Source organism: Cotesia typhae, unplaced genomic scaffold, assembly GCF_013202065.1.
Source record: "Cotesia typhae breed Kobodo isofemale line unplaced genomic scaffold, CoteBio_Ctyphae scaffold_13, whole genome shotgun sequence".
NCBI classification, from domain to species: domain Eukaryota; kingdom Metazoa; phylum Arthropoda; class Insecta; order Hymenoptera; family Braconidae; genus Cotesia; species Cotesia typhae.
Genome location: NW_027423774.1, coordinates 14,557,583 through 15,087,500, shown reverse-complemented (window position 1 = coordinate 15,087,500; position 529,918 = coordinate 14,557,583). Strand labels below are relative to the sequence as shown.

Sequence of the window (529,918 nt, the reverse complement as noted above, 5' to 3'; positions counted from 1 at the left end):
ACAAATTTTCAATGTTCATCATGCACAATTGATATTATTCAAAAGAAAAAGATATAAAAGTCCATAAATTTTGTAATAATTTGAAAAAAATTTGAGTAAAGTGTTATTTATATTTGCTGACAAATAATCTGGGGGGCCGAATTACGTGTAGACCTTTTGCATGGTATAAACTGTTTTTAAATTTTGAGAATGAAAATTGACCCTTGTTAAGAAAAATAATTAAAAATGATTGAATCCATTGAAAGTGTAAATCTATATAATATCCTATTTAAATCAATTGTTTAAAATTATTTTTAATTGCAAAATTTTTAACTACATTTCAAATTTGATTTTAATGCTTTAATTAATATACTGTGTATGTTATAAATCATAAATATTAAGAATAACTCGTATTGTGTCTTGTGGATTAGATATTCTATAATATAGTTTTCACCGTGTGTATATAGAACATAAATAACATAACTTTTACTTAATTTTGAATTTATCTCACATCAATGGTGCCTTTCTAATTATGTTTCTATGCATATGTTAATAATACTCGTAAGCAATACTTTGTCGTGTAACCATGGACTAATCTTTTCCAAAAACGCACTTGAAAATGTTATTGATTAAGGAGAATGAATAAAGGTAATTGATTTGTTTTACAAGTATTGTATTTATACTCTATACTTTTTGAGCAATTTTTATGAAAATAAATTATGTATAAATAAAACGTAAATGAATCATTTTTATAGTTAAGTTTGCTTATAAATAAAAAAAAGCAATATAGAAAACTCCAGAAACACATTCTTTTCAGATTACATATAATTTATTTCGGAGAAAACGATAAAATAATTAGGATCAAGATTAAAAGAAAAAAAAGTGCAACAGTTAAAAAAATTTTTAAGAATATTGAATGATCTCTGAAAGTTATACTTACTCGCGAGTTGAATTTATAGAAAGCTTTTTTAAGAGTAGGTCAGAGTAAATGTAATTTCAGAAATTTTGTTTTTCTTATGTCTCAAATAAATTTTAGAATATTCTAATTAATATTAAATAAAATGAAGTTTCAAAAAAAAGAATATACAAGTAACTTTTTTGGAAGCGTTATAAAATTTTATTTAGAAATTTCTACAAAATGTAATCAGATAAACAAAATATTAAAAAAAAATGAAAATTAAGTTAACTGACATCTAAACTTTTTAAAAATTTTTTTTATTAACAAGATTATTACAAAAAAGTTAAAAGAAAAAATCTCACATGTAAAAAATTTGAAAAACTATACGTGCAATTTTTTAAAAATATTTTTTTATTGCTAATTTAATTAATAAAAAAAAAAATATATAAATATTTCGCTATCGGCTAATTTATGAAAATAAATGTAACAGATATTTAATAATTTTTAGAATTTTTTTTTAACAAATAAATTATGGCAAAAAAAATTGACATTTAGAAATTTAAAAAAATTAAAAATCCAATTTTTTAAAAATCATTTTTTGGAACTAATTTTTTTTCTTAAATAAAATTTAAAAATTTTCTAATGACTGCTAACTTTAATGTCATGGCTAATTTTAGTTTCATTAAAAAAAAGCATTTTCTAAGGCCTATCCTTAATGCGAGATACATTAAAATATTTTAATAGGAAACTCCAAAAAAGTCGGCTTTTTTGCCCCACCTTAATCCTCAGGCTCATTCGATTATTCTTCACTAAGATTATTCCTTCGTGGTGTTTTGAAATTTTTCTGGTCACCCGTTGACACGATATAAAATTGAGGAAAAAATGGTTCGTTTTTGTTGTTGATGATAGTGTTTAAAACAATCAAAGCAAGCAAAATTTAAGCTATCAGTTATATCATAATATTATAAGAATTATGGAATGTTAAAAATATTACTGTATTGAAAATTAGAAATGTTTTCATGTCCTTTAAAAAAAATTACTATCAACAATATTTGATGAATACACTCAAAACATATTATATCGCATACTATGATCTTTTATTATGATACAGTAAACTATATAATCTTTTCGAACAAAACAATTGATATAACATTTTAATCTTATCAGTGAATCTCACATTCGAAAAAAAACAAAAATTAATTTTTTTTACTAAGTCTAATTTTAGGTATAATTAAAATTAATATATATTTTTAACTACATATTTTGTCTATCATTTTACTACTATTATCTCAATTATCTCAATTTTTCTTAATCTTGCAAAATAATTGTTTCATGAGTTTCAACTCGAATCTTAAAATCTAAAAAATTCAAACTTCCCGCCAATAATTTAAATTTATTACCCTTTGATTCATACTTAGATTTCTAACACCAGGTGTCATACTTTGAATCATCAGCCTCATGAGTTTTTCATTACATTCCTCCGTGCCAATTACACGGCATCCCTATGAGAGAAGCTGTTGTGTATTGGCCCCAAAGTCGTCCTACTTACGTGCCCTCTGCTGGAGTTTTGCTGTAGTTCATCTCCTCTCTTGCTCTTCTCCTCCCGTGATCACGTACAGTGTGGCCAGATCGTGCTCTTTTCTTACCCCCACTTTGTAGGACACTCTCATCTGACTACATTGAAAGCGGTACAAAGTGGGGGTAAAAAAATCGCACGATCTGGCCACACTGATCACGTACAAGCGCGGGCTTGCCCGCGTCTCCCGTCATAGCGTTGAGTATTTTCGGCCACGAAGGTCGTCCATATTTGTTATTAAGAATAAACCAAATAGGTTGAACCGAACTTTAATCATAACTCGGCATAAATTAAATAAAAAGAAGATTAAAGTAGGTAGCAATTGCTACGGAATATTATTAACGTGACAGATACCTAGAGAAGCAGTATGTCGGATAATACAGAGGAACAGCTAGAGAACGGCGGCAGTAATGGCGGTCATACGCTGAAACGACATCGAGAGGAAGACAATAGTGTCAGTAGTGACTCAGAGCATTCAAGAGCATTTTCTCTTCCTCCTCTTCTTCCTCGCAAGCGTCGTCGTTTCTCGGACACAACCAGAGAGATAAGGGCGCTACATGAGAAGGTAGAGTTACTTTCCGATCTTTTGTTGCAGAAACAAAACCCATCTGAGCCTCCAGTCGTGAGCATGCCTGCGACAGTGCCACAGACAGGCGTCCTGAACTTAGGACAATGCAGGACCGAGGTCGATGCGAAGAAACTGGTGCAACAGGCGGACCCCGAGAGCCTGAAAACTCTGTGCGATCTTCAGAGATTTGGTCTTCCAGATTGAAAGGAAATCAGGTATTCTAATACTTTAAAAGAATTCTTAGCGTCTCCAGGATTTTCAGAATTAAAGGTGAACGAGGAGCTCTGTTACTTGGATAAGGCTAAAGATCCAGTGCTCTCAACGGAGCGGGTCCTGGCAGGCCTGTCGAATGCGGTTTTAACACAGAACAGCATTTTACAAAACACACTGCAGGGTATTGTAGAATGGGCTCGCTCGATTGAGGGAGGAGTGAGTCCAGAATTATTATTAAGCATGTTTTCCTTGAATTTCGGGCCAGAATCCGAGATGTTTAAGAATTCCCAGAAGATGTTGCAGATCATTTGCGGCAAAAGAGCTTCATGCATCGAGGCAAGACGTGAGAGGATATTAACAGAGGCACCTAATAGGCAGGTGCAGGGAGCCTTACGCAGAATTCCGCCTAGCTCGGAACACCTCTTTGGCAAGGAGAACCTGTCAACATTAATTACTTCTTTAGGTGGTGCCCAGACATGGCTAAAGGAGCCTTCGCACAGCAGTAGCAGGCACGGTAATGCAAGTTCAAGCAGAACTTCCAAGCGCGATAATTTTCGCACCGACTACCAGCCAAGACCTTCCCAGGTCTCTGGAAATAAGCCGGACCAACAGAAGACTTCGTTCAAGCCCAGATTTCCAAAGAAGGACTCAGCAAAACCTAGACATTCCGGGTCATTTCGAAAAAAATTCGAGAAATGACTATATGGCAGCGCCCCAGTTCACAGGAGGTCAGCTGACCAGATTCGTCGCAGTATGGAGAAGTCTAGGAGCTCCACAGGTAATTCTAGATTTAATCTAAGATTTCCACATCCCATTTATAGGGAAACCGCCTCTATCGACCAATTGGCGAGAGCCACAATACAAGACAGAGTGCTCAACACAAATGGCGGAGCAGATCGAGACCCTGGCGAGTCAGGGCGTCTTAGAAAAAGTTTCGGAACCAGGACCAAGCTTTGTCTCAAAGATGTTTCTGGTAAAGAAGAGCGACGGCGGCTGGCGGCCGATCTTCGATTTGAGAAGCCTGAACAGGTATGTAGAGACAAGAGAGTTTCATCTAATTTCGCACGCAAAAGTACCAGATTTTATACAGCCCGGAGACTGGCTAATCCGAGTCGACATGTCTCAGGCGTGTTTCCACATCCGAGTGGCGAGTTCTCACAGGTGCTTCTTACGCCTGCTCTTCAGAGGAGAACTTTGGCAGATGACGAGCTTGCCCTTTGGCCTCTCAGCTGCGCCTCAAGCCTTCTCAACCGTAACGAACTGGGTAGCAGAAACCCTTCGTTCACGAGGCCTGAGAGTTCTGGTCTACCTAGACGACTTTCTAGTAGCATGCCAGAACAAGAACGAGTTGGTTGCCCAGGTATCCATGATGATAGAGCTGCTGGAAGCCCTGGGTTGGCAGATAAACCGGAGCAAGAGCATCTTAAAGCCTTGCCAGGACTTAAAGTTTCTCGGTATAAGATGGAATGTCGAGAGGAAAGAGATGAGTCTGTCAGAAAAGAAGATCGCAAAGATTATAAAGGTGATGACGGACATAGAAAGAGCTCAAAGTTGTACCTTAAAGGAGGCCCGGTGCCTCCTGGGACACTTAAACTTTGCGAGCTTCGTTGTTCCGAGAGGACAGCTCCATTGCCGCTACCTTCAACGATTCTTGACGAGATTCAATCAAAGCCGACCTCGCGAGAGACGGCAGATAAGCTCCCAGATCCAGGACGAACTCGCTTGGTGGGCGAAGGCTGCGAGCCTAACATCTCCGCTCCACAAGAGCGAGGTGACACATTTTCTGGTTACAGATGCATCCGACTTGGACTGGGGAGCCCAGTTGAACGCAGTACTGATGTCGGGACATTGGTCAAAGTCCCAGAGAAAGTGGCACTCCAACAAGAAGGAGATGCTAGCGGTATACCAGGCGCTGGCACAGCAGGGTCAATGCCTGAGAGGAGCCCATATCCTCCTGCAGTCGGACAATCGCACGGTGGTTTCCTATATCCGAAAGGAGGGGGGAACCAGGTCAGTGGAGCTATACAGCCTCACGTACCAGCTTCTCACCCTGGTCGACGAGCTCCAGATAATGCTGTCAGCATATTACCTTCCAGGAAGATACAACGGCACCGCGGACCGACTCTCGAGAAAAAGGGCATTACCCGAGTGACATCTCTTACCAGAGGCTACCGAGGAGATCTTCAGACAATGGGGAACACCAGAAATAGATCTATTCGCCTCGGCCGAGTCCGCAGTGGTCAAAACTTATGTGTCGCTAGACTGCAGAGATCGATCGACAGAATTTACAGATGCCTTTAGTCAGGTATGGGATTTCAACCTCGCTTGGCTGTTTCCTCCACCCAGCTTAATTCCACGGGTACTAGCGCACCTGAACAAGTGCCAGGGCCACTTCCTACTAGTAGCTCCCAGGTGGGAGAGGACTTTCTGGCTATCGAACCTAGCCAGCAGGAGCGTAGAAGCGCCTATAACGATCAAGAATCTAGAGAGGGTACTGATAGACCTGACAACGGGCAACCCACCTCCACAGGTGGAGCAGCTTACTCTGCAGGTGTGGAAAATTGGGTGTGGAGATCAGCTACCAAGGATTGGAAGCCCCAGGAAAGAGACTTGATTAGATCGAGCTGGAGAACTTCAACACTGTCGACATACAGAGCACCACTCAACAGATGGATCACCTGGTGCCAGAAGAACAACTTAGACCCGGGTTCTCCGAGAGGGCCGGACCTAGCGAGATTTCTTGCAGGTCTCCATTTAGAGGAGGGTCTAGCTTACAGTACGATCCTAGTACACAAATCGGCAATTGCGACATTTTGCTCAGGAGGGCAGAGCACGGACCTCTCATCAGATTTCCTGATTCGACAGGTTTTGAAAGCCATCTCCATTGCTAGACCTAGGGAGGTAAAGGAGTCAGTATGGGACACCGGAGTCCTGTTCAAGTGGTTAACCGTCGAAATTCCAGAGTTAACATTGTTTGAGGTAGCACGAAGAACAGCGACCATATTATTATTGGCTTCAGGTCGCCGCATCCATGATTTGACTCTATTAAGAATCTCGAAGGAGCACTTGACTAACCTGGGAGAAGAAATCACCCTGTGGCCCGCCTTCGGGTCGAAGACGGACAGGGCGAGCTTCAGGCAATCTGGTTGGAGGCTATCCAAGAATAGTAACATAAGGATTTGTCCAGTAACGTGGACCAGAGCCTGGATAAAGCTATCAGAAAGAAGACGTGAGGGTAGTAACCTGGACGAACTTTTCATAACATTAGTGGGGCCAGTCAAGGCGGCCTCGCAGACTGTAATATCGGGCTGGATTCGCTCGGTGTTAGAGGACGCAGGCATCGATGCGTCACCAGGTAGCATCCGAGCTGCAGTTGCATCCAGAGGGTGGATCGATGATATGCCGGTGCAGGAGATATTAGACAGAGGCAACTGGAAGTGTTCGGAGACATTCGCAAGACACTACTGCAGGCAGGTTACCAGGAAGGAAGAAACACCAGCGATCTCACTGGCGAGCAATTTCAGACCTACCTAGGCGAGTAGAGAGAGAGAGAGAGAGTGCAAGGCGGAACTGATCTCGGGTACTGAAACTTAACTTTATTTATTTTTGTTATCAATTCATAACTTAGATTTAGGAAACATTAACCTAAAAGGATATATACTAATAAAACATTATAACCTTATTATAGAGTAAGACTCTAATAAAATAGCACACAACGAATTCCCTGGCTCTTCCTTAAAGCCTAGACCATTAGCTAGAAATAAGTAACTATAATTAAGTTAATTTCAGCATCACATAGCATTGAGGTGATCACCAGCAGAAAACAAACAGGTCTCTCATAGGGATGCCGTGTAATCGGCACGGAGGAATGTAATATAAGTGTTTTGAACTACAACAAAACACGTATTATATTCCGTAGCCGATACACGGCATCCCGGTGAAATGCTTACTGGATGAGAGCTGCTATGACGAGAGACGCGGGCAAGCCCGCGCTTTCGGTGATCACGGGAGGAGAAGAGCAAGAGGGGAGATGAACTATAGCAAAACTCCAGCAGAGGGCACGTAAGTAGGACGACTTTGGGGCTAATACACAACAGCTTCTCTCATAGGGATGCCGTGTAATCGGCACGAAGGAATGTAATACGTGTTTTGTTGTAGTTCAAATCACTGTTATGTCCTGCGAGGTTACTAGATTCGCTGATGATGACACCTCGTGGACAAGTGGGTTGTTTATTGTCACGCAGGATTTTATTTTATAATTTAATTTGAAATATACTAAAGAATTACTGATTGAGATTGTATGGTAAGGTATGATTTTTAAATGATAAGAGTTCAATTGAACTTTATGTTGATGTTTATTTAGAAATCGGAGAGATGGAGTGAATAGTTACAGCTCTCGGGGAGAAGTGAAGTCACAAAGTCTCAACTCTGACTCCTCAGCTTCACTTTCCCCCACTGTGGTTACACGTATACACTTATACTATTGCTAGAACTACCCTTATACATAGTGCGTAATATACTATCTTACATGTACTTATATATACTTACTTTTATATAACACTTATTATTTGCGGCTGCGGCCGGCTTACATATTCATGTACCTGTATTTACCTGGCTTTAAATTCAGCACAGCGACCTAGGGAAACCACAGAAAACCTGGTCGAGGTACAGACAGTAATGATAACATAATATCAGATCGTTGTTAACAATGATTATCCTTATCTATTATTTATAATTTAATTAACATATATTCATTAGAATCAATTAACGTGTTATAATTTTAAAAGGCTTTTAAAGTATTATCTGCTCAATAAATTATATCAGATGCGGATTTTACTTAAATATTTGCTAATCATTTCTAAATTCAATTTAATACCATTTACTATTCAATTATTCTAATATGTAATTAAATTTGTCTAAAACCATTGTGACATTAAATCCATACATATATACACATGTTGTAGCGTCTAAATACTCATTATTTATGTTATTTAGTTACTTAAAATAAAGTGGATAAATAAATTATTATTTATTTATTTGTTGTTAAATTCAGTTGAAGTGCCTTGTTTTTTAGAGAGCAAGAGACCGTTGACTTTCCACACGTGTCTTTTATGGCTTTTCTTTTAAGGACTTGAAGTTGTCAATGTGGCAAGGACATGTTCTGTATTTACTCGAAGATTTTATGGTTTTTCAGAACCTAATACTATATTCCTTTGTATTATTTTCTTGAGATTAAAGTTTCTCTTTCGAAGACACGTGTGCACTCAACGACCAAACTCAGCAATTAAATCAAATATTAAATCAAATAGAAATTCTAAATCTATATAAAATATAAATATAAATTTAAATTATAAATGTAACTAATTAACATATTCAAATTCTGTTTTATCTGACAAGTAGTGTCACCTGCCAGATGCAACCTAAAGCATTATAGTTATTGCGACATAACAACACTTATATTAGTGTTTATTTTTAAAAATGGCGACGTTTAAAAACATCATGAGAATTTCACCGACTGTTCAAAATATCAAAAAATTAATTAATACATTCTCATTTTTTGCCAGTCCGTATACAAAAAATACATTATTAAACATTTCACACAGGTAAAAATTTATTATTCATTAACACGTATAATTGACATTTTCTAATTAGCTACAAGTTGGATAAGGTTAATAATTTTTATAAAATATACTGTGAATTTACTATTAATGTATGTTATTTTTATATAGATCATGTGTGAAAAGTGTTACTGCTGCATTTCACACTACTGCAAAACGAAATGATTTAATGGAATTTTTTGATGATGAAAAAAATTGGGGTCAAGATCGTGTTAGAGTAGGTCGTTCATGGAATAAGGATGAATTAAGGCTCAAGAGTAATGAAGATCTTCATAAGTTATGGTAAAGTTTGTTTAATTTACTTCTCTTATAAGATTCAATACAAACACTAAATTTTTACATTATCATTTTAACTCTTAGTTTTTCTAATTTCTTCTCTCTAGGGAAAATAAAAAATGTTGAGACACGGATTTATTGACTCAAGAATTTTTTGAAATTAATCACTTAATTTATTAATTTTTTGACAACAGAAAATCAATATCTGTTGTAGTTATATGTAATAGATGAAGAAATCAGATTTATTTAAATTAAATTAAATATATTTTTATTCATTTAATCAATTCTTCAAACAGAAAAATATGCCATCGATTATTGTCAAGAAAATATAAGCTCTTGTGTCAAAAAATTTTTCGTAATAGAAATATTTTTTTCTTCGTATACGGATTGAAAATCAGAAGAGTACTGTATATTTTCTTAGCCACTTAATAACAGATTTTCAAAATAAAATACCTTAATATGAATTAAAATGTAAACTTTGATTACGGAGCATCGAATTTTTAGACTATCTGCATTAAAATAATAATACTTTAAGCTTATATTTTTCTACTCCGTAAATTATTAATTTCAAAAAGTCTGACTTTATCACCTGTATCTGTACATAAATTGTTTTGGTTATACGATGTCTTCAAAGCAAATTAATCGGCTCGAATGATTATAGGATATTTAAAATGATTAGTCAAGAACAATTGTTGGCTCCCTTTGATTTATCGTTTACTTATTTTTATCGACAACCATTTACTTATGAAATCACCATTTCTTTTTCTTAGTTTAAAATTAATTCAAAATATTCGTAATAAACTAGTCATAAATCTGTAATTATATTTAAAAAAAAAGTTAATTTTTTCCAATTGTACCATGATATTTTCTTTCAATTAAACGATACTCATAAATATTAAGTAGTCAGAAAGTTTATTTTTTGTCTCAAAGCTCTTTTTTCGATTAATTTTTATGAGATTATTAATATTCTAAAAATTGCAACAGGTATATCCTTTTGAAAGAAAAAAACATGCTTCTAACTATGGAACATGCATGTAACCAAGCATATGAATATTTTCCTAATCCAGAACGGAGAGATAAAGTCGAAGAAAGTATGTCTAATCTAGAAGAAGTTGTTCGGGAAAGAAATATAGCGTATCATGAACTCGAAACTGGTGATCATGGTGAACGACCATCACGTTACGTGGACAATCAACTAGGTAAGAGAAATATTTATGAGTTAGATAATCAAATTTTTTTTTTTCGCAATTTAAATTTACTCATTTTTTGCAGGTTTAAGATATCGTTATAAATTTCTTGAACATATTATACCTGCTTTCATGAACAAATCATGGAGAGAAAAACATATATTTTCATATGGTGGCTATGCAGTAGCTAAATTCAGACGTTTATATCGTGAGAAATTGTTTTTGGAAAAACGGAAAGAAGTCACGTAATTATTTAAAATTATTATACTTTTAGAATATTAACTGTTAGTTATAATCTTTCTATGACACTATTTATCTCGATCCTACGAAGAGCCTATAAAAAAAATTTCTTCAAATAATTTTATCCGAAAATAAATAAATAAATTCCATTTTAACGTATAACTTGACTATAAAATTGACTTTAAATATGTTCTTCGTAGTTATGAGATATCTAGGTGATTGTTTCGAAACTCAAAAAAAGTTTTCAAAATGTTGAAAAAAATGAATTCTTCTAATTTTCCTTGTATTCGCTACGTTATTTAATTAATCAAATATTTTTTCAGTCGTCAAACTAATCAAGCACAGGTTATTCTCAAACGGTTCCCGAATGTGGATATGGAAGCATTACAAAACGCATATCCTAAAGCTAATATCAAAAAGGCTATGTATAGCAAACGTTCAAGAAGCCACAGTATACCCTAACGATTTTGTATAAAATAAATAAGTAAAAACAATTAAAGCAAGTGTTAAAGATAAAATTAAACTTTATTTCATCGCCTGACTAGCTTGTACAATTCATTTGGTTATTTTAATTTGATGAATTAAAAACATAACCACATAGTAGACAGGAATTATTTCGAAAATACATGAGCTCGAAATATTTAAAAAATTATAAACAAAAGAATATTTTCCTTGATTATCTTGTTTGAAAAATTATAGTACACATGTGTAAACTTTATTGCACTTTAAGCGCCGACCAAATGACCTAATTTACATACATTTAATATAATTATTCATACGAGAAGGTGAGTAATTTTTGTAACAAATGTTCAAAGAAATATTCCGTATAATTTCAACAGAGAGTAGCTAATATTAAGCAGTTAACTTTTGTCTATAACATTTTTATACAGTATTATCCATTGTAAGTGTTTAATTAACGTTTAAAAATTAAACCAAGAGATTTACTGCCGACATCGTACGAAATACTCTTTGAGCATGTGTTCCAAAACGTTAAGATATTAAAGCAAATTTTAGTATGTGTATATGAATATAAGTTACCAAATTTTGAAATTTTTTAAGTTTTATCATCAAATGAGGCCACCATGTATGTAAATTATTTTTTTCTTTATTATTAATACTCCTAATTCTATCACATTCGTATAAGAGCTGCATTATACAATTGTTTATATGTCTAATCTATACTTCATTGATAGATCAATTACAATTTTAGTAGTACAATGTTTCCTTTTTTAAGTAATATAATAGTCTAATTAAAAAGTTTTTGTAAAAAAAAATGTAAATCAACGAAATATTAAATATAACAAATATCAATCATAATAAATAAAAAATAATTTATCATGTAAAGAAATAAACATTTCAAAATTTTTAAGTATTATTACATTTAATTACTTTAATTTCATTCAAACTTATTCCTTATTTACGCTTATAATCACAAAAATAAATTCTTTCAATATATAACTTAGACAAAAATAAAAAAACTTTACAACGATTATGACTTAATAGTCTAAATTGATCAGTATTATAGCTGTCAATTTATACTTACGAAAACATTAACAAAATAAAAATCGGATTCTAAACTAAAACTTTTACTAGTTACTCAAAGTTTTATAATATTAAAAATAAAGAAAGTAATGTTTACCAATGTTCTCGAGTATATGTTTGATCACAAATAACTGATTTTCTTAATAAATATTAGAAGAGAAGGGGTACTTTGATATATGTTTAACTATAAACAAGCATTTCTTTTTGCGCAAAATCGAAATTGAAGATAAAGTTATGAACTGATATCTATCCTAAGCTTTTATCTTGCATGCATTAAAAAAACTTATAACGTATCTATTTTAAAATTAAAGTAATCATCCATTTATAACTCATTCTTCGATCTTTACATTTTTTCACTCTTGAGAAGAGAAAAGTAATAATATTTTCATGAATTTATAACAACATAAAATTAATATCTATCTAAGGTACATTGGTAAGGCAAATTGAAATCAAATACCGAGCATGGAAAACCTATTGACGGCCATAAATGATAGCATAAATTAATTTTATATCACTTGTATTAAAAATTGAAGTCAGTCAACTTGGTAAAGTATTTTTAGGTTTACAATAAACAAGAAAAATTCTAATTAGACTGAAACGATTTCAACTTTAATCAGTGAGTAAGAATTACACTATTTATTCTTTCTTGGGGAAAAATCGATCATTTCCTTCGGGTAAATAGTCGAATCGATTTTAAATTGTCTTGTTTTAACTAAATAATTTAACAATCATTAAAACTTCAAACTTTCGCAAGCAACGTAAAAAAACATATTTAATTTTCATTAGTGTTTATACAATTTGATATTATTTTTTTTTTTAGTATTAAGTTATTATTGTTTTATTATGAAAGGTAAAAGTCTAAATTAATGAGTTGAGTATTAAAAATTATTCGCCACTTGACTACATTTGAAGTAATATTAATAAATAAATTCGAAAAAAAAAATTTCAACGTGCCCCCTTCTCTCTCATAGATTATATATAAATAAACTTATAAAATACCGAATGAATATATACCTTAGATCATTCTTACATCAATTGTATTATAATAATATTAGACAGCCATACGATTAATTATGAACTCGTTCACGATTTTACGTTATTTAATAATTTCCCTATTATAAATTAATGTACGATATATTTATAATATATTTAATAAAGCTAATACAATTAATAATATATTTATATACCTATATATTTATATTGCACTATTTTTCCAATATTAATTGATTATTGTGCAAAGATATTATCTTTACTTGCACTTTAAATTAACAAATATGATTTTTCAAAGCTTTAATTAAATAAATAGAATTACACTGTATATATATATATATATATATATATATATATATATATATATATATATATATATATATATATATATATATATATATATGGTTTTCAAGAGCAACTCTCCTTCAAATACTTTAACACTTTTTTAAACCTCTACTTAATTTGAGTTTTATAAAGTTTAGCAATCTGATATTCAAGTTATATTTATAAAATTAATATATTGCACATTAATGAATAAGAAATCTCCATTAAATGCCTTTTTTAAAAAGAGTACTCGATAGAAACATACTATTGCAAAGTTCAGGCATTGTTCTTTTAACACAATCATTAACTAATTACAATTTAACTTGGGTGATCATTAGTAATCACAATTAAATTGAATAATAATCATCGTCAAATAAAATAGTATTTTCATTTCATTTTTACTTTTGTTTGTGTCTCAAGCATATCTTAAATAATTATTTTGAAAAATGTTGCGATAATGTTGTTTACGGAATAAAGATCTTCTTGGCTTGTTTGTTTAACAACAAACAAACAAGACTTTATTTTGTAGCATTATTGCATTTAGAGTAATATAAGTGATTATGTGACTCAGCTATTTTATTTAGGTGATACGGGTAATAAATGTTGCCAAACACACTCAAGATCCTTACTAACATCTGAACAACGCCGGTGTAATTTGTTTTCTGGCGGTAGAGTTACCATCGGGAACTCGCCCTAAGTAAAGAATAATAAATATCAATCATTATATAAATTCAAATTATTGGCTTTTATTGATAAATATATTGATTTACCATTTTCGTATTTGCCCATAAAGTTTCTAAGACTTCTTGAAAAGCACACAGTTCAGCATAGTTAGTAAAGTAAATTACCCAGTCTCCACTACTTTCATGAACTTCTCTACAAGCGAATTCCTGAATAAAAGTATATGTTGAAAAGTAAATTAAAAAATTTTTTTTTCAATTTTGTAACATTTATAGAAACTTTACTGCATTCTTAGAATAAAAAGAAGTTTTTTGTAAGTATGTATATTGTAGAAATAGAAATCGATAAAAATCAAAGTCATGAATAAAAATAAAAATACAATTTTTAAATCAAAATAAAAAAAAAAAATTATACAATCAATATTTACCAAAATACACCATGATTGCTGTGCCAAGGGTACACGAAAAGCTGTCAAGTCTTCTACAGTTGCACAAGAAAGTGTCTGACCTCTTTGAGTACCTGGAAAAACTTCTTTTATAGTTACTAGATGCTTTGTAGTTGCAACCAAACTACATGGTAAAGGATTCTTTTGCTCTGAACAATCAAATAATCCAGATGCACTTTGTACAAAACTTTGTAACCATTCAGAAGCAACATATTCATCTGGTGCAGCAAATTGAAATGACTTATTTGGTTTGAGAAGTATTTCAAATGTATGAGGTCGATGAGAATTAGGAATTCGTCTGCAGCCTTGACAAAGTCCACCTTTTAACGGAATAGCGCGTTTTGGAAGTCGCTGATTAGAATCTGTAAACACATAGACAACTCCACCTTTTAAAACAAAATAACCTGCTTCCCAAGGATGTGTTGGAGCGTTAGGATGTAATGATTGATAAGAATGCGGTCGAAACATCAGATCTCCTTCTTTTGTTGGACCACAAGGAGTACTAGGAGGTGATATGTGATCATCTTCCATATAAATTAAACTGTAATGTTTAATTTTTTCCTCTTGATTTACAGCTGTCTCAGACATGATTGAGTGCTTCAGATTTCGCATATCTTTATAACTGAGCTCTTTGACTGCTGGTAACCGTGGTTTTGACGGTGATCGTCTCATAGCTATCTCCAGGTGAGTTATAATCTCATGAGTTATCTTAGAACAACCTGTAGAAAATAGATACTGCATCTCACAGTCCGCGTTAGATATTAAAATTGTTTGTGCATTTGGTCCAATCATAATCACATCTAACTCATTATATGGTATGACAAATTGATTGCTATAGATATTGTCAGATTTTAAACCAGTTAAATAGAGTGTTTTATCAGTTAATAATGTAAGCATTGGTCGACTATCACCGTTGGTCATATATGAACTTCGAACTTTATACACTTTGTATAATTCCTCCGTTTTATCTCTGTAAATATCACGTTTGAAGATTTCTCTAAGTTTTAGACTTATTTTTTCACCGCTGAATTCTTGTTTTTCCGCAACAATATTTTCTTGCACTTCTTTTTCTAGATCTTCATTAAAATCTTTAAAAGCGTTTAAATCAACTTTAATACCCTTAATATACAAAGTACTATTTTTTAATGTTTTTTTGTTCTTTTGAACTTCAAATTTACGTTGAGTAATTGATCTTAAAAATCTTCCAAGTAATGATGTACTTGAGGAAGCTTGTCGAATTGATGATGAAGATAAAAGTTTTCCATTATCACTAGGTAAAATTGAAGTCATATTCGATTTCTTCACCGGCGAAGCTAAGTGCCTAGAAGTTTTCTTATCCTCAAAATCAGCAGAGGTTAACATGCTATCTACATCTGACCAATCGCTCGAATTATTATATTTTTTTGTGTTCATCAGCTGGGGCATTTCTGATTTTACTACTGGATCCTCAACGATACATCCATATTCTTTTTCAACAAAATAAGCTTCTTGTGCTTCATTATCAGCTAGTTCGATTTCCATTGTTGACTTCAAATTTTTACCAGGGTCCTCTTGTCCTTCTGGAACTCCACGTTCTAGTATTGATGGGCCACATGTGCATCTACAGTTTTTGCATATTTTACATTCACTATTACGATTGAAAGTACCATTATAAGACGATGAATAATAATCTGAGTACGCATTTCTGGTATTGATACTTTTTTGAACGTAAGGTGCATCTCCATTAGCACACCAACTATATCTTCCTTTCTGCGCATCTTTTTTTTGCACAGAATCAACAGGTGTAAAACTCATAGAAAAATCTGAAAAATTTTCATCATCGTCCAATTTCATTGTTTTAAAAATATCTTCATGAAAACTCACACGCTTCTTAGTTTCGCTACGTTTCTTTTTACGCTGTCTCCGATGGACAACACTCTCTATGCCAGAAGATGATAAAATACTTGTATCTGTCATATTAATCGTATTTAAGATACTATAAGGAGTTTCAGCACAACAGTCACAATCAGAAATTGTCATACTAAGTTCCAGTAAATTAGTATCATTGTTTATAACATATGAGTTACGTGAATCTATATTTTTCTTGAAACTATAACTACCATCTCCATAGTAACTATTACGTTTAATATAATCTTTTCCTGAATTATCATAAGCATTATTTGCTTTATCCAATCGTAATGCATTTAAACTTTTGCTGTATAGATGGTAATCTGTAAGAGTTTCTAAACTAGAACAGTTTATCTTATTGTCATCAAGCTTACTGGTCACAATATTTTGATTAACAATGTCGCTGTTGGTCACAATTGCATGTTTAAATTTAGAATGTACTGGTAGTTTTCCATCTTCACTTGAGTCACTTGATGAAAATGAACGATCTAAGTTTTTGTTATCCTGGATACAATTAAACGTTATGGGTTTATACTTATTTCTGTACTTAGGAACATCGTCTATTGATGAGTCCTCCTTAAACAAAATAGCAAATAGTATGTAAGTTTAAAGTTTTTATGTTGTTCATCCTTAAAGGATTTATTTGTTAATATATTGTTTACTTTTTAGTACACAATGTGACGTTAAAAAGCTATTTGTACATCAGTACGTAAATGTTTTATAAGTAGTGTACAGTGACTGTAGCTATACAAAAATTAAGCATCATTGTATCAATAAATAATTAAACAAATAATAAATAAATAAAAATTTAAACTGATGTAAAAAATGATTAGTTGTGTTGAAAAAAAGACTTTAAAAAATATAAAATTGAATATTTTACTTCTTTATAACTGCTCGCATCTGTTTCATTGGACATATCTATATCACTATCCAAAGCAACACCACTGTCACCAGGAGAAGCAAGACTTGAAGTGACACTTGACGACCTTAAATGTAATGATAGAGCTGTTCCTGATGGTGACCCACTCATAGGCCGCTGTGGCATGTAATTGCAAATATCTAAATACGTTACATCCTGAAAAAAAAATATTTAAAAAATATTAGATAAGTACCAAATATTTCCACTACCATAATAAAAAATTATAATCATAATGGAAAACGATAACCCATTGTTTTAAAAATTATGAAAGTCCCAACTTTCACATAAATGTATATATAAACGATTTTTACTAACTACACTGATAAATGTAACCACGGGGGAAGGGTGATATTGGCATTCATATTCAAAGATAGATAGAGGTGAAAAAAAAAATATAGTTCAAAGGTCAATCTTTTATTTTACTGGATTAAATGAATAGTATTCAGTTGATAAACAAATTTGAACAATAAAAAAAAACTTTTCAAAATAAATGAATATTTTTGTGATACAATTAATATTAATAATTAATGTGTATTATTTCTGGCATCAAACATCCGAAAAGTAGGTTAATTAATAAAAATAAAATTTTGTATGAAAAATAGAGAATATGATAAAAAAAAAAATTGAAATATTAATTCGATTAACTTGATAAATAACAATAATACTGAAGTTAGCAATCAGCTGTTAATTTAAAAAATTTTTTTAATAAATCAATTACAATAAAAAAAATGCTTCTAAAAATTTTCACTTGTAATTTTTATTAATTTTTACATATGAAACTTTTTAATTTAATGTTTTTTATAATAATTTAATTGCTATAAATATCTAAAAAAAATTTTTATATCTGTCAACGTCAGTGTCATTAAATAACATGATATTTTGATAAGATTGGTCTAAGTTATTAAAACAAAGATGAACTTACCAGTTCCAAAGTAAATGATACATTCTCTAAACCAGCTAAAAGGTTTATTAACTGATGAGTTTTATCAGTATCACGAACAAGAGCATGAGGAAAATACTGTTTCTTTAATATGTTTATATCTCGGAGAAAACATGCTAAATAACTCTCAAAAATACTTTCACTGAGAGTGTGATAAAGCCAAGCACGACCTAAAACAGAACATTGAAATATAATAATGTATTCAATAATTATTATTCAAAATAATAACGAAGCTGATAATTGTCATAATAATAATAATAATAATAATAATAATAATAATAATAATAATAATAATAATAATAATAATAATAATAATAATAATAATACCTTTGCCAATAGATGTTAAAACACTTTGTAAAGCGTGAATTACAACAATTGTATCATGATGACTAAGTTCACGAACCATACCCCAATAACCATGTTTTTCAACTCGTAAACCATGACGTAGAGCACGGTCTAACCAGTAAACTAGCCAAGAATCACCATCTAATACAACTGTACCATGCAAACTTTGGGCATAAACCTGAACAAGAAATTTTATTGTTGATAAAATAAGCAATTTTAATTATTAATAGAAATGTTTTTATAAAAATACAGTGACTCACATTTCAACACACAGAATTTTTTTTTATTTTATAGAAATATGTATTCTATTTATTGAGATTGTATGCTTAATTAATGACAATGAAATGTAAGACAGTTATTAACTGTTAAAATAGATAATGCAAATTTAGAAAAAATTGCATAACTTATAATAGATTTTAGGCTAAGTGGAAAGTAGTATTGGCAAAATTCTAAATCAATACAACAACAATGATAATGACATCTTAAATCATCTGATAAAGTTAACGGATGAAAAACAATACAGTGGAGTCTCTACAACTTCTATTACGAGAAGTCTGAAATTTAATTGTTAAAATTCAAGTTATAAAATACACGGCATCGGACGAGCCCCTCCATTACTTTTTTGTAGGAAATGGTGGGAATTTAAAGTTAGAGTACGAAAAAGCTTAAGACTTCACTGTTTAAAAAAATTGTTTTGAAAAAAGTAACAAAAAGCTAGATGTATGAATAATATAATTTTCTTTCACTTTCATGAAGTTTTTTAAAATCGACTATATGTGTAAGAGTGTATATATGTATATGTTACGGCCTTGACGACATTCAGACGAATAACACACGTTACTATATACATATATACTCACCAGTTTGACAGCTTTTGTCAGTTCTTGAAGTATTCTGCCTTTTGACAGCACTTTGTCTGTACACAAATCCATGTTTTCTCGGGCTGGCATTATGTGGCTTGTATTTACATGGCTGGTGAATTTAAACAAATTAGTTTCACTCCCGAAATTAACAATTTTTGCCAAGAAATAGTGACGATAAGTACGTCCTTTCTTGACACCACCGCACTGAACAGTCGAGCCGGCCCATTGATTTTATGAGCGCGCATGACACGCGGTAAATTTATCAAACTTGCAATTATTTGAACAATAAAATTCATTTTAAATTTGATATCTTTGATATAGGGTAAAAGTACCATTTTTGGCCACCGTTCCACCGTTTTTGTCCAGTTGACATTTAAATTAATTTATAATAAAAAATTATAATATTATAACCATGTTTTGGTTGAGTTTTAAAAAATTAATATTAAAACAAATTAACTTTGTAATGGTTTATTAATATAAATTCATTTCTATCGTTTATTTGAACAATAAATGGCCATAAACGGTACAGTGGCCACAAACGGTACTTCTACCCTGTACAACATTGTAAAATATATTATTTTTTTTTCTTCTTCTTCAATAGATAGATACGGAGAACAGGGTTAATCTTACCAGCCACCCCTAAAATTTACCCATATTTTTAAGTTTAAAGCTCTCAAAAATATACCCTCAAGTAGATCTTCGAGTTTTCTGAGTGAAAATTATTTTTTAATACAAATCATAAATTTTATTTATAAAAATCGAATTTTTGATAAAACTTTAATTTCAGAGAAGAAAGAAGCATCTTTTCACATTAAGGAAAATAAAATGGCCTGAGAGTTGCGCTAACCTTCTTGCAAAATAATATTAAAAATTTACAATTTTATTATGTAGAAGACACGTTAAAAAATAATGAGGGTGAATTCAGCCGACATCCGACAATTGAAAACTTTAAAAATAGATATCTTCATAAGAATATCAATTAGTAAAATTTTTCAAAGTGATAACGGCGTGTATTTGAATTGCCTGTAAGAGCATTTTTTTAAAAATTCATTAAATCCGTTATTTAAGTTGCAATTTAAAAATTAAATTTTTGCTTGGAAATATTGGAAATACATGTTTTTCATAATCGATGAAAATCAACTATTTTTAAGTTTTTTCCTTCATTTTCAGCAGCATTTTTTCATATTACTCTTGAAATGGCCAGAATCAATGTGTATACTGTAAAAAATTTTCAATGAATTTTACTATGTGTGCATAGTAACACCGGACTATAAGAAAACTGGTACAAAATTTACAAGTTCCCATAGCAAACGTATGCGCAGACTACACAATAGTAAAATTCATTGGAAATTTTTTGCAGTGTAGCTTTCAAGCGTTCCAAGTTCGAAAAACGGGAAGTTACTGGGATGACCTGCTGGTCAACCACTTTTCAGATTTTTTTTTCTGTTTTTGGTGAATTTTTATTTTTAAGGGTAGCCGAACGGTTATTTCGGGGACAATCATGGGTTTGTTGATTGTTTTAATTCCATGGAAAAGCTGTCGGCATTATGTCACGTTACAAATGCCGTAAGGAAGTATGAAAAAATTCAATTTTTTTTTCTTCGACTTTTTAGTCGTGAAAGCTACATATCGATTCTAGCCATTTCGGATGTAAAATAAAAAAAAATTCTGCTGAAAATGAAGGAAATAACTTAAAAATAGTTGAATTTCATCGATTTTGAAAAACGTGTATTTCCAATATTTCCAAACAAAAGTTTAATTCTTATATTGCAGCTTAAATAACGGATTTTATTAATTTTTTTAAAAATGCTCCCATATACAAGCAATTCAAATACATGCCATTATCACTTTGTAAAATTGTGCTAATTGATATTTTCATGAAGATATCGATTGTTAAAGTTTTCAATTGTCGGATGTTGGCTGAATTCACACTCGTAAAAAATAGTATCTTACATCTCGTTAGAAGAAAATAGGATTCATTGCATACCATGATACTTAAAATTTAATTCGCTTCTTTTTTAAAAGTTATAGACATACATATCTCTTTCTTAATATCCTTTAAATTCCCTTATTTTATTTTTCACTGCGTTATATGATTATGTATATATCTTATATTACTCCCGTTTTCCTCTCAATGTCTATTACTCATAAAAAAATTTTTTGATACGGCTTGATAGGTGCATAAATAATTTTTTTTTTATGTGACCTGATATGTTTTGATCTAGATAATATTTATGTCCGGTCATGTATACACTGATAAAAAAATTGACTTGACTCAAGAGCCAAACTCTTGAACCAAGAATATCATTTTGAAGAAAATGATTTTTTTAAGTCAAAAGAATAAATTCTTGAAACAAGAAATTTTTTTTAGACCAAGAATAATTTCTTCTTGAGATATTTTCTTGATCTAAGAATTTATTTTGGAAGACAAATGATTATTTTGCTTTAAGAATTTCTTGTCTTGATTTAGATTTTCTTGGCTTAAGAGCTATATTATCTTCAATCGATACATTTAGTTTTTCAACCAAAATAACATTATCGTTTAAAAAACTTAAAATAATTCATCAAAGTATATTTCAAAAACTAAATAGACTTTAATTTTTATACCGAAAAAAAATTATTTCTTGTAAATAAGTAAATTAATAACTCAAAAAAAAGCCATTCTTAACACAAGTCGGTAACATCTTGAATCAATGTTATCGCCTATCTTGAATCAAGAGACAAAAATTCTTGAAAGAAATATATCTATATCTAGTTTCAAGAGTTCAAATTTTGAAGAAAAAAAGTTTCTTGAATCAAGATTGTTTTTCTATCAGTGTAGAAAAATTCTTAAACTAAGAAAGTTTACTTGGTTTAAGTAAATTTTACTTGATTCAAGACAATCAGCTTCTTCATAATTATTTTATTGGCTCAAGAATTTTACTCTTGATTCAAGTTAATTTTTTTTCAGTGTATGAACTATCGAGGCCTTTACACATTCACGTAATTTGATGGATTTAAAGAGATACAGTGAAAAATCACTTTTCTTACAATATTCTACAATTTTTTTTAGTACACGTACTTTTAAGTGTCTATACGAATAAATTTTTTTTAATAGTCCTTGCAGCGCTAATTTTCGAAATATTAGCAATTAAAAATCGCACATCTAACATGTATTCCCTATCCTGATCATAGTTAGAGTGAACATTTTATTGAATAACAACCATACTTTTTTTAAAACTTTTTAAAAAACTGAGAATATTCAATTGAAGTTATAAATGTTGTGAATTTTTTTTATCAAAAATAACATAAGCAAGCGATATTAATTTTTTTTTATAAAAAATGCTTGAAGTTGGGTACTTTCGATATTTTACGTGAGTGGAAGTAAGTGAGCGATAGTCTGTATAGATCCTGATAGCCAGCGCTTTCTCAGTAAGTGTTGACTTCCAGCAGTTACGGTTAAGTTATACATCAAGTTGGCGGTAATTCTTCACTCAACAACAGTTGTAAGCAAATTGACAGAAATCTACGGCCGCAACTTGAATACAAGTTAACAATCAAACTTGTAGTTAAATTTCCTTTCAACTTTACTACAATTTGAAGGAAATACTTGTACAGCAAGTTTTGACGTCTATTTGCAGAGTAAGTTATAGGTAACTAATAGGTAATCGCTCGCTTTGCCAACTCTTTCCGTCAAGTTTGCTTCAAATTGCGGACGTAGATTGACAGTAAGTTATAGGTAAGGTGGCTATCAGGGCGAGAACCGAAAAAATTTATCACTATACGAATAATGAAGAGATCAACAGTAACTCATGTACTTAGTATAGGTTTAAATATAATTCGAAATTTGGTAAATATTTACGAGTGGGGTCAACCATTTTCATTTTCATTTTTTTGAAGACAGTTTTTATTTGATTTTATTGATATATATATATATATATATATATATATATATATATATATATATATATATATATATATATATATATATATATATATATATATATTTAAATACATAAAAAATAAACAATTAAAAAAAGAAAAAAGTTGATTATCACAATTTTAACAAATTTCCAAAAAAATTTATAAATTTTTTAGAAAATTTTGATATTGAACTTTTTTTTTTAAATGTTCGTTCCTTTTATATATTTTTCAAAAAAAAAAATATATCAATAAAAGATAAAATAGAAATTTTATGCAAAAACATCTTTATTTTTTCTTTTATGACATTTTTTATCATCAATGCGCCGTAAAAACCAGCAGAATAAAAAAAAATTTTGAAAATGTTAATTTTTCACCTAGTTATGGCTCAAAATGGGGTTGACCCCACTTGTAAATAATTACCCGAAATATCCTTGTGGGATACAAAATTTATTCTTACAAAATTAATTTTTATGAATCAAAAAGATTCGTATAATTTCTGTTTTAAATAGCGTTCTCCGCAAAAGCATTCAAACATTGTTTTTTTCATACTTTAACAAAAAAAAATGATTATTCAGTTTCTGAAATGTCGTTGATAATTATATAATTAATTAGTCAATAGTCAGTATTGACGACTTAGTTTTCCATTTCAATTCTTGAAAAATTAAATCTTATTGTATAGATTTCTTACCAACTATTGATCTAAAAGAACGTCATGATTGTTAAATAATTATAATTAGTCATAAAACTATGTGCATAAACAAACCCACAACCTTGCCAGAAGATAGGAATTGTGAGAATATTTGATTTTTCTGACTAATTGGAGTAAAAATGAAATTTAACAAATTTTGAATGTTTAAAAAAAAAACTATTTTCCCTAAAAATGTTTTTTGTAAATAATTAGATTTCACAGAATAAATTTTACTGTGGGTTTTTCGTATCATCAAAACCTTATCCACTTTCTTAAAGCAAATAAGGGAAGTCAGTAGAACAATGCTCAATCTCATCACATCATTAAATCATAAATTACTTAACGGTAGATATTTTTAATCCCGTTCGTAAAGTCAGTAAAATAAAAGCATTTTACTGTTATATATTTATCTACGACATAAAAATTGGTTTCATAAAAACATCGTAGCTTAGAACTTTCTTGACCGATAATAAACACAGAAAACAAAAATAAATCAAATGCTATGTGTAAATATGTAGTATCAATTCCTTCTCATCTAAAACGTTTGTTTTTGAGTCGAAATAAAAATAACAAACCTCGGAATGATTTTCAATTTGATATTGCTTAATTTTAATTTATTAATAAATATAAAAATTATAATTTAGTAAGACTTTATTAATGATATGAAAATATGAAATATGGGTTACAGACGATAACATATGTTGATTGTAAGTCATATGAGCAATTAATAAACATCGAACGATGAGTAGTCATTTGCCAATGAAACATAATATCCACGTGATATGATAGCGGACAATGCACACCGATATGAAATTGTTTTTTTTTTTTTTACAGAATACTTATATGTAAGAAACTTGGTAAATGTATATAACAAAAACGGTGCGGTGATTCATTTTCTATAGATAGACTTCCAGGAAGTATTTTTTATGGGTTGTGTATATATATGTAGTTGGGATTTTGTTAAAATAGATAAGGATTAAGATTTATTTGAATTTACTATTTAGCCCGTCGAGGCAGACATCTCACATAACATTTACTCTGTACTCTTTATTCTTTATTCTCTGGTTCAGATCACCCTATACTTCACTTAAGCTATAGTATACACTTATAACAATATAGTCGAATGCAGCAACTACGAAGTAGTGAGAATATCAATACTTAGACACCATTACAAGTCATATAAATAAAGCGTCAGTGTCGTGATGCTCTCAGTAGTGGTCTGATTGTGTGGGTGATTCATTTGGGATTTTAAATACTTCCATTTTTATTATTGAGGTAAATTGCACTGATCATTTTTTAACGATTATTTTTTTAACAAACTTTTCAAAATAAATAATTAGTATTTTTTTTAAACAAATTTATTTCATAAAACTTTTTAGTTAGATCTTTAATTTTCGAATTAATCAATAAAGCGTCTTGTTTTTTTCATTATTGATTTATAAATAAACTTTAATCGGTTTTATAATTAATTTCTTATCACTTGGTGTATTGTTATTTATTAACATTGATTAAGTATAATAAAAAATTTTTAAAAACTTAAAAAAAAAAAAACAATTTTTTAAGATATTTAATGAATCTAAAGTTAAATGCGTCATTCGTACAACAACAAAGAAACTTAGAACATAATGATGTTTCATAATTTCTATTGGTAGTAACTGTAAATTATGATGATGTTACATCATTCAAATCAAATCACTAATTTTTTCTTTTCTTTTAATTTCAGATTTAGTTTGTTTATAATTAATTTTCTGCAAAATACTTAGCCATGAAAATTTTATTACTCATATCCATGGTACTGATTGGTACCATTCAAGCCATCTCAGTTTATGATCTTGTAAAGGAAGAGTGGAATACTTTCAAGGTATAGTGTTATAGTTTTTTTAAAGATTATTATTAATTTTTTTTTAATTATTATATTCATCGTTATAATTTTTATAGAAATTTTTTAAAATTTATTTTTCCATTTATTTTAGATCCAACATAAGAAACAATATGAAAATGATGTCGAAGAAGGTTTCAGGATGAAAATTTACATGGACAATAAACATAAGATTGCTCAACACAATGCCAAATATGAAAAGGGATTAGTCTCATACAAACTTGCTATTAACAAATTTGGAGATATGGTATTTATTAAAGATATTAAAGATATTTGATAGAATTATTGAATATTTAAAATTAACGTAAAAATAATTAAATTAAATTTTTACTTTTTCATAAATCAGCTTCATCATGATTTTATTAGAATGATGAATGGATTCAACAAAACAATTGATAGAAATTTAAGATCTACTTTACAAAGAAGTGGAGGTCTTACCCGTGGAGCTACATTCATTCCACCAGAACATGTTGAACTTCCAAAATCCGTTGATTGGAGACAGAAAGGAGCCGTTACACCAGTAAAAGATCAAGGCCATTGTGGTTCTTGCTGGGCTTTCTCTACAGTAAGACATAATTTTATTCTTATTACAATAAAAAATTATCATTATTTCTAATATTATTTATTATGTTTTTGACAGACAGGTGCTTTGGAAGGACAACATTTCAGAAAGACTGGTGTTCTTACTTCATTGAGTGAACAAAATTTGGTTGATTGTTCTGGAAAATATGGTAACAATGGTTGCAACGGTGGTTTAATGGATCAAGCTTTCCAATACATCAAAGATAACAAAGGAATTGATACTGAAAAAACGTATCCTTATGAAGCAGAAGACGACAAGTGTCGTTATAATCCTCGAAACACTGGTGCTGAAGATGTTGGATACGTTGATATCCCTCAAGGTGATGAAGAAAGTTTGAAAAAAGCAGTTGCTACTATTGGTCCTGTTTCTGTAGCTATTGATGCTTCTCGTCGATCTTTCCAATTTTATTCTGAAGGTAATAATGATGGTTAATGTAATTTCAATTGTATTATATCGTCATTCACTAATAATGTATATCTTTTTCAGGTGTTTACGATGAAGAAGAATGTTCTAGTGAAGAATTAGATCACGGAGTTCTAGTTGTCGGTTACGGTACTGATGAAAACGGAACAGATTACTGGTTAGTCAAGAACAGTTGGGCAGAAGTATGGGGTGAAAAAGGATACATTAAGATGTCTCGTAATAAGAACAACCAATGTGGAATTGCATCGTCAGCAAGCTACCCCCTTGTTTAATGTAAATTCATTTTTTTTTTCTTTAAATGAATTCTATTATGATTTCTTGATTTGACATAAAAATAATTAGAAATAATTTTATATTTGTACTCAATAATTAAATTTTAAAACAATGTTCGTAAACATCCATGACAAGTAAAATAAAAATTGTATTTTTATTTTAGATGAAAAATTGTTAAACATTATTCTTACGTGAATTCAAAGGAAATAATGTTCATCTTTTTTATGCAAGTGATAAATTATTGGTATAGTCTTTAAAATCGATTGTATAATTTAAAAAGCATTTATTAAGTTCTTTTGATATATTTTTTCATGATAATTGTAATAAGGTTTGTTTTTTTGTTACTAATTAAAGGTTTTAGTAATGATTTTATTCGTAAAAAAATATTTTTTTAAGCAAAATATTATATAAATAATGAAAGATAGATGTCTTTTCTTAATTTGGTTGAATATTTAAAACTAAAACAATAAAATTACTGAAAAGTAAAATGATAGAATAAATTTTTATATCAAAGGCGTTATATTTTATAGTTGATAAAAAATAAAAAGCTTGTTCTCAAACTTTAAAAATAAACATTTTTATAGCTGAAGAAATAATTTTTTCTGTTACCGCGTAGATAAAAAAAAGTTCATCTATCTACAAATAGATAATAATTCGTGTAAATAAATATTTAGTCCACGCTCTGCAATAATTAATAATTATTGAAAAAGCATATAATATTAAATATAAAATTGAATTGATGAGGGAAAACGTGAAAAAACTCAATATTTTTTAAAAAATATAAATTTAACTTATTCATTTCTGAAATAATTGTATAAATTCCAATTTTCGGTGGTATATGTCTCACCCATAGGATCTCATTGATACCTTTTTTTTTTTTTTTTTACAAAGGTATTTTAAGGATAAGCTTTTAGTAATGTATTTTCAGAAATTTTATTTTATTTTATTTTATTTTTTTTTTTAATTTAAAAATTGGGTAATATCACACAATAGTGAGTCATGTTCTTTTTTGAAAACGTTATTTTATTTGATTAAAAAATTTATTTGAAACGTAATTAGAGAAATTGAATTTCTGAAAATAAATTCACTGTGGTTTATTCTTAAAATTTTTATAAATTTCCAAATATTTTTATAAAAATTTTATTCTAATATGTATATTATAAAATTTTCCAATTATTTTAATGTCCTTCACTGAAAGTTTAAAATTTTTATTTATTCGTTGATATCTTAAATTTAGATATAGTATGGTATAATCTAGAAAAGATAATTACATCGGATGTCCTCGGGTTTCTTCGGTTATCTACGAGATTACACGAAATTATACGAACTTCCCACCTGTTCCATGCTTGCGTTAATCTTAAATTGCAACTAGTAGATTAATATTTGTTGAAACATATAATAGTGATTATTAATATTATTATTGTTTTTTATAGAGTGATACAGTGATATCTGTTAATATTTAAAAATTCTCGAAATTTTTTTAATTAACATTTACAATAATTGTGATTTTTTATAAATATTATTTTATTATAATATGTCGTAATATTGATAATAACAATGGATGTTTTAAATAAAATATTAAAATCTGAAATTTCCATTGATGAAATTTTGGAGTGGCTATCTGCAAATAACAATGAGGTAATTTAAATTTGTTTTTAGTGTTTATTTTTATTTCGCAACAAATTTCGAGGTTATAATCTATCCCCGTGTGTTTATTTATTCATTATTTTTTGTTTACAGATTAATTTTTCCAACAACGCGCAAATTACTTCAACACCTACCGAATTTATCTTATATTTTCTCGATTATTTAAGAAAACAATGTCAAGGGTAAATTAAAATTATTGATGTTTATTTATAACTCGATTGTTGATTATTTTTCTCTTTTAAATAATTAATTTAAAAAAAATATTTTCTAGGACACTAGATGTTGATATTCATAATACTGTAGAAAATCAAGTTAAAAAAAATATCCCAAGCACACCATCAAAACAAAACGAGAGTGTTAACAGAACCAGAAGTAATATAAGCTTAGAACATAGCAAACAATTGAAATTATCATCAGTGAGTATAGATAATCAAAATAGTTCACTGGGATGTTTCTCTCCTGACACCAAAATTGCAAATATAAGTAACAATATTCAACTGACGAGTACACCAGTGAAAACTATTCATCATATAACACAATCTGCTGATTCTACTAACTTGAACATCACTGATAAATCGGAACCTAGGCATACTGTTGATTGTATGTCTAGTTTTAATGAATTATCCCAATCTTTTAGTCCAATCATTAAACATAGCCGTCCACAATGGAGCAATGACGATCATTCTTTTGGTAACCCTGAATTTTCCGTCAATCGCCAAACCACATTTGACTCATCTCCACACGTAAGACAGCCCACAATAAATGACTCTGTTCATTCTAACACATCTATAGATACAAGTGTTAACCCTTGCAGTCCTGTTTCACCTTTGTATACCGGTTATGTACCATTAGCATCTAAAAAAAAAAGTTATGTCGCTGTAAGACAAAGAGCTACTCGAACTGATAAAAGTAAAAGTTCTCAATCTAAGCAAAATACTGATCAGAAAAAAAATGATCATAGTCGTAGTATTTGTCTCGGAGATTTTATTGCTCCAGAAAAAAGTAATTCTAAAAGAAATAATAAAAAAAACAGTTCGAAAGATCAGGTTTTGAAATCACAATCTACCCATGAACCAGAGCCTTTGCAAAATCAATCATTAACAGAAAATACTGGAAATAAATCTAAATCAAGGCGCCGTATTAAGCCAACAAAATTGAATCTTTCGTCTGATACAGGTAACAAATCATTCAAATCAATATTTGTTTTAGAATACGTTTATTATACCAATAATCTTATTTTAGCAAATCAAGAGGAAGTTTTTGGTGCAGTGAGTAGACCACGAATAGTTAACCCACAATTTCTAGAAACACAACCGAATGATAAATCAAATGAAATAGTATCTTTTGAAACTGAAAGAGAATTATTAAAGTTGGAAAGACAAAAACAACCAAAAGTTGATGCTTTTACAGAAGGAAATAGTCAGGAAGTGAAATGTGTAATTAAATCTCTTAAACCATCTTCATTTGTCGTTCCTCAATTAGAATTTGTTGATAATATTGAAGTGCTAAACATCTTAGCAAAACTTTATGCATCTCTTCTATGTAAAAATTTGATTTTAAATCCTATGTCAGAATTATATTTTATTATTTCTTTACTTACATTTCAATATAAATCATTAGTGGATGAAAATGAAAGTCAAATAACTCATCTAAACTCAGGAAGCAATAATTCTGATTCACTAGATAGATTAAAAAAAAATTTAGGAGTTTCTGATATCGTTGAAGATACAAATGAAACAAGTTGCAACAAGGAGTATCAAAAAAATGTCGATGATTCAGAATTGTCAACTTCTGAATTGGTCGACAAAAAGAAAATTGAACTTACTCAAGATGAACCAAATTACCTTGACACAGCTCATAATTGTATTTATTTTGCAACAACAACTCTTTTTATGGAAAAAGTTTATTATCGGTATCAGATCGAGCAGCTTTAAAGTTGCTCTATGATAATACATTGGTAGTAGCATTTCAACCAGCACTTCGAGAATATTTGAAAGAGTTATACTCAATTAAATGTTTACGTTCTAAACAATGTAAACCATATAATGACGCGAGGTAAGTGCGATAAATTAAACAATAACAATACTATTTATACATGTAGTAATTAAAAAAACTTATTTAAATTTTATTTCAGCACATTGCAGACAAATGTTTGTTTCCAAATGGACACCGATAATCGAGAAAATTTTCCTTCATCTTTAGCATTCTCTACGTTTAGAAAACAACGTGATTTATTCTATGAAATTTTAAAGACATGGGAAGATAATCATTTATTACCAAATTGGTCTTTTCATACAGCATTAGAAAGGAAAATAAATACATTGTTATCAATGCATCATGATGTTATTAACTATTATCATATAGCGCGATTGCTGAAATCTCAATTGTTAATATCATCTATGCAAATTAAACAAAAGGCAATACTTTAAATTCTTTTATCGTTATATTTTTTAAAAATTTAATTTAATAACTTCGTGTAACCATACTTATTATACATAATTATTCAGCAGGAACAACTGGATGATGACCAAACTTCAAATGTTTTAAAACACTTGAAAGGTTTAGACCCAGAAAAACTGAAACAATTAAAGGAACGGTTAGTTACTCCAACCTCATCAAAGGGACCAGTTCCGGAACCTGAATTTCTTGGCGTTCAAGAATTTTATAGAGATTTTATTTCAGCATCGTTTAATCCAAAATTTAATGTTATTTTGCAAAATTGTTTTGTTCAAGAAATTATAGAGTTAAATGAAACACAATTTGCATGTAGCGATATCGATACGAAAGGTGAGTACAAATAGTATTTTTTTTTTTTTTTTTTTTTTTTTTTTTCAAACATCTAAAAGTGACTAATTATTCAATATAATTTTAGAAAATTCAGTGGATGAAAGCACCAAGCAAAATTATATTATTTGTTTGTCAAGTCTCAGAGTAATGGCAAAATTCTTAGGTTTTATTATATCATTGCCATTTCGGTCAGAAGTTAAAACATTAGAAGCAATAAATACACAGATTGCTTTGCGAAGTCGCGTAAGTTTTCATCTATTCTTTTTTATTATTAAAAAATTTTATTATTTTCTAAAAATTATTTTGTTTGATTAAAATTTTATTTTAGACCCTCCCACCATTGGATTTACAAGAATGTCTATCAAATTCTATGAAAAATGGTAAACTTTCGCTAACTATTCCGTGGCTGGTTCAATATCTTGCTATGATGGATTCAGTAGCATTTCATTTACCATATTATTTGAAACTATGTAAAATACTTTATTGTCTATATCGTACAGCATACAATTCGTTAAATCAAGAAACATCATTGTTGATAACATTCTGCATTGGTTGGCTCTTTGATCTTCCAAATTTTCCGAAAGAACTTTATTATAACTGGTATTCAAATTACAATAGTGTAGAAATGGAGACGAAACCATTTTTAACTATTAGTAAATCAATTGAAACATCGAAATTTACGGATAAAACGTCAAAAAATGTTACTGGATATAATATAATTTTGGATGGAATGAAAATAATTGACGATAGAGCTTTATTTATTAGTTGTGAATTTTTAACGGAATTCAAAGTTTTATTAACAGCTGGAAATTCAAGTATACATAGCGGTAATAATGCCAATCGGCACATTACACCGGTCTCTAGCCAATTATCTAAACCAACACATGCTGCAAGAACAATAACTTTAGAGTTACAACTAGAAAATGCCTTTTTCATAGCCAACCACGCTCAATAAAAAAAACGGTTGATTTTGTTTCTGAAAGAGTCGCTTCAACTTGTGTTAAATATATTTGCAAATTTATAATAACGCCAATCAAAGAAAAAAGTTACAAAACATGGAAAATACAAATCAGTAAGAAGCCAAGTGAACAAATCGTTGCCACAGATGAATTGTTTCAGCATATAACAGTTGTTACACACGAAATTAGTAATGAATGTAAAAAAAAAATTCCTACTATGTGTGAAACAAGGATAAAAAATTCTATAGAATCTTTATTAGCTGAAGATATTTTAGAATCTGTAAAAAATATGTGCATCAAAATTGCTATAAAAATGGCAATGGAACGAATAAATCAGTGGATTGAATCTTATATCAATGGTGTAACTACGTCCAAAGATATGTATGAAGAATTTGTAAATAAAAATCATTCGATTCAGACGAAGACTCAAAGAAAGTGCAAAAGAGTAAATATGACCCAAGATTTCCTTCTTCAACTGCAGTAATTAATGATGTACGTAATTCAATGTGGGAATTAATGGAACAAAATGGAAGGTGGTCTATATTAACTGAAGAAAAAATTTTATTTATCATTGACAATGTACAATCAATAATATTGGGAAACAATGAATTAGTGATGTCAACTAAAAAAGTTTTATCTGTATTAAGTATTGATTATGCTATACATATAATAGTTTTTAAAGAACAATTAATGACAACTAACATAGAAAATAATTTTATAAAGTTGTGGAAGTTGTATAAAAATATTAATGAGTTGTTATCAGGACTATTAAGTCCTAGAAATATAAAACTTCTAATGCAAGCTTATGATGCCACAATTTGGAGAAGATATGGAAGATTTATACAAAAATTATTAGCAGAAAATTTATTAACAATTGAAAATTTTAGTGATCAATGTGTTGCCTTTTTTAGACTTGAATGGCCTGCATATGTTTTGAAATATATTCCAAATTGTTTATTGGAAGCGATTAGTCATTATAATAGTTCAAACGAACACACTGAAAAAGTTAAATATTTGATTAGTTGGATTGCTGTGACTTGCCCTGAATTAAGCTACAATTATGGATAATAGAATAAGTATTTTAATTTTATTTTTTCATAACTAATTAAGTAAACTTAAAAAAAATATTTGTACAAATAATTGTAAATTAATAAATTGACAAAAAATATATTTAATAATGCAAATGATTAATTTATTTTTCTCAAAAAAAAAAGCCTTATAGACTTAAAGTAAAATATTCGTTACTCTAAATAGAATAGATCTACTAGCGTTTATATATGTTTGAAATGAATAGATGTACGGGAGGTGTGGTAAAGAAAAACAGAAGTTGAAGCTCATTGAAAAAATTAAGTTTTTTTGTTGAAACTGACTTTTTAGTAGATTTCATAGAAATCTGACTATTGCATTGGTTCTCATGACGAAACTTTTGAAAAATTTTGCTGTATTCCGACTTAACTCGACGAACTGAGTCAGAAAATACATATGGTTCAAAAGTTGATAAATGTATGTACATATATTTCTATACGATATAACGCGGATTGTCACGATGATAGCATCAACAATTCTTAAGCGATCCTAATGAAACTCAACATACTGATTCTATAGACTATTACGAGGGTCAAATTCAAATATGAGCTTAGCTGCTCGATTAGTTTAGAAATTACAACGTTTTTTAATTTTGAAAATTAGAAAATTTTATACTCTCACTATTTCTCCTTCAAATAACTTTTGAACGCGTCAAGATATTCGATTTCTGTAAAATGCATCTGAAAGCTGGGAAATTCAGCCACAATTTACATGTTTTTCTAAATCAAAAAATCGCGTGCCTAAAGGTAAAAGGGCTTATAGCTAAGGGTTAATAGGGATTTGTGCTGAAAGGACGTATAAAAAAATTTTTGTTTGCCATTCGGTTTGAAATTGTTTGAAACGTAAAAATCTGTGAAAAAAAAATTTGGTATCCTAAAGCTGAAAGGACGTATATCTTAAGACATACGCCCTTTCAGCTTTAAGAAAAGTACTACTTAAAGGTAAAAGGGCGTATAAAAAAAATTGTAATTTTGATTCCAAATGTTGAATAATAGTTTCACAAGACAAGTTATACTTAAATAACAGCCCCATGTACAAAGTTTGATATAAAAAAATAGAAAATAAATCAATCAAAAACAAATTACGTAAAAATTAGGTAATTAATTCAAAGTAAAAACTACGTAAATAATTAAGTTACGCGTACTTTATTGTTTTTTGAATATATTTTCTTTTTTAACTTTAAAAAATTGTATAATTGAGAATTTACGCCGCTACTACCACAGAACGTATTTTCTTTTACATTTTTAAACTACGAAGATGTTCTTTTGTAAACTGGCCGAAAAAAAAATTATACGCTCTTTCATCTTTAGGTCACCAAAATTTCGAATTCTTAAAAGTAAAAAGGCGTATAATTAAAGACATACGCTCTTTTACTTTTGTAATTTTTTTTTTTTTTTTTTTTTCAATTTTAAGCGTAGAATGTGTCTACTACTCGATTGGCAATAAAAAAAAATAAACGCCCTTTTAACTTTAGGCATGTGAAATATCAACCTTAGAATCAATTTTAAGAAATTTTACTTTTGCATTCGTATTGTCCACAGAAATTAAATAAACTGAAATCTTCTTCCATTTCGGATACCGAATGGCTTTTTTTACTTCCAGCTATGAAAATCAATGATTTTTTTTTTGTTAATAACATGGTAAAAACCCCTAGCGTATGAAAAAAAAATGTTTACTTTATGAAAAATTTTACTCAAAAAGAAGACAAAAATTAATAATTGTAAACTTAAATTTGACAAAACATTCGCAAAAAAATGTTTGTGCCACTTGAGAACTCTATTTTAACAAAAAAAAAAAAAACAAACATTGTCTGAAAAACTGATCCTAAATATCATTAGTTAATCAATTGAAATAATTAATCAATAACCAATGACATCATTCGGACCAAAAACAAATTATGTTTTCAATTTTATTCAAAATTTTTTTGTCTCACACTGAGACTAAGTATTTCAATATTCCCGGGCTAAAGATTTACTTTATGTAAAATAAAAATGGTCAACAACGCTAGATGAAGTTATAACATTGCACAGTGTGCGAGTGATTCATTTAATTCATTTTACACATTACACAATTCACCGGTCAATTAGCCAAACACTTTACGAAACTGAGACAATAATTTTTATGATTTTTCTTAATAAAGATAAATAATTATAAAGAAAGTCAAAAAAATTCACTTGTGAAAATGTTCAAATAATTTAAATTAGAATTTTATCTTATTTTTTTTTGTCCAATTTATTAAAAGAAACTGTTAAATGGTGAGATGTCTGGTGATTTCAGAATCATAATAACTTATCCATATTAGTAAATTATCAGATAAATGTCTGCTCAAACCAGACTTACCTTGTTATGCCTCCATCTAGTTGCGAATTGTTTTATTGACTCGAGCGTTACCTACCGTCGTTTTTTCGCCCGGGAGTATTAAAATACTCGGTTCCAGTGCGGGAAAAGGAAATTTGAATTTAAATTAATTATACTGAACGACTTGTTATTTGGTTATTAAATCGTGTAAAATATACTTGTTTCATTTATTGACTAAACATTTAAATATAAGATTATGATTTGAATTACAGAGGGTAGATTATACAGTTCTGGGCTCTCAAGGAGAAGTGAGTTACAAAAATGTTGGCTCGAAACCTCCGACCTCACGTCTCCCCTCCATACGTCACACATATATACTCAACTATTACAATTCGTACTTCGCTTGACGCTTACACTAATACATACAACTAAACTTATCTCGAAATACACTTATACTTATTGCTTTTTACATGTATATCTACAATATAAAAAACTGAAAAAATATATATATATATATATATATATATATATATATATATATATATATATATATATATATATATATTAGGGTAGGGGTTGTCTTATTACACCAAGTTTCTTATACCTTAAGTTTCTATCTTATTAATTAACTTAGATTACGATCATCATATCTACTTTAAATATCGTTAATATCAACACTAATTATTATTATTATTATTATTATTATTTTGCTATTAAATGCTCAGGGGGGTTATCCCCGGAGTCCGATTCTCCGAGGGCCCAGCCTGAGCTCCATCCGTTACTGCTGGACCACTCCGCACAACAAGGCGGTTAGTGATCACAGCAGGCCAAAGTAATTTCCCTTAAGAGACGGAGAGAACCAAGTATAACAGCCTTCTGCATCCTAACTGCCAAGAACTCAGCTTTTGATGAACAAGCTGGAACTTTGGCAAGTGAGGATACAAAAGACTGTTTCATCCCCCTAGGACGCCAACAATCAGGACGACAAGTCTTGACACGGTAACCTGGGTAAAGTTTGCCAATTTCAAACGGAGATCCTGATATATTTGTCTTTTGTGCTCTTCTTTGGCTGAGATGTTGTATTCAGCCGGGGCCGAGAACTCAATGACATAAATGTCACGAGTGGCCTTGTCGAAGAGCACAATATCAGGTTTGTTGTGATCTATCCGCCGGGTTGTTGCAAATGGCATGTTCCAATAAATTTTGCAACTGTCATTCTCAACAACCTGGGGAATATCTCCTGGCAAATAAGGCAGCACTGGTGTCACGTCAATACCGTAGCAATGACGAAGATAGTAGTACAGTACTCTCAGGGCAGCATTGTGACGCTGGATATATGCACCTCTCGCCCGCACTGGACATGCCGACAAAAGGTGCATAAACGTCTCCGGATGTTGTCTACACCTCCTACAGGACGTGTCCGGAAGCTGCACCTGGAGCACCTTGCTACGGTACTCAAGAGTGTTAATGACACCATCTTGGCAGGCAAATATGAACCCTTCAGTCTCGGACATCAGGCCAGCTGACTTTAAGAAGGAAAACGTCAGCTGGGTGGACAAGCCATGATCACGCACGTGTTTAAAGAACACGCTGTGCATGGACTTGTCCATCAGTTCGCCAAGGAGTAGTTTTTCCTCGGCGTTCCTGATGACGCTCTTAAATTCCTCCTTTCGGAGTTCCATAAGAGCGTTTATTTCTCCAAGACCAAGGGTTCTTGCCGCATATATTGCTGCCTTATACAAGAATGACCCCTTATGCGCATTTTCATGTTTATGTACAATTTGCATAAGAAAGTCATCCTCGTCTGCAGTGAAATTGACAACTTCGTATGTTAGACCCAGGATCAAACGGTCGTGAAGCCGCTCCAAACTCTGCAAACCTCTCCCACCGATGGACCGGGAGAGGTATAATCTGGCGACTGATGAATTGGGGTGCATGCTCCGATTCATATTGATGATCTTACGGGTTTTGATGTCGAGATCTCGTAAATCCTTTCGGGCCCATTTCAGGACACCGAAAGTGTATAGTAAGACTGGGACAGCGAGCATATTAGTAGCTGAGACTTTGTTTTTGCCAGAAAGTTTGGAGGACCAAATTTTCCGGAGTCTCCTAACATACTCGCTCTAGAGAGTTGCTCGGACTTCAGAGACCGCATACATGCGGTGCTCTTCCATTCCTAGATATCTATACAACTCCCCGGCGTCTAATTGTCTTAAGACGCTCCCATCCACTAACTCGACATCATCACCAGTATCAGAGCACTTACTCCTCGCCAGATGTACGACCGCACACTTGTCCAACCCAAAAGACATTCCGACATCTCGTGTGTACTCTGCTACGATGTTGAGGGCCGCTTGTAGATGATCTTTATCAGCACTATACAGCTTCAGATCATCCACGTAAAGCAGATGGGTAATCGAATAGTTTCGATACCCGGAGGCCCCACAGAGTACCCACGAGTTTTACGGAGAGCAACAGATATAGGCAGCAGTGAAACGCAAAACAGCAGAGGGCTCAAGGAATCACCTTGGAAGACCCCCCGTTTATACTCTACAACTCCGGTTACGTGCAATGCATTTCCACTTCCAATGTGAAAACGCGTTCGCCAGAGCTGCATTGTACGCCGAATGCACTCCACTATTTCCGGATTGACTCCCAGGCATTTGAGTAGATATAAAATCAACTCATGTGGAGTTGAGTCAAATGCCTTGCGATAGTCAATCCAAGCCATTGACAGGTTGCGTTGATAGTAGATCAATTATTATTATTATTATTATTATTATTGTTAAATTAATTTTGAATACTATCATTTACTTATCAACAGTGATATTATTATAATAACATAATTATTCATTAATTAATTTCTATTGTTGCGGCTGTGGTCCGACTTGTGCATGGTGTATCGCATTTGCCCTGCTCCTCACCCATTTCTCTCAGGCTCTTGGAACAGTGACACGGGGAAACCACAGAGAAAACCCATGTCGATACATATATATATAAAAATGAATCGATTATAAAAATATATTACTTATTATAGAAATACAATTTCCAATTTACGATGAATATTTAAAAGTTATTTTAATATTTCCTTAATTATTCATGTAACAACCGTGCCATTGTTATTTGAATTTTATAATTTTAAGTTTTCTTATTTTGTATTTATATTTTATTGCTTTTGGGAAATGTTGTTGTAGGATATCTAAATGGTTAAGGGAACCCCTTGAAAGGTTCAACATGTGTTTTCTTTTTATGTGTTTCCAAAAAGGTATAATTGTTAGGCGACACGTGTGGGTCATATTCGAGTGTATATTTTTTCGTTTTGAAGAGGTTTACAAGGATTTATTTATTTATTGTTTACTCCAAAAGAGTGTTACCCAAAATTTATGAGCCATAAAGATTTCTTTTTGGCCGTTGATTTAACCGGATGTTGTATTTGTTATTAACAATTATAGTTTTACATATTATCGGACAATTTAAATTCGCGCCTCCTGATTGCAGCGTCATCTTACGGATTCCGCTGATGACATTACAACCTGGAGTAACATCTGACACCTATTAATTTTATGACACTGAAGTTTACAAATATTAAACATTTTTTAGAATTTTGTAGCAATTTAATTATCATACAAAAAAATATCGTAAAAAAGTTTCACATGTGAAAATTAATAAAAATTGTAAATGAAAAGTTTTGGAAGCATTTTTTTATTGCAATTAATTTGTTAAAAAATTTTTTTAAATCAACAGCTGACGGCTAACTTCAGTGTTATTTAATTTTACTTAAGTATAGTTACTCAATACACATATATTTAGATTTGTTGTGACGTGTGTAACTGAAAAATTACCATATTCCTATATAGTTATTTATAAAAAAATTTTAAAGTAAGTTTATTGATATTCATAATTAATATAAACATAATTAATAATTATTATAAAGCCTGTATGAACTATAATTTAATAAATTTTTTTATAGAATGTTAAACTCATCAGATCCGCGACGTCCTGAAAAAGAATTACGGTATAAACCATCGGTTGTCAGCAGCCAGGCTCAACCAGGTGATGATTTAACACCGGATTATATGAATATTTTAGGAATGATATTTAGTATGTGTGGACTTATGATGAGGTTAAAATGGTGTGCATGGGTAGCACTTTATTGTTCTTGCATAAGTTTTGCTAATTCTCGAGTCAGTGATGATACTAAACAAATTTTAAGCAGTTTTATGTTATCTATATCAGCTGTTGTGATGTCGTATTTACAAAATCCACAACCAATGACTCCTCCCTGGGCTTCTGTCATCCAATAATTTCATTAATTTTTATAGAATATAATTTTTTGGTGGAAAGGATTTAAGTAACACATGATGTAATAAAAAAATTTTCTTTTCATATTTTTATTCAATAAATTGTTCTTCGTAAATTACTTAATGTAATTTATTATCAATATCTTATAATTATCATATTCAACAAAATTATTAGTGTTTTATAAATTTGATATTTGTCTTTGCAATTTCTAAACAGTATACTAAAATTATAATTTTACAATTTCATAATTTATAATGTAACGTTCTTGCATTTTTATACAATATTTCAACTAATAAGGGACAATAATGTAAAATATAAAAAGTGTACACTAGAATAATGTCAATTTTTTTTTTCTTTTGTTTTTTTAAATGTCTGCAACTCTTATACCATTGTAATTTATGGTATGTAATCTAAACATTTGAAGGCAATTCGTTGGATTAAAAATTTTAACTTTCAATTAAATTACAACTGTATCAATAAAGAAAGTATTTTTTTGAACGAATTGAACCATTTCTCGTTCGATGTACAATAGGCCTAAATACATATTATATGAATAAATACAACAGTTAAACATTTATCATTTATCAATTATTGGCACATCTTAAAAAATATATCTACACAGTTAATTAATTAAATAAAGAAAATAACGGTATACTTCGATTCCGAAGAATCTTCTAATTTAATAAATAATCAATTCGAGGTGAATAAAGCCACAGGGACAGTATTATAAATATTAGCGTTGTATAGACGACGAAGCCGTCAGAATCATTTACAAATGATAAAAGTTTTGGTTATTTTTTTTCTTTTTTTTTTTTTAAGAATGAGCTGAGCTTATATTGAAAAAATTCAAGTGAAAATTATGGTCCCACGGCCTTATAAATTTAATGAATTGATAAAAAATTCAAACACTACTTTCACCTCGACCAACCAACGTGATTGGGTATACATATTTTTTTCTTTTGGCATTAGAAAATGGTGATGTATGTTGGCTCGGAGTTGGTGATAAACCGCGGAGCAGTGGAAGTGATGTATCAACAGAAGTTCCACCGATTGTATCAAATGGTTTTTTCCATTCAGCGTTTATATTAATAACAGGTGTCATAAGTCTTCTACATTCTGGAGAGCTTTTTACATTAATGCTGTCACGGCGTGCAAGAAACCCCTACAAATTAAAATCAATAATTAATAATTGTTACTTATGAAATATAACTAGAAATATAATAATAATTATCATCTGTGACATCACAAATAGAAATATAATAATTATCATCTATGACAACTAGAAATTACATAAAAATATATTCTGGGTCAATTCTGTATATTTTTTCGCCGAGAAGAGAAAAAAATGCCATTCGGCCTCACCCGAAATAGAACGTAGATTTCATGTGATATGAGATTTTCTTTGTTTCTTTTATTTAATTTGTTAAATAACAATTATTTAAGTAAAGAATTATTCTTTTAAAAAAATTTGAATAACAGAGAAAAAAAAATTTGGAAAACGATTGACCCTAAAGGATGTTCCTGCAATTTCCTGCTAATTTCAGTCACTAGGCGTTTGCAATTTTGCTGATTTTTTGCGATGCTTTTGAGCTCTTCAAGCTCAAAAATTTAATTTTCGTGTCATTTTGAGCTCTCCGAGCTCAAAAATAAAACTGTTTGGTACTTTTGAACTCTTCGAGCTCAAAAGTCTCTTCGAAGTTTACTATAACAGTAATTTTTTCATTTTCAATCTGTTATAACTTTTGAATAAGTCAACCGATTATTACGCAGTTGACAACAGTCGATGCATTTTTTGGAATTCTATGATGAATTTCAAACCGTGAATTGATCAGATAAAAAATTTCGGAGTTTGTTTGAAAAAAACGCTTTTTTCGATTTTTTTCGTTAGCGATATTTCACAAACCAATCAACCGATTTTAACTAATCGATACATAAATAAATTTTTTAACCAATGGTATTTTTAGAACCGACTCGACTAATTATGACATATGATAGTAAAGTCAGATGAAAAATTCACCGTGAGCACTAATGCAATAGTTAGATTTCTAAAGAAATCCACGTAAAATGCAAAGGCCAAAAGATTTTTTCTCTCAAATATTTAAACGAAGAAACAAAGAATTTGCTACTCAAATTTGAAGTTAAGGACTATTATATATCTAAATCGAATATTTGTTCGATTTCTTACAAATTTCTATAGAAGATATCTAATACTTAGATTGTAAATAATTTTATTAATATTCACCTTCGTTTCGTACAAATCTAAATTCGATTCGTTTGTATCGATCTCTTCTTGATTAGTACTACGAATAATACATGTTGAATGAATTGATGAAGGAGTAGAATTGTCAGAAAGATCATCTCTGCAACAAGCAGCAGTACATACAGTCTGTTCTCTGTAAACGAAAATGAAGATCATAGTGATAATAGTTGTTGAAAAAACGTTGTGAAAAATGAAAATGAAAATCATAGTGATAATAATTTTGAAAAAAAACCCGGCCATTGGATTCATCTAGCACATAGTTATAAATATATGATTAACATATTGAAAATGGATTAAGATCCTTGATGATAATATAGTTAATTCGTTGTCAGAAGATTCAGAAAATCAAGAAATTAAAAATTAAATATATTTACTGATATATTTTTGTAATTTTTATTAATCAATGGTAATTTGTTGACTATTGTTTTAAATCGCCTGAGAAAGTGCTAATTTAGCGCGAAACGTTGCGTAAAATATCGCGTTACTAATGCCAAAAGGGCGCATCACAACATTTACGCCTTTTTGACTCTGCAGAGCCAGAAAGGCGTATAAAAAAATGTTTTTCACTCCAACTAACCTAAAAATGTTTATAACATTTAGACCTGTGAGAAAAGTGAATAAAAAAATTTTTTTTTGTATCCGCCCTTTTGGCTCTAAGACAAAAAAAATTCTAAAGCCAAAAGGGCGTATCATTTTTTTTAATTACAATTAATTATTAGCCTTAAAAAAAAAGAGAAGTTATAACACTGATAAAAATAATGACTCTTCTACTCATTTTATTTGAAGAAGATATGTATTTGATTAAAGAAGAAATTAAAATATCAATTTAGCTAGGCATTACTCGGATGCTGTCTCTATTATCATTAACTTTTGCTGCTTGAAAGTAAAAATTAATAAATATACATTGCTTGTAAATCTAAAAATTGAAAAAAGTATTGTAATCTGATATGATTTTGTAATCTCAAAAAAACTACAAAAAAAAATTGTTCCAAATGTGATTTTTTTGAAATAACTTTTAAACGGCTTTACCGATCAATTCCAAAAACTAATCAGGTCTTAACATCAAAAAACCACGTTGATCGCTGTCAGCCGGGTCAAAATCGGTTAATTCGTTCGTGAGTTATCGTTGTCAAAAGAAAACCAAAAAAAGTGTTTTTTCGGAATTACTTCGAAATTCCTAGTTCGATCAATTCAAACTCAAAAATTCTTTATGAGGCTTAAAAAACTGTGTCGAATGCCGCCAACCGTGACAAATCCTTGTGACAAAATATCCCCGTAAAAAATATCCCCGACACGATTACCCGCGTTTGTGTTGGTCTATTACTGAGTAAACACACATTTAAACCATGTTTAAATGAAATTTTTCGAAAAATTTTTTTGTAATTTTTAATTTTAAATAATAAAAATATTTATAATTTCCCTGATAAATACCCGGAGATATTTTTTTTTGGGATATTTTATCGGGGATATTTTGTCACGAGGATATTTTGACACGGGGATATTTTGTCCGGGGATGAAAACGCATGGAACCGTAAAAATCGGTTCATTTATTCAAAAGTTACTGCGGTTTGGAAATTCAAAATATAGTGTTTTATTAAACTTCTATCAGATTTTTGAATTTGGAGAGCTCAAAATGACACGAAAATTATACTTTTGAGCTTGAAGAGCTCAAAAACGTAATAAGAGAAATTTTGAGCGCTTAAGTATGGAATTAGCGGGAAGTTGCAGGGATGACCTTTAGGGTCAACTGTTTTTCTACCTTTTTTAATTCAAATCCATATTCTTTTTAAATAAAATGAGTTGAAAAGTCATTATTTTTACCGGCGTTATAATTTTTTTATAAGGTTAATAATTAATTATGATTAAAAAAAAGTGAAACGCCCTTTTGGCTTCAGAGTTTTTTTGTCTGAGAGTCAAAAGGGCGTATACAATAGTATTTCCATAAATTCTGAATTCTCTGATTACGAATAAACTATATATGATCAATTTAAATATTGAGAGTCTAACAAGAGAATTGAATAATGAAAAAAATGAAAACCTTTTTAAGATAATGGAATCTCGTCGCTGTGGAACTGGAGGTGGTTGGATTCCTTGGCGTTGACTTTTCGTTGTTTCATAACTAGCTTCACTATTTCCACTGCTGCTATTGCTACCAGTAATTTCATCACACAGTCCATAATTTTTGGAAGCGAGCATTGCATAGTGAAGATTACTTTTAAGATCATCTCCAGCAGTGGAAAGGTTTCTTGGTATTTTTGGTGTACGTCTTATAGGTCTAGTTGAAGGCAATGGTGATGGCGAATTGCTAGCCTCTGACATTGTTTCTGGCGTGGCTAGAGGAGCTATTCTCTGAGTATATTCCCAATTAAGTGGATGGTTGAAGCTATAAAGAAATAATTAAAATTATTATTACTTACAGTTGTTTAATTACTTATAATTTATTGAACAGCTACAAAAATAGTGTGCAAAATATAAATAATTAAAAAATTCAGAGAATGTCTAGTAAATTACACGAGATATAAAAAATTATCAACACAGAAGCCAATACTTGTTTGCTACTAACTTATAAATTTAAAAGATGATATAACACATATAAACTTTTAAAAGCTACAATGATAAAACCGGATTAAAATTTTCATTTTGAAGTAGACGAAAATGAACAAAAATGATGTATTAGATGGTGTCACTATTTGATAACCATACGACTAAATAACTCCAGAATAAATATCCTCATAACAAAAAAATTGAATCAGAACATGGTTGAAAAAACTTTCGTTAAAGTTTTTTTTTCCCACTATTAAAATTTAATAATTGTGCGGAAGTGGAGCATCACCTCTGTAGCCATAAAAAATTTAAAAATTAAATTATTTTTTATTTTTATTTTGTTCTGCGTTACGTTCGATTTATACATATAATTTGAGAAAATTATGAAATTAAATTTTTCATTTTGTCATTATTTATAAGTGGGGTCAACCCCATTTTGGGCCATAACTACAAGAAAAATCGACATTTTCAAATTTTTTTTTTAATTCTGCTTGTTTTTACGGCGCATTTAAGATAAAAAATTTCATAAAAGAAAAAAATAAAGATTTCGATAGCATTTTTGCATTCAAAGATCGGAAAAAATTTTGGCTCTCATGTTTTTGGATAAAATTTCTATTTTATCTTTTTTTGATGTTTTTGATAAATTTTTTTTTGAAAAGAACATAAAAAAACGAACAATTTAATAAAAAATAACTTCTCGATTTTTAGAAATTTTCAATTTTCTTAGCGGGAAGTTAAAAAGCTGAATATCACAATTTTATTTTAACAATCGAATAAATGCATACTTGTCTCGTTTTTTATTAAAATTTTTTAACCATCAACTTTTCTAATAACTCATTATTTGTATACAGACAGATATATTCGATTTTTACGAATTTTCTATCATTTATAAATTCCGAGTTTCGATCACCGATTTAAAGTTGATGTAATGAATTTTCAATATTTCAATTTCTTTTTGGAGAAAAGTCAAGTATTTCCCTGATTAAGAACTATAATTTGAAATGATTTAAAATGATTTAAAAGCATCGGGTTTTAACACTATATAGATATACAATTAACAAGGAGGTAATCATTTCAAATCATCTTTCTGAATCAGGGTTATATACCGTCAAAACTTTTTTTATTAATCTATTTTACATTCGATTTACAACATGAAAAGAAGTGTAGAAATATTGAAAACTTAATGCACTCACTTCGAATCGTTGATCGAAATTCGAAATTAACAAATTTTTTTTAATTTATAAAGAATCTTTGAATAATTAAGGTAAAAGAGTAATTTATTTACACTGGCATAGTTGTATGATACCTGCAATTTTATTCTAATTAAAAAAATAAAATGTTCTCAAAAAACCAATTTTCTTAAAATTTATGATTCGAAAATTATATTTATTAATTTATTAGAGTTGATTTAGGATGCAATAAAATAAAATGTATTATAGAAAGTGGTGTGTACTTATAGGAAAGTAAGAGTGTATCAAAGAAAAAGGTTAAAAAATAATTATTACAAAAGTAAAATGGTAACAGTTTTGTAGAACACTAAATATGGTGATCCAAATAAAATTATATTCTAATCTATTCTTATTAGAGTTGATTTGTTTTTTTTTAATTAAAATAAAATTGCAAGTGTCAATAACTGGGTCTTTTACCTTATATCACAACTCTACAAAATAATTTCAATAAAAAACGGGAAACGCATGAATATTTTTTTTTTTATATTCAAACTGCAACAAAAAATATAAATATTTTATAAACGCCATTATGTTATTAACAATTCACAAATCTTCCGTGTGATAAATAAAAAAAAAAACATCGAGTACTCAATTTTCTAAATTTTTCTTGTTGAAAATAATTCGAGTTTATACATATATTTATTTTCCTGATTATGAAATCTAATTTGAAATGGTTTAAAATGATTTGAAATAATTTAAAAGCATCTGATTTGAATACTATGTAGATATACAATTAACATAAAGGTAATAATTTTAAATGATCTTTCTGAATCAGGGTTGGTTATTTTAATCACGTTGGTATTTTGTCGTGCAAGTATTTCGTCCGGGATTATTTTGTTAGGGCTTCTTAGTAGATAACCAGGGATTTAAAACCTTCAGGGAAGGATTCCATTGTTTTAAAAATATTTTCTTACAATTTATGGTCATCGTGCCTGGGTGTAGTTATCAACTCGCTTGCCAGGCTGACGTATTCCCAAGGCACTCCCCTGGAATCAACGCTTAATTCGCGTTCAGTGTGAGGCAATTCCATTGGACTCTGAAGTGATGTAAAACTAGTTTCAAGGCACAACCTGTGTGGCGGAGTGCCAATTGTTAACGAGCGTGATTTGCATGGACTTTTTGGAAGCAGGGCTCGCATTTCCTGCTCTATTTCCCGTTCTTCAATTTTATTTGGATTACGATTTTCTGAAGCCTCTGCTAATGACGTGTGACCTGATGTCAAACGTTGTGGCTTTGCTGGTCCCAGAGTTGTTACAACCTGATCGTCATGCGTCGTTTCAATATTATTACAAACAATTTATCAAAAGAATAGATTTTATGTTCATAATAATAATTACTTCGAGTTTTGATTCCTACACCTAGTCACTCGACTAAAAATTATTGTTTTTACTCAATTTGTATACCTTTATGGTTCAAAATCATTATATTTTTACTGGTTCATGCTTTTTAATGGATAATTATGCTGAACTATTTAGTACAATTTTATTTATAGGGATCTTTAATATAATGGGTAAGTGCAGTGATCCGTTATTATAATTAACATGCAAGTACATAATTAATTTACATGCTATGTTTTCATTTTTTTGACAAAACTTAACTAGATGAAAAAATAAGGAGGAAAATGAAAGTAATAAAAAATATTATATGACCAAAGTGTTAATGGATTTTTTATAAAAAAAAATTCATTTATGAAGAAATGAATACCGGAAAAATATAAGTGAGGAGACAAAATTTTCTTTCGAATTTGTTTTTTTTTGCAAGAACAATAGTTTCTGAGCTGAAAACAGGAGTTGATTTGCAAGAAATTGTAATTTTTGAACTATGAGGTTTTTGTTGGTTCAAATACACTACTGGAAAAAATTAAGGGATCAAAAAAAAATTCCAAATTTTTCGGTAGTTTTCAACAGGCCGTAACTTTGAGAGAAATGGTCGTACAGGAAATAAAAAAAAAGGAAATTGTAGCTCCAAGTGTCTAGTTTTTGGATTAGAACTTCAAAATTTTGTAGCCTCCGCGGTTTCTGAGTAATCGTAGAAAAACCAGCAACAAAAAAATTCTCAAAATTTTTTTAGTTTTTTTTTTGGTCTACGGGCGTGGAAAAATTTTTTTAGCTTAACCACCATAAGGATCGGATACTTTGTTCATTTAGCTTTAATTTCTTTTTTTTAACACCCTGATACGTCCACTCCTCGCTGAGATATCGGTCTTCAAATGGAAAAGGATCTTTTTGTCTTTGATTATCGATATCTCAGCAACCAATGATCGCACAGAAAGTTAAAGGTGGGTTTCAAGAACTTGAATGAATTCCCTTAACGACTGTCCATTGTTTTTCGAAAAAAATTTTTCTTTCCGTCACATGAATTTGAAAATGCAACAAAAAAGGGCTTTTAGTGGTTTTTTGGAAAATCACACACCATAACTGATCCACCGCCGTAGGCAACGACTGGACGGACAAAGTTCTGGCGAAAACGTTCTCCACGACGGCGTCAAACGAGAGGACGTCGATCGTTGCCATACAGATTAAAACGAGACTCATCAGTGAATAAAACATTTGTCCATTCCCTCAAGTTCCAATTTCGATGATCGTAAGCATACGCTAAACGAGCTGACGATGTCTTGCTGTCAACAGGGGTACACGATTAGGATGTCGTGCGTGTAACCCAGTTTCACGAAGACGGTTGATGATTGTTCGAGAGCAAATGTTTCGCACTTGATGCCGTCGTCGCTGTTGCTGTTGTTGTTGCTGTTGTCTGCGATTGGGGAAGTTTCGAGCGACAATATTCGCATTGACGAAAGGTTGTCGTCGAACTTCTCTAACAATTGTTCGATCATCGCGGGCATTAGTGACTCGATGGCGACCTTGTCCGGGGCGACGATGATATTGATTCGTCTCTTGGTATCTGGTATAAGCTCGAGATACGACTTACACCCATCCGGATAGCAACTGCATGTTGAGTGTAACCTTCGTCGATAAGAGTCACTAACCGAGCGACTTCCACCTCCGATAAATGTCGTCTAACCATGATTAAGAATCAAAAGTCAGAAATTTTCAATTTTGACCAAAAAATTAAAAAAAATTTTTTTTAGCGCATAGGGATTAGTTTTGAAAAAACTGTTGAATGAAGCGATTTGCTAAGGATTCACAAAAAGAAAAGAAAAAAACTCCGAAAAGCGTATGAAAAAATCGAAATTCGATTGGGGGTATTAACTTTTTTATTAATTTAATTAAAAGGAGATCAGTAGAATCAAGGAATGCAGCGGTGGAAAGGTGATAAAAATCATTGGGCGATGGTTTTTGAGTTTCCTTAACTTGTTAAAAAAATTTTTCCAAAAAAATTTTTTTGAATTTTTTTCGAAAAAATTTTTTTTTGAAAATTTTTTTTTGAATTTTTTTTTTTTTTTGAAAATTTAAACACTTTTGGAACGAAAATGTGGAAAAAGCTCGAAAAAACCATTTTTTTCTCATTTTTAAAAATTATGAGCTTTTCAAAGCAAAAACGTGATCCTTTAATTTTTCAAAAATTCGATCAAGTGAAACAAAAAAACGGCTGGCTGGATTAATTTGATTCTTTGTAGGGTTTTTGTGGACATATTGAACTGTAAAAGGCACACTTAACATTAGTGGTTTCCTCAATATTTTCGATCCAGCGCTTGATTTTCCAAAAAACCACTAAACGCCCTTTTTTGTTGCATTTTCAAATTCATGTGACGGAAAGAAAAAATTTTTTTCGAAAAAACAATGGACAGTCGTTAAGGGAATTCATTCAAGTTCTTGAAACCCACCTTTAACTTTTTATGCGATCATTGGTTGCTGAGATATCGATAATCAAAGACAAAAAGATCCTTTTCCATTTGAAGACCGATATCTCAGCGAGGAGTGGACGTATCAGGGTGTTTAAAAAAGAAATTAAAGCTAAATGAACAAAGTATCCGATCCTTATGGTGGTGAAGCTAAAAAAATTTTTCCACGCCCGTAGACCAAAAAAAAACTAAAAAAATTTTGAGAATTTTTTTGTTGCTGGTTTTTCTACGATTACTCAGAAACCGCGGAGGCTACACAATTTTGAAGTTCTAATCCAAAAACTAGACACTTGGAGCTACAATTTCCTTTTTTTTTATTTCCTGTACGACCATTTCTCTCAAAGTTACGGCCTGTTGAAAACTACCGAAAAATTTGGAATTTTTTTTTGATCCCTTAATTTTTTCCAGTAGTGTAAATTTTACGAGTTTGAAGATGATCAAACTTATAAATAAATATGTTGATTTTTGTTCGAGATGTTTTCTCTCTTTAATCAAGTCAATTTTTTTAACAGTATGATTCATGTTATGCAATGAGAAAAAAGTCGTTCAAGTTAATGTGTTAAGTTATCTTATGTTGGGATAAACTAATTCGCGTTACTAATATCAAAAGGGCGTATAAAAAAATTTTTTTTCACTCCAACTAAGCTAAAAATGTTTATAACATTTAGACCTGTGAGAAAAGGGAATAAAAAAATTTTTTTTGTATCCGCCCTTTTGGCTCTAAAACAAAAAAATTCTAAAGCCAAAAAGGCGTATCATTTTTTTCTTCATACCTCGGTCGAAAGTACGTACTTTCCTCTCTAATGACAGGAAAGAAAGTTTAACATTTACTCCCTGTGAGAAGTACACGCGCGCCCTCTGTAACGGCGGGAGGAAAGAATTTCTCATGCGTAATTACACTTGTAACTAGGGACTGTTTATTCCGTCACTATAGCAAATTCTTAACCGCTGTAATTTCTATTGCTACCTCTAACCTTAAAAATATTTATCAATGTTGTTTTGTCATCTGTTAAATAAGAAAAATTTCTGAAAATAATGTTCCTACCAGTAAATTATCATCAGAATACTCATCTAAAAATTTTAATTTGAATAATCAACTTATGAATTATCAAAACTGTATACTCATTGGAGATATAATTTTTAACTGCTCCAATATCAAGTTTGAAAACTGTGTATTTTATGGAAGGATTATTAATAATTGCGATCATTCAAGAGAAAATTGAAACGATTAAAAAAAAATGCAATAAGAGTTTTTCGCTTATAATATGTTTTGTTTGATAAATTTTATAATAACTAATATAGTTTGTTAAACTAATGAAAATAAATACATCTTTGAAAAAATGAAATTAATTTATTTTTAAAAATATGACCAGACTTGACTCTTCGAATGTATTTGATGCCTGCCCCCACGACCAGCAGCACTCGCTTCGCTCGTGCCGCAAATGTCGGGGCAGGCATCAAGACATACTTATCTGCACTTGAAGTTAAAAAAAGTAAAATTGATAACGTACTTTCGACCGGCTATGAAGAAAAATCGTATACACTACACAGGTCAAAAGTTGAAATCTCGGTCCTGCGCGTCATGGTGCGCAGGGCCGAAAATTCAAATTTCGGCCCTAGTAGTGTAATATACTATTTTTAATCATAATTAATTATTAGCCTTAAAAAAAAAATTATAACGCCGGTAAAAATAATGACTTTTTTACTCATTTTATTTGAAGAGAATATGTATTTGATTAAAGAAGAAACCAAAATATCAATTTAACTAGGCACTAATCCGATGCCGTCTCCATTATCTTTAACTTTTGCTTCTTGAAAGTAAAAATTAATAAATATATATTGCTCGTAAATCTAAACATTGAAAAAATATTTTAATCTGATATGATTTTGTAATTTGTACAATTAAACATAATTCATTACACTTTATCAGTGGATACATGATTATTGGGTCAATAGAAATGAAAATTTAGTAATTGAATCAAATACATTCTTCTTCAAATAGAATGTTACAGTTATTTTCTTTTTTTTTTAAATTCAAATCCATATTCTTTTTAAATAAAATGAGTTGAAAATTCATTATTTTTACCGGTGATATAACTTTTTTTTTTAAGGCTAATAATTAATTATGATTAAAAAAATGTGATACGCCCTTTTGGCTTTAGAATTTTTTTGTCTTAGAGCCAAAAGGGCGGATACAAAAAAATTTTTTTTTATATGCCCTTTTGGCTCTGCAGAGCCAAAAGAGCGTAAATATTGAGATGCACCTTTTTGGCATTAGTAACGCGAATTATTTTAAGTATTGTATTCTACAAAAAAAATTTTTGTCTTATGAGTTTAATAATAATCATCTGAACATGGTTAATAAAACAAAAAATGCTATTCAAAGATTAGATAGTTATAAGCCGATAAAATTATATCATCAATTATTACAAACTTGCTATATATTATCAGTTAATATAATATATTGTTGCTTAATTAATATTAATGAACAGGGTTGTTAATTGAAAATATCACTATTCGTTTCATTCTAAATAGAGAAATGTATTTTATATTAAAAAAAGAAGAGAATTTCTTAAAATTACTTTCAGAATAGAATTTACAGATGTATCCTAATATAAGAAAGGTTGATTTTACAGGCCATTCCCAAACTCTCCGCTATTTTCAAGTTTGAAACGCTTAAAAATATATTTGTTGCTTATTATTAAAGTTCTTCGAGCTCAAAAGTATGAGTATTTATACGTTCTAAGTTCAAAGAGATAAGTATTTTCAGGTCAACTTTTTATAATGTTCATTTTAATTTTGAATTCGATTTGACTAGAGGTATGCGAAGAATTATTCATATTTTCGAATTATTGAATTCAAAACACTATTTCCATAGCCCTAATGCTGAAATTAAGTAAAGTTTTGAAACTATTATATTTTAATAAATTTAATTGGAAAAATGATCTATATAGTAATTTTACCAAAAATATTGTCAAAAAAGCGACAGTGGCCACAAACGGTTTTTTACCTTGTTATAAATAAAAATTTTTGAAAATTTGTCGACAACGGTATCTTTTGAATAATAAATGGTTAATAAATCAATCATGAAATAAAATAAAATTTTTTCGAACTTTGTGTAATCAATCAAGACGTGAACGCTTTTAAAAATAAAAACAGCTTATGAAAAGTGTGTGCGCAAGTGGCTGTATTCTATATTGATGAAACTAATAAGTTAAAACTTATAGCTAATAATTTATAACTTTACTGTGAAAGACCTCGAACGTTGTGAAAATACCTGGTTTCGTGACAAGAAGAGAGTGTGGTGGCATAGGCGGCAACGTCATACAGGGTCGAACTTTGATGTTGAAGCGTCATGGAAGGTTGATTGTCGGATGTCCCAACTCCCAATATTTGAACTGATGTTGCAGTCACAGCACTTTTAGGCCTGCACGCAGACACCTAATTTACACCACACACCCTTAGCCACTATTATCAAATTTATTTTCATCTGTATTTTAATTTATTACTCTAGCGGTTTTGGTGACTAAGTATTCACGGAGTTTCGATCGTCTTGCTACAGCAGAAAGGTAACATTTTTATGCAGTTATGACAAAGGTTGTTTTTTAGAGTTTTGATATTTATTTCCAAGTTTAAATACAAATATTTTTTAAATCGAAAATTGCTTATAAAAAATCGTTTCAAAAGTTGTTGATTTTTTTTTTCTTTAATGGGAAAAAAATCGTTTTTAATTAAAGTGTCTACCGTTGAAAAATTAAGAATCTCCAAATAAATAGATGATAAAATTCAGAAAAAAATAAATTTTCTAGCTTTCTGAAAAAAAAAGAAGAGGGAAGAAACCGAGACAAAAAAATAAGAAATTTTTATTTCATTTCTAAGGATTTTCTAGAACTCCATTCATTTCAACAACTTTGTTGACATTGACTCGTTTCAAGAGATCTTATATTAAAAAGATTATATCAGTCCCTGTTGACATATCCGTGAAGCACGTCAATCGGCATCCAAGATAGTGTCAACATAATGAGGCTGAAGTTAGCAAACACGACAATTTTTTGATTTTTCTTGAAAAATGAACTAGACATGGAAAATTATTTATAAAAATGTCATTTATAATTTTTCAAAGCTTCTAAAGATGAAATTTTTAAATAAAATTTTCTTGCTATAATTTGGTTGTCAAAAAAATTCTAAAAATTATTAGATGTCTCTCAACTTCAGTGTCATGCTAATATATTATATCATATCTTTTCAATTACTTAAATTTCATCAAATATAAATAATATATAATTTATAACCCGATATATCTAATAACATATAATCATAACTGAATAAGTCGAATGAACATAGTGTATTGCCGTACTTGAGTTGAACCAGCTGAATTGATATTTCAATATTACTTTTATCATCTTGAAAATTTGTCATTTATTTGAAAATTAAGTAAATACTATTTATCGAAACTCCGTTAATTTATCAAATTTTTGCGGTGATAATAAAACCGCTAGTGTAATTTATATGGTTGTACATTTAATTTTCTCATTGGAATGTAATATTTCTATTTTCTCAACAATAATTTTGATTTTCAAAAATGTCTTTGGGAGATTTTGGTATTTTTTCACTATTCAAAAATTTAAACTATTCTGCCTTCCCCCCCCCCCTAAAAGTCATATATTTTTCTCAGTATCGGCAAAACATAAAAAAAAAAAAAAATGAAATTTTTAGCTCTCTAATCATACTCAAAGGTATGTTACCTTTAGATAAATTAAATTTAAAAACTGTTTATTAATCTATGTTTAAAAAAGGTGGAAAATATTTATGTTTAATCAAATGTTATAGTAGAAATAACTTTATAGAACTATGAACACCAATTCAAATAAATGAGGAAGCGGAAAATTTTTCGAAAGTTCTTAGTATTTTTCCGAAGGCCTACTAACTTGAAAATTTTAGTATGAAGCATCATGCACAAGTGATGTAGGAAAGCAAGTTATGACTGTATAAATCATTAATCGAAAGCCAAAAATTTTTACTTTTTATCAACTATCTAAAACAAAAAAATGCGTAGGTGTATTTATGTAGTAGCTTCGCCTCAAGTATATTATTAGACTTGTCAGTCAGACTGAGTAAATATACATATAATAATTTACCTCAGATCGTTTCTTTTTAATAGTAACAACATTATTTTGTTTACCTAGGAATATAAACCAGTGATACACCTTAATCTAACAAAATCGGCTCCTACAGATAACACGGTAAGAATTATAACCGTTTTTTTTTTTTTTTTTTTTTTTTTTTTCAGTTTCTATAAATTATTTCATTAATTTTCAATAAATCCGTTGTTGATATCTTTTTTTTTTCAAACATTTAAAAATTATGTTTGTCAAAAAATTTATGGAAAAATAAATTTTTATTTTTTTTTCAGCAACTTCAAAGATCCATAGATCTTGTCAATAGCTAACAAATTTTATTTACACTTATTTCCTTTGTGATCATAGCAATTTAAAATTTTTAAAATATTTGAAACCCCACTTCTATATATTTATCAAAAAAAGACTTTTTTTTTTCAATACGAACAATAATCAATTTTTCGTTTTTTATATGTTTTGTACTTTCACATAGCGTGCAGTTAACAATTACTACTTTTTTTTTTGGAAGAAGAAAAGGAGTCTACTTTTTATTTAAAATTGAATAAGCATTAAAAATAGTACAATTTTTAGATTTTTAAATTTAACGCACTCAAGAAACACCTGTTGATATGTTAAGCCTGACATTAGGGGTTGCGGTCAAGCAATCAGATCGACAACATTCCAAATTATCAAAACTCTAGAAAATTTAATATTCCGCTACGTCCAAAGTTTATAAAATTTATTAATTTAAATAGAATATCAGCCGAAAAATAATTTTGTAAATTATAAAACACCGAGCTCTCGAATGTAGGTGAACATAACTCTTATATTCCTCGAGAGTTAAAATTAATGTAATTTCGAAAAAGCTTCGTTTCGACTTCCCACGTATATTAATCTGAATACTCATCCATCCGAATAATGATTCGGCTGAAAATTACTCACTCAAATAACTATATATTTACATTTTTCGGCTAAATGAGTGTTCGTCTGCTCATTCACTTTGGCGTAAAAATTTTAGGTGTTATGTTTTTTTAATTTATTGAGACTGTGACTTTGAAAGATTCTGTTAATATAGCTTTAGTTTTTTCTTTATTCAAGATTATGTTTTTCGGAATTTAAAAATTTGTAAAATTAATTATTTTAAATTATATTTTATATTTACTTTCTGAGTTCTAGTAATTTATTAATTCGGAATGTTGTCAGTCTGACTAGTTGACTGCAACCCGACATTAGCACTTAATTTGATTTGTACATCGAAAAGAATCATGCTTATTTCCTCACGGATCAGAAAAATTCTTCATAATATCACGCGCGCATATGGAGGTGTCGAAAGATGTAGTCTAAATGTCACTTATTCTATTTGACTGTATGAATGTAAAGGATCATTTTTGACATTTGACATTAAAAATAACTTTGAACATAGGATTTCAATTTATGAAAATTTTGTATTTATTGCTTATGCATTTAATAATACATGCATCGAGAAGAAAATGGTTATTATTCCTATTTTACAAAATCGATGATATAAAGTAAGTATGATTTATGAATTAAAAGAGAAATGATTCTGATGCTGACATAGTGAAAAGGCTTTTGTTAATACAGGACGTTGTATGCTAACTAACATACTATTATTCGCCGTCATTCACAACTTGATTTTGCTTAACGTATATAAACTTCCCGCTACACGACATTTAAAGGGATCGGTTAACACTTAGATGTTATTAGATTTTCGAATCAATTTATTGAGCAATTTCTAAGATATTTAAAAAATAGAAGAAATTTTTGTGTAGGTTTTTCGATATAAATAAGATTTTTCGCTTCCGCGCTGCACTTTTGTAATAATAATCGAAATGTTTTCAAACAATATATCGTGTTACAGATGCCATAAGGGCGTACCAAAAAATTTCAAATTTGAAAAAAATTTCGTCATTTCTACGTGTGTTAAGTAAATATACGTTGTTTCCCGAAAAAAAATTTGGTACACCCTTATGGCTCCCGGTAGGTACCCTGGGTGCCATAAGGGCGTACCAAAACTTTTTTTTTGCATTTCTCCCGTGTAAAAAAAAATTGTCATAATACAGTCATAAAATTATCTTCATATTCATAAAAGTTTCCTAAAATTGTCATAAAAGAGTCATCAAATTGTCCTATAGTTGTCATAAAAGTCTCATAAAATTGTCCTAAAGTTGTCATAAAAGTATCGTGAAATTCATAAAAATGTCCTACAATTCTCATAAAAGTATTATAAAATTCATAAAGGCGTCCTAAAATTCTCATTAAAATTTCCTAAAATTGTCATAAACGTACTTTTTACAACATTTTTTTTTTTTGAGTAAGTGCGACAATATTTTTCGAAAATCCAAATTTTATTTCGGCTTGGTGTCATAAAGTTGTCATAAAAGTGTCCTAAATTGTGTCACGTTTAGGATCATAAGCTTATGACTCTTTAATGACAATTTTTTTTCACACTGACTGCCCGTTTTAAGCATAACTATGTCAATTCCCGGAAAAAATTTTTTTATATGCCCTTATGCCTTTTCAAAGGTATTTTTTTCGGGATACGCCCTTATGGCATCAGTAACGCGACATAACAAATGATAAAATTCATAGTCGATAATTAAAAAAAAAGTTTATACTTTAATTAATTTCAATACTATATAGTATTTATGAACTTTTAATTGATAACACTGCGTTATCGCTAAATGAAGATAATTATTTATTTAATCTAAATATGTTATGAAAAATACTGTAAAGTTATTGTTTGGGAACCGAAATATTCTATTCTCAAGCAAAAATAATAAGAAAAATACGTTTTTTTTTTTTTTTTTTTTCATGTTGTTGATTCAAGCTTACTGAAATCTCTCATTTTACGAATATGTATCAGAGAAATTTATTATTTTACAAGCTCGTAAATGTGTGGTCAAACAAAAAATATTTTGCAATGGGTCGCCAAAGAGTTCTGTCAAAAATTATTTTCCAAGCAAATTACGATATAAAATAAAGATAAAATTATAAAAATGCGCAATATCAAAGGCACTACACATAAAAACAAAGATAGCAAAAATAATTTACAAGTTTTTCGATAATTTTTTGCAGGGTATTTAACGAAATTTTTTAATCAACGAATTTCTTGTGGCTAATTTTTTTTTTTTTTTGATAAAAAAAATCGACCTATTTTTTAGCAAGGATGATTTTAACCAAAAGATTGAAAGCTTTTAATGATCTTAATACATCTTTTTTTCACTTAAAATATATTCTTAATAAATACATTCTGTCAAGAATCACCGTAAAATTTGAAAATTTTTTCACTCTCTTAATTTTTTAAGGAGTGTATAATATTGTAAAAGAATAGATAACATATCGGCAATGATTTGTAAATAAAGTTCATCCTTAGAGTATTAAAAAATTCACCCACCACCGCTACAAATCAACAAATAAAATGAAGGATAATACCTACTTACCAGCCTGATGATAATATACAACCGTTATAAAAATAAAACATTCTCCAACAAAAAATAGTGATAATAATTTTCGAAAAGATTTATAAAATAATATATTTTTGGCTTAATGTAACTTTTTGGTCTGTGCGAAATAAAATCTGATGTTCTCTGTGACACAATACAACGTTTTTTTACGACTGATTTAAAAAGTTTATTTAGTTAAAATATCTGTATGAACGGTCATTAAATAAAAGAAAGATGAAATATGTAATGAAATTGTTTTAAAACTTAATTGAGTGAGAATAGGAATTTTGGATTAGGGGATTTCAAATTCAATAAAAACTAAATACGTAATTACAACTCGAACTTCTGCTTTGTCTTAATTCTATTTCTCTGTCAACTTTTACATAATTATACAAAATTATAAACATTCCACAACTCTAATTACTACAAATAAAAAACAATGCACTATTAAAATAATTATAATAATTTTATAAAACTTAAAAATATACATTCTTAATTGAGCGGATTGATTATCAAAATTAAATAGCTAAATAAAAACATCAATAAGAATATATTCGACATTGTAATAATTCATACTATAATTGTATAAATAATTTGAGAATGAAATTGATTCGAAAGGTTTAAATATACGATATGCCATGCGGTGCTGATGATAAGAATACATGCGGCATCATCAAAAAATAATCAGCTAGACTTATAAATATACACATATATTTCCACTATAACTAATAAAATACCAAATTTCAAAATATTATTTTTGAGCTTAATATAAGAGACTTTAACTTTCTTTTCATTCAAATATTGCTACATATTTATTCAAAAATAATGAAGTTAAAAACAATATATTGGATTTCTAATTGTCACCCCAAAATAAAAAAATTTTCCGAAGATAAACTATTTGTTTTACATCATTATTTAATCAGAAAAAAAAAATAAATAAATAAAAATACTAATAACGTAGATAAAAATAGTATAATTTAAATATTTAGTAATTCAAAAGAGTTAGCTGTTCCTTGTAATGATATAAGAATTAGTTATTTGGCAGAAGAAAAATGACTGAAGAAAGTTACTCACTAATTTCATTCAAAAAATATCTTTTTAATACTCGAATTGAGAGTATTCATTGAATTAAGGATGACTTAATATCAAGAGAAAATGAGCTAGTTTGTGATTCAAGAATAATAATTAATTAATTGAAAATAGTATTATTTGCTTGAACTATAAATTTTCATAAATAGAAATCTAGGAATTCATTATCAAGGTGTACATATCCACATTATACATATAAACGACTTAGAATTGCGACATAAATAATTTTTAAATTCGAAAAGTTATTTCAGTCAAGGAACATTTTTTTTTCAAACTACTTTTTTATAATAAATAGTATTTTCTATTCGTTAAGATGTTAATTGCTTATATTTTCCATAAACTTCAACATCTACAACGACTGCATCGTTATCAAATGCAGTTGAATTTACTGCATCGTTTGAACAATCTATGTATCGAATGTTTTGATTTGTTAATCTTTGTTGAAAACTATTATCTGAATCGATAGGTATGTCCTCAAGAGTTTCATAGTCACTATTGATTGAAAGAAAACCACGACTTTCTTGTGTTCTTTTACTTTTTAGACTTTTTTCGGAATTCCCTATTAATTGAGGACTTACCTTATTGAGCGCTTCGAGCATGTTGTCTGGCATGTGATCCTGTATCATTACAGGACTAATGAGAACTTCATCGAAATCACCTGGTTCTGCCCACAAAGCTTGATACACAGGTTCTCCTTTTCGTAATAATTGTCTGTAATTGAAAAAAAATTCGCATGTTTTTTTTTTTAAACTAGTTACTGCTAAAAAAAAATTTTAAGTTAAAAAAATGTTTTTTTTTTTTTTTTTTTTTTTTTCGTTATTTTGATTTAACAGAAATATATCATTTTCTGTCAATATTCGATTATACACATTGATAACAATCGTTATTCAATAGTTTTGCAAAATTTTAATAAGTGTATACTATAAATTTTAAGTTTCCTGAAACTCAAGTACAACGAATTATTTGTTTTGATTGTACTCAATGTAGATAAGAATTTTTCAATTTTCATTAATGCAATTTTATGTTTTTTGTGTAACTTTTTAGAAAAGTGAAGATAAAAATAAATAATTCCAAAATGGATGAAGGTTAACAAACTTTGAAAAAAATCTATTACTAAAGAATCGTTTTGATAAAATTTTTTAATCACTTGGACGGTTTCGAAATTTTGAAACATCGCTAAACCATGCAGAAATTTATTTTAGACTATTAGAGAAACTTAAAATAAATTTTTTTTTTTTTAATTTTTAGGGTAAAAAAAGAATAGCTTGAAAATTCTTGTTGTTAAAATTTTAAATACATAAAAACCCTATTATATCACTAAACTTGAAAATTATTTTATTTTAAAAATCAATTGAAATGTAAAAATGTCTGTTAGTTCCAATAGCGCATACATTTTATAATGAAACACATCGATTAATTAAATATTGAGAAATCTAAAAAAATTGAAAGTAAACATATACACGTACCTCCACCGAGAATCATATTTTTCTCTGTAAACAAACATAAATATTCATTATTTAGTCAATTCAGATTTTTATTTCAAGGATTTTAGCAATCACATATTGTAATTAATATAGTTCACAATAAATTAAATTACTTACTCTCCCTTGTTTGGATGATGTCGAACTACATGAATGATTTTACCAGGTGGATAAAGTGGAGTGTGAAGCGTAAGAGCAATACTGGAATCACTTGGAACAATAGTCTGTGCTCTGGCTTGGTCTTTGTCTCTCTGATATTCTGCAATGCTTCCACCAGCTTCTAAGTTTGCTGCGGACGTTGGTACCGATCCACACCCACAACACATCACGGAGCACGCAATAGTCTTCCACTAAATAAAAGAATAAGTCAGCGATAAAACAAACAACCCATAAATATTAATTATTTTTATTTATTACCTTTGGATCTACACTTCTTTTGATAGCATTTATTAAATCTGCACGTAGACTCTCCATTTGCCGTAGACCTATTCTTGGGACTACGTCTTTTCCAACAACAACTGAGGTAATAAACTCTTGGGTATATTGCTGTGCTGGCATACTTAAAAGACCTCCCGGTGGAGCATAAGAAAAACATATCAAGTCTGGGTATTCCTGTCGGAGAAGTATTGCAAGAATTGCTGCAGTCCCAGCACCCAATGAATGACCAACCAATGTCAATCCAAATTGATCGGTACCTCTCTCCGGATTCTAGAATTGATTTGTTGTTTTAAATTACAAAATTTAGGCTTTGAAATGATGATACACTTATTAAACATATTAACGAAAACTAAAAAAAAAAACGATGAAGAAAAAAAAATTTATTTACTTTGTTTAAAGCTTTTGTAATAATGCCTTCTTCAGTTATTTTTCTTCGTATATATTCAGCAGCTTGAACCATGCCTTTATGTCCAAGCCAGTCTTCTCGTGGTGGTGTTAGTGGTAAAACTTCAGCTTCTGCATTTAAATCTGTCAAAACATCCTTCATACTGAGTGTTCCACGAATACTAATAACAAGCTGTAATAATATTTATTAATACAATGAAACTTTTTATTTATTTTTTTTTTTTTGCTGGAAAACAAACCTTTCGTTGTGTGTAATCTAATGCAACAAAAAACGGAGTTTCTCCAATATCTACATGAAAAGTTGCATAAATAACGTCAACTTCGCCTACATCAACCATTCGTCGAAGTGCTGCATAATTGCACTGACAACAATTATCATCAATGACAATGGCATCATCATCATTTTTTACACATGGAAAGCATTCACACCTTATTCTATAGAAAAATTAACAAATAATTTTGAATTTTTTGTTATCTTATTCGGAAATAATTTATAAATAAAAAATACACCTACCTAGTACACAATTGGCAAAGACCTGTGGTATGATTTATTAAAAATAATGGCCAACCGTAGGCTGCTAAGGCAAAATGCATGTAATGAATTGTATCTTGAAAATGTAACATATCTCCATCCTCAGTTAGTGATAAAAATTTTGTTCTTGGTGTTATCGGAACACCAGAAAGAAATTCATATGTGTCATTTTTACGCTGTTTTATAATTAATTCTCTTTCAACTTTTTGGAATTTTCGGAGCAATACGAGTCCAGCTACTACATCCGACGGAACAACATCTAGATCACGGAAAAAATCACTCAGGAGTCTTGCAATATCTGTGAAAGAATTCTGAAACATAAATTTTCATGTTATTCATATAAAATTCATAAAACTATCAATGGATAATTATCACACATTCATAATCGAATAATAATTTAGATTAATCATTACCTGATTTCTGTCAGAGTTACGCATACAGCAAAAGAGCAATCTACATCTGTTATCCCAACTATCTTGGTAAGCACGGATAACTTTTCTATGATTAAAAAATTTATAAAAATATAAATATATTATTAATGTAATTAAGAAATATTCAATATTTATTATTTAGATGGTACCTTTGTCGCCAGTTTCTATTACGACTACCACTGCGTTTATAATGCATTCTACCAGTTCGAGATTCAGCTTCTCTCATGCTACGTTGATATTTCTTCATCTTTACCCACGACCTTCCAGCTGTATCATAAGTACACCAAACAGTAATGGTTACCAATGCTAAAGTACACCAGTTACATATAACAAGACCTATGGAATAACATTAACAAAACTTTAATATTTTACTCGTAAAATTTATAAATTTGTTAACTTTCCGCCATAAAAATTGTAAGTAATTCAAAAGTTTGGAAACAATTAGGAAATTATTACACTGGTAGAGAAAAAATCTTGAACCACGAAGATTATTTTGAAGAAATTTACTTAAACCAAATTTGTTATTGCTGTAATTCGCTTGTGGGAGCAATTGCCTGCTGATATTGTAGATTCTGCGAACTTGGAGATTTTAAAAAATAAAATGTATGACCACTTATTTAATCTGGACATCTAACAACACTCATTTATTTAAAGTTTATTATTACTTACGGAATTTTGTTAAGCTTGTTGAGCAAATTGGTTAAATCGAAATGATGTTTTTTATGATATTCATTTTTAAATCTCGAATAGATTATAATTAAATAGTTACTGTAGCAAATATTATTAATAATGATATTAATCAATATTGTTAATTATCACTCTAATTGTGCACTTTTCATTATTTTTATATGTATATATGATGTACCCTTAATTATGTCTGTATTCTTTATAAGTTTGCCATTCGGCTATTAAGCGATGCTATAATAAAGCAAATCTATTTATCTATCTAATCCGAAATAAATTTTAGTTCAAGAATTTTTCAACTTAATTCAAGACAAAAAATTCTTCAAAATTATTTTCTTGGTTCAAGATTTTTTCTCTTGAATTGAGTTAATTTTTCTATCAGAGTAGGTCAGAATTCCAAGAATTGAATTTTTATCGGCTTTTGATATATTAATGAGAGAATACGTTTAAAAAAAAATCAAAATTCCGAATTTTAATAGAGTTTTTATGAAAGCATTAAAATCAGTAGAGTATATACAGGCATGAAAATAAGAATAAGTAGGGTATAAACAGGCATGAAAATAAGAATCACTTGCAATTATGGAAAATATAAAATCAATAAATTAACTTCGGCTTACCCAACGTAACATCTTTTGCTTCACTAACCGCAGAACAATTTTTATAGTAATAAACTAGCCATGTACTACCAGCACAAAGCCATCCTGTTTCGATAAACAATAGACCTGGAAGTAAAGTTTCAAACATTTTATTTTAAATAAAAATAAAAAGTCACTCAAAGAATCTTATTAGCCTAAAATGTAAATTCAATTTGATCATTTGGAAAATTTACTAAGATTTTAGAGATCTTCTGAGCTCAAATGCGATGATTTGTTTGAATATAATTCAGCCTATTTGAATCTAAACTAACTCATATTTTTCTTCAAGCTTCAAATCTGTGTAGACCCGATCAGATCAATTAGACTTATGTAGATCTAACAAAATTTTTTTTCGGGAAAAAGTTTCATATAAATAAATGTGTTTTCAAACATTGATAAAAGATTTTATTGACTTTTAAGAAAGACATTAATTAAGCAATTGGAATAGCATTGGTGGTCATGGGTCATTTTTACATGTCCACATAGGTAATTAATTCCCTTATTCTGGTCTAATACTGTTTTTTAGTCCTTATTATTACTATATCTTTATACTATCATTAGATAGTATATTAATAGTCTATACTAAGTAGAATACCAGATAATAATAATAATAAAAATATTATTATTACTATATTCTTAAATACTATATAGTAATTACTATAGAAATGTAATAAGTACCATATAGATAATGTAAGGATATTAAATATATAAATAGGTAGGTATAATTAATATACCTGGGTAGTCAGCTCAATTAAAAATTAATAAGAAGCATTGATACAAATCACAAATTACAAAAGTGTATTATAGTAAAAAATCTAAACAAAAAACCTAGATAATGTAAAAATGTTTTAAAATTGGTTGACATGATTGAGTTTTGTGCCTAATTAATCTCAATTTAATGAGATTAAATTAATGTTCATTCTTGTAATTCGTTTTTAAAATTAATGAAATCTAAATCACTCTTTTAATAACAATATTTTAATAGTACGATTAATTACAATGAATTTTATAAAAAACTAACTAGAAAAATGGTGTCCCGAAACTTTCATATTGACGTTGATGAAGTCAATATTATTGTATTTATAAAATTTTTTTTGAATATTTAAAATTTTTCTGTAATCTACGCTTTCGTAGTCATTTTTTTTTAACCATAATCTCAAAGCGTATATTTTAACTTTTTTCTACTCTCCATAATGACAGATCTTTTTTATTTTTTCTGTTCCTCCTTTTTCAAACACTGGAATTTTCGACTTTATTATTTTTAACAATATATTCATTATTCGCTCATTATCGACCAGCATCATCACATTATCTATATGAGTCAATTTCCACATTCTTTAATTTCCTATTCTTGTTACTTATGCTAGTTTTATCTTCATTTCCTTTTTCATATCCGCGATAAACGGTGCAAACAATATCTGATTCAAATCCTTGTTTTACTCATCTTTTTGCTAAAAATCGATCTGACCGTTTATTATTCACTTTCCCTATAAATTAACATCCGTCGTAAATTATCGCTACTTTTTTATCAGCTTTTTCTCACCTTTCTTTCTTGCATTACATTTTTTTTATTCATTCTACATCAAGCACTATTTTAGGGTTTATATGTATCAAATTCAATTAATGTTAATCCTTTGGCGAATATTTTTTCAATTATGTATTGAAATATACATGTATATTATTCACAGTGATCGGCAAAAAGTTTTTTTGTTAAATGACATTGTTATTAATTGCCCATTTTTTTTTTTTACTTTATTAACAATTTTATTTTTAACTACAAATTTTTACCATTTTTTATTAACCACTGAATTTTTAAGAGAAATATTGTCCTTAATTATTAATTTTTCAAAAGAAATTAATTAATTACTAACGTTTCATTAATTTCAATTTAAACAAAATTTTAATCCTTTTCTAAAAAATTATTTGGCAAGACTCGAAGACATTTTTGTAATACTTCTATTCGGTTGCAGTTTATATTATGACGGAACTTTTGAAATAATGAAGGCCTACATGGCACACATAATGTGTCAAGTAATAAAAATAGAAAATTTCAATGATTTATTAACAATTAGGTATCATTTGTTACATTTGATTATTCAGAAATGTTTTATTTGTATAAGTAATCTAGTTCTTTCATAAAGATGAGTCAACTAATACTTACAAAGTTTACTATAAATGAAATGCTTGATTGGAGCGCGAACTGCAGTGTCAAGAATACTTCCACGGCTGGATAAAATACATATAGCTAATTCGACGCCTAAACTTATAATAAATATGATGAGGTAACCAAGGATATAATTCCATAATAGTAGAGTGCAAGTAATTCTTCGATCCCAAGGAATTATTCCCAATAGAACCCCAAGAACTGTAATCCTGCAACAAAAATTAAAGTACGGTTTTTAGACGATTTTAATTATAATTTTAAAAAATTGCTCGATTTTCGTCAATTGAAAGTAAAACACAAGAATTGTATTTTATTTTGGTTTAGATAATCGTGAAATCTTAAAAAAAAAAGTTTCAAAAAATTTTATTTTCAAATAATTTTGAAACATGCGGACCTCTTAGTAAAAAGACATTGAATGTCGTGAACAGAAGTTATAACTTATGCAATTTTTTTAAGCGGGGTGTGAATACTTTAATTAATATATTACGCACTGAGGGAGGAAAGTAGGACATTCCAATCCAGGTGTAGAATTGTTTCCCGAGCCGAAGACGAGGGTGACAAACATGTGGATTGGTATATATTACTTTTCTCGCTGGTACGTGTACTATTTTTTTCTATCATACTGATGCCGAAACTTCGATTTTCGAGCTCAAAAGTCTAATAGAAGTTTCATAGAACACTATTTTTTAAATTTTCAAACCGCAATAACTTTTGAACGATTCAATCGATTTTTACGCGATTGGCAGCATTCAACGCAGTTCTTTTAGCCCCATAAAGAATCTTTAAGTTTGAATTGATTGAACTAAAAATTTCGAAGAAATTCCGAAAAAATACTTATTCTCGGTTTTTTTCCGTTCACAATATCTCTCGAACCAATTAACCGTTTTAGACCGGCTTGGCGGCAATCAACGTGGTTTTTTGAGCTCTTATAGTTACATTATTACATCAAAAGCGATCCAATAACAAATGTCGAAGTTATGTCAAAAGAAACACTTGTTTCCAAATATTTCGTCGACGATATCTCTCGAACCAATCAACCGATTTTCACATTCTTGGCGGCGATTGACGTGGTTATTTGAGCTTTAATAATTATTCTACATAGATTAAAAACAATCCGAGAAGAAATGTCGAAGTTTTGTAAAAAAGAAAAACTTTTTTCGGTTTTCCTTCGTTCACAATATCTTTCGAACGAATCAACCGATTTTGACTGCATTAGCAGCAATCGACGTAGTTTTCCATGGTTAAAAGCTGATTAATTTTTAAAGTTGATCGATGGAGCCGTTTAAAAGTTATTTCAAGAAAACCACCTCCAAATAAAATTTTTTCGTGGTTTTTTTTTTTAATTTCTCAAAATTTTTTTAAATCTACCGGTTTAAATCGGTCCAAATTGTAGTCAACATCTAAGTTTGTTTTAGCCCTGCACGGAAAAAAGAAAACTTAAAAAATTACAGTATAAAATGTAAAATCGGTCCCGTCGTAATCAAAACTAGAAAAATTACAGTTTGAAATAATATTTTTCTAAATTCAATTTTTTAATTTAATATTCAGAGCTTTCAATGTAAATATTACATTCTAAAATGTAATTCTTATAAAATCTGTAATAATTACATTTGAAACTGTAATTTTTCCAGTTTTCATCACGAAGCGCCACGTTGCATTATATACTGTAATTTTTCGAGTTTTCTTTTTTCCGTGTGTCGAATGACACTAACCGCGATTAAATCAGTCAAACTGTTCAAAAGTTATCAGCAGATCACATACTTACACACATATAAACACACACACACACACACACACACACACACACACACACACACACACACACACACACACACACACACACACACACACACACACACACACACACACACACACACACACACACACACACACACACACAGACACACAGAGAGAGAGAGAGAGAGAGAGAGAGAGAGAGAGAGAGAGAGAGAGAGAGAGAGAGAGAGAGAGAGAGAGAGAGAGAGAGAGAGAGAGAGAGAGAGAGAGAGAGAGAGAGAGAGAGAGAGAGAGAGAGAGAGAGAGAGAGAGAGAGAGAGAGAGAGAGAGAGAGAGAGAGAGAGAGAGAGAGAGAGAGAGAGAGAGAGAGAGAGAGAGAGAGAGAGAGAGAGAGAGAGAGAGAGAGAGAGAGAGAGAGAGAGAGAGAGAGAGAGAGAGAGAGAGAGAGAGAGAGAGAGAGAGAGAGAGAGAGAGAGAGAGAGAGAGAGAGAGAGAGAGAGAGAGAGAGAGAGAGAGAGAGAGAGAGAGAGAGAGAGAGAGAGAGAGAGAGAGAGAGAGAGAGAGAGAGAGAGAGAGAGAGAGAGAGAGAGAGAGAGAGAGAGAGAGAGAGAGAGAGAGAGAGAGAGAGAGAGAGAGAGAGAGAGAGAGAGAGAGAGAGAGAGAGAGAGAGAGAGAGAGAGAGAGAGAGAGAGAGAGAGAGAGAGAGAGAGAGAGAGAGAGAGAGAGAGAGAGAGAGAGAGAGAGAGAGAGAGAGAGAGAGAGAGAGAGAGAGAGAGAGAGAGAGAGAGAGAGAGAGAGAGAGAGAGAGAGAGAGAGAGAGAGAGAGAGAGAGAGAGAGAGAGAGAGAGAGAGAGAGAGAGAGAGAGAGAGAGAGAGAGAGAGAGAGAGAGAGAGAGAGAGAGAGAGAGAGAGAGAGAGAGAGAGAGAGAGAGAGAGAGAGAGAGAGAGAGAGAGAGAGAGAGAGAGAGAGAGAGAGAGAGAGAGAGAGAGAGAGAGAGAGAGAGAGAGAGAGAGAGAGAGAGAGAGAGAGAGAGAGAGAGAGAGAGAGAGAGAGAGAGAGAGAGAGAGAGAGAGAGAGAGAGAGAGAGAGAGAGAGAGAGAGAGAGAGAGAGAGAGAGAGAGAGAGAGAGAGAGAGAGAGAGAGAGAGAGAGAGAGAGAGAGAGAGAGAGAGAGAGAGAGAGAGAGAGAGAGAGAGAGAGAGAGAGAGAGAGAGAGAGAGAGAGAGAGAGAGAGAGAGAGAGAGAGAGAGAGAGAGAGAGAGAGAGAGAGAGAGAGAGAGAGAGAGAGAGAGAGAGAGAGAGAGAGAGAGAGAGAGAGAGAGAGAGAGAGAGAGAGAGAGAGAGAGAGAGAGAGAGAGAGAGAGAGAGAGAGAGAGAGAGAATATCGCGGGGGTAGTCAGAGAAGCTTCCTGTGACCTTAAAACGTCTGATGAAAACTCGATTTTTGCAAAACGGGTTAAAAACTATAACTTCCCGATTTTTGGAAATCTTCGATATTCTTAGCGGGAAGTTAAGAGCGCCATTCGGCCGCACCCGAAATAGAAGGTGGATTTCACAGAATGAAATTCTTGATAAAAGAATGCAAGATAATTGCCCAAGGAATTTATATACTAAATTTCATTAAGATCTGTTAAAAATTCTCGATAGAGTAACATTCATAAGTCGATTGTACTACACATTACCTAAAAATGGTTCAATTAGTCTTAACTTTGATAAAATAACTCAAAATGTTCAAAATGTCAATGGTGTATACGTCAAATAAAAGGTAATTTTATGAGCTTTTACATGAATTTATTACAAATTAGCCATCTCTTTTCAATCGAATGTTATACACCAATGAAGTCGACGAAAACGTGATTTTCACTATTTTGATAATTTTGAAGAGTTACCATTTCTGAACTTATTGACGGATTTTGCTCATCTTCGAACTCATTAAAGGTTATTATCCAAAAAATATGTGTACCAAGTTTCATCTAAATCCGTTGAGAATTGTAAGTGCTATTGTGTACACAAGCCGCGTTATATTACATATATACATATAAACTTTAAAACCAATACTACTTTTGAGCCATACTCGAATATTTAGATGATTATAGCAAAATTCCGACTTAATTTTGACATAAGGACCAGTGCAATAGATAGATTTCAATGAAATCTACCGAAAAAATAGTATACGCACCACGGAAAGATAGTAGAACATCTCAACCCGCGTTTGGCTATACTGCGCGGGTTGAAATGTCCTATTTTCCTCCCTTGGTGCGTAATATTCTATGTTTTACTCTCTTACTCTGGTATAGTTCTCTCATAATATGACATTAAATTTGGCTGTCACTTCACAATTGTTTTAATTTTTTTTAACAAATAAATTATAGCAAAAAAAAAATTATTAAAAAAATGGACTTGTAGAAATTTTAATAAATTAAAAATGCAATTTTTTAAAAATAATTTTTTAGAACAAATTTCTTCGTTTAAGAAAATTAAAAAATTGTTAAGTGACAGCTAACTTTGTCATTCTCTTAATTCGTTTTATGAGTCGTGCACTCATCACTTTTATTTTAGTATTTATTACCGATAGAATATTTAAAAAAAATTGCATTCATATATATAAAAACTATATATAGTTTTTAAAATTTTTCTCAAGTGGAATTTTTTTGTAAAATTAAAAATTTTTTTTTTATAAAAATTTGTTTGTTAAAAAACTCTAAAAATTTTCAAACCTCTACTAATTTCAGTATCATAAATTATAATATGTTTTTTTTATGTCACATCTACATAAACAAGTATGTTTTCTTTGAAATATGAGGCTCAAGTATTTATTTGATCTATCTTACTGAATAAGACGAGAATAACTACATAAAAAAAAACCAGGGACAACTTCGTAACTTTCAATATGCCATCGTCTGTCAAATGTCTCGAAACTTTTAACATTCTTTTAAATAAATAGCTTGCAAATATGATAATAGCTAAAATCAAATTATTATCTCCTCAACTAGCGCGTGGATAGTTTTTTTATATACTGTATTTCATAATTCTGTCTAAAGTATATATATATATATATATATATATATATATATATATATATATATATATATATATATATATATATATATATATATATATATATATATATATATATATATATATATATTCAACCAAATAATATACATCAACCAGTACTAACCTAAATATGTTTACTTATTGACTCTACTGTTAGTTTAAATTTACTCTAAAAGAAGTGAATATACAAAATGTTTTTGCTTAACTGCATTAGTTGGTAAATTATTTATTTAATCTTAAAAAATCTATATATCTAATTTAAGTTTATGAATTTAAATAACAGCAACAATATGAAAAATTCTAATTTTGATCTATGACTTATGTTAATTATCGAAAATAGCAACCTGTATTTTTTAGTGTAGTGATTGAGAAAATGTTTCAAGTGATAAGGATAATTTTTTTTTAAATTTATTGTTAATCAATAAATTTCGGACGGCTTGAATAAAATTTTTTCCAACTTACCATATGATGTGAACAATACTTAAAAATGCACCTGGGACTACGAGATCATCACTCCCAACACTCCATCGTCGTCGAAATACTACTATACCCGGCATTGTTACTTTTTAAATTAATTCTTTTATTATTTATCAAATGAATAATTGACTCTTTTTCCTTAATATTATCATAAATGTCTTTGTAGTGATATTAAAATTTTTTTTTTCTATTTTATTCATGACTTGATTATTCTGAATATTGAATTAAATTTTTCAGCTTTTGGGTGTTTGGCGAATCACTTCAATGAACAAACACTTTATAGCTTTTTTTTTTTTATCTATCTATTGAATTTTTCATTCAGCTATTGTCATTATATAGGTTATTTTAGTCCTGTATTCCTATATTTATTTTTTTGTTTGCTTATTTGAAAAAGATAATTTTAAGTTAACTTTATTTCTTCCAGTGTTAATCGAGACTTTGATAGTAAACAAACAAGTTATATCATCATTGTTATCATTATCATCATCTTTTCAATATTTTAATTATTGAAAATCGTTTATTCTTTATAACTAATGGTAAAATATTTATAAATTACGAAATATTATTCATTTTTAGCGTGGAAGACTCAAAAAGATATCAGTACAGGACATGAATATTGTAATCAAAAGTTTTTGAATTTTTTTATATTTGTAACAAAAAATATTATTTTTTTGAACTTTGCAGTATCCACCAATCAACCTCAATCATAAATACATAATTTTACATATTTTCTTCGAGATTTATACTCAAAAAGAACACTTGAATAAATTTTCACAACAATAATAAATCACTACTTTTTCAACACTTCTTTACTTTAATATTAACACTTGAAATGGAGAAATATTTAAGTAAAAATAGTTCACCATGAAACTGTTTAAATAACTTAGGTAGTATTAAATTTTTTTTTGAAAATTTTAATAATACTTAATTGTTACGGAGATAAAAAGGTTAATTTTTAATAATTAATATTAAATTATAATTATCAGAGAGTAAAAAAATATATTTTAACCACGTGATTCTTAAAATTTTATATTAACAATTAATTAAAAGAGAAATGAAATAACTTATCACAAGAGTTTTTTCAAGCGCACTGAAGTTTTCGTTTATGAATTGCATAAAGAATTACGGAAAAAATGTCTACGGCGTCGGCGTTTTGTGGTTTTAGCGCACGCGTTTCACTTTGCATTTACAGAGCATGTGTACTTATACTCAGATAAAAATAATTATTCAAATGGTATCTAGAGCATGATCATCTGAATTTATAATTTTGTGTAGGAAGAAAATCACAATAATATAAACAAAACTCAATGCCGGTAATTCTCCATAAATACGAAATAAAGTACAAACATTTAGTTTGAAAAATTAAAATGAAAACTCACGTTTATATATAAAATCAATAAATAGATTAGTTGGTTATAAGTGATAAAATATTTTATCATACAGTTTTATTTCTTCATTAGTATTTATCGTATTCGACTTATAAAACTTGCCCTGGGGCACCTGTGAAATTAATTAATATTCAATATTTAAAAATAAATTAATTTTGATAAAAATTGATCCAAATTGAATTATTCCACAATTATTATAGTATCCTGTCACAGGGCAAGTTTTGTAAGCCGACTAGAATAATTATAGGTTCTTTACTCTGATAATTGTATTAAAATATAATTGAATAAAAAATAAAATTGACGTTTTAACATTGAAAATAATTAAAACAGATGTATTTATAATGATTTGAAATTGACTAATTTCTTGCTATATTATAATTACTACGATACCAATTAACAGTTTCTTTGATTGCATTTTCAAATGGAGTAAACTGCATAGCTGGTAAATAATTCCTTAGTTTTGAATTACTTGCAGTCTTTTTGTATTGACCGTCTGCTGCCGTAGTATCATATGCGATTTTTCCTTTGAAATCGAAAGCTTTCGCAAGTGTTTCAGCTACTTTTGAGATTGAAACTTCATCTTTTTCATCGACTGAAACGATAACAATTAATAACATGATCAATAATTATAAAAATAAAAATTAATATTGAATTAACTTACCGGATAGAATTATTGGTTCGACGGAATTATATTCCCGAAGAACCCATAAAATAAGTTTTGCTAAATCTAAGCTGTAAATAAATTGTCTCAAAGGTTTCCCTGATCCTAATACTGTGAATATTTTATCTTCAGTATTGCCTGTAATTTGAGTTAGTAAATATTTCAATTATTTTATAAGAATATCTGATTAATTTTGGTGAATAACAAAATTACCATCCTTAATGAGGTCATATAATTTTCTCATTAATCCAGGAATAACATGACTTGAATTTAGATTAAAATTATCATGAGGTCCGAACACATTACATGGAATAATACTTGTGTAGAGTCTGTTATGCTGTTCAAAGTATGCGTGATTTGCAACATCCAACAGTCGTTTCGCATAACTATATCCATAATTTGATGGATGAGGTGGACCATTATGAATCTACATGGAAACATAAAACCAATAATAAAATAGTTTTTTAAATAATAGAAATACGTGAAACTAAACAATTACCATTACCAATTATAATAATTATTAGAAATAAATCAGAAATAATTTATTTCAATCCGCTTACCATAGTTTCGTCTATTGGGTATGTTGTTTTATCAGGAAATATACAGGTAGAAAGAGAGGAAACAACTTTGATAATATTATTTTCATGAGCAGTTTGTAAAACGTTATCATTTATGTGAAGATTATTACGCTATAAAATAATTATTCAATTATTAGTAAATCAGCGTTTCAATAGTTATTCCAGTAAGAGATTTACTACTCTCATTTATTCACCAAACATTCCTATTATTCCCAATTTGAGAATTTAAGATCTTTCAAGTTCATTCTCTCGTTAAGACAAATTTCTCATGATATTTTTATTTGAATGATGAAACTCACTAAAAAATCTAAATTATGTGCCATGTTATGGAATAAACCACCAACCATAGCAGCCAAATGTATTACATGAGTAGGTTTGTATTTTTCAAACAACTGTTCTGTGCTTTTTTTATCGCTGAAAATAATAAAATTTAATAAATATATTTTCATTAAAATCTGAAGGTAAATAAAAATATTACCATAAATCTGCTTCTTTTGATCCCACAAATATCCACTCTTCGTTATCTTTTTTGTCTTCCTTAACTACATTTTCAATAGCTTTACCAATAAGTCCTGTACCTCCAGTCACAAGTATAATTTTTTTTTCCATATTTTATTTTGTATTTATATGTAAAATTAATAATAAACTATTTATTATATATATCCTATATTTAATACAGGGTATCAATGCAACCGAAAGAGGTTATAGTTGTCTAAGGGAGACTCGTGAATTAAAATTATTTAGGGGTATGAAGATTTAGCTCATTAAACCTGACGACCTCAAATTAATTATTATTAATTTGTTATAAATAAATAATTTGTTCGTCTTTTGTTCTTCAATGTTCGTTAAAAATTAGTATTTGTTCGATTGTTGTTTATTTATAAAAAAATTAAACAAATTTTTGTTGTAAGCTAACGTCTTGTATTTCCGAATTTAATTTTTTTTTTTAATCGATAGATTATTTTTTTTTATGACTTGTTCGATCAATTTAATTTTTTTGTTCGATCGTTTTTATATTTTTAATTAATTTTTTAATATAATTAGCCTCATGGCTGTGATAGCTGAATTAGATCTTTAATGCACATGCGCGAATATTGCGCGGTATATTCAATTGCGTGGTATATTCAAACCTCGGAAGGAAATTTATAATAATAATAATAATAATAATAATAATAATAATAATATTGATATTGATATTGATATTGATATTAATAACGGCTACTTGGACATCCTTAAACAAAATTTTATACGAGTTTTAGTCCTCAGTTTTCCGGACCTTAGTTGATCGTGTGAAAAGTTGTTCATCAGTTAATATGGTGGTAAGTTCCGTCTTCGAAACCCGCGAATTTTTTTATTTTTTTTTCCGTTAATTATTTCTTGTTATCTCACACCTTCCTCTTCTTCTTTCTTATTTATTCACATCTTTTCTGCTTTATCGGCCATAGATGCTAAGTAGAACAGTATATTATATATAATATATATATTATGGCCGATAAAGCAGAAAAGATGTGAATTAATTTAAAAATAAAATTTTCAATCATTATCATAAGTCAATTAAGTGAATATTAATGCGAATAAGCGCCCTGATAGCCACGCCTTCAGTAAAATAACTTGCACTGGCGGGATTTTATGAAAGTTTTGTCAAAGTTCAGTCAAAGATGTTCACTGCAGAATGGTGTATTGAAATTGTATTGAAGTTGGTTAGGAAATTCAATTGAATTTGCACCGACATCTGTACAAAAGTTTTAGACAGAATTTTGTGTACAGAAAGTTAGCTAAAAGTTGTAGTGATGTTTTAGTAAAAAATAAAGTCAAGTTTGACAAAAATATTTTTTAAAAAATTTATTAGCAAAAATTGTATATATTTTTACCATCAATTTTTATGGAAAATATTTTCAAATATTAAAAGAAATTTCTCAATAAAGTTTTAAATTCAGAAAGCTCAGTCTAACATGCATTAAAATTTGAGACAAATATTTTACTATTATATTACTTTCTAAAAAGATCACACATGAACTCAAGCGAAAATATAAAATTTTATTACTCCTTGATAAAGAACTTATTATGTTAATTTATAAATCATAAATAAGTAGTTAAATGAAATTCGAATAAAATTATATTGTTTGTTAGTTGTTCAATACAAAGATAGTATTTTTTATGAAAATAAAAAAATCATGCATGTTAAATTAAAAATTTAATAATACATCTGTACAGATAAACATTATAAATTATTTAATTTGTGATGAATTAATTCAATAGATATTATGAATATGATAAATTTTAATTGTTTGATTTTGATGTAGGATTGGAAAATTTAAAACAAAGAAACTGTTAATCATAATTTTTTTGTTAACGTCAAAATTGTTTATTTAATTTCAGCCCGTGCGGCCGAAAAATGTGGTCAAATATATGTCCTTATTTACAATCTTAATTCTAATACTTTCATGTTAATTGGATATTACTTATTACAATACTTATGAACACAAATATATTATCATTTTTATGATCATGGATAAAAATATAAATTCTTTTTTTATTTTTCTATAAACCATTAATTTTTTAAAAAATTTTTTATTTATATCTATATTTTCTTCAATTGAACAATTTTTTGGAGTTGCACAATAATTATTTTATTAATAATCTAAAAAATATACATAATAATAATAGTCATTGTGAATACATTTTTTAAAATAATAGAAATAAATTATACAGCTATTTGATCTCAGCGAACAGTGTCGGCACTGTGATGGCCCTCATATTTGTGGTCGTTATACTCTGGAATATCAAAAAAAAAAAAAGGTTAATAGTTAAGTGACTCAGTTATATATTAGCAATGAAACATTTATACTGTTAGTATTACCTTGAGGTGTTTTGAAATTTACGGATGCGATTATTTATATAATTCATGATGATCAGGGGGGAGCAATAAATATTATGAACATATAAGACAAGAACCCAGTATCGGCTCATATACCAATACTTACTTACTCCGTGCATTTGTATATCTATATTTGTGATTATAGATACACAAATACATGGAGTGAGCAGGTACTGGTGCATGAGCCGATACTAGGGCTTTCAATTTAAATAACCGTGGTTAAAAATAGATAAATTTTAGACGTGGAGAATATTTCGTTATTAACTGAAATTTTAGTCCTGTACAATAGTGAAAAAGATATATATTGTATTTATGTTTAGGTATTAGTGTGCTACAATATAGTCAAATAATATTAGAATAATTTGAGTGTTAAAATTATTAATAATTATTCAATTATCGATATTGGAAGATAAAACTATAGAAACGTATGCATTATTAATTTGTTCATCATTTACTGTATAATCTAAAACGGTTTATTGACCCAAAATGGCATTCGATAGCATTTACTTCGTATTTCATTATATGTTATAATCAAAGCTTTAGTGTCGTTAAGTGATGAACATAAAAATACACCAAATGTCATTGACGGCTCGTTTGAAACGGTATAAAAATGACTCTAATTTTTCAAAGAAATGAACAGCAAAAAAATATGTATTGTTATAAAGGATTATATTTTTATAAGACCGATTCGGCCATCTTCTGTAACTACGGTGTTATCATTGTCTTGAATTGAGAAAAAAAAGATGGTGTTTGTAAACTTTCATATTGCATGCACGAATTTTCAAATAATCTAGGAATAGGACCATACTTATGAACGCTGAATGGTTTGAAATTTTTTGTATTGTCTTTAATAGTGATGGGGAATTGCAATTCTTCATGAATTCTTTTAAATATTTGTTGAAGCGGCTGATCTGGCTTTCTTACAAAATTGCGGCAATGGGAAATTCTATTTTCATATGTAAAAGCTGATACTGAATCTAATGAACCGTACAATTTATAATCAGAAACTAAATGAAGCAGGCCATGCGCATTATAAGTAAGAAATTGTAAACCATGGATATTTTCAGCGTCTATTACGTAATTCTTTAATGACTCTTCGGAAAAGTCAACATTTTCAGTTGAAGACTTACTACTTAGTAAAACCCGCATTGATGAGTGAAGCAAAAGAAAATGATTGTATTGATCATCTGTAATTAATCCACGAGCAACAACAATGAATGTATATAAAAGTAGTTGGCGATATTCTGTAGCTTTGAAATGACACAATTTATCTAACGCGCGGGGATTTCGGGCAAATTCGCGTGGACAATACAATTGTAGATTCATCAATCTGTTAGACATTAATTTTATTTGGAAAGCTGGTAATTTTACTGGTTTGCATTTCCCGAACACCAAAGATTCAATACTTTTTTTCATTACACCTAAACATACTAAATGCATATAATCAAATGATACTTGTTGAACAAGATCAATGGGAAGATCATGCAGAGCAGATTTTCCTTTATTGTGATCAACGTCTGAAAGTAACCTATATTCTTGATCCGTTCTTGATTTGTAATTAATACCGGGAAAACGTTTAGATCCCATATATGCAGAGCCTTTTACATAACACTTGGAGCAAGGATATTCTGAATTATGACCATAATGATTTAAAACATAAGCACGGGCAGGAGCATCAGCAATGAAACATCGAAGTTTTACTTTAATTTTTTTATTATTGTATTCAATGCCCCCTTTACTAATTATTGAATTTATTTCAGTTACAAAATCGGAAAAAAAATCTGAAAAAGAAGTTGGTTTGGAATCCCCCTTGTAAATACCCGCAAGTTCTGGCTTGTTGCATTCTAAGTTTACGACGCGAAATTGAATGGGCCACAATTGTATTTCATTATTCAACTCAGCCCCATCAGTACTAAAATCTATAATTAATTCATAGGGAATAGATTCCGAGGGTACACGAGTTAATAATGACTGCAACATGACTTCCAATCCCAAGTGTATGTATTCTCCAGGGGCAATTTTTTTAACTTTAATTTTATTACGCGGACTTTTTAATAGTGATCGACTGTCTTTAGGCAAGAACTGCAATCCGATGAAGCCGCAAAACATTTAATAATGCATTACTTTGAACCTGACTTATTTTATGATCGACTATACATTTAGCAATGCTTATTTTTAAAGTTTCTGATATACACGGAATTATATTGGAGGTATTAGTATCTATAGACTTTTAATTATTTTTAAATTACTATTAGTTTGTGGGATCTTAGAATTTTCATTTTTACTGTGCGAGTTATCTGTTTCTAAATTAATAGTATTATCTGAAGAGTTCAGACTAATTGAAGGATTGATGTAGTTAAAATTTGTTGAATTTTCGTCAGACGCTACAAATTATTTCATTAGAGATAGGAATACTAAACTGATCATCCTCAACAATTTTTCGATTATATTATCATTATTAATAGAAATGTTATGGAATTGTGCAGAATTTGAAGTTAACTGTAAATCATTATTACACGACATGCCATCAGTCGAATCATTTTTTGTGTTGTTCAATAAAAGTGGAGGAGAATTAACATTGGCAATAGATTTTAAACTTTTTTGATTACGATTAAATCTAGAGTCAATTTCATTGCGATATAATTTCCTTATTTTTTGCTTACGATCCTCTGACAACAGGTCCCATGGTTTTCGAGAACCTGGCCGAAAATCAGGCTTCAATTTCCATGGATCCATCTTGGGATTATTTTTTACCTGAAATAATGTGAAAAAATTATAATTACATTTTTGTTTTTCCAAATATATAAGTATATTATTATTTAATGTTACTCCTTTTTATTTTTCTTATTTTCGCTTTCTTTATAATCTAAAAATTTATCTAAGTTTATCTAAAAAATTTCCTTTATTCATACACTAACTTTAGAAAATATAGGTTAGTTTGTACTGAACTTGGAGTATGAAAAATAATTTAACAACTTGATTTTGTTTTTACATCAAAACCAAATTATTATTATTATTATTAAGAAATTAAATAATGTAATGTTGCATACTTTATACTTAAAAAAATTAAAACTTACTTGGAATATTTGATAATTTGAAGACACGTTGATTTTTTTTTTATTACAACAATACAAGTGTGGTAAAAGACAGAAAAATGTAATTTAGCCAAACAAGTAGCAAAGTTATCAAATTTAATCCAATAAGATAAGCACAATATAAAATAAAAAAATTAATAATAATATTATTTATTGGTGAATATTTAACGAATACTTCGGACACTGGTTATGATAATGGTGTCAGCTGATTTACAGAATAATTTCACTAAGAAAAAGCCACGTTGACTTCATGCACGCACTTGCGAGCTCACCTGTCGTCGCTGCGCGCGCATATTATTCCGGATGTGTGAGTGAGTATACTTGTCAATGACATACACGTTCAGCACTCGTAGTTGTGTGTAAATCTCACATACAGTATAATATATGTAAATGAAGCCGAATTATTCCGTCATATTATCCTCGTGGCCACGTCGTATTATACTTTCGTTGTTATTTCGTTTATGTTAATTTATTTCAGTAAGCTTCAATTACCGTAATTTTTTATTTATTGTTACATAAAAAATTGTAACTGAAAAATTTACTTTGTCCAAAAGTTTGGAAGAAAAGGCATAAACTGTGTTGTTCATATAAAAATTTGAGAGCTTTGTTGGTGTATCGCCATGTCCAGTCAGGTTAGTTTTTTCAATGTTATAAGTAATTAAGATAAAATTTTTATTAAAAAAAGTTCGTATATCTTATACTAAAATTTCTCTACTTTTAGCTCAATCTTGACTTCTTATGTCGAATACATACGCAATTTTCTTTTCAATCTAAAAAATATGCACTTAAACTCAAAAATTAAATATTTAGTTACAGACAATGTGTTATTGAGACAAAAATCATATGAAATAATTTTTTATTTGCCTTAGAAACGCTTTTTATTCAAATAATTTTTTTATATTAATATGAAATAATTTGAACCCGGTATAATTTTTTTAATTGTTAAAAAATAAAGTGAAAAATATACCATTATCTGTAACTATAACTATAGTTCGTTAACGATGAAAACTCATGACGAGGCCTAACTATTTTTCGGCGGATTATTATCTTCCAACTTAGCGTTATATGTGTATAGCTATTTATACTGTAATTAATTATAGTCTCAATAATATAATTTAAATTTTACAGTAACCGGAAAATGACGCTCATCGATTCCAGTATCGCCTTGTTAACAGAAATATTTTGTTATTGGGCAACCACTTGGTGACGCTTTCTGGCACTGTTACCGTTCTGATAACAAGCAGTGGAATTTATCACGATCCGATATCACCGATTGACTTATAAAATACACGCTTTTCTGTATTTTTTTAAATCTTGCAATTAAATTGCAAGTGTATGCATCGATTGCATTAACTGATTTAAATCAATAGATTGAAATAGTATTTCAGTCGGTTTTAATAATAAGTAATTTCGTAATATAACTATAGATAATAGAACAAAATATTTGATTTAAATATTTACTCAATAATTTTTAGCATAAAATTATTTTTAATTCTTATATAATTAATGCCATATTTTTTACACAGAAAAGCACTTTAATACGCCCAGTTACACCTGAGAGCTTAGCAGCACAGCATTATCGGCATTAGGAATTCAGGAGTTTACTCCTCAGACGCCAAGACGGATTATAAACGCCACTAAACCTGTCGTGATCCAATCTAAAGAGGGACCAGAAATCCTAAATTTATTAAAAACTGTATGTAACACTATACAGCTGTTGAACAGCAAAATGACGTAAGTCAAATTGTTCCTAAAGAATTTTTACAGCTAACAGAAATAATTGTTCTATTTATAAAAGTTACATAACAACATTTAATATGCACGTATTTGATACTTCAATTTATAATTACTTAGGCCTTTTGTAAATTTTTCAGCTGTCATATTAATTACTGAATGAATATTTTTTTCATTTAATGTTTTAGGGATCAGATGACGGAACTTAACAAATTCGGGGAACGTTTAACGTGGGTACCACGAATTTTTCTTTCACAAAATTATATGCTTCTTATTATTATAATAACAAATACAATAATACTTATTTTTACAGAAATTTAGAAACATCATTCAAATTAATTGGAAGTTCTGCGTCACGTGACATTGAAAAGCCGGAATGTTTGCCGTTTAAGACACACGAAGACATAATCAAATATGATTCAGCTTCCGATAAAGAAAGAAAAAAGATGGTGAGTATTATTCGAGATTTTTTATTTACGACTGACACACACGTGTTCTCTCTCTCTCTCTCTCTCTCTCTGTCATTCTCTTTAATCACACTCAGCATTTTGTTTCCAGATGAGTTATTTGCAATTTTACGACATGAAAAATAATGTGAAAGATAACATCCGCGAAATATTCAGTAGGAACCGTTTATTCACTGACAGCTTACTGACAAATATAATTTGGGTTGGCAAAAGGGACAGTCGTCAGAAAAAATTGCTATCATGAGGAGACGAATTAGTCATGACTTATCTCGTAAATATAGATTATTATTTTTTTCATTATGTATAATTTCACTACAACAGTATTCGCTTCTTGTTTTTTCAGGGGTCCTTAAGCGTATGTACCCGGAAATGACGCATGGTGAATTCAGGCAAGCAGTTTCCAAGGCTTTAAATGCCGCTAATGCTCGTTTCCGAGAAAAGCGGAATGTTAAAAAAGCAACTCATAGTAATTCTGGACCACGCAATACTGCAAATGAAGAGGATCTGTTTGAATCAGAGTGGACGTCGATGGAAGAAGATCATAATAATGATAATAAGGAAAATGGTTATCCTGCTGATGATCCTCGATAACTGTACTTTTTTAGTAATTAATTAATTTTAATACATCTTTATAACTCATAAACATATATACACATAAATATTTATTTATATATTTTCTTATATGTACATAAATAAATACCTACTATTTTCGATAAAAATTATGTTTTGTAAGTATTTTTCAAACCTTTTCCCGCGTAAAACAATTAGCAGCGCCATCTTTTTACTGAAATTTGATTCGAAAGAATGCTGATAAGCTAGTGTTCTTCTTGAACCACCTTCTGTATCTCATATGATAATTTTTAGGTAATTTACCGATCGGACGGTTCAAATGGAAAAATTTTCATACTTTGCCATATCAACAGATATTGTATCAAAGTTCAGTGCAGGTTCACTGAAACTCCTGCACTAAAACATTTTGATTAAACCTGTCGTTAGATTCGAGAACTAGATTTTACTGAACTTGGAGTCCAATCTAACGCAAACTTTTATTCACCATGGCTATCAGGGAGAATATGCTTTTCCGAAATGAAAAGATACAGAGTAAAACAATGGATATCTCAATACACTCATACAGTCTGAAAAGTAAATTCTAATTAAGTTTCACAAATTCCCTCTTAAAATAAATTAATTCATTTTGGTTTGGAATAAAATGATTCTCTATCTAATAATAATAGATTGAAAAAAAAAATATAGTTATGCGTCTACAGTCACCCTAACTAAAAAATAGGAAATAATTTTTTATAATTCAAATTCAGAATCGAGTGATGAATAAAAGAAATTAATTTAATGTATAAAAGCATTGGGTGATTAATGTTAACATCCCATTTATTTGTGTGGCAAGTGTGCGCAATTCTATTTATTTTGGGATGAAGCACCCCACGCTTGTTTACATTAAATTAATTTTTTTATTGATCACTCTATTCTGAATTTGAACGATTAAAAATTATTTCTCATTTTTAGTTTGGACTATTCATAAAAGCGTGTTTTTTAGTTTTTTAAAACTATTATTTATTTATTTCCATAATAAATTCGCTTGAATGAACGACTGAAAACTAGGAAACAATTAATAAAAGACTAGCGGACTGTAATATCAGCATAAATAATAAAATAATTGACATGATTGACCCAAACTTTGGCTAAACAAAAGCATCGATTAATCAAGAAATTTTATTTTTCAAAGCTCTATATTATTCAAACGAAACAAAAAAATTAATTGATATTTTTTCTATAGAGTGAAATGATAATGAGTCGATTAGATGACTAAATTTTTTATCATATCAATAATAAAATATTGAATACTGATAACATTGAACTTGATTTGATTTTGGCTGTGCATTGATTTCCAGTTACAGATATGTTCTTATAAGAAGAATATGTTCCTATATGCTTGTCTCGAGATCTCGAGATGCTTATTTCGATCGAATAGCTATCGCTTACTGCAGTAGATAAGTAACTGAAGTATCTTGTCAGTCGGTCAGTTAGCGACGATTGCACTAGTTGTTAACAATCCCTGATAGCCTCAATGCCGCTAACTTATAAATATGCAGCCGAAATTAGACGTCAAGTTAACGGTAAATTACAGCGAAATTTGCTTGAATTGAAAATTAAAGGATATGCGAAAGTTGAATTCAAGTTACCGATAACTTCTATATAAAAATTTAAAACTTGCAAAACCCGCAGCTGATTACCTATAGTAAATCATACGTAAATTGGGGAAGATGTCTAATACCTACTAACCATAATTGGTTAGATTACCGATAACTTAGATCCTCATTACCTAGTTATCCGTAGCACAGAATCCGATTACCTATAATAATTACGTAGAATTTTGATGAGGTAGAGTACCCAGTAATGTATTGTCCGATGTAAACAAATATTCATGGTGAGGAAATAGAATAAAAGTTGGATCTTTTAGATATTTTATGCATGAATTTATTTAATTATGAAAATATTTTACTCATTGATGGATTCAATAAAGTTCATCATTTGTGCAAAAGAACGAATGTGGCAATTGAGATTTTTCAATTTATTGTTACTGTGGTTGTCTCAATTGTGATCATTTCTAACCTAGTTTTCGGGATATTGTCGAACATTGTAATTTAAGTAAATCTTTGTTAATATTAGCAATTAATTAATTAATTACTAAAATAGGCAGTACGAGTCAGCTACGTAGTAAGCGTAATTTGTGGAAAAAAAAATTTTTTTGTATAAAAAATAGAACTATATTTGTTTTTATAAGTATTAAATTCAATTTTTTTTTCTACTTTATATATTAATATTGATTGATTAAATATATTTTACTAAAGTATAAAATTTTTAATTGATAAAAACAGCTAGGAAAATTTGAAGAATACATCTGCGTAATTTCGTGCGCCATTAATCACTGAAGGTCTATTTCAATCCCGACGTCAACATCTTAATCGGAAAGAATTGAAGCGATAAAAGTGCTATTATCTCAGCGATAGCCGTTATATTTGGTGCACGAGCTAATGTCAGTGATCGAGCTGGTTCTGTGCAGGGTAAGTCATCAAATAATCAATAAATTCGTGATAATGCATATTGATATTTTGATCCGATAAATTTTTATAGCTAGACATGCTGTCTAAAAAAATTTTATTACGATATTCAAGTACGGCAAAATCTGACCAAAAATTTTTCGGGTTACGATTATTTTATAATTCTAGATTTTTCATTTCTATAAAAGGTACTAGGTCGTTTTATAACCTTTTCTAAAAATAATCCTATTGACTGGCCCAGTCAAAATGCATTTTTTTCTTAAATTTTTAAATTAATTATATTAATATTAAAAGTTTAATTTAATCAGACTATCAGCTATTGTCGGGATCATATTTAAATATTTGAAGATTTTAAATTGAATGTTCATTAAGTCGCAAATTATATTTAAGCTGTGGGATGTTGAAGTGGAATACCGACTGTTCCCAGAGCCTCCAGAATATACCGAGATATCACGGTTGGCAGATTATTTTGGGGTCGTTGGTTACGATCACGGTAAATAAAGTAAATGTAACATAACACCTTGTTATTTTATTATATATAATTAACAATAATAATAATTTTTATTATATCATATTTAAGGAGCTGAAGCAAGCAACGGGATTATTGTCCGAAAATTTCCTGAAAAAAAGCTGGCCCGATACACCATTTATTGAATGGTATCGAGTGGGTAAGTACTGTCAAAAAAGTAGAGGTACTAAATTTAAAATCAATATATTAATAAATTAATTAATTAATTTATTTATTTCGTAGTTTTGCCAACCCCAAGGATGAACATTGTCAAGAGAAAGACAAGAGCCTCGTTTTTTCGTCTCAATCCTCACGGATATAGGTGCTAATTACTGTGCGTGTATGTGTTTCAATGAAACTGTTTTAATGGTTTTGATTAATCCGGTTAATGAAGAGGAAGAACCTGTTGATGGGGTTAATCGTACAGTAGTTAGAGCTATTACAGCAATTACACATCATTGTATTATGTATACACCAGAATTTCTGGTATTAGTTTCAAAATTAGATTACATCGAAACCTTTTGGGTATTGATCAATTTTCCTTAATTTTCTTTCATTTTATGATAGGTTGAATAAATTTATTATTAAAGTAGATTCAGAATATTTATAAATTTTTTTTTAGAACTTTGGGTATTATTTACACAGTGTACGCTGAAAATCATTAAGTTCTGCTGGAAACATTGGTTGGAAATATACTGGGATGTATTCAAGTACTGCCAGCAGACGGTCCTTACGTTCTGTAAGTATAGGTGCTGGTAATCGACACGCATTACAACCTCCGATAAGCCTATCTTATCCAATTATTCATACTAGTATTAATTTATTATTCCAATAAAATTCCGACAAAATTTTATTTCATTCTGCCAGCTATTCTAAATTTACTGAAAATTGTCGAGCGCTTACTACATTAATGTATCCATTTCGATATACACATGTATATATTTCATTATTACCTGCTGCTTCTTGTTGAAATTCTCAGTACGCCAATACCGTTTATTATGGGTGTACATAGTTCTTTTAAGCATGAAATAACTGAACTGGTAAGTATTATTATAAGTTATAACGACATGAATAATTCATAAAAATATGTATGTAAACATCAGATGGACGTCATATAGTAGTTGACTTAGATGGTGGTTCAATCACGGTACATGATGGATTATTTCTAGCTCTTCTTCTTGAACCACTGTTATCACAGGCACAAGACGCTTTATCACTTGTTCTGCAGCCACTGCTCACTTCCGCGAATTACCTGAAATAGTCAAATAGTTGATAAACTCTTATAGTATCATTATGCTTGTAAACACCCGCAATGTCATCATCAGATGAAGAGATCGATGATTATTCAACACACGAGAGACCGAAATGTAAGTTTATTAAAATTAATATTAATATACCTTGAAAGATATAATTCTATTATTATAAATAAATAGAAATAAATTAATTTCTTTTTCAGAGAGTCAAGATGACGAAAAAATGTTAGTCTGGATTCGTATAATACAAAAAACTATCTTCATAGATAAATAAAATTCAATTATATGAACATAAATTATACTTTTAGTATTTTAATATCATTTTTTTTTGTCTAGCAAACTACATGAAGCTTATTGAAGAATAGATCAACTATCCGGTTAACGAGTATTTGAACCTTATATCAGAGTTGGTTTTTACGGAAAAAAATTGAGTGATCTCGATGGTAAGGAGTTTGCTTATCAAGTATCGATTTTACGAAGCTTCCTAAAATATTCCCAAGACGTGAAAATTCTTACGTCGAATAATTTAGTATTGATAATGTATACGAGTCGTTGTTTAAAAGCAAATTGTACTGAGCCCTGTTGAAGTAGCTATTGAAAATATTAAAAAAAAAAAAAAAAACAGTTGAGGTATTGATTCAATGACACTATTATTGAATTTTATTACTTTAATAATATTAATTTTTTTTTCTAGCTGGCTAATACTATCAATCAAGATCCACCGATATGCATAATTTTATATATATATGTATGAAAGATATAAAACAAAAAATTAATTAATGGATATTATTCCTCATATTTCGATGTATTATTCTCAAGTTAAGTTATCATATTGGTTGCGGTTTGTTGAGAAAAAGTATAGTTTGTACAGCATTAAGAAACATCGGAATATTGTGTTGTTTTTTTTTTTTAAATTGCGTTCAATAAAGTGTTTAAGAATCGTTGATAATTGGATTTCCAATAAATCGACATCATTGCCTATTTGAAAATATAAAAAATCATCAGGTGATTCAGCATATTGGCTTACTAACTTGTCACGTCTTTTTTTTTTGTTCGGTCAGTTTTCGCCGGCCGAATAATTAATCGCACGCTTGTCGATACTCGCAAGATGATGCTTCAAGTATCTTTCTTTAATGATCTTTCAATCAAGCTATTTTAATTTTATGAGTTTGTTTAATTTCAGCTATTTGTACAATTATTTAATAAAGAAAATATAATTAATTGGAAATTCCTTGTTTAATGAATAATTTATAAAAATGTTATTATTTATCTTGTACATGAACTGAAAAAAACACCGATTGGTGAATCAGTATTTTCTAACTAAACTGTGGTTTGCAGTTCCTAAATTTCTTTTAAAATTGTTGCCATTTTTTTAATTGCTAACTTACTTTAATTGCTGCTTGATTCATTTTAAATTATTATGTTTAAGCATTACAGTTGAAACCTCCTTTAAGTACTCGATGCTCTTAATTCACTCTTTATCTTCTTAACGCCTTCTCGTAATCTTTGATACTCTTTTTATTGCTATTAAATCAACAGATTCCAAATCAGCTTCCAACTTTGAAACTTAATCATTGAAAAATCTTTTCTCTTTGTTTAATCATGATATACTTATAACCTGTAACTGCTTTTTATTAAAGAAATTATAAAAATGAGGTAACTGTAGTATTATTGTTTAAATAATTTATTACTACTTAATACGTTTTGATAAACTTCTTGATAACCGGAAATGTAATGTTTACTATTTATAAAATTTAATGCCAAACGAGTGTACCTAAATCTGCGGATCGATAAAAAAATAAATCTTTAATTATTTATAGTCGTCATTCAACTTAATTATTTTTGTTTTTGATGATAAAAAGTATCACATAATAAATTAAAAAAAAAAAAAAAAAAAACAATGAATACTAATCTCATCTACGTTGCCACATATACGCATTTATATGGAGAAAATAACAAAATTTTAGTTATTAGTTAACTCTTAATTGTTGCTAATACCATTTTACACAATACAGAGTGCCGATTTTAGTATCAACTATAATACTATACATTGTAGCTTCACTTCACATGACAAGTTGCGAAGAATACATGTAATATTTTAATAAAATTTGAGAAAATCTAGAAATTGATTTACAATTGCTATTGATAAAATAATAATTGATTTTCATTATAATGTAATTTTTAATATTTTTACAATTAAACTCCAATTTTTAAATTTATTATAATAGCTCAAATTTTTTTTTTTCATAACATTATTATTTATTTCAAGAACTATAGATGTACAACCATAATACACTCTTTTTATAATAAAAATATCTGATAATTTTTCTATTTTCTCAACTTAACTCATAACATATAATATCATTATTTTTATCTTATTATAAATAAAACAAACTGCTTTATTATTTAGTTATGAATAAAATTATTTAATTTTTATTTACCAACTTGAATAGATTAGTGAGTTTTAATTCGTTTTTTTATTTATTGTTTTTTTAATCAAAATAATTTTTTTGTCTTAATATAAAGCGGAATAATGAAACCTTACAATATAATTTTATATTATTACAATAAATTTTAGTTCCATCCATAAATTTACGCTGAAATGAATCTAAAAACATTTATCTTTATTAGTAATTTTAACCGTTGTCGTGTAGGAGCAAACGATTCACATATGGTGTAAAAATTATTGTTACAATACACTGTCGCAAATACTTGCATACATTTTGAAAAGCTTGAGTATTAAGTAAAATAAGCATAGTCGCAGTGTATAAGTTTCGTATAAAAAAATAAAATCAGAAGTAGAATTTATTTATCGTTATTAGTTAATGAATCATTTCTTCTCTGATCCAATCACTTAAATACGTGATATAACTTCAAGGTTTATAATTATTTGTTATAAATTTTTAGATGCAATTGTAACTTATAAAATTTAACGACAGTTTATATGTCATACGCTTATTTAATTATTTTAAAGCACTAATAATAACAATAATAAATACTGTTTTTAATAATATTAATAATAAATATGATTTTTTTGTAATTTTTGGCAAATTTTAGGTATACAAAATAGAATTATAATGTTAACTTTTAACGTAAAGGACGCCATGAGGCAATACTTTAGTATGACTAGCCTCAATTACAGGCTTTTCAAAAAGATCGTTGTAACAAATCCATGCTCCAGATATTCTTCTACAGTAAGCGACATAATGATTATAAGAATACCCTGCTACTCCGCATAATCTGAAATTTAACAGACAACTATTATAAACATAAAATTAATAAATTATTAAAAATAAATTCAAATAATCTACAAACCGATAGCGAAGATTGTGAGAATTACCATCTTCATTGACCACTGATAGACTTAAATAAATCGGCAGTTCATGTAATTTGCAGTCTCGACCATTTAACTCTCCACTCTTGATTGTATCTAATTCTATATAAATATAATTATTTGGCCTTTGTCGCCGTATACTCTTACTGCTTTGACAATATTTGCAACTTATGTTGTAAATGACACTATGAAAATCGAGTGCTTTTTGTAATGAACTGTATCCTTGATTGGAAACGATTTCATAATTTATTGGAAAGAATGGTAGATTTCTATTTTTATTGTTTTTACAGCCTAGAGTTGGACAAATATTTTCTTCGAAAAGACTTGGTTCGTCATTAAACAATTTACCCCACAGTGCATTGATATTATCATCACAAAAATTGTTCTTGATATGGGTACAGAAAGGTAATTTTCTTTTCAAGTTTTCCCTGAGACTTTTCCGTATTTTTATATAATGGATATATAATTTCAAATCGTTTTGTGTAAATGATTCCATTTGAACCCGATTTTTGAACTCAAGTAAAAATTTCAAATGAAATTTTTAGAATTTTGACAAAATTCTACAAAATGAGCATCTTGAAGAGTACATTCAAATAATAAATGTATAATTGTGTCAAAAGGACAAGTATTTTGAGGTAACCATTTGTAACCGTTATAATTAACAGCTGGGCACTTGAAACCGTTACTTAATAGATATATATTTTTTTCTTTTAATTTTTTCACTAGAACTTTTTTTTCCGGTACCGTGAAAATGTTATGTAGTTTTATTTCTGGACAGTCATTAAAATATTTACCACAATTGGTTTTTTTCGACTGATTTCATCGATAGCATCAGATAAAATTCTTTTTGGTTTCACTTTATCTAATGGTGTACTAGTTTTGATACTATAATTATGATCTTCTAGGCTTTCCGTACTTATATTTGTTTTTATAGTATTACTCAAAGAATTGTCATCAATAAAATCAAACTTGTAATCAGCGATATTATTGGTACTGTCATTACTAGATAACTCAATTACGCTAATGTTATTATCTTCGACATAATTTGGAGTTCTTTTGTCAACATTAGGCTCCAAAATAAGTCCATCAATGTCACTTGTTTCATAATTCATCCAATTAAATTTGTTTAATTGACCACTTTTTCCTTTACCCATCCAATTTTCGTACGGATCTTTTTAATTTTTTTCTTCGGTTATTGCACTTAAATCATAGTTTAAAATATCAGCATTTTTTTATTTTCATTATTATCATCAATAATACTACTGATATCAGAATTTATATTCATATTGAATTGAGCATCATCACTGTCAACAATATCGTTGTTTATTTTTCCAATGGATCGTGGCTTTCTTCTTCATTTTGGCAAAGATTATTATAGTTTTTTTCAGTTGTTATTTCACTTAAGTTACAATTTAAAAGATCAGGATCATTTTTCGTAGAATTATTCACATTTTCAGAGATAAATTTAGTTATTTTCAGTCTTAATAAATTTACCCTCCGATGAGATAATCAAGATGATGCTTTAAAAACGTATAAACATCTGTTGGTAACGACACTTGGTGTTTTAAAGCCATCTTTAAATCTTTAAAGCTCTCTTCTATATAGCTAGAAGTTGCACGTAAATCAGAATGAGGAATGCAGACATTACTCCATAAAAGGAAACTCCATAACTGCATCAATAAGAGGCTTTACTAACGCAGGTAAATAAAAACAATGTAATTTTTGACCTTTGAAACTTTCATTGATTGATGCCTTCAAAATTTCACTAGTCCATATTGAAATAGATGGCAAGTCATCTTTAACAATATCAAAAGAGTATTTTTAATCTTTTCTTCATAATCAAAATTAAAGTTTTCAATTTGTTGACTGATATTTAGGAAAAATTTTCTATATTTCTACATGAAATTAAATTTTCTAACTCAATTTTTGCATCTAGAGGAATAATTAATTCACCATTTACCTCAATATTGCTATCTTCAAACTCAGTATTGCAAACAATTAAAGTTAGAATTAGGATGCGCTCAAATGATTTAAAATCAGTACAGTCAATCAACAAACATAAACAATAAGTATAAAACCTTTTTATCGAAGGATGAGTTACATTTGGAAACATTTCCAGCCAGTTATCGAATGAACAAAATGCGCTGCATCTAACCTTATATAGGTTTTTATTTTTGTTTCATATTTACAACTTTTAATGCTTTTAAAACATACATTTATGTAATGCTTCAAAGACATGTCGTTCAATGCACTCGATAAAGCATTTAATTGGGCACGAGCACCATCAGAAACCACTTCATGTGGAGGCTTTGCACCTAACTGAATCCATGTTCTGAACCATAATGTCAGATAAATAGTATCATGTCTACCTGATATCATTTGAAAAATAGATTGAGATGTGTTATTAAAATTAATAACAATTTGATACAGAAACAAATACGATTTTGTGTTATCGGCATTTAAAAATTTTCGAACAACTCCTCCAGTTGCATCTACACAAACTGATGAACATTTTTGATGAAGTCTGTGATACTCTTTGTAGCAGTGCATTTGAGACTGCGTTGCATAAATAATAAGAAACGGGGATCTGCTTACTGTTATAATTGAATTTTGATAAACAGGAACTTTATTTAGCCGGTCAATTGCTTCAAAAATATTCTTTCTATCGATCGATTTAATACCTTGTTCGTTGTCAATAAATTGTCTTTTAGCTTGGTGAAGTACATTTGGATTATATAGAAAAGGACATGCAGTATCACCAGGTTTCAACAATTTCGCTGCTGCCTGTCTAGTATATCCATGGACTCCTAGATCCTTAACTTTTTTACTGACAATTTTTCTATATTCACTTTGTAGTGGCCTTTGAAAATGTTCGTGTTCCGTTGCATGTCGAGTATCACGACATTTAATTATTATACAAAGAGAGCCTACTTCAGGAACTTTTTGAAGAAATCCTAGCAAACGGTTTCCACATTTTACACTTTTACAGTGAGCTTTAAATGTAAAATAATTATCACCATTCATAGATATTCTACCTTTATCAAATATAAGAGTACAAGGTAAACGGTATTGTTCCCAAAACGCGTAAGCAATAATGTGAGTCCAAACTCTTTTTTTTAAAGTAAAATGTTTTTTTATATTGTCGGTTTCCTGGACAGCGGTTCTCCACAACTCTCGGCTAATTATAATTTCAAAATCATCAATGTCTTTGGTATGATGGAAATACCCAGTGTCATCACAATAGTCTGGATCTTTAGTAACGTCATCATCATCATCATCATCATCATCATCATCGTCATCTTCATTACAACGAGAACTATAAAACTCAACACTATTTACGTTATCATCATTATTTGTCGATGCGGTACTTGCTACGGTACTAAAATAACCAGATTCCTGGAGAGCAATTGTCAAAATGTTTCTTCTGTTACCATTTACATTTGTACGTACACAATTTGCATTCCACTTATTATCCAGCTCCTTGGAAATTTTTGCCCAAACTTCTGAAGACCACTTCGGTTTCTCAGGTGGTATAAAATATTTAATATATTTTTTCAACGCCTCTACTGCAGATTCCACGCTCACTTGTGATTTAGGTCCCATTTTCAGTAAGTATTTCTGTATAAAAAATCAAATTGATTTATAATAAGAACACATTGTTGAAATTTGAATTTTTAAAAATAAACTAAGCTTTTTATAGATTTATATATTTATAGTTTTAACCATTACCATCATCTAATATTTTTAGTAGTCATTTATTTAAACAAAAATCGAAGAGTGATTCTAAAATATTTTTAAATTTATTATTTTATTATTATTAATAAATTAAATGTATTTACATTAAAAATTTTAATACTAGAACGATAAATTATAAAGAAATATATGTGAGAAATATTGAACTGTAAGCGACTGTCATTTGTTCAGAGAAATTAAAATTTTTATATAGATATATTATTAATAAATTAAATGTATTTGTATTAAAAATTTTAATAATAGAACGATAAATTATAAAGAAATATATGTGAGAAATATTGAACTGTAAGCGACTGTCATTTGTTCAGAGAAATTAAAATTTTTATATAGATATAAATATATATACTTTGAATACGACTGTGATGATTGATTATCGACTGATGATTTAATAAATTTTCTTTGGTAAGGATAAAACAATATACCAGCAATAAATTAAACATAATAAATCAATTAACGTATGAACACGTATTTTTTCTTACTTCTTTACATAGAATTAAATTATTTTTTTAATTATGAGAAAAAATTATGGAAAATATAAATTATCTATCCAATATATCGTTAAATATGTAATGTCAAGCAATTATTAAGTTTAAACAAACATACAGCTAATTTTTTATTACATTAAATTTTATATTTTCCAAAAATTAAAAGTTATGAAATTTTTATGGATATAATCTCTAATAAATTTTAATTTAAATACAATATTTTTAGGTTCTGTAATGATAAGATTCTATTTATGCAGTTTAATTTTAATAAATGTTAACTTCTATTAGAATAAAATAATGAATTTTTTATCTCTCATCAAAGAAAATTTAGTATAATTTTTTTAAATAAATTTTAATACTCCCATCTACCATTACAACAAGACTTAGTTGTTTTTTTTATCCTTCTAAGATTACAAATTACTTGAACTTCACTTGAGATGCTTTAAGGTATGGAAAATACGTAGCAACTGTCTATATTGTTTATCTTTTACATTGTTCCTTTAGTTTATTATAAGCTTTTCAACTTGTAGTAAAGGGTATTGCATAAATAAATCGGTCTATTGAAATAAAAAAATTACTTTGACTTAAAAAAAAAAATAATGTTAAAGTAATAAAATAAAATAAATAACATATTTGTTTCTATGAAAACTGTTAGCCTGCGTCTTAACTCATATGCTTCAATATACGGTCCTACGTACGTAATTTGAACTTATGCTTTCTCAAGATTCAGTTTGTTAACGTCAACTAGACTAGAATTTTTTATTATAATGACATTATCAATACTAAATTGTCCGATATAAGAATTTTTAAGTTTATTTCAGAAAGTTTCGTTTGAATATTTACTTGATAAACAAATTCTTTACCATAGAGATCACTCAATTTTCTTCTGTAAAACCAACTCTGATATAAGGTTCAAATACTCGTTAACTGGATAGTTGATCTATTCTTCAATAAGCTTCATGTAGTTTGCTAAACAAAAAAGAATAATATTAAAATACTAAAAGTATAATTTATGTTCTTATAATTGAATTATATTTACCCATGAATATTACATAGTTTTTCATAATTACATGCAGTTTCTTATGTTGGAAGCAGTATATGATAAACATGAAGAATATCTTTATACATTTCAGCAGCGAAAAAAAAACGAGCAGCATGCTCAAGTAGCTCAGGATGTCTGCTTGCTGAGAAATTTAGTTCAAGACATAATTCTTCTTCTCTTTGTCCTGAAACATCATCTCCAACTGCAATCTTTTTGAGTACATTAGTAGAAAAAGAACTTAAAGTTACTGTTCCGATAGGATGGCCACTACTACCCGGATCAAATAAGTGAAGATATTCAGCAACAATTGCAGTACTATGAATTAACCATATTGCTGCTTTTGTATGATTTTTACATTCCATGTGTTTCTGTGCAATATTAGCCAACCAAGTTAAACATAAATCCAATGAGCTTTGGTAGTTTTTAGCAATATGATACATTATATTTAGTAACATTTCTAAATTTTCTTGAAAATCTGTCATTGTAACAGTGTGTCTGAGAGTATCATGTGTAATTTGAATAATAAATGTTTAATCTGAGCAGGAAAACTAGTATTGACTAATTCACTCTTTCAGCGTAAACTAAAATAATTTCAAACACTAGACGTAGAGCACCTTCCTTTGGCTTATGTCTATGACAAACAATAGTTGATAATGATATTTCCATTAGCATTTAAGATATGAGCTGGCAGCTGCACGAGATAATTTTAGTCAAGATTATCTTAATTCTGTTTCCATTCCTTTTACTTCGATTCTTGAAGATACTTGTTACGTTTTTCAATAATCACAGATAGATAAAAATCTGAAAAAAAAATTTTTTTAATTATCTTATGTAGAATCAATAATTTGAGTTTTTACTAGATATTTTAAATAATAGTACCTATCAATATATTTATCTTGAAGATGTACACTTGAAACAGGTTATATGATCTTGAAGATGAACACTTGAAACAAGTTATATGATGACACTAACCCTTCACGATGAGCATCGATCCATCTAGCTCTAGGTAAAAGTACATCTGGTGCTATGTAAGAGTAATTTGATGGTGCTGGGGCAAGCATAGCAGGTAATGTAAGTTCACCGAATTGAAAATATCCATCTTCTCGTAACAAAGATAATCACTTAATGGAATTAAATTTGTTTAATATCATAAAAAGTGTATTTCACTTTTATTAATGATTAAAGATGTACTTACCGAATAAGCGATTGGAGTTTCTTTTATTTGAAGGGTGCTCAAATCATCAGCTGAAAATGTACTCCAATTTCGTTGGTTCTGTCCGATATAGGATATGCAGTTACAATTGTGCGAGTTTACGCATGCGCCGCAACATTAAATAATTAATCTAAAAAATTAATTAAAAATATAAAAACGATCGAACAAAAAATTAAATTGATCGAACAAGTCATAAAAAAAAATAATCTATCGATTAAAAAAAAAAAAAATTAAATTCGGAAATACAAGACGTTAGCTTACAACAAAAATTTGTTTAATTTTTTATAAATAAACAACAATCGAACAAATACTAATTTTTAACGAACATTGAAGAACAAAAGACGAACAAATTATTTATTTATAACAAATTAATAATAATTAATTTGAGGTCGTCAGGTTTAATGAGCTTGAAGATTTATCGGTGTATTGAAAAATAAGTTTATCAAAAACTTTTAAGTAAATAAAAGCTAGGTTATATTATCATGAAAATATTATGTTATCATAATCAGGTGTTTTAGGTGACACCACTAGTTCATAAGCGGTTTTTTTAAATTTGTAAAAAGTTACATATTGAAATAACATTGGTTAATCAAATATAGAGAAAAATCATTGTTTAAATACCCGTGTTTCTAATCCTAACTAAAACAAGCAAATAGTTGATGATTTTTTGATTTCATTTAAAAACAAATAACCAGTAGAAAATAATATTCAATGATATTAAAGTTAGCTGTCATCTGATTAATTGTTAATTATATTTAACAATTAAATTAAGTATAAAAATTGCATTTTTTTGTTTTTAAAATTTATAGATGTCAACTTTTTTTTCTTATTTTTTTTTTGCCACAATTTATTTGTTAACAAAAGTTCTAAAAATTATCTTATATCTGCTAAATTAATTTTCTTTAATATTCAACAAAAATTCGGGTTTGGAAATAAGGGAAAAATAGTCTACCCTATCTTTAGCAATAAAATATTGAAAAATATGCATATTCGATTATTATGATTTTAAATTATTAGATTTTATGACACTCAAGTTAGCAGACGTCTAAACATTTTTGATTTTTTTTATTAATTAAATTACAACTAAAAAGATATTTCTAAAAAATTACACTTATAGTTTTTCAAGTTTTCGATAGGTGAAAATTTTTTTTTAATTATTTAATTGAAATTTTTTCAATAAAAAATTTTTAAAAATTTTGAAATGTAGGCTAACTTCATTTTCTTTAGATTTTACGATCTATTTATGATACTAATCATTGAAACATTTATACAATAATATAAGTAGATGTGCACTGAGAAAACATTTAAATTAAACCATATTATTCTTTTTGAAATCATTTAATATTGATATTTTGAAAAAATAAACGTTTCGAAAAAAATTTTACGTGAATCTGATGTCACCCTTATTTTGTAGGACCCAACGATTACTCCCGAACAAATTAATATTTCGAGACCAGGCTTTTTTTATTTGGTTTAAGAATTCGATGAACTGGTGCCGTATTTCATATCAGTAGCCTAGTTTACGTATTGTTTTTTTCCTTTTTTTTTTTTTTTTTTTTTTAATTGAATTTTTATTCAAATTCATTACGATACAAAACCGAAAAATTTCAAAACAAGCTTTTTTATAATCTAATAAAGCTTAGAGTAGCTTCTAAAGATAATACATCGACATATAATTTTAAACATAAAAGATTTGATGCCGATTTCGATCCAATCAATTAATGATGTGGCATTAAAAAAATAATTCAAAATTTCAAGGTTTATTGAACTTTAAAATCACTTATTATATTAAGGTTAAAAAACTTGTCTCTTGATAGAACGAACGAGATGAGCCAATTGGAATCTGAAGTATAAAGAACTGGAGGCCACTTATGCTTTTAAAATTCTTTAATTATCAATATCTCCCATGGCCGGTAAGTGATCATTATAGCTAAGATAAACATGAATTAATTTATTGTGTTTTTTTCATTTATATTTATCAAATCTTTATATATTACAAGGTAATATAAATATAAAAATACATCTATTCTTATATTATTAGTAATTTTTTACAGAAAATGATGAGTACAATGAACTAACATTCAGAACTGAATCTTTATCTATTTTTTGGCGATAAAAAAATAAAAAAATTTAAACTTCCTGATACTTTTAAGCTCACAAAGCTAGTTATTGAGCTTTTAGTTATTCAATAGTTTTTGTACTTTTTTTAACTTTCTAGGCCTGGAAAATAGAATTTTTAAAGATTATAATATCATATTATACTTTTATTTTGTTGATTCGTTCGTTTTTCACGATTAAAATTATACACGGTTCAAAAATTGTGAAAGAATTTAATTATTTTTTGTTGTTGTATAATCGTCAATTGCTACTATAGTTTCTTAGAAAAAAGTTTTCATTGAAACTTAAAGCTAATTTTTATATTGAACTAATTATTAAATAGTAATTTTTTCGATCTACACTTTTAAGTAAGAATAGGCTGTCGGACTTTATTTTTAAAAATTTTATTTTTCTTATCAATTAGTCGTTATTATTTCTTTTTTCGGAATTTTTTCTTATTTAAGACCTAATTAGACAAATAAAATTTCTGAAAATACGTTAACCACACAGAAAAAAAATTTATTTGAGTCAAGTAAATAATTTTGAAGAATTTTATCTTCTTGATTTGAGTAAAAAAATTATAAAACTAAGAAATGTTTCTTGGTTTAAGTAAATTTTACTTAATTCAAGAATTTTTCGCCTTGATTCAAGACAATGAGACTCTTCAAAAATATTTTCTTGGTTCAAGAATTTTTCTCTTAAATCAAGTTAATTTTTTTTTCAGTGCACGGTCTAGCTTTAAACTTTTATCCATTTTTTTTCTAAATAATTAAATATTCGGTTGAATTAATAATTAATTAACAATTCAACTTTTCATAGTGAAATTTTATTTATTTAGTAAATAATAATTTATGAAAATAAATGTTTAAATAAATCTATTTTTTATGATTACACAACACCCCGTACAGATGAAATGTAGTAAAATATTTTCGTCAATGCTCTTCAATACAATAGTTTGAATTATGGAGGATGGAATGAAATAGTTTTATTGAACACCTAAAAGTTCAACGATGCTGTTTAGCCAATGAGCCGAAAGGACATTCCATGAAGTCTTCATTAACATGAAGAGGAGTTCATCTTATGAATTTTACGCGACTGTTCCAAGCAGCGTCGAAGAGACAGATCTCTGTGTCTGGAGAAGCAGTAATGGACCTTTCTTACTGGTCAGAGAATGTGGCCCTTAACACCATAATGTCGGAAGGCTTGGACTAACTTATGTAATCACTATCTCGTTTTCTGCTACGGAATCTATTTTTAGGGAAAGAAAAATTATTTTGTCACATTTTTTAATTATTAAATTCATTGTAATTAAAACCCTTACTCAGACGGGAATTTTTAGTAATTATACAGGTTTTTCGAAGACTACTTCACATGATCTTATGATGACTTTCTGCATAAAATAAATGGATTATCAATTTTTAGGGAAGAAAAATCTTTCTTTCATTGGCCATTCAGGATTAAGAATTTGCACTAAAAATCTTATCAAATGAGTTAAGAACAAACTTTTTATTTAATTAATTAAAATTAGTCATTGACAAATAAAATACATCTCTTTAGAAATAAGTATTCATAAAGAAAATATTAAACACATTTTTCTAGTTTAAATTATTTTCTATAAAACGCTACTAACAAATAATATTCTATTAAAATGATTTACGTAACAAAAATTTATAGTACACATTAGGATGTGTCAAAAAAAACCGACAAACTTTACTTTTTCAAATAATCATTAAATTTCGACAGAGGATACGAAATTTCACTGAAGATGAAAAAAACAAACCGAAAATTTAGGATGTCCAAATTTAATTCTGAATAACTTTTGAAAATGTAAATTTATCAATAAATCATGAAAATTTTTCTTGTAGAGCGTACAAAAAAAATTTCGAAATTCCTAATTTCAAATTTAAAAAAAGTTTAAAATCAATATAAAAATATGTGTCACGATAGCCGGTAAGTTGTTTGTGTGAAAGGATATAAAATTCCAAAGTTTAAAAATATTTCTTCTAGTGTTCTTCAGATAGAAGAGGGATAATTTTTAATCGTGGACTCTAATGTCAATATTAAGAGCTCTTATTTTGACAGAGTCTTTATTTTGGTTTCCTTTGACAAAATTTGTTGATCATTTAAAAAAATAAAATTTGTTGGTTTTTTTTTATACATCCTTCCATATATTTAATGTGGAATTTTGTGCGGTTATTAAAAAAATAATTTTTGAGTATCTGATAAACATTGCATAACAATACATATTATTACAATAAATTGCTATAAAAGTTCACTTTTATTATTAATAAACTCAAAAATTGATTTTTAAAAAACGATCATCGAATAAAAGATTTTTTGACACAGTAGACTGGAATGTATGTTAATAAAATTTCTTCCTTTGTAGTTGTATGATAAAAAAATAAACTACTCATGATTATTATTTGACAATGTTATCGATGTGTACTTAACTTTTAAAAATATTCCTAAAGCTAATTATTCAAACAATATCTATAACTATCTGAAATATTCAGAAAAGTTCAGAAGTAGTCTAAAATAACTACAAAAGTTTTCGAAACACCCCAAAGCATTTTTTTTTTTTTTTTTTTTTTTCATATTAAGGTTTCTTAAAAAGTATAAAGTTATCTGTAACATTTCAGATAATATGAAACTCTAGAACACAGTAAAAAATTGTTTCGAAATTCATTGTTAACTTTTAAAAATAAGTCTCTTGATTATCTGGAAAAATTTATAAAATGATTTTTTTGTCTATTTTATAAAATGAACAAGAAAGTATTTTAAACAACCATTTGTAGTAGGTATATTGTTTGGCTTTGTTAATTTATTTAAATAAAATTACAAAAACATAATTTTTTTGAATTTTTCAACTAAAAAAATAAAATTAATATATTTATTTCTTTTCTTCTCATCTTATTATGCTTGATCTATTCCATACAATTCTATTTTGTTTTTAACATATATTATATATGCACAGATTTTTAATATGTGCAAATTATTAATACAGATCCTGCAAATCCATGATTATTTTAGTTTTTATTATTCACATGCCTATAGTATTTCACATAGTTTTCAGTTGATATTTTTACAAAACATTTATCAATAATTAATTCTAACATTTAAATAAAGTTTATTGAAATAATACTATATAAGTATTTAGTAGCTATGAGTTTATTTTTATCAAATTAATTTTTAATAATTTAATTAAAATTTGAAAAATCAGTTTTTAATTTTATAGATGGGGTTACTATTTTCGTAAACAATGGTTTTGTTGTTTCTGGTTGCTGTAAGTGTCTCTGTGCTTGTTGATGGCTCAAATGCACTGCATTTTCTAACTTAGTTTTTAACTCAGTGGATTGTGACATCAAAGTTTTGAATTCCTTAAAGAAAAGTTTAATCAATATTGATGAACTCTTATTATTGGTTATCTAATTTATTATTAAAATTATTATCTTACTTGAGGATACTTTGGACCAATCTTATTTAGCCATTGAAAACTCTGTTGATGTAAACTTATTTGCCATCGATTTCCTTTTAGTAATTTATCTTCTTCTAACAGATAATTTATCAATATTGGAACAAGAAGAGTTAGCATTTGAATACCTACAAAAAATTAGTACAATTAATACGTCTAAATTACAAATCAGAATAATACATAGTATCATATAACTTATTTGCATCTAATAGAATAATTTTTTTAAATCTTTGAAATAACACATGACTTGTTCGGTTATAAAAAATTAATGCCATATTAAAATACCTTGCATTAGATCTCCTGATTCGTATGCAATTTTTAAAAATTAATACAAATAAAATTTATTTAATGAAATACACTCTAAATTGTTTTTATAATATAAACAAAAACTTACGTGTTTTAGATTCAGCAAGGGTAATGAGAGCTTCTACAGTACTAATACATTCTATAGTAAAAGACAATTCGAGATCATTTTCAACTTGTTTACTCTGATCGCTGTATAAATATTCAACTAATCTGGGTGCAAGAGTATGGATATAAGGAGTACTGATGCTTTTTTCTGGATGCATAAATATTGTTTTTAATGTCTGAACACATTTCAGCCTCACCTAAAAACAAGATAAATTTATTAAATAAATTATAAAAAAAAAAAAAAAAATTTATGAATTAGAATATTACAAAAAAAATTTTTATTACTAACTAGAGTGTCAGTAGACTGAATAGCTTGTCTAAAATGATTGATGCAAGGAAACTGTATATTCGGTGCACTAACAACTTCTGGTACTACATGAAGAACAAAAACAGCTATACCAAGCATCATTGTAACTTCATCCATTTTTGTCTCATCATTTCCTGATTTAGCTAAATCGATTATTTTAGCAAGAGCACTTTGAAGTAATTCCGTCCACTGCTTTTGACTTCCTGTATACCTTGAATATTTATTTGTGATGAAACTCTTCAAACAATGTAACGAAGCATGAACAGATGCCTCCGATGCTGTTCTGGTATTTTGATTATCAACTCGAACTCCAGTTTCTCGTATAATACCAGTAGCTAAATAAAGAAGAGTTGGAAGAATTGATAGAGCACCTTGAGGCGAACAAAGAGATGGAAGAGTTTCCATAATACTGAGAGTTAAAGTAATGAGTTTTCCATTTTCTTCAGAAGCAACGTTACTTTTTTGTAATAGAATAGCAGTTGTTCCTTCAGGATTAGGATTTAAAGCAGGTAATTGTCGAACTAAAACACAAAGACAAATTTCTAAAACTGCAAAAATGAATGATTTGCCTGGCTTTAATTCTCCTGTTTCTCCTCCTTCGCCCAATAATTCTAATTCTTCATGATTTATCGCTTCTGAATTAGTTGGCGCCAATTTTTTTAATTCGATTAATTTTTTTTCTTCTAAATTTTCTTCAACAGCCTTAACAATTTGTTTCAGTACTTCCATTGTCATCATTTGAATTATACAGTTGTCTTGCGTCAATAAAAGTCTATGAAGAACATTACAAAGTTCAATAGGAAGTGAAATATCGGCGGTTAAAATTTTTCTAACCCACATGGAGTCTAATAAAGTAAATAGGGCGCTGAGACAGATTTTTATATTTTGTGGAGACTCAGAAGAACGTGAACTACATAGTGCTTCCATACAAATACCGAAAAGAAGATGAAAATGTTCGATGCTAGTATTTGATTTGGAATTATTAATATTATTATTTGTTGGGTTATTATTGTCATTGTTGTTGTTATTATGATTATTATTGTTGCTGTTGCCATTATTATTGTTGTTATTATTTTTATTGTTATGATGATGGTAATGATGATGTTGATTATTATTATTATTATTATTATTATTATTATTATTATTATTGTTGTTGTTGTTGTTGTAATTATTGTTAGGCGTTGGAATATTATCGACCGACATTTGATTCAAATCAAATCCTTTTGTATTTAACCACAAAGCAGCAGCATGAAGAATAGGTGACCATGATTTAATATAATAAGGCCTTGCAGATTCCATCGTATCTGTTGTGTAAAATGCACCTCCTTCGTGAGGTAATTGACTTGCAAATTCTGGTGGTAATAAGAGTAAAGCATAGTCACGTAATGCTGCAAGCCAATATTGACTTAAACTCAATAATTCAGGTTGTACTAAACTCAAGAGACTCTCATTTTGGAATTCAAATTGACCAAAATCATCATTGTCTGTATTTTCTGTTTTACTAATATTTCTTAACGATGAATTACGTATATTTGGAGTAGATCCGTTGTTTATCATCGCTACAACATATACTTCAGCCCATGCTTTAAGAATAGCCAACCTTTCTAAAGTTAAAAGACTTTCATTATATAGTTGCGGACGTGTATGACCATCACGTAATTTTTCTAATGATGAAACAAGCAATTGGTGAACACGTCGAAGATCATTAAGATCCCGAGCTACTCCACTGCCTATCCAAGCACTGCAAGCTTCACAAGCGGCAGCAGTAACATGAGATGGTGTATCAGGAGAAAATGCTGGTCTTAACGCAGCTCCTACTTGCGCCTGAAATTGCTCTAGAAGTAAATGTCCCGGGAACTCAGGTTCAGGTACTTTAGCAAATTTTTCAATAATTTCTTGAAGAGTTTTCAATCCCTCCAAACGTAATGGATCACAATCACTGGTTGCAGCAATAAAAGCCATTCGTACAAGATCAGATAGATGTAAAACTAGATAATCACCTCGACCTTTTACTTGCTGCAATTCTTTAGCGACTGATAAGTCGAAATGCGCTTGTTTATTATTATTATTTATACATGTGGTTATAATACGACGGACACATTGAGCAGCAAAAACACGCGTTGGCCACCTTGGAGACACACTAGGACGCAATTTAGATTCATCGGCATGAAACTCCGCTTGGTCATCATCACCTTCTGCATCAGCACTGTCATTACCTACAAGGCTATCTTCATTAGATATTATTACTATTTCGTCACATGTACTTGCTTCTGATGCTACTGTAAGTACGTCTTTGCAAAGAGCTATCCAAAGAGAGAGATTATTAGCCGCTAACATTTGTAGCATACTTGTTAAAATATCGTGTATATCTTTAATGAGTCCACTATCAGTTTCAATGTCTAGTAAACTAAAAAGAACTCCCGGAAGACCTGTCTCTGTTATTGTTAAACCTTCAACAATATTTGTATCTCTACTTTCGTTTGCTAAACTCATTGCATGTTCACATACTTCTTTAGCTTCTCGCTGAGCAAGTTGTCTCAAACACGATATTGCTGCTTTACGAAGGAGTAAATGATTGCTTGATAATGTACGGCATAAAGTTGGCACAAGAGAAGATAAATTTACATGACGTGGGGCAAATAAGTGCAACTGTTGAAGACATCCAGTTGCCTCTGCTTGAACTAAAGGATCTTGATGATCTTGCATTATTGCACAAGCACAAAGAAAAGATTGTCGAGCTGTACAAATAGATGATGTATTGCCTTGAAGTTCAGGCCCGATAGTTGTTATTAAAGCAGACAAAACTTTTCCAATGCATTGATGAACATCGATATGTGAATGTGACACATTTAATAATAACATCAATATTAAAGACAAAGTAGGCTCTACATAACCGCGAAACATTGGGCCTCCAGAGTCTGCAATAAGTGCTAAAGCGTGTAAAGCCCATACCTGGACTACTGGAGATGTATTATCTTGAGCAAGAGCAAGAAGAATACTAACACTAGTATTTAGATGTTGACTTGATCCCATTCCTCCTACGTATCTATGTAAGCAACCTAATGCTAAGGAGTGGCCAGTTCTAGTAACAACATCTCGCGCAGATTTTAAACGATCGAAACTCATTTGAGCTAATTTTGCTGTGTATTTTGGGTCTGAAATTACTTGAGCCATACGTCCAACGGCTTCCCCAGCCGCCCATCGTAAAATTGAATTATTGCTGACGAGTGTGCCGACAATTAAATTTGTTGCTGATTTCTTGACATCTTCTTGTCCAAACCCAGTTTTTGTTTCATTAAGCCCTTTCAAACCACTTAACACTGCTGTAAATACATTCATTTGTATAGCTTCTTGGCGGCTGGATTTAGCATGTTTGATACATTCTCCAAAATGATCTAACATTTGTAAACGATGCTTATTAGCAACTCGAGGAAATATTTGGCCAAATAATGATACTGATAAATCAATCACTGCAACGCCGAGTGGAAGTGGCCCAGGAATTGTTTCATTCTGAATAATTAAATTCAATTATTTTATTTATTTTTTATTTTTCTTATTAAAAATTAATCAAATTTAAAACTTACAGGTGATACAGGCCGATATAAAGAACATATATTGTGTTCGAGAGCTCCAGAACCGGCAGCGCTGTTAGGCTGTAACTAATTTAAAAAAAAAGTTTGTTTAAATCAATATAATGAAATTTTTATTTATAATACTTTATGTGTATAAGCTGTAAATAAATAAAAATGAATAAATGCTATTTGCTATTTGGTTCTCCTTAAAGTATTTTACTTACGTGTTCTATATCTGCTCTTCGATTAGGTTCCATCTATATATCAATGCAACAATGTCATAATATATTGTTTTATTCGATATAATAATAATAATAATAATAATAATAATAATAATAATAATAATAATAATAATAATAATAATAATAAAATAATCACGTATAATAAAAAAAAGTGAAAAAAAGTACCTGATCTTCAATGGTACGATGTTCTGTTTCTTGAAGCCAAGTTCCTAAAATTACAGAATCGCTGGCATGACACACGACCCGTAGTAGTGATGTTGTAGTGTTTCCTAAATTTTCTGCTAGTGTAAATTCGGAGACCAACATTCTAAGCAAATGAGTGTATGAACCCTCAAAGGTTTGAGGTGGTAAGAGTAATAATGTTTCATATAATCGAAGACGAACCATTGCTGATGGTACTTTTAGTTGACTATAATTTTTTATAACTGGTGAAATGTTAATAAGCATTGCAAGTGCAGATTCTATTGGTATAAGTAGTCTACGAATAATATCATCATTTACTAGTTCAGGACAGTGTAATAAAAAACTGTACATAGCTGAAAGTGCACCTGCACGACCTTCCAAAGTAACATGCCAAGTAAACTCATCTCCTCGAGCTTTCTCACTTTCTAATTCCTTAGTAGATCTCGGAAAAACATTTCGCCATAATAAAAGCATTCTTGGTAGTAAGCCTTTAACAACAGCAGTGCCTAAGGTCATAATAGCTCCAATCAATAACCAACCAGCTTGAGTTCTATTAAGAGATAATCGGCTATTTTGAGCGGCACATCTTAATAATTCTTCAGCAGTATTGAATATAATTTTTCCTTTAGTATGAGGTACTCCTAATGGAGATAATCTAACACTACCTAATACAGCAGCAAGAGCACAACTGTATTCAGCAATAGCCTCCGGTGAACTTCTCATATTTTCAATACCGTCAATACATTTATCAATCAACGGTGTAATTTGACTTGGTACAGCAACACAAATACAACGAAGACACCATGAGGCTGCTAATCGTGCTGCTAGACATGGATGGACTAACACTGCCATGATTGTATCAATAAGACATAGAGATTGATCTGTGATTAAATTCGATGCCGTTGTTCCGAGACTGAGGATTAAATTACCTATTTCTTGTAATGCACAAACCAATAAATGTTGACTGTAGAGTGTTTCTTGATTAAAGTCTTTTGCGTTTTCCGGATTAAAATCAATAGACTTCATTTCCTTTAAAATAATGTGAGCTATTTCTTTACACGCTGCTGCTTGAGCTCCTTCTCCTAAAAGTTTTCCGACAGTACCTTGAAGAATGAAATTGATACACTTTCTACAATAAACAGCATCTATATGAGAATTTGCAGCTTTTGAATTTGCTACAAGATCAAGGACATGTGCAACAAATACTCCAATATTTCGTTCCAACCATGTTCCGCCTAATATTTGTACGAAAATAACGTAAGCATGTGTCACGCCAACACGAATTTCTTTATTAACACTTGAATTGCCTTTTATAATTTCTCCAGTTCCTTTCAGAAATCCAACTCCACCCCGCGGAAATCCGCCCATTAATAAATTTAAAACTTCCTCAAGTGACATCGATTTACTATTTTTAGTTTGAGAAGTCATTAGATTTTTTGGTTTTGGAGCTGGAAGCTGTGTCATTGCACATAAAGTACCTAATAATTTAGCCACAGAACATCGTACTTCATAATTAGAACCTTCAAATGCTCGAAAGCATAATGTTGCCATAGCCTCAATTTCATTAGTATAAAGAAACGGAGCGTGATTTAGCATTTCCAAAAGACATTTTGCGGCAGCACATCTAACAGCCATTGACCTGTCTATTAGATAACTTCGAGCGACTTTAGATATTTCTTTATGCACATTTATTATTGCTGAACCCATACCAGCACATACTTTTTCTAATGTATGCATTATTTCAATCCGTACTTGAGATTCAGCTGATCGTAGTGATTTTATAAGAATTTGAACTGTTTCTTCATACGATCTACCCATCATACGTCCTAATTTTTCGTACATAGCTCCAACACAACATATAGCAGCTCTAATTAAATAAACCAATGTAAAAAAAAAAAAGTTATTATTTCATTTTTAATTAAAATAAAAATAATACTAACAATGAGTAAAGCTTACAATTTTGTAGGAAGAAAACTTGGAGAATCATCTTTATTTTTTAAGATATCATTACATTTGTTTACGGTATCAAATAGCAAAAATGTATCTCCAACACTGAACAGTGTTGCAAGACATCGAGCTATTAGTCTCCGTGTGGGTGGACCTGGTGCATTTTGCATATGTCTGCTTAATTGTTCGACCAATTTTTGTTGACAACCTTTGATGTCATTCTAAATAAATAAAAAAATGTATTTTTGTTCTAAAATTAAAAAAAAAAAATACATACATATGAATTTGATTATTAGAATATTTATATTTACTTTTTGTGCGGCGACTAAAACTTTATCTAAAAATCGTAACCATTCAAATACAAAGACTGGTCGTTTGGCTTCAGGAATTTGATTTAATGCATCCTCATTTAATGTTAAACTATGACTCAACTCCATCATTGTCGGTACTCCTCAAACTCGAATAACAATAATTACTTACCTATGAAGAAAAAAAAAAAAAAAAAAAAAAAACCAAATGGTTTAAAAGTATAGAACTTGGACTTGTAAAAATTTTAATTAATTCTAATTATGTAGATCAAGAAAAAAAAATTAATTATAATTTTTAGGTACAGATTTCTACATTCACAAGAATGCTCTAAAATGAAAATTAATTTAGCCGATATTTAATCATTTTTAGAACTTTTGTTAACAAATAAATTATAGCAAAAAAAATAAGAATAAAAAATTGACGTGTAGAAATTTAAAAACATTAAGAATGCAATTTTTTAGAAATTATTTATTATAATTAATTTAATTGTAAAATAAAATTAAAAATTGGTCAAGTGACAGCTAACTTTAATGTCATTGCTATAAAATATTTAATATAAAACAGTGTAATGAGAGAATTCTCAGTTAAACTAATAACATACTTATTTATATGATCTTTAAATGATAATAATGATGATAATAATAATAATAATAATAATAATAATAATAATAATAATAATAATAATAATAATTTTATTATAATTGAATAGAATGGCACTCTACATACGTCTTGTCAAAATAATATGGTTCACAATAATGTTTACTTACTTAAATAAATGTTAAAATCTATTTTGTTTTGATGGTTCAATATTAAACCACTATAAATATATCTTTCCGGATGACATTGATTTACTAACTTGGACATATAAACACTACCAATTCGTAAATTTTACGGAATGGATACAGAACTTTAAGGATTGTTTTTTTTTTTTTTTCCACTTATAATACGGAAATTGAAGATTCAGAATAAAAAATAGAAAATTATTAGACCTCTGAAGTTGCTTTTATGTGTTATATAAAATTTTATGTTATTCACGTCTTCCATCAGCAAACACATAACCCTGTTAATATGTATGTGTCGTGCCTAAAGTGCTGCCACTTTTGTTATACAGGTGTGGAATAGACCTTAATTAATAAACATTTATAAAAATCCATATTTAAATAATTTAATTTAAATTAAATTTCTGCATGCTCAAATTTGATTATTAGTTTTTCAAGCTAAGTAATAAATTCTTAAATAAAAAATAACATTTTATATCAGACGTAATTAAATATAAATTAAATTTTTAAAAGATTACCATCATTTAACACTTTAATAGCAATGATGCAAAAATTTTTATTTTTGAAAATATTCATAAATAGTTATAAATTTATTTATTTTTTGTAAATTTCAGATAATCCTCTTCAAAAAAGTTGATGGCTGGATGTCGTATCGTTTTACTTCACTTTTGTGAATATTTTATTCGGTTGTTGATCGGTCGACTAAGATAGTGGCGGGATTTTTGAATGAATGAAGGCGAGCGAAGTGAGCGTGATGATTAGTTCGATAAAAGATGAACAATTTTATGTATATTGAATATACTTTACATTAACTCACATTTCCAGATTTTATGTTATAGACTTTTTAGAGTATTTATAAGGGGTATTTCAACAAATATATTATCTCTGACATTTTGATAGAAGCCTGTAACAGTTTTACCTGCTCAGATTGGCCCCTAATCAATTTTATAAATGAATAAACAAAACTAACAACCAATATAATTATTAGGGCGCCACCAGGATTTTTAATCACGGTTCCTGGAACCGGTCCAGAGCTGAGAAAACTTAATCTTAGGGTAGAGAGAGTGGAGGAAGGTGCTGTTGAATAATAAACAATTAATTAACAAGATCGATCGATATTTATTAACAATAAAAAATTAACAAACTTAACAATTTAAGCGCTCACTCACACACTATAATTAACTTATTATCTAACGAAGCAGAGAATAACTACGAAATAAACGATATTTACAAACGAACCTTCCAACGACGATACGATGACTAGACGGGCTTTTTCGAACAAACGGTCTCCCACACCTGGCGTAAAACTATTGGGCTTTTTCTAACAAACGGTCTCCCACACCTGTCCTAAAACTAATGGGCTTTTTCTAACAAACGGTCTCCCACACCTGTCCTAAAACTAAGCTTAAAATTATAAGTCCACCGGACTACCAAAACGAACTCACTTTACACACTTTATAACTTAAAATTAAGTCCACCGGACTACCAAACTTAACACTATTAACACTCTCTATCACGCATAACCCGTACAATTCTTCACACACATAACCCACACTTCGCTTAATTGAATTTTACAATTTTAAATTGAAGCAATTGATTTTAATTTAATTACAATATTATTAATTTAAATTATTCAATCATTAGTAATTAATAAAACGATAATTTTCAATTAACAATCAATTTCTAACTAACTATGACAATTCTCAAATTCCAATTGTTAATTTTAATTCTATTAAAATATTAGATAGATTAAAATTCCTCAGTAACTCATAGTCATAGTCTTAACAATATAACAATAACTATTTAAAACAAAAGGTCTTAATACCCTAAATTAACTTTTGATAATTAAATCAATCACAATATAACTTTTACAATCACGTTCAAAATTATTAACATAAGTTAATTAGCTAATTCTGACTAAATTTTTACTGTGACAATTTTGACTCAATGACTGATTTCTTGGACTTGATGTCCACGCCGATAATTATCAAGTTCAGTAATTTTAATTTGACTACTTCACGGACTTAATCCCCAAAAATTACTAAATTTCCACGTGATATAAAATAATTAGTTTTACAATAAAATATTTTCAATAAATAATTCCTAATATAATATTCTTAATAATTTTCCAATCTATATTATTTTCAATAATTAACTCTTATAATAATAATCCCAACCATCGGCCGATATCTGGCAGCCAACGATTGGCCAGTTATAGGGATATGTCAACGGGCCATACTTGGTTAAACGCTGGTCGCCGTCTATTGCGGACATTAATGTTTTGCAATTAATATCCATTTATCACCCAAAGTCTGGCTGTTCTTGGCCAATTTGTTATTTTATAATAACACAAATTTGGGTTTTCGGAGATGCATTACGCGAAGTATAATATTTAAAAAATGAAAAAAGATATTGTAATGTTTATTTAAGATTATTATTGATACAAATAGAAGTTATATATAAACTTATATAAATAAATAAAAAAAATATATAAACTTTTATACAAGATTATCGTAAATCTAAACAAAAATAATGAGTAAATAAAACAAGACAATAAAAATTTTAAATGTGATTTTGAAGTTTGACTTGAGAAAAGGATGGCATAATTTTTTAAACAAACATATAACTATTGGAAGGATCAACTATCCCTTATTAGAAAAAGAGATTTAAAAAGATTAAAATTGTTTGAAAAAATTGAAAAAGATTTGATTTTTACTACTACATAGATATACACTTTACATTGAGGTAATCTTTTTGAATCTCCTTTTCTAATAAGGGATTAGCCTAAATAGGTTTGGTGCAAATTAAATTTAGAATAAAAAAAAATAATCGTCTTCAGACATTTAAAAACTTTATACAAAAATCGACAAAATTGAGTACTAATAAATTTCATAATCTGTATATGGGGTATTCCATGCGAAATCGACCACTTTTGACCCCGACCCTTTTCGATTTGGCCGAAAGTTTTCCATCCTTTTCTACCCTATAAAAAACGGTTCTCAGAATTTTTTTGAATTTTTTTACCTAACTCCAAAAAAGTTATGAATTTTTCAAAAAAATGGCTTTTTTATTTTCAAATAGCCATAACTTTTTCAAAACTAAACATTTAGGTACCTTTTTTTTTTTTTTAAATTTTTGTTTTTAGATGTACTTTCCGATAAAAATATTAAAAAATTTTTGTAAGTCAATACATATGGAATTTTTCAGTTTTTGACAAAAATCAATGATTTTTCGAAGTTCGACATTTTTTTTTAATTTTTTTTTCTAAAATAAACTTTAATCAATTCCACAGTTATCCCTGTAGAACCCAGATTGGGCCGATTTCTCTTTCTATTTTTTTATTCAATTGAAAAAATATTGTTAAATTTTCAAAAATGGAAAAAAAATTTTTTTTCATAAATTTTATTTATATAATGAGATAAATACAATTCAACGATTTCACGGCATTATATTCACAATTTAGAGGCTTCATCGATGACTGTAATTAGTAAGATCAATAATTGATGCAGCTAAAATTAATTACTTTTCTCTCTGTCGTTTAAATATTTTACAAATTCTGTGTTCATTCGAATTCGAAAAGTTTTTAACTAGTAAACAACCATTTTTGTCCGGAATTATACAATGTAGTTGTTGAGTTCCTGTAATCGGTTTCGTTTTCAAAAATCGATCATTTAAATCATTTACTGCTGTGTCATAATCTTCTTCTGGGGAAAATTTCACTATAATATTCGGCAAGTTATCCGGTGCAGAAGCCCATTCAAAAAGTTCTTCTGGTGTCGTTATTTGTTTGTCTACCGCGAGTTGGAGACTTGCTCTCGCTGCAAGTCGTTTGAGAATACCACCGATTCCATCACACGGACCTTTCCCATGGGCAGTCGCAAAAAAATGCCATTCAGCAGGAATATCAAAATCATCTTCGTGGTAATATAAATTTCCAAAGTTTTTAAAGTTTTTAAATTGTTGAGGAGCTCCATCAGAAAAATAATAAATCTTGTTACAACGTTCAGGAAGACTTTTCACGTAATCATTAGTTATTATTTCGATGAAAACATGAACAGCAACGGCATCATGTTTGTTAGAATCTGAGATAATTACTAAACTTTTGTGTTCAAGTTTGTTATTTACTGTATAATAAATAACGACTGGAAAAACTGTTGCCTGATTATTATTCCAGTGAAAACCAGCTGCCGCATTTTGTACTACGAAGGCATAATTTTCTGCAAAATCACAAATAATAACGTATTCGTTTGGTTTCAATGTTTCTTTCAATGTCTTCAAGAATTGGGCTTGCTCCTTAGCAATGAACGAATGAGGTAGAAGAATTTCTAACTCACTACAAAATTTTTCCACAAATTCTTCTGTAGGTTTAATAATAGTTTCTAAACTACTTCTCGGTTTTGATATCCAATATTTATATGTAATATTCTCGATTTCCCAGTCCTCAAAACATTTTAGTAAAATTTTACTCAACTCATCGACCCCAGGACAGTTTTTACATCCACCTAAATAACACTGAAAAGATGGATTTTCACATATAATCATGCTCAAGTAATCGCTGTAGTGTTTAATGGGCTTTTCTGTGTTCCTTGTCAAAGAATAAATATTTGCACCTAAAATAACAGTAATTTAGTAAACTTAAAATTCACGCATTTATAATTATTAATTAATTTGATAATTACCAAGCATCATTAACTTCACGTTTTGATGAATCGTACACACGCAGATGGTGTGTGTTTCACTTGCCCCTGCTAACACACAATGTTTTGGTCGCAAAGAAGCGAATTTTGAAAATCCAATTCTCTCAGTAGGATTTATTTCACAGAAACATTGGTATAATTCTTTTAAGTTAGACAGGATAAGTCTTTTTTGGACGTGTATCCGATTACCATCATCACTTCGAATTGATACAAAGTCTTTCATACCGGGCATTTGAGCACTATACTCATCATCGTTGTAAAAATTTTCAACTTTTAATTTTACCTGATCAGTAATTGTCCTCCCTATACAAAAATGTTGAGTAATTTAGTTTTCAAGTGTATTTAAAACATCGATTTTACGCTACCCATACCTAATTTCGATTCAGGTGTAGAAAGTAAACCCGTTTCTTCAACCAAATTTTTGCTACTCTTGACAAATGTCTTGATGTATTCATAGTTTCACAAATACGTCTCTCACTCCATTTTACAGGTAATAATGTTAAAATTTGTATTTTCAAAGACTTATCAGTTTCTTTATCGTTGAATTTATCATACAACATTTTAATTAGAGAGCGAAAATTTTCACCATCGTCATCAATCGATTCTTCATCTGAAGAAGAAAGCAAAACTTTTTTCAAGCTGTCGGATACCCGATTTATTTTATTGTTCAAAAATTGATTATCATTCAATTTCTTCGATGGAATCGGTGATTGATTTAACAATTCGAATGCATGGTTTATTGCAGCGCTAACTTGGGATCCTGAGCTTGATTGTGATGCTTTGGGTTCGCTATCAAATGACATGGAACCTTAAAAAATAATAGTGAAACATATAGCTACTAGAAATGTATTCAAGTAATGTATAAATAATTAAAAAAACTTACGGAATGATAAGGATAATGGGAGATCCATGGCAGTTGTATTACTATCATTATCAGCCTGATCATTGTTGTCATTATTGTCACTATAGTTGTCTTCACGGTCACTTACATCAGCACTAGGATCATTACGAGCATTTGTTTGTTGCTTCACTAACTCTGAAGCTTTTTTCGACATGAACTGCATAATAAATAATTATCATCTAATCCTAACGTTACTTTCATAATATCAGTCGCCGGACGTAAACCAATTTTTAAAATGAGATTCCAACTCAAAAGGATTACAACACCGATCAAATACCTTTTTTGACGCCATAAAGACAAATTAAAAAGCGCTTATAAACTAGAGAAATTATTTATTTATACAACAAATGTAATGACAATCTTTTATAAAACACTAGATTGCACAAAAGATTTATAGGTTATGTTTTAGATCTCAAAATGAAAAAGCCGCACTTTTAATCAAAACATACTAGCTTATAGCATCTAGTTTACTGGCTATAGGTAAGTCGATAATTGTTATCCCAGTTTATCGATCTAATTGATATATTAAAATTTGAATCTTACTAAATACAGTCATCGATGAAGCCTCTAAATTGTGAATATAATGCCGTGAAATCGTTGAATTGTATTTATCTCATTATATAAATAAAATTTATGAAAAAAATTTTTTTTTCCATTTTTGAAAATTTAACAATATTTTTCAATTGAATAAAAAAATAGAAAGAGAAATCGGCCTAATCTGGGTTCTACAGGGATAACTGTGGAATTGATTAAAGTTTATTTTAGAAAAAAAAATTAAAAAAAAAAATGTCGAACTTCGAAAAATCATTGATTTTTGTCAAAAAACTGAAAAATTCCATATGTATTGACTTACAAAAATTTTTTAATATTTTTTATCGGAAAGTACATCTAAAAACAAAAATTTTAAAAAAAAAAAGGTACCTAAATGTTTAGTTTTGAAAAAGTTATGGTTATTTGAAAATAAAAAAGCCATTTTTTTGAAAAATTCATAACTTTTTTGGAGTTAGGTAAAAAAATTCAAAAAAATTCTGAGAACCGTTTTTTATAGGGTAGAAAAGGATGGAAAACTTTCGGCCAAATCGAAAAGGGTCGGGGTCAAAAGTGGTCGATTTGGCATGGAATACCCCATATGCAGTAATAAAATATATTTCAATAATTCAAATAGCTAAGTAGAATTTTTCAGTTAGATTCCAGCATGCAGCGCAGCCGGTAATGATCGAGACTTTCACGCAGACGAACCAGGTTCGATTTCCACTTCCACTTAACCTTCAAAATTTTTTCAGAATATCCGACTAGGATCGATGCTCCTGTGCTACATCTTCTACTACTTGACTTCATAACGCCAATACGACTATAGGAATCAAAAATTCTACGGCATATCGGCTAAATTTTTAGTTTTTTTTTTTTTTTTTATTTTAACATACTCAGCCGATGATCAGCCATTAACGGCCCGATAACTTTTTTCATAATCGGCCGATAATCAACTGCCGTTAATGGGCCGTTGTTATCATTTGGACATTCAGCCGTCCGTGGGCCATTAAAAGTCGCCAATGATCGGCCGTCAACCAGTATCCTTCGCCCGTCGATGGGCCATCCGAGGGCCGGTTTTCGAACTTTGTATGGGTAACCCAAACTCACCCCTTCTTATTCTCCCTTTAGGCCCGAAGATCGAGACGCGCCAGTGCTATGTCGAATAATTATCGATATCCGGTGACTTATCGATTAAGGGTAATTTTACCCTGTTACAAGCCTTCAATTTGTAGTACAAAGTTAGGAAAATTCCCCAACGAAAACTTAGTTTCCTTGATATAATCAATTAAGTTTAAATCTACACGGATACATATATGTAATTCTAAAAAAAATTTTCCATAAAGTAGTTTCAAACTAAAAAAAACTGTACTTTAATTAAGATGACGGAATTCGAGCTCCATCAAAGAATAATTTAGTTCTGAAAAACGGTGCTTTGAGTTTGAAAAGCTCAAATATTAACCAAAAAATACATTTTAAGGCGCTTTAAATTCAAACTTAGCAGGAAGTTCTAGGGTTGGCCTGTGCGGTCAATCGATTTCCAAAATTTTTTCATTTGTTCGAATGAGTTCAAATAATGTACTTATGAAGAAAAAATTCTAAAAAGTTGCTCGGAAAATTTAAAAATTCTGGAAAAACAGGTTTTTTCTTTACAGGATTTTTCTATGAACTACCCGAGAAAAAATATTCAGACATGACCATGGCTGTTCATGTATGACCAGATCTGAAATTAGACATGATCATGCCTGCTCATGTTTGAGGCGTTATATACTTTAGGCCTGACCGTGACTGATCAGGCGTGAATAGACATGATCATACCTGAAAATTTCAATACGTTTAGGCATGCGTCTTATCATACGTTCATGCTTGGCCAGGTCTAGAACGTTAATTACTCATTGTTTTTGTTGCTCCTCCATCTAAATATTATTCTATATAGAGAAGAAAAATTCTCTTCAAGTTTAATCGCGCAATTTTGATTATACACAGTAAAAAATTTTGCGTCAATGCGTCAAAATTTTTTACTGTGTATAAATATAAACTATATGTAATTTCACATAGCTCCATTCATAATCATACACAATTTCACATAGCTCCATTCATAATCAAATAATCATATATAATTATTCATAGCTCTAATATATATTTATGTACAAACCCATGTACAATCATATGTGTATGAAAATATGTAGGTATTTTTTCTCGTGCACTCAGGAGATAAATCAATGAAAGAAGTTCTGAGTCATCAGTTGATAGAATAAATCATCATATTATAGAATTGAAAAAGTAGAGATCATATAAAAATTACCACTACGAATAAAAAAATTGACAAAAGGTTAGGGGAGCCTGGGGTATGACGGCTCCCTTAAGCCGATTTTCCCTATTTGTGGCTTTTAACCATCAAATTCATTTATTTGCCATCTACTTCGAACAAATCAGTCGAAATTTTGCAAAAAAGCGAAAAAAAATTTTTTTTTCTGGGGTAGAACGGCCCCTTCCCCAAAAAATCATATGAAAAAATTTTTTTTTACTAAAGCTATTACCATTAAAATCTAGAGATTCTTTTCCCAGAAAACATCGTCGAGGGAAATCCACGATTCTTACAAGTATTGAGTATCGCCAAGAACTCACAGAAAAAAAATCAACATGAAGAAAAAAAAATCAAATCAAAACAAAAAAAAAACATTTTAAATGTAAAAATGATGATTGCCATTGTCTGTGTTGCAATGGACTTTCTTCACAGTCCTCAGAGTTGTGGATTCAATGTAAAAATTGTAATAAATGGTCTTATGATTCTTGCGCAGGAATTGGCGAAGATTATACTGACGAATATGTTTGTGATCTTTGCGAATAATCGTACATTCATTAAAGTATCTCGATATGATTTCCTAATCATCGAACATTTATATTTCATGGTTTATTCAGAGTGTAATTTTTGTTATCGTCTTAAAAAATTGTTGTACATTTTATTGTTAAGCTCTTAATTAGTTTTAAATAGATAATAATTAAAAATATGATTCATTTCTTTTATTGCACTCCGTAAACCTACGTATATGGAGAGAAAACAATAGAACTTGTCCCTATTATGTAGATTGGTAACCATTACCATGTTACATATAGTAACGAAAATTTTTGTGAGAACTCTGGGTAAATTTGCTAACAAAAATCTTAGAAATTGTGGTAAAAATATAAGCAATCACTCATTCGATACGGAATTCAATTCTGAAAATAATGATGTTGTTTTTTCATTTTTTTGATAGAAATTTCAATTTGTTAATAACAAAAAACATAACCAAAATAAAAAATCTCAGTTTTTTTTAAATAACTCAATAACTATTGGTGATATCAAAAATCGGAAAATAGATTCTTAAAAAGGAGGAAATTTCTGAAAAAAAGTCTCGACACTCGGAACTCTAGCTTGAAAAACAATCATTTTTATTTAATTTTGAAAATAGGGTACTGCGCGACTTTTGTCACTCGGCCGCACCGATGCTAAAATAAGACAGCAGTTTATATTTTTATCACAATTTCTAAGATTTTTATTAACAAATTTACACCGAGTTCTCACAAAAATTTTCGCTATACTGTGTAGCATGCCCCTTGCGACTTTCAAATCATTCTGAAATCAGTCTGAAAAAATTCTGGAAACATTATGGAATTATGATGGTTCCAGAGTGTTTCCAGAGTGGTTTTGTGCCTATTTTCCAGCATGAAACCAGAGTGAACCTAGACCAAAGCCAAAGTGGAATCAAAGTGAACTCAGAATGAAATTAAAGTGGAACCAGAGTGGAATCAAAGTGAATCCAGAATGAAACCGAAGTGGAACCTGAGTGATACCAGAATGGAACCAGATTAGAATCAAAGTGAATTTTACATAAAATCAAGATGGCTTCAAAGTGGAATCAACATGGAATTAAAATGAAATCAGAGTAAAATAAAAATCAGATCAGAATTCATTCAGATTTAAACCAGCGTGAAGTCAACATGAAATTTGCAGGAGCCACAATGGAGTTAATAAAAATTAGATTAAACTGTCAGTAAATTTAGAATAAGTTCGGATAAAATCGAAATGAATTAAAATAAAACTACAGCAAAACTAAAGTCAGATCCGATAAAACTTCATAGGGATCTGAATGTGTAAATAATTTAATATAAACAATAAATTGCCTTCATTGCAAAAAATTAATCAATTATTAATATACTTCATAAAGTTTTTTCCATCTTTATTATATAAACGTACATAATAAGATGTTACATAGTGGAAAACGTATGCTTTAATAATTTTAATGATATATATTAATCAACATAATATTTGGTTTATAAAATTCTTTATTAAACTCTTAATTTTCTTTTCGTTTTAGCTGTCGACGATGATTAACAAGTACAGTATTTACGGCATCTTTTGGGCATTTCATGTACATTTTTTGCAGCTCCTCAGTGGTCCACAATTTTTTAGTTATAGCAGCAGCTCGGAGATTCATTTTTTTTTTTTTTTTAAGTAATAGTTGCTAACTCATCGCTCGTAAATTTCGTTGTTCCAATAGTAATGAACTATTGAAGGTAGATAAAAAAATGGTATTAATTATTTTGTATTTTATAACAAATGATATGTGTAGAGTATATTAAAGAATCATGAAAATGATTTGTCGTTTATTTAGAATTTTAAATGAGTTGTAATTTCGTACTCGAAGAGAAAAAATTATTTTATTAATTGAAAAAATATTCTCGTGTTCGGAAATTAATTTCTTGAAAATTTCCATTACTAATTTTTTTTTTAAGTTCATTTTAACCTTTAGTAAATTTTTTATTCCAAAGTTTTTTATTTAAGGGAAAACAATTTTAGAAGTTTATACCGAAAATCCCGTTTTTTGATATTATATTGTGTGAAGTCCCAACAATATTTTGTTATTAAAAACTACTATTTTATGGTTTTACTATTATTTGAACATTATTACTTTACCTCTTCATCATTTTCGACCGTTATCGTTTCAATAAACTCCGGAATTTTATCTCTTTGCTGCGGTTGTTCCTGTGGAACTGTCACAGATTTAATTTTCCTCTGTTTTTTATTTCGGTTTTGCAATAGAGTCAATTGCTTTAATATTTTAATTTGTTCTAAATTTCCCATCCGGTCTCTTTTCATACGTCCCACTGGAGTGGAGTTTTGAAATATTTTGTCACAGGAGTAGTATCGGGACACTCATGAGTAGTCTCAGGAGCGTTTTCCTTTTCGCTTTCATCGACATCATGCACTGTATCCTTTTCAAAAATAAAAAAAAATTGAAATCAGTATGCCACATATATTTGTAATCATTAAAAAAAAGTCTATATTGCGTGCTTAATGGTTACCATTCTACATAAGAATAAGTTCTATTCTTTTTTCTCCGTGTACAAAAAAAAATACAGAGATGTTATTTAGCAATGAATTGGTAACATTAGTTTTCATTAATTGAAATCACTGGTTGAGTTTTCAGATTGAACTTTTTAAATACTCAATATCTTGAACCAGATCTTATTTTTATATTTTTATCAAGTCAAAATTATAAATATGAATTTCGTAAAGTCAGACATCCTTGGAGGAATTCAAATAAAACTTTGAGATTGGGTTTCTGTCTGGTGCAAAGAATACCATGATCAATAATTCATAATGTAATTATTACTGTTTTGATTTGAAAAAACTTTGTTTTCAATTTTTTATAAGCTATATAATTCTAAGTTTTCATTAAATTTTTTAGTCTAGTTAAATTCATTTTGATTCATTGACCTGAAAAGGCCTAAAATAATGAATTCTTTAAATTTGTAATTTTTTTTTTTTTCGAGTGGTCCATTATGCCCCATATATCATATTTTCGCCCAAAATATCATAAAAACATTATAGAAGTCATAACTTGAGGGAAATTGAAGAAAAAAATTTTTACCTTATTTTTAAGGGGGGCCGTCGTGCCCCAGGTTCCCCTAAATATCTCTGGAACCAATCAACCGATTTTGACGATCTTAGTGGCGATCGATGTAATTTTTTAAGTTCTAACAGTTATTTCATTGAATCAGAAACGATCCAAGAAAAAATGTCGAAGTTACGTAAGAAAAACACTATTTCCCAAATATTTCCTTCACAATATCTCACGAACGAATCAACCGATTTTGATCGCGTTGACTGCGATCGACGCAGTTTTCTAAGCTTAAGTGCTGAATAGTTTTCAGAATTAATGGATTCAGCAGATTAAAAGCTATTTCAAAAAAACCATTTGTGAAAAATTTGATTTTCAAGATTACTCAAAATCTATCGGCCCGAATTACCTCAAATAGTATAAAATATCTAGAGGCAAAAAAACTCTTTTGATTGCTGCCAATTCCGTTCCAATCGGTCATGCCGTTCAAAAGTTATGAAAGGCTTACACACACACACACACACACATACACACACACACACACACACACACACACACACACACACACACACACACACACTTCGTTTAGCGCAGCGGGGCTAAAATTGACGCTTTACGCCCGGAGGAGAAAAGATTAATTTTTTGCTTTTATCATTAAATGATTACTATCTGTTACAAATTCTATTATTTGGGTAGATGTTTTCGAATATCTATTCGTTGTAGTCGGTCTCACATTGTTATTTGCAAAAATATAATAAAAAATAAATTTTACGACTCTTTCAATATTTAAACAAGAAATCTACCTATCCATGTCGGGTGCGGCCGAATGGCGCTTTTTTGTTTTTTGTTCTGCGTATAGATTCTAGTTTCAGGTATTGTATGAAAGGCCCAATTTGGTTTTTTGATTTCACATTGATTTATTCACATAATTTCAGATTGATTTATCTGAAAGCTATTGCTGTTCAAATTTCTTCAAAGAAGTGTTTTACTGAATACAAGCTTGAAGAGCTCAGACGTATAACAGTTCTATTGCGGAGCTTGGAAAACTCAAAATAGCTGTAAAACAACGTTTTTGAGCTCAAAAGCGTCGTAATAGGTGAAATTTGAAGCACTTTTTGTTGAAAGTCAGCAGAAAGTTGCAGGGATGGTCTGTAGGGTCAACCGTTTTAATAATGTTTTTACTTAGATTTGAGCTCGAAAATATATGGAAATTTAGACGATAAGTGATGACTAAATTTGTGATTATCAACGCTTTTGAAGATTTGTTTATTCAACCTGAATACTTAAAAAATCGATCTTCTGTTTACTTTTTTAAAAATACTAGCCTTATGACATGATCATAATTTCTTCTTTAATTGAATAATATTGATCCTTTTTTTTATCTATACACAATTCAGTTATTCGCTAAAAGAAATCCACGAATTCAATTCAGGTTTCATAAGAGGATGTATAATATAATCAAGGTTAAAAAGACAGCGATAGATTTAACATTCTTTCGCCTGCGGGTTTGTAAGGTGTCTATCACAGAAACGTCATGAAAGTCATAGGTCAACGATTTAAGATTTTGTAATGAACTTTTTGCGTATTCTGACAAACCCTTACATACATCAGTAAATAATTGGCGATTCATCTCTTCTTCTCCGGATTGCGCACAAGTTTTTTTCATTTTGACATAGCTCTATAATTTTAAAATATCATGTGATAATTGAAGTAAAAAATAATTATACATGGCCGTGAAAAAATATACATAATTTAGGACATGATAATAAAATGTATGTTTACTTAATAAATCTTTGAATCTTGATCTCCTACATGAAACTCTTCTATAAAGTCTAGAACTTTTCTGAAATGATAATAACAACAACAACAATAATAATATTATTCATAGTTCAGTAATTTGTTTACAGGTAATTTTTTCTTCAAAGATACTTACTGCTACACAAAATAAATAAATATTGACTAATTAGTATTTGTCACGATTATTTACTTAACTATCAATGTGTAATATTAATTTATTAAGTAATTATAATAATAAAAAATCTTTTTAATTAAGAAAAACAATAAACAATTTATATTAAAGTGAGAATTTACTGTAAGACAGTTAATCAGTACTTTCATTTAAATTAATAAACAACCTTTTATCAATTATAATTGATTTATAAAAATTGAATTAAACAATTGTGTAGGATATTAATTTAAAAGTTGAACTTTTTTATTTCACTTAATTATAAATCAATATACTTGTTTATCTTTAAAAGTATATAATTACAAGTTGTTTAATCATTTTGAATTCCATAAAACAACGGTAAGTAAAAAAATAACTTAACATTTACGCAATAAATATGTATGGTCTCTAAGAAGTAGTATACAGACATGCATAATTTTTGCTTTATTTGTTGGATATTAATTATCACATGAATTTACGATATGACGAGACAAAACAGTAATGCTTATAGAATCAGAAAAGTTATTAAACATTAAATCTATCTCTTTTCGATCTTCATGTTGTCATCATGAACTTTATTATCTTTTTTTTTTTTTTTTTTTTAATTATAATAATTAATGCCAATAAAGTATAAAAGATTAAAATCAAAATTTTCTACCCATTAAAGCTTTAAAAAAAAAAAAAAAAAAAATAATAGTATATGTCTTTTAACATAATTCCATTATATGGAATTTAATGTTAAAAGTGAGAGACGTTAATAGTAATTAATAGAAAGAACTTAACAGTGATAACAGTGATTGAGTCATAAATTAAATTTATTAAGTTCAAGTGTTTGAAACTCAATATTATTTCAGCAAATTAGTTGAATTCTAAACACAACTTCTACTGGGCTCAAATCAAGGACGTGTATAAGTTTATCCATTTTAAGCTGTCTCGATTTTGTTTTAATTGAAGTTGAGTTATTAAACAAAGTCAGGATATTAAAGTATTTGAATAAAGTGAATTATTTGTTTAATTATTCAAATTAAAAAGACTCGAGGAAACAATATGTTTATTCTTACTTGAAACGAAGTGAAAATAAACATTTTTTACGGTAAATAAATACATTTTTTTCCGTGTTTTTCTTCAAGTTATTAACAAGTAGTCAATTATCAAGTTCATTGTATTTTGTACCGTTTTTGAAGTACAGTTGAGGAAAAAAAGTTTCTTCGAAAAGATATTTGAAGATTTGTATTTTTCTTTGTGCTTTGATTTTGTCGCGTGATTTAATTTTTTAACGAAAATTTTTCGGATTGATTTTTATGGTCCAACGTTCCCTTACTTGATGCAATCATTACATCGATTCATAAAATTATATAAATTCATTTTATGAAAGTATCCATATTACGTTTTTACAAATGAATTTATATGATTTTATATGTCGATGTAAGTCAGTTATCATTCCGTATATTTTTAACACTATATAAAAACTTGTTTTTCGAGTACATTCATTTATAAAAAAATATATTTATAATTTATATATATACTAATACATGAGCAAGCACATACCTATTTATTAAATCAAATGTAATACAGCATTTTTGTTCCTAACTAATAAATTTTTTAAAAAATTTGAAATTTATAAGCAAAAATCATTTTATATTTATAAACAATTAAATAATGTAATTAAATTATTTTTAAATTTTAATAAATTTCTGTTGTTCTTATTATTATTAATTATTAAAAAATCGATAAAAAATATTATATGAAAAGACCGGAATCGGTTAAAATCGGCAGAGATCGTATCAGAGGTTTCTGGAGAGCAAAAGAAAGAGAAAGAGACAAAGAGAGTGAGATGGAGACCCGGTACCAACCATCTCCTTGGCCAATACGAGCAATGCAAAGATGTTATTAACGGCTGTCGATTAACAGTTGAGCTATAACACTAATATTGGTGATAGGTAGTAGGAAAAGGGTCGTGGGGTTACCAGCCATCCGATACTATAAAATCAAGTTGAATCAATTTATCGGCTTTTAAATTCATGACAGTTACGTTATACGGCGTTTGAACTAACGTTACCTGTTACCGGTTTTTACAATTAATAGGCTTACTTAATTTGGATTACGATATTTTATTCCCTCTTTACTTTTTCGCTGAAATTTCATTGGTTACATAAAAAAACGTTTACTTGTTTTACCACGAGACGTTAATTTTATCATCATTATCGCTTTACTCTTAGCAATTTATCGTTCCAGGACGATTCATCTTGTACATAAAAGGTTTAATTTTGGTGCAAGTGCATTTTTATGATAAATTTTATTCTACCAAACCATTACCGGCATGATCTTGGAGTAATTCACCTACCTATCAAGGTAAATCATTCTTATTATTCTCATTAACAATTTGTTTTTTAATCTTTGATTGTTATATTTTTAAATGATATATTTTAAAATTGTGACTGAAAGTGATAAAATAATTAGAATTCAATTCATACATGTATATTACATTTTAAGTTCTTCAATTAAAACAAATTTTTAATTGTCAAATGTTTCTATTTAATTGTAAACTTTATTAGATGTACTTATTACTGAACATTAATTTTTTCATTCATTTTGTTCTGCACCAAGATAATGAATTTTTTATTAAAAGTAGTTCTTAACGTCAAACAATTTTTTGATTTGTTTTAAATTTTCATTAAAACATGTATTATATTCAAGAATTGTGTGTTGGTCTTATATAGAATTACTTTCTCAAACAAAATATTTATGTGGATAAATTAAATTCCTTGATTGTTTATATAATCAGATTCTTTAAAGTTTAAATATTAAACACGGCTTGTAGACATTTTACTTCCTTAATTGAAACAAAAAATTCATAACAAATGATACATTTGAGGTAATATTGCCAGAAAAAAATCATTTAAGTTAATGATTTAGTCTTCAGCTGTTGATTTGTTTCATTAAAATATATAATTGTTAGTAACGTACAATTGATTGAAAAAAAAAAATAAATAAATAAATAAATAAAACAAACTCATTATTGGATAGTGTTTATTTCTTTTCTTTCATTTGTAAAATCAATTAATTAAGTGTAGAACTCATTTAACCATAAGAATATTAATACACATTAATTTTTTTTGTAGAAATTTCGAAGAAGTTCCACGATAGAATTCACAAATATCTATTACGATAATGAAGACCTCACAGCAACTTCAGGAATTTAAAAGTGAGTTTTTCAAAGTTCGTTGAACAAAAAATTGATTGAATATTAGTCACATTGCGATTAAGTGTTTCACGTGCAAAATGAAAAGATTTTAAAAATAATTTTTTATGTTTAGAAAAAAATGAAGTAAAAAGACGAAGGTAATAAATAATTACTACTGACAAACGTCGATATGTTTGATGTTAATTTCAATTCGTCGCTCGTACAGTAAAATCTCAGATATGCGACACTTTTTTTTGCTTTAAAATCTTATGCTAAATAGGTTTTTATCAAATAAAAAAATTTGAATGAAATGTCATGATGCGAGAATTAATGATTCACATCGTGTAAAGTATGGTAATAACAACTGAGAAAAATAGACATTAATTAAGATATTATCATTTCATTATTAATCGCTGTTATTTATAAAATCGATAGTAATTTTTATGTAATAAATAATTTAAATGTTAATTGATATCACCAATAATGATAATTATATCATAGACAGTAAATTATTAATGAATTCATGATGATATTCGACGTTTTTAACATAAATTACGCATTTAATAAGTCAAATAAAAAATATATATAAATTGATCATACAATAAATGGAAACGGAAATTTTTGTGAAAAATTTATGTAAAGCAATAAGTTCAGTATTTTAATCAGCTCATTCCTGGGCTGTGAGTGGGAATCCAGTTTTTTACATCTTAACGTAATGTTCTGGATGTGTTCTATTTTTTTTTAATTTCTTTTTTAAATTTATACTTAGTAAAATATGTATTGCAGTTTTTTTTTTATTATACTTTTACTTAAAGCTTTGACAATTACATTTTTCTGAAACAAGTGGATATTTTTTTACTCAATGCTTCACAAAAATTAAATTAATAAAAATAATATTGTAAATTTTTTGATTTAAAAAATCATTAAAATTAAAAAAAAATATATGTGATTGGTTTACTTAAGTTTAATTATATTGATTTTTCGATTTCTGATAATCAAAAATATATTAAGTCGCGGTTGTAGACAATGATCCTGAGCCGGCGAGAATATCGATATCGATTCGCTGTTATTGTAAACATGTTGCTATTCTTTATGAATAAGAAATGTTTTTTCCCATACTTAATATAGTATTTATTCAGTTATGATGGATCTTTAACAAGTTTTTATTTATCACCAATTATTCTTATAGTGATTGGGAATGTTGTGTCACAATAAATGTAAGCCAAGGTAAACAGAAAACTGGGACGCACGAACGATATTTGCGATTGAAAATCGTTAAATATGCTCCGTTTTTTTTTTCAACCTTTTTTTCGATCTGATAGTTAACCTTGGAGAATAAAAAATAATTTGATTAATTAGAAAAAAAATTCCGAAGTATCGATTGATGATAGATGCCATTTGAATATTGTGTCTAACAACAAAAGTTATTTAATCAAGTTTCTTCACACTTACATCGATTTAATTTCAATAACTCTTGATAAATTATGATAAACTATTATCGCATCGATAAATCATAATTTTTTTTTTAATTGAAACTATTTTATCATGTCAGGTTATTTAATTATAAACAAGTGCACGATCTTTTTAAATAACGATCAAATATTAATGCAGTGAGAGTTAATGAGTTATAATTATGTTTTATGTCATTACAGTTGAAGATTAAATAAATTGCCCCGGGTGAATGGTCTTAATTCAAGGCAATATTATTGATCTTGGCATTTAATTTTAGCATTTTATCATTAACTCTCAGTTTTAAGAGTTTGGTGACAACATTATATATTACCCTTTAATGATAAATGTATTTATTATTGTAATTTTTTTCTTTTTCCAGAATGTCTTATTATATTTATGATAGGCATCATCTGTACTATTTTATCATGTACAATCTACGCTTTAGATCCAATAAATATTGTTTTTAAATGGGTAAGTCCATATCTTTTATTAACAAAAATAAATATTTCTTAAATGGTTCAAAAATTAGCTAGCTTAAAAATGTTTGAAAAGTAATTATAATAAATATTTTAATAAGAATATGTATTGAGCCAGATTATGCAAGGCAACAGATAGAAACTTTGCGTTATTTTTTGTGAGAAATGGTTGGGACTCAAGTCGAAAAGCTAAACGTCAAAGAGTTTTCTTAGTATTCGAATGTAAAACAAAATAATTAATTTTTTGCGGATATTTATACACTGATAAAAAAAATTGACTTGACTCAAGAGCCAAACTCTTGAACCAAGAATACCATTTTGAAGAAAATGATTTTCTTGAATCAAAAGAATAAATTCTTGAGGTAAGAAATTATCCTTGGTCTAAGAAAATTTTCTTGTTTCAAGAATTTATTTTCTTGACTCAAGAAAATCATTTTCTTCAAAATGATATTCTTGGTTCAAGAGTTTGGCTCTTGAGTCAAGTCAATTTTTTTTATCAGTGTAGTGATCTTTATGGTTATTTTTTTGACAATCAAATTTCAAAAAAAAAAAAAAAAACATTTTGGTTGATGATAAAATTTGCTAATTCCAATAATAATGTAATTTGTACAGTTCAGATTTGAAATGCTTTACTACTAAATCAATATTTTAAAAACATAACGTTTGAGTGTAGGATACTTTATCCAATAACTTGAAAAATTTCTATTTTTATAGCAAAAGTTAAAAATACTTTTGATCGTTTTTTAGGTATTCAAAATACTGAATTTTTAAATGAATAACTAATGGTAATTTTCAGAAATTAACAATGACCCCAACGTCAACAGTTTTTCTGATGTGGAAAAAACCACCCGTTGACGTATTCCTCAAAGTATACGTATTTAATATTACGAATGCTGAAGCATTTTTGAATAATGAAGAAAAGATGCGAGTTCAAGAAGTTGGACCTTATGTGTATCAGTATGTATTGTTATATTATATGAATAATAATAATCAATAATCTTTAGAGTTCAGAATTGATTATCTAATTAGAATATACTGTCAATAAATTTTTGCTTTTCAATTTCGTTCGAAAGGTCGATTGTTAACGTTTACATTAAATGACATATTCATAGATTAAAATTTTCTAATTTTACTACTATATATTTGCAGAGAAGTTTTAGAAAATACCAAAATCGTGTGGCATGATAATGGCACCATCACTTATATACCCAAACGAACGGTCATTTATCGTCCAGATATGTCAATAAACGATCCTAAGAAAGATATTGTTACTGTGACAAACATTCCATTTTTGGTAAGATTAAAATACCTTTCAATTGATGTACATAATCAAGTAGAGAATAAATAGTTATGTGAGCTTCAGCTACGTATAAATTCACGAAAAAAGTCAAATATCTCTGATTTAATTGATTTTGTATACACTTAACACAAAAATCATAGAATGTAAAAAACCTCCCAATTTTTAAATGATTTTTAATAAGCTGAGACTTTCCAAGTTTTTAATTTTCAAATTTTGGATTCAAAATTTTAACAAGTCAAACATTAACAGTTTTTGAGTGATCATAAAAATTCAATGTGGATTTTTTCCAGATAATTTATTTTTTTTTATATTATTAGTTTTCAATATTTTTATTATTTTGAACAAGAAAACTCCTGTTTAGTTGTAGAAATGTATTACTCAAGAAATAATAATGATGATAAATTGTAATAAATTAGATTCTGACATCAATTACCCCGGGAGTTTGGTAGATTTACAAATGTTCCTAAATAAATAAAATTTATATCTTAATGTAAAGTATGTGTCTCTAGAGGGTTGGAATTAAGTCATTTTAATCATTTTTAGCCGAATTAAATTGTTTTGAACCTTTTGTACGTAAATTCCTGTGGTGAAATAGTGTTAACTATTTTGAATCAATAAAATTTCAATAAAATTATTTTTCAAATTAAAATTCTGTCATGGTTGGAAAAAATTTTCATTATTTTCAAACAAAATTTGGAAAAAATTCATACATCCTTTTCTGACCAATTTTTAATCAACAAATAAATTTCAATTTCAGCAAATTGTTATTCACGGATCTTTTCCATTAACGCGACCTCTTTCCCGTTATCAGGAAAAATTTTTTTTTTGCACAAATAAGTTCTCGATTGTTATTATTAAAACAATTTTGATCAAAAGTTATAATTTTCTTATAAAATGACGGTTTCCGAAATCCTCAAAAAGTAATTAATACTGTGATGAACTAATTAATGACGGGTTATAACCATTATTAAAAATATTTGTAAAAAAATATAGATATATCTGTTTTTAAATTCATTTGTAAAGTCAAGTCAAAATGACTATTTGGAATTAGTTTGTCTGTTGCGAAAAATATTTTTTCCTCAATCATTACAATTCATTCTCATCAGAGATAATGCATGTATGATTTTATGTATTTAAAGATGTATTTTTCTAATGACTGTATTTTTATTTCATAGGGGATTTCCTCAGCTCTTGCTGACGCCGGATTTTTCGTAAACTATCCATTAGTACAATTAACTAATTTATTGGATACTAAACCAATTGTAAATATGACTGTGTATGAATATTTTTGGGGCTATGAAGATCCATTAGTCCGTTTAGCTAGTGGCATTGTTCCAAATTTTATAAACTTCCAGAAATTTGGACTTCTTGACAGGGTTAGTATCTAAAATAAATATTTAAAAATTTCAAATATCATTGACAATACTAAGAATAAAATATGATTATCACACTACACGAAGAATCAAAGGTATACACAATGTATACATTTGCAATAATTATACACGATTTATTTCTCTCTATTATATTTGTGTTAATAAAGTTCACTGAAGTTTAAATTAATAAGTAAAGAAAATCTCAATTATGCGGCTAAGCCCGTTTATATTTATATTGCGTCAATGAATACATGCGTCACATGAGTTTTGTTGCAATAATTCTTGTTACCTTTCACTACCTGTATTACTATGGTTTTACCATGATCCTTCACTTTTATTAATTCGAAAATAAAAAATGCAATGTTTATTTCAACAACTTAAGGCTAAAAATATTTGTTCATATATAATATGTCTAGGAAATAAGCATATTACTTACCTGTCTGTTTGAATGAACTTTGAACACATGAATATTATTTTAACAGATGTATGACGAAGGCGATAATTTGGTGAACCTGAATATTCAAAAAAATAAAAATATGTCTGATGAAAATGGCCGGTATTTGAGTATTCAAAACTATAATGGTAGTCCTGGCTTAGCACACTGGGGATATCAGGAAGAGGAAGGCAATGAAACTATTCCAGGGTAAGATTTCTAATACATCCACTAAACGCCTAAACCCTTATATAGCAAAAATTCATGCAATAGTATTGCATAATAAATTTTTTTACAGTAATACTATTTGTAACCGGATTAGAGGAGCTACAGAAGGTACACTTTTTCCATTGAATCTCGATAAGAGTGCAGTATTTCGAGTGTTTAGAAAGGCGTTCTGTCGAGCGCTCCCAATAGTTTTTAAGAATGAAGTGACAACATCTTCAGGGTTGACCGGATGGGAATATACTTTATCGGACAATTTTCTTGATCCACCTGACATGAATCCTGAAAATGAATGTTACTGTCGTAAGATGAAAAAATGTTTGAGAAAAGGTCTCTCTGATCTTACGCCTTGCTATTACAGTACGTTGATTATTTCTTGTTATTAATTTTTTAAATAAAAAAATACTTGTAATTATAGCATTTATTAATTCTGAAATTTACTTAATTTTATTTTTATTTTTTTTAAGACATACCAGCAGCAGTGTCATTGCCACATTTCCTGAACGCTGATCCAAGTCTTCTACAAGACATCGAAGGTCTTCAACCAGACCGTGAGAAACATCAAACAAGAGTTGTACTCCAACCGGTTAGGATAATTTTATTTAAATGCAAAATTATAATTTTGCATAAATTTTGATCGTAGTAGAGTAGTTAATTTTAAAGCGTTATTTAATATTGAATATTTTACTCGTACATAAAATGAGTATCCGCTGAGATTAGCTAAATTACCAGCTTAGAAGGCTGTCAATATTAATTAAGATATATTCTTATAGGTCTGATTATAGATTAACTTGAGAGAACCGATTAAAAAATCGAGACAAATCGGTTAATTAAAAAATTTATCGAACTTAACTCTTATACCATAATCCAGCTGCATCTTTGATCTTTAGATTCCTTCGCGACCTTTGAAATGTCTTCCAGTAATTGCGCTGACCATACTAATCGTTAATTCACATTTGGAAAAACTTTTATTTGATGATTAATTTAATTATAGGAGTCCAAATTTCAACAACTTTTATTTTTGACGCTGACTATATGAATTGTAAAATATGATTGACCGCGTAAATCTATCGATGAAACTTTCCGTTATTTTTGAGTTTTAAAAAAACTATCGGTGTACTATATTGAGATTTTTGAACTTGAGGAGTTATTCTGCTTTGGCACTTACAAAATTTTGAATTTTTTTTTTTGCATTTTTCGAAAGTAAATATATTCAAAAATATTATTATAAAATTTTAGAAAGATCGGAGCATTCCAACTGTGCTTTTTCGTACGTTCAATGCTACTACCTGATCGCGCTTGTTCATCCCAGTCGGTGCGTGTACCAGAACGTTTCTGAACCGCTTGTTGAAATAATCTCAGAAAATTCTGAACCGATCATTATGAAATTTTAACTGCATATTTAGTACACTTATCGCTATATCCCGTAAAAGAACTATTGCGAAATTTATATTTTTTAAAAAATTTTGTGCCAAAAATCACGCCAAAAAAAGGTACTTTTTTTTTGCCCGACATTTTGTTATTTTTGCATAAAAATTAATACTTATGCCACGAGATATAATCATTGTCATAATTCATATAACCATAAAACCATTCATAAATCTAAAACCATATGACTTTTGTGTTTCACATAAACCGTTGTTTAGATTTTTTTAACAGCGCGGACCTGTCCAAGTCTTGAGGATTCCTGCTTAACTATCGTTTTTGTAATTAAAAAGAGTTTAAATTGCAAAAAAAAATTTTTTTATTGCAGTTTATGAGCGTTTTTATCAAACTAAACAAGTTGTATACCATTAAACATAAAGTATTCTCAAAAAAAAAAAATTAATAGAAATAGTATTTTTTCACTTGTCCAAAGTAGAATAATCCTTTAAAGAAATCAATTACAAATTCGAGTATGATTTCAAGTTTTCGTTAATTTTTAAATTTTTAAATGTAAAACAATTTAATTTTGTAAAATAGTAATCATCTGTATGGATTAGGTGATCTTAATTAGATTTACAGCATACACTGAACTCAGAATATATGAAAAGTTGGATTTTTTAAACTTTACGATCAATAATTTACCTAAGAAGCACTTAAAATGTTTATTATTATTATTATTTTTTTAATTTTTTATTAGTAATTGTTTTCATGTTTTATTTTGATAATAAGATAATGATTTAATTTTCAATTTCAGTCCATTGGTATACCAATCGATGTCAATTCAAGAATACAAACTAATCTTGTAATGAAAAAAATGACTTATAATAAAAGGCTTGAACCGTTTAGTAATCTCGCCATACCATTATTTTGGAATGATTTAGTATGTATCAAAAAGAAAAAAAATTAGCTCTCATTTTTTGAATTTTTAAAGTCATAATTTATTTTTCTTTTTATTTACTTTCAGGAAATTCCATCAATTAGTCCTGATCTTCTAATGACAATGAAGTTATTACTACAAATTGGACCTATTGTGCAAACAGCAATAATCTGTCTACTTGCAATAGCTGGAGGAACAACGTTTTTATTATCATTAATAGGTATGTTATGGATATTGAATCAACAAACTGAGCAACATAGTGATGAAAGAAGAGATAGTGTTGACTTAAAGATACCACTTGGATACGGTCAATATACAGCCATACGCATTTTACCAGCAATCAAAAAAATCACTTCAAAAACAGATCTTTTTGGTTAAAATACTTTATTGTAAAATATATTTATTTATAAACACTAGTTATAATTTCAATGTCTGTATAGATTTTTCTTCTACTTTAATGCACTTAATCCTCACATATAACGTAATCCGAGAAAAAAAATTGTCATGTCTGATTATCAAAGTGACGCAAAAAACAACTTTTTTTTCAAGCTTTCTATAAAAATGTGTTAATCAATCATTATTCTCAACTAAAAATTTTTAGCCGTCACGCAAAATTTTTAGAAGACGAAAAAAATCTGATTTTTTTCGTTTTTAATTTAAGGTAAGCTTTTTAAATTGAATATTATAAAAAGAAGAAAAGGTCAATAAAATTAAAATAGTCGGTTTTTTGCGTCACTATTAGTAATGAATGCATTTAATAGTTTAATAGAATTTTGGAAATATGTCTAGTCGGATAAAAAGAGCACTTGTTTATTTCAAATTGTTTGTTTACACAAATTGCCTACATAACAGCTTGTAGAAAAAAGTTTCACTCTCATGAAATATTAAAAAAATCGTCAACGTATAATATTATGATTAGTACAAAATGCATATACTGATAAACGCGAAACTCTCAATAATTAGTTGCCTGCTTCTTAATTTGATTACGAATTTTATTACGAAATCTTCTTAAAATTTTTTGAAACACAAAGTATTTAATGATAGTTCATCATTGAAGAATTATATGTTAAAAAGACATATATTTTGAATAAGTTTTACATAGAAACATACGCATAATCTTTGATGGGCATTTATGAAATAAAATAATTGATTTTTACAGGTCAATATATATTTATTGTAAGACAATATCTATAATTTATAACTTATAAGTCTATTTTTTATGGATTTTTTTTATTTCTATTTGATTTGAAGATTAAAAAAGAAAAGTTCAAAATAATGCAACTTGTAAAAGTTAAATAGCATCAGAAATGATCAATACTTAAATGGGTAAGCTTATTGATCATGAATTTTTATCGTTGATAATATTGCATTCATAAAATTTATTAAATGCAATTGTTAATTAGATGAATGTTCGAGAGATATTGTAATTCAAATTGTTCAAAAAAATGTTTTACCAATAGTTCTATTAGGTTTTTAGTAGATTTTATAGAAATCTAACTCTATTGCAATGGTCTTCATGACGAAACTTTTGAAAAATTTTGCTTTATTCCGATTTAACTCGACGAGCTGAGTCCGAAAATACATATGGTTCAAAAGTTTATATATATATATACATGATATAACGCGGCTTGTCATGACGATAGTGTCGTCGATTTACAATGTATCTTTACCAAACTCAACATACTTATTCTACAGATAGATACCGAGGTCAAGTTTAAAGATGAGCTTAATCAGTCAAGTAATTTAGAAATGCCATGATTTCAAAATTTTCAAAATCATAAAAATGTATATTTCTTCATTTTCGTACTTGAATAACTTTTGAATGGGATAGTATATCGAATTTCTGTAAATTGCATCTGAAATCTCTTTAAATAAGCTTTAATTCGAGTAACATATCATATGTGTAGTCCTAAAATTATGTCCTATTCCGTTATGCCAATTATGAAATTTTTAGTAGATTCTAAAAAAATCTAACTATTGTAATGGTCCTCATGACGAAACTTTTGAAATATTAACATAAATATAATAATAATACTTATTATCCTAAGGTGGGAATAACAAGATTAATTAAGCTCATCATCGAACATGACCTTCATATTTATCTGTAGAATAAGTATGTTAAGTTTAAAAAATGATCCGTATTCATTATGGCTATCGTCGTTTCCGATCAAAGTAATTTTTGGATTTTTACATTTATTATAAAATCTACTTCCATTTTGGCTGGCGAATGATACTTTTTGAGTTTAAAAGTGTCTAAAAGATGTATTTTTGAGTTCTAAGAGCTCATAACTTGGAAATAGGAAATTTTTTAAGTGATTTTAGTTTAAAAATAGCGAGAAGTTCCAGGGATGACCTGCAGGGTCAACATACTTTCAGATTTTTTCTTTTAGATCAAGATAATGTTTTTATCAGTGCCGTTATGCATAACTAAGTATATTTTTGAATAAAATAGAAATAGTTTCATGAAAAGGAACAAATTATTGGAATGAAATGACAGTGCAGATATTCTTGGTTCAAATAAAAAATACTCGCTCACGAACTCAAAAATCATCATAGATGAAATAAATATTCATGTAATTAATTTTATAGGATGTCGGCCTAATCAGTACCAAGCACAAAGATCTAGAACAACTCATATATTATAAATTCGTAATTTTAGCCAATCTTTTAATTTAATTTTGCTAGATCTCCCAAATGGTTTGATATATGTGGATTTAAAAAAATTTTTCATATTTTCAACAATTTACTAAAAAGTTTTTTGGAAGAGCGATATTTTGCAAACTACTTTTCAACCTATCAGATATTATGCGCAAATATGTATTAGTGAGACACGGTAAGTAGAAAAAACGCTCGCAACGCAAAGTTATATTTTAAAAAAGCAAAATACTACTGTTTTGAATTTTTTAACATATTTTATGTGGGAGTACTTTTCCACTCTCAAAAAGTTTCTGTTAACCACCATACTCTTTGGGCTATAAAATCCTTTCCCCGGCATTCAAGGAGCTGATGACGTCACGGGACTTCAAGAACAACGCTGTGTTAGGAAAGTTAGCACCCTCGAGAATCAAGGGGCACGAAGCAGATTTTCCTCAGTCCCTCTGAGATACGCACATCAATGATTTATGACACTTGTCCTATTTTTCTCTATTTAACGTATCGCATTATTGTAATCGCGGAGTACCATCTTGACATTTATATTTATAAACGACTTTAATTATTGTATCACTTTACGGATAACTATATTCTACGGGATTGATTAGTTATTGTGAAACTTAATTAACTTCATTCGGATATTGTAAAGAGTATATTTATAACTTGAATAAATTGTTAAACGAAAGAAATAGACTACTACATTTATTACTTGATGAATAATAATATAGGGGAGTTATTAATTCAGTTGCTAAGAATAAACAACAATTGGATTCCAACAAAAAATCAATGTATTAATAAAACTGATGGTTTAGAATATATGCAAAATGAAAATAACAACAATATATACCTTCAGCATCATAATATTTATATGATTTTTTAAAATTATGCACATATTTACATTGACATTGATTCAATATAATAAACATTCAATCTGTTTAAAAATATATAAACTGCGTAAACTTTGTTATAATTACAAAAATATTTTGTTATCATTTCGTAAATAAAAATTCAGTGATATAGAATGATTTGCATCTTTTTATACTAACACTTATCTTTAGTAAACATGCAATTATATACTTTAAGTATCATGTTATTTATGTATATATAAATACTATAGCATCATATAATAATTACGTTTCACTCCGGCGATAATAACATTAATAAAATATAAGTCATATTTAGGTCCCTTACCAGTTGCAATAAGTCTATTAAACTATCAGTTGCTTACTACATTTACGGCTTGTATAACCAAGATATTTTTTAATACAGTTTTTTCGTTATAGCTATTATTTTATAATAATTCTAATAACAAGTAGTTGTAAAAATGGTTCAAGTCTGGCATATGGACGACACTGATAGCGATCAACGTTTAGATCATCATAGACAACCTCCAAAGTATCTTTCTTTGTCTGAATTATTCAAACGCACTGGAGTGGAACATTTCAAGGTTGATTTAACTTAATATTTACTTCATTGATATTCTTATTTTTTATTTGTTTATTTTTTTTTACTTAATGTCTATCCAATTTATTTACACTCAATAATGATTAGATCAATCCACAAAATTACGGATCAGATAAAATATTAGAAGAGTTAAGGTCAAAGCGCGGATATTCTTATGAAGATGAGATTGTGTGTTCAGAAGAATGCTTGCAGGATTATGATAATAAAGTATTGTATTAATATTTTTATATTATTGACATTTTAGCTTTGACTAATTCGTATGTTATTTTAACAGTTGAAAACTTTTTTTACGGAACATCTACATACTGACGAAGAGATTCGATTAGTATTAGAAGGATCAGGATACTTTGATGTTCGAGATAAGAATGATGAATGGATACGGATCAAAGTTCAACCAGGAGATTTGATAATTATTCCGAGCGGAATATATCATCGATTTACGTTGGACATGAATGTAAAATACTACAAAATTTCATTTTAGCTTATTTTTATAAAATATTTTAATGCCCTTTATTTATTATTATTATTTTTTTTTTTTTATTAGAACTACATAAAAGCGAAACGTTATTTTGTTGGTGAACCAGTATGGCTACCTTATAACAGGCCAGCTGATGAAATGGAATGCCGTCAAACATATTTAGAGCGTTTAAAAAATAATTTTAATGCTGTTATATAAGACATCGATCTAAAACAAAATAATTCCAAAAATTCAATTATTGTGTTAGATTTTTTGCTTACATTCTTTGTAGAATATATTTTAAAAATATTTCAACACACAACACGAAAATCATATTCAAAAATATAATCAGCTGATTCTATAGTGTCATTGAGTAGAATTTTCAGTATGATCAATTCTTTCTAGCTTTTATCTCATTCACCTTTCACTAAAATTACTTTTGAATCATCCATTCAATTCAGAGTATATATTTTATTTTAAATCTCTGATCAAATAAATTTGTCACCATCAAATGGCCAGAACACATTATTATTTAATAGAAGTGAGAAAGATCAACAAAATCAATTAAAATATAAACTCTTTTTAAAACATTATCTAGCAATCCACTACATTAAAATTAGTTTTGAGCTACATAATTAGTTGATTAGGATTAATAATTGAAAATAAAAAAATTTTGGTAAAAAAAATTTGTATGAGTAATTAAAAAAATATATTTAATATTCAGACATGTTTTACAAATATATATTTCATAACAGTAACAGTTTTTTTAAGGGTCGTCAAGCTGGCAGTAGCAAAACCCATTTTTTACGGATATTACTATTGATTTCTCGGAATCTAAACAAGCAACAAAATTCTAAATGGCAACTAATTAGCAAAAAATTTAGCATCATAAATAAATTTTGTTGCTTTAATTATGAGCATAAAAATTTATGTTTAAAAATTTTAGGAATTATATTCAAGCCTATTGATACATTTAGAAAATTTTACAGCAGACGGCAAAAACTGTTCATTTTTGACATTGATTAAATAGGATTCGATGGATGAAAATATTTATTAAACTATTTGATCTTTGAATTTTTGATATGACTTGCATAATATTGTTGTGATTCTATTTTTCAAAAAGAGTCAATATGTTAAATTTTGTGGAATACGACGTATTAGAATGGAGGTATCGATATTTAAAAATTTTTTCACTTTATAACATAAATATACATTTGTAATTAGTAATATAACAATAATATCTTCTAAGAATATAAAATATTTTGTTTAATATCACAGAAAAATAACTTTTTATCCTGTAAAGAATATATTTATTGCATTTTGATAATTAACGCTATTCAATGATCCTAGGTAGTAAACTTAAATTATTTCAAATTTTTCCACCATATTTGTTAAAAAAAAAAATTTTTAAGTGATTGAAAATTCAAATTCACATGCCTCTATGCATAATTATATTATAATTAAATATAAAAAAGGACAACATATGTTAATGAACATACTCTAGGAAAATTAAACTGTAAATGTATTTTAGACGTTGAGTTACTCTAAAGAAAATTTTTATTGTTGCCACAAATAAGCAAAATTAATATTTTCGATTATATGAATTGTTTCATTTCAAAATATGTAATTTCATAACAACAGAAATAATTTAATTGACAATATAAAATCTAAAATTCAATTTTTTTTTAAGTTTCATACCCGACAAAAAGCGGCGGATGTTTTTTACGATTGAGATAATTTTTTTCAATGTCTTTTATTTGATTAATAAAATGTAAATTATCATAAAATTAGCCGTTAATAAATTAACTAAAAATTGATTATTTATTAAAAGTTATATGCTATTTAATTTGTTAAAAACAAGCTCCATTTCAGGTCTATCTTTAGCTAATCTATTAGAACACCACTTGCCAAGTAAAATTAAATTACCAAAAACTTTTTCACTTTCATTACCAGCTTTTTTATCTTTCAAGAAAAAAATATCTTTATCACTCCAGCTATCAATAAAATCTTTAAGAAATTTGTGCTTAATTCTCGCATCATCGTAGGCAGGTAAGCCTGTTGCTAATTCGAAGCAAACAATACCATAACTGTAAGTATCGACTTTTGTTGACAAAATTTTCCCTCTCAAAAATTCTTCAGGTAAATATGGTTTTGTTCCATGTACTTTACTGACCTATGATATGGAATAAATAAATTTATTTATGGTACCTATAATGTAGATATTCTAATATAATTCAAATGTAAAATTACCTTCATGAAATCTTTGATTGGTCCTTCTCGTGCCAAGCCAAAATCACCAATTCGTGGTTCAAAACTGTTATCCAATAAAATATTAGCACTTTTTATGTCACCATGAATAAGCGGTCGTTCGCCGATTGTATGTAAATACTGTAATCCTCGGGCAATACCTTTTATTATTTCATGCCTTTGTAGCCAAGTCAAAGGAGGTGATCTTCGTCGTAACGATATCCAATCTTCAAGTGAACCATTTTTCATAAATTGATAAACAAGACACGGTGCTTGGCCACCTATACTAAATGCGTAGATCGGTAAGATATTGTCATGGGGTCGAGAATTTAGAATTGCTATTTCTCTGAGTGATTGTTGGAGTTGAATTATATAGCTATCGTCAGATTCGGGACCTCTGCGTTCTATTTTTTTTACAGCCACATCTGTATTCTTCCATGTTCCTAAATCAAATCTTTGATAATTTTAATCAAGATTAAATATATATCAATAAAATATTTATACCTCGATAAACTGTTCCAAAACCACCTTTTCCTAGAATTTTATGTTGATTCCAATTATCAGTTGCACGAATAAGTTCTTCATATGGTATTTGAGGCAATGATATTTCTGTTATGAGTGACAATCTATTTAACTTTTGGGAAGTCCCAGTGCGATCTAAAATTGGTGAAATTCGAGAAGCTACTGACGATGAACCAGCCAAAAGATTGTTCGAATCACTTGGAGCTGTTTCTAATAAATTTAACTGTCCGATTTGGTTAATTATTTTATTATTATACTCTTTCAGAACAATTTTTGGAGGAGTTGGAGAATGATACATTCTTTCATCAAAATTTTGTGTATCAATTTTTAATTCATTTACAGGTTGATTACTTTTTTCATTTTTTATCGCAAATTGTAAGTTTCCTTCTCCTTTCTCTAATAAACAGTGGTATTTATTTTCAATAAACGGCTTTAATACACCCATAGCACGATAATGCTGCATCTTTTGAAGCAAAATGAACAACTCTAAATTGGTATGATTATGAATACTCCATAGACTTAATAATTCATCAGCAGGATTTTTTTCTCTTCGAAGATTTTGAATTGCGAGCAGATCATATTGCATCCATCTACCTATTTCATATCAATTAAAAAAATAATGAATTTTTTTTTATTTTTACACTCAAAAAAATATATTTCACACAAACTTACCAGCAAGTTCTTCCCATTTGTCATTTTGATTCAATATATTGCACAATTCTACACGTGCGTTATAAGGTAAATTATAAATATATTTACATTTTTCCCAGATTGGAGTTGTTGACATATTGTTTAATCGTTACAATTCAAAAATATGTAGAATTTTATAGGTAATAAAAAATATCATTTATATGATCATTTTATTTGTCATAATTTGTTCTAACTATTTTTCTTATTTGTATATACATACATAATTTAAAAACTTGTAAACAATCAATCACTAAGCTTGGTGAGTGATCTTTTGTCAAAATTGATTTTCTAAAATCCGTATCACTTCACTTTTTAGGTTTAAAATAGTAAGCTCATTTAGGTGTTGGTTATTATTATGAATATAAATGTTATAATAATGAATCAGGAATAATAATTGAGTGTCGGAATGAATGGAAATGAATCTCAGTCTCTTAACAAATACTTTAAAAACATAAACAAATTGTCATCAGCATACGTAGAAAATATGACACTGAAGTTGGCAGACATTAAAATTTATTTTAAAATTTTACAATAATGCAATTATTAAAAAAAACATTAATTAAAAAGTTTCACATGTGAAAATTAATAAAAATTACAAGTGAAAATTTCTAGAAGCATTTTTTTATTGTAATTGATTTGTTATGAAAATTTTTAAAATTGACAGCTGATGGTTAACTTCAGCATTATAAGAAAATACATATTTTTAATTCATAAAATTAAAATTTTTTCAATTTTTTGGTTTAAAACAATACTATATTATTTTAAATAATAGAACAATTTTGTTTTTTTCGTATTCTGCGAAAAATAAATAATGTTAAATCATATAAACTTATATTTTTTATTATTCGATTAGAAAAACAATAGTGTTCCAAACTCAATAATGATGATCCTCTAAATCCCTATAATAAAAATACATGATAGTGTGAAGTTAATCGTTAGTCGAAACTCGCAAAAAACGAGACATGATTCTTCATTGGTTAACCTTTATGACTTGTGTGTAGCGCGCTATTCAAATTTTTAATGATCCTGAAAGTAGCAGTCTTGCCGTCAGAAAAAATGTTATTATTATTATTAAAATCGTTGTATTATTAGTATTAAAATGTTTATAGGAGTAACTTTGAATCTTATATCTGTAAATATACCAAACAGGTAATTATCCAATTTTTCTAACTATAACAATTACTTCTGTCCTTAAACTACCTACATACAATAAGATGAAATTTCTTTTTTCGCTAGTGGAAATTTTCAAAATCAAAATTTTGGGAAGCTCCCACAAAGCTGCCCATCATTATAAATTTATTAATATCTTATAATTGCATTGCTTTTTTAATTCCAAAAAAAAGGCTATCATTTTTTTTTTTAGTTTTTACTTCAGAAAATTTTTGATCACATAACTACTCTAAAATTCACTTTCAAAAACAAATGTCTTTATTTTTGAAAAATCTAAAAATTGTTTTTTTTTTCTAGATTTTCAAATTTCTCATTAGTTGATTAGTCTCTTAAAAAAAATCAGTGGAAAAACCGACTATTTTTTTTTTTTTTTTTTTTTCAGTCTCAAGTAAAAAAACGTTAGTTTTTGATGTTTTAAGAACCCTCTCCAAAGACAGCTCAAAAAAAAATTTTTAAGAGGTCGCTCCAAACTTTTTTAAATTTCAAAAATCGTCAGAAATCGAATTTTTTTTCTCATTGCGGTATAGTTTTATAGACCAAAAAAAAATAAGTTTCTGAAAGTTTCAGTTCAAAATTTAAATTTTGAATAGTCGCTCATAACTTTTTTTTTTTTAAATTAATTATTACTTTTTTTTTTTGGTCTAATTATACCGTAACAAGAAAAAAAATTTTTTTTTAAATTCGATTTTTGACGATTTTTGAAATTTAAAAAAATTTGGAGCGACCTCTTAAAATTTTTTTTTGAGCTGTCTTTTGGAGAAAGCTTTTAAAACATCAAAAACTAACATTATTTCACTCGAGACTAAAAAAAAAGTAGTTGGTTTTTTTGCGTCACCCTAATATATATATATATATATATATATAGATAAATAATTAAATTAAAAATATATATTTAAGATAAAACAAATGAAAAATATTACAAACAAAAGAAAAAGCCATTAAAACAAAAGTTGTGGTTAAAAAGTTAGCGACAAAAAATTAAATATTATTTAAATTAAAAATATTTCTTTTTAAAAACGTGCAAGGGAAAATAATATTCAAATTAAATTTGTAATTTGTTATATTTTTGTTAATTTGATTTTTAAATTGACTTTTACACTTCTAGGAACTCGTCAGCAAGAGAGACAACTGGTATTCGGGAGATTGGTATTATATATTCCATTAGTCAACTTTGATTATATCAATTTATACGACAGGGAGAGTTGGGAATAAGTTTAAATAATTTAATTTATAGCTTTTGCACATATAAATGAATGGTACATTTTTACAGAATTTTCACGGAGAGGCCTAATCTCATTGAGACGAAATTTTCGTCAGAGTGTTTCGTTTGCGATTTATACTACGAATTTAAGGTTTTTCATAATTAAAAAATTATAAATAAATAATTTTTTATATTTTAATAAATATAATAATAATAATAATAATAATAATGTACCATTTTTTATTTAATTAATTTCAGTATCACAAAGAAGTTTCCAAGAGGGGTGAATCCCAAGTGAATTTCGCATGGTATGCTGAATTTTACAGTTATTACTACGTCCTTCAAATAAGATCAAGAAACTACTTTAGAAGATTCAAAAAATATCCATTTTTGATTTAATCACTTTTTTTTTTAAATTGCTTCTTTCAATTTTTTATTTTTACTTATTCGTTTGATACCTTCACTGACTAGAGAGTTTGAGAGGAAGTCCGTAGCCATTCTTGGAGTCGAGATTATTCCTTTGATCTTCTATAAAACCCGAGGGCCCATCAAATTCAACGTGTGGAACACAGCTTGTCAAATTAAATTGTCTAATTAAAGTTAATGAATATAATGTTTAATGAGCATTTAATATGCCTGTTTTTAGTTAAGCACTGCTGTTTATCGATAAATAACAACTGATTAATAATTACTTGAAAAGATTTTTAAATAATTGTATTAAAAAAAAAATTGAAATTAAAAAAAATTTTTTTTTCTAGAATAATCCTTTTATTTTAACACCTGAAATAGTTACAAAAAAATATTTTTTTTTAACATTGCTCCTGTAAGGTAAAAGATCCAGTTATAGTAAGTAAATTTTTCAAACTTTTTTTCTTTAATGTATTAATAAATAAATATATAAATAAATAAGTTCACACTAATTATAATAAACAAACTTTCTTTGTTATTGTAAAATTTGGTCCAAAAAATTGTTTTTAAAAAATTGGATTTTTCATTTTTTTTCTCAAATTTTTTCTGCCATAATTTATTTGTTAAAAATATCAATACTACCAAGCCCGCCTATCACCAGTACTGCGGAGGTATCAGTTCATGAAAGCCTTTTTGCAGAGCCAAGAATTGCTATTCGATTCCTCTCATAAACCGATAATTAATATACAGTCTCACGAACGCCCGTTTGTTTTCTTCAGTCACAATGATGTCTTTACCGCCGAGCTTGAGCTCGTGGTTCCTCAGCACGCCAAAGCTACTGTATTCAACAGAAGAACTAGGGTCTAGCACTCCATCGATGCTGTAATATGGACAGTGGTGTTCTCGCCCCATCTCACTTTGCCCCTCCCGTGCGCTGTGTAAGTATGCCCTGGGATGAGGGAAGTGTTTAAAGGGTTACATGTGTTTCGTGGGTTCAAAAAATCGATTTTTTTTAGCTCATTAATTTCTACAACATCTCAAGAATATTGTCCTAAATTTTCAAGATGATTCGAATAATAGTTTTGGAAATACAGCCTTTGGAAGGTATGCGCTCCAAGTCAGGTATAGAAGGGTCAGCACGATAACTGCCCAAAATGTCCAGACTCTTGGTGCGCTTGGCAACGAGCATCAGCTACAAATATTCTTTCATCATTTAAATATGAGTATACTCCATTACCAGATGAAGTTTTTATTGCTATGAAACCAACATAAAATTAGGCCGAAACTCTCACGAATATGCCAGAATTTCGGATGAAAACCCCATGTACGCGGCCGAAAAAAAATCTGCGAGCGAGACTCGCGAAGCCAGAATCCGTCATCGACAGGAGCAAAAGGATGCCCTGGACATTGCAACTGCTGCAGGATCTTTACTTTATGGCCCAGGAATCGACGATTCACTGTAAGTTACAAAAACCATTTTTTTTTCCACTTTTATTGATACTCAAAACTTTAAACGCGTTTTTCTCGGAACCGTGTTTTTAAAGTCGGTTGTCAAATGTTCTCGAAAACTACTCAACCGATTTTGATGAAATTTTACACAGGTGTTCGAGATACAATTTAATCGTACTTAGACGAAGGATTTTTGTTTTTTTCAATTACAACTATTTAAAAAAAAACAAAATGTCAAGCAAATTTGACCGAAATTTTAATTTTTTTGGAAAAATGTCTGCCAAAATTCCAATTTTTACTTTTTTTTCATTCCTTCGTTCAAGTACGAGTTTATAGTCTTAACTAAAACACTTATTTTTGTTTTTTCATTTTAGATGATTTTGTCAGGAGTTATGCTGACAACGCGGACGCACCTTTTTTCCGAGGGGTCGCCGGAAATGACGTCACAATGGAGGAGTTTTAATTTTTTTTTTTAAATTTCAGAAATTATTCTTTAAATATGTATCTATAAGACAGAAAAAAGTTTGAATTAAATAAATAATTTTTTACATAGAAAAAAAAAATATTGAAAATATGCCTTTTTTTACCCGACGAAACCCATGTAACCCCTTGTAGCATAAAATTTATTATTTGATTTCTTTTAAGAGAGTATATATCCTCATTTTTTTATTTTTTCACAAATTTTAATATATCGGATATCTGGTTAAAGATGATTGTAAATAAAGAAAATATTTAAAGAATTTTGAAACTAGATGAAATTTTAATTATAGAAGACAATATGTAAAACTGATTTGTAATAGATTTACTGACGACCTATCCAAATAAATTACACGAAAGACTGATCAATTTATGATTATTGAATCTATTTTATGTTTATACCATAATACAGCCAATAATTCTAAAACGGCTGGAACAGTAAAACTGAAATGTTTTAAAAGTTGCGTGATGAGGACGAATGCAATAGTTCAATTTTTATAAAATCTACTAAAAAATGTTTCTTTAAACAAACTCTAAAATAGGTAATATTGGGGCCATTACAACTTTTAAGGAATGAAAATTGAAGCTTAATAAAAGAGATTTACGATTCAAAATATATCGAATTTTTAAAAAAACCGCTCTTTTTTTTTGGTTTTTGCTCCTAACTTTTTTAATAATGGTTGAAATTCAAATTTTTTTTTCAAAATTTTCGTTTTTAAATGCCCTTTTCAGGAACAAAATATTCAAATTATTTTTGATTGAGATTTTTTAATTTTATGTTTTTAGTCGTGTTTTCCAAATTGTATGTATCGTTTGACTTTTTTGAAAATTTGCTATTTTGAACTTCTATTCATCCTTCAACTTTTGAGCCCGGTCCGGTAAGGGGCCTTACATGATTACCATTTTTTATCGATTGATTTTTGATCGCCTGAGTATGCAAAGATTTTCATGCTTATGATATATTTGATCAATCACTTCACGAATAGTTTGCAATACATATTTTTTATCTTAATTTTATTATAAGAATATAAGATAATTTTATTATAGGATTATTACAAAATTTTATTATAAGAAGAATTTTAATATGTAGATTTATTTTATTATGGGATTAAAAAATTGTGTTCAGTGATTGGACGGATTTTTGTCGAGATGGCGTTCATTTCGCACCTGGCGATGATTTTCGAACTTTATCTCTGATGGTCGGGTGTGAGTTTCTCAAAATCTGTTTTTTTTTTTTACTATTTCATTAAAACTCGAATAGTTTTGTAAATTAGATAGTATAACTGTAGAAAAAAAAACATTCGAGCTTTTACAAACGGTTTTCATGACTTTATTTACAAACTCATTAGAAACATAAGTAGTATAATAAAATTTTGAAAAATCAAATTAGTACTGCTTCTTCTAGAATTAGTAATTAATAAATGAAGAATTCTAAATTTTTTTCTTACATAAAATTTTGAATTTCAATTTTTTAACTTTTCACGTTGCAGCTATTATAACATTCCTACAGGTGGCGCTCGATTCGGTACTATTTGGAGCAAATGTCTTGGTAAGGGGTAATACATCTTTTTATTTCATAAACAGTGCATACATTTAATATGGGACATATGGACCATAAGTACAGACTATACGTCATAAGCGGTTCTTTGCGATATTATGAATTGCACAAGTATGAAAGACAAATATTGAGTTTAAGATAACGGAGTTCATGTTCGACTGAACAATAGTTTTAATTTCAATTTCACTGACAGTCACTTTCTGATAGTCATACATTCTTTATGTAACTTCAAACAAAAATAATAATGATTTCTTTTTGTACATAATAATTGTCAGTTATATCGACACCCATAAAATGTCATTCAGTTATTTTTAAAAATTTTGAACTTGTTAACAAGTAAGTATATTAAATACACAATTTCATAACTAATCATTTTATCATATTACAATTGATACTTATGTTTATAATAACTTGTAAACATTTAGTATCCATACATTATCTTAATCTGTGTCAAAGATTTTGCAAATTTTTTATGATGATGGAGTGTTGAGTAAAATTTTTTTTATAAAAATGTGATTTCTTTTTAGATCGTTTCATGAAAGGGAAAAGAAATTATTCCACTTGTGATAAAGGTCAGTACGTACGAATCATATTACAGAAAGCTTTTGTATGATTTTCTATACATAGTTGTTTATTCTCTATTCTATTACTCACTTGAGAAATAAAAAAACCAGTGAATCAACGCTGAGACATCTCAATAGTACAATGAATTATCTGTATAATAATTAACCTTATAAAACAACTCTATTGTGGTTGGGATAGAATAAAACACTGCAATAAAAGAAAATGATCTTTTTTCAATCATTTAATTAATTTTTCGGAGTTATTACTATTTAAAAATTCGATGGTTAATTTATTATTTTGTGTTGAATTATTGTGTTTTTATATAAAATCTAAAAACATAATTCTTGCTAATTAAAAAAAATAGAGTGTAAGTAGGACAAGTCAATTTGACAAATAATTTTATTAATAAATTTAATTTGATTTAAATATTCTGGTATAATAGTATCTGGAGCAGTTCAACAAAGCTTAATTGAGAAAAAAAATCTATCAAAAAATTTTCCAGTTTTTATTCAAATAGCTTATTAACTATTAGTCATACTCAAATCAAAAGACATCTGTTTATTTTTTTTTTAGTGTTACTTAAGAAATAAATTAGTATTGAGGAAAAATTTTAAAAAGAAACTTTTATAGTGCTTTCAATTTCTACATTTGGAATTTTTTATTAAAATAATTTTTTTGCAAAATAAAATCAGAACAACGATCATGTCTATAGGTTTAGGGATTATGATTTTTTTATTACAAAAATTCATGGGGTTTGTACTACATTAGTGCTCAAAAAAATAGATAAAAAATATAAGGAAAAGAATAAATCATTACTCTAAACGTATACAACTTTTTTTTGAAAAAACAACTCTATCGAAATTTTACGTTTAAAAAATTTTGTTTTTAAACATGACATCCAATTGAAAAAATTCTGTACTAAACCTCAGACAATACTCTAAAAAGTAATTCTTGTGAATTTTATCCGAATCATTAGGGTAAATCTTGAAATATCATGTAGACCAATTTAAAAGGAACGTTTTTGAAAGTAACTCGAAAGAAAAACATAAATAAATAGGTGAAAAATCAAAACGTCCTTTTAGAAAAGATAATCACGGATCGCTTCAAGTTAGGCTTCACTTCGTAACATAGACGTTCAGTTTGCAGTTTAGATTGATGGAGGTAGATAGGGTCACAAGGGGTAATTTTTACCGTAGATCCATAACATTTTTATGATAAAAGTGACATTTTTTTATAGATAAATGCCGTGGCCAAAGTGAATTAATTAAGAAATACATTGGTTTGAGGGTCGCCACAGAAGTGATACCTTATGATCGACAAGTTATGGAACAGACACAAAAAATTAAAAATTTTTTTTAGCTATTGTAACACCGGTAAAAATTAATATCTGCGTTAAGATGATGGGCCAAAACTGTAGTAATATCTATTAAGGTTTTGTTATCCGCTTAATATTTTCCAAAATACGACGGAAGTGTCATACATCCATGGAAGTGATGAAAAAACTGAGCTCATAGCTTGCCGGAAAGGATCCTATAAAATACATAAATTGGTGTAAATTTAAAGATTATGTTGTTGTTAATTGTTATGTAGTGTCTATCACAGTTGATATTGGCTTTCGTCAAAAGTCGTTATTACAATTAAATATTAAAGAGATGAGCATGATTTTTCTCAAAAGTCCGTATGCGCACATACACGGTAATGATATTTTTAATGATTTGACGTTTAAGAAGGATAGGCACTGTGACGGCCAAAAACATAAGTGATATTTGGGAATTTTTTTGACCGGGAAAGAAAAGAAATTTGATGATCAGTTTTTTTTGTTCCATTAAGTGTACATTGATGATTAATATCCTAAATTTTCATTAAGAATTATCAAATCGTTATATCCATCCAGTCCGCGGCGCCTCGGTAAGAATCCTCATTTATTTTAAAGTGCTGTCATACAATATTGGGTCCTATTCCATCAGGATAGAAGGGATTAGGGAGGGACTGATCATTCGGAGGAGGCGCTACATACAATTACGATAGAACTTCACTAGGTAAGTTCGTTTAATCGTTAAATTGTATTTCGCGCCTCCTCCTCTGATCACTTGGTAGATGTTTACAGTCTGTATAACAGCTTATATTATATACCGGAATAAAATGTGTATATTTTATATTAATTATAATATTTATTAAACTGCATCATTCCAATTATTTCTTATTTTAGTTTTTTATTTAAGACTGCTTGAGCGAACTGTTTCTTATCTTCACGGAAAGAAAACTGTATGAAAAATTACGGTAAAACATCGTAATTTTTAGTATAGAATATTGTAATGCCGGACCTAAACTCAAACATCGTAATTTTTACGATGCAGTATCGTAAATTTTTATCACTTAAATTAAAAAGAAGCTTAGGTTACCGAAAAAAATAATTCTGCACCACCGAGGAATCGAACCCGGAGACCTCTTCGCCACAAGTCCAAGGTTTATCCCCTCACGCTATCAGAGGCATTTCTAAATTTTATGTTCAGTCACATAATAAGACCCTCCATACAGTAATTGGTCATCTTTTGGTGGTGGCGCCGCAAACTACTAGACTCTGTCTTTCTTTTATTAAAACATATAGTATGCGTCCTTATTCACTTGCTCTTACAGAAAAAAAATTTACTAAATAACATCGTAATTTTCAATAATTCAAATTGTATTCTGTAGACGGCAGCATCGTAAAAATCAAGATACTAAAAGTATAGTCCTGGATTACGATATTACTATTGTAATTTTTCATATAATTTTTTTTCCGTGTTGAACAATCGGTCGATCATAAAACTTTGCAAACGTCTTTGACTCTGCCGTCCATCCTGCCGTGCTCCTAATAAGATCTATGCTAACCCCACTGCTCTTAAACGTTGATGTTGACGCATGGCACGTGCTGTAAGCCGTGAAGATGTCCGTGTCAACTCCACTGTCTTTAAGAACCGTTTTTATCCACCGCCTAAGTGTCTGGGCCGTCACCGCTTTATGTGGCGCTCTCTAGGATATAAACAGTTCATTTTTTCCGCCACGAAGGTTCACTGTTTTCTTTAAATACTCTTTTACCACACCAACCACGCAGACGGAAGTATCTTCTTTAAAAACCGGCAGCACCAAGGATGGTTGTTTCCTATTGCGCTTAGATGTTTTCAGCTCTGCCGGAATTTTAATTTCAAGCTGATTCTGTAATTCCCTTATGTTTCTAATATCAATCGATGCCAAGGTCTACATTCTATGCCCCGTCGTCAATGCCAGCAGTGTAACTAATTTAAGTGACAATTTCTCTAATGCTAGCTTCTCGTTAGGAAACCAACCTCCCAAAAACTTTAAGACACTCTTAGGATCCCACGACACATCATACTTAGGCTGCGCTGGCCTTAATCTTGAAGCTCCACTACAAAAGCGTTTTGTATTTAGGTCTTGCCCAATTTCTGGACCCAATAGCAGCGCTACCGCTGACCTCATAGAATTAATAGAGCCATAGCTCGCTCCTTTATCAAACTCACTAGATAAAAATCTTAATACATTTGCTTTTCCTGCCTTCAGTATCTCTGTCTGTGTTAATCGACAAAATTCCCACCACTTCTTGAAGTTTACATCATATTGACGCATCGATGAGTCACTCAAGGATGCCATTGTCACGTTCAATGCCTCTGCTGGAATACCTCTTGCTGCATATGCCTGTTGGACAAGACTCCTACCACCAGGGAAAGTTGTCGCCACAGAGGATGTGGACTCCTGTCAGAAGCAATTAAAAGATTTTTGTTAGGATTAAAAATAATCGGTTCAGGTTCAAACATTTTCATACATTGTGGGTACCAGGTCTGGGAAGACCAATTAGGTACCACCAAAATGCCTCGAGCATCCTCACATGCTACTTTTCCCAAGATTTTGGGGATTAGAGTAAACGGTGGGAACGCATAAAAGAACCATGAGTTCCATTTAACCGTAAACGCGTCTGCTGTCAACGCTCCAGGATCTTTTTTCCACGAGATATATCTACGACATTTTGTGTTTATTCTGCTAGCAAATAAATCTATTTTTGGTCTACCAAATTTATCACAGAGTTCCCTAAAAGCATCTTCATTAAGCTCATATTCCGTCTTCGGCTCTAACCTTCTAGATTCCCTATCGGCAATCGTGTTCTCCTTAGACTGAATGTAAGAAGCAAAAATCCAAATATTTCGAGCTTCACACCATCTCCAGATATCCTTCGCGATGCTACTTAGACGCTCAAATTGTGTTCCACCCATGCGGTTGATATACGCGATCGCTGTTGTGTTATCTATGCGTAAGAGAATATTACAATTTATCTTCTCACTCGCAAAACATTTTAATCCAAAAAATGCCGCGAGCAACTCTAGGTGATTGATAGGAGACTCTCTATCAACCTCACTCCAAAATCCATGCGTACTTTGCTTATTACAGCTAGCTCCCCAACCTGTTAACGATGCATCCGTAAAAATTTCTAGACAAAATTCCGGCAATTTAATCGGATTAAACGCTATTTCTATGTTGTTTTCCCACCAACAGAAGTCCTCTTTTAAAGACGCTGGGACCTCCATGCGTGCTTCATAGTTGCCATCGTTTATCTCCAACTCCCGGGTCTTCTCACGTTCCAGGTCCTTTAAATAGACCCATGCATATTGCATCGCTGGGCAGCAAGAACTCAAGGTTCCTATGAAAGATGCAAACTCTCGAATCTTACAAGTCCTAAGCTTCTTGTACTTCTTAACTAGCTGCTTAACCGTGTCCTTCTTTGGACCCGGAAGCTCGACTCTCATCTTGACTGAATCTAATTTAAACCCTAAAAATTTATATTCCATCGAAGGCGTCAGCTGACTTTTTTCTCGATTTATTATAAACCCTAGACTTCTTAGTAATTTAATAGTTTCCTTTAAATTATCTAAACAGTCAAACTTTGACTCGCCCATAAGCCGTATATCATCTAGATATCTTACTGAGATGAGCCCATGACTTCTTAGTAATGTGAACACCGGTTTTAAAATTTTTGTGAACACGTAAGGAGCCGTACTAAGCCCAAAAGGTAAACATGTGAACTCATAAGTCTTACCATTAAATTTAAACCTCAAATATTTCCTATATTCTTTATCGATTGATACTAAATAGTACGCATCTTTTAGATCTAGCGTTGCCATAAAACAGAATCGTTTTATTAAGTCTCTCACCCGTCTTATATCCTCCAGCTTAAAGTGTTCAGTCGAAATAAACTCATTTAAGTTTTTTAGATTTAAAATTAAACGGTGCGAGTCATTTGACTTAGGGATGAGAAAAATCTTTGACATGAACTGATCAGGTGTATCTTGGCATGTCCTGATAGCACCTTTTCCTAGCAGCTTATTGATTTGTTCCGCGATTAGCTGTTGTTCAGTTGCTGACCAACACGGCTCTATAGGAGGACTAGCTTGAGTCACCTTTTGATTATTTGGTATCTTGTACCCTTTAACCCATTCAATTATTACCTGGTCCTTACAAAAACCTTCCCAGACCGATACAAAATTTTTTAATCGACCTGCTGGTAAACTTACCTTTTCAATTACCTCCTGTAACTCTTCTAATCTCTCGACGTCGTTGGCTTCTTGAAGTAAGGTTTTCTCTGAGTTGACCCCTGGCTGTAAGTCATCGACGACTTGTAGCTGCTTGTTCCTACTCCCCCCCCCACTCTTTACTCGCGCCCGAGGCGGCTGCTGAGGGGGGACTTTCGAGTTTTTTGGCTTAGGACCAGTGTTTCCCTTGCTAACCGGCTTCAGTTCTTTGGACGAACGTTCAATTAGCTTAGCTGTCTTTAATGACTCCTCCAGGTTTTTTCCGAACAACCATTCGTCCATGCTTGTTGAGTTTAGCGTCTCTTTAAGTGCCGGATTGATGTTTGCTGTGATTATTAATCGCCGTGTGAGTGATTCATCACGCTGCAGGTCTACCAAGACTCTCGCCGTATCACTAAGCACAGCCACCATTTTTGCAGTCTCTGGTATTTTATCTTTTAAAAGATCTGAAATTAGAGGCCCTAATGCCGATAAACATAGGCAAACCTTTTGCTATTTTTCCACGAGTCTATTATCTTTTTTAATTAATGGTTCTAGTAGCGATGCCTTGATCTCTGCATTCATTTTCTGAGGCTCTAAAGTCAGACAATTCTCTGGAGTTGGATACTTGGCCAGGATCTTTTCACGCTCTTCCTTTGGAAGACCATTTTTGAGGATCTCTTTCCAGCGCAAAAATAAATCTTTATGAACTGCAGGAGCTGTCTTCTTCTCTGGGTCTAAACGCTTACCCAGAGCCTCGAGCATCTTTTCATCCAATTTCACTTCCTCTGATGTTTTAGGTGCTGACTCCTGCGATGCACTAGCCTCTGTTGTTGCTTTAGTAGTACTTGATGCCTCCAGACCTTGCGCACTATCTTTTGATACTGCCTTGTTACTCACTGATACCCCTGGAGTTGTCCCATCTTGTGGATCAGCAGCTACTGTTGTTACAGGAGCTGTCGTTACTCCAGGACCTTTTGATTGCACACTGGTGGCTGGGACTGACTTATTTTTTAGCTGATTTGTTTGTGGATCAATATTATTTAATTCTTTTAAAATTTGATCTACTGGAAACAAGGGTGATCTTCCTCTGCCCGGACGACCCCGTAGATCCTCCTCATTATCTGATGATGACGATGATGTAGACGAGTATCTCCTGTCTAAATGAAACGTAAGTTGTTAGAACCAGTATGAATTATTTATATTGGTTTATTGTGCCCCGCTTAATTATTATCTATCAACAATATTTAATTGTTAACTGTTATAATAATCACTAAAAATATCTAGGCCTGACATTTCATTGGACAGCCATTTTTGTGAAGCTTGTTCACTTGCCAGTAAAATGAGAAAGAAAAACTTGTTTACTTTGTAACATTTCCGGTACTTGACCAAATTATTTATATTAAATATTATATTTACATTTTCTGACAATTTTTTGGCCAAGGAAACTTGTTCCTCTGTCCTCGGGTACTTGACCCTTCACTTGTATTCTAATTTCCTACTTTGTAACATTTTTTTTTTTTTTTTTTTTAGGTTATACTTACGTTTTCTCTTTAAACGTTCGATTTTTTCCTCTTGTTCACGCAGTTTTTTCTTCATTCGCTTAATTGATCTTTCAACATCATCTTTATTCTCTTTTTGATGCTTCCTCTTCTTATTTCCCATTTTAATTAATTTTTAAAACATGCAGTTTACTTATAACATGTGGTTTCTTTGCACAAAGAAATGGAATGAGGATTCTTACCGAGGCGCCGCGGACTGGATGGCGGCGTGTTGGTAAAAAAGTTACTTTGAATGTGTGGTAACAATGGCATGATGTAGTGGTACTACCAAGTGATCAGAGGAAGAGGCGCGAAATACAATAATCATTTTTAAAACGAATGCAAAAGTAAAATTTTATCAGATCTGTTTGAAAGAGTAGGTAATTATCGGTCTAGACTGATGATGAGGTATGCAAATTAAAGTTTATTTAATAAGCTTTCAGATACAATTTACTAAAATTTTACAAGTTATTGTATTCAATAATTATTTCGCAAAGAAACAGTAAAAGTTCCAATTTTTGAGTATGTTGAAGAATTTAAATTTGTCATTCCTGATAACAGATAGAGAGAGAGAATGAGAAATTACTTTTCGATACAAGTGCAAGACAAGTTAACTAAACTATAGAGCTGTATTCATAGTTCGGGCTTAAGTGTAAGTGCATCTTAAGCACAAGCTTAAGGCAGCGTTTAGATTCATATACGGCTTTCTCAAGATATACTTCAAAATTTGATCTTAGCTAAGACATGTGGCTGGGAAAAATAAAAATGAAATTAACAGTTAACTAACAATTTTTTATTGTTTCTCTTTGAAAAAATCACAATAAAACGCAGTTAACGAAAAAATTTCACATATAGAAAATTTGAAAAATTACAAGTCTAATTTTTCAAGAAATACTTTCTAAAACTAAAATTATTTGTAAAATTTAATTAAAAACTGATCAAGTGGCTGTTAATTTTAAAGTCATATTAAAAAGTTAATTTTACCTTTTCAGAATTATACTAGATGAATTAAAGTCGGTTGCGATCAAATCCCATGCTTCTTTTTTTTCACTTAATGTAGCAGCATCACTCTTTTTATTTTCAATTACTTGGGCATAATTTTTTTAAATTTGTAGAAAATATTTTTTTTCTACAGCGGTAAAATTAGTACTTTTTCCTTTTTTTAACATATTTTCTTCTGATCTTGCGGTAATAATTTTCTAGTGTAACTTGAATTTGAGGCTTACAATTTTCTAAGGCACATTTGTACATCTGTTTACAATTTTGAATAAAAAACTTCATTGTCAAAATTTAAGTACGTTTCAACCAACGAGATCGTTGAAAACATAAGAATTTTCACGGAAATTGACGAACACGCGTTGACTTGGTCTTAAGTTGGGTCTTACTAAAGCTTATCTTACTGAAAATAAGATCCTGCTTAAAACTTTTTTCTTACTCAAGTTTATCTTAAAGAATGACTCTGAAAACATCATAACTTACAGCCGATAAGGCCGTCTTCATGAAGACAGGCTTAAGTACGAACTTAAGACCGGACTATGAATACGGCCCATAGATTGTCGGAAACCGTATAGTTTACGCCCTTTGAATGTTGCTCGAAAATCCAACTTTCGCGGTTGATATGTCAAAAAAACATTTTTTCTGAGATTTTTTTGTGATTGATATATTTCAAACAAATCAACCGGTTTCCGGTAATCGACGGTTTCGGAAATCTACATAGCTTTATATCTATATAGATGAAACCAATAACTCCCTGATTTTTTTAAAATCGTTGATTTTCATGTAAGATTCAATTTCTTTAATGTCCCGAGTAATTGTACAATTATGAGTTACTACATATTTTTGGGCATAATCAAAGATTATTTTTACTTATACACAGTGATAATTCATCATGGTAATATTTAACTTATTTTTAAAAATATCTATTTCGGTCCAAAATTTATCTTTTGAGTTCAGAATAAATTTTTTTATTCAAAGCAAAAAGTAATTTTTGAATTATTTAAAATAATTGTTTCAACTGAGGAAAATTTTCTTGAGGCGAGTAACGTTTTATTCCACTTGAGAACTAAGGCGGTTATCTTATCAAGTCACGAAAAAATTTCTTGAGCTCAGTATTTCTTTACCTGCTTATAAATGATTCGATTTTATCCGAGCTAGGACTAAAACTCAAATCTTTTTTATTACGTTGAGAGTTTTACTTACAAAGCCGTACGTGCTAATAACAATTTTCCAATTAATAACGAGTACCATCTTTTTCTCTCCTTGCACTTATTGAGAGAAACCATATTCATTATTTTCTTTCAAACAAATAAAATTTTCAAAAGAAATGCTCTGCTAGAAAATAGATATTTAAATAATATATCGAAAACAAAGACTTTTTTTTCTAAAACTTTTAATTGTTTAGGAGAAATTAACAAACGTGTAATAGCTAAAACCGCCTCTTAAGTAAATTTACTATTAGATGAATTACGAAACATTCAGATCGATATTCGAAAACCAAGTTTTCATTAAATATAAAAATTTGTGACTGTTGTAAAAAGCTATTTGAACTATTTTCAAGAGAATATAAACACTCGCTTGTGTTATGTATATATGTGAGCAAATCCCCTTATAATTGAGGATGGAGAGTTCGAATCATTAATTTGACATTGCTGTACGTTTCGGAATTTTTGATAAATGACTCTCTCGTGACAGATATTATCAGGAAAGACTGCAACTTGAAAGCAATATGAAATGCTATCAATTTTTTTTCTAATATAACATGATGGAACTTGAGCCTTATCGTATTTTCGTATGGATTTTTACCTATAGAATAGTAGAATTATCCGATTCATCGATCATTTCTGATATTATTTTCTAGAATGACAGTTGCCAATACTTTCATCAGATTAACATTTTTGTTCTAACACCCATGCATTGCTTTCAGTGATCAATATCATGAATTTTAATTGTACATATTAGAGCATAGGAATCAACAGATAGTTTACTTTGAGTACTCGTTATGTGACTATGTTTTTTAACCAAATGAATGAAATTGTGTGAAAATAAATTGACAAAGTAATCTAAAATCTTGTGAATTTTCAGATTTAAGACATAAAACTGCTGTCGAAAACAAAAAAGATTATTTACTATAAAATTAAAAACTTAATTTCTTTCTATATATATATATATATATATATATATATATATATATATATATATATATATATATATATATATATATATATATATATATATATATATATATATATATATGTATAAATCAATTGCTGTGTGTTAGTCTCGCTAAAACTCAAAAACGGCTGGATCGATTTTCAAAATTTTTTTTTGTTTTGTTCGTTATAGTTCAGGGATGGTTTAGAAAAAAAAATTTTGGAATTTTGGAATTGAAAAAAATTTCAGCTTAAAAAATAAAAAATTGTTAATTTTGTATCGAAATCGCTATTGTTACGATTGAGCCTCAAGGTTGCAAGAGTATACAAAATTGTCCAATATGCAGGAAGATACGTACAAGTATACTTTGGGTATCTTTATATATATATATATATATATATATATATATATATATATATATATATATATATATATATATATATATATATATATATATATATATATATATAAAAGCCATATATAATAGCTAAATTTGTCATTAAAGACAAATTTTTGGGAACTGGGGAAATAAAGGATAAAGGGGGAAGGGAGGACCTTTACTCAGTAGGAATTTTCGGTAACTGAAAAAGTAATTCGACAGCCCAGACCGGGAATCGAACCCGGATCGTTTGGTTACGCGTCAAAGGCTCTATAATTTGTTATACATTTATTATATAAATAAAACACATAAAACATATTAAAATTACCAACAAGTTTCATTTAATAACTTAATACCAACTTAACCGTCTACAATACGACCAGTGTTAATTGTTGACAAAAATAAATTAGAGTTTACAGGTTAAAAATCACAAATCAAAATGTGTAAAAAAAAAAATTTTTGTAGGTGATACGAAGTTCACCGGGTCAGCTAGTATATATATATATATATATATATATATATATGTATGTTTTTCAGGAAGCAATGGAAATTCAAGATGGATTAAATCCTATCAAGCTCTCCCTTCAACACTTAAATACAAATGAAAAACTACCCGAAAATAAAACAGGTTTGTCGTTACGATATTAAGTATAATGTACAAAACATAAGTATTATTTCAATATGTTTAAATGTATTTACAAAATATAATTCAAAAAAATAATGATTACACATTTGATCTAAAAATATGACATCAATATCTCAGGAGCTAATTATTGTATATAAAATTGAAAAGCGGTTTTATAAACTTCCATCAATTATCTATAATGAAAACCTTTCATGGTTTTTTAAGAAAAAAATTTCTTTTATCCCTCACATAAATATGAGTATTCTGTTTTTATGTAGAGTGTCGTGATTCCATAAATAATATTAAATACTCCAAATTTCAATAACTACTCACATTATATTATGGTATACAAATATTCATGGATGAAAAATATTTTTATTAATTTATTTTTTATTTTTTCCAGAAAGTAATAATCAGTCTGCTGAACAACCAGTGTCAAACAGGTAACTATTAAATCTATTAAAAGTACGTTTGATATTTATTGAAAAATTGAAGATTTTTTTAAATTCGGCAAGTTATTGGTTTTACTCCGTTTTGCGAAAATCGAGTTTTCAACGGATTTCAACGTTTTGAGGTCCTAGGAAACTTCCCTGATGGTTTTTACGGTGGTATCCGTGCGGCTGTGTGTGTATGTGTGTAAACCAATTATAATTTCGAAACGGCTTAACTGGTCAGAACCAACTTAGTAGCGATCCAAGGAGTATCGAAGCCCTTAAATTTCCTGAAAATTTGAACCAATTCCGTTCGCTAGACTTTGAGAAATCTCAAAAACAAAATTTTTGAAAAATTGTTTTTATGAAATAACTTTTAAACAGCTTTACCGATCCAAAAACTAATCAGCTCTTAAACTTAGAAAACTACGTCAATCGCTTTTGGACCGGTCGAAATCGGTTGATTCATTTGTGAGATATTGTGAATGAAAGAAAACCAAATAAAGTATTTTTTCGCAATTACTTTGAAATTCCTAGTTTGATTAATTGAAACTTGAAGATTTTTCATGAAGCTTAAAAAACTGCGCCGAATGCCGTCAACTGCGTGAAAATCGGTTGATTCATTCAAAAGTTATTGCGGTTTAAAAATTCAAAAAATAGTGTTTCATAAAACGTCTATCAGACTTTTGAAATCGACGAGCTCAAAAGCATAGAAAACCTACATGAGCTCGACAAGCTTAAAATAACACAGAAATCGTATTTTTGAGCTCGAAGAGCTCATAAACGCCATGAGTGCAATTTTAAGCGCCTAGGTATGGAATTAGTGGGAAGTTGCAGGGATGGCCTTCAGGGTCAACCGTTTTCCTAATTTTTTTTCTTCAGGTTAAAAATTTTTTTCAACACTCACAATATTTATATGGAGAAACGTTTCATGTCTATTTTTCATACTGATAAAACTTTAATTTGCCACTCTTATATTATATTTTGTCAAACTCATCGTTTGAATAAACATTTTTAAAACCAAGTAAACTGCTATTTAATGTAAACTAGATATTTAAACTGCGCGTTGTACGCGTGCGCTCTAATCCTAGTCAATAATTAATTAGGGTCCATTTTTTGCCGTGTTTTGATAATTTCGATACTAAACTAACTTCAATTCAATCATGAACTTAATTATTTTCATAATAACAATGATGATGATTATTTTAACGAAAAAAATATTATGATCGTCTAAAAATTTTAAACAAAAAGTATTAAAAAAAAAGTCAGATAAGTTAATTTTTCGATTTTTTATATTCAAAAGTCGCCAAAGCCCCATATCAAAATAATTACCAAAATAATAATTTATCCCTCAAAAGTATTTGTTAATCAATTGCTAATGCTTTTAAATAATTAAAGGTCCAAATTTTCGCAAAAATTGTCGCGACATTCAGATTTGGCAGAGTATAATACATAAGATAAGACTTATTTAATCTACTGACCTCAAAATTATACGAAAAGGTAGTGCCGCTCTTAGACTAAAAACGCATACTTAGACATCCATAATTTTCGGTATGAAATAGAAAACTTTTTCTTAATTGACCTTGCATGCCCCCCCCCCCCTTTTAGTTTGAATCATACATAATAAGACTCGTTTCCGTAAAAAAAGGTCTGGAGAAATTGAAGAAAGAGACAAGCGCATAGTTATATTGTTATGTTCCATGAGTAACCGTCACTCTCATAACTTTGCAGGAGACTGCAATCAGTTGAAGCCCTATTTCGAAATTCTGTGAGTCTGTTAATCAGAAAAAGGTTAATGTCATACTGATCAGTACATTTTTGAACACATTGAGCTTGAAAATGAAGTCTGTTAGTCAATTATAATGTAGATTTTTTTTCTAGTTAAATTTGAATGTCCACTTTCGTAATAAACAACAATAATTGACTTGTCTTATAAATAAATAGTAATTCTTTACCAAGTAATAAAAGATTTCTTACTAAAAATATAATAAATTTTGACATTCTCGTTAAGTTAAAATAAATATCTTATTAAATTAAAGTATGTATTTTTATCAACTACGTGGTAATTATTCTTGCTTGGAGTTGTATAACAGTTCTTATCACTTTTCCTTCAATTTAAAAATTGTCCGCTATAACTGACAAAGTATTAGCATAATTACATGAATTTACTTTCTGCTATTTGATTTATTTTATCTGAAATCACGAACTGCAGCTAATAAAGGAGTAAATTCAATTGCATTTATAAGGATTACGTTTAAGTAGTTAACAAAAATGATAAATATTTGATCAGTTTTTTTTTTTACATTTTAATGAGTATTGATGATCAGTTAATAAGAGTTAAACAGTTAGGTAACAATTAGATTGAGCCAATTATGTAACAATTAAAAGATACTCCTTGGCACTGCAGTTTCATAAATTTCTTCTAAACAAATAAAAATTCACAAAAAAAATTATCTGAAATTTAATATAATACACTATTTATAACTATACTTCCTAGGAGAGCGCTTTTTGAAATTTATCTTTGATAACAAGAAATTTGATTTTTAAGTTTCCATTAACCGTACAAGTGCCACAAAGATAATACGGTTACTCTCAATGAGTTAAGTGTAAATAAAAAAAAAATAAATGGATATAGTTTTTTAAATTAAACTATGCTGTTATTTTTTTGTAAATTTTTACCGCGAATTTACTGTATTGGTGATAAGAATTTAAGTGCCCAGTTATGTTCTCAAATATTCACAATTTTAAAGTTACCTTCAACCTACTAAATTAAGATTATTCAGTGGTAAAATCTCTAGTTAAAAAATAATTTGTTTCACAATCATGTCAGAAAATATTAAATTCTTAAATCAGTTGAAATTTTTTGAGGCTGTTTAAATTATCACAGTCAAATTATTCTGAACCATAAATTTTAAACAATATTTATGTTTGTATTTTTTTTTTTTCATAGTGTTAAATATTTTACATTTTTTTTCTAATATTTTCGTTTAATAAATGAATGTATTCAATTCATTTTTTCTATAATTTCTGCAATTGTAAATTGTATAACATGGTATTGGTTTTAATATGTAAGTGAGAGTCAACAATTCAGAGTCCTCTAATTGGAGCACGCGCGTGCCTTTCTCTTGAGGCTTGCTATCCATTCAGTTCATAAAGCGATTGACGTCTGTAAACTGCGTTCTCCTAAATATTCCAATCTTTTTATTTTTTTTACTTCATTCAACGTAAATGAATGACTTTAACATTTTATTATTTTATCGGTATAGTGCGCTCTTGTTACTGTTTTTAAGAATGAGTTTTTATTCAAAAATTTCAATCAGACAGATAAAACTTGCAGATGGAAATATTTTATCTCCAGAGAAATCGGTTAAATTTCACGGATCTAATAGAAAAAACTGCAATTCTTCTGCAACCGAAAATGTTTGTTTACTTGGGTCTGTACTTATTGTTCATATATGATATTTGAAATATTCAATTGATTTTATTTAGAAATTAATTAAATTAATGTTATTGTTGGTTGAGTTAGTTTTAGAAATTTCTGCAACCGAAAATGTTTGTTTACTTGGGTCTGTACTTATTGTTCATATATGATATTTGAAATATTCAATTGATTTTATTTAGAAATTAATTAAATTAATGTTATTGTTGGTTGAGTTAGTTTTAGAAATTAACGATAACTTTTTTTATTGCGCACAGAGAAAGTATCAAATCAAATAACTCTTATAACAAAATTGAATATGCGACGTAATTTTGACCGTTTTACTATCAAAAAAATTTGTAGACATTAAAAAATTGTGTTTTATTACAAAGACGATCAACTATCATAATATATCATAAATTTATTATTCTCTTGAGCCAAAATACCGTTTTTTTTTTTTTTTTTTTTTTTTTATGCTAAATAAATAACAAAGTAATTTTTCGTATTAAAAACACATTTATAATTACTTCAAACAATGTTCTAAGTGCATTTACAATTATTCACTTGAACGATGTTGACTACTACAGTTAAATGAATTTTTACACCTCATTACATCTATTTTTCTAAAAGTTTATCTAAAATAGAATAATTCAAAAACAAAAAAAAGTGTTCCTAAAACAATTTTTCGATATTTTATGATCAAGAATAGGTAAAGCTGCGATTTCAAAAAAAAAATTAAAATTTTTGGATGACTAATTTAAAAAATGAATCAAAATTATTTTATGAATCGAGTATTCATTCGTAATCTACACCGCATGATCATAAGAGCCTTAAATCTATGAGGCGTGAATGTAAAGGCCGTTATTTTTACACGCTATGAATTTATCAATTTTTTTTTTTTTTTTTAATAAGAACCACTCTTTTCTTGTTTCATTAAAAGACTTTTTCAAAATAAGCAAGAATAAATGGTATACCTATTTTTGTTTTTCGTAAATGAAAATCTTTTCAATATCTTCAAAACACCTTATTAAAGGAGGAATTGAGAAAAAAAATTCAAATTGTTTATAATTTTTAATTGAATTATTTGTAAAACGGTACAAATCTTTAAATTAGCTATACCTGTCCAGTGATTTATTTTAGTTTGGAATAATTTTTAAATCAACAAAACGAAGAAGTACACATCATTCAGTGATTTATCATTAAACCACACCTGTGAATAAATCATTTCGAGCATATATTCTTGAATGAGTAAAATTTCGAGATTGTTTTAGTCTTATGAAGAATTCCAATAGTCGTGCTTAGGATAAACAGTTGTCGTGTTCAAATTTCTATCATATTTTGGTTTTATGTGTCGATAATGAATAATTAAAAGCATTAAACTTCTTGCATTAGATTTTAAATTCTTTAACAAGTAATATGATCTAAAATAGTGTATACAAAAAAGTGTAATTCAAGATTACTACAACGATTGTTAACAACCGTACTAATACTACAATGTTAGATTTACTATTACTTGTGTCTATCTATCTATTGCAATTGTTTTGTTAAGAAGTGGATGTTTGTGATCAATAATCAATTATTTGAAAAACCAACAACTTACATAAATATGCAATATATTTTTTTACCGTTAAAATATGTGAAACCGCACAATTATAATTGTATAGAAGCGCGTGAATAAAGTAAACGTTTATTGAGTATATTCTTATAGTCACCACAAACCACGCAGATAACTGGTTATCAGTTAGATTAAATAGGTTGTAATTTTTTACTTACTGAAAGAAATACGTTTTGTTGTGCACAAGTAAAAGTTGAGATGAATTTAAGAAAAATTAATTTTAATAATATATTAATTTAATACTTTTTTAGTGAATATATTGTATTGTTTAACGGCGTTTAATTTATCGTAGTTTTAGCAATTTATTTCAAGGTGAAATAATGAGCAAAGTATCTGATAAAATTCCACTTATTAACAAAACTAGTCAGGTCATCGATGCGCTTTGGTATTTACATATTTTTAAATAAAATTATCCTCATAGACTATTATCTTAAAATTAATAAAATATAAGTGATGTATTATTTTAGAATTCATAATAAAATATTTTCTTACAGGGATATTGATGACGAATATGACTACAATGGAGCAATGCAACTTGATCAAAGATCTCAAAAATCCGATATTAGCAGAGATATTGCAACATCGGTCAAGATTAAAATTAAAGGGATGAGTTGTCAAAGTTGTGTCCAAAATATTCAGGGTACTATAGGAAAATTAAAAGGAGTTTTAAATATTCGAGTTGACTTGGAAGAAAATGCTGGATATGTTGAGTATAATACTCAAAAAATTTCGGCCGATCAGATAGTAGATAATATTAATGATATGGGATTCGATGCATCTTTAGAAATATTGAAAATTGATGAAATTAACGAAGCTAATCAATTTAAAACCAGAACCAGTGTGTGTACCATTCATATTGATGGTATGACTTGCCAATCTTGTGTTAATAGCATTACAGGTATAAATTCTAGTTACTATAAATATAAAAAACGATAATAAATAAATTTATAAAAAATAAATAATTTAATAAATACTTTTTATGTTTTTAGATCTTATATCAAAAAAATTAGGTGTAATAGAAATTAATGTATCTTTAAATGACAAGGAAGCTAAAGTATCATACAGTGATGCCAATATTAGTGCAGATGATATAGCGGCTTCTATTGAAGATATGGGATTTGATGCATATGTTAAAGAAGTTAACGGAATTGTTATGATCTCAACAACAAAAATAATAAGTAAAGATAAACAAAATACATCTTTTTTATCAGTTAATGGTGCTGGTGACCATAAAAAATCTGAAAATTTTTCTAAGTGTTTCTTACAAATAAATGTAATAAAAAAGTTAATACATTTTTATGTGAGTTTCTATGAAAACTTGTATTAATAACAATTAAAAATTTTTTTTTCAGGGTATGACTTGTGGCTCATGTGTTGCTGCTATAGAAAAACATTGCAGAAAATTGTATGGCGTTGAAAACATTTTAGTAGCACTGATGGCTGCTAAAGCTGAAGTAATATACATCTCAGATAAAATTCGTTCTATGGACATAGCTTCTAGTATTACAGATTTAGGTTTTCCTACAACAGTGATTGATGAACCTGGAACAGGTATAACTGAAGTAGAATTACAGGTACTTATTATAACGATTACAGTGTTTAATCATTTCTTACATAATTAAAAATATAATTTTGACCATTTTTATAGTAATGTTTATTACGGTTATTAAACAAATGAATCTCACAAGTCTGATAAGCTTTATTTTTTAAAAAACATTTGTGCTGGAATTTTCATCAGAATCAGTTTAGTTATTCAAAATACATAACAAATAAGAAAATTTTAATTAAAGTAAAAGACCCAGTTATTAACACTGGCCTAATTGTTTGACACTTGTAATTTTCTTCTAATTAAAAAAATAAAATTTTCTCAAAAAACCAATCATCTTAAAATTGATAACTCAAAAATTATATTTATTAATTGAAATAAAATTGCAAATGTCAATAACTTGGTCTCTTACCTTAGCAATTAAAAATAAACGAAATGTAAAAAGTTAGATAATTTATTACTTTATAAAAGTCTTAAATAAAATGACAGATTTTCGATGAAATAACTTATTGGGCATGTCAGTTCGATTTAGTTACTTGTTTTAAAATTTTATTTTTTTGCAATATTTTAGATTCAGGGAATGACCTGTGCATCCTGTGTAAATAAAATAGAGTCTATAGTAGGTAAATTGCCAGGTGTACAATCAGCAGTTGTTGCTTTATCGACACAGAGAGGAAAATTTAAATTTGATTCATCAGAAACGGGTGCTCGAGATATAATTGAGAAAATAAATAAACTTGGCTTTACGGCAACTTTATTTAACAATAATGAAAAAAACAGCCGTGATTATTTAAATCAAAGGCAAGTATTTATTTAATCGGTACATTGGTTTATATAATTAATCCAGTAGGTTGATAAATATACTTAATTAATTAATTACAGAGAAGAAATTCAAAAGTGGCGGACATCCTTTTTTATATCTTTATTTTTTGGACTTCCAAGTATGATAATAATGACGTATTTTATGACAGACATGTATTATAATCACAAAAGCCATGAAGATATGTGTTGTGTTATTCCTGGTGTTTCTTGGGAAAATTTATTGCTCTTTGTATTTTCAACTCCTGTACAATTTTTTGGTGGTTGGCGTTTTTATGTTCAAGCGTATAGGGCATTGAAGCATGGTACAATGAATATGGATGTACTAATTTCAATGACAACTACCATCTCATATGTGTATTCATTATGTGTTCTGATTGCGGCGATTGCAATGCAAGAACCCACTAGTCCTCAAACGTTTTTCGACACACCACCGATGTTATTAGTTTTCATCAGCTTTGGTAGATGGCTAGAGCATGTAGCTAAAGGAAAAACGTCAGAAGCATTGTCAAAACTTTTATCATTGAAAGCTACTGACGCAGTTTTAGTAACTTTAGGATCAAACAATGAAATTTTATCAGAACGTGTTATCAGTGTTGATTTAGTTCAACGTGGTGATGTACTTAAAGTCTTCCAGGGTTCAAAAGTACCAGTAGATGGGCGAGTTTTATTTGGACATTCAGCTTGTGATGAGAGTTTAATAACAGGTGAAAGTATGCCAGTATCTAAAAAACCTGGTTCAATCGTTATTGGTGGATCTATCAATCAAAATGGACCTCTGTTAATGACTGCAACACATACAGGCGAACACACGACACTGGCCCAAATAGTGCGCTTAGTAGAGGAAGCTCAGACAAGCAAAGCACCAATTCAACAATTAGCAGATAAAGTTGCTGGATATTTTATACCATTTGTAATAATAGTATCACTGTTAACACTCATTGTCTGGATCATAGTGGGATATACAAATATAAATGGTTTGCCAATATCTTCAGTACATCAAACTAATGGATTCAAAAAAAATAGAGATGAAATTATTTTCCAGTACGCATTCCGGTGTGCTCTTTCAGTGCTTGCAATCGCATGTCCTTGTGCTTTGGGACTAGCAACACCAACTGCTGTAATGGTAGGCACTGGTGTCGGTGCTCTTAATGGAATTTTGATAAAAGGTGGTGCTTCTTTAGAAAATGCTCACAAAGTTAAATGTATTGTTTTTGATAAAACTGGAACATTGACACATGGTACTCCTACCGTCTCCAGGATAGGACTTTTTATCGATGAAAAATTATTTCCAATAGCTAAACTTTTGGCTATCATTGGTACTGCTGAAATCAACAGTGAGCATCCAATCGCCTCAGGTAAATATCAATCATAATAAATGAATACAATCTAGTTTTCATACATCTATAATAAATGACAATAAAGTTAGCTGTCACCTGACCAATTTTAATTTTATTTAATAATTAAATTTATTATAAAAAATTATTTTTGAAAAATTGCATTTTTTATTTTTTTAAATTTCTTAAATTTAATAAAAAAATTCTTAAAATTATTAAACATCTGCTAAATTAAATTTCATCTATAATAATGATTTTTTTTTTCATTCATTATTTCAGCTATAATTAGTTTTGTTAAAGAAACTCTCAATACTGAAGTTAGTGGTCAATGTATAAACTTCCAAGCTGTCGCAGGATGTGGTCTCAAATGTCGAGTTATGCATTTATCTACTATGATGCCTTTTGCTCATAAATCTGAAAAGATACTTAATTACCTAAATCAAGTGCGAGGCAAATCTTCCGGTACATTTTATTTAAATAATGTTCCAGTAGATATAATGACTTTTCCACTTAGTGATCAAAATAACTCAAATCTTGAGTTTGATTTAATTAATTCTGAAATATCAGATAGTCAGAGCAATTCTCAAAATCATTATGACGTATGTATTGGTAATCGTGAATGGATGCGCCGAAATGCGATCACAATACCTAAACATATTGATGTAAAAATGATGGAACAAGAGAGTTTAGGAAATACATCAATTTTAGTAGGAATTAATAATATATTAATTGCAACCATTAATGTTGCTGATACAGTAAAACCAGAAGCGCATTTAGCAGTGTATACTTTAAAAAAAATGGGACTAGAAGTTATTTTATTAACTGGAGATAATCGGAAGACTGCTGCATCTGTTGCAAGACAAGTAATTATTATCAATTACTCTAAATTTATTCTTTTTGTATTGAAATTAATGTTTATTGAATTTATTAGATTGGTATCACTAAAATCTTCGCAGAAGTACTACCATCTCACAAAGTAGCTAAAATACGTAAACTCCAAGAACAAGGAGTTAGAGTAGCCATGGTAGGAGACGGAGTGAACGATAGTCCAGCCCTCGCTCAAGCCGATGTTGGTATTGCTATTGCGTCTGGTACTGATGTTGCAGTTGAAGCTGCAGATGTTGTTCTAATGAAGGTTACTTGATAGTAATGATTATTTGGAAAAAAAAAAAAAAAAAAAAAAAAAAAAAGTGGACTACGAAAGTAGCATATCACGAATAAATTTTATTACATATTTCAGAATGATTTATTAGATGTCGTAGGATGTTTGGATTTATCAAGGAAAACTGTATTTCGGATAAGATTAAATTTTTTATTTGCTAGTATTTATAATTTATTAGGCATTCCAATAGCGGCTGGGTTGTTCAGTCCTTTTGGTTTTTTTCTCGAACCTTGGATGGCTTCTGCTGCTATGGCATTAAGTTCTGTTTCTGTGGTTGCAAGTTCACAAATGCTTAAGTTGTAAATATCAAAACTTATAATTTTTTATTTAAAATTAATGAAGACAATATATGCAATTAATTGTTATTGTAGGTATAAAAAACCAACAAAAATGACTTTAGAAACTCAAGAATATTTATCTACGATTCCATTGGAACATGTTACGACAAATCAACGCAGCCGAGAAAGTTCTATTATAATAGAACCTTTACGGTCTTCCTCAACATTATCTAGGTAAGTGAAAAAAAAAAAATAATACAACTTTTAACCACACCTAAACTAAAAATTGTTTATGATGAAATTTTAATTTATCAGCACACTAGCATGATGGCATGAATTAAAAAATTTTTAATCGGTGCGTATTTGAAATTTAACACTGCTTATTTCAATTTTTTTGCACTTTAATTTCAATTTTTAACCTTTGTTTATTTATTTGCTAGATAATTAATCTAAAAATAATCGCTTTATTATAAGTAAGTATTTATTTGTTATTAATTTGAATGTAAAATTATTGATCTAACGTTTTTACAGCTTTATTGTGGTGTATTCTTAAATTGCTAACATGTTTGCTATTAATTGTTCTTTATTCGTACAACAAGCTATTACCTACTACACACTATTTTACTAACTAGAGACGCTGAAAAAAACGCAATCAGTAGATGAGGAATACTGATATAAAACTATAATCATAAATTATAATTTATTTATTATAGATTGTTTGGAACGAAAGATGAAATAGAGGGCCTTCTTATTGACGAAGATCAAGTTGAGTACACAGTAAAAAAAATTTCAAAACAAATGAATACGAATAACAATGAAGCTGTATCATAATTAAATTTTCTATTTTATTAATAAATTTATTACATTTACATCAACATACTTTTGATAAATTGTTTTTGTACTTAACATGCTTAAATTCTGTCGGCAAGTTATTGTATACATATATTTTTCTATTTTCTTAAGTATCAAAAAATTCTACAACTTACGTAAATTAATATTATTTTATGAATTATTTATACACGTACGAAAGTAAAATGCTATACTTGTTTATCTTCTATAAAAATAAAATTATAAATATTTAAGGAAATAGAAAAGTGACTTTATAACAGTAATTATTATTAATTATTATACAAAACTTACATTTTTATTTTGAAAATTTATGTAAATATGTAATTATAGATGGTTTAAAAAATGTATTTTCAAATAACAAATGAAATTAAAATAGTTAAGACTGAAAAATATTTTTTTTCTTCTGCACAACTTATTCTAACTGATTGATATTTGTAAAATACATACAATTAGAGGCATATTTTTTTATTTTAGAGAGGTATGATGTATTTTGATTATTATATTTTAATTTTAAGATATTTTAAGCAACTTAAAATAAATTGATACAATTATTTGAGTTTTTTGATTTTAATGATACTGACATTTACAGAAACAAATAATACAAAAAAAAATAATTCAATTGAAAAAAATATCTCATACATTTCTACTATGTTTTCATAAAAAATATAGATTTTTAACTTCATTACAAAAATAAAAATAATCACCTAGACAATTAGCATAACATTAATAAATTGAATAATCTAATAACATGCTAGGCATTCAACGTGCTCGCCACCATCATAGCTAAAAAATAAAAAAAATTTAATTTAATTTACATTTTTAAAAAGTTTTTATGTAACATTTATATAAAAAGCTTAGACTATCTTACAAAAGTAAGGCTATTTTTTTTTCGATAGCATGTAATTTTTGATTTAATAATTCAGTTGGTTACAAATATATTGAAAATATGAAATTAATTCTAAGAACGTATTTAAAAGTTTTTCAGATTTTAGAACATTAAAAAACTAAGAATTTGATAAGTTATTTTCGAAAGTGAATTGAAAAAATTGATTGAATAATTCTGATTCGAAAAAAAAATAATTATTTTTATGGACCATAATAAAATTGTAAACATCTAATTTTAATCAAATTGAAACATAATTTGCAGAAATGAATTAATTTTTTCTATTTGAAGACGATCCGAAAAAGTTGTGACTCTAAGAACAAATATTTTTGTGTAATTATTAAATTATATAATTATTCGAAGTAATACTTACATTGTTAAGCTACATTTTGAACAAAATAGTTCTGAACATTTGCTACACTTGTTTAGGCAATCTGAACAATGAAATTCAATACATAGGAAACAACTGCTATCGATGACATTGTTTCGTTTACAATTCGAACATGGTTTCTTTCCTGAAGGCTATAATAAAAACAAGTATAATCCATTTAAAATGAATATGAAGCATTTTATGCCTAACAAATAAATTAAAAAATGGATGGTTTTTTATTTTTTTAAATTTCATCAGTCTTTGAATTCAATAAGAACAATTTTCTTGAATTTTTTTTCCCTAACTGCAATTAATTTATAATGTATCTTGGAAATTTATGATCATTATTCAAGAATATGTCATTATTGAAATAAACAAAATTTACATGTTATGTAGCTCTTATGTTGAATTATTTTCTCTGATAATTTGAAGAACTATTATTAAAAACACAGAATAATCCCTACTAATATTATAAATGTCAATGTTAGTTTGTTTGTTACGCTTTCACGCGAAAACGACTTAATCAATTATCATGAAAGTTTGTACACATATTCTTGGAGGTAATTGAAGTAACATAGGATACTTTTTATAGAAAAAAAAAATTAACTTTTTACATACGACAAAAAAATTGTTGGTCAAGAAATTAGAATCACATTGATTCAATTCTATTGGAGTGTAATGGCCTTAGATATTTATCTAAGGGCTTCAAAGAGAGCGAAGCCGCGGGTAAAAGCTAGTAATAAAATAAAAATGTTTTTGCAAGCTCAATATAGCTTGAATTGTTTCAAAAATATATTGTATTTTTTATGATGCAAAACAGCCACTTACCAGGATAAGTTTCTTACTAACTTCCAACTCAAGATTGTTAGTAAGAATCATTTGTTTGAATTTTGGCAATTCAAAATGATAACCAGCTTTTTTCTTATTTTCTACTGAAAGATTAGTAGCATTTGTTATCTTAGGGCCATTTTTCAACATCTGTATAGTACGATCTATAGTTATAAAATATAAAAGAAAAAGTTATTATTTTGATGAGTAATTATATATATATATATATATATATATATATATATATATATATATGAATGAATATTATAACCTCTTTACCGTAAATTTTTTGTAATTCCTTTTCTTTCTCATCTTTATCAGCCGACTCTCTTAATCCAATATGAACTTTTAATTGACGTGTGAGATTGTCATCAAATGGACAAAAACGTTTTTTCATTGATTCTTCATAATTTTGTTTTGATGGTGACGACATGATAATCTAAGCCGTTATTAAATTACAAAAATGTAAATATACAAAATATCATACCATACAACTCGTTTACATGATTTTTTTTTTTTTTTATGGCAGATATATACTATATTAAGTAGAAATTGTATTTGAAAAAGGAAAAAAAAAACTATTAAAACAATTTATTCGTCTTAATCAGAGAATTTATAAAAAAAATTACATTAATCAATGCAATTTCAAATCAGAAACATGGAAACAAATATTTTTTAAGAAGTAACATAAATTGAATCGGTTTCTAAAAAATTACAAACGCAATTTGATGCTGATTGGTGTTTGATTTTAATCGAAAACAGTGCGCCAAGGAGCGACTGAATGATAAAAAAATTACCACTGGGGCTTAATACCTTAATACAGTATTAAATCTTTAACAAGTTTCGCAGTCTGTCTTTCTTGTTTGATAGCGATTTATAGAAACATTGAAACAATTATTACGACATTTTAAAACGTTTTATTGCAAATCTAATTAAGTTACCTGATGACGTTAAATATTAATTTTTTTCTTTCAAAAATGTAAAACCGATGTACCGAGTTACTAGGTTACGCTAAGTTACTAGATGTCCAGAAATCGCCACCTCGTGGACGAAAGATGAGATTGATTACTACACGGAAATTATTTAAATAGATTTTATGTGAGATCACTTGATCAATCAACTAAAAACAGTTCTCAATTCCTTTGTGAACTATAAGTGAATAAAAAAAATACAAATTGAAAATGTTTTCGCTTAAATTATTTTTTCATATTTTCGTACACGAAAAAAAATTTACTGTTGCTGCAACAGGAATGAAAATAAAGTTAGCCGACTTCTAAAAATTTTTAGAATTTTTTTTATTTAAAAAATTATCATAAAAAATAAAAAAAAATTGCTCGTGTAAAAAACTTCAAAAACTACAAGTGCAATTTTTTTTTAAATATTTTTTTGTTTTAATTAAATTATTAAAAACAAATCAAAAAATTTAGAATGTCAGCTAACTTTAATGACATCCAACAGGATTTTCCTGTAGCTGTAACAAATCGGTCACGTTGCCGCAACGTAATAAACCCTGTTGCAGCAACAGGATTACTATTGTTGTTGCGACTTAATAGTAAAATATAATTACTATCCAATATACTATCGCGGATATGCAACAAAGTTTTTATAAAATAATTTAAAGAGTAATTATGAAGTACTTATATAAGTTTTTTTATAATTCTTATAATTAATTATCATTGATAACAATTATCAAATAATTAATTAGGGGAAGGGGAAGGGGGGCAAAGTGGGTCCGCCTAAAACTTGGAAGGATTAAAAACTTTGGGGGCAAAGTGGGCACCCTGAAATTTTTTATAAAAAAGGTGAATAAGTCACTTATACTTTTGATAATGATCATAAGTGGTTTTTGTCAAAAAAGTTGTCATAGATTCTAAAAAGCACATTCTGAGAGCTATGAGTCGTGATTTTTTTCAAGCAAATAAAACTTTCTCGCATGAGCAATAGGGTGATTTTTCTAACTAATTCTTTATTGATCCCATTACGAAAATTTTTTCGCAATATCCTAAAAAAATTCTTTGAAAATTTGAGCCCTCCAGTATTACTACTAAGACGAGCTCGATCAAGGTGTGAAAAGATTTCCCATTGAATATACACGTTAAACTCGAGCTATTTCCTTAAATTTCCACAGCTGACCATCATTTCACATCATTTCGATTTAAGATGAGTTATTTTACTTAAAATTGAATGCTTCACAAAAGTGCCCATCGTGGCGTAATCGTAATTTTTTTATTATATATCATTGCGTCTTTAACAAATTACTTCTTTTAAAAAATTAGGAGAATTACAGAAAATACAGGGTATTTTATTTGTCAAATTAATCACTTTTGAACTCAATCCTTTTTGATTTGGCTGAAAAATTTATGAATGTGAATTCAGCAGACAGCTAATTTTTGAGAATTTTTAGATTAATTTTAACTTAATGGTTGTAAAAAAAATTTTTTAAATTGCATAGAAAAACATTGTGAAAATTTCCATAAGCACTTTTTTATACTATATCTTCTGTAACAAATGAATTGTTTGTAAATTATTAAAAAATTATCAGATATATGCTAAATTCACACTCATAAAAATTTTTGTCCTTTCCTACACTAACAAACAATGTTTTTAGGATTTTAAACATTTTTTTTACCCAATCCAAGATAGTATGAATTTAAAAATAATCAGCTTTTTATTCTCAAATAGCCATCACTTTTTCAAAAATTGATCTTCCGAAAATGTATCATATAGAAAATTTTTGTTTTCAAATGTATTTTCCAAAAAAAAATACTAAAAAATTTTCAAAGGTTAACTTTCAGCGAAGCTATAGACTTTGATAAAATCGTTTCATCAATAACCTGCTATTTTTAAGTATGAAAAAGCGTGTAGCTTTACTGCGAATGAAGCTAGTGACATATTTCTTTTCTTTTAATCTTTGTTTCTCGAAAAAGCAATATGGCAGAACTTGACGAACTGTTCTTTTTCTTTCTTTTCCTTACTTTTTAGAATCTATACTTTTACCTATACCTTATTTATTAGAAAAAATTGTGGCTATAATGTCGCAAACATCGATGACTTCCTCGACCGTTGTTCAACAAACATCAGAATTAATCATCTCCGGCGTTACAGAACCAGTGGCAACGAAATTATCATATTCAGAAATTGCTGATAAAGTTTTCGAAGCGCTAAACGTTAATAATTTAAAACAAGATATATTAAGTATTCGTAAAATAGATGAAGAATCAAACTCTACTAGTAGTACCAGAAATGTTAATATAAATAATGATGGAAATAGATCTATCTCGCAATCTTATGTACTTAAACTTAAATCACCTCAAGTCCGTGATTTAATCATAAAATCCAGACATAAATTTAGAGCTTTCCCAATCGGACGAATTTTTCCGTCTATTGTCGGTCGCCCTTGTAGAGGTAACATTTTTCTTAATGAATTTCTTAATGAATTAAAATATAAGTATATATGGGTGCGAGATGATCTTATTTTTGTAAAAAAAATGATTCATCAGAGAAAATCAAAATTTGCTCTGAAGTAGATCTACACAATCTTGATTAACGTCATATTGATTGAACTGAGCCTCAAATTAAAAAATCCTTGTCTCTAAAATTATTAATTTAAAAAGTTATTAATAATTAAAATTATTAATATAAATTATTAACATGGAGGTAATCATTTCAAATCATCTTTCAGAATCAGGGAAACTCCAGTATATCATAACACAGCTGGATATAACATAAATATTAGTAAGTTGATATTGTTAAATGATTATACTGATTTTAATGATTAAAATTAAAATGGTAAATTGTGTCTGATATATCTTCTTTAAAATTTCACAACGATATCGTTAAATTATTATAAAAAATGGTCGTTTCAAGTTAATTCTGAATAAAATGAATAATAAATATATTTTTAATACTACATAATTTGTGATGAATTTATTAACAATAAAGATTGAAAATATTCATTTTTATTTATATTGATAAGCACAAATAAATTTATTCATTAAACTTATCGATGTTAATTTTCAGTCATCAAATTAATATAATAACATTGTTGTTGATACTCCCAATTAATATGTGATTAATTTCATAATCTTCATTATATCTTTTTGAAATTAATCGTTTACATTTTATATTTTTAGTTTAGAGGTTACACCATAAAATATTATTTTATGCCCAGCGAAGCGAGTGGGTATCAGCTAGTATATTTATATATTCTTCGTTTTTATATATATAGGTTCTTCACGGAAATTGAATTTTGGCACACCCCAATACATAGATAGATACATAAACTTTTGAACCATATGTATTTTCTGACTCCGCTTGTTGAGTTAAGTTAAGACATAGTTAAGTTGAAACATTTATGAAATCTAGTAAAAACACTATTTGGAAATTTTTCAATCACTACAACTTTTGAATATGTTGTAACGGGTACTTTTTAACTAATTTTACCTCCGGCTCGATTTAGCTCGCCGGAGTCCAGGATTCTATCAAGGATAATTTTAATTAACTCAAACTCGAAAATTTAATTAACATATTCAAACACAGAATTTCTTTATTCAGAGCACATGCAATTGTTGGCCGAGGCGAAGCCGAGGTTGACAAACATGTGATCTGAGGCTTTCTTATTTACTTCCCGAGGAGTGTATATTATTTTTTTATCCGACGAAGGCGTAAAGCGGAAACTTCGTTTAGCGCAGCGGGGCTAAAGTTGACGCTTTACGCCCGAAGGAGAAAAAAATAATAAACTTATATATATATATATTTTACAAAAGAAAACGGCGATTAAACAAAACCCACACATACACGGCGTTTACAACTTTAATTTACCGTCGTCGGTAAGATCATTCTCCCGTAGTACTTCTCAAAACGCGTCGCTAATCTGTCTCCGTCAGCCCTCTGGTGTCCAGCCCCTGACGGGTGGCAAGTGCCGCCCTGCAGGCCCTATTCCGTTATATTTAAAGGGAGAGTGAATAAAATCCACCTCTCCTCCACCTACTCGGCTGTGGTTGCCATCTTTTGGCTGAAGGCCTCCCGGTGGAGAGCCGCCTTTGGCTCGTGGGTGGAAAAGTTCACTTACCTGTGGTAGTCTGCACCAGGTAGAGTGGACTCTCTTCTAATTCCTCGGCCAGAAGTCTCCAGATAAGAAATTAACCCGGAGAAAGGTTGTTCAACGACAGAAAACTTTTGAGCTTTATCAACCCAAAAGTGTTTACTAAAAGCGATAATTTTTCGCGAATTATCGCCATCTACCGCGCACCGTCGAACTTCAGGAAATTCCCGAAAAATTATAAATTTAAATTAAATTAAAAATCAAATTCATAAAATCAATTCAACAGATTACATAAATTTCACACGAATTCCGTTCCCAACCGATTTCTCGTCGGGACTTAAAAAAATAATTTTCATACAAATAATTAATTAACCAAAAATTATTTTTCCATAGTATTTGAAACTCGGGGACTTAGCAAAAATACTTAATTTGATATTTCGATTTTATTCGAAATATTTTACTTAATTAATTTTTTCAAATAAATTGAACTTTTGTTCTTTGGAAGAACAAAAATTATCGCGACGTTAATTTGCTTTTATCAGCTCAGCGGTTTTTACTGCAAGTGAACAAACGACGAAATTATCCGCCATCTATCGCGCGATGGCAAACTACAAAATTCCTTTTTACTTTTGATCGCAATTTTAATCAAACAAAATAATATTATAATAAATATTTATAATAATCGTCGTACAGAAACAATTAATTAATAAATTTTAATAATCAATTAATAATACCCATAACAATAATAAATTGAAAAATTAACTCCCCAACAGAAAATATCGACTTAAATACATAAATTGCCCTCGCACATTACATACACCACAGATTACACTGAGTATAATGTGGGAGGATATGCAGTGTGATTTTGTTCTTTCCGTGCATGGATAGTCGACACGGTCGCGGTAGCGGTGGCTCGCGTTTGTCGCTTGCTCGGTCCGTCGTTGAGTTTCACGGTGTCGGCGCTCGCTGCCCGCGACACTCCTCCGCCTCCCCGCTTCTAAAACCTTCTTCACAATGTCGTTCGATTTTAAACGAGTTGGTGGCATTCGATGCAGTTTTCCAAGCTTGAAAAATCTTAAGTTAATCGATTGAAAGAATTAAAAAATATTAAAAAAAAACTGAAAAGCTACCTTTTATTATTTTTATTTCTTGAATATCTTCGAGACGGTATGATCGATTGACTTCAAAATTGAATAAGATCTAACTCTGAACAAATTCTTTTTCATAGCCCGTAATGCGGTTGTGTGAGAGACGGTTTAGTTCTACTATTTTTCGAGTCCCCTCTCTAAGAAAAAGACTATAGCTCTCTCACTTAAAGAAAAAGACATAACTCGAACTAAGAGTGGGAATTCAAGGCCGAACATTAAAGGGTTAACAAAAAAAATTGAGCCAAAATGTTAACTTTGAACGTCATTTTTAACGATTTTCAAAAATTCAATATTTGACAAATTTGGCATTTTTTTCCAAAATATTTTTTTTTCAATATGTATCTTTAATAGAATTCGAGATATTAAAAAAACAAAATTGAAAAACTGGAAAAATTGCGAAATTTTGAATTTGCATATCTTTTGAAAAAAATTTTTTATTTTTTTTTCCTTTGGCAAAACTTTGTTATATGATAAAAGAAAACTTCTGACCAAAATTTGTCCAAATCGAAAGGGGTCGATTCCAACTATTTGTCGATTTGACATGGGATGACCCATATACATGTAAAAAAGTTTGAACCAAATGTATTTTTCTACCTAATTCGACGAGTTGAGCTAGAAAATAGCAAAAATTTTTAAAGAGTTGCATTATAAGGGAAGATACAATAGTTAAATTTCAATTAAATCAATATAAGATGTAGAAATTTCAAAGTTCTCGAAAATCAATTGACTTAGAAGTGTAATTCTGAAACTTTCGAAATCTTATTATTGTATTCGTACCAATCCATATCAGCATCAGCTATGTATCATTCTACTAAAATATCTTTCCGGTGTTGATTCACCATACTTATTCCCCTTAAGCTTTTAGGGGTGTTTCAAATATTTTTCGTCATTTGTTTAACAAGATGAGTCAACTTCTGTCATTGTATTTAAACTAGCTTTTGTACAAATAATGATTCAATTTCTTGTAACTTAAATAACTTGCTGTATCTTGCATATACGTCAGATAATGATACACTTCAATGGAAAGATTATAATTATAAACTAGACGTGTCTGCAGTATTTTTTATTAGTGGGTTAGACTAGCGCAAGTGTGGAAAAGCAAAGCCACGAGTACATCATGTTTTATATTGCTCAGTGGGCGCTCTATATCAGGGGGTGACTGCAACACACGAAAGAAATATGCGCGCGCATTTGCCTCGAGCACATAATCGAACTGGGAGCGCCTTACTTTTTACCCTTAGCTTCGTTCTCTATTTGGTGTGTAGTTTGTATTTCATAAAGTATACGGGGATTGCGAAATTTATAAACATTTTAACTAAAAATGTTTGGTGTTCTTTGAATAGATGTTTGTTAATTTTTTTTTTTAATCAATATTACATAAATACATAAATTTATGCACACGCATTTGCACACACATAATCATACACGCATACATATTTATACTCATAAATAATAACTTATATCTATTGTTAAATAAATTACTTTTACAGTTACCTTGACATTGGGTTGGGCAAAGTGAATGGCGGAATTAAGTGATAAAGCTTTTAAAATGAGTGCTGACAGTGATAATAAAGGGTTGAGCAATAACAAAATGTAGTTACTTAACTTTCTCAAAAAACTTACGGAAATCCCATAAGTGACATAAATACTTATAATCGTGGCATACAAATGATTCAAGTATTAAAATTTTGGAAAGATTTTTCACGTTTAAATGTGTCCAAGTGTGTTATTTTAAACATACATACCTAAGAAACAAATTTTTTATGTACACATATATACATACTTTGTATGTAAAATTATTATTGTTCTGCTTCTCTATCAACAGAAATATGGATTCAGTAATAAACTGGCATCAATATTCATTTCATTATAAAAAGTCAAAAAACGTACCTGGAAAAATCACCAACTACTCGATATAGACATTTGCTGTAAAATAGTCTATTATATGATAAAATTTTATCCTCACTTTTCAAAGAAAATTCATTTACAGCTCAGACGTCTATTCTTTATTGAATTTCATCTCTATAGAGCATTAATATCATTAAAATAAGAATGCGAACGAAGGCAAAATTTCAGCCTTTTCGGCGACACCGGCGTTTTGTTCGAACTCGTGCAAAAAATGTGCACGATTTCAACCCGGGGGCGATGAGAAAAAATGATCACTCAAAGTCGCAAATAATTATTTTTAACAAGCCATTGAGGGAATGAGTGTGATCTTCGCCAGTTTGAGGTGGCTGTGAGAAAAAGCTCCTTGGACCAGCTACGCACATTTGGATTCAAACTTGGCTGACACAAAAACCAACATGACGGCGGTACCGGGCAAGGAAAGTCCGGTCGTATTAAATACTCAAGAGACTCATCAGTATGTTGGGCCTTATCGGCTTGAAAAGACTTTAGGAAAAGGCCAAACTGGTAGTTTATTTATAAAAGTTTTTTAAAAATTCTGTTTTATAATTCTCTTTTAAAAATTTTTTTAATAATTTTACGTCTTCATTAGTTATTAATATTCCTTTTTCTTTTTACATATTAATAATTTTGTTCTATTTCGATTAAAATACATATGTTTTTTATACATAAAAATCCAACAATACATTTATATTAGTCTTAATCAAATCGATTTTAAATTACATTTTCAAAAATTTTATCCATGTTGATTCAATCAAGACAAAATCACTCCAGAAAATTTATGAAATTTTATATTGGTCGACTAAATTAAAAACATGTTGAGTACTTCATGATTAATGTAATTAAATATCTAGCATATTTAAAAATCATAATTATCATTTCAAAATTTGTTTACATCGGTAATTAGTTGATTTTATTAGTTGCCTCGATGAAAAATCTTTTGCATTGCAATTAGTTTTTTTTTTATTTTTCATTGTATCAGTATAATCAGATTCGTGAGTCATTTTTCCATGAGAAATAGATATAGATATATATAGGCGAAGGGAGGTCGTGCGTCTCAATCGGATAAGTTTTGTGCGTAAACTGTCAAAGTTAGGAATTAAAGATCAAATGTCATTAATTTCAGTTATGGTAAATTTTTAATTATTGCCGAAAAAGATACTCAGAACAATTACCTAAATAAAAACATAAACGTCTATCTAGTATTAAAATCAAATTTTTTTTTGATCGTTTTAGCAGTAATTTCAAATTATTTTTTGAAATCAAGTTGTTTTCGTCTCAGTCCTGGGCATGAACACTGGTACACGGAGTTTAAGGACAAATTATCTATTCATTAATCTCTCAGAACTTTACGTAAGAGATGTAGATATTTACTAATGCTTATTCAATTTTGGATTACTTATGAATGAACTAATTCATATTATATCTCATTTAAATAAGTACTATTCCTTTATTTTATTTCATGGACCAAGAATAAAAATCACATGGAGAAATAAGAATAGATCTTATTTCTATGTCGAATGGTAACCATTACTATGTTAGATTGTAACGGAAATTTTTGTAAGAATTCTGTGTAAATTTGCGAAAAAAATTCTTAGAAATTGTGATAAAAATATGAGCAATAACTCATTCAGTGCGGAATTAAATTCTAAAAATAATATTGTTGTTTTTTTTTTTTTTTTTGATAAAAATTTTAATTTGTTATTAAAAAAAACATAAACAAAATAAAAAATCTCAGTTTTTCGTAAATAACTCAATAACTAAAGGTAATATCAAAAATCGGAAAAAAGATCTTTAAAGAGAAGAAAATGAATAAAAAAAAAAAAATCTCGACTTTCGGAACTCTAGCTTCAGAAACAATTATTTTTATTTAATGTTGAAAATAAGGTTCCGCACGACTGCTGTCGTATTTATTTATTTATTTATTTGTATTTATTTATTTCATAAGCTTTCAGATGCAATTTACAGAAATTAAAAGGATATTGCGTTCAATTGCTCTCATTTCTAAACTAATCGACAGATTTGGCTCGTCTTCGAACTTAACCTCGGAAATTGTCCTAAGAATAAGTATGTTACGTTTTATTAAGATCCGTATAGAATTGCGGAAGTTATAGAAAAGACAATATATACATTTATATTGTCATGTACGTATATATACATGTATATAGTTATTTGCATACATATATAAACTTTTGAACCATATGCATTTTCTGAATCCGCTTGACGAGTTGAGTCGAAATATAGCAACATTTTTTAAAAGTTCCTTCATGAGGACCAATGCAATAGTTAGATTTCTATAAAATCTACTAAAAATACATTTGAGCAATTGCGCAAGCGCATCTACTTTGAAAACAAGTAGAGTGGTCAAACATATGTAAATATAAAAAAAAAAAAAAAACACATTGTCTTCACGCATCTTTACTATACTGACAAGCGCGGTAAAAATATCGATGAATATAGTTTATATATTGACAAAAATTATTACAGCAACTATCTGTGACGATATTTTTTTCCTTGATTGTCTTATAGGAAATAAACATATCGAAAGTGATGAAACACGTATTGTTATTATTTTCATAGCTTCCTTGTGTATTTACGTAATTTTTTTTTTCTGTCAATCAATTGAACTTAACAGTACCCATTTATAGTTTTTTCTTAATAATATTTTTTGCACAATAAGATGATTAAGATTAATTTTACCAAATACTGGTAAATTCATGTTAAATTTTAAAACTAAAATCATTAGTCATAAAATAAAATAATTCATTAATTAAATTGATATTCATGTGTATTTTAAAAGAAATACTCTTCATTTTCTTATTTTTTTAACCCTCGACTTCTCAGTTTAACTAGATTAATAAAATTATCTTTATGAATTAAATTCTAAATTTCTTTAGTTTAACATAGGTTAATTAATTAAAGATTTGTAATTTTTATCAGGTCTGGTGAAGCTTGGAGTTCATTGTGTATTAGGTAAAAAAGTAGCAATTAAAATTATCAACCGTGAAAAACTGTCGGAGTCCGTGTTGATGAAGGTAGAACGTGAAATTGCTATTATGAAGCTCATTGATCATCCACATGTACTTGGACTTTCAGACGTTTATGAAAATAAAAAATACTTGTATGTCTTCTTTATACATTGTTTGCAGAATGCATGCTTAATATCTGAGTAAATTTAATCAATCATAACTCTCTGTTATAGATATCTTGTATTAGAACATGTATCAGGAGGTGAACTTTTTGATTATTTAGTGAAAAAAGCTAGACTTACGCCTAAAGAGGCGAGACGATTTTTTAGACAAATAATATCTGCATTAGATTTTTGTCATAGTCACAATATTTGGTAAATATGTTTACTTTTTTAAGCAGTTATATATTTTACCCCGAAAATATTTTTATTTTCATAAGGTTTAAATTATTTTAAACTATTGAAGGCTTATTATACAGAATTTATTATTTTTTTTTTTTTTTGTATAATATTTACTATTTATGTTCTATGTTCATTTCATACACAGCCACAGAGATTTAAAGCCGGAAAATTTATTACTTGATGAGAAAAATAATATTAAAATAGCAGACTTTGGAATGGCATCATTGCAACCAGCTGGATCTATGTTAGAAACAAGTTGCGGATCTCCTCATTATGCATGTCCGGAAGTGATTAGAGTAAATACATAATATATTTTTAATTTTTTCTTTAAATATTATTTAACAATTAAAAACTTAATAGCAAACGGAATTATACTATTCTAGGGTGAAAAATACGATGGTCGGAAAGCAGATGTATGGTCGTGTGGAGTAATTTTGTATGCTCTTCTTGTTGGTGCATTGCCCTTTGATGATGATAATCTACGGCAACTTCTAGAAAAAGTAAAACGAGGTGTATTTCATATTCCACATTTTGTACCACCTGATTGTCAGAATCTTCTTCGCGGAATGATTGAAGTGAATCCTGACAAACGACTCACGGTAATTTTTTTTTACACTTAAATTATTAATTGCTAATACTCGTTAGGACGGCGCAAAAAACAAAATATTTCCTTCTACTTCAAATCTCGTTTGAAAATATGTTAATTTTTCGTTTTTTAGGAGTCTCTTAAAAAAATGAGACTGATTGAAAATTCTTTTAAAGTCACTCAAAATTTGTTTAAATTTAAACATTGGGTATTTTCTTTTGTTTTCAATACTTTATTGTGCTACTATATGATCTTATACTCGATTAATTATTTTATAATCTTTTCAAAAATCTACTATAAGTTCAGGTCGCTCGAAAGTATCTTAAGTCATTTCTACTACTTTGAAAATTAAAAACTTTGAGCAGTTTCTAGAAATTAAAATTTCAACTTAAAATTTTAAGATTATACAATATAGTTTCAATATAGAAAATAATACAATAACAATATAAAGGATTAATGACAACAAAATTCAATTTTTGAACTTTTTAAAGATTTTAGTGTCTTTTAAAAAATTTTTCACTCTTTTCAAAGGATGGACTGATATCTTTTCTCTGGAGAAACAGTCAATTTTTTGCTCTGATACCTATTTAGTAAATAAATGTATGAATAAAATTTTAATACAAATTTGAATTGTTTTATAGTTGGCGGACATAAATAAGCATATCTGGGTAACAGCTGCTGGAAAAGGTGAACTCGAATTGGAACTTTCCATGATGGAAGTAGTACAAACACATGTCATTCCGTCCGTCGAGTTAATTGATCCAGATGTACTTCAAGCTATCGCAAGTTTAGGATGTTTTAAAGAACGCGATAAACTTATTCAAGAATTACTAAGTCCTAAGTATGATATTCATTTTTTAAAATTTTTATTTAAAAAACAACAATAATATCATTAACAAAAATAACTGTTAAATTTTTGATAGCCATAATACTGAAAAGGTAATCTATTTTCTCCTATTGGAGAGGAAAAGAAGAAGACCAGCTTGTGAAGATGAGTTAGAAGGCATTCGAGTCGGAATAAGAGGTTCATCAGGACAATCAGAAGTAGACCCACCTCGAAAGCGAGTGGACACTTGTCGTGTCAATGGGAATACAACATTGAATTTAGGGCAAATTAGTCATGGGTCACCTTTGACGCCAAGAAGACAATCCAGGTGAGGGATTAAAATTTTATTTCTTATCCAATTTATGATTACTTAATTTTAAAACAAGAATTATTAACTCTTTTGATAGTGCACGACATCATACCCGACGTTCACCAAGTACTGGATCGCATACACATTTATCACATTCCCATGCCTCAACACCAGGGAGTTCACCTATGCATAGTCCCAATGTCGCCGGTCTTTTAAGTCCACATAGAGCAGTACCCAACTCACATCATGGGCAAAATCCAAGTCCACATCGTTTATCTATTACTAGTGGATCAGCCAGCGGAAATGGTACAATGGCTAGTACCACTACAACTACCACTGTTTCAACGACTCCGGCTACTAGTCAACCACTTTCAAATATTGCAATAGAATTGAATGAAATTCAATCGAGTAAGAATTACATTTTATAAAAATTATATATCAAAGGAAAATTCGTTGTTTAATATTAATCATCTTTTTAATTTCAGTAGGTATTACACCTCCAGGTTCTCCACATACGGGCACTGGAACCGGAGCCCACCATTGGAGATCTCGTTTAACTACAATTAAAAATTCGTTTTTGGGAAGTCCACGTTTTCATCGACGCAAACTGCTTACAAGCACTGAAGAGGCAATTCAATTATTACTAATCAAATAGATATATATTATGATGACGCCATAAATCGACTATTTTTTATTTCGAGCATCCCATAAAAATATGTTAGTTATTATTTAAGATCTTTTTTACTAAATATTGACCCAAGTTGAAAAAATTAGCTTAAATAAACTTAACTACTATAAAAAACAATTGATTTAAGCTCATGTAAGTTCATTTTTTCGACTCGGGCGAGTTAGATACTTGAAATTTTTACAAAAAATATAGTTAATGTTGAGAAATGTCAAATGATTTCTGAAATTTTTGCTAGCTGATTTCGAAGAAGTCTTTTGAAATATGATAAACTAAAAGATTTTCATAGCAGACTCGAAAAGAAAATAGTCTTTTTTTCTGCGACTTTAAGATATACTTCGTAAATACATTAAATAATTTTTAACTATATTTATTTAGGTTCATCTTACACCAGATTCTTCACCGGAACTAACAAAAAAATCTTGGTTTGGTAGCCTTATGGCCTCTGAAAAAGATGAAACATTTACAGTTCTTGTAAAAGGCAAACCTTTGGCAAGCGTAAAAGCTGATCTTATCCACGCTTTTTTATCAGTAACTATATCTTATTCATTTTTTGATTAGTGTTTTCCTTATTGTTAGTATACTTACTAACATAAAATAAATTAATCCTTATAGATAGCTGAATTGTCACATAGTGTAAGTTCGCCATTGTCTTTTAAAGTTGAATACAAACGTAGCAGTACTGCTCCTGCGATGTTTCAACGACAAGTTCGATTTCAAGTTGACATCAGTGCAATATCTAAACAACCAAATGAACCTCTATTTGCTATCACATTTACGTTACTGAGTGGTAAGTGTAATTTTTTCATTTCATTTAAAAATTAGATATAGGGGAAGAGGGTGTGAGCAAAATGAGGTAACCCAAAAATTTAGTAGAAAAATTTTCTGTTCCAAATTTTTAAAAAATTTCAAGATCGATTTAAATTCCGTTTTGAACTCTAAAATTGAAAAAAAAAATTAAGAAAACGGTTGACCCTGAAGGCCATCCCTGCAACTTCCCGTTACTTTCGTAATTAAGCGTTCGAAATTGAACTTATTATGTTTTTGAGCTCTTCGAGCTCAAAAATCTAATCTTCGTGTAGTTTTGAGCTCTCCGAGCTCAAAAGTTTGATAGGAATTTAATAAATCAGTATTTTTTTAATTTTCAAACCGCAATAACTTTTGAATTAATTAACCGATTTTCATGCGGTTAGCGGCATTCGATGCAGTTTTTCAAATTCTATGATATAATTTTAAACACAAATTGATTAGACTGGAAATTCCGGTGTAATCCGAATAAAACACTTTTTGTCAATTTTTTTCGTCAACGATAACTTATGAACGAATCAACCGATTTTGACCGGCTTTGTGGCGCTCAACGTGGTTTTTCGATGTTAAGAGCTGATTAGTTTTTGAAATTGATCGGTCAAGTCGTTTAAAAGTTATTAAAAAAATACCGCATTTGAAAAAAATTTTTTTTATTAGTTTTTGTGAGATTTCTCAAAATTTACAGGTCCGAATCGGTTCAAAGTGTATTTAAAATCTAAGTTTGGTCAAGCCCTTTCGAATGACACCAACCGCGATGAAATCGGTCAAGCCGTTCAAAAGTTATAAAAGACACACACACACACACACACACACACACACACACACACACACACACACACACACACACACACACACACACACACACACACACACACACACACACACACACACACACACACACACACACACACACACACACACACACACACACACACACACACACAGACAGAGAGAGAGAGAGAGAGAGAGAGAGAGAGAGAGAGAGAGAGAGAGAGAGAGAGAGAGAGAGAGAGAGAGAGAGAGAGAGAGAGAGAGAGAGAGAGAGAGAGAGAGAGAGAGAGAGAGAGAGAGAGAGAGAGAGAGAGAGAGAGAGAGAGAGAGAGAGAGAGAGAGAGAGAGAGAGAGAGAGAGAGAGAGAGAGAGAGAGAGAGAGAGAGAGAGAGAGAGAGAGAGAGAGAGAGAGAGAGAGAGAGAGAGAGAGAGAGAGAGAGAGAGAGAGAGAGAGAGAGAGAGAGAGAGAGAGAGAGAGAGAGAGAGAGAGAGAGAGAGAGAGAGAGAGAGAGAGAGAGAGAGAGAGAGAGAGAGAGAGAGAGAGAGAGAGAGAGAGAGAGAGAGAGAGAGAGAGAGAGAGAGAGAGAGAGAGAGAGAGAGAGAGAGAGAGAGAGAGAGAGAGAGAGAGAGAGAGAGAGAGAGAGAGAGAGAGAGAGAGAGAGAGAGAGAGAGAGAGAGAGAGAGAGAGAGAGAGAGAGAGAGAGAGAGAGAGAGAGAGAGAGAGAGAGAGAGAGAGAGAGAGAGAGAGAGAGAGAGAGAGAGAGAGAGAGAGAGAGAGAGAGAGAGAGAGAGAGAGAGAGAGAGAGAGAGAGAGAGAGAGAGAGAGAGAGAGAGAGAGAGAGAGAGAGAGAGAGAGAGAGAGAGAGAGAGAGAGAGAGAGAGAGAGAGAGAGAGAGAGAGAGAGAGAGAGAGAGAGAGAGAGAGAGAGAGAGAGAGAGAGAGAGAGAGAGAGAGAGAGAGAGAGAGAGAGAGAGAGAGAGAGAGAGAGAGAGAGAGAGAGAGAGAGAGAGAGAGAGAGAGAGAGAGAGAGAGAGAGAGAGAGAGAGAGAGAGAGAGAGAGAGAGAGAGAGAGAGAGAGAGAGAGAGAGAGAGAGAGAGAGAGAGAGAGAGAGAGAGAGAGAGAGAGAGAGAGAGAGAGAGAGAGAGAGAGAGAGAGAGAGAGAGAGAGAGAGAGAGAGAGAGAGAGAGAGAGAGAGAGAGAGAGAGAGAGAGAGAGAGAGAGAGAGAGAGAGAGAGAGAGAGAGAGAGAGAGAGAGAGAGAGAGAGAGAGAGAGAGAGAGAGAGAGAGAGAGAGAGAGAGAGAGAGAGAGAGAGAGAGAGAGAGAGAGAGAGAGAGAGAGAGAGAGAGAGAGAGAGAGAGAGAGAGAGAGAGAGAGAGAGAGAGAGAGAGAGAGAGAGAGAGAGAGAGAGAGAGAGAGAGAGAGAGAGAGAGAGAGAGAGAGAGAGAGAGAGAGAGTTTACCGATAAGCATCTTCAGATTTTCTCAATTTTTTTACACAATTCTTGAGTTATAATTTGGCCCAAAGTTCTTGTACAAGACTTGTTTAAGACTTATTAATTGAATTTGCTACAAGTATCTGGAGCAAGGCCCATAGGTAGAAGAAGACACTAACAACTATCGAAATTGAGACCAGGCTTGCTCAAGCTTTGAAAAAGATTGCTACATGGAGTACTAATCATTTTCTATCAAAAGAATCATTTTTTATCAATTTATTAAGAACTTATGTGTAGGTGAATGGGGGGGGGGGGCAAAATGGGCCCCTCAAGAAAAAAATGTTGAAATCCTTAGTGTTTTTAGCTGGTTTTACTTTTTTTAGTCTCTTGCCAAGTATTTGACCCTAATTTGCTCTGTTCATTGAAAATAAAAATTTGGAAATGTGGGGTAAACCACCTTTAGAAAATTTTTACATTATGAGTTTTTCAGCTTGTTTAACTTTTTTTGGCTTTTTACTAAATTTGTGGTATTAATTTTTTTGTGTCTATCGAAATTGAAAAATCGAGAAAAGTGAGGTAAAACGTGCTCCCCAAAAAACTCAACATTTTTCTTATTTGTTTTATGCTTTGAATCTTTTTATTATGTATTCAGTATAAAAAATTAGGAAAACGGTTGACCCTAAAAGTCAACCCTGCAACTTCCCGCTAACTCCATACCTAAGCGCTCAACATTTCACGCCAAGAGCAATAATAATTCAGGTCAAAAATGTCGGAGTGACTTAAAAAAATGCGTTTTTTGAATTATTTTGACAATGATATCTCTCGAACTAATCAACCAATTTTAATTGGGTTGACGGCGATCAACGCGGTTTTCCAAGCTTAAAACCCGATAAGTTTTTAGAATCGATTGATAAAGCTAACTAAAATTTATCCCGAAAAAAAATTTTTTTTCAATTTTTTCGACAATGATATCTTACAAACGAATTAACCGATTTTAATAAAAATTAACGGCATTCTATGCGGTCTTTCTAGAACAAAAAGATTATTTATTACTTACCAAACAATCGGATGTGAAATTTTAAAATTATGTTGAAAAAATACTTTTTTCAATTTTTTAAAATTAAATATCTCTCGAACCAATCAACCGATTTTGACGATTCTGTTATTAATCAACCAATCAAACGATCTTAGCAGCGATCGACGTAAATTTTTAAGCTCTAACAATTATTTGATTGAATCAAAAACGATCCAGGAAGAAATGTTGGTAATGTAAGAAAAACACTTTTTCTCAAATATTTCGTTCACGATATCTCATGAACGAATCAACCGATGTTGATCGCGTTAACTGCGATCGACGTAGTTTTTTAAGCTTAAGAGCTGAATAGTTTTTAGAATCAATGGATTCAGCAGATTAAAAGTTGTTTCAAAAAAACCATTTTTTGAAAATTTGATTTTCGAGATTACTCAAAATTTACACAAGAAAAATCTCAAACTAAGAACGGTTTAGAAGAAATTGATTTTCTTGAATTAAAAAAAAAAATTTTTGAGCCAAGAAAATTTTTTCTTCAATAGTTTCTTCGAAATCATTTTCTAGGTACAAGATTTTTTTTAAATAATCTAGTTAACTTTTTTATCAAAGTAGAATAATTCAGTATATTCTAACTGGACTTCTCTCTTTCTGAGAAACGCGGTTTTTTGTAATCGATTAAAAATTAATAACCTCGGAAAAAAAAGGTTGACTTAATTTCAGAAAATATTTTTGAACTAGTGTAACTTTAGACATAGAAATTTTTTAACCATAGTTGTTTTTTGGTTAAAAAAATTTTCGTATACTAAAGTTGTTCCAGAACAAAGTGATATTTCGTTTTAAAAACATTGATTGAGAATTACTTCTGGTTGTTTAAAAATAATCGTTCTTATTTGAAAAACAAATATCAACAAATATTTTGCAAATTGTAGGTAGTTTAGTTGTTTTACTGAGAATTCTGAAAATAATTACACTTTATTTTTCCATTAAAACTTCCTTTCAACATTTTCACTAGAACTTTTATTAATATTTTGAAAATTTCGTTTAATTTTGAAAAGACTTCGCATAAAATATTCAGACATTTTTCAGCAATTTGAGTGTAAAAAAAAATTCTACATAAATGAAAATGAAAATTTTTTTCAAGGCCGCTAAAAATTTATTTTGTTTAGTTTGAATACAATTAAAAATTATTTAATATTCTTGAGTCCCTAAAAACTAAGCATTTTCTTACGTACTCCGTTTGGTCCCCTTTCCTCTATACTATTTTTTTGACATTTGGAATTAAACCAAATATCAGCAGATCAATATTTTCTTGGCAAGTCTGTATGTATGGTCATGTTATGACTAATTTTACGATGTTATTTACATGAATTACTAAAAACAAGAAATTGAAAAACAGAAAAGACCCGGAAAGAATAGATTGATAAAAGAATTATTTTTATTACTAAACAATTAGTTTTGTCATGAAAAACAAAACAATTTGAAACTGACCATCAGTTTAACTTTTGAGAAAAATCATTTTTGAACGAGTAGATAATTGTTCGGGAATTTTTTCGTACACAGAAAAAAAAATTAACTTGATTCAAGACAAAAATTCTTGAACCAAGTACATAATTTTGAAGAGGGCAATAGTCTTGAATCAAGACGGAAAATTCTTGAATCAAGTAAAATTTCCTTAAATTAAGAAAAATTTTCTTAAATCAAGAATTTTTCTCCTCAAATCAAGAATATTAAGCTCTTCAAAAATATATACTTGATTCAAGAATATTTTTTTTTCTGTGTAGCCCGTTTATTTCCGTGCAAAAATACGTATTGTCTATTATTGTACGTTAATTCATTCAAGTAATGTTCAATTCAGAAGTAGAGGATATGAAATTTTTCTTATATGTTACATGACGGCAAAATAATTTTAAATTAAGCAGGACTCATAGCTTAACAGAATCTTGTTTAAAATAACCAACGAATTTTTTAAGGTTGAAATTCCAAAAAAAGAAATACACGGAAAAAAAATTATACGAAAAATTTCGATTATCACATCGTTATTCAGAGCCAGACTTTCAATACCTTAGTAATTACTATTTCTATACGAATTTTTATAATATTACATCGTAAAAATTTGTATAGAAATAATACATTTTAAAATGTAAAAATACTTTAACCTGGATTAGCAGGTGACAGTCGTAATTACTCGTACAATTTTTTTTCTGTATACAGCAATAATTTGTATATTTATAACGTATTATTAGTTTAAAATATCAGTCGAATAGAATACTTGATTTAAAAAATATTTTTGTTTTGAGTTTTTTTATGTTTGGTTATTACAAATCTTTCTTTTCACTTTATTTTTTTTGTTTACTTATTTACATCTATACACAGAAAAAAAGAATCAAAATTACTTAAAAAAATGTATTATTTTTCAATTAAAGTAAACATTTTTAGTTAAAATCAAAACTACAGATTTTTCAAATAAGGTACCGACGAGTAATAAGGTCTAGCTAAGGGAGATTTTGAAAAAAATCAAAAATATTGCATTTCATTATTGCGATGTATCATTAATTTTTAAATTAATACATTAACCATAAAATATAATAGAGTAATGGTAATTTTCACCATAAACAAACTCAAAATTAAATTTTTTTCAAAAATCTTACGAATAAGCCTTATTTTACTACGGTAGGGTAATAAGGCCTGCGGGTTATATATACTGGAAATAATTATACTATACTTGATAAAATTGGTATAAGAGATCAATCATCACTTAAATTGAGCATCCAAATGATAATCATTTTCAACTCTGTTAATAAAATATTTATAACTATTGACACCATGCACCCCAAGCTTTTTTTTAAATAAAATATATTTCATTCTTATTTACACTATAATTAATTTATATTTATCAAAATTTTTGACACTATTCTTAATTTAAATTTATTAACACTTATTTTCTATTTTTTTAGTTCAGTTTTCTATAAAAAGCGTGTCTTTTAGTTTTTTTTAAACTATTATTTATTATCAGTTAGGCCTTATTACCCGCGGGTACCTTAATTAATTATACTATTGCTTAAAGTATAAAAAGCATTCTTTGGTTGAAGAACCTTATTATTATTAATTCAAGATTAAAAATTAAAGAAATTTAACTTTATTCAAAAGATTTTTCAAGTAAATAAAATAATGTCATGAAAGTTTAAATTATTTCTCTGTTTATATACGTATATAGTAAATCTATTAATTTCAATAAAAAGAAAAATACCTCATAATACAATAAAATTGAATTAAACTTAATTCTATTAGTCAAGTTTTCAATTTAAGGTTCAAAAATATAAAATAAAAAAACGTATTGTCATGTTATAGGAAATATACGACGATTTCGAAGGGTATGTGAGCATATACAATCTCAAGTATGCTCTAGAAATATTGGGATGGCTCTTGGTAGTCAAAGTCGAGCCACGCCACCAAGTCCTAGGGCATCTCGTAAATTCACTACAGAGATGAGTGAAAGTTCAAGTTGTGGCAGTGACACAAGTGAAAGACTTTTCCTCAGCCCTCATCCTACTACCAGACAGGTAGTTTATTTTAACAAGGTATCACATCACGATTGCAATCATCTTCATTAAGTCTACTTTCACACGTCATTTTCATATTACATAGCTAATATCATTGTTTAATCAAATATTCACTATTAGAGGTTCTTGTCAATTTTAGTATTAGAAAGAAAATTTTCTACTACTATTATTCTAATTGAAATTGTATTTTTTATTAGGTTGATTCAGACCTTGAATCTGAAACGTCAGCATTCGATGTTAAATCTCCAACTCATGAGAACGGTCGAAGAAGCTCTACTTCAACAAACAACAATAATTCAATCGCTGGTGATGTAACACCGACCCCTGGAAGTCCATCTAAAACTGTGCGTAGCAATTCAGAAAGTCAAAATACACTAGAAAAAAAATGTGTCACAACAATGAGTGGCAATAATATAGCGTGATACTATCAGAATTTTCGCACGGAGTTACGCACTAGTTTTGCTAGTTTTTGGAATAGTATACAGTGAGTTTGTAGTGGTGTCGTTGTTATAAAATAACAGTATTTTTCTGCTTGAATGATTAAGGAACGTAATGGTTTGTTTTTTCTTATTTTTATGAAAAAAAATATATATATGAAATGATTAAAACAAAAGGAGTATGAGTGACAAAAAAAACATTTCTCAATATCTTAAGGTATCACATTGGTTTTTATACGTCATAGTAAATTCAAATTTTTTGTTTTAAAAGAATAAATAACGTTATAAAAAATCTTCGCTTAAATATGTACAATAAGATTTGAAGAATACTTATATTTACAAATAAAAATCTTTGACGTTATGCACTTATGAAAAAAATAACTAAAAACGGCTATCGGTAAACGGAACGAAAAACTTTAATGAATGACTTACATATTATAAATTGTTTATATTTAAAAATCAAATTTTTTTGCGATTTTTACTACTTAGATTGTCACTGAGATCATTATCTGACTACTTATTGGTATTTAAATTGCCCGGAGTGAAATTCAAAATTATTAGTACGACGAAGAATACTGATATATGTAAGAGGAGGGAAGTTATATTTTAAAAAAGGCCATTCGGCAGCCGAAATGGAAGTAGATTTCATTAACAGCTACATTTATTAATAATAATTAAAAAATAAAGTGAATTTTTTAAGAAGAAATCTAAAATTAAGTATATCAAAAATAAATCACAACGAATGCAATAGTAAGTTTCATTAAAGATATGGGAAATTTTCATGTTAGAAATTCGTGCAGATATGTAAATTGAAACTTATATTACTGGCTTTTACATGAAATTTACAGAAACAAAAAAAAATCTTGTTCAAAAGTTATTTGGGGAAAAAGCAGTAAAGATGAAAAATTTTGAATTAAAAAAAATTTCAAGCTCCTGGCATTTCTTAACTAATAAATCGATTCCGCTCAAATTTGAACTCGAATTCGATAATCGTGTGGAGAATATACATGCTAAGCTTTTAAGAATGTATTTTATAATAGCAAATTAATTTTGATTTGTAAAGATTTTTAAATTTAATTTTGTAACAAAGATTGCGCCTACCATTGTTACCAATTAGACATATAGTTTAAATTTTACTCTTAATCCTTAAAATTAACAAGACACCTTAAGATATTAAAGAAAAAACTTTTTTTTTTCGCTCGAAAAAAGAAATCTTTTTTGTTTTATATATATATATATACCTCAGAGTGGTCCTTATTTTAGTGATTTTAACAATTCTTCTTACACACTTTTTTGATACCTTTTAAATTAAAGCTATTGATTTTAATATCAAGGGGAATAGTCAAAAAATTGATATTTTCAAAAATTTTTTTTTCTACTTGTAAAATAATTTTTTTTTTTTTATTAGAGTAAATCTAAATTAGAAAATTTTTTTGAAAAATTTTAATTTTTGAATAACCAACAGTTGCGAAAGATTTTAATTTTAGAATAAAAAAATATGAAAAACGTCATGTTGATGAAAAAATAATTTTGAAAAAATATCAAAAACTAATATTTTCGAAAAATTTTTTTTCAATTATTTATTTTTATTCATAGAATAAGAAACAAATTACCAAAAATTGATAGGCTAAGTGGATGAACTTTATTGCTGATTTTCTATCAGAGTAAAATTTAAGTTAATATTTAAATTGCGACAACTAGTTTACTTTTAAAAACTTGAAATTAAACAATTACCTACGATTCTTTTATACTTTAAATTTGTGTAGTGAAAATATGTGAATTAAGCTGAATTTAGAATAGAATAATTTTTTTTTTTAAAATCCAAATTTTTGAAAAAAAAAAAAAACCATTTTTCTGAGGTCAATATTATTATTATTTTTCTTATTATTTATTTTTAATTTTTAAATGTCAACTTTTCATAAAAATTTGTTTTTTATTCATTTGAATTTTCGCACCTAAGAATTACAAGATGGCAAGAAAAATAATAATAATCAACAAGATGACAAGTATAATAATAATATTAATAATGATAACATTATACTTTTGGAAATTTTTACGGTCAAATCATACCTGCGTACGTCTGGTTTAACCGCACTTATTCTCCGATACCGTCTTGTACGGTCAAAACAGACCTGACTTTTAGCGGCATATTAGACTTCAAAGAGTTTGGACATTTTTACGGTTAAAACAGAACTCGAATTTTGACTCGGGAATTACTGTAAGTTCTAAAATTATTAAATGAAGGACCACTCGAATATAAATATATATAAAATTCCAGTTGAAATTTTATTGGGACTAATGTGCAATCATAAACTGATATTTATAAATTGTTACGTATTAATTCAAAAAATTATGCAGAGGCTCTACAATACTACGTAGTATTTAAGGTATATTTTCTCAATAAACATATCCTGTGACTTACTGAAAAAAATGGTATATTACATAATGTATATTATGTAATATTAATAATATATTAATATATTAATATATTAATAATATACCTTAATATATTAATAATATATTAAGGTATATTAAATAAATGTGCGATGAAAAAATGGTTTTGGTAATTAAGTAAAAAGCTATTTATTTAAATAACGGAACCATATGATATAAAATAAACTCATAAACTAATTGTAAATTTTTAATTTAATTATTTAAGTACACACCAAAAAATAACTCATGTGAAAGTAAATAAATACTGAGAACGTTTCGATCTGTATTGTTTATGCACCATAAATTTTAATTTATGAGTCTAAAAACACTCAATTATTTAATTGTTATCCTCTATTATTGGTATTATAAACCATATGTTTCTATCGTAACATATGCGCACGTTTTTGATAGTTTTATTATAGTCGTCGTACTTTAATATGATATTGTAAGATAAAGTAAGTTACTATGCTTCGCAAATAAAATTAATGAGAAAATGTTTTTTGATAAAAGAAACATTAAAATTTCATGGAGCCCTTTAAACTTAGTTAGGCGAACTTTGCAATATAAATTATAATATTAATTATAAAAAAAAGAAACAAATATACTCAAAAAATTGAGCGGGTAAAAATACGAATTAAAGATTGATTTTTAAGTTGTAATAAAAGTCACGATTCATGATAATTGATGATAATGAGCCCGTATTAATTTTGAATCAATAATATAATAACTATAATTCATACTAATCATACTTAATTAAGCGTAACCATAAATTTATGTAAAGGATATAATAGATATGTTAAAAAAAAAAATAATTAAAATACTACCGGCCATACTTAAATTACAATTTTATATCGATACAAATCATTTGGTAAAATGAAGTAGTATCAGATAATTGTTAAATGAAATATAGCTTCAAATAATATCTACATTGTCAAATTAATTTCGTATTCATGTAGAATTTGTGAAATTTTATTTTATATGAGAATCCGTTCAATTACTGTAAATCAGACAAAAGTTATATTATCTTAATGTTGCGTGATTTTTTTATTCTGTTAAATTTGCTGATATTAGTTTTACTTGAGATCTTAAATGTAAAATCAAATTGCAATTTCCAAATGCCCATTGTATAATATTTTGTTCGGTGAATATTTTATTGACAAATTCAGGGTGGTTGACAACAATAAATATTATTAAACTAATTAAACAAAGTAGTGTTGTAAAGATATAATGTAAATTTAACGTGAAATTTTATCAAAATAACCAAAAATCATCAGTTTGTCTGACTTACTGATAAGCGTGATCTCATATTCTGTAGTTAGTCAATACTTTGAGCCAACGTAATTAATAGTTATTTGCGTTGTTAGTTTATAGTAGCTATTAGTGTTGTGTAGCATCGAAATCAATTGTAATCCAACAATCCATGTTATTTAATTAATTGAAAAGTTTCTACTAATAAAAAATAAATCAATTTCAATTTTTCCAAATGTTTATTTAACTACTAAAATATTTCTTTTACTTTATAATTAAAAATCAATTTACTGTAAACTAAAAAAGTTGATATAAATAAAAGTTTTTTTTTTCATAACGGTTCATTAATTTTTCGGTTGATTAATTATTGGTGGACGATTAATCAATGACGTTGAATGACTAGTATTAGATTGTAAAAATTCAAATATTAATACCTGATTATCACAACACTAATAGCTATATTTATGCTACAAGTCGGAATAATGGCAAATTATAGTACGATTGAGTTTTAGAATAAACCGATAGGCTTCGTCGAGTTACACGAGAGCAAAAAGGGAGAAATTAGCGTCTAAGCTCAGCAAGGGTGATGAAAATTTCTTCCTATTCTGTTGTTACACAGCTAGAGACAAATTTTGAAAAATAAAATAACAATACTAGAAATGCAACTTTTTCCGACGTGTTGCGTATGACATTTTATGCAATTCATGATTCAAAAATTCAATTTTGGAAAGAATGTATAACGAATTGATTATAACTGAAATTAGTCACTATCGATAATAATAGTAAATGTTATGCCTGCATTTTATTGTGGGCTACACGGAGGCTAGATATAAGGAGGACGATCGACATAGGTAAATGTACAGTTAGTGCGTCCGGAAAACTGAGGATAGATCATTTTCAAAAAGAAGCCGCTAGGGCGTCACTACGTTCGCTAATGTCCGGATCATGGCGTCCGTTTGTTATTGTTTATTAATAACACCAAATTGACATTCAGTTAGTTAATTAGTTTTTTAATTAATAATCAAAGTGATAATAGTTTAAAATGGTAAATAAATGTATAGTTGATGGGTGTTTGAGTGGCCGGATAAAAGATCGTAATAAAAATTAAAATTAAATAGTCGAAACACGTCTTTATTTATTGTGCCACAGGTAATATAACCTAACTTAGTATTTTTGTAAGAAATAATTTTTATACTAATTAAATTTATATTAATTAAATGATTATAAAAAAATTTTACCTATAGAAATTAAAGGAAATTATAAGTGCTCTTTTTCAAAATATTTTTTTAAATAATTTATGTTACAAGAGTCCCAAAATTTTTATATCAGTAGATTTTAGTATCATTTTTGATCAAATTAAAAAGAAATTGTAAAAAGGTATAACGTAATTTTTTTCTTCTTAGAATTAGTTTTAAAAAATTGCATCGTTACCATTTTTTTGGAGCTAACGTTTTACTCAAAGTAACTTATCAAAATTATTTCCAAATATAACTTCATGTCAATTTTTTGTTTGTTTATTCAAGTGTCCAGACTTGTTAAAATTGTGGTACTGTGGATTAAAGCAAGATCTCACCCCAAAAAAGATTATGTCTGTGAATTACATTTTAATGATCAAGATATTATTAAAACTGATAAAATATTATTGACTACTGGAATTTATGAAGAATTACCTCGAAAAAGATACTCGCTAAAGCCTGATGCTATTCCGACGTTGAATCCGAACCGTGTAAACAAAGCTTGCAACAATGAAAATAACGAAGCTCAGTATATGCAATGCCATTTATTAATTACAAATGACCATAAAACTAACTCACCACAAAACCAAGAACCAATAATTAGTAATGATCTCATAAACATAATTAATTGTGAGTCACCAAAACGCATTGACGTATTTGAAAATTTTGAAGAAAATGATAATTGTGAGAACGAAATGCAGGTAAGAAAAATTAAAATTTCGAATTATTACTCTGCAACTTAAGATAAAAGCACAAACAATTAGGAGGCCTAATTACTCTTGTTTGTTAGAATATTTATTTAAGTACTTGAGATATTGAGAAAGTGAAGCTCCCTGCCTTCGTGGAGCAAAATAGTATACACTCTACGGGAAGTAATAAAGCCTCAGATCACATATTTGTCAACCTCGGCTTCGCCTCGGCCGACAATTACATGTGATCTGAGACATTTCTTACTTTTCTTCCGTAGGTGTGTAATATACTATTATAAATAATAAGAAACATTCACTATAAAAATTATCAAGTTTACTCGAATTTATTATAGCAGTGTATGAGAGTTAAATTTGAAAAATATTGTTATAAAACAAATAGTCTTTCGAAAAGAAATTATTAATTATTTTTTTTTCATATTCACGTTCTTTTCTCTATTCAATTCTTTAAAACAAAAGTAAATGAAATAATTAAAGAATCATGTTATAAGATATTTCAATAAGTCAAACAATCTGAATTATGAATATGTTAAAAAAGTTAAGTCTTTAGACATGTCTCTTATATCGTCTCCTATAAATTTAGAACTATTATTACAAAAAAATAATCATTAATTTTTGTTTATTTAATCATTTCAAGCCACGTGAGTTATCTACTCCTGAATTACGTCTTGAGAAATGTTCTTTATTAACAATTATCAACGTGTTGAAATTCAATGCTTTGCCACAAAATTGGAGTTGGACAACAGATTTAGTTAATCCAAAAATATAGTTTTATGTCATTTAGATAAAGTATCCATGAATTTAAAATTTCGTATAAAAATAAGTGAAGAGACTTCAATATATCAGTAAGAATTTTTAGATCTTGTAATTTATTTTTTCACAGTATAAACATAAAGTTCCGAACGTTGGTTGCTAACGAATGTTCAAATTTCTTCGAAGCGAACATTACACAGAAATATATCAGTTCTCAAAGTTATTTTCTCGATTTTTTCGCGTATTTTTGAAGATTTTGATAGAATAGCTTTCAAGAATTTTGAAAATTCATAAGAATCTAATGTTCGAACGTCAGTTTTTTTTTTTGTGGTAATGTTAACATTATACTTTTGATTAGTTACTTAACTTGAAAACGCAAGAGTCGGTAGAATTCAATACCAATTTTTCCCAAATATCTGATTTTTGGGAGTTTTTGAAGGAATTGGAAAACTGTGAGTTATGTGAAGGGACTGGATTACTTTTCCATTTTTTGGCTACGGACATTAATTTTTTGTTATTAATAAATTTAAAAAATTTGCTATCGATTTTCCATGTTTAAAAAATCGATTACCAAACTTAATAATTATTGTGTATCTTAAGTACGGAGCACATTAGTATACTCTACAATTGCCTAAAAATGATAATTCTAAGGTTTTTTATTACTTGTTAAATGAACTTTACTAGTATCATTTCTCATTAATAATAGATGTTCATCGGCGTGTTCTGGTGTGTCATTGCCTGACGAACAATATAAGAAACAAATGAATCTTTTTCGATGCTTTGCTTGTCGGCAATTGAGACGGAAATTGCAAAATCGATCGTACAAAGTCAAACCCGACATTAAAAGTTCGTACACTGACTTGAAGTACCAGGAGAGCCTGAAAACTAAACAAATTCAGCGCCTCAAACGTAAAGTAGGTATTTACTTATTTATCGTTTCTTCATGTATACTTGATTATTTACAGGTTGTGAGTGTTTAAGATCAATATTCTTTTATTTTTTTTTCAATAAACTTAAAAGTTTGATACAATGCTCGTTACATTACATTATCATTTCGTCAATACGGTTTAGTTTGTGAATACAAATTTAATCAACTACAATCTGAGAACTTAAATTAAATCACCTGTAAATGCCTATTTAACTATTTAACCCTTTACAGAATGAATCACTCATCAAAATTATAGAAACGCAACGACTTAATTGTATGGCAATTAAAGATGAAGCTCTAAGAGCGGAAATTTCTATTTTGCCTCCCGTGCAACAACTAGCAATTCGTGCTTGTTTTAATGCAGTAAAAGCTAAAAATGCCAAACAACGAAGATATACGGTTGAGTGGGTTTATGAATGTTTGCTACTTGGTATAAAAATGCTGCGGTATATGAACGACTCAGAGAACGTCAAATCCTCCCTCTTCCCTGCAAAGACACCCTTAACAAATATATCCAGAAGTTGGATAGCGCTTTTGGTTTCCCTAAAGCCATATTCGACACTCTTCGTATTAAAAGTTCACGTATGGAACCACATGAAAACGGGGTATCCATGCACCATTCCTGTCACACTTTACTACTAACTGCAAATCTTAAAAATGCAAATCTTAAAAACGCAACCATTTTAACTATATCTAACAACTCTACTTAGCTATCGAGTATGATTATATTAACAAATCCGAGCGCATAAGTTTTTAGCTGAAAAAGTAATTCGTATTTGATATTTTTAAATAACTCTTTAAAAGCTTCATTAACTTTTAACAGTAGCTGGCTATTATTGTTAGACTACATCTGATTCACATTTATTTCATTCTAACAATTTTTTATTTTTTCTCCTAGGTACCCTTTTAATAGATGAAGTAGCTTTAAGTGAAGCCGTGAAGCTAAATCGGAGAACTATGCAGCTTGATGGTTTTGTAGACTTGGGGGCACATACTCCGGAAAATTTAATCAACAGTCGGGCTGATCATGCCTTAGTCTTCATGTACCAACCTTTTCAGGGTAACTGGGTGCAAGTAGTTGGTAGCTTCCTGAGCAGAAATTCTGTCACGAGTGCCATTCTTCACAAATTACTCATTGAATGCATCGTATTACTGGAGAATGCTGGGTTTTATGTTGATGTCGTTACTTCTGATGCAGCTCAATGGAACAGAGGAGCATGGACACTTTTCGGTGTCAAAGATGGACAATGTAGCTGTGATCATCCATGCAATTTTGACCGCAGACTTTGGTTTATTTCGGATTTTCCACACTTAATAAAATGTTTCAGGAACAAAATTATGAAACGATTGTTTTTTTGGGTAAGCTTCTCTTATAATATGATTTTTAACACTAGTGTACTGTTATTCACGATTGAATTTTCAATTTAGTTAGCATTGGAATGAATATATTCATAAGTGACCTATTTAATTTTACAACTATCAAATTTTTCAATGATTGTATTTAATTATTTATGAAAATGTTATTTATTTTTAGACTCAGATGGTTTTGTAAGAAAAAGTCATTAGGAAGCTTTATTATTGCATGAAATTTATCTGAAAGCCAATCTAAAAATAGCTTATCAACTAACTCCCCAGCATTTAAATCCAGAAGGATATCAAAAGATGAATGTCCCGTTGGCTTATCAGGTAATTATAATTATAAAGCTGCGAGAGTAAGTTAAAATGAATTTAAGATTATCATTAACATCGAGGTAACTGGCCTAATATTTATCTTTAATTTCTAACAATTCATATTATAAATAGCTGATTCAGTTAAAATAAATAATAAGATGTATTTATTCTTATTTTGATAAAAATTAATTTTTATAAATTTTCAATCATAACAACTGCTTATCTAATTTTAATGAGAAAAATTAAAACTTTTGTTTTTAGCTTTTTCGAAAAATATACAAGTTGCAATGGCGACTTATAAGAACGCTACTCCTGAGCTCAGTGATTGCGATCCAACAGTGGTTTTTATTAAAAGAGTAAATGATTTAATTGAAGCCATGAGTTCACGTACTCCTTTGAATGCTTTACGTTTAAATGATAATTGTCCCCGAAAAAGGTAATTTTTAATATATACATTAGGTCTTTTGATAGCTTCATACAATTTTTTCGCAATAATAAAGCGAAAATTATAGTTCTAAACGGAGAACCATTGTCAACATAAAACCATCATTATACCATGTGTACATGATCACATATTATAACCAATATTGGAAAATATTTATAAAGTATATATATGTAAGTATATAACTATAAAAATAATTTAAGACACTCCAATCTTATCATGACATTATTCCTACTAATGTTTGCACATAATCCAGTCTCGCAAGTTTACTTACATTTTCAATATGAAACTTATTAAACGAAACTTCAAATGATAGTCAAATTCAATGAATTTGAGTTTATTAGTTGCGGAAGTTCCTAATCTTTATCATAGCTGATATTCTCTTGGACTATGTATCCTATTTTCTGAAACATGCATTTTTCTAGAGTAATTTCTACTACCATAAGATAGAGGATAAATAAGTAATGCTATTTATTTTTGCTAGGTAATAAGTGATTTTATTGATTATCTGAAGATTTGGGAAGCCAAAGCTAATGAAGAAAGAGAACTTTATAAAAAGAAGAAGAAAGGCAAAAACAAAAATCAAAAAATGAAAATGAAGTTGATGATAAATTTTTTTCGCAATTACTCCTAGTACTTTTACTGGATTAAAAATTACGTTACAGGCTACTTTAGAGCTAAGTGAATTTTTGCAAAAAGAATGTAATTTTGAGTACTTGATGACATCGCGGCTTAATCAAGATCAATTAGAAGTATGTATTAATCGTTGGATTTTTATCAAATGAATAATTAAAAATTGTTATAGTAAATATTCTTTTTTTTTTAATATTTGAATCTTATTTAATTTATAGAAGTTCTTCGGTATAATGCGGAGTGTTTGTCGTTGCAACGATCATCCGGATACAATCCTTTTCGGGCAAGTTTTTCGATTATTGTGTTCATATTCATTAGTCACGCCGCCGAAAGGGTCCAATGTCACAGCTGGTGAATTACTACAATCTTTAATGCAGTCCAAAGATTCTCTGGCTACAGCTAATGCATTAAAAAAAAATTGGCTGAATGAAATTGACGCTATTGTTGAAAATGGTATTTCTAGTAATAATTATTCGTCTAGTGATGATAATAATAATACATTTTCTCATCCAAATACCTCTGTGGCTAAAAACCCTTTGAAAGCTTGTTAGACGAAGATAGTGATGACGATAATGATGATACTATACCGTCATTTATTAGAAAACCATTCGAAAGTTTATTAGACGAAGATAGTGAGGATGATATAGAGGACGATGATGATTTGTATCACGATAATCATTATCCGTTCGAAAATTTAACTGAGGTTGACGATTCTTCTACTGAAAAACAACATTAATCATCATAATCAAAATAAAATTAATATTGATTCAAATGAAAACTTTTACAAAGTGAAAATGATTGGGAAGGAAGTAATAGTTTTCGTGATGACCAGCATTACCATCATGATTATGATGTTGTTTCCACCAGTGATGGTATAGTTGCTTATATTGCTGGATATGTTGCGAGAAATTTCAGCGAATGACTTCTTGCTGTGAATGTATTGAAACATTACGCTCTGCGAATTCCTCTGAACGTGATCGGGTCATATAATTAATGAGCAATGGTGGATTAATTTTTCCCAGTGAAAATTTATTCAGACTAATTAAAAATTGGAACAAATAGTTTTAACCGTAGTTGGTACTAAAACTGTTAAAATAAATACTATGCACCAAGTGCTAGAGAAAATAGCAAAAGCTAAATGCCTCCCCATCCTAGGATGTGATGAACACAAAAAGGAGCTTACGGCTAAAATATTGAATAATTTTGTAATTATGAGAGGTAATTTTTTAGCTAATCTTATCAACCGAACTCTTAACGAACGAAAGATGATGGCCAAGAAACATCGTAAAATTTCTAAACTAGCTTAACTTATTAAACTCTTCAGTAATATTCTACTTTCAACATATATACGCTTATTAATTAAGAATAAAATTACCTAAACTATTTGAATACTTTTATTATTATTATTATTATTATTATTATTATTATTATTATTATTATTATTATTATTATTATTATTATTACTATTACTATTATTATTATCCCAATTCGCAACTAAAAATGAAATTTTAATGTTTTCTTTTGATAAATGTGATTGTACATTGCATTCCGCGTCATTTATTTAAAAACCTGACATTAGAGACACTTGCGCATTCTAGTGGTGAAAGATCTGTCCTCCAATTTTCGGACGCTTGTAATACATTACGATCGTCCTCCTTATATCTAGCCTCCGTGGTGGGCTAAACTAACCAAGAAGTTGATGATGTCTGAAAATGTATTAATTCATTTTGCGAAATAATGTAAAGTGAAGTTCAGGCATATAATCGACTACTTATCTACTACTATTTACGATCTGAAATTGAATTATTGAATAAGGAAATACATAAAAATATTAACTTTTTATCAATATTTATATTTTAACTCAAAATTTACGGCAATAGTAATTCCATTGGATAATTGTAAGAAATAAATTGCATGTATATAAATATTTAAAAATGAGTATATTCATATTGAATTAACCAATAATTGAACTCGTTCCCTTTTTATTAAGACATTTTTTCTTAAGTTATGCAAAATCAAAAATTTCAAAAACGTCCAAATTAATTTTTTTATTTTGACAACTATCATAATAATGTACGAATTTCTTAGTTTGTTACTGAGAAAATGTTGGGGGCTATAAAAAATTGTTTAACAAAAAAAAACTGGTTACAGAATTTTTAAATTCAAATAAATTTTTGTTTTCAAAAATTTTATTCCTCAAAATTCAAGTTTATTTAAAAACCTAATTTACTTCATTGCTAAAATTAACCATTAAAAAATCAATACTAAATTTACATAATTTTATTTTTATATAACTGAAAAAACAAACTTCCGACAAATAGATAAATTTTATTTAATTCAAAAGGATTCGAGTTCAGCCATCGGTCGATTCGACATTGAATGACCCACATACATAATTAATTATCAATAAATTATTACTTATTTATTATCTACCTCACTTTGTTTTCAATGTTTGTTTTGCTTTTGATTAATACATGAGGTTTACATTTTGATATACTATTATAAAAAACTAAACTGAAAATTTTTAATAACCGAAAACAACCGTAGCATATAAAATAGATGTAATAAATTAATTTAAATCTACTTATTGTAAAAAAGCACTTCGTTATAAAAATTTTGATTTTGAAGTCAGGATTTCATATGAAATCTAGTAATTTGTTCATTCGCATTAATTAATTAAACAAATAATTATTAAAATTGAAATTTAAAATAATGTAAGTTTATTATTTTATTTACTTTCCGTTACATATAATAGTTCAGAATACTGATATTTATTGTTATTGTGAACGTAAATAATTGAAGAAGCTTAATATTTCAGTTTGTGACAACTGCAAGATAAATTAATATATTTAAGCGATATTTCATGCTAGTCGATTTCAGTGCAATAAAAACAACACCTAGTTTTAGCTTTCAAACGAATGAAGAAATAGACTAAAAGATAATGATAATTTTCTTTTTTATCTCGATTTTTTGAAATCGTACAGTTACTTTTAACCATGTGATCCTGACAAAAATTTTTTTATATCTACGTACTTAAACATGCGTAGATTTGTATAATTTAGCATTTTTAAGATTAATGAAAATCTAAAAAATGGCTTATTAGATCTAGATTAATTTTTATAGGCATCAATGATTTTTTCTTGAGGTATTACTTTATTTTGCTTGAGATATTATTTAATTGCAAGCCTCAATTATTAATGTTTAATTGTCGAAATAATGATCGTTAAAATAATTTATTGGTTATCATTATTATTATTATTTTATTTTTATTACTATTGTTACTATTATAGACTAAATCGTCAATGTTTCATTGAAAAAATTTATCAACGAATTTTTTTTTAATTTTGTGAAAAGTATAAAAATTAAACGAAAAAGTTCGAAAAATAAAATAAAACTCAATATATTCTATTTATAGCAGTACTATTTTGAACATATGCCAATTTATTATTGGAATGAAAAATATTATTTTGTAATTAAATGACACGTCACGAATTAAATTTATGAATTTGGTGACACGTCCATGACAACTGACAATAACGACTGCGGTTGCAAGTGACTTCTACCAAATGTTATTTTATCCATTTTATTAACAATAACTAAATAGATTTTTATGTAACTCGGCTGTTGAGTCACGATATACTTACAATCTTAGAGATTTAGTAAAAGCTTACATTTTTGTTTTACAAATTTAAGAAGAGTATTAGGATAAGTTAGGATTTATAGGATTGGCTGGATCCGAAGGCAATTTTGTTAAACTGCATGAGTTATTATAAAATAAATATTGAAAATTGTCATCGTGTCATAAAATCATGATTGAATATCTAAATTTTTACTTTTCAGCCTAGTTACATATAATATTTTTTGTCACAATTGCTCCGAAAATTCAATTTATTGACAGGAAAATCAAATTGTTTTTCAAACAACAGTTATTGAACAAGAATTACATCAAATAAAATTATATTTATATTATATTATAATGAACTGCAAATGACTAAATCAAAAGTAGTGAAAATCTTCGGTCGATAAATCTGAAAATTTTCATCCTTCACCGTCTCACTTTGGTCTACTTAAATAAAAAAGAATAAATACATACACGGAAAAAAGAAAACTAGAAAAATTACATTGTAAATAGTAATAAGCGTCCCGTCGTATTCAAAACTGCAAAAATTACAGTTTGAAATAACATTTTTCTAAATTCAAACTTTGAATGTTAATTTTCAAAGTTTTCAATGTAATATTTACATTTTACAGAGTAATTCTTACTAAATCTGTAATAATTAAAATCTGAAACTGCAATTTTTCCAGTTTTCATCACGGAGCGCCATGTTACATTATATAATGTAATTTTTCTTTTTTCTGTGTATATATTAAAAAAAAAAACTAATTTTAACTGGTGTTTCGCGGCCTATGGTGAAAGAATAAATTTATTCATTTAAATGTACAAGATCTTTAAAAATCAGTGACTTGGATGGTACCGCTCAATATGTGAAAATTGAACTTTCTGAGCAAGTATGATAAAAAAAAATACTTCAAAAATTTACTTTAAATCTGTTGTAATAAAAGCAAACAATTTTTATTATGTATATGATTGAAATAATTAACCTATAAATATAAAAAATTTTTTCAAGAGACGGTGTCGTCTAAACAAACACCGTCCCCGTCCCTTTATTCAATAATTAGCGACATTAGGTATACAAGTGGAAATGAAGCTGAATCTAAAAAATCAATTATTTTTAGAATAAAAAATATTGTACGTAAGGAAGCATGAATCCATAAATTAAATTATTAATAATGTTATATATACATAATGTGATTCATTAAGTGTTATCCGTACAGATGAAGAAAAAAAATCCTTAGGTCGATTAGCTAAATTATTTCAGAAGGGATAGATAGATTGATCCTTTAATTGATGAAAAAACCAAGCGCTTTGTAACAATAATTTTGTAACTAAATAAATATTTATCACAAATAGTAAATAAAATAAATAATCCTATGCAATAGCGACGTGTAAAGTTTATACAATTTTCATTTATTGCCTTCTAAATATAATAATGATTTTTATACCAACTTAATCATTTTTTTTAAATATAATCATGTTGATTATTACATCAGTTAGGTGTTAATCGATAAGAAGGTACAATCAAATTTTTTAAATTCCACAAAAATTAATTTCACTGTAAGAAGTTATACCGAGTCTACGTTAACATTGGACAGTTATAGATTTCACTATGACTTACGAAAATGAAGTTCTCATCAGATCTTCCGTTTTGAAATCTTAAGAAGTAATTATGATTGTGTGTATTTTTTTTAACTTCCCACTAAGAAAATTGAAAATTTTCTATAGTTGGAAAGTTATTGGTTTCACCTCGTTTTTCGAAAATCGAGTTTTCAATGGATGTTGACGTTTTGAGGTCCTAGGAAGCTTCCCCGAATGTTTCCGCGATCATGTCCGTACATTTGTATGTATGCGTGCGCAAGTGAACGTGTGTGTGTATGTGGGTGGATGTATGTAAACCTCTCATAACTTTTGAACGGCTTGACCAATTTCATCGCGGTTAGTGCCATTCGAAAGAGCTTGACCAAACTTAGATTTTGAATAAAATTTGGGCTAATTCGAACCGGTAGATTTTGAGAAATCTCAAAAAAAACTACGAAACAAACTTTTTTCAAATGTAATTTTTTTGGAATAACTTGTAAACGGCTTGACCTATCGATTCCAAAAACTAATCTTGTAACCTTAAAAAACCACATCGATCACCGCCAGCCTGGTCAAATTCAGTTAATTCGTTCGTGAGTTATCGTTGACGAAAAAAAGTGATTTTTTCGAATTACACCGGAATTTCCGGTCTGATCAATTTGTGTTAATCTAAATGCTCAAAAAACTGCGTCGAACGCCGCCGAACTCGTCAAAGTCGGCCGATTCGTTCGTGAGATATTTAATTTTTTTAATTATGGTTTTAAAAATGGTTTTTTTTCAACATAATTTTAAAATTATCTTTGGTAAGTAGTAAATAATCTTTTTGAGCTTGAAAAACTGCGTCGAATTCAGCAAGCTCCATAAAAAACGATTAATTCAATCGGAAGATATCGCAATTCAAAATTTTTGAAAAAGTATGTTTTTGACTAGATTCGAGCTCAAAAAGCTTGAAAAAGTATAAAAATAGTGTTTTTGAGCTCTTTGAGATCAAAACCGGGATAGATAATTTTTTGAGCGTTTTGAACTCGTACATAGCGGGAAGTTCCACGGATGGCCTGCAAAATCAACTATTTTCCAAATTTTTTTAGAAACAAATATGAAATAAAAAAAAGTAAATAATTGATTGATATAACTTTTAGAATCGAAAAAAATTTTGTTGAAAATATAAAAATTTTTGTGACTTATTTGGAGTGCGTGGGACATAAAACTAAGGGAATTCAATTACTTTTTTTTCTAAAAATCTTATGAATGTGAACTTCATGTAACTTTTCACGTGATACTTATTTTTGTTTGCTTTTAGTTTTTTGATGCAACTTCTGAAACAATCGTAGTATGTCATTTTCATTCAACAACTTTCACTAGATAAATTTATAAGCAAAAGTCAACTCATTAAATATATAAGTATACATTTTTGAATAAAGAGTTTTGAAGAACTTACTTTAGTTTACGTTTTTTGAATCAATTTTTATTATTTATTTCTTTGTTGATTAAAAATTATACTGCACAACATAATTGTAAAATATTTTACCAAACGTCCACCTATTTATAGAAATAATGAATCAGATTTATGTGTCACGATCAAATCGAGATCAAAAAAATCTTCAAAGTTACTTGTTAGTTCTGAAATGCACTAAAAGACTTATCTTTTTTAAGCAAGCTTGAAAAACTTCCTGAAATCTTTATTAGCAAATTATATTGTTAGACATATATTTGTTTTTTTTTTTTTTTTTTTTTTTCATATATCCATAGAATGCTTGAATCAATTATTAAAAGAAACTCATTGTTAATAACTTTCAAACGAATTATCTAACAGACACCGATTCAGAAGTAGTCGATAAGGCAATTTGTATAATAAAAAGTTAATCTCTTAATATTTATCAAAAAAATTTTTGATCAAAATGTTTTTTATATTTTCAGCCTTCGAGTGAACAATTTTATATCATCATTAATAAATGATATACTGAGTTTATATCATCATTAATAAACAAATATTTACTGAGTATTTATGAATAGTATTTAACTATTTCAATGTTGTCACACATCTCTGGGTACCTAAAACAAAGATTACAAAGAATATATAATGTTTGCAATGAATGTATCTATAATTTGTCACGGTATGATCAGATTACGTCATACAAACGGCTTCATGGCTGATTGACTCAGCAAAAAAGGTATGAGTTCTCGATCGTGTGTAATATATATATATATATATATATATATATATATATATATATATATATATATATATATATATTCCAATCATGATAAAATACAGCATAAAAATGATGGAATAATTGTTTCTTATTTCAGATAGCGCTTCGTATGAAATTAAAAAAATCTTTTTTTCAATTGCAATTTAATTTGTTTGAAACCGATTTTCAAAACATAGAGACTTGAAATTTTGTAATAATATTACCTTTTTCTAGAGGTCTAGATCTAGATTTAGAGGTCAGCTAAGAACAGATTTTAAGCAATTCCTCCCCAAAGAGATTTGCGGGGGCGTTAACAATGAAAATCTTTCATTTTTAAACAGTAGTTTCTATAGACTCAAAGTTTTGTTGAAACCTTTCATTTATAATGTAGAAATCATTACCAATAGGATCTTACGAAATTTTTTCCTAACATAGGAGTGCGGGAGTAATAATTGTCGAAAAATTGATATTCTTCAAATACAATTCCGACAGGTATAAAATTTGATAGAATCATAGATAATAGCCAACTTTAAGCTAGGCCAATTTCAACTTCACTTATGAGACCTGCCATTACTTTAACTGAAACTTTCAATGCTTATTTCAAATTTTTTACTCCATGTTAATAAATATTCATTTTTGGAAGAAAGCCACGGAAATGTTATAGTAATTGCACATTGAAAGTTACAATGAATATTAGCTAGAATAATCACGTAACGGCGTAAGCGGGCGGGCAACAGCTAGTATTTATATAATTTTAATATTTTATAAAAAAAGAAGTTTTTTTTAATAATGGAATATATAAAAAAAATGATTTTTCATTTTATTAGCAGTTTTAGTTCTTAATCAATCTTAATAAAATTTGTTTAAAATAACACATTAGCAATACTACAAAGTGTGTGCACTAACTTTACTTGATTTATTAGGGTATATGTTTGTAAAATTCTATAAAAGTTTTGGAATTAGTTTTGGAACTTCCATATAAGTCTTATCCTAAGACTAATGCAATAATTAGACTTTATAAAATTTATTTTAAAAATATACAATTGAAATAAAAATAAATTTTTTATGAAAATTAATAAAAAAAAAAAATATTCATCTCATTGAAAATTTTTCTTAACTCCAATAATAGAATCACATTAAATATTTCTACTTATACTCAACTAAACATTGAGTTGTTATTAATGAAGTTAAAATCCTTTCACTTTTTAGTCTAGTTTTATCAAATCTGCTTGTGCTAACGAATAAATAAGTGCAGTAAATTTGTAAATATTACACAGATTATTACTATAGTAATTTGTGATTCTTACTCTTAATTCTATTCATAATTTTTTTTTTACTTTCTCTTAATGTCAAATGAGCGTAAAAGATTTTGCGAAATAACTTTAAACTTTCCCTGAACGCGTGTGAGTAAAGTTTTCTCTATTCTTGCTGTATAAGTAGGCAATGTATTTTATACTTGTAGTATTTAAAAAGACGTATGCTTCACAAGAGTTGTTAAGATTATTCAAGTGGTTTTGAAATTTTTATTTTTCAAATATTTAAAGTTAATTCAACATATAATTTGAAAATGTTCAAAATAATTTGTTCTCTTTGTTTTCTATTATTCGTAATTTCGGAATCTCTAGCGAAACCAATGATTTATAAACGAAATCAGGATAATATATTTGAACGCAGTAAGTAAACACATTTAGAAATTTATTATTGTTATTATTAAGATTAAAAAATACCATCATTATAATGGTGAATATGTTTTAAATTTAAATATTTTTTAAGTCGAATTGTATAACTGATGTTCTGGACCCATCAAATTATAATTAACCGGATGTTGAAAGAATTTAACATAAGTTGCGTTGATCATAATGAATAATTAAGAAATATCTAAATCAAAAATTAATCTATTACTTGTAATAAAAAAATTAATTTACAAGATTAAAATTAAAATGAAGTACAAATAACGGTACGATAATAATATTGGCGCGAGAGTTTTGATTATAGTTAACCACGATCTTGGCCAACACAATATTTTTTTGCACTATTTTGAATAATCGCCTAAAATATTATTAAAAATAAAGTTACTCATTACTTTAAGTAAAATAATGTGATCTTTTACAACTTAGTTATGGTTCCTGTATCATCTACAGTGATTCCTTTACCAGTATATAAGGATAAATATAAGTATGACTTCACATTAAATGATAAACAGCATCATGATGTACATAACTCTGAAGGACGTGTCAAGTTAATCACAGGTAACATTCATTGAAAATAATTTTCATTAGAAAATTCTACCTAATAATAACCGTATGAAATTTTTTTTCAGCAAAAAAAAGAATTCACAAGATTTAAATTTATTTGTACTTAGTGGAAAAGTATTTGAATATTTATTTATATTATTATTTTTTTTAATAATTGGAACTAAAAGATTGAAGGAAAACTATTTACTTATTTTAATTGAAATTAACTGTTACATTATTTATCGAACCGTTAATAAAATGAAACAAAAAAAAATTTCTTCAAATTGTTTATTATTTTTATCAAAATACAAATACTTAAAAAATCAACTTGGTAATAAGCAACTTATTTTGGAAAATAAAAAATTAACAGATATTGAAAATAAAAATATTGAAGTGAAGCAATGTTTTTTCTTACGCTGTTTTCATCTTTCCTATGCGATCTCCATAGATTGTTCGGCAGCTAAAATAATATATTAACGAGTCCAGATTATTTATATCGAAATAATAAATTTTATATAAGTTTCCATTTACAAAGTAAAAAATTTAATAACAATAAGAAATGATTTTTTGATAAATTTTGTGGTAATAAAAAATTACGTTTATTTGAAACTCTGAGAAACGATCATTTCAATTGATTTCAAATCGTTTTCTCTATTTGAAAGATATTTTGAGATATAATTCAAGGTCATAACTTGAAATATACTTGAATATTTGTTTTGTAATTTTACATTATTCATCACTCTAGAAAGAAAAATAAAAAGAGAACTTTAATTAGAAACAGAATATTTAAATTCTAAAAAAAAAAAAAAACCTATTAGTGTTTTGTTAAGTGATGTTTTTGGGATTATTTATCTATAAAATTTTATGGCACTGAAGTTAGCAGACGTCTACAAATTTTTTGATTTTTTTTATTAATTAACTTACAATTAAAAAGATATTTATAAAAAATTGCACTTACAGTTTTTCAAGTTTTTTATATGTGAAATTTTTTTTTAATCGTTAAAGTGAAATTTTCTCAAAAAAAAATTTCTAAAAATTTTGAAATGTCGGCTAACTTTATTTTCATAAAATTATATATAAGAGTACATGCAGCTAATTGATATGATAAAAAATATCGAATATATACAATAAAATAATCAATACTTACGAGATTCATTAAATAGAAAGTCATCTTGATACTCTTTTAAAAATTGCGTTGATCTATTTTCATCCAAGAATAAAGAATAAACTCGTTTTACATCTTCAATGCTCACCTGTGAACAGATTTAATAAGTGTTTGCGTAAAATTAACAATAATCAATAGAGCTTGACAAACTTACTTCTGTGCTTTTTCTTTTACGGCTAACCAACGATGCAGTAGTAATAAGCTGAATAGCGTATCTCAACGATGTTTCTAAAGCAATTCTCGTCAGAACGGTAAGAGCATCATCAGCCATTTCACAATCTTCTTCTTCACATCGAATTTTCAAAATTTCTTTGAGATCTTTTTCTTGGTAAGGACTAGTTGGAACAATAATCATACGATCTAAAAGATCAATCGGAATACCATGAGGGCTTTTATAGTTGGTTCCTCGAATTCGCGTTATCCCTCTGTTAGTTGCCATAATTACAATAGGTGCCATTTCATTTTCCAGAGCACGATTAAGAAATGAAAAACATTCGATATCAAGCATGTGAACTTCGTCAATAAATAAAACTCCGGGTACTATTTCAGCTTTACCTTCTTCTCTCCATTCCACAACTTTAGCATTAATTTGCTCTCTTACTTCTGACTTTATTTCACCTGTATCTCCAGAAAACAGCGCCAAGAATCCGTGAGTTCTACTGTTAATGACATCAACTTCATGTAATGAAACAGTATGGACAACTTCTTTACGCTTTTGTAATTCTCCTTCTGGACATTGAACGAATCTTGTTTGTGATCCAGTTGCATCGTAATCTCGTGCACGTGTAAATGAACGTCCGAGTCTGTTAATTTTTCCAGTTGCCTTATCAATAGTTATAACATCTCCTGCTTGTACTTTTTCCTTCATCAAACTATCAATCATTTTGTTACCTAAATCATAAATCGTTTCCATTTCAGTTGTTTTGAGAGTTAGTTTTCCAACTTTAGCTCCAACTCCAGTAGCTGGCCTATCAATTTGGATTTCAACGACTTCACCCTCTATTATTTCCGTTTCTTCTTTTATTCGCACTCCAATCGATTTTCGAATGGCCTGAGTTAATGCCTCAGTTTTACTCATCTCCAATGAATAAATTTCTGATCCAGCCATCGATGTAAAGGGCGTATCTTGACCTAAAGCTTGAGCAAGACCCATAGCGATAGCTGTTTTACCAGTACCTGGTTGTCCAGCGAGCAAAACAGCACGGCCTGCTATTTTTCCTTCTTTAATCATTTCCAGAATCACACCGGTAGCTCGTCGAGCCGTGACTTGACCTACCATACCCTGAGAAACCTATTATCAGGAAAATATTGATTAAATTATCATAAATAATGATAACTATTTTTTTTTTTAATTTTGAACTGGTTTCAACGTTGTATTCAAACTTACATGTCGTGCTTCAAGGCTGTCATCTAATCCTAAACCTCGGATGTGAGAGTGAGCCCCAATTCGCTCAATCCTTGTTATTTCTCGTACTTCGAGAGCTTTTGCTGCTGCTACGGCCTGTACAAAAAAAAAAAAAAGAAACTCAATTCACCATTTTAAGAAATTTATTTAATTAATACTACATTATCAAAATAAATGTACAATTTATATTGCATTTAATATGAAAATCTAAATATTGAAATATATTCAAGTAAGAGAAAATGAGTGTAAGGTATTTGCTAGTTAAATGAAATTTTTTACCATTTCTACATCGAAAACTTAATTTCTTGTTGGTTAAAGTAGAAAAGAAATTCCATTTTTTCTATTACGGAAAACCAAGTGAAATGAATCAAAAAGGACAAAAATTTTTCTACAAAGATTGTTACAAATTGAAACTTTCGGTAACAAAATAAAAAAAATGGATGCAAATAAAAAAAGCAAGATATCTTGATCTGTCGATTTATGAATCAAAAATCAATAGATGAATTTGTACTATTTTGAGTAATTTTAAATTGCCTGTTACGATGTCTGAATAAAAATGTACCGATAAATCAAATATTTATATAAATCTGTTTAAGGTGTAAACTAACATTTATTCTCAACGAACATCTATGTGTTATTTCTCATAATTACGCTAGTCTAAATTGGCATTATAACATAGCGTTATTAATTGATAAATTTTTTTAAAGGATATTAGATGTGACGTAAAATAAGTAACATATTACTATTAATAATATAAATATAATAGAAGACTTACCGCCATTATCGGTTAGTTTTGTTTGTTCAATAACTCTATCACATGGAGGGTCGTAGAGGTAAGGAGAACCGTCTCATATGGGGGAAAAGTTAAAAAATTGTCCCGCTGTATACTAACAATAAAGCTTCCAATAGCTACCAGAATAGCGCTGGCGTTCGAACAGTTACGATATGAAACGATATGAACATAGCTGTTGTAAATAGAGTGAAGTTAGTTGAATTCAATTATTTAAAATTTTTAGAGAATAGAGTAGTTAGCAAAATGTTAGTATACAAAACTTCAACTATTTACGGGGTAGACCTCTATAGCCATGAAAGTGATGACTTAAATAACCGATAACATAGGTTCCGATGACTTGAATTCCTATAGCCCAGATTCCGATAGCCAAGATTTTTAATTACCAAGATTCCGATAGCCAAGATTTTTGATTGGATATAATCTCATTAACCCAGAATCCCGATGGAGTAAAATTCCAAATGCATCTGTGAAAAAATTTTTATTCAGATAGGTGGCGCTATTTTATTGCAGCTCATATTTTCCATAATACTTTAAGACTGTTTACATCAAACGACAGCACATTATAAGGAGTAATTTAAAAAATTTTTAAAGTTTTAAAATTTTGATTCTAATTCCGTATAGAACTAATTATATTTGTAATTAATTAATTAATTAATTTTAAATAATTAAATAGAAAGGTATAACACCAAATTAATAATGAATTTTTTTATTTTAAGATTTTTAATTATTTTAATATAAAAACTAATCACTCAAAATTTATAAAATTTTATTTTTCAAATATACCATAAAACTGCCGATTGGGTCGTTGGAGCTCGACGATGAGCCAAATTACGAAGAATTGCTCGTACAATATACCTGGGAGGCCCTCGACGAATCATTGGTCGTAAATGGCCTGTTTAGAATAGTTTTTATTAATTATTTTTATTTTTATTATATTTTAATAATGAATTCTAGTGACCTCCAGTTTAATTATTAAGATAAAATTTTAGATTGATATTTTTTTATCATCAGGTGTTTTTGGATGAAATTAAAAAATAATATTTTATTATTAGTTATTTTATGAACTAATTAAAAAATAAAAATGTTAATAGTAGCTATGGTATATTTGAAAATAAAATTTTATAAATTTTGAGTGATTAGTTTTTATATTAAAATAATTAAAAATCTTAAAATAAAAAAATTCATTATTAATTTGGTGTTATACCTTTCTATTTAATTATTTAAAATTAATTAATTAATTAATTACAAATATAATTAGTTCTATACGGAATTAGAATCAAAATTTTAAAACTTTAAAAATTTTTTAAATTACTCCTTATAATGTGCTGTCGTTTGATGTAAACAGTCTTAAAGTATTATGGAAAATATGAGCTGCAATAAAATAGCGCCACCTATCTGAATAAAAATTTTTTCACAGATGCATTTGGAATTTTACTCCATCGGGATTCTGGGTTAATGGGATTATATCCAATCAAAAATCTTGGCTATCGGAATCTTGGTAATTAAAAATCTTGGCTATCGGAATCTTGGTAATTAAAAATCTTGGCTATCGGAATCTTGGTAATTAAAAATCTTGGCTATCGGAATCTTGGTAATTAAAAATCTTGGCTATCGGAATCTTGGTAATCGGAATCTGGGCTATAGGAATTCAAGTCATCGGAACCTATGTTATCGGTTATTTAAGTGGGTAGAACTCTATAGCCATGAAAGTGATGACTTAAACAACCGATAACATAGGTTCCGATGACTTGAATTCCTATAGCCCAGATTCCGATAGCCAAGATTTTCGATTGGATATAATTCCGATAACCAAGAATCCCGATGAAATAGAAACCGTTAGCCTAAATTCCGATAGACAAGATTTTCGATAGGGTATAATCTCATTAACTCAGGATCCCGATGGAGTAAAATTCCCAATGCATCTGCGAAAAAATTTTTATTCAGCTTTCATTTGATACCCACAGAAATTTTTTATGTATTTTATATATTTCACAAATATGAAAAATGTTTATAAAATATTTGAAAAATTCGTGTGGGTATTAAAATGATAGGTCTCGATGAGCGAAACATCAAGATGATCTTATATCTTCATAAATATCAATAATTAAGTAATGAAGTTGTATTTTGTGCATTGATGATATTTTTGACGATAAAAGCTCATGATAGAGTTACACTTATCGAAACCTTCCGTTTGAATACACACACGAACTTTAAATATATTTTATAAATTTCACAAATATGAGAAATATCATATATATATATATATATATATATATATATATATATATATATATATATATATATATATATATATATATATATATATATAAAATATATGAAAAAAATCGTGTGTGTACTCAAATGAACAGTTCCGATGAGCTTAACTTCAAGATGACCTTATATTTTTAAAAATGTCAATAATTAAGAAATACACACTGTAAATCCAAGTGTTTTATTTCAATCTAGAAGCATTGTATGTACTTTTAAAACACTTGGATTTACAGTGCAATTTGTAAAAATATAGATAAATTCAAATGTCGATAATAAATATGTTGGTGAAAGCAAGCTCAATTTTCTAGTTTCCTTATTTTGAAAATAGTAGCTCAAAGAATTTTAAATTCTCCCTGAGGCACGCATTTTTCAGCCCGCATGACAGATCCAAATTCTTCGAGCACGGTCATGTCAATAAAAAAAACAATAGCTTCTTCCATTCTTCATCAATATTCTCTGGGGAATCGGAAGCTTCCTCTTCGTCTTCTTCATCAGCTAACTCGATCTCCAGCCTGCCGGACTCAACTTGTTAAATCTACATTTCTGTCATCGGTCAAAGTGCTTTTGGATGAAATTAAAAAAATAATATTTTATTATTAGTTATTTTATAAACTAATTTAAAAAATTAAAATGTTAATAGTAGCTATGGTATATTTGAAAAATAAAATTTTATAAATTTTGAGTGATTAGTTTTTATATTAAAATAATTAAAAAATCTTAAAATGAAAAAAAATTCATTATTAATTTGGTGTTATACCTTTCAATTTAATTATTTAAAATTGATTAATTAATTAATTACAAATATAATTAGTTCTATACGGAATTAGAATCAAAATTTTAAAACTTTAAAAATTTTTTAAATTACTCCTTATAGTATGCTGTCGTTTGATGTAAACAGTCTTAAAGTATTATGAAAAATATGAGCTGCAATCAAATAGCGCCACCTATCTGAATAAAAATTTTTTCGCAGATGCATTGGGAATTTTACTCCATCGGGATCTTGGGTTAATGGGATTATACCCTATCGAAAATCTTGGCTATCGGAATTTAGGCTAACGGTTTCTATTTCATCGGGATTCTTGGTTATCGGAATTATATCCAATCGAAAATCTTGGCTACCGGAATCTTGGTAATCGGAATCTGGGTTATAGGAATTCAAGTCATTGGAACCTATGTTATCGGTTGTTTAAGTCATCACTTTCATGGCTATAGAGTTCTACCCCAATTAACCCATTCAAACTCTGGTTCATCTGACAGGTAGTGTCACCTGCCAGATGCAACCCAAAGCATTATAGTTATTACGATATAACATTTGTAAGTATAAGTGAGTGACTTACGACATTTAGTAAGTACTTACTTCGGCCAAACACGCCCAATGTATCGAAAAATCATAAGATATTTTTTTTATAAAACGTTCAATTTCCTATAGAAAAATGTATTGCGCTAGTTGGTGAATTGCTTGTAAGACCGGACATAAAATTCCAAACTTTAAAAATAATTTTTTCCATCTTAGCACCAAACTACAAAGTCACTAACTATGAATATGCTGCTACCTTCCGGGCATAAAATAAAACTGTGTTATACGGAATAAATTTAAATAATATTAATTTGTTCAATCTAGATGAAAATTAAATTAGCCGACATCGGAAAATTTTAAGTGCAATTTTTTAAAAATACTTTTGCTAATTTTTAAAAAATATCTGCTAATTTTAGTATCATTCAATTTAATTCTCACAATCTTTCACAATCTTTCATGTATTATTTACGTCACAATATTTATATATCGATAATTAGAGTAATAGATTTTTATTGATGATTTGAGTTTCTATTTTTGACATAAGATTAATTAATTTATTAAATTATCATAATAACGTTTCAATTTTTTTCAATAGTAACATGGTCGTCATTATTTCACGGATTTTTTTTTTATCTACAACTATGAGATATGGAAGAATGAAAGTTAACTAAAACAACGTTTATAATTGTTAGGAATTCAGTAATTGTACGGTAATAACTTATAAATTTATTTTTTGTTATGAATGACAACGATTTATATAAACCCCTCTTATATAGCGTCATTTCCCTTAAGAAAATTTCAAACACACGAGATTACGTCACTTTTTTTTTTTTTTTAATTTCATGTTGTATCTTAAAAGTTATGCATTTTTAACTCTAGAATTAGAATTTAAGAATTTTTTCGGTGCTCTGAAATACAATTATTATATAAATAATAAATGCATTCTATTTTTAGAATATATATTCATATAAATCTTCAATCATTCTACGTTAATACATTCACATATTTTTCCGTAGTAATTAAGGGTGGGCAGAGCTGAATGTATTTTCAGAAATTTAGAGAAATGTAAATTGGATAATATAATATAAAATTTCCGCTAGAGTTAGTGATATGTTATATGTTGTTTTTCGGAAACTTAATCATATTCAATTTCCAGATTTATTTCCGGCGTAATTCGCAAAGTAAATTTTTTTATACTGCCCATAGACAACTCATATTCATTTCAAAGAATCGAAACTTAAATTCCCAGAATCAGACTAACGACATCAAGCGAACCTTAAAAACTCTCCACTGCTTTTCTGTAAGAAATGATAAAAAGTCAAAGAACAAAAAATGTTGGAGAGACTTTATTAAGTATTTTTTTGCCACTGTATTCTCTTTAGTATTCTACGGTTGCGGTAAAATGTCCACAAAATCAAACTTTGCGGAGTGTGAAATTTAGAAGTTACAGTTGTTCTAAGTTTGTAAGTTAGCAATAGAAAGAATAATAATTAAAAAAAAAAAAAAAGTTAGAATAAATGCTTTATTTAGTATAAAGTTATACTTTAGTATAAAGTATATAGTATTTACCAAGGCTAAGCCGTGGTAAATTTATTTTATGAAATTTTATATTTCTAATTGCTTTTTGAAAAATTTGTTAAATAAACTATCATAAAGCTTCATTTTGTTTGATTTAAAAATTTATTTAAGATGTAATTAGAAAAGTAAAATTTCTGATAACTCATTTGCTACGGCCTACCTTTAAAAAGCGGGAATTGAAGTTATGAAGATTTTTTCGTATTAAGCACTATAATAAATTAAATTTTGATTGTAATAGATTAATTAATGAATAAATAGATGTATATGTTGTTTACCCTCTAAAGATTTTATAACATGATTAATTATTAGTTACCTTATTTATTTTTTTTCAAAAGTTAATTTTTATTTATGTCTAAATACAATTTATGTGATTGATTCAAAAGTTCAAATAAAATAATAAAAAAACTTCATCAATAGTTATTACATAGATTAAAATTTTTTAACGGTTGGCTTCTATCAGTAGATATATCTCCAAATATCTTAAGTATTTTTACTCAAGATTTTAGTTTAACAATATATTATTCAATTAGTAACAGTATACTTATATGAGGTGTAAATATTTTAAATTTAAGTGTTAACAAGAGATAGATAAAAATAAATACAGTATTTTAGTTAGCGATTGGTTTCTATATGTCATCATGTATTTTATATTTATATTTATTTACATTCTATTTTGTCGAAACTCATTCGTTTGGACCTCTATTATCGTAAATAGGAGACCGGAAGATACACGAAAAAAATATTCAAAGTATATATATAATAACCGAAAACACCCGAAAGATTCAATTCCTTTGACCTTTCTTGAAACTTAGATGACCTTCACTCTTCAAAATCCGGAGATCGGTCGTGGCGCATATACACGTATTTTTATCTATCAAACACTGCCAAGTTGACAAAATTTTAATTAAGAACTTTTTATTCTATTTAAGGTATGTATATTTTACTGAAGATTTATATTTTTTTTGTTGTTTATTTGTATTCTGTTAATAATAATATACAGCTTCAATGAAAATTATTTGTTATTGTTTAACAAATTAACATTTATATCTTTTTATTCATGTGTCAAAGATCTAATTTTACAAGAACTTTTGATAATTTTTTTTCCTTTATTATTAAATGTTAAATATTATAAATTACGATCTATCTTTTATCACAACGGTTTAGTTAGTATCTACTCTAAACATACATCAATTATTTAAGTGAACTATTACTATCATACTAAACAACAATTTTTCTCAGTAATTCACTAAATAATTGCGTAATACTTATAGTAAATTTAATTATTACCAGAATGTGATTATGTAAATTATCAATTTAATTTCTCGATCAATTATCAATGTCAAAGGTTATTTCAGCCGGGTGTCACCAATTCTATTACTTTCAGATGCTTTAATTATTTATAAATCTTAAATTTTTTAATTATAATATTTAATAATTCACAGAGTAAAAAATGTCTCGAGAACGAGCTTCTCGGCGATTTTACAGAATGGATAGTTCGCACGATCTATCTGTTTATATGGATCGAGGGCATAATGCTGAACAAGAAAATCGGTGGAGTTTTGAAGTAGCTTGGGAAGTTGCTAATAAAGGTTTGATACTCAATTGTGTACTTATTTTTTAGGATCCATACATCAAAGCTTGCAATATTTTTTCTTTTTATTATAGTTGGTGGTATTTATACTGTAATTAGATCAAAAGCTTATGTGTCAACTGAAGAATTAGGGGATCAGTATTGTATGATGGGACCTTACAAAGAACAATCTGCTAGGACTGAAGTGGAACAAGCTGAATTTCCCCATCATAGTCCCTTGAAGAAAGCTGTCGAAGTATTGAGAGACCAAGGATTTAAAGTAGAATTTATTATTATTATTATTATTATTATTATTATTATTATTATTATTATTATTATTATTATTATTATTATTATTATTATTATTATTATTATTGATAAATAAATTTAAGCAATCAATAACGCATATGACTTGGATCAATGAATACAGGTAGTGACTGGTACTTGGCTTGTTGATGGGAACCCTCAAGTAATTTTATTTGACATCGGGAGTGCAGCATGGAAACTAGATGAATACAAGTCAGAATTATGGAATACTTGCAATCTAGGTATTCCACATTTAGATATTGAAGCTAATGATGCCGTTATACTGGGATATCTTGTATGTCAATTTATAACTGAATTCAGGTAAGATAAAATTTGTTTACATTTATAAAATTGTAATTTTTTACAGTACTTTTAATGGATTATTAAATTGACATTGATAAATAAATTTAGAAAAGCTGCTGAAGAGAGTTCTAGTGTACACCCAAGAGTTCTGATCCATTGTCATGAGTGGCAAGCCGGTCTTGGATTAGTTGCCTTGAGAACAAGACATGTTGATGTCGCGACTATTTTTACTACTCATGCAACGCTCTTAGGCAGATACCTGTGTGCAGGGAAAACTGATTTTTACAATAACTTGGATAAGGTAAACTTTAAATAATAATGATTGTGATGTGGATATTCTTTACGTATTTATAATTATAAAAAAATTTCCAGTTTAATGTTGATGAAGAAGCTGGAAAACGTCAAATCTATCATCGATATTGTATGGAACGAGCAGCGGCTCACCTTTGTCATATATTTACAACTGTTTCGGATATTACTGGCATTGAAGCTGAACATTTACTCAAACGTAAACCAGATATTATCACACCAAATGGTTTAAACGTTAAAAAATTTTCAGCACTTCATGAGTTTCAAAATTTACATGCTGTTAGTAAAGAGAAAATTCACGAATTTGTTCGAGGTCATTTCTATGGGTGTGTATTAAAAAAAAAAAAAAAAGAAAAAAAAACACCTCATTAATAATCAAAATAAATTATTATTTCAGACATTTTGACTTTGATCTGGATAAAACTTTATATTTTTTCACTGCTGGACGTTACGAATTCGGAAATAAAGGAGCTGATATTTTTATAGAAGCTTTAGCCAGATTAAATCATTATTTAAAAACCTCAAAACCAGATATTACTGTGGTTGCATTTTTAATTTTTCCCGCACGTACAAATAATTTTAACGTTGAATCTCTACGCGGTCATGCGGTAAGTATATTAATAATTTTAGGTTTGACATAAATAAGATGTGCTTTAATCTTATGAAATCAAATTTTTCTAGGTGACTAAATCATTAAGAGACACTATCCATGTAATTCAACAAAATGTTGGCAAACGAATGTATGAATCTTGTCTTTCTGGAAGATTACCTGATGCTATGGATATGCTATTGAAAGATGAAATTATAAAAATTAAATGGTAAAACTTGATTTACCATAAATCTAAAAAATTATTTATAAATTTTTAAAAACTTTTTACAGTTGTCTATATGCTTTACAACGAAGTGGTCTACCCCCAGTTACGACTCATAATGTTGTTGATGATTGGAATGATCCAATTTTGAATACAATAAGAAGGTGTAATTTATTCAATACAGTCCATGATCGAGTTAAAGTAATACTTCTAAAAATGTGACTAACAAAATTAAAAAAAAAAATTTTAATAAAACACTTTTGACTTATAGATAGTCTTTCATCCAGAGTTTTTATCGTCTACGAATCCACTTTTTGGACTTGATTATGAAGAATTTGTTCGAGGATGTCATTTAGGAGTTTTTCCATCATATTACGAGCCGTGGGGGTATACTCCAGCTGAGTGTACAGTTATGGGAATTCCAAGTATAACAACAAATTTATCTGGATTTGGATGTTTTATGCAAGAACATATCGCTGATCCCATGAGTTATGGAATTTATATTGTCGATCGTCATTTTATTGATGTTGAATCTAGCGTTCAACAATTAGCCAACTACATGTTTGATTTTGCTCGACTTAGTCGACGGCAGCGAATTATTCAGAGAAATCGTACCGAACGTTTAAGTGACATGCTTGATTGGCGAAATCTTGGAATTGTAGATATTTTTTTATTTTCATCATTCAAGTAATGAAAGAAGAAAACTAATCAAATGTTTATTTAATTTTAGAATTATCGGCAAGCAAGAATGAAAGCGTTAGTAAAAGTTTATCCAGAGTTTACATCAGAACTGGATGATACTAGTGTTGGTCGATTTAACTATCCAAGACCATTTAGCGAACCTCCATCACCGTCTTCATCTCGCATTACTACACCTGCAGCTTCAGTTCATGGTTCCGACGAAGAGGATGAAGTCGATGATGAAAAAGAGGTGCAGATTTGTTATGAATAATTTATACAGTAAAATCTCTGTTTAGTTGTGCAAGTTATGTTTTTTGCTTTTCCCAAAACATAACTATGAAACTTGATAGAAATTTAAGCGTGCTGGATAATTAATAATTTGATTTAATGGTTTTTCAGCTTGAAGAATTAAGACAAGCAAATGGCAGATAAGGTCATTGTTTTTTGTTTTAAGTGATAATATTGAAAAATAGATAACATCCACGAGAAGAATAATTTAAAATAAATACTTTATTAGTAAGAAACTTATACTATTATATTTAATTTTTTAGTCGCAAACTGCTGCTACAAATTTTAATAGATATTTACTGTTTAAAAATATTGATTGAAAAGAATAAAAAATAATGAAATTCGAATTCTTTTCAATAATTTCAATTCTTTTGTTTGTATACATAGATATACAGTTTGCATGGAGTGACCACTTCTCAATTCTTTTCAATCAACATTTGTAACCAGGGTTAGTTAATAGATTAATTTTTTTTTTCATTACTTTGCTTTTTCACCTTTAAAGTAAAATTGAGATAAAATTTATTGAATACATATATATATTATAATCATTTGATTTTGAGTCAAATATATGAATTTAAAATATAGTTTTATTATAAAAAAATTATGACATTTATTATCAGAGGCATCTATAAGAGATTTTTAATGATTATTGTTAAAATTTTTTGTGATAATCTACGAGTACAATATAAGAGATTATACTGATGTTATGATAAAATAAATTATATTTTTACTCAAAAAACGAATAATCTATAGTATACAAAATAATTATATCAAAAATAATTACCGATCAATGTATGTTGCTTTTTCATTCAGAAAATACTCGTTATTTCGTAGCGCAATGAAACTTTGTATAGTTACTAGAATAATTTAAATAACTTTTTTTTTTATGATTTTAAGTTACTTTCAAATCTGAAAAAAATTGACTCGCTCTCTCTCGAAAAAGAAAACCCAAATTTTATATTTATGTAACAGACGAACAAATTTAATCTTATTTAAATAAAACTACCATAAAAATTTTTTTTCTTAATCAGAAAATGCATTTATGAAAATTGATTCTCTATAAAAAAAACTTCATTTTGTTTATTTATTTATTTTTACGATAAAAAGGTATGCAGTGTTAAACTTTATAAAGAAATTAATATAATCTCCATTATATATTTAATTGTACGTCTGACCATAGTTATTAAATTTAAAAATAATATTGGGCTTTCTAGAAATAACTTTTAACAATAAAAAGTATTTATTATGACATAATAAATCATTTGGAATTATTTATTTATTCTTAATGAGAAATCCTATTCTAGAATAAAAAAAAAAGTCTGGAAGGCGGTTGACCCTAAAGACCATCCCGGCAACTTCCCGCTAATTCCATATCTAAACGCTTAAAATTGCACTTATGACGCTTTTGAGCTCTTCGAGCTCAAAAATATACTTTATATGTAATTCCGAGCTCTTCGAGCTCAAAGAGTTAGCTGTTCTAAGCTTTTGTGCTTATCGAGCTCAAAACTCTAATAGCAGTTTAATAAATCACAATTTTTTAAATTTTCAAACCGCAATAACTTTTGAATGAATGAACCAATGTTCACGCGGTTGGTATCATTCGACGCAGTTTTTGAAGCATCATTAAGAATTTTTAAGTATGAATTGATCGAACTAGGAATTTCGGAGTGATTCCGAAAAAACACTTTTTTCGGCTTTCTTTTGACAACGATAACTCACGAACGAATCAACCGAGTTTGACTAGGCCGGCGGCAATCGACGTGGTTTTTTGATGTTAAAAGCTGATCAGTTTTTGGAATCGATCGATACAGCCGTTTAAAAGTTATTTTAAAAAAACCACATTACAAAAATTTTTTTTGTAGTTTTTTTGAGATTTCTCAAAATCTACGGGTCCGAATCGGTCGAAAGTGTATTCGAAATCTAAGTTTGGCCAAGCCCTTTCGAATGGCGCCAACTATAATAAAATCGATCAAGCCGTTCATGAGTTGTAAGAGAGTTGCACACACACACACACACACACACACACGCGCGCACACACACACGCACATCATCGTAAAAATAGTCAGGAAAGCTTTTTAGGGCTTCAAAACGTCGAGATCTGTTAAAATCTCGATTTCTGCAAAACTGGGGAAAAACTAATAACTTCCCGATTTTTCGAAAATCATCAATTTTCTTAGCGAGAAGTTAAAAAAAAAGCACGAATTTCCTTAGTTAAAGTACTTTTTCTATCTGGACTAAACGATTGTGAAACGAAAAAAATAAGATTAAGCATGCTTATTTTTTTCCTAAAAGACGTAAATCGGATCGAGAAGCATGTAATCTTTTCGGTGGCGTGTACTAAAGAAATTATTTCCAATAAAAAACAATTCATAAATTTATGTGAGATTCAATTATATTTTTACACTTTGTATTAATTTATTTTTTTTGTTTTCCTATTGAAATATAGTTTCAATAGTTGATGTTACAAAAATGATTAATGGATAGTTTTTTCATAAATTAGAAAATGATCTATTTTATAAGTTTGAATTTAATGGCACGATTGAGTACAAGATATCAAAAATGAATTTTAATTTTTTATTAAGAGCAAATATTTTATATTAAATTAATATGTGAAATTCATGTTTTCAGTTAGTTATTTTTTTTTTTACCACATCATCTTTATTTGGTAATTGGCATATATAATTTTAAACTATCAAATTGATGGCAAATTATTTTTTAATATGTATTTTATTTTATTTATGAAGATATATTTATTTTAAACGTTTTTATGCATATATTGCCATGCAATAAAAATATATAATTTTTTTGCGGAGAAACATTATTATTATTATTTTTTCCATTATCATTTAATTATCTAAATATATATTATTGTATATAATAAAATAAAGAGACTAATACATATAAAAAAAACTAATTTATCAATTTTCTTGATTGGTAGTATTTACATAATTATTTGCAATAAATGGCTAAAAAATCGATGTCCATAAGCATTTTTCAATATCTTATTTCCAAATAAATAAATTCAATTAAATTAATTAATGTTACAATTCTACCATGACTGATAAAAACATAAGTATCAATTAAGATAAATGACATAGCCTTTGGTTGTATAATAGACGAAAATATTATTACCGTTATAGTTTATAACATGTGTTATACAAAAATGTATTAATACTACGAGTCTTTAGTTATTGGCATTCCTTGGCGTAGGGCCCATTACTAGTTTTATTATAGATTCTTACTGATTATTTAACACAAATATTTTTTTTTCTTTTTTAATGTTAATGTACATATAATATAAATGTACAAACTATAGCGGCAAATGACTTCATCTTATGTATTTTTATTGTCATTAAAATTTGCAGAACATAGATACTGAGTAGAAAATTCAAATTATTATTTTTCAAATAAATAAATTTAAATTATAGTTTAAAAGCTCATAAATAATCAATGAATATGATGTAAAAATGAATGATGTTAGAATTTTTTTCCACAAAGTTATTTTGATGTCTTATTTAAGTAGTTATTCTTACAACGTTACAATTGCATTACTTCCAATATGGCTCAAAAATAATTTCTTATTGACGAATAATAAAAGATGGAAAGCATTTGTGTTAATGATAATGACACGATATTACATTAATTATCAAGCTCAGGGAATTATATTCAATTCCATTTGTGGCAAGAGAGCAATAGTTTAAACCACAAATCATTTGGATAATTATGTTTGTTATTCTTGCGGCAGTTAAAATCTACTCTCGAAGTAATTTCTACTTAAGTTCTAAACATATTTTTTTATTAGCTTACATATGCCCTAAACATGATTAGGTTGTGTACCACTCATTCTTTGCTGCATCATAGTCAAAAGCAATTCCGAGTATTGTTGCATTATATTTACAACTTTACCCTGATCTTGGCCTGCTAATAACTCTTGAAATGTTTCAGCCGCTTCATTAACAACTAAAGAATTATTACCAATACTTTCTTTGTTAGTTGTACTCGCTGCGACAAGACGAAGCGTTCGCATTGCTTCATTAACTGATGATTCTAAGCCTCGAAGCATTGTATCTCTATCAATAGGTTCAAGCTCTGGATTTGCAGAACTATCCATCGTTAATCGCTTATATAGCTGAACCACATTATCTGCAGTTCTTGTCAATTCATCAGCGATTGTATTACATAATTGCGGAGACACTGTAAATGATAAATTATTTCAGTTTAGTATTAACAATTTTTTAGTTCATGCATCAAACATGATACTAGATATTTAAATATTTGGAGAAATAAACTATAGTTAAATGTTGTATAATTGCAACGTTTTGTATATTTTTTTATTCTTCCTCAAGCAACTGCAAATAATTGTAATAAATTAGTGCAACGTAGTATTAAATATAAAGAACAATAAAATATAAAATACTTAAAAGTGTTTACTGGATTGCCAGTAGACAATTAACTTAGTTACGAGGTACGGTCACGAAACTATCAACCATATACAGTCTCAAAAAAGGAATCCGAAAAGGTGATGTCAATAACATCTTTTTTACAATGTTATTCATCACAAAGTCTGTAATTATTCGGCTAGCTAGATTATTCATACTGCTACCATTACATTGCAAATGAAATTTATCGTTGAATAGTTGATAACTGGACTAAAAATAAAAATTCACTGTCTATCAGCGTACTTTTCGATACCGTTAACATTCCAATCCTTTTCGACAATGTTTATTACAAGAATTTGAGTAATATTTGTGAAAAGAGAGACTACATCTAGTGAAACTAAAACATAATCTGATGGTAATATAAAAGTTCTTATCTGGCTTACAAACTCAAAGGAATTCTTAACTCCATATTTTTGTTCCAGCGTCTGGAATCAATACCCTATGGAATCATTCATATTAAAAGATACTACTAAATAATTAGCTTGCTTTTGAAATTTATTAGTACAGTTCTTATCAAATCTTTGATAAACCACATCATACTCAAAATATTCAAATGTTCATCGCGGCACATAGTCACAGTTGAATTTCCTCTACCCGTCCTGGTGACAATTATATTCTTATTATCAGCAACAAATCTCCTAGTTTCAATGACATTTGCAAAGTTGAAAAATATGCTTAGTGTAAAGTCTGTTAATAGATTTTTTTAATAAATTCACAGTTCTGGAATTTTTACTAATTTATTGAAGTGAAACTTCTTTAGGCGCATGAGGGTAACATTTTTACGGATGAGACGCAATAATAATAATATTAGCGTCACGAAGATGTGCAGCGTTTTTGTCGAAGAAGAGGGAGAGAGTGATTGAGAGAGAGAGAGAGTGAGAAAGAGCGAACGTAGCATGAAGTACATAGCTATGAAGCGAGAGTAGGGAACAAGCGAGTGAGATAGAGCGAATGTCGTATCACGCACCGTGCCATAGAGCGCAGTGTGGCCAGATCTTGCGATTTTTTTACCCCCATTTTGTACCGCTTTCAATGTAGTCAGATGAGAGTGTCCTACAAAGTGGGGGTAAAAAAAGAGCACGTTCTGGCCACACTGATAGAGCGAGAGGTAGAAGAGAGCTAGTGAGAAAGATTGAAAGAAAGAGATTAAGGGAGATCGAGAAAAAATACACGCTATTAGTTAATGTATTCATTTAGTAGATAAATGTTAGAACTTTAGATGGCAATACATCAATAGTTGATGTATAATAATCCAAACACACCAACTAGAAATTCAGGAATGACAATAGATGTTATTTTTACATGATATTTAAATAGTGTTGAAACACAAACTTATATTGCATATTTTAGTTATAATGTTTTGGTTACAACAATACCAACATAAATCGCATCAAATAATATAAATATCGAATAGATCAATTTCAATTTATAATTTATATTAATTTTCAACACTTTTATTATTTTAATTGGAATTAAATTAACTAAATTCCCAACATATCTCCCTCTGAGTCTCGGAAATTTAAAGTTTAAAAGAGAATAAATATCAACGAGATTTAAAAATTAGTTTGCCAAAGAAGTTTCACTTCTGACATGTGTACTTTGTACGCACACACTTTTTTTTTGTAATTATTTGTAGTTGCTTGAAGAATTATAAAAGAATATACGAAAGATCGCAATTCCCGATTTTTATTCGATTATCGAACATTAAAATTATGAAGAATGAAAATATATGTTGTTAATTTTTATTACTAATATTGGGATTAAAAAAAACTAATTAAGTGATTGACAGTTAAAATATGCGCTACAAGTGGTATGATAAATATCATGTGTAGCATGAGAAGAAACAAAAATGTTAAACTACGGGTGATATCAGCCTTCGCTCAAGAAACTAATACTCTTTCTGGTCTGAAATTGTCTTGTTTCAACTGTTTCTACACGGAGTGAATTACATACTGTCATATATAATATTATTCGTGTTTTATCAAATACTTTTGTAATCATCTGAATAGATTTATTTCAGAAATTCGTTATTCAACTATATCGATCAAATTTATTAAAAAGGTTTTAATAAAAATATAGATCAAATATAAAACCGACGTTAATCAAATGTTTAAAGTAAATGATAATAGTTTAAAATGACCACTGCAGTATGATTACAGAAATTTTCGAAATAATACTCATAAAAGATTTTATAAAATGAAATTCATGATAGATTACCTAATTTTCTATCTGTATTTACTGAAAGCATTAATAGATAGAAAAAGTTGATTAAATTAATATTAATGATTTAATATACGTAAATCACATACTCAAAATACAGAATTTTACTTACATTCAGCATTAGCTACATTTATATCTTTAGTTGGAAGTTTTTGTAAATTTAAATCCAATTGATTTCGACTAGACAGCCTTATATTGCTTTGACCACTTGCATCATTCATCAGTCGACTGTTTGATATTGATCCATTTGATCCTGATCGTTTTATTAGTGATCCACTAGAATTGAAGCTATTTTAAAAAAATTATTATGAATTATTAATTAATAAAGATAATTTTACAATATTCAAAGTATTGAATATTTACTTTGCTGAAAGATCAATGTTAATACTTCGAGGTCTGGGTGGTAATGATGGTTTTCCGCCATTACCATTTGAAGAAGTATCCTCTGAACTAGAATCTTCTTGATTACTAACTTGACTTAGATTGACTTAAAGAAAAAAAGTTTCATTCCATTATAAATAATGTTTTTGTATTATTTGTAAATCGACTTAAAATATTATTGATTGAATATTGTGTAAAGTTATACCACTTGAATATGCAGATTGCATTCCACGTCTTCTCAGTACCATAGGTAAATTGCTACTTGAAGAAGAATTCGGTTTTGATTGATGATTTACTTTATTTTGTGAACTTATTGTAGGCCTCATTAATCCACTTATTCGATTGTTTGTAGTTGGATTTGTCAAATTTCTACTGCTTGAAATTACTCCAGCATCTGATTCTGAATCACTGTGCTATTAAAATAAAATAACGAATTAATACAAATAAACGAATATATATTAATAAAAAAATGGAAGAGAATAACGCAATACCTGATTCAAAACGCCTACGCTGCTACTTCGAGTCATGTATGTTGAGTGAGATTTGTTCGAATTATATCTTGATGATAATCCACTGTTTATATTAACATTATTTCCGTTTCTTGATGATACATTTGAATTTTTAATGCTTAGTTTACCTGAAACTATTATTAATTTTGTTAATATAAATATTTTCTTAATAAAAAAAAATTAATTATTTGATGAACAAAATATATAATACGTATGATATTTGTTAAAGCCAAAAGAAAACTATACGATTCGTTATAATGAATTTTAAGCAAGCTGAAGAAAGATACCTTGTATTGGACCATGCAGTAACCTGTTTGGTGGACTGACGGAGAGATCACTCAAGGAACAAGCACGTCGTATACCTTTGTCTTCTATATCATCTTTAGAATCAGAAATGTTCGACGAAAGTCTGCCATCTGTTTCAACTGTTGAAAACACGCAATAAACGCATGCACTAATTTCTACTTATATACAAATGTTTAGTAAAATGAATGATTAATTAATGAACGAATAATAAATGAAACTTAAAAAAGGGGTTATATATATATATATATATATATATATATATATATATATATATATATATATATATATATATATATATATATGATAATTTTCAAATTTTAATAATTGGAATATGTTTTTCGTTTCATTTAAAGCGACCATACGTATGAACATCATGCTGTAATGACATATGCATTCCAATAATGATTCAACTGAAAATAAAATTTCTGTCATGTCTTTAAAAATTATAATAAAATAAATTTTACTTCATGACAAAATAATTTTTTGCTTGTGTTTATGATACGATAGATAAAATTAATCAAAAAAATATGTAGTAATTTCATTACATTCATCATGACTACAGTAAGCTTCGATATGCTATTATTACTAAATTTACAAAAACACTCAGATGATATTGACTGGTTTCTCATAATCGTTGAGATACCTGATAAGTGTTGCTTAGATGGTAAGATATCTTGACTGATTGTTGGTAGTGTTTTGATCCACTTCAATTGACATCGAGACGCAGGTGGCCAAATTCGTTTTGGTGAATTAGTACAGCTTGATCCGGGAGTTGAGGATCCACTTTCCATTAAAGATTTATCTACAGTGCAATCACTGTCCTCACACCCTGAACTCGGTCGAGTTTCTTTTTTAAAAGTCGAGCCTTTGTCTCTTTCTGATTCAAACTTTGAAAAATTTTCAGCTGAATTTGACTGATGTACCTGCCAAACTTGTTTATTTTTAATTAAATTCTGTTGCTCTCTTTTAACTAAGTTTTCAAATTCTTTAGATAAAAGTTTTACAGTTCCTTCAATTGCTCGACTAATTCTGTCAGCAGTGCTATTGTTATAATTTTTTTCGATTTCGACATTCGTATCCTGAATTTGAGAATCTGAAGTTGATGCTTCACAAGAAGATGTTCTATAAGGTTCCAATGAGTCATAAGTTTCGAACGTATCCTTTGTAGGAATATGATTTTCAAAACCGCTATCAACATCTAACTCTTCATGCCAAGGAGTTTTTGTTATTTTAGTTGTTTGATTATTATTATTATTATTATTATTATTATTATTATTTTTGTTAGCTTCATTAGAGTAGCTTGATAAATTTTTTTCAATTTCAGTACGATTTTTTGACTCGGCATTTTTTAATAAATTTTGGTTCGAAATTTGGTTTGTTGGTGAGAAAAGAATTAACGAAGTGCTTTCTTCTAATTTTAAATCATTTTTCTTTGGACTAATTTTTTTACTATTTTTCGACTCTACATTATCTTTGTCGAAATAAGTAGTTTTACTATTTGAATTTAAACTTTGAGACGGTGGATTTTCAAAATTATATTTATTCCAAGAAGGTCTAGAACGATTTCGCATGCTTTGAGTGCGAGGAAAATTTCTTTTTGGTTTTGGTGGTTTATGGGGCACAAAATTATCAAAAATTAACATTGAATGAGGCTCTTTTAAACTATTACTTCTTGTCATGTCAAATCTTGATGAATTACGAACTTTTGAACAATACTCTTTTGTATTATCGATGTTAAATTCATAATAAATACAAGTTTGATTGGGTCTGAAGTTTTCTTCTGTGTAACTAATAGCTGATTTAACGGCACTGAGTCTTGTATCTTGTAAAGATTTAGATCGAAAAACAGCTTTAGTAGGTGTAATAGTATTTATTGGTTTGTCAAATTCAATATTTTCTATTTTATTTTCAGAATTATGTCTTTTTCTTTTATAATGAGACTCAAAAAGAATTTCTAATGGTGCAGACTTAACTAATGAGTCAGAATCATCAGTGAGAATACTTTCAGTACTTCTATTAACTTCATTTTCTCGACATAAAGAAATTTGATAGTCATCTGTGACATCAGTTAATACACTCTCTTGACTTTGAGTGGCTTGCATTTTTCGCCGTGATAAAAAAAAGCTAGCACTAGAATGTCTATCGTTATCGTACTGGCAATCAAATATTTCTCCAGACGCATCAGACAGAATACTTTCTTGTGAATCACCAAGATTCTTTTTTAAACACTTCAAATAGTTTTTATTTTTATTATTTGATTCTGTATTTATATTTATTTGATATTCACTAACACACCGACGAGGTGGATTTTTATAATCACTTTCTAAAGAATCGTCACTGAAATTACCATTGTCATTAATTTCATCATCATCATCATCATCATCATCATCATTATTATCTGATAGTGGCTCTTTCATAGTTGGTAAACTTTCAAATGATTTAGCTAAGCAATCAACATCTTCAAAATTATCATTCAAGCCAATAAAATAACTACAAGATCTCTGTTTTTGAGCAAACTTGGTAAACTTGTTTAGTTCTGCTTTACATGCTTTTTTAATTGCTTTTAATTCTTCACAAACAGGTGATTCTGGTAATGATTTGTTTGTTTTATCGACAGATAATTTAATTTTATCAGTTTTATCGAGTGCTAATGATAATGGCCGACTTACGGTCAATTTGGCCTCTTTGCTTATACAAAAAGTAGTTTGACTTTTAGGGAAGCGTTTGTTGTCAATTTGATCTTTTAAAAAAGCATTTCCATAACCAGAAACATTGTTAGTAATAGTATGAGGTTTTAAGTGAGATTTTAAATTTAGTAATGGTTTACTAGGGTTAGTTGGTATTGTATAGTATTGTGATTGTGCACGTTTATTATTACCTGAACCAATCCTACTTTGCCGATGATGGCGATCTGGTATATGGCTGCTGAGATCTGAGATACTTTGGCTTGACTTTAAAGAAGATTTATAGCCAACCTATACGTAAAAAAAAAATTATTAAAGCTTAATTGAGCAAATTATTTTCTAAAAATAAATAAAAAAAAAACTTTACACTTTGTAATTTTCTTCTTGTTTCTTCTATTCGCCGCTGTAATTCTTCACGATTTTTCGTCACATCTGTACTAAGTTTTGTATTTTTTGGTGTAATTAAATTTATAACTGGTGTTTGGTGTGTTTTACTTTCTTGATTTTCTCCTCCGCTTATTCTTAGCATAGAATATAGATTAAAAAAATACAAATTAAAGAAATGAAAAAATCAAGTTGTATAAATAATAAACCAAATTTAATAATTTTACCTTCCATGAAATTGCGAGCTAATACTGGTATTTTTTCTATTTGTGAGTTCATCAGCACCACTTAGAGATTCAAAAGCATTTTTAAGATATTTTTCTCGATGAGTTTGATTGAAAACCTGATCATATCCTTCAGAACTCGCTTCAGATAAAATAGACAATGGATTACGTTCAGCACTTGGCGTTGATGCACCTCCTTCAGAATCAGAATCATCTTGACTTCCGGATGCTGTGGTCAATTCACTGACATTGCTATCTCCAATTTTTATTTTTTTTCCTCGTCTTATAGATCTTCGGAGTTCTTCTATATCCATGGCATTTACTTTGAATTGATTTGATATAGTATCTTCAGTTGGTGGATAGTACATTAAATTATGTGATTTTTCCGAATTAGCTGTTCCATTTTCACCTTCAGAATAATCTTCAACGTCACCATCATGTTCTGTACTCTCGTGATCCTAAATAAGATAAATTATTTTTACTGTTATTAAAAAATATTTACCTTATTTGATAATAATGAAATTAAATTAATGCAATATTTGAGAAGATAGAAATGATAAAGAAAATTTAACGTAAGAAAACATGAATTGACGTTTGTTATGACGACCATTAACAAATACCTCCAATTTAAAACTGCTAAGACTGCTTTCATCGGTGTAATATCGTATTCTCGATTGATGAGTTAACTCTGTGATATTGCTACCTCTAGTTATTGTTATGTTGCCACTCGTCATCTATAATGTCCGCGTTTGTATAATAGAGGAGAAACAAATGTTTTATAAGAGCAAAATGAATTAAAAGAACGAAAAAGAATAAATAATTAAAAAATATAAGTAAAAGATAATTAAAAATATGAATATATTTTATAATATGAGGAATTATTAGTTGCGTTTTAATGCTTCGTTCATAATAATTGGTTAGTACCTGTTTTTTCAAATCCTTCGCTAATTCTCTATAACTATTAGGACACGGCGCGAATACATCTTCTTCTTCTTCCTGAAAAATGCAAGTAAATATTATTATGCTGGTTTATGTGTAGCATTTATGTATTTTTATAAGCTTGTTGTGTAATTTAATTGTTTATGTTTTTGTTTAATTTTGTAAATATCAGCAATATTAGAATACCACCAATCCGAGTGTATAATATGTTTCTATTATTCTGAAGTATTATCTATACTAATAAAAATAATATTTTTTTTGATATTTCAAACAGTTTAAATAAAATACTTTATTTATTATATGAGAAAATATTGAGATAAAACATACTTTTTTTTAGTCTTCGAAACTCGTTAATATTATTAGATGTAAAATTGATTCTTATTTATTCCGTACGTACATGAATATAACTTACTTTTTTTATGGTAATGGGTTCACGTCTATAATCACTGCTGCATTTAGTTTCAGTTCCGCTGTCAATAGAACTATCTTTAGATCCTCCAGTACCACCACCTCCACATTCAGAGTCAATGGTACTTCTCGAAGGAGGAAAATGAATAATTTCATCACTATCATAGACTGATTTTACAGTAATTCCATCAGTCTGTTGTACACGTTGAGCCCATCGACCTTTCGGCATATCTACACTAATCGATCTGACACTTGAAGTTATATTTTCTTCAGTATTAGTATCCGTATTGATTTGTTTTTTAGCCCAATGAGGTAATTGACCAACACTGAAACGATAGTCAATAGCAGTAGTGTGTATAGTTGAATTTACATTTGAACCAAAAAATTCCGGCGATGGTGGACCAAAAGATTCATTTTCTAATTGCGTTACAAGTCCATTTTGTAAATTTTGGGGTTTTTTACCCGCACGCATCGCCTGTTGTGCTAATCGGGCTTGCATAGTAACTACCATATCATGAGGTATACTCCAAACAAATATACAACCATCGCCGCTAGCTGATACTAAGTGACGGCAATCTGGACTGAAACGGAGGCCTGTAACTAGTTCTGAATGACCTAACATTGTTGCCATACATTCACCACTGTAGTAATCATAGACACATAAAGTTTTGTCAGTACATGAAGTAGCAACATATATTCCTGATGCATCTAAAACAACTTTTATTAAAGACCCGTCTTCACCAATAGAACCTTTGAACGTTTTGCTGTGTTTACTAGTAGTTACATTGTATACTCGAATATTACGATCCTGACAAGCTGTTAAAACATGCTTTTGACCAGAGTCTACTTCCATATCATACAACGTGGTTTTTCCTTGAGCATTGTGATCTCTTACAAATTGGGGTGGATTTCCTGGAGTCATTTGCAACTGTCTAAAAATAATGCTTTTATCGGCGCCACATGATACCATTTGAATGTTATCATTTTGAGTCGTTGTGAAAAATCTGACAGCTGTTATTGAAGAACTGTGATCATCAAGTGTTTGGAGAAAATTGTATCCTTCATCAACATTAAAAACATGTATTAATCGATCTCTTGAAGCACTTGCTAGTAATTTTGGTCCATCGGTAGTTCGAGAATATTTCGAGTATTCAAGGCAAAGTACTTCAGCATCATGAGCCTCTATAAGACATAATTCATCTAACGTAGCTACATCATGAATTCTAATATTACCTGATCGATCTCCAGAGGCAATATGCGCACCATCTGGACTTATTCTGATTGATCTAACACCATTACGACCATCATATGAGGTATCACTTTTATCTGTTGATCCTGCGGTAGCTAAATCTAAATCTTTTAAGTATGTCAATTCAGGATCAATGTATAACACTTTTAATAATTCATTGCTATAAATATTACGACTATAAATTTTTTGATTTGTTGAAAAATCATTTTTTAAATTCCAAACTCTAATTGTATCATCGCTTGAACATGTTACAAAACTATCTGAAGGCATGTTACTTATTAATTCACTATTTGTTGGATACATTTCAACGCCCCATATACATGCTGAATGAAAAAGAAAAGAGTGAGATTTTCCCACACGCTTAATATCTCGAATATCCCAAACATAAATGCTATGATCGTTGTAAACGCACGTAAGTTTATTATTTAATTCATCAAAAGCTAAAGCAATTGCATCTGGATATCTTGCATTTACTGGATGCTGAGACATATGGCTTATCGATAATCCACAAGCTACATCTACCCCTAAATAGTGAGTTCTTGGTAATGTTGTAATAAATTGAAGTGTTACTGGGCTAAAGCATCTAATAATTCCTTCGGCACACCCGACAAAAATTAATTTTTCACCTATGGCCATACAATTTGCACTGGTTGTTCTTAATTCGACCCACTTATCAAGAAGTCGCCGATTATTAAATTCACAGAGTAATCCAGTTTTTGTAATGGCGTAAGTAGAATCTGCCATCTCTCCGCGGCCGCATGTTACATCCACAAAGTCATTATTTCGTTGTTCACCTAGTATAGCGGAACGGCCCATCAGAGGTACTGGTTCTTTATACTTAGCATTTCGAGTATATTCAAGATACCAAAATTTAACATGTCGATTACCAACAGTTACAAAATAGCTCCCGTTTTCAGCAAATGATACGGCCTTCACTTTGCTAGATACTTTGTTAGATGCTACTTTTACATTGTTCCGCCAGTCCCAGACATTCACTATCATATCATGCTGCGATCCAATAGAAACAACATATTTGTTGCTTGGTGAAAATGCCTGAAATATAAATATTAATATGTGATAAATTTATTCTAATAAAAAACAAGTATTATAATTTTTTTTTAATTATTTAAATTTAATTTTATTTTTTGTTATTTAATTGGAAAACTTTTACAGAATTAAATTATGGTTGAAATTACTCATTAACGATTCTTAAGCAATTTTATTTATTAATACTAGTGAAAAACGGTAAAACAAAAAATCTAATGGTATTCGAATGACAAAGTACTTACAACACAATTAATTCCATATTTATGACTGGAAAACTCGGCAATTTGAATAGCGTTTTGACGATCAGAAATATCCCAAACTCGTACATTAGGCATATGCCCGCATTCACCAGTGACTAAAAGACGACCATCTCCAGCAAGTGCCAGTGAGGTAACAGTTTTTTTGCAACTATTTAACACATGCGTCTGGATATTTTTTCGAGGGTTGAACAAAACTACAGTACATCTAAGAAAAAAAAATCATATTACTCAGTATTTGTAATTTAATGCTAAAAAATGGAAAGAGAGAGAGAGAGAGAGAGAGAGAGAGAGAGAGAGAGAGAGAGAGAGAGAGAGAAACGTGTGAGAAAGTGGTAATGAAATCGTCCGACAATATTATTTTTAATAAAGTTATTATACATATTGAGAGTATGAATCTAGTAAATAATTCAGCAATGGCTTTCTCCATGAGACCGTACCATAATTCCGTCATGCTAACTGAGTATAGTCTTGAATATCTAGAGAACTGGTTTGGGAACAATTTTCATCATTTGATTGAGTTTAATAATCATATATTATTATCTTACAATATTACCAATCGTTATATTAATGTCCTGATACGTATATTATCAACTAATCATAACTATAAAATTAAAAGATACAGGAAAATTTCTTTGTGATAGTAAGATAATAATAATTCACTAGGTCAAGTAAGAAAGGAAGGGATAAGGCCAGAAGTTTTTCGCACGACCTCTTCCACTCTCACCTCGTTTCTTTATAACGATACTAGAACAGCCGATGCAGTAAATACATCTAAATCATTTTCCAGATGAAAGCAAATAACTTTCATATCAACCATTCTTATATCCTACGAATGTTGGTATAGTTGTTGTCATTAGTGATTCATATCGTAGAAAAGCAATTTTTACTCAACTTTCTGCGATGAATATTGAATAAAAGTTCGGGAACTGAGTTGATTATTTTCAGACCGATTTTCGTAAAACGAGTTTTCATTTGATTTAGATGTTTCTAAAAAGATGTCTGCACACGTGTGGAAGGTTTTTATAAAACTTTCGTTTTCTGAAAATTTTGATTAAATCAGTTGTGTAGATTTAAAAAAAATCTGGAAAACGGTTGACCCTAAAGGCCATCACTGCAACTTCCCGCTAATTCCATATCTAAGCGCTTAATATTGAACTTATGATGTTTTTGAGCTCTTCGAGCTCGAAAATATAATTTATATGTTACTTCGAGCCCTCCGAGCTCAAAGAGTTAGCTGTTCTAAGCTTTGGAGCTCTTCGAGGTTAAAAGTCTAATAGAAGTTTAATAAATCAGTATTTTTTGAATTTTCAAACTGCAATAACTTCTGAATGAATGAACCGATTTTCACGCAGTTAACAGCATTCCACTCAGTTTTTTAAATTCTACAATATCTTTTTGAACACAAACTGATCAAACCGAAAATCTAAGAAAAATGCACTTTTTCCTAATTTTATCGACAACGATAACTCACGAACCGATCAACCGATCTTCACGTTCTTGGCAGCGATCGACGTGGTTTTGTAGGCTCTAATAATTGTTTTATTTTATCGAAAACGATCCAAAAAGAAATCTCGAAGTTATGTAAAAAAACACTTTTTTCAAAATTTTTCAACAACGATATCTCTCGAACAAATTAACCGCACAGTAAAAAATTTTCCGTCATTGCGTCAAAAATTCTCCGTGTCAAATATCTAATACTTTTTTATGTCAATTTAACATAATACAATTGTGTTATTAGTTCGCTTTTTTTCTAACACAAAAAAAGTGTTATCTTATAAAAAAGTAACATTTCAAAACTGTCATTATAAAATCAACATTTAAGTTGTGTTGATTTTACATAAACATGTGTCAGAAACTGCTCTCTACTTTTTTAGGCGAGATAAACGCCGCCATCTTGTACATTCCACATCTCTCATACAAACATCAAAAAAATTTTGTTTTACAAAATTTTTATTTTTGTTAAAAGTATATTTTAAAAATATTCAAGTGATTGTTAAATTTAATATTTTATTGGTGGAAAGTGATTTGAGTGTATCAACCGTAAATGTCAATTTAATTTAGTGTGAAATGTTTTTAATAAAAATAATTAACCTCCAAAGCCTTTATATTTTTTGTTTAACGTTTACTTTCTTCAAAATATAAAACAGTTTTTTAATTAATATAATTATTTTACAATATTGTTTAGATGATATTGAAATTGGCAGATATCTATTTAGAAAAATTATGAAACTTACGAAAAAGAATTGGTTATTTTAATTAATAATTTCATGTAAATAATTATTTTACTATTTTATAATAAAACCGTAAAAAAATGTCCTGTTGCTACAATGTTTATTTCAACGAATTATCAATTAATCCCTTTATTGATACAAAAGTTCCACATATTTGATAACTTGAATATTTTTTATTGAAAATAATTGAGGTTAAGCATTATCGTTACGTCAATCTAGAGAGATCACTTCTTAACATTTTATTGTGTAAATATTCGACACTTACAAGTGTCAAAAATCTTCGGATGAACCATGGATTATTTTGACATAAGTTTATGTAACATTTAACACAAAAATGTGTTATTTTTTTTAACATAAAACATTTACGTTAAAATGACACAAAATTTATGTTAAATTTTTTTTGACACATATTTTTGTGTTAAAAATGACGCAAAATTTTTTACTGTGCGATTTTCACGCGGTTTGCAGCAATCTATGCAGTTTTTCAAGTATTATAAACAGTATGTCAACATAAATTGATCAGATAAGAAATTTTAGAGTTTTTTTGTTAAAAAAATCCATTTTTTCGATTTGTTTCGTTCACGATATTTCCTGAATGAATGAACCGATTTTGAAACAGTTGGCGGTGGTCGGCGTCGTTTTTAAAGGTTAAGAGCTGATTAGTTTTTGAAATCGATCGGTAGAGTCGTTTAAAAGTTATTCCAAAAAAACCACTTTTAAAAAAATTTTTTTTTGCAGTTTTTTTGGAGATTTTTTGGAATCTACCTGTCCGAATCGGTTCAAAATTTCAGGAAATCTAAGTTTGTCGGAACCGAATCGAATGCCACTAACCGCGTTTCGATTGGTCGAGCCATTCAAAAGTTATAAGAGGGTCACACACACACACACACACACACACACACACACACACACACACACACACACACACACACACACACACACACACACACACACACACACACACACACACACGCGCGCGCGCGCACATGGTGACACCCTCTCAAGAACCCTCGAAATGGCTTCCTAGGATCTTAACGTCGAGGACTGTTGAAAACTCGATTTTTGCAAAACGGGGTAAAACCAATAACTTCTCGATTTTTGAAAATTTTCAATTTTCTTAGCGGGAAGTTAAAAAACCCGCTTAAATGTTTTATCAGCCGGTTTTAAAATTTAATCTATTCTAATTCTTTAACAAACTAGCTTGAATTAACAAAAATAGTTGATCTTGTAAAGTCTAGAATGAAGACAGTACTTTATCTTAGGACTTTGAAGAAAAAAAAAAAAAAAAAAAAAAAAAAAAAAAAACCCTGTTTTTAAGAATTTTTCATGAGATTATGAATAAAAATATTGAGATAAAGATTTAGAAAAATTTTTTTGCATTTTGAAAATATAAAAACACCATTAGAGTTCAAAAATTATCCGAAAAGAAATGTAGAGGTCATGTGAAAAAAATACTTATTTATAAATTAATGTTTTTACACCTAGCGGTCAAGTGACTAGTAAATCTAATTCAAGCCAACGGATGGAAATTCCATCTTCCCTATTGGTCGAGAGACATTCTTTCTTCATATAAGTTCGATGGGAATCCATCGAACTTGAATACTAGTGAAGCTGAAAGTTTGTGGTATCTGTTCGAGTGATAAAAATGTTCATTGAAATGAAAGAAACAAGCTGAAAGCAAAGATAAACTTTGAAAAAATAAATGGGATTGGTTACAAATTATTTACAAATTTTTCGTTTACGACATTTTCCGAATGGATTAACATTCTTGACGTGGTTTGCGACATTCGATGATTTTTTTCAGAGAAAGAGCTGGAGAGGTTTTAAAATTAATCGGTTCAGTAGTTTAAAAGTAATTAAAAAAAAAAACCTTTTTTTTTTAATTTTATTTTTGTGAATTCTCAAAATCTATTAAATCGATCCGATTCAAATTTTTTAAAATCTGAATTTGGGGGGTCTAACGTAATGCCGTATACTATATGTTTGAATCGGTCACACCGTTTAAAAGTTATGAGAGATTTACATCACTCACCCTCACATGCACACAGATACGGACACTAGTATATAGTATAGTAATAGTTAGAGTATATAGTATTTATAATATAGTTATACTACATAAATATTTAAGATTGCTTCCTAGGACCTCAAAGCGAGATCTGAAAAACTCGATTTTTGAAAATTTTCTTATTAATTTTTACAGAGAAGTTAAAGAATATTAAAAACAAATCATTGTGAAGAAAAACGGGATTTCAATTTTTAGGCGAGAGTAGAGCATACCTACGCTCACGCTTAAGGCATACAAACAAATTTTCAAATAATCCCACTTCAGCCAGTTGATACAAGTTTACAGAATAATCGGTTTAGTAGATTCGAAAATTTTATCACCAAGCAGTGTTGAAAAGTACACGGAAAGAAAATTGAAGGAATTTTTATTATTTCACTATCGTAATTTTTAAATTCCCGCTAAAAATCTCAGATTTTCAAAAATCGGGAAGTTATTGTTTTCACCCCGTTTTGCAAAAATCGAGTTTTCATCAGATCTCGACGTTTGAAGGTCACAGGAAGCTTCCTGACTACCCCCGCGATGCTGTCGCTATGTCTGTATGTATATATATATATATATATATATATATATATATATATATATATATATATATATATATATATATATATATATATATATATATATATATATATATATATATATATATATGTGTGTGTGTGTGTGTGTGTGTGTGTGTGTGTGTGTGTGTGTGTGTGTGTGTGTGTGTGTGTGTGTGTGTGTGTGTGTGTGTGTGTGTGTGTGTGTGCGTGTGTGTGTGCGTGTGAACCTCTCATAACTTTTGAACGGCTTGACCAAAGATTCTATCGCGGTTGACACCAATCGAAAGAATTTGACTGAACTTAGATTTTGAGTATGGTTTAGACCGATTCGGACCTGTAGATTTTCAGGAATCTCAAATAAACTACAAAAAAAAATTTTTTCAAATGTGGTTTTTTTTAATAACTTTTAAACGGCTTGACCGATCAATTCTAAAAACTAATCAGCTCTTAACATCGAAAAACCACGTCGATCGCCACCAAGCCGGTCAAAATCGGTTGATTCGTTCGTGGGTTATCGTTGACGAAAATAATCGACAAACAGTGTTTTTTTCGGATTTCACCGAAATTTCTGGTCTAATCAATTTGTGTTTAAAATTATATCATAGAATTTGAAAAACTGCGTCGAATGCCGCTAACCGCGTGACAATCGGATCATTCATTCAAAAGTTATTGCGGTTTGAAAATTAAAAAAATAGTGATTTATTAAACTCCCATCAAGCTTTTGAGCTCGGAGAGCTCAAAACTACACGAAAATTAAAATTTTGAGCTCAAAAACATAATAAGTGCAATTTCGAGCGCTTAATTACGAAAGTAGCGGGAAGATGCAGGGATGGCTTTCAGGGTCAACCATTTTCCTAATTTTTATTAAATAAATTAGTAACGGTGGACTATATATACTTCTCATTTAGTAATTTTTAAGATCTACTGTTGTAAATTTTATCCAACAAACAAGGCAAGCGAGAGACTTAAAAAGTCCAATACTGTAGAGCAAATTATACAATATGTGTTTGTGAACTTTACAATTTAACTATTGTAAAAATTGATAGACGGTTTTTTTAAAAGAAATTTTAGGGAGGGAGAGAGATAAGAGGTTGGACTGATTGCTACCTTCACAGTTACCGAAAAAAGAAATCGGAATTATCGCCCAATCCGGGAATCGAAATCAGAACTTTTTGTTAGCAGCCAGAGACTCTTCTTCTACGCTATCCGAGGTTGACTACAATCAATGTCCTTCAACATTTACATAAACTTGGAATCTAGCGCTGTATACGGCCATCACTCACACTAATTGAAAAACATTGCAATTCAACTATTGTAAAACTTGTTATACTTCTACTGGAAAAATACAGAGGCTTTTATCTCTTACTTTTTACAATAGTAATATCGTATTTTTTCTAATCGTAAATTGTAAAATTTCATGAATAAATAGTAAATTTTCTTCTAAAACATTTGAAAATTAATACTAATGAAAGTATAGTCTAGCTTTACAATAGTTTTATCGTAAATTTTCCCAGAAATTTTTTTCCGTGTAGTTTTGAGATAAACATGTGAAGAATTTTTTAAGTGTACATTTCTAAATATGCTAAAAGCTACACTCCAATAGCGCGCCCACGTAGTTTCATTTGCGACACAGAAAAGTACAATTCGACTGATTCAATCGATTTAAAATTCAGAGAGAATATTTTGAAATATATTTATTTTTGAAAAATTGCTTTTTTCTAAGTTTTTAAGTAGAATAATGTCTTAATGCTGTACGAGTTTTGATTTACATACGATAGAATTTAGGGTCAAGTTCTCGTTATGGCACAGAATTTATTATCAAAAAAACAATCATAAAAAATTATAGAAAATCATTGGAATAAAAGAATTAACAAGAAAAAAGGATAATGAATAATAATTGTTTTTATTTATTTACAATTTCCTTCATAATGTAAAACGCAATGTATCTCTGACATAGTATGTTGGATGGATAACCCTTAAAAGGTGCACTATCGCGGCTTCCCAAATTAGAAGCATATAAGAGCATCTCATACTAGTGTGTCTTTAGTTATTACATAATTTTATCCATTTTTTTTTTTTTTTTTTTTTTTTTCCATAAAAACTAAATAACTTGGGACTTACCCTGCAGGATAAGCGACTAGTTCACTAGTACTGTCGCAATCCAACGCTGCGTTACTCGATACAGTTACACCCAAAACACGTTCTAATTTTATCTATAACAAATAATACATTTTTGTTTAAAATATCATTCATAATTAAAATATTTATTTTCTTAATTTAAATTATCGTTAAGTATTTTTATTCATTTTGTTCAAGTTCAAAGATTTAAATAGCTGCCTTGCTGTTTCAATATTTAAAAAAATGTTCAGAATTTAGAGTATCAATAATTAAACACATAATGCTCTAAATTAAAATAAATGAAAGTCTAAAAGTTAGTCATAGGTCGAAACTCTCAAAAAACGGGCCACGATTTATTATTGTAACTATTGTAAAAATTGATAGTCAGTTTTTTTTTAAAGAAATTTTAAGGAGGGAGAGAGAGGGAAGTGGACTAATTGCTACCTTTACAGTATCCGAAAAAAGAAATCGGAATTTTCATCCCATCGGGGAATCGAACCTAGTACCCTTCATTGGCAGCCCGAGACTCTTCCTCTACGCTATCCGAGGTAGACTACAATCAATGTCCTTCAACATTTACATAAACTTGGAGTCTACTGCTGTATACGGCCATCACTCACACTAATTGAAAAACATTCCAATTCAACTATTGTAAAATTTGTTATATTTCTATTGGAAAAATACAGAGACAGCACTGGAAATTTTTATCTCTTAATTTTTACAATAGTAAGATCGTATTTTTTATAATCGTAAGTTGTAAAATTTCATGAATAAATAGTAAATTTTCTTTTAAAATATTTGACAATTGATAGTAATGAAAAAATAGTCCAGCTTTACAATAGTTGTATCGTAAAATTTCCACGAAATTTTTTTCCGTGTATAAATTTTTAACTTCCCGTTAAGAAAATTGAAAATTTTCAAAAATCGGGAAGTTATTGGTTTCACCCCTTTTTTCGAAAGTCGAGTTCTCATCAGATCTTGCCGTTTTGAGGTCCTAGGAAGCTTTCCTGAATGTTTTCGCGATGATGTCCGTATGTCTGTGCGCATGCGCGCGCGCGTGTGTGTGTGTGTGTGTGTGTGACCCTTTTATAACTTTTGAACGGCTTTTGAAAGTGGTTTTTTTGGAATAACTTTTAAACGGCTTTACAGATCAATTCTAAAAACTATTCAGCTCTTAATATAAAAAAACCGCGTCAATCGCCGCCAGTCCGGTCAAAATCGGTTGATTTAATCGTGAGTTATCGTGAACGAAAGAAAACCGAAAAAAGTGTTTTTTCGGGATTACTCTGAAATTTTCGGTTCGATCAATTAAAACCTAGAAATAACTTATAAGGATGATAGAGCTGCGTCGAATGCCGCCAACCCCTATTAAACTCCTATCAAACTTTTGAGCTCGGAGAGCTTAAAACTACACGAAAATTAGATTTTTGAGCTCGAAGAGCTCAAAAACATAATAAGTGCAATTTCGAGCGCTTAATTACGAAAGTAGCGGGAAATTGCAGGGATGGCCGTCAGGGTCAACCGTTTTCGCTAATCTTTTTTAATTCTCATTATAATTATTAACACCGGCCTACAAATTAAAAAGTGGAGGTGAGAAGAAGTAGTCATTTTTTAGATACGCAGTTGCGTTAGAAAATGGTCGATATTTTCTTTTCATTTTTCTTCAAGTATAATAATTGAAGATAATTTTACTCAATAATCTTAATTATACATATGTAGTTGTAAAAAATCAGCGCGAAAATGTTGATGACAAACTAATTCTTATTGCGATAAGATCGACGCTAATCATCAAAAAAAGTTTAAACAACAACTCGCAATAAAAATCATATTTTTGCCATAAAAGGGTTCTGCTGTACTAGTCGTTTTTACACGCTTTTAATTAGCTTCACTTGTATGTTTGTATGTATGTTTATATGTTTGTTTGTATGTTTGTATGTTTGTATGTTTGTAACCGACTCTTTTGGGTTCGATTTGGACCCACTTTAAACGGCCAGATTTCGTTCAAACTTTGTAGATTTATCGAGGACCGATGACAATACACTAATTTGATAAAATTATTTCATTGTTCAATTTGCAAAATAAGATTTTTGTTAATTTATATAATTTTCATCCATAGTCGATAAGGCAGAAATTCTAATTTTCAACCATTATCTTTAGCCGATTTATCTAATATTAACAAAGTGCATGCTGGTAAGTTAGTTGCCAAATAATAGTTTAAAATTAAAAAAACAAGCTATTATAAATAAACCAAACTAAAAAGTAGAAAATAAATAATAGTTTAAAAAAACTAAAAAACACGCTTTTTTATAGAAAACCGAACTAAAAGAATAGAAAATAAGTTTTAATAAATTTAAATTAAGAATAGTGTTAAAAATTTCAATAAATGTAATTAATAATAGTGTAAATAAAAAAAAATGTATTTTATTTTTAAAAAAGCGTGGGGTGCTTTTTAAGATATTCTAAAAATGATAATCACTCTACTCATATCTTTCGATAGAATATTTATATCTATTGACCCATGCACCTTGAATAGAAAACTTATTTTCTATTCTTTTAGTTCGGTTTTCTATAAATAAGCGTGTTTTTTAGTTTTTTTAAACTATTATTTGAATGAGTATTTACTCATACGTTAGTATTGTAAAATTGATCAATGACGGTTTTGCATCAAACTTAATTAAATAGTTTATACATACATATACTGTTAGCATAAATGTCAATTAAAAAATTCGGAAATCCCTATATTATATGAAGCTTTACACGAAACTTTATACTCCACTTTCAGCTTTACGATATTACAATAATTTATATCTTACATTAATAATTAAAGAATTGTTTTGAATTGCCTGTGAAATCGAGTATTTAATAAATTGAAAAAGGTTATTTGATTCGATGTTTATTATGTCTTTAGTAAAAGCATAAATATCCTTTTTCAAATTATCCTTTTCCTGTGTTAACACGTCAATGCCGCAAACCGGACCTTAAATAATTACATTTCATTTTCTCAAGAGATATTCTTAAAAGTAAAATTTTCAAAAAAAGAGATTTTTTCTAAATATTTTTTAGATCCATTGATGTCGAAACATTTTAATATTATATCGATTTCAAAATCGATAAATTACTTCAAAAAACACTCCTATTTAAGTATTACTAAATAAATATTTTTTTGTAATAACCTTCTAATATTTTAATTTGAACAGAATAAATTAAGATTTTCGTAAATTAAAATTTAGATTTTCAATGATCTATAAAATTTATTCTCTTCAATGTAATAAGATATCAAAGTTTAATTGTTGAGCATTGCTGGCATGTTGGTATAAGTTCTTGAAAAAGAAAGTTAAATTCATAGAGTATTTAAGATTCATATTATCGCCTTTACAAAAATATTTAACGTAGGTTGCATCTAAGTAGCTCATTCGATGTGTTCTTGAGCGACATACGTAGGTCGAAAATATGAATAAGTCAGCATACAGTGAGTAGATCTTATGTAGAAGAGATGATCTAACAGTATTAAACAACGAAAAATTATTGGGAAAATGCATATAATTTTACGAAATTCGACTAAAGAGAAAAATCAAATGTGCCACATTGATAGATTTGATAAATAATTAAAATTAAATAATTAAAATTCGATTTACAAACACATAGTTGATTATAATTAATTATTGATAATATGATAATTTGAATAAAAAGAGTCGCAGTTATTCTCAAGATAATTATACGACCTTGTCTTCTGACATCTTGTTAATTTATATTACAAACTTTATAGCTGCATATATTATTGTACATGTATTATCCATATTGTCTGACTCCGTGAACAGAAAAGAGGAACTGATGACGCAAGAACTGACTAGGCTGGTAAAAAAAATAATACAAGGTTCAGTTTGTCATTATTATGTTATAATACTTGAACAACCAGAAAATTATTATATTGATCTTAAAATATTATGGAATCACTCCAAAATATTTTGAATTTCTGACAAACAGAATAATAAATCTAGAAAATAATTAAATCTATAAGAAATCTTTATATCAAGGCTTCTTATGTCTTCGAGGTTCGAAAATTACAGAAAGTTATTCAAAAATACTATGTTACAATGTAAATTAAGTCAATTCAGTATAGAAGCTATCAACTGATATTAATATGTTAAGAAGTTTTTGTTACAAAGTTTAAAAATCTTGAATCATTCAAATACTAATAAAGTAAAATACAAATATATAAAATATAAAAATCATTCGATCAGATTTGTACAACTCAACTCACATGAATTATTATAGATGATATAAAATGATTGTTTACATGTAAAATGAATCAAGGATATAGTTGAGAAAATTAGTATATAATAAGGCAACATAATCTGTAAATAGTTATATCAGATATAATTTTAACCACGACACATAAGATAATTTTCAACTTAGATAAAGATAGAGAAATTCATGATAAAACTAGCTATTAGACACCCGCTATGGTGGGCGTAAATGAGTTTTCAGTAATGGTTATATTTTTTTAATTACAAATTTTTTTGATAACTTTATTCTTCATATTTACGACTTTGTCCAAATGAAATTCAGTGAAATTTCATAATTCTTAAACATGATTTTAATGGTACTGACATTATTGTTGATAGTGTTTTCTTGAAAGAAATAAACGAACATCATAATTATAAGAGTGTTAAAGGAATTAATAATTTAATAAATTTTATTGATACAGAAACTTTAATTTTCTTCTTGAGTTTTAAACTAATCATAAATAACGTTGTTTCAATACAAGAAGGGACTCTTTATTAGTATTTTGATTAGTGTTTTTTTCTATTTTATTAGTTTTACTTGTAACCTTCTTGGTTTTTACAAGGCTGATTGTAACTTTTCTACTCTCTCTATTGGACTTCAGCACGTCCCACACTATTATTTTGATTAGTATTTTATTTATAACGTTTTTAAATTTAGGTAAATATTTGATATATAACCTTTTTATCATTTGAATTATCGTATCGATAAGTAATAACGATAGGTAAGTAGAACTAGAATATGATTATGTACATATTAATTAATTTTTTATTTATAATAAAAAACTTTAATACAAGATGATAATTAGATTACATGTCTCCGCGTTCTCTAAGAATTTCTTTTTTCAAGCCTTTCTTTTCAGCGAACAACAATGAAATTTAAAGAAAAATTACGTTAAATATCAAGTCTATAAGTTTAAAAATGGTTTTATATTTATAGTCCATTGAAAAGCATGGAAAGCATTGAAAATCCATATATAATAGCTAAATTTGTCATTAAAGACAAATTTGGGAATTAGGGAAATAAAGGATAAGGGGGAAGGGGAGGACCTTTACTCAGTAGGAATTTTCAGTAACTGAAAAAAGTAATTCGGACAGCCCAGACCGGGACTCGAACCCGGATCATTACGCGCCAAAGGCTCTACCAGTTAAGCTATCCGAGACACTGTCCGTAATTACTATTCAGTCACCTAATAAGACCTATCGAGTAATAAACGCCACCGTCCATCTTACTTATATTTAGTAAATATGTCCATTGAAAAGCATTTGGGGTTGCATTTTTTAGAGGACGTAATTTTATTTTTTTAATGTGTAGGGGGGGGGGGGGTTAATGTAAAGCTAAAACCAAGTTTGTGGGGTTGCCACCCTTGTCCCACGGCCGCCATCTTGAAAATAGGGGTTGGAATGGTTTTTACGATATATCTCTTAAACGATTTATTTGATAAAAAAAATTTGTTTACATTTTTTGTTGCAAATTAAATTTTCTACAACTTTGGTCTAGTAACTTTTTGTCGTAGAACTATAAATAAAAAAGTAATAAGCAAAAATATTCAGAAATTCGAGAAAAAATTTCTATTTTTTGAAATAACTTTTTTTTTTTATCATTTTTCGAAAAAATTGTCTCTAATCATTTTTGTAGATCGTTTCTTAAGGAACAACTTTTATAAGCAACATTTTTTCATTTAGGCAATAGCTAAGGTTTTACAGCGCTCCGAAGTGAGTAAAATTTTCAGTACTTTTAACTATACCTATATTATACAATGTTTTTCAATGATTCGTACCGGTCAAGAATTTTCCGGAAAATGGAAACATTAAAATTTGGGCAACTCTAAGTAAAGAAATCACTAAATAAAAAATTTGGATAAATAATATATTGGAAATAATAAAAAAAATTATTCGTAAAAAAAAAAAAGATGATTTAAAATTTCGATAATAAAAGAGGTAGCAATGTAAAAATTCAGTTACCAAAAAAAATGAAATTATTTCAAAAAAGATAAGCATAAAATTAGGAAATTTAAAAACAAGATATCCGTGAAATTAGACAAACCATAAAACAAACACGTAAAATGACAGAGATTTAAAAAAATGAAAAATAATAAATTTAAACAAGTCAATAAAAAGACAATTGAAAAATTAAGAAATTTAGAAAAATAGACAGTTCTAATTATTTGTAAACTTAATGAAATGGACATCTCTAAACATAGACAAGTAAATTTATGGCACGCCGTTTTACTTTTTAAACTCATAATAAAATAGTTGTCATAATAATTCATCAAAAAGACCAATTCCATAATAATTATAACAATTCCATGACAAATTGTACCGAGATATTATAACATCGTATTTTTTTACTTTATTAAATATTGTGCGTAAGTAAAATATTTACAAACTATGTATACATATTGAAAATTGTGTGCATTTTTATTCTTTAACATATAATTGATTATTTCATAAGAAAAGAAACAATTATTTTGATTTATGTGTAATATATACGTTGAGTATTTATTTAGAATGTACAATTTCCAATAGGCGAATATTATTGATGCTGCATCGAATTTTATTTTTGTTTGTAGGAAGTGAAATAATATGAGGATTTTATAATTTCAAGTATCGTCCAATAATAACTAAATATTTCAACGATATAAAAAATTAATGGCTTTAAAATTATGTACATAATGCTAATTCTTTAAATTTTTAACTGATTCTAAAGAATTATAACTTATTGTTGAAAAATTTTTTAATGTTATTTTTGAAGACATCCAAAGTGCTAAAAAATCTATATAATTGACCATTAAATTTCTGTATCTAGTAATTTTTTTTCACATTATTAAATAAGCAACGAAAAATAAAAAATAAATTACCAGAGAAAATTTTATTTCATAATGAAATATGAATAAATTTTTATAAATCATGAGCTTAATTTCATATTTATTCATGATGTTCTATCATCATAAAAATTCAGCAAGTACACTATAACAAAATATTTAAGGAATTATTTTAACTGTTTGAATTAATAGATAATTCGAAAAATTATTTTTACGGACAGTTACGAATGATTTCATGAATTAAAATTATCAATATTGATAATTTTAATTCAGACTTGGAATTAAAATTATCACTAAATATTTTGAATGAAGCCAATACAAAATGGTGGGATTTCATTGGTCTCATTCAAAAGTGGAAAATTGGCCTTGGGTATTGAGTACTATCCCAGTAGTAACCTCTCAGTTATTTTATTTGTTTTAAAAAGCAGTGCAGCCCAGTTGTATTATGATTATGTTCTGCAAAGTGCACAAAACGTTTGAGTCCTGCAGGATACACACATGTGTATTTAGACAAGATTCTGAGCATTTTGTACGTGGCCTATATGGTACAGTAGTATTTTATTAGTCGTCTCGTGGCGCGAAATCGAAAAATTCGAATTCCATAATAATCTAGTAACTTTAAGGAAGCATGTACAGCAAAGAATTTTAACTTTCCGTTAAAAAAATTGAAAATTTTTAAAAGTTGGGAAGTTATTGGTTCCACCCCGTTTTTCGAAAATCGAGTTTTCACCAGATCTCGACATTTTGAAGTCCTAGGAAGCTTCCCGAATGTTTCTGAGATGATGTCCGTATGTCTGTATGCATGCATATATATATATATATATATATATATATATATATATATATATATATATATATATATATATATATATATATATATATATATATATATATATATATATGTGTGTGTGTGTGTGTGTGTGTGTGTGTGTGTGTGTGTGTGTGTGTGTGTGTGTGTGTGTGTGTGTGTGTGTGTGTGTGTGTGTGTGTGTGTGTGTGTGTGTGTGTGTGTGTGTGTGTGTGTGTGTTCGTAGCCGTATGTAGGGGAACCTGGGGCACGACGGCCCCCTCAAAAATTAGGTAAATTTTTTTTTTTCAATTTTCCTCAAGTTATGACCTCTATAATGTTTTTATGATATTTTGGGCCAATATGTAATGTGTGGGGCATAATGGACCACTCGAAAAAAAAAATGACAAATTTAAAGAATTCATTATTTTAGGACTTTTGGGGTCAATGAATTAGAATGAATTTAATTAAACTGAAAAATGTAATGAAAAGTTAAATTATATGGCTTACAAAAAATTGAAAACACAGTTTTTTAAAAATTAAAACAGTAATAATTAAATGATTAATTATTGATCACGGTATCCTCTGCACCAGACAGAAACCTAATCTCAAAGTTTTATTTGAATTCCTCCAAGGATGTCTTACTCTACGCAATTCATATTCCTAATTTTGACTTGATAAAAATATAAAAAAAAAGGTCTGCTTCAAGATATGACGTATTTAAAAAGCTCTATCTGAAAACTCAACCTATGATTTCAATCAATGTAAACTAATGTTACCAATTCATTGCTAAATAACATCTCTGTATTTTTTCTTGTACATAGGTTTAAAACCCCTGAGTGCAATAAAAGAAATTAATTATATTTTTGATTATTATCTATTTAAAACTAATTAACAGCTGAACAATAATATAATAATAAAATAAGATCACAAACATATTCGTCAGAATAATTTTCGCCAATTCGTGCGCAAGAATTATAGGACCATTTATTACAATTTTTCATTGAATCCATAACTCTGAGGACTCTGAGGTCTCTGAGAAAAGTCCATTGCAATACAGACAGTGGCAATTGTCATTTTTATACTTAAAACATTTTTTTTTTCAAATTTTTTGGTTTTTATCTTATTTTTGTTATTTTTTTTTTGTTTAATTGAGGTCTTCTTTTTGCCTCATGTTGATTTTTTTTTCTGTGAGTTCTCAACGATACTCAAGACTCGTAAGAATCGTGGTTTTCCCTCGACGGCGTTTTCTGAGGAGAATTACTAGATTTTGATGGTAATAGCTTAAGTAAAAAAAAAAAATTAAAAAAACGGTTCACCCTAAAGGCCATCCCTACAACTTCCCGCTAATTTCATACCTAAGCGCTTAAAATTATACTTATGACATTTTTGAGATTTTTGAGCTCAAAATATAATTTATGTGATATTTTTAGCTTGCTGAGTTCAAAGAGATAATATTTCTATGCATTTGAGCTCTCCCAGCTCAAAAGTCTGATAGAAGTTTCATAGAACACTATTTTTGGAATTTTCAAGCCGCAATAACTTTTGAATGGATTAATCGATTTTCATGCGGTTGAAGGCATTGGACCAGTTTTATCATCCTCATAAGTTATTTTTAGGTTTTAGTTGATCGATCCGAAAATTTCAGAGTAATTCCGAAAAAACACTTTTTTCGGTTTTCTTTCGTTCACGATAACTCACGAACGAATTAACCGATTTTGACCGGACTGGCGGCGATCGACGCGGTTTTTTGATGTTAAGAGCTGATTAGTTTTTGGAAATGATCGTTAAAGCCGTTTAAAAGTTATTCCAAAAAAATCACTTTTCAAAAAATTTTTTTTTGTAGTTTTTTTGCGATTTCTTAAAATCTACTGGTCCGAATCGTTCCAAATTTTATTCAAAATCTAAGTTTGGTCATGCCCTTTGAATGGCACCAACCGCGATCAAATCGGTCAAGCCGTTCAAAAGTTATAAGCGGCTCATACTTTCACACACACACACACACACACACACACACACACACACACACACACACACACACACACACACACACACACACACACACGCGCGCGCGCGCGCGCGCGTATGGGCATCATCGTAAAAATAGTCAGGAAAAGCTTTTTCGGGCTTCCAAACGTCGAGATCTATTGAAACCTCGATTTTTGCAAAACGGGGTAAAAACAATAACTTCCCGATTTTTCGAAAATCATTAATTTTCTTAGCGGGAAGTTCAAAATTTTCTTATATGATTTTTCGGAAAGGGGGCCATCGTGCCCCGGAAAAAAAAATTTTTTTTTCGATTTTTGCAAAATTTTGACTTATTTGTTCAAAATAGATGGGAAAATAAATTAATTTGATGGTTAAAAGCCACAAAAAGGAAAAATCGGCTTAAGGGGGCCGTCGTGCCCCAGGCTCCCCTAAACCTCTCATAACCTTTGAACGGCTTGACCGATTTTATCGCGGTTGGCGCCATTCCAAAGGGTTTGACCAAACTTGGATTTTGAATACAATTTGAACCGTTTTAAACCCGTAAACTTTAAGAAATCTCGAAAAAACTACAAAAAAAATTTTTTTTCAAATGAGGTTTTTTTGCAATAACTTTCAAACGGCTTTACCGATTGAGTCTAAAAACTATTCAACTTTCAACATAAAAAAACCACATCGATCGCTGCCACCCTGGCCAAAATCGGTTGATTCGTTCGTGAGTTATCGTTGTCGAAAGAAAACTGAAGAAGTGTTTTTTCGAAATTCCTAATTTGATCAAATAAAACTTAAAAATTCTTCATGAGCCTTAAGAAACTACGTCGAGTGCTCTCAACGGCGTGAAAATCGGTTCATCCATTTAAAAGTTATTGCAGTTTGAAAATTAAAACAATAGTGTTTTATTTTTAAACTTCTATCAGATTTATGAGCTCGGAGAGGTAAAAATGAGACGAAAACTATATTTTCGATTTCAAAAACGCAATTAGTGCAATTTTGAACGCTTAATTATGAAATTAGCAAGAAGTTGCAGGGATGGCCTTTAGGGTTAACCGTTTTTTTAATTTGTTTTTTTGCACGACTCATGATGCGAAACATCAGAGAGTGCTTTACGATCGAAAAATTTTTTTCGCCGCATTTCGGCAACTATTTTCATTATTATAGTCTTGTTAGTTCACGGAATCAAGATATTTTGCATACTATTGTCAAGATAATTTAATGGAGATTAATTTGACACTTTTCAAAAATTGATTTAGTGCACTAGAAACGGAAAAAAATACCAAAATAGGTCAAAAAATTTTCCTGTCCTGTAAATATTATGGGTAAAACCAATAACTGACCGATTTTTGAAAATTTTCTATTTTCTTAGCGGAAAGTTAAAAATTAATAATATTAAAAAAAAAGGAAAGAATTAAAGAAATTATTTGTAGAAAAATATAACGAATGTTACGAAAAACAACCTGACAAATGACCGTATAATATTTACCTTTTTTTAGTAAACTGAAGTATTCGGTCGTTTGTAGGGTTGTTTTCGAGAATATTCGTTATATTTTTTTACAAATTAATCTGTATTTGCTTTTATTACTTCCTTTTTTTTAATGTTATTAATTTTTTTTTCTTTATTCAACGTGCCAAGATCTATAATAGGTATTACATGAAAAGCCTAACTGTTATATGTAACGTCTGATTATGTAACGGCTTTAAACACGAGATGCCGGCACAAAGTGGTCATTTCATGAAATACCTAGGCTGATAATGCAATTTTAATATTTTTCACTAAACGCCGACGCTTCTGGAAGTGCCTAGGTATTTCATGAAATGACGAATTTTGCGAAAAGACTATGACATATATTATTATTATTGTTTTTAAATTATTGAGTATTGAGGATTAGTTTTAAATTTACAACTATCACAATTACAAAAAATGTAAAAATTTTTTTTCAAATTTATGTGAAATTAAAAGCTTACAATTAATAATTTAGTTTATTGACAGATGACTGGAGAACGGCAAACAACTCATTTGTCTCCGAATTTTTTAATAATCTAAACTACTTTAAGTGTAAAATGATATTTGCATATTTCAATAATTGTTTTTTAATTAGAAATTTTATTCTGGAGGAATAGTAGCTCCACATTATATTATATTATAACAAACTGTATTAATTTAATTTATAGCATAAAGATGGTAAAAATGCCTTACATTGTACCCCCTCTGTTATGGGACGTTGCATCCCGATAAACAGAATTCAATAAAAAAAAAAAAAAAAAAAAAAAAAAAAAAAAAAAAATTTAGTTTATCAATCTAAGTCAAAGAGTATTCGCGGCTTATTTATATAAAATTTTATTAATGCTGCTAGATATTGTACGAAAAGTGATACTTTAAACGATTTATATTGAAACTTTATAAATATTCAATTTCCGCGGGAAATATACAACTTTTGATTTGAAAATTTTTCTTAATATAAAATCCCTGGAATTAATTATTAAACAACTTTCCATATGTATTTTTCTAAATGTATTTTCTTCTAATTCAATTGCATTTATTAACTAAATTCAATACTTATAAGAGCTAGAATTGTTTGATTTTGCTTTCTTCGGAAAAGTCAGCTGATCAAGATCTGAGTAATTGTGTTCAAGCAATGTACAGATACTACAAACGTCTTGATGATTGTTGCCTCTAGGTGGCACTACTTGATAATTGAGCGAAGTTTTAAACGATGATATTCCTTACATAATACAAATATTATTTATAAGTTTACGAATTTTGATCTTTACTAACATCAATATGATAATGACACTAAATAATAATAAAGATGATATTGAAAATAATTTTAATGGTCACACTGAATTAATGATAAATATTATAGTATTGATGATATTTATTATTATTATTACTATTATTATCATGTTATTGAGCTCCTGATTATTTAATTTAAATCAATAATTCCTTTAATTATCATTTTTAACTTCCCGCTAAGAAAGTCGAAGATTTTCAAAAATCGGGATGTTATTGTTTTCACCCTATTTTACGAAAATTGAGTTTTTATCGAATCTCGACGTTTCGAGGTCCATAGGAAGCTTCCCTAACTATTCCCGCGATGGTGTCTGTATGTGTATGCATGCATGCATATGTGTGTGTGTGTGTGTGTGTGTGTGTGTGTGTGTGTGTGTGTGTGTGTGTGTGTGTGTGTGTGTGTGTGTGTGTGTGTGTGTGTGTGTGTGTGTGTGTGTGTGTGTGTGTCGCTTCTAACTTTTGAACGACTGAACTGATTGGAACGTACGAAGCGGCGTTCTAAAGAGTTCCCTCAAACTTAGATTTTCTGAGAATTTGAATCGATTCAGACCGATGGATTTTGAGAAATTTTGAAAAATCCCCAAAAAATAAGAAAAAAATCATTTTTGAAAGTGGTTTTTTGGAATATCTTTCAAACGGCTCGATCGATCAACTTCAAAAACTAATCCGCCCTTAAGCTCGAAAAACCACGTCGATTGCCGCTAATCCGGTCAAAATCAGTAGATTCGTTAGAAAGATATCGTGCAGGAAAGAAAACCAAAAAAAGTGTTTTTTCGGAATTACTCCGAAATTTCTGGTTTGATCAATACAAACTTAAAGATTCTTTATGAGGTTTAAAGAAATGCGTTGAATGCCGCCAACCGCAAGAAAATCAGTTTATTCATTCAAAAGTTATTTCGGTTTGAAAACTCAATAAATAGTGTTTTATCAAACTTCTATTAGACTTTTGAGCTCGAAGAGCTCAAAAGCATAGAAAAGTTATCTCTTTGAGCTCGGAAAGCTCAAAACAACACATAAACTGTATTTTTAAGCTTGAAGAGCTCAAAAACGGCCTCCCTGTTTAAAAACTCCCATAGGATCCCATCAAAAGCGACAAAAGCCACTTAGAAACCAATAGAATGTATTGGTTTCTAAGTGGCTTTTGTCGCTTTTGATGGGATCCTATGGGAGTTTTTCAACAGGGCTAAGTGTAATTTTAAGCGTCCAGGTATGGAATTAGCGGGAAGTTGCAGGGATGGCCTTCAAGGTCAACTGTTTTCCTAATTCTTTTTTGAATTTTTTTGTTTTTTGAGATTTCTCAAAATCTACTGGTTCGAATCGGTCCAAGTTTTATTCAAAATCTAAGTTTGGTCAAGCCCTTTCGAACGGCACCAACCGCGATAAAATCGGCAAAGCCGTTCAAAATTTATGAGAGCTTCACATACGGCCATCACCGCGGAAACATTCGGAGGGCTTCCTAGAATAGAACCTCAAAACGTCAACATCCATTGAAAACTTGATTTTCGAAAAACGGGGTGAAATCAATAACTTTCCAACTTTTGAAAATTTTCAATATTCTTAGCTGAAAGTTAAAAAAATTTGCGGGCGGGGAGGGTCCAGCATGAATGCGAGCGAGTGTATATGCAATTTTTCTTGATTAATTTATAACGAACAATAAATTTAAGTTGAGATAAAATGTTATCAATATTAACCAGCGAATCATTTATTAAAATACATTTATTGATATATTTTAAATTTAAACTAATAAACAAATCTTGTGTGACAATAAACAGCCCACCAATCCACGAGGTGTCGTCGTTATAACGCATCTAGTAACCTTGCTGAGTATTGGTAAATTGCACCGTGTAAAAAGGCCTATTACCAAAACCTGGTTTGAGTAGTTAAATTTTTTAACGTCAGGTGGCAAGTACATCACCGCCATGAGAATAAATGACCTTTGGCTACAATGGTTTACACCAACGCCTTGTACCTTATTTTTCTTTAATAAAAAAAAAAAAAATAAATGACCTGATTTGAGTAGTACTGTTTTCGACCACGAGGTGGTGTCTTGAAATTTACATTTGCCAATAACACTACTTTTGAATGAGACGATAAAATCGCGCGATTTTGTATTGGCTGCACTGATGTTTTAAGCATCTAGTGATAATTTTAATTCATCCTGTGAATTAAAATTATCAATATTGATAATTTTAATTGCTAACTTACAGATCGACTTAATTATTGTGTAATATTTTTTGATAGTTTAAATAAAATTCAATTGATTTCCATGATTTACTATTCTGTTGTTTTGCTTACATAAATTTCCAATGATAAAGTATTTTTTCCGTCATCGCACTAATTATTGTGAAATTTTTAATTTATAAATTTCTGGAGCCCTTATCAATAAGAATAATTAATATAACTGAAAGCATATGAACTAAAAACATTACTGCAAAAAATAACTGTACAAGTTATTTATTACATCAATCATAATTCTGGTATGTAATTATTTGGATAGAGAATTATTGAATAATAATATTAAAATGCTCCATATACATGTAAACATAATCTCAAAATCCATAATTATCATTATCAACAACATATCAATTAATCAATTAAAATTTAAATGATAAAAAATTACATGAAAATAGGATAACTTGTCATCTAATAGTGATTCTTTTGAGACTTTAATGATCAAAGTTACTTTTTTTTTATACAATACAAAATTGAAACATAAGTTTAATAAATTTGTCATATTCAATGATGATTAATATTTGTATATTATATTTTTAGGGACTGAATTAATTTTATCAGCTTAGTGAAAATTTAGCTTCAATAAAATTCAGAAAATTTTTCATAGAACATATTTAATATTAAATAATAAAAATGTGTTTGTTTTTTTGTACCATAATTTCTAAGATGACGAAAAATTTTTATCTATACTCAACAACGTAAACAAAATTTACTATCATATGTATGACATCGGCAAATATGCCTACAGCTAAAAATTCCAAATAAAAATTGATTTCTGCCTTACAAACATGTCAGAAAAATTGTAAAAAATAATATCTTAAAAAATGAAAAATGCTCCAAAACCCTATGTTTTTATATGCTGATGGAATTAACATTATCAAAAGTGAAATAAAAATAGATTTCAAAAAAATAATCTCAAATAAAAATTATGTCAAACATAATTCAAAAACAGTAAAAATATTAATTATAATTTAAACCTTAGGTAAAAAATCTTAAGCTTTAAAAAGTAAAACGGCGTACCATATAAATTTAGATATCTTTACTTTTGGATATCTCTAAATATTTACAAATATAAATTCTTACAATTTATAACAACGATGATTAAAAACGTAGTAATCACACGAAATAAGCGCTAAGAAATTTAAAATACAACAGATAACTAAAAATTAATTAATTTTCTTGTGACTGCTGCTCGCGGAAGCTTACAGTTATTTTTAATCGATTGTCTTTTAATTATAGAAACACACCAAGATTTTGCTTTTAATCGAGGTAAAAAAAATTTTTTACTTCCAGGAACTACCAACAGTTTCTGTGACCGCTGCTCCAGGAAGTTGTAAAGTTATTTTTGACCAATTGTCCTGTAAAATATATACCTAGATTAAAAGTCAAATTTCTGTAGGTTTTTAAAATAAAAGGACAATCGATCGCAAAGAATTGTACAACTTTCTGGAGCAGTGGTCGCAGGAGCTGTTGGTAGTTCCGGGTCTTCGAAAATATTTTTTACCAAGATTAAATCAAAATTTCTGTGGGTTTTTAAAATTAAAGGACAATCGATTAAAAATAACTGCACAACTTTATGGAGCAGCGGTTACAGGATCTGTTGGCAGTTCTGGGTACTTGAAAATATTTTTTACCGAAATTAAAAGCAAAACCTTGGTGTGTTTTTAAAATTAAAAAACAATCGATCAAAAATAACTGTACAACTTCCTGAAGCAGCGGTCATAGGAAAATTAATTAATTTTTAGTTATCTTTTGTATTTTAAATTTCTTAGCGCTTATTTTGTATGATTACTACATTTTTAATCGTCTTTGTTCTAAGTTGTAAGAATTTATATTTGTAAATATTAAGAGATGTCCAAAATCAATGATATCTAATTTTACTGGTCTATGTTTAGAGATGTCTTTAGTGAATTCTTAACTTAAAGTTTCCCAAATTTTAATGTTTCTATTTTCCGTGAGTTTCTTGATCTGTACAAATCATTGAAAAGCATTGTACGTGTGTACCAATAATGTATCATGAGTTATTGTTTTTTTTTTTTTTTTTATTTTGTTATTATAATTTTTGAAGTGAAACTTCTTTGCGCGCGTTGAGGGTAAAATTTCAAGGTCGCGTCACAATAATAATATTATGAGCGTCACAATAATCATAATATGAGCATTCACATTAAAAAACGCATATATGTACGTAGTTGGAGAGAAAAAGATAAAGATATAAAGAAATTCTATACTTTTACACTATAAAAATGTTATTTTCATGTGCACATGCGTTGTATTTTAGATTGTAGATACACTGCTCTTAAATGTTATTATTATGTATTTTATAATCTCGTGTTTGTTTATACTGTTTTATTAACGTTTTTATTCAGATATTTTAATATTCGACACCATTAATTAACTTTTTATATGAAAAATTTAGTCTGCAATTCAATAATAATCCTAATATGTCGACAACTAAATACGGAACCACAATAGATGCCATTTTTACACGATATTTAGAAAATATTGAAACAAGAACTTATGTTTCATATTTTAGTTACCATATAAGGCTTTAGTGACAACCATATCATTACAAATATCATCAGATGATGTTGTACATATTGAAGAAATAAATTGAAAGAATATGTGACATAAATAGTGTAAATTTTTCTTATTTAATCCTTTCAATACTATATATCAGTTAAATTCTTTCCATACGATATATGCAATAATCCTTTATGTACCTGTCTTTGATATCTATTAACTATTAATTAATGAATTATAAATTGAGTTTGCCAAAGAAGTTTCACTTCTAACATGTGTACTCTGTACACACGCTCTTTTTTTTTAATTATAAATTTAATAATATTTCAAAATTTATAATTAAAAAAATTATAATAACAAAATAAAAAAATAGAACAATAACTGATGACACATTATTAGTACACACGTATAACATAGGTATAGTTAAGAGTACTGAAAAATAGTACTCACTACGGAGCGCTGTAAAACCTTAGCTATTGCCTTAATGAAAAAATGTTGCTCATAAAAGTTGTTCCTCAAGAAACGATCTACAAAAATGGTCTGATTTAATTTTTTCGAAAAATGATAAAAAAAAAAAGTTATTTCGAAAAATAGAAATTTTTTTGTCGAATTTTTGAATATTTTTACTTATAACTTTTTCATTTATAGTTCTACGACAAAAAGTTACGAGGCCAAAGTTGTAGAAAATTTAATTTGCAACAAAAAATGTGAACAAATTTTTTTTATCAAATAAATAGTTTAAAAGATATATCGTAAAAACCATTTCAACCCCTATTTTCAAGATGGCGGCCGTGGGACAAGGATGGCGACCCCACAAACTTGGTTTTAGCTTTACATTGACCCCCCCAATACATCAAAAAAATAAAATTGAGTCCTCTAAAAAATGCAAGGTTAGGCCTAAAAAATGTAACATTTCAATGGACTATTAGCTTTTATGTCAAAGTGGAAGTCTATAGGACATTAAAGACGTTACGCTATATCAGCTGTGCTTAACTTTTAAAAGAAATTTCCTTATGTAAATTATTGTGAATACAATGAAAACTAACTAAGAGCAATGTGCTCTTTCCTTTTACATACGAAAAAATACAAAAATATATGGAAGAATACGAAGCGCAAAATATTACCGTGTCTCCGGATAATTTGATTGTGTCAATTCTCGGATTTAGTGGAATTGCATTCTGACTTTAACTGAGATACGTATTTTCTATGTGGCATTTTAATATTTTACGAGATTTTTCGCGGTAGTTCTATTGAACAATTGATGAAGAATGACTCGATAATGGTAGATTTGTTGATAAAAGAAGTCATTTACGAAATTAAAAGAAATTTATTGAGCGTTAAAAGTATATCAAATTTGTCGCGCAGTGCAACATTCCTAAATTATCATCTCTAACTTGTTAAGTTATGAGTTGAAAAATAAGAATCTTCAAAATTAGGTCACTTCCAATATTTCTGAACTAAGTGAATACCGTTTGTCATCAATTTTTACAAAAAGATTTTCATTATAATTTTCAGTTTTTCAAAATAATTGTAAGAAAATTACTGTTGTCATTTAATGAAATATTCGCTTCAACATAAATCAGGATAGGGCTTGCCCCCTTCATTATACTTTTAATATTGTTTATGGATAAATTTTGAAAAAATTACTACGTACTCATAAACGACACATGTAACTGTATGTATTTTAAAGTTTAAAAAAAATTGTAAGAAAACTAATTTTTTTGGTAACGTCGTCAAAATTAAAAACAGAAAATTAAGTGAGACAATGAAAAAAAAATATCTCAGGTAGAAAATAAATAAATTTTGTGTGCGCTGTCGCGACTGCTGCTGGTTGTATGCATATACCCTGATAGCCAAAGTTTCAGACCAACAAAGTTGATGTCAGATAGTTGCCACCAACTTAGCGACAACTTGCGGTCAACTTCCGAATTTGTAACTGTTGGCATTAAGTTGGCTACAAGTTTCTGAGAAAAAGAAGATCAATTTACTGCCGCAATATGTCGCCAAATTTCTTGAGAAACTTGTCGTCAACTTGATGTGAAAAAATTTCAGAAGCAGTTTTTGCCGAAAAATTGGTTAACAAGTTGACACCAACTGAGTTCTTTTCCAAGATTTGCTGCCAACTTGGTGACAAGTTGCGGCAGTAGATAGACAGAAAGTTGCGACCAACTTGGCTGTCAGGGTACCATCGTCACTTTGATATAATTTGCTAACTGCTGATACTCTCGCTTATACTTATAACCTCAAAGCTTGTTTACAATTAAATTTTATTTTTGTGTTTGTAATTAATATTGAAAAATTAATGTTTACTAAAGATTAATAAAAACAAATAACAATGAACGAAATATTCTTATCAGATATGATAATTGTGTATTTCATGGTAATATTGTTAATAATTTTTATTCAAGTACTAATAAAACTTTAGAATTTTACGAATCACCAAGTTTAGAATCAGCCGAAAATTACCGTGGCTAAATTTTCGGATGGTCAAGTTCACAAATCACTTATTTTACGAGTGTTAATTTTTACGATATCGTTATTTTAAATAAAACATTTTATTAAATGTAAAGATTTTCCTTTCGTTATGATTTAATTTTGAATATTTTTAATAACTCTCTTCTTTCAATTCGGTTATTTTCAGACTAGCGTTATATTTTGTTAATGCTGACTTTTTGAATTGATTACTTTATAAATGATTTTATTTAAGAATTTTCTTTTTAACAGATGGAATTTTTTTGTCTATTTGTACTACATGTATCAATTATTTTTAACATTATTTTACATATATCTTATCTCATAGAAATGATATTGTTACTTACATTTAATTAATTATACAAATCGCGAGATTTCTGTTTTTTTTGCTCTAAATTTAGAGTTTAGAAACCACCGAATTTACCGATAATGATTGATCCCTAAATTTGAAAATCTACACGAATTAATAGACACGACTATATACGTATTTACTTCTGATATAATAGTTGGCAATTGAATCTACTTAAATCGCTGAACGCTTTTGTCCTCTTTGCGATCTGTCAATCGTACGCATTTCCTACTTCGGTCTACAAGTACAAAGTATAGTTATTTTATCTTCACGGTTAAAGGGCCAATCATTTCGAGAGTTATGCTTAAATGCGTGTGCGTGAGTATTGGCGAATTGATTGATCGAGATCAAACTTTCGACATAATCGAAAAAGTTTACGGAATTTAAATTCTTTAAGAATTTGAAATGAATTGGTAAATTCAATTTCTAATCAAACTGTAACGTTTGCTGAACTTTGAATATCCCTATTCAATTGAAATTAAGTGATTCGTTTAAGAGTTATTCTTATTTTTATTCTAATCGCTTAAAAAATCAATTTATTAAGATTTATTAATATTCAATAAGATTCCGTGTTATGATGACATTTTCTATATTTTAGATAATTAATTTAATTCTGTTCTATAGAGCTTATTAGCATACATAAAAATTAATATGAAAAAAAACACAAAAATGGAATTTCGATATTTTCAACAATTGTTTATCTTAAACTCGAAATTATCTTAAATCGAAAATCTTTTTACCGTTCCATCTTTCAAAAAAAATAATAAGTTAAGAAAGTAGTGATGGATAATAAAAGAAAAGATATTTTTTATAATTTGACGCGATTTTCGATAAAAATCTGAAATTACAAAAACTTTGTCATTAACTTTAAGTTAACATTAAGTTTAAAGAATCTGTACTACCTCGCCGGTTCGAGTTACGGCTTAGCTGCAATAGACGCTTTTGTAGAGCATTCAATTCTAAAAAAATCCGTCCATGATCGAAACGATGCTATGATATGCCACTGAGATATAAAAATTTAAAGATAAAAAAATCTATTTCTGAATTTCTGTGTTTTTTTAATGGGAAATTTCCACACGCCTTGATCGAGCACTTAATATTAAGGGCTCTTAATATTAAGGGCCCAAACTTTGAGTTAATATATATATATATATATACGATATAACGCGCCTTGTCACGACGATAGCGTCGCTGATTTACAATGGATCTTTACTAAACTCAACATACTTATTCTACAGATAGATACCGAAGTCAAGTTCGAAGATGAGTTTAAACCGTCAAGTAATTTAGAAATGCCAGAATTTCAAAATTTCAAAAATTCAAATTTCTCAACTTTTTAACTTGAATAATTTTTGAATGGGATAACGTATTGAATCTCTGTGAATTGTTACTGAAAGCTCTTTAAATAAGCTTCAATTTGAGTACAGTCTTGAAATTAAGTGCAGTGGCTTTATTTTTAAAAGATTTTATAGTTTTTTTTTTTTTTTTTTTTTTAAAATACAATCCTAGTAATTTTTTTTTATTCATTCTGAAATTTACTTTCATTTCGGCTGCCGAATGGTCTTTTTTTATTATTCTTAAATTGATAAATTTAACAACTTTAATAAATAGAAAACTTATAGGGGACTGCTTGGTAAAAGACACCAAAAAGTAGTTAAAAAGAGGAAATTGTGAGACTCAGTATATTTGTCGATTTAATAAGAAAATTATTATTAGACGACAAGTTTGTAACAAATAACCAAGCTGACATTCCTTTAAATCATTATTATATTTTTTTGATATTTTTCAGTATGATTTATTAAAAAAATTTCATACTTGCTAAATTGAAATCTCCGAAATTAATAAATATTAAATGTTATTAGTAATTTCATATCAAATATTACTATTAGTATTTGTAGTTATTAGCAATGAATAATTTCAATAATTATTGAATGTAAATCATTATCTTCACATGTAAGTAATTGTCGTTCCGTGCAAAGATAATTTTTGAGTCTTATTATGAAGTATTTTTTAATATAATTCATATCTAAATACTATAAAAACAATCGAATTTAAAAGCAATAAATTTCGTTTTATTTTGTATGAGAGTAAAATTTTACTGTTTGTTTTTACACAAATCAGTATATCATGCTTATTTATATAAAATCCTACAGGACAAGTTTCATTAATGTTGATTCGCAAGACACGGTGAGTGAGCCAGAAAAGGATAGACGAGAATTGGGCCAAACACTGCCTACATCCTAGAAATAATCACCTTTCTCTCGAAATCAATTATAAAGTGTGGCGGAGGAATGCGTAGGATCTTTATCAAGGCTCATACCAGGCCTTGTTTTCTTCAAACATTTGCATCATTTGTATAAGTCGTTATAGTACAAACGTTGTAATGTTTTTATCTATATTATTTTTTCGAGATAAAGTTTTTTTTACATACATGATTTGATGGAATCCCTTCTTTTTCACGCGAGCCCAGAGTATTATATTTTTTTTCAATTAATGCCATTTCACTAGAAGTTATAATTGCGAAGTCGAAGTTTGAGAATTTTTACCATTGTAAACATTGACACTAATATTGTGAAGATTTTTTGTTGAGTATTTTACCATAATTTTTTATGTTTCACATCACACTCATTGACGATTTGTTTTATAAGGAAAAAAATGTACACATTTTCTTAATTTATCGTTAAAAGAAGTTAAAATAGTTTCGCTGCAAGAATTCAACACGACGGCTAGTTTCATACTGAACTACTTGGTTTCTCTCATTCTGTTAACATGTTGCCCCACTCTCTCAAACAAGTAATCTGTAAACTGCCGATTGCTGCATGCAGCTCGTTTATACGTGATGTCTTTCTGTAACTTCGTTTGTATATATAGTTAATAGTGAAGTTTATATCTTCCAACAAAACTCGTTTGCTGATACTTTTTTAAAAATTCATGCTTTAGCTTCCAAATCTGGTTCATAATTAGTTACTGAATTTAATCCCAATTTGGCTACAAAGTTGAAATCTTTTGCCTAAGGTTATTTATTAATTTAAAACATTTTTATTACTAAAATCATTGAAACATAAAAGTTATTTAAAGACTTTTTTTTTTTAGATAAAAACAATTACCGGTAGAAAACAAGATTGATTTTTATGATTTACACTACAGAAAAAACGGATGTTTCGAAACAATAAAATTTTTGCTCTGAATTCTCTACTCTTAGCTCGAAATTATTCTGTTTCTCAATTGAAAAAAAAGAATGACTCTTGAATTAAGCAAATAACTCTTATATGAACGATCAGAAAATTGTGAAGTTATCTTTTTTTAGTTTGCGTAGAAAATATTTATTCTTGATTCAAATAATTTTAATATGTTGAGCTAAATATTTTTTCAATTTGGAGCTAGATATAATATTTCAAATCAAGATAAAAATATTTTTCTGACAGAATTTTGTGTACTTAGCCCTTGTGTAAAAGCCCTTTTATTCAGTAAATTTCTATTCAAGATTATATTGGCTTATTTCAAACTTTGCGACCATCTTGAATTGAAATATCATTCACCTATCCTGAAAATATTTACGTAAAAAAATTATTAATAAAAAAAATTTTCTGTTATGCAGGGAATCGAACTTTCGATTTCCTCGTTCAAAGTTTCCAAAACGAATCATTTAACTCGTCGATCAAATAAAGAATTTTGGACTCTTACAGAGATTAAGGCTTGAGATTAAATAATCCTTGCGGCAAAAATTTTATAATCTTAATGAAAAAAATATTTTTTAATTTAATAAACTACTTTATTCAACGCATGCCCAATTTATTGGTTATTCTGAGGTCAAAATTTCGTAAGAGAAAGTTTTTATTTACTTACTCAAATTATAATCTTAAGCCAAAATAGATATGGATTGATTTGAATTTTTCTTGAAGAAAAAAATTTTTATTTTGTTTTAAATTATTGAAGGTCAGGTATGAGCTATTAGGAAATAAAATCTAAGTCCTTTGCAAGGCCGTGAGAGGAAGACAGTAATAGTTAAGCATAGCGGTTTCTGTATGCATTTTTTTCTACTATTTTACAGTTTCCTCCATGTAATTAAAAACTGACTACAGTTCCTCACTTTATGAGAAAGATGTATTAAAACTGAGAGTGAGAATTGACGGTCGAACCAGGAAAAGTTAAAGAATTAGTTTATCATACAAAGAAACCGATGACTTCTACGTGAAGTGAATAATTTCAATATTCAACAAAATTTTTACTTCAATAGACAGTATTAATTTTGATTTTAGATATCTTTTTTTCATACTACTGAATTAATTAGTTTCTCGGCTATATGTTTTACAAACTTTCGTGCAATTAAAAATGCAAGATTTTGAGTCGTGATAATTATCAACTTGTCAGGGTCAAACAATTCTGCTTGCTAATTTGTTTCGGAAATTATTGTTTTTTTGCGGTTAAAAAGTAAGTTTTTGCCACTCTTTTCATCAATTTTGAAATCGAATGAGTCTACCCTTAAAAAAATTGTGTCGAAGGTCGTAACATTCACATTCACAACAAATTCAATTAAAACATATCGTTTTCGAAATGTTTTCAAAAACTGATTAACAGTGCTTTAAGTTTAAAAATAACGGCAAGTTTTAAAGAAACAGCAACAGGGTCAACCATTTTTTAGATTTTTTTTCTTCATACACATGACATATTTAAATGCATAAATTTTCATTCAGGATAAATATTTGTAATTAATTGTCTGTACAAATTAGTTAAGGTTTGTCACCAGAAAAGTTTTTGAATACTGGAAAAAAAAAAAAAAAAAAAAAAATTAATGATTTTAAAATCCTCAAGCCTTAAGAATATTCTATTACTGTATAGTAGATTGAAAACGTTTTTAATGTGATAGTGAGTTTTAAAATTATTGTGTTAATTTCTATCCTTATTCTAGAATACTTACCCGATTTTGAATTCTTAGACTTTCTTGACCTCGTTTGAGACTTGGCGCACGTAGAACTTTGCTTGTCAGAGGTGGCTCCATGGTATGGTTTTATTATTTTGATTTTTATTTTAATCTTGTTACGATCCCATGTTTGCTTGTAAGTGATTTATAGCTGAAATAATATAACCAGAAGTTAGATAATTTCTATTTTATAAAGCAATCAGTGATGTAGTGTCTCAATTTGAAAAAACAGTGATTAAGAAATGAGTGTGAAGTTAGTCAATAGTCGAAATTCGCAAAAAAAATGGGACCTGATTCCTTATTGGTTAAAATTAAAGCGCGCGCTTAGCGCGCTATTAAAATTTCTAGTATCTTAAATATAAGATATTCAAAAAAAGATTTTTTTGTTAATAACTTTTAAAAAAAGTGTTTGTCGAGCGCGAAAATGTGTAAAAGATGTATGTGTGAGCTCACAGAGAACTTGGTAACAGGAAAATTTTTGAGCGTTTACGAAATAGCATACCAGGACTTCAAAAGCTGGAGATTCGGTAAGAACTTGATTTCCGAGAATGTGGGTGAGAAAAATAACTTGCCAGTTTCTGAAAATTATTGATTTTTTTATTTGAACGTGAAATTTATAGCTTTTACTGTTTACGATTAGTGTAGTTGATTTGAGAGAAATACCCTTTATATAAGTACAAATAAACAAACCCTACCTTTGTTATCATCAGTATAGATTCATCATCAAATTATTATTATTATCGACTCATTGCTTGATATAAAACCTTTCAACCTCTTATAAAATTTTTATACTTCTTATGATGATGAACGTTCTTATTGGTAAATAGTGCATTACCAAATTATCTATTGTATTAGTGATTATGTAAACCAATTTCATTTTATAGATACACGTCACAAATAATATGACTGTGTTTAAAGGACTTCTATTCATTCAATAGTCTAAGGAACGGTAAACCGTCCATCCGATTGTTTGATACACATTACTTACATTGCCGAAACGCATCAGTGATTAATTCTGTAATATTTTTTCATAGCAATGTAAAAAAATTTCAATACATTTTACAGGTAACAAAATTTTTATTACTTTAATTTTTTTGTATTCAAAGTATTTCTGATATTTATGGTTATTAAATTATATATCTCTAATAGTTCACAAGAAACAAAGAAAAATTCTACTTTTCTCAAGCTGATCGACGGCATTTTCTAAGCAGAAGAGCTGAATATATATATATATATATATTTATATATATATATATATATATATATATATATATATATATATATATATATATATATATATATATATATATATATATATATATATATATATATATATATATATATATACATATATATATATATATATATATATATATATATCGTGAAAGTAGTCAGAATATCTTCCTAGGACGTCAAAACGTCGAAATCTGATCGAATTCGATTTTCGAAAATCGGGGTGAAAACAATAACTTCCCGATTTTTTTAAATCATCGATTTTCTTAGCGGAAAGTTAATAATTATATGAGAAATTTTCTCGGAAGCTTTTATATTACTTTGGGTAATCATTTACAAGTGTCTACACGGAAAAAGAAAACTCGAAAAATTACAGTTTCAAATGTAATTATTACAGATTTTATAAGAATTACATTCTAGAATGTAATATTTACGTTGAAAGCTCTGAATATTAAATTAAACAATTGAATTTAGAAAAATGTTATTTCAAACTGTAATTTTTCTAGTTTTAATTACGACAGGACCGATTTTACATTTTATACTGTAATTTGTCGAGTTTTCTTTTTTCCGTGTACTATTTGAATTTTCATTTTTTTTTAATTTTGATATATTTTCTTTTTAAAAATACATGAAAAAATAAACAATTAATGAAAAAAAAGTTGACTCCAAATTTTTAAAAAACTTTAAAAAAAATTTATAAATTTTTTAAAAAATTGTGTTATTCAACTTTTTTTTTAAAATTATTCTTTTTTTTTATGTACTTAAAAAAATATATGTCAAAAACATCAAAAAAAGACAAAATAAAAATTTTATCCAAAAACATGAGAGCCAACATTTTTTCCAATTTTTTAAGGCAAAAGAATTCGAAGTATTAATTCTTATTAATTTTCGATATCACGACGATAAATCCGCCATAAAAATAAGCAGAATAAAAAAACTACCAAATGTTAATTTTTCACCTCGATATGGCCAAAAATGCGTTTGACTCCTCTTGTAAATAATTACCTTACTTTAAATAATACCTAATTTGAAAAGTGATAAAAAATTAAAATTCTTGAAAGTAGAATTAGCATGGCAAACCTATAAAACATCTTTATATTAGCGACAATCGTGTTTTTTAATAAATTTTATTAGTTTTATTAGTTTCTTGAGCGACGTCACAACCAAAAAAAATTTTTTTTTAAATATCTATGCAGTATCTTATTATAAATCGACAAATAATTTTTGATCTCTAAGTACAGTTTCTAATAATCTTATGAAAAATAAGATAATTTCACAACATTGATTAAAATATTATTTGTAAATTGAATTTGCTAAGTAGTCAGTAGCGAAGATATGGTTTTTGATTAGAGTTTAGTTGATTGATTTAAAGAATATACTCCGTCATCACTTGTTTATTATTGAATAGCGTTTAGATATTAACCCCCTTACAGGCAAACATCTAAACCGTATTCCTCTAACAGCAATAAGGGTAAAAAAACTAGTTCAATTTTATTTCAAGTATCCAATAAAGACAAAGAAATTTTTTTGTTTTTAAATTGATATTAGAATAATTCTGAAATAAATGAATAGTATAAAAATAACATTTAACATGAATAAAGCCTGTAAAAGTAATCGCATCTTAAATAAGTAATGGCATAGTACATTTAGCTTTTTAATTGAAAATTGTTCAGTTTCACGGTCATAAAAAGTCTTAAAATTGAATAATTGAAAATCTTCTGCAGTAAAAAACAAAAAAAAACCTGAATAAGTTGATTTTTTGATTATTTATAGCTAAAAAATTAGCTGACCGTGAAACTAAACAATCGTCTTATAATTGACTGAGATTCGAATTATTTTTCATGAAATATAAGGTTTAATCTACCTTAGTGATCACCGTATGCAGCCAATGTTGAGGTTAGAATTCCTGGAACATTCAGTAGTAGTCGTTTAACAATGATAGATATGTTATAGAACTGTTATTATTTAAGTGATCCATTGGCTGCGAGTTAAAAAATATCCACTACTATTTGTTCATATATATGCATTCAAAACTGTGTATGTACAAGCATAATCTCCAGATACACACACGCATACATACGTAATGTATTTATATGTGTTTAGCTGTACCTGTGTATTAATGTCCAAAAATGATATTGTCAAAGAATTAAAATGCAAAAATAATTTTTGAAAAAAATTGGCCGTAATGATCGATACCAATCACCCACAAAACTGAACGAGTTATTATATATTAACATAGGTATTCACACATTATTTACAATTCCTTTATTGTAATGTCAGTTTGATAACTTTACTTTCAACCTCTACATTCAGTGCTATCTTTTAAAGAATTGATATTCTACCAACTTGAATGTTCTTAAAACTCTAGTTAGATTTGTCAGGTGAATATTCCGTAAGTTATATATAAACATATTACGTGCTCTGATGAGCTGGTGTGGTCTGTTGGTAATATTAAGTGTATGGTAATAATAGAACGATTGTTGGTAAGAAAGGCTTCGTTTGTGTGAAGAAACGTTCATATACCCTGATAGCCAAAGTTTCAGACCAACAAAGTTGATGTCAGATAGTTGCCACCAACTTAGCGACAACTTGCGGTCAACTTCCGAATTTGTAACTGTTGGCATTAAGTTGGCTACAAGTTTCTGAGAAAAAGAAGATCAATTTACTGCCGCAATATGTCGCCAAATTTCTTGAGAAACTTGTCGTCAACTTGATGTGAAAAAAATTTCAGAAGCAGTTTTTGCCGAAAAATTGGTTAACAAGTTGACACCAACTGAGTTCTTTTCCAAGATTTGCTGCCAACTTGGTGACAAGTTGCGGCAGTAGATAGACAGAAAGTTGCGACCAACTTGGCTGTCAGGGTATATACCCTTAAACTTGTAGTTAAATTTGGGTAGAACTCTCCCTGATAGCCACCTTACCTATAACTTACTGTCAATCTACGTCCGCAATTTGAAGCAAACTTGACGGAAAGAGTTGGCAAAGCGAGCGATTACCTATTAGTTACCTATAACTTACTCTGCAAATAGACGTCAAAACTTGCTGTACAAGTATTTCAGTCAAATTGTAGTAAAGTTGAAAGGAAATTTAACTACAAGTTTGATTGTTAACTTGTATTCAAGTTGCGGCCGTAGATTTCCGTCAATTTGCTTACAACTGTTGTTGAAAGAAGAATTACCGCCAACTTGATGTATAAATTAACCGTAACTGCTGGAAGTCAACACTTACTGAGAAAGCGCTGGCTATCAGGGCTATAGCCATGAAAGTGATGACTTTAACAACCGATAACATAGGTTCCGATGACTTGAATTCCTATAGCCCAGATTCCGATTACCAAGATTCCGATAGCCAAGATTTTCGATTGGATATAACTCCGATAACCAAGAATCCCGATGAAATAGAAACCGTTAGCCTAAATTCCGATAGCCAAGATTTTCGATAGGGTATAATCCCATTAACCCAGGATCCCGATGGAGTAAAATTCCCAATGCATCTGCGAAAAACTTTTTATTCAGCTTTCATTTGGATACCCACAGAAATTTTTATGTATTTTATATATTTCACAAATATGGAAAATGTTTATAAAATATTTGAAAAAATTCGTGTGGGTATTAAAATGATAGGTCTCGATGAGCGAAACATCAAGATGATCTTATATCTTAATAAATATCAATAATTAAGTAATGAAGTTGTACTTTGTGCATTGATGATATTTTTAACGATAAAAGCTTATCATAGAGTTACACTTATCGAAATCTTTCGTTTAAATACACACACGAACTTTAAATGTATATTATAAATTTCACAAATATGAGAAATATCATATATATAAAATATATGAAAAAAATCGTGTGTGTACTCAAATGAACAGTTCCGATGAGCTTAACTTCAAGATGACCTTATATTTTTAAAAATGTCAATAATTAAGAAATACACACTGTAAATTCAAGTGTTTTGTTTCTATCTAGAAGCATTGTAGTCACTTTTAAAACACTTGGATTTACAGTGCAATTTGTAAAAATATAGATAAATTCAAATGTCGATAATAAATATGTTGGTGAAAGCAAGCTCGATTTTCTAGTATTCTATTTTCTAGTTTCCTTATTTTGAAAATAGTAGCTCACAGAATGTTAAATTCTCCCTGAGGCATGCATTTTTTCAGCCCGCATGACAGATCCAAATTCTTCGAGCACGGTCATGTCAATAAAAAAAACAATAGCTTCTTCCATTCTTCATCAATATTCTCTGGGGAATCGGAAGCTTCCTCTTCGTCTTCTTCATCAGCTAACTCGATCTCCAGCCTGCCGGACTCAACTTGTTATATCTACATTTCTGTCATCGGTCAAAGTGCTTTTGGATGAAATTAAAAAAATAATATTTTATTATTAGTTATTTTATGAACTAATTTAAAAAATTAAAATCTTAATAGTAGCTATGGTATATTTGAAAAATAAAATTTTATAAATTTTGAGTGATTAGTTTTTATATTAAAATAATTAAAAAATCTTAAAATGAAAAAAAATTCATTATTAATTTGGTGTTATACCTTTCAATTTAATTATTTAAAATTAATTAATTAATTAATTACAAATATAATTAGTTCTATACGAAATTAGAATCAAAATTTTAAAACTTTAAAAATTTTTTAAATTACTCCTTATAATATGCTGTCGTTTGATGTAAACAGTCTTAAAGTATTATGGAAAATATGAGCTGCAATCAAATAGCGCCACCTATCTGAATAAAAATTTTTTCGCAGATGCATTGGGAATTTTACTCCATCGGGATCCTGGGTTAATGGGATTATACCCTATCAAAAATCTTGGCTATCGAAATCTTGGTAATCGGAATTTAGGCTAACGGTTTCTATTTCATCGGGATTCTTGGTTATCGGAATTATATCCAATCGAAAATCTTGGCTATCGGAATCTGGGCTATAGGAATTCAAGTCATCGGAACCTATGTTATCGGTTGTTTAAGTCATCACTTTCATGGCTATAGAGTTCTACCCTTAAATTTCCTTTCAACTTTACTACAATTTGACGGAAATACGTGTACAGCAAGCTTTGACGTCTATTTGCAGAGTAAGTTATAGGTAACTTATAGATAATTGCTTGCTTTGTCAACTCTCTCCGTCAAGTTTGCTTTAAATTGCGGATGTAGATTGACAGTAAGTTAAAGGTAAGGTGACTATCAGTATATATATATACATATATGAAACATATATACATATATATGTAGGCAGATAAAATTTGAACAAAAATCTTGGTGTGCGTTATTGTGTACTTCAATTTTTTTTAAGTGTCCTAGTAGATACAATTTAGGAATTTCATAAAAAGTGAAATATTTCGTAACTACGCACACTAAATACGTTCCAAAATTGTTTCTTTTAATTTTTAAATTTACAAAAATTTTTTTTTAATTTTCGAAAATCATATACAACCATATCGGTTACTTGGATTTTTTAATTTTTTATTTTATATCTTTTTGTAAAGAAATAAAATTTCTTTTTCTTAATAGTCTTATGAACGTGGACTTGGCACGATTTTTTTACAGTGAAACTGTTTTTGTTCGGATTGTGAATTACTACTACTCCAAGATGTTAATTGACCGGATAATGGATCTATTCCTAAAAAAATTAGCAGTATAAATATTGATTCGAAAAATACCAAATCTAGTATTTATAAAGGTAATTGATAAGCACAAAAATTATTTTGAAAGTTATACCAGACAAAGTTCGGTCGAGAAATTCACCAATGGCTTCGATCTTCTCATTATCAGAAATAGCATTGTTACTACTACTTATAGATATTGTTTCTTCATCTTTTTATTCTTCTACTTGTTCTTGTTCTTCTTCTTTTAAACTAAGACTTAACTTCTTTTGACTGTAAATTAAACTTAAACTTTGACTGTACATTACTCGATGCTAACCTCAAAGAATTTTTCACTATGTGATTATTTAAATTAAATGGATTAGAGTACACGTTAAATTTTTTGGAGTTTAACAATATGTTGTATTATCGAGTTATTTATCTTCTCGAGTTATTTATGGTGACTAAATGATCAAATGAAAACATCAGCGATTTTGAATGTTTTTTATCCATTCTCAGTCAGCATCCAAATCAGAAAGACTTCTGGAAGAAGTCTTTTCAAAGACGTCCATAAGAAGTCTAAATATGATGTCTTAACGAATTCATCAATCAGAACTCTTAATCAAGAAGTCGACAGGAAATCTTTTGACAAACTTTGTAAGACTTCTAAAATATGAGCTCTTCAAGTAGTTTACTTACTGAACTCATAAGACATCAATAATCTGAGCTTTTTAAGAGGTCTTTTTTCTGACTTCGTAAGATGTCATGAATATGAACTCTGTCAGAGGTCTTTTTGCTGAGGTAGGATTGAATTGTATTGGCGCATGCGCACAACGATAGAAATTTTATTTTTATTTTTTATCTCTGTTTTAATATAACCTATAAGTGTATGGTACGTTTTCTGTTTACATTCAGCGTCGAATTGCAAAACTTTAATTTAGTGAAATCAATTAATTATTTATAATCAGTGATTTTGTAATTTGTAAATTAAAAGTTCTAAAAATAATGTAAGTGCATATTCTTAGCTAATTAATATTTGACTGTGTATGATATTTCATGTTTTTATCAGTGATAAATTTGAGAAATCATTCGATTTTAAAGGTAACGTATACATTTATCCAAAAATAAATATAAATTATGATTTTTTTAATTTAAAATATTTTTTCTCAAGATGTCTGAAAGAAAAAGATTCAGTGAACTGTCTAAGAGTCAGAAAAATCGAAGATTGAAAAAACGCTGTGAGCAGGCAATTTTGGAGACTGCACGTGCAAAAGCATCGGTTGATACTTCGTTTGATAATGATCCAGTTATTAATAACAGTGTAATGAACAACGACAATAATTATGACAGTGATGATTTCAGTTTACAGTCGATTCATTTAGATAATACCGTAACTGATATCTCTTTAAAGACTTACACAGATAATAATGATAATTCTCATTATACAACAACAAAAACAACATCAACAGTAACAGCAACAACTACTACAACTTCTATCACTTATAATAATAATAATAATAATTGTGATATCGAAGTACCAATTCCTTTAACCAAACAATTAGCTCAATGGAAATGCGAATTTAACATTACTCAAGCTGGATCAAGTGCTTTACTAAAAATTATTAGAAATGTGGAGTCAATAGAAGAGTTAAAAAGTCTTCCAAATGACAGTCGTACCTTAATTGATATTCCTACAGATACTACTATTCGTGAGGTTGCACCAGGAGAATATTTCCACTATGGACTGAAAGAAGGATTAATTGATTAATTAAAAATTGTCGATATAAAACAGATTACAGATATTATCCAGATTAGTATACACATTGATGGTTTGCCAATATCGAAGAGTTCAAAACGACAACTGTATCCTATACTGGGAGAAATTTTTCCAAAAGTCTCTGTACCATTCGTTATTGGTATATACCATGGACTGAACAAACCAAATGACTAATGAATTTCTTCAAGATTTCATTAATGAGTACAAAAATCTGAGAGAGGAAGGTTTCGAGTATGATAGTCATAAATTTAAAGTAATTATAAGGGCTGTCATTTGTGATTCACCAGCGAGAGCTTTTGTAACCTACACAAAAGGTCATGGTGGTTTTTATGGTTGCGGTAAGTGCATTCAAGAAGGAGAATATAGTGACCATCGAATGTTATTTCTTGATATGGATGCACCATTACGCACTGACTCGAATTTTATAAATCGTTTAAATGAAGATCATCATTTAGGAAAATCAGATTTTGAAGATATTGGTGTTGGTATGGTGTCTCAATTTCCAGTGGATTACATGCATCTTGTTTGTCAAGGAGTATCAAAAAAAATACTGACTTCGTGGACGAAAGGATGGCGACTAAATGATAAAAAATTACTTAAATTAAGTCACAAAATGACTGAAAATCAATATTATTATTATAATTATTATGAGTATTACATAACAACAATAATAATTTAACAATTAATATTAATAAATTTATAGCATGAATAAATAGATTTGGACGTCGTAATTTTTAACGGAATGGTGTTTCTAAGACGTCTTGAGGACGTCGAATGCGCCACTTTAAGAGTAATATAAGACTTCCACAAATATTCTCAAAGAGATCTTTTTTCTGAGTTCAAAAAAAAAGAGTGCTTACAGAAGTTAGAATTAGGAAGTCTTTTTGAGTTCAAAAATAAGATGTCTTGCAGAAATCCGAATTAAGAGCTCTTTACGACTTCAAATAAAAGAGTACTTATAGTAGTCAGAATTGAGAGCTCTTTCTGATTTCATACAGAAAATTTGCAGAATATTATTATTATAAATTAATAAATATTATTTATTCATGCTATAAATTTATTAATATTAATTGTTAAATTATTATTGTTGTTATGTAATACTCATAATAATTATAATAATAATATTGATTTTCAGTCATTTTGTGACTTAATTTAAGTAATTTTTTATCATTTAGTCGCCATCCTTTCGTCCACGAAGTCAGTATTTTTTTTGATACTCCTTGACAAACAAGATGCATGTAATCCACTGGAAATTGAGACACCATACCAACACCAATATCTTCAAAATCTGATTTTCCTAAATGATGATCTTCATTTAAACGATTTATAAAATTCGAGTCAGTGCGTAATGGTGCATCCATATCAAGAAATAACATTCGATGGTCACTATATTCTCCTTCTTGAATGCACTTACCGCAACCATAAAAACCACCATGACCTTTTGTGTAGGTTACAAAAGCTCTCGCTGGTGAATCACAAATGACAGCCCTTATAATTACTTTAAATTTATGACTATCATACTCGAAACCTTCCTCTCTCAGATTTTTGTACTCATTAATGAAATCTTGAAGAAATTCATTAGTCATTTGGTTTGTTCAGTCCATGGTATATACCAATAACGAATGGTACAGAGACTTTTGGAAAAATTTCTCCCAGTATAGGATACAGTTGTCGTTTTGAACTCTTCGATATTGGCAAACCATCAATGTGTATACTAATCTGGATAATATCTGTAATCTGTTTTATATCGACAATTTTTAATTAATCAATTAATCCTTCTTTCAGTCCATAGTGGAAATATTCTCCTGGTGCAACCTCACGAATAGTAGTATCTGTAGGAATATCAATTAAGGTACGACTGTCATTTGGAAGACTTTTTAACTCTTCTATTGACTCCACATTTCTAATAATTTTTAGTAAAGCACTTGATCCAGCTTGAGTAATGTTAAATTCGCATTTCCATTGAGCTAATTGTTTGGTTAAAGAATTGGTACTTCGATATCACAATTATTATTATTATTATTATAAGTGATAGAAGTTGTAGTAGTTGTTGCTGTTACTGTTGATGTTGTTTTTGTTGTTGTATAATGAGAATTATCATTATTATCTGTGTAAGTCTTTAAAGAGATATCAGTTACGGTATTATCTAAATGAATCGACTGTAAACTGAAATCATCACTGTCATAATTATTGTCGTTGTTCATTACACTGTTATTAATAACTGGATCATTATCAAACGAAGTATCAACCGATGCTTTTGCACGTGCAGTCTCCAAAATTGCCTGCTCACAGCGTTTTTTCAATCTTCGATTTTTCTGACTCTTAGACAGTTCACTGAATCTTTTTCTTTCAGACATCTTGAGAAAAAAATATTTTAAATTAAAAAAAAATCATAATTTATATTTATTTTTTGGATAAATGTATACGTTACCTTTAAAATCGAATGATTTCTCAAATTTATCACTGATAAAAACATGAAATATCATACACAGTCAAATATTAATTAGCTAAGAATATGCACTTACATTATTTTTAGAACTTTTAATTTACAAATTACAAAATCACTGATTATAAATAATTAATTGATTTCACTAAATTAAAGTTTTGCAATTCGACGCTGAATGTAAACAGAAAACGTACCATACACTTATAGGTTATATTAAAACAGAGATAAAAAATAAAAATAAAATTTCTATCGTTGTGCGCATGCGCCAATACAATTCAATCCTACCTCAGCAAAAAGACCTCTGACAGAGTTCATATTCATGACATCTTACGAAGTCAGAAAAAAGACCTCTTAAAAAGCTCAGATTATTGATGTCTTATGAGTTCAGTAAGTAAACTACTTGAAGAGCTCATATTTTAGAAGTCTTACAAAGTTTGTCAAAAGATTTCCTGTCGACTTCTTGATTAAGAGTTCTGATTGATGAATTCGTTAAGACATCATATTTAGACTTCTTATGGACGTCTTTGAAAAGACTTCTTCCAGAAGTCTTTCTGATTTGGATGCTGACTGGGTAATGGTACTAAGAACACTAACTCGAAATATCCCCCGTGGTTCACCTGGGATATAATCAGCGATTGTAAACTCAAGGAGCTATTCAGGCAAAAACTAGCAAAGAATCAAACCAGCGAACTAGAAAAAAACTAGTGAAAGATGCTTCCGCGTACTTTGCGAAACCACTAACGCGACTGATAGAGTGTAGTATCAGACACGGAATTCTTCCAACATAATGGGAAATTACGGAGGTGTGTCCAATATACAAAGCTGATGATCCTGCGACAATTGCTAATTATGGACCCATCTTATTAATCTCTGCGTTCGCAAAGGTTTTTGAGATGTACATCTATGAGCAGCTGTTGCCATATTTCAACGTGTCTATTAGTGATTCGCTATATGGCTTCTTTTGTCGTCGTTCTGCGATAACTAACCTTATATACTATACTGGATACATTAATGACAACATTAAAAATGAAGACCAGGTAGATTTCATCCAAACGGACTTCGCCAAGGCATTTGATAAAATTGACACAGTAACATTAATTCACAGGCTCCGAGACCTTAGACTACCTTCCTACCTACTTACTCTCTTAATTTCGTATCTTACCAACAGATCTAACTACGTATTATTCAATGGATACCGGTCTATATCGTTCAAATCGACCTCTGGAGTCTCACAAGGCTCAAATTTAGGTCCACTATTATTTCTCATATTTATTAATCCTCTCGAAAGTGTCATTTGATGTCTGCATTATATTGCAGAATAACCTGAACGCACTGGCGACCTGGTGTGAAATGAACAAAATGCAACTCAATGAGCGTAAATGTGTGGTAATATCTTTTAGTAAACTTCAAGCTGACATTCAATATCCCTACTCTATTAATGGAATTACTCTTAATTATGTCTCATCTTGTAGAGGCCTTGGAGTTATCTTTGATAATCATTTATCGTTTACCACGCTACTATAGCTGCGTCCACCCTAAGTTAGAATTATGTAGGAGCAATAATATGTTAACTCTTGAAGAGAGAAGAAACTGCGCAGCGTAAACTATTCGTTGTGGGAGTCTCATTCGCTGCCCAAAATTCCTATCCTTACTCCCTTTTAAACTTCCTTCGCGTAACTTCAGATCCTCGAATCTCTACTTCCTCTGGTGAGGTCGACTTTTGCACAAGCATCTCCACTGTATAGGAGAATATGTAACTCCATCGTTGCCAAAAATAATCATGAAGAATTTGAACTTGATCTCTTCGGATACAACCAACCGCTCACTCCTAGCACTCTTGTGTCACTAATTCTTAAATTGCGTGATATTAATACTTAACTGTTAATAATATATCTACTTTAAGCACTCCTAGTCCTGGTTAATAACAAATGAAACTAAAAATGTAACTCTGCATACATAGTTGTAATTTATAATCATCTCTATTTTCTTTTTTAGTTATTGAGCTATCTTAAATGATAGTAATTCAAATATTAAACTTTGATTTATATAGAGCCATAAATAAACTTAAATTCACACACTGTCAAAATCTTCAACATCGTAAAAATTTAAGTAACTCTGTTATTGGCCTTTTGAGCTGTTGGGTTTATGTAATGGAAAAATAAAATAAATAAAAATAAAATAAAATCCCATAGAGGAAAGTACCACGGGGCCAAGCTTGGCCCAACTATGTAGAACTCTGGGCTAAGCTTGTAAGCTAGGCTTGGCCTAGTCCTGGTAGAAGTCTGGGATGATAACGATGGGCCAAGCCTGGTTACCCGGACTGAGCCGTAGTTAATTTTCAAATCTGACCCATGCCATTTGATAAAAAATGATAAAGAAAGAATTTTTGGAGTGTTATTTTTTTTATTTTGTTTTTTAAGTAAAGCTAACGCACGTCCAGATCGTTTGACTCTTAATTTAGATCTAACTTTCGCTAATTATAGAAATAAAGTGGATATCGCATTCGTTTTGACCGAGATTTGAATCCGAGCCTAGGCGTTTGCCAGACTAATAACTAACCTCTACACCGTATGACCGATAAGTTGATGCACATCTCATTACTCTCATAAGCTAAATCGATATGGTGACAAAGTGTGACGGTTCATTATTTATATAATTTATATTATTTAATATTGTATTTTGATGAAAATTAACTATTTTTTACAAATGTTTATCAGTTAAAAAAATGCAAGAGTCAAATTCATATATTACTTTAGACTTTGTACATCGTTCTGTATACTTTTAATATTTTTTATTATAAATTTTGAGGTTTAAAATTATCAATATTAAAAATTCAACTGTAAATTATTATATTTTAATTTTTTTGAGACTATATCAATTTTGACGATATGCAATAATCTTGGTTAAATAATAAATTTTCAATTTTATAATTTACTAACAATCATTCGTTAAACAATAAATATTTACTGTTTAAAATTCTATTACTTAATGATTAATAAAGATTGAATTTCCCATTGAATGGCAAAGGCTAGGTTACCCAATTCTGGCTCAAGTTTGGGTTGCCATTCAACAGCCATGGCTAGGTTTCCCAGTCTTGGCTAACCCTTGAGTAATCATTGAGTCGACCAAGGCTAGACAACTCGTCCTGGCTTTAGTCTGAGCCGCTATTGAATGGCCGTGGCTGGGAGACCTAGTTCTAGCCCAGGCTCGGATAATCATTGGGCTGGCCGAGGCTGGGTTAACCAGTCTTGACCCACGATTGGGTCACCAATGAATGGCCAAGGATAGGTTAGTCAGTCTTGGCCCAAAGTTGCGTGATTATTGGCATTGGCCGAGGTCGAGGTAAGCAGCCTGACCCACGCATGGGCCAATACAGGTACGCTGAAGCTAAGTTTCCCAGTACTGGCCCAAGCCTGGCCCCTTTGTCAACTCTGGAGGTTTCCTGCATGGGATATAACTAATTTATATATAAATATGTATAATTATATATAAATATTTTTTGTCGAGAATTAAAAAACTTGGTGTTGTATTATTTAAAAAACGTGATATTCCGATGATCACAACAAGTTTACTGATTATCTCAAAACTTAGGTAATTATGACTAAACTTTAATTTACTATTAATATGATAAATCTTTTGTTATTGAGGGAACACGAGTCTGGAACTTGTTCTCGGCTGATAAAATGACAATTGATAGCTTTGCCGAATTAAAAAATGCATAATTCAAAATTTTTTTGGAAAGTAAAAATTGATACAATTACTATTGCTACTATTGATCTTAATAATCCATAATCGTGAAAACTAATTCAAATATATCAGAATTATATTGTAAAAATCTATTATTAAGAATATTATGTCGTATATTAAACAGAAAAAATAGTTGAAAAATAGTGTACTTCAATAGCTATTTATGCAAACGAAGATAAAAAATCTGAGACTAATTATAAAGCGGAAGTGAGTGGTCAGATACGTAATAGGAAAAAGGAGAGAAATGAACAACTCAATAAGTATACATGTACACTACCTTGACTTTAATTTAATATTTTTACCGTTTAAAATCATAAAATTAAAAAGGTTGGATTAATTAAAAATAACAAAATCTGAAATAGATTTTACAACTACTGCACTTACATAAAAAAGAAAAAAATTTGGAAAACGCTTGAACCTGCAGGCTATCCATAAAACTTCCTACAATGTACAAAACGCTCGAAAAGTGATCTATTCCGAAGTTTTGAGCTCTTCGAGTTCAATAGCCCAACTTTTATTCTTTTTCGAGCTTGAAATTCTAGTGGCTGTTGAGAATATACTTAATTGAAAAATTTTAACTACAATATCTTCTGAACGAATCAATCGTTTTTGATGGAATTTGCAGATATCAATGCAGTTTCTCAATCACAAAAATATTTTTTATTACCTACCAAACGATTCGACATAATATTCGGAAGTTATGTTAAGGGGGTTTTTTGGTTTGATGCACTTCTTTTTGAGCATTTTTTAGGATTTTTTTTTTGTAAAGGCCAATGAAGAGATAGAACTTTGAACTTTTTACCATTTATTTATATATATTTCAAGAGTATGCAGTTAAATTTGTAGCTAAAAACATTCAGTAGAATTAAAGTTATAGTGGTCTGAAGACACCCGCCTCGAAAAAAATTGACGCTCACTTCCTCCATGATATCAGCTGATTAGCTTATCTGAAACAAAAAAAAACCTGGCGGAGTTTTAACCCGCATACTTAAATACACCGACTGAACTACGATCAAAAAAACTTTTGAAAATTGGATTTTTGACAGACTTCCGAATAAAAGCCCGGATTTCATGTATTTTTTGTCAACTTTTTGATTCAAAAAAACAAAAAATTTTCAAACTATTTTGTTGATCGTACTCCCCTCTTTAGAAATCTTTGAGTGTCGGATTGTAATTTCTGTAGTTGAATTAATAAAATTTACAAATTTTGAGTTGTAAGGTATAAGTGATTTTTCAAAATTACAAAAAGACTCAAGAACGTCTTATTCAAAACAGTGATATTTATTTTATTGTAAAAGTCATATAGTTTTTCTAAAAAAATGTAAAAATATTAAAGTATGCATATGAGTTCAATTTTTTAGTGCATAATTTGTCAAATTTCATAAAATTATGTTTTTTCGAATAATTCTTTTTTAAAGTAATTGATTGAATGTTTCTATAGTTTTCTTACTATTGACGACTCTAAATAGTTATAATATTATCAAGCATACGTATGATAAATTAAAACTGTTTGCTTTTGTTATAACACTTGGCATCTGGTCGGCAGTGAGTTAACAACGATAAAGTGTAATTGTGTGGGCTCGCCCGTACAACTGTACATTATTATTACATTCATTGTATATCTATAATTGTGTGTGCGAGATTACCTTGAGTTTGACAGTTGTAGTTTTTAGTTAAGTAACATTAGTCGTACTTAAAACTCAAGTGAATATATTGTAAAAAGATCATTATATGTGGAATTTGTGTTGTACAGAATATTTATAGTTATGATAGCAATTTTTCAATTATAATCTGATTGAAGTATAATCATTGAGTTGAATCTATTGATAAGTACAAGCATCAAAATAATTAAACTGAAGCTCCTATAATACATCCGATCGATGCTAAAACCTGCATACACTTTTTTAATGCGATAATGAATACCATTATGATATATCATAAAGTTAGTACAAAATTAACAATTTTTATACGCATAACATTGATTTTATAATAGAATTCTATATTGAATGAAGATACTTAATCATTCATTTTTTTTAAATAAATTTTATTAAAAATGTTTACAGATTGTATTGAAGTAAAAAAAAAATTTAATGATAATAGTTTAAGGCTGTAACCATATGTCATCACAGACTTCGTGTTTGAGTACAATTGAAGAGATAAAAGTTTTCAACTATTTCCGTCAGAATATTTATATGAGTGAATTATCTCAACTTTACAGTCATTTACATTCCATGTAATACATTGCATCGTATGCACTGTCGTTTTATTTTAAAGACAGAATTTTGTGAAAAATAAAGGATGATTTTTCGATACTGCAAATATTTATAATTATTTAATATTAGTAGATGTTTTACGAGGAAATATTTGGACCGTTAAGCGGAATTGTATTAATAGTATTCGGAGTTGTTACTATTTTATCAGTGCTTATTCTGATTGTGTGTTTCTCAGTACCAAAATGTTGGGGATACGAGCTTTTAAGAAAAAGAAGTGAGACATGATAATTATTACTTTTGTTGTCATTAAGATATATTAGTTTTTTTTCGATCAATTCGTTCAAATGGAATTGAGAAAATAAACATTTTTTCTGTTTATTCACAACCCAAAATTGTTTTATGCAGACTAGAAAAAGAAATTGTTTTTAAAGTATCTCCCGTTAATAACTTTAGACTTCCACAAGTGAATTTAAAATTGAGCTCAGTCTTTAAAAGCATTTATATACAAAAAATGCGCCGTTCGGCCACATCCGACATGGATAGATAAATTTCTTGTTTGTAGACTGACAAAAACTTTATTTAAAGAAAAGGAACTGTAATACAATTTTTTACATCTCTTAATTTTTACGACTAGTGTATATGAAAGATATTTGACGATAAAGCTAAAAAAAAAAATTATGTTTAGTAGATTTCATAGAAATCTAACTATATATATATATATATATATATATATATATATATATATATATATATATATATATATATATATATATATATATATATATATATATAGGGCTAAGACTGATTCGCCATAGAATGGCCAAGGCAAAATAACCCCAGCCTTGGCTCAAGACTGGGAAGCCTAGCCATAGCCGTCGAATGGCAACCCATACTTGAGCCAGAATCAGGTAAGCTAGCCTTGGCCATTTAATGGAAAATCCAAAGTTTATTAATCATTAAGTAATAGAATTTTAAACAGTAAATGTTCATTGTTTAATGAATATTTGTTAGCAAATGCTAAAATTGAAAATTTATTATACAACAAAAACAATTGCAAATCGTCAAAATTGATATGTTCTTAAAAAAATGTAAATATAATAATTTACAGTTGAATCTTCACTATTGATAATTTTAAACCGTAAAATTTACAATAAGACATTAAAAATATACAGAACAATGTACCAAGTATAACGTAATATACAAACTTAACGCTTGGATTTTTTTAACTAATAAACATTTGTAAAAAATAGTTAATTTTCATCAAAACACAAAATTAAATAACATAAATTACATAAATAATAAACCGTCACACTTCATCACCTCATAGATTTAGTATATGAGAATGAAATGTGCATTTAACTCATCAGTCGTACAGTGTAGGGGTTAGTTATCGGTCTGGTAAGCGCACGGCTCGAGTTCGAATCTTGGTTAGAACGGAATGCGATTTTCACTTTATTTCTATGATTAGCGAAAAATAGGTGCAAATTAAGAATCAAACGGCCTGAACTTGCGTTAGCTCTACATTAAAAATAAAACCAAAAAAAAAAAAAACAGCAAAATAGTTGACCCTGTAGGCCAGTGTTTTTCAACCTTTTTCATGATGCGACCCCCCTGGTTTAAAAAAATATTTTGCGACCCCCTTGACCTTCGGTTTTTTATCATGTATGTATGTGTATGTTACTGTATTACCAATATTCATTCCATACGACGTATTTATGGTCTCCATGATTAGGATTAGTTATACTTATCGGATATAAAAACACATTATTTTACAATTACATACATCGGATACGTCGTCGTACGGTACGTAGGTACGACCAATGCCGATGCCTGCCGCCCGGCGACGGCGAGTGTGGTGTGGTGTGGTCGCTAGCTTGCGAGTTATTGAAAGTGAACGAGCGAGCGGAACACAACGAGCAATGCGGGGAAGGGGTGCGGGACGAAGCGAAGTGATACTCACTCAGTTCACGTTCGACAATCAATTATTTAACGACCGTTAGACATTGTTTTTAACTTGTTGTAATAATTACGCATTTGTAGTGTTTTATCATAGTTTAAAATGGATAAATTCTTGAAAAGATCAACAGAACCGTCAACTTCTGGTGATACTAGTGGTAGTAAAATAAAGAAAAAACGTCTTTATGACGACAATTATTTGAAATTCGGGTTTACTGTGATTGACAATAAACCACAGTGCGTTATTTGCTTTGAAACTTTATCAAGAGAAAGCATGAAGCCATCGAAGTTAACACGCCACCTTCACACAAAACATCCAAATGAAAAAAATAAGCCCGTGGAATTTTTTGAGAGAAAATTGCAAGCTCTTCAACATCAAAAATCTGGTATAGTACAAATGTCCAACCTAAATGAGAAAGCGTTGCTTGCTAGTTATCGAGTAGCTTTTCGTGTGGCTAAAGCAGGAAAACCTCACACTATTGCCGAAAATTTGATTTTACCAGCTATATTAGATATTGCAGATATTATGTTTGGTAAACAAGAGGTTGAAAAAGCGATATGGCCACTGACGTTCGTGATCAAGTCATAGAAAAAATTAAGGAAAGTACTTTTGTATCTTTGCAATTTGACGAATCCACGGACATTGCGGGTTGTGCGCAGTTTGTAGCTTTTGTGCGTTTTGAATCCAGCGATAAATTAATAGAAGAAATACTATTTTGCAGAGCCCTTCCCACAAATACTACAGGTCAGTGTTTGCATAACATGTTCCTTGAAGCTACGCAAGATATGCATATCGATTGGGCAAATAAATGCATTGCTATTTGCAGCGACGGAGCAAAAGCGATGACTGGTGCGAAGAGTGGATTTATTGCTAGGCTGAAAGAACAGATGCCAAACGCTTGTTGGGTGCATTGCTTTCTCCACCGCCAAGCTCTTGCGGCCAAAGCCTGCCCACAGGAATACAACCAAGTTCTAAATATTATTATTAAGATTGTAAATTCTATTAAAGGAAAAGCGTTGCAGACACGATTGTTTCGGATTATTTGTGAAGATATGGGGGCACTCCACCAAAATTTACTTTACCATACAGAGGTTAGGTGGTTGTCAAAAGGTAAAGTCCTGGCCAGAGTTATGGAACTTCGTGCTGAACTTTTAATATATTTACAGCAGGCCAAGTCACAATACTCTGAATTCATTTGCGACCCTGACTTTCTTTTGAAATTAGCTTTTCTATCTGACTTATTTGAGCATTTAAATGTCTTGAATAAAAGTCTTCAAGGGCGAAATGAAAATGTCATCACTGCAAAAGACAAAATAAATGGCTTTACAAAAAAAATTGACTTGTGGTCGTCGTCTTTGAACCAAAATAACTTTGATGCTTTTTCGTCGACACAATCTTTTACTGAAGAAGTCGGTTGTGAGGTGAACATCAAGGCATATATACCTGGTATGAAAATGGTGTTAGATAATTTGAAAGAAGAATTGTGTCATTACTTCTCAGAGCAAGAGATATCGGAGAACACTGGGCAGAGGTGGATCTTAAATCCATTTTTAAATGCAGCGATAAATGAGGTTAATTTACCAAATAAGCTCAAAGAGAATCTCTTAGAAATATCTGCGGATGGGATGTTACACCTGGAATTCAAGTCTTCTAATTTGGATACCTTTTGGTTAAGGAGAAAAACAGAATACCCGGAATTGACAACTGAGGCTTTGAAGTGTTTAATTCCATTTGCCACCTCGTACTTATGCGAGTTGACATTTTCATCGATGGCCCAGATAAAAAGTAAGCAAAGAAATCGTTTAAATTTGGAAAACGATTTAATTCTATGTGTCGCAAAAATGGATCCACGATGGGATAAATTAATTAATAAAAAACAAGCTCAACCTTCGCATTAACGCGCGTCATAAGATTTTTTTTTGTTTGTAACATATTAAAATGTTTATGAGTAATTATCCTTTTGTTAACATTCTCTTACTTAATAAATAAATATTAATTGTCTTTATTGTTTTTTTTTTTCTATGGGGGAGGCCTATGTTCAGCAGTGGACGTCCTTGGCTGATTGATTGTTTTTTTACTAAAGTACCCAGTTTTTTCGACCTCTGGCGACCCCCCTATAGAAGCTTCGCGACCCCCCAGGGGGTCGCGACCCACAGGTTGAAAAACACTGCTGTAGGCTATCCCTGAAATCTTCCGCTTATTTTCGAGCGCAACGCTCGAAAATCTATTCATTTTTTGAATGGCCATAATTCTTAAACGCGTCCTTCAACTTTGACTTGCTTGGTGGCATTCGACGAACTTTTTTAAGTGCAAAAAATTATTCGGAAAGAAATGTCGGAGATATGTGAAAAAAAAACGCTTGTTCCCAAATTTTGCATCAACGATATCTCTCGAACCAATCAACTGAATTCGACGTTCTTGGCGGTGATCGACGTGGTTTTTTAAGCTCTCATAATTATTTTATTTTATCAAACACGATTCCAAGAGAAATGTCAGAGTTGTGTAGAAAAAATACTTTTTTCCAAATTTTTCGTTAACTTCTGTCTCCTTTCACGTGAAAATCGGTTTATTTATTCAAAAATAATTGCAGTTTGAAAATTTTAAGAAAAGTGTTTTATTAAACTTCTATCAGACTTTTGATCTCGAAAAGCTCAAAAGCATAGAGCAGCTAACTCTTTGAGCACAGAGAGTTCAAAATGACACACAAATCGTATTTTTGAGCTCGAAGAGCTCAAAAACGTTATGAGTGCAATTTTAAGCATCTTGGTATGGAATTAGCGGGAAGTTGTAGGGACAGCCTTCAGGATCAACCGTTTTCTTATTTTTTTTGTGTACATAACACGTTCTTAAAGACAGAGCTTAATTCTAAATCCATATATTGTAGTCACCTTATAAGAGTGACATACAAAAAGTTTTTGCTTTTACTGATAACTTAGAACCTTTGAATTGTAACCGTTTATAAATGAATTATTGCATTTAGAAAACGATGAAAATAAAACAATTTCTATGAGCCAAGTCGAACAGCAACATGGAAATATCAAATTAGGTGATATAAGTTATCGATCTTGGCGTCTGGGAAGTCTTTACAATAATGAAAGTATTTACAGAAATGGAGAACCATTGAGAGAATCTTTTGGTTCTAACTATACAGAATTAGATTCGAAAAAAACGTTATCGTCGTTGGTAAGTAATAAATTTTTGTATGGAATATGCAAGACGATTGGTTGTATAAATTATCATTAAATAGATTTCATTTTTTAGAATTTAGTAGATTCCAGTAATCAAAAACAAATAAAAAAAGTAAAAGAATTTCCAACTGAATTAACTTTGAGTCTTCAATTTTCGCCAACGATTGACGAGCCTAGAAGTATAGAAGGAAAACTTATCATCGGCATTGAGGTTGTAATTTAATGAACTCTATTTCTATAATGGAATCATAATTTAATTGTAATAAATTGCCTATAGGCTTTATTCAATCTTCCACCTAAGCAATACAACTGTGCAATAGAACCTTATGTCGTTATTAAGATCGTTAAGCAGTCTTGGATTAAAAAAGAAAAAACTGTACTTCATAATTTTAGAACGCGTGGTATTCGACACACTGTTAATCCGGTATATCGAGAAACGTTTATTATCGCAGATGCTAGTCCATATATTATGAAGGTAATTATGAAAGAATATAAGTGCTTATTATTTTATTATTATAATTATTACATTTTTTAGGATTGTTTTTTATCGCTATCGGTTTTTGATCACGATCGATATGCTAATCACACTGAATTGTCAACTCTTCAAATTCCATTCAAAAATGTTAACAAAATATTCACAAACCCAGAAAAACACATATTTAATTATAGAATGAAACGATCTAACCAGGTATTGTTTAAATTGTTGATAATAAATATAATAATAATAAAGAAGATTATGAAGACCACCGTTTTCTTTTAAAATTGAATTTTCAGGAATTTGGAAATATTCTGCTAGCTATAAGTTATCTACCTACCGCTGAACGTTTATCGATAACTGTTGTGAAATTACGAAATTTAAAATATTTACCGACCACTAATTTATCGACTAAGTTAAGTATGTGTTTTCTAATTGTTAACAAATGCATAAATATAATTGAAATTTTTTCTTGCCCTTACCATTAGTTTAGATTACATGTATGCACACAGAAAAACAAAATTAGACAAACGTTTAACCTAAAAGGACATCCTTGCAGATTTCCAATGATTCCGTATCTAAGCACTTAAAATTGCAATGATGACATTCTTGAGCTCTCCAAACTCAAAAATATGATTTATGTGTTATTTTTAGCTCTCCAAGCTTGAAGAGTTAGCTCTTCGAGCTCAAAAGCCTGATAGAAGTTCAATAAAATACCATTCTTTGAATTTTAAAACTGCACATATTTTTGCATAAATTAATCGATTTTCACGCTGTTAACAGTATCGACGCTGTTTTTCAAATTCTACATTTTATTTTTAAATACAATTTGAACAGATCGAAAATTTCGGAGTAATTTGACTGGCTTAGCGGCGATCGACGTAGTTGTTTTATGTTAAAAGCTGGAGAGTTTACGGAATTGATCGGTAAAGCCGTTTAAAAGTTATTACAAAAAAACTACATTTAAAAAAAAAATTTTTTTAGCAGTTTTAATTTCCCGCTAAGAAAATGAAAAATTTTCGAAAATCGGGAAGTTATTGGTTTTATCCCGTTTTTCGGGAATCGAGTTTTCATCAGATCTCGACTTTTTGAGGTCCTAGGAAGCTTCCCTGACTATTCCCGTGAAGGTGTCTGTCTGTCTGTCTGTCTGTCTGTATGTATGTATGTATGTATGTATGTATGTATGTATGTATGTATGTATGTTTTTTTTTCCCAAAGAGGTACGAAAAAAAGATCTTCAAAAGACACCGCTATCGTTAACTCCACCGCCCATCTTACGGCAGATATCGATGGTCGGTAGTGTGGAGATTTTTACCCACTAAAAAAAAACATTCCTCTTCCCCTCTCCCCATAGATGGTACGGGGAAGACTGGATTGGAATCGCGTTAGCATTACTTCAATCCAGTCCGTGCTGCGTCTCATGACGCCTACTCTTGGCTACTGGTCTCTTTCTGTGATTTTTTCTTTCAGAAGGTGCTGTGCGTAAAGTGCAACAGCTGACCAGTTTTTCTCTTGTTCGATCATATAGGTTGCCAAGCTGGAGGGGGAGAGCCTGGCGCCTATGATCTCTTCGGTGCTGCTTCTGTAGTCCCTCCACCGAGCACACTCGAAGAATGTGTTCGGCATTGTCAATTTTGTCGGCCAATATTTGCATGTCGGCTTGTCCTGCAGTTTCATCCTGTAGAGGTAGTCATTGAATTGGCCATGGCTCGTCAAGAGCTGGGTCAGAAAAAAATCCGTGTCCCCGTGTTGTCGAGAGAGCCAGACGTTTATGTCCGGAATCAGGCGTGCCGTCCATCTGCCCGTCTCCCCTGACGTCCATCGGTCTTGCCACTCCTGTTGCGTTTCCTTTTTTATTCTCGTCTTTGTCTCCTTAGAGTTGTCGCCATTTCTTTTTGCGTTATAGAGTTTCACTCTCTCAAATGCTAACAAGTCAATCGGTGTGGCCCCTGCTATTACCAGTACCGCTGCTTCTGAAACCGTGCGATAGGCACAAGTAACTCTCAGCGCTCCTCGTCGTTGCACTACTGCTATTTTGCGCCGATAAGTCTTCTGTCTAAGTATGTCCGCCCATATCTCCGCTTCGTATAGCAGTATTGAGTGGACTACTTCCAAGAGCACCCTCCTTTTTTTGGTTCGTGGTCCTATAGTGTTGGTCATGATTCTCGACAGGTTGGAAACTACCTTGTTGGCTTTTGTGCAGGCGTTTTCAAGGTGTTCTCGGAAGGACAGCTTCTCGTCGATAACTACACCTAAATAACGCAGTGCCCTCGTGGATGTCAGTGTTGTCCCGCTCATGTCTACGACGAATGGTTTTGGGAACCACTTTTGTCGGGTCAGTACGACGATCTCAGATTTTTGCTTGGCGAGTTGCAGGTGATGTTCCTCCAACCAATTTTCGACGACATCGATGGTTTCCCGGACTAGTAGTTTTGCCTCCTCTGCACTGTCAACGACTATCGTAGCCGCGACGTCGTCTGCAAAGCCCGTGCGTTTCACCTGTTTCGGTAACGGGATTTCCAGAAGCTCATCATAGTCTGCGTTCCAAAGGTCGGGCCTCATAATTAAACCTTGCGGCACGCCAACCGTTATGTTATGTTCTTGTGGGCCTTCCGTCGTTTCCGCTATCAACGTTCTTTCGTCGAGATAGTCGTCTACTATTCTCAGATTTTCTGGTTCCACATCAAATTTGTGTTCTAAAGCATCTAGGATGTTACCCCAGTTCGCACTGTTGAAGGCGTTCTTGATGTCCAGTGTAAGAACAAGACACACTTTGCGAGCTTTGAGGCTGCCAGACCATGCTTCTCTATCTGTCTCTATGACTTTCTGGATCGCACCAATTGTTGATCGTCCTTTTCGGAAGCCATGTTGGTTACTGGCAAAGCCTCCGGCATGGTCAATGTCGTTTCGTAGCCTGCCCTGAATGAGCTTCTCGAGCAGTTTCCCAGCTATATCAAGCATACAGAGTGGTCTAAATGATGATGGTGTTATAGGGGTTCCCTTCCCTTTGTCTAACAGGACCAATCTCTGCCGCTTCCAGACCGTAGGAAACGTGCCGGTTGCCAAATACGCATTGTAGGCACTCCGGAGTATGTGCGGGTATTCCAGGGCTACAATCTTGATCACCGAGGCTGGAATGCCATCAGGGCCTGGTACTTTCCCAATCTTGATGGTTTTTGCTGCTTCTTGCAGTTCTTTGATTGTAAAGGGTGTTGTTTCGTCAGTTTTTACATATCGTCTCTTTTCTCGCGGTGGGTGGTCAGGAAACAGCTCTGCCACGATGCTGTTCATTAAGGCAGGAGACTTCGGTCCTTCTGGAGAAGCCTTCTCAAGTCGTTTAGTGACAATTTGGTATGCCTTACCCTAGAGGTCATTATTGAGGTCGTTGCAAATCTCTTTCCACAACTCCGCTTTACTTGCTTTGATGGCTTTATTCAAAGTCTTCTTGACCTGTTTGTACTCCATCGAGTATATGTCTTGGTCAGGGGAACGTTTTGCTGCTCTCTTTGCTCTCCTACGTAGTTCATGGCATTTTTTCCGAAGATCTGCTATGTCTTGAGTCCACCAATACACCGGCCTATAGGAGCCTCGCCTCTTCATCCGTGGCATAGAAGCATCGCATGAGGCGGCGATCAGTCCCATCACTCTTGACACTAAATTTGTCGTTTCATTACGGCTATTCGGAGTCAGGCTGTCCTGAAAAGTAGACGAACTTCGTGTCAGAGAAGTTTGCAGCTTCTCTAAATCGAGCTTCCTGACATTCCACTTTCACTGTTGATAATCATGTCGTGTTATCGGAACGGAAGCAGTTTGAATGCTGAATGTCACATACTGATGGTCGCTGCCACTATATTCTTTGGATACGGTCCAGCCTTCAATCATGTTCGCAATCTTTGAAGTCGCCAACGTAATGTCGAGTATAGATTCCCGGTATCCTGGTGTTCGAAAGGTGGTCGTACTTCCGGTGTTCAGCACTATGAGGTCCGTCCTTGCTGCGAAGTCCGCTACTTCGTCTCCTCTGGTGTCGGAGGGTTCAGCGCCCCATTCAGCTGATTTTGCGTTGAAATCACCAGCTACGATGACTTCACCATCGAACTTGCCGATAGTGTCCTCTATGTTTGCCATTTTCTGTCGAAACACTAATCCCTTCATTGGGTGAAAGGTAGACGCTTACAAAGTAAGTCTTGGGGGTTTTGATCCAGACGAAGCCTTTTCCGCCTCCGCTGTCGTTCACGGTGACCTTTTTTGAGTTTATGATCCAGATTGCTGCTGTGTCAGATTTATCGGCGAACCATGTATTACCCTGAATATTTACATATTGCTCGCAGATAAGGCAGATGTCGATCTTGTCTTTAAAGATACGCTGGCGCAGAAGATTTTGCGCTAAGGCGCATCTATTCAGGTTACCCTGTAATAAGCGCGTCATTTTTGTTCTTTCGTGGCTGCGGCAAGTCCGGTGCGAAATGCCTTACACGCTCCGGAACCGGCTATATGACCTAAGCCATCCTGAGCGTCTTTGTCTGCCGTACAAAGGAAGCACTTTGGCTTTTCTACGCAGTTTGTAGATTTGTGGTTATCTCCGCCACATTTATAGCAGCATTTGCTTCTGTCAGGGCCCTTACAATTCTCTGTTCGGTGACCGAAGCCTAGGCATTTAAAGCATCGGGTTACTTTCGCAACTGGGCGTATGCGGCAGTTAACCCAGCCAATCTTTATACGGGCCTTGTTGAGGGCTTTAGTCGCATTGGCTTCGTCGATCTCGCAGAAGGCTGCCCGCTTACCTCGTGGTGTGGGTTTTGTCAAATTCACCCGTTTGATCTCTAGGCGGTGTATGTATGTATGTATGTATGTATGTATATATGTATTGTAACGGGTAATTTTTGAGGTGTTTCTTCTTTTTGATCGAATAAACGCTGAACGATATGAACGATACTGCGACACAAAACGCCCCCTTGCTCGAATCTGAAGCTCGCCGGAGTCCAGGGTAAAAGGGGGTCAAACCACAATATTCAATCCGAAATAAAAAAAACGACAGGACTCAGTTACCTATAAATAATTAAACTCAAAATGTCAGACAAGTTATAATAGAGAATCAAAATAATCATTTAATTATCAAATTCAATTCATTAGGTTAATGAATAAGGTTACAAAAAAAATAACAACACTCTCGTAGTACAATTTTAGGTTGTATCAAACCTCAAAAACTAAATCTAACGACAATAATACAAAAAAAATGACTCCACAACGTCGGTCAACGGACGCGTATCAAGGCCCAATCAAAACTGGTCTGTACAAGACAAACTCTCACACACTCTCACTCTCGTGAGCGTCAAAACCGCAAACTAAAACTCCAAAACTGGTTACCCGCTTCCCCAGGAGACTAGCCGTCACCCTGGGTCTAAATCTCTACCCCGAGAGCGGATGGAGAGTATCCTCTCCGCTCCCACCTGCACGGCGTGTGATTACCTACCGGATTTTTGACAGAGGGTCAAAAATCCAGGGAAGTCGAATCTTGCTGAGAGTTCAAAAGGTACTTACCAGTGTTCAAGACGAACCAAGGTAATGTCCCTCCAGCTGTTATTGGTAGAAGAATATTCCCTCAATAACACTCTGTCACAAGACTCGCTTTTTCGTGAAAAGTTTTTGGGCTTTATTATTTTCCCAAAAACTCACTTACAACGAACCGGAATGATCGTTTTTGCCATCTATACGGTGTTTACAAACTATCAATTTAATTGGTATTCCTTCATTCTATATCCATTCAGTTCGTCAAATTCCGAGTTTTACTTTTCACTTTAAAAATTAAATATCAAATACATTCGATCATTTTCAACAGATTACATACAAATTCGACAGAATACATTCCCATACTAAAACTTGCTCGGGACGTAGAATAATTTCTTTTATAAATATTTTTCTTTTAAATAATAATCGTCATTTCTTTCATTTTATATCAATTCGCCGCTTTCCCATACTAAATTGGCTTGGGACTTAGAATAATTTCTTTTATAAATTAGAAATTTACAATAATTTGTTTCCAAAATAATTAAATTAATTTTCTTTGAATAAATTTTAACTAAAGAAATATAATCACAATTAATAGTCGTCATAGACAAAATAATACTTTTATAACTAAACTAATTATTATCCCGTCTAGATATTCCACATTGGTAACCAAAATAATAAACATTAATTGTTTTAAACAAGCGATATTAACTAACAAAAGAATAGTTTTCGATCTTTATAATCAAATCTAAATTAAATAATAATATTTTCACAAGTTTTTAGTGAATAATATTCTCAATATCGTAAATTATCATTATTAATAATTAGAATAATAATACTGCACTTGTAAACAACAACTTAAATAAAGAAAAACGGGTTATTTACAATGTTAGATAATAATTTCTCGAGAAAATACGCCCGTCGAAGTATCAGGCGAACATGAATGACGAAGAGTAGGTAACTGTCGTCGTTTCCCTCCTCGTCCCTTCTTGCAAGTCCTACTCCTCAGCTGTCCTGTACTAGCCATCGGCCCTCTCTCTCCGACTCAGTCCCTCTTCCCTACTCTAGACCCTTTTTCCGATATCTGGGTCATAGTATGTATGTATGTATGTATGTATGTATGTTTGTATGTATGTATCTCTCAAAGAGCTCAAAAAGACCGGCCATGTATTAACGGAATCAGCGGAAAGGTGCAGTGATGGCCTTTAGGGTCAACCGTTTTCCTAATTTTTTTTTAGAATTCTCAAAATCCACACACACACCACACACACACACACCATTGCAAAATTAGTCAGAATATCTTTCTAGGACTTCAAAACGTCGAAATCTGATCAAATTCGATTTTCGTAAAACGTGGTAAAACCAATAACTTTCCGGTATTTGAAAATTTTCAATTATCTTAGTGAGAAGTTTAAAATTACTTAAATCAAGTAAGTAATTTTGAAAGAACTTAATTTTCTTGATTTGAGTAGAAAAATTCTTAAACTAAGAAATTTTTCTTGGTTCAAGAATTTTTCTCTTGATTCAATTAAATTTTTTTTTGTGAATGATTATTTCTTGCTGTATTTTCTTAGTTTTTCGCGAAAACAAAATTTTTTAAATTTTATCATTGATTTTAAAAGAGCTAAGTTATTAACTTCAGTTCGGTTTTTAAAAACAGATTTTTCCATCTGATCTCGACGTTCTGAAGTTCTAGGAAGCTTCTCTGACTACTCTCGCGGTGGTGTATGTATGAGTGTGAGAGTGTGAGAGTGTGAAAGTGTGAGTGTGTGTGTATATGTGTATGTGTAGTGTATTTATATGTATGTATGTACCCATACAGGAAGCCCCAGAATTGAACGACGGGACCATGCCTCGGACATTATTGGGAAGCTCATATTGGTAAACCTATATTGTCTCATGCTCGGGCCATAACTGGGCAATCACTCGGCCATTCTAATTATTATCCATGCTTGGACTAAGACTGAATAACCTAGCCTTAGCCAAGCCTAGAGTCACCCTAACTTGGGTCAAGTTTGTGTAGCCTAACCTCGGCCGTTGGATGGTAACCCTAACATGAGTCAAGTTTGTGTAACCTAACCTCGGCTGTTGGATGATAACCCTAATATGAGCCAAGATTGTGTAACCTAACCTCGGTCGTTAAATGGTAACCCTAACATGGACCAGGACTGAAAGACCTAGCCTTGGCCATTGAATGGTAACCCTAACATGGACCTAGACTGAATAACCCAGTTTTGGCCCAACCTATAGAGTCACCTTAACTTGGGTTTTGAAGTCTATATTCACGTTACATCGTGACATGGCAACTTAGACATCGGCCAGGATTTAGCAATCTAGCCTTGGCCAACTCAATGATTATTCGAGTTTGGACTAGAACTGGATCCCCCAGTCATGACCTCTCAATAGTGACCCAGACTTGGGCCAGGACTGAAGAACCTAGCTTTGGCCATGACTGGAAACCAAGCTTTGGTCAGCCCAATGATTACCCGAGTGTTAGCCAAGACTGGGAAGCTTAGCCTTGGTCGTTAAATTTGTTTGGTTTTTTTTTAATCTAAAAATTTTTCTACGTCCGTAGATTAGAAAAAAAAAACCAAAAAAATTTCGAAAATTTTTTTCGGTGGTTTTCTTAAAGTTACTCGAAAACAATTTTGAAAAAAAAAAATTTCAAACTCAGATACAAAAATTAAACACTTAGAGCTACAATTTGCTTTTTTTTGCTGTACGACCGTTTTTGTATAAGTTACAGCTTGTTGAAAATCTCTCAAAAATTTGGATTTTTTTCTTGCTCCTTTAATTTTTGTGAGAAGTGTATTACTACAAAAACTACATCGAAGTCACAGCAAATTGCATCAAAATTTGAAAAATATCTATATTTATTAATATTTATATTCGCATCGAAAATTTTGCAATCAATCTTGAATTGTCTTATTTCCACTGACTCTGAAATTAGAACTGTAACGCTTACTATAAGGAACATAAAAAATATAGTGTATGCCACGGGATAAAACAAGCTTTCAGACCAGAGTGATGATAGTCCTCATCTGAAATTGTTTTGTTTGATCTCTTGATGATGTTTCTATACATATGAAACTCGTTGATTACAGATTTGTATGTACGCGTGTTAATGCTTCATGGAAAAACTGGCCGTAAAATTCGTAAAAAAAAAACAAAAATATTACATGCAATGACGGAAGGTGAATTTAACGATACACTGACATTTGCGTTATCTCCTTATCAATTAGATACTGTACAATTTCTTGTGATCCTTTGCAATAAAGTAAGTACATTTGTTCAAATTAATTTTCATATAGGTTACCTTAAATCAATTTGCATAGAGTTCAATATATTCCTAATTATTGATTAAAATCACTGTCATTGGAAACATTAAAAATTTTTAATTTGTTTAATCATTTGTTGACAATTGAGCAAACTTCAGGATTAAAAAATCTCACAAATTTTAGACATGTTAAAATCTCACATGTTTTTCTGTATAAGACAATTTTTTCATGGGGTATGTATGGACATTATCGCATCAAAAAATTTCTTCAACATGAATTCTATTTGTATAATGAAAATTAAATAGAATTTAAGTAAGAAACCGAAATGCATTTAAGTAAACGGTATGCGCAGACGACACGATTGTATAATCTACGCATACTTTTACTATGGGAACTTGTAAATTTTGTATCAGTTTTCTTATAGTCCGGTGTTACTATGCACACATAGTAAAATTCATTGGAAATTTTTTGCAGTGTACGAATCCGCCAGGGATATTACGCACCCTGCCAATAGTAGAGTTTAAGCTAATAACTAAGTTGCTTTTTACTTACGATGTATGGTCGTAGGAGATTTAATCCCATGATCTTATAAGTTAATAAATAAATCAAATAAGCTAACTTCAATCAACCATCAATTTTAATATATAGGAATTTATTCATTTTTCATACGATGAGACTATCACTGATTAAAAATACTGATTGAAAACAATTGAGAAGCGGTCACTCCATGCAAATTGTATATCTATATATACAAACAAAAAAATTGAAATAATTGAAAAGAATTCACATTTCATATTTTTTAATTCTTGTCAATCAGTATTTTTAATCAGGGATGTACGGTCACTTTTGTTTTATGCTCGAATTACAATAAAATAATGATTTTAGGTAATAGGTGCTGAAATACATAGCAACGATTGTCACAGTGATAGTGAAGATTCAGTACCTTCTTCCAATAAAGTTAAGGACTCATTTATTGGAAAAGTTGTTCTAGGAAAAGGTGTTCGTGGAAAAACTGAACGACTCCATTGGTTTTCTGTTCTCCAAAATCCAAGAAGACTTGTAACTGAATGGCATATCCTCAAATAAATGATTCATGTAATGTTATTTTTAAAAAATTAAGGAAATATTTATGAAAATCGATACACTGAAATTAATTGTTTATTATGAATCATTTATTTCATGACAGCAATAATATGATTATATAGTAATTAACTATTCGACAATCTACTATAATACACAGGATACTAAATCGAAAGAATTTTATACAAATAGACCATACCGTATAAAAATTTTATCGATTTACAGTTACGTGAATCAAAATTTTAACTTCTTACTGTGAAAATCAATGATTTTTAGAAAATTGGGAAGTTAGTCGTTTTACCCCTGTTAAAAATTTCTATAGTATTTTTACTAAAAATGTATTGAAAATAATTACGCACTCCGATATAGTAATTATAACACTCAGTTTTGTAAATTGACTCCACTAGTAATTTGAACTCAATTTGGGAAAATTACAAAACTGTTTTTGTAATTTACTAAACATTTATCGGCATTTTATTTAACAATATAAAAATACAAATATTGTAGTTTTTCGAAACAAACTTTATTAAAAATGATTTATAAGTTTAATATCTGGAGAAGAAATATTTAATATATATTTATATAAATAGGTAGTTGTTAGTTAAAATAATAAAAAAGGAAAATTTAATTTAATGCTTGTTGTGATTTTATTTTAATGAAGCGCTAATTACACGGAATGAAAATTGAAAGAATTTTTACTATTTTTCTGTAGTAATTTTTATTTCATGAAATAGTAACGGTGGATTATACTTCTCACTCGGGTAAAAAAAATGATATATAATTCTATAGAATCATATATAATCTATATATGATTTCATGTAATTTATACGTAACTATATATAATTACATATAATTTATATATAACTATATGTCATTACATATGTTCGTTTTTAAGATTATATATAATTATACACTGATAGAAAAACAATCTTGATTCAAAAACCTTTTTTTCTTCAAAATTTGAACTCTTAAAACTAGATATAGATATATTTCTTTCAAGAATTTTTGTCTCTTCTGGTTCAAAATAGGCGATAACATTGATTCAAGATGTTACCGACTTGTGTTAAGAATGGATTTTTTTTGAGTCATTAATTTACTTATTTCTAAGAAATGATTTTTTTTCGGTATAGCAATTAAAGACTATTTAATTTTGAAATATACTTTGATGAATTATTTTAAGTTTTTTGAACGATAATGTTATTTTGGTTGAAAAATTAAATGTATCGATTGAAAATAATATAGCTCTCAAGCCAAGAAAATCTAAATCAAGGCAAGAAATTCTTAAAGCAAAATAATTGTTTGTCTTCCAAAATAAATTCTTAGATTAAGAAAATATCTCTTGAATCAACATAAATTTTCTATCAGTGTATAAGACTATATATAATTACATATAATTTATATATAACTTGTGACCAAGGTTATTTAATTTGCGTATTAAGAGTATTTATGTTTATTATTAATTACTTAAAAATTTATTAGAAATAATTAAATGATTTATTACGACGATTATTAACTTTCATTAATAATAATATTTTATTTCATTACTATTACTGAATTTGATTAAATTAGAAATTAATTGAGAGTGTGAGAAATTATTTTGAAGCCGAGTGAGTAACGAAAAATAATTGTAAAAGAATTCAAAAGAATGGGAAATTATTCTAAGTCTCAAGCCGATCCAGTATGAAGAAAATCTTTAGTGTAAGAAATAATTTAAGTGAGCGGAAACTATTGTAAGTCTCGAGCAATTTTTAGTATGGGAAAGCGAGGAATGGATAGAGAATGAAAGAAGACCGATTAAAATGTAAAATAATTTTCTATCGAAAATAAAAACTTAGAATTTGACGAACCGAAGGGATAGACAATGAAGGAAATGCCAATTAAAATGATAGTTTGTAAACACCGTATAGATGGCAAAAACGATCATTCCGGTTCGTTGCAAGTGAGTTTTTGGAAAAATAATGAAAGCCAAAATTATTTTCGATAAAGAAGAAGTATTCTGAAGTGTAGTTTGTTTTGGGAATACTCTTCCATCAACAACTCTCGAAAGAAACGTACCTCGGTTCGTCATGAATATTGGTAAGTATCTTTTTGGGCACATCTGAAGTCTCAACTTCCCTGGATTTTGGCCTTCTGTCAAAATCCAGTAGGTGATTATGAGCCGTATAGGTGGGGACGAGGAGGATACTCTCCACTCGTTCTCCAGGTAGAATTTAGGACCCCCAGGGTTGACGGCTAGTCGCCATAGGGGGGGGGGTTATTGGGAATCTAGGGTAGACCTCTATAGCCATGAAAGTGATGACTTAAATAACCGATAACATAGGTTCCGATGACTTGAATTCCTATAGCCCAGATTCCGATTACCAAGATTCCGATAGCCAAGATTTTTAATTACCAAGATTCCGATAGCCAAGATTTTTAATTACCAAGATTCCGATAGCCAAGATTTTTGATTGGATATAATCCCATTAACCCAGAATCCCGATGGAGTAAAATTCCAAATGCATCTGTGAAAAATTTTTATTCAGATAGGTGGCGCTATTTTATTGCAGCTCATATTTTCCATAATACTTTAAGACTGTTTACATCAAACGACAGCACATTATAAGGAGTAATTTAAAAAATTTTTTAAAGTTTTAAAATTTTGATTCTAATTCCGTATAGAACTAATTATATTTGTAATTAATTAATTAATTAATTTTAAATAATTAAATAGAAAGGTATAACACCAAATTAATAATGAATTTTTTTATTTTAAGATTTTTTTTATTATTTTAATATAAAAACTAATCACTCAAAATTTATAAAATTTTATTTTTCAAATATACCATAGCTACTATTAGAACAATTTAATAATGGAGAAATCCAGATACAATGCTTTAAATAGTTATTTAAAAATGATCTAGGTTGGTCAAACATTAACGAAATTAAAGCTTTATTACTTCTAATTTTTTTGGTTTTTAAATGTAGTATTAGAAAAAAAATAAAAAAATATCATAGAGCTTCCTTCTATTTTTTATGTTAATAAAAAAGGAAAAAAAAAAATTAGGAAAACAGTTGACCCTGATGAAGACCATTTCTACAACTTCCCACTAATTCCATACCTAGGCACTTAAAATTGCATTTATGACGTTTTTCGAGCTCTTCAAGCTTTTGAAAAAAAAATTTTTTCGATTTAATTCAATTAATAAAAATTTTTAAAAAATTATTAAAACTCGGCTAATGTATGAAAAATTTTTTAATATATATTTGATAATTTTAAGAAATTAATATATATATTTATATACATTAGGGTGATTCAAAAAAAAAGAATATTTTTTTTTTCGTTTGGTACTCTGAAAAATAGGTTCCTAGACACCTCTAAGAAAGCCTCTCCAAGCATGAGTTCTTAATTGTAACGGGAAGGTCCTCCTTCTTACAGTTTTCTATTTTTTCTTATTATCAGATAGAAAAATTTATATCTCGCTTCCAACTACTTGAAAAAATATCTTGTTCCTTAGATTTTGTAGGAAATTGAATGCTCTACAAAAAAGGTCTCTTACGATTTTTTCGTAAACCCAACCGTTTAAAAGATATTAACGGTTAAAGTTTGATTATTTTTGGGAAAATTTTTTATTTCTTATGAATTTTATAACTCAATGAAAAAAAATCATTATGAATGATGAAACTCATAGTTTTGTAGGAAATTTACTGCTCTATAAAAATGGTCTTTTATGATTTTTCGATCAAGTTGAGCGTTTACGAGATATTCATCGTCAAACATCAATGCATATCAATTTTTCTAGTTTTTGATCAATAATTCGAAAAATTTCAATTTATTCTGTGAGTTTCAAGGAAATTTAGACAAATTTGAGTTTCTATGAATAGAAATATGTTATGAACTATTTTTTTAATTAGTTTTTTTAGTCTTGGACATGTTTGATTACATTAAAACAAAAAATTAGTGCATTTTTTTAAATATATAATTCAATTTAGTGTGTTTCACTTTTTTATCGAAGAATTTATTTATTTAATTATCAACTGCCATATAATTTTCAATATTTTCAACATAACGGTACACTTTTACTGTAAATAATTTCCTCTATTGCAGTTTGGGTAGTTTTTTCGATGTTCTTTGATAATTTGCAATAAGTATTGGAATTGCTCTTCATTTTTGTCAAGCATTGATTATACTCACTAACTAATGCAACAGCTCGTTCTGCTGAATCATTAACAACTTTCAATTGGTTAAAGTATTCTTTATTTTCAATGTAACTGTCATTAGTAGGCCACGATTCAATATCTTTATCAAGGAAGTCATATGGTAAATCAAAGATTTTAAAGAGATTTAAAGACTTTTTAGAAACAAAGTCACTCAGACTTTTTGCGTTAATGAATTCAAATCGTTTTTATCAATTATAAATTTTTAGCTTTAGAATCTGTACCGTTACGAGTATTAACAGCTCCAACAATATATTTTTTACTTCCAATGAAACGGTATCGTCAAATAATGATAAAATGGCAAGTTCATCACTTAAATACCATAAATGCAAAATCATTTTTTCATAAGTTGCTGAAGAAATCAATGAATTGATATTTTTGTACTCGAATAAATTTTTCAAAAACTGCAAGTCATGATTAGCAGCAGTTGTTGCAGAAGTTGATGAAAACCAAGCTTTTAAATACAGTGTAACTATAAATATACAAATTTGCCGAAGACCGTCCAATTCTTTATTAGAAAGTTTAAATTCATTTCTGAATAGAAACATTTTTAAACTGTAAATTGCCTTCGCCATCCACCTAGCATGATGAATTGCACCAGGACGTTTGAAAAAATTTCTTCTTGAGGCATTTCTCCAAGGAAAATCAACGACAATTCCAACAATTCTTTATAGTCATCTCGGGGTTGTAGTAACTATCAAAAACAATTAAAAATTTGTCAGAAACAAGAAAATTTTTTTTTCTTAAAATCGCAGTTAAATCATACCTGTAAGGATTGTGCAATTAAACTAGATATTTCATTTTTTTTATCCAAAATGATATCAGCAACAACAGTATCTTCAATTCCAGATTTATAATTAGTTTTATTTATTTCATCCCATGATTTTTTAAATCTTCCGAACATTGGTACGTTTGGCCCAGATGACACAGGCCAATATACTTCAAATGCACTTCTCAATATGATCTCAAAAATGTGGTGACGACATGGTAACTAGATTAACTCTCTTCCCAAAGTCTTTTCAATTGCCTTACATGTACCGTTATGAATTCCTGTATAAAGAAAATAGATAACTATCGTTAAATTTAATATTTTCAACAAATTGTAGATTATATTTAAAATCCAAATGAGTAAATAATTCTCAATAATTTCAAAAGTGAAATTCAGTAAGCAATAAAAATTAAACTAGAACGTTAATAATTAAATATTTTTTAGATTAAATTATCATTGATAAGTTACCTGTATTAACTGCCGTCGTGTCAAAACACATCGCCTTAACATAATTAGTAATACCCCATTCACTCAATGTCGATAAAATGGCTGATGTTTGATTGTCTGCCGTCCCAGAATTCATTTTTGAAACCCCAAGTAATTGTTCGGTACCAAATGCAGTTAAAATAACTGGTAGCCGTTCCACAGATTTTGATCCAACAAGGTCATTCAGCATTTTTCCGTCCCAATGCACAACGTATTTATCGTGTGTCTTAAAGTTGTCATTAAGTCCTTTAGCAATGTCTTCTCTTTGAAGCATACGAGCTCGTTGAATTGAACTATAACTGAGCGTTGTATCTTCAATTTTAATACCTACTGCTAGTAAAACCGGAGCAATAATAAACATCGCATTTCTATTGCTGACATTAGCTCGGTCGAGTCCAAAAATGACTTCAGGAGTTAAGACATCAAGTTTTGCTCGTTTTGTCGGAATTGGAGGTTCATACTCTGAATCAGATCCAAAATTTGTAACTCCACTTAATGTATACGTAGAGAACGACTCTGATTTTTCACTTGGAACAATCGCATGACTGGTAGACGGTTGATCTAAGTCTGGAATAAGATCTGTTTTATAAATTAAACGAAGAAAATGTATAGAATTTATTCATTTTGATGACAAATAATTAAGAAAGGACTCCAAAAATTGTCTAGTCAAATGTCATCTAGTCATCTATGAAAAGTTACACTACTACCTGACTTTATAATAATTAAATATCTCAGATACTTACTACTCTCATCTATTCCCATCATAGTTGTGGTTATGTTTGATACAGGTATATTATTAGAAAGAATCTCTTTATGGGTACCGAATTTTTAATCCAAATACAACTTTCTAATATTATCATCAAGCACTTTTAAGGATTTTTCGCTCACAATGTCGAATAATTGTTCAAGATCAGTCTGAAATTTCATTTCCTTCTGGTTTTGCGCTGAATTCTTTTTATCGAAATTTTTTTGTAATTTTAACCATTGACTGTGATAGCGAAGAAATTTTTGACTGCATTAGGAGCTCCACTAGTTGGAATCTAATTTTTCTCCACAGTTCAATAACTTGGTCAACTGAATTTTTAGCACTTTGTTTGATTGAATACTTTAAAATTTTAAGTTGGTAGAAAAACACACGCATAACCTCTTTCACTTTTGGTAACTTACGTTCCGAAATTCTTGGTAGAGGTATTCCGATAAAACGTATTTCTTTATTCATTGTAGGTTAATTGATGATAAATAAATTTATGTGATGATTATAAGACTTATTTAAAATGAATTATTTTATTACGTATTCAAGATGATCAGTTTTAGGAACACTGAAAATACGGTATTAAATGGGTAGATACTGAAGATAGTTGAGAGTAAAAACATAGATGGCGTTAGTTTCAGAAGACAAACAGAAGAAGAAATGGAATTCAAAACAAAAATCCCCTCGAACGAAAATTTTATGTATATTTTGTGAAAAACAATTTAAAAATACGCACTGAACAAATTTCATAATAATAAATGACAACGCGATTAAGATTTTAAATTATTAAAGATAAAATTAAAAAAATATTATTAGAATAAAAACTTTCAAATGAATTTTTGAACAGAAAACATCTATAGGAGTTGCTTTTATAATAAAAACTCAAATTTGTCTAAATTTCCTTGAAACTCACAGAATAAATTGAAATTTTTCGAATTATTGATCAAAAACTAGAAAAATTGATATGCATTGATGTTTGACGATGAATATCTCGTAAACGCTCAACTTGATCGAAAAATCATAAGAGACCATTTTTATAGAGCAGTAAATTTCCTACAAAACTATGAGTTTCATCATTCATAATGATTTTTTTCATTGAGTTATAAAATTCATAAGAAATAAAAAATTTTCCCAAAAATAATCAAACTTTAACCGTTAATATCTTTTAAACGGTTGGGTTTACGAAAAAATCGTAAGAGACCTTTTTGTAGAGCATTCAATTTCCTACAAAATCTAAGGAACAAGATATTTTTTCAAGTAGTTGGAAGCGAGATATAAATTTTTCTATCTGATAATAAGAAAAAATAGAAAACTGTAAGAAGGAGGACCTTCCCGTTACAATTAAGAACTCATGCTTGGAGAGGCTTTCTTAGAGGTGTCTAGGAACCTATTTTTCAGAGTACCAAACGAAAAAAAAAATATTCTTTTTTTTTGAATCACCCTAATATACATCATATTAATATTAATATGAATCTATCATTATTTGTTTATTAATCCATATGAAAACTATTCTTTAGTTAAACTAAAACATTAATATTATTTAATAATTATAAGATATTCTAAAAGTATTGTTTATTTATCTAACAAATGGTCTCAGTGTTGGTTGTTTTAAGGCTTTATGCTTTCTATTTCGTATTTATTATATCTTATAATTTATGACCTCTTGAGAATATTTAGCTAGAATAATTTTAACTAGGAAAACCCTTGAGAAATGTTCGACACGTGTTTTCCTTTTTATGAGTTTTCACAAAGGTCTAGTTGTTAAGTAACACGTGTGCATTTTATTCAAGTACTTTTTGTGTTTCTGAGAAGTTTTAGTAAATGGTTTTGTTTATTGTATGTTTTGAGAGAGCGTTTAAACTAAATTTATGAGTTGCAACGGTTTTCGAGATTTCAAGATAAAAGACTTATTTTATATTTATATTTAAATAGAGTTAAGTAATTTGAATTTATATTAATTACCGCGTAATGCATCGACAACGACACCTATGATATTTTAGGATATAACATGTTTGTTGAAAGTATTATAAAACTATACCAATACTTTAACGGAAATATCTTAAGAGGGAACCACTATCGAATTCTCTGAGAAGTTATATATGATGAACAATAAGGATTGAGCGCTCCGTCTCCCCCCACTACTTATCTCATTTCAAAGTAATTTATTTCCTTAAATAACAAGATTTCTGACAATAAATTCCTAAAATTGCATATGTTGATTTTTTGTTAAATTTTATGGCCAGTAAATATATGAATTTTTGACTTTAAAAAATGGAACCAGGTATGACTTTGTAGGAAATTTAATGCCCTTCAAGAATCTGCCATTTAAAAATTTTTATCTCAAGTGGTTCAAAAGTTACATTATTGTTAATGAAAAAAGATTTTTTTACGTGTTATTTAAATAGGAAACTTTGAATGCTCACCGACACCTTTCAAAATTAAGCTAAAAATCTCTCCTTGCAGGGGAATTTTTTTTTCAATATATAGGTTCATTTTAACCCATGAAATCGATATATATATATATATATATATATATATATATATATATATATATATATATACGATATGCCTGCTTGTCACGACGATAACGTCATCAATTCTTAAGGGATCTCAATGAAACTCAACATACTTATTCTATCGACTACTAGGAAGGTCAAGTTCAAATATGAGCTTAATAGGTCAAATAGTTTAGAAATTACAGCATTCAAACATTTTGAAATTTGATACTTTCACTACTTCTCCCTCAAATAACTTTTGAACGCGTCGAGTTATTCGATTCCTGTAAAATGTATCTAAAAGCTTAGAAATTAAACTTAAATTTATGTGCTCACATTTTTTTCTAAAGCAAAAAAAATCCATCTTTGGATCATTTCTAAGAAATTTTACTCTTGCAATTGTTTCGTTTTTTCGTTCGTTGTATGAATGTTACAGGTTATCCTTCAATGTAAGAACTAAAAAATATATGACTTTTCAATTAATAAATCAGGAATTTCGTCATATTTAAAAATAATGTTATGAGTATTCATGTATAAAAATTTTTTTTTGATAATTCAATTATTACACAGATTTCCACATCACCTACGAGGTACTGTGTAGTAAGATGCGTCCCCTTTATTAAACGTGGCGGATCCCCAGTAGGCCTTCACCACGTAGAGAGAGAAGAAGGAAGCAACATTGTAAATTTACTAAATAAGTTAAATATTTAGTATGCTCAATTATATATCTAATTAATCGATCAATTAATAAAAAAAGAGTGTATATAAATTTCACGTGTTTTAAGTGAAACTTCTTTGGCAAAATTATGAACTTTCAAATTTTCAAATTAGTAGTCAGATATTAATATCAGGAAATTAAAAGGAGATAATATATGAGAAACTAGAGATGCCAAAAAAATTTAAGACTAGTATTTAAAAATAAATGAAGACAATATGTACGAATTACGAGTGATTTTTTATTTAAAATATAATATTTACATGTAAGTTTTGTATAACCATTTAGGTTTCAATTGTCTTAAACTTTTTATTAATTTTTATCAATTCAAAAATAATCAAATAAATAAAATTTACTCATGGAAAAAAAATAAAAATTAATGTTTACTGTTTTAAATAATAATACAAAACCCTGAGGTTTTTTGCTCGACGAGCAGAAAGCATCAAATTTCGGCCCGCTGCGCTAAACGAAATTGCCACTTTCTGCCTTCGTTGAGCAAAAAAATAGCATACACTCCTTGGGAAGTAAATAAGAAAGCCTCAGATCACATGTTTTGAAAATCAAGAAATTTAAATTCTTTTGAATACTTCTGAATACTCTTAATACTTTTGAATTTTCTACTCTTATAGAGATTTAACGTTGTCAATTCTTTTGATAATCAATTTTAACCAGGGTTGAATGATGGCGGCTATTAATAAAAGTTTTTAAAAAATTGAACGAGTATTGTTATTCTGATTATACTTTAAAATCTCTATGTATTTATATTTGTCAGCTTAAAATCAAGGCAAAAAATTCGTATACACAGCTCTGAAATATATGTATATTGTTTTTTTTTTAATTTAATTATTTATTTTCTTGTAAATATCTTCTCTAGAACCAAGACAATTTAGTTAAAATTCAATTAATTAATTAACTTACGCTTAATTAATATTATTTTTCATTAAATACTTTAAATCTTTAAGTATACTGGTACACAAAAAAAGACTTATGATCCTAAGGTGGAAATTGAACAATAAAGCTCATCTTAGAACATGACCTTCATATTTATCTGTAGAATAAGTATGTTAAGTTTAAAAATGATCCATAATGAGTTAGAAATGATAATTTCGTATCCAATCCAAGTAATTTTTAGATTTTTACATTCATTTTCATGAAATCTACTTCCATTTCGGCTGCCGAATGGTCTTTTTTTTTATTGGAATGACTTTAGCTCTTTTTCACCGAGCTGGGTAGTTTGAGTGATTAAAACAATTATTGAAAATAATTGTGTAATCTTTTATCATACTCGTGGGCAGGTGCTTCTGTACTATCATGGGGATGTTATTGAGTCCCGCTGAGGTCTTGTTCTTGGCTTTTTTTAGCAGCAATTGTACTTGTACGTGTGTATGTAGGTGCATCTCATGGTCTTGGTCGTGTGGGGTAGTCGGCTGGATTAGTTCTTGAAAATGTTGTAAGTGTGATACTGGCCCTTCTACAGCTTTCTACTCTTTCTTTAAAAATTTTTGCCACCGAGTCCGCGTGTTCTTTGAGTTGTGTCCCGTTGTTGAAGTATCTTGGTGAGTTAATTGACTCAAAGTATTTTCCTACAATATTTAGTTTTACTATTGGGTTAGTAATACTATATTTATCGTTTACTTCTTGTGGTCGGGTGTTAATTAGTGTTTCGTTTGATATTAGATCAGGATTGTTTTTGTTTATTATTAGCGTCTCTAGTTTGGGTGGGTCCTTATATCTGAAGTGTCTGTTTATGTTAGGGAAAAATTTTGTTGAATTTTTGTAGTTCATATTTTTTGCCATCATTTCCCAGTATGCCTCCTCTGATCTTTTGAACTCTGTTTGTAGATGTTTGTTGACGAGTTTGATCATCGTTATTAACTGGACCTTTTTGTCGGTGTCCTTGAAGAGCTCGTTGACTAACGCGGACTTATATTTATGGAGTTTCTCAATTTTGTGGTTGATGTATTTTTGACAGCCTCGTTTGGTGTTGATCTTCACCAGTGGGACTTCGGCTTGTATGGCATCCTTTATATGATGTTCTAGTTTCTGGATACTTGAATCTGTTTCTTCTATTGTCATATTTTTGTCACGTGGTAGATGTTCTGTGTAGTGGTCTTCAAGGTACTCAGCAAATTTGGTCCAGTTAGTCCGTTTGTAATTATATCTACTTGCTGGAGGAGGTGGTTTGTTTACGCTTACGTTGATTTCACTGCAGCCTACTGTGAAGCAGATAGCCCTGTGATCGCTGTCGTAAGGGAGTGTGATCAGTTTCCCTGTTACTAATCCATGAAGATTGAACCTAGAGTCGGCTAGGCCACTGCCTGTGATCCAGGAAGGATCCCGCGCTGGGAAACGTTGGTCTGTTCGGGGAGTAGAGGGCAGTCTTGTAGAAGATGCCTTCTTCCTCTAGCCACTTGTTGAGTACAAGTCCCCTTTCATTTGGATTTTTATCTCTCTAGCACGGATTCCTCGCGTTACAGTCTCCTGCCATTATAAAGTAGATATTGTCTACCCGGAGTTTGAAGTCGAAATATATCTTCTCTAGCGCTTCAAGGAACGTTCTTTCGTTGTTACATGCTGCGTATATGCTGATGATTATTATAGTGTTATTGGTGTTGCTCTGGTGTTTAATGGCCGTGTACTCGATGACCTTGTTTTCTTTTGCATTTGGGTAAGAGATGACTGTGAAGTTGATCTTGCTGTTGATGAGAATGGTTGTTCCTCCACCTTTTTTAGAATTCAGTCGGTCGTTACGGATGAAGGCATAGTTTTTGAAAACAAGTTTGTGTTTGCTGTTGAATTTTGTTTCTGAGATTAAAACTATATCTATTTTGTGGTAATTTATGAATATCTCGAGGTTGTATCTTTTCTTGTTTGTGGCTAATGAATTTACGTTAATTGCACAGAATTTGATTGTACTTGTTAAGGAGTTATTGGACTCCTGACTGTTTCTTTGGATTGGCGAAAGTTTCTCCAACGTTCGTATAGCGGTTAGGTTATAGCCTCGCGAGCGTTAGGTTCACTATTCGAATCTCGGTTAGGGCGTTTTTCTATATTTATTTATAAGGCAAGCGTAAAATTTAATTAAGATTAATGAATGTGAATTTGATGTGAAACCTTATCCTTCCTCCACCTTCTTTGAAAAACTCTCAGAAACAGAAATGTAAAAATCAAAATAAAAATTAAATAAAAAAAAAACAAATTATTCAAAAAAACAAATAAAGAAAAAATTTTGTATTAAATGTTTTTTAAATTATTAATTTTTATTGATTTATTTATTTATTTTGGTACATTCTGGTTGTAGTGTGTATTCATTTTGGTTTTATTTTGAGTCCATTCAGCTTACATTCTGATTCCGTTTTATACTCATTATGAGAATGATATGTTTCCACTCAAGATACATAATGGATTTGATATGAATTTATTCTGAATATAGTATGTATCCACTCAAGCTACATTCTGGATTCAGAATGTATTTACTATGGTTTTGATATGTATTCACTCTGGTTATGCTCTGGATACATAATGGACAAATGATACAAACGAACTCTGGAAACATTCTGGAATCAGTCTGGTTACAGAAGGGTTCCAGACCGTTTACATAGTGGTTCCAGAATGATTCAAAAGCCGCGAGGGTACTGAAAGTTTTTTTTCTTCATACCTCGGTCGAAAGTACGTACTTTCCTCTCTAATGACAGGAAAGAAAGTTTAACATTTACTCCCAGTGAGAAGTACACGCGCGCCCTCTGTAACGGCGGGAGGAAAGAATTTCTCATGCGTAATTACACTTGTAACTAGGGACTGTTTATTCCGTCACTATAGCAAATTCTTAACCGCTGTAATTTCTATTGCTACCTCTTACCTTAAAAATATTTATCAATGTTGTTTTGTTATCTGTTAATTTAATATTAACTGTATACTCAATCTGTTAATTCAATATTAACTGTATTAATATTAAACTGTATACTCAGTGGAGATATAATTTTTAACTGCTCCAATATCAAGTTTGAAAACTGTGTATTTTATGGAAGGAATATTAATAATTGCGATCATTCAAGAGAAAATTGAAACGATTAAAAAAATGCAATAAGAGTTTTTCGCTTATAATATGTTTTGTTTGATAAATTTTATAATAACTAATATAGTTTGTTAAACTAATGAAAATAAATACATCTTTAAAAAAATGAAATTAATTTATTTTTAAAAAATATGATCAGACTTGACTCTTCGAATGTATTTGATGCCTGCCCCACGACCAGCAGCACTCGCTTCGCTCGTGCCGCAAATGTCGGGGCAGGCATCAAGACATACTTATCTGCACTTGAAGTTAAAAAAAGTAAAATTGATAACGTACTTTCGACCGGCTATGAAGAAAAATCGTATACACTACACAGGCCAAAAGTTGAAATCTCAGTCCTGCGCGTCATGGTGCCCTCGGCTTCGCCTCGGGCATCATGACGCGCAGGGCCGAAAATTCAACTTTCGGCCCTAGTAGTGTAATATACTATTTCAATTAATAGTATATTACACACCGAGGGAAGTAAAGTAAGAAATGTCTCAGATCACATGTAATTGTTGGCCGAGGCGAAGCCGAGGTCAACAAACATGTGATCTGAGGCTTTCTTATTTACTTCCCGAGGAGTGTATGCTATTTTTTTGCTCGACGAAGGCAGAAAGTGGCAATTTCGTTTAGCACAGCGGGCCGAAATTTGACGCTTTCTGCTCGTCGAGCAAAAAAATTATTTTTTATAGCGAGAAGAACAAATTTGACGTATGAATCAAGATGAATCATGAAGAATGAAACAAGATACATTAACATAAAAGTGTATTTCAGTCTAACAACTTAGTACTGGGATTTAATCTTAAATTGATCCCAAATGAATCTGGGATGACTCTGCTAAAAAAACTCCGGATTCACTCCGTACGCGAATTGCTTAATTTCTTCACCCTGAAACTTCGAGTAATCTGATTAAATTTTAATTTGGATTAAAATTTACTTCGAATTCAACGAAATTTTTTACAATGAATTTTTAATTTCGTTAAATCTAGCTTAACTAAATTTTATTGTTTTTATTTAACAATATTGAATGAATTTTATTCCTCATTCTTTTCTGTACTTAACGGCAAATTTTTATTTGTATTTCTAATTAATTTGCAGCAAATATATGATAATGATATAAGCTCACGTAATGCATTCGCAAGTGATGAATTGAAAAACTGATAATAGTTTTTTATTTTTACGCTGGGTATTTTCACTTTGGTCTCACATGAATCCCAACTAGAAAAAACTCCTAAAAATTTTTTCATTTCACATTGGGCACTCCCACTTTAGTCCGACATGAATCCCAACTAGAAAAAAATGTAAAAATATACTATTATTTTCACCTTGGGTATTCCCATTTAGATCCCACATGAATCCCAACTAGAGAAAAAATTGTAAAAATTTTTGAATTTTATATTGGGCATTCTCACTTTAGTCCCACATGAATCAAAACTAGAAAAAAATGCAAAAAAAATTTTTTTTTACGTTGGATATTCCTATTTACATCCCAATTGGAAAAATTGACAATAATTTTTTTTTGTTTTTAATTGGGATTTCCCAATTGCGTTTTTCATTGGCTCCTCGTTGGAATTTCCCTATTGGACATGCCCCATTGGAACCCAATGGGGCCCAGATGTGTACCTTGGATATTCCCAATATAATTTCTAATCGGGACGGCGAAAGGTTTTGGAAACCATTTTTGTCTAATCAGGATGACCATCTCTCCAATCTCTCGAACCAATAGCCCTGCCTCCTCGGCGCTGTCTACTACTCGTTTCTCGTCGTAGTCCGTGTTCCATAATTGAACCTTGCGGCATGTCTGTTGTTATATCATTTTCTTGTGGACCTTCCGCAGTTTCTGTGGTTAGCGCCCTTTCGTCGAGATTGTCATCGAGTATTGCCAGATTTTCTTGCTTTGTGTCAAATTTGTGCTTTAGGGCATCTAAAATATTCTCCAAATTCGCGCTGTTATAGGCGTTTTTGATGTTTATTGTGAGGAGAAGACACACCTAGCAAGCTTTGAGGCTCCCAGACTATGCTTCTGTTATTGTCTCTATGACTTTTTGGATCGCACTGACTGTCGATCGACCTTTTCGTAAGCCATGTTGGTTAGAAGCAAAGCCTCCAGCACGGTTGATGTCGTTACGAAGTCTTCCTTATATAAGCTTCTCGAGCAGTTTTTCGGCAATGTCCAACATGCAGAGTTGTCTGAACGACAATGACATTATCGTTTGTGTGGGGTTTTCGCCTACTAAACCCCCCCTCTCCTTGTTCTCCGAATAGGTGCGAGGAAGACAGGATTGGAACCGCGTTAGCATTACTCAAGTCCAGTTCGTGCTGCATTTCTGGTCCCTTTCTGTGGTTTTTTCTTTTAAAAGGCGCTGCGCGTAGATTGCGACAGCAGACCAGTTATCTTCTTGTTTGAGCATGTACGTTACCAAGCTCCCAGGGGAGAGTATACCTATAATAGTGTTGCAACAATCGAACGAAAAAATCGATTGTTGACAATCGATTATGATCGAATTAATAATATCGATTTGGTCGATTAATCGTTTTCAAACGATCGATTTTTTTAATAATCGATAGTAGGTAAACAGGGGGTCTGACTCCACCGGTAAAACATATCTGTGGGTTCGTGCCCATACTAAGGGATCTATATAACCGACTGAAGGTTCGTGGCGGGTATCGTCTGTGGGTATGTACGACCTGTTTTACCGACAGTTTGAGGATATGGTCGAGGTTTTGCAGGTGGCGCTGGTGGTGAATTCCACCGCCATCTTACTGTCCGCCATTTTCCCGCCATTTTTAAAATTTATCTGCCATTTTGAATTGTGAATCCGTCATTTGAATCCGCCATCTGATGGCTGCTATCCGACATCTGGTGGTTGCTATCTACCATCTGATGGCTGCTATCCACCATTTTGAATCTGATTTCCGCCATCTGGTGGCTGTTATCCGCCATTTTGAATTGTGAATTCACCATTTTGTTAAAAAATGCACCTGTGATCTAACCATCAACTATAGTTGCTTAGATCACAGGTGCATTTTATTGTTCATAATCTGAAAAGGTTTATATAACCAAACTGCATGTATGACGAGTACATGCGAGAAGATACACCATCTGGTGAGGTTTTTGTCAACCTTAGGTTTAAGCCTGTTCAAGGTCATACGCAGTTTTCTTTGTTCTCCTGCGTAGTAGATGACGTCATCAGATAGGTTTGAACCTGTTCAAGGTCGCGTAACTGCGTAGTTTTCTTTGTTCTATTTCTAACTGCGTAGTAGATGACGTCATCAGACAGGTTTAGACTTGTTTTGTGAAAGGGGTGGGGGAAATTTCCACGAACCAGATGACTCATTCTGTTCTAGAATTTTCTAACTGCACAGTAGATGACTCATTCTGTTCTAGAATTTTCTTACTGCGCAGTAGATGACGTCATCAAACCGGTTTCGAGGTAGAGGAGTGGGGGTAACTACGCAGTATTTTCTGCCTATATAAGCAGCTTGCTGAGAGCGTACTTCATAAAAAACGAATTACATATCTCATGATTAAACAGTATTCAGTGTTATATAAAATATAGTGAAGTTTAGTGTTGAGAAGTACGCGAGTATAGTCCAGTGTGCAAAAACTATTGTGTGCATAAACTGTAGTCCAGTGTACCAAAAACTATCGTGTAAATTCAGTGTGTGTATAAACTATTGTGAACATATCCTATAAACAGTGTATATAACCTATAAACAGTGTGCATAACCTTCAATATTGTGTAAACAGACAGTAGTGAAGTGTGCGTCTTCCCAAGGTGGCTCCACCTAACCTCATTGAGGCTCTCAAAAACTTGGTGGACACTATTGCTGTCTCATATGCTGATCTGTTAGGAGAGCAGCTCACTGATAATCATCGTCAAAGGTGTTTAAGGGTGTGCAATGAAACTATCCAGTACTTCAACACTATATTACTCGATCCTGGAACATCAATTCAAGTGAGACGAAGTGTTCAAGCACACATCAACCAACTCAACTGGTTTGCCGATCAGTTCTCCAGACTCGGTAACCTAGTTGTTGGTGGAGATCTCAACCAAGGAGTCAAATGGAAGGACTTGGAGAATGCTTTTGCTGGCAACATCCAGACTGGATGTGTTATCAATCAGCATCACAAAGATCCAGCAGCATTCCTCCAGGCCTCACGAGACACCATCATTAACAAGGTGCAGAGTGCGTTGAGAGATTTGGCAGGGTTGAAAGTGAATGTGGAATTCTTCTGCACATTCCGGAAACATCAACAAGATATTGAAGAGCGGAAATCTTTTATTACTAAATGCCGTGAGATTCTCCCTGCCACATCTCTTCAGGATTGGTTTAGTCAACATGTATACGACAAATTACTTCAAAGAATCGAAGATTTTGAACATGAGGGTTCCGGATGGAGTCTGCTTGGACCGAACAGCTTGATGGTGACTATGTCAAGATTCGCACCAACCCAAGTTGGAAACTCCACCTTCGTCAGATTACCGCAGGATATTATCAGGAAGCATGCGGTTACGAACATCCAGAACAATGACGAGTTCTGCTTCCTGTAGTGTGTCAACGCTGCCTTGCATCCACCAGTATTGATTCCAGAAAGCCCTACAAGATATTGCCACTTCAGCATCAGATTGAACTATGAAGGTATTCAATTTCCAATTAAACTTAATGATATACCAAAATTTGAAAAAATGAATGATCTTAGCATTAACGTATATGGTATAGATTCTGAATTCACGGGTAAAAAGTCTGAAAAAAGCACTATTATCCCATTATATTTAAGTAACTCTGAATCAAAAATACCTGCAATTCATTTATTGATGATTAAAAAAAGTGTAAATTATACCAATAATTTAGATAATATTGAGTCTGTCTATCACTTTGCGTGGATACATAATCTTTCCGGACTAATTAAAAGTCAAATAACTCTAGGAAGACATAAATTGTACTTTTGTGATCGTTGTTTGAATCATTTCAAATTAGAAAAATGTTATTTAGAACACCGAGCAGATTGTTTTAAAACTAACAAAGTCCGCATGGAATTTCCCAGTGAAAAAAATAAAATTTTGAAATTCAAAGATTTTAAGTCCAAAGATACTGTACCGTTTGTAGTTTACGCGGATCTTGAATGCACACTCGAACCCCCAGGAGATGATGAAAAGATAGTTCATAAACATGTTCCACACAGTATTGCTTACTATGTGCATTGCAGCTATGACAATACACTGTCTAGATTCCAATTAAACCGTTCTCCTGATTGCATCAACTGGTTCGTTAAACAATTAGAGTCGTTAGCTCTAGACTTTGAAAAATTCTAAAGAATCCTATTAAAATGAAACCATTAACGAAAGAGCAACAAGATAGACACAACCAGGCAACTGAGTGTCACATTTGTGAAAAACCAATCACTTCTACGACAGATAAAGTCTATGATCATTGTCACTTTACCGGTAACTATAGAAACGCAGCTCATAAATCATGTAACGTTAATTATCAAAAATCTACCATTATCCCAGTTGTCTTTCATAATTTATCCGGTTACGACTCACACTTCATAATTAAATCCTTAGCTACAGTATTTGAAGGTGAAATTTCATTACTACCAATCAATAAAGAGCGTTACATTTCTTTTACAAAATCAGTTAAAAATACTTCAGTCTCTTTAAGATTTATTGACTCTTTTAGATTCATGGCCTCCAGCTTAGAGAAATTAGCTTCATACCTTGATGACAAAGACAAACAGATTACGCGACTACACTACCCTGACCCTGACAAATTCAAATTAGCAATACGTAAGGGTGTATTTCCGTATGAGTACATTGATAGTATTGACAGACTAGACGAGACACAGTTACCTGACCAGGATTCATTTTATTCAAAATTAACAAGCTCAACTATTTCTGATGATGATTATACTTTTGCTCAAGTAGTTTGGAATGAATTTAATATTAACACGCTTGGAGAGTACTCGGACTTATACTTGAAGACTGATGTCCTCCTCTTGGCTGATGTTTTTGAAAACTTTAGACGTAGTTGCTTTAAAACATACAATCTAGATGCATTACATTTTTATACAGCACCAGGCCTTTCAAACGCTGCAATGTTAAAGCATACTGAAGTAGAACTTGAACTGTTAACTGATCCTGAGATGCTTCTTTTCATTGAGAAGGGTGTTCGCGGTGGGGTATCGATGTGTGCTAATAGACACGCTGAAGCTAACAACCGGTACATAGGCAAAGATTTTGATTCAAACAACCCTGAAACATACCTGATGTACTACGATGTAAATAATTTGTATGGCGCAGCGATGAGTATGTCATTACCTAAAGGTAAATTCGAATGGGTTGAAAATGTAGATGATGTAGATCAGTTTTTCAATGATGATGAGAGTGTAGGCTACATCCTTGAAGTAGATCTACACTATCCTGAGAAATTACATGATCTACACAAAAATCTACCTTTATGCCCAGAACATTTTATACTACCTGGCAGCAAACAACAAAAATTAACAACAACTCTGTATGATAAGACTAATTATGTAATTCACTATAAGAATTTAAAACAATGTTTAGATTTAGGTTTAGTTCTTAAGAAAATACATCGAGTCTTGAAATTTGAACAATCAGACTGGCTCAAATCATATATCGATAAAAATACTGAATGCCGAAAGCTTGCAAAAATGAGTTCGAAAAAACTTTTATAAATTAATGAATAATGCGGTTTTCGGAAAGACGATGGAGAATGTAAGGAAGTACAAAGATATATATTTAAGAACAAAGTGGCAAGGTCGATACAATGTATCAGATTTAGTATGTAGACCAAACTTCCACAGCCTTACAATTTTTGATGAGGATATGGTTATAGTTGAACTTAAAAAGCTAGAGTCTGCTTCAACAAGCCAATCTATGTAGGGTTTAGTATATTAGATTTATCTAAAATTTATATCTACGACTTTCACTACAATTATGTGCTTAAAAATTATGTAAATACTTCAAAATTATTGTACACCGACACAGATAGTTTAATTTACCAATTTAATGTACCCAACATCTATGAAGACATCAAACGTGATATCTCAAGGTTTGATACTTCCAATTACCCACCCGACAATGTCTTCAACATGCCGTTAGCAAACAAAAAGGTCCTGGGGCTTATGAAGGATGAGAACAATGGAAAAATCATGTCCGAGTTTGTGGGTCTCAGAGCCAAGCTCTACGCCTTCGAGATTCACAATCCTGAGAAGGAAAGAGATAGGATCAAGAAACGGGCAAAGGGTGTTGGAGGATCAACCTTGAAGACAATCACGTTTGATGACTTCAAACGATGTCTGTTTGAAAACGTATTATTAAGAAAAGAGCAGTACATGATAAAAAGTAAAAATCATCAAGTACACACAATAAAGCAGGAGAAACTTGCTCTCAGTTGGGGTGATGATAAACGTCAACTTATTGAGGCTAGCACTGATACCCTACCATGGGGTTACAAGGGGCCACTAGTTTTTAAGAAAAGAAAGATTGTGCAAGATAATAATAATAATAATAATAAGAAGCAAAAAGTTTTGTAATATTAAAAAACAATGTAAATATAGTTTTAAGGTTTGTAAATAAAAACAATATATAATTTGTGTTTTACATATCAGATTTATTGATCCAACTATTATGCTTAGTATCAAAACCTAGCCATTTAACATAGTATTTATTTCCACGTTTTCTAATTACTTTTTCAACAAGATATACATCTGGATATTTGACTTTGCTGAGTTCTTCGTTGTAAAATCCGCCTTCAATTGGTTGATCCTGATAGTCCACGAGCTTGTACGTCGTTGGATTCGTGTTCTGCACCGACTTGATGGTAAAAATCTCGGTTGTCCAGTTTGGCGTGTATCCTTTGTCAAAAACATGCTTGTACTTGCTGATTCGGACTTTGTCTCCAACTTTGAACTTCTGCTTCGATTTGGTTTTCAGTGGTTGATATATATTTTCCAATAGTTGTTTCTCCTGAGCAGCGGTAACATCAACAGGTTTCATTTTGATGGTACTGTGTTTGGTGTTGTTGTAAGTATTCACCAAGTCATCAAGTATATCAGTCCACTTGTAGCTGCCACGAGCTGTAAATTCTCGCCACATTTTATTCTTGAGTGTTCTATTGAAACGTTCACATATGGATGCTTTGAGATTGCTGAATGTTGAGTAAAGATTTATCTTGTGCTGCTTCATCAGATCTTTGAATTCTTTGTTGTAAAACTCTTTACCCTGATCAACATGGAGATTCTTAGGAACACGACCTTGCTGGAGTACAGACTTCATAGCACTAGTGACATCTCCACCACTTTTTGATTTAATTGGAACTGCCCAGGCATATTTAGAAAATATGTCTATGATTGTAAGCAGATACTTGTATCCTTTATTGACTGTCGCATATGGAATCATCTCAACCAAGTCAGCTTGCCAAGTCTCATCGAGACCTCGGATGTCAACATGACGACGTTTATAGTTCCTGCGAGCTGGTTTGTGAAGCTCTTCAGCTATCACTGTCTTTTTGTCGTTCATTGAGTTTCTCAGTGAGATATTTGATATTATTTTGGTGAGAGGAAAGTACTGCTTTAACTTCCTCAATAGATGTCTGCAAATTTCCCACAGCAGCCTTCAGTATTACTATTTCAGAGTGTAAATGTGAAATAATCTCTTTCTGTTCACTGTCTATACTTTTATTCAGTTTAGACATCTGTCTCAGTACAAACTGCACTGTCGCCGCATCATGTTCATTTGAAGGATTACCGAGATTGCACAGCCTTTTATTCTCAATGTTATAGTTTCCATCAGAAGTTACATTGAAACCTCTACCAGCTGGCCCTCGTTGACCTAAGTTATTGTCCAGTGGACGTCCAAATATACCGATGCTCATAGTTGTGAACACTTTGACTGTCAATGTGTGAATGATTTAATTTTCCAGAAGCTTTTAATATATAACTCCAGCCTCCCTAAGCTCTTCAATAATTGATATGATTTCATTCGTGTGACTTGGATTTCCAGCAGCTTGAGATGCCATAAGTAGTCGCAAACGATCAACTAGTTCATTTGGATCATCCCAGTAAACATAGTCCATTGGTAATCTCTGTTTTCTTGCAATCATATATTTTGGTAACCCTTTACCGAACTTGGTGATAAAATCAGCAATGTATTTATTGAACTTGATTGTTGTATCTTCATAAATGGTACGATTTGGGTCATAATTTTTCCTATGAACGTTGGTATGTTGAATTATGTCCAAGTACTTTTTCTTATCATCTGGGGTGATGAGTGCATCCTCTGGTGATTTTCTAAATAATAATTCCAACAACCCAGGAGTTATTGGATAATTTTTTTCTTTGACAGTTATTGTATCATTTGCAAATGAAATAGGTGAATCACCCATATGCATTTCACCGCGTTTTCTGCGTACACCATATCTCATATCATTATCTTTATGTTTTTTACTTAAACGTTGTAGATAATTAGTGAGAAGAGGATTTCTACGAGCTGGAGTACTTGTTGATGGTGGTGGCTGACTAATAGCAAGAGCTGTATTATCAAATGAACTTTCATCATCTGTTATTAAACTGTTGTATACTTCTGGATCATCATAGAAAGATTTTTCAACTTCTTGTTTTTGAACCTGTGGTTTTTCTTCTTTTTTAATATTTTCCCCTTTCAACTTTGAAGATTCAACTATACTCTGGAGTGGTGTCACAATAGGCTTGAACATTTCCTCCATAGCTTTCTCAGCTGTATCTTTACCCAACTTCAACATCTTGTGCTTCCGTCGGATGGCATCACTGGCTTGAGATATCTGATGCAGAATATCTTTCTGCTTTGATATTTCTTCAGGCTTCATGTTGACAGGTTAACGTCTACAGCATGTATGACTATCACACTCTAAAGTACCTCAATTTATACTAATGAAGCAGTCGAATCCTTTGCGATACCTACCACTGTTCAATTCACTGTCTTTATCTATTACCACAAACCCATATTTATTCCAACATGCCGAGCATAAATCTCTGAATGAGTTGTACGACATGTCTGTATTGACATGATCATTATAAATATGCTTCAGAGTCATTTCATCTTGACGGAATAGCACGAGAAAGTTTGCATTATCTCTAATCAGATGCTTCGGTATTCGTGTATAAGTTTGACAGAGATAAAAGCTGTCTACATCCTTGTGTCGACCCATGCAGAAAAAAGCCTTGATGTGATCTTGTTTTTCACAAGCAACATCATCAAATATCATCAGGGAGTTAGGTTTAGCATCTTCAGGCTTGATTACAGCTTCATGTTCACTGAATGTGAAGAATCCAATACCATCAATCTGTTTAAGCAGCGTCTCCAGGAACTGATACTTTGGTTGGTTAAGAGACTTTGAGTAAAGATATATATTCTCAAACCTCAAACCGTTTGGATGTACAATAAGAGATAGTAGAGCGTTGGTCTTTCCACAGTTTGATGGTCCGCAAAACACTGCACGGATACTGTTGGGAAGTAATGTACCGTGTCGTTTGAGTTTCACACCGGTCCCTTGAACAATTTGATCAAAATTGATAACTGGCAACTGAGCTCTTGATTTGCTATCCATGACTGCTGATTAGATTCTGAGCTCAAGGGGTATATATAACAGCTTATATAGATTAGCATGTCAGTCTTTGATGTGACATGTCTGAGAGCAGACGTGGTAAAGGTTTGTTCAACAACATAATCAATAAGCTCCCACTTGAACTCCATATCCCTGGGTACCAGTACTGCGGTCCAGGTACAAAGTTAGCTAAGAGGTTAGCTCGAGGTGATTCAGGTATAAATCCTCTGGACGCTGCGTGTAAGGAACATGATATAGCTTACTCGAAAAATCGTGAAAATTTAGAAGCCCGTCACGAGGCTGATAAAATCCTTGCTGAGAAAGCGTGGCAACGATTTCAAGCAAGAGACGCTGCTATTGGTGAAAAAGCTGCTGCTTGGAGTGTGAATAAAATCATGAAGTTGAAAAGACGTTTCGGTATGGGTCTTAAAAAAGAAAAACCTATTACAAAGCGTAAGACAATTAAAAGAAAAACAATGAAGCGTAAGACAGTCAAAAGAAAGACAACCAAGAAGAAGGATGTTGCTCTGAGACAGATTGTTGATGAAGCTAAAAAGTCCATGCAGCCTGGTGGAGATCCAGTTAAAACAACTCTTGGAGGTGCCCGCAAAGCTGTCAAGAAAGTCGGTGGGAAGAAAAACGTTCGATTGCCTCGTATTCTACCAGTTCCATCAAAGATTGGTGGAGTACTTCCATTCTTGATTCCCCTGTTTACAGGGTTATCAGCGGTTGGTGCTCTAACAGGTGGAGCTGCAGGTGTTGCAAAAGCTGTGAACGATGCCAGCGCAGCCAAAAATCAATTAGCTGAAAAGAAACGTCACAACTTGAAGATGGAGGAAATAGCTGTAGGTAGAGGATTATACCTCAAACCTTACCGCAGTGGTATGGGACTTTATCTGAAACCATACCCAGAAGGAGCTTGCTGCAAGAAGTCAAAAAACCAGTAGAGCTACCACATCGAGCACTGACTAACATCGACTTATTAAAGTATGCCAAGCTGCTTAAAATTCCAAATTTTCGAGGAGTTTTTATGAGAAATGATTTACCAAAATCTGGACCAAAGACAAACGAATCAGCAATAATAAATTTAGATGATAAACTTGGACTTGGAACTCACTGGGTTGCATACAAGAAGAATCATAATCAAGTAATTTACTTTGACAGTTTTGGTAATCTACAACCTCCACAAGACTTGATGAAATATCTCGATGTAGGTAGCGTAAAGTACAATCATAAAAGATATCAAGACTTTGATACAATCATATGTGGACATTTGTGCTTAAAATTCCTGGCTGGACAACTATAAATTGAAGTGAGTCGGGACAACAAGCGTCAGTCATGGCAGAGTCATTCACCTTGACACTATCCGGAAACTCCTCCATACTGGAGGCAAATTATTTTCCGCCGATTGAGCTATCACCAACAAAAAATTATGTACTTGGACTCGTTAAGCTCCTGACATTTAATTCAATACCAAATATTGATGTTGGTGCTAATAAATTTTATGTGTCATCAAAAAGATCCAAAAGAAGTACAATCAAGAGATTTCAAGAAATAACTATACCAACAGGGAGTTATGAAATTAAAGATATTGAAACTTATATAAACAAGACATTACCTGAACTAAGTTTCACTTTAAAAGCAAACAACAATGAGTTGAGAAGTGAAATAAGATGTGATCAATATATAAATTTTGAGCCTGAAGATTCCATTGGATCATTACTTGGATTTACCAACCGCGTGCTTGAACCTAACACAGCACATAAATCTGATTTACCAGTCAAATTATTGAAAATCAATGCTCTGAGAGTCGAGTGCAATATAACTACTGGATCGTACATCAATGGTGAGAAGAATCACACAATCCATGAATTTTTCCCGAGGGTTCCAGCAGGATATAAGATAGTGGAAGTGCCAACAAACATCATTTACCTACCAGTCGCCGTACGAGCAATACACAACTTGAGGCTCCGCATTGTTGATCAGGACGGGAGAATAGCAAATTTCCGTGGCGAGACTATAACGATAAGACTGCATATAAAAAGTCTGTAATGGGTATCGTATATGAGACAAAGACTGGTAACGGGTATAAAAGGATTGCAGGATGTCCAAAGATTATCAGTCATCATCGAGCTCTGAAAGTGTTGACACGTCAAAACGCAGAGTTCCTAAAAAGTCTAGGACTAAAATTACGTGGAAAATTCACAAGATAAAAATAAATTTTTGTTGTCTAGCTTGTGTGATACCATGGCGGAAATCTTAGATATAAAAAAATCAATTATTTTCGATGAGTCTATTGCACACTGTGAAGCTCATTCACACTTACCATATGCATCATCAACATTCAACAATAGTGATGAAATCAGGATTGCTGTTCAACATCAAGATCTGTGCTTGCTCCCAAGCAAAAGCACATTACATTTTTATGGAAGAATGAGGAAAGCTGATGGTACTGCTGTAAGTGCTACTACGAAGATGGTCAACATGGCTGTTTGTCATATGTTTGAAGAGATACGTTATGAACTCAATGGTGTAGAAATCGATAGATGTAAGAATGTTGGTATCACCAGTGTTATGAAAGGATACGCTTCTCTGAGTCCGGGACAACAAAATATTCTGGAAAATGCTGGTTGGATTGTTAATGAAGATGACAACAAGCTGACTGATAATAGCGGTTACTTTGATGTCTCAGTACCGCTGAGTTTCATTCTTGGATTTGCTGAAGATTATCAACGAATTATCGTGAATGCCAAGCATGAATTGATACTGATCAGATCAAATACTGATCAAAATGCTTATGTTGTTACCGTTGAGAATGAAAATGCTTCAATTACGATTCAAAAAATTGAGTGGATTGTACCATACATAACAATGTCTGACAAGCAAAAAATTATGGTGCTGAATTACATAACCTCCGATCCAGCTATCCCAATCAGTTTCCGGACTTGGGAATTGTATGAGTATCCTCTGCTACCAGCTACCAACAAGCATATTTGGGTAATCAAAACGACAAATCAGCTTGAGAAACCTCGTTTTGTTATCCTTGGATTCCAAACAGCAAGAAAGAATCAATCGAATCAAAACGCAAGCGAGTTTGATCACTGTAGCATAAGAGACATTAAGCTGTTCTTGAACTCTCAGAGTTATCCATATGGAAATTTGAACCTCAACATTGTGCATAATCAGTATGCCTTGATGTATGATATGTACACAAATTTTCAAAGTGCTTACTATGGGAAAGAAGCTGAACCGCTATTGGCTAAGAAAAAACTTCTAAGTACAGCACCTCTGTATATAATTGACTGTTCCAAGCAGAACGAGTCAATCAAGTCTGGACCTGTGGATATACGTCTGGAGTTTGAATCGTCAGCACAGTTTCCAAATCAAACTGCTGCTTACTGCTTAATAATTCACGACCGAATAGTTGAGTACAATCCCATCAGCAGCACTGTGAGAAAACTTACTTAATGGTACAGTTTGACCCCAAGCCCACCATACATTACATGTATGTGTGGGACTTTGCATCCAGACAAGCGAGGAAAGGTCCATGGGAACAAGCAGCAAGAGACGGAGAACGATTTCACCGACGAATACAACAAATAAATAAAATTATTGATCCTGTACTAATCAATAAACTTAATGTAATCAATAAACTTAATGTAATTAAAAATAGTAAATAAAGAAAAACTTTTTTATAATTTTGGGTTTTTAATTATAAACCTTACTATAATAAGTATAAAAAATTATTTAGTATAAAAGTTAAGTATAAAACAATTATTTAGAATAAAAGTTAAGTGCACATATCAAAACACAATTCTCTCACAATTTCTGTAATTGATTTCCCAGAGTGATTAATAAGCTTGAATTTATTATAATTGGCCCCAATGTAGTGTAGATTTAAAGTATTGCATAAGATTAAAAATTTCATTTTAAATATCATATCAGGATTGTTGAGATATTTCTGGTTGGTGGTAGCAGGAAGAACGTTGAAAAGTGGTTTTCCAGATCGATTTCAACGTTGAGTCCATGATCTGTCATAACCGTTCCAATCCCAGTTAGCTTGTAAGTTTTTCCCACCTCAAGTTCACACATCCTCTTGAACATCAACGGGCTTGGAGTTTTATCTTCAACTTTGACACGCTTGAAAGTTGTTGATCTCTCAATTTCATGCATTGTATCAGTAACAGGATGTTTACGGTACGGTGCCATGATTGAGATTTCTTCAGCAGATTTCAAGTAGCAGATTCCACGAGGTAGCAGATTTCAACAGCTGGTAGCAGGCTTCAGAAAACAGTTTCAGAACAGCAGATTTCAAAAGCTTGATATTTTCTAACACACAACACTATGGTACTTCACTCGTACTTCACTTCGATGAAGTATGCTCGCGTCGCGCTGCTTTTATAGCAAGGTAATGACGTCATCTACTGCGCAGTTGGAAAAATTCTAGAATAGTATGACTCATAATCTAAAAATAGAAACTGCGCAGTTATGATAGATGACGCACAAGAAGTTTAACATAACCTGAAATCATAAGTTAAATGGTGGGAAAGCATAAACATAACCTGTAAAATGAGTTAAATGGCGGGAAAGCATAAACATAACCTGTAAAAATGAGATGACGTCATCTACTACCCAACAGAAATAGAACAAAGAAAAACTGCACAGCTACGAGACCTTGAACCGGTTCAAACCTGTCTGATGACATCATCTACTACGCAGTTTAAAACTCTACGACATAGTTTGAATAACCAATCAAATTATTAATTAACCAATAAGATTATCGAGTGGTGGGGGTAAAATCCAGAGATCGGGTTATAAAAAGGTTGAATTGATTGTAAGAGTCATCATTCAGTCACTCTTCGTTGTCAAGAGCAGTAAAAATGGAGATCATTCTAGACGTTCAAGGATTCAGAGGAGCTGATAATCGCTTCATTGTTAAGGAGTTGGCCTCAATAACAATTCAACATGATATTGTTAATATTGAAGAGTTGTCATACACACTATTTCAACCGCCATATCACTGGAAGGTGTTACCAGTCAACTATCAACGTCTGAATACCTGGCTGATCCGAAATTATCATGGAATCGGTTGGAATGCTGGAACAACTTCATATTACAAGCTCAAAGAAGTTCTCAATTATTTAACTTGTAATAAAAAAATTATTTATGTCAAAGGTATCGAGAAAAAGTTATGGGTTCAAAATTTAATTGATTGTAATAATAAAATTGTAATCGATCTCGATAATTTCAAATGTCCCTCTCTAAAAGTATGAAAATTTGTAACAATCATTTTTGTAATTATCATGATCGTTTATCTGATTTATGTGCCTTGGAAAATGTAAAAATTTAAAAGATTGGTTTGTAAGCACTCAATAAATCTAAAATAAATGAATTATAATTGTTATTATTATTTCATCCTAACACATTTAATTCAGAATAGAATTAATTATTGTTAGTTATTAAATTCAAATAATTTTCCAACACTACTACTGATATTAATACTTATCAACAGATGGCGTAATGGTTTTTGATTTTTAATTATGATAATCAATAATCAGTTTTTGTTTTCTAAAATTTTATAATTAATATTTGTTTAAATTAAAAGTCATGCATTATTTTATATAACCATTTAAAAATAAAAACTGAGTATTGATTTTCAAAACATATAGAAGATTTTTGGATTTGACGATACAGAGCACATCAACCCCATATTAGTTTATCAAATAATACATAACTTTTAATTTAAATAAATATTAATAATATTAATAACAAAATATTATAAACTAATAATAATTATTTATCTTTTATTTAAATTAAAAGTCATGTATTATTCTATATATGTATATATAACTAGAAAATTTTTTTAATATTTATGATTTGACAGCTTTCACGCTCTAAGAATAAACTGATAGTAGATGGCTCTAGTACAAGAAGCGCGAAATTCAAACTATCATTGTGATAAGTAACTTAAAAAATTATGATTAAGTATAACTTATTGAATTTGAATTATAAATATTAATCTTAAATTAAAAATGTGAGGAATTATAAATAAAAATAATGAATTATTTATAATGAAATCCAATATTTTATTGATTAAATAATTCCACTGGTCATTTTTACATCAAGACTAGAATTAATAAATTCAAATTTATTATATTTTCCACCATGGAAACGTAGAAACAGGTAGTTTGAATCTATTAATTCATTCAAACTCTTCAGGAAGTTATCATCTTTTAAATGTTGAATAGTTCTAGATGGTAGATAAATGTTAAATTCATCGTTTAGATTGGCAACAATCCTAGTCCCATACTGAGTTGTAATAGCTTTGATACCATTAATCTTATATTCTCGATTAAACTCCAAATGAATCATTTTTTTAACAGGAAGAATCCGAGTAAGACAATTAACCTCATTTATCTTGGTAAGATCCATGATTGATAGCTGTAAAAATTTTTAATTAATTAAATGATTCTTCATTCAATTCATATTTTAATTAGACAGTAAATGAATACTTACAATTAGTAATACTGATAGGCAGAAGATGTATATCACCAATACTTCACTACTGTCTGTCGACAACTGGTACTTCACTGGAGACGTGTACTTCGTTTTTATGAAGTACGCTCTCAGCGAGCTGCTTATATAGGCAGAAAATACTGCGTAGTTACCCCCACTCCTCTACCTCGAAACCGGTCTGATGACGTCATCTACTGCGCAGTAAGAAAATTCTAGAACAGAATGAGTCATCTACTGTGCAGTTAGAAAATTCTAGAACAGAATGAGTCATCTGGTTCGTGGAAATTTCCCCCACCCCTTTCACAAAACAAGTCTAAACCTGTCTGATGACGTCATCTACTACGCAGTTAGAAATAGAACAAAGAAAACTACGCAGTTACGCGACCTTGAACAGGTTCAAACCCATCTGATGACGTCATCTACTACGCAGGAGAACAAAGAAAACTGCGTATGACCTTGAACAGGCTTAAACCTAAGGTTGACAAAAACCTCACCAGATGGTGTATCTTCTCGCATGTACTCGTCATACATGCAGTTTGAATATATAAACCTTTTCAGATTATGAACAATAAAATGCACCTGTGATCTAAGCAACTATAGTTGATGGTTAGATCACAGGTGCATTTTTTAACAAAATGGTGAATTCACAATTCAAAATGGCGGATAACAGCCACCAGATGGCGGAAATCAGATTCAAAATGGTGGATAGCAGCCATCAGATGGTAGATAGCAACCACCAGATGTCGGATAGCAGCCACCAGATGGCGGATTCAAATGACGGATTCACAATTCAAAATGGCAGATAAATTTTAAAAATGGCGGGAAAATGGCGGACAGTAAGATGGTGGCGGAATTCACCACCAGCGCCACCTGCAAAACCTCAACCATATCCTCAAACTGTCGGTAAAACAGGTCGCCCATACCCACAGATGATACCCGCCACGAACATATAATCGGTTATGCAGATCCCTTAGTATGGACACGAACCCACAAATCTGTTTTACCGACGGAGTCAGACTCCCCTGTTTACCTACTATCGATTTAATTGGCTTCAAAAAAACAATTGTTATGGGAACAACTTTAAGGTTGTAACATCGCTTGAGTAACAATCGATTGTAAAAATCAAATTTTTCATTTCCACTTTGTAATTCGGAAAAAAATTCATCGAAAAATTTAACGGTTCCTTGTCACAATTATGGAAAAATGCAATGCGAATAGTAATAATAACGCCAAGCAATTGAATCAGATATTCAAAATAAATAAAATTTACGCGTCAAAATCGGTTCATTCATTCTAAAGTTATTGCGGTTTAAAAATTCAAAAAAAAGTGCTTTTTTTCCCCTCCGGGTGTAAAGCGTCAACTTTAGCCCCGCTGCGCTAAACAAAGTTTCCGCTTTACACCTTCGTCAGGGAAAAAAATAGTATACACTCCTCGGGAAGTAAATAAGAAAGCCTCAGATCACATGTTTGTTGACCTCGGCTTCGCCTCGGCCAACAATTACATGTGATCTGAGACATTTCTTACTTTACTTCCCTCGGTGTGTAATATACTATATTAGACTTCTCTCAGACTTTTTAGCTCAGAGAGCTCAAAAAAGTAATAAGTGCAATTTTCAGCGCTTAAGTATGGAATTAGCGGGAAGTTGCAGGGATGGTCTTCACGGTCAACTGTTTTCCTAACTTTTTTACATAACTTCTACATTTTTTTTTGGATCATTTTCAATAAAATGGAATAATTGTTAGAGATTAAAAATTTGCATTGATCGCCACGAAGAACGTGAAAATCGGTCGATTGGTTCGAGAGATATCGTGAACGAAAGAAAACCAAAAAAAATATTTTTTCGGAATTATTCCGAAATTCCTCGTTCGATCAATTAAAACTTGAAAATCCTAGACAAAAGCCTAGAAAGACTATCTTTTTGAGCTTGGAGAGCTCAAAAGCATGGAACAGCTATCTCTTTGAGCTCGGAGAGCTCAAAATAACACTTAAATTGTATTTTTGAGCTCGCATTGAAGAGCTCAAAAACGTCATAAGTGCAATTGTTCATGTAATTTCAGATTTTTATCGAAAATCTTTTTACCGATCCATCTTTAAAGAAAAATTATAAGTTAAAAAAGTAGTGATGGATAATAGAAAAAAGATATTGTTATTAATTTGAAACGATTTTCGATAAGAATTTGAAATTGTAAAAACTTTATCATTGAATATCTCAGAAAATATTGATTTCAGTGTTGGAGTTAGGAGACTGGTGAAGGTAGAGACCGAACAACTAGTTAAGCGTTAGCTTACTTTATTGTGACTAAGTTACAAGTAGCTGGCAATTAGACTTTATAGGAAAGACTATAGAGTATAGTACGTGTAATATATAGTTAAAGATGAAGTATGTCATTGATCCCAACATTTCCCCTCAATGACGTTACTCTGGATATTATTGAATATTGAGCCCTATCATTTTTGACAGAGTCAGTGTCCTTTGTGGTCCTAGTGGCTTGGTCAATATATCAGCTTCATTAATTTCGGATGGACGGTAAGTGACCTTTATTACGCCCTTTTCTTCTTGATCCCGCGTATAAAAGTACTGGGTATCTATGTGTTTGCTACGAGGACTTTGGCCAGGTGAATGTTACTGATGCAACCTTTGTTGTCTTCAAATATAATTGTAGCTTGGTTTTGCGGCTGATCAAGGAATCCCAGTAGTTTACGAATCAATACACATTCTCTAGAGGCTTCTGAGAGTGCAACTATTTCGGCTTCGGTGGATGATACTGAGACGCAGCTCTGCTTCTTACTTGCCCAGCTTATTGTACCACCGAATAATTTAAATAAATAACCCGTATTGGACTTTCTTGACGCCCTGTCTTCAGCCCAATTTGCATCGGCGAAACCAATTAGCTCTTCGGAGTCGCTTGAATCGAAACTAAGACGGAGTTGGTAGTGTTTTGTGGCATTTAAATATCTGCAGATTCTTTGCAACTCATTCCAATCAATCTGTTTTGTTCCCTTTATATGTTGAGCTAATATAGCTACTGGTGCGCTAATGTCTGGCCTTGAGTGAATCGATATATATATAATAATTTTCCAATGAGTTTGCTATAATAATCAATTTTTAATTCAGGTGATTCCAAGCGATTTTTCTCGTACTCTGTGTCCATTGGATAGTTTGATAATTTAGCGTCATTAAGTCTGGTTTGAATTAATATTTTATTAATGTAATTTTGCTGATGTATGGAGAAATCTCCGGTTTCAGTTCTCGTAGCTTGTACACCAAGGTAACATCGGATGTCACCAAGATGAGTAAGACTGAACTCATGGTTAAGAACTGTTATAATATTATCTATCCTAGTTTTTGATGATCCTGCAATCATAATATCATCGACATGTACGACCAACACGGAAAAAAAATTATATGAAAAATTACAATAGTAATGTCGTAATCCAGGACTATACTTTTAGTATCTTGATTTTTACGATGCTGCCGTCTACAGAATACAATTTGAATTATTGAAAATTACGATGTTATTTAGTAAATTTTTTTTCTGTAAGAGCAAGTGAATAAGGACGCATACTATATGTTTTAATAAAAGAAAGACAGAGTCCAGTAGTTTGCGGCGCCACCACCAAAAGATGACCAATTACTGTATGGAGGGTTTTATTATGTGACTGAACATAAAATTTAGATATACCTCTGATAGCGTGAGGGGATAAACCTTGGACTTGTGGCGGAGAGGTCTCCGGGTTCGATTCCTCGGTGATGCAGAATTATTTTTTTCGGTAACCTAAGCTTCTTTTTAATTTAAGTGATAGAAATTTACGATACTGCATCGTAAAAATTACGATGTTTGAGTTTAGGTCCGGCATTATAATATTCTATACTAAAAATTACGATGTTTTTACCGTAATTTTTCATACAGTTTTCTTTCCGTGAAGTAAGTGCGAATACTATAACCATGTTTGTACAAACAAGGATCGCTATCACAGCGGAAGAAACCGTAGTTGGTCAAGGTCTCGTCGAGCTTTTCGTACCAGGATTTTGCCGATTGTTTCAACCCATAAAGACTTTTATTAAGCCTACATTCAAAATCTTCTTTTCCTTCCTTAATGTGTCCGGGTGGCTGCTTCATATATATAATCTCTTTGAGTTTTCCATTAAGGAAAGCAGTCTTTACGTCCAAGTGTTGTACGAGATATTTTCTTTTTCCAGCGATGGATAATAAGGTTCTTATCGTTGTTGCTTTGACGACTGGAGCAAAAACTTCCTCATAATCGATTCCGAACTTCTGGGAAAAACCTTGCGCAACAAGTCTTGCTTTAAATCTGTCTGGCGTGTTGTCAGAAGATTTTTTAACTTTGAAAACCCACTTACATCCAATTGCCGTTTTGTTTCTTGGAATCGGTTCAAGGTCCCAGGTTTCGTTCTGTTCAAGTGATTCTAGTTCTTCCACCATAGCTTTAGTCCATTGTTGAGCATATGGTCCACTCAAAGCTTGTTCAATTGTCTTTGGTTCTTCATCGTCATCCAGATCCCGTAGTTGATAATCTTGCTCTTCATTATTAATATCGTTGAAGTCTTTTGATTGAGTTTTTCTTTGCTGGTCTGTTGGTTTGTGAACGATTCTCTTTGCTAAAGGTATGCATTCGACATCGTTACAGGGCTCATCTGTAGTTTCCCCTGAATTACGCTGTTCAGCAGGTTGTTTTGTTGTAAAAGGTTCATTTGAAAAATCAGAGGGAATATATACTATTTCTTGAGTGTTTTCTAGCAATGGAGTTTTCTGCTCTAAGTAGAAATCAGTTTGATCGATATCTTCTCCTGAAACTCGAGAGTTTTCGATGAATTTGACGTCCCGGCTTATAAAGATCTTCCCTGATGGTCGTTCTAAGAGTCTGTATCCTTTTGAGTTTTGTGAGTAACCAACAAAAATACATTCTCTGGCCTTCGTATTGAGTTTATCACGTTTTTGTTTGGGAATGTGGGTGTACGCTTTGCATCCAAATTCTCGGAGATGTTTAACGCTTGGTTTCTTCTTGTGTAATAATTCATACGGGGTAATTGATCTTTGTCGAATTGGTAGGCGGTTTTGCAGGTATACGGCAGTCAGTGTAGCTTCTCCCCAATATTTATTTGGAAGTTGAGCATCTATTAGCATAGTTCTGATTGCCTCTACCAAATATCTATTTCTTCGCTCTGCAACACCGTTCTGTTCGGGGGTGTATGGTGTTGTGTGTTGAAATTGGATTCCGTTGTGCTCTAAATATTCTTTTAAATCATGATTTGTGTACTCGCCTCCCAAATCTGATCGAAAGCTTTCGGTTTGCAATTGAATTGGGTGATGCAAAATTCAATGAAATTTTTAATTACTTCTGTGGCCTGTAATTTTTGACGCAATAGAAAAACATACATATATCGACTATAATCATCAATCAAGGGCATGATGTACCTTCGTCCTCCAGGGGTTTGTGTTAGCATTGGTTCGCATAAATCACTGTGTATTAAATCAAAAGGTTTTTCAGCGTGTGATTTCGATTCTTTTGGAAATGGTTTTCTTGAAATTTTGCTTTTTATGCAACACTCACACACTTGTTTAATAGGACAGTCATTAATTTTCATATCTGTAACTAAATTATTATTTATTAGGCAACGGATAATTTTTGGATTACGATGACCAAATCTTGTATGCCATTGGTGAATACAATCTTCGGGGTGTTGTGGCATCACTGCGAATACATACTCAGGTCTATGTAATTTATAAATTTGTCCCAAGGCATCTCCAATGGCTATTTCATTATTATTTTTCGTATAAATCACCATTTGGTTATTCATAATCTTTAAGTGAAATCCCAGCTTGTCTAATGTGCCTATAGAGATTAGGCTGCAATCGAAGTTTGGAACGTAAAATACATTAGTAAGCTTAAGTACAATAATTTTTCCTTTCTTTGTTAAACATTCTATTCTCCCTTCCCCCGTACCATACGCTTTGCATGCTTGACCATTAGCTACGTTTATTGTCGATGTATATGACGTATCAATCGTTTCGAAGAAGCTTATGTCGTTTGTCATATGACTGCTAGCGGCTGTATCAAGATACCAGTTGGTTTGGGAGGAGTTTGAAGTGGCTATATAAGCTTGATGAGGTGTGTTGTCTGAAAAACTGTCGTCATCATCACTAGAAGTATTATTTTCTATGACAGCTTTAGCTTGTTCCTTCCTACGTCGTTGTTTTCTTTTCCATGCTATATACTTCGGACAATCATTTTTAAAATGGCCATATTGTTGACAAAAATAGCATATAATCTGATCATTATTTGCATTAACCCTCATAGCTGTGTTATACTCCTCATTAGGGGATAAGCTCTTACGTCGCTTAAATTCACTTATCAAAGTTGCTTTTACAACATCAATACTAAGTTCTTCTTCTGGCCTTGAGGCTAACACTGAAATTAGGGTGTGGTATGACGCTGGCATGCTTCTAAGTACAATCCAGGGTCCGAATTCTACTGCACTTCTATTACCTAGAGCTGAGAGATTATCTATAAGTTCCTGTATTTTAGCGATGTGTTTTTCCATGTCATCACCATCTTGATAACTTAATTTTAGCAATTCGACAATTAATGTAAATTTATTGAGGCCACTTGCCTTCTCGTGGTATTGTTTTAATGCATCCCAAGCTTCCTTAGCTGTCGTTTTGTCGCGAATAAGTGAGATTTGGGTATCTTCTATCAATAGACAGATTGTACCTAGCGCTTTGTCGTCGCGTAAATCCCATGAGTCGGCGGCATCGTCGTTATTAGTGGGCCTGTTACCAGATATGGCTTTCCATGTGCTCTCTCGTTTTAACAGTTTTTCAACCTTGAATTTCCAAATTTGATAATTGGAATTATTTAATTTGGCAATACCAAATGCTGCATTAGTGTCTGTCATTATGAACTTTGACTAGCTTTCTTTACTTCACTTTAGCTTTAACTTCACTTCACTTTACTTTACTTTACTTCACTCAGCCCCTGGGCCCATAACCTGTTGGAGTTAGGAGACTGGTGAAGGTAGAGACCGAACAACTAGTTAAGCGTTAGCTTACTTTATTGTGACTAAGTTACAAGTAGCTGGCAATTAGACTTTATAGGAAAGACTATAGAGTATAGTACGTGTAATATATAGTTAAAAATGAAGTATGTCATTGATCCCAACATTCAGCGACTCAGTGCTCAAGACCTTTTCTGTAGAAAATTGAATTTTCTACAAGTTTGTTACTTACATTTTTTCTGTAGCTTTTATTATTCGCGAAATAAATGCGAAAAAACGCGAATTTTATGGAAAAATTAAGTTTAGAGGCTCTGTACTACCTCGCGGGCTTGAGTTACAGCTTAGTCGCAATAAACACTTTTGTAGAACATGCAATTTTAAAGAAAATTCGTCCATGGTCAAAACGATGCTATGAAATTCCACTGCGCTATAGAATTTTAAAGATAAAAAGATCAGAGTTTCTGTGTTTTTATAATAAGAAATCTTTACACGAAAAAACGACAAAAATTCGCGTAATTCAGGATATTTAGATAACTTGGTAAAATTTTGGATAAAATGGATGAACAAAGAATATCATCGGAACTTTTTCAACTTTCGTGTCCCCTAAAATCCCTAAAAAATTCAAAGTGCTACGATTTTTTTTATAGTGCCCCGAAGCTTCAAATTCTTTGTTTTATTCACACAAAATTTGAAGAATTTTTCGGCAAAATTTGAAGAAATATTTCGGCTTTTATTCACATAATATTTGAAGAAAAGCCAAAATCCGCAGTGGGCATATCGATTTTTTTAATTGATTTTTTAAAATGAGATTTTAAACGAAGGCAGTTGCAGCGGTCAGAAAAAATCCAGTTAATTTTTTCAATCAAAGAGATTGATTTTTCAGGATAGAAAGGTATTAAGATATCTAAAAAAGCCTTCCAGTGAAACAATGGATAAAATTTTTTTGAAGCCCGTAGACCTTTTTTAAGACGAGAAAAAATTTGGAAAATTTTTTTTTTTTTGTAGTTTTCTTAGGATTTCTCCCGACCTGAACATGATAGAAAATTTTCATAGTCATATATGAAAACTAGACACTTGGAGCTATAATTTGCTTTTTTTTTTGCTGTACGATCATTTTCCTCGCAGTTACAGCTCGTTGAAAGTCACCCAAAAATTTCGAATTTTCTTTTATATCCCTTAATTCTTGTGACTAGTGTATGATTTTCAAAAAGCGACTTTAAAGTTTCAAAACTCGAAAATAACGTGGAAAAATTTTTCCCAAAAATTATTCGTATTTTTTTTTCTAAAAGTACACGAACGAATGAAATTGTTTTATCTTTTAAGTTTTTATTATCTAAATCATTTTTTAAAAAAGTATAAGCAAAAAATCATGAACAGAGCGTTTTTTTTTAAATTCTATATCTTATAAACCAATGATAAAAAAAATCTCAAAATTTAGGAGGATGTTTTTTTAATGAATACTAAAAAATATCAAAAAATGACGGAAATTAAAAATTAAAATAAAAAAAAAACGAGTTTCTATCATATCTCAACATTTTGAGATCCTAAGAAGTTATTTTGATAGTCTGTTCGTATTTCTGCGAGGGTGTCTACGAGAACTAGGTGATTGATCGAAATCTCGAGAACGACATTTTACAGTTTTATTTAAGTTAGGTTTCCTAGAATTTTAATTTATGATACAAATTTATTTTGTTGAAAAAAAAAATCACATTTTGAATTTGAAATTAAATATCTTACAAAATTAAGATTTTAATTAAAATCTAATTTATATATTTTTTTGTCAAAAATGTACAAAAACAGTTTTTATATACCTGCCTATAAGAATTTATTATCCTCTTGATTCAAGAAAATCATTTTCGTCAAAATGTTATTCTTGTTTCATGACTTTTTCTCTTGAATCAAATTAAATTTTTCATCAGTGCATACATATGTCTGTATATAAAAAAAATATAAATTATTGCTGTTGAAAACAGATTACAACTGGTAATTTAACAGTTAGAGTAAGTTATTCAGATCTTACCGTTTTTCGGCAAATTTCAACGTTTTTCAAAAATTGTTCATGTAGGTTTTTAGAAAAAAAATTATAAATTAGATGTATGTGGTATACAATTTATTTATATATTTTCTTATATGATTCAATGCTAATTTTTTTTTTCTAGAATTTGATCAGTAAGAGAGAGTTACGGGTTGTGGACAGTGGACTTGAGAACACTGACCTCAATTCTCAATTCATTACACCTTTCACTTAATAATTTATTTTACCACACCTTCCTGTATTCATATTGAATCCAATGACGAGATGTAGTCAGTCTTTGGTAGTCGATGAACTCACAGCGATTTCAATTTCTCGGCGACAGATTATTCGTTTTGTAATTTTTACACTTTTTACTCATTTCACTTTCGTATAAATCAAAATGTGTTGGTCTACCACAAGGTAAATACAATCGACATAATGGGGATGTATTTTTATTTGCTGATCATTCTTTTGTTTACTGGTACTGGTGAGTTTTATTTTTAGAATTATGTTCTTGTATAATCATGTTTTAATAATGAAAATCCATGTTTTAAATATCTTTGATATATGGATAGATAGATAGATAAATGTTTATTATGCCAAGGTAATATTACCGAATGGCAAGAAAATTGTATAATAAAATGTAACATTATTTTATAAAAATAAAAATAAAAAACAAAGAAATTACGTGAGAACACAATTAGATTGTGAATCAATGGTGGTCATTACCATCAATATTATAATATTGAAATTAATATTTACAATATAAGATAGTAGTAGTTACCATCACCGATTGAAAAAAAATATAGTAACTATTACCATTAATAGGTGATATTTATTTCCATATTAGATTGGAAAATATTATTAGCACTGGATTGTATTTTTCATTTTACACGAATGTTAAAAAATATTACATTGCAAGTTGAAACGTTGAATTCTATTGGACATGAGTAATTTTTCTACTTCCTAATATATATTCATGATGCGTTCAGAAATGGAATTCACAAGATAATTTGATATTTATATTTAATTTGATATTTATAGATACAATCATTATGGACTATTATCTCCAGTTGTCAAATTGCGTGGGCGTTAAGCCATTCGTATTTGTAATTATGTGCTTCAATCTTCTGAGATTTTTAAGAAGCAATAATTGCAGAAGCAAAAAAGCGTGGAAAATCATTCAAAATACCTTTTCAAAAAATCATTGAAATTTCTTTTCAATTAATTACTTTTTATATTTTATTTATATTTAAATACATAAGTCATGAATATTTATAAAATATATAAAAAACTCATGTGGGTAATCAAATGAAAGGTCTCCATGAGTGATATGTCGAGATGAGCTTATATCTTGAAAAATATCTTTAGTTACTGAGATATAATGCCATTCCTTAATTATTGACATTTTTAAAAACATAAACTCATTTCGATGTTACACTCATCAACACCTATCATTTGTGTACTCACTTGAATTTTTCATATTTTTATTATTATACGAAAATTCAGTTGTCAGAATTTAGTTATCAACTATTATAGTATTGGTTATTTTGGAAAATCTCGTAAAAATTTGATTTTAATGTAAATTTCTAAAGAAATCTACGTAAAGAACTATTTGAAAACAATATTGAAGTCCTAAAATATACGATGGTAAATATTACAATTATAATGTTAACCACTACTGTCATAATGGTAACTGTTAGTATCATGATGGTAATAGTTATTCAGCAAGATTTTAACGAATAACATAAAAGTGAATAACATTTAGATTATCATCTAGAAAGGTAATCATTAAAAATGAATGATGGTTATCATGACCATTCTAAATTTTTCGGCGTGTAGTTTCTCGATGAAAAAAGTTTTTGTCTAATCATATATAATGATATATAACTACATATATATATAACATTATTTAATTATATATTTTTACTTCTAATTAATTGTTTGGTTACTTTTATGGATGCAGTACTTGATATGGTCGTACGCAATTCTCTTTGACCAATAAAAATAGGAAAAAAAAAAATTATTACATACAATTTTAGAGTTATAACACCAGCGGTCACTCATCCATCTATTAACCCTGCCCAATGCCGTCTAACGTTAGCGATCTTCGTGCGCCTTGAAGTTCCCGTCTGCTGTACTGCTATCTTATGTGATAATAATTTTACGAAGTACATAACACATCAAATCAGTTTATCATAAATATAATATAACAATTACTTTTATAATATATTATGGTAATCTTAATTTATTTATTTTACTGAATCTCATTGTTACATCACATTTATTTAAATAATAAAGTAAATAATGATTTTACTGTTAGGCAGTAGCAGAGCAGACCAAAACCTCTCATGGGAAATATTTTCAATTTCAGAATTATTTAACGTAATGGTTAATATCATTTTTCACTTTTTGCGATTACTAAAAAAAACTTTTTTTTCTTAAAAGAAAAAATTTTGAAAACATCTGACTATGCAAGTCTGATCAGGTCTAATTATATATAGACCTATGTATTATAAGATCTGATTATTATAGACTTGTAACTTTATATATAATTATATATAAAGTTATAACAGTTAGATACGATCATATCTAGTTATTTATAGACTCCATATATAATTAGATCTGATCATATGTAGACTTATTTATGATTGTATATGGGTTTATAACAGCCAGGGATGATCAGATCTAATTATGCATAGGCTTATACATAATTATATATAATGGCATGTATAATCATGTATGATTATACATATCTAATTAGAAAAAACCTTTTTTCATCGGGTTCATAATCAATTGATAACAGAGTTAAGCAAATTTGAGGAATCTCATATTTTATATTGTAGATTTTGATTTAACTGAATCAAATTAAATAATTTTTGTAGATTAGTTACATATCCAAATTAAATCTATAATCAAATATTTTACTTTTAAAAAGTTCAATACTGGACGAGTTTACTATTTGATTTTATAAATTTATTATTATTTAATTGCTAAAATCTGAAATTAAATTATTGTTTTAGATGTTAATGGGCTTATTATCCCTGAAGAATTACCTTCAATTCTTTCACTTGTGTTTGCCAATATACCACCTGTAAAAAAAGGTAAAGATAACTTAAATTTTATACTTCTTTAATTCTTTGTTGGAAATACTTAAGAATTATCGACTATGCTTTTGTATTCAAATTTTAATTTCGACTATTAAAACTTAATTTCCCCGTATGTGGTAATTGTCGCTTATTACGGAATATTTGAATTCTTAGGATTCTTAAGGTTCTGATTTGAAACAAATTTTTTTTGTCAATTTTTCGTCCAGACCGTGCAACTGTAAAATGTAAAATAGTAAATTTTTCATGACTTGTTATTAGTATATTTTAATTTTAGCAGCTAAAATAACGGTAAATGTTTTTAAAAAACATTTACTTCTATTTTCAATATCTTTCTAGATATAAAAAATTTAATTTCACCTCGATTTTTAAGTACCGAGTTACTATTAGATTTCTATGTTATGAGTTTCTAATATAACTTCGAAATTTTGCGTCTGATTGCTTCTGAAGTAGGATTTTATCTTTTTGTATTAAAAAAATTGCGTCAAATGTTGGAAACCTCATGAAATTTGGTTGATTCATTTTCGAGATATTGCAATTCAAAATTAAAAAAATATTTTTATACCCACACAACTACTACAAAAATTAAAATTTTGAGTCTAAAGAGCTCAAAACTTTGTAATGAGAAAAAAAATGTTTTTGCTATTAAACGTATTTTTTGGAGAAGCAGAGTTTATAATTAGAAATCAACATTTTTTTGAAAATTTCAAATATTTCCCGAATCTTATCTTACTGATTATATTCATTGTTTCAAGAAATTTAAATTATATTTATAAAATAAATAATAATTTAAAAAAACTAAAAAACACGCTTTTTATAGAAAACCGAACTAAAAAAATAGAAAATAAGTTTTAATAAATTTAAATTAAGAATAGTGTTAAAAATTTCAATAAATGTAATTAATAATAGTTTAAATAAAAAAAAAAAAATGTATTTTATTTTAAAAAAAGCGTGGGTTGCATGGGTCAATAGATATAAATATTCTATCGACAGATATGAGTAGAGTGATTATCATTTTTAGAATATCTTAAAAAGCACCCCACGCTTTTTTTAAAATAAAACTAGAATTTGAATTTGCGCGCGCAAGCGCGCGACTTGACTATAGAGTTTGCATATTTTTTCATGCTTATGATATATTCAACCAATCACATCACGAATAAATTGGTTTCACATACATTTCATCTCTGTTTTAATATTAAGATACATTTTTTTTTATTTACACTATTATTAATTACATTTATTGAAATTTTTAACACTATTCTTAATTTAAATTTATTAAAACTTATTTTCTATTCTTTTAGTTCGGTTTTCTATAAAAAGCGTGTTTTTTAGTTTTTTTAAACTATTATTTATATTCTACTTTTTAGTTTGGTTTATTTATAATAGCTTGTTTTTTTAATTTTAAACTATTATTTGGCAACTAACTTACCAGCATGCACTTTGTTAATATTAGATAAATCGGCTAAAGATAATGGTTGAAAATTAGAATTTCTGCCTTATCGACTATGGATGAAAATTATATAAATCAACAAAAATCTTATTTTGCAAATTGAAAAATGAAATAATTTTATCAAATTAGTGTATTGTCATCGGTCCTCGATAAATCTACAAAGTTTGAACGAAATCTGGCCGTTTAAAGTGGGTCAAAATCGAACCCAAAAGAGTCGGTTACAAACATACAAACATACAAGTGAAGCTAATAAAAAGCGTGTAATAATTTTAAATGTAGTAAATTGTATCTCTATCGATCAATTCTTCCAAACTTGTGAGAATTGTCTGAGTAATTTCTAAATATGGAAATCTTATGATGAATAAATTTTCAAAAATGAGTCTCAAGAATCAATAAATTTATAATTTTAATTGTAGCAATCGAAAATTTGTAGATTTAGAGATAATGTTAAACTTATAAAAAAAATTATCTGTAATTAAATTTAGGAACGGATTCGCGGATTGGTCTTGGCTTTAGACTTGGCGAGCATGCAGACTTTCAAACAATTGTTGAACTTGGTCCACAAAAAGAAACACAACCAATTGGCAACAGTGAATCAAAAAGAAGACGACAAATTGTTGTTGATCAAGTAACAGAGAAAAACTCAAGATTTCGGAATAAGTCTACCATAAATTCCGACAAAATAAATCACAAACAAGCAGAATTAAAAAAAATTGATAGAGAAAAAGTAGTTATTAATACTAATTCTTACGTTTAATGCTTTACGAACTCTAAAAATTAGTTGATTCTACGTTGCATATCATTTTCAACAGAATTTGTAATATAGCATTATTTTACAGGAACGTCCAGATGAAAATTGGTTGTTTAAATGGAGTAGAGAATTCGAGAAAACTAGAAGCTATAAAATACCATTAACACGAAATCCAACGACTCTCAACCTCAGGGTTAACGTTGACAGTCCACCTTAGATGAATATAAAGTGCGGAATTGTTTAAAAATGAAAAATAACTGTATAACTTATTACAAATTTTTAACGCAAAGAAATAAAAGCTTACATTTTTATTAGAATAATAGAACTATTGTTTCAATAAACCTCACAAATATTGGGAAGTAACGCATGTCGTCAGTTTGTATTTCTTTATTGCATTATATTACATCGAATATATTAAGATCAACAATTACAATTAAATGTTATCTTATTTTACGTAATCACATCATTATAGTAATAATTAGTAGTTATACTTGATTTCTATTAAGAGATTGGACAATTGCTTTTAGAGCTTAAGTTTTTATACCCTTCCACAAAATTTTTCCACAATGAAGATGTTTATCCCTTAAATTAAATTTAATGACTAATTACAATATGGTACAGTTTAATGTTGAAGTGTCTTGCAGATTTTGAATTAAATAAGTATCGATAAAGTAAAAAATGATTTACACCACTTCGTTTATCCCTGATTTAAAAAAATAAATCAAAATGATTATCTCGTTATCGACTATATATTTATGTAGTATACATTTATATTGTATCGAAATCAAATCTGTTGAATGTTTTTTTTTTTTTTTTTTAAACCAGGGATGTGACTGTCTCTATGATTAATGTGTATACACGCAAGAAAAAGTTTATTTTGATCACGTAACATTAATAATTTCTTCATTTTCTTCATTGTCAGTAAGATCATCAGTAGATCTTCGTGGGCTTGCAAGAGGACTAGCATCATTATATTCGATTCTGGGTCTGTCGCCATCAGTATCACTCAAGTCAGGATTTGGATTGTTTTTATTAGGTAATGTTTGTTCTCGTGAACCACCTAATGCCATGAGCTGTCTTTCTTTGTTGTTCCTCCATTTCATTCGGCGGTTTTGAAACCAAATTTTTACCTGAAACGAGAAAGAAAGAATTATAATTATTTAAAATTGATACTCTCTGAAAAACATCACTGTTAAAAATAATTGTAAAATCACAATCATATTACAAGACAAAGGTTGGGTAAGATTATAAATCGATGTTTATATACCACTGAAAAATTGTGAAACAATTTTAGTAATTTTTCAAAAGATGTCAGGAAACTTAGTAGGATGTGCTGTTATTTTACAATCTTTATGTAAAAATTCTATTTGTATTGTATTTTCACGGAACTGTTCGTCGAATTTCATTAAGAAACTTTAAGATTTACAAAGATTGTTTTCCTAAAAATTTTTGTATAATCACAAAATAAAATTGTAATAGAAATTATAATGCAGTCATTGAAAATTTAGTAATTTATTTTGTAATATTAGAATTTCGATTGTGAAATTATATCGTGAATCGCAATTTCGGCAACAATTATGATTGTTTATAATGTGTGTGGTAATTTTACAAAGCTGATGGTTGAATTACTATAAAAACGTCTTGTATTTGTAACCATTATTTGAAAAACGGGTCAACCGTTTAGAAAACTACGTGGAATGCTGCCAATCGTATGCAAGTTCGTTCATTCATTCAGAAGTTATTGCGGTTTGAAAATAAACAAATACTGTTTTATTACACTTTTATCAGACTTTTTGGCTCAAAGAGCTCCAAAGCTCAGAGCAGTTAACTCTTTGAGCTCGGGGAGCTCGAAATAACATATTAATTATATGTTTGAGCTCGAAGAGCTCAAAAACGTCCTAAAAGTGCAATTTTAAGCGCTTAGATATGAAATTAGCAGGAAGTTGCAGGGATGGCCTTTAGGGTCAACCGTTTTCCAGATTTTTTTATATAAGTTTATTTATTAAATGTAACAATAGATATACAAAAATTTACAATGCTGCACTTACAGATATTTTATTTTAGGTAGCTCTTGCATGAAAATAAAGTTTAATCTAATATTTTATTTTACATTAAGTGTTTTAATCTTATTATCCAATGTCTTATTTAAAATTTGAATGCAGTGTTGTAGCAAATGCAGTAGCATTTTACTTGAATACAGGAAAAGTTCACGCAAAAACCTGTGTATTTACACAGGTGTAATTACCTGTATATTTTTTATATATATATATATATATATATATATATATATATATATATATATATATATATATATATATATATATATATATATATATATATATTGGGGTGTTTCATTTTCAGGCGACTTTTTTTTTTAATGAAAAAACAGGCTGAAAACTTGCAGGCAGGTGAGAAAAGACGCCTGTTCAGAGCGGAGAACTCAATAATATTTAGAAGTGCCTGTTTCTAATTTTCCATTTCTCATTTAAATAACATGGAAAAAAGAATTATTTTTTCTTTTATTTTTACAGCTCGGCATTCTCACCTAATATAAATAAGTCCATCACACATTTTTGTAGAAAATTTAACGCTCTACAAAAAAGGTTTTCTACACTTTTATTATAGAGTTAAACGCTCTAAAGATATTCGAACGTAAACATCGAAATGTGTTAAATTTTGAATTTTCAGTTATCAAAATGATACAAATTTAGTTATTACTGTCTTAAAATTATTTTTAGATGTAAAACTGGTTCCGATACGCGATTATTTTCATAAAGCTAAAAGAAAACATACGTATTAAATTTTTTTTCTGCTTTATTTCATTTACTGTAGAAAAATTATCACCCGAGTTAAATGATTTGATTACTTGAAAGTTTCTAGGAATTATCAATTTATTCCTCTATGAAAATTTTGGAAATCAATGGATACTATCCTATTTAAACAAAGTTAGGCAACGTGACGACAACGATTGAAGTGTTTTTTTATTACAGTCTGGATATTTTTGTCGTTGCTGTTACGTTCTGGGAAATTTTAAATTTATTTAAAAATAATTAATTATTATTTTAATAAATTAATTATTATTTTGAGGTATTTCATAACGCAAATATCCCGAGATAAGAGATTTCTAGAACAGATTTATATATATACATATATAAACTCTTGAACTATATGTATTTTCTGACTTAGCTCGTCGAGTTAAGTCGGTATATAGCAAAATTTCAAAAAGTTCCGCCATGAGGACCAATGCAATAGTTAGATTTCTGTGAAATCTACTAAAAATACAGAAAAGTGTTATTAATTTTTACTCTAGTATACAGGTAAAAAATAATAAACTTAAAAAATTAATTAAATTAGTTGTTTTTACTTATTTAATCTTAAAAATTACAGTAAAATCGAAAGATTTTACTGAAACTGCTATAAAAATTACCGGGATCTCCGGTAAAAAAGAATCTAAGTAACGGTACTATCCACCGACTTTGAGGCGGCTATCCCCACGAGGTTGTGTGTGTGTGTGTGTGTGTGTGTGTGTGTGTGTGTGTGTGTGTGTGTGTGTGTGTGTGTGTGTGTGTGTGTGTGTGTTAAAACTAGGGTTTCTTTTTTAACTCGGGAATCAGTTATTTATAACAATAAGCAATATTTAACAAGTCATAAAATTTTTTTAACTTAAAAATATTACAGTTTTATTAATTTTTGTTGCAATGAGAATGTCGTTTTCTATGGTCTATTACTACTTGCAATAAATACTGAAGCTGTTCTTCATTTTTCGTGAAGTATAGATTATACTGCTCTATTAATACCACACCTCGTTCTGCTACATCGTTTACAACTCAAAATTCTACTGTACTTATCGTAGTTACTATTTTGCTATTTAATTATGAAATATTACTATATCGACGTTTCAATGTCACTACAGTAATATTGTATTTTTCTTGCAATGTATAAGACTGTATGTAAGGTTAAGCAGTACAATTCCTTCAAAAGAATTTAAGATGTTGCATCGTTTAAATTCGTATATTTGAGATCTGGTCTGTGTCTTCAATGTCCTATAATAAAAATTACGATATTGCCATAGTAATTCTGAATACATATTTTCTTTCTATGTAACCTTCTAACTTTTTGACTAAAAAATGTATGAAAAGTATATTTTTAAACTTGAAGAGCTCAAAATTTTCAAATATGTATATTTTTAAAAACTTTTTAAGAGCTTTTCATTCAGGGTTAACACTAATTTTTTAAATAGTTGATTTATTGATTTATTTTTAAAAACTTCTTATCATAATAATGTAAAATATTTTATTATTATTATATAATATATAATATTTTTATATAATATTTTATTATTACTGCGGACGTTTGAAATTTAATAATTGATTAAGTTATTGCTTTGTTATTTATTTATTCATTTCTTTTTTTAATATATAATATCCATGGATATTTAGCTTAGAGGAGAGAATATAACATATAAACGACGTCAACGTCCGAGAGCTCGGGTACATCGCTAGTGTATCGAGGTGTCATCTGCACTCTACATTCTCTCACCCCTCTGGATGAAAATTTGTTAAGTAATTTAGTAAAATCAATTCACCTAGTCCGATGAAAGCAGTGCCAGGGGCTTGCGAAATTATCAATACAAAATAAAACTGTCGCAAATTTGACAAGTGATAAAATTAAACATGGTTTCAACAGTATTTAAGGGAAAAAATTCCAATCTCAATATATATAAATTTCTCGTGCGAAATTGAACAAGTCGAAAAATTCCTATTTTTGACTTCCTTAGTGTTTTGACAATTTTCAATACATACGAAAAAAAAAAAAAAAATTAGGAAAACGGTTGACCCTGAAGTCCATCCCTGTAACTTCCCGCTTCGAGCTCAAAAATACAATTTGAGTATTATTTTGAGCTCAGAGAGATAGCTTTTTTATACTTTTGAAATCTTCCAGTTTAAAGGCCTAATAAAAATTTGATAAAATACACACACACACACACACCACATAGGCTAACCTAGTCTTGGCCATTCATTGGTGACCCAAGCTTGGGCCAAGACTTTCTAACCTAGCCTTGGCCATTCATTGGCGACCCACGCTTGGGCCAAGGCTGTTTAACCCAGCCTCGGCCATGCCAATGATTACTCAAGCTTGGGCTAAGACTGGCTAACCTAGCCTTGGCCATTCATTGGCGACCCAAGCTTGGGCCAAGACTGGGCAATCAAGCCTTGGCCGGCCCAATGATTGCTCGAGCCTGAGTCAGAATTAGATTCCCCAGCCACGGCCATTCAATGGGAAATCCAAAGTTAATTAATCATTAAATAATAGAATTTTAAACAGTAAATATTTATTGCTCAACGAATATTTGTTAGCAAACGTTAAAATTGAAAATTCATGATTCAACCAAAACATTTGCGTACCGTCAAAATTGATATAGTCTTTAGAAAATTAAAATATAAAATTTACAGTTAAATTTTTAATATTGATAATTTTAAACATTAAAATTTATAATAAGATATTAAAAATATACAGAACGATGTACGAAATCTAAAGTAATATAAGAACGTGACGCTTGCATTTTTTTAATAACTAATAAACATTTGTAAAAAAATAGTTAATTTTCATCCAAACACAATATTAAATAACATAAATTATATAAATAATAAACCGTCACACTTGGTCACCATATAGATTTAGCTTATAAGAATGATGAGATGTGCATCAACTCACCGGTCGTATGGTGTAGAGGTTAGTCATCGGTCTGGGAAGCGCACGGCTCGGGTTCGAATCTCGGTTAGAACGGACGCGATTTTCACTTTATTTCTATAATTACCGAAAGTTAGATTTAAATCAAGAGTCACGGTCTGAATTTGCGCTAGCTCTACATCAAAATTAAAATAAAAAAATAACACTTACAAAATTCTTTTTTTATCATTTTTTATCAAATGGCATAAACCAGACTTGAAAATGAACTATTATCCAGTTCTGGTAACTAGGCATGGGCCAGTAGTGACAATCAAACGTGGCGCAGTTTTGATTACCTAGCCTGGGCCAAGATAGGCTGACAAGCTTGGGACAGCCTTGGTTAGCAAGCATGGCCCAGATTTGGCTACCACGCATGGATCAGCCTAGGCGATCATACCTGGGCCAATGATAACAACCAAGCCTGGCACCCTGTTATCATCCCAGACTTTTACCAAAGCTGGGCCAAAGCGGGTTTACGAGCATGGGCCAGAGATTGACAGCATTGCGCCAAGCGAGGCCCATACCTGGCCCCGTCGTATTTTCCTGTATGGGAAGACTGAAAAACTATGATAATAACTATAAACACAACTTCAACCACAAATAACTTTTAAAGGATTGATTTTATCGAAAAATGATAAAAGAACTTTTTTGTAAAGCATTCACTTTCCCATTAGAATGTGCATCGATCATAGTTGTAGTGGTATTTTTTTCGAAGGAAAAAAATTAATTCCAAAAAGTTCCAAATTCCCATGTTATTTAAATGGGAAATGTAACTCGATCTTGGCACGATTTAATTTGGTAATTAAGAGCTTATTTATGTAAGATATTTTTTTTTTAGGTCCAGAACTAAAAATCCAGGGGGTGGCAGCGAAAAAAAATCAATTTGAGAAATAACGGACACCCTAAGGCTCCATGTATATTTATTTTTTCAAATTTTTGCTTTTACGAACTGAAATATCGAAAATTAAACAAAAAGTTTGGTGGAAATTTGTTAACACATCAAACTTGCAATACAATTAGGAGAGTAAGATGATTCGTAGTATTAAACCATAAAATTTACAGACTGAGTCAGTCATATTTTTATGATTTTTCAACTATTTTATAAAATGTATTGATGAGGATATGAAATATGATGAAAGTACAAAAACCTTAATCAATTTACGGCAAAATTTATCTTTGTAAAATTTTTATTTAATCTGAAGCCAAAAAATGTTAACAATGTTATTTTTGATTTTACGATTTTTTCTTGCATAAATAGTAAATAAATACAAATGAAAACATTGTTGAAAGAAATTTTGAAATTACAGAATAAAAATGTGTTAATTACTCGTGAAAAAATATTCTGATCAGACTTGAAATGTCTTGATATGCCCATGTCAAAAATTTTTATATAATCATATCAGGCCTGATATATCCATGTATAATTTTTGATAGGTCCTGATATGACCTGATATAAAAATTGGCCATATCAGGCTTAATATAGCTTGATATGGCTTGATCAGGCCTGATATAATTTGATATGCCGGTTTATAATGTTTTGATATGTTCTGATATGATTTCATCAGGCCAGATCTGACTTGATAGTATCAAATGAGGCCAAATCTAAGTGATAATTCTGTTATTTGGTCACTAGGTTTTTTAAGTCTGAGAATCGGCAAATTTACATTTTTTCTAATTAATATATTTTATAGCAGATTTACGGTATAAATGATGAAAATGATAATGTGTATAAATTAAAAAAAAATTTTAAAGTTGATCTAAAAACTCTTTAATTAATTCTTTACTGTTTAATTTTTTTCATAAAATTTTTTTAACTTCCCCTTAAGAAAATTGAAAATTTTCAAAAATCGGGAAGTTATTGGTTTCACCCCGTTTTTCGAAAATCGAGTTCTTATCAGATCTTGACGTTTTGAGGTCCTAGGAAGCTTCTCTGACTATTCCCGCGATGATGTCCGTATGTTTGTATGTATGTGTGTATTCGCGCGCGCGCGCGCGCGCGTGTGTGTGTGTGTGTGTGTGTGTGTGTGTGTGTGTGTGTGTGTGTGTAACCCTTTTATAACTTTTGAACGGCTTGACCGATTTCATCGCGGTTGGTGCCATTCGAAAGGGCTTGACCAAACTTTCCTGAAGATTTCCTGAGATTTCCTGAAAATTTGAACCGATTCGGACCTAAAGATTTTGAGAAATTGTAAAAAAACTACAAAAAAAATTTTTTGAAACGTGGTTTTTTTGGAATAACTTTCAAACGGCTTTACCGATCAATTTCAAAAACTAATCAGCTTTTAACATCAAAAAACCACGTTGATTGCCGCCAGTCCGGTCAAAATCAGTTGATTCGTTCGTGAGTTATCGTGAACGAAAGAAAGTGTTTTTTCGATTTTCTTTTCTAATCGATTCTTATCTAATTTTCGATTCTAAAATTGATATTTTAGAATTTTTTATTTATAAAATTAATTTTTTCATGAATTAAGTAAAAATAAATTAAATTTATATACTTTTTATGAATAAAATTTTATTTTTTTATTTCTTGAATACAATATGAAATTGATATTATTTATTATTTTTCATGCAATATTATGCCAAATGAAAAAATCTTTTGTGTATGATTTACATATTCTTTGTGAGATGTAGTTTTCAGTTATTTATTCGTGTATTATTAAAATTGTTTAGAAATTTTGGAAAAAAATGTAAATAATCAATTAATATTTATAAGTCTGACAACATATTAGTTATAGTTACAAAGACATCACCATGGAGCAATCACATGTTCCGCACTGTCGAAACTAGTATTAAAAGTCTTGGGTAGATGGTGAATGGCCGCGGAATTGTTCCTTTTCTAGATACTTGACTTTGAAGTGTTAAGTTGCAAAAAGAGTAAGATACAGAATGTATCTATTTTTGAATAAAGGTGAGTAAACAACTAAAATCAATTTTCGATCAATTACGCAATAGTGCCATTCATATTTTCTAAACAATAAAATAAAATCAGAAGTGATAAATTTTGTTTATGCTTCAGGTTTGTCTACATCTTGATATGGCCGTGTAAAGTCTGATATGGCCAATTTTCATATCAGGCCTGATATGAACGGTCCATGTCAGGCCATTTCAGGTCTGAACAGAATATTTTTTTAGAGGTAATTACAAATTATTAGAAATTAATCTGAGAATCACTTACTTGTTTCAGTAGTAAGGGTAGAAATTAGAAAAAGGAAAATGTCTTGAAATTTTTACAATCAGTCAAATGATAATTATATAGTTTTAAACATACGAAAATATTTTATTTTTATTTTTTAGAGTAAGAAGTTACAAGTGTATTTTTGTGAAAGTTAGGAAGTCTTTTATGACGCTTCTCGACCACTTGCAGTAAATATTGCTTCTGTTCCTCTCTTCATGTCAAATAATCATTGTACTCCTAGATTAATGCAATGCCTATTTCAACGAGATCATTTACAACTTTTAAGTCTGACAGGACAAATTTGCACTATTAATAATTTTGATCGAAAGTCCAGAGTTCTGAATCCTTGTCCATAAAATCATGCTTCAGTTGAAACTGTTCAAATAAAAATATTGACCGCTTGCTCGCGAAATCGCTGATGTTCATCGATAATAATAAACTTTTATCTGTGACAGTAAAATTCCTCAATTTCTACAGTCTGGATCGTGACTGTCAGGATCCATTCGGGTGCTATTCACGATACTACTACTACCGTTATTATACAGTTTTCCTAACCTCACTCTCCTCTAGATAACAATATGTGGATCGTGACAGTAGCAATATCGTATCGTGCAGAGTAGAAAACTTTTTCTTCAGTGCAGCACTTACGGTCTGTCTTTTAATTTCTAAAGACACTGCATTGTCAAACAAAGTCAAACCAATAAATTCTTCTGATAAATACCATACATGTCTTGATATTGTCGAAGTTGCTGTATCAAAAATTTGCTTATGAACAGAGCAGAATACAACAAGATTTTTAATCATGTTTAAATCTTGATAGGATGACTTAATAGCAAGAGGTGCATTGAACCATGAGACAACGTAAAAATTTATCAGAAATATACAGACATATTTGAGTCCATTAACTTCGGTTGCATTTACCTTGAACTGTTTTTTAAACATGAAGAGTTTAAAGGCGTAGAGAGCTATCGACATCCACCTTGCGTGGTGGTTTGTTCCTTAAGCTCTGAATTTTATACCACTTGTCAGAGTACCGACCAAAAATATCAAGGCCAATTCTAAAAACTCTTTATAGTCGTCTCTGTCATCTTTTCCTAAAGTATAAAATTTATTAATTCATAAAACTAAGAATTTCTTTCAAGAGTTATCACTGAATAATACATTAACAACATCAACTCGTAAAATTTATTTAAAAACTATCATTTGTAATTTGAATTTGGAAAGAAATAATTATTAGTTAATGTTAACTATATCGTGCCAAGAGAATGAAAAATCGATGAATTTTCTAAGATTTTATAATGACGAGTGAAAGGTTGTTTATTCATCAATAATTGTAGTAACGAGAGAGAAAGTTGCTACTTTCCGGCCGGAGGGCAGAAAAAAAGTTTTCATTAATTTCAACCGCTTGATTTCTATTTTTATTTTATTGAATCGAATTTGTACAATGAATAACGCTTAAAATGATCAATTAAAAAAGACAATTACCTTCAAGATTTTTTTTTAGAGATGGTAAATCTCATTTGAGCAACTTTTTTCGTACCCAAGAATCCATCTAAATCTTAATATCAATTGTAATACAGCTTGGTAATTGTTCAATGAATAATAAATTAGTATATACAACTTTTCAATAATGTAAAGAAACACGCCAATACTGTAAAATTGGAGGGAAATCAGTTAATTGGCGGCGCGACCGCTGCGGTTGCTGTGGTAACGCAGCATATAGTTTTAGCTCTAGAAAAAACTTAGGTATTCTCAGGCGAGAAATACTAGTTTTTTATCTTATTAAAACCTATATTGGATATAAAAAAACATTTTTGAGCTCTTCGAGCCAATTCGGACCGGTAGATTTCGAGAAATTGCTAAAAAAAAAAAAAATGTTATTTTTTCAAAATATCTCCGAATTGGCTGAACCGATCGACCTCAGAAACTAATCATCTTTTAACCTTGAAAACCCGCATCGATCGCCATCAAGTTCGTTGAAATCGGTTGATATATTCGTGAAAAATCGTTGTCAAAAAAAATCGAAAAAAGTGTTTATTTGTAATAACTCCGAAATGTTACATCATATCATTTTTTTTTTCAAATTTTTTATAGAGCTCGAAAAACTACATCAATTGCCGCTAACATTGTGAAAATCGGTTGATTCATTCAAAAGTTATAGCAGTTTGAAAATTTAAAAAATCGTTTTTCATCTAACTTTGATAAGACTTTTGAGCTTTTGGAGCTCAAAAGCAAGAAAAAGCTATTTTTTTTCACTTTCCGCTAAGAAAATTGAAAATTTTCGAGAATTGTGATGTTATTGTTTTCACCCCGTTTTTCGAAAATCGAGTTTTCATCGGATCTCAACGTTTCAAGGTCTTAGGAAGCTTCCTTGAATATTCCCGCTATGCTATTTGTATGTATGTGTGTGTAGGGGGGGGGGTTGTATGGATGTATGTTAACCTTTCATAACTTTCGAACAGCTTGACCGATTACATCGCGGTTGGTGCCATTCGAAAAGAATTGACTAAACGTAGATTTTGAATATAATTTAAACCGTTTCGGACCGGTAAATTTTAAAGAATCTTAAAAAAACTGCAAAAAAATTTTTTTTTCAATCTGGTTTTTTACACTAACTTTTGACCGGCTGTATCAATCGATCCCAAAAACTAATCGATCACTGGCGGTCCGGTCAAAATCGGTTAATTCGTTCGTGAGTTATCGTTGATGAAAGAAAACCGAAAAACGTATTTTTCCGGAATTACTCCGAAATTTCTAGTCCGATCGAATTAAACTTAAAGATTCTTCATAAGGCTTAAAAACTGCGTCGAATGCCGCCAACCGGGTAAAAATCGGTTATTCATTCAAAAGTTATTGCGGTTTAAAAATTTGAAAAATAGTGTGTTATCAAATGTCGATCAGACTTTTGAGCTCGAAGAGCTCAAAAGCATAGAACAGCTTTTTCTGTGAACTTAGATGGCTTTAAATAACACATAAAATGTATTTTTAAGCTTGAAGAGCTAAAAAACGTTATAAAGGTTTTCAAGCGTTTAGGTATGGAATTGGCGGGAAGTTGCAGAGATGGCCTTCATGGTCAACCATTTTCCTAATTTTTTTCCATGATTTCACTCAAAAGCTCTTGTAAAAAATTCAATTTCCTTTCATTTGACGAAATCGAAAAGCCTGAAGATGATTTGTCGCGGAGCTATAACCAATCAAATCAAAAAAGTTGTTTTAACCTTGATATTCTATAACTCTGGGAATAATGATCGCTTATACACTGTAAATCCAAGTGTTTTAATAAAACACACATAAAGTGTTTCGTTCATATCTTGAAGCATTGTAGTCACTTTTAAAACACTTCCACGTGTTTTAATTTCCTATGTTAAATGCCCATTTGTAGTCACTTTTAAAACACTTGGATTTACAGTGTAGGAAATCAAAAAAGCGTTTTAAAAATTACTCTATATTCCCTATAAGATACCGTGAATAGCTCTTAACAAAATGTTTTTTCAATTTTCAATTTTTTTTGAAAATTTTTTTGATTGTTTTTGACTGCTGCCTTACCACCGGCATTAGCGTTACTCAAAGCGTACCACGTGAAGGTTTTTCGATCAAATGGTTATATCTTAAAATTAGAGGCTTAGCGCTACAATTTGCTATTTTTTTTGCTGTACGATCATTTTCCTCGGAGTTATAGCTCGTTTAAAATCACCCGAAACCTGGTGTATTACTTGGATTAATATAGTTCATATAGGCGGAAGTGATGGTTTTTTAATTGCCAATGTCTATAGATCACCAAACAATAATGTGAGTCAGTTTAAAGTGAATATGATTGAGTTATTACTCCTATAAATTTAACCATTATTTTGTTGAAAGTATTGATACAATTGTCAAGGAAATAGGATATATTACATTAAACGATGTAATTAATAATGATAGTAGTAATCGTAAGTGGGATATATTTGATAGAGTGTATGTTGACGAAGTAGATAAGATTGTAAAGAGCTTAGATGATAAGAAAGGATGTAATAATGATGTAAATTCTGTAATTTTAAAACATCTATGGAATTTTGATAAGAATATTATATTAGATATTATGAATCAATCCTTAGAAACTGGTATTGTACCTAATACTTTAAAGATATCTAAGTTAGTACCGATACAAAAAATTAAAGATAGAATAAAAATAACAGACTTTAGACCGATTAATACACTGCCGGTAATTGAACAAGTTTTAGAAAGTATAGTTAAATCACATTTAGATAAATTTATTGAAAAAAATGAAGTTTTGAATGAGGAACAATCTGGTTTCAGAAAGGAACACTCATGTGAAACAGCCATGCAGTGTTCCTTGATAGACTGGAGAAATGATATTGATAATGGTTTATATGTAGGAGTCGTATTTATCGATTTTGCAAGAGCATTTGAAACGATAAATAGAAATAAACTATTGACTATCTTAAATAAACTGGGAATTAGTGGCACTGTATTAAATTGGTTTAAGTCTTACTTAAACAATAGAAAACAGGTAGTACAATTCAATGATTGCGTATCTGATGAAATAATTGTTAAACATGGAGTACCTCAAGGCTCTAAGTTGGGTGCACTATTGTTTATAATATATATAAATAATGTTATTAGTTTAATGAAAGAACAGGGTATCGTTTGCAGACTTTTTGCGGACGATATGAAATTATATTTTTCTAGTCAAAATGAGAAAGAAATCGAACGTAAAATAAATAATTGTTTAGGAGTACTTACAGTTTGGCTCAAAGAGCATCAGCTTAAAATCAATATAAAAAAGACTGTATTTATGTTATTACATGATAAAAGAAAAAAATATAAAATGGGTAGTTGCAAAATCATGATAAATAATGAAAGTATCGTTGAAGTGAAAGAGACCAAATACTGAGGTATAATAATAGACAATAACTTAACATTTAATAATCATTTAATAGAAACCGGAAAAAAGTAGCGAAAAAACTTAATTTAATTTATCGATTAAACAATTCAGTGAGTACATGGACAAAGAACACCATCTATAAAGCAGTAATTGGTCCCCATTTTGATTATTGTGCTAGCTTAATGATGAATTACAATAGACAACAAGTGAATGTGCTGCAAAAAATACAAAATAGGGCTATGAGAATAGTTTTAGGGGTAAATAAATATACGAATAAATATACTCGGGGTAAATAAATATACTCGGGCTGGCCAAACGAAAGACTTCTGGGTTGAAATGGACAGTCTCGGCTTAACTGTGTCATCAGCAAAATCGCGATTGCCATTGAAATTCGATATTGAAGAGCTCAATACTTACTATGTAACTATTATTGAAGAGAGGAAGCTTCCTCCGTTTGATGAAGTCGTGGCTAGCGCTAATCGATTATATGATAGCAAGCGGTTCATCTTCAGCCGAGTAAGCACCAGTGATGTGGTCAAATATCTTGCTGTTGGCACTTCTCATGCTAGTAGTGTCGATAAATTGTCAGTACAAGTGTTGAAGACTTTTAAAAATGTGCTAGCTCCGCTCATTGCAAGCCTGATTGACCTCTCATTAGCAAATAAGTGTTTCCCGCAACTATGGAAATCTTCTCTCATCACGCCGATACCAAAAGTGCCTAATCCACTATCTCTTGCTGATATGCGGCCAATCTCTGTATTTTGCGTAATGTCAAAAGTCGCGGAGCGCGTGGTATTAGATCAAATTATTAAGTTTCTTAATGATTACAGTGTCCTTTGTCCTGAACAGACTGGCTTTAGACCTGATATGGACACACAGACTGTTGTAGTGAGACTTGCTGATGACATTCGTGCAGGAATTGATGAACAACTGATTACTATTGCTGTGTTTGTAGACTTGACAAAGGCGTTTGATTCAGTGGATCACCAACTGTTGCTGCATAAACTATTTAAACTTGGCTTCTCGCATGATGTAATGCAGTGGGTATATTCATACCTAGTGGACCGAAAGCAAGCAGTAAGAGATGGCGAGAAACTGTCATCCTGGCAAGAGTGCGTAGTTGGAGTACCTCAGGGTAGCGTTCTAGGGCCTCTACTTTTTTCACTTTACATAAATGATTTACCAAGCTGCTTGCATCACTGCTCCAGTCTGCTGTATGCTGATAATGGTGTTATTTATTACTCATGCAAACTGCATGATCTGGATGACGCTATTAGGAATGTTGGTAAAGATATTGACACGATTGAATCGTGGTGTCGGCGGAACAAGCTCAAGATAAACTCTCTAAAAACGAAAGCCATGTTTTTTGAAAGTGGCTATGATATCAATTCCCTTAATCCTGATGATATACCGAGACTTAAGATAGCTGGAAAAAATATTGAATATGTTGGGAGTTTCAAGTATCTAGGAGTTATTCTAGACCCCATGCTGTCTTGGACTGGTCATATCACTAAAATTTGCAACTCAGCATCAAGAACACTTTACCGCATTCGCCAGTCTACAAATTGCCTCAATACTGCTCTCAAAAGGTAGCTGGTCATCAGCTTAATCCTACCGATTTTTGATTATTATGCAATTGTGCTGACGAACCTGAACTTGAGCTTGGAAAAGAAACTAGCAGTAGCATTAAACAACTGTGTCAGATTTGTGCTGCGGAGGCCACTTGGGGCGCATATCAATGGCCCTCGGCTCGAACTTGGATGGCTTTCACCCCTGAGTCGTCGATTATATTTAATTGGCTGTGCTTTCTATGGCATATTAATGCTCGGTAAAAACGCGTTACTAAGCCGGAACATTAGGCCAAATCCTAACAGTGCTAGGCATCGGGACAACAATAGAACTGATGCGCTCATAGCGCCGATTCCACGTACATCAACGTATCAAAATTCCTTCCTCGTGCTTGGAATTGCCTTTTGGAATTCACTGCCACCTGCTGTTTTAAGTGCTGCAACCTTGGGGGAGTTTAAAATCCGCTGTTATAATTATCTGCTTAGAATTGAACAGACTGAAATCTTGGGTCCATTGTTCGACCAGTAAAAACTCGGAAGTGATGCTATGAAATTCTCGACTTATAATAGACTTTTAAAAAATAGTACCTGATGTCATGTTACTTTTGGAACTTTTTCCTAGTTATTTCCTTCTTTTTGTTAAGTTTAACTTTGAATAAGTACTGATGATAAGAGACCAAATAATAAACATTATCCTCTTCAAAATTCATCTTTATAAAAATGTTTAATATCTTTAATTACTTATGCTATTATATATATTAATAAAAATCACACACTCTGTAATATTTTATGTATCTCTTAGCTGTTAAGGGACGTTGTCCTACAGTCAGTTAATAAATTACATTACATTATTATTATTATGATTATTTTCATTTTTATCATTATGATTATTATTGTTGCTACAGTTTTTATTATTATCTTTAATATTATTATTACTATTAATAACGCCGTAATAATACTTATATTATATTATATTATAATATTAAAATTTGTAATTATTGTATAATTATTGTATACTGTATATTACTTTGATGGCCTTGAGCGAGCCCAGGCTCTAAGGTCAAATAAATTAGTTAATCAATCAATCAATTAATAAATAAAAAGGAGAAGTAACCGGGTATTGGGTAAACCGCGGTCCACTTCTTTCCCACAGAGTATTTATTAATACCTTGACGAACAAAACGATGATCTAACTCACTCGTTGAGGATGAAGTCCTAGTTGTTGTTGGCTTCCTTCGTCTCGTCACTACTCCGGGGATCGGTCCTTCTTGATTTCCGTGGAATTTTCTTTGGCGGTCACAATCCTTCTCCCGTTTGCACTGCACGACTCACCTATAATAACCCAAAACTACCCCCTCTCATTCTCTCTTTAGACCCGAAGATCGAGAAGCGCCAGTGCTGTGTCGAATAATTATCGATATCCGGCGACTTATCAATTAAGGGTACTTTTACCCTGTTACAAATCATTTTGTAAGTGTTGGAAGTAACGCCTAACCGTCTTACCCCATGAGTAGTGGGGAGGTCATGTGATGTCATGATCCCTGCTTAAGTTGAGATTTGAGAACTGTACCACCACTTACTTACGATTGAGTTTTGGTAACGTGCGGATGCACATATTAATAAATACTCTTAATTATTAATTGGTATTGTTTATTTAAAAAGGCCCTACCTAATTCTAACAGGTTATGAGCCTTACACGTGTCCACTGCGCAAAATTAATAAATTAAAACTTTTAAAATTTTAAGCAATAAATAATTATTACGATTAATAAGAAACTTTGAAGCTCTCGAGAACGTAAGTGACTAGCGTGAGGTGAACCGTGTAAGGTAGTACCCTCGCGATATATAGTGCGAGTAAATTTGAGTATAGTTTAGGATATTTTTGTCTTTCTCACTTGCTATTCCTTACTCACTTCTACTCATGGTTATTTTTGAATAATACAGTTATTTTTTAATAATATTTAAAAATCTAGATGGTAAAAATCAATGAAAGTTTGAAAAAAACAAATAATAGCTGTTTTTTAATAGTAATTTAGTTTTTTATGAAAATCTTAAAAAAAGTTTCTTAGTTATAATAAAATATACGAGTAAAATTTTCGGTATCCCGTATATCACAGTGCATAACGTCCTTTAAAAATTCGAACTTTGAAATTAAATATCTCTGAAACTAGATGGTCAAAAAATTTCAATTTGTGTCAATCGATGCAGAATTAAATGAATATCAATCTGCCAAAATTTTAAAAAATTCCTAAGAAAACGCCTCTGGCGAGAGTACTACCTTAAGTGAACTGAAGTGAATAACCAAGATTTGAAGTTTTGAACAATTCAAGTTTTGAAAAATTGCAGAAATGTCAGAAGAAACGTCTTCTGTTGGAAAGTTTGACCATGACAACGGTCAACGTAAATAATATGAAAGAAAATTTTTTTTATATTTGAGATGTGTCAGAATATTTAAGAGATGAGCATGAATTTTTGAGAAGCGAAAAATACGTACGTAATTTTAAAATTTTAAATTAATAAATTTGGCAGAATTTTTATTTGTTAACTAGGAAGGAATATTGTAATATTCCAAGCCTGTTAAAATGTTCATGTTACATGTTGCATATAGAAGTGTTGAAACCAAATTTTATTACTTTTGAGAACTATGTAACCTGAAACGTTACACATAGGGCCAAGCGCACATGGTAACAGCATCGAACAATCGTTGGGTTGTTGGATATTTTGAAAAGACTGAAATGCGCCTTTGTTACTCAATGTTTATTTTGAGAAAAATATTGAGAGTGACTTTATACGTTTATGAAGATTAAAACTGGTTTAAATAGAAATTTAAACCAACGTTTAAATATTTAATTTGTATCCAAATAGACGCGGTTTATTTATTAGATTAAATTATGAAAAGTTAAATTGATTCAACGAAATTTTATACTTATGTATAAAAATAAATTTTAATTGTATAGAGTTACAATTCTTAATTGTGTGCACACAAATAAATAAAAATATTAATAGCTATATATATTTATCTGCAGAAATCGGAGACGAGGAATTATTTAAAAAATTCTTGGAGATACAGAAAAGTTTTTCAATTTGAACAAAACCATCCTGGAGAGGAAATATCACTAAGTATTAGTGGTGAGAAAGTGTTATTTCATGTTGAGACGCATGAGGTACCTTATCAAGCAGGTTGGTTGAAAATCATAAATTTTATGTACATAAAAATATTGAGAATTAATCCAATTATTTGGATTTTCTCACTTAAGGTCATCTAATTCAAAATTAATGTCTGACAATAATGAATAATAATTAACTTGTATGTTCAAAAAATAAATACAAGGTTTTACTTTGTGATTCATGTTTAGTGATGGATGCTGTGCATTCATTTACTTCGTGAATTACTGAAGTGGTTGTATGTATCATCTTGTGTTCGAATTATATATATATTACTGCTTGCTTTTACCTGGCCATACTTATAGTTCAGTCAACCAGGCTTAAGTCATAGCTCCTGGTATAAGAATATTATTAATCAAAAATTAATTCGTTTATAACAGATAAAAGCAATATGAACGAGGACGAGTGGAGAGCCGCTATTAAGTGGATTGAGAAACAAGAAGGAGATGGTCCTTGGGTAGTCTTACCAGGAGATGATGACCAAAAATCTATGTCTCAGGAAGATGAGGAGACATTATTAAGAGATGCGATTGAGAGTGGAGATGAGACCGAGAGAGACCGAGAGAGAGAGAGAGAGAGAGAGAGAGAGAGAGAGAGAGAGAGAGAGAGAGAGAGAGATGTGACAAGGAAAGTACTCTGTTAAACAAAACAGACTTATCTTAAGGAGGTAAATCTTTACCATCAATTAAATTTATAGAATCAGTTAATGTTAATTATAAAATTAAATCAAAACATTTTTCCGTTTCTAATATAGTTGCAAAAAATAATGGAATTGAAGCGCTATCTGGTACTGCTTCACAAATTGTGGAGAGTAACACTAATAAAGACGAAGTGTTATCTCTGGTGAGGCAATTTTGCGAATCCTCTACCAATATGATGAAGCAATGCCAGGAATCTCTGTTAGGTGCTCAGGCAGCTGTTGCTAAAATGGAAAAAATTCAAGGTTTGATTATTGACGAGTTCAATAAACAAAAAGATGTTTTTGTTGAACAAACAAAAACCCTTGAAGACAAAAATAATGAGATCCGTAAGCAAACAAGAGATGTGAATAATGAATGCAGTAAAATGCATGAGCATTATCAAAAATTAGTTGATAGAGATGAGAGCAGATCGAACGGTGGTACTTTTAGTAGTGAACTTGGAGAATTGAAAAATCAAGTTTCTAAATTAGTACAACAAGAATTTAAAAAGTTAAAAGTAGATAGAAGTGTTAGCGAATTTCAAAATTCTGACAATTTAGCAAATAAAATCAAAGAAACATTAAAAGTAGAAATTATTAGTAAAGATGGGGGTATGCAACGAGATTATAAACTTACACCAAATACAAAGTTTGAACATTTTTATGATCTTTTTACATCAGAATTAAGAGTTCATGAATTACTGTATGTAATTGATCCGACTAGCGCTCCGCGTAGAGATCTTGATACTGATATTATTGAAAAACATAAATTCAAAGTTCGAAATATTTTAGTTAATCATTTAAATCATACGTATCATTCTCAAGTTATTGGAATAAAAGATCCGGTAGAACTTTTAAATACAATTACAGACCTTAAGAAAACTGAAAGTAATAATTCTTCAAGTACACTCAGAAGACTATTACATAGTATGCAATATTATCCAAATAAAGAAAAAGCTTCAGATTTTATTGAAAAATTTGAAGATGTCGTTAGAAATTACGGAAATTTGTCTGGTATTAAGCCACTGTCAGAACTTGAAAAGAAAGACGCCTTTTATAGTGCTATTATGACCACCGTTCCTAATGTTCAATCAGTTGAATTCATGACAATGTCTTCGACTGGTCAAGGGCTTAGTTATGAAAAATTAAAACTTTTCATATTACAAGCAGAAGCTAACAAAAACCATGCAACAGCGTCTGAGACCACAGGAACTGTAATGCAAGCTTACAAGGACGTGATTGCTTAGACAGATGTTATGAGTGTGATGATCTGGGTCATATAGCAATTCATTGTCCATAGAGAGGGACAGGACTGAAAAAATGTTATGGGTGTGGACAAGTGACCAACCATAAAGCAGCCGACTGTCCTTTGAAGAAAACAAAACAATCACATGGTGAAAGAGGTAGAGGGTATAGCCGTGGTTTCGCCAGAGGTCGTTCTCATGCTATGAGAAGGTCGAAAGTTTTCCAAAATACTGGTTGAGACAAAATTGGAAACGGAAGAATAATTATGAGAGAGGCGGAGATGCGAAAAGATTCAAATCCAATCGAGGAAGAGAAGCTTATAAAAATTTCCGAAACAATGATAAGAGGATTCAACAGAAGTCAAAGGAGAAAGACGTAGGTGCGAATTTCACTGAAACTAAACAAGATAATGGTAAGATGTCTTTTGAGAATGTTCCAACTAATCACAGTCAGTATTATTTACAACAGTCCGATCTTGATGATAACAGTTGCAAATTTAAAGATGTTTCTGAACAAAGTAAAAATATTTACAAAATTTCTTGCCGATTCGGGTGCAACAGAACATTTAACTAATAGTAAAATAATATTTAAATCCTTTGATGAATCAGATCACGGTAAAATTAGATGCGCTAATAAAAACGAATCTGCAGATTTGAAAACGGAGGGAGCGGGTAAAGTCGAGTTTTTATTAAATAATAATAAATCGATCGAAATAGAAAATGTTATATATGCAGAAGCTTTGTCCGAAAATTTATTATCACTTACAAAATTTGCAGAAATGGGATTTAGTATTTATCTAGACAATAAAGAAATTGACATTTTTGATCCTGTTTCAAATGAATCATTTATTACTGGGGTTTATAACAAACCTTATTGAATAATAGAATTTGAAATTAATAATAGTCAGAGTAATGATGGGAATAGCTTTATAAATAGAAAAATAATTGCAAATCTAACTTCAGATAGATCGGATGGTTGTAATGAAATAAGATATAAAACGAGGAGTGTAACTGCGAAAGAAATTTTAGAGAAGAGTGATTCAAACACAGTCGAACAGGTACGAGATGAGGTTAAAATCGATATTAATTCTAGTGGTGATAAAGAATGTTATGATAATGAAAGAGATGAGTTACTAGTAGAAAAGTTACATGTAGATAACAATGACTTGGTTGTAGAATCTGAAAAGGTAAAATCCGTAGTAGAGAGTGAAAATAAATTTGTTTATGAAAATTCAAACTTTGACACGTCTATCTGGGATAGAAAATTTCATGATATAGATGAATTACCTATCGTTGAATTATCAGAGAAAGAGTCTCCATTCGATGAAAACTACAAAAGTTTTGCTAAAAATAAAAAGGCTATGCTTTGGCATGTAAGGTTGGTTCATGCGACTATTAGTTCTTTAAAAGCTCTTCAGAATAAATTTCCAGAAAATGCAAATCTTAGAACCGCGATTTTCGATGATACTATTTTAGATTGCGAAGTATGTATGGTTGCGAAATTCAATAAAAAACCATTCAACTCAACACGTCGACGGGCAACTGAACCTCTTCAAATAATTCATTCTGATACTATGGGGCCTATAAGTCCGATATCTCATCCAAAAGGATATAAATTCATTTCAGTTTTTGTAGATGATTATTTTAGACTAGCAATGGCATATCCAATGAAAGCAAAAAGTGAAACGGGTCACTGTTTTGAGGCTTTTGTAAGAAGTGCAAGAAATTTGTTAGGTAGAGACACGAAAGTATGCTATTTACGTACAGATCAGGGTACTGAGTATACAGGGGGATACACGCTCGAGGTGTTAAAAACTCTAGGAACAGAACAATAATTAGCAAGTCCTGATACACCTGAACACAACGGGGTAGCCGAAAGGTTCAATCAAACGATACAAAAGAAAGTAAGAGCCTACATGTATGATGCGAAATTACCTGAAAATATGTGGGATCTTGCTTTAAGTGCTGCTCTATATGCTTACAACCGAACACCTCACAAGTCTAACGATATGATAACACCTTTACAAAGGTTTGCACCGAATCACAATTTTGACATTAATCAATTGAGACATTTTGGTTGCGTAGCATACATTAAAGTACAAAGAAAAACTGGTCCTAAGTTTAGGTTTGAAGGGAGACGCGTAATTTTGGTAGGCTATACACCTACTGGTGATCAGTTCTTGAAACCAGAAGAAGGAAAATTTTATGAAAGTAGAGATGCTCGTTTTAATGAAAAACTGGTGTATGGTGATAAGTATGATAAAAATGGTGTGAAAAATTGGCCGGTTGAAAAATTATCAGTTAATAAAGAGAAGTGGTTTGTTGAATTTAATAAAGATGAGTTAGAATTTTTAAAACCGGAGGGAGAGACGAAAAGAAAGAGAGGACGACCGAAAAAACAGCAAAATATTTTAACAGATGCGAAAATTAATAACAGGAACTCAATTAAAGATAATAGTTTTTCGAAAATAATTGATGTAAACGATAAAGTTGATGTTAGAAAGAACTTAGTTTTTGGTGAGAGAATAGACTGTGAGACGAGTGAAACCCAGGATAAAATTTGTCATGCAATGTCAGAGGGTATTTAACAAGATCCAATATCTTTTAAAGATGCTATGAAATCAAAAGAACGGGAATTTTGGCAAAATGCTGTGAGAGATGAGCTTAATTCTATGAATAAAAATAGTGTGTGGACATTAGTTGACCGACCTATTAAAATGAAAAACGGTAAAAGATTAAATATCATAAACTCTAGGTGGGTTTTCAAAAGGAAAATTGAAAATGACAATCAAATTAAATACAAAGCGCGATTAATGATTCGAGGTTTTAAAAATAATAATAATTATGATCTCAGAGAAACCTATGCCCCTGTATCTCGATTGCCCTTGATTAGATCTGCCTTTGCTATAATTAATAAATATGATTTAGAGACTTGTTATCTTGATGTAAAAACTGCATTTTTAAATGGCATTATAGATGAGGAAATTTATATGGAAATCCCAGAGGGTGTGAATGTTACACAAGAAATTAGGGAAACTATGGTGTGTAAATTAGAACGAGCTTATACGGTTTATGGATTAGTTCTAAAAAATGGAATGAGAGATTTACTGATGTGGCATTGAGTGTAGGATTAAAAAATCATGAAATTGAGCCATGTTTATTTATTTGGAATGAAAACGGAAAGATTCTTATTTTAATACTATACGTTGATGATATTATCCTAGCTTCTAACGACAAATCTAAAATGGTTGAGGTAAAATTAAAACTTAAAAAGGAATTTGAGATGAGTGATTTGGGTGAACCAAAAGAATTTCTGGGAATTTCAATACATCGAGATAGACAAAGTCGAGAAATCATTCTTAGTCAGGAAAAGTATATAAGTAGAATCGTAGAAAAATTCAACTTTAGTGATATGGGTCCACAGAAAACGCCTATGGTTACCACTCAGGTAATTAATAGAGAAAAAAAGTTGAGAGAAGAAAATATAAATGATGATGTGTTAATTACTACTGAAACAATTAAAAATGTTCCTTACAGAGAAGCGATCGGTAGTTTGCTATATTTGGTCGGGGCAACTCGACCAGATATATCCTATGCGGTTAATGTATTAAGTAGACATCAAATTAATTCAACCGAAAGCGATTGGCGTATGGTTGAAAGAGTGTTCAGATATCTGAAAAGAACCAGAACCTTAGGATTAAGGTACATTGGTGAGCGAAATGATATACAAGCATACTCTGATGCGAGCTTAGCAGATTGTAAATGATCTCAAATAACTTGTGGGTATGTCATAAAATTGTTTGGTGATACAATCACTTGGCGGACTCATAAACAACCATATGTAGCACTGTCTACATGTCAAGCAGAGTATGTAGCAATGAAAGAGGCGTGTCAGGAATTGATAGCTATAAGTAATTCACTTAAGTTAATTTTGGACAGAGTATTTTATCCCATAAAATTGTGGTGTAACAATAAAGCTGCCGCGTCGTGTGCGAAAACTAGCGGGGGTAATAAATTAAGACATATGACAGAGATACGAGAACATTATGTAAAAGAATGTGTAGCGCAAAATTTTGTTGATGTTGAATGGATCCCGTCAAAGAATCAGATTGCTGATATATTCACAAAACCTTTTGCGTTTGACCTACACAAATACTTGACTGATAAATTAATGAATGCTAAAATAGATCAATGTTAAATTATTGATTATTCTGTTTCAGGAAAATAAACTCAAAGACTCAACGGATTGCCATTGTATTATTCCGCCTTAGTAATATTAATTGAACAATTATTATCAGTCTCAATAGCCAGAGATATGTAACTTTTAGATAATAAGAAAATCTATGTATTTTATATGAATCATTATAAAATGGTGAAAGACGGCTAGACGGGAGGGAGTGTTGGAAGTAACGCCTGGCCGTCTTACCCCATGAGTAGTGGGGAGGTCATGTGATGTCATAATCCCTGCTTAAGTTGAGATTTGAGAACTGTACCACCACTTACTTACGATTGAGTTTTGGTAACGTGCAGATGCACATATTAATAAATACTCTTAACTATTAATTGGTATTGTTTATTTAAAAAGGCCCTACCTAATTCTAACAGTAAGAAATTATTTTAAAGTATAAATACTCAGAATTTGGCTGACGGAATGGTTAGACAATGGAAGAACGACGATTAAAATAGAAAATAATTATGAGCGACTCGACTAATTTATTGTGCGAAAAATAAAAACTTAGAAATTTTCGACGATTATTGAGCTTGCACGAGCCTCAATAAAGGGCGAAGATTTCTCGTTCGTAGTGATAGTTCAAAAATATGTTAAATCCCGTTTTGAAAATAAATTTAAGCAATTCTTTCTTGGAAGAATTACTCAGTTGAATATTCTTCACCAAGTAATTCTAAGAGGATGATACTCTACCTGGAGTCTGACCAAGACCCAGGTAAGTATCATGGACCAACCGCATGGAAGAGCGACTCCCCGTGCCAACGCCCTCTAACTGATGGAACCAAAAATTTGATCAAAAATTGAAAAATTCATTTTTTTCGAATTTTTTCGATAACGATAACTTACGAACCAATTAACCGATTTTCACGTTCTTCGCGGCAATCAACGTTGTTTTTTGGGCTCTAATAAATATCGTGTTTTATCAATAACGATTAAAGAAGAAATGTCGAAGTTGTGTAAAAAAAAGGTTTTTTCGAAATTTTTCGTTTTCGATAACTCTCGAACGACTCAACCGATTTTGACGGGACTGGTAACAATCGACATGGTTTTTCAAATTTAAGAGCGAATTAGTTTTTAAAATTGATCGGTAAAGCCGTTTAGAAGACATTCCAAAAAATCGATTTATCGAAAATTTTATTTTTGAGATTTCTCAAAATCTAGCCGACCGAATCGATTCAAATTTTCATAAAATTTAATGGCACTGATACTTTTTAGATCGGCACTTATTTTGATCCGATCGTTAAGGCGGTTCAAAAGTTATAAGAGGCTTACATACATACATACAGACATACATACTCCACACACACACACACACACACACACACACACACACACACACACACACACACACACACACACACACACACACACACACACACACACACACACACACACACACACACACACACACACACACACACACACACACACACACACACACACACACACACACACACACACACACACTTAAGTACTGGATTACAGAACATATATTTGAGAATATATATTTCTTTATATCTCGCGTGACACTATATTATCATTGTAATAATATGGTGTTTCTTGAACATGGTATTTCATCTATTCAATTTTAACTGGAAAAAATCGACAGATTTTAAAAAGCTTAGGTCAGAGAGTTATTTATGAGAAATAAAGTATTGAACCTATTATCGAAGAAGTCACGATGACGTAGTATGTAAACGAAGGGTCTCTTGATATATAAATCGTTACTCCTGTAACTTTTATATAACCTTTTATATATGTCTTTTAGTTATTGACCTCAACTCTGACACTTAAACAGATGACTCAATGAGGCTCATGTTTCTTCAAATAAGATAAAGTATAGAATTTCTAAGACTACATCAACCATTTCAATTTGGAGCCATTAGTTTCATTTTGATATTTTCTTTCTCAGCACTTGCGTTGTTTACTCATGGATAATAACTGTAGTATGTAACTGACGTTTATTTTATTCATTAAATAACCGTACGTAAGCTACTAATATTCATAAAATACAAAGAAATCTCTTTCTTGGTCGTCATCTATTACTTGAAATTCTCATTATTTTTCCCAAAGAGGCAGTGAAGAGGCTTGTTTACTATTATATATTCTTGAAGTTTTATTCCAGAAATTCTAGCACCGATTGCATCGACTTTACGAACATCAGCTGATACCATTGCCAAGTGAGTTCTCTTATGATTAGTTTTGAATTTGAAAATATTAATCTTCAATTAAATCTGTATCAACTGGTGTAGAATGAAATTCATAAAGATTATAGTTACAGAGATATTAAATTTTAAAAATTAAATTTTTAAGACTGTTATTCATTATTCATACGAGTATCGAAAAATGTATCTACAAATAGCGTTTTATCTCAAAAACTTTTCTTACATTATCACAAAAAAATAAGTTTAAAACTTGGAAAAAATATTGGCTTTCATGTTTTTGGATAAAAATTCTATTTCATCTTTTTTTGATACATTTTTTAAGAATACATAAAAAACGAACGGTTGAAAAAAAAATTGATCAATTTGATAAAAAAAAAAAAAAATTAGGAAAACGGTTGACCTTGAAAGCTTTTTTGCAACTTTCCGCCAATTCCATACCTAAGAGCTTGAAATTGCCCTTATTTTGAGCTCAAAAATACAAATTATGTATTATTTTAAGATCTCCGAGATTAAAGATATAGCTTTTGTATGCTTTTGAACTCTTCGAGCTCAGAAGTCTAATAGACATTTGATAAAATACTATTTTTCAAACGACAATAACTTTTGAATTAATAAACTAATTTCTACGAGGTTGGCGGCATTCGACGCAGTTCTTAAGCCTCATGAAGAATCTTTAAGTTTAATTTGATCGGACTACGAATTTCGGAGTAATTCCGACAAAACACTTTTTTCCGGTTTTCTTTCGTCAACTATAACTCACAAACGAGTCAACCGATTTCGACCGGACCGGCGGCGATCGAAGTGGTTTTTTTATGTTAAAAGCTGAGTAGTTGTTCCGATCGATCGGTAAAGCCGGAAAAAATTTTTTTGGTAGTTTTTTTAAGATTTCTCAAAATCTACCGATCCGAATCAGTCCAAATTGAATTTAAAATCTAATTTTGGCTAAACTCTTTCGAATGGTGCCAACCACGAATCAGTCCGACCGTTCAAGAGTTATAAACGGTTCACACACACACACACATACACACACACACACACACACACACACACACAACCTGGTCTGTCTGCGCGGAAGTCTCGAGCGGTGTCACGGGCGCTGCTAACTGATCTGAGTATAACGTTCTTATTTTAACTATTTCAATGCTCAACAATCAATTTTTCTCAGTATAATTGAGTTAATGACTGTTGTTACGAACTTTTCTATTTATTTTATAATTGAACAATTTCTGAATTTTAATAAATAAAAATAACTTCTGAGTTTTCATTTTTTATGCAAGTTAAAAATTTATTAAAAATAGATAATTTCTTAGTAAATAAATAAATAAATAAATAAATAAATATATCTATCTATATATATATATATATAAGTTCCGCTTTTAACAGGGGCTGTGTTTGATCATTTCCTGCGATATTTTGAGGGGAGAGGATTTATTCGATTTTCATAGAATTTTTAACAGCAGATTTAATTAGGTACTTCCGGCTAAATTTTGAATTTTCAGCGGAAATGCCCAAACTAAGCTTTTGCTAAAAAATTCCCGTTGCGCTAAACAAAGTTGCCGCTTTCCGCCTTCGTCGGACAAAAAAATAGTATACAGCCCTTAGGAAGTAAAAAAGAAAACCTCAGATCACATTTTTATTATATGTGATCTGAGGCTTTTCTTATTTTCCTTCCTAAGGGGTGTAATATACTATTTTAACTTCCCGCTAAGAAAATTGAAAATTTTCAAAAATCTTGAAGTTATTGGTTTCACCCCGTTTTTCGAAAATCGAGTTCTCATCAGATCTTGACGTTTTAAGGTCCTAGGAAGCTTCCCTGAATGTTTTCGCGATGATGACCGTGTGTGTGTGTGTGTGTGTGTGTGTGTGTGTGTGTGTTATAACTTTTGAACGACTGAACCGATCGGAACGAACTAAACGGCGTACTAAAGAGTTCCCTCAAACTTAGATTTCCTGAGAATTTGACGCGATTCGGGCCGATAGATTTTAAGAAATCTTGAAAAATCTCAAAAAAGATAAGAAAAAAATCATTTTTGAAAGTGGTTTTTTTGAAATATCTTTTAAACGGCTCTATCGATCAACTTCAAAAACTAATCCGCCTTTAAGCTTGAAAACCCACGCTGATCGTCGCCAATCCGGTCAAAATCGGTTCGTTCGTTCGAGAGATATCGTGAACGAAAGAAAATCGAAAAAAGTGTTTTTTTGACATAACTTCGTCATTTCTTCTTGGATCGTTTTTGATGATGTAGAATAATTTTAGAGCTTAAAAAATCGCGTCGATCGCCGCCAAAAACGGGGAAATCGGTTGATTGGTTCGAGAAATATCCTCGATAAAATATTTGAAAACAAGTGTTTTTTTAACATAACTCCGACATTTTTTGGAACAAGTTTTAAACGGCTCTGTTGATCAAATCCAAAAACTTATCTGCCCTCAAGCTTGAAAAACCACATCGATCGCCACGAAGCTGGACGAAATTGATTGTTTCGTTCAAGAGATATCATGAACGAAAAATTTCAAAATAAATGTTTTTTTCTTTTTTTATATAACTCGAGAATTTTTCAACAAATTTTCACCAAATTTCTTCTATTGTTTCGAATCTTCCAAAAAATTTGGAACACTACATCAATCACGATCAACCATTCAAAAATCGATAAATTCGTTCAAAAATATAAATTTTTCAAAACACTAAAAAAGTGTGATTTCTTAGAATTATCTAATTACTAAACAGATTGATTTTTGCGATAATACAACTAATTTAAAATTGGTTTTTTTCTTTTTGTTTTCGTTCGTAATTAATGAATTTTATGTTAAGTCGACTTTAGAATATATGACTTTTATGTTAATCAACATTAGAATATCTATACAATTGGAACTAATTCAGGCCAGTTAATTTTGATATACCTGAAAACTAAAATTATTTCCAAAGAATCATTTTTGCAGATGGCTGTTAAACAAATAAATCGATCAATTCAAAAAACTTGTAAGCTTATGACCTTAAAAAATAAAATTGATAGCGAATAAACCCGTTAAAAATTTATCGATTCGGAACATAAACAGTGTTAAAGATAAATTTGCATTACGCGTTTTTTACGACTTGCGAATGATTCTCTATACCTTATGAAAATACTTTTCTAAATTTGAGTTTGGAAATTCCGAAAAATAGCGCTTTTTGAAACATCTACCAGACTTTTGAGCTCAAAGAGCTCAAAAGAATAGTACAGCTATTTCTTTGAGCTCAGAGAGCTCAAAAAATTACATTTTTGAGCTCGAAGAGCTCAAAAACGTAATAAGTGCAATTTTGAGCGCTGAGGTACGGAATTGGCGGGAAGTTGCAGGGATGGCCTTCAGGATCAACCGTTTTCCAGATTTTTTTCAGAAGTGGTTTTTCTGGAATTACTTTTAAACGGCTTTACCGATCAATTCTAAAAACTAATCAGCTCTCAACCTTAAAAAACTACGTCGATCGCCGCCGGTCCGGTCAAAATCGGTTGATTCGTTCGTGAGTTATAGTTGACGAAAGGAAACCGAAAAAAAAGTGTTTTGACGGAATTACTCCGAAATTCGTAGTCCGATCAAATTAAACTTAAAGATTCTTCATGAGGCTTAAAAATTGCGTCGAATACCACCAACCGCGTAGAAATCAGTTTATTAATTCAAAAGTTATTGCCGTTTGAACATTTTAAAAATAGTGTTTTATCAACTGTCTATTAGACTTCTGAGCTCGAAGAGTTCAAAAGCATGCAAAAGCTATTTCTTCAATCTCGGAGAGCTCAAAATAATACATAAGTTGTATTTTTAAGCTCGAAGAGCTCAAAAACGTCATCAGTGCAATTTCAAGCGTTTAGGTTTGGAATTGGCTCGAAGTTGCAGGGATGGCCTTCAGGGTCAACTGTTTTCCTAATTTTTTTTTGGTCATTTTGATACAAATTCTATGTTAAACAATGATTTGACCTACCGACAATAGTGAATGCTTTGACCATACTATGCACCTTAGAGAATGACCTTAAAGCCCATAGATCTTTTAAAAAAATAATCAAAATTTGAAGATAATAGAAAATTAATTTGCGCACTTTACACACGTGCACTAATCCTAAACTAATAATGAATTAGGGTCCATTCTTTTAATTAGCTTCGAAAATTTCGATGCTGAAATAACTTCACTTTTTTATTGTGGGATATTTTTATGATTATCTAATCGTCTAACGTCAATTGTATTGATGAAACGATTTCTTTGAAATAGAAATACAAAATCTAAGAACCTGGATATCTGTGCGCTCTGTACCAATTATGAAGTATGATTGTAATAGAGGCAATTGAAGTTAGAAAAACTGCCTTACCCTTCACATGTTCAAAATCATGTCACCAATAATAGACTGAACTGTCATTGCAGCATGAAATTTCATTGCTCATGAAATGATAAAATGATTTCTTAAGTTACAAATTCAACTTTGCTTAGTTTTAAAGTTAAATTTGATGAGAGATGCTGACAACTTAGAACCTGTCTGGCTGGTTGAGTCCGAAAGGAAGGAAAAAAGGGAAGCAAGAATCAATGGCCTGCAGGCTTTTTTTAAGCATTATTTTTATATCCTTTTTCGATATTGAATTGTCTGTTGTAATTCTATGCTATTTTGAACAATCATTTTTATCTTTTAGTATCGATATTATAAAAATCAAGTTACTTAATTATGTAGAGGGGGGAGGAGAAAGACATAACAGTTTACTTAAAAAAATTAGCAACTTCGAGCTCAAAAATACGATTTGAATGTCATTGTGAGCTCTTTGAGTTCAAAGGGTTCGCTGCTGTATGCTTTTGAGCTCTTCGAGCTCAGAAGTCTAACAGGAGTTTAATAAAGCACTATTCTTAAAATTTTCAAACCGCAATTAATTTCGAATAAATGAACCGATTTTTACGCGGTTGGCAGCATTCGATGCAGTTTTTCAAATTCTATGATTTACTTCTAAACACAAATTGATCAGACCGATAATTTTGGAGAAATTTAAAAACATTTTTTCCGAATTTCTCGAGAGCGATAACTCACGAACCAATCAACTGATTTTCACGTTTTTGACAGCGATTGACGTGGTTTTTCAAGGTTAAAAGTTGATAAGTTTTTGGAGTTGATCAATAAAGCCGTCTAAAAGTTATTCTCAAAAAACCATATAAAAACAAATTAGGAAAACGGCTGACCCTACAGGCCACACACACACACACACACACACACACACACACACACACACACACACACACACACACACACACACACACACACACACACACAGAGGTAGAGGCAGAGGCAGAGGCAGAATCCAATAACTTCCCACCTTTCAAAATTTTTAATGTTCTTAGCGGAAAGTTAAAAATTTGTACCACTTGGGTATATACCGCTAATTGGGCCATTTTTTGCGATCGATGGTTATATTTTCAAATCAACAATTTTTTTTAATGGCAAACTATCCCTACAAAGTATATTTTATGTGTTGCGCGCAAAAATGTATATCTTTTTTGCATCATACAAAATTATAAGTAATATAAGTAATGTATCAATTCCGTAAATAATTATTATAATAGTACTATTATGATTATAATTTATATTATTGTTATTTCTATTTTTACAACCATTAATTTATGTATGCTCGGAAAAAAGTAAACTGTACACACACACATACAGTTGTACGGTCACGATCGCGGGAATAGACAGGACAGCTTCCTACACGGAAAGTAAAATGTGCAAATCGTGCCTATAATTTTAATGAAATATTTTCCTATACCATTTTAAGAGCGATTACTTTGATTATAGGAATGCTACCCATAATTTTTTGGGAAATGTTTCTATAATTATGAGAATGGTTCCTATAGTTATAGGAACGATATCTATACTTATAGCTGTAATATTATCGGCACGATTTCCATAATATATAGAAATAGTTTCTATAATACTGTAGGAATGGTTTCCATAATTATAGAAATAAATGCTAGGTATAATAGAAGCTATTACCATACATTATGGGAACCTTTCCTATAATTTTATAGTGATGATGCCTATAATAATGGAGTAATATTTTTTCACACAACAGTACAAGAATCACTTTTCTAATCTACAGAAAAACGATAAAGTTTCTGTGACGTTGGAAATTTAATATCATTACACTCATAATAAAATATTTTATTGATTATTTGACTAATTTAGAGCCACTTTTCCAACCTGGTGTTTAAGTATTTTATCATGGTGAATATGTTTATCTATACATAATAAACGTGGATATATTCACAATGATAAGAACAATTAAACCCTGGGTTAAAACTAGCCCTTAAATATTGAATACTAAGGTTAATAATTAATGATGCTTAACTAAAAAAAAAATTTTTTTTTTGATTAAATGATTTTTAACTTCCTGCTAAGAAAATTATAAATTTTCAAAAATCCTAAATTTATTAGTTTTACCCCGTTTTGCAAAAATCGAGTTTTCAACAGATCTTGATGTTTTAAGGTCCTAGGAAGCCATTTCGAGGGTTCCTGAGAGGGTGTCACCATGTCACTATGTCTGTGTGTAAGTATGTGACCTTCTTATAACTTTGGAACGGCTCGACCGATCGAAACGCGGTTGATAGCGTTCGATTAGGTTCTACCAAACTTAGATTGCCTGAAAATTTGAACCGATTCGGACAGGTAGATTCCAAGAAATCTCAAAAAAACTGCAAAAAAAAATTTTTTTCAAAAGTGGTTTTTTTGAAATAACTTTTAAACGGCTTTACCGATCGATTTCAAAAACTAATCAGCTCTCAATCTTCAAAAACGACGTCGACCAGCGCCAACCGCGTCAAAATCAGTTCATTCGTTCGTGAGATATCGTGTACGAAAGAAATCGAAAAAATTGATTTTTTTAACAAAAAACTCTAAAATTTCACATCTGATCAATTTCTGATAACATATTGTTTATAGTACTTAAAAAACTGCATCGATTGCTGCAAACCGCGTGAAAATCGGTTTACTAAATTAAAAGTTATAGCAGTTTGAAAATGAAAAAAATCGTTTTTCATCAAACTTTTGGGCTCGAAGAGCTTAAAAGTATCAAACAGCTCTTTTTTGAGCTTGGAGATCTCGAAATATGACAATAAATTTTTGAACTCGAAGAGCTTAAAAACATCGCAAAAGCGGCAAAATTGCAAGCGCGTAATAACTGAACTTAGCGGGAAGTTGCAGGGATGGCCTTCAAGGTCAACTGTTTTACACATTTTTTTCTTATGATGTATAAATTGATAAAAAAGTTATCAATTATAATATTTAAAAAATTTCATGCATTTCGCTCAAGTCTCCTATTATGTGTGAGTAACTTTGATATTGTCGACTATTTACTATGGATAGGTATAGTAGTCATAAAGTTGATGCAACTTCTGTATTGGTGATGCCTTCAGAAAATGGTCCCGAATTTCACATTGTTGAGTTGATTATTAAAGATATTGTAAATGAGATATTTATCATTACAACTCAAGTTATCTGTGACTTTGATGACCACTTTAAAGCATTAGAAATTATTAGTAATTTCGATAATTTTGCTCCTGTAATTGTGTAATAAGAAAATATCCCTTTTATTAGAAAAATTTTAAATTGCTACAATATTTTTCGATACTAACTAACACAATTATAACTGAGTTAAAATAAACGAGTGGGAAGTGGCAGGGATGGCCTTCAAGGTCAACCGTTTTTCGAATTTTTTCATACGCTTTTTCGGGGAGGGGGCCCTAAACGTTTTCCTAATTTTTAACTTTCCGCGAAGAAAATTGAAAATTTTCCAAAATCGGGAAGTTATTGGTTTTACTCCGTTTTTCGTCGATCGCCGCCAAGCCGAACAAAATCAGTTCATTTGTTCGTGAGTTATCGTTGACGAAAAAAATCGAAAAAGTGTGTTTTTTTTAACTGAAATTTTCAGTCTGATCAAATTCGGTTTAAAACCATATCATAGAATTTGAAAAACTGCGTCAAATTCTGTCAACTGCGTGAAAATCGGCCGATTCATTCGTGAGTTATCAATGTCGAGAGAAAGCGGAAAAAAGTGTTTTTCCGGAATTACTCCAAAATTCCTAGTTCGATCAATGTAAAAGTAAATATCCTTCATGAAGCTTAAAAAATTGCGTCGAATGCCACTGACCGGGTGAAAATTGGTTCATTTATTCAACAGTTATTGTGGTTTGAAAATTCAATAAATAATGTTTTATTTAACTTATATCAGATTTTTTAGCTCGAAGAACTCATACTTACACGAAAATCATATTTTTGAGCTTGTAGAACTAAAAACCGTAATAAGTGCAATTTTGAGCACTTAAGTATGAAATCAGCGGGAAGTTGCAGGGATAGCCTTTAGGGTCAACCGTTTTCCTAATTTCATTTTTCATTTTCTGCAAAATTTCGACTGATTTATTTGAAATAGACAGATAATAATTGAATTTGATGGTTAAAAAATACAAAAAGAAATAATCGGCTTGAGGGGGCCGTCATGTAATTTCAAACCAATAAGCTTCTACTTGAAGACGTTACCTATTGATAAATTGATTTCGAATAATGGTTGCAAGTTTTCAACAATAAGTTCAAAATACTTTGAAATATCCCGTGATGGAACGATTGGCAATCATAAAATCCCAGGAAAAAAATCTTCTGGTAAGTTTTATCCCAGTAAAAATATCTTAAACAACAAAATCCCCTGATAAAAATATCCCACGATAAAACATCCTATGACAAAAAATTTTCCGTAACAAAAATATCTTAAGAATCTGGTAGAGTTTAGGAGCGAAGCTTCAGTATGCTTCAAGAGTAGCTCTCCAAATCTCTAAATATTCATGTCGATTTGTAAGTAATGAGTTTGATAGTTTTTGTAAAAATAAAAGCCCGTGTAATTCTTGTCATATGAGACTTATCTACGAACTAATCTAATTACAGCAAGTGACACGATTCGGTTATTTAAATTTTAGTATCGTACACGGAAAAAAAATCCTATGAAAAATTACGATGCTAACATAGTAATCCAGGACTAGACTTTCAGTATGTTGATTTTTACGATGCTGCCGTCTACAGAATACAATTTGAATTATTGAAAATTACGATGTTATTTAGTAAATTTTTTTTCCGTAAGAGCGAGTGAATAAGGACGCATACTATATGTTTTAATAAAAAAGAGACAGAGTCCAGTAGTTTGCGACGCCACCACCGAAAGATGACCAACTACTGTATGGAGAGTCTTATTATGTAACTGAACAGAGAGAATAGATATTCCTTCTGATGGCGTAAGGAGATAAACCTTGAGCGTGTGGCGGAGAGGATACCGGGTTCGACTCCTCGGTGACACAGGATTACTTTTTCGGTGAACTAAACTTCTTTTTCATTTGAGTGATAGAAATTTACGATGATGCATCGTATAAATTATAATGTTTGAGTTCTGGTCCGGCACTACAATGTTTTATACTAAAAATTACGATGTTACCATCGTAATTTTTCATAGGATTTTCTCTCCGTGTAGGATATTTGTGACGCGAGAAGTTTAGTTTCTCGCCATGAAAATCAATGATTTTCAAAAAATATTGGTTTCACTTCGGTTTTTGAGAATCGAGTCTTCATTAGATCAGCATAATTTAAAGTTTTGCGAGGATGTTTGTTTTTTAGAGGTGTATGTGTGTGGGGGAGGGGGAGGAGAAATAGAAATCTTTTAAAGACACCGAAAAATGATAGTCGGTAATACGCGATTTTCACTCACTAAAAAAAAACCTCTTTCCTTATTCCTTGCGCGTAAATGTAAGAAAGACCAGGTCGGAGCCGCGTTAGCATCATTTCAATCCAGCTCTTGTTGCGTCAAAGGATGTCTGCTCTTGTTTCACTGATCTGTTTCTGATATCTTTTTTATAAATTGGCGCTACGCGTAGGCAGCAATTTCCTTACAGTCTTCTTTCCGTTTAGTAATCCAAATTAATAATCAAAGAGAGCGTTTTATAATAGTAACAAGTTTCAAGAAGTAACGTTGAAAAACTTGGTCATTAGTTACCTAGTCGATGGTCGCGGTCGGGAATTAATAAATTTTCTTCTTGAGGCTGTACAGATTACGACGTATAGATAAAAAAATTGAGCCTTAAAAAAAACATGTAATAATTTTTTGAATATAAACGTATAGATAAAAAAATTGAGTCCACTACAGTAATTAAATAACTAATAGTTTTACTCCTAAAATAAACACTAACAAATAATCTTTTTTAACCAACCTGTGAATCTTTCAGTCCTAATCTTTCGGCAAGTTTTTTCCGATCTGGTTTACTAATATATTTTTGTGATTGAAATTTTTTTTCCAAGCCACGTCTTTGAGTATCTGAAAACACAGCTCTTCTCATCATTCCCTTACGTGGTCTACCTCGAGTACTTCCAGACCAAGGAAAACATATATTCATATTTGCTAATTCATTAATGTTAGGCTGCATTCCATTTGAAAATGTTCCTCCAGCTATTGTAGTAGTTCCAGATAAGTGTGGTCCATTTGCTGGATTACTTACTGAAAATAAAAATGAAAACAATATTAATTTATATCTTAGTTTTAATTTCATTAAAATAAACAACAGCTCATTAATTACACTGGAACATAGAAAAAAGTAGTGTATATATTTGATCAAACCCATCTAGGGTTATTTTTTTAGATACGCTGATTCCAAATTTGAGGTGAGCTTAATTCGTATACCTCCTATATTTTAAGAAAACAGTAAAAAAACCCTTAAAAATTGCTAAAAATAGAAAAGAAAATGCCGTTATGCAAACAAAAACATTTTTTTCGAACTCAATCCAATATCTAACTTTATGGATTTTGATGCGCTGAGTCCAAATCACCCGTTGGTTTAGATGGTAGACACTCTAAAGTTAGAGTAAACGCAAACAACCGCTGAAAATCGTAAAGAAATCATGTAAAATTGCAATTATTCAAGTGAGAAAAATTTTATAAACTAACCCTCGCAGCTTTGAGCTCATAGAATATACATCTCGAAGCTTAGAGCGCTCAAAATAACTGTAAGACAATGTTTTTGAACTCGGAGAGCTCAAAAAGATCTAGCTAAGTGAAATTTGGAGCGATTTGCATTTGAAATTAGCAGAAAGTTGCAAGAATGGTCTGTTGAGCCAACCGCTTTACTAATTTTGTTTATGTGCCGGTGTTATTAATTATAGAAACAATAATTATCATTTAATAAACAATCTCAAAAACTTTAGAGTGCTTTCAAAATGTGTGAACTCAAGAAAATTTATGCACACCATAGTGAAAATTGTATTTTATTATACAAGCCATAAAAATCCAATTTTCGGAACTACGGTACTAAGAGTTATGCATCAGTTATTCCAAGATAATGCCATTTTTCATAATGATATTCTTCATATTTTTGTTGATTATATAATTTATGAAATAAAGTACCATTCGGCAGTCGAAATAGGAGTAGATTTCCTATTCAAATAAAATCACAATACTAATGATTCTAATACTCCAATCACTTTCACAGATTCTTTTTCAAAGAAACCCGTGTAACGGCAAATTTAATAAGAAGCATAGTGAAATAAGAAATAAGTTTGAATCTACACACATCTTACAATACTCAAATTAAAGCTTATTTGAAAACCTTTTAAATTCAAAGTACATAACATCGATACAAGTTCCCTAGTACCATTTATTTTGCAGAAGATTCTTTGGCCTGATGGTTTACCAAGCCCTGGAAGCAGAATCAAACAATTTTTTAATCCTACAGTTAATCAAGATTATTTGTCCAGACTGGCGACGGATTTGAACAAAATTTTAAGGTAGTTCCAGGATAAAATCACTTTTCGACAGATTCGGATGAAATTTTTTTCAAGGGTTCAGAATAGCTTTATTTACAAATTCATGAAATTTTATCATTTTTAACCATTTGCGATTTTGAGGGACATGTCCCATATAAAGTACGTAAAATCTCCGGTCTCTCCAACTATTTTTTATTATATTAAAAAATTCTCTCGACAGAATTGAAAAAATTTTTAAATTTGTGCAATAAATTTTTATTGTTGTGCAATACCAATTATTATGGCGAAGTTACCGTGGGTATAATCAAAATTTCTATCACGTATGATACAAAGTATACGGTATATTTTTTCGCATTATATCCACTGTAATTTTACGCGGCATAACCAGAAAAATTACTTGGTCAAATCGGAGATTGCACTGAGTATAATACAGCAATAATTTTGTATAATCTGGAGTATATTTAAATTATCTATAATTTTTTTTCACCACAAATATCACTGAGTATAGTATGTGAAGATATGGAGTGTCATTTTGGTCTTCCCGGTAAGAAAATTTAAAGTTTTCAAAAATCGGAAAGTAATTGGTCACCCCGTTTTCGACGGATTTTGACATTTTAAGGCCCTAGGAAGCTTCCCCTGCGCGCGCGCGCGCGCGTGTGTGTGTGTGTGTGTGTGTGTGTGTGTGTGAACCGCTTATAATTTTTTAATGGTTTGACCGATTTCATCGCGGTTGGCGTCATTCGAAAGAGCTTGGCCAAACTTAGATTTTAAATACAATTTGGACCGATTTGAACGGGTCGGTTTTGAGAAATCTCAAATAAACCACAAAAACAAATTTTTTCAAATGTGCCGAGTCGAAATTTTATTTTGCTTAAATTCTGTTTCAATCTAGCTAGACTAAAGTCAGAGTGTACTAGGCTGAAATAGAGGTAAAGATATAGCGATCTACGTTGAAATTAATTTCTGTTTCAACCTCATCGATCGCCGCTAAGCCGGTCAAAATCGGTCGATTTGTCTGAAAAATATTGTGAACGAAAGAAAACCGAAAAAAATTTTTTTTTGTAACAACTCCGAAATTCTTAGTTCAGTTAATTCAAACTTCTATTTGAATTTTTTATGAAGCTTAAAAAACTGCGTCGAATACCGCCAATCACGTGAAAATCAATTCTTTCATTCAAAAGTTATTGCGATTTGAAAATTCAAAAAATAGTGTTTTATTAAACTTCTATCAGGCTTTTGAGCTCTTCGAGCTCAATAGAAAAACTATCTCTTTGAGCTCGGAAAGTTCAAAATACTACAGAAATTGTATTTTTAAACTCGAAAAGTTTAAAAACATCATAAGTGCAATTTTATGCGCCTATGTATGGAATTAGTGGGAAGTTGCAAGGATGACCTTCAGGGACCACCGTTTTCCTATTTCTTTCCTTATGGATTAGAAATTTCAATTTAAGAGTGACATAAATCTAATAATTGTATTCTCATATTTCAGTAAAATTTATGTATGTCATTGTTTATTAAAAAAAAAAAAAAAAAAAGGAACTTATGAAAATTATCAATTTTTTTTATTACTTGGAGAAAAATGTAAATTAATTAATCAATGTTTCACAATATCTTTTCTCATCTCCGGGCAGAAAGCATCAATTTTCCTCTCGCTGCGCTAAACGAAAATGCCGCTTTTCACCTCCGTCGAGGAGGAAAATACGTTTCCGAGGCAACTGTATTGTTTATTGCGGGAGCCGTGCCCATCGACCTACAGGCGTTTGAGAGAGCAAAACTCTAGGACGCTAAAAACAGTGACGAAAACATGGGAGACGCAAGGACGAGGATAAAGGCGGAAACCCACCAAGAGCGGAAAGACCGATAGACATCGGGAGAGATGGGCAGATGGACAGCGCGCCTGATCCCAAAGATCAACGTCTGGCTTTCTCGGAAGCATGGGGACACGGACTTCTTCCTCACCCAGTTATTGGCGGGGCACGGACAGTTTAACGCCTATCTCTTCAAGATGGGGCTGCACCGCCGCCGACTTGCATATACTGCCTGGACCAAATCGACGACGCCAAACACATTTTCTTTGAGTGTATACAGTGGAGGGACTACAGAAGCAGCACTAAAGAAACTATTGGAACTACGCTCTCCCCGAAGAGCTTGGTAACCTGCACACTCAAAAACGAAGATAAGTGGTCACCTGTCGCAGCCTACGCACAGCGCCTTTTAAAAGAAAAAACTGCAGAAAGTAACCAGTAACCAGTTTGGATGAATCGGAGCCACGATGAAGTCAACTATAATCTCACTCAGATAATGTCAGAACACGGATGTTTCCGGACGTATTTTCAGCGTTTCAAGCACGGCGACTCCCCAGAATGCCCCTCCTGCCCAAGAATTGCTGAAGACGCAGAACATGTATTCTTTGTGTGCTCACGTTTTAACCAACAACGAAAAGAATTAATGACGGTCCTCAACTAGAGCATTCAACCAGAGTTCATCATCGATGCAATGTTGTCATGAGAAGCTGTCTGGAACGCTATCAGTACATTTGCAGCAGAAGTCTTCATAGACTTGCGTTCCATCGAAAGAAAAAAAACGAATGACGCTAACTAAAAGAAAAGGCAAAATAACACTTTAGCTACCAGAAGTTAGAGCAGTAGCTAGATCCTCTCCCTATGAAGTAATGCTTTCGGCAGTTTCCGTAGGGATCAGAGGCTAGAGAAAAAGGAAAGGCTTTAGTCGGTATTGGCATTGACAAAACACCAGTCAATGTTCGAATCCGATATATTCAGGCGAAACACCTAAGCTTGTAGAATACGTAAATGTATTTCCCTCCTTTAGAAAAAAAAACACACACACTCACACACATACACACAATACATACATGCAGACAGATATAGAGAGAACATCGCGGGGGTCATCAGCCAAGCTTCCGGTGACCTTAAAACGTCAAGATCTGATGAAAATTCAATTTTTGCAAAACGGGTGAAAACAATAATTTTCCGATTTTCGAAGATCTTTGATTTTCTTAGCGGGAAGTTAAAAATACTTAAAATTTATGAAAAATTTCTAAAATGCATTTTGAAATTTCCGATTACATATGTAATGTTCCAAAATTGTCCTGAAAATCTCCTTTATTGTGTCAATTTACCGAGAGAATTTCACAACATTATCTCCGGGTCCATTTTTACACCGAAATTTTTTACAGTGTATTTATTTTAATTAAAAATTTTCATCTACTTAAGATTTTATTATTTTAAACTTCTTAAATTAAATATTAACTTTTTTAAATTATTTATTTTCAATTATTATAAACATAAAAAGTTTAATTGTAAAAATCGTGTTAGTTAAAATATTATTAACAGCGGAAAATTGTTAACACCGATTTAACACCGAAAAAAAATATTTACACCGCGAACGGTGTTATTGCTACCCCGATTTCGGTGTTGAATTTAACAGCGGAATTTGTAACACCGTACACCCCATGGATTCACACCGGTTTTTTTTTTTTTTTTACAGTGTGAAGATACAATGGTAACTTATGTGCAGTGTATTAATTGTAAGCGAAACAGTGTCTGTTATTCTACTAATTTTCGGTCTCCTTCGCAGTGAACTGCAAGTATTAAAGAAAAAATGAGCTCTACGTACTCATTAAGTACTCAATAGTGACCGAATCGACAAACTTAACTAATCAAAATCTTCGGTCAGTAAGCTAGAATGTGATTTTTTTTCTCTACAATCTCCCTTAATTCCGGCCGGTTGCATTGACGAAAAGTACAGAGAATAAGATAATCGAGGTATATTTTGCAGCATAGACCGGAAAAAGTAGGCGGTGAAGTAGGGTTTTTAGAAATCGGTACATTTGCGGATATAATCGAATGCTTAAAAATTAATGCTACGTTAATAAAGTGCGAGCTTCTCAGAATAGTTGAAGTTAATTGAAATAACAATTGAGAATAATTTATTTGTAGAATTAAGTTATTTCTTTATCAAATTAAGTATAAGAATATTATCCAAGCAAACAATATTCTCACGCAAGAACTTGTTTTACGCATCTTTGTATCATATTACTATAAAAATATATTTAATCACATGATCCGATTTGTATAAGCAAGAGGTTTGCTATGCCTCAGTCGATTAGACTTTGCTATTATTTTGTTCATAATAATTCATTGTAAAATTACCTCAAACTAGTTAACACATATAGGTATTTTACTTAATCGATGTATATTAAACTATTTCTACGAGAGCAGATTGGTTCTATCAGACAAACATTTAAATGCTTATTGAAACGAATGCTTACTAGTGAGATAAGGTCCCCGACAAGCCAATAATTGAAGGGTGTGATGTGCATGAGCTGTAAAGTGATGTTGCGTCGGCCCAGTTGGGTGGCTTGGATGTGTTGGATGATGAGGGTGATATGCTGTTGGTCTTGCAATAGGTTTTGTAATTCCTGCTGCGTAGTTAACTTGAATTGGAGGTGATCCTTGGAGACTGTGAGAATAACCTGTCGTACTCACCGTTGAACTTCCACTCGTTTGTTGTAGGGTCTGAAAATTTTCTGTAAATAATAAAATTGTGTGCTCAAAACGGTCAAAAAATTTTCTTTTATACTACTCAAATGCTCCGCAAGTATACGGTGAACTATAATTAACAATTTGTGTAACTAGAATTGACAACAAAACAAAATAGTGAAAATTCGCAATTAGTGTGGTTGAAGAACGACTCAAACAAATAAAAAGACCATCCGGCATCCGATATAGAAGTAGATTTCTCAATACTAAAATTCGAAGTCCTTTGCCTAATCAGTTTCGAACTAGCATCAAAAGAGTGTAATTCATTGTATAAAAAAAAAATTAAAAAATAAACTTAATAGAAATTAGCGTAATTTTGCAATTTAAAAGTTATTTGATGAAAAAAGCACCAAAATACCATTATTTTATGTCTATTAATCTTTATAAAATTTTTAAAAATTATCATGAGGTACAAGCTTAGTGAGTCCGATCAAACGACGTGTCATCACCTTGAACGTAATATTTTCAGAAATAATAAATGTTAATTTACTAATATTAATGTTATTATTAATAAATGTTCAATAATTAAAAAAATGCAAAAGTCAAGTTCTTACATTGCCTTAGACTTTGTACATTGTTTTATATATTTTTAATATCTTATTATAAATCCTAAAGTTTAAAATTATCAATACTAAAAATTCAACTGAAAATTATTATATTTTACTTTTTTTAAGACCATATAAATTTTGAGGAAAATGATAGTACAGCAAAAAAAAAGCAAATTATAGCTTCAAGCGTCTAGTTTTCTGACATGACCATGAAAACTTTTTATCATTTTTGGATCTGGAGTATCCTAAGAAAACTACAAAAAAAAAAAAATCTGGAAAACGATTGACCCTAAAGGCCATCCCTCCAACTTTCCACTGATTCCATATTTGAGCGCTTAAAATTGCACTTGAGACATTTTTGAGCTCTTCGAGCTCAAAAACATAATTTGTGTGTTATTATAAGCTCTCTGAGCTTAAAGAGTTAGATATTGTAAGCTTTTGAGCTCTTCGAGCTTAAAAGTCTGGTGGCAGTTTAATAAAGAGTATTTTCAAACTGCAATAACTTCTGAACGAATGGTGACCCAGATGGCGGGAGAAAGGATGGGGCAAGTAGAGAAAGGGACTGGTGGATGGAGTAGGGACGGTTGAAAGAGGGCCTGGAGGACGGGACAAGGAGGGAAGGAACAGCGGCTACCTACTCTTGAACGTTTATAATCGCCTGATACCTGGCCGGCCGAAATCGCCGGAATCCATTTATTTATAAATAGATATATTTAGTTAGTTGAATTCAAATTTAACCCAAGCGTTTATTATTTAATAATAATAAAAACAAAATAAAATCAGAAATGACAAATTTTATTTATGCTTCAGGTTTGTCTGCATCTTAATATGGCCATATCAGCTCTGATCAGAATATTTTTTCATGGGCATGTATAATTATTTATGATAATGTATAATTATTAAAAAATACGGCATCTAATTATATATTATTATATATGATCATATATAATTATATATGGACATATATAATTATATGTAATTAATATATAATTACATATATCTAATTTATAATTATATACAAGTACTAGCTGTTACCCGCCCGCTCCGCTGGGCACTTGTATTTAGAATTGAATAGAATTGTATTTTTAGATCAAGACTTGAAATTAAATTGGAGTATTGTTTGGACTTGCACAGATTCTAAATTTCATCGGATTGGCCTGTACCTTTTATCCATGTGATTCTAGCTAATATTCATTGTAACTTTCAATGTACAATCACTATTTAAGAAACATTTCTTAAATACTAAGAAATATTTTTTAAATACTAAGAAATGATGTTTAAGAAATGATTTCTTAAATGTAAAGAAATTTTCTTAAATACTAAGAAATCCTTATATCAGTGTGAAGAAAAAAATTTGAAATAAGGATTGAAAGTTTCAATTAAAGTAATTTCAGGTCTCATAAATGAAGTTGGCCTAGTGTAAAGTTTGCCGTTATCTATGATTCTATCAAATTTTATATCTTTAAAAATTGTATTTGGAGAATGTTAATTTTTTGACAATTATTACTCCTGCACTCCTATGTTAGGGAGGAATTTCATAAGATCTTATTGGAGATGATTTCTACATTATGAGTAAAAGGTTCTAACAAAACTTCGAGTCAATAGAAACTATTGATTGAAAATGAAAGATTTTCATTGTTCACGCCTCCGCAATTCTTTTTGGGGTTAGAAGTCGAGAAAATTCATTCTCAGCCGAAGTTGACATTATATACGAAGATTCCTACTAAATTTGGAGTCTGTAGAAATTATAGCTTGGAAATTAAAATTTTACATTTTAACATCCACCCCCGCAATCCTTATCGGAAGTAGAATTTTTTTAAATCCGTTTTGAGATGATCTCCTCATGACAAATAAAAGATTCCTACCAAATTTACAGCTTTTAAAAGCTATGTTTTGGAACTTAAGATTTTTTATTGTTAACACCCACTTCCGCTGTCCTTGTTGGGGGTAATTCGTCGTAAGATCCACTAATATATTATTTCTATGTCACATATAGAAGGTTCCTACCAAAATTGAAATCTATAAAAGCTATATATTACAAACGAGAATTTTTCATTTTTAACGCCCCCACAATCTTTTTTAGAGTGAGATATAGTAAAATTCGTTCATAAATTATTTCTACATCACATATAGAAGATTCCTACTAAATTTAGAGCATGTAGGCGCTATAGCTTGGAAATTTACAATTTTACTTGTTAACACTCACCCCTGCAGTTCCTTGTGACGTGAGCTATGATAAAATTTGTTCATTAATTATTTTTTCACTTATAGAAAATTCCTACCAAATTTTAAGTCGATAGAAGCTATAGCTTGAAAATTAAAACTTTTCATTGTTAATAGCCACCCCCGCAACCCCCTGTGGAGGTGAGATATCGTAAAATTCGTTCATAAATTATTTCTATATCTCTTACAGAAGATTCTTACCAACTAGAGTCGATATGAGCTATAGTTTCAAAACGGGAATTTTTTATTGTTAATGCCATTGCAAACCCCTTTGGGGAAGGAATTTCTGAAAATCCGTTCTTAACTGACCTCTACGTGGCAAAAGCAATATTCCTACCAAATTTCAAGTCTCTACCCTGATAGCCAGCGCTTTCTCAGTAAGTGTTGACTTCCAGCAGTTACGGTTAATTTATACATCAAGTTGGCGGTAATTCTTCTTTCAACAACAGTTGTAAGCAAATTGACAGAAATCTACGGCCGCAACTTGAATACAAGTTAACAATCAAACTTGTAGTTAAATTTCCTTTCAACTTTACTACAATTTGAAGGAAATACTTGTACAGCTAGTTTTGACGTCTATTTGCAGAGTAAGTCATAGGTAACTAATAGGTAATCGCTCGCTTTGCCAACTCTTTCCGTCAAGTTTGCTTCAAATTGCGGACGTAGATTGACAGTAAGTTATAGGTAAGGTGGCTATCAGGGTAGGTCTTATAGTTCCAGAGATATCGTGATGAGTCAATCTATCTATAGAACGGCTAAATTCTTGTACCCGGGGAGACGATTAAAAAATAAAAGTACTCAAAAATCATAGATGATTATGTTGCTGAGATTGACGAAAGGAAGAAATAATTGTCACTAAAATGAATACATGAAATACTAGCGTAATGAAATATTTAAAATAAATCGTTTAATTAATTTATTTCTTGGTAATAGGTTCAGAGAACAGAAAGTGGTAACTCTACTGAAGCTGAATGTAAAACATACGGTTTAGAATTGTAAATCTACTGCCTAATTTAGATTTTATGCTTCGAGAATACAACAACCCATACCAGAAATGAAGATCGGACCGATACTGAGCCGACTGGCAATCAATGTTCAAGTATAGGCCGAGTATCGTGAAATATCGTTGGGCCAAGACTGGGCGAGCATCGGATGGTAATACCAAGCTGATATAGGTGACTGAGCGTCGGTTAAACATAGCAATCAAGCATTGGCCAAACATCGGCCAAGCATAGGCAAAATAAAACCAATTTTAGCTAAATTGATTTTAAAAAAATTATTTTCATTGTTTACATTTGAATTATTATTATTATGAGATGATAGACTACAGGTTGATAAAAATTTATTCAGAAAAAAATTGGATGTGAAGGGATTCGAACCTGATCCATCTACGTAAAAGTCCCGAGTGGTGTCACGAGCGCTGCTAACTGATCTGGGTGTAACGTTCTTAGTTTAACTAATTCAATGTTCAACAATCAATTTTTCTTAGTATAATTGAGTTAACTTGACTGTTATTGAAAAATTGAAAAATTTCTGAATTCTAATAATAAAAAATAATTTTCCAGTTTTTTAAAACTTTTCATTTTTTAAGCAAGAAGTTAAAAACTGATTGAAAATAAATGATTTATATATATATATATATATATATATATATATATATATATATTTTTTTTTTTTTATTTATACTCATAAATATATTCATTAGTAAATAAATTATTTATTAAAAATCATTAGTTTCTTGTTAAAATATATTATTTATTTTTTTTTTTTAACATAAATGACTAAAAGAAACTGGTTAACTGATTGGGTGATGAAAAATTTATTGAAAAAATCTGCCAAAAAAATATTTATTAACTTATTAAATCTATTTTAGTGAAAAAAAAATGTTGATTAATCTAAACAAAGCTTGTTGAATAATAAAAATATTTATTAAAAACTAAAAAATGATCAATGTGATACTTGAAAAAAAAAAAAAAAATGTTAGTTATTTAAATTGTTGGTTTCTCCTAAAAACATTTCTTAAGATATCTTTTAAAAATTGATTTACTAATTTTTCCTACTTATTAGTTTATAATTTGGTTAAACTAGTAATGACTAATACGTACTAATTATTTTCAAGGTTTCAAGTTCTTTGCTTATATTCGCTTATATACAGAAAAAAAATAAACTTCATTGATGATTGAAATACTTGAGTCAAGTAAAATTTTACTTAAACTTAAAAAAATTTCTCAATTTAAGAACTTGTCTACTTAAATCAAGACGATGAAACTTTTCAAAATAACATTTTTAGTTCAAAAATTTTTTTCTTGAATGGAGTTTATTTTTGTCTGGAATCAAGTTGATTTTTAGTAGATTTCATAAAAATCTAACTATTGCACTCGTCCTGATGGCACAACTTTTAAAAAATTTCGCCATTTCCTGACTCAGCTCTACAAACTGAATCAGAAAATATCGTTCGTTCAAGAGTTTATGTGTCCACTAGCTTAAAATTTTTCTAGCTGCCATATAATATATAATATAAAATATAATATATTTATTTAAATATATTATATATAATTAAATATATATATATATATATTAATATAAAAAATATATTTAATCAGTTTCTAATAATCCTTTATTTCCCGCAGTTCCCAAAAATTTGTCTTTAATGACAAATTTAGCTATTATATATGGCTAAATAAATTCCCAGTTTTGGGAACTGGGGGAAATAAAGGATAAAGGGGGAAGGGGAGGACCTTTACTCAGTAGGAATTTTCGGTAACTGAAAAAGTTTAGCCATAAAATATATAATATATATTTTAATATATATTTATTTACCGTAAGATGGACATATATTTTTATAGTTATATATATATATATATATATATATATATATATATATATATATATATATATATATATATATTTATTTATTAGCTGTAAACGCCCGCTTCGTTGGGTCATTTTTAATAGTGCAATTATTTAAATTTTATTTAATATTAAAAATTTTTTGAATTTTCTAAAAGTTTCTAAAATGATCTAGAATATTTTCGACCGATTAGAATGTTGACATACATTGAAAGCTTTCTAGATCATTTTAGAAATTTCTTCAACAATCCAGACCATTTTAGACCAATGATAGTCTCATATTTCTAAAATTAACATGTTTCAACCCCCGTATCTTTTACACCCTTAGAACTATCGACTCGCAACCACCATAGTGCACGATGGGAACTTTATACCTATTGCCACATACAATCACTGTTCGTCTTCGATGCATAGTTTCGGCTGCAAAGTGAAATATCGGGGCACACACCTCCAATTATATATATATATATATATATATATATATATATATATATATATATATATATATATATATATATATATATATATATAAGCGAAATACCACTCACTCACTCATCACGAGATCTCCGAAACTATTCGCCCGATTGACTTGAAATTTAGCATACTTACTCCATTCGTGATGTAGACGTTCACTAAGAACGGATTTTACGCAATTCCTAGCTATAATGAATTTTTCGTCTACCATCACATATGCTACTCCCTCCCCTCCCTCCCCTCCCTCTCATTCTTCCCCTCCCGTCCCGTGACTTCTTCCCCCTTCCCTATATCTCTCTCTCTCTTTTTTTTTTAGAAAATGTCATTTTGATTCGCCAATCTAAGAAACCCATCAAGTGGCACCCATCAATTATAGAACTCACCCCCCTCCCCCAGCGCAACCACCCACGCTAATCAACCGTTGCCATGGTTACCGTTGCCATGGTTACCGTTGCCACGGTTACCGTTGCCACGGTTACCGTTGCCACGGTTACCGTTGCCACGGTTACCGTTGCCATGGTTACCGTTGCCATGGTTACCGTTGCCATGATCACAGTTGCAATGGTTACCGTTGCTAAAACAACTGTTAAAATGAATAAATTGTAATAACAAATTCGGTTGTAAACTAAATTCAGAGGAATGATTAGAATAAAAGTAGAAAGTTACTAAATATTAATATTCTATAGAATTATTATTCAACAGTATTATTCTACACACTGTTAGGCAAATACATGGATTTTCATCGATTGATTGTTGGGACAGTAGGAATTCATAATCATACTTTTTTTAAGAAAGAATAGCTAAATCATTAATAACTGAAATAGCTAATATGTATTGAAATGATCATGAAGGATAAACTCCATTATATCATAAAACAGATAAATATACCATAAATATTAATGTTGATATTGTTAAATGATTATACTGATTTAAATGATTAAAAATAAAATGGTAAATTGTGTGTGATATATATAGGAGCTGTTCTATAGATAGATTGACTCATCACGATATCTCGGGAACCATCGGACCTAGAAACTTGAAATTTGGTAGGAATTATACTTTTGCCCTGTAGAGGTCAGCTAAGAACAGATTTTAAAAAATTCCACCCCCAAAGGAGTTCGCGGGGGCGTTAACAATGAAAGACTCCAGTTTTTAAACTGTAGCTCCTATCAACTCCAATTTTGGTAGGAATCTTTTGTAAGAGATGTAGAAATAATCTATAAACAAATTTCACGATATCTCACCTCACAGAGGGTTGCGGGGGTGGGTATTAACAATCAAAATTTTTAATTTCCAAGCTATAACTCCTACAGACTCCAAATTTTGTAGGAATTTTCTATAATAAATGATGAAAAAATAATTTATGAACGAATTTTACGATATTCTACCCCAAAGAGGATTGTAGGAGCGTTAATAATAAAAAATTCCCGTTTTTAAACTATAGCTCCTATCGACTCCAAATTTGGTAGGAATCTTCTGTGAAAGATGTAGAAGAAGTCCATGGGAAAATTTTACGATAGCTCATCTCACAGGGGTTCGCGAAGGTGGGTGCTAACATCAAAAATTTTTAATTTCCAAGCTATAGCTCCTATAGACTCCAAATTCTCATTTCAAATTTTTTTCTTCGTGTCAATTATTATTCATTTTTGAAAAAAAGGCCACGCAAACATTATAGTGATTGCACATTGAAAGTTACAATGAATATTAGCTGGAATAATAAAAGGTTATGCTTATTCGATGAAATTTGGAATTTGTGAAAGTCAAAACAATATTCTAATCAAATTTTAAGTTTAGATCGAAAAATACAATTCTATAATTGCCCAGCGAAGCGGGCGGGTAACAGCTAATATATATATATATATATATATATATATATATATATATATATATATATATATATATATATATATATATATATATATATATAATAAACAATTTTTCACGGGGGCCGCCGTGAATACCTTTCCGATTCTCAGTCACTGGTCTCAATGAAAATAGGGCGCCAGGTAATTTTTGATCACTGGGATTACCAAGCCAGTAAAAACGTAATCAAATAATTTTTATTCGCTAGGAATTATCAAGCTAGCCAAACTTAAACTTGAACGTAAACAAAACTAAATAATCTTTACTTGCTAGGAACTCTCAACTACACTAATAGAAAATTTATGTTGACTCAAGAGATATTTTCTTGATCTAGGAATTTATTTTGGACGACAAATGATAATTTTGCTTCAAAAATTTCTTGTCTTGATTTAGATTTTCTTGGCTTAAGAGCTATATTATCTTCAATCGATACATTCAGTTTTTCAACCAAAATAACATTATCGTTTAAAAAATTTTAAATAATTCATCAAAGTATATTTCAAAAACTAAATAATCTTTAATTGTTATACTGAAAAAAAATTATTTCTTTGGAATAAGTAAATTAATGACTCAAAAAAAAGCCATTCTTAACACAAGTCGGTAATATCTTGAATCAATGTTATCGCCTATCTTCAACCAAGAGACAAAAATTCTTGAAAGAAATGTATCTATATCTATATCTAGTTTCAAGAGTTCAAATTTTGAAAAAAAAAACGTTTCTTGAATTAAGATTGTTTTTCTATCAGTGTAGCTAAACTCGAACTTAGCCGCGAACTAGTTATCCTTTCTATCAAACTATCATTCTTTATTTATCAGAAATTATCAAAATGAACCAAAACGTAAACTTAACCAGAAACAACGAAAACTTAACAAAAATAGAGACTTAAGGACTAAGAACCGGAAAGACAACGGGATGCCTCGGGGTCGCATAGTGGGCTGGTTTGTGGAGAGAGGGTGTGATTCGTGTAGAGAGGTACCATGATTGTAATAATTTTATTCGTAACACCAAAAATTTATGCTTAAAACCAAACTCCTATTTATTCAAATATATATATATATATATATATATATATATATATATATATATATATATATAATCTAATATATAAAATTCTCGTGTCACGGTGTTCGAACTTGAACTCCTCCGAAACGGCTCGACCGATTTTTGTGATCCTTAGCGTGATTGTCGGCCAGGGTGGAGAATCGGCCAACATCTATTTTTCATCCCCTTAAATGTTAAGAGTAGTCCACCCCTAAATTTTTGTTTTTATTTTTTAGGCAAAATTTTTTGTTTTTATTTTTTTATGACACAGCATACAAAAATACATACAACCCTAAATTTTCATCCCTCTGAGATCAACCCTTATTTTTTATTTGTTAATTAAAAACTTTAATTTTTTGGCAAAATTTTTTTTTTATTTTTTGATGACTGTAAGATAATAATCTTAACATTAAATATTTATTTTGCCGGGACTAGGTGTTAAAAGATGGAGGAGACACATTCGTGGTTATAATTATATTTATTCTAAAATTAGTCACAGGCGTAGTTTTGATTGTACAGAGTTTGAGTAGTTTACAAATATTGAGCACTTTGAACACTTATTATGATCTTGAATTATTACATTGATTCATGAGTACGCGTTGGTTGAGTTTAATTGAGTTGTATCAATTAATGTATATTAATTATACTGAGTATGAGTTGTAGAACTTTGATCTTCAATTGAACTGTTAATTAATTTACAATGTAATTAACACTAGCAATTATGAGCGATAAATATGAGTAATGTTGTAGAATTTGGTTCACCAGACGATTAATTAATTACACTTAATTAATAGTCATAGTATGAGCGTATGAATTGGATTGACTGAATGTAATGATTAATAGAGTGAATGAATGCAAATGTAGTGAGAGCTTGAGCTTGAATCTGTAGAGTTCACAGTAATGATTAATTGGATGAGCTGTATAAATTAGAGTCACTGGATTATTAATCAATTAACAATATAATTAACTTTCACAGTGTGAGCGAATGAGCCTTAAAACTAATGAGCTTAATTGATTACGTGGGTTTCGGGATGCGAGACAGAACACAAAAACGTTGAACACAGAATGGCCGACAGGCCCAAGAGCAGGTAGCAGTCACCCCCAATCCCCACCAAGCAACATCTGCAATGCGGCATTTGATTTTGCCGCATGATGATGAATTTCTATAAATAACTATTAACAATTGTAACACGTGATTGTTGCTAGGTGGAAAGTGTAGGTGGCTGCTATACATATATATGAGAAAGAGCGACACATGGGTAAGCCATGTGATAATGAGTAAGAGAGAGAGGGAACATGAGAGTATAGGTTGTGATAAAGTGATCTCAAATGATTTACCATAAATACTTAATTGTACCTGAGTTGCCAATGATTGCTGGTGAATAAAGATGAGTAGCGATGCTGTAGTTGGCTTCAGTAAAGTTGAGTGGATGAGCTTGATGATTTTGTAAATACACAAAGAATGCACTGGTCAAGGTAAATGCGTGTGTACGCTGTACAATTAGCACGTGTTATGAGGAGTATGGCTGCTTGCCGTTGAGCCAGTTGAGTTGAGGTAGGACACCCGAGGGCGCTTGTGTAGCGACGCCTCGGTGCTACCAGTTTGTTGCGGAAATGTTTGAATAATTCCGCAACAGGTGACATACAAAAAATTTCATATTACTCTAAATTTTTCACCCCTCTACGATCAACCCCTATTTTTTATTGGTTGATTAAAAACTTTAATTTTTTGGCAAAATTTTTTTTTTATTTTTTGATGACTTACAATAAAAAATCTCATATTACTCTAAATTTTTCACCCCTCTACGATCAACCCCTATTTTTTATTTGTTAATTACAAACTTTAATTTTTTGGCAAAATTTTTTTTGCTATTTAGAAATAATGATTAATTTTTTATTAATTAATATTAATTAATATAATTAATATTAATTAATTAATAATTAATATATCTAATGACTAATAGAAGAAGAAATAATGATCTTCAGTTCATCAGTGATACCCATCGTTCATATGACGCTCTCCAATATCCACTAATTTTCTGGAAGGGACAAGATGGATATTGCGTAAACATTAAACAACGAGATCCCGTAACAGGTAATTCTTTCATTATTAAGAACACAACTATTTTATTATTAAAGAATAAATCTTCAATTAATTTAAATATATATTATTACAGGAGCTGAAACAAATAAGAACGTTAGCTCGAAGGATTTTTATTCATATCGTTTGATGATTAGACGTGGCCGAGATAATATCATTTTACGATGTCGTGAGCTTTGCCAACAATTTATGGTCGACATGTATGCGAAGATAGAGAGTGAACGACTACGATACTTGCGATATAATCAACAGAAGCTGCGTGCAGAAGAATATATTCACTTGCGAGATGCTATTGCGAACAACGCTGACACTGCCGAAATTGGTAACTCTGTTATCTTACCATCATCGTACGTAGGTAGTCCACGTCACATGCAAGAATACATTCAGGATGCTATGACTTTCGTGCGTGAATATGGACGACCGTGTCTTTTCATTACTTTTACATGTAATCCAAAATGGCAGGAAATTACATCATTGCTATTGCCAGGACAAAATGCAATACATCGTCATGACATTACAGCACGTGTGTTTAAACAAAAATTAAAGTCTTTAATCAGCTTCATTACCAAATTGCATGTATTTGGCCCCACACGTTGTTGGATGTATTCAGTTGAGTGGTAAAAGCGTGGATTACCTCATGCTCACATTTTAATATGGTTCGTCGACAAAATACGTGCTGAAGACATCGATAGTTTGATTTCTGCAGAGATTCCAGATCCATCTACTGATCAATTACTGTTTGATATCGTTACTGCAAACATGATTCATGGTCCATGCGGAAATCTGAATCGTTCATCACCTTGCATGGTAGATGGAAAATGTACAAAGCGTTTTCCTAAAGATTTCACTAACGACACGGTCACACATGTTGACGGATATCCAATATATCGTCGAAGAAGTACCGAAAATGGCGGACAATCTTTCATTAAAACTATCAACAACGCAGACATCGACATTGACAATCGTTGGGTGGTACCATATTCTCCTCTGCTGAGCAAAACATTTAATGCTCATATTAATGTTGAGTCATGCAGTTCGGTGAAGAGTATCAAATATATTTGCAAGTATGTGAATAAAGGAAGTGATATGGCTGTATTTCGGATTGAAAATAATAATGTTCATTCTCCTCCGTTGAATCAAAATGATGAAATTACGAATTACCAAATTGGCCGGTATATCAGTTCCAATGAAGCTGTCTGGCGTATTTTCGGTTTCCCAATTCATGAACGGGATCCAGCAGTTATCCATTTAGCTGTCCATCTTGAAAATGGCCAGCGCGTATATTTCACGAACGATACAGCGCTTGATCGTGCTATAAATCCACCGAAAACTACGCTCACCGAATTTTTTGAACTGTGCAATCGTGCGGATGCTTTTGGTGCCTTCGCACAAACACTGCTCTATTCTGAAGTTCCGCGGTATTTTACATGGGCTCAATCGAAAAAATGGATACCCCGCAAGCAAGGGATACCAGTTGATGCGTGCCCCGGTTTATTCAAATCAAATAGTTTGGGTCGTGTATATACCGTCAATCCAAGGCAGACTGAGTGCTTTTATCTGCGACTATTATTGGTTAATGTCACCGGACCATTGTCATTTCAAGATATACGGAAGGTAGATGGACAACCGTATCCTACGTATAAAGATGCATGCCTTGCTCTAGGCTTGCTAGAAGACGACAATCATTGGGACAGCATGCTTGCTGAAGCAGCATTAAACTGCACAGGAACACAAATTCGTCTACTATTTGCTATAGTACTGACTACATGTTTCCCGGCCCGAGCACAAATGTTGTGGGATAATCACAAAGATTCAATGACTGATGATATATTGTATCGACATCGTACAAGGTGCAACGATCTAACAATATCATTCAGTGAAGCAATGTACAATGAAGCATTGATTGCTATCGAGGATCTTTGCATTGTTATTGCAAATTTACCAATCAGTCATTTCGATATGAGCTCACCGAATCGAAGTGCATCTGATTTACTCAACACAGATATGAATCGTGAACTACAGTATGATACTGTACAAATGGCGAGCATTGTAAGCCGCAATGTTCCACTACTTAATGATGAACAAAAAATTATCTACGACCGCATCATGCTGGCAGTTTCGGCAGGACAAGGAGGATTCTTTTTTTTAGATGCACCAGGTGGGACTGGCAAAACATTTCTTATTTCGCTACTTCTTGTCGAGATACGATCAAAAAATGGCATCGCATTGGCCGTTGCATCTTCTGGCATTGCAGCAACTTTATTAGATGGAGGCAGAGCAGCTCATTCAGCATTTAAGCTGCCGTTAAACATTCAAAATAATCCAGATGCAATGTGCAACATAAAAAAACAATCGTCTATGGCCACAGTACTGAAACAATGTAAAATTATTATCTGGGATGAATGCACTATGGCACACAAACATTCGCTTGAGGCATTGGATAGGACATTAAAGGATATAAAAAACAACGATAAACTATTTGGCGGCACTTTGTTACTCCTTTCAGGTGATTTCAGACAAACACTTCCCGTTATTCCGCGTTCAACCTACGCTGATGAAATCAACGCGTGCTTAAAATCATCGCGACTATGGCGTAATGTTGAAAAAGTACAACTGACGGTGAACATGCGCGTTCAAATGCTTCAGGATTCATCCACCGAAACTTTCTCTAAACAACTGTTAGATATTGGCGATGGGAAAGTTGCTGTACATGAAAACACTGGATGCATAAAATTACAGACGAACTTCTGCACAATCATCGACTCGCAAAATAGTCTCATCGATCACATATTTCCCGACGTACACACACAATATGCAAATCATAAGTGGCTGGCAAAAAGAGCGATCTTGGCACCTAAAAATGTGGACGTCAATGGGTTAAATTTAAAGATACAACAGCTGTTGCCTGGGGACTTGGTGTCATATAAATCTATCGATGCAGTTTGCGATACCAACGAGACTGTGAATTATCCAATTGAGTTCTTAAATTCATTGGATTTGCCAGGCATGCCACTACATCATTTACAATTGAAGGTTGAATCTCCGATTATTCTACTTCGAAACTTAAACCCACCACGGCTATGTAATGGCACACGATTAGTCATTCAAAAATTAATGAAAAACGTTATTGAAGCCATCATCTTGAATGGCAAGTTTCAAGGCGAAAATGTGTTGCTGCCACGAATCCCTATGATTCCTACAGATGTGCCAATTGAATTCAAACGCACTCAATTCCCAATTAGATTGGCATTCGCTATGACAATCAATAAGTCACAAGGACAAACATTGTCTGTATGTGGCTTAGATTTGGAAACACTGTGCTTCTCCCACGGACAACTATATGTGGGATGTTCTCGCGTGGGAAAACCATCCAGTTTATTTGTGTTGGCTAAAGACGGACTAACCAAAAATATTGTACACTCTATTGCGCTAAGATATTAATTTTTTTTTTTTCAACTGCCATAATTGATAGTAAAAATATAAATATTTATTTTTGATGTTTAGATAGCTATTAAAGACTGTTATTTAAAATATAATATTCGTTACTCTAATAAAGATTTATTTATTAACCTAAATAAAACATACTGTTATTCTTTATAATGCATTCGATTATAAATACTTCCCCGCACACTTATAGTAGGTAATTATTTTTATTTAACTATAAAAATGTTTCCTAGAAATAACATACATGGCAAAACAATGTTTGCCGGGTCAGCTAGTATATATATATATATATATATATATATATATATATATATATATATATATATATATATATATATATATATATATCTTAGAGTGTCTCAATAGAATCGAATATTTATTTTTAACTTCCCGCTAAGAAAATCAATGATTTTCAAAAAATCGGGAAGTTATTGGTTTTACCCCGTTTTAAAAAAATTGAGTTTTCATCAGATCTCGACGTTTTGAGGTCCTAGGAAGCTTCCCTGACTATTCCTGAGAGAGTGTCACTCCGTCCGTCCGTCTGTGTGTGTGTGTGTGTGTGTGTGACCCGCTTATAACTTTTGAACGGCTCGACCGAATCGAACGAAACTAGTGGCGTTCCAAAGAGTTTCATCAAACTTAGATTTCCTGAAAATTTGAACTGATTCGGACCGATAGATTTTGATAAAAATAAAAAAAAACCCAAAAAATTAAGAAAAATTTTATTTTTAAATATGATTTTTTTTAAATAACTTTTAAACGGCTTTTTCGATCAACTCCAAAATCTAATCAGCTCTTAACCTTGAAAAACCACATCGAATGCCGTTTTGAAAATCAAAATCGGTTGATTCGTGCGTGAGTTATCGTTGTCGAAAGAAAACCAAAAAAAATGTTTTTTCGGAATTACTTCGAAATTCCTAGATCGATCAATTCGAATTTAAAAGTTTTTTATGGGGCCTTAAAAACCGCGTCGATCGCCGCCAAGAACGTGAGAATCGGTGCATTCAGTCAAAAGTTATTGCGATTTGAAAATTCAAAAATAGTGTTTTATTAAATCTCTATCAGACTTTTGAGCTCGAAAGTCTAGAAAAGTTATCTCTTTGAGCTCGGAGAGCTCAAAATGACACGAAAATTATATTTTTGAGCTCAAAATTTTGACATCGAAGAGCTCAAAAACGTAATAAGTGCAATTTTGAGCGCTTAAATATGGAACCAGCGGGAAGTTGCAGGAATGGCCTGTAGCGTCAACCGTTTTCCTAATTTTTTTTTTCAATAAACGTTGAGAATTCATCAGAGTATCTCTAGAAGAAGATCCTCTGAAAATATGAGTTCTTAATAATAATATTTAGAGGTAGCGTTATGTAATTATCTATTTTCCATTTAAATAACGAGATAAAATATTATTTTAAAATTAGGAATTTTGTAACGTGATATCGAGTTACTTTATAGGTAAAACCAAACCCGACCTTATAAGGAAATTAAACGTTCTACTAAAAAGGTCTGATTGATATTTTAGAAGGGTAATTTTCTTTTTTTCAAAAATATGAATATTTTAATTTCCAAAAAAAATTTTTTTTTCGTTTTTTGCAACTTTGCAAATTATGGTAAAGTTATGCAGATACATAGTATTGTCATTTTGATCATTCACGAATGAAATGTATCACGTGGCAATATTAAACAATATATTAATTTCAATTTTTTTTTTTTATTTTATGGACTCTATCTTAATCTCATCCTTAACGCATGAAATAATTCGCTATTTGTCCTTTTTTTTTACATTATTTCGAATTGTTGACATTACTTATTATTATCATCTTATTAACATGGACATCATTTGAAATTTGAGAATGAGAAATATTAATGTGCAAAAATTTGTAAGTAAATAAGTATTCGAAAGAACGAAAAAAAGTTGATATTCTCATCACATTATTTCTGATTTTTATTGAAAATTAATGACTGTTTAAGTTATTTGGTGTTGAAAACTGTAATTGAAGTATCTGTAAGTGAAGAAACGAACAAAATATATCGTGCGTTAAAAAAATAAGAACGGACACCCTATATCATTAGGGTGTCCGTTATTTTCCAAGTTGATTTTTTTTTCACTGTCGGCCTCTGTATTTTTAGTTCTTGACTAAAAAAAAAAAATATCTTACACAAATAAGCTCTTAATTACCAAATTAAGCCGTGCCGAAATCGACTTACATTTCCCATTTAATTAACATAGGAATTTGAAACTTTTTGCAATTAATTTTTTTTCTTTGAAAAAAAAGGTCACTACAACTGCGATCGATGCATATCCTGATGAAAAATTAAATGTTTCACAAAAAAGTACTCTAATAATTTTTCGATAAGATCATTTCTTTGGAAGTTATTTGTAGTTAAAGTTGTGTTCATAGTTATTATCATAGTTTTTCAGTCTTGCTATAAAGTTTCATATGTTATAATATTTTATTTCATCTATAAATGTTCCAAAAATTTTATTTAAATGATTAATAATTACAGTAACGTTAACAATATGATGTATTAAATACATTCTTAATAATATTGCCACTTATTTGTATTTTTTCTGTCTCTACGTATAAATGATGCAATTTCGAAAATTAATTACTCAAAAACAGTGTGACGAATTAATCTGAAGTTTTGATAGTGAATTATTAATACATTTATCTTTCGATAAAGAAAATTTCAGAATTTTCTTTAAATATGTCTTGCAGGATTCAACTACCTTAAAGCATTAAAATGTGATGAAAATTTCGATTTTGATTCCCCCTAAACGCTATACAGTTAATTCAGATAATGAAACTATCACTGTGCAAAAAAAAAAGATATTGATTTTTTTATTAAATAAATTAATTTTCATTCATTCAAATTCGATCAAATTTTTTGTCCGATTCAACATAAATAAAAAATTACTATAGATTAACTTTGACACAGGCCACCAATAATGATTGTTTGGATAGATTAGACATTGTCAATAATCTATTATTGTTAACGATGTAGCCGAAAGATTAACCAGTTCGATTTACTCAAAAATACATCAACATTTTTACTCCTAAAAAAGAGCAAAAACAATATTTAGTGCAAATTATTCATGAAATTAAAAATACTTATTATAATGCGATTACAAATTGCTTAACAAATAAATGTGAATAGAGACGGAAAATAAACAAATAAGCGGCATATTATTAAGAATGTATTTAATACATCGTATTGTTAACGTTACTGTATCTATTAACCATTATAATGAAATGTTTGGAACATTTATAGATGAAGTAAATGATTATAACACATGAATATTTATAGCAAGACTGAAAAACTATGATAATAACTATGAACACAATTTTAACCACGAATAACTTCTGAAAGAATAATTTTATAAATTATCTACTTTACAACAAAATTTTTTTAACAAAATTAGTTTTAAATAGTTTTAATTAATTATTGAATTTTCTTTTAATCAATGAACTAAGTTATATATCATTGTTAAGATTGTTTGATAGAAATTAAATTTTCTTTATTTAAGAAACCTACTTCCATTTCAGCTACCAGATGGCCTTTTTAACTTTCCGTTAAGAAAATTAAAAGTTTTCAAAAATTGGAAAGTTATTGGTTTTACTCCAATTTTCGAAAATCGAGTTTTCAACGGAAGTTGACGTTTTGAAGTCCTAGGAAGCTTCCCTGAATGTTTCCACGGTGATGTCCGTATGTCTGTCTGTATGTATGTTTGTGTGTGTGTATGTGTGGCTGTATGTAAACCTCTCATAACTTTTGAACTGCTTGAATGGTTTAACCTATCAATTTCAAATACTAATTAGCTCTTAACATCAAAAAACCCCGTCGATCGCCGCCAGCCCGGTCGAAATCGGTTGATTCGTTCGTGGGTTATCGTTATCGAAAGAAAACCGAAAAAGGTTTTTTTTTGAAATTCCTATTTTGATCAATTTAATAAACTTGAAGATTCTTTATGAGGCTTTGAAAATTCAAAATATATTGCTTTATCAAGCTTCTATTAAATTTTTGAGCTTAAAGAGTTACATATACATACACATACACACACGCGCGCGCGCGCACCCAGAGGTTGTTATTTTTTTGAAAAATAAACTCCTAAGGCTTCAAAAAATTGACACACAATCGAAATTCAGCATCTGAAATTTATCTTGGCTGCAACAATTCACTAAATTTTCTTGATACTGACAATTTTTTCAGAAAAATTAAAATTGCTGAATTTGTACAATCTAAATTTAAGGAAATAACATTATTTATAGCACTTCATAATAACTATGTTTTCTCTTGTCTATTAAAAAAAAAAAAAAGCTTCACTGACAGTCTAAAAAAACATTGAACGCGAATAAAAATAATAAAATAACATCAGTGAACGAACATAGCCAGAGATATTATCCTAAGGATTTAAAGTGGTAACAATAGTATATTCTATTATACTTGTGTGCCCTATAAAATACTCATCGGGTTTTATCGTTGTTTTGCCAACCAATGAACATACTCTAGTGGCTAAAGCTATTCTATAGTCTACAGCTTAAGCAGGAACATTGAATACAAATTTTTTTACTACTCATGATGTCAAAAAAAAAACCCTCTAATACACACGATATTATTACAGTTGTTATTCCTGCAATGAAAGAGTAAGAATTAATCATAAAGAACTTTTGCTACATTTTTTTACCTGTCGAACTTTATGTGATACTGCTGACCATTCTATAATATTCTTCTAATAATCGATACCTTCTAATTATGATTAAACTTGAATTTTACAAATCTTTCATGTAAAATAAGAAACAATTTTCTTGAGGTTCAGGAATGTATTCTTACACATAAAAATTGATTCTGAAGTTTCAAGGTAACTTATTTTCGTATAAATATTTAAGTTCGAGTAAAGTTTTTTTTTTTTGTTGATCGTAAAGAAGATAGAGATAAAAATCGGCAATAAGAAAGAATTAGTTGATTGGCAATTTTTAAGCAGCCTGTAAGCTTTTTTAAACTAGATAATAAGAAATTTTGATAAGATGTGACAAAAACAATGTCAGCCATGTAAAAAATATCAATTTTCATATCATAACAATTGTATCATCATTGTACCCAATAAAGAAATTGTTGCGTACAATGCTTTTTTTTTCGACTCAAATGAATTGAGTTATATATGTTAGGGTACATATTTATATATATGAAATTCAAAAAATGATTGATTACTAGACTGCCTAACAATAAATATTAGGTACACTTGAATTGCAAATTATATTTTGATTATCAAACATCGAAAGTTGTATAGTTCAATGAATCACACAATCATAACGTATATTTGCCACGTATTCCGGTAGAGGTGCAATTTTCTAGCTGAATTAATCGTATATGTTAGTTATTTATATTGTGTGGATATGGGTCATGATCTTTGATAATACTAATCAAGTGTTGTTTCAATATATTTTGATATAATGAAAAAGAAATTTAATCGTTCATTTAGAGCTGAAACTGAAATCTAGACCATCCAATTATGTATTAAAAACTTTGGCTGTGATCAAGCACTCCCAAATAAATCATGTGATAATAAAAGTATTCGTTTTAAGTACTTCAATATCAATTATATCATGTGAAGCCGCGTTGCTAATTTTTATGATTAATCGTTATTATAAGTTTCCTTAATGAAAGTGAATCGGTGACTAATATCAATAATAATTTCACTGCATTCAGATCGTCGGATCATGGTATAACGACGCTACCACCGGCAAATATACAATGCAAATAAGTATATAGAATAAAACTAAAATGTGAAGTGTAATTACATTCTAAAGTATAAAACGCGTTATTGGTGACCGCCGGAGAATGATGTGGCAATAATGGTCTCTCCCGTTGTTTATACAAAATAATTATTTATATATCTGATATAGTTTTGAAATCATTTCACTATGGGAAGCTTATATTTAAAATTTTTTTTTTTATTTTTAATAAAAAACGATTAGTGACTAATTAACAGTCAAAAGCGAAGTGACAAAGAATAAAAATGATAAATCTTATAAGTATTACTAGTCACGTGCCGCTTATAAAAAAAAAAAAAAAAGATTATAATAGGGCTTAAAATTGATGAACAGAATAGTGATGCAATAATAAATTATAAAATCATGAATCTACGTACAATTATTTACCATACATATTAGAGAATTACTACTAGCAACTGTATAATTGAACTTTCTATTGAATTGACTTTTTATAATCTTTTTTTTTTTATTTTTATTTTATTATAATTAAAAGTAATGTAAAACCTTAAATGATTTAAGCTGTGAAGTATCCAATAGTTCTACACAGTAAAAAATTTTGCGTCAATGCGTCAAAAAATTTGGTGTTAACAATTTTTGTATTAAATATTTAACACTTTTTTGGGTTAATTTAACACAATTAATGTTGAATTTATACATAAAAGTGTTAAATATTTTACACAAAAATTATTTGGACCAATGACACAAAATTTTTTACTGTGTAAGATTTTAACATAAACTTGAGAATGAATTATGCATAATTAATAATGATAATATTCAATAGTATTATACACAAAATTTTTATATTCTTTGCAACTATCTAAATCATTATAGTAACAACATTCAATATATACTCTATATCATTAAATGGTTAATTTTTCAAAAAAATTTATTATAATAGTCAAAATAATAACCGGAATCAACTAAATGAATTTTATGGTATTCAATAGATTCTATGAGCGCCAAAAAACCACTAATTTTTTTTTGAGATTACTTTTTTTGATTTTCTATATAACTCCGCAAAAATATTTGAATTAAAAATCTTAAATCTTGTAATTTCGTTTACTTTTTTGATGAATAATAGAAATGTATTTATTATGCATAAATATCAAATCTCATAAATCACCGAATATTTTTTTTTACTATAAAATTGAAAGGAACGGTGTATAACAGTTTAAAAATGAATTTGTTACTTTCAAATATAAACAAAAATTACAAAATTCTGAATAACATATGCAATTAATCTTTAACCAAATTTGGGCCCATCTACGTCTAATACAGGAATAATTTTTGATACAACGGATTGAAATAGTTTGGAATTAGTAAGTATGCTCAAATCTATAGCTAAAAAAAGATTATTATTCATATTGCTATATACTATTTATTGCAATGTTATTAGTTCGGTAAGCTTGCGTAGGAAAAGAGAGAGCGAATAACAGAAAATACAGCTTCATCGAACACTTCGGAAGGGACAAGTAACATATGCACGTGGCATGGTCAATGCATCCGCTGGCTGACAAATGTACGAGAACTTGTAGAATGTAAATACACCCACATACAATATATCCAAAATCCTCTCATCTTCTGTTTATTTATCCATTCTTTTCATCTCTACTATATATAACTTCAGTGAATATGTATGATTTTGTCAATATTAAATGTAACTCTCGCACGATCTGTACGTTTATCATTTTTTTACCCGTACCCATTAATCGCTCTACGCTATAAACTAGCAACATCTATCAATCAGCTCATTAAATCGTAAAGCATTTATGCGTGAAAATAGACTGTGATAAAAAAAGGCAAAAAAGAATGCACCTACATGAAGCAAGTTTGTGAACTTTTCATGATTTTCGAGTTTTGAAAAAAAAACAAAAATTTGGCCACTCTAATGATCTCGAACTGTATGGAAAAAAAAAAATAGGAAAACGGTTGACCTTAAAGGCCATCCCTACAACTTTCCGCTAATTCTATATCTAAGCGCTTAAAATTGCACTGATGACGTTTTTGAGCTCTTCGAGCTTAAAAATACATTTTGTGTGTTATTTAAATCTCTCTGAGCTCAAATTAAAAGGTGTTCTATGCTTCTGAGCCCTTCGAGCTCAAAAGTCTGATAAAAGTTTAATATAACAGTTTTTTTTTTAATTTTTAAACCGCAATAACTTTTGAATGAATAAACCGATTTTCATGCGGTTGGCGGTATTCCGCGCAGGTTTTTAAATCCTATGAAATTCATTTGAACGCAAATTGATCAGACTGAAAACTCCGGTGTAATTCGAAAAAATCACTGTTTTTCGACTTTTTTCATCAACGATAATTCACGAATGAATTAACTGATTTTGACCGGCTTGGCGTCAATCAACGTGGTTTTTTTATGTTAAAAGCTGATTAATTTTTGAAATTGATCAATAAAGCTGTTTAAAAGTTATTCAAAAAAAAAAAACCACATTAAAGAAAAATTTTTTTCGTAGTTTTTTTAAGATTTCTCAAAAACTACTGGTTCGAATCAGTCCAAATTGTATTCAAACTTTAAATTCGGCCAATTCCTTTCGAATGGGGCCATTCGTGATCAAATCGGTCAAGCATTTTAAAAGTTATGAGAGGTTTACATCCACATACTCATACATAGTGACACCCTTGCAAGGGTAGTTTCCTAAGACCTCAGAACATCGAGATCTGATGAGAATTTGAATTTTGCAAAACGGGATAAAACCTATAACTTCCCGATTTTTAAAAATTTTAAATTTTCTTAGTGGGAAGTTAAAATTTTTTTTTGTCAGTTTTGCAACATCTGCTGTCAGTCGCTGGAAGAAGTGAATCTTGCAATTTATCGATACAAAGAGAAGAAATTAAATGTTCAAAAAAAAAGAAATTTTTTAACACTTACGGGATCAATTGATGTCAAATTTTCATAAAATTTGATTTAAGTCAAATTCATTCAAATATTGTTAATCCGGTTGTGACAACAAATCTAACAACGATCAGAACAGCTTTCTAAAAATGAAAAAAAAAATTGATATGTGATGAAAACTCTATTTTGAAATCTTGAAAATTGAATAGAATTAATTTATTACTACAATTTTATTTACAAAAAGTTAAAAATTTTGACCTATAATTTCTTTAGCTAGAGACAATTTTAAACTCAGTGACATTAATTTGCATTGGAATCAGAATTATAAAAAAATTCAGTTCTTTAAGCGAATTATTTTTCGACGATTAAGATAATTAAAATATAATAGAGGAGAGATCGTTTTAGAGTGGAGGTTGATACGTCATTGAATTCTGACGCTTGTCTAATACTATAGGTACCAATCGTAAGAGCTTAATATTAGGGTGAAGCTAAGTGGCAGAACAGCTGACGCCACGAACTCCACCCCAGAAACGAAGTCCGTGAGCAGTAGTATGAGTACAAGGCAAGAGATTGAGTGAGCAACTGAAAGAGAAAGAGCTTCGCCGACCTGCACGCACGCTGCGGCTCGTCTTGAGTGTGTGTGGATGAGATTTAGGGAGCGAGAGTGCAAGCCTGGCTCCGACACTGATTTGTAGCGAGCTTTGTTTCGAGCGTGAAAGCCTTGTCAGAGAGTTGCCTAAAGAATTGCTTTATGATCAAATATTATGTTAATATTAAAATGATATATACATTTATATATCGTTTTTATATTAATATATTTATATATATACTCACCACTATTTCGGCGTCGCTCATAATCATCTGCAAGAATAGCTTTTACGCCGAATTTGAGTTCCGGTTTTTCTTTTGTTTGAATAGTTCGAGATGATTTTATAGGAGATGATGCAAATGAGTTAATGGGACTTATGTCCCGATCAAACTGACCGTCATTAAAATTACGATTATAATTATCCTCAATACTTATCCTTTCTTCAGTTTCACTTGTTATTTTGATTATTCTTAATGGATCTGGATTGTCACAACCTACCCCATCCCTATCAAGTTCTACGTCTCTTGAGGTTTGTTCATCATCCTGAAGATGACTATCTTCCACTTTTATTCTTTCAGTCAACCTTATCTGTGTCACCTGCTCATGATAACTAGTAAATTCACCATCCGTTTCTGGTTCAGTTTCAGTCTCCATATCTACATCTATTCTGACTGAACCATTTTCATCATAATCATCAACACTGTCCGTATGACGACGTAATCTCTTATGATGGCCAATATTATTGACTGTAATCCCGGTCTTTTCTTTATCGCGTTGACACGCCATCCAACTTGCTGCCCAATTATTTAAAGTTAAACTCAATTCACTATCTGGAGCGGTGTTTCTTTGTAAAAGATTTTCCATAAGAAAATTTGAAGCAGTTCGTTGCTCCAAATTTTTTAACATCGTAGCGGGTGAAGGTATCATAACTGTTTTTAACACAAGTACTAGATATAAAATATTAAATATTAATCTTTTAAAAATTTATTTATACTAACGATGAAGATTTATTTCTGATTAATAAAAATATTTCCATATTTAACTGAAATGACACAATTTTTAAATAAAAACACTTAATTACAAAATTTTTATGTTCCTTAATTATACAGGTCACTGTATACAGTTGTATTTGTATTCACTATAATAGATCACTTAAATAGTGAACACCACTGACGATCGGTTTAAATCTGTATGACAACTCGAATGTGACGCGAATGTACAACCCTCGAATGAATAGGTGGTCAGAAGAGATGTAGCATTTCTCTCTCTTTCTCTTTCTCTCTCTTATTCTTGTTCATGATGCCCCTACCCTTAATGATCTGAGGGAGGCTTAGCGACGATGCCAGACTTGCTGTTTCACTGAAAGGGGAACGCAGTTTCTCTGAGGTTAGATTACTTTCAACTTCTACTAAACGGAGGTTTCACTATCTCGTCCATGCAATCGCTTTTTTTTTTTTTTATTTCTCCCTCTCAGTTAGTTTAGATAATACAAACGATAATCCATGCTATTCAAGGTTTAGCCTGTTTGGTAATGTCGTAATAAAATCATACTTCCATCAAATAGCACCGCATACCCCGTGAAACAGAAAACAGATGAGCGCGCGCACGTCAGGGTTACCGTAGTAAAGAGTAAAGGGATGTAGAGGGGCTGTTCATGATAGCAACCAAAAGAGAACGTAAATGAGTGAGACGTCAAGCGCAAAAGAGAAAATAAAAAAAGTTCAGATTCGCATTCCTTTAGTCAACGATTGGATTTTATTTGACGATGCCTCGCGTTCTGCCGGCCAATCCTCGTCGAGTTACGGGGGTGAAATCAACCACGCCCATCTTGGCCACCCCCTGCAAATATAAAGGGTAGGGCATGTATTCTGCATTGTGCCTACACCCTTATCAAGTTTATTATCTTTGCCACCTATCGTGATCTGTATGTTTAGCCGTTTAACGCAATGTTGTTTTTATACTAGAAAACGATAGCTGCATGTGTGTGTGTGTGTATGTGTGTGTTCGTGTGTGTATAGTTTAAGTATATCCAATGCTTATTTCATACGAAATACATCTCCATCAATATTTCCTCTATATTAGAAAATAAGATACTTTTATTCATAAAAAATTTTCGATAGATATTTACGCTAAAATTGATAATTGTGCTTTGCAACAGTTCAATGAATTAGTTATTAGTCAGACATAGACATTAAATTTAGTTTCGAATCACCAAATATTGCTTCGCCAATTCATAGTTACATTTTCCAATTTAATATCATTTAGAATTCATCAATAAATAAACATTTATTCAATTATCATTTACTGTCATTAATATACATATATCAAAAAAATTTGAAGGTATTCCACGATTATCATGATTTCTGTCGCGTAAATCAACATTTCTTCCTTTAAGTTTTAATTTTTTTCTCATAAAATTTTTTCGCCCTATCAATTTTTCTTGAATTATCCTTAAAGATTCCGTTAGTGGCGATATTAACAAATAAGATCGGGAAATCATAGAACCAACGATAACGTTTCACTATGTTATCGAAAAGGGAGAGACTTCGAATAAACCACGCCCCCACATTGAAAACGTTTTAGTAAATGATATAAGAGTGAAAGAGAAAGAATGCCGGCCAGCTAGTGCACTACGGCATTGCTACTTATCACTCTCTAGCTCAATACGCTAGACTCGAGAATCGAGAAATTTTGTATGATTGCAAAAGAGATGAGTATGAAAAAAATAAAAGACACAAAAGGTCTATGGTATATGGTTGAAAGCAGGTAGAATAAAAAATAAAAATAAAAAGAAAAGAAAAAAAACAATAAAAGGGAGGAAAAATAATGAAATGAACATCACAAGTCGGGTAAATCGTTGAGAATTATTATAAGAACCAGCAGCAGGTTATCGCTTATATAAATTGAAAGCAGAAAATGTGTTCTGAATCGAGCTATCGAGCTCTATTTTCATCACTCTCCATCTTTTCCACCATTCAAGATCTAATTTTTTTTTTTTACAAGTTTTATTGCTTTAAAATTTTTATTTATAATTTATCAACTTCGATTTCCAAACAGTTTAGTTGCTAAATTTTAATTGAGTAAATTGAATTACATTTTTAGAGTAAAAGTATATATCATTACATAATGGTGGAAAAAAGTTTTTCTCTTTCCGATTTTCAATGGGCATCTCTATAAATTATAAAGTATGATGATAAGAAACTCATCATACAAGTCACCTTTAAAGCTTGCTACTACTTTCAAGTTTGTAGCCTTTAAGAATATACGTATTAATAAGTTATTGAGCTCTCCATTCTCGGCATATATGAATTCTTCTGCATTGTCGAGATTTTTAAACTCACTTCAAAATATATACATTGTATATAATATGTAGCACAAATAGTCCATATTATAGCATATATATATATATATATATATATATATATATATATATATATATATATATATATATATATATATATATATATATATATATATAAGCGAAATACCACTCACTCACTCATCACGAGATCTCCGAAACTATTCGCCCGATTGACTTGAAATTTAGCATACTTACTCCATTCGTGATGTAGACGCTCACTAAGAACGGATTTTACGCAATTCCTAGCTATAATGAATTTTTCGTCTACCATCACGTATGCTACTCCCTCCCCTCCCTCTCATTCTTCCCCTCCCCTCCCGTGACTTCTTCCCCCTTCCCTATATCTCTCTCTCTTTTTTTTTTTTTTTTTTTTAGAAAATGTCATTTTGATTCGCCAATCTAAGAAACCCATCAAGTGGCACCCAACAATTATAGAACTCACCCCCCCCTCCCCCAGCGCAACCACCCACGCTAATCAACCGTTGCCATGGTTACCGTTGCAGTGATTACCGTTGCTATGGTTACAGTTGAAATGGATACCGTTGCCATGGTTACCGTTGTCATGGTTACCGTTGCAATGGATAAAGTTGCCATGGTTACAGTTGCCATGGTTACAGTTGCAATGGTTACCGTTGCTATAACAACTGTTAAAATGAATAAATTGTAATAACAAATTCGGTTGTAAACTAAATTCAGAGGAATGATTAGAATAAAAGTAGAAAGTTACTAAATACAAATATTCTATACAATTATTATTCAACAGTATTATTCTATACAATGTTAGGCAAATACATCGATTTTTATCGATTGATTGTTGGGACAGTAGGAATTCATAATCATACTTTTTTTAAGAAAGAATAGCTTAATCATTAATAACTGAAATAGTTAATATGTATTGGAATGATCATAAAGGATGAACTCCATACATCATAAAACAGATAAATATAACATAAATATTAATGTTGATATTGTTAAATGATTATACTGATTTTAATGATTAAAATTAAAATGGTAAATTGTGTTTGATATATCTTCTCTAAAATTTCACAACAATATCGTTAAATTATTATAAAAAAAGGAAGATTTAAGATAATTATTAATAAAATGAATAATAATAAATATATTTCTTAATACCACTTAATTTGTGATGAATTTCTTAATAATAAAGATTAAAAATTTTCATTTTTATATTTATAAGCACAAATAAATTTATTCATTAACTTATCGATGTTAATTTTCAGTAAAATTAATATAATAACATTGTTGTTTATATTTCCAATTAATATGTGATTAATTTCATATTGATCACTAAAATTCATATTTTATAAAAAAATGGCGCTAAGATAAGAAATAATAGGATTAATAGGTATTAATAAGTAATAATAAGATTACCAATCTTAATAACGTTATTGAAGTTGGCGCTTAGACAAAAGAATAATAACATATTTATTCATGTAATTTAAAAACAAATTCAGAGCTGTCAAAAAAATTATTTCATAGACAAAAAAAATATATAAAATTTTAATTAATTATCTAAAAATACATAAGTTATAATTATAAATAATTTAATTTAATTCAATTATGTTATTGGTGAGTTTTGTTGATATTGCCCTAATTTTTTATAATTTAAATTTACTCCCGTTGTGTTGGTGAGTTTTTATGACACTTTTAATTTCCATTAATTTGTTAATGCTTTTTTTAAATTGATATTAATATTTTATTAACGATATTTTTTTTATTTTGATTAAAATTTTTATATTTTTTAAATTCAGGATAAGATTCAAGTCTATTGAAAATTTTTATTTATAATATTTAAAAAATTTTTATTATGAACGTAGAATATATTTTAATAGGTGGGCATTATATCCCTTTCCGAATTGTCGAGATTATAGGCGACGGAGCGTGTTTATTATCTACTGTGTCCCTACTGATATACGGCAACGTATCGAAGGCTGACGAAATTCGAAAAGAAATTGTTAAACATGCATCAAAAAATAGGACAAGATTTCAATGCGTCACACAAATGCCATCTGGCGCATTTACTTATACCTTACTGATAGAACAACAAACAACTGAACATATGAAGTATGAGTCTGTGGATACAGTCATAGAAGTAGAGGAAACTGTTCATTATCCTGTTGAGTTTCTGCATACACTTAACCCGCCAGGCATACCACCTCATATTCTTCATCTAAAGATTGGTACACCGATAATGTTGTTGCGTAACTTGAATCCTCCCAAATTGTGTAATGGCACCAGACTACAGGTAAAAACTCTGCGGAAAAATTTAATTGAAGCGACCATTTTTACAGGAAAGTATGAGGGAGAAAATGTATTCATTCCAAGAATACCTTTGATTCCATCAGATTATCATTTTAAATTTAAGCGTTTGCAGTTTCCAGTTAGAGTTTGCTTCGCGATGACTATTAATAAAGCTCAAGGGCAGAGTTTAAAATTAGCTGGTGTAGATTTACAAAGTGACTGTTTTTCCCATGGTCAATTTTATGTAGCATGTTCAAGAGTAAGTTCCTCTGAAAATCTCATCATTCTTCAACCAGAGAAGCGAACGAAGAATGTTGTATATAAAGAAGTTTTAAACATGTAAGTACATTATTTTAGATTTTATATATTTTTAACAATTATTATAAGTAATCATATGATAATAATATGTTCTTAAATGTAATAATTGAAAGAAATAAATTAATGTGATAAAAAATAAAAATTTCGTTGATATTTATAAAAATTGCCATACATAAAAAAATAAAGAACATCAAAGTGAAATTTACTAAAAATATAACTCAATGGGTTTAAAAAATAAAAAAATATAATATATATTTATTTTCATGTTGGTAATTTTTACATGGTTTAGGCCTACTGGGGACCCGCCATGTAAAATAATGGGAACGCATCTTACTACACAGTACTTCATGGGTGATGCGGAAATCTATGTAATGACAGATTTAATGACTAACTGACCCATTGATTGATTGATTGATTATTAATAATAAAATACTTTTCTCATATATTTAATACTTGCTAACACCGGTCATCACAAACAATCACTTTTCTCTAATTCAAAATTTATATTCATTATCTTTTTGAAATTAATCATTTTGTTTATATTTTTCGTCTAGGTTACACCATAAAATTTTATTGTATGCCCAGCGAAGCGGGCGGGTATCAGCTAGTATATATATATATATATATATATATATATATATATATATATATATATATATGTTAGAGAGGCAGCAGTTTTTGTTGGAGATTCAGCATCTTGTGATATACTCATTTGTATTATTACAATTAATTAATATTCACACTACGTTGACAACCATGTGTCTACCTCGGCCTAAGCGTACCACAATAAAACAATTTAGTTAAACCTTATTTTACAAAATATTAAAGTAACAGTACATTTCTTAAAATTACTAAAAATCGAAATATTCTAAAGAATATTCTCATCACTTCGTCAGAAAATACTCCACTGTACTTTACTCTCCGACATATATATATTGTTGAGTTCTTGAATTTCTTTGTAGATTTACATGAGTATATGGGGTTGAAAATATTTGTTAGATATCTACAGATTTCGATAGGAGGCGTTTGTTAACTAAATATGCCGATCAGAATTTGTTAAAATTTAGGTTTCTGAATAAACTTTATCCTTAGTACATAGATGAATTCTAAAGAAAATCAAATTTTATGAAACAATACATTAATAATAAAATCAAATGTTTATGTTATAAACACAAGTCTTTACAACTGTGCTAAGATAAAAATCATAAATGTATATGCATGAGAGAATATAGAAACTTAATTTTTATAAAAATGTTAAAAATCAATAAAATTTTTGAAATTCAAAAGAAAATCAAAATTATTACCTCAGGATATTAGTATTTGTGCACCTCGGTAGTAATAGTGAATAAAATATCATTCTAAAATGCAACCATCAATCTATGCCAATATATCATATTGAATACATGAGCTAAAAGAAATGATTTGAAATTTATCAAAAAACTTCATACTACTAAATAAATTTTCGAGTATTAATAATGTTAACCCATGTAGAAAAGTATGGCGGGCCCAGGCTTGGCCCAACTATGCAGAACTATAGGCCAGGCTTGTAAGCCAGAGTTGACCCAGTCTTGGTTTAAGTCTGGAATGATAACACTGACCCAAGCCTGGTTACCACGACTGGCCCATGTCTGATCACCAGCATTAGGCCATAGTTAATTTTCAAGTCCGACCCATGCCTAATTACCAGAACTAGGCCATAGTTAATTTTCAAGTCTGACCCATGCCATTTGATAGAAAATGATAAAAAAAGAATGCTTTAAGTGTCATTTTTTTATGATATTTTTGATGTAGAGCTAACGTAAGTTAAGACCGTTAGGCTCTTGATTTAGACCTAAATTTCACTAATTATAGAAACAAAGTAAAAATTGTATTTATGCCAACCAAGATTTGAACCCGAGCCGCGCGCTTGCCAGATGGATAATTAACTGCTACATCGTTCTACCAATAAGTTGATGTACATCTCATCATTCTTATAAACTAAATCTATATGGTGACGAAGTGTAACGCTTTATTATTCATAAAATTTATGTTATTAAATATTGTGTGTTGATGAAAATTAACTATTTTTAAAAAATTTTTATAAGTTAAAAAAATGCAAGAGTCAAGTACTTATATTACTTTAGACTTTGTACATCGTTCTGTATATTTTTTATATTTTATTGTAAATTTTAATATTTGAAATTATCAATATCAAAAATTTAACTGTAAATTATATTTTAATTTTTTTAAAACCACGTTAATTTTGACGATATGCAATTGTATTGGTTACATAATAAATTTTCAATTTCAACATTTTCTAACAAATATTCGTTAAACAATAAATATTTACTGTTTAAAATTCTATAACTTAATGATTAATTAAATTTGAATTTTCCATTGAATGGCCAAGGCTAGGTTACCCAATTCTGGCTCAAGTCTGGGTTACCATTTAACGGCCATGACTAGGCTTCCCAGTCTTGGCTAACACTTGGGTAATCATTGAGTCGGCCAAGGCTTGATTGCCCAGTCTTGGCCCAAGGTTGGGTTCTTTTGCCTCGGCCGTTCTATGGCGAACCAGTCTTGACTCAGGCTCGGATAATCATTGGGTTGGCCAGGGCTGATTACTTAGTCTTGACCCAGGCATGGGCCAATATGGGAGCGCCAAGCTTGGTTGCCCAGTACTGGGCTAGGCAAAGCCCCGTCATTTAGCTCTAGCAGTTCCTACATGGGAAATACTAAACGATAATATTACATAAATTATTTAGAATACAATAAATGTATTTAATATAATTCTATTTTTAATTATAAATTTTGTAATTTACTGTCATAAGTTCTGAAATATGCACTTAAATTTATTGCAAGTTGAGAAAAATTTTATGTTGAGTTGATGATACCCCATATAGGAATCGCCAGAGTTGAACGCCGGGGCCAAGCTTGCGCCAATACTGGGGTACCAAGCTTAGTGTTCCAGTCTTGGCCCAAGACTGGGTAAAGTAGCCTCGGCCGTTTCTTCGGTAAACCAGCCTTGGGCCAAGCCTGGGTAGCTCAGCCTTGGCCGATCCATGGCACGCCAGCCTTGGCCGTTCTATGGCATGCCAGCCTTGACCCGGGACTGGGTAACCCAACCTTGGCCGATCCATGACACGCCAGCTTTGGGCCAAGCCTCAGTAACTAAGGAAAATATTTGTAAATTTTTAATTACCTTTATTTGATTGGAATAAATATTTAAAAATATCATCACTATAAAAAAAAAATAATCAATATAAATAACTAACCGTAAAAATCTGCTTCTAAATAGACTTGGCTTATAAGAATGATAAGCTTTAGATCGACCTGTCGTTTTAATGGCGTAATGGGTTAGGCGTCGGCTTGCAAGCGCGCGGCTAGGGTTCGAATCTCGATTCCGTCAAATACTTTATTTCTCTACATTAAATCGGGTAAGCCTTAATAAGTAATTACACGTCACAAACTTGCGTTAGTACTACATTGAAACAGAGAATCGCTCATTTAATTAAGATTTTCTACTTTTTAAAATTAATTTTGCAGATTTGGGTAAGTTTGGCACAGTCATGGTAACCAAGACTGGGCCAACTCTGGGTCAACTTTGGGTTAACTCGGGGTAAACTCGGGTATACAAGCTTGGCCCAGTCATGGCAACAAAGACTGGGCCAAGTCTAGTATACCAGCTTGGGCCAGAGTTGTACAGAGTTGGGCCAAGTCTGGGGCAAGCTTGGGCCCGTTGTTCTTTCCTACATGGGACGATTTGTCTACTGTTACGATACATATTTGCCTATTTAGCAAGTAGTTAGATTGAAGACACACAAATTTAGAATAGTAACAATGTTACCGTATATTTAACTAGGAAATATCATTACGAAAATTATTTACATTATTACAAACAGAACTTTGTAGTATCGCAAAAATCTTTTGTTTCGAAATCAATTAAAAAATTTAGAACTTCTATGCATATGTTTCACTTGACGAAATTTTAATCGACTTCAATTGCTCAATTTTTTTAATTTTTAACCAGTGATTTGAAAAATCAGAATTACAATCATGTGTGACATTTAAGGTAAAATTGAAAGAGTATAATGGATGAGGACGATAATATTATTATACCAATAGGGGAGCAGTTATGGACACGTGACGTTCGCCTTATATCGTTTGTTCTTATACCATGTAATGTCATTGTCATATAAATGTAACCGTATCAAATATATGCCATTCAATGCATCTAAATTGTTTTCCGGCTAATCAATTGTTCAATATTTTGTGATTACTGTCAAACGCCTTTCAATCCCACATGCTTTGATTTAATTTATATTATTTTTATCTCAAATTCGAGTAGAATATTAAGCTTTATATATAGAAAAATGTCAATTTGTGCCAAGTAAAAATTATTCTTCTTAATTTTCAATATCTCGCGATAGAATTCAGTAATTTTCAAAAAGTCGTGAAGTTATTAGTTTCACCCGAGGTTTTGAAAATCGAGTTTTCATCATATCTCGACGTTCTGAGATCCCAGGAAACTATTCGTAGTATTCCTACTGTGTGTGTAGATACTAGGGTGAGCCAAAAAAATTAACCTATTGAATTTATCGATTAAAATGAACCTAAAAACGGAGAAAAAAAATTTCCCTGCAAGGCAGGATTTTTAGCTTAATTTTAAAAGGTGTCAATGAGCAATTGAAGTTTACCATTTAAATAATACGCAACAAAATATCTTTTCATGAAAAATACCATAACTTTTGGACCGTTGAAGATAATTTTTACATTGCGGATTCTTGTAAAGCATAAAATTTACTAAAAAATCGAGTGTGGCTATTTGTACTTACCCGTGCTGGCACGGAGCACGGGTAAGTGCAAATAGCCACACTCTAAAAAATCTGCCTACCGCCGCATCACCGTTGAACTACAACCGTTTGGCTAAATATTTTGCCGCACGCTAAAAATTTAATCTACCTAGCATCACCGCACCACTGCTGTATCACCGTCGCACCAATGCTAAATCATATCTACAGTTTCACAAAAAATGGTATCATCATTAATTTATCACGCAATAATTAATTAATAAATAACCCGACAATAAATTTTAATGCAAGACCTATTGTTCAATTTGCTTTTATTCAAATGCATAAAATTAAAACAAAAAAAAAAAAATCTGGAAAACGGTTGACCCTAAAGGCCATCCTTCTAACTTTCCGCTAATTCGATATCTAAGCGTTTAAAATCGCACTTATGACATTTTTGAGCTCTTCGAGCTCAAAGAGTTAGCTGTTCTGAGCTTTGAAGCTCTTTGAGCTCAAAAGTCTGGTAGAAGTTTAATAAAACAGTATTTTTGAATTTTAAATTTTCAATTCGAAATAACTTCTGAATGAATGAACCGATTTCCACGCGGTTAGCAGAATTCCACGCAGTTTTTCAAATTTTATGATAAACTTTTGAACACCAACTGATCAAACCGAAAATTTTATAAAGATTTGAAAAATTCAGTTTTTCTGAATTGTTTCAACAACGATAACTCACGAACCAATCGAATGATTTCCACGTTTTCGAGGGCGATCGACGTGGTTTTTTTATTGATAAAACCAATAACTTCCCGAATTTTCAAAAATTTTCAATTTCTTTTAGAGGGAAGTTAAAATTTTTAAATCAGGCTGAAGTACCGCGAAATTATTGATTTTTTTAGTCGTATTAATGATGTGGTTTTTCAATTTCGTCCTTGGATTCCACAGAAGCGGTACGTAAAAATATTCGTAAAAAATACATTTTCGTAAAAAATAAAAATTTTATTTTTAGTCGGGGTGTCACAGCTGAGTTGCGGCGAATAGAGATTTCTTTACTTGTCACGGCGGTGGTGCGGCGCCGATGCAGCTCTTGTAAAATAATCAGAATTCTCACGATTGTAATGCGGCAATGGTTCGGCGGAATTCCGTTTTTACTCGGGTTAGGGTATTTTTTTTCTAATCAAAAATTCGTATATTTAAAAGCTTTGAAAAGTGAAACAAAATCAAAATATACAGTTTCAGTGTTTTTTGATTAAAAATGTTCATAATTAACAAAAAAAAAAATTAGGAATACGATAGACCCTGAAAGCCATCCGTGCAACTTCCCGCTAATTCCATGCCTAGGTGCATAAAACCACTAATGATGTTTTTGAGCTCTTCAAGCTCAAAAATACAATTTATGTATTATTTTGAGCTCGTCGAGCTTAAAAGTCTGATAGAAGTATTATAAAACAATATTCTTTAAATTTTCAAACCGCAATGGGATTGGCGACGATTGGCGTGATTTTTCAAGCTTCAGGGTGGATTAGTATTTGAAGTTGATCGATAGAGCCGTTTAAAAGATATTCCAAAAAAACCACTTTCAAAAATGATTTTTTTCTTATTTTTTTTTAGATTTTTCAAGATTTCTTGAAATCTATTGGTCCGAATCGATTCAAATTCTCAGGAAATCCAAGTTTGTGGGAACTATTTAGAACGCCGTTAAGTTCGTTCCGAACGGTTCAGTCGTTCAAAAGTTATAAGCGAGTCACATAGACACATAGTCACACACACACACACACACACACACACACACACACACACACACACACACACACACACACACACACACACACACACACACACACACACACACACACACACACACACACACACACACACACACACACACACACACACACACACACACACACACACACACACACACACACACACACACACACACACACACACACACACACACACACACACACACAGTGACAACATCGCGGGGGTAGTCAGGGAAGATTCCTATGGCCTTCAAACATCGAGATCTGATGAAAAGTCGATTTTTGCAAACCGGGGTGAAAACAATAACTTCCCGATTTTTGAAAATCTGAGATTTTTAGCGGGAAGTAAAAAATTAGGAAAACGATAGACCCTGAAGGCCATCCCTGCAATTTCTCGTTACTTTCTTAGATAAGCGCTCTAAATTGAGCTTATTACGTTTTTGAACTCGAAGAGCTCAAAAATATAATTTCCATGTAGTTTTGAGCTCTTCGAGCTCAAAAGTCTGATAGAAGTTTAACAAAACACTATTTTTTGAATTTTCAAACCACAATGACTTTTGAATGAATGAACCGATTTTCACACGGTTGGCGGCATTCGATGCAGTTTTTCAAATTCTATAAAACATTTTTAAACGCAAATTGATAAGACCAGAAGTTTCGAAGTAATTCCGAAAAAACACTTTTTTTTGGTTTTCTTTTGACAACGATAACTCACGAACCAATCAACCGATTTTTATCGGACTAGCAGCGATCGACGTGATTTTTTTATGTTAAAAGCTGATTAGTTTTTGGAATTAATCGGTAGAGCCATTTAAAAATTATTCCAAAAAATCCACATTTGAAAAAATTTTTTCTGTAGTTTTTTTTATATTTCTCAAAATCTACTGATCCGAATCGATTCAAACTGTATTCAAAATCTAAGTTTGGTCAAGCCCTTTTGTTTACTCGGGTAACAGTACGTCCGAAACGTTCAATATTGGAATTAGTCGGACCATGGTGCTCAAAGTAGGATCAATTTCGGATCAGGAGATTCAATATCCGATCGAAATTTCAACTCGGGTACTTTAAAAAAAATTTCAAAAAAAAATTTTGAAGCTCTGATTCTGAAATAAGATACTTGAAGCTACAATTCACTTTTTTTTTTTAGCTGTACGACCATTTCCTTTAAGTTGCAGCCTGTTCAAAAACCCCCAAAAATTTAGATTTTTTTCATGCTTCCTTAATTTTTGTGAGAAGTGTATCTAGTGAGAGAAGAAGAATCGTCAACTGCAACTACTAGTGCAATCCTTTGTAGATTTCCAAGCATACAATCTGAGCTATAACTGGACATTTTGAGATACCGGAATCATGGTGACTCACCTCATATTTCGTGCCAACTATAAGACGCCCATATTAAGCGAAAGATGAAAGATGTAATAGCAATCTTCAGAATCTCTCTCTTATAATCTAGACACGGGGCTGAATAGCTAAGATGTTATTGGGGATGAGGAAAATATGATTAAAATTGTAAATTGATTTGTTGATGTTTGATGACGGGATAGACAAGCAATTTCTTAATTCTCTTAACATTACAAAACGCTGAAATAAATTAAGAGTTTGATAAATCTAAAAATGCACACCTCATAACGCTTATTTAAATTTTATTAAATATATATATATGTACCAAAGACTAATCGATTTTACTTTTTTTCATTAATTATAAGTAAACGACCCTGAATTAGACAGCCGTATTGGAAACGATATAAGGGGAAGCAATTCTGGAAATATTTAAACGGGTTGTCGTTTACTCGTTGGTCGCCCCTATAATTTTTTAGGGCGCCACTGAAATTTTGAACTCAGTTTCCAGAAACTGGACCCGAGCATGAAGTAGGTCTTTAGGGTCGTGAAATATTTGCTAAGAGGAATAAAAAATTTACACTAAAGAAATACATTTTTTAAAACTGTTTAGTTAACCAATCGCTTTGACGATTATAATATTTCCTTTCACAATAATTAATAAAAATTTATATTATATATTCACACACACACAACTCTCAGACGGTTATATTTCACGTTGTTCAGCTGACCACGTAGCCGCAGTGCCTGCTGTCCCCAGAACCCTCACGCTACTCTATTTACTTCGCGCTGTTCACCGGACCTTCACGCTATTCTACCTTAGTTCACACTATCCCCCAGACCCTCACGTTACTCTAAGAGTATCTACCCCGGAACCAGAGGAGTATACCATAAAACAGAAGTAGTCCTCTTTACACATACAACCAACACTATTTTTCTTTTTCAAATTTTACATAATAATTTTTCAACATATTAATTAATTTCCATCTTCCATTATTTTCTAATTATCCTTTCTTATTTTCTAGTTACCATTTTTCTAAATCCTAATTCATTGCCGTGGTCTTAATATTATAACAATAAATATTTAATCTAAGAGTTCTTAACCCTCTGAAGCTTCTGGGCGTTTCCCCCACTCTTGGTGAAATGTCCCCTTCTACATTTACTCCCACGCTCCCTACTCCGGCGCCGCGCGAAATATTTAGTCCCACTTCGGCCTCAGAGGGTTAATATCTTGAGTTAATCAGATTTTGTCTCGACCGAGATTTCAGAGTTTAGGGTGTGACAAAGTAGACGACTCTCTAGGTCGTGAATTTGTGTGTCAAATTTTTGTGATAAATTTTACAAATTAATTATTTTTAGATTTTAAGTTGATTTCATCTTCAATAATTTACTTAAACAATTAACCAAATATTTAATGATTCTAATTTCACCTTTTATTTGAACACTTTACTAAAATTTACGTTCAATTATTCATTGAATTATTTACTGATTTTAAATTAATTTTTTTTTGAATAACCCATGTGAAAAAATTAGAAAAATGATTGACCCTAAAGGCCATCTCTGCAACTTTCCGCTAGTTCCATATCTAAGCGCTTAAAATTGCACTTATGATGTTTTTGATTACTTCAAAAGACTCTATAAAAAATGATGAATTTATAATCATTTGTGATTTTGCTGATGTTTATGCATTCATTCTTCAAGATGCGGCCCCCAGATTCTATTATAATAATAACCAATTGACGATTTATACTGTTGTTATTTATTATAGAGAAAATAATATGCTCATTCATAATAGTTTAGTTGTTATCTCCTACTGTATGTTTCATGATGCAGTTGCTGAGCACGTCTACACAAAAATCGTGATTGACTATAATAAAACTCTATCAACGAATCCAAAGAAAATTTATTTTTTTTTTTTAAATGGCGCACCACAGGAATACAAAAATTTTAAGAACTTTGTTAATTTATACCATCATGAACAAGATTTCAAGTTACCAGCAGAGTGGCATTTTTTTGCGACAATACATGGTAAAGGACCATGCAATGGTGTTGGTGGCGCACTGAAAAGAAAAGCAGCTCGGGCAAGTCTACAACTTCCTCTTGATAAGCAAATCACTGACCCACAAGAACTTTACCAATGGACATCACAAAAAAGTAACTTGCCTAATGTTGTCGTGAAATATTCCTCTAAAGACGATTACGTTTTAATGTCAGCAGTTTTAAATGATCGCTTTGAAAATGCTAAATCGTTAAAAGACACACAAAAAATTCATTGTGTGATACCTAGCATGGGTGAAAATATGATTGTTAAAAAAAACTTACATTCAACCGATTTTACAACATAATCTATTTTGAAACCAACTGTCAATCCGAGAAAGAGAACAAGAAATCAGAAATAGTTAAATAATTCTACTGAATTGCTTAGTATAACATAACATACTGTAGATTCAAACAATAAAACAATCATTTTTAGTTATATGGTAGAATTAAGTAGATAGGTACAGAACTATTTTCTTTTATTCTCTCAATATATTTACATTTCATAGAATACCAGTTCGTAAAACTAAAAATAATGACTTGGAAAGTATAAAATAAAAAATTAGGAAAACAGTTGACTCTGAAGGCCATCCCTGTAACTTCCTGCTAATACCATATCTAAGCGCTTAAAACTTCACTAATGATGTTTTTGAGCTCTCCGAGCTCAAAAATCTAATAGAAGTCTTAGAGAACATTATTTTTTGAATTTTCAAACCGCAATAACTTTTGAATGAACCGGTGATGTTAGCCGAGTGGTCTAAGGTGCAAGGCCTATAAAGCACTCGGACTGGCTCACCGACCAGGCGTAAGTTCGAATCCCAAGCTGGTCTTAGAAACCATCTTGGTTGATATTCGACCCTTGCCGCGTAGATTTAAGATTTTCACAACCCAAAAAGACCCCAACGTACCACTCCCAACAGTTAAAGTCGGCGATATGACCACAGCAGTTAAAACCGACTCGAAACAATAACTAATGACAATAAACAATAACAATAACTAATTAAAAAAATAGCTGTTTTATGCTTTTGAGCTCTTCGAGCTCAAAAGTCCTGTTAAGTTCCGATGAAACACAATTTTTTTAATTTTCAAACTGTTATAACTTTCGAATGAATCAACCGATTTTTACGCGGTTGGCAGCAATCGATGTAGTTTTTTGAGCTCTATAAAAAATTTAGAACAAAAAAAATTGATCTAATAAAAAATTTCGAAGTTATTACAAAAAAAAACACTTTTCGATTTTTTTCGACAACGATATCTCACGAACGCATCAACTGATTTTGACATTTTTGGTGGCGATCGATGGAAGTTTTCAAGGTTAATAGCTGATCAGTTTTTGAAGTCGATCGGTTCAGCCGATTCGGAGATATTTAAAAAAAATGAAAAAAGAACAACTTTTTTTTCACTTTTTTTGCATTTTCTCGAAATCTATCGGTCCGAATCGGTTCAAATTTTCAGGAAATCTAAGTTTGGCGAAGCCCTTTCGAATAACACCAACCGCGATGAAATCGGTCAAGCCGTTCAAAAGTTATAAGCGGTTCACACACACACACACACACACACACACACACATACATACACACACACACGCGCGCGCGCGCGCGCGCAGGACGTATGGACATCATCGCAAAAATAGTCAGGAAATCTTTTTAGGGCTTTCAAACGTCGAGATTTATTGAAACCTCAATTTTTGCACAACGGGGTAGAAACGATAATTTCCCGATTTTTCGAAAATCATTGATTTTCTGAGCGGGATGTTAAAAATGAACAAATTTTTGTCCCAATATATCAATAAGAACTTCCAATTCATATAATTGGGACAGTAGGAAAGTATTGTTTGTTTATATTTATATTGCAATTTATATTGAAAAATTTAAAAATCTTCAATAAACTTGAATTTTTTGTTGAAAAAATGCGAAAAAGTTGTTTAAAAAATCGAAGATATCTGAATCCCACTTCAACAAAGAGCTTAAAAAATTCGTTTAACAGTCTAGTAAAACATATATTTTCTTCAAGAAATAGTATATTACATACCTAGGCCAGTAAAAAAGAAAAGTCTCAGATCACATGTAATTGTGGGCCGAGGCGAAGCCGAGGTTAACCAACATGTGGTATGAGGCTTTACTTTTTACTGGCCAAGGTGTGTATACTATTTTTCTGCTCGACGTAGCCGGAATGTGGCAACTTCGTTTAGCGCAGCGGCCAGAAAGTTGCCACTTTCCGGCCGGAGGGCAGAAAATTACAAATGTTGATCTTTAAAAAAAGTCAAAATTGGAGTTAAAATATAAGAAAGAAAATGGTGAAAAAGAAAACTTTGATTTTTAAAATCAAGTGATTTGGCATGAAGTGACTGATTCACCCTGATTTGACACCCTGATTCACCCTGATTCAGAAAGATGATTTAAAATGATTACCTCCATGTTAATTGTATATCTATATAGTATTCAAATCCGATGCATTTTAATCATTTCAAATTAATTTAAATCATTTCAAATTAGATTTCTTAATCAGGGCATACAGGTATGTGGGCATCATCGCGGAAACATTCGCGGAAACTTCCTAGGACCTCAAAACATCAACATCCGTTGGAAATTCGATTTTTGAAAAACGGGGTGAAACCAATACTTCTCTAACTTTCGAAAATTGAAAATTTTCTTAGCAGGAAGTTAAAATTTTCGAAATTTGGTTTTCGAATTTGTTATGAAATTAATTTTTAGACATTTTTTAGACGATTTTGCGAGTTTTTAACCACCTGATTTTTGGGTAAACTCTTATTGAATTGAATTTAAGATTGTTGAAAAATTATCATCTGACAAATTTAAGACTTTGTTGAGACGCTTCGTTTAAATGTTCCGGGACTTTGTTGCTGTGAGATCATCTTAAAATAGTCTTTAAAAATTTTTCTAAGATTTCACGAACCAAATTTCAAAAATCTGCTATCGGAATTTGTTTTTGGTGTCTTAAAACAGTCTTGGTTTGTGTCACGTTTAAGATCAACGACGTTTGTAAGATACTTTTAAGACGATTTTTTTTTTATACGGGAATTCAATTAGACAATTTATTAAATTTATTTTATGCTGGTTAAAGCCAAATTACTCATTACTCAATTACCAAGAATCAAATTATACACATGGCATCAAGATCTTGAGTTAATAAACCGATGTTGTTCCTACCACTACTTAAGAATTTGGCCTATGTGTCTTGATTAATAACCCAAAATTATTCCGAGTATTATTAGTAGATTTCTTAAAAATCTAACTACTGCAGCCATCCTCATAGCGCAACTTTTAAAAAATTTAGCCATTTTCTGACTCAATTTGTCGAGCTGAGTCAGCAAATGTAGGTCGTTCAAAAGACTATCTATGTATGTATATATGTATGGGGCATATTCCATGCCAACTCAACCTACCGATGAACTTTGCATCACCGATTTCGCTAAAACTGAGGCATTTTTTTCTACCCAAAAGACAAATTTTAAGCCTAGTCTCGTAATGGGATAATGATGCTTTATAACTTGTTTAGAATTTTAAATTCACAAATCTTTAAGCGAATCCAGCAGTTTTCTGTCAGCTACCTCCAGTAAATCTTCAACAACAAGATCACTATAAGAAACTTGATCTGTGTAGATGAATTCCAAGAAGCTTCTAAAAGTTCTAGGTTCAATGTCAGTCAGCATTATCATCTCTTCCGTGTTATTTTTTTCTTTCGTCACAAGAGTAAACATCTTGAAGAACATTTCCAGCTCCAAAAGCTCCATCTCCAACTTTTATAATGACGTCGCAGTCTTCCTTGGTTTCAAACATTCTTCGGTAATCTTCAACCACATGCGATGTTGGTTCCTTCAAAGTGATGCTGTTAGAGTACGTCATGGGATCATCATAGGCCGTCAGTTCTATGTATATTTTCTGTATCATTCGGAAAAAGCTCACCTGTCTTTTCTTCCAAGTCTGCTTTCTTGACAAACTCAGCATGAATATAACTGTCAGTGCCATTCTTGAACCACTGTCTGAACTCAGTGACATTGACTCGTTCATTCTTAATATTTATAATAAACAAATAATATTTAGCCTTCACGTCAAATTTTTGTGCAGAAGAATAATGTAAAGATACCGACATCTAAGACTTGTCTTCAGATTCTTCATTCTCGGTATGAAGTCTCAGATGCCACTTTATTTCTTCATCATTCGCCCCTGTTGCACACTTTGGCGAATCCAAGTTAAATTTGTGTTAAACATCATCACCGGTTTTTTCAATGTACGAACTGATATCGTTCATTCTCCTATGGATGTCCATAGATGTTTAACTTCCCTCTAAAAAAATCAAAGATTTTCAAAAATCGGTTATTGTTTGACCTCGTTTTGCAAAAATCGAGTTTTCATCAGATCTCGAAAATTTAAGGTCACAGGAAGCTTTCCTGACTACCCCTGCGATGTTGTCACTATGTATATATGCATGTATGTATGTATATGTGTTTTTCTTTTTAACTTCCCGCTAAGAAAATCAATGACTTTCAAAAAATCGGGAAGTTATTAGTTTTACCCCGTCTTGCAAAAATCGAGTTTTCAACAAATCTCGACGTTTTGAGGACCTAGGAAGCTCCCCTGACTACTCTTGCGATGGTGTCACTATGTGTGTGTGTGTGTGTGTGTGTGTGTGTGTGTGTGTGTGTGTGTGTGTGTGTGTGTGTGTGTGTGTGTGTGTGTGTGTGTGTGTGTGTGTGTGTGTGTGTGTGTGTGTGTGTGTGTGTGTGTGTGTGTGTGTGTGTGTGTGTCTGGATGTATGTAAACCTCTCATAACTTTTGAACCGCTTGACTGATTTAATCGCGGTTGGTGCCACTCAAAAGGGCTTGACCAAACTTAGATTTTGAATACAGTTTGAATCGATTCGGATCAGTAGATTTTGAGAAATATGAAAAAAAAGAAAAATGTGTGTTCGGCGTCGTCAATTTTGTCGGGGCAGTATTTGCACGTTGGCGTGCTACGCAAACCCATCTTGAAAAGATAGGCGTTAAAATGTCCATGTCCCGTCAATAACTGGGTCAAAAAGAAGTCCGTTTCTCCATGCTTCCGAGAAAGCCGGATGTTTATGTCCGGAATCAGGCATGCCGTCCATCTGTTTATTTCCCCGGATGTCCATCGGTCCTGTCACTCATATAGTATTTCTGTCGTTATCTTCGCTCTTGCCTCCTTTGAATTGTCACCATTTGTTATGGCGTTGTAGATTTTCGCCCTTTCAAATGCTAGGAAATCGATTAGCGCGGCACCTGCTATGACTAATACGGCTGCTTCTGAAACTGTGCGGTAGGCACAGGTGACTCTGAGCGCTCCTCATGGTTGCACTGCCGCTATCTTTCGCCGGTAAGTCTTCTGCTTAAGGATATCCGCCCATACATCCGCTCCGTAGAGTAATATAAAGTGGACTACTTCTAGAAGCCTCCTCCTTTTTCTGGTTCGTGGTCCCACTGTGTTGGCTATGATTCTCGACAGGTTGGATACTGTCTTGTTTGCTGTCGTGCAAGCGTTTTCGAGGTGTTCTCGGAAAGACAGCTTCTTGTCGATCACAACTTTTAAATAACGCAGTGCCCTTGTAGATATCAATGTTGTTTCGCCCATGTCGACGACAAAAGGTTTTGGGAACCACTTTTGTCGAGTCAAGACGACGATCTCGATTTTCTGCTTGGCGAGTTTCAATTAATGATTCTCAAGCCAATTTTCGACGGCGTCAATGGTTTCTCGAATAAGTAGTTCTGCCTCCTCGGCACTGTCTACTACTATCGTAGCCGCGACGTCGTCCGCGAAGCCCGTGAGTTCCACTTGCTTTAGCAACGGGATTTCTAGGAGTTCATCATAGTACGCGTTCCATAGGTCAGGTCCCGTTATTGAACCTTGTGGCACGCCAAACGTTATGTTATATTCTTGTGGGCCTTCCGTCGTTTCCGTTATCAGCGTTCTTTCGTCAAGATTGTCATCGACTATTGCCAAATTTTCCGGCTTTGCGTCAAATTTGTGCTCCAAGGCATCCAGAATGTCACCCCAATTAGCGCTGTTGAAGACGTTTTCAATGTCTAGTGTGAGGATAAGACACACCTTGCGGGCTTTGAGACTACCAGGGTACCAGGGTACTTGCGTGATCTATTTATTGAAGAGACTGATGTTAGGCATTCGAATAGGCTAGCGGCGAAAAAACATACGTCATTTAAATTACCAAATTATGCCACTACATATTTTGAGAAATCTTTTCTAGTCACTGTGATAAGACTGTGGGAAGAACTACCTGATGAGATAGTAAATTCAAGTAGCTTAGAAGTGTTTAAGAACAGAGTTTTTGATCATTTATTAACTTTAGATAACTAGTTAACTGTTTAGCGAAAATTGTAGATTCAAATATCTACAGTTATTGTATTAACTAAGATTAAAAAAAAAAAAAAAAAAAAAAAAGGTTATCTGAAGCTATTGTAACAGAGTTATTGGTTGAATCGTATATATTATTTTATATCTCAAATTTTTCAGTAGACTAAGTTTTGTACTTTCTGTTACTTATATTGCAATATCTTATGTAATATTTTTTGTATTTAATATTGCCATTTGGCCTTCTCTCTCTCTCTCTCTCTCTCTCTCTCTCTCTCTCTCTCTCTCTCTCTCTCTCTCTCTCTCTCTCTCTCTCTCTCTCTCTCTCTCTCTCTCTCTCTCTCTCTCTCTCTCTCTCTCTCTCTCTCTCTCTCTCTCTCTCTCTCTCTCTCTCTCTCTCTCTCTCTCTCTCTCTCTCTCTCTCTCTCTCTCTCTCTCTCTCTCTCTCTCTCTCTCTCTCTCTCTCTCTCTCTCTCTCTCTCTCACACACACACACACACACACACACACACACACACACACACACACACACACACACACACACACACACACACACACACACACACACACACACACACACACACACACACACAGAGTCGAGATCTGATGAAAACTCGATTTTTGAAAAACGGGGTAAAACCAATAACTGCCTGACTTTTGAAAATTTTCAATTTTCTTAGCGGGAAGTTAAAAACATTTCTAAAAATGTATGGAGTCGTTCGGGGTCACCGTGCACATTGGGTAAGTGTGCGCACCCTGTTTATTTACAAAGGGCAGAAGGGAACTTCATGTTTTAACATTCCCTACGTTTACGTAGGGAACCGAAACTTAGAGTAAGAAGGACAGAATTAATCTGCAAGATCACGACATCGTGTCGTCCACTTACTTTTTAATAATAATCAAAAGCATTCGGCCTATCAACTATAACTTTAGTCATTTTAGCAAAGATTGTCACATCCAGTTGAATGTAGATATTGAGGTAAATGAATTTTTTATATGTTAGTGGTTTATTCAAGTTAAGTATTCTGTATATAAATTAAGGTTATGTTTAATGTGAGTAAAGTTACAAAAATATAGATCAAAAATCTCAGTCTGGGGCAAGTGTGCTCGGGTAAGTGTAAGCGTTCGCAATACACGGAACCTCCGACAAAGGAATGGATACAATGTGCTAAATGCATGGACTGGTGGCATGAAGAATGTACTTTTTATGAAGGAGGTAGTTTTGAGTGTGATCGCTGCCAAAAATATTCTTCATGAAATGAATTCATTTTAAATTCTATAATTTCTTTTAACTTTAATTTTAATCATCTGATTTAACGTGATTTTATGTTTTCTAAATTGATCTCTTATTATTTATTTATCTAGTCTTCAAGATAATTAGTAAGTAAGAAAATTATAGTTATTAAAAAACAATGCGCACACTCTCCTCGAGTGCACACACTTACCCTAACGAATGCGCACACTTACCCGCAAAGCGGGTCAAGTGTGCGCATTTTGAGTTTCTCTCATTAATTGTTTTTTCTTTCTAAATATCAAAGTTTTATGTAATATTATTTGATTTTATTATTAGTTCAATAAATAATTTATCGTAAGCATGAGTGATTCTGTCTTTAATTGTTATTGTTTAATTTTAATATTAGTTTAAATCCTTAAGTGCGCACACTTGATCCGAACGACTCTAACTTTTTTTTGGGTCGGATAAAAAAATAAAAAAAAATTTTTTTTCCACAGTAGAGAGCGATAAAGTTTTAGCCAAATCGAAAGGGGTTCAGGTCAAAAGAGATCGATTTAGGGTAGAATGCCCCATATGATAAAATTAAAATATTTCGTATTATTATGCTCCTGAACACATTGCCGCCCGACGTCCAGTAACTTACACAAAGTATTTTATAATTTTCCTAAACAGAGTTACAATAAGTCATATAGTAAGTTGACAAAACTGAATTTTAATGGATTGCTATATTTTTTTGAGTAAATACTTCCAACGTTTTTTTTGTGAAACGTTTATAGCAATTTTAACAGTGCAGGATAAAAACAAATTCTTAAATTTTAAGAATTTTTGGTTTCCATTGTGGAAATTTAAAAAAAAATGTTCTTTGCTTCAAGTCTATTTACGTATAATTCGGTTAATACTCATTCGAAAGTTATTGTATAGTCGTAAGCTAATAAATATACTTTATTTGTAAATTGAGTTGACTAAGTGAAGGCTATATCGTTCTGAAACTTGTGCACCCTTATTCTAGATTGTTATTATCAAATTACATTTCTCTCGGACGTCCCAACAATACCAGTGCTGGTCTATAGCTTGGATATAAGAGTTTCAAGACTCTTTCATCTTATCGTGGTATCAACGTCAAACACACCAGCCGCTACTAATACCGCTGTCGCTGGTATCGCTTGCTATCCGACTCAGTTACCACCCATTCTCGACCTATCCATATAACCAGCTAACTCAGAAGCCAAAAGCCAACCACGCGATCTAACCATCTCATGTTTATAATATATTATGCATCGAAATGCGTTCAACATATTTAGTTTTAACACTAGAATGGTTTTAGTCATTGGTGAATGGTGATAGTGTTATTTGTTATTCATGCAATCAATTAAAAACTTGGGTTTAACACTTTTACCATTACTTATAAATATATCATATTGTCGTTCTACATAAAAAAGTATTTCATTTCACTCCAGTAAATTTATAGAAGAGCTAGAATAGATAAATTGTCATTTTTTAGAGTTAGATAAGTCCATTGCCTGAGATATTTTTATTTAGAAAAATGTTTATTTTCTTGAAATTAAAAAAAAGTTATAGTTTTTTTTAAACTTTTTTTTTTACATTTATTATTTTAGCTACATTTATGATATCCAAAAAAAATCTCAAATTAAGTATAATTTATTTGAACCACGAATGATTTCTTCGCTCAAAAATTTTCCTATGCAATTAGAGTTAATATTTACATTAGTATGTACATAATGATATTTGAAAATAATGAAGTAACACTTTTCGAAAAATCTGTATAATTATTTTTCTATGAGAATAACAATTTTTAACGTGATTTAAGTGGTCTGTTATTCACACTCAACTTATTGATATCAAAAGATATAATATCTATTGGCTTAAGTAATCGAAAAGCTTACAAAAGATGAATAAAATTCTCTCGGCACGTGCCTAAGCATTTCTCAAGGATTATTAACTGGTGAAGCATATAATTTTATTAGACAAACATGCGCTAAAGGAAAATTAATTGATTCGAATGACTGATTCATGACCATAGTATTGAAAAGCTTTACTCAAATACATAAGCACTTGGGACAGTAGTATTACGAAAAAGTGGGAAATACATCGTGCACTGATTCTATAAGAGGGTTACATGCATGTGTATATCGGACGTCACTGAAAGATTCAAGCGTTCGTCCCCACCCAAACTCGACTCGACTTGCGATTATTCAATTCATCGACCTGTCAAAAACACCAGTGCACGCCAGCTTTCCTCGCTGTTCTCTTCTCATCCCTCTTCAAATCCTGAACGCTATCCTTTTCTTTCTTCCTCGCCCTTTTTCTTCTCCATCCCGACATCAAACCAGCCTAGTGGAGGTTTCGCACAATATTCTACCCCCGTTTTCTTTTTTTATCTTCCTCAGTTCATATATATATATATATATATATATATATATATATATATATATATATATATATATATATAAAGTTGATAGTTTATATGATAATCTTTTCTATTTTTCCATATTTCTGACTTCCTTCCATAGAAAACGATTAGGAACATTAACAGTGTGATAACAGCGCTCAATATCTTTTACTATATCTCTTAATTTTCACTTCATAAATAATGTTTTTTTAGTAGTTTTGATAGTGCATATGAAATGCGATTATAATTATGGATTCATATATAGTACTTTCTAAATTTATTGTTCCTGTATTTTTTTATTATCAAGTACCAATGATAAAACAAAATGAATCTCGCTTTTTAATCTTTTAACTAATTTTATGTCATTAATAAACAGTAAATCTATCGAATTTTCATTATATAGATTCAATATTATTACAGCATAAATTCGTTAAAAATTAAATCTCTTAACTTTTTATCATTAAACATTATTATAAAAATGCAAAAATATGTGAGTATTATTCAATAAAAAACCAAACGAAATACGATAAAAACTCTGCAACTAGCTGTCAAAAAATCAGAAACAATTATGCGTTGAAATTTGACACAAATATGGCAAAAATTTCGTGAATGTACAGAAAAAATTTTGAAATAAACTTCAAACATCTATTGCTAACTAGTTTAAGGTATTTATTTTGGATTTTTTACAGTTGTTTATCATCCCCGGAAAAAAATGATCAGACATGAATAGGCATGAGTCTTCAGGCCTGATCAAGCATGAAAAATGACCATGTCTGATCAGACATGGATCGACCTGATCAGGTCTGATCAGACATGGTCAGGTCTGAAAGCCCATTATTACTTTTAATTAATCATTTTGCTTTATTTTATGGATATAGTACTTGATAAAGTTATACGCAATTCTCTATAATGAACTAAAATAAAAAAAAAAATGATTACATATAATAATTATACAGCTGTAACACCAGTAGTCACCCATCCAACTACTAATCACGCTCAGTGCTGCTTAACTTCCCATACGAAGTCACCGATGCTCGGAAAAAACCGATGATCGGCCAAGACTAGGCTACTTATGCTAGGCCGAGCATCGGTACTCTATCATCGTCCTATGGCTGGTACACCATTGGCCACCGATCGATGCTCTTACTAACGATCTACGATCATCAGCCTATCCTTGGCCGATGATGTGATGAATTTACTTCTTGCAGAACTTATAACAAATACATTCAACAGTACTTATAAAAAATAAATGCAAAAATTGTATGTAAATTACAAAAATTTTATTTTTATTAACAAATATATTGACTGAATTACTTTTCAAGTTAAAAACTCATACCCATGCACAGTAAAAAATTTTGCGTCATTGCGTCAAAAAATTTTTATGTTCAATATTTAACATTTTTTTGTGTTGATTTACCATAATAATTGTTAAATTTACACATAAAAATGTTCAATTTACACATAAAAGTGTTAATCATTTAACACAAAAATTTTTAACATTAAATTTTTTGACGCAATGACGTAAATTTTTTACTTTGTACGGAGTATCGTTCGAAGCTAGGCTATTAATGCTTGGACAAGGATCAGCGCCTTATGATCAGCCTATGAATGGCTCATCATCGACCGCTCTACTAAGCTCATAGCAACGACAAACGATCATCAGACGTTGCTTGGCCGATATGATAAATTTTCTGCTATGCATCTCCTCTAAATATCACATCAGCTGTTTCTTAAATTTTATTTACTGGCATTATTGAATATTTATGGGAGATAACAAACATTCTCAAACGAATAAGTTAGGTGATAAATTTACCGTTTTTATTAGAGAAAATTTTTCAATTAGTTATTCATTAATTACTCATAAAAATTGAGAAAATAAAGTACCTATAAAGCGAATTATTGGTATGCATTGGAATAAAATACTTGTTGATCATTTAAATAGCTAAACTAAAGTTTTTCTGTTAACTACGGCATGCAACGCAGTTGGTAATGTTCGAGACTTCCAGGCAGACGGACCAGGTTCGATTCCCATTGCATTTTAATCTTAAAATTTTTTTCAAGGAATTTCGATAGGCTCGCTGCTTCTGTGCACCCCGAGGACGAAATTAAAAATCTACATAACAATACGACTGAAAAAAATCAATAATTTTGCGATACTTCAGCCTGATTTAAAAATTATTTTTCCGTTTGAATATGCTCAGCAGATGATCAGCCGATGCTCGGTAACTATGCTCGGCCTATGCTTAGTCGCCAGTCTTGGGACGATGTTAACATCCGATACCCAACCAGCCTTGGTCCAATGAAAAATCCGATTCTCGGCCGATCATCAAGGATCGGATGCCTATCATCGTCCAATGATCGACCGATCCTTATTCGTTGTATGGGTTTGGTGATATCCGTGTGTCTTGAAGTTCCCGCCTGCTGTGTTGTTATCTTATGTGACAACAATTCTATGAAGTACATAACGTATCAAATAAGTTTATCATAAATATAAGATGAAAATTGATTTTTTCTCCTGCCTAAGCCGAAAATTCAAATTCCTTCCGCTTGCAGCCGGAATAAAGCAGCAGTTTCTATCCTCGGAATAAATGAACGCGCACGCGCAATAGTGCCTACATCTGCTCTCACGCATTGTACGTTCTCTCTATAACACATAATTTCTCCGTCAGCACTTGATGTTGCGTCATTAGTGCAATATATTAGTGCATTATAATTATAATAAAAATAATGTAATTTAGTGATTTGATTTTAAATAAAAAAAATTCGTCGTAAAACATGAGTTCTACAGATAGTCCCTACTCAAGTGACACTAACGACGAGGCTGGTAGAGATATCGAGGGAGAAGCCCAAAACATAACCAATAAATTACACTAAATAATATTAGAGTGATATGTTATAAGAGAAATATAATGCTATAACTGTGATATGATAATGTTATAGTTTGAAAATTTCAAAAATTATCATATTGTACCAAAAAAAGGTTGATTTACATAAAATATGTTAAATCACCAAGTCACTAGAATTATTCTTATATTAAAATTATCATCTAATATTATTATTAAGATTAACCATAATTACATGTATTATGAAATGAATACTTATAATTACTATTAATATTTATCAATATGAATATTTGAAGTTATAACACAAAATTAATTCTTTTAATATCTTTACTTAAATAATAATTTTAAATTGTATTTTTTCTTGACTGGCGGAGCCCCCCAGACCCCCCGCCGGGGCTTCGCCCCTGGACCCCTTCCATGATTACCTACGATGCTATTGCATTAAAAGATTCGCGAATTTTCGGCTTGGCAGGAGAAAAAATAGTATGTGTGACACGGGACGAAAGTACTACATCCTCACCCGCGTGTTTGCCACCCTCGCCTTCGGCTCGGGTGGCAATCACACACGCGGAACAGAATGTAGTACTTTCGTCCCTTTTGGCACAATATACTATTATGATATATTTTGATAGTCCTAATTTATTTATTTAACCGAATCTCATTATAACATCACATTTATTTCAATAATAAAATAAGAAATGATTTTAATATTAGGCAGGAGCAGAGCAGACCAAGACATTCCATAGGAAATGTAACAAATTTTCTATTCCAAAATTATTTAAACGCAATGATAGAAATAATTTTGCACATTTTGTCATGACCAAAAAAGTTTTTTTCGTTAAAGAAAAAATTTTTATCACATTTCTGACTATGCAGAGGCTATTATAGGCCTGATTAAACATAGACAGGCCTGATCAGACCTGAGTGTATTTAACGCTTCAGAGATTAAAGACATGAACAGGCCTGGTCAGACCTGAGGTATTTGACGCTTCAGGCATGAACAGGCATGGACAGGTCTGATCATTTTTTCCCGGGATGTCATTATCTTATAATTTTTAATTTTATGACAATCCATATGATTAAAACACTTAAAGCTTCAGACAGTTAATACATTTTTTCCACCATTTTTAGTGAAACTTAAAAATGTAAGTATCCTTTAATAAATACTTGTATGTTAGATATTATTATAGCATTTTGAAAAACGTTCTGTTATTCTGAACGTCACATGAAATATTTATACGACGGCGATCAACGCAGTTCTTTAAGTTAAATTATTTTAAAAAAATTAGGAAACCGGTTGAACCTAAAGGCCATCCCTAAAACTTGCCACTACTTTCATATATATTTTTAAAATTTTCAAAGTGCAATTACTTCTGAATGAATAAACTGTTTTTCACGCGGTTGGTAGCATTCGACGCATTTTTCGGATTTTATGATTTACTTTTAAACACAAATTGATCAGACCGAAAATTTTGGAGAAATTAAAAAAAAATCACTTTTTTTTATTTTTTTTCTATCACCGACATCTCACGAAGGAATCAACCGATTTCGACCGTCTTAGTGGTGATCTACGTGATTTTTTTATGTTTAGAGCTAGTTAGTTTTTGGAATCGATAAATTAAGCCATTTGGACGTTATTCCAAAAAAACCACATTGAAAATTTTTTTTTCTAGTTTTTTTGAGATTTCTTAAAATCTACGGGTCTGAATCGGTTCAAATTGTATTCAAAATATAAGTTTGGTTAAGCTTTTTCGCGCCAACCGCGATTAAGTTGGTCGAGGAGTTCGAAAGTTATGAGAGGTTTACAAACATACACCCCCCCCCACACACACACACATCCATCCTGGTATGATCGCCAAAACAGCTTCGTAGTACCTCGAAACGTCGAAATGTAGTAGAAACTCGAGTTTCGAAAAACAAGCTGAGAACAACTTCCTGATTTTTTTAAAATCATTGATTTGCAGTGCGGGAAGTTTAAAAAAAAAGCTATGTTCACATAGAAATTATTCATACAGTAAGAAATATTGTGTAAAATGAACACAATTTCTGTTTAAAATATGGTCCACACAAAATTCGTGTCTAAATTCTACATGCTTTATATTATTTTAACACGAAGTTTGTGTTATTTTAACACAACAAATTTTTAACACAGACCATATTTAACACAATTACACAATATTTTCACTGTGCAGTAGACTTCAATTTACTTTAATCAAGCAATAAAATAAACTCTTTGTTCTGTTGGTTCCTCTTTGTAAAACCCAACGGTTAATCTGCAAGCGTATCGACTCTTAATGATCTCTGAAATCGTAATTCAATTACGTTTCTCTAAATGTGAGTTAAATCAAGATAATCATTCAAATGCTATTATTATCAGATAAATCAGATAGATCAGAAAAATCAGATAGAAATAAATACTAGCCCTTACGACCTTTTGGCGCTGGTACATTTACAATGTATTTGTTTTTCTTCTACGGTATAATTACGGTCAATTGACAGAGTAACCACGATTTTTGCACCGTGTACTTAAAGCGCAAAAATATTAAGATTTTAATCAGTTCTTATGAATTTGTAGTAGTTGCGTTGGCTCGTCCCTTTTTTGATAATTTATAATTACAATTTTGCCTGAACAAATCAACAGATTTTGATTTCCTAAGACCTCAATACATGGAGAATTGATGTGTGTGTATGTGTGTGTGTGTTTTTGAAAGAAATTTCACTACATTCTACCGAATACTCCAAAAATCTTATTCACTTCAAAGTCATGACACTCTAGTATTTTTGCATATAACTACTAAAATTTTGGTCAATGAAAAATTGAGCGTTGAAAAATTGTGTTCGATACCGTATGCCATATTAATATTGGCTTTTTTAGTTGAAAGATGTCGTAATTTAAAAATTTCAAAAAATAAGTTTTTTCCTGTCATGATCTGCATAATAAACCGTTGTATTTATAACTTCCCGCTAAAAAAATTGAAAATTGGTTTTACTTCGTTTTTTGAAAATCGATTTTTGATCAGTTTTCGATATTTTAAAATCCTTAAGGAAGCTTTCTTGACGATTTTTAAGATGCTGTCTGTATATATATATATATATATATATATATATATATATATATATATATATATATATATATATATATATATATATATATATATAGGTGGGTCAAAAAAATCGAATAATTTATTTTTGATTTTATACTCTGAAAAATAGGTTCGTAGACACCTAAAAAGAATTCTCTCCAAGTATAAGCTCTTAATTATAACGGGAAAGTCCTCCGCTTTGCGGGTTTCTATTTTTTCGAATAATCAGATAAAAAAATTTATATCTCGCTTCCAACTGCTTGGAAAAATATTCCGTGGCATAGATTTTGTGAGAAATTGAATGCTTTACAAAAAGGTCTCTTATGACTTTTTCAAAAACTCAACCGATTAAAAGATATTCATAGTTGAAGTTTGGCTATTTTAAGGAAAATATTCGTTTTTATTATGAATTTTATAAGTCGATGAAAAAAATTATTTCGGATTGCGGAACTCATGATTTTGTAGGAAATTTACTGCTCTACAAAAATGGTCTCTTATGATTTTTTGATTAAGTAAAGCCGTTACGAGATATTCATCGTCAAACATTAACGAATATCAATATTTCCAGTTTTTGATCAATAATTCGATAAATTTTAATTTAAACTATGAGTTTCAGGAAAATTTACATAAATTTGAGTTTCGATCGATAAAGAAATGTTATAATAAGTTAGATAAAGAGTTATTAGAATTATCATTGATTTTCCTTGGAGAAATGCCTCAAGAAAAGATTTCTTTCAAACGTCCTGGTGCTGTTCATCATGCTAGATGGATGGCTAAGGCCATTTATAGTTTGAAAATGTATCTATTCAGAGATGAATTCAAACTCTCTCAGAAAGAATTGCATGGTCTTCGTCATTTCTGTATTTTTATAGTCACATTGTATTTAAAAGCTTGGTTTTCATCAACTTCTGCAACAACTGCTGCTTATCATGACTTGCAGTTTATGAAAAATTTATTGGAGTACAAACATATCAATCCTTTGATTTCTTCAGCTACGTGTGAAAAAATGATTTCGCACTTATGGTATTTGAGCGATGAACTTGCCATTTTATCACTGTTTGACGATGGCGTTCCATTAGAAGTAAAAAAAAGTATTGTTGAAGCTGTTAATACTCGTGAAGGTACAGATTCTAAAGCTAAAAGATTTGTAATTGCTAAAAAGATTTGAATTCATTGGCGCAGAGAACTCTGAGTGACTTTGTGTCTAAAAAGTCATTAAATCTTTTCAAAATCTTCGATCTACCGTATGACTTTCTTGATGTCGATGTTGAATTATGTCCTACTAATGAGAGTTATCTCGAAAATAAAGAATACTTTCAACAACTAAAAGTTGTCAATGATTCAGCAGAGCGAGCTGTTGCATTAGTCAGTGAATATAATCAATGCTTGACAAAAATGAAGAACAATTCCAGTACTTATTGCAAGTTGTCAAAGAACATCAAAAACATTCCCAAATTGTAATAAAAGAAATTATTTATAGTAATAGCGTACTGTTATGTTAAAAATATAGACAATTATATTGCAATTGATAATTCAATAAAAAATTTATATATAAAAAAGTTAAATACTGGTTGTTTCTCACTTGATTCAATACTTTTCATATTAAATTTGACATAGAAATATGTCATTCACTTCAAATTAAACTAATCATTGGCTATATGTCGAAAAAATGCTCTAATTTCTTGTTTTAATGCAATCAAACAAGCTCAAGACTGAAAACAATATTAAAAAAATTGTTTATAACATTTCTTTATCGATCGAAACTCAAATTTATGTAAATTTTCCTGAAACTCATAGTTTAAATTAAAATTTATCGAATTATTGATCAAAAACTGGAAATATTGATATTCGTTAATGTTTGACGATGAATATCTCGTAACGGCTTCACTTAATCAAAAATCATAAGAGACCATTTTTGTAGAGCAGTAAATTTCCTACAAAATCATGAGTTCCGCAATCCGAAATAATTTTTTTTCATCGACTTATAAAATTCATAATAAAAACGAATATTTTCCTTAAAATAGCCAAACTTCAACTATGAATATCTTTTAATCGGTTGAGTTTTTGAAAAAGTCATAAGAGACCTTTTTTGTAAAGCATTCAATTTCTCACAAAATCTATGCCACGGAATATTTTTCCAAGCAGTTGGAAGCGAGATATAAATTTTTTTATCTGATTATTCGAAAAAAATAGAAACCCGCAAAGCGGAGGACCTTCCCGTTATAATTAAGAGCTTATACTTGGAGAGAATTCTTTTTAGGTGTCTACGAACCTATTTTTCAGAGTATAAAGTCAAAAATAAATTATTCGATTTTTTTGACCCACCCTAATATATATATATGTGTGTGTGTGTGTGTGTGTGTGTGTGTGTGTGTGTGTGTGTGTGTGTGTGTGTGTGTGTGTGTGTGTGTTTTGTATTTTAAACGAAGCGAGGGAATCTTTCAAAGACACCGAGAGATGATGTTATCGGTAGTGTGGGATTTCCACCAACTAACCCCCCCCCCTCTTGTTACCCAAACAAAGGTGCGACGAAGACTGAATCAGAACCGCATCAGCATTACTTCAATCCAGTCCGTGTTTCGTCTCACGACGCCTGCTCCTGATGGATACTCCCTTCCAGCGGTTTTTCTTTTTAAAAGGCGCTGCACGTAGACTGCTATAACTGACCAGTTATCTTCTTGCTTGAGCATATAAGTCACCAAGCTCTCAGGGAAAGCTTGTCATCTATAATTTCTTCGGTTTTGCTTTTGTAATCCTTCCACCGTATACACTTGAAGAACGTGTGTTCAGCGTTGTCAATTTTGTCAGGGCAGTATTTGCACGTCGGCGTATAGTGTAGATCTATCTTGAAGAGATAGGCGTTAAACTGTCCGTGTCCTGTCAATAGCTGGGTAAGAAAGAGTCTGTATCACCATGCTTCCGAGAGAGACAAACGCTGATGTCTGGAATCAGATACTCCGTCTATCTGCCCGTCTCCTCCGAGGTCCATAGGTCCTGCCACTCATGTAGCATTCCTTGTTCATTTTCACTTTTGCCACCTTACAGTTTTCAACGTTTATTTTAGCGTCGTAGAGTTTTGCCTTCTCGAACGCATGTAAGTCGATAGGCGCGGCTCTTGCTATGATCAATACAGCCGCTTCGGAAACGGTAGGTGCAGGGAAGCCTGAGAGCACCTCGCTGCTGCACCACTGCTATTTTACGCCTGTACGTATTTTGCTTCAGGATGTCTGTCCATATTTCTGCTCCATATGGCAGTACCGAGTGGACTGTTTCTAGAAGAACTCTTCTCTTTTTGGTTCTTGGTTCCATAGTGTTGGCTATGATATTTGACAAGTTGGATACTGTCTTGTTTGCTTTCGTGCATGCGTTTTCGAGGTATTCTCAGAAAGACAGCTTCTCGTCAATCACAACTCCTAAATAACGCAGTGCCCTTGTAGATGTCAATGTTGTCCCACCCATGTCGATGGCGAAAGGTTTTGGGAACCACTTTCGTCGAGTCAAGACGACGATCTCAGTTTTCTGCTTGGCGAGTTTCAGGTGGTGTTTTTCGAGTCAGGTTTCGACGGTGTTAATAGTTTTTCGAATGAATAGTTCTTCCGACTGTCGATCGAACTTTCCGAAAGCCATATTGATAGTGGCAAAGCCTCCGGGACGATCGATGTCAATGCGAAGTCTTACCTGTATGAGCTTCTCGAGAAGTTTTCCAGCAACGTGTTACAAATTTTGTTTAGTGTTTTTTCTCCCATAGCGGGTTCTTGGGAAATAATTCCGCTACGATGCTGTTCATTAAGGCAAGAGACTTCGGCGCTTCTAATGAGACCTTTCCAAGTCGTTTAGCGACAATTTGGTAGACTTTACCCCAGAAGTCCTTGTCGAGATCGTTACTCAACATCGCTTTACTTGCTTTGATTGCTCGATTAAACCCTTCGTTGGTCGAATCTTTTTTAGTTTCTCGCTCGCACTATAGCGAGTCTCTATAGGTTGAGTAGTTATTAGGCGGCGATTCGCTCATAGCGCGATCAACGAAGAGTTAAAGTCTTGGTCTGCTTGTACTCGTTTGAATATAAGTCCTGGTTTGAGGAGCATTTCGCAGCTCTCATTGCGCAGCGACGTAGCTCATGACATCTTTTGCAAAGTTTTGCTATGTATGATGACCACCTGTATGCCGGCCTGTGAAAACCTCGATTTTTCAGCCATGGCATAGAGGCGTAACGAGACAACAATTTCTTTTATTCTATTTAACACTATTTTTTCCATCTCGTTACGGGTATTTAAAATCGGATTGTTCTGAAGAATAGACCAACTTCGTGTAAGAAACACTCGCAATGCTTTTGAATCAAGCTTTATGGTGTTATACTTCCGCTGTTGAAAGTCACGTTGTGGAACCGTAACAGATGCCAGTCCAACACTAAATGTCACATATTGGTGACCACTGCCGCTATATTCTTCGAATACATACCAGTCTTCGATCATGTTGGCAATCCTAGGAGTGTCCAACGAAATTTCGAAGATGGATTCTTGGTACCCCGGTCTTCTAAAGGTCGTAGTGCTCCCGGTGTTTAGCACTAGAAGATCGAGACTTGCTGCGACATCAGCGAATTCGTTACCTCTGGTGTCAGAGGAAGCAGCGCCCCATTCGGCCGTTTTGGCGTTGAAATCACCAGCTACGATGACTTCGCCATTAAACGTGGTAATGGCATTTTCTATATTTGCCAGTTTCTAACGGAACACACGAATCCCTTCATTAGGTGAGAGATAAACGCTCATTAAGTAGGTTGCACGGATTTGAATCCAAATAAAACCTGCTCCACTTCTGCTGTTGTTGGCAGTAACGTTCTTTGTGTTTACAATCCAAATCGCTACCATGCCAGTTTCATCTGCAAACCATAATCTATCTTGGAAGTTTAGATGTCAAAGACTCGCTGACGCAGTAAGCTTTGCGCCAACACACACCTATTCAGGTTTCCTTGTAGTATGCGCGTCATCTCTGTCCTCTGATAGATTCGACAAATGCATTGCGGTGCGGAATGCCTTACATGCCCCGGAGCCAAAAATATCACATAAGCCATCCTGAACATCTTTGTCTGGTGTATAAAAAAGCATTTTTGCTTCGCGCAGTCTACAGACTTGTAATTTTCTCCACCATATTTATAGCAACACCTGCTTCTGTCAAGTTCCGTACAGTTACATATTTGGTGGCCAAAACCAAGGCATTTGAAGCAATAGGTTACTTTCGCAACTGGGCGAATACGGCAGTTCACCCATCCGTTCTTTATACGGGCCTTGACAAGGATCTTTATCGCGCTGGCTTCATCTATCTTGCAGAAGGCTGCCCGTTGGCCTCGTAATGTAAATTATTGGTTTTAGCCTGTTTTAAGAAAATCAATTGAGCTCGTCGAGCTCAAAAGTGTGACAGAAGTTTGATAAAATACTATTTTTCACATTTTCAAACCGTTACAACTTTTTACTAAAATAACTGATTTTCACGTAGTTCGAATTAATCAAACTAGAAATTTCGAGGTCATTCCGAAAAAACACTTTTTTCGGTTTTCTTTCGTTAACGATAACACACAAACAAATCAATCGATTTTGACCGGGTCGGCGTTTTTTAGCTAGGAGCTGATTAGTTTCTGGAATTGATCAGTAGAGCCGTTTAAAAGTTATTCCAGAAAAACACTAATAAAAAATTTTTTTTCCGTAGTTTTTTTGAGATTTCTCAAAATCTACCGGTCTGAATCAGTTCAAATTGTATTCAAAATCTAAGTTTGATCAAGCCCTTTCGAACAGCAACAACCGCGATTGAAATAGTCAAACCGTCCAAAAGTTATGAGAGGTTTACATCCGCACACACACACACACACACACACACACACACACACACACACACACACACACACACACACACACACACACACACACACACACACACACACACACACACACACACACACACACACACACACACACACACACACACACACACACACACACACACACACACACACACACACACACACACACACACACACACACACACACACACACACACACACACACACACACACACACACACACACACAGTCATAGTGACACCCTCGTGGGGATAATCAGGAAAGCTTCCTGTGACCTTCAAACGTCGAGATCTAATGAAAACTCGATTTTTGCAAAACAGGGTAAAACTAATCACTTTCCGATTTTCGGAAATTTTCAATTTTTTTAGCGGGAAGCTAAATAGATAGTCTTAAAATCTTTAGGGGAACCAGTAATTAGAATAAATAAAATATTGACATTATTGTAAGCTTATCAGAACCTAGAATCTTTTCATTGAAATGAATTAGTTTTCCCCCCTAACTTCAATAGTTTTCAAGATATTTAAAAGATAAACTTAAAAAATAGTGAAATGTTGAATTTCGCATAGCTTCAGAGAAAAAAAATTTTTTAATTTTCTTTTTTCGACTAAACAAAACAACGATTATAAAAGAAAATGTCTGATCAAAACGCATTCAAATCGAACGGAGTCAATTTCAACTATTGGTTGATTTAATATAGAACAGCAGGTATACACATATGTTGCAGATAAGTCATTAACACGTAAAATGCTTTATTTAAGTCCTGTTATTGAAGAAAATGATTTCACAATGTTAAATGCCCATAAGAGATATGATTTAGAATGATTTGACAGTATTTAAAATGATGAAAAAATTAATCATTTTTAATAATATTAAATCATTTTATTTAATAACGGTCATGTCTATTATGATGTTATTTTTTTTATGCTTTATATACGATCAATATTATAATAGCCGTTATATATAGTTATGTAAGATAGTGAAACATTTTAATGATTTTAGTCGAAAACATTATAATTAATTTTTCTCAAAAACCAGAAATAAAGTTAAATTTTTATTTAATTCACATATTATTTATATAGCTTATTAACAAATAAAAAGATACTATTATTGAACACGATTCATATACTTGCAGAAATGAGGGACTCGCGTAGATTTCATTTGCATCGTATAAATTATATTTTCAGTTGAGTACACAAGATAAACACATGTACGATTGGTATTCTCTTTGTCTCGTGGTTTGGTCAATGCTTACTCGACCACTATCAACGCTACAATTAAATTGTGATTTGAAATATAAATTAATGACAATAACGTGTGTAGTTATCATTCAAATTACATTTTAATTATTTATTATTAGTACATGATAATATAAACTCAACTGTAAAGCCATAGGATGATAAATACGATGTTATAATTCGATTCCAAGAATTATAAATCGACTTCTATCAAATTTAGTTTTTCGGTATTTTTCTAAAACATCTTAGAGATTTCTCAACCAATCAATATAAACCTGTACGTTTTCACTTTGTGCTGTAAAAGCTGCATCAAATCCTTTTTAAAAAATAACAATTGAACGACGCATTCAAAAATTATAGTTATTTAAAAATTCACCAAATTTTGTTTTCGGTACTTTTATAAAATATCTTTAAGATTTATCAACCAATTAATTTAACCTGTACATTTTCTTTTTGTTCTTTAAGAATTGCGTCGAATGCTTTTTTAAAATTAAAATCGAACGTCGCATTCAAAAGTTATAGTTGTATAATAAATACATTTTGAGCTCTTTGAGCTCGAAATATGTAAAAAAACGGTGCTTTCCCATATACGAACTGCCAGAGTTGAATAACGGAGCCTTGTCTGGCTCAGTACTGGGCAGCCAAGCTTGGCGCATCGATATTGGCCCATGCTTAAGTCAAGACTGGGTAATCAGCCTTAGTTAACCTAGTGATTACCCGAATCGGGGCCAAGATTGGGCACCCAAGCCTTGGCCTGCCAAATGATTATTAGAGCCTGGTTTGCCATAGAATGGCCAAAACAAGAAAACCCTGCGTTGGACCAATATCGGTGCGCCAAACTTGGTTGCCCAGTACTGAGCCAGACAAGGCCCCGTCATTCAACTCTGGCAGTTCTTAAATGGGATTCCATACAAAAAACCCCAGAGTTGAACATCATTGGGGATATTGGGAAGCCCATCATGGCAAACCTATATTGTCCTATGCCCGGGCCATAACTGGGCAATTAGCCTTGGCCATTCCACTGATTACCCAGGCTTGGGCTAAGACTGAATAACCTATCCTTGGCCAAGCCTAGAGTCACCTTAACTTGGGACAAATTTGTGTAACTTAACCTTGGCCGTTGGATGATAACCCTAACATAGACCAAGAACAGATAACCTAGCCTGAATGGCAACCCAGACTTGAGCAAGAATTGGTCAACTTAACTTTGGCCATTTAATGGGAGATCTAAACTTAATTAATCATTAAGTAATAGAATTTGGAACAGTAAATATTTATTGCTTAACGAATATTTGATAGCAAATGCTTACATAGAAAATATATTATTTAAACGAAACAATTGTATATCGTCAGAATTGATATGGTCTTAAAAAATATTAAAATATAATAATTTACAGTTGAATTTTTAATATTGATAGTTTTAAACATGAAAAATTTATAATATGACATTAAAAAGATACAGAACTATTTACAAAGTCTAAAGTAATATAAGAACTTGACTCTTGCATTTTTTTAACTAATCAAAATTTGTAAAAAAATTAGATCATTTTCATTAAAACACAATATTAAATAACATAAATTATATAAATAACTAGCTGATACCCGCCCGCTTCGTTGGGCATACAATAAAATTTTATGGTGTAACCTAGACGAAAAATATAAACAAAATGATTAATTTCAAAAAGATAATGAATATAAATTTTGAATTAGAGAAAAGTGATTGTTTGTGATGACCGGTGTTAGCAAGTATTAAATATATGAGAAAAGTATTTTATTATTAATAATCAATCAATCAATCAATGGGTCAGTTAGTCATTAAATCTGTCATTACATAGATTTCCGCATCACCCATGAGGTACTGTGTAGTAAGATGCGTTCCCATTATTTTACATGGCGGGTCCCCAGTAGGCCTAAACCATGTAAAAATTACCAACATGAAAATAAATATATATTATATTTTTTTTTTATTTTTTTAAACCCATTGAGTTATATTTTTTAGTAAATTTCACTTTGATGTTCTTTATTTTTTATGTATGGCAATTTTTATAAATATCAACGAAATTTTTATTTTTTATCACATTAATTTATTTCTTTCAATTATTACATTTAAGACATATTATTATCATATGATTACTTATAATAATTGTTAAAAATATATAAAATCTAAAATAATGTACTTACATGTTTAAAACTTTATTTTAAAAATTATTTTTATTTATATTATATATATATATATATATATATATATATATATATATATATATATATATATATATATATATATAAATATATATATATATTATAATATTATTATTATTATTTTGTTATTAAATGCTCAGGGGGGTTATCCCCGGAGTCCGATTCTCCGAGGGCCCAGCCTGAGCTCCATCCGTTACTGCTGGACCACTCCGCACAACAAGGCGGTTAGTGATCACAGCAGGCCAAAGTCATTTCCCTTAAGAGACGGAGAGAACCAAGTAAAACAGCCTTCTGCATCCTAACTGCCAAGAACTCAGCTTTTGATGAGCAAGCTGGAACTTTGGCAAGTGAGGATACAAAAGACTGTTTCATCCCTCCTAGGACGCCAACAATCAGGATGACAAGCTTGACACGGTAACCTGGGTAAAGTTTGCCAATTTCAAACAGGAGATCCTGATATATTTGTCTTTTGTGCTCTTCTTTGGCTGAGATGTTGTATTCAGCCGGGGCCGAGAACTCAATGACATGAATGTCACGAGTGGCCTTGTCGAAGAGCACAATATCAGGTTTGTTGTGATCTATCCGCCGGGTTGTTGCAAATGGCATGTTCCAATAAATTTTGCAACTGTCATTCTCAACAACCTGGGGAATATCTCCTGGCAAATAAGGCAGCACTGGTGTCACGTCAATACCGTAGTAATGACGAAGATAGTAGTACAGTACTCTCAGGGCAGCATTGTGACGCTGGATATATGCACCTCTCGCCAGCACTGGACATGCCGACAAAAGGTGCATAAGCGTCTCCGGATGTTGTCTACACCTCCTACAGGACGTGTCCGGAAGCTGCACCTGGAGCACCTTGCTACGGTACTCAAGAGTGTTAATGACACCATCTTGGCAGGCAAATATGAACCCTTCAGTCTCGGACATCAGGCCCGCTGACTTTAAGAAGGAAAACGTCAGCTGGATGGACAAGCCATGATCACGCACGTGTTTAAAGAACACGCTGTGCATGGACTTGTCCATCAGTTCGCCAAGGGGTAGGTTTTCCTCGGCGTTCCTGATGACGCTCTTAAATTCCTCCTTTCGGAGTTCCATAAGAGCGTTTATTTCTCCAAGACCAAGGGTTCTTGCCGCATATATTGCTGCCTTATACAAGAATGAACCCTTATGCGCATTTTCATGTTTATGTACAACTTGCATAAGAAAGTCATCCTCGTCTGCAGTGAAATTGACAACTTCGTGAGTTAAACCCAGGACCAAACGGTCGTGAAGCCGCTCCAAACTCTGCAAACCTCTCCCACCGATGGACCGGGAGAGGTATAATCTGGCGACTGATGAATTGGGGTACATGCTCCGATTCATATTAATGATCTTACGGGTTTTGATGTCGAGATCTCGTAAATCCTTTCGGGTCCATTTCAGGACACCGAAAGAGTATAGTAAGACTGGGACAGCGAGCATGTTAGTAGCTGAGACTTTGTTTTTGCCGGAAAGTTCGGAGGACCAAATTTTCCGGAGTCTCCTAACATACTCGCTCTGGAGAGTTGTTCGGACTTCAGAGACCGCATGCATGCGGTGCTCTTCCATTCCTAGATATCTATACAACTCCCCGGCGTCTAATTGGCTTAAGACGCTCCCATCCACTAATTCGACATCATCACCAGTATCAGAGCACTTACCCTCGCCAGATGTACGACCGCACACTTGTCCAACCCAAAAGACATTCCGACATCTCGTGTGTACTCTGCTACGATGTTGAGGGCCGCTTGTAGATAATCTTTATCAGCGCTATACAACTTCAGATCATCCATGTAAAGCAGATGGGTAATCGAATAGTTTCGATCCCCCGGAGGCCCCACAGAGTACCCATGAGTTTTACGGAGAGCAACAGATATAGGCAGCAGTGAAATGCAAAACAGCAGAGGGCTCAAGGAATCGCCTTGAAAGACCCCTCGTTTGTACTCTACAACTCCGGTTACGTGCAATGCGTTTCCACTTCCAATGTGAAATCGCGTTCGCCAGAGCTGCATTGTACGCCGAATGCATTCCACTATTTCGGGATTGACTCCCAGGCATTTGAGTAGATATAAAATCAACTCATGTGGAGTTGAGTCAAATGCCTTGCGATAGTCAATCCAAGCCATTGACAGGTTGCGTTGATAGTAGATCGCATCTTGTAAGACGCATCGATCCACTATCAGGTTCTCCTTGCAACCTGACAGGCCTCTTTTACTGCCACGTTGTTCATATATCTGTTGCCATACAGGCTCTATCTGCTGCAAGATACGGTTATTTAAAATTTTTGTAAAAATTTTATAAACCGCATTCAAGCAGGTGATAGGCCTGAAATTCTTAGGGTCAGACAAGTCACCTTTTTTAGGTATCAGTTCGGTTCGCCCTTCTACAAGCCAGTCCGGAATCGGATCGTCAGCTCTAATGTATGATGTAAATATGCGGGCCAGATGGAGGTGGGTAGAAGTAAACTTCTTCCACCAAAAGACATTAATGCCGTCTGGTCCCGGGGCAGCCCAATTTTTGCTGCCATTTAGAGCTGAACGAACTTCATCCACACTGACTGCAGGGCTCTCTTCATCAGCATTCTGTCGACGGTGTTCCCGACAGAATACTTTGAAGTCGTGCAGAGCTGGAGTGTTGGCGTTCACGTTTGGTTGATCTCCATACAACTCAGTCCAAAAGCTTCCACCCGCTCAGGTGTTGGATAATTCCCGGTAACATCGGTCTTTGGTGTCAGAAACCGTGAAGGGCTGGATCGAAACAACGAGTTGTCGACCAACCGCTTCAGCCTTTTCTCTAATGACTTTTTAGCAGCCACTAGAGCCCGCAATTTATTAAGAGACTCTTCCTTGATGACATGAAGAGTACTCTTGTTCAGTGTGTGATGACGCCACCGAAGTTCAGCAGCAATGCGCCGAATTCGGGGCGTGTATGGTGTTTGAGTTGTGTCGTACTCAATCACACACTGAATGCGGGAGACCTGTTTCCGGGACATGTCAATTTTCAAGCCAAGTTGTGAGATGCGCTGTTTCAACCTTGCCTCGATCGAGAGACATTGTCTCTCTCTCGGAAAAGCCGAAACTGCTGCACCATACACAACCTGGCTCACAGTGAGCAGGGTGGAATCCTCCAGGATGTTTGCACGGAGATCTTCGTTTACCGCGTCAAACTGTTGTTGGGAGTAAGTTATCTTTTTAGATATACTTACTTGCCGTCCTACAAAGGGATTGTTGTTGTCCAAGGAGGAACGGCGTCGCTCTTGGTGTAGTTGCGCCGGAAAGGAAAGTCTATTAGACTGCCTTCTGTCCGGCACAAGCGATCTTCTATTTCGCCGAAGATGAGCGGCATAATTACGCAGGTGTTTGGGCGTAAAATGCGCTAGCTCCGGATGCATATCACTCCAAAGAGTGTGCATCCGGGCCATATAGCCGCTCACCCCCGGCTCGCTACGTTGGTAGCACACCAAGAGATCGACTCTCAGTTCCTCCGTCCACTTAAAGTAAGTCCTTAAGGCGCCAGGGTCGTCATCATTCATCGGGTCCGGCGTGCTCCTCCTACCTGATGAATGGTCCTCATCCGAAAAGGACCGGTTGTGGGGAGCACTTCTGAGTTGGTATCTTGTGGTAACTCAGTTATTTCCATGCAGTGGGTAGTTGGCCCACTGCACGGGCTACGTCGTTCGCCTACAGACCTGATGTTATGGTGTGCGTTTCCCGCGATGCGCCGCTTGGAGGCCACGTAGCAAGCATTTATTATTATTATTATTATTATTATTATTATTATTATTATTTCAACAATATAGAATAATACTGTTGAATAGTAATTGTATAGAATATTTGTATTTAGTAACTTTCTACTTTTATTCTAATCATATTCCTCTGAATTTAATTTACAATCGAATTTGTTATTACAATTTATTTATTTTAACAGTTGTTATAGCAACGGTAACCATTGCAACTGTAACCATAGCAACTGTAACCATGGCAACTTTATCCATTGCAACGGTAACCATGGCAACGGTAACCATGGCAATGGTAACCATGGCAACGGTTGATTAGCGTGGGTGGTTGCGCTGGGGGAGGGGGGGTGAGTTCTATAATTGATGGGTGCCACTTGATGGGTTTCTTAGATTGGCGAATCAAAATGACATTTTCTAAAAAAAAAAAGAGAGAGAGAGAGATAGGGAAGGGGGAAGAAGTCACGGGAGGGAAGGGAAAGAATGAGAGGGAGGGGAGGGAGTAGCATACGTGATGGTAGACGAAAAATTCATTACAGCTAGGAATTGCGTAAAATCCGTTCTTAGTGAGCGTCTACATCACGAATGGAGTAAGTATGCTAAATTTCAAGTCAATCAGGCGAATAGTTTCGGAGATCTCGTGATGAGTGAGTGAGTGGTATTTCGCTTATATATATATATATATATATATATATATATATATATATATATATATATATATATATAGATAAACCGTCACGCTCCGTCACTAGATAGATTTAGCTTGCATTAATGATAAGATGTGCGTTGACTTATCGGTCGTACAGCGCAGGAGTTACTTATCGGTCTGGCCAGCGCGCAGCTTGGGTTCGAATCTCGGTTAGGGCAAATGCGGATTTTACTTTATTTCTATGATTAGCGGAAGTCAGGTCTGAATTAAGAGATAAATTGTCTATTTGCGTTAGCTCTACATCAAAATTTAAATAAAATAATGATAATTAAAAAAATCTTTTTTTATCATTTAACTAACAACTACTCATTTTATACAAAATAATCTAACCATTTCGTAGAATTTTAATATGTTATATCAGAAAATTCAATTTATTCGAAATTAGGTTCGTAATACTAATTTGGCTTAACATTCAACAATTAAATTAGAAATATATTTTATAATCTACTTTTTTTTGTAAATTCTATAGTGGTGAATGAGCCTGGGCTTGCTTTGGCTTAAAAACTTGGGCCATTCTTGGTTAATAATCTTGGGCTAGTTAAGTATGGGCTTATAAGTTTGGTTAACAATTTTGGGCCAGTCTTGGCTATCATGCTTGGGCTAGTCTTGGCAACAAAGCTTGGCACCCTGTTATCACTCTATACTTCTACCAAAGCCGGGCTAAAGCAGATTTACGAGCATGGGTCAGAGATAAACAGCATTGCGCCAAGCATTGCCAATATCTGGCCCCGTCGTATTTTCCTGTATGGGTTGAGCTTGAAAAGCTCAAATGTGAACCAAAAATTAGGAAAACGTTTAACCGTTAAGGCCATCCTTGGAACTTCTCGCCACTTCCATACCTAGGCGCTTAAAATTGCATTAATGATGTTTTTGAGCTCTTCGAGTCTGATGGAACTTTGATAAAACACTATTTTTTGAAATTTTAAACTGCAATAAATTTTGAAAGAATTAACCGATTTCCACGCGGTTGGCGGTATTTGGCACAATTTTTTAAGCCTCATAGAGAATTTCTAAGCTTAAATTGATCAAATTAGAAATTTCGGAGTAATTTCGAAAAAACACTTTGTTTTGTTTTCTTTCGTTCACGACATCTCTCGAACGAATCAACCGATTTTGACCGGGCCAGCGGCGATCGGCGTGTTTTTTTAATGTTAAGAGCTGATTAGTTTCTGGAATCGATCAGTAGAGCCGTTTAAAAGTTATTCCGTATAAACACATAAAAAGATTTTTTTTGTAGTTTCATTGAGAATTCTCAAAATTTACCGGTCTAAATCGGTCCAAATTGTATTCAAAAACTAAATTCTGTCAAGAACTTTCGAACGGCACCAACCGCGATTGAATTGGTCAGACCGTTCAAAAATTATAAGAGAGTCACACACACACACACACACACACACACACACACACACACACACACACACACACACACACACACACACACACACACACACACACACACATATATATATATATATATATATATATATATATATATATATATATATATATATATATATATATATATATATATATATATATATATATATATATATATATATATATATATATATATATATATATATATATATATATATATATATATATATATATATATATATATTATATATTTGGACATCGAAATGTGGGTGTGTGTGGTAACAAATGGTAGAACCAATAACTTTCCGATTTTTTAAAATTTTCAATTTTCTTAGCGGAAAGTTAAAAAAATAAAAACGTAAATTAAAGGTGACAATCATCGATGAGATTTGCTTATTTTCCAAGAAAATTAGATCAAAAATTCAAAGAAGCATTAAATTGTTGTTGTTGTTGGTGGTTTGAATAATTATGATAAATAAAAGTCTTTTGAATAATTATAATCTCCATGATTTCTCTCTATTTTTAAATTTTAGAATTTCTAATAAACTTCTAGTTACAACTTTTTTTCATATTCAACGAAAATTCCTAACATTGGATATTCCTAACATCGAAGAATTATTCATTTTGGAATTTTAAATTTCATATAAACCACCTAGTCTCAAATTTTTTTATTGAGTGACATCTCCGGCAACCAAATAAAAAAATACACATATATTGTCGCTTGAAATGAAATATCAGTATACATAAAGCTTTAGCACTGTTTTTTTAAACACTAATCTGATTTGTAGTTATTATTTACAGTTATAATTATCATTACAATATGTGATTTAAAATAGAAACTGCAATGGCTAAGGATTGATCCATGGCACGCGACAGTTGAAGGAGTCCCTTCAAAATAAATTTTACATGGGCGACACAAATAGTGTGGTGTTGACATGTGAGGAGAGTGTTTCTGATTGTCGAGCGACGTGCCATATACTCAAAGACAGATTCGGTGAGAGTCTCTTTATACCATGCGCAAACTTTGTTTACCCTTACATTCAATTTTAGTTTTCTATAACTGTGGAGTAGTTTTTGATATCGAATAAATTTAAATCATTTCTTATAATTCAATAACTCGCCTTACATCAAATTCGAGTGTTCATTAGTATTATCTAACATTTTAAACATATTAGGTGTTCAGAACATACAAAATTAACTCATGGTTCTTTCGAATACTCGTTTGCATACAAATTTCTGCACATTAATGTTTCTCAATCTCAAATCTCAAATTATTTCGATGTTGACAGGACGGTAAGTGGAGTCAACAACTTGATATAAATTAAAGAAAAGACAAATAACAAATTATTCCGGGCGTTAAGCCTGACTTTAAGATAATGTCCAAAAAATAAAAAAAAAGATGAAATCAATTTATTACTTAATATTTCCACGTCATGCATTTAATATTTTAATGATCAAAATTACTATGTATCTGCATAACTTTACCTTAATTAAAAGTTGCAAAAAACGAAGAAAATTTTTTTTTCCAAATTCAAAAATTCATATTTTTGAAAAAAAGAAAAACACCCTTCTAAAAATTTTAGCATATTTTGAGATCAGTACAAGGTATTTAATAAAAGAAATTGAGCCAAAATTTCAACTGCGGACTTCATTTTTAACGATTTTCAAAAATTCAAAATTTCGCATTTTTCTAAATTTCTTTCCGAAATATTTTTTTGTTTTTTAAGAGCCCTGAGTGTCCCTTTTCAAATAAACAAAAAGAATTTTCTGTATCTACAATAGCGTTCAAGGTATTAAAAAATAAAATTGAAAAACAGGAAAAATAGCAAAATATGAAATTTGCATAATTTTTGAAAAAAAAAATTAAGAAAACGGTTGACCCTGAAGGCCATCCCGGCAACTTCCCGCTACTTTCGTAATTATGCGCTCAAAATTGCGCTCATTACGTTTTTGAACTCGAAGAATTCAAAAATATAATTTTCATACAGTTTTGAGCTCTCCGAGCTCAAAAATCTGATAGAAGTTTAATAAAACACTATTTTTTGAATTTTCAAACCGCAAGAACTTTTGAATGAATGAACCGATTTTCACGCGGTTGGTAGCATTCAACGCAGTTTTCTAAGCCTTTGAACTTAGATAAAACCATTTAAGACGCCACTAGTTTGGTTCCAATCGGTCAAGCCGTTCAAACGTTATAAGCATTAACATATACAGAGAGGATTTTAAATTAACCCTAACAATACTTGTTTTGTAAAATTTACTATCTTTGATGCTAATAAATTTCGTAAAAGTTAAAATGATAAGTATAACCACGGCGCGCAGTAACCTATTGGATCCGGTCCTTGCTTTCTAAAATGCATTGGAATGGGTTCGAGTCCGGCGTACACCAATGAACATTTTCAATATTTAAGTATATTATTCTGCTGAGCCCAAAAAGATAAAACGAGTTCCATTCTCAAAAGTTTACTTCCTACTGTAGTCGCTCATGACCTTAGTAGTTTATGCGACTTTAAATAAACTAATAAAAAAAAAAAAAAAAAAAAAGTTTAACCATTTAAATTATAATCAGTACAGTAATGAAATAATAATTCTTAAAATATGGCGATCGTACCATTCAATATCAAGATGGTTACATTTATCATTACAAGTGGTTAAAGTTACCAATTGTATTATAAACTATTCAGTAGAAGTAATCAATGAATTAATCAACAACATTATCAATAATGCACTAATAATTATCTATATTATTATGAGAATAAGCAAAATTTGGTGGTCAGTGTATTTATATGATAAAATGGGTATTTATAATTAAATTTGGTATCGTTGGAAAAGTCTTAACCTAGAGTTGTGCCTTTTCATAGTTTCATATCATTCTCACTAAAAGTCAATTTATGATGATAAATAATCATATATAGACTTATATAAAATACACATATAATATATTAGTCTACATATGATTATATATATTTTATATAAATATTTATATATAATCATATATAAATATAAATGATTAGGCAAATTCATTTTTTCCCGGGAAGTATTTAGGTTGCATTCGAAAATGCTCTATCTTTAGATACATAATTAAGGAATGACTTTGTATCTTGTGAACTATTGAAATTTTTCAAGATATAAGCTCATCCCGATGTTACACTTATCAAGACCTTTCATTTAAGTACCTGCATCATTTTTCCATACATATATATAACGGAATCATGAAATATACAAGAAACTATCGATCCAAATTAATTGAACCGGACTTATTTCCAAAATTATTTTGGATTGTATCGATAAAATATTGAAAAGTATTGATGATAACGATTGAAAAGGGTACATAAATTATTCTTCAGGCCACAATGTTTAGCTGAATTAGTTTTTGAGAGTGTCTTAATCTTGTTAAAATGTTTGCTAACAGGGTACCCGCTTGGATGTATGTATGTGTGTGTGTATACGTGTACATACAAATTTATTTGTATTGACGCAACATCTTGCTCTGTTTATATTTATACAGCTTCATAAAATATATAAGTGTATATTTTGCTACTATGAAACCTTGAACCAAACATTTAGCAATATCCTACCTAGTTTATACATTTAAAAGAAATTATATTCAACATGACGTGTGGATATTTTATATCATAGAGATTTCATGCTACATGCTGTCATACTGTCAACATAAATCGACTGTACGTAAAACATCTATTTCCCTTTCATTTTAAATCATTTGTATCGGCGTCAAATTTGCTAGGTACAAAAACATTTATTCGGTGAAAAAATGACTGATGATTTGAATGATTTAAGTTGTCAATAATGTCTGTTACGTTTATGAAAAAGCATTTGTAAAGAATCTCATTCTCAATAGACAGCATAATATAGGCGTTCCCTTAAAATTGAAGAACTCTGAGCATTTAATCATATCAGGAGATTGAGACTAAACAAACGTATTTCCATTTTGTCACTTTTTTTTTTTTTTTTTTTTTTTTTTTTTTTAATGAATCTTTTTTAATCCAAAAATTACCTATCATTCTTTAATTCTACTTCTAAAATTTTTTCCTCACGTTTAATTTTACTACACTTATAGTGTTTAATGATTTATAGATTCAATAAAAACGCAATATCTCGACATGAATACTAGTGAAAGAAAAAAAAAGTGCAAATCACATGAAAATATACTATAAATAATTTCTAAGTGTTCGGTTTTTTTTTTATCTGGTTACGTCACTTATCCATATTCATCATAGTACATTTCTATGTAGTTCAGTGCTAACCAACGCCTTTCACGAAACAAGTAAACCTATAAGGATAGAAAATCACACGGCGTAAAAGCATAGTAGTAGGTTCTCTCGGTAGAATTCCGGCAGTGTTAGATGAACACAGTCCATACCAGGGTGTGAACTACACACTAAGCGAAGCAGAGATGAGAGAAATAGAGAGGATAAGAGAAGAAAGAGCTTAAGCGGAAAAGAGGAATGGCACGCGCGTACACTACTGCGGCTGTTATTATGATGAGAAAAGAGAAAGACAATGAGAGTGAGAATAAGTTTACGTGCAAACACTCACTCTACTCGACCCCACAAAGTTGAGAGGTGTGTCTCAACGCCTGGCTACGACATGACCAATTAGTCAGTGGCGCTTAAAAACAGCATGGTGCTCGCTTCCCTGGCTTTATAATCCTATTTTTTTTTATTACTAGAGTACTTTTTAATTTTCTGGATACACATAAGTATTTCTAAATACTCAAATTGAAACTCTACCTTAAATATATTTTTTAAAATTTATAATTTAAAAGAAAAACGAAAACAGGATAACAAATGCATTTTTGTATAGTCTAGAAATAGGATAACGTCGCACGAGGAAAATAAAAAACTCCTTGTGTAGCAGCTGCTATTGACACCTCAATACGTAGATTCACTTAAAAAAATAGTGATCACAAGAGTATAATCTGCTTTATTATATCATCTTTATGTATGCGTATGTTTCAATGGAAAAAATTGTGAAAAACGGTTGACTTAGCCAACTATATATCTCACCAAAATTTTTCTTTATTTTCGAACTTGAATCACTTAAAATGTCGCGTTACTAATGCCAAAAGGGCGCATCTCAACATCTACGCCATTTCCTGAAAATTTGAACCGATTCGGACCGATAGATTTTGAGAAATTTAGAGAAATCTAAAAAAAAATAAGGAAAAATTTTTTTCAGAAGTGGTTTTTTTAGAATAATTTTTAAACGGCATTATCGATCGATTCCAAAAATTAATCAGCTCCCAATCTTAAAAAACCACGTCGATTGCCGCTAATCCGGTTAAAATCTGTTGATTCGTTAAAGAGATATCGTGAACGAAAAAAAACCGAAAAAAGTGTTTTTTTTACATAACTTCGATATTTCTTCTCGGATTGTTTTTGGTGAAATAGAATTTTAGAGCTCAAAAAACTGCGTCGTTTGCCGCCAAGAACATAAAAATCAGTTGATTGGTTCGAGAGATATCCTCGACGAAATATTTGGATACAAGGATTTTTTCAACATCACTCCGACATTTTTTGGAATAACTTTCAAACAGCTCGACCGATCGATTCCAAAAACTAATCAACTCTTAACATCAAAAAATCACGTCAATCGTCGTCGGTCCGGTGAAAATTAGTTCATTCATTCATGAGTTATCGTTGACGAAAGAAAACCGAAAAAAGTGTTTTTCCAGAATTATTCCGAAATTCTTGGTTCGATCAAACTAAACTTATAGATTCTTTATAGAGCTTAAAAAATTGCACCAAATGCTGCCAATCGCGTAAGAATCAATTAATTTATTTAAAAGTTACTGCAGTTTGAAAATTTGAAAAACTGTGTTTTATCAAAGTTTTATCAGACTTTTGAGCTCTTCGAGCGCAAAAGCATAGAAAAGTTGTCCCTCTAAGCTCAGGGTGCTTAAAATAACACATAAATTGTATCTTTGAGCTCCGAGATCTCGAAAACATCATTAGTGCAGTTTTAAGCATTTGACATAAAATTAGCGGGAAGTTGCACGGATGGCCTTCAGGATCTACCGTTTTTCTAATTTTTTTCAATCAGGGTGACCACAGGGCTACACGACGGCTTTACGTTTGGGACATTATCATTTAATCTTGAACTTCTAAACAAAACTGACTAAGAAATGTATAGGTAAAATCGAGTTTGTAACTGAAGCCGAATTCGAAGCTAATTTCAAGTTCAATCACCTTCAGTTTCTTGTTAATTCATAACAGGCTGTTCAGTTTCAATTAAAGTCAAAAATTTTGTTGAATGTCAGATTGTTGTTTTGAAAAATGTTCAAACTTTAAGCTGTACGGTCTTAAGCAAAATTCAGTTCATCATAGTAAACTTCACTTAAGGTTGAGTTCAATGTAGTCAACTTCATTTATAGTTTAATTATGCTCAAACCTTCTGACTCAAGTGATGTAATTAAATTAAAAAATTCAAACATTCAATGCATTTGCAGAATACCTTGCAAGTTCAATTACTTTCGGATAAATCAACTAATTTTAATACACATTATGGCATTTGACTTTTTCTTAAGAGAGAAAAAGCTGATTAGATTTTTAAATTGATCAATAAGTCTAAATTTTATTTGAAAAAAAAATTAAGAAAACGGTTGACCCTAAAGGCTATCCCTGGTTAAAAATACTGATTGAAAAGAATTGAAAAGCGGTCACTTCATGCAAACTGTATATATGTACAAACAAAAGAATTGAAATTATTGGAGAGAATTCGAATTTCATCATTTTTAATTCTTTTCAATCAATGTTTTTAAACAGGGATTCCTGCATGGAAAAAAGTAAACTGTAATAAATAACAGTCGATTTATAATAAGTAATGATCAACTGCTAAAAATTACCACTTCAAAAAGTAAAATCATGATTTTACTATTCACATTGTAATATTTACAATTTAAACCTTACAATTTACTCTTTACATGGAAGAAAATACTATTTCAAACAGTAATATTCGCCATGTAAATGTCTAAAATGTTAAAGTATAATAATTAACAATTCAGACTTTAATATTTATCATTTCGTACCTAAAAAATGATGTTATGATATGTAAAAAGTATAGAATAAAGTTAGTAAATTTCTAATACAAGCAACGTCAATATTTACAAAGTAAAATGGTAAATTTTAAACACAACGCTAAAAATCAAACTGTAATTATTGACTTGCTTAGACTGATAAAATGTATATTTTAAAAGTATAATTTTTACTGTTTGAAATATTAAATTCTCCCAGAGTGAGACCCCCTTCTCTTTCATCTGAGTTCCCCTTCTCTTCATAATATGGACTATATATTGAAATGACAAATTTTACTGTTTGAAACTGTAATTTTTAAAGATAAAAGAGTCGTTATTTACTATAGTGACAACTACTAATTACTTATTTTGGATATTAAATTATAAATTGTGGCTTTTATACTTTCTACATTAAGTTCTGTAATATTTACATTTTTGACACCCCGATGTCCGCTTTACTGTTTGAAACTATAAAAACTAACCGAAATCCGAGTGAATATTACAGTTTACTTTTTTCCGTGTGCAACTTCCCGTTCATTCCATACTTAAGCGCCCAAAATTACAGTTATTACGGTTTTGAGCTCTTCGAGCTCGAAAATATAATTTTGGTGTCAATATGAGCTCGAAGAGATAGCTGTTCTATGCTTTTGAACTCTTCGAGGTTTACATATGGCCGTACACACACACGGACACCCGGACATAATCGTGGAAACATTCGGGGAAGCTTCCTAAGACTTCAAAACGTCAACATCGGTTGAAAACTCGATTTTCAAAAAACGGGGTAAAACCAATAACTTCCCAATTTTCGAAAATTTTAAATTTTCTTAACGGGAAGTTAAAAAAAAAACATTCATTGGGAAATTTTATTTCCATGTCTACTCTCATATAGCCAATTTCAACAGAGATGAACTCTTTTTTTTTTTTTGTTTCAAATACATACTCTTTATTTTTTCTAATCATGTAGTTGTTCCAGCCGTTTTTATGAAACCAGGACTATTTGAATTTTACGTTCTTTATACACCAAGTTCATATTTCTTGAAAAGCTACCCTGATAGCCACCTTACCTATTGACGGAAAGAGTTGGCAAAGCGAGCGATTACCTATTAGTTACCTATAACTTACTCTGCAAATAGACGTCAAAACTTGCTGTACAAGTATTTCCTTCAAATTGTAGTAAAGTTGAAAGGAAATTTAACTACAAGTTTGATTGTTAACTTGTATTCAAGTTGCGGCCGTAGATTTCTGTCAATTTGCTTACAACTGTTGTTGAGTGAAGAATTACCGCCAACTTGATGTATAACTTAACCGTAACTGCTGGGAGTCAACACTTACTGAGAAAGCGCTGGCTATCAGGGTATGTACTTATTCTAATTAATTGTCCATTTTCACATTTTCTTAGTTGTCTTACCACCTTCTGGTATTTTTTAAAAATTTTATTTTTCTGTATTATCTTTCGGGTTTAACAAAGTCGATAATAATGAAATCTTATGCATAAGAACATGAAAATAGATCAAATATTAATATTTATCTCATATGCATTCACTGTTGGAAAACTAATAAAAAACTGAGAACTGAGTGATTTGGCACACTCACATACTACTTATATACATACTCTCTTGTTTCTCTTGTATTCTAAACAAACATACAAACAATTATAGATTAATGAAACATATGAATATCTATGAACACATTTCTCTGTCTGTCCACACTTTGAATCTAACTTGGCGCAAACGTTCTGTTTCTGATTTTCCACGTTGGCAACATTGATAATTGAGTCAACTAACTAGCGTTCGTAATCTGGAAATGAATGTCACCAACATGATCATAAGATGGATTTTAATTCCGAAAAATGTGTTTTAGATAAGTGTCATATTTAATTTAAGAATAATATTCAATGAAATTGTAAAACGGTGATAATAGTAAAATAAAAAATTAAAAAAAAAAAAAAAAAAACAAAATGTCAACGATGAAAGGTGTAGGAAGAAACATACCTTATCTCCAACAGCAATTTGCTGCACTTCTTGGTAACACAAGTACTAGTGTCAAGTTTATATGTATTGTGATGATATTATCGTATTGTCTATCTTTTATGGAGCAGGCAATTATCACTTTAAGTGTAACACCAGGTTACTTATTGCCTCCATCATTTTGGATATGGACGGCGTTTACTTTTTGTTTTCTGGAAATACATTTCTGGGAAGTGTGTGTAGACATTATAACAGTGGGACTTTGTGGCAAACTCATTGAACCCCTATGGGGTGCGATGGAAATGATGACTTTTTTTGCAATTGTCAATGTTGGTGTTGGAATATTATCAGCATTATATTATTTATTTCTCTATATGTGTACTGGTGATACGGATTTTTTATTTGATATCCATATTCATGGATTAACAGGTTATATAGCGGGTACATTTGAATTTCACTAATTTTAGAACTACTATTGTTTAAACAATATTTTAATAAATATCAATATTTTTATGTATTTTAGGTGTTAGCGTTGCTGTTAAACAAATCATGCCAGATCATATTTTGTTGAAGAGTCCAATTGGTAAAATAATGAATAGAAACATTCCCCTAATGGTGTGGCTAGTTAGTTTATTATTGTGGATCGTAGGATTATTAGAAGGTACGCATCCGACAATGTTTTTAAATGGTCTCATTGTATCTTGGATGTATTTGAGATTTTATCAAAGACATACTAATGGTACTAAAGGAGATATGGCTGATAATTTTACTTTTGCAAGGTAATTTTTTTTTCAATATGTGTATTGAATTGAAGATGCAATTTCCAATCCTCTTTAATTAAAATTAATTACAGTTTTTTCCCCAATGTTTTACAACCACCGATTGCCGTGGTCAGTAATACTGTACATAACTTTTTTGTTCGTATTGGACTTTGTAAAAAAATTGTTAGACGATTTGATATGTCCAATGCACCATCAGGTTTGATTATGAATCTGCCGGGAATCGATCCTCAGGATAGTGAAAGACGACGGTTTGTATATCTTTATGTATTACAGTAGTAAAATGATTATATGTTATAACCTAACACAACATTTTACAGGCAAATCGCACTAAAGGCATTAAGTGAGCGTTTAAGCAAAGATCATGCGAGACCGTGGCAGCAAGATAGAAATAAAAAAAATATTCCTCCTTTAGCTACTGTTTCAATATCTATTCCAGAGTCTACTACACCAAAACCTCTGGTATCTCCTCTTATTCCACCATTAAATACTAATATTCACAATCAAAGACTATCAAATACGTGATTAATAGTTGTAATTTAGATTTGAAATGAAAATTGATAAATTATCTTATTTTCATACAGAAAATAATTAAATTTTGTTACATTGTTAATTTCGAATCATAAAAGTGAGAAAAAAAAAACAAGAAGTGTTTAACAATAAATTATTTGAAGTTTAAGGAGCTTAACATCGAGACTGTTTCATGCTATAATCTATATCTCTCTTTAACGTCTTTATCGGATTTATATCGTTAAAATCAGTTAAAATTGAAAGAAAAACATTTTCAAAAAAAAGTAAACCTTTATTATACCTTTCGGCAGCTACTTAATATAAATTTTATACTACACCGTATAAACTCATCCAGATATTAAAAAAACTGATTTATTATCACGTCACAGATTCAAAAAGTATATTTTATTTCATAACCCAAAAGGTCTAACGTGCAGTTCCCTATCTATACTTTGCTGTTGAAAAATCATCAATGAAGAATTCTTATAAACATGTCCAGAGAAGTTTTTTTTAGTATGTTTTACAATTATGTGTGCATTTATATTTAAGTTCTTATGTTAAGAGTTATGTAAGTCGTTTTGGAGGAATTATTTATTCTTTAGCTTTAACAATTTGAAGTATTCAATTCTTCCATGTATTTTTGAAAAGACGAAACAATTTTTTTTTGTAATAAATTTTTAGCTTTCTTATGGAGATATTGATTGTTGACAATAATTAGTCACAAATTTTCAATAACGCGATGAAAGTTGAAATTTTTTTTTTTTTACTATAAATATATAAAATTTATTAAGACTATACTGTTTTTTAATATTTACATTCGGTGCTTTTGATGAAATAATGCTTCTAACACAAACTGGTTTTTTATTTTTTTAATTTAAACGTAGTGGATTGAAAACCAAATATTCGATTTTGCAGAGTATAAACCTTAAAACTTAATGATTGTTTCGAAATTTTAGATGAATATTTATTTTGCTTATAATTATATAAAATTTATTCGAAATATTGAGAGAGTTTAAACATAAATTTTATGAGAAACCAACGCAGTCCAAATATTGATTCTGTGGATTAAAATACTTCGAAATTACCATTATTGTATCAAAATTATCTCTTATAAATATCTGTAAATAATGCACTATCGACCCTTTTTGTTTATTCACATTTGAAAAATGTACTCATTCATCACAAAAATGACATATTTCTTGAAAAAAAGTTTTAGGATTTAAAAAAAAAGTGTTAAACATATTCCAATTAAGAAACAAAATTAGAAACTTCTTAACATCGAAATGACTTAATGTTTATTAAGAGATCACTTTTAGTTGACTTTTTTTTTTCTCTATACAAAATCACAAAATGTTGAAATAATATTCAGGATTTATGCTTTAAAAATATTTTTGGAAAGACTGACCCATATGTCTAAAAATTGAACTTAAAAAAGGATAAGATGGTCAATTAAATCTTGCATTTTTTACCTGTGTTTATTTCAGATGTAAAAGAACTAGATTATTCTAATTTTATAGATGTATACTTGTGTATATAAATAAAAATTGTTATCCAAAGTTCATTTTATATAAATGAATGCTTACTTATCAAGAAAGCATACATTTATTTATTTCAAAAAATTGACAGGATCTTCACAAGACTAAAAAAAGAATTTGCAATGAACCTTATAATTTAAATTACCTTGAGGATAGATATTGGCTGAAGTTGCACCAAAGAGAAATATATTTTTTAAGGGGCATAGTACATAGTACATATTTTGTGTCAGCTAATAAGTGGTAATATTCACTTTCAAATACATTAATTTTACGCGAGGTTATAGGTATTTTCGTTAGGAAATATGTTTTTTGTTTTTTTTTTTTATTACAATTATCTTTGAAATAAACATATATTTTTAACTTTACCATTTTTTTTATTCTTACATTAAATTTACGATTAAAAAATGTTTAGAAAAAATAAAAAATCGAGCTTAATCTTTACGGTCCATTTAAAAAATGTCTATTTGAAGTTGAATAAAGTATTTGTCAATAAGTTCGATCATTCGTTTTCAAACGAACCAACTGCTATGTTTTTTAGTCATATACTAAACATCAGCCTATGTTAGAGCTGGATAAAGGACAAATTTACAGCTAGTAAAAGCGATTTAATTACTTCTTTAATAAAAGATATTTATTTATACTTATTATTGTAAATTAAAATCAATTTTCCTAGCTACTGCTGCGAGAAACAAAGACTTTCATTAAAATCTAAACTTCATTTTACAAGTATTTCAAATAATTATTAACAAGAAATTTTGACGCACTTAAAAAAAAAAAAATAATTTTCAATTCAAATAATCAATGCATTTATCTATAAAATTGACGATGTTGTGACCATTGAGACTGCGGTGGAGGAATTTGCTGTTGAGGAGCATACTGAGCATCTTGTATGTAACCGTTGGGAGATGGACGGACAGATGCTGGACCCGAAACTATGTACTGTTGTTGTGGCTGTGCAATAGCATAAGATACTTGCCCAGAATGTTGTGCAGGGTAATAATTTTGCGCCTGTGAAACTGGTGGAGGTACATTATATACTCCATAATTTACTTGTGATGACTGCGGTGGATAATAATGATTTTGTTGAGGATGTAATTCATGTGCCATAATTGTGGTATCTTGAATAGGGACAGTTATGAGATTTGTTCTCATAGGGGGATTACTTGACAAAGCTGTTGAATTTTGAGGATAGCTTTGCATTGGCATAATCTGTTGTGATCTATGCTGCTGCCGATGCTCAAGTGATGATTGATTTATTACGGAATTTACACGCGGATCATTTCCTATTGCAGGCTGTACCATATGAGATGATACTTGCTTAATTCGAACTGTTGGAACAGATGTAGATAACATCTTTCCCGGCTGTGTGTCAATATCAGATTTTGGATGAAGATACTGTGATGAATCAACTTGGATTCCTTGAACAGGCTGTGTTGGACCCGATACATGTCGATGATTTATATGAGCCTGAAAATTTTAATAAGTATTTACAGTATAATGGTAATCATAGAATATCACACTTTTATTGTAAAAATAACATATGTAACTTACTTGCAAGTCACGCTGACTAAGATAAGTTCTTCGACAACCACCATTACCATACCTGGTACCTCCATGAGTACACATAAATACTGTGCCAAGTCCGGTTTGCTCAACTCGTGAAACTTTTTCCGTACATCGAGGACATACTTTATCTTCTCTTTTACCACAAAATAAACAAAATACGTGTTTACATGGTATCTATTGTCAAATCAACATATGGATATTTTAAAGTTTCATTATAAAAAAAAGGACAATTATTGAGATAATTACCATTCGCCCGTAAATAAGAATTGGTTTAAGGCATTTGTCACAACAGTGGATCATCGGATTGAGAACTTTTTCACCAATCAGGTTGACACGATGATCCCATCGCAAACGTAGCATAGGTTCTGGAGGCCCACGATTAATTGTCGTGAAAGTGGGAGCTTCTAATTGAGATATATCTGCCTCTAAATCAAACTGGTGCTCTAAAGAGGGTGGTTGTGTTGGTAGCTGATCTTGATTAGTATCAAAATCAGTTTTATCGGTGTATACTTCTTCGGATTCTTTTTGAGTTTGCTCTGTTATTTGGGGAGTATCTTCTTCATCACTTTCTATTACCTACAATAAATATAAAAATAAAAAAATTCTAAAATGAATTATTCGAAATAAATTCCAATTACGAACAGTTATAAAAATGAATAATTTACCTTAACAGCTTTTTTGGCACGACCTCGGATTCGTCCTCGTGCTCGTCCACGAGCTCTTCCACGCGTTCTGCCTCTCATTCTTTTACTATTATCTCCATCCATTAATCACTAACAAATTATTATTGTTTTTAAATTTAGTGAACTATCAATTTTCATTGATAATTCCAAAGTTGATCAAGTTTTCAGGTTATATTGAAAAACATTAAAATAAAAATACCGTGTGACTAAAATTTTCTTCGGTATACTTTAAACAAACAAATCTTTTAATTTAGATATGTATATATAAGAAGAGAATATGAAATAGTATTATTGTAAAATCAAGTTTAAAAATAATAAAAAAGTGTAATGAGAATTATTCTATTTGATTATCAGCAATTTGTTTTTATTATTTATTTCACACTTATCTAGGAGCACTAATATTTTGATATGGCTTTACCCATCGAGGGTTATTTAGAATTTAAAGTCACTAACTCACGTCTTATCATCCCAGTAAGACTGTGAAATATTCATTCAATCTATTTTTCACAATTAATTAACAATAAACTTCAGTACATGTACTCTACTGAATAATTTAAAACCTTTTCTCTCTCTCTCTCTCTCTTTCTTTCTTTTTTTCTGAGACAATTTACTTTAACAGGGATGCAAATTATACACATAAGACCAAGCTCTTATGGGTGCATTTTGTACGGAAGCCCGGTAGTGACATGTGTGCAGCAATGGTAGTACACTTTCTCCCCATCATGCTGTCATACATAGTATGTAATTTTTTTCTCTCAAAGGTAGCGCCACTTCCTCAGTCCACATGGAAATTCAGAATTTGAATTTGAGTATGAAAAAAAAATGTCTTACTTTCGTTTTCGTTCTGAGCTGGCTTGGCTTTAAATTATTTTAATTAATTTGATATCATTATGAATCCTGAATTTATTAAAGTTCGATTTGATGATCAAGAGCTTTCATTACCTCTAAATTCAAAAGGGAATTTAAAATTATCTGTATTGAAGCAATATTTCCCTCAAACATCTGGGTTAACCTATTCTGTAAATAATCATAAATGTGGCTTACCCATTAAATCGGAAGAAATTTTAATTAACCGTAAGATTGAGTATTATGATGTACACGTTGGACAAGATATTATTTACACTTCTATTCGAGTTTTATAAAATAATAATAAATTCCTACAATTATTTTAAGAAGTTATAATTACTATTCATATTTTTTTACAGATCTAAAAAATTCCATTACAAGCAAGAAAAGAAAACTAGTACATAAAATGATCGATAAAATCCAACTTAGCCAAGGAGTAAATTCTTCTAAAAGTCACATGACGAAAATGAAGGTGTATATTTTTTTTGTTTAATTGCTTATTCGTAATTTTTATCGTTAGTTAGATTTAACATGTTTTTTTTTTTTTTTAATTACAGAACAAGCGGGCTGATTGTTCTACTGTAGTGTCAGCACAACCTACATTAAAAAGAGTACGACTTGGATGGCTAGTAAAAAGAGGAGATCGTTATGAGAAAATGAAGAAACCTTTAGGTGGAGTCAAAGAAGTACCTTTAGAAGTAGGCAATAGATATTTAGTTAGTGATATAAAAAAAAATGCGAGAGAAATTTTCTTGCAATAGCGAAGTATCATTTCACAATTCCGATGTACGCCTTGGTCTTTTTGATCTCACTATATTAACCAGCTTTAGAGACAGCAAAGGTATTTCCTGTGACTTATAAACTTTTCTAAAAGAGCAAAAATCGAGATTATTTATTCTGTATATCATAACGTTTCCAAAAGGATGTGCTCAGACATGTGAACAACTTAAAACTATCCAATGTTCTCACCACGAAAATGTTAATCCTCAATTATCTCGGCCTAATAAAGATTTAAAAGGATCGACAGCAGCTTTTCACAAACATTCCGCACCTTTAAAAAATAATATTTTTATTAATTATGAAGTGGTCCACCAGTCTGAGTACACTGGTGATGATTGCATATATGCTATCGGTTGTTTAGGTCATCACTTTCATGGCTATAGAGTTTTACCCAATTTTTCGTTGTATGTTCTATAATGTTCGACCTTAAAAATTGTTCGATCGATCTTCAAAAATAAAAAAAAAAATATGTTCAGGGTTAGATTGAGGAACACAACCTTGATAGCCAGCGCTTCTTCAGTAAGTAGCTGACTTCTAGCAGTTACGGTTAACATCAAGTTGGGGTTAATTTTTCACTCGATAATAGTTGTAAGCAAATTGACGGAAATCTACGACCGCAACTTGAATACAAGTTAACAATTAAACTTGTAGTTAAATTTTCTTTCAAATTTACTACAATTTGACAGAAATACTTACCCTGTTGAAAAACTCCAATGATCCGGCTCTCTTAAGTTGGCAGGGGGTAATTGATTTTTTATCGATTTTTTTGGCTAATTCAATTGTTCTTTAACTGTTCTTCAATGTTTGATCAAAAATTTGTTTTGTTCGTTTTTAGTTTTTTTTTTTTTAATTTTCAAAAATTGACTCTCAAGTTAGCACTAAATATTGACTTTCTCATTTTTTTTTTTTTTTTTAATAGTTTATAATTATTTATTCATTGTTCGATTAAAAAAAACATTTGTTCGTCCTTCGTTATTCTGTAATTTAATAATAAACTTTTTTTATTCTAAGCTAATTTATTTTCACCGCGCATGCGCAAAAGTCATTCAAACCGTGAGTAACCCGGCAATCTTTAAATGGAAATTATTTCTCAATTATCGTTATATACAAGGGACATAAAAAGTTTTATGTTACTATTTTTTACGATTTAAGTTGATAATTATTATTTTAAATATACGTATTGTATGTTTTTAGTGCAAAACGCGTAGGTAGGGTTCTACAATGGCCTAAAAAGCAGTTCTTACTTTGCATGTTCTACCATTTTTGCATATCTATTTATTTATATTAAATACTAATAATGGTCGTTTAATAGTTTTTGATAGTGTATTTGAATTATTTGATAGTAATTAATTTATTGATGAATTATTTTTTGTCAAATTCGCTCGAAAATTTTTTATCCTTTCAGCTATACAACTATCAAGTTTTTTTAATTTTATATAAAATTTTATGAGAGTAATCAACAATCCATTAATTTTATTCTAATAAAAATATTCAATTAGTTATCAATAATAATATTGTACTATTCTACTTCCGATTATAACCACACGAATGACCTGTTTGGTGCGGTTTTTCAAATTTTAATTTGCATTTTCTCATAATAATAATAATTCAATATAAGGTAAAAGCCCCTATTATTGACATGTTGTTTTATTTTATTGATTATTTAATCAATTTTATGATTAAATCACAATAAACATTGCTTTTTATCAATTTTTAGAAAATGTTTAGTAAGAAAAAAGTAAAATTTTATGCCTGGGTATTAATTATAAACTACAAAAAAATTTTATTTTTCCGAGTAGACCACTACAGCTAGTTTATTTAAAATTTCTTAACAATTTCGCTAAAAGAGAATGTATTTTAAATAGCGAATTTTTCTATATAATTCTGATAAAAGCCTATCATCCAAAATTATTTGAAGTTATTTAAACTCTAAATAATCTTAGATTTATTGTTTTAAGCAGATAAATTTTAATTATGATTTGAAAATAGCGGGTGTCAATAGTAGGTACATAAAAATTAACATGTGTCTAACTAGCGACAGCCTACAATTTTAAGAAACTTAACCTCTTTAACATACATGGCGGATTTGTTTACATGTTGTCTCGCGTAATTTTATAATAAAAAAAGAATTGTCTGAGCAAAATATTGTTGTTTACTAGTAAATAATAAATTATATTCGAAGTTTAAATTTCAATTAAACCTGAATAATAGGATTGACGACTGTAAATAATAGGGTCTATAGGTGTCAATAGTTGGCTCCGATACCATTTCACCATGTCAATAATACCTAAACTTGAGTTGCTGATTTCAAATTAATATATTTGTCATTTAATTAACGACTATTCAAGTATAAAAATTAAAATATACAAGTTAATGAATCAAAAAAAGTGTCTAATACAAAAAAATTAGTTAGATTAATTTGAATACGGTTAAAAAATTCAAATGTTTGCCGTCACTCTTATAGTGTCAATAATGGGGGCTCTTACCTTAGACTAGTTACTTATAATCAAAAAATAATAAAAAGAGAAATATATAAATAAATGAAAGATAATTTTTTAACTAATTATTAATTGACAGACAACTATATCTGTGTTTATATTAAGACGAGAATCTAGAAAATTATGATTATGTTAATAAAATAATAGTTACCTACCGACCGATTTTCTATTGAATGTAGTGAAGTCTATTGTATTTGAATTGTCTAATTATACGTGATTAACTATATTTAATACGTGTTTTAAATAAATAAATAATTTCAGAATATCACCAGATAGCTATTTTTTTTTACCTAAAAAATTGATTGCAAATCGTAATTGATAAGTTAATTAATAACAAGAATAAAATTAATTGTGCATTAAACTGTTGGTTTGTAGCCAGGTGATTTTTTTTATGTGATCTTACGTATTAACAACTGCATAGAATCATCTCACGTAGGATAATTATTTATCACAAAATACTATCAACTTAATAAATAATTATCGATATCCGGTGACATCGATTTAGGGTAATTTTACCCTGTTACACATTATTATTAGCCATTGAAACAAAGGATCTCTCTCTCTCTCTTTTTAATTTGTGGCTCGGACCGCTAGGTTCATTTAGCCGTTGTGTATAGTATCTTTTAAGAATGGGGCTTGTGGCAAATGGATTTCACTTCGTTTTTACTTCTTGGTGGAACCGCTAGGTTCGTTTGAATATTGTGTGTTTTGTTAATTAGAGATGGAGCTATATGTTGACTTTGGACTTGCGGATAAAGTTGTATAGTAGGTAGACATGGCTAGTAGCGGGGTTTTTGAGAATAAGATGTAAGTCAATGGGAGGTTTGAAATTCAGTTTTTCTAGCGCTTTGAGTAGGACTGGGCGGTGTACACTGTATAAAGGACAGTTCCAGAAGAAATGGTCTAGATCTTGAGATGTATGTCCACAATCACAAACAGGAGTTTCAGCTAGATTTTTCCTGTAGGCACTGACGTTGAGATTATAGTGGTTTAACCGCATTCGGCAAAAGGTTGTGATTGCTGGCCTGATGATGTCTACTTTTCTGAACCATGGTTTACTAAAGTTTTCATAGTAGTGTTGAAAGTATTGTTTACCTTTAAATCTGCTGTTTAGTCTTAGGAGTTTATCCACAGATGATTTAATTATATCAGAAGAGTGCGTGTAAAGGTCGGTGTACGGAATTTTTGTTTTTAAGGAAACGTTATTTAGCATTGTAGCTTCTCTGGCCAGAAGGTCGGCTTCTTCGTTGCCTTGAATTCCTATGTGGCTTGGTATCCAGGTTAATTTGATGACTAGGTTTTGTTGTTGGGCTTGGTGTAGTTTGTTTAAAATCGAGGGAATTAAATAGTTTTTGGAGTTAGCTGGGTCCGAACCAATTAGGGTTTGTAGAGCACTAAGGAGTCTGTAAAAATAACTGAAGATTGGATTTGATGGTTTGTGATTATGTCTATCGTTTTACTTATGGCAAGGCATTCGGCGGTGTAGATTGAAGAGAATTTATTGATGGCGTATGATAGGTTTAAGTTTAGCTGGGGACAATGGATGCCTATACCCACATGTTGATCTTTTGTGGTTTTTGAGCCATCGGTGAAGAACAGGGTATCCGCTCTGTAATGCTTGTTGACAAATTCGTTGAATTTCTTTGGGACTGATTTATTAGCTATTGTTTTAAAGTTTGTACCTGATGTGATGTCGATTTTTGGTGTGTATAGTCTGATTGTATAAGGGTATTGGTATGCTGTTGGAAGAAGGTGAGTGTGAATTATTGATTCAAAGTTTTTAGTTTTTAAAGGCTTTCAAGAGGGAAATTGGCTTTGTATATTCGGACTTCTTTTTTTCTTGCTTATTATGTCAGATAGTTTGTCCAGTTCTTGAGTAATGATTGAGTTTACTAATGAGAAAGCTTTTAGTATGTATCTATTGGTAAGTTCATCGAAACGTAGTTTGATTGGGGTAAGGCCAGTTTCAGCAGTTAAAGAATTAATTGGAGTAGAGATTCTAGCTCCAATGGCGAAACGCATACCTGCATTTTGGATTTTGTTAAGTTTATCTATTTGTGTGTGGTTTGATGTATTGAAGATGTGACATCCATATTCTAATTGACTCCTGATTAAGGACTTGTAGATGTTTAGCAGTAGCATCGGGTCGGCACCCCACCAGGTACCTCTAAGAGCTTTGATGATGTCCAAAAGTTTCTTAGTACGAGTGATGATGTGTTTAAAGTGTGGTTTAAAACTGAGTTTATTATCCAGTTTGATACCTAATAGAGTAACTGTAGTTGATGGGTGTATTTTCACGTTGTTTATTTTAATGTACAGATTGTTGTTAGAGTTTGTATTTATATTTTTGCTGGTGAATATAATTACTTGAGTCTTGGTAGGTGATAGATTTAAGTTTCTTAGTTTGAGATATCTGTGTATTCTATCAACTGATGCTTGTAATGAGTTAAAAGCTGTATATAGGTTTTCGTCTTCACATTCAATTGTTAGATCATCTGCAAATTTCCTTAACGTGCAAGAGGGAAGAATTTCGTGGATAAGATCAGATATATAAAAGTTAAAGAGGAATGTGCTGCTTACTAGTCCTTGGCCAGTCCCAAGGTCCACGTCTACTGGTTCTGAGAGGGTTCCATTTGTTACGAAGTGTAGCTTCCTGGTTGCGAGTATAAAGTTGAAGAATTTTATATACTCAGGTTGTAGGTTAGTTTCTCTTAGTTTTTTGATAAGGATTTCTGGTACCACGTGATCGAAGGCACCTTCTATGTCTAGGAGGGCTGTGACTAGGTATTTGTTTTTAATTCTTGTCTGGTAGATTTTGGTTGTTAGAATGGCTAAGTTATCCCAACAGCTTCTTGTTTTTCGAAAGCCGTATTGTTCGTTTGGAATGATGTTCAAGTTTTCCGCCCACCAATTTACTCTGTTCATTATCATTTTTTCGTAGATTTTTAGAATACAAGAAGCAAGAGATATTGGACGGTATTTACCTAGGTTGTTTTTCGGAAGTAGGTAAACCAGAATTTTGCTCCATGATGGTGGATAGTTCCCTGATGTGAAGAAAATATTAAAGCATTTAACTAGAGTTTCAATAATTAATTTTGGTATTTTTTTTAATATTTCATAAGAAATTTGGTCGAGACCTGGGCTAGAGTTGTTTTTAGAGTTTTTAATTATTCTTGTGAGCTCTTCTAGCTCAAATGGTTCATTCATGAAGTGTAGGCTATGGTTTATGTTGTCAGCTGTGTCATTTTCTTGTTCTGAATCTAAGTAATTTAATGATGATATATAATCAATAGTTTCTTGAGATAACGAGGATATAGAGCTATTTTGACAAAACAAATTTATGTATTCTTTCCTGTATATTTCGTCCTGGGTGTTTTGGGTAGGAAGCAGTGTTGGTGTATTCAGATTTTTATTTTTGAAAGCTTTGATTCTATTCCAAATTACCTGTGGTGGTGTTTGTCTATTGAATGATTCGCAGAATGATTTCCATCCTGCTTTTTTTTCCCCTTTTAGTACTCTTTTTGTGTGAGCTTCTTGTTGCTTCATTTTTAAAAAGTCTTGATATGATCCTGTTAATTTGAATGTTTTATATGCTTCTTTTCTTTGGGAAATAGCATCAGCACATTTTTGTGTCCACCATGGAGCTGGAGTGTGCTTTCTAGGTTTAGTTTTTGTTGGTTTGTTGTTATTTTGCTGTTGATTGTTTGATTGACCTTTTGGTAGGTTTTGGAATTCGATAGCCTGCGTGATTGTGCTAATTAGTTTATCATACGTTGCTATGGCGTCAGGGAGATTCGAGGAGATCTCTTCTGATTTGTTTTCTAAGTGGTCTTGAAAGTCATCCCAATTTATATTTTTGAGGTTTGATCTGTGTTTGAAAGTGTTGTGGAGATCAGGGTTTACGTTTATAGATAATAGTATTGGATAGTGATCACTACCCATTAGGGTGGGTCAAAAAAATCGAATAATTTATTTTTGATTTTATACTCTGAAAAATAGGTTCGTAGACACCTAAAAAGAATTCTCTCCAAGTATAAGCTCTTAATTATAACGGGAAGGTCCTCCGCTTTGCGGGTTTCTATTTTTTTCGAATAATCAGATAAAAAAATTTATATCTCGCTTCCAACTGCTTGGAAAAATATTCCGTGGCATAGATTTTGTGAGAAATTGAATGCTTTACAAAAAAGGTCTCTTATGACTTTTTCAAAAACTCAACCGATTAAAAGATATTCATAGTTGAAGTTTGGCTATTTTAAGGAAAATATTCGTTTTTATTATGAATTTTATAAGTCGATGAAAAAAATTATTTCGGATTGCGGAACTCATGATTTTGTAGGAAATTTACTGCTCTACAAAAATGGTCTCTTATGATTTTTTGATTAAGTGAAGCCGTTACGAGATATTCATCGTCAAACATTAACGAATATCAATATTTCCAGTTTTTGATCAATAATTCGATAAATTTTAATTTAAACTATGAGTTTCAGGAAAATTTACATAAATTTGAGTTTCGATCGATAAAGAAATGTTATAATAAGTTAGATAAAGAATTATTGGAATTATCATTGATTTTCCTTGGAGAAATGCCTCAAGAAAAGATTTCTTTCAAACGTCCTGGTGCTGTTCATCATGCTAGATGGATGGCTAAGGCCATTTATAGTTTGAAAATGTATCTATTCAGAGATGAATTCCAACTCTCTCAGAAAGAATTGCATGGTCTTCGTCATTTCTGTATTTTTATAGTCACATTGTATTTAAAAGCTTGGTTTTCATCAACTTCTGCAACAACTGCTGCTTATCATGACTTGCAGTTTATGAAAAATTTATTGGAGTACAAACATATCAATCCTTTGATTTCTTCAGCTACGTGTGAAAAAATGATTTCGCACTTATGGTATTTGAGCGATGAACTTGCCATTTTATCACTGTTTGACGATGGCGTTCCATTAGAAGTAAAAAAAGTATTGTTGAAGCTGTTAATACTCGTGAAGGTACAGATTCTAAAGCTAAAAGATTTGTAATTGCTAAAAAGATTTGAATTCATTGGCGCAGAGAACTCTGAGTGACTTTGTGTCTAAAAAGTCATTAAATCTTTTCAAAATCTTCGATCTACCGTATGACTTTCTTGATGTCGATGTTGAATTATGGCCTACTAATGAGAGTTATCTCGAAAATAAAGAATACTTTCAACAACTAAAAGTTGTCAATGATTCAGCAGAGCGAGCTGTTGCATTAGTCAGTGAATATAATCAATGCTTGACAAAAATGAAGAACAATTCCAGTACTTATTGCAAGTTGTCAAAGAACATCAAAAACATTCCCAAATTGTAATAAAAGAAATTATTTATAGTAATAGCGTACTGTTATGTTAAAAATATAGACAATTATATTGCAATTGATAATTCAATAAAAAATTTATCTATACAAAAGTTAAATACTGGTTGTTTCTCACTTGATTCAATACTTTTCATATTAAATTTGACAAAGAAATATGTCATTCACTTCAAATTAAACTAATCATTGGCTATATGTCGAAAAAAATGCTCTAATTTCTTGTTTTAATGCAATCAAACAAGCTCAAGACTGAAAACAATATTAAAAAAATTGTTTATAACATTTCTTTATCGATCGAAACTCAAATTTATGTAAATTTTCCTGAAACTCATAGTTTAAATTAAAATTTATCGAATTATTGATCAAAAACTGGAAATATTGATATTCGTTAATGTTTGACGATGAATATCTCGTAATGGCTTCACTTAATCAAAAAATCATAAGAGACCATTTTTGTAGAGCAGTAAATTTCCTACAAAATCATGAGTTCCGCAATCCGAAATAATTTTTTTCATCGACTTATAAAATTCATAATAAAAACGAATATTTTCCTTAAAATAGCCAAACTTCAACTATGAATATCTTTTAATCGGTTGAGTTTTTGAAAAAGTCATAAGAGACCTTTTTGTAAAGCATTCAATTTCTCACAAAATCTATGCCACGGAATATTTTTCCAAGCAGTTGGAAGCGAGATATAAATTTTTTTATCTGATTATTCGAAAAAAATAGAAACCCGCAAAGCGGAGGACCTTCCCGTTATAATTAAGAGCTTATACTTGGAGAGAATTCTTTTTAGGTGTCTACGAACCTATTTTTCAGAGTATAAAGTCAAAAATAAATTATTCGATTTTTTTGACCCACCCTACTACCCATGGCATCTTCGGCTACTTTCCAAGAGCAGAGCGTGGCTATATTATCAGATACTAAAGTGAGATCTATTGCAGATTTGTTTTCATCAAAGTTAACATTCCTCGTTGGAGAGCCATCATTTAGGATGATTAGGTCATTCTCGAAGGAGAAATCTACGACATTTGATCCGCTTAAGCAGTCATTGTTGCAGCCCCATGCTGAATGGTGTGAGTTGAAGTCCCCACCTAGTATTGGGTTGTTGTTTGCATTGGTGGAATCTATGATATTACTTAAATGGGTTTTCAGAAGAGTAAAAGTTGGGTGCTTATAGATATTTACTATACAAAGTTGACCGTGAGTGGTATTAATTTTGATAGCAAGAGTGTCAAGTTTGTTGTCAATGCAATATAGATTATCAATTGTTGAAAATTTTATATGTTTACTGATGCATATAGCAATACCACCGCCTTTTTCTAGAGTTAATCTGTCTTTTCTTATGATGTTGAAGTTTTTTAAAGTAAATTGGTTTTGTGGTTTTAGCCATGTTTCTGAAAGGATTAATAAGTCATAATTATGCATGATATTTTCAAGATCCCCTTTTTTATTTAATACACTGTGGCAGTTCCATTGAAAGATTTTTAAGCTTGATATTAAGTTGTGAGCCATTATTCTTGCGAGAGATTTAAGTTTGATTGTGATCTTGTGATTTCGTTAAATTCTTCAGTTGGTCGATTTTCTCCAGGGGATAGAGCTGTGTTTAGTAGATTACAGGATTGTTGAATGGTGGTAATTTGTTCTTTTACTCCAATTTCTTCCAATTGTGGTGCGAGATTGTCACTAATTATTGTTAGTACGTTGGTGATTTGGTTTAGTAGATTTACAATTAAATTTTGGCTGATTAGCTCTGGTTGTTGGCCTGGGTTTTTTTGAACGGGAGTCTGATTAGGTATTGTTGCAACTAGTTGGGTTGAAGTTATAGGTGTTGGTGTGGAACTAGAATTTGAGATTGATTTGGGAGAATTAGTGTGCGAGTACAAATTATCTTGAGAATGATTGGTGAGAGTAGAGTTAGTGTATATTTTTGTGTGAAACTTACTGTTTCTTTCTTGGTGGAATTGTTGGTTATTCCTGTACTGGTCACTGTTTGTTTGAGCTGTAAGCTTCTGTGGTTTTTGATGGCGAAGTGCAGCCGTAAATGATCTATTGGTTGTTTGAAAATATCTAGTTTGGTCTCCTAGATGTGTAGACGGGTTTTGAATGGGTAAAGTTGGACTCTGGATGTGAGGAAAATCTGCAAGATTATAAGTGCTGGGAGCGATTGGTGTTTGGTTAAGGCTCTTGATTGCGTCCTTGGCTTCTGAGTAGCTAATATTATTAATTGCTGCATAGTTGTGAATGTCCTTGAGATGAGCAAGAATTGGACAGCTAGAACTTAGAGATACATGATCTCCTTTACAATTTATGCATTTTGGAGGTGATTCGATAAGTGGACAGTTAGTTGGATCAGGATGATTTTCACGTGAGTTACCACAATGATTACAGTTGGGTGAATCTTTACATTCTTTGGCTGAATGGTTGAAACGTAGGCAGTTTGTACATCTTTTGACTGGAGAGGTGTATATGTAGACTTTATGTATAGCATTGAAAATACTTACTTTGTTTGGACGAATTTGTCCTGCAAAGGTTATTTTGACGGATTTAGAAGGAACATATTTCTTTTCCTGATTCTCTAGTACAGCTCTTTGACATCTAGTTAAGGAGATGATTTCGACTATTGAGTTTATTCCTTCTTTTAGGTCTTCCATTGGAAAATCTAGGGAATATCTTTAATTATTCCGTGGCATACCATTCTGTGAGTTGGAATATAGGCAATGAGACCTCTGTTTTTGAAGTCTGGATGATTTTTAAGTTGTTTGCTGCGTTTTTCGTGTGAAGAGTGATGGCGACTTTTTTACCAGCTTGTCGAGTGGTTTTAAGGTTTTTATTTCATTATTTCTTTTGAGAATTTCTGTGATAGTTTTACATAGAGATAGGTAGTGAGTAGGAGCTCGTATTGTGCTGTCTGGATCTTGTTCAATTATTAATTCATACGGTCCTTTGTTATCTTCCAAGTAGATGTTGTCTGTTGGAAAAGTAGCTTGAGCTTGAGCTAGAGGTGGTGAGAGGCTTTTCTTTTTTGGGTTATGGTTGTCTTCAGTATTTTCTCTTTGTCTTTTGTAGTTAATTTCGTTGTTAGTATTTGTGTGGAGAGATGGTTGTGTTTGAATCTCAATTGTATTGCCTATATCCATAGACTCATCATAAATGAAGTTGTAATACGTAGTTTGGTCGTTTCCGTTTGTATTCATCGTGTCTAAAAGGTTTTGGACCGCTTGTTCACTTTCGATTGCTTTTTCTTGTTCATAATTTTCAGTTGACAGTTTGTTGTTCATGTTGATATTAGGATTAGAGTTAGAATTTATGTTTTGAGTATCTGTGCGCAGCTGTGAGATAGATGAGGAGAGGTTAGTTTTATTTCCGGGCATGGGGCTGAAGCCTCAGCCTTAAAAAGTATTTAAAAACACTAATTTTTATTTAAGTATACTGATTCGGCCTGGTTTGTAATAGGAATATTTTACTGTTGACCTAATGCGGTCAATCTGTGTTGTTTTATCAATTAATTAATGAGATTAATTATAGAAAAGTAGTCAGCAATGTGCTGAGATGTGCTCGCTTTGAGTGGTTAGGCTCGAATCTGAAACAAAGGATCATAGAATTTTTCTCACATGTGTCTTTCATGACTTTTCCTCAGAATCTCAAGTATCTAAGGTTTCTCAGAATTTAACTACAATGTCCCTTTGTACTCAATGATAACTTATAATTATTTGAAACAAAATATGCTCTATATAATGAATATTCTACGATACAGAACTTAAACTTTCTAATTTGGACAGTTTTCACTATTTAAATTATGAATTAGTAAAATAATTTAATTTACATTAAAATTTTTTTTTTTTTTTTAGCCGTAATTACAAGGGCTCACTGAATTTGGCCCCACTTTTTTCGATTTTCGGATTTTTTTTATTTTTAATTGTTTGTTCGTCGTTTGTTCGTTAATGTAAGAGTGTAAAAATTGTTTGTTCGTCTTTTATTTATTTATAAATAATTAAACAAATGGTCACCCTTAAGTTGGCCCCCCTTACTAGATATCTTTATTTTTATCGCTCAGATTAATTAATTTTGATCAATTATCGTTTGTTCGACGACTATTGGTGATTGTTCGATCATAAAAACAATTAAATTCCCAATTATTAATTATTTTATATCTAATAAGCAGACCATCACTTCACGCCTACATTGCGCATGCGCCGATTTTGTCCGTCAGCTGGCAATGGCCATATTTATTAGCGTTTTGTTAACGAGTGTTTATTAAATTTTTTGAAATGCTAAATGGTTGACAGTTTTATGATTAAAGGAAAATCACGCTCACGCCCTTGTTATGAATATATGGATCCCAAATATTTGCAGTTAGAATGTTTAGATTAAATCTGAGGTTTAGCTTAAATTTTCAGTTGTAAAAGAATCATTATTAATAAATTATGTACTTATTAATAATCATCGAAAAACATCTAATGGCTATATAGTCTATTTACTTGCATTACGTCCAATATATGTATTTAACTCATAAAGCTGTTTGTATATAGAGTAAACAAAAAGAGTAATTGCTTTAATTACATATGAATTTAACTTATACATATGTACATATGTGTGTGGGTGTGTATATCATACAACTGTTTTTAATTTGTTTCTTTGCTAAAATGATAGACCTGTTTATAATTCTATTAAAGATGTATATAAGTATATATGATTGTTGATAAACTATTAGTTAACCTCAAAAAATGTGCAGATTTTTTTTTTTATGTATCGTGTTTTGTAATTTTTTTCATTGAAAATTGTTAATTAAGATGAAAGAAATTTCTTTCTAAAAATTAATCGACCCCCAAAAAGTTATGGAGATTAAACACCGTACATAATTTTGTTATAAAAAATGGACATTAAACATATGTAGAATAAGAAATTTTTTTTCTAGTAAAAGTATATATATATTTGACATTCTTGGACATTTTAATTGTAGTTTCAATATTGTCTTTTAATTAAAAAAATAACTTTGTAATTTTAATAAAAGTAAATAATCAAAAGGTTTCATAAAACTTCATTTTAATTAAAAAAAAGTTCATTTTTTTAATTTACATTTACATAATTCTAAGATAACGGTATTTTTTTATTTCGAACTAATTTTTTCTTTATAGGGTTAGACATACGGAATTCTTTATCCTGTTATTACTCTCGTTTCGGTTAGACAGTAATCATTTAATTATTTATTTAATAAAAGTACTTGTCCTCTTTATAAATTCTTCTAAATGACAAAGCTAAAAAATACTTTGATGGATAATTTTTTATACTGCAATTGATTCTTTTATATTTAATCAATTTATTAAAATACTCTTGTTAAGCTTATTCATAGCATCCCTGTAGTAAATTAAATCTATCTAATTAATAAAAAATAAATATATGGTATTAATTTTTAGTATAAATTTATAAAAGAATTTCAAATTGTTAATTATAACCATAAGAACTTACAATACATTGATATGAAATTAATTTTCAGATGAAATACTTTTTTTTAAAGTAATCTTCGTTTTATTCGCAAGATGCTGAGTTTGTTAGACTGAAATTTTTTTTCTTTTGGAGTTCAATCGCTTGGTTATTTTTCTCCTATTTTCGGTAAATCTCCTAATTTTCTACTAATTTGAAGCCTATAATAAAATACTATAAATTAGAATATTTGAAATTGCATTTTATTGTATATTCCGGTCAGTCTCATATAGTTAAATAAAAATCGTCTTGAATTAACGACACTCAATATCCAGGTTATCAACAAGCCAGCACGTATCTCATTGTTTTAAATATCGTCTCGATTTTTACACAATAGTTGATCTGTTTCAGCTAAATCATCAAGCAGATGTTTAAATAAATTAAACAAAGAAAAACTAATTGTCTATTTGTCTCCATACTTTAATATCACCTTCGGGATGATTCAGAGTACATGTTTGAACCAAACGCATAATTAAGGTCTAATGCTCTGTCCTAAAAAAATGATTAAAAAGTTATTAATTGTTTATAATTATAATTATCAAAATGCGTACTCTAACCTACACAGCCCACTAATTTTGAAATTACTTTTAATATGAATCCGCTATGTCTTTAAGACTGCTGGCAGAATAAGAGCAAAGGTTGATAGTCTTCATTGAACAATCGGGGTTAAAGCAATAAATTTTTTTGTCATTAAATCATCAGAATTTTCTTTAATATTAATAGATTCTTGTTCTTTATGATTTGATATCTTAATTCAAATTTATCTTTTATTAAATAAACTATGGAAATACTGTAATAATGATATAAACATCATCAATAAAATTTATAAACGTTCCTCAACTTTTGTAATATTGAATACTTATTAAACAACAATGTCGAATACCCATGAAAATATCCACCAACACAGTAAAAATCTCATCTTATGTAAAAATCAGCAAGTATATTAACGCAGTTTTCTATTCTATTCTGCAATTTATCCTTCCAAGTTTTAAACGGGTTATCAAAGATATGTTTGCATAACTGTTTCATCGATCAATCCATGGATGAGCTTAGAGAGATTTATTCACCAGTCTCGTTCAACTCAATCGTACCATTCATTACAGTAGCTAACGTTGATAACCAATGTTCAGTAAGAAAATTCGTTCATGCCTACTTATTGAAAGATCAAATAGTAATTAGACTAAATATAAAAAATGATCACAAATTTTAATTTATAAATAAAAGGACTCACCGTGTCTTATAAAATAATTCATCAGACACACCATCAGTCGAAAATGATTCTTTACTGTTTTTAAAATAGGTCTATTTATTGAACTGGATTCATTTTCTTGATGGAGTTAAATGATTTGGTTATAGTTTTTTAAGTCTTTATATTTAATCTATCAATACAGTTATTTTCGTTTGATAGTCAAATATTTCATTGTAAGTATAAAACATCAAAGTTAAACCGACTTCCTGTAATTGTCTCGAATTTTAATTTCTCTCAGATTTTCTTAAGAAAAATAACACCAGTCATCATTATAATTGCTAATAATTTCAAACTCTTTTATTATTATATCACAATAAATATTATGAAATTTTTTCTAAATCAAGCTTTTAATTAAGCGCTTAAGTCACAAATTTATAAAAGTACACTCAAATTTCATCATTTAATCCAAACTTCTTCATTTCTTAAATAATTTTGGTAATTATACAAATCAATGTTCATTCTTAGTTAAAAACCAAGTCAAAATACTAAAGTTATTTTTTATAAGATACCACATAGTGAAGATTCATTTCAAAACATTCAGAAAAATAAATTATATAAGTATTGAGACACTGAAGTCAAATAATTTATCTTTTCCTAATTTACTTTAAGATTTAAATTAATTACTCAATGAAAGATAATAAAAATTAAGCAGATTGAATTAATTAATAAAGAATCTATATTACTTGAATAACAATGTGAAAATGATAAAGATAAGTCACACAATTATAAATTCAAATATTTTGAAGGTTATATTTAAAAAAAAATTAGCTTAAAATTTTTAAAATTAAAGATCGAAACTTATTATTGCATATTTAATCTAAAAATACTATATTTTAATGTTAACTATAGTTGCTTATCATTATTACTATTTATCATTGGTCATTTTTTCTTAAGTATAAAAATAAAATTACAAGAACATAACATTCTTTTACTCGTTAAAAAATCTCAATTGAATGACTCATTGTGGTTCTAAAACATAAAAAACTCCGTGAGGCTGCAATCGAGTGCTAGGTGACACATACTCAGGTTTCACTTTGAGGTCATTGAATTTTTTCCAACTACCTGATATTTTCCTACAGTATGCAAAATAATGACCGACATCATAAGCTGCTACTCCAGACAATCTGAAAATTTACATAGAATAATAATTTTTAGTTCTAAATACATACATGTAAAAATAATATAAAATAAGGTTAATTAACCGGTAACATAAGTCAATATAAATTGCATCCTTATTGTGAGCTTTCAAAGTAATTTTAGCTGGAAGTTCGCTTAATGTACAGGTACGTCCAGATGATTCCTTGCTACTTCCACGAATATCTAATTCAATAAAAATGCACTCTTTAGGAGTATAATGACGCGTTTGTTTCACAGATTTACACAATGAACACGAAACATTAAAAATTTTTGGATGAAAATCTAGAGCTTTTTCCAATGAAGAGAATCCTTTTTTGATTATTACACTATGGTTAACGAATAGAACTGGTAAAATTTTTGTGTAAGAGTAACCACAACCTGGATTCGAACACGTCATCTGTTCAAGTACTCCAGGTACCTCTTGCAACAATGTCTTCCACAAATTTATAATATTGTCTTGACAATTAATAGTCTGACATAGCACAGAGCTTTTCGAACCTTTGTCAGATATCTTCTGCAATTTCCCATCAATTGTTCCAATGTATAATGGATGCAGTAGTGATAGTCTCTTTTCATAAATTTTTTTAGATGGCCCACTGTTCATAAAATCTGATAAAAATTTAAAAACTGGAATATTAGATTGTGTGTGAAATTCATGAAAGTTTGGATGTTCTAGTGCACTATGAAATAATACTTGAACAATCGTGTCAAAAGGACACGTATTGTATACTATCCAATTTTGTTTACTGAAAAAAACCGAACCAGATAAATTACCATTATTTAAAACAAAAATTTTTTTAACTTTTTCATTAATTAAATTGTTTTGGAATTTTATTTCAGGATAATTCTGAAAATATTTGGTTTCTTTTTTATTGTCCATCTTATTCTTATTTATCTCTTCTACAGCTTTAAGTAAACAATCATTATTTACTTCAATAGAAGGTAAGTCAGTTGTAATATTTACGTTTTTCTTGTTATCATTATGATTGTTTTCATTTGGACTAATTTCTGTGATTTGTGTCGATGATGAAACGTTTTCCAAGTTCTCCGATTTAATCGAATAATCATGATCATGGAAAATTGAGGAATCGTTATTTGTGCTTTCACTATTAACAAATATAACATCGTTATCATTTTTTTCATCATTTTCTTCTTTTGTTGGATTTTCATAAGCTGTCCATGCATTTCTAGCAGTTTTTTCCTTTCCTTGCCCTTTCCAGTTTTCAAACCATTTTCCGTGTTCACATTCATTCATGTCATCCTTAAATTGATTATCGACAATTAACTTATTGACTTTAGCTCGAAATATACAAATGCCACCTAATAATTGTGATATGTGAAGCTTTAAAAATTTAAGAATCGTAGTAGGTAATTTAACTTGTTGCTCTAAATCCAATTTTAAATCTTTAAAGTCACCTTCTACGAAACAAGATGTTCCTCTAGACATCGTCTCTGGGGTGCAAATATTTGTAAAAATTGGAAACTCTTTAATTTTTTCTAGTAGTCTGTCATATAAACCACGTACACGAAAGCTATTTAGATTCGACCCAGTAAAAATAATTGTATTAGCTTTTCGACTTAAATTATCAACCCACGTTAAAATGGACAGACCAACCGAGGTGATCTGTATCAAAATTAGAAAGCTTATCCAGAAGAATTTTGTCGTCCGAATCAGGTTCATCTAAATCACTGTCTGCGACTTTAATGTTTTTATCAGAAATAAATCCCTCCAAGCGTTTTCTGGCGTCTAAAGGGGTCATACAGTTATTATCAACAGCAATTATTGAATCTTCAAACTCTGTGTTCGCAACAATTAACATTAAAATAAAAATTTCTTCCAGTTGTTTTAAATCTCGACAGTCAACAATTAGCGCTATGCAACGGATAAAAAAAGTCTTAACTATTTTACTTAATGCTGATTCAAAATACTTCCACTTAGACACGGAATGGATGAAATGTGCAGTATCTAATCTAATAAACGTATTGGGGCGTTTATTAGTTCCAGTAATTAGTGTTTCAAAACAAAAATTGATATATTCTTTTAATGTTTTATTATTAAAAGCAATCGACATCGCATTTAAGAGGGCTTTTGAGCCATCAGAAACTGCTTGGCTGGGTAATTTAACTTTCTGTACCCATCGCGAGAGCCAAAAAGCGATGAAAGAGGTGTCATGTACCTCCGACAACATTTGATACACGGCTACTGAAGTTCCATTAAAATTTATCACAATTTCGTACAAAAAAATATAACCTGTCTTGTCGCCTCTTGAATCGATGAGTTTTTTTGCAACACCACCGGTTGCATCTATACATACACACGAATATTGCCGATGTGTGCGTTGATATTCACTGTATGCTTGAAACTGCGTTGGAGTTGCATAAAATACATAAAATGGTGTATCACCAATCGCCAAAATAGAATTAACATAAGACGGATCAACATTCATGTTTCTATTCGCTAAAATCATATCTCGCGTGTCATCAGTTTTAATACCAAGTTTCTTGTTGCTAGCTTCTTTCTTCGCTTGATGCAGAGTATTCGAATCATACACAAACGGCGAACCAGTATCTCCCGGATCTATATAATCTTTGGCTTTATCCTTCCTCCAAGCAGAAGCACGAGTTTTCAAAAGTTCTACTTGTACTTTCACACGTTCTGTTCCGTTAAGTGGTCTTTTGACATCTTCGTGTTTTACGAAACGAGTATCACGACAAAACATTTTAATATATACGGGCCCGACCTCTCCAGGACAGTCTTTAATTATTCCTTTCACTGGATTGTGACAATTTTTAGCTCTACATCGTCCGGTTATAGTCGCATAATTTCTTCGATTTTCAGTAATTCTGCCTCTTTTAAACACGAAAGCACACTTTAAATGGTGCTGCTTCCAAAAGCATTAGATACTGCATTAGTCCACACCTTGGGTTTAAACCCAATATATTTGCGACCTTTGTAAACCAGAGGCTTAAGCTTGTGTATTTCATTCCACAGATCCCGGGAAATTTCTACTGTAAAATATTCATGCTTATAAATATCATCATTCTCAGAATCTGATTCTTCATTAAAATCATCCTCGTCACAATCTTCATCTGATTCTTCTGAGATGTCACAATTTTCATTTACGTTTGATTTTTTATTAGATATAATATTTACAGTGATACCACACTGTCTTCTGGCTTCACTCAAAATTCCTCTTCTATCTTCTCTAACATTCGTTCTCACGCTATCAATAGACCATTTACCCTCTAGCTCAGGATCGTTTGCAATTTTTTTCCAGATTTCTGACTTCCATAATGGAAATTCATCATTGGCGAAATGAGCTATGTATTTTTTTAATACTTTCACAGCTAAATCGACCGGCACAGCTGCTACAGGTGGCATAATAAGTTACTCGAAAGCTGCCTGTAAGAAAAAAAAAAAAAAAACAAAAAAATTAATTAAATAATCAGATAAAAAAATTTTTAATATTAACCTTTTACACCTAACTTAGTTGGTAAATTTTCTTACAACAATGGAAGCAACAATATATCTATACAATAATATCACGGACGTAGTTGTCATTTGTTAAAGCTGTCAGCACTACAAGTATAATAATATATGTATAATAATAACTGACGATCAATTAAAGGTGAATTTTCGAAAAAAATTTTTTTTTTAAAGCTGTAACTCATCACACTTTGAATTCATTTGTTATTTGTTATTTTTAGTTATAAAATAACAAATTTGTCAAATTTTTCCACGATAAAATCAAATTTTACTATACCGGCATGTGATAATTCCACTTCATCGATAATTAAAATTTTTTAGCAATAATAATTAAATAAATAAACAAGAATTGTACAATAATTAATTTTTACACTAAGAACAGATAAGCTTTAATTTAATTACTGAATAGGTATAGTTAAATACATTTAAACTACCAAATGATTATGAATGTGTAAAAATAAATAAATAAATAAATAAATATAGTATGAAAAAATACTGACCCGATACTCATGTTGATGGCTACATATTGATAAGAAACGATTTAGCTTTATCATGGAGAGTATCAGCTTCCTCACCAGGTCCTCGTTCACTAGCTTCAGTCTTAAATGCAATGTCAATTTTATCCTCACCCGGGAAAAAATGATCAGACCTGATCAGACATGAACAGGCATGAGTCTTCAGCCCTGATCAGACATGAAAAATGACCATGCCTGATCAGGCATGAATTGACCTGATCAGGCCTGATCAGACATGGTCAGGTCTGAAAACCCATTACTATTTTTAATTAATTATTTTGCTTAATTTTATGGTTGTAGTACTTGATAGAGTCGTACGCAATTCTCTATAATAAAATAAAATAAAAAAAAAAATAATTACATATTATTGTAAGGATGTAACACCAGCGGTCAACCATCCAACTACCAACCATGCTCAATGCTGTTTAACTCTGGTGTTATCCGTTTGCCTTGAATTTCCCGCCTGCTGTGCTGCTATATTAGATATAACAATTCTATGAAGTACATAGAGTATCGAATAAGTTTATGATAAATATAATGTTAAAATTGGTTTTATAATATATTTTGATAGTCCTAATTTATTTATGTAACCGAATCTCATTATAATATCACATTTATTTAAATAATATAATAAGTAATGATTTTCATATTAGGCAGGAGCAGAGCAGACCATAACATCCCATAGAAAATGTAATAAATTTTTTTATTTCAAAATTATTTAAATAAACGTAATGTTAAAAATAATTTTGCACTTTTTGTGATGACCAAAAATTTTTTTCGTCAAAGAAAAAATTTTTATCATATCTCTGACTATAGTCAGAGAGGAACAGTCATAAACAGGCATGGTCAGACATGAATAGACATGAACAGGTATGAACAGGCCTGAGCGTATTTAACACTTCAGACATGAACAGGCATGGACAGGTCTGATCAGGCATGGAGAGGTCTGATCAGGCATGGACAGGCCTGAACGTATTTAACACTTTAGACATGAACAGACATGAGCAGGCATGGATAGGTCTGGTCAGGCATGGACAGGCCTGATCAGGCCTGAGCGTATTTAGTACTCCAGATATGAGCAGGCATGAACAGAACTGATCAGGCATGATCATGTATAACTTCAGGCCTGGTCATACATGAACAGGCATGATCAGGTCTAATTTCAGGCCTGATCATACATGAACAGGCATGGTCAGGTCTGATCATTTTTTCCCGGGCATTTTCCATACTAGCATCTATTTTATTCAGCCAGTCGTGATCTAAATAAAAAATCATTAACATTTAAAATGAAATTTATTAAAAAAATATGTGCGCTATGTGCATAAGCCAAACGTCAATAATTAAAGGGCGGTTGTAATTCTTTTTTTTTTTTTTTTTCATTCTCAATGTCAGCATCAATTTTTTTTTTGTTAATTTTAACATGGATCATCACATCTTTTAATTCTTATTAAAAAAACTAAAGAATAATGAAGAAGTGAACGATTATGATATAAATTAAACGCCATTGATTAAAAAGTAGTTTTAATAAATATATCTAATTAATATAGCATGATATTCATATTTATCATTCAACTCAATCATTAAAAGGAATCCAGCACAAATTTTACGTTATCTATAAGGGCAATTTATGATAAGTATATAGAATACAAAATTTTATTATTGAAGAACTAATTTTCTCGACTCAAGATAATAATTAGGAAAATGAATTTTATCTTGGCTGGAATGAAATATCCTTGTCTTAAGGAATTGTCTTTTAGTACCAAAATACATGATTTTTTCGAAAAATTTTCGTAGTTCAAGCAAACCTTTTTTTAGTGTAATAAGTAGTAGTGCTAATGAAAATTTACCTGAGTTATCGAAGTTGAAATTAAGTTCCTCAAAATCACTTTAAATTTTAGAATACTTAAAGGTTTATTGCCAGCGTTACCCTTTTTGATTTGGAGGATAAGTACCACCATGCTCTTATCGTCCACGTCCATGAAAAATGCAGTCATCTAGAACCCAGCCAACAGGATACTTCGTTTTTCATTTCAACTTACGCTCGGTTCGTCAATTCGAATGCTGAGATTTTCTATCGGGAAATAAAAATTTTTTGTGAGGAAGTTAATTTTGATTTTTCATTGTTACAAAGTTTTTGAATTTTTGATAGACTTGTTACAAGAAAAATTATTAATTACTTTTTCCAAATAAAATAACTTTTTATCAATTTAAGATTGATCGCTATTTTTGTACAACGGTCTCTTTTTTATATAATGAAAATAATAAAATATTAACGTTAAAAACTTGAGGTTAATTTCTTAATTTAAAAAAAAAGAAAATACACTTGAAATCAATACTAACTTTTCACTCTCCTCGTCGCCATCACAGTTAATATCATCAAATAACGATTTGACTTTGCCGTAGTGATTAACATCAGTTTCCTCTGCAGGTTCTCTTTCACCAACTTCAGTTTCATCTGTACTGTCATATTTTTTCTCGTTCTTGGTATCAACATCAACTTTTATTTTGGCCAATCGTAATCTAAACTGATAAATCAGTTTATATAGTATAAAAATCTATGAATAAAAAATAGTAAAAATAATCATCACCGACGAAATAGTAATATAATTAGAATGCTTAACTAAATTTTTGAATTATTTCAGTATTAATTTACCTAATATTGTAATCATTATTGAATTTTATATTATTCTTGGGTTCACTAACAGCATTACCCTGTTGATTTTTAGAGTCAGAATAACGTTTTCATCGTCCACAACCATGGAAAATAATGTTGAATCCAGTTGCTACAGCTACCTCCACACCCACCTCGACGTCCTTGGGAACCTTGAAAATGCCTCTGATTTTCGTGAGAATTACAGTCACATTTTCTATCGTTGGAGTGTGAGATATCACTGCTACTTTTACGGTTTTGTCTAAATTTACACATATACACATGTTAACTCTATAAAATTTACCACTATCGGAACTACTTACAATATTTTCTAATTAGAATTAAATACCTTTATAGTTAATCGAGGTACTCATACTGTTGAATAAATACTTCATTCAAATCGTATAATTTGATGATATTCGAAATGGAGCATTATTTATAATGTCATTTTTTTACATGATATGCACTATGCGTCGCTCAGTCGCCATTAAACTGCTGGCGCTTGCGCAATGTAGGCGTGAGGTGATGGTCTGCGAATAGTCGTCGAACAAACGATAATTGATCAAAATTAATTAATCTGAGAGATAAAAATAAAGATATCTAGTAAGGGGGGCCAACTTAAGGGTGACCATTTGTTTAATTATTTATAAATAAATAAAAGACGAACAAACAATTTTTACACTCGAACATTAACAAACAAACGACGAACAAACAATTAAAAATAAAAAAAATCCGAAAATCGAAAAAAGTGGGACCAAATTCAGTGAGCCTATCCATCTTCAGGATGATATAGGCATTATAAAGCTCTAAATTTTAAATTTATCTTAACAATAAAACTGAAGCAAAAATATTAAAATATAAGTATTAAATATCCCTGGTGGATGACTGCGACGTCGTAGTGTGCGTCACTACGACGTCGTACTAACAAATTAAGGAAAAGCCATCATTGAATAATGATATCAAAGTAACTTCATTCTAATAAATATTTCATAAGTCATAAAGATGAGAATAAATCTTGAGCGGGGTAAATAATAAAAATTGAATAGCTCACTAGCTCAGATAATATCGGACCTTTGTCGTACGACATTAGTTGCGACTTTTCGATTCGTTACATTATTTAATTAAAATTGCATAATTAAATGGGAATAACCAGGGGAAAATAATTTTAAGACAGTCAAAAACAGAGTGATAAATGCTGTCGTTTGACGTAAACACCCACATAACTCGAGTTCACACTGTGTCGTAGATGATGTCGTACGACACCAATATCGACATGCTAGATAATTGCTTAACTAATCTTATACTAAATGAAAAGGTACTATTTTATTAAATTAATCTTTGAGACAATCTGAGATTGAATCATAGATGTCGTTCAACTTAGACACCGACATCGCTCAAGTTTACTCTGTGTCGTAGATTACGTCGTACGACAACAATTGCGACATTCTGGATAATTGTTTATTAAATAATTTTATACTTAATAAATAGATACTATTTTATTGAATTAATCTTGGAGACAATCTGGGATTGAATCATAAATGTCGTTGGAGTTGGACACCGACATCACTCAAGTTCACAATGTGTCGTAGATCATGTCGTACGACATCGCATGCGACATTCTAGATAATTGTTTAAATAATTCTATACTTAATAAATAGATATTTCTTAATAAATAAATTTATGAATAATAAATATTAAACAAATAAATTAATCAGTACTATTTAATCAATGAAATCTTTGAGTCTTAAGTTTACACTATGTCGTAGATAACGTCGTACGACATCAATTGTGGCATCCTACATAGTTACTTATATAATCTTATACTCAATAAATAGATATTTATTAATAAATAAATAAATAAATTATAAATATTGAACCAATAATTAAATAAATAATAAATAAATACTATTTAATTATAGAAATCTTTAAGACAATCTGGACTTGAATGAAAGATGTCGTCCGACTTAGACACCGACATCACTTAAGTTTACCCTGTGTCGTAGATTACGTCGTACAACATCAATTGCGGTATCCTAGATAATTGTTCAAATAACCTTATCTATACTTCTATATCTGTATCTATATCTTCTATATCTATATTCTATATTCTATATCTATATCTTCTGTATATATTATATAGAGGGAAGATTTGAATGTTTGTTTGTTTGTTTATTTGCATTGAATAAGCTCCAAAACTACTGAACCGCTTTGAAAAATTCTTTCACTGTGGGAAAGCTACACTATCCCCGGCTGACATAGGCTATCTTATATAATGAATAATTTGAAAATTTTTGTTAATACCCGTTCGAAGCCTTGGCAAACTGTTGGTACTTAATGAATAGATACTATTTAATCAAACCTATAACTTTAAAATAATCTGGGCTGTAATCATAGATGTCATTCAACTTAGACACCGATATCACTCAAGTTCGCACTGTGTCGTAGATTACGTCGTACGACATCGATTGCGACGTTCTTCATAATTGTTCAAATAATTTTATACTTAATGAATAGATATTTTTTAATAAATAAATGAGTAAATAAATATTAAACAAATAAATGAATAAACAATAAATGAATACTATTTAATTAAGGAAATCTTCAAGACAATCTGGACTTGAATTAACGATTCGTCCGACTTAGACATCGACATCAACCGACATCGCTTAAGTTTACACTGTGTCGTAGATTACGTCGTACGACATCAATTGCAATATCGTAGATAATTGCTTCAATAATATGATTGATTCCAAAAACTGATCAGCTTTTTACCTCAAATAACCACGTTGATCGCCACCGGGCCGGTCATAATCAATTAATTCGTTGGTAAAATATCGTAACCAGAAGAAAATTAATTTCTAAAAAAAAATTCTGAAATTTCTTGTCTGATTGTTTCAAAGCGGTTCAAATTTTTCGTGGATTCAAAAACTTTATCGACTGCTGCGAAATTCGTGAATATCAGTTTAATCATTTAAAACTTATAGCAGATTGGATATTAATAAAGTACTGTTTTACCAAACAATTTCATCAGAATCGAAGAGCTTTATTTTTGAGATTGGAGAGCTCAAAATAATAAAAGAATTGGCTTTTTGAGCTCGAAGTGCCTAAAAACATCATAACTTGCAAACGCTTCATGATTAAAATCAGCGGAAAGTTGCAGGAATGGCAGCTAAGGTAGATCATATTCCAAATTTTTAACTTCCCGCTAAGAAAATCGATGATTTTCAAAAATCGGGAAGTTTTTGTTTTTACCTCGTTTAGCAAAAATCGAGTTTTCATCAGATCCCGACGTTTTGAGGTCATAGGAAGCGTCCTCCGGAAAAAACGGATTAGATCTGGCCTTATATAAACAGATCTGGCCAGATCTGCTAAGGCAGATCTGAACAGATCTTTAAATTGTCTCTATCTGACGAGATCGGGCCAGATATATTCAGATCTGACCAAATGTGGCCAGATCTTAAAATTGCCCAGGTAAAAAAGATTATATATAATTATATATACTCATACATAGTTATATACGAAAAATGGTCATATACACTTATATAGAATTATTTCCATAAAAAAAAAATTGGCGCTCGCGGAAACCGAACCTGAGACCTGACGCTTGAATGACAAATTCATTACCTGTTTACCAACGAGGCTTATTTGAAGAGTAGAGTTTGTCATAACTAGAAGTAATGTGAATCGTGTTCATGATCGATGCGTAATGAACAAAGTTTTTTATCAAATTTGCAAATTATTAATTATCAATATACGCTGATAGAAAGATTCATTAACTATTACACTGTAAAAAATCCGGAGTGAATCGGGAGTGAATTTCACTCTTATTTCACTCCCATCACTCGGAGTTCCGGAGTGAAGTAATTAATCACTCTGCGTAGGTAGAGAATCCGGAGTTTTTGTTTGCGGAGTGATTCCGGATTTCACTCCGAAAAACATCCGCGTTCGGAGTTTTTAAAAAAAATAAAATAAAGATGAATTTTCGTTCCACAAAAAAATCTCAAAGTTAATTTACTATAAATGATTTATTATAAATCAACAAATAATAATAATAATAATAATAATAATAATAATAATAATAATAAAAGAGGACTGTCAGGTTGCAAGGAGAACCTGATAGTGGATCGATGCGTCTTACAAGATGCGATCTACTATCAACGCAACCTGTTAATGGCTTGGATTGATTATCGCAAGGCATTTGACTCAACTCCTCATGAGTTGATTTTATATCTACTCAAATGCCTGGGAGTCAATCCGGAAATAGTGGAATGCATTCGGCGTACAATGCAGCTCTGGCGAACGCGTTTTCACATTGGAAGTGGAAATGCATTGCACGTAACCGGAGTTGTAGAGTATAAACGGGGGGTCTTCCAAGGTGATTCCTTGAGTCCTCTGCTGTTTTGCGTTTCTCTGCTGCCTATATCTGTTGCTCTCCGTAAAACTCGTGGGTACTCTGTGGGGCCTCCGGGTGATCGAAAATATTCGATCACCCATCTGCTTTACATGGATGATCTGAAGCTATATAGTACTGATGAAGATCATCTACAAGCAGCCCTCAACATCGTAGCAGAGTACACACGAGATGTCGGAATGTCTTTTGGGTTGGACAAGTGTGCGGTCGTACATCTGGCGAGGGGTAAGTGCTCTGATACTGGTGATGATGTCGAGTTAGTAGATGGGAGTGTCTTAAGACAATTAGACGCCGGGGAGTTGTATAGATATCTAGGAATGGAAGAGCACCGCATGCATGCGGTCTCTGAAGTCCGAACAACTCTCCAGAGCGAGTATGTTAGGAGACTCCGGAAAATTTGGTCCTCCGAACTTTCCGGCAAAAACAAAGTCTCAGCTACTAACATGCTCGCTGTCCCAGTCTTACTATACTCTTTCGGTGTCCTGAAATGGACCCGAAAGGATTTACAAGATCTCGACATCAAAACCCGTAAGATCATTAATATGAATCGGAGCATGCACCCCAATTCATCAGTCGCCAGATTATACCTCTCCCGGTCCATCGGTGGGAGAGGTTTGCAGAGTTTGGAGCGGCTTCACGACCGTTTGGTCCTGGGTTTAACTCACGAAGTTGTCAATTTCACTGCAGACGAGGATGACTTTCTTATGCAAATTGTACATAAACATGAAAATGCGCATAAGGGGTCATTCTTGTATAAGGCAGCAATATATGCGGCAAGAACCCTTGGTCTTGGAGAAATAAACGCTCTTATGGAACTCCGAAAGGAGGAATTTAAGAGCGTCATCAGGAACGCCGAGGAAAACCTACTCCTTGGCGAACTGATGGACAAGTCCATGCACAGCGTGTTCTTTAAACACGTGCGTGATCATGGCTTGTCCATCCAGCTGACGTTTTCCTTCTTAAAGTCAGCGGGCCTGATGTCCGAGACTGAAGGGTTCATATTTGCCTGCCAAGATGGTGTCATTAACACTCTTGAGTACCGTAGCAAGGTGCTCCAGGTGCAGCTTCCGGACACGTCCTGTAGGAGGTGTAGATAACATCCGGAGACGCTTATGCACCTTTTATCGGCATGTCCAGTGCTGGCGAGAGGTGCATATATCCAGCGTCACAATGCTGCCCTGAGAGTACTGTACTACTATCTTCGTCATTGCTACGGTATTGACGTGACACCAGTGCTGCCTTATTTGCCAGGAGATATTCCCCAGGTTGTTGAGAATGACAGTTGCAAAATTTATTGGAACATGCCATTTGCAACAACCCGGCGGATAGATCACAACAAACCTGATATTGTGCTCTTCGATAAGGCCACTCGTGACATTTATGTCATTGAGTTCTCGGCCCCGGCTGAATACAACATCTCAGCCAAAGAAGAGCACAAAAGACAAATATATCAGGATCTCCTGTTTGAAATTGGCAAACTTTACCCAGGTTACCGTGTCAAGCTTGTCGTCCTGATTGTTGGCGTCCTAGGAGGGATGAAACAGTCTTTTGTATCCTCACTTGCCAAAGTTCCAGCTTGCTCATCAAAAGCTGAGTTCTTGGCAGTTAGGATGCAGAAGGCTGTTTTACTTGGTTCTCTCCGTCTCTTAAGGGAAATGACTTTGGCCTGCTGTGATCACTAACCGCCTTGTTGTGCGGAGTGGTCCAGCAGTAACGGATGGAGCTCAGGCTGGGCCCTCGGAGAATCGGACTCCGGGGATAACCCCCCTGAGCATTTAATAACAAAATAATAATAATAATAATCCACTTTTATAATTTAGATGAAAAATATGAAAATATATCATGTAAGCAAACTATTCGTAACGTGATTGGTCAAATATATCATAAGCATAAAAATATATGCAAATCCTAAACTCAGGCGCGCGCAAATTTGAATTCTAGTAATAATCATAATACTTATGATGGTTAGTAGTGTAATGTTGTTGCAGCTTATAAACATTAAGTGAGGTTATAAATTAAATTAAAATAGTAAAAAAAATAATTAACTCGACCAATGAGATTTAAATTAGAATCGTAATAAGTTTTAAGAAAAATCTAAATGTTGATAATAATATTAATAATTCTCCACAAAATTCATCATTTAAAAGACACTCTTAATTTATGAAATTTTTTTTTTTTCAAATGTAATATAGCTGCTATTGAAATTTTAAGTGATTAATTTTGTGATGAACTATTGTTATAATTATCAACATTGAGAATTTTTTAAAAAATTATACCGATCCCAATTTTAAACTCATTGATCGAGTTAATTATTTCTTTTATTATTTTAATTTCATTTATAACCTCACCTAATGTTTACAAGCTGTCACATTGCGCTACTGTCCATCATAAATATATTTATCCTCATCATGACCAAGCTCATGCTCTACTCCGGTCTCAGTTTTACTAGCATAGCCTCCAAAGTTCAAGTCCGCCTCTAAACACGTCATATCATTTTTCTATGGAGTACCACTATTACTGAGCGAAAAATAATAAAATTTCATAAGTTTGTGAATTTAACGGTTCCGACTTGATATATTTATATATGTCGTAATAGATCAAAACTCTACAGTTGAAAAAATATTTCGAAAAATTGATAAATTTATTTAAATAAAAAAACAATCAACATTGAGGGTACGTTCCACTAAGCGCTAAAAACGACCACAATCCTATCTAAATACACGTATCGCGATCGTTTTGAGCGCTTAGTGGAACGCACCTTAAATAGTTAGATCCCTTTTCTTTCCACTTTTGACTATCTTCACTGTTATTGTGTATTTTTCATCAAGAGGATGATCCAGTGTAAACGAAATTTGTTTGACGCTGTTTCGTCAGCATAAAACCAAATTTTAAAATCCTTAGTTGTTGGATAATAGACTCTTAGATCTAAGAATTTATGAACCTGATATTCAAAATAAGTTAACAGTACCAAAAATGTGTTGCGATGGAGATGATGAAGATGAACAACAACCCGAACATCCCAGAGTTCGAGGTTGTACTGATATTTTTTGGTTGTGTTTGTTTATAAGTTTTTGGTTTCTTATGGTAAATTATTGATAATTAATAATAATTAGCATGGATTCAATATTGTGACACATCATTCGCAAATATTTACAAATTTTCTTTATATCAAAAATTGTGATATTGAAAAATATGAGATAATATTTTAAACATACACTGCCAATACAATTTTTCAAATTTGTTTTACATTTTGTTTTTTCGAGTCGTTATGGACTTCTATTTCATTTCTAAAAAAAAAAAAAAAAAAAAAAAAGAAATAGATCAATTAAATTATCAGGCACTTCCTATTTTTTATTCTATGTTAATATTTTATGATTATGCCATAATTAGCTGATATCTGATAAACTTCAAATTTTTTTCAAACAATAAATTACAAATTAAATTATTGTTTTATCAACTTTCGTTCAGTATACATCTTTAGTTTTTTCAGAAGAATTGATTTAGATCAAGAACATAAAACTTAAATTTTTAAAGATGTCGAATGAAAGTTAAATTTGGTAAAAATTCATTTTAATTTTGCTTTTAATCTTATTTAATTTATGCTATCTTAAATTTTACCTTCTTAAATGTATTGTACCCCAACTTTTCAAATCTAAAACAAATCGTACCATAATTTAATAAAACTGATTTGATACAATATTGACATAGTTTATCATAACTGATAAATTGGGCAGTAACATCTTTACTCCAGATTACTCAACTCTGCGACACACTGTACTCCACAAAAATAATTGAATCTTTAAAAAAAAATAGTATACACTCCACGGGAAGTAAATCAGAAAGCCTCAGATCACATGTTTATCAACCTCGGCTTTGCCTCGGCCGACAATTACATGTAATCCGAAACATTTGTTACTTTACTTTTCCCTAGATGTGTAATATACTAATATTCGGAGAAAACAAAACTGTACTCAAAATTTCTCAGCTCTATGCAATCTGTACTCCAATAAAATGATTTAATAAAGTAAAAAAAAAAAATTTACTACATATAGATCTATAAATTATGTTGACATTGAATAAAGTCTGTAAAACAATAGAATTTTATTTTTTAAGAATGAAATTATTGAGTAAAGTTTTTTTTTTAATTTATTTAAAGTAAACATATTATTGTTTACTTCTTCAACACTTCTAACATATTATTGAGTCGAGATATCATTGAATACAGTTAGTACTGAGTAAAGTTAACTTTGAGTAAAGTTAGTATCAAGTAATAAAAGAATTGAGTAAAGTTTTTTTTTTTTTTTTTTTAAAGTTATTCAATTATTTTAGTTGAGTACAGTCTGTCGCAGAGTTGAGTAATCTGGAGTAAAGCTGTGTTACTGCCATAAATTGGATCTCACTCAGTAAAACAATCTACCTTCAAGTTTAAATTGTCTTTTGGTAGATCATGATTGCTGCATTTGCTTTGGTGTATGGTAATCCTATGAGGCTTGTCCATGGTTACGATAGCTTTGGAAATACTTGCGGAACGAAAAATACTCCTGCTACCAAACGATCCGATTTATATGCTTTAGATAACAGCGATAAGCCGTAAGAATGATTTATTAACTCTGATTTGATTGATTTAACAAAATTGATCGTTGAATGGAAAGAAAATCTATTTATGAAATTTTTTTTCAGATTTTTATTTTTCTTTGACATGAATGATCTTAAACAGTCATTCAAAGTCTGTGTGAAAAAATGTCCAAATCGTTTGATGGTGAATATCGATAACATTTGTCAATTTTATAAAGATACTGGCTCACAATTATGTTTTGATGACCCAAAGTTTGGGGTCAATGCCTGTAATTATAACAATCAACATAACTTAACGATGTGCCCAAAACCTCCAATTTACGATAGTACTCCAATTTTAAATCGATGTGTGCCCAAAATTGTTAAAGACGTTACGTCTGGTCTTGTTTATAATTTATATGGCTTACTCAATTCTTGGGATGTTATTGAACAAATTTTGGGAGATTTATACAAAACATGGAGAGAAATTTTATTTTTATCTGTTCTAGCCTTTGGTATGTATACAAAAAGTAGCTCTTTGGGCTCGAAAATCTAAAAATTATTAATAGAGCACAATTTTCTGTAATTTCAATTAATTACTAAACTTTTTATCACAAATAAAATATATCATTTTACTCTTATTTGGTAATGATCAGCCGTAAACAAGATAGACCATGTTGAATAGTTTCATTTGAATTTTTTAATTTACTGTAAGTTTATTTTTTATTGAAATATTTGGTAAATTTAATTTTTTATTTTTAGTATTGTCATTATGTACAATAGCAATTTTTCACTTACTGGCTAGTTTTGTAACATGGATTGTTATGGTCTTAGTTAGTGGAGCGTGTATATGTATGTATCTAGAAATTTTAAGTACTTAAATTTTTGGTGTTATGTAAGTTATAGATAAGAATTAGCTAAGTATGATTTATTAAATTTTATGTAGGTGGTACTATTTTACTATGGTGGACTTACGCAGATATTAAAAAAACCATAGATGCTACGAACTCAATTGAACTACTTGAAGAATCTATAAGAAATGAAACTGCTTTTCTAGTATTTTCTATTATTGCTACAGTTATAACGATCGTCATAATTTCACTAGTATGTGTACTTCGGCGACGAATAAGTTTCATGGGTGTTCTTTTTAAAGAAAGTGCTAAATGTCTAGCAGAATTACCTGGATTATTTTTCCAACCGCTATTAACATTTTGCGCTCTTTTAGTATTTTTTTCCTTCTGGGTAACCATAATTATTTGTCTCGCTACGTCAAGTAAGATATTAATCATTGTTTAATGTCGAATTCAAATGATTGATTACTTAATACACATATTGTTTCAGATCATCCTGCTAATAAATCCATTTTTATGTTAAATTCATCCGGAAGTTCTACACTCATCAATCAACAATCCGACTATAATACAGTGCTAGATAGACAAACATCTAATTTAACTTTTAGAGATATTTCAAGTAATACATCCAAGTAGCTTTTTTTCACTAGTTCTTAATTCTATGTTAGATCTAATTTTAAATTCAATAAGATTGAAAATTAGTTCGTCCAAAAAATACTAATTAGACGAAATTGCAGTATTATTAAAAATGTATTCATACAAATAAAAATTTTTCGATTTTTAGAACTCACTCTTGTTGAGTACGTGGATGCAGTTTGGATTAAATACATGTGGTGGGTATACATAATAGCATTAATTTGGGTATCTGAATTTATTAATGGATGCCAAAACCTTGTAATTTCCGGTGCAGTTGCTCATTGGTACTTCAGGTATACTTAATATTATATTGAAGTGTAAATATCGTCATAAACATAATTGTTAAGAAATATTCATACTTGTAGAGGTAAAGAATCAAACTCGTCACCAGTGTGCTCTGCAATTGGGAAATTGGTTAGCTACCATTTAGGTTCTGTTGCTTGTGGCTCATTTTTGATTACCATATTTAAGTTGCCGCGATTGATTTTAATGTTTTTACAGCAAAAGTAAGTGAGAGAATGAGACAAATAATTAATTTAGTAATTAATCTAAAAATAACTAATTTTTTTTATTTTTCATTCTTGTAGATTTGAAAAGACTAAAGAAACTTCAGTTTGTTCACAATGTGGATTAAAAAGTTGTATTTGCTGTTTTTATTGCTTGGAAAAATTCATAAGATACATCAATCACAATGCTTATACAGTTGTCGCTATTGAAGGTGCAAGCTTTTGTCGAGCTGCTAAAATTGTTAGTATCAATTATTTATTTTTAAATATATTAGAATTTAATTTGCACGCGTAAGCGCGCGTCTGAATGTTAGTATGGAATTATATATATATATATATATATATATACAGGGTGATTTAGAATGACCTTCACAGCGGAAAACTGTAGATAGAGGAGACGATTCTAAGAATAAAGTTCCTTAGTCGCTTTTCGATATTCTCAATAGTTTTTGAGTTATTCAAAATGTAAATTGACCAATCACAGACAAGCTTTAGGAATTAAAAAAAATAAAAAAGAATAATAAATAAGTTTAGCACCACTGCCACAGCAGACTTCAAGTAAAACAATATTTATTTAATTTGAAAAGTTCGATTTCTCACAGAAAAAAAACAAAACATGCAATTACAACCTAGAACGTATTTGTATATATTTTTTTATCTTTTCCTTTTCACAGAAAACATTATCGACATAAGATGATGCAATTATTAAAAATATAACTTACGGAGAATCGATAAAATAAATTACGTATTTTTAAATATATAAACTTCAACCAGGAATAAAAAAAAATTTTTAAAATAATAAAATTGTCTTACTGAAATATTAGATATTTCAGACAAACAAAAATATAGATATAGACAATACATAAAATAATTATTGAAAAATCTCTGATTTTGCTTGCTCGGTCTCACTCAGGACTTCGCTAAGCGCTTGATGTACGTCATAGCATATTTGCGAGACACTCAGCGAGACGGCCAGCGAGATGTCCGGCGAGACGGTCAGCGAGACAGCCAGCGAGACGGTCAACGAAACACCTAGCGAGACGTCCTAAGTAAGACAATTTTATTAGTTCAAAATTTTTTTTTTATTCTTGGTTGAAGTTTATATATTTAAAAATACATTATTTATTTTGTCAATTCTCCGGAAGTTATATTTTTAATAATTGCATCATTTTAAGTCGATAATGTTTTCTGTGAAAAGGAAAAGATAAAAAAAAATATATAAATACGTTCTAGGTTGTAATTCCTAAAGCTTGTCTGTGATTGGTCAATTTACATTTTGAATAACTCAAAAACTATTGAGAATATCGAAAAGCGACTAAGGAACTTTATTCTTAGAATCGTCTCCTCTATCTACAGTTTTCCGCTGTGAAGGTCATTCTGAATCACCCTATATATATATATATATATATATATATATATATATATATATATATATATATATATATATATACATAAATTTTTTTTTTTCATGCTTATGATATATTTGGCCAATCACATTACGAATAAATTGATGCCACATACATTTCATCTCAATTTTATATTAACTAGAATTCAAATGTGCGCGCGCAAGCGCGCGCCTTACTATAGCGTTTACATATATTTTCATGCTCATGATATATTCGACCAATCACGTTACGAATAGTTTGATGCCACATACATTTCATCTCAATTTTATTATGGGACTAGAATTCAAATTTGCGCGCGCTTTGACTATAGAGTTTGCATATATTTTCATGCTTATGATATATTCAACCAATCACATCACGAATAAATTGGTTTCACATACATTTCATCTCTATTTTAATATTTTTTTAATATTAACGATTAAGATGATTAAGATGATTAATATTAATATAGTACCCTCGCGACATATAGTGCGAGTAAATTTGGGTATAGTTTAGGATATTTTTGTCTTTCTCACTTGCTATTCCTTACTCACTTCTACTCATGGTTATTTTTGAATAATACAGTTATTTTTTAATAATATTTAAAAATCTAGATGGTAAAAATCAATGAAAGTTTGAAAAAAACAAATAATAGCTGTTCTTTAATAGTAGTATAGTTTTTTATGAAAATCTTAAAAAAAGTTTCTTAGTTATAATAAAATATACGAGTAAAATTTTCGGTATCCCGTATATCACAGTGCATAACCTCCTCTAAAAATTCGAACTTTAAAATTAAATATCTCTGGAACTAGATGGTCAAAAAATTTCAATTTGCGTCAATCGATGCAGAATTATATGAATATTAAACTGCCAAAATTTAAAAAAATTCCTAAGAAAACGCCTCTGGCGAGGGTACTACCTTAAGGATTAGCTTTAGATGTTTTTGACATCATTTTCATAAGACTAATATCATTTTTTTGTTTAATTATTATGTTTTTTCAGGCATTTTCAACCATTGTTAGCAATGCTTTGCAACTCGCCATCATCAATGGAGTCGGAGATTTCATTTTATTTTTGGGAAAAGTCTTTGTAACAGCAGTCACAGGAAGTATTGGACTTTTGGTTCTGAAACAAGACCCTAGATTACATTTTTATGCAGCGCCTATTTTAATAATATGTATTTTTGCTTTCTTCATTGCACACTGTGTCATTTCACTTTATGAAATGATAATTGACACATTATTTTTATGTATTTGTGAAGATAAAAATCTTAATGGTGAAAATGGTAAATGGCGACAATCGAATCTTATCCGAATTGGATGTAACAACATGAGTTCTAATGGTCAACACGAGTTAGCACCTATGAATCAATAAAATTAATTTATTCATTTATCTCTAAATATTACGCCCGGGTGGGTACCCGAAAAATTTATTATCTATGTATAAATATCTTCTATTTTTGAACATTTTTTTTTTCGATCTTCAAAATCTGATCTGTTAAATCACGAAAAGAGTTTGAACTGAACTAGAGGCTTTTTAAAAATTAAAGACTTACAGAACTCAAAAGTTCAATTTCATTCAAAATAATCGAGCAATTGTTAATAGGTAATCTTTTATAGCACTGAAAAATCTATTTTTAAAAAGTCTGATAAATTTACATTGTTAGTGCAATATCTTACAGACTACAAAGGCTTAAAAATCGATTCTTCAACAAAAATGAAACTGATGAAGGTGTTCTGTTGCAGAAGTAAGATTAATTCTTAAAATATTGGTCAGCAGACGTCTGACTATTTTCTGATATTTTATGACTATTTTTCTGAAAGTGTCTCATATGTTTATAAGGCGTTTATAATCATATACATAATGTTTCTGAAAAGTTATAGAAAAATTAGAAACGTCGCCGAGCTGGTTTCGGAATAGTAGCCGGTTTTTTTTTTAATTAGTATCAAGAATATATTTTACAAAATTGCATTTATAGTTTTTCTCAAACTTCTACTTGTCTGTTTATTTCAAAAACATTAATTTTCTTTTATATTTGACCTAAAATTTCCCCTATCTCATTTAGAAATATGCATGGCCATTTTTAAGCACATTGTCGATATATAAATTAACTTTTCACTCATGTAAACTATATTCCTGAGATTTTTTTTTGGTGTCTAGTTATTTTTATTGCAGTTGTCTTAAAAATCAATTCAAAAGATAAAATTGCATAAGATTGCTAACATCAGTCACTCTTGTCACAATTTTGTGTCAATTTAAGAGTGGTTCGTGCAAAACTCATGTAGTTATGAGAGTCTTTATTCGTGTCTACGTCTCAGGATGAAATTATCAACAAGTGTCACCCAACTTTAATGGAATCCTCAAAGTCGAATTCATAGCATATAGTTATACAAATAAAAATTACACCTTTTTTTAAAAATATAAGAAATTGATTTTTGCTAATTAATTTTTACTAAAATGATTCTGCAATTTTCAGACAATATTTATTATACTCACATTTAATTTTTATTCTATTTTTATACTATTCGATACAAATAATAATCATTAAATTGATGATTAATGTGTATTTTATTAACGAATAAACAATTATTGATATCAAAATTATCTTTATTTTATTTTGGTGATTGGTATATAAAGGAAACCAAATATGATAATTAATGTGCATTTTTTAAGAAATTCTTTAAATTTGTAAAGACAAATGTAACTGTTAACAAAGTGTTTTTCGATCAAACGATCTCCAAATCGACTGGATGTTCAATCTTGATGCCCTAATGAATTTTCAATCAGAAATTAATTTTTTTCCAATTGTAACGTTCTAGAAATTCAATAATTTCCAGTGTACCCGGGTAAAAAAAGTTATATATAATTAGACATAATTATATATAATACCATATATAATTATATATGAAAAATGGCCCTATATAAGTATATATAACTATATATAATTATATAGAATTATTTCCATAGAAAAAAAAACTGTCACGCGCGGGAACCGAACCTGGAACCCGACGCCCGGGAGACTATTACTTTACCCGTTTACCTATGAGACTCACTTGAATAACAGAGTTTTTAACAACTACAAGTAATGCAAATCGTATGCATGATCAATGGGTAATAAACAAAATTTTTTTTTTGTTTTTAAATTATTAATTATCAATATACACTGATAGAAAGATTCATTGACTATTAATAAATTAATTTATTCGAAGACAATTATTTAATTGGTTAAATTTCAATAAATCCTCTAAATTAATATACATGAAAGTCTTGAAGTTAATAACTTAAAAATTATTCAAGGTGTACAAATGCTTAAATGTAAAATAAGAGAAACTAATCAAAATGAACAAGCTCGAGAGTTACAAATTTATTTGTGGTTGAGAAATCCAATTAATTATGAAACCTACGAAAATGATCGCTTTTTGATTAAAACCGAAGGTTTTCTTGATGAGAACTTGAATATTTATGCTCGAGCAAATATTAAAAACGAACACATGTAATGACATATAGTTATATATGAATTATAAGTAATTATATATAGTTATACATAAATTATATATAATCTTAATAACGCACATATGTAAGGACATATAGTTATATATAAATTATATATAGTCATATAATTATATATAACCTTAAAAACGAACATACAATCGTGGTCATTAATTTAAGTATGTTTTTAATATTACTGGAAAATAGCCGTTTGTAAAATAGAATGTTTATTAACTCATTTAGCCATATATAATAGCTAAATTTGTCATTAAAGACAAATTTGGGAATTAGGGAAATAAGGGATAAGGGTGAAGGGGGAGGGCCTTTACTCAGTAGGAATCTTCGGTAACTGAAATATATAAGTCCTATTCCTTATTAAATTTATTTTAATTTATTATAATATCGTTTATTATAATTATATTAAATTTTTGGAATAAATATTTGGAAATCAGTTGATAATGTCATTTGTAAAATTTGTCGCAAATAAAAAATGATGTTAATGAAATTAGCGAAATTTAAATTTCACCAATTATAAATTTAGTCATTTAAAAAATAGCGAAAAACAAAAATCTGTAGGTACGTGAATTTAGCCAATTCTTACTGCAGAAACTTGTAAAATTAGCCGATTATAAACTTTGTGAAATGTGAAATTAGCCGTTTCTAAATCTCTCGTAATTCTTTAACGGATCGACGGATCAAAAAACGCTTAGAGACATCTGAAAGAACTTTCATAAATTTAGTTTCTCTGAAAATTAGAGCAGATTCGACTGACTCAAAAGTTATAAGAAATTTAAAAACGTCTAATTTTACAATTCTTAAAGTTTACAATCGGCTAATTTTATAAGTTTCTGTAGTAAGAATTTGCTAAATTTACGTAGCCGAAGATTTTTGTTTTTCGCTATTTTATAAATGATTGAATTTTGATTTGGTGAAATTTCCATTTCGCTAATTTCATTTTTTATTTGCGACTAATTTTATAAATGACATTATCAACTTATTTTCAAATTTATAGTCTATAAACGTTCGAGTTAAAAAATGGCTATTTTCCAGTAAACTTAAAAACATACTTAAATTAATGACCACGATTGTATGTAATGACATATAGTTATATATAAATTATATAAAGTCATATATAGATTATATATGGTTCTATAGAATTATATATAATTTTTTTTACCCGGGAGACTATATATGTAAAAGGTCAGATAAATCAGAGTTTGGTAATTATCCCTCGCGGTTTTGAAATCACCAAAGATCCACGGTGGGTACATGAAAGGTCCACAAAAGAGCTACACGGGATGTGCTGTGGATCCACTGTGGATTTTGTGATGTTTTGCCATCGTGGTTCCACCGTGGTTAAGCAAAGGCTCTCTTGTGGATCTACTGTGGTTTGACTGTGGTTCGATGGTGGCTCCTCAATGGTTTCATTGTGGATTTGCAATGGTTCCATTGTGGATTTGCAATGGTTCCATTGAGGGTTTACAATGGTTCCATTGACACTAAACCGTGGTTCAACAGTGATTTCACGATTGTTCCACTGTCACTGGATGATAGCTCCACCGTGGTTATACAGGGTGTCTCTGAAGTGGCGGGAGTAATTGTTGGGGTCGATAGAGAAAAAAATACTGAATCGAAAGTTCCTGAGCCAAAAATTTTTTTGGGCCATAGAATTTGAGTTATGAATTAAAAACGATAGCCAATCAGAAGCGCGCTATTCGAGAAATGAAAATGAGCGGGGAAGTAGAGGAGACGCGAGAGTGAGATGCTGCAATAGCAGCTTACTCGCTCACACAAAGCCGAGCATGAGAGGGGATTGTGACGCTATGAGCCGAGTACGTAAGTGTGAATGAGTGGATGTATGAGGTCGCAAGCGGACGGCTTAATGTATGAGTGTGTGTCCGTGTATCGCAGCATTATTGGAGGCGTTGTAACGCTGAATTAAAGCTAACCGGGTACTCTAAGACAGAGGAAAAATTTTAATTTTTATTTTTATTCGAAAAAATTTAATAAAAAAATAAAAAGGCCCAAGATTTAACCAGACCCACAGAAACGGAGAGTAAATTTTTAATTCTCATTTATTTTGCTGGGGATTATTTTCAAATACAAAAAAAAAAAAAAGCTAAGATTCAACTGGAATCCAAAAAGAGATGGATGAAAAATTTTATTTTTTATTTTTAATCAGCAAAATTATTTTTCTTTAAAAAAGAGCCCAATCTCGACTGGAGCAAGAAAAAATGATTGAAAAATTTTATTATTAATTTTCAATCAACAAAATTATTATAAAAAAATAAATGGGCCCAAGTCTCAACCGGACCCAAACAAACGGATAAAAATTTTTATTACTTACTTAATTTGCTGGAAATTATCTTTAAAAACGAAAAAAATGCCCAAGACTCGATCGGATCCAAAAAAATAACAGTACAAAAATTTTTTCCTTATTTTCAATCAGCAAAATTGTTTCTTTTAAAAAAAGGCCCAATCTCGACTGGAGCAAAAAAAAATGATTAAAAAATTTTATTATTAATTTTCAATCAACAAAATTATTTAAAAAAAAAAATAGTCCGCAGACTCAACCGGACCCAAACAAACAGATAGATAGTTTTAATTACTTATTTATTTTGATGGGAATTATTTTAAAAAACGAAGAAAATCGCCCAAGACTCGACCGGACCCAAAAAAAAAAAATAAATTGAAAAATTTTGTTTTCATTTTCAATCAGCCAAATTAATTTCTTTTCGAAACAAGGCCCAATCTCAAACAGACTAAGAGAAACTAATTAAAAAATTTTATTTTTTATTATTAATCAAATATTATTTAAAAAAAGAAAATAAGCCACAGACTTAACCGGACTTAAACAAACGGATAGAAATTTTTTATTACTTGATCACCAAGATTAATTTTCCTTGAAAAGAAAGGCCCAATCTCAAACAGACTTCGAATAACTGATTGAAAAATTTTATTATCAATTATTAATTAACAACATTATTCTTAAAAAAAAATTAATAGGCCCCAGACTCAATCGGACCCAAACAAACGGATCGAAAACTTTTATTTCCCATTCATTTTGCTAGGAATTATTTTTAAAAACGAAAAAAATGCCCAAGACTCGACCAGAGCCAAGAATAGAAGAATGCAAAAAAATTTATTTTCTCTTTTCAATAACAAACAAAAATTTATTGAACAAAAATCAGCCTAATCTTGACAAGACGATAAAAAACTGATTGAAAAAATTTATTATCAATTATTAATTGACAAAATTATTTCAAAAAAGAAAATAGGCCCCAGACTCAACCGGACCAAAACGAACAGATAGAAAATTTTTATTACTTATTTCTTATGCTCGGAATAATTTTTGAAAACAGAAGGAATTGCCCAAGACTCAACCGGACCCAACCAAACGGATGGAAAACTTTCATTTCTCATTTATTTTGCTGGGAATTATTCTGTAAAATAATTTTTCAATTAATCGTCAGGTAAAATGTCAAAAAATAAATTAAAACAAACATTGAACTCAAGTCCCAATAATTTTGATATTTTAATTAAAATTATTTTTTAATTAATTGACAGGTAAAATGTCAAATAAGGAATTGAAAAAAAAATCGCTCTCGAGTCCTGATAATTTTGATATTTTTATTAAAATTATTTATCAGTTAATTAACAGGTAAAATGTCAACTAATAAATAAATTAAAAAATTGAACTCAAGTCCGAATAATTTTGATATTTTAATTGAAATTATTTATCAGTTAATTGACAGGTAAAATGTAAAAAAATATACTAAAAAAATCGCTCTCGAGTCCTGATAATTTTGATATTATTATTAAAATTATTAATCACTTAATCAACAAGCGAAATGTCAAATGATAAATTAAAAAAAAATTGAACTCAAGTCCGAATAATTTTGATATTTTTAATAGAATTATCTATCAGTGAATTAACAGGTAGAATGTCAAATTATAAATTAAGAAAAAAATTGAACTCAAGTCCGAATAATTTTGATATTTTTATTAGAATTATCTATCAGTGAATTAACAGGTAGAGTGTCAAATTATAAATTAAGAAAAAAATTGAACTCAAGTCCGAATAATTTTAATATTTTTATTAGAATTATCTATCAGTGAATTAACAGGTAGAGTGTCAAATTATAAATTAAGAAAAAAATTGAACTCAAGTCCGAATAATTTTGATATTTTTATTAGAATTATCTATCGGTGAATTAACAGGTAGAATGTCAAATTATAAATTAAGAAAAAAATTGAACTCAGGTCCGAACAATTTTGATATTTTTATAAAAATTATTTTTTAATTAATTGACAGGTAAATAAATAATAAATTAAAAAAAAATTGAACTCAGGTCCTGATAATTTTGATATTTTAATTAAAGTTGTTTATCAATCAATTGACTGTTAAAATCCTGAATAATAAATTAAAAATAAATCGCACTCATGTTCTCATAATTTTGATCTTATAATTGAAATAAATTTCTAATGAATTGACGGGTAAAATCCCAAGTATCAAATTAAGTAGTAATCGCACCCAAGCCCTGATAATTTTGATATTTTAATTTAAATTATTTATCACTTAATTGATAGGTAAAATGTCAAATGATAAATTAACAAAACATTGAATTCAAGTCCTTATAATTTTGATATTTCAATTTAAATATTCTTTTTATTCACTGACAGGTAAAATGTCGAAGAAAATATGAAAAAGAAATGGCATTCACGTTTTAGTAATTTTGATATTTTAGTTTCCCTTTTTCTTAGCAAAGAAATCATTTCAAAAAAATCTACAGGTGTTTCGGCAGTTCAAGGATAACTTTACTTTAATGTTATTAGTTTGCATTCACATCATTACACTTTACTCCTTTTATTAAGCAAACGTGAATGTAAAAATTCGGCGGTCTTAAGGTCGACTATTACTACTTAGTTTCCTCTAGTACTCATTCGATTAATAATTCTGATGACTTTCATGCTTTTTACTACGTGCAAGAGGTTCCATCCTTTCTGTTTGCAACTAATCTTTGGCTTACTACAAATTGCGGAGGAGAATCCTCACATGACGGTGAACCGTAATTTTCAGAACAAGTGGAAAATCAACATGTGGGGAGGAATAATCGGCGACACTGTGCTACTATACGAATTACCGGAAACCATGAACGTAAGTTTAATTAAAAAATTTACACAATTAAAAAATTTCGCGCTTCAGAAAATTTTCTCCACTCAGTTTACCGTTAAAACTTCAATGTAAAATTCTTCGACACTTTGCAAATATTGAAATTATTCGAATAATATTTTTGTGTTTGAAAATAAGATTTTTATTTTTGTAAATTAATTCTTTATAATACCTAATTTTTCATAAAAATTCTTTGGAAGAGTTTTTCTTTCTTAATTTGTTAAAATAAAGGAAAATTTTCTGGGGTAACTTCTGTTGTTGATGCGAAAATATTTCGAAAAATTCGTTCAAATAATTTTTCATTAAAATTGGAAAAATCCCTACGAGTAAACTTCGTTTTATCTGTTAAAATTTTAGAAAATTATTTTTAAAATTTTTAACAAAATTTCCCTTTGGTTTAAATTAAAGAAATTTTTAACTCCTGATTTTCTCACTTTCACAGTCGAAATTTTTCGTTATTACAGAGTGCTCAGTATCTCTTGTTTTTGGGAGGAAATTTACCCCAGCTTCTAGCAGGAGTTAATCCTCAACCGACGTGGTTTCAACAGGATGGTGCGCCGTGCCACTCATCTGGGGACATAACCAATTTCTTAAATGCCCAGTATGGCCAACAGTGGCTGGGGAGGTATGGTCCAGTGAGATGGCCACCAAGATCACCAGACTTGACTCCGCTCGATTACTACTTGTGGGGTTTCATGAAGGAAGGGGTATATTTTGATGAACCTGCAGATCAAATGGAAACAATGGCAAGGATCATGGCTGCACGAGAACTAATAACGCCGGAAATCCTGCAGTGTGTTCGGGAAAACCTTTTGGAGCGGTGTCATCGGTGCTTAGAAAGGAATGGAGGCCATTTTGAGAACCTTATGGATTAATGATTTTTTTTTTTTTAATTTACAAATTCTCAATCAATTTTATTATACAGATTTTTGTTATTTTTGTTATTTTATTGTTTTTTTTTATTTTTGAGAATTTGATAATAAAGTTCATAATTTTAGTACAGAAAAGGAATTTTGTTATTTGAGGTTTTACCTATCAATGAATTAATGAATAATCTTAATCAGAATATGAAAATTATCAGGACTTGAGTGCAATTATTTTTGAATTTTTTTATTTGACAATTAACCTGTCAATTAATTAGAAAATAATTTAAATTAAAATATCGAAATTATTAGGACTTGAGTTCAATGTTTCTTTTAATTAATTTTTTGAAATTTTACCTGTCAATTAATGGAAAACTAATTTTAATTAAAATATCAAAATTATCACGTCGTGATTGCAATTTCTTTTTTATTTTTTATTTGACATTTTACCTGTCAATTAATTAAAAAATAATTTTAATTTAAATATCAAAACTATCAGGATTTGAGTGCAATTTTTTTAAAATTTTTTTACTTGGAATTTTACTTGTCAATTAATTGAAAAATAATTTTAATTAAAATATCAAAATTATCAGCTCGTAATTGCTATTTCTTTTTGATTTTTTTCTTGGAAATTTAACTGTCAATTGAATAGGAAATAATTTTAATTAAAATTCCAGAATTATCAAGACTGAGGACTGATTTTTTCTTTAATTTTTTGATTTGACTTTTTACCAGTTAATTAATTGAAAAATAATATTAATTGAAATTTTAAAATTATCAGGTTTTGAATGGAATTTTTTCAAATTTGTTTACTTGGAATTTTACCTGTTAATCAATAGAAAAATAATTTTAATTAAAATATCAAAATTATCAGGTCGTGATTGCTATTTCTTTTTGATTTTTTTCTTGGAATTTTATCTGTTAATCAATTAAAAAACAATTTTAATCAAAATTTTAAAATTATCAGGTCGTGATTGCAATTTCTTTCTAAATTTTTTATTTGACTTTTAACCTGTCAATTAATTGAAAAATAATTTTGATCAAAATATCGAAACTATCAGGTTTTGAGTGCAATTTCTTTTTTATTTTTGTATTTGACATTTTACCTGTCAATTAATTGAAAAATAATTTTAATTAAAATTTTCAAATTATCAGGTCGTGATTGCAATTTCTTTTTTATTTTTTATTTGACATTTTACCTGTCAATTAATTGAAAAATAATTTTAATTAAAATATCAAAATTATCAGGTCGTGATTGCTATTTCTTTTTGATTTTTTTCTTGGAAATTTAACTGTCAATTGAATAGGAAATAATTTTAATTGAAATTCCAGAATTATTAAGACTGAGGACTGATTTTTTCTTTAATTTTTTTATTTGACTTTTTACCGGTCAATTAATTGAAAAATAATTTCAACTAAAATTTTAAAATTATCAGGTCGTGATTGCAATTTCTATTTTATTTTTCTATTTGACATTTTACCTGTCAATTAATTGAAAAATAATTTTAATCAAAATATCGAAATTATCAGGTTTTGAGTGCAATTTTTTCAAATTTGTTTACTTGGAATTTTACCTGTTAATCAATCAAAAAATAATTTTAATTAAAATATAAAAATTATCAGGTCGTGATTGCAATTTCTTTTTTATTTTTGCATTTGACATTTTACCGGTCAATTACTCGAGTAAATATTTTGATTACAATATCAAGGACTTGAGTGCAAGTTCTTTTCAATTCTTTTATTCAAGATTTTACTAGTCAATTAATCAATCAGTAATTCTAATCAAAATAATCAAATTGTCAGAACTTGAGAACAATTCTATGTTAATTTTTTCATTTGAGATTTTACCTGTCAATTTTTCGACATCTAAATTCGATTACAATAATAAATCCATCAGGACGAATGTAATTTCTGTATTTCAGATTTTACATGTCAATTGATTAATTAATAATTTTAATTTAAATAATTAAATTATCAGTAGTTGAGTACAATTTCTTGTTAATTTTTTGATTTTAGACTGTACTTGTAGATTGATCAATCATTAATTTTAATTGAAATAATAAAAAAATTATCACGTCTTGAGGGCAATTCCTTTTAATTTGTTATTCGAGATTTTGCTAGTCAATTTATTAATTAATAATTTTAATTTGAATTTTGGTGATTTTCTAATTATTTAAATTTATTGACGCTAACAAAATCAAGAAAAAAATTCTTCAA

General features: G+C 30.5%; 38 protein-coding genes and 6 long non-coding RNA genes across 82 annotated transcripts; 24 read left to right on the top strand and 20 right to left on the bottom strand.

The window, feature by feature from the left end:
- The first annotated feature begins 3,745 nt into the window (after positions 1–3,745).
- LOC141534265 (uncharacterized) lies at positions 3,746–5,508 on the top strand. Of its 2 annotated transcripts, none has more exons than XM_074253516.1 (2): positions 3,746–3,962; positions 4,056–5,508. In XM_074253516.1, exons 1-2 carry the CDS (start codon positions 3,752–3,754, stop codon positions 5,384–5,386), a joined length of 1,542 nt encoding a protein of 513 aa, XP_074109617.1. In that variant the 5' UTR covers positions 3,746–3,751; the 3' UTR covers positions 5,387–5,508. The 2 variants fall into 2 exon arrangements, with proteins under 2 accessions (XP_074109617.1, XP_074109618.1); XM_074253517.1 differs by having other exon boundaries at positions 3,822–4,263; positions 4,361–5,508.
- LOC141534266 (uncharacterized) lies at positions 5,398–8,898 on the top strand. Of its 4 annotated transcripts, none has more exons than XM_074253522.1 (5): positions 5,398–6,814; positions 7,024–7,296; positions 7,393–7,537; positions 7,598–7,741; positions 8,838–8,898. In XM_074253522.1, exon 1 carries the CDS (start codon positions 5,542–5,544, stop codon positions 6,766–6,768), a length of 1,227 nt encoding a protein of 408 aa, XP_074109623.1. In that variant the 5' UTR covers positions 5,398–5,541; the 3' UTR covers positions 6,769–6,814; positions 7,024–7,296; positions 7,393–7,537; positions 7,598–7,741; positions 8,838–8,898. The 4 variants fall into 4 exon arrangements, with proteins under 4 accessions (XP_074109623.1, XP_074109622.1, XP_074109619.1 ...); XM_074253521.1 differs by lacking the exon at positions 8,838–8,898 and adding an exon at positions 7,862–8,674; XM_074253518.1 differs by lacking the exon at positions 8,838–8,898 and having other exon boundaries at positions 7,598–8,674.
- Mrpl47 (mitochondrial ribosomal protein L47) lies at positions 8,682–11,096 on the top strand. The gene is made up of 5 exons (XM_074253523.1): positions 8,682–8,837; positions 8,964–9,134; positions 10,113–10,327; positions 10,401–10,560; positions 10,879–11,096. The coding sequence occupies exons 1-5, from the start codon at positions 8,713–8,715 to the stop codon at positions 11,015–11,017; spliced, it is 810 nt and encodes a 269-aa protein (XP_074109624.1). The 5' UTR covers positions 8,682–8,712; the 3' UTR covers positions 11,018–11,096.
- Positions 11,097–11,640: 544 nt separating this feature from the next.
- On the bottom strand, positions 11,641–19,701 carry Prd1 (pleckstrin homology domain-containing protein pruning defect 1). 3 transcript variants are annotated; one of them, XM_074253513.1, is made up of 7 exons: positions 19,489–19,701; positions 18,611–18,806; positions 18,266–18,453; positions 17,305–17,499; positions 14,520–17,000; positions 14,182–14,301; positions 11,641–14,104 (listed from the first exon to the last, which is right to left on the bottom strand). In XM_074253513.1, exons 1-7 carry the CDS (start codon positions 19,576–19,578, stop codon positions 13,988–13,990), a joined length of 3,387 nt encoding a protein of 1,128 aa, XP_074109614.1. In that variant the 5' UTR covers positions 19,579–19,701; the 3' UTR covers positions 11,641–13,987. The 3 variants fall into 3 exon arrangements, with proteins under 3 accessions (XP_074109614.1, XP_074109615.1, XP_074109616.1); XM_074253514.1 differs by lacking the exon at positions 19,489–19,701 and adding an exon at positions 18,889–19,429; XM_074253515.1 differs by lacking the exon at positions 18,611–18,806 and having other exon boundaries at positions 19,489–19,657.
- On the top strand, positions 16,880–17,253 carry LOC141534268 (uncharacterized). The gene is made up of 2 exons (XR_012480395.1): positions 16,880–17,020; positions 17,094–17,253. It is a non-coding gene; the product is annotated as an uncharacterized LOC141534268 (long non-coding RNA).
- Positions 19,702–25,202: 5,501 nt separating the features above from the next.
- Positions 25,203–27,411, top strand: Ctsl1 (cathepsin L). The gene is made up of 6 exons (XM_074255498.1): positions 25,203–25,357; positions 25,806–25,943; positions 26,056–26,208; positions 26,308–26,526; positions 26,602–26,959; positions 27,031–27,411. Exons 2-6 carry the CDS (start codon positions 25,848–25,850, stop codon positions 27,237–27,239), a joined length of 1,035 nt encoding a protein of 344 aa, XP_074111599.1. The 5' UTR covers positions 25,203–25,357; positions 25,806–25,847; the 3' UTR covers positions 27,240–27,411.
- A 147-nt stretch (positions 27,412–27,558) lies between these two features.
- Positions 27,559–33,803, top strand: Dlt (codanin-1 like protein dlt). Its single transcript, XM_074255497.1, is given in 11 exon segments — positions 27,559–28,878; positions 28,981–29,069; positions 29,159–30,063; positions 30,130–30,786; positions 30,789–30,942; positions 31,022–31,304; positions 31,398–31,674; positions 31,760–31,917; positions 32,003–32,600; positions 32,603–33,040; positions 33,043–33,803. Coding segments are annotated over 11 exon segments (4,299 nt in total). The 5' UTR covers positions 27,559–28,797; the 3' UTR covers positions 33,702–33,803.
- Positions 33,804–39,648: 5,845 nt separating this feature from the next.
- On the top strand, positions 39,649–40,437 carry LOC141534297 (protein Asterix). The gene is made up of 2 exons (XM_074253568.1): positions 39,649–39,896; positions 39,988–40,437. Exon 2 carries the CDS (start codon positions 39,989–39,991, stop codon positions 40,319–40,321), a length of 333 nt encoding a protein of 110 aa, XP_074109669.1. The 5' UTR covers positions 39,649–39,896; position 39,988; the 3' UTR covers positions 40,322–40,437.
- A 602-nt stretch (positions 40,438–41,039) lies between these two features.
- Inae (inactivation no afterpotential E) lies at positions 41,040–73,117 on the bottom strand. 5 transcript variants are annotated; one of them, XM_074253562.1, is made up of 16 exons: positions 71,848–73,117; positions 66,589–66,800; positions 64,410–64,514; positions 63,258–63,444; positions 63,091–63,175; positions 62,660–62,988; positions 62,385–62,580; positions 62,129–62,317; positions 61,720–62,010; positions 61,423–61,652; positions 61,288–61,311; positions 60,400–60,532; positions 53,429–53,592; positions 44,618–44,962; positions 42,562–42,712; positions 41,040–41,481 (listed from the first exon to the last, which is right to left on the bottom strand). In XM_074253562.1, exons 1-16 carry the CDS (start codon positions 71,940–71,942, stop codon positions 41,221–41,223), a joined length of 2,997 nt encoding a protein of 998 aa, XP_074109663.1. In that variant the 5' UTR covers positions 71,943–73,117; the 3' UTR covers positions 41,040–41,220. The 5 variants fall into 5 exon arrangements, with proteins under 5 accessions (XP_074109663.1, XP_074109662.1, XP_074109666.1 ...); XM_074253561.1 differs by lacking the exon at positions 53,429–53,592 and adding an exon at positions 47,267–47,610; XM_074253563.1 differs by lacking the exons at positions 41,040–41,481; positions 42,562–42,712; positions 44,618–44,962 and adding an exon at positions 47,473–47,610.
- Positions 73,118–73,566: 449 nt separating this feature from the next.
- Positions 73,567–75,347, bottom strand: Gmer (GDP-L-fucose synthase-like protein). Its single transcript, XM_074253567.1, has 6 exons — positions 74,968–75,347; positions 74,789–74,903; positions 74,472–74,600; positions 74,125–74,338; positions 73,912–74,049; positions 73,567–73,842 (listed from the first exon to the last, which is right to left on the bottom strand). The coding sequence occupies exons 1-6, from the start codon at positions 75,096–75,098 to the stop codon at positions 73,607–73,609; spliced, it is 963 nt and encodes a 320-aa protein (XP_074109668.1). The 5' UTR covers positions 75,099–75,347; the 3' UTR covers positions 73,567–73,606.
- A 1,746-nt stretch (positions 75,348–77,093) lies between these two features.
- Positions 77,094–80,662, bottom strand: LOC141534936 (uncharacterized). Its single transcript, XR_012480509.1, has 3 exons — positions 80,445–80,662; positions 80,031–80,121; positions 77,094–77,264 (listed from the first exon to the last, which is right to left on the bottom strand). It is a non-coding gene; the product is annotated as an uncharacterized LOC141534936 (long non-coding RNA).
- Positions 80,663–82,026: 1,364 nt separating this feature from the next.
- On the top strand, positions 82,027–83,310 carry LOC141534812 (uncharacterized). Its single transcript, XM_074254389.1, has 5 exons — positions 82,027–82,196; positions 82,385–82,426; positions 82,510–82,645; positions 82,755–82,934; positions 83,007–83,310. Exons 1-4 carry the CDS (start codon positions 82,192–82,194, stop codon positions 82,905–82,907), a joined length of 336 nt encoding a protein of 111 aa, XP_074110490.1. The 5' UTR covers positions 82,027–82,191; the 3' UTR covers positions 82,908–82,934; positions 83,007–83,310.
- Positions 83,311–102,213: 18,903 nt separating this feature from the next.
- On the bottom strand, positions 102,214–110,939 carry LOC141534299 (HEAT repeat-containing protein 5B). 2 transcript variants are annotated; one of them, XM_074253570.1, is made up of 10 exons: positions 110,636–110,939; positions 109,871–110,039; positions 109,569–109,780; positions 107,595–109,479; positions 107,412–107,444; positions 107,200–107,274; positions 103,598–107,125; positions 103,292–103,505; positions 102,880–103,025; positions 102,214–102,802 (listed from the first exon to the last, which is right to left on the bottom strand). In XM_074253570.1, exons 2-10 carry the CDS (start codon positions 109,997–109,999, stop codon positions 102,623–102,625), a joined length of 6,402 nt encoding a protein of 2,133 aa, XP_074109671.1. In that variant the 5' UTR covers positions 110,000–110,039; positions 110,636–110,939; the 3' UTR covers positions 102,214–102,622. The 2 variants fall into 2 exon arrangements, with proteins under 2 accessions (XP_074109671.1, XP_074109672.1); XM_074253571.1 differs by lacking the exon at positions 107,412–107,444 and having other exon boundaries at positions 110,636–110,938.
- Positions 110,940–114,039: 3,100 nt separating this feature from the next.
- LOC141534859 (uncharacterized) lies at positions 114,040–115,761 on the bottom strand. Its single transcript, XM_074254457.1, has 2 exons — positions 115,327–115,761; positions 114,040–115,257 (listed from the first exon to the last, which is right to left on the bottom strand). Exons 1-2 carry the CDS (start codon positions 115,574–115,576, stop codon positions 114,167–114,169), a joined length of 1,341 nt encoding a protein of 446 aa, XP_074110558.1. The 5' UTR covers positions 115,577–115,761; the 3' UTR covers positions 114,040–114,166.
- Positions 115,624–116,399, bottom strand: LOC141534091 (uncharacterized). Its single transcript, XM_074253230.1, has 3 exons — positions 116,228–116,399; positions 115,995–116,152; positions 115,624–115,647 (listed from the first exon to the last, which is right to left on the bottom strand). Exons 1-3 carry the CDS (start codon positions 116,397–116,399, stop codon positions 115,624–115,626), a joined length of 354 nt encoding a protein of 117 aa, XP_074109331.1.
- A 4,589-nt stretch (positions 116,400–120,988) lies between these two features.
- Positions 120,989–138,940, bottom strand: LOC141534540 (uncharacterized). Its single transcript, XR_012480431.1, has 3 exons — positions 138,848–138,940; positions 121,731–122,029; positions 120,989–121,321 (listed from the first exon to the last, which is right to left on the bottom strand). It is a non-coding gene; the product is annotated as an uncharacterized LOC141534540 (long non-coding RNA).
- On the top strand, positions 125,506–135,777 carry LOC141534818 (scavenger receptor class B member 1). Its single transcript, XM_074254395.1, has 12 exons — positions 125,506–125,696; positions 126,839–126,955; positions 127,726–127,808; positions 129,619–129,710; positions 130,512–130,672; positions 130,865–131,009; positions 132,191–132,391; positions 132,871–133,031; positions 133,120–133,406; positions 133,514–133,632; positions 135,226–135,351; positions 135,436–135,777. Exons 3-12 carry the CDS (start codon positions 127,775–127,777, stop codon positions 135,724–135,726), a joined length of 1,617 nt encoding a protein of 538 aa, XP_074110496.1. The 5' UTR covers positions 125,506–125,696; positions 126,839–126,955; positions 127,726–127,774; the 3' UTR covers positions 135,727–135,777.
- Positions 138,941–139,177: 237 nt separating the features above from the next.
- On the top strand, positions 139,178–140,177 carry Adi1 (acireductone dioxygenase 1). The gene is made up of 4 exons (XM_074253934.1): positions 139,178–139,447; positions 139,552–139,671; positions 139,739–139,918; positions 140,009–140,177. Exons 1-4 carry the CDS (start codon positions 139,325–139,327, stop codon positions 140,138–140,140), a joined length of 555 nt encoding a protein of 184 aa, XP_074110035.1. The 5' UTR covers positions 139,178–139,324; the 3' UTR covers positions 140,141–140,177.
- Positions 140,178–141,723: 1,546 nt separating this feature from the next.
- On the bottom strand, positions 141,724–143,501 carry Pll (serine/threonine-protein kinase pelle). Its single transcript, XM_074253932.1, has 4 exons — positions 143,363–143,501; positions 142,673–143,284; positions 142,172–142,611; positions 141,724–142,094 (listed from the first exon to the last, which is right to left on the bottom strand). The coding sequence occupies exons 1-4, from the start codon at positions 143,475–143,477 to the stop codon at positions 141,753–141,755; spliced, it is 1,509 nt and encodes a 502-aa protein (XP_074110033.1). The 5' UTR covers positions 143,478–143,501; the 3' UTR covers positions 141,724–141,752.
- An 887-nt stretch (positions 143,502–144,388) lies between these two features.
- Positions 144,389–146,448, top strand: LOC141534539 (uncharacterized). The gene is made up of 4 exons (XR_012480430.1): positions 144,389–144,529; positions 145,656–145,902; positions 146,010–146,059; positions 146,223–146,448. It is a non-coding gene; the product is annotated as an uncharacterized LOC141534539 (long non-coding RNA).
- A 3,236-nt stretch (positions 146,449–149,684) lies between these two features.
- Atp7 (copper-transporting ATPase 1) lies at positions 149,685–172,941 on the top strand. 5 transcript variants are annotated; one of them, XR_012480445.1, is made up of 16 exons: positions 149,685–149,979; positions 150,171–150,215; positions 161,301–161,463; positions 161,864–161,903; positions 167,419–167,822; positions 167,914–168,197; positions 168,277–168,498; positions 169,042–169,271; positions 169,353–170,647; positions 170,906–171,489; positions 171,558–171,761; positions 171,867–172,087; positions 172,160–172,300; positions 172,382–172,421; positions 172,507–172,539; positions 172,780–172,941. XR_012480445.1 is itself a non-coding variant. In XM_074254056.1 (14 exons), the coding sequence occupies exons 3-14, from the start codon at positions 161,379–161,381 to the stop codon at positions 172,895–172,897; spliced, it is 3,828 nt and encodes a 1,275-aa protein (XP_074110157.1). In that variant the 5' UTR covers positions 149,687–149,979; positions 150,171–150,215; positions 161,373–161,378; the 3' UTR covers positions 172,898–172,941. The 5 variants fall into 5 exon arrangements, 4 of the variants coding, with proteins under 4 accessions (XP_074110157.1, XP_074110156.1, XP_074110158.1 ...); XM_074254056.1 differs by lacking the exons at positions 172,382–172,421; positions 172,507–172,539 and having other exon boundaries at positions 149,687–149,979; positions 161,373–161,463; XM_074254055.1 differs by lacking the exons at positions 172,382–172,421; positions 172,507–172,539 and having other exon boundaries at positions 149,687–149,979.
- Positions 152,276–156,197, bottom strand: LOC141534654 (uncharacterized). The gene is made up of 2 exons (XM_074254137.1): positions 155,769–156,197; positions 152,276–153,957 (listed from the first exon to the last, which is right to left on the bottom strand). The coding sequence occupies exons 1-2, from the start codon at positions 156,195–156,197 to the stop codon at positions 153,445–153,447; spliced, it is 942 nt and encodes a 313-aa protein (XP_074110238.1). The 3' UTR covers positions 152,276–153,444.
- On the bottom strand, positions 156,279–158,093 carry LOC141534655 (uncharacterized). Its single transcript, XM_074254138.1, has 2 exons — positions 157,310–158,093; positions 156,279–156,925 (listed from the first exon to the last, which is right to left on the bottom strand). The coding sequence occupies exons 1-2, from the start codon at positions 157,428–157,430 to the stop codon at positions 156,279–156,281; spliced, it is 768 nt and encodes a 255-aa protein (XP_074110239.1). The 5' UTR covers positions 157,431–158,093.
- Positions 172,942–173,088: 147 nt separating the features above from the next.
- Positions 173,089–176,022, bottom strand: LOC141534616 (apoptosis regulatory protein Siva). 2 transcript variants are annotated; one of them, XM_074254060.1, is made up of 5 exons: positions 175,938–176,022; positions 175,276–175,435; positions 174,997–175,160; positions 174,172–174,320; positions 173,089–173,698 (listed from the first exon to the last, which is right to left on the bottom strand). In XM_074254060.1, exons 2-5 carry the CDS (start codon positions 175,427–175,429, stop codon positions 173,656–173,658), a joined length of 510 nt encoding a protein of 169 aa, XP_074110161.1. In that variant the 5' UTR covers positions 175,430–175,435; positions 175,938–176,022; the 3' UTR covers positions 173,089–173,655. The 2 variants fall into 2 exon arrangements, with proteins under 2 accessions (XP_074110161.1, XP_074110162.1); XM_074254061.1 differs by lacking the exon at positions 175,938–176,022 and adding an exon at positions 175,810–175,923.
- A 10,068-nt stretch (positions 176,023–186,090) lies between these two features.
- Sff (BRSK family serine/threonine-protein kinase sugar-free frosting) lies at positions 186,091–197,684 on the top strand. Its single transcript, XM_074254241.1, has 12 exons — positions 186,091–186,214; positions 186,296–186,436; positions 186,609–186,759; positions 186,847–187,062; positions 187,691–187,890; positions 187,973–188,203; positions 188,283–188,593; positions 188,671–188,813; positions 189,249–189,401; positions 189,486–189,660; positions 196,261–196,472; positions 196,670–197,684. Exons 1-12 carry the CDS (start codon positions 186,123–186,125, stop codon positions 196,892–196,894), a joined length of 2,250 nt encoding a protein of 749 aa, XP_074110342.1. The 5' UTR covers positions 186,091–186,122; the 3' UTR covers positions 196,895–197,684.
- Positions 197,685–202,128: 4,444 nt separating this feature from the next.
- LOC141534940 (uncharacterized) lies at positions 202,129–205,679 on the top strand. Of its 2 annotated transcripts, none has more exons than XM_074254590.1 (4): positions 202,129–202,526; positions 203,992–204,199; positions 204,445–204,612; positions 205,112–205,250. In XM_074254590.1, exons 1-4 carry the CDS (start codon positions 202,501–202,503, stop codon positions 205,121–205,123), a joined length of 414 nt encoding a protein of 137 aa, XP_074110691.1. In that variant the 5' UTR covers positions 202,129–202,500; the 3' UTR covers positions 205,124–205,250. The 2 variants fall into 2 exon arrangements, with proteins under 2 accessions (XP_074110691.1, XP_074110690.1); XM_074254589.1 differs by lacking the exon at positions 204,445–204,612 and adding an exon at positions 205,642–205,679 and having other exon boundaries at positions 202,149–202,526; positions 203,992–204,203; positions 205,112–205,572.
- Positions 205,680–206,971: 1,292 nt separating this feature from the next.
- On the top strand, positions 206,972–207,696 carry LOC141535006 (uncharacterized). The gene is made up of 2 exons (XM_074254720.1): positions 206,972–207,078; positions 207,178–207,696. The coding sequence occupies exons 1-2, from the start codon at positions 207,046–207,048 to the stop codon at positions 207,508–207,510; spliced, it is 366 nt and encodes a 121-aa protein (XP_074110821.1). The 5' UTR covers positions 206,972–207,045; the 3' UTR covers positions 207,511–207,696.
- A 7,884-nt stretch (positions 207,697–215,580) lies between these two features.
- Positions 215,581–216,837, top strand: LOC141534821 (uncharacterized). Its single transcript, XM_074254400.1, has 3 exons — positions 215,581–216,021; positions 216,466–216,597; positions 216,669–216,837. The coding sequence occupies exons 1-3, from the start codon at positions 215,916–215,918 to the stop codon at positions 216,692–216,694; spliced, it is 264 nt and encodes an 87-aa protein (XP_074110501.1). The 5' UTR covers positions 215,581–215,915; the 3' UTR covers positions 216,695–216,837.
- A 19-nt stretch (positions 216,838–216,856) lies between these two features.
- Rept (RuvB-like helicase 2 rept) lies at positions 216,857–220,085 on the bottom strand. 2 transcript variants are annotated; one of them, XM_074254398.1, is made up of 5 exons: positions 219,928–220,085; positions 219,135–219,248; positions 217,902–219,038; positions 217,730–217,835; positions 216,857–217,042 (listed from the first exon to the last, which is right to left on the bottom strand). In XM_074254398.1, the coding sequence occupies exons 1-5, from the start codon at positions 219,931–219,933 to the stop codon at positions 217,014–217,016; spliced, it is 1,392 nt and encodes a 463-aa protein (XP_074110499.1). In that variant the 5' UTR covers positions 219,934–220,085; the 3' UTR covers positions 216,857–217,013. The 2 variants fall into 2 exon arrangements, with proteins under 2 accessions (XP_074110499.1, XP_074110500.1); XM_074254399.1 differs by lacking the exon at positions 216,857–217,042 and adding an exon at positions 217,049–217,323.
- Positions 220,086–225,581: 5,496 nt separating this feature from the next.
- Positions 225,582–232,310, top strand: Glys (glycogen [starch] synthase). The gene is made up of 12 exons (XM_074254600.1): positions 225,582–226,020; positions 226,534–226,680; positions 226,757–226,941; positions 227,092–227,288; positions 227,379–227,571; positions 227,643–227,905; positions 227,977–228,187; positions 228,261–228,397; positions 228,460–228,592; positions 228,663–229,049; positions 229,122–229,322; positions 229,472–232,310. The coding sequence occupies exons 2-12, from the start codon at positions 226,542–226,544 to the stop codon at positions 229,502–229,504; spliced, it is 2,079 nt and encodes a 692-aa protein (XP_074110701.1). The 5' UTR covers positions 225,582–226,020; positions 226,534–226,541; the 3' UTR covers positions 229,505–232,310.
- A 150-nt stretch (positions 232,311–232,460) lies between these two features.
- Positions 232,461–280,071, bottom strand: Wdr62 (WD repeat domain 62). 6 transcript variants are annotated; one of them, XM_074254594.1, is made up of 17 exons: positions 279,624–280,069; positions 277,029–277,104; positions 276,524–276,677; positions 251,367–251,458; positions 244,393–244,615; positions 241,859–244,156; positions 241,432–241,503; positions 241,128–241,241; positions 240,511–240,965; positions 240,267–240,420; positions 240,094–240,190; positions 237,197–237,334; positions 236,892–237,043; positions 236,606–236,813; positions 236,383–236,506; positions 236,132–236,307; positions 232,461–233,554 (listed from the first exon to the last, which is right to left on the bottom strand). In XM_074254594.1, the coding sequence occupies exons 3-17, from the start codon at positions 276,602–276,604 to the stop codon at positions 233,175–233,177; spliced, it is 4,764 nt and encodes a 1,587-aa protein (XP_074110695.1). In that variant the 5' UTR covers positions 276,605–276,677; positions 277,029–277,104; positions 279,624–280,069; the 3' UTR covers positions 232,461–233,174. The 6 variants fall into 6 exon arrangements, with proteins under 6 accessions (XP_074110695.1, XP_074110696.1, XP_074110697.1 ...); XM_074254595.1 differs by lacking the exon at positions 277,029–277,104 and having other exon boundaries at positions 279,624–279,665; positions 279,869–280,069; XM_074254596.1 differs by lacking the exon at positions 277,029–277,104 and having other exon boundaries at positions 279,869–280,069.
- LOC141534949 (uncharacterized) lies at positions 276,963–483,460 on the top strand. 2 transcript variants are annotated; one of them, XM_074254605.1, is made up of 3 exons: positions 276,963–277,053; positions 483,059–483,171; positions 483,257–483,460. In XM_074254605.1, the coding sequence occupies exons 1-3, from the start codon at positions 276,966–276,968 to the stop codon at positions 483,458–483,460; spliced, it is 405 nt and encodes a 134-aa protein (XP_074110706.1). In that variant the 5' UTR covers positions 276,963–276,965. The 2 variants fall into 2 exon arrangements, with proteins under 2 accessions (XP_074110706.1, XP_074110705.1); XM_074254604.1 differs by lacking the exon at positions 276,963–277,053 and adding an exon at positions 482,744–482,927.
- LOC141535254 (uncharacterized) lies at positions 292,156–348,784 on the bottom strand. Its single transcript, XR_012480568.1, has 3 exons — positions 348,653–348,784; positions 348,444–348,564; positions 292,156–292,267 (listed from the first exon to the last, which is right to left on the bottom strand). It is a non-coding gene; the product is annotated as an uncharacterized LOC141535254 (long non-coding RNA).
- Positions 292,848–309,086, top strand: Syt20 (synaptotagmin 20). Its single transcript, XM_074255108.1, has 9 exons — positions 292,848–293,262; positions 293,384–293,807; positions 298,471–298,673; positions 298,752–298,889; positions 298,956–299,153; positions 299,214–299,366; positions 299,453–299,573; positions 307,763–307,935; positions 308,822–309,086. The coding sequence occupies exons 2-9, from the start codon at positions 293,666–293,668 to the stop codon at positions 309,020–309,022; spliced, it is 1,329 nt and encodes a 442-aa protein (XP_074111209.1). The 5' UTR covers positions 292,848–293,262; positions 293,384–293,665; the 3' UTR covers positions 309,023–309,086.
- Positions 308,894–354,182, top strand: Snsl (snustorr snarlik). Of its 3 annotated transcripts, none has more exons than XM_074255111.1 (4): positions 308,894–309,031; positions 351,670–351,750; positions 353,689–353,930; positions 354,043–354,182. In XM_074255111.1, the coding sequence occupies exons 1-4, from the start codon at positions 309,004–309,006 to the stop codon at positions 354,169–354,171; spliced, it is 480 nt and encodes a 159-aa protein (XP_074111212.1). In that variant the 5' UTR covers positions 308,894–309,003; the 3' UTR covers positions 354,172–354,182. The 3 variants fall into 3 exon arrangements, with proteins under 3 accessions (XP_074111212.1, XP_074111211.1, XP_074111210.1); XM_074255110.1 differs by lacking the exon at positions 308,894–309,031 and adding an exon at positions 348,826–349,127; XM_074255109.1 differs by lacking the exon at positions 308,894–309,031 and adding an exon at positions 348,828–349,133.
- On the bottom strand, positions 313,472–315,459 carry LOC141534817 (uncharacterized). Of its 3 annotated transcripts, XR_012480495.1 has the most exons (4): positions 314,800–315,449; positions 314,451–314,731; positions 313,980–314,263; positions 313,472–313,907 (listed from the first exon to the last, which is right to left on the bottom strand). XR_012480495.1 is itself a non-coding variant. In XM_074254394.1 (2 exons), exons 1-2 carry the CDS (start codon positions 314,827–314,829, stop codon positions 314,205–314,207), a joined length of 438 nt encoding a protein of 145 aa, XP_074110495.1. In that variant the 5' UTR covers positions 314,830–315,459; the 3' UTR covers positions 313,914–314,204. The 3 variants fall into 3 exon arrangements, 1 of the variants encoding a protein (XP_074110495.1); XR_012480494.1 differs by having other exon boundaries at positions 314,451–315,459; XM_074254394.1 differs by lacking the exon at positions 313,472–313,907 and having other exon boundaries at positions 313,914–314,263; positions 314,451–315,459.
- On the bottom strand, positions 354,830–422,492 carry Dbx (homeobox protein Dbx). Its single transcript, XM_074255107.1, has 4 exons — positions 421,137–422,492; positions 396,871–397,128; positions 391,034–391,317; positions 354,830–355,084 (listed from the first exon to the last, which is right to left on the bottom strand). The coding sequence occupies exons 1-4, from the start codon at positions 421,816–421,818 to the stop codon at positions 354,836–354,838; spliced, it is 1,473 nt and encodes a 490-aa protein (XP_074111208.1). The 5' UTR covers positions 421,819–422,492; the 3' UTR covers positions 354,830–354,835.
- Positions 373,350–378,962, top strand: LOC141535195 (uncharacterized). Its single transcript, XM_074255027.1, has 2 exons — positions 373,350–374,812; positions 378,620–378,962. Exon 1 carries the CDS (start codon positions 373,350–373,352, stop codon positions 374,400–374,402), a length of 1,053 nt encoding a protein of 350 aa, XP_074111128.1. The 3' UTR covers positions 374,403–374,812; positions 378,620–378,962.
- Positions 417,031–419,126, top strand: LOC141535253 (uncharacterized). Of its 2 annotated transcripts, XR_012480567.1 has the most exons (3): positions 417,031–417,872; positions 418,609–418,773; positions 418,851–419,126. It is a non-coding gene; the product is annotated as an uncharacterized LOC141535253 (long non-coding RNA). The 2 variants fall into 2 exon arrangements; XR_012480566.1 differs by having other exon boundaries at positions 417,031–418,773.
- On the top strand, positions 476,610–478,241 carry LOC141534947 (transmembrane protein 115). Of its 2 annotated transcripts, none has more exons than XM_074254602.1 (4): positions 476,610–477,221; positions 477,304–477,559; positions 477,634–477,810; positions 477,880–478,241. In XM_074254602.1, exons 1-4 carry the CDS (start codon positions 476,771–476,773, stop codon positions 478,082–478,084), a joined length of 1,089 nt encoding a protein of 362 aa, XP_074110703.1. In that variant the 5' UTR covers positions 476,610–476,770; the 3' UTR covers positions 478,085–478,241. The 2 variants fall into 2 exon arrangements, with proteins under 2 accessions (XP_074110703.1, XP_074110704.1); XM_074254603.1 differs by having other exon boundaries at positions 476,613–476,837.
- On the bottom strand, positions 480,387–481,973 carry Hakai (E3 ubiquitin-protein ligase Hakai). The gene is made up of 4 exons (XM_074254601.1): positions 481,836–481,973; positions 481,417–481,746; positions 481,156–481,344; positions 480,387–481,071 (listed from the first exon to the last, which is right to left on the bottom strand). Exons 1-4 carry the CDS (start codon positions 481,935–481,937, stop codon positions 480,412–480,414), a joined length of 1,281 nt encoding a protein of 426 aa, XP_074110702.1. The 5' UTR covers positions 481,938–481,973; the 3' UTR covers positions 480,387–480,411.
- Positions 483,461–492,725: 9,265 nt separating the features above from the next.
- Positions 492,726–493,965, bottom strand: LOC141534090 (uncharacterized). Its single transcript, XM_074253229.1, has 2 exons — positions 493,257–493,965; positions 492,726–493,153 (listed from the first exon to the last, which is right to left on the bottom strand). Exons 1-2 carry the CDS (start codon positions 493,963–493,965, stop codon positions 493,134–493,136), a joined length of 729 nt encoding a protein of 242 aa, XP_074109330.1. The 3' UTR covers positions 492,726–493,133.
- A 2,375-nt stretch (positions 493,966–496,340) lies between these two features.
- On the bottom strand, positions 496,341–507,336 carry LOC141534446 (uncharacterized). 8 transcript variants are annotated; one of them, XM_074253802.1, is made up of 8 exons: positions 506,183–507,336; positions 505,837–506,095; positions 505,524–505,708; positions 505,031–505,254; positions 503,594–503,657; positions 503,444–503,509; positions 503,169–503,317; positions 500,475–502,584 (listed from the first exon to the last, which is right to left on the bottom strand). In XM_074253802.1, exons 4-6 carry the CDS (start codon positions 505,175–505,177, stop codon positions 503,472–503,474), a joined length of 249 nt encoding a protein of 82 aa, XP_074109903.1. In that variant the 5' UTR covers positions 505,178–505,254; positions 505,524–505,708; positions 505,837–506,095; positions 506,183–507,336; the 3' UTR covers positions 500,475–502,584; positions 503,169–503,317; positions 503,444–503,471. The 8 variants fall into 8 exon arrangements, with proteins under 8 accessions (XP_074109897.1, XP_074109899.1, XP_074109898.1 ...); XM_074253801.1 differs by having other exon boundaries at positions 503,169–503,509; positions 506,183–506,733; XM_074253796.1 differs by lacking the exons at positions 503,594–503,657; positions 505,031–505,254; positions 505,524–505,708; positions 505,837–506,095; positions 506,183–507,336 and adding exons at positions 496,341–496,689; positions 496,781–497,287; positions 497,353–497,944; positions 498,027–499,168 and having other exon boundaries at positions 499,247–502,584; positions 503,169–503,480.
- A 5,260-nt stretch (positions 507,337–512,596) lies between these two features.
- Ctl1 (choline transporter-like protein 1) lies at positions 512,597–520,777 on the top strand. 2 transcript variants are annotated; one of them, XM_074254467.1, is made up of 11 exons: positions 512,599–512,917; positions 513,073–513,328; positions 514,689–514,834; positions 514,925–515,313; positions 515,561–515,650; positions 515,745–516,071; positions 516,140–516,268; positions 516,434–516,578; positions 516,651–516,791; positions 516,873–517,032; positions 519,179–520,777. In XM_074254467.1, the coding sequence occupies exons 2-11, from the start codon at positions 513,218–513,220 to the stop codon at positions 519,548–519,550; spliced, it is 2,010 nt and encodes a 669-aa protein (XP_074110568.1). In that variant the 5' UTR covers positions 512,599–512,917; positions 513,073–513,217; the 3' UTR covers positions 519,551–520,777. The 2 variants fall into 2 exon arrangements, with proteins under 2 accessions (XP_074110569.1, XP_074110568.1); XM_074254468.1 differs by having other exon boundaries at positions 512,597–513,275.
- Positions 520,778–529,918: the final 9,141 nt, after the last annotated feature.

Excerpts from the sequence above, each read along its gene's own strand:
- LOC141534265 (XM_074253516.1), top strand. The coding sequence starts at position 3,752 with ATGCAAGTTCAAGCAGAACTTCCAAGCGCGATAATTTTCGCACCGACT. Across the intron at positions 3,963-4,055 it reads AGCGCCCCAGTTCACAGGAG|GGAAACCGCCTCTATCGACC; the intron begins GTCAGCTGACCA and ends TCCCATTTATAG.
- LOC141534266 (XM_074253522.1), top strand. The coding sequence starts at position 5,542 with ATGGGATTTCAACCTCGCTTGGCTGTTTCCTCCACCCAGCTTAATTCC.
- Mrpl47 (XM_074253523.1), top strand. The coding sequence starts at position 8,713 with ATGGCGACGTTTAAAAACATCATGAGAATTTCACCGACTGTTCAAAAT. Across the intron at positions 8,838-8,963 it reads TTATTAAACATTTCACACAG|ATCATGTGTGAAAAGTGTTA; the intron begins GTAAAAATTTAT and ends ATTTTTATATAG. Across the intron at positions 9,135-10,112 it reads GAAGATCTTCATAAGTTATG|GTATATCCTTTTGAAAGAAA; the intron begins GTAAAGTTTGTT and ends AAATTGCAACAG.
- Prd1 (XM_074253513.1), bottom strand. The coding sequence starts at position 19,578 with ATGCCAGCCCGAGAAAACATGGATTTGTGTACAGACAAAGTGCTGTCA. Across the intron at positions 17,001-17,304 it reads ATGCGAGCAGTTATAAAGAA|GAGGACTCATCAATAGACGA; the intron begins GTAAAATATTCA and ends ATTTTGTTTAAG. Across the intron at positions 14,302-14,519 it reads AGCAATCATGGTGTATTTTG|GAATTCGCTTGTAGAGAAGT; the intron begins GTAAATATTGAT and ends ACTTTTATTCAG.
- Ctsl1 (XM_074255498.1), top strand. The coding sequence starts at position 25,848 with ATGAAAATTTTATTACTCATATCCATGGTACTGATTGGTACCATTCAA. Across the intron at positions 26,209-26,307 it reads TTAACAAATTTGGAGATATG|CTTCATCATGATTTTATTAG; the intron begins GTATTTATTAAA and ends TTCATAAATCAG. Across the intron at positions 26,527-26,601 it reads CTTGCTGGGCTTTCTCTACA|ACAGGTGCTTTGGAAGGACA; the intron begins GTAAGACATAAT and ends TGTTTTTGACAG.
- LOC141534297 (XM_074253568.1), top strand. The coding sequence starts at position 39,989 with ATGTTAAACTCATCAGATCCGCGACGTCCTGAAAAAGAATTACGGTAT.
- Inae (XM_074253561.1), bottom strand. The coding sequence starts at position 71,942 with ATGCCGGGTATAGTAGTATTTCGACGACGATGGAGTGTTGGGAGTGAT. Across the intron at positions 62,989-63,090 it reads GTAACTCTGACAGAAATCAG|AATTCTTTCACAGATATTGC; the intron begins GTAATGATTAAT and ends TTTATGTTTCAG. Across the intron at positions 62,581-62,659 it reads CTTTGCCAATTGTGTACTAG|AATAAGGTGTGAATGCTTTC; the intron begins GTAGGTGTATTT and ends ATTTTTCTATAG.
- Gmer (XM_074253567.1), bottom strand. The coding sequence starts at position 75,098 with ATGGAAAAAAAAATTATACTTGTGACTGGAGGTACAGGACTTATTGGT. Across the intron at positions 74,601-74,788 it reads CACATAATTTAGATTTTTTA|CGTAATAATCTTCACATAAA; the intron begins GTGAGTTTCATC and ends ATTATTTTATAG. Across the intron at positions 73,843-73,911 it reads CGAACCAATAATTCTATCCG|TCGATGAAAAAGATGAAGTT; the intron begins GTAAGTTAATTC and ends TTATCGTTTCAG.
- LOC141534812 (XM_074254389.1), top strand. Across the intron at positions 82,427-82,509 it reads AAATTCGGGGAACGTTTAAC|AAATTTAGAAACATCATTCA; the intron begins GTGGGTACCACG and ends TTATTTTTACAG. Across the intron at positions 82,646-82,754 it reads ATAAAGAAAGAAAAAAGATG|ATGAGTTATTTGCAATTTTA; the intron begins GTGAGTATTATT and ends TTTTGTTTCCAG.
- LOC141534299 (XM_074253570.1), bottom strand. The coding sequence starts at position 109,999 with ATGATGGAGTTGAGTCATAGTTTAACATTAAATGAGGATGCATTAAAT. Across the intron at positions 109,781-109,870 it reads TTTTAGTCGCCGCACAAAAA|AATGACATCAAAGGTTGTCA; the intron begins GTAAATATAAAT and ends TTATTTATTTAG. Across the intron at positions 107,275-107,411 it reads GAAGAGCAGATATAGAACAC|TTACAGCCTAACAGCGCTGC; the intron begins GTAAGTAAAATA and ends TTTTTAAATTAG.
- LOC141534859 (XM_074254457.1), bottom strand. The coding sequence starts at position 115,576 with ATGCCCGGTATGAAAGACTTTGTATCAATTCGAAGTGATGATGGTAAT. Across the intron at positions 115,258-115,326 it reads CGTGAAGTTAATGATGCTTG|GTGCAAATATTTATTCTTTG; the intron begins GTAATTATCAAA and ends CTGTTATTTTAG.
- LOC141534091 (XM_074253230.1), bottom strand. The coding sequence starts at position 116,399 with ATGTCGAAAAAAGCTTCAGAGTTAGTGAAGCAACAAACAAATGCTCGT. Across the intron at positions 116,153-116,227 it reads CCCATTATCCTTATCATTCC|GTTCCATGTCATTTGATAGC; the intron begins GTAAGTTTTTTT and ends TTATTTTTTAAG. Across the intron at positions 115,648-115,994 it reads TGAACAATAAAATAAATCGG|GGAGGACAATTACTGATCAG; the intron begins GTATCCGACAGC and ends ATTTTTGTATAG.
- LOC141534818 (XM_074254395.1), top strand. The coding sequence starts at position 127,775 with ATGAAGACCTCACAGCAACTTCAGGAATTTAAAA. Across the intron at positions 127,809-129,618 it reads GCAACTTCAGGAATTTAAAA|AATGTCTTATTATATTTATG; the intron begins GTGAGTTTTTCA and ends TTCTTTTTCCAG. Across the intron at positions 133,407-133,513 it reads TCTTACGCCTTGCTATTACA|ACATACCAGCAGCAGTGTCA; the intron begins GTACGTTGATTA and ends ATTTTTTTTAAG.
- Adi1 (XM_074253934.1), top strand. The coding sequence starts at position 139,325 with ATGGTTCAAGTCTGGCATATGGACGACACTGATAGCGATCAACGTTTA. Across the intron at positions 139,672-139,738 it reads TGCAGGATTATGATAATAAA|TTGAAAACTTTTTTTACGGA; the intron begins GTATTGTATTAA and ends TTATTTTAACAG. Across the intron at positions 139,919-140,008 it reads GATTTACGTTGGACATGAAT|AACTACATAAAAGCGAAACG; the intron begins GTAAAATACTAC and ends TTTTTTTATTAG.
- Pll (XM_074253932.1), bottom strand. The coding sequence starts at position 143,477 with ATGTCAACAACTCCAATCTGGGAAAAATGTAAATATATTTATAATTTA. Across the intron at positions 143,285-143,362 it reads CAAATGGGAAGAACTTGCTG|GTAGATGGATGCAATATGAT; the intron begins GTAAGTTTGTGT and ends GATATGAAATAG. Across the intron at positions 142,612-142,672 it reads TTTTGGAACAGTTTATCGAG|GAACATGGAAGAATACAGAT; the intron begins GTATAAATATTT and ends GATTTGATTTAG.
- LOC141534654 (XM_074254137.1), bottom strand. The coding sequence starts at position 156,197 with ATGGTGGCTGTGCTTAGTGATACGGCGAGAGTCTTGGTAGACCTGCAG. Across the intron at positions 153,958-155,768 it reads TACAGGAGGTAATTGAAAAG|GAGTCCACATCCTCTGTGGC; the intron begins GTAAGTTTACCA and ends TGCTTCTGACAG.
- LOC141534655 (XM_074254138.1), bottom strand. The coding sequence starts at position 157,430 with ATGGGAAATAAGAAGAGGAAGCATCAAAAAGAGAATAAAGATGATGTT. Across the intron at positions 156,926-157,309 it reads CGAACGTTTAAAGAGAAAAC|ACAGGAGATACTCGTCTACA; the intron begins GTAAGTATAACC and ends CGTTTCATTTAG.
- Atp7 (XM_074254055.1), top strand. The coding sequence starts at position 161,358 with ATGTATGTTTTTCAGGAAGCAATGGAAATTCAAGATGGATTAAATCCT. Across the intron at positions 168,198-168,276 it reads AGTGTTTCTTACAAATAAAT|GGTATGACTTGTGGCTCATG; the intron begins GTAATAAAAAAG and ends TTTTTTTTTCAG. Across the intron at positions 171,490-171,557 it reads CTGCATCTGTTGCAAGACAA|ATTGGTATCACTAAAATCTT; the intron begins GTAATTATTATC and ends TGAATTTATTAG.
- LOC141534616 (XM_074254060.1), bottom strand. The coding sequence starts at position 175,429 with ATGTCGTCACCATCAAAACAAAATTATGAAGAATCAATGAAAAAACGT. Across the intron at positions 174,321-174,996 it reads TTAGTAAGAAACTTATCCTG|CCTTCAGGAAAGAAACCATG; the intron begins GTAAGTGGCTGT and ends TTTTTATTATAG. Across the intron at positions 173,699-174,171 it reads TCAAAATGTAGCTTAACAAT|CTATGATGGTGGCGAGCACG; the intron begins GTAAGTATTACT and ends TTTATTTTTTAG.
- Sff (XM_074254241.1), top strand. The coding sequence starts at position 186,123 with ATGAAGGTAGAACGTGAAATTGCTATTATGAAGCTCATTGATCATCCA. Across the intron at positions 188,814-189,248 it reads TGCTTACAAGCACTGAAGAG|GTTCATCTTACACCAGATTC; the intron begins GCAATTCAATTA and ends ATATTTATTTAG. Across the intron at positions 196,473-196,669 it reads CTCATCCTACTACCAGACAG|GTTGATTCAGACCTTGAATC; the intron begins GTAGTTTATTTT and ends ATTTTTTATTAG.
- LOC141534940 (XM_074254589.1), top strand. The coding sequence starts at position 202,501 with ATGATAATTGTGAGAACGAAATGCAG. Across the intron at positions 202,527-203,991 it reads ATTGTGAGAACGAAATGCAG|ATGTTCATCGGCGTGTTCTG; the intron begins GTAAGAAAAATT and ends CATTAATAATAG. Across the intron at positions 204,204-205,111 it reads GCGCCTCAAACGTAAAGTAG|GTACCCTTTTAATAGATGAA; the intron begins GTATTTACTTAT and ends TTTTTCTCCTAG.
- LOC141535006 (XM_074254720.1), top strand. The coding sequence starts at position 207,046 with ATGACATCGCGGCTTAATCAAGATCAATTAGAA. Across the intron at positions 207,079-207,177 it reads TTAATCAAGATCAATTAGAA|AAGTTCTTCGGTATAATGCG; the intron begins GTATGTATTAAT and ends TTTAATTTATAG.
- LOC141534821 (XM_074254400.1), top strand. The coding sequence starts at position 215,916 with ATGTTCAAAATAATTTGTTCTCTTTGTTTTCTATTATTCGTAATTTCG. Across the intron at positions 216,022-216,465 it reads GGATAATATATTTGAACGCA|TTATGGTTCCTGTATCATCT; the intron begins GTAAGTAAACAC and ends TTTACAACTTAG. Across the intron at positions 216,598-216,668 it reads ACGTGTCAAGTTAATCACAG|CAAAAAAAAGAATTCACAAG; the intron begins GTAACATTCATT and ends ATTTTTTTTCAG.
- Rept (XM_074254398.1), bottom strand. Across the intron at positions 217,836-217,901 it reads GTAAAAGAAAAAGCACAGAA|GTGAGCATTGAAGATGTAAA; the intron begins GTAAGTTTGTCA and ends ATCTGTTCACAG. Across the intron at positions 217,043-217,729 it reads CTTTCTATTTAATGAATCTC|CTGCCGAACAATCTATGGAG; the intron begins GTAAGTATTGAT and ends ATATTATTTTAG.
- Glys (XM_074254600.1), top strand. The coding sequence starts at position 226,542 with ATGTCTCGAGAACGAGCTTCTCGGCGATTTTACAGAATGGATAGTTCG. Across the intron at positions 226,942-227,091 it reads TGAGAGACCAAGGATTTAAA|GTAGTGACTGGTACTTGGCT; the intron begins GTAGAATTTATT and ends CAATGAATACAG. Across the intron at positions 229,323-229,471 it reads AAGTCGATGATGAAAAAGAG|CTTGAAGAATTAAGACAAGC; the intron begins GTGCAGATTTGT and ends ATGGTTTTTCAG.
- Wdr62 (XM_074254594.1), bottom strand. The coding sequence starts at position 276,604 with ATGGAGCCACCTCTGACAAGCAAAGTTCTACGTGCGCCAAGTCTCAAA. Across the intron at positions 251,459-276,523 it reads GTCTAAGAATTCAAAATCGG|ATAAAATTAGAACGTGTTTT; the intron begins GTAAGTATTCTA and ends TATTTGTTATAG. Across the intron at positions 237,335-240,093 it reads GCAAAGTAGGATTGGTTCAG|TTGAAACAGATGGCAGACTT; the intron begins GTAATAATAAAC and ends TGTTTTCAACAG.
- Syt20 (XM_074255108.1), top strand. The coding sequence starts at position 293,666 with ATGTTTTACGAGGAAATATTTGGACCGTTAAGCGGAATTGTATTAATA. Across the intron at positions 299,154-299,213 it reads CTAGTCCATATATTATGAAG|GATTGTTTTTTATCGCTATC; the intron begins GTAATTATGAAA and ends TACATTTTTTAG. Across the intron at positions 299,367-299,452 it reads GAATGAAACGATCTAACCAG|GAATTTGGAAATATTCTGCT; the intron begins GTATTGTTTAAA and ends TTGAATTTTCAG.
- LOC141534817 (XM_074254394.1), bottom strand. The coding sequence starts at position 314,829 with ATGTTTATTATTGCTCCGGTTTTACTAGCAGTAGGTATTAAAATTGAA. Across the intron at positions 314,264-314,450 it reads CACGACGGCAGTTAATACAG|GAATTCATAACGGTACATGT; the intron begins GTAACTTATCAA and ends TTCTTTATACAG.
- Snsl (XM_074255109.1), top strand. The coding sequence starts at position 349,085 with ATGGGGATGTATTTTTATTTGCTGATCATTCTTTTGTTTACTGGTACT. Across the intron at positions 349,134-351,669 it reads TCTTTTGTTTACTGGTACTG|ATGTTAATGGGCTTATTATC; the intron begins GTGAGTTTTATT and ends TTATTGTTTTAG. Across the intron at positions 353,931-354,042 it reads AAAAAATTGATAGAGAAAAA|GAACGTCCAGATGAAAATTG; the intron begins GTAGTTATTAAT and ends ATTATTTTACAG.
- LOC141535195 (XM_074255027.1), top strand. The coding sequence starts at position 373,350 with ATGATGAAGCAATGCCAGGAATCTCTGTTAGGTGCTCAGGCAGCTGTT.
- Dbx (XM_074255107.1), bottom strand. The coding sequence starts at position 421,818 with ATGATACCTTCACCCGCTACGATGTTAAAAAATTTGGAGCAACGAACT. Across the intron at positions 397,129-421,136 it reads TGAGCGACGCCGAAATAGTG|AAAATTTTCAGACCCTACAA; the intron begins GTGAGTATATAT and ends TATTATTTACAG. Across the intron at positions 391,318-396,870 it reads TCGGGGACCTTATCTCACTA|TAAGTAATCCAGCAAATGGA; the intron begins GTAAGCATTCGT and ends TTTTATTTTCAG.
- LOC141534947 (XM_074254602.1), top strand. The coding sequence starts at position 476,771 with ATGTCAACGATGAAAGGTGTAGGAAGAAACATACCTTATCTCCAACAG. Across the intron at positions 477,560-477,633 it reads GATAATTTTACTTTTGCAAG|TTTTTTCCCCAATGTTTTAC; the intron begins GTAATTTTTTTT and ends AATTAATTACAG. Across the intron at positions 477,811-477,879 it reads CAGGATAGTGAAAGACGACG|GCAAATCGCACTAAAGGCAT; the intron begins GTTTGTATATCT and ends AACATTTTACAG.
- Hakai (XM_074254601.1), bottom strand. The coding sequence starts at position 481,937 with ATGGATGGAGATAATAGTAAAAGAATGAGAGGCAGAACGCGTGGAAGA. Across the intron at positions 481,747-481,835 it reads GTGCCAAAAAAGCTGTTAAG|GTAATAGAAAGTGATGAAGA; the intron begins GTAAATTATTCA and ends TATTTATTGTAG. Across the intron at positions 481,072-481,155 it reads TTAGTCAGCGTGACTTGCAA|GCTCATATAAATCATCGACA; the intron begins GTAAGTTACATA and ends TAAAATTTTCAG.
- LOC141534949 (XM_074254604.1), top strand. The coding sequence starts at position 482,744 with ATGAATCCTGAATTTATTAAAGTTCGATTTGATGATCAAGAGCTTTCA. Across the intron at positions 482,928-483,058 it reads GGAAGAAATTTTAATTAACC|ATCTAAAAAATTCCATTACA; the intron begins GTAAGATTGAGT and ends ATTTTTTTACAG. Across the intron at positions 483,172-483,256 it reads GTCACATGACGAAAATGAAG|AACAAGCGGGCTGATTGTTC; the intron begins GTGTATATTTTT and ends TTTTAATTACAG.
- LOC141534090 (XM_074253229.1), bottom strand. The coding sequence starts at position 493,965 with ATGGAAGACCTAAAAGAAGGAATAAACTCAATAGTCGAAATCATCTCC. Across the intron at positions 493,154-493,256 it reads ATTCCACCAAGAAAGAAACA|TTCCACACCAACACCTATAA; the intron begins GTAAGTTTCACA and ends CTCAAATTCTAG.
- LOC141534446 (XM_074253800.1), bottom strand. The coding sequence starts at position 500,862 with ATGAACCTGATTCGGACGACAAAATTCTTCTGGATAAGCTTTCTAATT. Across the intron at positions 499,169-499,246 it reads TATATTGACTTATGTTACCG|ATTGTCTGGAGTAGCAGCTT; the intron begins GTTAATTAACCT and ends GTAAATTTTCAG.
- Ctl1 (XM_074254467.1), top strand. The coding sequence starts at position 513,218 with ATGTGTTGCGATGGAGATGATGAAGATGAACAACAACCCGAACATCCC. Across the intron at positions 513,329-514,688 it reads TAAGTTTTTGGTTTCTTATG|ATCATGATTGCTGCATTTGC; the intron begins GTAAATTATTGA and ends GTCTTTTGGTAG. Across the intron at positions 514,835-514,924 it reads TTAGATAACAGCGATAAGCC|ATTTTTATTTTTCTTTGACA; the intron begins GTAAGAATGATT and ends ATTTTTTTTCAG.